Source organism: Oncorhynchus clarkii, chromosome 11 (genome assembly GCF_045791955.1).
Source record: "Oncorhynchus clarkii lewisi isolate Uvic-CL-2024 chromosome 11, UVic_Ocla_1.0, whole genome shotgun sequence".
Lineage (NCBI taxonomy): Eukaryota > Metazoa > Chordata > Actinopteri > Salmoniformes > Salmonidae > Oncorhynchus > Oncorhynchus clarkii.
In genome coordinates this window covers 33,657,782-34,204,792 of record NC_092157.1, presented here as the reverse complement: position 1 = coordinate 34,204,792, position 547,011 = coordinate 33,657,782, and the positions used below count along the sequence as shown (strand labels likewise).

At 43.4% G+C, this 547,011-nt stretch overlaps 9 protein-coding genes and 3 pseudogenes across 29 annotated transcripts in view; 6 read left to right on the top strand and 6 right to left on the bottom strand.

Annotated features, from left to right (window-relative positions):
* The window catches only part of LOC139420455 (rab effector MyRIP-like), an 87,368-nt gene extending 57,410 nt beyond the window's left edge, over nt 1–29,958 (bottom strand). Inside the window, exon 1 of the mRNA XM_071170619.1 lies at nt 29,741–29,958. Within this exon, the coding sequence (XP_071026720.1) occupies nt 29,741–29,958 (218 nt within the window). The remainder of the gene's footprint in view (nt 1–29,740) is intronic.
* Nucleotides 29,959–136,159: 106,201 nt separating this feature from the next.
* On the top strand, nt 136,160–136,678 carry LOC139420563 (UDP-glucuronosyltransferase 2A1-like; annotated as a pseudogene).
* A 2,079-nt stretch (nt 136,679–138,757) lies between these two features.
* Nucleotides 138,758–139,934, top strand: LOC139420562 (UDP-glucuronosyltransferase 2A2-like; annotated as a pseudogene).
* Nucleotides 139,935–155,675: 15,741 nt separating this feature from the next.
* On the top strand, nt 155,676–161,551 carry LOC139420454 (uncharacterized). Of its 2 annotated transcripts, XM_071170617.1 has the most exons (7): nt 155,676–155,929; nt 157,372–157,437; nt 157,880–157,912; nt 159,345–159,473; nt 159,901–160,011; nt 160,271–160,409; nt 160,744–161,551. In XM_071170617.1, exons 1-7 carry the CDS (start codon nt 155,762–155,764, stop codon nt 160,803–160,805), a joined length of 708 nt encoding a protein of 235 aa, XP_071026718.1. In that variant the 5' UTR covers nt 155,676–155,761; the 3' UTR covers nt 160,806–161,551. The 2 variants fall into 2 exon arrangements, with proteins under 2 accessions (XP_071026718.1, XP_071026719.1); XM_071170618.1 differs by lacking the exon at nt 157,880–157,912 and having other exon boundaries at nt 155,677–155,929.
* A 1,125-nt stretch (nt 161,552–162,676) lies between these two features.
* On the bottom strand, nt 162,677–221,592 carry LOC139420451 (acyl-CoA dehydrogenase family, member 11). Its single transcript, XM_071170612.1, has 20 exons — nt 220,925–221,592; nt 220,721–220,820; nt 216,799–216,924; nt 216,464–216,625; nt 216,175–216,339; nt 215,860–216,001; nt 215,526–215,647; nt 212,916–213,022; nt 212,694–212,808; nt 212,217–212,294; nt 211,824–211,962; nt 211,361–211,468; nt 207,503–207,601; nt 174,564–174,633; nt 172,190–172,275; nt 170,435–170,506; nt 169,621–169,775; nt 168,112–168,228; nt 166,173–166,282; nt 162,677–163,262 (listed from the first exon to the last, which is right to left on the bottom strand). The coding sequence occupies exons 1-20, from the start codon at nt 221,050–221,052 to the stop codon at nt 163,148–163,150; spliced, it is 2,316 nt and encodes a 771-aa protein (XP_071026713.1). The 5' UTR covers nt 221,053–221,592; the 3' UTR covers nt 162,677–163,147.
* Nucleotides 179,066–186,710, top strand: LOC139420453 (atypical chemokine receptor 4-like). Its single transcript, XM_071170616.1, has 2 exons — nt 179,066–179,130; nt 185,343–186,710. The coding sequence occupies exon 2, from the start codon at nt 185,370–185,372 to the stop codon at nt 186,501–186,503; it is 1,134 nt and encodes a 377-aa protein (XP_071026717.1). The 5' UTR covers nt 179,066–179,130; nt 185,343–185,369; the 3' UTR covers nt 186,504–186,710.
* LOC139420452 (ubiquitin-like modifier-activating enzyme 5) lies at nt 220,778–227,893 on the top strand. 2 transcript variants are annotated; one of them, XM_071170615.1, is made up of 13 exons: nt 220,778–220,914; nt 221,526–221,708; nt 221,862–221,907; nt 222,094–222,183; nt 222,323–222,432; nt 222,665–222,751; nt 223,131–223,215; nt 223,330–223,434; nt 224,016–224,143; nt 224,390–224,525; nt 224,656–224,734; nt 224,830–224,936; nt 225,329–227,887. In XM_071170615.1, the coding sequence occupies exons 2-13, from the start codon at nt 221,530–221,532 to the stop codon at nt 225,410–225,412; spliced, it is 1,236 nt and encodes a 411-aa protein (XP_071026716.1). In that variant the 5' UTR covers nt 220,778–220,914; nt 221,526–221,529; the 3' UTR covers nt 225,413–227,887. The 2 variants fall into 2 exon arrangements, with proteins under 2 accessions (XP_071026716.1, XP_071026715.1); XM_071170614.1 differs by lacking the exon at nt 220,778–220,914 and having other exon boundaries at nt 221,394–221,708; nt 225,329–227,893.
* Nucleotides 227,894–239,883: 11,990 nt separating this feature from the next.
* On the bottom strand, nt 239,884–240,959 carry LOC139420718 (uracil nucleotide/cysteinyl leukotriene receptor-like; annotated as a pseudogene).
* A 1,922-nt stretch (nt 240,960–242,881) lies between these two features.
* Nucleotides 242,882–405,965, bottom strand: LOC139420449 (sickle tail protein homolog). Of its 18 annotated transcripts, none has more exons than XM_071170592.1 (22): nt 405,507–405,965; nt 320,657–320,964; nt 296,413–296,493; nt 294,798–294,990; nt 284,302–284,500; nt 280,812–280,905; nt 265,587–266,389; nt 263,261–263,365; nt 262,525–262,583; nt 259,995–260,155; nt 259,450–259,625; nt 256,355–256,491; nt 255,904–256,051; nt 254,404–254,905; nt 254,045–254,252; nt 253,644–253,882; nt 253,150–253,302; nt 251,090–251,218; nt 249,294–249,377; nt 246,464–248,197; nt 245,753–245,893; nt 242,882–244,491 (listed from the first exon to the last, which is right to left on the bottom strand). In XM_071170592.1, the coding sequence occupies exons 1-22, from the start codon at nt 405,844–405,846 to the stop codon at nt 243,961–243,963; spliced, it is 6,525 nt and encodes a 2,174-aa protein (XP_071026693.1). In that variant the 5' UTR covers nt 405,847–405,965; the 3' UTR covers nt 242,882–243,960. The 18 variants fall into 18 exon arrangements, with proteins under 18 accessions (XP_071026693.1, XP_071026710.1, XP_071026694.1 ...); XM_071170609.1 differs by having other exon boundaries at nt 248,090–248,197; XM_071170593.1 differs by having other exon boundaries at nt 249,294–249,374.
* Nucleotides 405,966–489,833: 83,868 nt separating this feature from the next.
* Nucleotides 489,834–492,062, bottom strand: LOC139420459 (OTU domain-containing protein 1-like). The gene has a single exon (XM_071170627.1). The coding sequence runs from the start codon at nt 491,678–491,680 to the stop codon at nt 490,310–490,312; it is 1,371 nt and encodes a 456-aa protein (XP_071026728.1). The 5' UTR covers nt 491,681–492,062; the 3' UTR covers nt 489,834–490,309.
* A 4,500-nt stretch (nt 492,063–496,562) lies between these two features.
* On the top strand, nt 496,563–502,162 carry LOC139420717 (homeobox protein AKR-like). Of its 2 annotated transcripts, XR_011635524.1 has the most exons (4): nt 496,579–496,883; nt 498,621–498,853; nt 500,358–501,822; nt 501,885–502,162. XR_011635524.1 is itself a non-coding variant. In XM_071170949.1 (3 exons), the coding sequence occupies exons 1-3, from the start codon at nt 496,868–496,870 to the stop codon at nt 501,042–501,044; spliced, it is 936 nt and encodes a 311-aa protein (XP_071027050.1). In that variant the 5' UTR covers nt 496,563–496,867; the 3' UTR covers nt 501,045–502,162. The 2 variants fall into 2 exon arrangements, 1 of the variants encoding a protein (XP_071027050.1); XM_071170949.1 differs by having other exon boundaries at nt 496,563–496,883; nt 500,358–502,162.
* A 13,323-nt stretch (nt 502,163–515,485) lies between these two features.
* The window catches only part of LOC139420448 (disks large-associated protein 1-like), a 223,866-nt gene continuing 192,340 nt past the window's right edge, over nt 515,486–547,011 (bottom strand). Inside the window, exons 7-13 of the mRNA XM_071170591.1 lie at nt 535,090–535,298; nt 534,740–534,901; nt 534,316–534,398; nt 522,206–522,627; nt 519,039–519,130; nt 518,358–518,510; nt 515,486–516,935 (exon numbers count right to left, since the gene is read on the bottom strand). Of these exons, the coding sequence (XP_071026692.1) occupies nt 516,717–516,935; nt 518,358–518,510; nt 519,039–519,130; nt 522,206–522,627; nt 534,316–534,398; nt 534,740–534,901; nt 535,090–535,298 (1,340 nt within the window). The 3' untranslated portion in view covers nt 515,486–516,716. The remainder of the gene's footprint in view (nt 516,936–518,357; nt 518,511–519,038; nt 519,131–522,205; nt 522,628–534,315; nt 534,399–534,739; nt 534,902–535,089; nt 535,299–547,011) is intronic.

Below are 547,011 nucleotides of genomic sequence, written 5' to 3'. Positions count from 1 at the left end.
TGTGTGTCTTCTTCCCATCAGAATAATTCCTCGACGCTCGTCATCCTAAGCCCACATTCTCCAGTCATTTGAGTGCATTTTACATGAGGCATTGCCAAAAACAGGCCCATAAACACAGGCACGTCACTGCAGCCCTGCAGCACCGACTGTGGCCTCCCGAGTCCCTGGGGTTCACTTTCCTTCAAGTTATACACACAATGCAAGCCACAAGCCAAAAACACTACGGGGACAACTTCTCCCTCTCTGTCGTTCCCTGCCTCTCTTTCCACTCTCTCGCTCCCGGTCTCTCTCATTTGCTCCCTCCCTCGCTGTCGGTAACCCTCTGCTCCTCCCTCTGCATGAATCTCAAACTATCTCCCTTGGCAATGGAACAGATCTGGGTGCATATTAACTCCATATTCTTTGGGAAATAGAATAGCAATAAAAAGGCACTGGCAACTGACCACAACATGGAGGTCTCTTGGAGTTCTGTATTATATAGCCGTAGTAAGGCCAGAGGGGGTGTGGTACGTGGCCAATATACCACGGCTAAGGGCTGTTCTTATGCACGACGCAACACGCCGTGCCAGGACACAGCCCTTAGCCGTGGTATATTGGCCACATACCACAAACCCCTGAGGTGCCTTATTGCTATTAGAAACTGGTTACCAACACAATTAGAGCAGTAAAAATAAAATGTTTTGTAATACCAGTATACCACAGCTTTCTGCCAATCAGCATTCAGAGCTCGAACCACCCAGTTTATAATAATTGATACAACATGGACAGTGAATTCCAGCTCCAATGTTATCTGTGTGTATGTCCCAAATGTCACCTTAATCCCTATGGGCCATGGACAAAAGTAGTGCACTAAACAGGGAATAGGGTGTCATTTAGGATGCAGTCCTGTGTCAGATAGAGATATAGAGTGGACTCATTCTATTTCCTGTCTGGCTCTAACTCGTCCATAAGACAGCAGTCAGTCAGAGGCCTAACTCATCAGTCTGCTTGGCCCATGCCCTGAGCTGTCCTGACAAGCAGCGAATGGCCGCTAGTGTGTGTGTGTGTATATGATTGCGCATCTATGCCCACAGGGGCTGAGTCTGTTCTGGCATGTCCTGTATGCTCAGAGACATCTCTATCTGCATCCCAAATGACACCCTAATCCCAATATAGTGCACTAACTTTGACCAGAGCCCATAGTGTACTATGTAGGGAATAGGGTGTCATTTGGGATGCAAGCCTATCTGCCAGTCCATAGCCAAGCCTGGTTCATTCACTACTCACTCAGCGCAGTCAATAAACAGACTGGGAGAGACAGACGAGGATGGATCAATGACTGCACCAGACAATCTGTAGAAACCATGCAAATTTCTCTCTCCAAATGGAGCAGTGTTACATTATGGTTGAATCACCATTAGGAAGTCCCGGTTGAGATTACACCTGCATCCTCCCCTTCCTTGTCTCTGTAAACACAGGCCTTCTGAGAGAGAGTTCCCGTCTCAAAAGACATCCCATGCATATACGTTTATGTAGATGTTTCGTACACTCCCTCTCGTCACTGACGACAAAGGATGAGCTCGCTCTCTCTCTCTGCCTCTCTCTCCCTCACTAGAGTCCCTGTGGCTGGCTGTCTGTGCATTCTGTCCCATCTCAGAGAGGGCCACAGGAGAGACAGATGGAGGGACAGCATCCACGCGCACAAACCGAGAAATCGCCCACTCAAATTATTTCTATAATAGGATAGGAAGATTGGCTGGGCAACACCAGATCTGTTTGAGAGCAGGACAAGGACAACTCAGAATGAAGTTATGCAGGCACTAGGCGGCCATTTGCAAACCTGACAATTACATTCCACTCCATTTCGTACGGTTGCATTCCAAGAGGCAAACGGTAAACATGTCGTTTAATCCCGTTATAAACCGTGACAGATTAACAAAACAAGGATGTTTGGGAGGAGGATTGTGGTAAACTGAGATATGGAAAATAGCTTGTGTGTGTGTGTGTGTGTGTGTGTGTGTGTTCGTCCATGAGCCAGACCTCCAAATTTGAGCCGTCGGGCTCAATTGGGATGACGATGTGTCATGGACTTTTTTCTTTAAAAAAAACAAAAAAACTTTATTTAACCAGGAAAAGCCCATTGAGACACAGAGTATTTTTTGCAAGGGAGACCTAGCCAAGAACGCAGCAGCAATCAAATGTCCTGTGTCTCTGTGTTACGACACTTTCCTTCATCCACACATTTTTTTTCCATAGGGATTTTACCCGATGACAAACAACGTCAGTATACTCTTTAAACACATTTCATTGGAAAGCTTCGATTCTCAGATATTAGTCAGGTTCATGTTCAAGAATGCTCAAGTCAACATAATTTTGACCCTCTATGGTACATTTCAGAATTATCTGTATAAAATACTTTCAAAAATTAAACCCTGATACATTCTTTCAACTTTGTTTGACAAGTGGTTCTGAAAAGGTCATGATATTACTGTACCTTTCAAATGATACATAATTTAAAACAACTTTGAAGACACCAGGTACAACCATTTTATTTTTAATTGTGCCATTGACAAGCTTAGCCATTGAAGTCCATGTAATGGGGCAGCTATTTTTGGGGATTGTATATCTTTGACAATAGAGGGATCTAAATTTCACACACACATCTAGAACGGGGTTTTAAAAAGATTTGTAGACACAGGCCCATTACAGGATCCCCACATAAACAGAAGCCTTTTTCCAATATGGCGGCCCAAACAACTCAATAAGATCTTATTTGATCAATTTCGCATGACCATACCTGTAAGAAATACAATTGTAGCATGTCCAATAATACCTGAAAATGGTTGTAGTGATGGAGAATTCACATCCAAATTAGCCAGCTGTGCCAGATATACAGTACCAGTCAATGGTTAGGACACACCTACTCATTCAAGGGTTTTTCTTTACTTTTACTATTGTCCACATTGTAGAATAATAGTGAAGACATCAACACTGAAATAACACATATGGAATCATGTAGTAACCAAAAAAAAGTGTCAAACAAATCTAAATGTATTTTATATTTGAGATTCTTCAAAGTAGCCACCCTTTGCCTTGATGACAGCTTTGCACACTCTTGGCATTCCCTCAACCATCTTCATGAGTTAGTCACCGGGAATGCATTTTGTTGTCATAAGGTAGGGAGGGTATACAGAAGAGAGCCCTATTTGGTAAAAGACCAAATCCATATTATGTCAAAAACAACTCAAATAAGCAAAGAGAAACAACAGTCCATCATTACTTTAAGACATGAAGGTCAGTCAATGAGGAACATTTCAACAACTTTGAAAGTGTCTTTAAGTGCAGTCGCAAAAACCATCAAGCGCTATGAAGAAACTGTCTCTCATGAGGACCGGCAAAGGAAAGGAAGACCCAGAGTTACCTCTGCTGCGAAGCATAAGATCATTAGAGCTTCCAGACTCAAGAAATTGCTGCCCAAATAAACGTCCTCAAAGATCAAGTAACAGACACATCTCAACATCAACTGTTCAGAGGAGACTGAGTGAATCAGGCCTTCATGGTCGAATTGCTGCAAAGAAACCACTACTAAGGGACACCGATTAGAAGAGACTTGGGCCAAGACACACGAGCAATGGACATTAATTAGACTGGCGGAAATCTGTCCTTTGATCTGATGAGTCCAAATTTGAGATTGTTGGTTCCAACCCCAGTGTCTTTGTGAGACGCGGAGTAGGTGAACGGATGCTTTCCGCATGCGTGTTTCCCCACCGTGAAGTATGGAGGAGGAGGTGCGATGGTGTGATGGACTTTGCTGGTGACATTGTCAGTGATTTATTTAGAATTCAAGGGACACTTAACCAGCATGGCTACCACAGCATTCTGTAGTGATATGCCATCCCATCTGGTTTGCGCTTAGTGGGACTATCATTTGTTTTTCAACAGGACAATGACCCAACATACCTCCAGGCTGTGTAAGGGCTATTTGACCAAGGAGAGTGATGGAGTACTGCATCAGATGACATGGCCTCCACAATCCCCTGACCTCAACCCAATTGAGATGGTTTGGGATGAGTTGGACCGCAGAGTGAAAGAAAAGAGGCCAACAAGTGCTCAGCATATGTGGGAACTCCTTCAATACTGTTGGAAAAGCATTCCAGGTGAAGCTGGTTGAGAGAATACCAAGTGTGTGCAAAGCTGTCATCAAGACAAAGGGTGCCTACTTTGAAGAATCTAATATTTTTGATTTGTTTAACACTTTTTTGGTTACTACATGATTCCATAGGTGTTATTTCATAGTGTTTATGTCTTCATTATTATTCTACAATAATAGAACCCCCCCCCACACAGTTCCCACTGGGGAGCCAGGCCCAGCCAATAAGAATATGTTTGTCCCCACAAAAGGGCTTTATTACAGACAGATATACTCCTCAGGTTCATCTTCTGTCCGGGTGGCTGGTCTCAGATGATCCCGCAGGTGAAAAAGCCTAATGTGGAGGTCCTGTACTGGAGTGGTTACATGTGGTCTGCGGTTTTGGGGCCGGTTGGACGTACTGCCAAATTCTCTAAAACGATGTTGGAGGCGGCTTATGGTAGAGAAATGCAAATTTTAATATCTGGCAACAGCTCTGGTGAACATTCCTGTAGTCGGTACACCAATTGCATGCTCCCTCAAAACTTGAGACATCTGTGGCATTGTGTTGTGTGACAAAACTGCACATTTTAGAATGACCTTTTATTGTCCACGGCACAAGGTGCACCTGTGTAACGATCATGCAGTTTATTCAGCTTCTACCTTGGATGGATTATATTAAAATTATGTTTTTTTAATGGAATATTAAAACTTAGTCTACTTGCAGTGAAGACGCTCAACATTTACATTGAATTCCGTCATCTAACAGACTCTCATCCAGAGCGACCCACTGAAGCAACCAGGGTCAACTCCGAACTCAACGGCACATCTCCCACAAGGTCATAAACGGGGACCCGAACCAGCAACTTATCAGCCATCGGCTCAAGCTCCCAACCGCCAGGCCACCAGCCCTCTAAGATCCCCCCACAGTTCCCCAAATAAATAATACAGTAAAAGCAGTAAAAGTAAAAGCAGTACAAAATAAATGTTTTGTCATATACCACGGCTGTCAGCCAATCAGCGTCCAGGGCTTGAACCAACCAGTTTATAATATTATTTCATACAGGTATGTTCATGCGAAATGGATCCAATAAGAACCCATTGAGATGTTTGGGGGCCATATTGGAAAAAGCCTCCTTTGGGGTTAATGCCCGAATCCTGTGATGGCCCTGTATCTACACATGTTTTTAAAACCCTGTTCTAGCTGTGTGTGAAATGTGGAGATTCGATCACCAAAGTGATGAATAGACACTTCTGTATCATTCATGTAAACGTGGTCAAATTTAGTAATAGTGGTCATAGGGGGAAGCGCTGTAAGATTCTGTTCTGGTATAAATGGCACTGGTCGCTATTGGTGACCATCTGAGCATGTGCAAAAAGGTGTCCATGGTGATTCCCTCCAACTTCAGGAATGTTCAATACTAAGGGTTGTGTGCCGAATGGCACCCTATTCCCTATGTAGTGCACTACTTTTGACCATAGCCCCTCTACGGGCCCTGGTCAAAAAGTAGTGCACTTTATAGGGAATAGGGTGCCATTTGAGACACATGCTAAATGTGTTTAGATGGGACTGGAGAGCGCATAAACAACACAATGAATAAGCAACTGCTCTGCAGGTGGAAATTACACACTAGAAGGCACTTGTAGGCGTCAAGCTTTCTGTTAGCAATTCAACATAGTCAGATTTTATAGGGATTTTACATCACTACGGTTAATTTGATTTTTTTTCAGATCATAGTAGTAGATTGCTATGATACAAACATTACTTCTGCATGGGTTTGGTTTGGGATACACTCCCTCCATTGACAGATTAGAAACCTCATATACAGTAGTCTAATGTGAAGCTGATTGCTTGGGGTCAAAGATCAACAATAGTAATGCCATAGGCCTATCTGTGAGGAAGAGGGGATTGAAATACAGCAAGGTGGGTGATTTATTAGGGAGGCAAGGGGAAGCCTCATGTCGCTAACCACCAAATGGCTCCGTGGACTCTACAATGAATAAACATGTGCAGCTGGGTGTGAACAATTATTAAATCAATTCCACTTGCAAATAGAGGACGCCCAGAAAACTTCTGCTGCCTGCATACCGTTAGAAAACAAGAACGGCAAACAACAGCGGGACACAATTGGAGGGGAGCATGTGTGTGCTGAGTGTTAACTGGCGCTAAGCTAGCGTTAGCCTGGGAGGGTCTCCGGTGACAAATCTGTTCACCAACAGAGCTTCAAAACTGACTGGGTGCCAGCAGTGAGAACTAGGATACAGCTAGCAGTAGAGAGCTGAACATTGTGCAGTAGTAGTTGTTGTGAATCTGCAGCCAAGACTGGGCAGTAAGTAGCCTAAGGACAGGTGAATGTGTGGTTATATCACACCAGACTGATAGACAGGTGCAGCCATGCTGTTTGACACATTTATTGCTCAATAGTCACTTACATTTCCGTCTTGTGCCAGTGCCATTTCTCTGTGTACAGAAATATAGTGCTTTCGGATAAGTTGAAGTTTTAGGTAGTTGGGAGTAAACAAAACTGGAAATTCCCTTGATGATTTTATGCCGTGAATTAAAACACCCCAGACTTGGTTTGAGTACCACAAATCCATAACCAGTCAGGAAAAATAACCTTAATTCAAAATGCATGGCTCCACAACAAGGGAATCACTCCAGCTGCTACAGGGCTCCAACAGTTCACCTCTGAAGGCTAGCATGCACACACACACACACACACACACAAACACAGCGGTGAGAAATGGGAGTGGAGCCAAGATGAGATGTAAACCTGGAGCTGTGCAGAATCATTGATATGCATCAGGGTGGGAGATGGGGCGAGAGAGAGAGATGAGTGAAAGAGGGGAGAGGGAGATTAAAATAAACAGCAATTAAAGGGTCTCAGAACTCACACACACACACACACCTGGGACAGTGGGATATCAGCATTAGCATATAGAGCTAATTGCTATGCATCCACAATGCCTCACTTTCCAGGAAGAAGAAAACAAATCCACGAGTGTGTAGGCTGCCTTTCTCCGCTCTATGCGTGCGTGTCTGTGTATGTGTGTGAGATAGAGGTGCATCTCGAGTGTGGAAACCCACTGTTAGCCACAGAACCAGAATTTCTAGGTATTTAGCCCAGTTCAGTCAACTGAAAAATGACCAATTGTAAGATGACAAAAACGGCCACAAGGTCTCTCTGTACGCTTTAGGTCATTTTCAATAAGACATCACAATTACGTTCGATTTGGCTCCATTGACAACTATTTCCTGTTTCAAGGGATTGTTAAATAAATGTTATAATGATTTGGTTTTAATATCATCCCCTATTGAGCAGAGTCTGAAGTACAAATGTCAAATTATTCCATGCAAAACAATTGCGCACATTGAGCTCTATCATCATCAGAGTTATACAGCAAGTAACAGCATGCTTTTCATGACCAGTAAACATCAATTGTTCATGCAATTCCAGATACGTGAAGGTAATTTATCAATTTGTCGTGTACCTAGCTAGCTAAGCAAACAACATGATTTAGCTTTCTTCATCAGAGATTAGGCTTTTGGAAAGACCTTGACATCGGCAAGTCCTCGTCCTGGTAAAGTTGCCAGTCAGACGACTGTCATCACCACTATCGATGGAAAGCAAATCAAACAATATTTGGATATAGTCATCTAGTTTATCCCCTGAAAGTTAGCTTGTTAACTAGCTATATTGACGTGATCTGTTATTAGCTAGCTAGCCATTTTGACGTGGCCCATCAATCAATCGCCTATCGTGTTTTGTCAGCAGCAATCGTGATTAAATACTTTCTTAAAAACGATGTTGAAAAGGGTATATATAATGTTAGCTAACTTCGCTAGGTAGGCCTACATTAGGTCTACTTTACCGCTATACGTTTGGCCAACTGTACAACGTTTCTACCCGTAGTTTGCAAGGTAAACGTTATCAGCTAACGGTACCACGGCAAATGCGCCCTTCTGCTGCTTGACAGGCATTGCGCACAAAAGATGGAAAATGAACCTAAAACACCCATACTTGTCAAGTACAGTATAGTTTACTTTTACATCACTCAAATATCCAATTATTGGGGACTGCTTATTGAGCGATATGGTGAGGCGTATCTGAAAATTACGTGATCAGCTGATGTTTAGCCTTCTGATCATGAAAAGCATGCAGGTACTTGCCGTGATGATTGAGCTAAATGTGCACAATTGTTTTGCATGGGATAATCGGTAATGTGTAGTTCTGAATTCAGCTCTTCGAGAGGTGATGACATTACAACCAACGGCACGCAGTTGTCCTTGTTAAATACATTGTCTAACTATTTGGTATCCTTGCCCCCCCGGAACAGGCTAATCCAAACGCTCTGCACCCTATTGTGACGTTTTATTGATAAGGACCTATAGGCATGCCCAAGTGCAGCAGGGAGAGTGAATACTCATAACTGCTACATTGTGGTGACGAGGGAAGGGATTTATGCAATTATGGAAATGTTTTCATTGGAAGGGGATCAACTCCTGCCTTACCCTCCTGTCTCCCTCACTCACTCTCCAACCCACTCTCTCGTTCCTTATCTTTACCTCGCTCTCCCTACCCCTCTCTCCCTCCAGCTCTCTCTCTACTCTCCCTGGCTCTCTCCTTCTTCAAAGGGGTCTCTCGGGGCAGGAGGGAGGGAATGCGTGGTGAATATGAACGCTGAGGTGTCAATATCTCACTTTGGGTCGTGCGCTGGAGAGGGCACTGTGGCACAGGATCAGATGGAACCGCCTTGCCCTCGGGAAGATTGTTGCACGAGCCAGGGAGGGAGGAAGAAAATAAGGGAGTGACAAAACAAAAACGAGTGAGAGAGATAATTCTAACCCAGCAGCACCTCAGGATTCCCTCCCTGCTTGCTATTTATCAGAGAGGCATATGAGAGAGAGGAAGAAAGAGAGAGAAAGCGAGAACACAAATGGAGAGAGAGAGAGATGGAGCGATGAAACTACATGAGAGAGAGGAGTAATTGCACAAGTCACATCAAAGACCTCCCAGTGTGAAAACAAGAAGTACAGGAGAAGAGGTGGAGAGCCGAGCCATTGATCTGCCAATCACAGCTCGGTTGAATCACCTGGAGACAGACTTCAGCGGGGCCGATCAGCACGGCAGCAGGATATGAGATACAGCAATCTGGGGTTGGAGAGAGACCAAAAGACTCTGATGCCAACACTAGTACAGATCACATATAAAGCTAACTGGATAGCCAATAGAATATGTGTGCTGGGAGCACATTTATGCAGTTTTTCCAGAAGGACTGGGTCCCCTTCCAGTCTTCTTTGGGATGTGAAATGTGAAATGGCTAGCTAGTTAGCGGTGTTTGCGCTAAATAGCTTTTCAATCGGTGACGTCACTTGCTCTGAGACCTTGAAGTAGTAGTACCCCGCGGCTTTTGTGGAGCGATGGGTAACGATGCTTCGTGGGTGACTGTTGTTGATGTGTGCAGAGGGTCCCTGGTTCGCGCCCGGGTATGGGCGAGGGGACGGTCTAAAGTTATACTGTTACATAAGCACTAGTGTTATTCTGGTAAAATTGTGTTTCGATGGGTCTCCCACTAAGGACTTGTGACGAGCAGAATCCACAACCTCAGGAACACTCTGCACAGTTGCTTTTGAGAGTGTAGATGTTTTGTCTCACACTAAAACAAGTACAACAAGTTAAAATCATTTCCCATTAACCCATAAAACAACAAGGGCTTAGCAGTCGTCCTGGTATCCCATAAACTGATTTAAGAATCACAAGATTCCCAATCGCCTGTGTGTGAACAGGGAGGCCCAGCCGCTCACAGACTGAACCATCTGAAAGTGCCCTTTCACGTGGAGAGCTCCATTAATTCACTGTGCAGAACTAATACAACTGAAGTCACCTGAGGACACACAACGGGCGTCAGAGCACACAGCACAAGTGCAGACACGATGTTGACGGACTCAGTTTCCTGACTCGCAATGCTGAATTGGTGAAACCGGAGGCACAACAGGAGCCACAATGGAGTTGGGGCCACAGCTGTGAGTGGCAGAGGCTTGACTCTCTGGGTATCACTCTGTCACACACACATACACCAGGGAGGCCTGCAGACTGACAGAGAAACCATGGCACCACTATATTATCCCACAACAATGAGTCAGACATCTCTGCAAGGTGACACAAACACACACAGCGCGGACACACTGCAAACCAAAAAAAACACACACTGGCTTGGCACCTGCCAGAGTGGATGGATGCCTGTTTGGCTGGCAGCAGTAACACCAGCGGGTTATCACCTGCTCCAGATACACACCTGAGCCCCTACAGAGAGACTCTGATAGAACACATGAGGCCAACAGAGCAACAGTCACGAGAACTGCAGGGAGGACAGAGAGCACGCACACGTACGTACGTACCTGACACACACACACACACGAAGATTGCCTCTAGGCTAGAGCGTTCAGCTGTAATTAGTTTTGAGGAAGCTCCTGCACGAATTCAATTGGTAAAAATGAACCAGGTTGGTGAATTAGGCCGTTTCAATTTCTGAAGTACGGGCTGTTAACTGTATCCTAAACGAGCACTGACAATTCCACCCGTCTTCTCTGGTCAATGGCTACCATGTCAGACAGGGAGAGTCTAAAGGAGAGGAGCGAGGGAGAGACCGTGATAAAGAGGGAGGACGACAGCGAAAGAAAGAGATGGGGAAAGAGGGCGATGGCGAGAGATGAGGAAAGAGCGTGAGCAAGAGAAAGCCGAGGAAATAGAGAGAGAGCGAGAAAGAGAGAGCGATGAGGAACGGGAAAGGGAGAGAGAGAGAGGAGGAGATAATTACTGCTCTAACTCAAGTGGACTGAGGCTGCAGGTATAGTGTTCAGCTCCACTCTGCAATTGGCCGGAACCGTTTCAATTGACTAAAAGCTTCTTGGGAAAGGAAATGACCCCCCCCCCGCTCGCTCTGCTTCCATCTCAATAGATAGACTGAAACTGCTCAGGTCAGTGCAACATACACACTTGAAAACACCCATACACACCCACCCAGGAGATGAACAGTCTGTTATCTACCCCCCCCACCCCCAGACAGCATTTAACACAGCTACACGGGGGGGAAAACATGGCCTTTAAGCTTTAAGATGGGTACTGGGGATGATGCTGGGGCTGCGGAGAAGGACATGATTACATTTGAGCGGAGAGAGTCTGCTCTCAACTAGCTGGACTGCCTGCTAGTCTCCCAAATGGCACCCCATTCTCTATTTAGTGCACTACCTTTGACAAGCAGTGCACTACATATAGGGAAGAGGGTGCAACTACGGAAGTAGTCGGTCTGTCGACTTCCGTTAGTCTACGAGGATGTTCTTCTCCATTAGATTAAACCAAATCACATCGGCTGCTCTTTTGCTCATCAAAGATGCGCGTGCATGTCTGCATGCTACGATAGATCACATAATGCATCTCTTCCATGCATATACATCTGCATGGCTACTTCAGGGTGACGTTACGCAATCCATATCCTAATGACAATACTCAGAAACGTCATGTCTTTTTGCGCACACACACACCTAAACCCACACTCTCCATTCAGTGCAGTCTGCTCTACAGTGACGCAGAGTGGGTCCATCTAGTCCGATTGAGAGCGGGGAACGAGGTTGAAATGCAAAATGTGGAGAGAACGGCGACTTCCTCTCACAGATGGATGTGGGGAGAGCAGCACGCGGCAACTTCAGAGGGGGAAAAAAAAAATGACAAAGAGGATTTCATATTCATTCGCCAGAGTGTCTGCTCTGCTGGAGAACGGGGAGGCAGTTTGTGGCTTGGCATCACTCGCTGTCATGACACCAGCCTTTCTACATCTCTGTCTCTCTGCCATTTTCCCGAAGGGAGGTAGTAAAAGTCTGTGTGTCTGTGACTCTAGGGAGGAAAAGGCTTCCCAGACAGTGAGGACGCGGGTCTGTATTTCTCATTAAAAAGACAGAAACTGGCCAGTCAACCACCGCGTGTGTGTGTGTGTGTGTAAGTGTGTGTGTGTATGTGTATGAACTGAGGGATGGACCGCCCGGTTAATATAACCAGACTAGACACGGTCACGCTTGGGACGCTCAATGCACCTGCTCATTGAGGACTGGTAGGGGTGTGTGTGTGTGTGTGTGTGTGTGTGAGTACGTGTGCATGTGTGCGTATACTAGTGTGTGAGTTCAGGGACTTACAGGCAGATAGTGTGACGGGCCTGTCACTACAGTGAAGACTCACAGGAGAAGAAGCTAGCATCAATCTGATTACCTTTCTACATGGCTCGCCCAGTTACCTGCCTGACACCATCTAGGTCTCAGCTCCAGTACATCTCTGGGTCGTATTCATTCGGCACCAAGCGGAAGTACGTCACCTTTATTTAACTAGGCAAGTCAGTTAAGAACTAATTCTTATTTACAATGACGGCCTACACCGGCCTAACCTGGACGACGCCGGGCCAATTGTGCGCCGCCCAATGGGACTGCCAATCACAGCCGGTTGTGACACAGCCTGGATTCGAACCAGGGTGTCTGTAGTGTCAGGGTGTCTCTAACCCTGAGGTGCAGTGCCTTAGACCGCTGCGCTACTCGGGAGCCCTAAGAAAACCATGAAACATGGAGGAACTATCTGAACTTGTCCATTAAGAAACACTTGTTTCGGTTTTCCGTTGTAAAAAAAAAAATGTTTTGCTACGGTGTGCACGAAGGAATACGACCCTGGTGAAGACGATAGCAGCCAAAATGAAGTCTGGGTATTATTCTGATGCACACACCTGTAGGACGAGCATAAACTGTGTACAGAGAATGCTTGTGAAGCGATGCAAAATCATAATTTGGTGTAAATCAACCCGGATGTTTTTATAACTCAAACCACATTACCAATTGATGTAATCAGGAGAGAAATAGCTACTGTGTAAATACTGCAATGTGGGTTTTCAAATGAAAAAATCCCAGGCATTTTGAAGCCCTGGGACAGTTTGGCAGGGCTCCATTTCATACACCCTTCTTCTTTATGCGAGGCTGTGGGAGCGGCTGACGTGCAGTCCAGAAGACAGCCAGCCACACGGACAGGCTGTTTTCACACATGCAGTCGGTACAACACCTCCAGCAATACACTACAGTACCGCGCTAAATGGGGAGGAGAAATATAAGCAGCCCACAGCGGCAGTCACTAGCCAACCGCCAAAAACCCAGGTCTGACGGCCTGATATCAGGCAAGGTGGTGAAAAAGCCGTGGATTTTTAACGGCAGTCGTTTGTTACAGTTGACTAGTATATCAGGGTGATAATTCCCCAGACGGTGGGGAATGATGGACGCTCTTGTCCTTGTTGCAGATAATGGAAAGGAGAGGTACCGAATGATAGCTACATCGACTGCTGTCAAGAGTGTGTGAGAAATATCCGCGTCTCAAATGTTCGCACCCGTGCTGGACCAACAGGAAGTACTTATGAGCGAAGAGAGAAAGGAGAGTGCGGGCTTTGATCTTTTAAATTGCACGGCGGCAAAAATCGCTTCAGCTACACAAGCAACTGGATTGACCGTAATCGAATCGATGTTGTTATTCTCGTGCGTGTTTAGTACGGACACACGGTTTAAGAACATGCCTATGGGCCCCGGTCAAAAGTGTGTGTGTGTGTGTGTGTCTTCTTCCCATCAGAATAATTCCTCGACGCTCGTCATCCTAAGCCCACATTCTCCAGTCATTTGAGTGCATTTTACATGAGGCATTGCCAAAAACAGGCCCATAAACACAGGCACGTCACTGCAGCCCTGCAGCACCGACTGTGGCCTCCCGAGTCCCTGGGGTTCACTTTCCTTCAAGTTATACACACAATGCAAGCCACAAGCCAAAAACACTACGGGGACAACTTCTCCCTCTCTGTCGTTCCCTGCCTCTCTTTCCACTCTCTCGCTCCCGGTCTCTCTCATTTGCTCCCTCCCTCGCTGTCGGTAACCCTCTGCTCCTCCCTCTGCATGAATCTCAAACTATCTCCCTTGGCAATGGAACAGATCTGGGTGCATATTAACTCCATATTCTTTGGGAAATAGAATAGCAATAAAAAGGCACTGGCAACTGACCACAACATGGAGGTCTCTTGGAGTTCTGTATTATATAGCCGTAGTAAGGCCAGAGGGGGTGTGGTACGTGGCCAATATACCACGGCTAAGGGCTGTTCTTATGCACGACGCAACACGCCGTGCCAGGACACAGCCCTTAGCCGTGGTATATTGGCCACATACCACAAACCCCTGAGGTGCCTTATTGCTATTAGAAACTGGTTACCAACACAATTAGAGCAGTAAAAATAAAATGTTTTGTAATACCAGTATACCACAGCTTTCTGCCAATCAGCATTCAGAGCTCGAACCACCCAGTTTATAATAATTGATACAACATGGACAGTGAATTCCAGCTCCAATGTTATCTGTGTGTATGTCCCAAATGTCACCTTAATCCCTATGGGCCATGGACAAAAGTAGTGCACTAAACAGGGAATAGGGTGTCATTTAGGATGCAGTCCTGTGTCAGATAGAGATATAGAGTGGACTCATTCTATTTCCTGTCTGGCTCTAACTCGTCCATAAGACAGCAGTCAGTCAGAGGCCTAACTCATCAGTCTGCTTGGCCCATGCCCTGAGCTGTCCTGACAAGCAGCGAATGGCCGCTAGTGTGTGTGTGTGTATATGATTGCGCATCTATGCCCACAGGGGCTGAGTCTGTTCTGGCATGTCCTGTATGCTCAGAGACATCTCTATCTGCATCCCAAATGACACCCTAATCCCAATATAGTGCACTAACTTTGACCAGAGCCCATAGTGTACTATGTAGGGAATAGGGTGTCATTTGGGATGCAAGCCTATCTGCCAGTCCATAGCCAAGCCTGGTTCATTCACTACTCACTCAGCGCAGTCAATAAACAGACTGGGAGAGACAGACGAGGATGGATCAATGACTGCACCAGACAATCTGTAGAAACCATGCAAATTTCTCTCTCCAAATGGAGCAGTGTTACATTATGGTTGAATCACCATTAGGAAGTCCCGGTTGAGATTACACCTGCATCCTCCCCTTCCTTGTCTCTGTAAACACAGGCCTTCTGAGAGAGAGTTCCCGTCTCAAAAGACATCCCATGCATATACGTTTATGTAGATGTTTCGTACACTCCCTCTCGTCACTGACGACAAAGGATGAGCTCGCTCTCTCTCTCTGCCTCTCTCTCCCTCACTAGAGTCCCTGTGGCTGGCTGTCTGTGCATTCTGTCCCATCTCAGAGAGGGCCACAGGAGAGACAGATGGAGGGACAGCATCCACGCGCACAAACCGAGAAATCGCCCACTCAAATTATTTCTATAATAGGATAGGAAGATTGGCTGGGCAACACCAGATCTGTTTGAGAGCAGGACAAGGACAACTCAGAATGAAGTTATGCAGGCACTAGGCGGCCATTTGCAAACCTGACAATTACATTCCACTCCATTTCGTACGGTTGCATTCCAAGAGGCAAACGGTAAACATGTCGTTTAATCCCGTTATAAACCGTGACAGATTAACAAAACAAGGATGTTTGGGAGGAGGATTGTGGTAAACTGAGATATGGAAAATAGCTTGTGTGTGTGTGTGTGTGTGTGTGTGTGTGTTCGTCCATGAGCCAGACCTCCAAATTTGAGCCGTCGGGCTCAATTGGGATGACGATGTGTCATGGACTTTTTTCTTTAAAAAAAACAAAAAAACTTTATTTAACCAGGAAAAGCCCATTGAGACACAGAGTATTTTTTGCAAGGGAGACCTAGCCAAGAACGCAGCAGCAATCAAATGTCCTGTGTCTCTGTGTTACGACACTTTCCTTCATCCACACATTTTTTTTCCATAGGGATTTTACCCGATGACAAACAACGTCAGTATACTCTTTAAACACATTTCATTGGAAAGCTTCGATTCTCAGATATTAGTCAGGTTCATGTTCAAGAATGCTCAAGTCAACATAATTTTGACCCTCTATGGTACATTTCAGAATTATCTGTATAAAATACTTTCAAAAATTAAACCCTGATACATTCTTTCAACTTTGTTTGACAAGTGGTTCTGAAAAGGTCATGATATTACTGTACCTTTCAAATGATACATAATTTAAAACAACTTTGAAGACACCAGGTACAACCATTTTATTTTTAATTGTGCCATTGACAAGCTTAGCCATTGAAGTCCATGTAATGGGGCAGCTATTTTTGGGGATTGTATATCTTTGACAATAGAGGGATCTAAATTTCACACACACATCTAGAACGGGGTTTTAAAAAGATTTGTAGACACAGGCCCATTACAGGATCCCCACATAAACAGAAGCCTTTTTCCAATATGGCGGCCCAAACAACTCAATAAGATCTTATTTGATCAATTTCGCATGACCATACCTGTAAGAAATACAATTGTAGCATGTCCAATAATACCTGAAAATGGTTGTAGTGATGGAGAATTCACATCCAAATTAGCCAGCTGTGCCAGATATACAGTACCAGTCAATGGTTAGGACACACCTACTCATTCAAGGGTTTTTCTTTACTTTTACTATTGTCCACATTGTAGAATAATAGTGAAGACATCAACACTGAAATAACACATATGGAATCATGTAGTAACCAAAAAAAAGTGTCAAACAAATCTAAATGTATTTTATATTTGAGATTCTTCAAAGTAGCCACCCTTTGCCTTGATGACAGCTTTGCACACTCTTGGCATTCCCTCAACCATCTTCATGAGTTAGTCACCGGGAATGCATTTTGTTGTCATAAGGTAGGGAGGGTATACAGAAGAGAGCCCTATTTGGTAAAAGACCAAATCCATATTATGTCAAAAACAACTCAAATAAGCAAAGAGAAACAACAGTCCATCATTACTTTAAGACATGAAGGTCAGTCAATGAGGAACATTTCAACAACTTTGAAAGTGTCTTTAAGTGCAGTCGCAAAAACCATCAAGCGCTATGAAGAAACTGTCTCTCATGAGGACCGGCAAAGGAAAGGAAGACCCAGAGTTACCTCTGCTGCGAAGCATAAGATCATTAGAGCTTCCAGACTCAAGAAATTGCTGCCCAAATAAACGTCCTCAAAGATCAAGTAACAGACACATCTCAACATCAACTGTTCAGAGGAGACTGAGTGAATCAGGCCTTCATGGTCGAATTGCTGCAAAGAAACCACTACTAAGGGACACCGATTAGAAGAGACTTGGGCCAAGACACACGAGCAATGGACATTAATTAGACTGGCGGAAATCTGTCCTTTGATCTGATGAGTCCAAATTTGAGATTGTTGGTTCCAACCCCAGTGTCTTTGTGAGACGCGGAGTAGGTGAACGGATGCTTTCCGCATGCGTGTTTCCCCACCGTGAAGTATGGAGGAGGAGGTGCGATGGTGTGATGGACTTTGCTGGTGACATTGTCAGTGATTTATTTAGAATTCAAGGGACACTTAACCAGCATGGCTACCACAGCATTCTGTAGTGATATGCCATCCCATCTGGTTTGCGCTTAGTGGGACTATCATTTGTTTTTCAACAGGACAATGACCCAACATACCTCCAGGCTGTGTAAGGGCTATTTGACCAAGGAGAGTGATGGAGTACTGCATCAGATGACATGGCCTCCACAATCCCCTGACCTCAACCCAATTGAGATGGTTTGGGATGAGTTGGACCGCAGAGTGAAAGAAAAGAGGCCAACAAGTGCTCAGCATATGTGGGAACTCCTTCAATACTGTTGGAAAAGCATTCCAGGTGAAGCTGGTTGAGAGAATACCAAGTGTGTGCAAAGCTGTCATCAAGACAAAGGGTGCCTACTTTGAAGAATCTAATATTTTTGATTTGTTTAACACTTTTTTGGTTACTACATGATTCCATAGGTGTTATTTCATAGTGTTTATGTCTTCATTATTATTCTACAATAATAGAACCCCCCCCCACACAGTTCCCACTGGGGAGCCAGGCCCAGCCAATAAGAATATGTTTGTCCCCACAAAAGGGCTTTATTACAGACAGATATACTCCTCAGGTTCATCTTCTGTCCGGGTGGCTGGTCTCAGATGATCCCGCAGGTGAAAAAGCCTAATGTGGAGGTCCTGTACTGGAGTGGTTACATGTGGTCTGCGGTTTTGGGGCCGGTTGGACGTACTGCCAAATTCTCTAAAACGATGTTGGAGGCGGCTTATGGTAGAGAAATGCAAATTTTAATATCTGGCAACAGCTCTGGTGAACATTCCTGTAGTCGGTACACCAATTGCATGCTCCCTCAAAACTTGAGACATCTGTGGCATTGTGTTGTGTGACAAAACTGCACATTTTAGAATGACCTTTTATTGTCCACGGCACAAGGTGCACCTGTGTAACGATCATGCAGTTTATTCAGCTTCTACCTTGGATGGATTATATTAAAATTATGTTTTTTTAATGGAATATTAAAACTTAGTCTACTTGCAGTGAAGACGCTCAACATTTACATTGAATTCCGTCATCTAACAGACTCTCATCCAGAGCGACCCACTGAAGCAACCAGGGTCAACTCCGAACTCAACGGCACATCTCCCACAAGGTCATAAACGGGGACCCGAACCAGCAACTTATCAGCCATCGGCTCAAGCTCCCAACCGCCAGGCCACCAGCCCTCTAAGATCCCCCCACAGTTCCCCAAATAAATAATACAGTAAAAGCAGTAAAAGTAAAAGCAGTACAAAATAAATGTTTTGTCATATACCACGGCTGTCAGCCAATCAGCGTCCAGGGCTTGAACCAACCAGTTTATAATATTATTTCATACAGGTATGTTCATGCGAAATGGATCCAATAAGAACCCATTGAGATGTTTGGGGGCCATATTGGAAAAAGCCTCCTTTGGGGTTAATGCCCGAATCCTGTGATGGCCCTGTATCTACACATGTTTTTAAAACCCTGTTCTAGCTGTGTGTGAAATGTGGAGATTCGATCACCAAAGTGATGAATAGACACTTCTGTATCATTCATGTAAACGTGGTCAAATTTAGTAATAGTGGTCATAGGGGGAAGCGCTGTAAGATTCTGTTCTGGTATAAATGGCACTGGTCGCTATTGGTGACCATCTGAGCATGTGCAAAAAGGTGTCCATGGTGATTCCCTCCAACTTCAGGAATGTTCAATACTAAGGGTTGTGTGCCGAATGGCACCCTATTCCCTATGTAGTGCACTACTTTTGACCATAGCCCCTCTACGGGCCCTGGTCAAAAAGTAGTGCACTTTATAGGGAATAGGGTGCCATTTGAGACACATGCTAAATGTGTTTAGATGGGACTGGAGAGCGCATAAACAACACAATGAATAAGCAACTGCTCTGCAGGTGGAAATTACACACTAGAAGGCACTTGTAGGCGTCAAGCTTTCTGTTAGCAATTCAACATAGTCAGATTTTATAGGGATTTTACATCACTACGGTTAATTTGATTTTTTTTCAGATCATAGTAGTAGATTGCTATGATACAAACATTACTTCTGCATGGGTTTGGTTTGGGATACACTCCCTCCATTGACAGATTAGAAACCTCATATACAGTAGTCTAATGTGAAGCTGATTGCTTGGGGTCAAAGATCAACAATAGTAATGCCATAGGCCTATCTGTGAGGAAGAGGGGATTGAAATACAGCAAGGTGGGTGATTTATTAGGGAGGCAAGGGGAAGCCTCATGTCGCTAACCACCAAATGGCTCCGTGGACTCTACAATGAATAAACATGTGCAGCTGGGTGTGAACAATTATTAAATCAATTCCACTTGCAAATAGAGGACGCCCAGAAAACTTCTGCTGCCTGCATACCGTTAGAAAACAAGAACGGCAAACAACAGCGGGACACAATTGGAGGGGAGCATGTGTGTGCTGAGTGTTAACTGGCGCTAAGCTAGCGTTAGCCTGGGAGGGTCTCCGGTGACAAATCTGTTCACCAACAGAGCTTCAAAACTGACTGGGTGCCAGCAGTGAGAACTAGGATACAGCTAGCAGTAGAGAGCTGAACATTGTGCAGTAGTAGTTGTTGTGAATCTGCAGCCAAGACTGGGCAGTAAGTAGCCTAAGGACAGGTGAATGTGTGGTTATATCACACCAGACTGATAGACAGGTGCAGCCATGCTGTTTGACACATTTATTGCTCAATAGTCACTTACATTTCCGTCTTGTGCCAGTGCCATTTCTCTGTGTACAGAAATATAGTGCTTTCGGATAAGTTGAAGTTTTAGGTAGTTGGGAGTAAACAAAACTGGAAATTCCCTTGATGATTTTATGCCGTGAATTAAAACACCCCAGACTTGGTTTGAGTACCACAAATCCATAACCAGTCAGGAAAAATAACCTTAATTCAAAATGCATGGCTCCACAACAAGGGAATCACTCCAGCTGCTACAGGGCTCCAACAGTTCACCTCTGAAGGCTAGCATGCACACACACACACACACACACACAAACACAGCGGTGAGAAATGGGAGTGGAGCCAAGATGAGATGTAAACCTGGAGCTGTGCAGAATCATTGATATGCATCAGGGTGGGAGATGGGGCGAGAGAGAGAGATGAGTGAAAGAGGGGAGAGGGAGATTAAAATAAACAGCAATTAAAGGGTCTCAGAACTCACACACACACACACACCTGGGACAGTGGGATATCAGCATTAGCATATAGAGCTAATTGCTATGCATCCACAATGCCTCACTTTCCAGGAAGAAGAAAACAAATCCACGAGTGTGTAGGCTGCCTTTCTCCGCTCTATGCGTGCGTGTCTGTGTATGTGTGTGAGATAGAGGTGCATCTCGAGTGTGGAAACCCACTGTTAGCCACAGAACCAGAATTTCTAGGTATTTAGCCCAGTTCAGTCAACTGAAAAATGACCAATTGTAAGATGACAAAAACGGCCACAAGGTCTCTCTGTACGCTTTAGGTCATTTTCAATAAGACATCACAATTACGTTCGATTTGGCTCCATTGACAACTATTTCCTGTTTCAAGGGATTGTTAAATAAATGTTATAATGATTTGGTTTTAATATCATCCCCTATTGAGCAGAGTCTGAAGTACAAATGTCAAATTATTCCATGCAAAACAATTGCGCACATTGAGCTCTATCATCATCAGAGTTATACAGCAAGTAACAGCATGCTTTTCATGACCAGTAAACATCAATTGTTCATGCAATTCCAGATACGTGAAGGTAATTTATCAATTTGTCGTGTACCTAGCTAGCTAAGCAAACAACATGATTTAGCTTTCTTCATCAGAGATTAGGCTTTTGGAAAGACCTTGACATCGGCAAGTCCTCGTCCTGGTAAAGTTGCCAGTCAGACGACTGTCATCACCACTATCGATGGAAAGCAAATCAAACAATATTTGGATATAGTCATCTAGTTTATCCCCTGAAAGTTAGCTTGTTAACTAGCTATATTGACGTGATCTGTTATTAGCTAGCTAGCCATTTTGACGTGGCCCATCAATCAATCGCCTATCGTGTTTTGTCAGCAGCAATCGTGATTAAATACTTTCTTAAAAACGATGTTGAAAAGGGTATATATAATGTTAGCTAACTTCGCTAGGTAGGCCTACATTAGGTCTACTTTACCGCTATACGTTTGGCCAACTGTACAACGTTTCTACCCGTAGTTTGCAAGGTAAACGTTATCAGCTAACGGTACCACGGCAAATGCGCCCTTCTGCTGCTTGACAGGCATTGCGCACAAAAGATGGAAAATGAACCTAAAACACCCATACTTGTCAAGTACAGTATAGTTTACTTTTACATCACTCAAATATCCAATTATTGGGGACTGCTTATTGAGCGATATGGTGAGGCGTATCTGAAAATTACGTGATCAGCTGATGTTTAGCCTTCTGATCATGAAAAGCATGCAGGTACTTGCCGTGATGATTGAGCTAAATGTGCACAATTGTTTTGCATGGGATAATCGGTAATGTGTAGTTCTGAATTCAGCTCTTCGAGAGGTGATGACATTACAACCAACGGCACGCAGTTGTCCTTGTTAAATACATTGTCTAACTATTTGGTATCCTTGCCCCCCCGGAACAGGCTAATCCAAACGCTCTGCACCCTATTGTGACGTTTTATTGATAAGGACCTATAGGCATGCCCAAGTGCAGCAGGGAGAGTGAATACTCATAACTGCTACATTGTGGTGACGAGGGAAGGGATTTATGCAATTATGGAAATGTTTTCATTGGAAGGGGATCAACTCCTGCCTTACCCTCCTGTCTCCCTCACTCACTCTCCAACCCACTCTCTCGTTCCTTATCTTTACCTCGCTCTCCCTACCCCTCTCTCCCTCCAGCTCTCTCTCTACTCTCCCTGGCTCTCTCCTTCTTCAAAGGGGTCTCTCGGGGCAGGAGGGAGGGAATGCGTGGTGAATATGAACGCTGAGGTGTCAATATCTCACTTTGGGTCGTGCGCTGGAGAGGGCACTGTGGCACAGGATCAGATGGAACCGCCTTGCCCTCGGGAAGATTGTTGCACGAGCCAGGGAGGGAGGAAGAAAATAAGGGAGTGACAAAACAAAAACGAGTGAGAGAGATAATTCTAACCCAGCAGCACCTCAGGATTCCCTCCCTGCTTGCTATTTATCAGAGAGGCATATGAGAGAGAGGAAGAAAGAGAGAGAAAGCGAGAACACAAATGGAGAGAGAGAGAGATGGAGCGATGAAACTACATGAGAGAGAGGAGTAATTGCACAAGTCACATCAAAGACCTCCCAGTGTGAAAACAAGAAGTACAGGAGAAGAGGTGGAGAGCCGAGCCATTGATCTGCCAATCACAGCTCGGTTGAATCACCTGGAGACAGACTTCAGCGGGGCCGATCAGCACGGCAGCAGGATATGAGATACAGCAATCTGGGGTTGGAGAGAGACCAAAAGACTCTGATGCCAACACTAGTACAGATCACATATAAAGCTAACTGGATAGCCAATAGAATATGTGTGCTGGGAGCACATTTATGCAGTTTTTCCAGAAGGACTGGGTCCCCTTCCAGTCTTCTTTGGGATGTGAAATGTGAAATGGCTAGCTAGTTAGCGGTGTTTGCGCTAAATAGCTTTTCAATCGGTGACGTCACTTGCTCTGAGACCTTGAAGTAGTAGTACCCCGCGGCTTTTGTGGAGCGATGGGTAACGATGCTTCGTGGGTGACTGTTGTTGATGTGTGCAGAGGGTCCCTGGTTCGCGCCCGGGTATGGGCGAGGGGACGGTCTAAAGTTATACTGTTACATAAGCACTAGTGTTATTCTGGTAAAATTGTGTTTCGATGGGTCTCCCACTAAGGACTTGTGACGAGCAGAATCCACAACCTCAGGAACACTCTGCACAGTTGCTTTTGAGAGTGTAGATGTTTTGTCTCACACTAAAACAAGTACAACAAGTTAAAATCATTTCCCATTAACCCATAAAACAACAAGGGCTTAGCAGTCGTCCTGGTATCCCATAAACTGATTTAAGAATCACAAGATTCCCAATCGCCTGTGTGTGAACAGGGAGGCCCAGCCGCTCACAGACTGAACCATCTGAAAGTGCCCTTTCACGTGGAGAGCTCCATTAATTCACTGTGCAGAACTAATACAACTGAAGTCACCTGAGGACACACAACGGGCGTCAGAGCACACAGCACAAGTGCAGACACGATGTTGACGGACTCAGTTTCCTGACTCGCAATGCTGAATTGGTGAAACCGGAGGCACAACAGGAGCCACAATGGAGTTGGGGCCACAGCTGTGAGTGGCAGAGGCTTGACTCTCTGGGTATCACTCTGTCACACACACATACACCAGGGAGGCCTGCAGACTGACAGAGAAACCATGGCACCACTATATTATCCCACAACAATGAGTCAGACATCTCTGCAAGGTGACACAAACACACACAGCGCGGACACACTGCAAACCAAAAAAAACACACACTGGCTTGGCACCTGCCAGAGTGGATGGATGCCTGTTTGGCTGGCAGCAGTAACACCAGCGGGTTATCACCTGCTCCAGATACACACCTGAGCCCCTACAGAGAGACTCTGATAGAACACATGAGGCCAACAGAGCAACAGTCACGAGAACTGCAGGGAGGACAGAGAGCACGCACACGTACGTACGTACCTGACACACACACACACACGAAGATTGCCTCTAGGCTAGAGCGTTCAGCTGTAATTAGTTTTGAGGAAGCTCCTGCACGAATTCAATTGGTAAAAATGAACCAGGTTGGTGAATTAGGCCGTTTCAATTTCTGAAGTACGGGCTGTTAACTGTATCCTAAACGAGCACTGACAATTCCACCCGTCTTCTCTGGTCAATGGCTACCATGTCAGACAGGGAGAGTCTAAAGGAGAGGAGCGAGGGAGAGACCGTGATAAAGAGGGAGGACGACAGCGAAAGAAAGAGATGGGGAAAGAGGGCGATGGCGAGAGATGAGGAAAGAGCGTGAGCAAGAGAAAGCCGAGGAAATAGAGAGAGAGCGAGAAAGAGAGAGCGATGAGGAACGGGAAAGGGAGAGAGAGAGAGGAGGAGATAATTACTGCTCTAACTCAAGTGGACTGAGGCTGCAGGTATAGTGTTCAGCTCCACTCTGCAATTGGCCGGAACCGTTTCAATTGACTAAAAGCTTCTTGGGAAAGGAAATGACCCCCCCCCCGCTCGCTCTGCTTCCATCTCAATAGATAGACTGAAACTGCTCAGGTCAGTGCAACATACACACTTGAAAACACCCATACACACCCACCCAGGAGATGAACAGTCTGTTATCTACCCCCCCCACCCCCAGACAGCATTTAACACAGCTACACGGGGGGGAAAACATGGCCTTTAAGCTTTAAGATGGGTACTGGGGATGATGCTGGGGCTGCGGAGAAGGACATGATTACATTTGAGCGGAGAGAGTCTGCTCTCAACTAGCTGGACTGCCTGCTAGTCTCCCAAATGGCACCCCATTCTCTATTTAGTGCACTACCTTTGACAAGCAGTGCACTACATATAGGGAAGAGGGTGCAACTACGGAAGTAGTCGGTCTGTCGACTTCCGTTAGTCTACGAGGATGTTCTTCTCCATTAGATTAAACCAAATCACATCGGCTGCTCTTTTGCTCATCAAAGATGCGCGTGCATGTCTGCATGCTACGATAGATCACATAATGCATCTCTTCCATGCATATACATCTGCATGGCTACTTCAGGGTGACGTTACGCAATCCATATCCTAATGACAATACTCAGAAACGTCATGTCTTTTTGCGCACACACACACCTAAACCCACACTCTCCATTCAGTGCAGTCTGCTCTACAGTGACGCAGAGTGGGTCCATCTAGTCCGATTGAGAGCGGGGAACGAGGTTGAAATGCAAAATGTGGAGAGAACGGCGACTTCCTCTCACAGATGGATGTGGGGAGAGCAGCACGCGGCAACTTCAGAGGGGGAAAAAAAAAATGACAAAGAGGATTTCATATTCATTCGCCAGAGTGTCTGCTCTGCTGGAGAACGGGGAGGCAGTTTGTGGCTTGGCATCACTCGCTGTCATGACACCAGCCTTTCTACATCTCTGTCTCTCTGCCATTTTCCCGAAGGGAGGTAGTAAAAGTCTGTGTGTCTGTGACTCTAGGGAGGAAAAGGCTTCCCAGACAGTGAGGACGCGGGTCTGTATTTCTCATTAAAAAGACAGAAACTGGCCAGTCAACCACCGCGTGTGTGTGTGTGTGTGTAAGTGTGTGTGTGTATGTGTATGAACTGAGGGATGGACCGCCCGGTTAATATAACCAGACTAGACACGGTCACGCTTGGGACGCTCAATGCACCTGCTCATTGAGGACTGGTAGGGGTGTGTGTGTGTGTGTGTGTGTGTGTGAGTACGTGTGCATGTGTGCGTATACTAGTGTGTGAGTTCAGGGACTTACAGGCAGATAGTGTGACGGGCCTGTCACTACAGTGAAGACTCACAGGAGAAGAAGCTAGCATCAATCTGATTACCTTTCTACATGGCTCGCCCAGTTACCTGCCTGACACCATCTAGGTCTCAGCTCCAGTACATCTCTACCTGGGTCGTATTCATTCGGCACCAAGCGGAAGTACGTCACCTTTATTTAACTAGGCAAGTCAGTTAAGAACTAATTCTTATTTACAATGACGGCCTACACCGGCCTAACCTGGACGACGCCGGGCCAATTGTGCGCCGCCCAATGGGACTGCCAATCACAGCCGGTTGTGACACAGCCTGGATTCGAACCAGGGTGTCTGTAGTGTCAGGGTGTCTCTAACCCTGAGGTGCAGTGCCTTAGACCGCTGCGCTACTCGGGAGCCCTAAGAAAACCATGAAACATGGAGGAACTATCTGAACTTGTCCATTAAGAAACACTTGTTTCGGTTTTCCGTTGTAAAAAAAAAAATGTTTTGCTACGGTGTGCACGAAGGAATACGACCCTGGTGAAGACGATAGCAGCCAAAATGAAGTCTGGGTATTATTCTGATGCACACACCTGTAGGACGAGCATAAACTGTGTACAGAGAATGCTTGTGAAGCGATGCAAAATCATAATTTGGTGTAAATCAACCCGGATGTTTTTATAACTCAAACCACATTACCAATTGATGTAATCAGGAGAGAAATAGCTACTGTGTAAATACTGCAATGTGGGTTTTCAAATGAAAAAATCCCAGGCATTTTGAAGCCCTGGGACAGTTTGGCAGGGCTCCATTTCATACACCCTTCTTCTTTATGCGAGGCTGTGGGAGCGGCTGACGTGCAGTCCAGAAGACAGCCAGCCACACGGACAGGCTGTTTTCACACATGCAGTCGGTACAACACCTCCAGCAATACACTACAGTACCGCGCTAAATGGGGAGGAGAAATATAAGCAGCCCACAGCGGCAGTCACTAGCCAACCGCCAAAAACCCAGGTCTGACGGCCTGATATCAGGCAAGGTGGTGAAAAAGCCGTGGATTTTTAACGGCAGTCGTTTGTTACAGTTGACTAGTATATCAGGGTGATAATTCCCCAGACGGTGGGGAATGATGGACGCTCTTGTCCTTGTTGCAGATAATGGAAAGGAGAGGTACCGAATGATAGCTACATCGACTGCTGTCAAGAGTGTGTGAGAAATATCCGCGTCTCAAATGTTCGCACCCGTGCTGGACCAACAGGAAGTACTTATGAGCGAAGAGAGAAAGGAGAGTGCGGGCTTTGATCTTTTAAATTGCACGGCGGCAAAAATCGCTTCAGCTACACAAGCAACTGGATTGACCGTAATCGAATCGATGTTGTTATTCTCGTGCGTGTTTAGTACGGACACACGGTTTAAGAACATGCCTATGGGCCCCGGTCAAAAGGAGTGCACTACACAGGGAATAGGGTGCCATTTGGGATGGAGGCCGTCTTATGCAGTAATACATCCCATCATGATGGTTGTTGATATTATGATAGCATTTAGTATAATTTATATCAGTGACTCTGAACAGTAATGAGCGTATTAAAGAGCTGGACGCATCAAAGTCTCTACTCATCTCATTAACATTAACACGTTGGAGAGAGCTACAGCCCTTTGCCTTAGGGTAGTATCAGGGAGAGGAAGGATGAGGGGGAGAGAGAGAGAGACAGAGGCGGGGTAGAGAAAGAGAGAGGGAGGTGGGGTGGAGAGAGATGGGGGATGGAGTAAGAGAGGGAGGGGTTGGAGAGAGATGGGGGATGGAGGAAGATGGGGAAGAGAGGGAGGGGGTTGGAGAGTGATGAGGAAGAGAGGGAGGGGGTTGGAAGAAGAGAGGGAGGGGGTTGGAGAGAGTTAGAGAGGGAGGGAGGGGGTTGGAGAGGGATGGGGATGGAGGAAGAGAGGGAGGGGGTTGGAGAGCGATGGGGGATGGAGTAAGAGAGGGAGGGGGGGTTGGAGAGAGATGGGGGATGGAGGAAGAGAGGGAGGGGGGGTTGGAGAGAGATGGGGGATGGAGGAAGAGAGGGAGGGGGTTGGAGAGTGATGGAGGAAGAGAGGGAGGGGGTTGGAAGAAGAGAGGGAGGGGGTTGGAGAGAGTTAGAGAGGGAGGGGGGTGGTTGGAGAGAGTTAGAGAGGGAGGGGGGGTTGGAGAGAGTTAGAGAGGGAGGGGGGGGGGATGGAGAGGCATGGGGGATGGAGGAAGAGAGGGAGGGGGTTGGAGAGCGATAGGGGATGGAGGAAGAGAGGGAGGGGTTGGAGAGAGATGGGGGATGGAGGAAGAGAGGGAGGGGGTTGGAGAGAGATGGGGGATGGAGGGAGAGAGGGAGGGGGTTGGAGAGAGATGGGGGATGGAGGGAGATAAAGATGGAGGGAGGGAGTGACAAGGGGAGTAAAGAGAGGGGGGGGGTGAAGCGAGAAACAGAGCAAGAGAGAAAGAACGAAAGACCAACCAACCTCCACCCTGATGGATAACAAATCAACAGTTTTGTCTCGTAAACCCAGTTTGGGGCTACGTGTCTAATTCTATACCACGCCTTGGCATGTTCCATCATCACACACACACTGTGATATCACTGTCATAGATGGTACGGAACACAGTTTTCCATGTCAGCGACTCAGGTGGTAGAGAAGACTGACTGGGCCATCCTTCAGGCATTTCCATCCATGTATCTAAAACCACCCAGAAGGCTGACACACACAACAAAGTGTGACGCTGGAGCGGACGTCGATTAAGGCAGCCCCCTGCACCCCTCTGATTCAAAAGGGCTGGGTTAAATGCGGAAGACATTTCCATTGAATGCTTTTAGTTCTGCGACTGACTAAATATCCCCTTTCACACACATTAATGACATGACACAAACACATACCATATGAAGTCTACACACACTTAGGTGAAGACACAGACAAACAGCTTTCCACCCACCCAGTTCACACACCCTTGAAAAGCAGTGTTCTGGTTTTCATCAAGCTCCTAGTATAGAGTATAGCCCGTATAACACAACATACTCTGCTCAATTCATCATCCTCCTATTGTAACGCAGCTCAATACGGTGAAGCCTGGTTAGTCTAGCTTCATGTTGGTGTCGGAGTTTGTCTGTGCTATGACGGCAAGCATGCACACACACACACACACACACACACACACAAAGTCTCTCCTCCGGACATATCCAACATGGACAACACCTGGCTGCAGCATCCAAAAAACACCTTTCTTCCGTCTCTCACCTCATACACTCTCCTTTCCTCACAACCTACACCCCCCCCTCCCTCCCCTCGTTCCCAAGAGCTCTCTCCGACACGACGTGCTGTTCTCTCCCTCATCCCCGGGCTCCCTTTTTTTGCCCGTCTTCTCTTTCTCCCTCCCTCTCTTTCACTCCTAACTAACTCTGGTCAGCGTTGACAGACTGTAGTAACAGCGACAGCAGTGTAGTATCCACCTCATTCACTCTTCCCTCCCTGCCCTTTCTCTCTCCCTCCATCCCTCTCTCTCTCCCCAGGCTCCAACCCAGCTATCTGCCTCTCTCGCTCCCCCCCTCTACCTCCTTCTGCTCTCCCTCGGCTCCCGTCTTTCCCCCTAGTCTCCCCATCGCACTCTGGTGTTCCTGTCTCTCCCTCCCTCTCGCTCTCTCTCTATCCATTCATTCATCCAGTGAGATAGACAGGATTCAGATCGTAGTAGACTGACCTGGTCTTCTGGCAGACGGTACAGAGCCAGGCTTTCTCTCGCTTGCTGTAGGTGCGGCAGCTCTTGCAGACGTTGTACTGGCAGTCCAGACACGGGCGCTTGGGGTTGACCAGAAAGGTGAAGGGAGAGCAGCAGCGGATACAGCAGTGCTCGTTGAAGCGGTGCTGCTTGGAGAGGATGGAGCATCTACTGCCTTCCTCCGCCAGCTCCTGCTTCATCTCACTGCCCCGACGGAGAGAGATCGGGAGGAGGGAGAGTGGGGGGGGGGGGGGGGGGGGGAGGGAGGGAGTTAGCGAACAGAGAGGTGGAACGTGAGGCGGCGGAGAGGGGAAGGCGGAATAATTGGACGCCGTAACAAATGAACAATTAAAAAGGGGGATAATAAACGGAAGACGGAGAGTGTTAAGGTGGCGCCTGACATTTCCAATCGGAGAGACTGTCACTCCTCGTCAAAGCCAGCGGGATATTGAGAACGCGGCATGCTACACCGTGTGTTTGGTGTGTGTGCATTAGTCTGTGTGTGTGCCTCCTGTGTCTGAAAGTTGTAACTCTTAATGGAACAGGCTTAGTAGCTGCTTTTCTCCCTGTAACATATTGTTCCTTACTAGAGGTGTTCTCAGACTGGTTGCAATGCAGCTACCAACAAAAGCCTCTCAATACCATAATTTGCACTTCAGCACTAGATAGTATTTGTGATTATGCCAGCATTATTGAATGTATTATAATGTAGTAACAAAATAACATGAATAGCAAGGACGGAGAAAGAAAAAAAAGAAACCAGACGGATGAAAACGGACCGAAACGGCGAGGGACTACCTAAATATGTCCAACACGAAGCTCTTGCAAAACGGTTTGCTACGGTGTGCACGAATGAACACGACCCTGTTCCCCGACTACATTCCCTCTGCTGGTGTCCCATCAGATGAACTCCTTTCCCTGTTAACTAGCAACAATAGGGGACTCATTAGTGTTACCTGTCTTGTCGCCTACGTATCGTGTTCCCTCTACAACCCCTAATGACACAGTATATTAAGCTATAGGACTATCCCCATTGTAATAACGACGATGATGATGATGATGATGATGATTATTAAACGGTGCGATATTAAACAGCTATACAGCTGGCGGTCACTAGGGAGCTTTAAGCAAAACAAACATGTACAGTACACACTGAATGCCACGCTCAGGCGTTGGGTAAATAGTGTTAATGACGAGTCTGTGATCCAATTACATCGCAATTATAGGGGCTAGGGCTTTGGTTCAATAACAATGGTCCCGCTGTACTCTAAATGAGGCTGACTTAAGGCCACACACACAGGTTATTCCAGGTATACTTAGTTAATTACACAATTACCTTTCTGTAGGCTGGATGTGCATCGATTACTTTCTGTGTATCTGTGGTGGCCGCAGTGTTGCAGTTTCACGGTCTGGGACTTGACCTTTGGTGACTTAGATTCTCCTTCTCGAGACTATGATGAGGAGAATATTAGCAGCACTGGGTGAGCAGAGCAACGAGGGTTCTGTCCTTTATCAGTGGGAAGGGCCAGCCACACCCTGGGCACACACAGTCTACATCAACTGGTGAGCCGCGAGCAAGCGATGAGTGTGAGCAGACAGGCAGGCAGGCTCCACTCCAGCTCCGATCATAGGCTACACATCGCGCAAGCGTCTCACTTGCCTTCCCGTAACAACCATTAAGAAGCACAAACTGCTGTACGAAATTGAAAACAATACTAGTATTCAGTTATATAGTAAAACAACAGTCTAGCTAGGTGTCTCTCTCACCCCTTGAGTATAGAAAGTAGGCTGTGTCTTTGAATGCGTTTTCTCGCTGTTCCCGCCCACTTCCCCCCCGCCTGCATCCCATAGCCAGGTTCTGACAAGTGTCCCTTTAGTTTTCACTATGCAATAATAAATAAATAAAAATGACAAAAATGTTAGTGGGTGATTACAAAAAAGTAGCCGAGAGCCTGACTTGCCATTCATTTATATAATAATTAAGTAGTTTAAAACAGGTTGAGTAGAACTTGTGAGGTACTGATGATTAGTAAATTAGTTGGAGATATACCACCATCTGGTGGGGACTAGAAACAATTGCATAATAACACCAACTATAAATTGATGGACTCGTGACTCGACCATTGGTGACTCGACCATTGGTGACTCGACCATTGGTGACTCGGACTTGGACTTCAGCCATAGGGACTCGTGACACGACTCGGACTCAAGCACAGAGGACATGGGACTCGACCTCTAGGCTTAGTGACTCGACTACAACACTGGGTGGTTGCCCTAGCAACAAGCTCTCACAGTTTCACTTCAGAATACCCAATGTTTGTCCATAAGGTTTGGAATAGGGTTAAAACATTAAGTTTAAGGCATTCATTCAGAATAGTTAAGGTAAGGGTTAGGAAAACATTTCAAAATGGTTGAAATTAAATGTGCATAGCACTGATTGAACACGCAACCCTCGGAGTCGGTACTTGTGGCTTACGCCCATCCCCAGCACCCTAGCAACACACCGCAAACCCACTTGATGGTAATAGCGCTCACTGTTGCCCATAGTGGCTGGTTTTGCCGTAATCTCCCAACGTCCTGGGTACCTGGTCGGTAGTCCAAATTTCACCTTGGATCTTGAGCGACCTGGCTGTGTACTAGCCAGATTCTTATGGGGCTAGTAGAAAGGTGAGCGACAGGGTGAGTGTAACCCATGGTTGGAGAGTCAATTATTCACACACATCTCCTCTCCTCCGGGATTTACTGTGCTCAGGGTAACTCCCACACAGCTTCTATTGATCCTACATCTACGCACACACACAAAACTAACCATCATCTTTTCATATCCATCCAGATACTTTTATCTATCCACAGAGACCTATAACTTAATTAATTATTTCTCCCCAGTGAAAAGCCACATAGTGCAACGTGATCTTCTAAATCCAGGTAGTATCGAGTACTGCAGAGATAGTGAACGCAACCTGCGATGTGAGGGGTGGGGGTCCAACCGTGTGTGTGTGTGTGTGCGCATGCATGAGTGTGTGTGTGTCTGTGTGCCTGCGTTTGACCCAGGTAGCGGCTTTGACCCATTTTAGTGAGGCTCCCTAACGCTTAATGCCTTGCGCTGAGGGGCCAGATGGATGATACTGTAGCTCAGGATGATAGCTTGGTAACAGTGCAGATAGGCCTATAGGCTAAATGAGCACGGTAATACACACATATACAACAAGGACAGAGAGCCATGTAACTCCTGGTGTCCCATCAGATTAAAGGGATACTTCAGGGTTTTGGCCACGACGCCCTTTATCTGCTTCCCCTGAGTCAGATGAACTCGTGAGAATACAAATTGTATGTCTCTGTGCCCAGGATGAAGGAAGTTGGAGGTAGGTCCACGAGGGCACCCATTGGTAGAATGGTACAAATAAAAACAGCTGACATTGAACATCCCTTTGAGTTAGGTGTGGGCGGTATACCGGTATGAATGTGAATACTGGTATGACGTTGTGCCATGATATGGATTTTGCCATATCGTGATAAATGAATAAATGTCGAGTGATACAGCCTAGTGGGCTAGTTCAAATTGTTTATCTTTTACTAAAAACAGTCTCTCTTTTTTTTTTAGCAAAGCAAAAAAATAGAAGCATGGAGGTCACATGCAATCTGCCTGCCAATCAAAGTCAACAAAACAAGCATTGTGCTCGTCAAAAAGGTGGAAACACCAGCAGTATTTTTCCCCACAACCTGAAAACCATACATGTGCGCGAATATGAAGAATCTACCAGAATGCGTGCAACAAACCCCCGGAGCAAGTCCCAAGACATCTTCAAGCCAGACCGGCACTCCGCTATCACTCAACGCATCATTTGTTAATGGTAACTGCCTATGACAAGAAGAGCAACAAGTGGAATGAGAGAACGAGTGCAATTACTTATCACATAGCGAAAGACATGGAACCAATTTTTTTTGTTTTTAACTGTGGAGAAAGACGGTTTCAAAGTTTATTCGAACTCTAGACCCAAAATACGAGAGCCATACATTAGCCTCACGATTCATTACATTGAAGACAACTGGAAACTGCAAATGCCTTCAGACCTCTTAATGGACTGGACTAGGTTGTTTCAGACACGGGCTAACACATTGCTATTGGTACGTCTCAACGTCCATAACACAGAGCTCGGTAGATAATATTTGTAAATGTGTGCAATATCCAAACATTACATGGATTGTATTTATAATTGACACATCCTACAGCGTCAATATATTAATCAATCCTCTCTTTCAATAACAAAGCCTACTCAATAAATGATCCCGTTTTCTAAAGCAACGTAGCTCTCTTAATCTCCTCCACGAGATCATCACAGAATCCTCGACACGGTGGGGATCTCGACTGCAGATGATGGAGAGTCCTGGAGCAGGAAAAGGCCATCACACAAGTCCTGGCAGCAGACAACAACAACAAAAAACACTGCACCTTGCATCCTCCTGGCAATAAATTGAGGTCTTTGAATCTATCACGGCAGCACTTAAGCACCTCCAGGATTTCAGAGGCCCCGTCAGGAGACATACGTGAGTGTGTCCTATCTGAAGCCCGTCCTCCATTTGTTCAAGACGAAGGTTCTGAGATTCAAATGAAGGTCGACGCCAAACTGACCCGAGAGATTAAGACGAGGGTCCTCGATTCCCCAAATGGCAAATACACCGACCCTGAAACAGAGGAGCTGCTCACCATGGCTACCTTGCTGGAGCCAAGGTTCAAGACCACCTAACATGACCACTGAGAAGCTGGTGGAGGTGAGAGCTGCCTCCGAGACAGAAGCACTCCTTGTAGGGAACACGGCCGTGGGAGACTTCTCTCTCTCTCTCTTGAAGAGGACCAGAGCGAGAGAGAGAAAGAAGCTGCCACTGCTCCACAATCAACAAAGAAGTCCAAGAAGAGCCTTGGGAGCCTCTTTAAGAAAAGCAGTAGTGCACCTGCCTTGAGAACCCAGAGGACAGGTCACGGAGCGAGAGCTGGACAGCTACACTCTGATGGCAGCAGACAGTCAGGCTGATCCTTTGGAGTGGTGGTGAGCTCACGCATCCCCACAAGTGAGTTATCTGACAAAGAAATACTTCTGCATCACCTGCCACAAGTTGGCCCTTCTGAGGGAGCATTTAGCACTGCGGTCACATGCCCCAGGGCAACTTTGAAGCCAGAAACTAAACGATAGGCTGGTGTTCCTGACACGGGACTTGTGCAGAGGGAGGCAGTGAATTGTTACATGGTGAACTGAGAAACATACAGACTGTCTTGGTAAATGCTTGAAGAAGTTAGTTTGAAAAGGTTTACAACTTGAATTCATAAAGACCGGTGTTATGCTGAAAAAAAGACTACACTTATATTTGGCAGGAAATATTTTATTTTATTGCATATTTATTTGTTTGTTTGCACAGGGGGAAAAAAAATGTGCAATGCCCCCTTTCTGTTTCTACAAGGTTAAAAGCAACATTTTGTCAATAACTTAAGGGCTCAATGTACAAAGAGAATTGTACAGTACATTGTGATATTATCGGTTTACAGTTGAGAGTTAAGTAGGCCCTCATTCAACATTGTAAAGCCCTCATTATTTCGTTGCTTTGACAAAGTAACTTTGAGATTAGGATTTATTTCATGTGATTTAGGGTTTCATTTACGTCTGTCCCTCATGAAGGTCAACCCTGAACTGAACACTCGTTTTCATATGGTGAAACTATTTTCAAAAGAAACACTGAACATCGAGTAAAAGCAGGTTCTACTCTTTTTGGACATTTTGTGGTGTAAAACTGAGCCGCTCAAGCATAACATGTCAACCCTGTTACCGATCAATAGACAGGCTAGACATGTTTTAACGATATCCTTTTGGGGCGGCAGGGTAGCCTAGTGGTTCATGGCAGATTTAAGAAGCAATCATGTATCTATTAATGGTCAGTATTAGTGAGTGTGCAGTCCGTACATCATTCCTCTTGAATTATCCAGTAGGTTGCTGCAGACTAGCCCTGCAGATCCTGGGTATAATTCAAGAGGTGAGCAGCAGCCTCTGGGCCCATACTCTGTTTCAAAGTAGGACTGCTGATCTTGGAACAGTTTCCTTTGGAACATAATGAAGGAGATGTATATACAAAGTTACATCTAGAATTGACTTCCTATTTCGCAACAAAGCCTCCTTCACTCATGCTGTCAAACATACCCTTGTAAAACTGACCATCTTACCGATCCTCGACTTCGGTGATGTCATTTACAAAATAGCCTCCAACACCCTACTCAACAAATTGGATGCAGTCTATCACAGTGCCATTTGTCACCAAAGCACCATATACTACCCACCACTGCGACCTGTACGCTCTCGTTGGCTGGCCCTCGCTTCATACTCGTACACTGCACCTGTACATAGCCCATTTATAAATAGTCCAAACAACTACCTCTTCCCCTACTGTATTTATTTATTTTCTACTTTGCACACTCATCTGTCAAATCTACCATTCCAGTGTTTTAATTGCTATATTGTATTTACTTCGCCACCATGGCCTATTTATTGCCTTTACCTCCCTTATCTCACCTCATTTTCTCACATTGTATATAGACTGTTTGTTTTACTCCATGTGTAACTCTGTATTATTGTATGTGTCAAACTGCTTTGCTTTATCTTGGCCAGGTCGCAGTTGTAAATGAGAACTTGTTCTCAACTTGCCTACCTGGTTAAAATATGGACAGAGAGGACCTGAACATAGACCTGGACTCCTACTCCGAGAAGCTTTATGAACAGGGTCGCAGCAGTCTTTTGTTCAGAACTATTCGTAGGGGTAGTGTTAGACCCAGAGTTTAATTGAGGTCTTTGATGGAGGTGAGATGCTTTAGCAATTGCTTGACTAACCCTGTTATATGCTTCAACATCTGATCTTAACTGCAGGAGTGAATAGATTCCTTTGGTATAGATGTAGGATTTTAATTTGATCACCCTTTTATTGCTGAGCATTTTCCTGCACAGCTAGAAATGCAAACTTGTAGTGTATTCTAGGTTTAAAAAGGCTTCTATAACGTTTAGTTTCCCGCTTAAACATTTCAGACTTGATTTGCCGTAACAAAAATGTATCAACCCCTACAAAACAAAAGGCCATTATTTATAATTCACATTAATTCCCAATTCTTGTTGCTGTGGGATTATTTTCTTGATGTAGCAAACTGGCTCAAATTAAGATCCTACATCTATAGATCTTCAAAAGTGGACTGAGGTTTTAGCCGGACCTTTTCCTCGAAAGGGAAGTTAAAGACCCTTTGTAACTTGTTAGGAAATTATGATTAATATGACTGAACAAATCATTTTAAATGGAACTGTAAGTAAACTTATACTCTGTTATATTATGTTTAATAGACAATATGAGTTCATAAGAAGAAATTGTGTGACAGGAGAAAGGAGTAATAAAATGTTAAAGAACACCATTCCAACTGGGCAGGAACAAATGGGTTGTGGACTGTGTAAACACATAAGGTCGTTAGCCTATGGTTGACCCAACCTGAAACTTAGCTCTGGGTTTTTTAGATTAGGCAGTGAGAGCATTCCTAGGGTTTCTGTTAATTAAAACTGTCAGTTCAGTGGTGATCGATAATGTTGAGGGGTCAAAGGTTATCTGGGAGTGTGTTAGTACGTTAGAATAAACTTTTCACCTTACTTTGTCCCGGTCGACAGGAGGGGGTTCGGTTAAGGCAGTGAAATGACGTCATGATCTGTATTTAAACTGATGCATGTGTTTGAGTGGTAGCGCGCTCCGAGAATAAATTCTATTACCTATTATTTAAAGACTGGTCTGCGTCTATTTTATGCAAACAAGAAATCATACAAATTCTCATAAAATAGATGAAGGGCTTTCAATTGATGAAAGCACATTGGCATAATTAAATTATACTAACAAACTTCAGTGACTACTAAGTATTTTTTATACCTCCGGCTTTGGGCTGGATGTCAATGTTTGGTTCCTACATGCTAATCAATCTATGAGGAGAATTACTGTCTTACATCAATTAACCACGAAATCCCCAATTTGAAAGCAACTTTATCTGGAAGCTGTGCTGCGCCATTTTCCCCCACGTGGGCCAGCCCACTAGCAATTAGAGTTTAAGTCAATGAGCTTCAGCCCCTCGCCATTTGAGTGAGGGGTTGAAGATGCACACACAGCAGTGAGAGAGAGAGAGAGCAATGACGCGACGCAGTAACGCAATCGTCGGGGACCACGTTAGGCTCGTGAGCGCTACTTTCAGAACTACCGTCTAAGAAGTATATAAAAGTTACGGAGAATCTCTTTAAAGCCTAGTAGAATAGTAGGTAGTTAAGCCTAGTAGAATGACCATTCTTCTTCAGACCTTTTCACACACACACAACAGAAACCACGTGTACAAGGAAGGAAGGATGCATGTTCAAAGTATTGGAACAGGGCCGCAGCGTGTACAGTGTGTGTGTGAGGGACACACACTAAGTGTAACCCATCCCAGAGCTAACCGCTAGCGTCTGGGAACCATCAATCCAGGTGGAATAACAGCAGGGAGACCACCCGGCAGACATTTCATCATGGAGCGCAGCCTGGGGATTTACAACCTCTCTCTCCCAATGGTTTATTCTACAGAGTATGCCTCTGCCCGTTAAATAGACCAGCCCAGAGAAACGGATACACACACACACACACACACACACACACACATATAGAATTACATACAGAATTTATAGGATCTCTATGTTCACACATGCTTGGCCCACACACAAACACCCATGTGCACGTATGCACACACACACAGTGATCGACCAAGTGAGCTTTGTCCCTTCCCACAGCTTCTTCTTCCTCAGCGGTTGAGACGGCTGGCTGATGGGCTTTCCACTGAAGAGATGAAAAGCCTGGTGCTACGTCCCAAATAGCACCCTATCCCCTTTATAGTGCACTATAAAAGGGAAAAGGAGCCATATGGGACGCTGGCCGTAATCAGTCCTCCGGCGATGTGACCGTGCCGCCCTCCCTACACTAACCCCAGGTTAACGTTATAAGGCCATTCTGTGTCCTCACGCATGTACTGTATGTCTGGGGTCACACGACACCACGGGTGAATGTCCCCAACCTTTCATGAGTAAAATACCAGCAAAGAAGGAGAGTTAAACGTGCGTGTGCATATACAGCACCTTAATGTGCCTGTGTGTATGTGTATAAGACCTTGTTAAGAGTCAGGGAGCCTTAATAAGCCCCTGTGTGATGTTTAAAATGGGGGGAACTTTTCTTATTAGCTTGCCTTTACTATTTAGTAGGGCCGAGATGACATCGTGGCAAGGAAAACAAAACGGATTTAACTTCTTTAGGAAAACAGCACTGATGTGGGAAAAACAAACACGTTGTCATCCGGAGTCACGTATTCATTTTGCAAGCTACAGCAGACTATATTTTACATACAGCAGGTTTTTAAAGGACCAAAGAGTTTGATCTGCTTCGAGTTCTCATTTTTGCTATTGAAAAAAATATGATACTGGTATCGTCACAGCCCTACTATTTAGTCAATAATTCATTCTCCCTCTTATTCCCTATGCGTGGCACGGTTTACTGCTGCAGTCTGTAGATTGATTGAGAATGGGGATGCATCGCACATGGCACCCAATTCCCTATATAGTGCAACAATGTATACAATAACACTCCAGTCTGGTTTTAGACCCCATTATAGTACTTAGGCTGCACTCGTGAAGGTGGTAAATGACCTTTTAATGGCGTCAGACCAAGGCTCTGCATCTGTCCTGGTGCTCATAGAGCTTAGTGCCGCTTTTGACACCATGGATCACCACATTCTTGCCTGGTTTAGATCTCATCTGTCGGAAATATATTAGTTTGTCTCTGTGGATGCTGTTTTTGTGTTCCTCAAAGTTCCGTTTTAGGACCACTATTGTTTTTAACTATATATTCTACCTCTTGCTGATGTCATTCGGAAACACAAAATGTCAACTTTCACTGCGATGCAGGCGAGACACAGCTCTACATTTCGATGTAAACATGGTGAAATTGCCTACCTTGGAATCCTGTGTTTCAGACATAAGGAAGTGGATGGAGGCAAATGTTTTACTTTTAAACTCGGACCAAACAGAGATGCTAGTTCTAGGTCCCAAGAAACAAAGAGTTCTGCTGTTTAATCTGACATTTAACCTTGATGCTTTTACGGTCTCAAATAAAACTGAAGTACCTTGGCGTTACTCTGGACCCTGATCTCTCTTTTGACTAACATATCAAGAATACTTCAAGGGCAGCGTTTTTCCATCTTCGTAACATTGCATAAATCTGAAACGGTTTGTCCAAAAATTATGCAGAAAAGCTAATCGATGCTTTTGTCACTTAGACTACCACAATGTTCTACTCTCTGGCTACCGGATAAAGCACTAGATATCTTCAGTTAGTGCTAAATGTGGCTGCTAGAATCTTGACTAGAACCAAAGAATTTGATCATATTACTCCAGTGCTAGCCTCTCTACACTGGTTTCCTGTTAAGGCTAGGGCTGATTTCAATGTTTTACTGATCACCTATAATCATTACATGGACTTGGCTCCTACCCATCTCTCCAATTTGCCCCCTTATTGTCCCTAGAACCTCTAAGCAAACTGCTGGAGGCAGGGCTTTCTCCTATAGAGCTAAATTTTTGTGGAATGGTCTGCCTAACCATGTGAGAGACGCAGACTCGGTCTCAACATTTAAGTCTTTACTGAAGACTCATCCTTTCAGTAGGTCCTATGAGTATAGTCTGGCCCAGGGGTGCAAAGGTGAACGGGCAAGGCACTGGAGTGACGAACCACCCTTCTCTGCCTGGCCGGCTCCCCTCTCTCCAGTGGGATTCTCTGCCTCTGAGTCACTGGCTTATGCTGTCTCTAGGAGGGATGTGTCACGTCGTGACCGTCTTTTTTCGCTATTACTCATCTTGAAAGGGTTGAGTCACTGAAGTGATCTTCCTGTCCGGTTTTGCGCCCCCTCGGGCTCGTACGGTGGAGGAGATCTTCATGGGCTATACTCAGCCTCGTCTAAGGGTAGGAAGTTGGTCTGTTGATATCCCTCTAGTGGTGTGAGGACTGTAATTTGGCAAAGTGGGTGGGGTTATATCCTGCCTGGTTTGCCCTGTCCGAGGGTATCACAGTGTCCCCCTACCCCCGCTGTCTCAGCCTCCAGTATCTGTGCTGCAATAGTCTATGTGCCGGGGGGCTAGGGTCAGTCTGTCCAATTTTGTGAAATTCTCCTCTTATCTGGTGTCCTGTGTGAACTTACTGTAAGTATGCTCCCTCTATTTTGTCTCTCTCTCTCAATTTAAGGGGCTTTATAGGCAAAGGAAACATATGTTTGTGAAATAAACAATACAAAATTAACAGTAAACATTACACTCAAAAGTTTAAAAAGAAAATGCATTTCAAATGTCATATTGTCTATATACAGTGTTGTAATTATGTGCAAATAGTTCATGTACAAAAGGGAAAATAAATAAACAAATATAGGTTGTATTTACAATGGTGTTTGTTCTTCACTGGTTTCCCTTTTCTTGTGGCAACAGGTCACAAATCTTGCTGTTGTGATTGCACACTGTGGTATTTCACCCAATATATATGGATTGGATTTGTTTTAGAATTCTTTGTGGGTATGTGTAATCTAAGGGAAATATGTGTCTCTAATATGGTCATACATTTGGCAGGAGGTTAGGAACTGCAGCTCAGTTTCCACCTCATTTTGTGGACAGTGTGCCTTTCTCAATTGCAATACTCACTGAGTCTGTACATAGTCAAATATTTTGGGTCAGTTACAGTGGTCAGGTATTCTGCCACTGTGAACTCTGTTCAAGGACAAATAGCATTCAAGTTAAAACATTTTTTTAAATGTTGTAAATCTTCAATGTGTCAAGTAATTATCTTTTTGTTTTCTCATGATTTGGTTGGGTCTAATTGTGTTGCTGTCCTGGGGCTCTGTTTGTGAACAGAGCCCCAGGACCAGCTTGCTTAGGGGCTCTTCTCAAGGTTAATTTATCTGTAGGGGATGGCTTTGTTATAGAATATTTGGGAAACACTTCCTTTTAGGTGGTTGTAGAATTTAACGGATCTTTTATAGATTTTAATAATTAGCGGGTATCGGTCTAATTCTACTCTGCAATAATCATTTGGCGTTTAACGTTGTAAACAGAGGATATTTTTTTGCAGAATTCTGCATGCAGAGTCTCAATTTGGTGTTTGTCCCATTTTGTGAATTCTTGGTTGGTGAGCAGACCCCAGACCTCAACCATAAAGGGTAATGGGTTCTATAACTGATTCAAGTATTTTTAGCCAAATCCTAATTCATATGTTGAATTTTATGTTCCTGTTGATGGCATAGACCATTCTTGCTGATGTTTAGACAGAGGTATATATAGTTTGAGTGCTCTAGGGCAACAGTGTCTAGATGGAATTTCTATTTGTGATCCTGGCAACTGGACATTTTTTGGAACACCATTATTTTTGTCTTACTGAGATTTACCGTCATTGACCAAGTTTGACAGAATCTGTGCAGAAGATCTAGGTGCTGCTGTAGGCTCTCCTTGGTTGGGGACAGAAGCACCAGATCATCAGCAAATAGTAGACATTTGACTTCAGATTCAAGTAGGGTGAGGCCGGGTGCTGCAGACTGTTCTAGTGCCCTCGCCAATTAGTTGATATATATGTTGAAGAGGGTGGGGCTTAAGCTGCATCACTGCATCCCTCTCACTCCCTCCCCCTCTCTCTCGCAACTGTTGTCTCTGAATGCTCGGCTATGAAAAGCCAACTGACATTTACTCCTGAGGTGCTGACCTGTTCCACCCTCTACAACCACTGTGGTTACCAACCCTAACCCTGTTGGTCATCTATGAACATTTGAACATCTTGAAGAACGATCTGGCTTTAAATCGCCATGTACTCTTATAATCTCCACCCAGCACAGCCAGAAGAGGACTCCTCAGAGCCTAGTTCCTCTCTAGGTTTCTTTCTAGGGAGTTATTCCAAGCCACCGTGCTTCTACATCTGCATCGCTTGCCGTTTGGGGTATTAGGCTGGGTTTCTGTCTAGCACTTTGTGAGATCTGTTGATGACACTGTTCACTAGGGTCCATAGCGCTATGTATGGAATAGGGTGCGATTTGAGGGACAGCCTGGGACTTCAGGCAGCAGCAGTGTTAGGGACAGATTTACGTGGTTCAGGAAAAACTATTGGTCCGGAGATAGAGTGCAGAGAACCCATGGATCACACCTTCTAGCTTACCAACATCTTTCACCTTCTTCTGAGCAGAAACATGACTTCAAGAAGACAAGTGCACAGAGGCAGACAAAACAGACAAAGGCCTTATTGTGTGTGTGTGCGACTGACAGGCGGTAAGTAATGTGCTGCTTTCGTTTGATTTCTGTTTTTGGAGAGCTGTGGCAGAGGAGCAGACCTGGGACTTGGCTTGTGCGAGTGTGTGGATGACTGCTGCTGCAGCTGAGAGAGCGAGAAACAGAAAGAGAGACACATACACTACCTTTCAAAAGTTTGGGGTCACATATAAATGTAACCAGAATAGAAAGTTGGAGGCCCCGGTGCACAACTGAGCAAGAGGACAAGTACATTAGTGTCTAGTTTGAGAAACAGATGCCTCACAAGTCCTCAACTGACAGCTTCATTAAATAGTACCCGCAAAACACCAGTCTCAACGTCAACAGTGAGGCAACTCCAGGATGCTGGCCTTCTAGGCAGAGTTCCTCTTTCCAGTGTCTGTGTTCTTTTTCCCATCTTAATCTTTTCTTTTTATTGGCCAGTTTGAGATATGGATTTTTCTTTGCCTAGAAGGCCACTACTCCTACGATGAAGCACGGTGGTGGCGTTTTTCTGCGGCAGGGACCGGAAGACTAGTCAGGATTGAGTCAAAGATGAACGGAGCAAAGTACAGAGATCCTTAATGAAAACCTGTTCCAGAGCGCTCAGGACCTCAGACTGTGGCGAAGATTCACCTTCCAACAGGACAATGACCCTAAGCACACAGCCAAGACAACGCAGGGGTGGCTTCTGGATAAGTCTCTGAATGTCCTTGAAGACTGGAGCCTTTAATTGCTGCCAAAGGTGCTTCAACAAAGTACTGAGTAAAGGGTCTGAATACTTATGTAAACGTGGAATTTCATTATTTTATTCATATCATTTAGCAAACTTTTCTATAAACCCGTTTTTGCTTTGTCATTATGGGGTATTGTGTGTAGATTGATGAGGGGAAAAACGATTTAATCCATTTTAGAATAAGGCTGTAACCTAACAAAATGTGGAAAGTCAAGTGGTCTGACTACTTTCTGAAGGCACTGTAGTGGTCAAACCCTAAAACAGCCAAATCCCCCCCCCCCCCAAATTCAAAAGACGCAACAAAAAACACACAACTATTTACAAAGCTCTCTGCCTGGGCTACCTTACAGCGCCATGGCAACCACAGAACTCTACAAATTCTTCGTGGCTAGCCAATTAGCCCTATTGACTTACTATGGGTGTCATCGGGTGTATAAGAGGCGAAGTCAGGTGCAGGAGAGTAGAGTGATGTAAACAGGCACACTTTTATTTTAGTTCCAAAACGAGAGCACTACATAAGTCAAATAAGTAAAGCGCGTAATAAAACACAATAATAACACAAAAACAATTACACACAAAACATGGGAACAGAGGGTTAAATACAAGTAGATTGATTGGGGAAATTAAAACCAGGTATGTATGGATACAAGACCAGACAAAACAAATGGATATATGAAAAATGGAGCGTTGATGGCTAGAAAGCCGGTGACGTCGATCGCCGCCCGAACAAGGAGACGAGCCGACTTCGGCGGAAGTCGTGACAATGGGCTTCAATCTACATACACTACAGTGGGTCTTGTAGGCAGGTAAACATGATAAATTAAAACAGTATGTTATTTTTTATGTATCAACTTAAAATATTGTGAATGGGCAAAATGTCATACCGAAGTTGATGTATATTTTCTCTCGCTTCATCTAAAATAATTAATTTGCATTTTGCATAATTTTTTTAATGGCTGTGTCATGTGCATTCCACTGAAGCTTGCATCGATGCATGTTTCAAAATATGTACAAAACGGATTTCACAGCTGGGAAGTGCCCTCTGTGCACCGTTGTGCATATAGGTAGTGCGGTAGTATGCATATTGAGAAACACCCAGAGTCTGTCGCCCGCATACAGCACACAGCGTAGATCAGGGCTTCTTCTCTCTAGACTTATTCATTACAGTTGTCATCTGTCAAAGCTGTGTGTGACTCCAAGCTGACTCTTTCAACGAGCTTCGCTTTGGAGATAGCGAGCTAAGCTAACCACCCCAGGTTACAGTACAGTGCTTCTCTCTGTAGCCCCCACGCATCACAAAGCCCAGATAAGGGCTTCCTCTCTCTCTACTGGAACTCACCCCATGTTACAGCTCTCTTCCCCCTCTTCCCAGCACACAGCCAAAATAAGCCTCCTTACATATTTGTATTGAAATCCCAGGTTACTTTGAGGGGCAAAATAATGACGACTGTCACAAGGTTTACAAACTGACTTGCTAAGCTTCATCTCTAGCATCAACGATGCCATCTATGGTTTGCTTGCACAGCTCATGTTAAGGCCAGAGCCAGAAGACACTTATTGCTAATCATCCTCTTGGTTATTAGCTAGCCATTGTGTTTTTAAACCTCAGTCAGTCAGTCAGTCAGTCAGTCTCTCTCTCTCAGCAGCCAGTGACAGAGGGGAGTTGGTACTGGGTTAATTGACCTTGAGATGAACCGTGAAGAGTTTAAAGCTCCAGTCTCCTTCTCCTCCCCACCTTCTCCTCCTATCCACTAAGATCTCTCTCTGGGTGGAGGACTAGTGATGTACTCAGCAACCACCCAGCAGTAGAAGCCTACTACTGTACAGTAGAGAGAAATGGTCTGATTTGAAAGATTGAAGAGCAAAAACCTCTGGGGATATTCTTAGGGTGAAAAGAGAGCGAGGTCTCTATGGAGAGATAAAGCACAGTTCCCATCCCTCTTTGGCTGCAACCTATTCCCTATATAGTGGACTACTTTGACCACAGTCCTATGGGTTTCACTATGGGCCCTGAACAAAAGTAGTGCACTATATAGGGAATGCACTATATAGGGAATATGCCATTTGAGACGCAAACTATGTCCCTGTTCCATGACTGATGGAACCTGTCCCAGGGGGAAGGGAACAAGGCACAGCACGTGTCATTACCCAGTTTCAGGTTGTATTGCCACATGCACAAGTACAGTGAAATGCCTTTCTTGCGATGCACTGATGGCAGGGTAGCCTAGCGGTTAGAGCGTTGGACTAGTAACCGGAAGGTTGCAAGTTCAAACCCCCGAGCTGTCGTTCTGCCCCTGAACAGGCAGTTAACCCACTGTTCCTAGGCAGTCATTGAAAATAAGAATTTGTTCTTAACTGACTTGCCTGGTTAAATAAAGGAAAAATAAAAATAAATAATAAATATTATAAGTATTATAAAAGAACAAAAACAAATGAGAAATAGAAATAAGAAGAACATGAGAAAATACACACTTGCGTATGTGCTTTTAAATTATTTTTTTTACCTTTATTTAACTAGGCAAGTCATTTAAGAACAAATTCTTATTTTCAATGATGGCCTAGGAACAGTGTGTTAACTGCCTGTTCAGGGGCAGAACGACAGATTTGTACCTTGCAACCTTCCGGTTACTAGTCCAGTACTTGTACTAGTTACTAGTCCACTACCCTGCCGCCGCTTATCTTAAGTGTGTATGATAAGTGTGTGTGTATATATACACAGTGGGGCAAAAAAAGTATTTAGTCAGCCACCAATTGTGCAAGTTCTCCCACTTAAAAAGATGAGGACTGTAATTTTCATCATTGTTACACTTCAACTATGACAGACAAAATGAGAAAAAATAATCCAGAAAATCACATTGTAGGATTTAATGAATTTATTTGCAAATTATGGTGGAAAATAAGTATTTGATCACCTACAAAAAAACAAGATTTCTGGCTCTCACAGACCTGCCTCTTCTTTAAGAGGCTCCTCTGTCCTCCACTCGTTACCTGTGTTAATGGCACCTGTTTGAACTTATCAGTATAAAATATACCTGTCCACAACCTCAAACAGTCACACTCCAAACTCCACTATGGCCAAGACCAAAGAGCTGTCAAAGGACACCAGAAACAAAATTGTAGACCTGCACCAGGCTGGGAAGACTGAATCTGCAATAGGTAAGCAGCTTGGTTTGAATAAATCAACTGTGGGAGCAATTATTAGGAAATGGAAGACATACAAGACCACTGATAATCGTCCTCGATCTGGGGCGCCAAGCAAGATCTCACCCCATGGGGTCAAAATGATCAAAAGAACGGTGAGCAAAAATCCCAGAACCACACGGGGGGACCTAGTGAATGACCTGCAGAGAGCTGGGACCAAAGTAACAAAGCCTACCATCAGTAACACACTACGCCGCCAGGGACTCAAATCCTGCAGACGTGTCCCCCTGCTTAAGCCAGTACATGTCCAGGCCCGTCTGAAGTTTGCTAGAGAGCATTTGGATGATCCAGAAGAAGATTGGGAGAATGTCATATGGTCAGATGAAACCAAAATAAAACTTTTTGGTAACCCAACTCGTCGTGTTTGGAGGACAAAGAATGCTGAGTTGCATCCAAAGAACACCATACCTACTGTGAAGCATGGGGGTGGAAACATCATGCTTTGGGGCTGTTTTTCTGCAAAGGGACCAGACGACTGATCCGTGTAAAGGAAAGAATGAATGGGGCCATGTATAGTGAGATTTTGAGTGAAAACCTCCTTCCATCAGCAAGGGCATTGAAGATGAAACGTGGCTGGGTCTTTCAGCATGACAATGATCCCAAACACACCGCCCGGGCAACGAAGGAGTGGCTTCCTGGAGTGACCTAGCCAGTCTCCAGACCTCAACCCCATAGAAAATCTTTGGAGGGAGTTGAAAGTCTGTGTTGTCCAGCAACAGCCCCAAAACATCACTGCTCTAGAGGAGATCTGCATGGAGGAATGGGCCAAAATACCAGCAACAGTGTGTGAAAACCTTGTGAAGACTTACAGAAAACATTTGACCTCTGTTATATACCCTTTGTTGGCAATGACAAAGTATTGAGATACATTTTTGTTATTGACCAAATACTTATTTTCCACCACAATTTGCAAATTAATTCCTAAAAAATCCTACAATGTGATTTTCAGGATTTTTTCCCCTAATTCTGTCTGTCATAGTTGAAGTGTACCTATGATGAAAATTACAGGCCTCTCATCTTTTTAAGTGGGAGAACTTGCACAATTGGAGGCTGACTAAATACATTTTTTGCCCCACTGTATATATAGTCCTGTGTGTGAGAGTGTGTATATACAGTGCCTTGCGAAAGTATTCGGCCCCCTTGAACTTTGCAACCTTTTGCCACATTTCAGGCTTCAAACATAAAGATATAAAACTGTATTTTTTGTGAAGAATCAACAACAAGTGGGACACAATCATGAAGTGGAACGACATTTATTGGATATTTCAAACTTTTTTAACAAATCAAAAACTGAAAAATTGGGCGTGCAAAATTATTCAGCCCCCTTAAGTTAATACTTTGTAGTTCCACCTTTTGCTGCGATTACAGCTGTAAGTCGCTTGGGTATGTCTCTATCAGTTTTGCACATCGAGAGACTGAAATTTTTTCCCATTCCTCCTTGCAAAACAGCTCGAGCTCAGTGAGGTTGGATGGAGAGCATTTGTGAACAGCAGTTTTCAGATCTTTCCACACATTCTCGATTGGATTCAGGTCTGGACTTTGACTTGGCCATTCTAACACCTGGATATGTTTATTTTTGAACCATTCCATTGTAGATTTTGCTTTATGCTTTGGATCATTGTCTTGTTGGAAGACAAATCTCCATCCCAGTCTCAGGTTTTTTGCAGACTCCATCAGGTTTTCTTCCAGAATGGTCCTGTATTTGGCTCCATCCATCTTCCCATCAATTTTAACCATCTTCCCTGTCCCTGCTGAAGAAAAGCAGGCCCAAACCATGATGCTGCCACCACCATGTTTGACAGTGGGGATGGTGTGTTCAGCTGTGTTGCTTTTACGCCAAACATAACGTTTTGCATTGTTGCCAAAAAGTTCAATTTTGGTTTCATCTGACCAGAGCACCTTCTTCCACATGTTTGGTGTGTCTCCCAGGTGGCTTGTGGCAAACTTTAAACGACACTTTTTATGGATATCTTTAAGAAATGGCTTTCTTCTTGCCACTCTTCCATAAAGGCCAGATTTGTGCAATATACGACTGATTGTTGTCCTATGGACAGAGTCTCCCACCTCAGCTGTAGATCTCTGCAGTTCATCCAGAGTGATCATGGGCCTCTTGGCTGCATCTCTGATCAGTCTTCTCCTTGTATGAGCTGAAAGTTTAGAGGGACGGCCAGGTCTTGGTAGATTTGCAGTGGTCTGATACTCCTTCCATTTCAATATTATCGCTTGCACAGTGCTCCTTGGGATGTTTAAAGCGTGGGAAATATGTTTGTATCCAAATCCGGCTTTAAACTTCTTCACAACAGTATCTCGGACCTGCCTGGTGTGTTCCTTGTTCTTCATGATGCTCTTTGCGCTTTTAACGGACATCTGAAACTATCACAGTGCAGGTGCATTTATACGGAGACTTGATTACACACAGGTGGATTGTATTTATCATCATTAGTCATTTAGGTCAACATTGGATCATTCAGAGATCCTCACTGAACTTCTGGAGAGAGTTTGCTGCACTGAAAGTAAAGGGACTGAATAATTTTGCACGCCCAATTTTTCAGTTTTTGATTTGATAAAAAAGTTTGAAATATCCAATAAATGTCGTTCCACTTCATGATTGTGTCCCACTTGTTGATGATTCTTCACAAAAAAATACAGCTTTATATCTTTATGTTTGAAGCCTGAAATGTGGCAAAAGGTCGCAAAGTTCAAGGGGGCCGAATACTTTCGCAAGGCACTGTATATATATATATATAGTCCTGTGAGTGTGCAAAGAGTCAGTGCAAAAATAAAAATACAATAAAACGGCTTGGTGGCTGGAGTCTGAACAATTTTCCGGGTCTTTCTTTCACACCGCAAAAATAGAGGTCCTGGATGGCAAGGAGCTAGGCCCCAGTGATGTACTGGGCTGTCCGCACCACCCTCTGTAGCGCCATGCAATTGAGGGCTGTGCAGTTGCCAAACCAATTAGTGAGACAGCCAGTCAAGATGCTCTCAATGGTGCAGCTGTAGAACTTAAGGATTTGAGGGTCCATGCCACATCTTTTCAAATTTCGGGAAGAGGTGCTGTCCTGCCTTTTTCATGACTGTGTGTGTGGACGATTTTAAGTCCTTAGTGATTTGGACACCGAGGAACTTGAAGCTCTCGACCCGCTCCAATGCAGCCCCGTCATGCCAGATTCACAAAACACTTCTTATGCAAAAACTTACGATGCTTCTTAAGAAAAAGAAAGATGTTTGTAAGATAGTTTAAGTGCAATTCCTCAACAATATCTTAAGATTTTATGATCTTCTTATAAAATCTTCTTATGATTGTTGCTAGGCAACAGTTTTAGCTAGCTATTTAGCTAAAAATGGCAATCATGTTAGCATATTTATTACTGAGATTACTGTTCTACAACATTTTCTTGGGTTTAATATAATCAACACTGAAACTTTCAGATGAAGTTTGAGAGTGAATTAACATGTTCAATTGCGTTCATGAGTTTTTTTCTCTCACGGCCCTGAGTTTAAGACAAGGGTTTGGCTATCTTGGAATGAACAACATTTCCAAGAACATTTTACATTTTTTTCTTAACTTCTAGCTTAGAAATAGCACAAGAAATGTTCCGTTTGAATAGCAACTTTGCTTAACTTTCTTCTTAACCTCTATAGTTAAGGGAGAAAAAAAATAGTTAAGAAGACATTTCTTCTTAAGAAGGTTTTGTGAATCTGAGCCTTGGAGTCGGCCCATCAGGAAGTCCATGATCCAATTATAGAGGGAGGGAATCCATCCCAGGCTCCCAAGCTTGGCGACGAGCTTGGAGGAGACTATGGTGTTGAAAGCGGAGCTGTAGTCAATGAACAGCATTCTCACATAAGAATGTGAAGGGCGGTGTGGAGAGCAATTGAGATTGTGTCGTCTATGGATTTGTTGGGACAGTATACAAATTGTAGTGGGTCTAGGGTGTCTGGAATGATGGATTTGATGTGTGCCATGAACAGCCTTTCAAAGAATTTAAGATTACAGGTGTGAGTGCTACAGGGAGGTTGTCATTATGGCAGGTAGCCTTAGAGCTTTTGGGAACAGGAATGATGGTGGTCAGCTTGAGACGTGTGGAGGCTACAGACTGGGACAAGAGGAGGTTGAAAATGACAATATGCCTGCCAGAGGCTCTGCGCATGCTCTGAGAATGCGCCCTTGAATATCATCCTGCCACGCGAGTGTTGACCTGATTAAAAACCTGACTCATGTCAGCCTCGGAGAGCAAGATAACCCAGTCCTCTGGGTCAGCAGGGGGCCCTCATGCACGGCTCGATGTTTTTGTCCAAGCGTGCATTAAAATGCATTAAATTAGTCTGGTAGAGAGGTATCGTTGGGCAGATCACGGCTGGGCCTTCCTTTTTAATTTGTAATGGACTGTAGCCCATGCCACATGTGGTGGCCGTCAGACTGTGTAGTAGGATTCCACCTTGTTCTGATATTGCTCTTTTGCTTGTTTGATGGCTTTGCGGAGGTCGTAGCGGGACTTCTTGTATTTGCTCGTGTCCTCAACCGTAGCCTCAGAGTAAGATGCGATAGCAGTGTGTGGGGTAGCCCTGTCCTTTAGTTTAGCGCCAACCTCAGTGTTAATCCAGGGCATTTGATTGGGGAAGCAGTGAAACTTCACTGTGGGGACAACGTTCGCAATGCATTTCCTAATGAAGCCGGTGACTGAGGTGGTTAGCTAGTTGACGCTATCGACGTAGTCCCAGAACATATTCCAGTCAGCGCTGGCAAAGCAGTACTGTAACATAGCCTCTAATTCGGAGGACCATTTCTTAACGGAGCGCATCATGGGTACTTCCCGTTTGAGCTTCTGCTTGTAGACAGGAAGCAGGAGAATAGAGTCATGATCTGATTTGTCGAAGCGGGGGTCAGGGATGGCCTTGTATACTTGCTTGTAGGTGGAGTAACAGTGGTATATGACTTTACCGCCCCCTAGTGGCGAAGGAGACGTGTTGATAGAAGTTGGGCACCGTGTCTTAATGATGTGGAATTTAGATCACCGGCAACAAGAAAATAAGCTTTTTTTTTTGCTTGTTTATAGCCTGGTACAGTTTGTTAAGTGCCAGCATGTTGTTTTTCTTGTCCTGAGATGGAATGTGTACAACAGTCACAATAACAGCTGAAAACTCTCTTGGGAGGTAAAAGGGTCATCAGGTATTCTGAGTCTGCTTGGTGAACGGATCATCAAAAGAGTTGGGAGAGCCATATCTTGTCTGAAAGCCATGTTTCAAAAAAGCAGAGAACATTGCAGTTACAAGAGTCCCGATGATAGCAAACCCACTAGTGGAGGACATTCATCTTATTATCAAGTGATTGGCCAATAGAATGGTGGGAATAGGTGGCTGGTTTTCTCGTCGCCTTCATCTCGCCAGGACTCCCCTCTCCTGCCTCTTTCGCCGGTGTTTCTTATTGGAGAGCCCGGAAATTGGGTCTGAATTGCACAAAGAGCCCAGGACAGCCGGAATTGAGGTTAGTAACCGCAGATCTGATATTGAAAAGTTCTTGTTGCTCATAAGAAATTATAGCTGATACATTTTGCACAAAAAAAAAAAATAAACGGCAAAAGAATCACAAGATGGTAAAGTTGGGTCCGGAGAGGAAGAGAGACTGGGAGAGGAAGAGAGACTTGGAGAGGAAGAGAGACTTGGAGAGGAAGAGAGACTGGGAGAGGAAGAGAGACGGGGAGAGGAAGAGAGACGGGGAGAGGAAGAGAGACGGGGAGAGGAAGAGAGACTGGGAGAGGAAGAGAGACTGGGAGAGGAAGAGAGACTGGGAGAGGAAGAGAGACTGGGAGAGGAAGAGAGACTGGGAGAGGAAGAGAGACTGGGAGAGGAAGAGAGACTGGGAGAGGAAGAGAGACTGGGAGAGGAAGAGAGACTGGGAGAGGAAGAGAGACTGGGAGAGGAAGAGAGACTGGGAGAGGAAGAGAGACTGGGAGAGGAAGAGAGACTGGGAGAGGAAGAGAGACTGGGAGAGGAAGAGAGACTGGGAGAGGAAGAGAGACTGGGAGAGGAAGAGAGACTGGGAGAGGAAGAGAGACTGGGAGAGGAAGAGAGACTGGGAGAGGAAGAGAGACTGGGAGAGGAAGAGAGACTGGGAGAGGAAGAGAGACTGGGAGAGGAAGAGAGACTGGGAGAGGAAGAGAGACTGGGAGAGGAAGAGAGACTGGGAGAGGAAGAGAGACTTGGAGCGGAAGAGAGAAAAGTGGGGATGGGGAAATGGAGGATGGACTAGAGCAGGGTTTTCCCATGTTTCTCGTGTAAACATTCTATTTCACATGTGAAAACCATTTGGTTTGGAACACTTCACGTGGTGATATTTCACCTCAAGTTTCACAGGTGACGCCCTGCGAACAAAAGTCAGTCGTTAGGATGTCCCCCCCCCCGGAACGTCACGCAAGAGTTTTCAACTTACATATGTGACACAATTTGACACACGTGATTACATTGTGTGTATGTTTATTTATACAGCTAACCTCACAACCTCGCTGGCCAGGAGCGCTGCTCACACACACACACATACACACACACACACACGGTAGGGCAAAGAGTGGGATCTTAGAGAAGCTTACCAAGTGGAGATAACGCTTCATCAATTACTATAGTAGGCTGCACCACTGTTGTCATGCTCTCACAAACATGCTAATAAAAGACAAACACACACACACGCATGTACGTACTCACTCACGCAGGCATGCATGAACACATGTACACGTCATTCACACACAATACGACCTATGGTGCAATAACAAAATGACAGACGTTGGGAAGAAGCTGGTTTGTACTAGCAAATCCTGATTGTACAGTAATCACATATTCAAGTTTCTCTTTTATCCCAAAAGTCGAAACGAGGCCCATAACTCATCACTGATTTGAGAATATAGGACGTGTTGCGTATTATCTAAGTTGATCTTAGTTTCTGTAACATTAGGATAGATCACTGTCCCCATCTCTGTCCATCACTTTTCCCTTTGACCAGGACCCATGGTATGCCCGGGGTGTGGTGTGGCTGTGTAACGCATGTCCTGACAGCCCACACAGACAAACCCCCATCCCTGAAGAGCGGATTAAGTACTTTTTCATTGCATCTTTCGCTATTCATATATTTCCACTTCTTACATAGAGTCAGATTATATTCAGCTGGACCAGCACACAGTAGAGACACACACAGAGAACAGGTCATGTGTACTGCTTATAGTATTGATTTGGCACTTTGACTGTACTATGACAAAAGCCATGTCTGTCAGCTGTGAGAAAGTGCATCAGTCTGTCCGTGTGCATCCCAAATGGCAGCCTATTCCGTACTGAGAAATTCCCTGGGTCAAAAGTAGTGAACTATATAGGGAACGGGGTGCCATTTGGGACACGTGGTGTCTGTGTGCATATCTAGAACACCCACACAACCCACCAGCCAGCCAGACAGGGTCATACCAGTGGGTGTTTGTGTTGTGTCTGCTAGCTTTGTCCAATATGCCTCAGAGTGTAGTAGCATTGTGTTAATGCTTAAATCAAACCGTATTGCTTGGCTGTTACAAATGGCCAGCGTGTCTCAGCCTCTAAAATCAATAACTTGTAATGTTGAAAACTCAATAGCATATTTTCTCACTCTTCAGACCTTGATCTAAAATTGCTTCTTGTGGGCTGAGAGAAGTCCTTCTCACTCCCACTCCAGGCGCTCAGTAATCAAACGTGCTCAAGGGCTGTGCATCCGTCCATCAGTCTTGCCGGCGCAAATGTGTATCTTAAAAGGGCTGTGCCGCTCGCTCAGGCCTACCCTGAGTGCTGGCAGAGGCTGGGCCTAATTGATGGGAGGGGATGTTTACTGTCAGAAATAAGGTTCACCCTCAGAGACCCAAAACAGGGCTTTATGAGGGATGCAAAACTGGCACACGCATACGGATGGCTGCACGCACAGTGCCAGCCCATCCCCTTCCAGTACTGGATCTGTCATTGCCTCTAGAGAACATGGCTGTAAGGCAGCTATGTTCACCAGCCCATCCCCCTCCAGTACTGGATCTGTCACTGCCTCTAGAGAACATGACTGTAAGGCAGCTATGTTCACCAGGCTGTACTCCCTTGTTTCAGTCTATAACAACACTATCAAAGCCGGTCAGTTTTCCTCCTCTCCTTTGACGACACGTTCCACACACAGCTCTAGGGGGTTAGTAGCGACAGTCAGTCAGTGTGCCTCTACTCTGTGTGGAGCGGAGAGTAGTGTGGAGTGTACCACAGTAGTCAAGTTTCACTGTGCGATAGATGGTAAGTAGATGAGTCAGTCAGTCAGTGTGTCTGTGGAGCGCATCGTCCCATAGTACTCTGCGTTGGCTTGGTCATGTGTAATGTGGACTGTAATTGGGGTCAGGACACCCTGGACAAGAAGTGAACAGTACCCACCGCCACAGCCAATCCCTGTCTCGCTAATTTAATTGGTATCTCCCAAATACAACTCTCTCGCTCCCACTCTCATATTTTCCTTGCGTACAGCACTCGTCATCACAGGGGAATAATGGGGAGTAATGTAGCTTGTCCATCTGTGTCTTTGTTAACACTGAAATAGCCGCGGTCCCTAATGGTTCCCTCCGACCCCTGTATGTAGGCCTACTACTGTAACTCACTGACTGTGTCCCAAATGGCACCCTATACCCTACATAGTGCACTACTTTTGACCAGAACCCCATGGGCCCTGGTCAAAAGTAGTGTGCTATATAGGTACTAGAGTGCCATTATGGAACATGGACCCCGTTTATCTTAAAGACGCAACAACCACCAAATTATCTATGTTTACATCACCTCGGCAACAGAAGGTACAGTATATACCCACAATTACAGTAAATATCCAAAAGGCTTGCTTTGAAATACGTGACTAAAGTCAGGTATTACTCTGGTGAGCTCGGTTGAAGTGGGGCGGGCACGAGATATTCTGAGTCACAGGTTATGCCGCAACTGTTGTGCGCTCTAGATGAATCATCTGGTGGGGTCAGACGAGCAGTGCCAGCATATTTACCGTGCCCCCCCGTCATCGGGAGCGATCACCATTACCCCTCTGTGTCGGCCCCGACAACAGATTGACTCCCTCCATATGCTGCAAACAATGCATTTCTCCAGGGCCATTCCGTATCCCGGGCCATTCAGGAGCCCATACATTAATAGCTGTGAATGTCTCAAACTCTCCAGCCCCACCCCTCTCTCATTTCTCCCCTCTTTCCCTCTCACTGGACTTCTATCAATGGGCGAAACTTTGGCTGAAGGTTTGGCATATTTGGTTTGCTTTCTCTCCATGTGAAAAGAGATTATTCATCAAATCACAGGCTTCCTCTGAAGCGGGAGCGCCATGTGACAAGAATCACTTATCTCACCGAGCCCGAGTAACAGAGGGAGGGAGGGTTAAAGAGAGATGGTCACGGTAGTCAAAAAGCCATTTCTTGTTGGCAGTTGGTTTGAGGGAGTCCGTTACATTGGCATTATGAAAGTCTGGAAAAAGGATGACAGTCAGACTCATATTTACATACAAATACTGTATACGGTAAAGGAATACATACAGGTTGTGCGTGCGATAGTGGAAATTAAGCAGAAGAGTTGAGAGACAATATAATGAAACGTTTTGGGTTTTTTTTATTTTAAAAAATGGGGTTCGTCTTCCCACAGTGTAATTAAAACAGAACACTGGAACAGGGCCCTGTGGACATTTAACTAGAATGTTCCATTTCATCATATTGCATTATAGATGTATAAAAACTATTCTCAGGTGATATTGTAAAACACTTTGTGTATTTGACTTCTGCATTATGACCTTCCAATCAGCCATCCAAAACAGTTAAATGAGACCAGTGGAGTCGATTCTTTATCCAATCAGTCACTACGTTAAGTAAATTTACCGAGGCAACACAAACCTGACCACCGCTCTGTCATTGACTTAAGCACCCCTGCCAGTCATCCATCTTCTGCCATTGTTAACAAGACGACCTAGTAGAATCTATAATAGATAGGGCACTGTGTTTTGGACTATCATGTCACATGATCTAGATTTTTGTGGGGCGGCAGGTAGCCGAAAGGTTGCTGGATTGAATCCCCGAGCTGACGAGGTAAAAATCTGTCGTTCTGCCCCTGAGCAAGATAGTTAACCCACTGTTCCCCCGGGGGCCGAAGACGTAGATGTCGAAAAAAGCAGCCCCCCGCACCTCTCTGATTCAGAGGGGTTGGACAACTGACTAGGTATCCCACTTTCCCATTATTTTAAGCCTTTTCCAGAAAAGAGAATGACACCAAAAATGAAGGCAATTGCCTGAGGATGTTCCTGCACCATCTAACATAAATTTTAAAAAGGGGACAGTTCGATGAAAAAGCTTTAAATAAAAAGGTTAAAATCAAGGTCATGTGACATAATTGTCCAAAACACAGGGACCTAACTATAGGTCATATTGTGCGTGAAATGGCATTTACTGCAGATTGGATGCGCAGTGTATGCCCTTATCAGCTTGTTTGTGAGAGCATGACAACAGTGGTGCAGCCGACCACAGTGATTGACGAAGTGTCATCTCTCCTTGGTTGTGCCTGTGATTTCACTCTCTCCTCTACCGCACACGCGCACACACACACCGCGCGCACGCACGCACACACACACACACACACACACACCAACGATTCCCACATTGACACAACTCCCAGTAAAATAAGTGCTGGGTCTCGGTAGTGGGCTCACACCCCCCCCACCCGGATCAAAAGCTGACAGGCAATCTATGCGGCACGCCATCCGCAATCCTTCTGTGAGCACGATACACGATAAATGGGCCGCACAACGTTCTACAAACCTCTTCACAGAGACAGCAATGAAGGCATCCGTTTCAACATCAACTCCTCTAAGGATATAAACTTATCTAATATATCTTAAAAAGGATCCAAACGTCAGCAAAGCGGTCATGTGCACATCTTAAAATGTCATATTAGTGATTCAAAACACAACATAGGACATGAAAAAAAATAGAGTGAGTTAATTAAACTTAGCAATGATGCGGGGTGGGAACCAAAATAAACGTGAATGAAAAACAACAAGAGAAGACAGAAGCAACGTCAAACGTCTTTTGTCGTTGTTGCTATCCACAGATGAATTTGCCACCGTTCATAGTAGAGCTCCGCTATTATGATGACAGAGAGTCTTTTAAACTTAATTTACAACCCGACTCTCTGGGGAAACACCGTGGAAGACAACAGAGCTGTGTGTGTGTGCGTGTGTGTGTGTGTCTTTCACAGAACAGTCGGAGACAAAGAGCAGCAAGTCTCTCTTTGACTTAGCTTAGTTTAGAAACACTTTGTTGTGTGTCGCATTTTAATTATTCCCCAAGGAAACAAAAAGAAGAGCGCTACGCAGCAGGGGCAGTGGGATATTCTCCCGATACTCCAGTCTACTCCTTAGTGTGATGCCAATTCGGTCTCAACACAACTGTAGCTTAAACCTATTTCAAAATATGTGGTTTGTTATCGGTTGGTTACAGGGTCCGTGAAAATACAGGAAAGCATGACTAGGTCTCAAAGTGGGATTTAATATACCATGTGTTTTACCCCCTACCGCTTTCAGATCTACAAAAAAGCTGGTATAAAAAAAAGCTGGCATTGTAAAATAGTGGGATTTTCATCTGTGGCTGGGTCTCTATGGCTGTGTTTACACAGACAGTCACATTCACGTTTTTTTCTCTCTCTCTAATTAGTCTTTTGAACAATCACATCAGCTCTGAAAAAGATCTGATGTATAAAGATAAGATAGGTCAAAAAACCAATTAGTGGAAAATATATCAGAATTGGACTCCCTGTGTAAACACAGCCTATGTATAAAGCAAATTGATAGTATGTGTCCACATAGACAGTGGGTTGATCGTGTTTGTGTCCACCTCTGTATAGCAGGTTAATAGTGCGTCCACAATAGAGAGACGGTTGAGGGTGTGTTGACTTCTATGCACAGGTTGACAGTGTCCACATAGAGGCTGGGTTGAGCGTGTCCACTTCACTACTGTACAGTAAGATAATACAGTATGTGTCTGGCCCCAATGCTGTACCTGTCTATGACTTAAGGTTCCCGTGCAGAGCACAAAGTATAGGGGGGGACAAACACAGCAATTCACCCTGTATCTCATCTAAACATATCAAATCTAATCAAATGTTATTTGTTAAATGCGTTGAATACAACAAGTGCTTACTTACAAGCCCGTAGCCAACAATGCAGTTAAGAAAAAATACGTGTTTAAGTATTTCCTAAATAAAAATCAACAAATAAATTGAAATGAAAAAATAAAAAAAATAAGAAATTAGAATTAATTAAATTAAATGTAAAAAAATTCAAGAGCAACAATAAAATAACAACAGTGGTATACAATACTTAAGTAAATAATACTTTAAAGTACTACTTTAGTTTTTGGGGTAGCTGTACATTACTATTTATATTTTTGCCAACTTTTACTTCACTACATTCCTAAAGAAAATATTGTACTTTTTACTCCATACGTTTTCCCTGACACCCAAAAGTACTTCTTACATTTTGACCGGAAAATGGTCCAATTCACACACTTATCAAGAGAACATCCCTGGTCATTTCTTCTGCCTCTGATCTGATGGACTCAATAAACACAAATGCTTAGTTTATAAATATGTGTCGGAGCGTGCCCCTGACTATCCGTCAAAAAAAGGAACAAAAATAAGAAAATTGTGCCGTCTGCTTTGCTTAATATAATTTGAAATGGTTTATACTTTTACTTTTGACACTTAAGTACATTTCCGCAATTGCATTTACTTGTGATACTTTTACTCAAGTAGTATTTTAAATGGATGACTTTCACTTGAGTCATTTTCTATTAAGATATCTTTACTTTTACTCACGTATGACAATTGAGTACTTTTTCCACCACTGAATAACAGTAACGAGGCTATATACAGGGGTTACCGGTCGGTACAGAGTCAATGCAAATAGTCTGGGTAGCCATTTGATTAGCTGTTCAGGAGTCTTATGGCTTGGGGGTAGAAGCTGTTAAGAAGCCTCTTGGACCTAGACATCGTGTTCCGGTACCGCTTCCCGTGCGGTAGTAGAGGGAAGTCTATGACTAGGGTGGCTGGAGTCTTTGGTAATTTGTAGGGCCTTCCCCTGACACCGCCTGGTATATCTTTTCAGTCTCCTGAGGGGGAATAAGCGCTGTCGTGCCCTCTTCACGACTGTCTTGGTGAGTTTGGACCATGACAGTTTGTTGGTGATGTGGACACAAAGGAACTTGAAGCTCTCAACCTGCTCCACTACAGCCCCATTGATGAGAATGGGGGCATACTCGGTTGCTAATCCTGGCACCACACTGCCAGGTCTCTGAACTCCCTATAGGCTGTCTCATCATTGACGGTGATCAGACTGTTGTATTGTCGTCAAACTTAATGATGGTGTTGGAGTTGTGCTTGGCCATGCAGTCGTGGGTGAACAGGGAGAACAGGAGGGGACTGAGCATGCACCCCTGAGGGGCCCCAGTGTTGAGGACCAGCGTGGTAGATGTGTTGTTGCCTACCCTTACCACCTGGGGGCGGCCCGTCAGTAAGTCCAGAATCCAGTTGCAGAGGGAGGTGTTAAGTCCCAGGGTCCTTAGCTTAGTGATGAGCTTTGAGGGCACGATGGTGTTGAATGCTGAGTTGTAGTCAATGAATAGCATCCTCACATAGGTGTTCCTTTTGTCCAGGTGGGAAAGGGCAATGTAGAGTGCAATAGAGATTGCATCATCTATGGATCTGTTGGGGCAGTATGCAAATTGGAGTGGGTCTAGGATTTCTGGGATAATGGAGTTGATGTGCCCTGGGTCCACAGTAGCCCTTAAGGTGTGGTGAAAGACAGCCTGCATCCAAAATGGCAAGGGAAAAGGGTGGGCACTATAGGGAATAGGGGTCAAAAGTAGTGCACTATATCGGGAATATGGTGCCATTTCGGATGCAGCCAGAGAGGCTGTGGAGAGGTGACATGAGGTTACTCTGTGACAAGCATCTGCAGTGACAGGTGATCTAATGACATCACTGTCTGCCGCCACGGGCAACACAATGTTAACTGACAGGAGATGACAGACACAGGCAGCCAGACAGAGGATCACTGAGGGAGACAGGAAATGAGAGAGGGGGGGGAAGAGAAAGACGAGCAAAAGAAAGGGGGGGGGCAAAGAAAGAAGGACAGAGAGAAAAAAGGACAGAGTGAAAGAACAGGGAGAGGAAAGAGGGAGAGAGAGAAAGCAAGTTCAATGAGAGAGAGCGCGCGAGTGCTGACGAGAGAGAGAGAGAGAAAGAGCGTGCGAGTGCCGACGAGAGAGAGAGAGAGCCGACAAAAGAGAGCTCCGACGAGAACGAGACATTATATTGACAGGAAGTATGGCTGATTACTACAAATCACTAGGGCTTCTACTGCAAGCAGGGAGACTGGACTAACAAGCTTCTACAGCTCAGCACAGGGTCCCAAAAAGGAAGATGGTTGATGGCATGCTTTGTAACACAAAATATTTTTTCTGATAATCATGCTGAAAGTGGACAATTTAGACCCCTTTTTAGACCTACACTATGTATGGAACATTAGGAACACCTGCTCTTTCCATGACAGACTGACCAGGTGAATCCAGGTGAAAAGCCATGATCCCTTATTGATGTCACCTGTTAAATCCACTTCAAAATCAGTGTAGATGAAGGGGAGCAGACAGGTGAAAGAAGGATTTTTAAGCCTTGAGACAACCGAGACAAGGGCTGCATTCCAAACACTTAACAGACACACCCTCTCCCCTCAGCCCTCAAATTAAGTGGACACATCTGATGACGTATCATGACCTCTGACAAGTGTACACTTGCAGGGCAAGGTAGGAAGGAATGAATTTGAAATTGTCCGCCCTTGCCCGGAAATTCATCACTCGATCGTCCCGCAATGATTGAGCTTGTGGGTGCTTTATATGCGCTACAGTCAATTATGATTGCATGTCTACTTATATTAACTATATAATTATTAATATACGCCTACTGTATGATAGCTAGCAAATTAAATTAGCTGACTAATGTTAGCCTGCCTAGCTACTTCTGAAGGAAACCTTTTTATTTCTACAATTTACAAAGCTAACCAAACAAAATCATTACTTTTACGAGACGTGTTTGTGCATTACTAGCACAATTTATTTACATTATTACTTACATTCGTTTTACTTACAATTGTATGTTGACTCCATATTGACGTTGTGCTTTTAAGTTTTGGCAGACTTTTCTTAGCTGACGTACAATCAGCGAGAATTGAATTACACTCGCAAACTCGATTAAAAACCCAGGGCTGAGGGGCCTACGTTGCAAACCTCCCTTGCTTGGCTAATCATTTGGACCGACGACAACTATGGCCCGCGGGGATTCCCCCAACGGCATAAAGCGAGGGTAAGTGGACGAGGGTGTGTCTTTTATGAGTTTGAAACAGCCATGGACTGTGTATGTGTGCCATTCAGCGGGTGAATGGGCAAGACAATACCCCCTTTTACGGGGTATGGTGCCAGGGGCACCGGTTTGAGTGTCAATAATTGCAACGCTGCTGGGTTTTTCATGCTCAACCGTTTCCCGTGTGTATCGAGAATGGTGCACCACCCCAAGGACAACCAGCCAACTTGACACAACTGTGGGAAGCAGCCCTGTGGAACGCTTTCGACAACTTGTAGTTGTCCATGCCCTGAAGAACTGAGGGGCATGAAGGAAAAAGGGGGTGAAACTCAAATGTTCCTAATGTTTTGTACACTTAATGTATACAGGCCTCCTGTAAAACCCAATGATCTGTGAACAATACATGATACAGACATTATAGTCAGATACAAAATTGTACCATTTCTCTGAAGTACTCTTTTTGATTGAGCTCATTTTTAGACATATTGTACACAACAATATACTCTTCCAAACAAGTCAAATTCCCAGAGTGGACTCTCAGCCTCTTTTAAAGTTATGATGAATTTTATGAGCAGCACCAACACAGTAAATGAGAAAATGGATTCAAAAAAAAAGGGACCTCCCTCTGCTGGTGATTTTCTGAATCTGTGATTGGTTAATTACCTATAACGTCAATTTCTATCTATAAAATTGATAATTTCTTCAAAAGTAGCAGAGAGCTTGACATAATCCAGACATTATAACGGAACTCAACAATGTTCAAAAATGTATTGAAATGAGTAGGAAATCAACTAAAGGTGTTGACGTTATTAGAAAATTTGCTCAAATTTTGATGATACGTATTTTCCTGGAACTTTCTGAAACGGCACAGGAATAACCGACTGTGTGTTGTGTGCGGCGTAGGTTGTCATACTCTGCCCAGAGTATGACAACCTACACCGCACATATATCAACATTATAACCAAACAACATTATAACCAAAAAGTCATATTTCGTAACCTACCACTGGGTGGTTCGACCCCTGAATGCTGATTGGCTGACAGCTGTGATATATCGAACCGTATACCACTGATATGACAAAACATTTATTTTTACTGTTCTAATTATGTTGGTAACCAGTTTATAATAGCAATAAGGCACCTCTGAGGTTTGTGATACTGTGTCTGGCCAATATACTACTACTAAGGGCTGTGTCCCAGCACTCCGCGTTGTGTCGTTCATAACAGGAAATTACAGGGATTTTGCATTAATATGAAAAGCATACAGTGCCTTTGGAAAGTATTCAGACCCCTTGACTTCTTCCACATTTATACTTTACAGCCTTATTCTAAAATGGATTAAATTGGGGGGTTTCTCTCAATCTACACACAATACCCCACAATGACAAAGCAAAAACAGGTGTGTAGAAATGTTAATATCACATTTACATAAGCATTCAGACCCTTTACTCAGTACTTTGCAGAAGCACGTTTTTGGCAGCGATTACAGCCTTGAGTCTTGGGTATGACGCTACAAGCTTGACACATCTGTATTTGGGGAGTTTCTCCCATTCTTCTCTGCAGATCCTCTCAAACTCTGTCAGGTTGGATGGGGAGCTTTGCTGCACAGCTATTTTCAGGTCTCTTCTGAAATGTTCAAATCGGGTTGTTTCAAGTCCAGGCTCTGGCTGGGCTACTCAAGGACATTCAGAGACCTGCCCTGAACCCACTCCTGCGTTGTCTTGGCTGTGTGCTTAAGGTCGTTGTCCTGTTGGAAGTCCCCGCCGCTGAAAAACAGTCGCACACCATTATTCTGCCACCACCATGCTTCACCGTAGGGATGGTGCCAGGTTTCTTCCAGACGTGACACTTGGCATTCAGGCCTAGAGTTCAACTTTGGTTCCATCAGACCAGAGAATGTTTTTCTCATTGTCTGAGAATCTTTAGGTGCCTTTTGGCAAACTTCCAAGTGCTGCAGCGATGGTCGTCCTTTTGGAAGGATCTCCCATCGCCACAGAGGAATTCTAGAGCTCTGTAACACCAACAAGTTGTCTGCACTGTGTACGTTCATAGGGTCTTACAGGACACGTGTATAGGTCTGGAAAGGGCCTACAAATGGCCACTTACATCATGATTTTCCCAAAAATGATTTGGGATACAAATGTAAAAATAAAACATTTTAAGCATACTTCCTCCAAATGATATTTATGTGAGAATTACCAGAACAATCTGAGATATCAAAAACATTTCTGTTATGGAATGGCACAATATTACAGGACAACCTTCTCCTTTTTGTAGCACCCCCCCCCAATAAATTAGGATTATGAGGGTTGAAAATGGATGGATCCATATGTCATAAAGTGTAATATAAAAAAGTCAGAGAAATGGGGCCGACATGGATCTGTGACCTGCCGTACGTGTTTGCCATGCTGATGGATGTTAATACTAAATCACATGCAGACGACCCCACCTCATTAACAGGTGCCGGAGCCAGTCTCCATAGCAACAGCCCACATAGTGATGTGCGGGGGGGGGGGGGGGGGGGGGGGGGGGGGGGGGTAATTAATGAGGGTTGGTTTTGAACTCACACCATGGTACCGTGGGCTGCACTGTCTTTCACTCTAAATCACCTGTGTCCAACACACACACACACACACACACTCTACCATCTGTAAAGCATTCAAAAACTCACCCCGTGGTGCCCTGACTGGGTCGTACCCCTCTGTAAACCTCTGCTACACACTATCGCTCAACAGCTCCAGACCTCACACACACCTCACACCCCTCCAGGCTGACGGCAACACTCACTCCCTTCTCCACCCATCACTGATCTTCACACACTGTGCTACAGAACCCTGAAAAAGTATACAGGGCTGGGCCAGAGGGATACAGTATCAGGAGGGAGAAATCGGTGCAGATGGATTTCTTTAATAAAGGGGAATCTGTGCCATGTAGCCTTTAGCTACACACACATACACACATAGAATTACACAATAGGCCAAGCTTGACATTCAGAGGTGTGCAGACAATTGGAGTATAAGCCTAGAACACTGCCAGGCTGCTTACAACTCCCAGACTCTGTATCTTCTTGTCTCAGCGGTGAACAGTGATATGCATTACTATTGTCCATACTTAGGAGATTCCACCATGTTTTCCCAGAGCGAATTCAACATAGAAGGTAAAAAGGTAAAATAACGACAGAGGGAATGTAAATGAAATCTGTTGCATATTTCCCGATTTGTTTTATGTTTTAGCTTTTTATAAATATGTTTTATCTTGCACTGGGAAAAAAAGGTGACAAGTTGAGTAAATTTGGTGTGGTATTGTTCAGCGGTGTAGTCAGTGGCAGTCAGTGGCTTCGTCCAAAATGGCACCCCATTCCCTATATAGTGGACTACTTTTGACCAGAACCCTATGAGCCCTAGTGCACCAAATAGGAAATAAGATGCCATTTGGAAGGCACAGTCAGGGTTATTCTACCGGGCCGTGAGGATAAACCCGGCATTCAAAGGATTCACCAACAATTAAGGGATACTTAGCGGCAGCAAAAGAGAGAGGGGGAAGAAAGAAAGCACATCAATATTGCATGTAATGTTAATCAATTAGACTTTGCCTCATAAGAATGTATATTACTTTTAAAAAAAAGAAAATGTACATTTGTTCAAAGCTTAGGCTTTAGTCGAGCACACAGCTGAAGGAAGAGGGGAGAACTGAAGGGGAGGCTGGAAGAGCCTCAGTCATTATTCATGTGGACATTATGAGGCAGTAGCTTTTGAATATGAGATGAGAAGGGCCTAGCAGGCTGGCTGGGTCGGTCGGTGGTAAACTACTGCAGAGGGTAAGGCCTACCAAAACCAAAATTACAGCTTAGAGACCTTACATCTTTTTTTTCCCCCTCACCTTCTATATTTAAAAAAATAATCTAGTTTGAAACAGCTCTTTCCCCGGTGGGGAGATTATAATGTGTCCAGACCACAGGCTCGGCATAAACCACTTATCTTGAATATATCCCTTATTGAAACAGTCACAAAGACCATTCATTCCTGTTACGACTATAAGGACAATAATGAACTATTGTTGAAAAACTATCTTGATGTCATAGAACATTTCAAATGTAATTCTTCATAACATCTATAGCCAGGGGGCTTTCAAACAGATTGCTCTGAATTACGTTATTCCTGACAAATCAATAAACCCATCATTGCTTTTTTTTTTTTTACATTAATTTAACAGTAACTACCCCCCAATGCACTCTGAACACCTCATGATTCTAGGATCAAGAAAATGTATTCAAATGTGCTTCTGAAGTTTAGTAACTGCATGGCCGTCAATGGTAAAACATGACAGGTTCCCATTTTCTCAACAGTTTTAGTTTTGGAGATACATTACGTTGCTGTCAAAAGATGAACTTGTAAGACACAGGGCAGATAAAGCCTAACGATGCAGTGTTCTACAATCACTGCAGTACTCTGTGACCCACAGCTCTGATGTCATGTCATTGTTAACAGAAGCGGAGCCAATCTAACCAACGAGCATGGCACCTACATCACCACTTAAATCACTAGCATGACAGGGTGTGCTAATTGCTCTCGCTAACTCTACTACAGTGGTGACCCCACATAAAGCCTAGTCATTTATGTGTGGAAAGACTCTTACATGTTAATTTCAGAAGTCTATTTCAAAAAATAGACATGATTAGAATATGGGCCAAAACGACAAAATGTAGACATGATGATGGGTACTCCGTTTTTAGAACGGATTGGATGAGTAAAGGAGGGGGGGGGGTTGCAATTTATCTGAAATCCGAGATTAACACCTCTGAAATCCTCTCGATTACCAAAGCCAAAAATGTTGAATTGCTTGATGTTAAAGTGAACGTACAGTGGGGCAAAAAAGTGTTTAGTCAGCCACCAATAGTGCAAGTTCTCCCACTTAAAAAGATGAGGCCTGTAATTTTCATCATAGGTACACTTAAACTATGACAGACAAAGTGAGAAGGAAAAAAATCCAGAAAATCACATTGTAGGATTTGTTATGAATTTATTTGGAAAATAAGTATTTGGTCAATAACAAAAGTTTCTCAATACTTTGTTATATACCCTTTATTGGCAATGACAGAGGTCAAACTTTTTCTGTAAGTCTTCACAAGGTTTTCACACACTGTTGCTGGTATTTTGGCCCATTCCTCCATGCAGGTCTCCTCTAGAGCAGTGATGTTTTGGGGCTGTTGCTGGGCAACACAGACTTTCAACTCCCTCCAAAGATTTTCTATGGGATTGAGATCTGGAGACTGGCCAGGCCACTCCAGGACCTTGAAATGCTTCTTACGAAGCCACTCCTTTGTTGCCCGGGCGGTGGGTTTTGGATCATTGTCATGCTGAAAGACCCAGCCACGTTTCATCTTCAATGCCCTTGCTGATGGAAAGAGGTTTTCACTCAAAATCTCACGATACATGGCCCCATTCATTCTTTCCTTTACACGGATCAGTCGTCCTGGTCCCTTTGCAGAAAAACAGCCCCAAAGCATGATGTTTCCACCCCCATGCTTCACAGTAGGTATGGTGTTCTTTGGATGCAACTCAGCATTCTTTGTCCTCCAAACACGATGAGTTGAGTTACCAAAAAGTTATATTTTAGTTTCATCTGACCATATGACATTCTCCCAATCTTCTTCTGGATCATCCAAATGCTCTCTATCAACTTCAGACGGGCCTGGACATGTACTGGCTTAAGAAGGGGACACGTCTGGCACTGCAGGATTTGAGTCCCTGGCGGCGTAGTGTGTTACTGATGGTAGGCTTTGTTACTTTGGTCCCAGCTCTCTGCAGGTCATTCACTAGGTCCCCCCGTGTGGTTCTTGTGATCATTTTGACCCCACGGGGTGAGATCTTGCGTGGAGCCCCAGATCGAGGGAGATTATCAGTGTCTTCCATTTCCTAATAATTGCTCCCACAGTTGATTTCTTCAAACCAAGCTGCTTACCTATTGCAGATGCAGTCTTCCCAGCCTGGTGCAGGTCTACAATTTTGTTTCTGGTGTCCTTTGACAGCTCTTTGGTCTTGGTCATAGTGGAGTTTGGAGTGTGACTGTTTGAGGTTGCGGACAGGTGTCTTTTATACTGATAACAAGTTCAAACAGGTGCCATTAATACAGGTAACGAGTGGAGGACAGAGGAGCCTCTTAAAGAAGGTCTGTGAGAGCCTTGTTTGTAGGTGACCAAATACTTATTTTCCACCATAATTTGAAAATAAATTCATAAAAAATCCTACAATGTGATTTTCTGGATTTTTTTTCCTAATTTTGTCTGTCATAGTTGAAGTGTACCTACGATGAAAATTACAGGCCTCTCATCTTTTTAAGTGGGAGAACTTGCACAATTGGTGGCTGACTAAATACTTTTTTGCCCCACTGTATATAAGGACACCCACATCACTGTAGTCGGCTGCTAGACTGCCCTCGGCTTCGGGAAACACACTAAAAACTCTCTTTCTGATGTCCTGCACAAATTAAATGTCTCTGAATTCATTCTTTTAGGAGATTTGAACTGAGACTTGTTTACATCTGTATCGGACTCTTAAAGAACTGTGTGACTCTGAATCTCGCTCAATTAATTCATTAATGTGCCTACAAGACCGAATCCCAGTGCACCTAACAAATCAATGCCATTGGACATTATTCTAACGAATATGCATCACAAATACACATCGACTGGGATATTCTGTAATGATCTCAGTGATCACTGATCATTGCTTGTGTTAGAAATACAAAATTGACCAAAACCAAACCCTGTTATATTGTTAAACGACATTTCAGACAGTTTGATGAGCAAGTGTTCTTACAAAATCTGTACCATAATATCTGATCGGGTCTGATTCCCGATGTTGACACTGCCTGGGACTATTTTTACATGAAATTTGTGTCGATTTGTGATAAGCATGCCCCTGTGAAGAAATCTAGAATCAGCGGAAGGGACAATCCCTGGTTTTCAGATAACTTGGCAGAATTAATTAGAAAGAGCAATATATCTTGGGCTCTTGGGCTCCTGTTGACTGGACCTCCTCCAAAGCGCTAACAAATAAATGCACAGGATTGATCAGGAAGTTCAAATCAGATTACTATTTAAATGCAGTCACAGAGAACCTAATCAACCCTACCAAGTTCTGGAAGCTAATCAAATCAGTGTCAGGTTCAAAATGTATCCTCTGGCCTTCCTGACCATTTAATGATGGATTGTACTGAAGTGAAGGATAAAGCCCATATTGTAGGGGGTTTTAAAACAAGCACTTCATATTTGCTGGTTCAGGTTCAGCCCAGGCCTCTAATGTCAGCTCTGTTACAGTCAACTATGATACAGGCCCTCATGTGATCCATTTTAACTTTGAGCCTGTTTCTTATACTGAGGTCTATAAAAGCACTAAAGACAATAGACACTAAAAAGTCTGCAGGTCCAGACAACCTGGACCCCCTTACCTCTTAAAGATAGCAGCTGGTATTATTACTGAACCTGTGGCTCACATTTTCAACTCGAGTCTCTTGACCAATTCCATACCCAGCATTTGGAAATGAGCTTATGTCCATCCCACTGCTAAAGGGTGGAGATCCCACAGATGCTAATAACTATAGTCCTCTCTCTAAACTCCCTATCCTGGCTAGTCTATGAATCCCTAATGAACTCACAGTTAAAAAACTTCTTAATTGAAAATAACATACTGGAGAGGGGTTCAGTCTGGCTTTAGATCGGGGCACAGCTGCAGCTATGGCAGTGGCAAATGACATCATTAATGCACTTGATACAAAGCAACATTCTGCTGCTCTGTTTGTGGACTTATCAAAGGCCTTTGATTCAGTTGACCATGAATTGTTGCTAGCTAGACTCTGTGAAGGGGCAGCTAGATTGGTCTCAGTGAAGGGGCAGTAAATTGGTTTAGGAACTATCTTTCTGACAGAAATCAATGAGTACAGTTGAAGTCGGAAGTTTACATACACCTTAGCCAAATACATTTAAACTCAAAATTGTTTAACTTGGGTCAAATGTTTTGGGTAGCCTTCCACACGCTTCCCACAATAGGTTGGTTGAATTGTGGCCCATTCCTCCTGACAGAGCTGGTGTAACTGAGTCAGGTTTGTAGGCCTCCTTGCTCACACACACTTTTTCAGTTCTGCCCACATATTCTCTATAGGATTGAGGTCAGGGCTTTGTGACAGCCACTTCAATACCTTAACTTTGTTGTCCTTTAAGCCATTTTGCCACAACTTTGGAAGTATGCTTGGGGTCATTGTCCATTTGGAAGACCGATTTGCGACCAAGCTTTAACTTCCTGACTGATGTCTTGATGTTGCTTCAATATATCCACATAATTTCCCCACCTCATGATGCCATCTATTATGTGAAGTCCACCAGTCCATCCTGCAGCAAAGCACCCCAACAACATGATGCTGCCACCCCCGTGCTTCACGGTTGGGATGGTGTTCTTCGGCTTGCAAGCCTCCCCCTTTTTCCTCCAAACATAATGGTCATTATGGCCAAACAGTTATATTTTGTTTCATGAGAGCAGAGGGCATTTCTCCAAATGTGCAGTTGCAAACCGTAATCTGGCTTTTTCATGGCGGTTTTGGAGCAGTGGCTTCTTCCTTGCTGAGCGACCTTTCAGGTTGTCGATAGAAGTCTCATTTTACTGTGGATATAGATACTTTTGTATTCAGCATCTTCACAAGGTCCTTTGCTGCTGTTCTGGGATTGATTTGCACTTTTCACACCAAAGTACGTTCATCTCTAGGAGACAGAATGAGTCTCCTTCCTGAGTGGTATGACAGCTCCGTGGTCCCATGGTGTTTATACTTGCGTACTATTGTTTGTATAGATGAACGTGGTACCTTCAGGCGTTTGGAAATTGCTCCCAAGGATGAACCAGACTTGTGGAGGTCTACAATTTTTTTTTCTTGGCTGATTTCCCCATGACATCAAGCAAAGAGGCGGAAGGTAGGTCTTGAAATACATCCACAGGTACACCTCCAATTGACTCAAATGTTGTTAATTAGCCTATCAGAAGCTTCTAGAGCCATGATGTCATTTTCTGGAATTTTCCAAGCTGTTTAAAGGCATAGTCAACTTAGTGTATGTAAATTTCTGACCCACTGGAATTGTAATACAGTGAATTATAAGTGAAATAATCTGTTGTTAAACAATTGTTAGAAAAATGACTTGTGTCATGCACAAAGTAGATGTTCTAACTGACTTGCCAAAACTCTAGTTTGTTAACAAGAAATGTGTGGAGTGGTTGAAAAACGAGCTTTGATGACTCCAACCTAAGTGTATGTAAACTTCCGACTTCAACTGTATACACTGGCAATCACAAGTCTAGCTTTCTTGAGATTAATAGAGGTGTGCCCCAAGGTTTCATTTTAGCTCCATTTTAGCTCCTGTGTTGTTTCAAATGTTTATTACGGATTTGGAAAATGGGATGCAACCAAAGTTCCATCTATATGCAGATGATAGTTATATATTCATGTGCTCCTTCTCTGGTTCAGGCTGTTGAAGAGCTCCAGACTGCTTTGCAGTCACTGCAGGCATCCCTTTATGGTGTCAAACTGGTCTTGAATGTACAAAAAAATAAATTTATGACCTTTTACCAGAGCTAGAACTCTGCCAGAGAACGTTAGCAGTGTCACATCTGGTGGCTTATCCATTGAAAGTGTCTTCCTACAAATACCTAGGTATTTGGTTGGATGACAAGTTGTCCTTTAAAAAGTTCATGTGGGTAATTTTGTGACAAAGCTTAAATTGAAATTGGGTTTTTATTTTTGGAATAAGGCTTGCTTTCCACTTTTGGCTAGAAAGAAGCTTGTTCAGGCCACTTTTCTCTCTGTAATTAATTATGGTGACTTGTTGTACATGCATGCAACCTCCTCCGTCTTACAGAGACTGGACTCTTTATCATGCATCTGGCTCTTTATTACAGATGCCAAGTTACTCACCCACTATTGCACATTGTACCAAATGGTAGGTTAGACCTCACTTTATACGCGCAGGATGATACAAATGTATGTATTCATCTACAAATCCCTTTTGGGTAAGCTCCCTCTTTAGTCTGATCTCCTTCACCACCAGCAGTTACCATACCCGGTCTGCTAGGTGGTTGCTACTTAAAGTCCCCAGGACATTCACAGTATTAGGGAAGACTGCCTTCTCTTCTTGTGCACCAGACGCATGGAATAATCGACAATCCATGCTTCATCTAGATATGTTAGTGCCACTGAATTAATTTAAAATATTGATGGGAGAGGAGCAAATGCTTTTTTTTTAGGCTGGATCATGTTGTATTGTATTGTTGTATGTTTTAATGATGTAATGTATTGATCGTTGCTACCTTCTTGGCCAGGTCTCCCTTGAAAAAGAAACGCTGGGTCTCAATGGGCTTCTCCTGGTGAAATAAAGGTTTTTAAAAAATGTCTGTGTGCCAAACGGCACCCAATTCCCTATATAGATAATTACGTTTGACCAGTGACCATAGGGAAGAGGTCAAACGTAGTGCACTACTGTATGTAAGTAAAAAGGGTACCATTTGGACACGCAGACCTAGTCACGGTGCAATTGCACAACACGGCCTGCTCTCGGAAAGTTCAACAAAAGTCTAGGCTAGTTCCGTAAAACAGCCTGAAGTTCTGTGTGTGCCATCACACCAACTCCTTGTCCTGTTTGGCTTGACAATGACATAATGGAGTTGGCTAGAGTGCAAACAGATTTGGAACTCAAGCTAGTAAAACACGAGCTATGGAATGAATCCACTGTAAAGTAAATGGCACTGGGGATTGAGAGTGTAAAGACTGATTGAAATACTGTACTTCACAACACCTCTCAATAGACTGTGTTACATGTTACTTGTCCTATGTTGCTCTGCATGTGCACACTGCTTATTGACTGTCTGTATTGTTACTGTAATTGTTTTTAATAACCTGCCCAGGGACTGCGGTTGAAAATTAGCCGGCTGGCTAAAAAACTGGCACTTTTACTGAAACGCTGATTAATGTGCACTGTCCCTATAAAAATAAACTCAAACAGCAGGGATTGGCAACTGGTGGCCCCCCTTTTATAGGCCTGGGGATCAACTACCCCCCCCCCACCCCACAAAAATACACTATATATACACAAAAGTATGTGGACACCCCTTCAAATTAGTGGCTTAGGTTATTTCAGCCACACCCGTTGCTGACAGGTTTATAAAAATCGAGCACACCACCATGCAATCTCCATATGCAAACATTGGCAGTAGAATGGCCTTACTGAAGAGCTAAGTGACTTTAAATGTGGCATCGTCCTAGGATGCCACCTTTCCAACAAGTCAGTTTGTCAAATATCTCCCCAGCTAGAGCTGCCCCGGTCAACTTTAAGTGCTGTTATTGTGAAGTGGAAGCAACAACAGCTCAGCCTCTAAGTGGTAGGCTACACAAGCTCACAGAACGGGAACGCCGAGTGCTGAAGCACTTAAGCGTAAAAATTGTCTGTCCTCAGTTGCAAGACTCACTACCTCTGGAAGCAACGTCAGCACAAGACCTGTTCATCGGGAGCTTCATGAAATGGGTTTCCATGGATGAGCAGCCGCACACAAGCCTAAGATCCCCATGCTCAATGCCAAGCTTCGGTTGAAGTGGTGTAAAGCTCGCCTCCATTGGACTCTGGAGCAGTGGAAATGCGTTCTCTGGAGTGATGAATCAAGCTTCACCATCTGGCAGTCCGAAGCACGAATCTGGGCTTGGCAGACGCCAGGAGAACACTACCTGCCCAAATGCATAGTGCCAATTGTAAAGTTTGGTGCAGGAGGAATAATGGTCTGGGGCAGTTTTTCATGGTTCGGGCTAGGCCCCTTAGTTTCAGTGAAGAGAAATCTTAATGACATTCTAGACGATGCTGTGCTTCCAGCTGTGGCAACAGTTTGGGGAAGGCCCTAACCTGTTTCAGCATGACAATGCCCCTGTGCACAAAGAATGATCCATACAGAAATGGTTGAGATCAGTGTAGAAGAACTTGACTGGCCTGCACAGAGCCTTGCCCTAAACTCCATTGAACACCTGTGGGATGAATTGGAACGCTGACTGCAAGCCAGGCATAATAGGCCAACATCAGTGCCCGACCTCACTAATGCTCTTGTGGATGAATGGAAGCAAGTCCCCTCAGCAATGTTCCAACATCTAGTGTAAAGACTTCCCAGAAGAGTGGAGGCTGTTATAGCAGCAAAGGGGGACCAACTCCATACTAATTTCAATGATTTTGGAATGAGAGGTTCAACGACAACCACTGTGATTATTATTATTTGACCCTGCTGGTCATCTATGAACATTTGAACATCTTGGCCATATTATAATCTCCAACCGGCACAGCCAGAAGAGGACTTGCCACCCCTCATAGCCTGGTTCTTCTCTAGGTTTCTTCCTAGGTTCTGGCCTTTCTAGGGAGTTTTTCCTCGCCACTGTGCTTCTACACCTGCATTGCTTGTTGTTTGGGGTTTTAGGTTGGGTTTTGTAACAGCACTTTGTGACATCGGCTGATGTAAGAAGGGCTTTATAAATACATTTGATTGATTTGGTCAGGTAGTGAATATATACAGTATATACACTGAAAATACCAAACATAAAGAACACCTTCCTAATATGGAGTTGACTCCAATGCTGACTTCAACACACAGGAAACTGTTGAGCGTGAAAAACCCAGCAGCGTTGCAGTTCTTGACACAAACGGGTGCGCCTGGCACCTACTACCATTCCCGTTCAAAGGCACTTAAATATTTTCTCTTGCCCATTCACCCTCTGAATGGCTCACACAATTCATGTCTCAAATTGTATAAACGCTTAAAATTCCTTCCTTAATAAGGATCAAACTTTAGAACCAAGTTCCTACATTGTAATATAAAAATAGATTTCATCAAACAAAACCATGCTACATTTTATCTCTGGGACCCTCAGGATGACAAATCAGAGCAAGATTAATGAATGTAAGTACATTATTTACCTTCAGAGGTGAATGTATCAAACCAGTTGCCGTGCACTCTCCTCAAACAGTATTTTTGGTAATTTTCACTGTAACAGGTACTGTAAATTGGACTGTGCAGTTAGATTACCAAGAATTTAAGCTTTCTGCCCATATAAGACATGTCTATGTCCTGGGAAATGTTATTGTCACTTACTACGTCATGCTAATCACATTAACGCACGTTAGCTCAACCGTCCGGGTGGAGGGACAACAATCCCGTGGAGGTTAACCTGTCTCTCCATCCCTTCATCTACACTGATTAACGTCACTTGTTAAATCCACATCAATAAGGGATCATAGCTTTCACCTGGTCAGTCTGTGTCATAGAAAGAGCAGGTGTTCTTAAATGTTTTGTTCACTCAGTGTGGACATTCCTACAGTCAACATGCTAAATGCACGCTCCCTCAAAACTTGTGGCATTGTGTTGTGTGACAAAACTACACATTTTGGAGTGGCCTTTTATTGTCCCCAGCACAATTAGCACCTGTGTAATGAGCATGATTTTTAAATGAGCTTCTTGATATGCCACATCTGTCAGTTGGATGGGTTACCTTGGCAAACAAGAAACGCTCACTAACAGGGATGTAAACAAATTTGTGTACAACATTTTAGAGAAATATGCTTTTTGTGCGTATGATACATTTCTGGGATCTTTTATTTCAGGCCACGAAACATTTTACTGTATATGTTCCGTTTATATTTTTGTTCAGTATATATTTTTGGGAACTCAGTCGAGGTCTCAACTTATTGTAGAGAGTTAGAATTGAAGAATACAAGATGCAATTTCTATATACAGTGCCTTGCGAAAGTATTCGGCCCCCTTGAACTTTGCGACCTTTTGCCACATTTCAGGCTTGGACTTTGACTTGGCCATTCTAACACCTGGATATGTTTATTTTTGAACCATTCCATTGTAGATTTTGCTTTATGTTTTGGATCATTGTCTTGTTGGAAGACAAATCTACGTCCCAGTCTCAGGTCTTTTGCAGACTCCATCAGGTTTTCTTCCAGAATGGTCCTGTATTTGGCTCCATCCATCTTCCCATCAATTTTAACCATCTTCCCTGTCCCTGCTGAAGAAAAGCAGGCCCAAACCATGATGCTGCCACCACCATGTTTGACAGTGGGGATGGTGTGTTCAGCTGTGTTGCTTTTACGCCAAACATAACGTTTTGCATTGTTGCCAAAAAGTTCAATTTTGGTTTCATCTGACCAGAGCACCTTCTTCCACATGTTTGGTGTGTCTCCCAGGTGGCTTGTGGCAAACTTGAAACGACACTTTTGATGGATATCTTTAAGAAATGGCTTTCTTCTTGCCACTCTTCCATAAAGGCCAGATTTGTGCAATATATGACTGATTGTTGTCCTATGGACAGAGTCTCCCACCTCAGCTGTAGATCTCTGCAGTTCATCCAGAGTGATCATGGGCCTCTTGGCTGCATCTCTGATCAGTCTTCTCCTTGTATGAGCTGAAAGTTTAGAGGGACGGCCAGGTCTTGGTAGATTTGCAGTGGTCTGATACTCCTTCCATTTCAATATTATCGCTTGCACAGTGCTCCTTGGGATGTTTAAAGCTTGGAAAATCTTTTTGTATCCAAATCCGGCTTTAAACTTCTTCACAACAGTATCTCAGACCTGCCTGGTGTGTTCCTTGTTCTTCATGATGCTCTCTGCGCTTTTAACGGACCTCTGAGACTATCACAGTGCAGGTGCATTTATACGGAGACTTGATTACACACAGGTGGATTGTATTTATCATCATTAGTCATTTAGGTCAACATTGGATCATTCAGAGATCCTCACTGAACTTCTGGAGAGAGTTTGCTGCACTGAAAGTAAAGGGGCTGAATAATTTTGCACGCCCAATTTTTCAGTTTTTGATTTGTTAAAAAAGTTTGAAATATCCAATAAATGTCGTTCCACTTCATGATTGTGTCCCACTTGTTGTTGATTCTTCGCAAAAAATACAGTTTTATATCTTCATGTTTGAAGCCTGAAATGTGGCAAAAGGTCGCAAAGTTCAAGGGGGCCGAATACTTCGCAAGGCACTGTATATTAAAAATAACATTGCAAACATTTCTCTCCACTCTATGGCAAAATGTGTAGAATTGTACGAAATTCTGTAAAAAACGGAACATTTTTCTTTGAAATGAGTTTAAAAATTGCAACATTATCTCAACGCTTCATGGCAAAATGTGTAGATTTGCAACAACAAAAAAATCACTTAGGGCACCCAAACACCTTGTGCTGGCACTGACTGGATGTGTGGGTATGCAGAGCCGCAAGCCACCGCGAGCCCTCATAAGTTCAGAGTTCAGTTTCTTGTGGTCCCCACCCCCACCAAAGTTGCCCATTCCTGTATTACAAATGTATAATTTGGTTAATTTCCAACCTCTCCGTTCCTAGGTTTTTCAATCAACAGTACACATAGTGCCTCAGGTCCCACAGTTGACAGTGCATGTCAGAGCAAAAACCAAGCCATGAGGTCGAAGTAATGGTCCGTGGAGCTCCGAGACAGGATTGTGTCGAGGCACAGATCTGGGGAAGGGTCTGGGAAAAAAATATCTGCAGCAATGAAGGTCCCCAAGAACACAGGGTCCTCCATTACTCTTAAAAGTAAGAAGTTTGGAGCCACCAAGACTCTTCCTAGAGACTCTTTCAAAGTGAGTAATTGGGGGAGAAGGGCCTTGGTCAGGAAGATTACCAAGAACCCGATGCACTCAGCTCCAGAGTTCCTCTGTGGAGATGGGAGAACCTTCCAGAAGGACAACCATCGCTGCAGCACTCAGGCCTTTATGGTAGAGTGGCCAGACAAAAACCACTCCTTAGGAAAAGGCACATGACAGCCTGCTTGGATTTTGCCAAAAGGCATTCAAAGGACTCTCAGACCATGAGAAACAAGATTCTCTGGTCTGATGAAACCAACATTGTACACTTTGGCCTGAATGCCGAGCATCATGTCTGGAGAAAACCTGATGATAGCAGCATCATGCGGTGGGGATGTTTTCAGCTGCAGAGACTGGGAGACTAGTCAGGATCGAGGGCAAGATGAACAGAGCAAAGTACAGAGAGATCCTTGATAAAAACCTGCTCCAGAGCACTCAGGGCCTCAGACTGGGGGCGAAGGTTCACCTACGCACACAGCCAAGAAAACACAGGAGTGGCTTCTCTGAATGTCCTTGAGTGGCCTAGCCAGAGCTCGGACTTGAACCCGATCAAACATCTCTGGAGAGACATGAAAATGGCTGTGTAGCGACGCTCCCCATCCAACCTGACAGAGGTTGAGAGGATCTGCAGAGAAGAATGTGAGAAGCTCGCCAAATACAGGTGTGCAAAGTGTCATACCCAAGAAGACTCAAGGCTGTAATCGCTGCCAAAGGTGCTTCAACAAAGTACAGAGTAAAGGGTCTGAATACTTATGTAAATGTGATATTTCAGTTTGCAAAAAAATGTTGCTTGATCATTATGGGGTATTGTGTGTCGATTTATGAAGTAAAAAACGATTTCATAAATTTTAGAATAAGGCTCTAGCGTAACAAAACGTGGAAAAAGTCAAGGGGTCTGAATACTTTCCGAATGCACTGTACATACGTGACTGACTGCGTGTGTGTTGGTGTGCCCTTTGTGTGTGGAAAGAGCTGATTAGTTTTCACAGATCGTTTCAGCCTGGAACCGTAAGCTGCGGGAAACCACCTCTATTCTATTCCCCCAAATAAACACACACAGGCAGACACACACAGACACACAGACACACAGACAGGGGAGGGCCAAGACAACAGGACTCATTAACTTTTCAGCGAGACCTCTTTGTTAAACCACCTGACATGCTGTTTTCGGAGGCCTCGTTGATGTCTGACGAGCCCAGTGCATTATCACTTTCAGCGAACATCAATGATGTTAGGAGAGAGACCTTTGTTCATTTAAGTGGGCTACCAGCCCCGGATCTTAACATGCACAGGGTTTCCCCCTTTCTTTTTTACACCAGACTACATGTCATGGCCACAGAAAATACAGACAGGGCATACATAATTACACTCACTTCAAACACCAAAGCATTAAACATAGAACGAGACATTGGGAGTGCATGGTCAATTCAAGGACTTCCCCCACACGTTTCCCTGTAATGAGGCCCCATTCCAATAGAGGGGGCTGAGAAACAATGCGAGCGTGAACACAGACCCCAGAGCTTGACTTCTCAGACGTTACAGCGTTTTAAGTAACAGTGGACACGAGAGCAGGGATTTCAAGTACAAAGGAAATGTCGACCTAAATAACACACTATGACTAAACGACTATTAATAAGAGTCTCGGGCAGCTTTGATGCTGCTGGCTTCTCTCGTCTTGCTGAGCAGAGAGAAACAGAGCTCTTTAGATCACAGGGTGTCAGACAAACATAGCCAAACATCGATGAAGAGGGATAGAGAAACAGAGGGAGAGAGAAAGCGAGAGACAGCGAGAGAGACAGCGAGAGACAGGCAGAGAGGAACACTGAAAGAGAGCAAGAAAAAAGAGAAAGAGGAATAGAGGGAGACGGAGAACAGAAGAGGTGACTGTTTTCTTAAGCTGTTCAGTGGAGGGTAGCTTCATTAAGTCATTACTGCAGTCAATGTGACAGAAGAGGTACAATATGTTTCTTATTTGTGTAATGGGTTTTTCGGAGCAAATACCACAAAACTTGTTACACACATTTCCAGACACACAACACTGGTTAAAAAGGTGGACAGAGGAGCCTGGGTGTTGTTGACAGTAGCTAGGTTTCCATCCAATTCGCAACAGATTTTCACGTAAATATTCTGCAATTCCCACTGGTGGTATGTTTCCACCAAATGGACTTGTTGCAAATCGAATTCAGTCCGTGACGAGGTGGTGCACACAAAATGTACTTCACACTTATGTTTTCATGTACTGAAATAAAATCTAAAAAGTGCAATGTGTTTCCCATCACATTTTCAACTCTACTGATAGTTACATAGAATATATTTGTCTACTCTGGTTTTTGGCAGCGTCGCTCGAGCCAACAGCTCACGAATACAGTGCGTTTAGGTTGTGCAGGTTGGCTAGTCTACATGATGATATTATTATGGATTCTTTTTATTTGTCAAAGGGCATTCAAGAATCGATCATTTCACCAGAACAAGACCCTTGACATTTATGGAAAAGCAGCATTTATTTGAAAAGCAGTTCATCGTAACTTATTTCATCTGTAGCCTAATAAACTGCATGGTTTCCCCAAGTCATAGTGGGGTGGACCACACACACACCATATCATCGTGTGACTCCAAATTTACTTTGATTTGAAGGTTATTGTATAAATATTTGCGCATAAAGTCATTTCCACGCCCATTTCCCGCATAATTAATTTTGCCAACAAAAAGATCCCACCATATCGAACAAATGATCTATCGGTATTTATAAAATTGACGGTGATTTATTTTTTAAACGATATGACTTGCCTCACATTTAAACTGCGGATGGAAACGTGGTTAGTGAGTGAGATGAAGCCGTGTGGCCAACAGGGGAGTCCAGACCTGACAACCTGGACAACAGTGCTCCCTATGAGCTCCACAGAGCAAGATCAACCCACCTCCAACCTCGCAACCCATGTATGAACAACGACAGACGAACAGTACAGCCGCCGCAATCTGACATACCCACTGATGAGCTAAGATAAACCCACTTATCTGGACATTTCTATAAGCACTATAATCCACAAGACACTGGCAACCCTTTGTTTGGGAGGCCAGAAGGGAAGTGGCAGACACCATTAACATATTTTGTGAATTAACTCATAACCTGGCAACCCAGTAATGCACTGGTCAAACCCCACAGCACTATATTAAAGCTCCATCCACATCCACTGAGAAAGTTCATCTTAACACTGCTACACTCAGTCAAAATCAGCTTTGCTAGCCTTATCCACAGTTGTTTCTTCAGTGCTACTACAAGCCAGTCTCATTGTACACCACATGACGAAAAGTATGTGGACACCTGCTCATCGAACATCTCATTCCAAAATCATGAACATTAATATAGAGTTGGTCCCGCCATTTGCTGAATTGACAGCCTCCACTCTTCTGGGAAGTCTTCACACTAGATGTTGGAACATTGCTGCGGGGACTTGCTTCCATTCAGCCACAAGAGCATTAGTAAAGTCAGGCACTGATGTTGGGCGATTAGGCCTGGCTTCGCAGTTGACGTTCCAATTCATCCCAAAGGTGTTCGATGGGGTTGAGGTCCCATTCTGTGAGCTTGTGTGGCCTACCACTTCGAGGCTGAGTCGACAGAAATTTAACGAACTGACTTTGAAAGATGGCACCTTATGACGGAACCACATTGAAAGTCACTGAGCTGTTCAGTAAGGCCATCCTATTGTCAACGTTTGTCTATGGAGATTACATGGCTGTGTAATCAATGTTATACACATGTAAGCAATGGGTGTGGCTGAAATAGCCAAATCCACTAATTTGAAGGGGTGTCCACATACTTTTGTATATATAGAGTGTATATGCTCACCATCGTCCCAAATGGCACCCATAGGGCTCTGGTCAAAAGTATGGTACTATATAAAGGGAATTACAGGGTGCCATTTGGGACACAACCTCGACTAGCGTCATGGATGGAGCCTGCACACTATTGAAGACCCTATTATATGCAGTACCGGTGTGCTCGCCATTTTTGGTGAAGCTGACAAAGTTGAAGTTGGTGTTCGATACAAGTGCCTACCAGACACACACACACACACACACACACACACACACACGAGTGCGAGTACTTGACACACGCACTTTAATTAAATCCGAGCTTTGCTTTACCTACTACAACGCTACACCCCTGCTCTCAGCCAACGAGGTGCATGGGAATATCCTTTGTCAGAGAGCCAGGGCCCCAAAGCACTAATTCATGAGTCATAGGATGCTCCTAACCAGATATCCTCTCATGTCAGCAGAAGCGCTAAAGGAAAAATCCAATCATCCAATCATATGATTGATCTGACGCAAGCAAGCCCACGCCACGGCAAATAAAAAGGTAATTTGTAGCACTGTTTGTGAAACTAATGGTGTGGTTAGTAGGAGTGGGCGGAAGGCCCGGAGCTTTGGCTCATGTTAAATACAGTACCTGAGCTGATATTTGAGGGCCATTTATTCAAGTATTACCCACTGTTGGGTACAGCTAGAGTGGCTGCACTTCCTGATTTGGCCACGTTTTAGATTTGGTTGATTAAGAAATGCTAGAGATCAAGACGAATTCAAACGTGAGTTGGTTTCGGGGTGTGGTTTGATGTGGGTGTCTCCTGTGTGTGGGTTTGTGTGTTCGCAGGTGGGAAGAGTTGGAATCAATTATTTTGCCAATTAGCTTCAGCCGGCTGGTGTCCGACCGTGGTATAGCTGGTTTTACTTTGGATAGCCTATCTCCGGGGCTAGTTAGGGACGTCAATAAATGATATACAATGTAAATGAGACAATGTCTATCTCTGGCACTCTTTTCCCTTCCTCCTTCCTTCTATTGTTCTCTTTCTCCCTCCTTGCCTTTCTATATAAAGACAGTAGTTCCCTGTGTGCGTGTGCTCCTGACAGCGGCCAGGCCATACTGAATCGGACAGCCTCCCCCCCCCTTCAGTGATTGTAATGTGCAGTAATGGGGTTGCTGCCCCAGACATTGACCTGGCTCGACCCCGTGATTGCGGGAGCAAACACTTCTTCTCGACAGACTGAACCCAAACAACCTCAGAATACTGCTCTGTATCTCCATACACGATCTCTGTGCCCAGATAAGATATGCAGCTCACTGGCAACACAGACAGCTGTCCTTTTTATTACCCATTACGGGCTTCTCCAGTTAACTCCGTTACGCAGCTGCAAAAGGAAAATAAATGGACAATGTGTTTGTGATGAGTGTTACAAACATATCCTGATTGGAAGAGCTTGTAAAGTGAGATACCACCCAGCTGAACAGCAGCTGACTTCTTTGCTCTGAGTATTTCTCAGGATGTTTTTTTTTTTTTTTTTTAAATGGAAAGGACAGGTGTGTCACAGACACACTGGTCATGTCACAAATGGAACTCTATTCCCTATGTAGTGCACTACTTTTGACCAGGACCCATGGCCATTTGGGATGAACCCTCCATCTTTACCTGAATTAAAGATGCACAAAACACCATGTTTTTACAAGTCAAGCTATTTCGAATTCTGACGCAGCCCATCTGGCTCTGCTTAGAAATACAACTGGAATCTGACATGTACGATCAGTGGAGTAGCTGAAGACTGGAGCGAGCGAGCAAGCGAGCGAGAGAGAGAGAGAGAGAAACCGCTGTGGATGTTGCCAGACCAACTGTGATTAGCAGTAGCACAGAGCCTGTTCTCACCCCACAGCAACTGCTGCCGCAAAGAGATGTATAGTTGTCCTCATTCATTTCTTACTTTATTGTCCTGTTATTCATTATTACTCATTGTGTACTATTATCTATCTGCATCATCATTGACTTGATATGTGTCTATACGTTTGCTCTGGCAATGTATGTGGTAACACTTGCCATGCCAATAATGCCTTTTGAATTGAATTGAGAGACGGACAGCGAGACAGGGAGAAAGAGAGCGAGTGGTGTGTGTCACACACCACTAATTTACAGAGACATCTCTTGCCTCGTTGGAGCTGAGGGGACCATTGCATCTCCACGGGGAGTAGAGTTATATACAGACAACGGCAATGGGTTTTGTGCAACTTTCAGTTTGAAACATCTTCAGGGTGTATGCAGTAAAGTACACAGTACAGCCTTTAGAGTGTAGGATCTCTCAAACTAGATCCATGCAGTATATAGAATTAAGAGTTTATTCCCACAAGGAAGGGGTAGCATTAAAGTATTAGAACATGAAGGACAAACAAGAGAGCCTCAAGAAACTATCAAACATGGATCAGTCTTTCCGCAACAGAGCCATCCTTATGTGTGAGGGTGCGTGTGCATGGTAGCGATATAAAATATGACAGTTTCCTTTTTCATGATCACAATCTTGTGAAACTCGAACCCTCCAAGACCACAGTCCCCAGTCCCCCCCCCCCCCGGGAAAAATCAAATACATAAAATACAATTCATTTAATTACCCACCCCCAAGAACCCCCCCAATGCACCAACGACCAAGAGAATGAACTAAAGAGAAAAAAGGAAAAGACAGAAGAAAACAGCAAACAACAAACGCAAAAACTTGTTGTTTTTTTACAAATGAATACATTTAAAACAAAGGACAACTAAAATAATAACACCAATGTCTATGTTTGTGCGCATGTCTGGCACTATTACATGTGTGTGTGTTCTTGTATGCGTTTATTTGAATGAGAGAGTGTGTGTACAAACACCTGCACGGCATCAGCCTCTGGCAAACCGGCATTAGTTGTAAAAACACTGCCACTTAGTGTCATTTAAATGTACTTTTGTGTTTCATTTTGACTTTTTTTCTCCTTTATCTTTTGACCGTCATTCTCTCTCTCTCACACAGCAACTCCACTCCCACTTGTCTCCAATTCCACATACCAACCCTCAGCTTCCCTCAGCCCATCCTATCCATCTCTGCTGGCCACCCACTTCGTGTTTCTACACAATACATATCTTTCAACTATGCTATGATGGGGTGGCATCCATTAGTCTAAATATTCCTGTAACATTGCACAACCTTCAATGCTATGTCATAACTACATAAAATTCTGGCAAATTAGGCAGCCCAAACTGCATATACATATGCATATACACTGACTCTGCGTGCAATGAACGCAAGAGAAGTGACACAATTTCACCTGGTTAATATTGTCTGCTAACCTGGATTTCTTTTAGCTAAATATGCAGGTTTAAAAATATGTACTTCTGTGTATTGATTTTAAGAAAGGCATTGATGTTCATGGTTAGGTACACGTTGGAGCAACGATATGCACCGCATCGATTATATGCAACGCAGGACACGCTAGATAAACTAGTAATATCATCAACCATGTGTAGTTAACTAGTGATTATGATTGATTGTTTTTCATAAGATAAGTTTAATGCTAGCCAGCAACTTACCTTGGCTTACTGCATTCGCGTGACAGGCAGTCTCCTCGTGGAGTGCAATGAGAGGCAGGTGGTTAGAGCGTTGGACTAGTTAACTGTAAGGTTGCAAGATTAAATCCCCCGAGCTGACAAAGTGAAAATTTGTCGTTCTGCCCTTGAACAAGACAGTCAACACACCGTTCCTAGGCCGTCATTGAAAATAAGAATGTGCTCTTAACAGACTTGCCTAGTTAAATAAAGATTAAATAAAGGTGTAAAAAAATATGTTTTTTTTTAATTGGCCAAATCGGTCAAAAATACAGATTTCCGATTGTTGTGAAAACTCGAAATCGGCCCTAATTAATCGTCCATTCCGATGAATCGGTCGACCTCTAGTGTACATGTTATGATATATAGTTGGCAATGTGGACACCGAGGTACTTGAAGCTCTCGACCCGCTCCACTACAGCCCCGTCGATGGGAATGGGGGCGTGCTTGGCCCTCCAATTCCTGTAGTCCACGATCAACCCCTTTGTCTTGCAGACGGTGAGGGAAAGTGTGTCATTGCTGGGAAGGGATTCACAGAGCACACAACAACCACCCCAATTATTTACTGAGTCATGGCGTCTGAGGAGGAGTTGATTAAAAGGCCTAAAGTTGCCATCACTACTACCACTTTATGACATCACTTTAAATAATCTTTATTTTCTCTCTGCTGATATTTTACTTGCTTTGGTTTCCATTTTGGTTTCTCTCTTTTTCACTTCAACCCTTCTCTTTAGCTAGCGATTAACTCTGTTCTGGAGGCATGGGCTATAGAGTGTTAATGTTTTCTGCAATAGCCTCTCACAGGATCACTTCACTGTTACTCACTCTACCAACGACCAAACCCATTTCAAACCCCCCAGCAGTTTGTCACTACACAGTAAAGCTCAGCCATTGGAAACACAGGATGTGTCCCAAATGCACCCTATTCCCTACATAGTGCACTATATATATACTACACTATATATGCAAGAAAGTGTGCCCAAAATTCAACAGGATGGCTGTCACACACTGTTTCCGGAGTTTATCGAAAAACTGTCCATTAACTTCCTTCTAATTCTCTTTACCTCTCCTTTTCCTCGTCCTCTCGATCTGTTTAGGATTCAGTTGTTGCCAGAGAGGATATTGATATGCCTATAGTGTGCAACGGCAAGAAACACCTCAGGAGAGCAACTACAGCTACAACGGTACAAAGGAGTGAAGACATAAACCTCACATGCATGGATAGTTGAGGCAACCCTAGGAGGGCTGTTTACCTCAAACAAACCAAACCATACCACGCAAAGAGAAATGTAGAAGCTTTTTTATTATACCTCAGAGAAAGAACCTTCATTTCAACTCTACCTCACCTCGACAGACTCTTACTCATAACCATGATGAAACTTCTCCATCAAACCGAGACAGCAGAAAAGCCTGGAGCTCAATCCCAGCTCTGTCCGGTTGTGTTTGAAGTTAGCCCAAGTCCTTCCTCTCTCTTCTCTTCCCCTCTCCTCTATTCGGTTGGATCTTAATCTTGCAGGGAGCCTGAGACTATAGATGCTTCCCAAAAGGCACTCTATTCCCTATCTAGTACACTAGTGCTCAATTGGGATCTATTCAAAAGTAATGCACTATATAGGGAATAGGGTGCCCGTTGGGACGCAAACTTAGACTAATCACACACTTTGCACTAAATCCCCAAAAAGCCACTCCAAACCCAGTATAATGAACTATGTCACATCATTTGAACCTCTCGGCGGTGGCTAATACTGACTGGGATATACCGTAAACCCCCCTTTAATCCAGGAGCTGTGAAGTTCAATTTTAATTAAACTTAATTCAACATGAAACGACCTGCAATTCAGTAGCTGAACAGCTGAACGATTCAGTAGCTGAATGGCGGTTGTGTCCCCTGACCGGAAGTGAGAGACTGATAATGATTCAGATAGGGAGAGCTTGCCTACTATCGTTCTGATACTTCACCCACTCTGACTAACTGGACTAGCTCTGCTTTTCTCAGACAGAGACAGAGGTAAGAGCGCCACAGGTAACTTCCACAAAGAATGATCTGAGAGACAAGGCTAGCAGGGCCTTCTATGCCATCAAAAAGTAAAATTTGACATACCAATTAGGATCTGGCTAAAAATACTTGAATCAGTTATAGAACCCATTGCCCTTTATGGTTGTGAGGTCTGTGGTGCGCTCACCAACCAAGAATTCACAAAATGGGACAAACACCAAATTGAGACTCCGCATGCAGAATTCGTCAAAAATATCCTCTGTGTACAAGGTAAAACACAAAATAATGCATGCAAAGCAGAATTAGGCCGATACCCGCTAACTCTCAAAATCCAGAAAAGAGACGTTCAATTCTACAACCACTTAAAAGGTAGCGATTCCCAAACCTTCCATAACAAAGCCATCACCTACAGAGAAATTAACCTGGAGAAGAGCCCCCTAAGCAAGCTGGGCTCTGTTCACAAACAAACACAAACAGACCCCACAGAGCCCCAGTACAGCAACCCAATTAGTCCCAACCAAATCGGGAGAAAACAAAAATAAATTTACTTGACACATTGGAAAGAATTACAAAAAAAACTGTGCAAACTAGAATGCCGTAAACAGAGAGTACTGTGGCAGAATACCTGACCAACCTAGAGATTCTGGGTTCGAGTCCAGGCTCTGTCGCAGCCGGCCGTGACCGGAAGACCTATGGGGCAGCGCACAATTGGCCCAGCATCATCCGGGTTTTGGGAGGGTTTGGCCGGCAGGGATGTCCTTGTCCCATCGCGCACTAGCGACTCCTGTAGCGGGCCAGTCGCAGTGCATGCTGACAGTCGCCAGGTGTACGGCATTTCCTCCGACACATTGGTGCGGCTTGCGTCCGGGTTAAGTGGGCATTGTGTCAAGAAGCAGTGCGGTTTGGTTGGGTTGTGTTTTGGAGGACGCACGGCTCTCGACCTTCGCCTCTCCCGAGTCCGTACGGGAGTTGCAGCGACAAGACAAGACTAACTACCAATTGGATTCCACGAAATTGGGATAAAAAAAAAACCTGACCACTGTGACTGACCCAAAATGAAGGAAATCTTTGCCTAATGTACAGACACAGTGAGCATAGCCTTGCTATTGAGAAATAGCTCTCAAGAGAAGACAGGCTATGTGCACACTGCCCACAAAATGAGGTGGAAACTGAGCTGCACTTCCTAACCTCCTGCCAAATCCATGACCGTATGTGACACAATTCAGGAAACTAGGCTTATTGTCGCAAGTCACAACTTCACAGGAGAGTTGTTTGAACGAGATAAATGTTTTTATCAAAATGTTTTTTGTCCTAACCGACTTGCCAAAACTATAGTTTTTTAACAAGACATTTGTGGAGTGGTTGAAAAATGAGTTTTAATGACTTTTAATGACAACCTAAGTGTACGTAAACTTCCGACTTCAATTGTTTCTGTACATTACTATTTATATTTTTGTCAACTTTTACTTCACTACATTCCAAAAGAAAATAATATACTTTTTACTCCATACATTTTCCCTGACATCCAAAAGTACTCATTACATTTTGGCATGAAAATTGTCAGATTCACACATGAAGAGAATATCCCTGGTCACCCCTGCATTTGATCTGGCAGATTCACTAAACACAAATGCTTCGTTTTGTAAATTATGTCGGAGTGTTGGAGTGTGCCCCTGGCTATCCGTCAATAAAATAAATAAATACATAAAAAATGGGCAATCTGGTTTTATATAAAAGGAATTAGAAATTCTTTAAACTTTTACTTTTGATAAGTAAGTACATTTTAGCAATTACAATTACTTTTGTAAGTATTTTTAAAACCATACTTTTACTCAAGTAGTATTTCACTGGGTGACTTACTTTAGTCACTTTCTATTGAAGTATCTTTACATTTACTCAAGTATGACAATTTAGTACTTTTTCCCCACCACTGGATGTGGCTGAGGGTGATAGCAATTCTTTCACATGACCCATCAATTTAGATAAGTAAGCGTCATCTAATATTTAGAAAATATTTTTATCTGGACACTTTGTTTACCTTGATGTAGGCTACTACCACATTTAGTCTTAATCTTTACGACCTCACATGTGAATCCTTAAAGATATGGGTGGGGCTGGCTTAAGAGGGTGTGGACAATGCTGAATGGGTGTGGACAAAGGGGAGTGCTCCAGTGAGTTTACAAGTTTATCTACTTTCAAATGATAACTACTTTCCCATTGTTCCTCAAAAATGCAGTGTATGATATACCATTCTGTAGCTCTGAGTCTCTACTCTACACCAAAGTAAAAATACAAACATTTCAAATTTGGCTACATAAGACCGAATCCAGGTGGTCACAGAGAGACACATATTTCCCTCAGATTACACAGACCCACAAAGAATTTGAAAACAAATCCCATTTTGAAAAACTCCCATATCTATTGGGTGAAATACCACAGTGTGCAATCACAGCAGCAAGATGTGACTCGTTGCCACAAGAAAAGGGCAACCAGTTTAGAACAAACACCATAGTAAATACAATTTATATTCATATTTATTTATTTACCCTTTTGTACACTATTACATCCCTGTATATAGTGTGATTGTAATATTTACTGTGCATTCTGTATTGTTTAGTTCACTCTTGTTTATTATCCATTTCACTTGCTTTGGCAATGTAAAACAGATGTTTTCCATGCCAATAAAGCCCCTTCAATTGAAATTGAGCGCGAGAAATGGAAAAAAATTGAGCGAGAGGGGGAGAGAAAGAGAGATGGAAAAAGGACAAGAACGAGAAAGAAAAACACTATAATGACAAAGCATATCTTGAGCTGAGGCGCCCTGTGAACAGAGCAGAAGAGAGCCGCTACTTGACATTTGGCCAGTGGAAAAAAAGTATTCCAGCAGCGGTCAGCCTGTTCCTTGTGACATGCTCAAAATAAAACCCAAAACCTTTGTACTCAGCCTGTTCCAAGTCTTGATAGCCTCAGAAAAGCCTCAGAGCCGGTCTTGGAAAAAACCAATATCATATCTCGTATAGTGCATCTTTCTGCGATGATAAGCAAGGGCTTATCAACTACAGTATATGCTTCCCAAACGGCACCCTATTCCCTATCTAGCACACTAGGGCTCCATAGGGCTGTGGCCAAAAGTAGTGCACTATATAGCGAATAGGGCTCAGCTCTTCCAAAAAGGTATAAGCTACATACACCCGAGCAAGGTTACATATCTGTCCAGTCAACTGGAAACACCTTAATATTAAGCCACAATGTGCTCTACTTTTGACCAAAGCCCTATAGGCACTCTGGGAAAATCCCACCCATCAGCCTGGCATGATTTGCTGTTCTCCACTGACACCCAGAGCTATCACCTCACTGCCACTAACAGGCTAGCACACACAGAAACAACACACACACACACACACACACACATATACGGTCAGCACGACACACAGTGTATTAAAAAGAGATGGAAATGTCTGATAACCATAAAAGAGGATGAACAGTGAAAGAATGAAGAAACTTTACTACGTAAATCAGAACAGCTGTCTGTTTTCTATTTTCTTTGGCTGAAAGTACATGACTGAAAGGTCAGAAAATATGTTCAGAGGGTGATGTCCCCTTCTCCTTTGCCCTTGTGGGTAATTGGACTGTATGGCCACACATTGTCCCCGCACATTGTCTCTGTACCGGTACCCCCCTGTATATAGCCTCCACATTGTCTCTGTACCGGTACCCCCCTGTATATAGCCTCCACATTGTCTCTGTACCGGTACCCCCCTATATATAGTTTCGCTATTGTTATTTTACTGCTGCTCTTTAATTACTTGTTACTTCTATTTCGTATCTGTATTTTTTTTTTCAACTGCATTGTTGGTTAGGGGCACGTAAGTAAGCATTTCACTGTAATGTCTACACCTGCTGTATTCGGCACATGTGACTAATAAAATTTGATAGCTGCCACATCTCTCATAGTCAGAATAAAAGCAGGTGCACTATGTGATTGAATAAGTATGCATAATTGACATGGTTAGGGCTACATTTTTCAGTGAGCTACTTTAACTTTGCCAGGGACAAAATATAGCCTAATTAGGAATGAAGAGCCACAAACACAGATCACCTTTACAACCCTGGACGTAAAACACAATCGCTGATTAGCAGAGCTAGGGAGGTTTCATGGCCATACCATAGAGATACATTAAATTATCAAAAGTATGTTCAAACATCTCATTCCAATATCATGGGCATTAATATGGAGTTGGTCCCCCCCCCCCTTTGCTGCTATAAGGGACCACAAGAGCATTCGCGAGTTTGGGCACTGATGTTGGTTAGGCTCGCTGTCGGTGTTCCAATTAATCCCAAAGGTGTTTGATGGGGTTGAGGTCAGGGCTCTGTGCAGGCCAGTCAAGTTTTTCCACACCGATCTCGACAAACCATTTCTGTATGGAACTCGCTTTGTGCACGGGGTCATTGTCATGCTGAAACAGGAAAGCTTTCCCCAAACTGTTGTCGCAAAGTTGGAAGCACAGAATCGTCTTAAATTATCATTGTATTCTGTAGCGTTAAGATTTCCCTTCAATGGAAGAGGCCAAGCCCAAACTATGAAAAACAGCCCCAGACCATTTTTCCCCCACCAAACGTTACATTCGGCACTATGCATTGAGGAAGGTAGCGTTCTCCTGGCATCCGACAAACCCAGATTGTTCCGTCGGACTACCAGATGGTAAAGCATGATTCATCACTCCAGAGAACACTTTTCCACTGCTCCAGAGCCCAATGGCTGTGAGCTTTACACCACTCCAACCTGCATTGCGCATGGTGATCTTAGGCTTGTGTGCGGCTGCTCGGCCATGGAAACCCATTTCATGAAGCATCCGATAAACAGTTATTGTGCTGACGTTGCTTCCAGAGGCAGTTTGCAACTCTGTAGTAAGTGTTACAACAGAGGACAATGTTTTATGCTCAACACGCTTCAACACTCGGTGGTCACGTTCTGTGAGCTTGTGGCCTAACACTTCACGGCTGAGCCGTTGTTGCTCCTAGACGTTTACACTTCACAGTAACAGAACTTACAGTTGATTCGGGGCAGCTTTAGCATTGCAGAAATTTGACGAACTGACAAAGGTGGCATCCTATGTTTGTCTATGGAAATGGCATGGCTGTGTGCTTGATTTTATACACCAGTCAAACGGGTGTGATTGAAATAGCCGAATCCACTCATCTGAAGGGATGTCCACATATGTTTTGTGTGTGTGTGTATGTATATATGTATTTAGAGGTTGCAACATTGTATATAAGCATGGGCAGCACCATTTAAGTCATCTCAATGTTGAAGAAGATTGATTTTCTTCTTCTACTACATGCATTCTGCCACCTATAGTGTGTTTAAACATGTTTAAAGCCAAGGTTGACGATTTACTGCCACCTGCAGTTATGGAATGTTTTCTCATGAGTATAATTCATTGGCTGATCCCTCCTGATGACCTGGATGGAATTATGTGATCCTTCCTTAACCCATAGGAAGTCCAACCCAGTTAAATACTTTGAAATGGGGTAAGTCCTCAATGGCGCTGTCCATGCTAAAACAGGCTGTTGGGCCGTAAAGTCCTCTCTGTGGGTCATATTTACATTTTAGTCATTTTAGCAGACGCTCTTATCCAGAGTGACTAACAGTTAGTGCGTTCATCTTAAAATATCTAGGTGGGTCAACCACATATCACCGTCATCGTAAGAAACATTTTCCTTAATAATTAGTCAGTCAGAGCTAGTAAGGGGGGAAATAAGTCAAGTGCAAGTGTTCGGCCAAGAGACCAGAGGTGGCAGAACAGAGTGCTCGGGTTGGTATGGAAGGTTTGAGCATAGCCTGAAAGTACTGTAGGGAGGGGCACTTTCTCTTGATGCTCCGCAGGCAAGTACCATGGCCTTGTAATGGCTACAAGCTTCAACTGGAGTGTGAGGAACACCAGGTGGGATGCAGCGTTCTGGATAAGTTGCAGTTGTCCAGACGGGAGATAACAAGTACCTGAATTGGGACCTGCGCCGCTTCCTGTGTGAGGTAAGATCATACTCCACAGATGTTGTAGAGCATGAACCCGCAGGTGTGAGGCACTGCTTTGAAGTTTGCAGAGAATGACAGGGTGTTGTCCAGGGTCACGTCAAGGTTCTATGCACTCTGGGAGGGGGACACCATGGAGTTGTCAACCGTGATGGAGGGCTTGGAGCGGGCAGGCCTTCCCCGGGAGGAAGAGCAGCTCAGTCTTGTCGAGGTTGAGCTTGAGGTGGTGGGCTGACATCCAAGCTGAGATATCTGCCCCGACACGCAGAGATGTGTGTCGCCACCTGGGTGTCAGAAGGGGGAAGGAGAAAAGTAATTGAGTGTCATCCGCATAGCAGTGATAGGAGAGACCATGTGAGGATATGACCGAGCGGAGCGAATTGGTGTGTAAAGGGAAGAGGGCCTAGAACCGAGCCCTGGGGGACACCAGTAGTGAGAGTAGGACACACTCTCCACAAACACACTCTCCACGTCACTTGGTAGGAGCTGCCTGTCAGGTAGGATGCAATCCAATAGGGTGCAGAGCCAGAGACACCCAGCCCTGAGAGGATAGAGAGGAGGATATGATGGTTCACGATGTTGAACGCAGCGGACAGATCTAGGAGGATTTGAACAGAGAAGAGAGTCAGCTTTGGCATTGGAGAGCCTCCATGACACAGAGAAGAGCAGTCTCGGGTGAGTGATCCGTCATTAAGCCTGACTGCTTAGGGTCAAGAAGATCGTTCTGAGAGTGATAGAGAGTTGGTCAGAGACAGCACGCTCAAGTGTTTTGGAAATAAAAGAAAGAAGGGATACTGGTCTGTAGTTTTTGACAGAGGTCAGAGGAGTTGAGTGTTATTTTCTTGAGGAGGGGAGCAACTGGGGACATTTTGAAGTCAGAGGGTCAGGGATGAGTTGATGAGTGAAGTGAGTAATGGGAGAAGGTCTCCTGAGATGGTCTAGAGAAGGGAGGAGGGGATAGGGTTGAGAGGGCAGGTTGTTGGGCGGCCGGACATCCCTTGCTGCAAGATTTCATCTGGAGAGAGAAGGGAGAAAGAGGTCAAGGCGTAGGGTAGTTCTGTGTGAGTTGCACCATATTTATTTCACTTAAACTAGTGTCAGATAGGATGAGGAAACCTATTTTCCCACTATTTGTCCAATTCTAATTTCCCAGTGCTGTGAGAAGCAGCTTGATGTTTTGCGAAATCAGAAAACAAACGTATGAAATAGAACTTCATTTGAAAAAAAATACAGCAGTCTATATAAGGATAGTGGAGTCACCAAAATAAATAAACCCTAGGTATCTGAGTGTGTCTCGACTCTATCTGGTTCCCCAGTTAAGTGTAGGTTACAGGCTGTTTTCACAGACGGGATCAGGTGTCACATCTAGAGGGCAAGGCCTTGTCAACAGACAGACACCGCGACAGGCTGAGAAGGTTGCTTTTATGTTTTGCTGTCAGACTGTGGTCCTAACCTCTGTTTCCTCCTTTCTTTATCCTTTTATCTCTCCATGTACCTGACTGTCCTGTAAAAGAGGGACTCATTTATTCACTGCACCCTCTCTAAAAGCAGGCAATACCAACCAAAGGCTGAACTTTGTCTATGAGAGAGGACGGGAAAGAGGGAGGGAGTAATGATGAAAAAGACTAACTTATTTGTCCTAAATTACTATTCTGTCAATCAGATTGGATTTGGATTTAAAAATCAGAAAGCCCCTGTGCAGATATTGTCTTCAGGGGAACATGTGTCACTGTAGGCTAGGTGTGGATGTTGTTCCATTATTAACTGTATTTGGGCAGTTTCTCCCATTCTTCTCTGCAGATGCTCTCAAGCTCTGTCAGGTTGGATGGGGAGAGTTGCTGCAAAGCTATTTTCAGGTATCTCCAGAGATGTTTGATCGGGTTCAAGTTTAGCCTTTGGCTTGACCACGCAAGGACATTCAGACAGAGACTTGTCCCAAAGCCACTCCTGCGCTGTCTTGTCTGTGTGCTTAGGGTTGTTGTCCTGTTGGAAGGTGAACCTTAGCCCCAGTCCTTTGCGCTCTGAAGCAGGTTTTCATCAAGGATCTCTCTGTATTTTGCTCCGTTCATCTTTGCCTCAATCCTGACTAGTCTCCCAGTCCCTGCTGCTGAAAAACATCCTAACAGCATGATGCTGCCACTATCATGCTTCTCCGTAGGGATGGTGCCAGGTTTCCTCCAGATGTGACGCTTGGAATTCAGGCCAAAGAGTTCAATCTTGTTTCTCATGGTCTGAGTATTTAGGTGCCTTTTGGCAAACTCCAAGCAGGCTGTCATGTGCCTTTTACTGTGGAGTGGCTTCCGTCTGGCCACTCTACCATAAAGGCCTGATTGGTGGAGTGCTGCAGAGATGGGTGAACCTTCAAGAAGGGCAATCATCTCCACAGAGAAACTCTAAAGCTCTGTCAGAGTGACCATCGGGCTCTTGGTCTCCTCCCTGACCAAGGCCCTTCTCCCCCGATTGCTCAGTTTAGCCAGCTCTAGGAAGAGTCTTGGTGGTTCCAAACTTCTTCCATTTAAGATTGATGGAGGACACTGTGTTCTTGGGGAACTTCAATGCTGGAGAAATGTTTTGGTACCCTTCCCTAGATATGTGCCTCGACATAAATCTGTCTCGGAGCTATACGGACAATTCCTTCAACCACATGGCTTGGTTTTTGCTCTGAAATGCACTGTCAGTTGTGGGACCTTATATAGACAGGCGTATGCCTTTCCCAATCATGTCCAATCAATTGAATTTACCACAGGTTGACTCCAGTCAAGTTGTTGAAGCATCTCATGGATGATCAATGTTAACAGGATGCACCTGAGCTCAATTTCGAGTCTCATAGCAAAGGGTCTAAATACTTATTTAAATCAGGTATTTCAGTTTAATAAGAAATTGCAAACATTTCTAAAAACCTGTTTTTACTTTTTACTTCATTATGGGATATTGTGTGTAGATTGATGAGGAAAATGTTTTATTTAATCAATTTTAGAATAAGGATATAACGTAACATAATGTGGAAAAAGTCAAGGGGCCTGAATACGTAAATGTACTTGGATAGTAAGTTATTCTGATTCTAGTCCAACAAATTACTACGCCATAGAAATTACAACACTAGCATTAATTTTACACAGTATACATTTCAGTTCCCTATTTTATGAAATGAGTCCTACAGCCATCCAGAAATGATACATTACATGATATCTAACGACTCATTAACTAAGACCCTCTCTATAAGCGACTAAACAGCCTTGTACTTGTTTGGCCATGACACTTTAATTTTAATCACCACTTCATTTCCAAAGGTTGACCAATTAAAATCACCGCCATAAAACCTACACCGTTCAGTAATCAGCTCAAGATGTGTTATCTACATGGGAGGGGGGAGAGAACATGCTTGAGCCAGCACATCCAGAGATGATACAGAAAGACCGGGAGGGAGAGACCGAGAGAGAAAGACCGGGAGAGAGAGAGAAAGAGAGAAAGAGAGAGATAGAGAGAAAGAGAGCGAGACCGACAGCGAGAGAGCAGAGAGAGAGAGAGCTACAGACATGCTCAACTTGAACTCCTGATTTATTTATGTTTTTAGAATGAGATAAGCACTCAAATCTAAAAATAAAGACAACTGATGAACAAGAACTCTATTCAATTAGAATAGAAAAAAAGTAACTTTGTGCCCCAAATTAAGAAGTTTTGACCCTCGCTAGCTAGCTACACAACAACAACCTAGCCAGCAGGCTAACAAGCTAGCTAGAACAAATCTAGCAAGGGGAGTTGATACTACATCAAACGACCAAACTGAGTGAGTAAACCAAAAAAAGAGAACGGAACTAACTTTAAACATATGTTCTGTTTTTTGTGTGAAGAATTGTTCACCCTTGTTGCTGGTTTTTGAGCTAAATTAGAGTTAGCTAGCAACAGACAAACAAAACCGGTTGCCACAGCAACAGTGCAGCAGAACAGATCAGCAGCAGCAGTAGTAGCAGAGTCCCCAGGCACCGTGTCCCCATCAGCGCTGAGACCATTCTCTACCCTCCAGAGGCCAAAAATGACAACGAGGAAAGCTTTTAAACAGAACCTTCTAAAGGGGAGGTAAGAAACCCTTTTCATAGACCTCTACAAAAACGGTGGTGAGTAATCTCATCTTTCTCACTGACCAGCCAAATACATGGAGCTCAGCAGTCTGCCCATCCATAAAGAGAACATCTGTCATGGCTGAAAGCTGAAAGTCAAAGAGACAGACGACCCTGACGGCACCATGATAACAATCAACTTTTACAAGACTGGGACTGTCATGGTGCAAGGTAACCTTGCTGTTTGAAACAGACTTTCAGACCATTAAGGAGAGAGCAGAGAGAGAGGACACCACCAATGACATGCCCTCCCACAAGACAAACTCCACTATCCCCACCCAAAAAGGCACATCAAGCACAGTGCAGAACACGCCCCAGGAGGAGAGCGACCCCCTCAGTGCAGAGCAGGCTCAGGCCCTCCTCACCACCATGGCTGCCATGAAGGATGAGTTCACCAAACTGGAGGGGGAGGTTGTCCTGCTCAGGGAGAGCTTGAGGCAAACGGCAACCAGACATCCACACCTTAGAGAATCTCCTAACCAAGGTGCGGCCAGAGCAGAACAGCAGCCATGCAACACAGCTGATAGAGGTTCAGCAAGAGAGAGATGGACTCGCAAGAACAGGCTGATATAACAAAGGAGGTACGCTCCAAAATCACAGGCAGAGCAGTAATAATGAGCTGACCACACTAAGAGAGGAGCTGCAGTAAAGAAAGACAACAGACGACAGGCTGTTAGCAGCTAGATCACCACTTTATGACCTGCCCTCACACAGCAGAGGAGACCAACTCAACCAGCCAGGCCTCCCCAGCCCTGCCTGCTGCACCCCCCGCCCTCCCCAACCCACAGAACAGCCTCCAACTGAAAGTGGCACCGGCACAGACCAGCCACACCCCAGCTCCAACACCCTCCAGCCCCTCACTCCAAAACCACTGGACCAATGGCGACTCATTGTCTACAGCACCCTCGAAACCCCGTCCTTCATGGAAAAATTATGCCAAAACTCACAATCGAAAAGACTGGCAGTGAAAGAAAAGAAACAGACATCGAAAGCAAAGATACGAGTAGCGTAACCAAAAAGGTAGTACATGCAGGCAAGAGCGTAGGCAAAATGTATTCAATAGGATTGTTTGCTGGGAAAGTTTAACCCAAATATATTTTTGCATTCGTTTTCAAATATATATATTTTTATCATTTTTTCAAAGTGTTTGCTCTCGCTTTAAAATGATTTGCTTACAAGTTTTGGGGTTTTGGAGGTCTTATTTTTGTTTACAATTGTTTGATTTTTGATTTCAACATCCATTAATTTCACCAGTCCTCAAAAATATGTTTACATTCAACTTCATTTTTCATGTCCACAATTTCATTTTGAGTTCAATACATATGGCGTGAAATTGACCCCATACTCAACAGGCCTATAGATGGAGTGCAAATAGTACAGAAATCTATCAAAAAGCAATTAGTAGCCAAAAGATACAATCTCTCCTGGACAAATGTTTTGCCTTAACATTGTTGAAACTGAAAATGTGGCCGTTTAGAACATAAACTTTATATTTGACAAATTAGCCTTCTTGGCTAATCTAAAGAAACATAAGAACAAAGCAAAATAATAAGACAATGAAAAATGTTTTGATGATTGCAAAAATCTAAACGTCATTGACAAATATATCTAATCAAAAATACAGAGACCCAGAAAACACAAATGTACACCTTCAATATGGGGAAACACTGAAGCAATATAAACACACCCTAAGAACAAAAAAGGAACACCACATTAGAAATCATCTGGATGTAATTGAGGAATCCGTAGAATCAAACCACTTCTGGGAGAATTTGAATAAATTAAACAAACCTGGCTATCCACAAATGGGGATATGTGGAGGAATCACTTTGCAAACCTCTACAGCATTATAACAAGAGCCCAGAACAAATATATATATATATATATATATATATATATATATATATATATATATATATATATATATATATATATATATATATATATATATAAAATAAGAAAAATGACAATCCTGGAAATCAGCAGTGAAAGACTATCAGAATCCTGTGGATACCCCAATTACAGAAAAATAATTATTGGGAAAAACTATGCACTCTCCAACCCAAACAGGACTGTGTTGCTGATGGTATTTTAAATTAAATGATCAAATATACGTTTCACAAATTCAAATTGGCTGTACTCAAACTCAACAGTTTTGGTATTTTCCCCAATATTTGGAACCAAAGATTGGTGTGATCAATCTATAAAAATAGAGACAAATTTGACCCAGATAATTAGAGGAATGTGTGTTAACAGCAAATTCTCTGCAGTATCATACATAATTTCCTTGATGAAAACAACATCCTAAGCAGAATCCAGATTGGATTTTTTTTTTAAATCGTACAACAGACCACATTTACACCCTCCACACTAATTGAAAAACAAGCAAACCAAAACAAAGTCAAAATCTACTTGTGTTTTGTAGACTTCAAGAAGGCATTTGATTAAATTTGACAAAGGTATTTTTTATAAACTAATATAAAGTGGTATTGGAGGGAAAACATATGTTATAAAAACAATGTACATTTAAAACAAATGTGCGGTTAAAATTGGCAACAAGCAAACAGACGACTTCTCTCAGGGACGTGGAGTGAAACAGGGCTGCCCAATAAGTCCAACACTATTTAACATCTACATGAATGAATTGGCAAAAACATTAGAAGAATCAGCAGCACCTGGTCTCACCCTACACAACACTGAAATCAAATGTCTGCTGAACGCAGATGACCTGGTGCTATGGTCTCCCACTAAAGAGAGGTTACATCAGCATCTAGATCATCTGCACAGGTTCTGTTAGACCCGGGTTCTGACCGGAAATCAGGATGACAAATATAAATTATATTCGGACACACTTCTATTAGAACACACCACAAACTACATGTATTACCTCCTGAGTGGTGCAGTGGTCTAAGGCACTGCATCACAGTGTTAGCTGTGCCACTAGAGATTCTGGGTTCGAGTCCAGGCTCTGTCACAGCCGGACACGACCGGGAGATCCATGGGGTGGGGCACAATTAACCCTGATGACGCTGGGCCAGGGGAGGGTTCGGCCGGCAGGGATGTTCTTGTCCCATCGTGCACTAGCGACTCCTGTGACGGGCCGGGCCCAATGCATGCTGACACGGTTGCCAGGTGAATGGTGTTTCCTCCGACACATTGGTGCGGCTGGCTTCAGGGTTAAGTGGCCGTTGTGTCAAGAAGCAGTGTGGCTTGTTTCGGAGGACGTACGGCTCTCGACCTTTGCCTCTCCCAAGTCCGTACGGGAGTTGCAGAGATGGGACAAGACTACACCACATGGATATCACAAAATTGGGGAGAAAATGGGGTAAAAAAAATATATTTAAAAAGAATACACGTATCTAGGACTAAATATCAGCAACACAGGTAGGTTTCACATGGCTGTGAATGAGCTGAGAGACAAAGCAAGATGAGCATTCTATGCCATTAAAAGGAACATTAAAATCTGGCTCAACTTTCCAATCAGTTATAGAACCAGGTCATCAAAAAGAAAGGAGGACCAAGGCACTCCTCATATGAATTAAAATGCCTTTATTTGTATGGCATGTTCAATAGAAAAAGTTTTAAAAATCCAATGTGTTTCGGCTGCATGGCCTTCGTACTCCCTGACGAAGGCCATGCAGCCGAAACGCGTTGGATTTAAAAAAAAAAAAAAAAAAAACTTTGTTTCTATTGATGATAAGGAAATGTATATGTTTAAAGTAATGACTAAATAATTCCACCCTGAAACGTAATTAACGATGTGAAATGTATTAGAATTATTAGACTATGTGAAATGTATTAGGGCAGCAGGGTAGCCTAGTGGTTAAAGCATTGGACTAGATATCGAAATGTTGCAAGTTCGAATCCCCGAGCTGACAAGGTACAATCTGTAGTTCTGAACAAGGCAGTTAACCCACTGTTCCTAGGCCATCATTGAAAATAAGAATGTGTTCTTAACTGACCTGCCTAGTTAAATTAAAATAAAATAAAAAATGAGACTCAGGACGTTAAGATGCAGACACTTGACTTTTGCCTACGGCTGTAAAGATAGACTTGTCAAACACTCATTAATAGCAGTGTCTGTGAGCTAGGGAAAGACTGGCTGAGCATGGGAAGTGTGAGTCATTATCAAGTCAGGAACAGGCCTTTAACGGATCAATCTCCACCATCTCCAGGAGTAACCACTGCTGCAGGTAGAAGCCGAGAGAACAGACAGACCTGGGGAAACTTTGAAAAACAAAGAGTGGTGGATGGATATTGTTATTTTTATCATTCTATTGTCTTTCCCTCCATCCCTTGGGAGTCAGTGCTGTTTGTTCTCTTTTCTTCAACCATCTCTCTGGCTGAGCTCTGAGACTGAATTCCCTGTGCTGGTGTAATGAGACACTCCAGCAGGCTGGCTACAGTGAGGAGGAAGCAGGCCAGAGGTTGGACAGCAGATACTGTAACAGTACATCATAATTGGGTAAAAAGCACATCATCTTGTACATGTTAAGAAGGAAATATACTGTAGCAAGCCATACTAAGCAAGCCAACATTTAACAATGTTGATATACAGTAGCAATAGTTTCTAAACAATTTAGCTCACTGGCATTACAAATCACTGAGTAAACAGAGCTTTAGCAATAGTAGTAGAACAATAGCTATACATGTTTAAAAGGCTGTTAAAACGTGATTTTCCTTTGTTTTATATACATTTCCACACTGAGGTTGGAATAATACTGTGTTATTGCGAAAATTATGATAATGTACATTTAGTGTAAGAGCTGTTTGAAAAGACAGCCTGAAATTTCAGCCTCTTTTGGTGGGATGGATGTCACCCGGTGGTAAATTAGTTAGACTAATAAGAGAGATCCAAACCTCTGCCAAAAACAGCTAGTTTTCCCCACTCAGACCATTCCCAGACATCCCCAGACTTGCTTGAGAAATTGCTCTTTGCTATGGAGCTATTTTTGTTTCGTTTTCACCGTTTTAATTGAAAACAATGACAGTAAGGTACTTAATTGTTACCCAGAAATGATTTGATATTGAGATACAAATGACTGCATTGTACCTTTAAGAAGTCACTTACATTGCAGAACTTGAGTCGTACAGAAAAGCTGTGATTGTACCCAAGTTTGATCACATGCACATCATTTAGTTATTTACATTTTTCTGACAGGCCAGTACTTATGCGTCAGAAGGTAATATCAATTAAGTTCCTCAATATTCCTTAGTAGGAAACACTAGGGAAATTAAAATGGAGCATTTGAAGTGCCAGCTGAGACTTTAAAATTAGCCTTGTGAAGGATTCATGGGACACTTTATAACTCCGGCAGGCTGGCATCATTTCAAACAGAAGAAACAAAAGTCAGCCATGCATGGAGGGAAAAACCCCCCAGGGGGAGGGAAGTACGACAACCTGAAACAACCAAACTACCATCTGCTACTGTTTGCATAGGTTTAATAGCTTCGTTTTTATTAATGTAATGTTCAAAACAGTCCTTTCCTTCTGACTGCGTTCATATCAAAAGGAGAACAACAGGCTTTGTTTTTGGTATTGTAACCTAGTCAAGTCGGGCTTGATCCTTCTTATAGCTCAGACACACGGGTAGGATTGTCAAGGATTGTACTGCCTGCCGACAGTACTTAGCACCCCTGAACAGTGTCGGCAGTCAATCTCTGTTGTGTTCACACAACAAAGACCTTGAAGTCATCAGCCACTCAGCCAAACCAGAAGCTGGCAGTAGCAGTGTTTGGCAATGCATGTCCATGTGTGTTGCTTTATGGTCTAGTCAATGTTAGCAAGCTAACTGTTAGCAAGCTAAGCTAATATTGCTATTGTTGTAGAAGGCGCATGTTAATACTAGCTAGCTAGCTAGCTAATAAGTTAGTGCACGTCACATTATCAAAAAAACAAAAAAAAAACATAACATGTAAATACTTAATCTAGAAAAAAAATATGTTATCCAGCTTTATTGTTAAAGTTAGAACAATTCTGATGGAAAGCGTGGATTAGACCAGAAAGAAAAAGGTCAACATTATTGTGTTGTGATGGATTTCTAATACCGCAATACTTTTTCTGCCAGAGGTCTTCTAGGACCCCGTTCTCATCTGTTTGACCAGAAATCAAAGCCTTTGCTTTTTCCTAATGCCCATACACGTGTAACGGTTGAAAGCTGCTTGCTTAGCGAGTACCACTTCCTCCTGATTCGGCTCACACCGAGGCTCGAACACAGGACCTCTGCCTAGCTAGCACACATGACAGCCCACCTGAAGCGTCTTACCAGTTACGCGTGAAGCTGGCAATTTGGCGGCGCAGGCTGAGTAGTAAGTTTCACACATCCCCATGTTCTACATTCACCTATCACACTTACTCAACAGCGACCCCACCGTTGAGCTGAGAGCAACTGCATATCCGAGTCACAACTGTAAAGGGCATCACGCTGCTTGCTTAGGGAGTACCACTTCCTCCCGATTCGGCTAACCCTGAGGCTCGAACCCAGGACCTCTGCACTCCAACCAAACTCAGGAGTGTGATGGACGTGAATGAATTTGAGCAAGTGTCCAGCACTGCTCAGAGCCCTCGATGGGCAAATATTGATTTCTCAAGAGCAATGATTATGGCACACCGTTGATTCGGTTATGAAACAGAGAGAGTCCACAGAGAAATCAAAAACCAACAGAAGACGTAATTACTTTTCGGAACAATACAGACCAAATCGAACTAACATAAAGACTTGATTTGTTGTCAGCGGGCATCTAATATATCTAATATACACTGCTCAAAAAAATAAAGGGAACACTGAAACAACACAATGTAACTCCAAGTCAATCACACTTCTGTGAAATCAAACTGTCCACTTAGGAAGCAACACTGATTGACAATACATTTCACATGCTGTTGTGCAAATGGAATAGACAACAGGTGGAAATTATTGGCAATTAGCAACACACCCCCAATAAAAGGAGTGGTTCTGCAGGTGGGGACCACAGACAACTTCTCATTTCCTATGCTTCCTGGCTGATGTTTTGGTCACTTTTGAATGCTGTCGGTGCTTTCACTCTAGTGGTAGCATGAGACGGAGTCTACAACCCACACAAGTGGCTCAGGTAGTGCAGCTCATCTAGGATGGCACATCAATGCGAGCTGTGGCAAGAAGGTTTGCTGTGTCTGTCAGCGTAGTGTCCAGAGCTTGGAGATGCTACCAGGAGACAGGCCAGTACATCAGGAGACGTGGAGGAGGCCGTAGGAGGGCAACAACCCAGCAGCAGGACCGCTACCTCCGCCTTTGTGCAAGTAGGAGCAGGACGAGCACTGCCAGAGCCCTGCAAAATGACCTCCAGCAGGCCACAAATGTGCATGTGTCTGCTCAAACGGTCAGAAACAGACTTCATGAGGGTGGTATGAGGGCCCAACGTCCACAGGTGGGGGTTGTGCTTACAGCCCAACACCGTACAGGACGTTTGGCATTTGCCAGAGAACACCAAGATTGGCAAATTCGCCACTGGCGCCCTGTGCTCTTCACAGATGAAAGCAGGTTCACACTGAGCACGTGACAGTCTGGAGACGCCGTGGAGAACGTTCTGCTGCCTGCAACATCCTCCAGCATGGTGCGGGGTGGCATTTCTTTGGGGGGCCGCAAAGCCCTCCATGTGCTCGCCAGAGGTAGCCTGACTGCCATTAGGTACCGAGATGAGATCCTCAGACCCCTTGTGAGATCATATGCTGGCTGGAGTGTGGCTGGAGTGTGTCAGCAGTTCCTGCAAGAGGAAGGCATTGATGCTATGGACTGGCCCGCCCGTTCCCCAGACCTGAATCCAATTGAGCACATCTGGGACATCATGTCTCGCTCCATCCACCAATGCCACGTTGCACCACAGACTGTCCAGGAGTTGGCGGATGCTTTAGTCCAGGTCTGGGAGGAGATCCCGCAAGAGATATTCACCTCATCAGGAGCATGCCCAGGCGTTGTAGGGAGGTCATACAGACACGTGGAGGCCACACACACTACTGAGCCTCATTTTGACTTGTTTTAAGGACATTACATCAAAGTTGGATCAGCCTGTAGTGTGGTTTTCCACTTTATTTTTGAGTGTGACTCCAAATCCAGACCTCCATGGGTTGATAAATTTGATTTCCATTGATAATTTTTGTGTGATTTTGTTAATCCGCACATTCAACTATGTAAAGAAAAAAGTATTTAATAAGAATATTTCATTCATTCAGATCTAGGATGTGTTATTTTAGTGTTCCCTTAATTTTTTTGAGCAGCATAGTTACACGGGTCTTTACTGGTCTAAACCACTTTGCTCCAACTCGTGTTCCTTTCAACAAAGCTTGATCATTTCTTTAATGAGCCACAGAATTCCCAACTTTTTACAAGGGCATTCATCCTTTTAGCTATTCATCTTTTTAAAAACGGAGAGAAACACCAATGGCTTGACATGGTGTTTTTTTCCAAAGGTTTCTTTGGTTTTGATCATTTGAATAAGACTTTGCTGAGAGGACATATTGTATTTCCCAGTAATTCATGGAGAAGCTAGCTAGCTGTTAGCCCGGTCTTGATTAGGCAAACCCCAGAAGGGTCTAAAAATCAAGTGTTGCTGACTCAAGACCACCGCTGTCTGGTCAATAATAATGTAGCCTCGATCCAGCCTTCCCCTTTATAAACTGAGTAAATGTGAGATTGCAGAGTCTGGCAATGCAGGATATAATACTGTTCTGTAACAATAATAATAAATGTTCTTCACTGGGTAAAAAACAAAACAAACCAATAACAGACTGCATTCATGTCGATACACATCATACCATGGTAGGTCACCACTGTGGTGTCCTGTAACACAATGATAGGCCTAGAAGTGTAAAAAGCTACTGCAGTACAGTGGAAAAACACTTTGGTCTCTTGATCAAATGTGGGGACTGGAGAGCATAACACTGTATAAAGTGAAACTTGACAACCCTTTAAATGAATATGTACATGTATTTCCATATTCAGTTTGATAGATCTGTATGATCATTTCGGAATGGCTCAAGGCATCCTCACAAGAGGCTTGCTGATGCATCACAAACCAGACGGTCTGCTCTGCCTATAAATCTGATGACCGATTCCCACAAGAGCCTGTCAACATCAGAACACTGTATCCCCTAGCTGCAGCTTGTCACAGAGAGAGAGAGAGAGAGAGATACAGAGGGAGGGATAGATGGAGGGGAGAGGGAGGAGAGGGTTGAAATGTGAGGAGAAGGACAGAGGCAGGGAGGCACAATGGAGGAGGAGGGAGAAAGCCTGTCGCATCTGACAGAAGACTATCTCTCAGGGATGTGTGAAGAAGCAGGGTATGACATCAGAGCTGCACCCTGAGGCCTGACCCCCAACCAGACCCTGACCTCAAGACCCTGCAGCAGCACCCCGTGGCGGTGGCAAGGCCAGGAGAGATGGGGCGCAAGCTGGACCTGTCTGGCCTGACGGACGACGAGGCGGAGCACGTGCTGAAGATGGTGCAGATGTCTGACATCCACACAGTCTGACTAGGCTGAAGAGACAGTCACGTCTTAGCCCCCCTTTAAATCCAGCAGGATCAGCACAAATATCTTTCCCAAAATATCTTTACTCAAACTCACACAGTTATGTGAAAGATGTTGATAACATGGCTATCAGCTTAAAAAATACACGTGTTTCAACTTTCGTAAGGGGAATCGTATACCAGGTAGTCCTGGGGGCACCAAATGTTCAGCAATTTAATTTGTGTTTTGAGTTGTAAATTGACACAGGAATAAAACATTTTCCGAAAACATGGTACACTTCCTCAATTATCAGACCCGCAAATCCCATTTTTCATACAGTTCCCTCACCCTCCCCCTAATCCCCCATCTCACCTGAGCCTGTCCTCCTCCTTCTTCCTCAGCTTCATGTCCCTCTGCACCACCTTCAACACATGCTCCGCCTCGTCGTCTGTCAGGCCCGACAGGTCCAGCTTGCGCCCCATCTCTCCTGGCCTTGCCACCGTCACAGGGTGCTGCAGCAGGGGGGGGGGGGGGGGGGGGGGGTCACAGAGAGAGTAGAGGAGAGGGTCCATAACTGTGTCTATAAAGACTCTCTCTACTGAACAAAAACAAACTCAACATGTAAAGTGTTGGTCCCATGCTTCATGAGCTGAAATAAAAAGAACCAAGAAAATATTCCATATGTACAAAAAGCTTACAATGCACCCGGAAAGTATTCAGACAGTTGACTTTTTCAATATTTTGTTACGTTACAGCCTTATTCTAAAATTGATAAAATACTTCTTTCCCCCTCTATCTACCCACAATAACGAAGTGAAAACAAGTTTAGAAATTTTTGCAAATGTATTTTAACTCAAAACAAATTAAGTGGCCCAGCCAGAGCCCAGACTTGAACCCTATCAAACACCTATGGAGAGACATGAAAATAGCAGTGTAGTGACGCTCCCCATCCAACCTGACAGAGCTTGAGAGGACCTGCAGAGAAGAATGGGAGAAACTCTCCAAATGCAGGTGTGTCAACCTTGTAGCGTCATTCCCAAGAAGACTTGAGGCTGTAATCACTGCCAAAGGTGCTTCAGCAAAGTACTGAGTAAAGTGTCTGAATACATATGTATTTCAGTTGCTAACATTTCTAAAAACCTGTTTCGGCACTGTCATTATGGGGTATTGTGTGTAGATTGATGAAGGGAATTTTTTTTTAAATTCATTTTAGAATAAGGCTGTAAAGTAACAAAATGTGGAAAAAGTAAAAGGGTCTGAATACACTGTATTTCTCTAAAATATTATGTACGCATTTGTTTACATCTGTTAGTGAACATTTCTTCTTTGCCAAGATAAATCATCCACCTGACAGGTGTGGGATATCAAGAAGCTGATTATTTAGCATGACCATTACACAGGTGCGCCTTGTGCTGGGTACAATGAAAGGCCACTCTAAAATGTGCGGTTTTGTCATACAACACAATGCCACAGATGTCTCAAGTTGAGGGAGTGTGCCATTGACATGCTGACTGCAGGAATGTCCACCAGAGCTGTTGCCAGAGAATAAGCCACCTCCAACGTCATTTTAAAGAATTTTGCAGTACATCCAACCGGCCTCACAACCGCAGACCACGCATAACACAACAGCCTAGGACCTCCACATCCGGCTTCTTCACCTGCGAGATGATCTGAAACCAGCCACCCGGACAGCTGGTGAAACTAAGGAGTATGTTTTACTGTAATAAAGCCCTTTTGTGGGGAGAAACTCATTCTGATTGGCTGGTCCTGACTGCACCCCTGCCCACTCATAAGAAATCCATAGATTAGGGCCTAATTCCAATTGATTGATTTCCTTATATGATCTGTAGCTCAGTAAAATCGTTGAAATGCGTTTATAACTTCTGTTCAGAATACATTCCATTTCCAGCGTTTTTGTATTGTAGTGTATACGAATTTCCATGTAAATTAACAATAAAGTAACTGCATCTTACATGCATACGAGTGTGGATGCAGCACATCCCTATTGAGTGAAATGAGAGAGGATGGAAAGAGAATGGTAAATCATAAGCTCAGAGAATTATGCGCTCTGTGATTGACCTAGCCTCATCCTCAGAATTCTTTTGACAAGGATGGACGGAAGGGGAAGGGGTATTCAGTTGTTTCATACCGGGAAGGTGACAGTTGCCTTTTGTTATGTCAAATCTAATTGCCAATCAATTTCCAATGTCATACTGTATGTTGAAAACACATCTCGGTTTTCAGTCAGCTTATGATATATATATATATATATATATATATATATATATATATATATATATATATATATATATATATATATATATATATATACACATATACATACACACACACACACACACATAATAGATGAAGAGCACATAAGGCCACAAACACAGTGTCACGTTCTCAGCAGCTTCAGTGTTGGGGGAGCAGAGAAATCTTTCAGGCTGGGTCTCAGTAAGCTGCTATGGTTCAGCTTAAATGCATAATGATGCCATTCACAAGACCACCCACTCTGGCTTAGACATGAGAGCACTTCAAGACCGCCATCTCTGACTGTCCACAGGGGGAAAGTATCCTGGCATTACTGGATGGGATTTCAGCATTTCACATTCTATTGTATATCGCACTCTTAAGGCTGCAATACCCTGCCTTGTATTTCTGCCTGACTAAGGAACAACTGCTTTCTGGACACACATTCTAATAATACTTTGAGTCTTTCTCAGTTGCACAAAAGAGGCTTCAAGGCACCCTGTGGTACAATACCTGTGTCCCTACTGATAAAAATGATCCTGGTGATGAGAGAGAAAGGGGAGAATACAGCACAAGGCCATCGCCCCGTCCTACCCCTGGCTCTGCCGCTGGACTTCCTGGAGTTGATTGCTCTGTCTCCGACGTACGGTAAGAAAAGAGGAACAAGCTATTTATTGTACTGCATCAGCACCCATAGGGCCTTGGTCAAATGTAGTGCACTATATTAGGGAATAGGGTGCCATTTGGGGTAGACAAATGTATAGACTAGTGAAGGGAAAATGTATCATTACTCCAAACCCACAGGAGGAGGCAGTTATTCAGTCATGCTTTTTATAGTCATGTCAAGGACAGGGCGTGGAGGGCATCAATTATGCCTCTGTGTGTGTACGTGTACACAGTGTGTGTCTGCATCCGCTCGCCAGGGTGACTCAGAGATTTAGGCTCCGTGGCAGCCAACGTTCCCACAAGACTGTTTTCATTGATGATGCATTCCCTATTACACGTGCACGCATGTCCACACACACCCTCCCGGGCAGATGTCACCACATTTGTGTCACACACTGTCAATAACACACCCACTATCCCACAACCTAAAACAATAGCACAAATTAGGCTTGGATCAGCCTGAATGCAGCAGCACAGCAGGATGTGTGGATTATACAGGATGCATCCCAAATAGGCTCTGGTCAAAAGTAGTGCACTATATAGGGTGCCATTTTGGGATGCAGGCACCAAACTGTGCTGATCTGCTACGGTGTTTGGAAATTGTGTCGACATCGTTTCATTGTCTTCTAAAACGGGTATAGCCTATCCTTCAAAACACATGTTCACTCCCAGAAACTAGCTATATCAATTTCAAAGAGCTAAGATAGATACCTCGTACCTCGTACTGTGCACCAAAAAAGATACTGTTGCATTAAAGCATGGATCGTTACTAAGTGAGTCACTGCAAGCTCTAGTGAATGAAAATAACAACTCATAACAGATGTCATGTGACTCATGTCCACGAAACACAGGGAATCAGACAGCCCCATTCAGAGTGCCTCCACTCCGGATTGAGGTTTTCCCTAGGTACAGATCTAGGATCAGCTTCTCATTCCCAAATCCTGACCTTAACCATTAGTGGGGGAAATGCAGGACTGAGCCCAGATCAGCGTCTAGGGGCAACATCACCCTACTGCCCTAGATGAGATCGCTATGCTAATCCATCACCACTGCTTAACTCGGACTGATGAGTCATCAACACATACACTATCAATCCCACAATGCAAAGCTCCTCTTCATTATATAGTGTTTCGCCCGATGCTTTCTCTTTACGTAAACAAACCATGCTTGTTGTTGCCCAGCTTCGACTTCACTGCCCTTGTGAGTGAGTAAATGATGGCTACTGTACGAGTATTGAGAGAACAGGCATTGGGATTATGTAACATAGCAGCAACCAGGAAATGACAATGGTTGGATAGAGGATGGACAGGAGAATGAAAGTCCTGTATCTCTCAGCTAAGGATGTTCAAGATAGAATAGCCTCCCTATTTTTCACAGACAGAATTACACACACTCAAACGGAAAATACAAACATGCTGTACATGGATGCACACACAAACAATTATATTAGGCACAGATCTATAGTAGTTTAAACTGTACCATAAAACACACACACAGTGACATCCTTACTGCATGTATAGCAGGGGTGTAAAACTAATTTAGTCCCGGGGGCAGCATTCTGTCTTCGACGAGGTCCGGAGGGCCACACTGAAAATTGGTAGTGCACTATTCTCTGCCGTCAAACATTAATCGTTTTGGAAATGTGTTACGCTCTCCGACTGTCTAGCTATCAATTCAGTGATTATTAGCGAGCTGGTCAAGAAACTATGAATGTAGGTCCATTATCACTTCTACACGTTTCTTTCCCCCATACAGTAATGGTGTCAACGCAACCCGGCTAGGGCTTCACAGCAGATGGATACATGAAAAGCAGACCCGTGTGTGTGTGTGTGTGAGCTCAAAATGCAGCAGCAGCCAAGCGCTAAATTAACTGCTTGTTTTAGCCTCTTCAAGGCCAGCTTAAGGATCAGTGCTCAGCCTTAACCAGAAGGGAGAGAACGGCTCTCACGGTCTACGTCTTAAAATGGCACCCCTATGGTCAAAGGTAGTGCACTATGTAGGGAACAGGGTACCATTTGGGACGCTTCCACCGAGTGACTGAGAAGGACATTTTTTATTCTAAAAACGCATCTTATGAATAAAATGAATGAACTTATCCACTTGAGGTTTACTCGTTGGCATGCTGTAGGGCCTACGATGTGTGACGCATAGCATGGCTCTGTGCTATTAGGGTGAATGCTGGAGATAGAGGGTGTGAAAACAATTTAAATAGATCATAGATGATACTCCATAGTGGCGCTGTCACTTTGCAAAAGGGGCACCTAAAGCACAAGAACAGATTAACTGGATTTGAAAGTCCACCAAGTCTCTTCAAAAAGTGTCCCATTTATCTGGCATAATTGCCTTTGCTTGTGTCTATTTGGCCATTTGTCTTGTCTGACTAATGTGTCAGGAAGTAGACCGTTTCCAATCCTCCTAAGGGCTTAGAAGTAACTAGGGGAGAATCTCAAGTGCATACTCCTCGCATCCTCACCTCCTTCTCAAAACCCATTGGATGAAAACACCAGCGGTCCCTCCCCGCTGACCTTCTCCTCCAATGGGTTTTGAGAAGGAGGCAAGAAGAGAGGACAGGACGCGAGGAGTAAGAATTTGAGATTCTCCCTAGGACTATCTGTCAGTAGTGGCCTCCATTCTGGGGCTTCGCCCCGAACACCTGGTCATTTGTGACTGTCAGTCACCATGTTATCACACCCCGCACCTGCCTCCCAATTACCACCCTCTAGTTGGTGCCAAGGTGAGAATATGCTGCATTGTATTCACAACCTGCTGGCACTGCAGCATCTAACGGTTTCTGTGAATAACTTACTGTGTAACTGTACTGATGAACAGTGGTGTGTATTCATGGATGCCAAGGGAAGCCAGGCTTCCCCCCCAAAAAAATGACCAAGAAAAAAAAACAAATGATTTATCCTTCGTCTCCCTGTGTTTTCATAATTTTCCTTCAATTCGCAAGAGGCTGAATGCATCTCACCGGAGAAAGCCTCCGAGCGAGCAAAATAGTCCCCCTCTGTCTCTGTATGTGAAGGCCATCTATCTGATGCTGTCTGGTCATAAAGAAGATGCTGTTGACACCTGTAGCATTGAATGCAAGGGAAGCCAGCGAGCATTTGGCCTCCCTTGATAAAAAAGTATAAAATAAAAGCCAATCAGCACTGAGCTAAACTGAGTGAGCTCAATTGTGAATGGTCCTGGCCCACCTCAAAAAAATTCTCAAGTTTGGATTTGACTTCACTCCTATCAGATCGCATCAAGAGAAATACGTAATTGACAGAAACAACTTGAATTGTTGCATCTCGTCATGTTGTCCTCTGGTGGCTGACTAGCTAAAATGGTCCCTTTCCTAAATTAGCCATGGATGGAGATAGGGATTTGGACTTGTGGTTTTACTTAATTCTCCGTACTGGCCAATGATTATAATGGGGATTCTAATCCAACCATAAATTCATACATTGTGCTCCTGGACTTAGAGAACGGAAGAAGCTAGATGTAGAAGGCTAATGTTATCTTACGTTGATTGGACTAAATCGTTTCTGGTATCCTTTAGTTGTCACAGTATTTATGAGACTAAGCATTGGTGATTTGATGATTTTGAAAAGTTGAAGTTGAAATGGTAGCTGGAATAGTGGAGGTAGCTCCTGTGTTCTCGAATATTTGCGGTAACTCTCCGTGGTTCGAAATCAATTGGTAAATCAAGTCCGAAAAGTTCGGAAACATTACAGTAACTTGTCTGCCAATGCTGTAGGTCATGGAACTGTCTGTTACATGCAATATGCTTTGTGTACTTCACAGGACAGAGGTTGCGGTTTCTTCTTATTGTCTCAGCCATAGGCCTATATATCATGGTCGCAAGGCATAATTATGAACTAGCAGGTTCTAGAGCAAACAACGCAATTATCACAACACATAGGTTGTAATATGGCTTTTTTTCTGGCTTGGCTTCCCCAGTCATTTTACCCACGCACCACTACGACACAAAAACACCTCTCATCAAACGGATGTGAAATAGAATTGAGACTGGTTCCTCGAATGTTAACACAAACATCACACAGGTGTATTAGATCATAGACAACTACACAATGCGGTGTGTTAATGTGAACTATTGTGGGTAGCCAATTGTAGGATATTGTTGAATTTAAAGACAGGTGCAGTAGTATATGACCTGTTTATTTTGATGCGTTATGCCCTTGTCATCTTGTGTCCATGAAATAATAACTCTTGAGCATTTTGTAGTCTGCATTGTCACATAGTCAACCATTGCACACATCACACTGCTGGTCAACAGGTGAGCGCAATTGGTGTCAGTCAAGGCATCACAGACAGCAACTCTCAGTAGGCATGCTTGTTTTGCTTATATTTAGGCTCCGAATAGAAATGATACATCATGGGATATAACGTTACAGTACTGAAACAAATGCCATCAGTCCCCCAGTCCAGACTTACCCCCCTAAGGGTATGACTGCAAGCCATCACTTTTTGGCAGCCCGACATTCTTCCCCGGATTTAAATCCCCACAACCCACTCTCGTGACTTACGCTCACATATTCTCCAGCATATTCATTCATCGCCATTGCTTTTTGACCTAGGCCTAAATCCTTCTTGCTCGGTCAGAGGTATCCAAACACTTGTTTACCTATATAGCCCTGCATATATACACCTGCATCATGAAATTGACAATGTTGAGACTGATATGTCGCATTCACACCAATTTTCAGGTCACATTGCATGAAGGAGATTCTATGTACATTGGCATTTAAATCAGTGTTATCTACACAATCAGATCGAACCTCCCTAACTGGGCACACACTGGTTAAATAAACGTCGATTCCACTTAATTTCATTGAAATTATGTTAGACGTTGAATTGACGTCTGTGCACTGTGGGTCATGAAATCAATTGTTGCAGTCCAGCCTATCCATCCCCCGTTCTGACTGCCACGTTTGCAATGTTTTATTGAAACAGATTATCAATGAGAAGATGGCATGCATCAACATCAGTGATCAACATGCATAACAGGTGTTGCTGATAAACAAACGAATGTGGTGAGTGGACGTCGGTCCCCGCTATGTGTTCTTGTTACCTTTATCATAAAACACACAATCTATAGACTCATTAATAAAGACATTAAACATTTTAATATCTGTCCTGTCCATATGGTTAGGCTATAACGAGGTAAACAAACGTTTAGATAGAAATCATGACAAGTGTCTGCCTATTTCTCAACAATGACAAAGTTCATTTCAATCTTGCATCGTTGAATTCTTACATTTTGGTCAATGCTATTTGTGATGATATCGCAAAGGTAGACTATAATAAATGAGAAGTTAATGTGATAATCGACCACTTACACGAGCGCCGGATGACCGCCAGCTACAGCCTCCAAACAGAGGGCTCTCCCGGACACACAACGTGGAAGGAAGCGTTCAGATAAACGGACAAGTGTAAACTTCCTTTAGATGAGTCTCAGATACTTTGACAGCCTTGTCTTCAGGTTATTTTCCCCACGCAGCGGTTGCAGCAGGCACCATTGAGGCGTCACGGGGTTTGAATTACAGAGGGAGGGCGCAGACGGGCGATGTGCGGATTTAATGCTACATATCTTTGTTCTCCTTGTTGATAATTATACTGTTCAATTTCTATTCAAATCTGTGTAGCATAGGCTACAATTGGAAAGATAGCAAGGCGAGCCTCACTTTCGGTGTCTCTGTCAGGCAACGTCGTGAGATCCAGCTGCTGATTCCATCTCTGTCAACACCTGGGCATCCTGTGGGACAGCCAATGGGAGAGCCGCAAGCCAACACCGCTACTCTTTTCTCGAAGAAGCATTGCGCGCCCCGCTACCGCAGAATTAACTCGCGCGATGCATACATTCACAAGGCCACCGACACTCTGTCTTCGGTCAGTGCTATCCGGGTCCTTGGAATGTCCCTACCCCCATTGAAGTTTACATGTAAAACGTTTAATTAAGGTAAGGATTATGGTTTTGGTTAAGGTTTAGGATAGGGACGTTCCAAGGATTCCGGATAGCACCTCTGTTGAGATGTGTGCGGAGAGACAAAAACGAGTTAACTAATTGGACATATCTCCTGTCTTTCTCAGCATTGGTTCAAATGACTCAATTAAAGTGATGATCCAGAACTTTTGTTTAATTTCAGCCAGCAATTTTGAAAGTGGTGCTCATGAACCAAAACGGGTCCCCGTTTTTAGTGTACTATGTAATCCTATTGCGTACTACATCCAGTGGCGATTAAAGCATGTAAATCTTGGTGGGGCAATTTTTTTTATTTGGGATGCATGCAAGAAAAGCCACGACACAATAACAACAATACATTAATTGCAGTGCCAACAAACTGTTAGGGCCTACATAAAACTGTCCCAACAGCAGTCCCAACACCTTACCACTGCTACACCTGGCTATCAGCGGAGCCTTGTCTGGCAACGAAAGAGGCAATCCAGAATTTCGATTAAGACATTAATGAGCAAGCTAGGACGTCCGTAGTCAATATAACTATTGGTTCAGCACTTTTGAAAAGTGCAGCGACAGAATTCAGAACATGGGCCGTTCTTACAGTGTTCTCCCTGTACACCAAGTCAGAACTGTAGGATAAATAAATGGGGCATATATGCAGACAATGAAAGCTCTGACAATATTCAAATATTAAATTTCTCCAAAACAGGTTAAAGGCTACATGTGCACGACCAAGTCAGAACAGTTGGCAAAATTAAGAGGTGAAAATAGACCAAATTATTAGGGTGAGGCACATGGTCAACTAACAGCTTACTACACAACATACACTTAGTATTACTTTATTAGCTACAGTATACATATCTCCCTGGCATATTATAATTTATGAAGAAGCATACAATACATTTTTGGACTCACATTGTTGTGCTGTGCTCACTTGAACAGGAAGGTGGCGCAGCTGTCCTTCGTGAGCCATTTTCTGGATTTATGGTGCTTTCAAGACAACTGGGAATTTGGAAAAAAAAAGGTTAAATCATGATGACGTCAGCAATCTTCCGATCGTAGCTCTAGAAAGAGGCCCGAGTTCCAGATTTACAGTTGGATGAAAGTTCAAAACTCATTTTCTCAGTCGTAGCTCATTTTTTCCAATTTCCCAGTCATCTTGAACTCACAAAGTTCATAAAGTCAGATTTTGCAGTTCTGAGTTAACAGTTGTCTTAAGCGCGGCAAAAATCATGCTTCATAGACAGCATGTCCAATGTTGAATGTTTATCATTTTAAACTAGGAAAAGAGACCCTTAATCTTAGACAAGGAACAACACAGCCACTCCACTGAATAGCAGGCTAATGATTGTGTTGCAATGCTTGCAGTTAGCCACTGATCCCTCCCAAACCTCGCATTGTTGAATTTGTGACTTCCAACTTGTTTTATCTATAATTTCTCTTCATTATTGTTCTTCATATGACAAGGATTTGCCAGTAGATTGTCGACTTGATTCAGACTAAGATTTTGAAAGTATGATGTTGACATGGTCAGTCCAATCAAAGCTACTGTAGATATAATGAGATTTGATGTCATTTTAACAGTGGCCAATGACCTTGAGCCTTCTTGGATGGGCACTTCTAATGTAGCTCTATGGCAGCACCCAAGAGGCTTGAATTTTCTAACTACCCTTAGACTTGGCAGTGATGTAGTGTCCCCATGAGTAACAGAACACTGAGCCAATCACAGCACAACACTCCATATTTTCTGCTGGCTTGCCCCACCACGTAAAGCACTGAGCTAGGCTGAAACACCTGCATTTTGGAGCTGCCTTACTCAAGAAAACAAAAAGGAGACCATGTTTGTATGCAGCTTTATAAACTCAATGATATATATATTTCTTTCATTGTTTTCAAACGTATATGTGACACGTATTCATGCCAAAATAACATGCAAAACAGGCAAGCCCCCCCAAAATATATATACAGTGGGGCAAAAAAGTATTTAGTCAGCCACCAATTGTGCAAGTTCTCCAACTTAAAAAGACGAGAGAGGCCTGTAATTTTCATCATAGGTACACTTCAACTATGACAGACAAAATGAGAAAAAAATCCAGAAAATCACATTGTAGGATTTTTAATGAATTTATTTGCAAATTATGATGGAAAATAAGTATTTGGTCACCTACAAACAGGCAAGATGTCTGGCTCTCACAGACCTGTAACTTTTAGAGGCTCCTCTGTCCTCCACTCGGTACCTGCATTAATGGCACCTGTTTGAACTTGTTATCAGTATAAAAGACACCTGTCCACAACCTCAAACAGTCACACTCCAAACTCCACTATGGCCAAGACCAAATAGCTGTCAAAGGACACCAGAAACAAAATTGTAGACCTGCACCAGGCTGGGAAGACTGAATCTGCAATAGGTAAGCAGCTTGGTTTGAAGAAATCAACTGTGGGAGCAATTATTAGGAAATGGAAGACATACAAGACCCCTGATAATCTCCATCGATCTGGGGCTCCACGCAAGATCTCACCCCGTGGGGTCAAAATGATCACAAGAACGGTGAGCAAAAATCCCAGAACAGCACGGGGACCTAGTGAATGACCTGCAGAGAGCTGGGACCAAAGTAACAAAGCCTACCATCAGTAACACACTACGCCGCCAGGGACTCAAATACTGCAGTGCCAGACGTGTCCCCCTGCTTAAGCCAGTACATGTCCAGGTCCGTCTGAAGTTTGCTAGAGAGCATTTGGATGATCCAGAAGAAGATTGGGAGAATGTCATATGGTCAGATGAAACCTAAATATAACTTTTTGGTAACTCAACTCGTCGTGTTTGGAGGACAAAGAATGCTGAGTTGCATCCAAAGAACACCATACCTACTGTGAAGCATGGGGGTGGAAACATCATGCTTTGGGGCTGTTTTTCTGCAAAGGGACCAGGACGACTGATCCGTGTAAAGGAAAGAATGAATGGGGCCATGTATCGTGAGATTTTGAGTGAAAACCTCCTTCCATCAGCAAGGGCATTGAAGATGAAACGTGGCTGGGTCTTTCAGCATGACAATGATCCCAAACACACCGCCCGGGCAACGAAGGAGTGGCTTCGTAAGAAGCATTTCAAGGTCCTGGAGTGGCCTAGCCAGTCTCCAGATCTCAACCCCATAGAACATCTTTGGAGGGAGTTGAAAGTCCGTGTTGCCCAGCAACAGCCCCAAAACATCACTGCTCTAGAGGAGATCTGCATGGAGGAATGGGCCAAAATACCAGCAACAGTGTGTGAAGACTTACAGAAGACTTGCAGAAAACATTTGACCTCTGTCATTGCCAACAAAGAGTATATAACAAGAGTATATATTGAGATAAACTTTTGTTATTGACAAAATACTTATTTTCCACCATAATTTGCAAAAAATGTCATTAAAAATCCTACAATGTGATTTTCTGGATTTTGTTTTCTCATTTTGTCTGTCATAGTTGAAGTGTACCTATGATGAAAATTACAGGCCTCTCTCGTCTTTATAAGTGGGAGAACTTGCACAATTGGTGGCTGACTAAATACTTTTTTGGCCCACTGTATGTATATTTTTTTAGTATTACTATTTGCTCAAAAGCCCACCTGCCCTAAATGACCAGTCGCCACTGACTATATCATCCATTTCTAATTACAGTAATCAAAGGTTTGGACACCTACTCATTCAAGGATTTTTCTTTATTTGGACTATTTTCTAAATTGTAGAATAATAGGGAAGACATCAACACTATGAAATAACATACATGGAATCATGGAGTGACCAAAAAAGTGTTAAATAAATCAAAATATATTTTACATTTGAGATTCTTCAAAGTAGCCACGCTTTGCCTTGATGACAGCTTTGCACAGTCTTGGCATTCCACAACGTCCTACTGTATATGTTACGTGTGTGTTTATTTTTTTTTAAATTTGTACAAATTTGTTTTGCGGACTGCATATTTAACACGAAATGAATAGATAATTCTGCTGTGTAGATTTCGTGGCGAGCTGATAACATTCATTTGACTTTGCTTCAGAAATCAACGAGGACAGTTCAACAAGCTCCCACAGTCTCACTGCAGAATTAGATGTTCCTCCACATTATCCAAATGTGAAATTTCAAGGTTGCTCCAAAACGGCTAATTTTTAAGTGTTTTTGTTGCTCCTGCTGCTCTGTATTATTCCATTTCTCCAAACATCACATTTAGAAGTTAAGGGTTAAGTTTAGGCACTCATTCTGAACCTGTCTAGGACTGGTGTTCCGCTAGCCAACAGCCAATGAAATTGCAGGGCGCCAAATGCAAATCAACAGAAATGTTGTAAATCAAATTTCTCAAACATACACGTATAAGGCACCATTTTAAAGATACAATTCTCGTTAATCCATCCACAGTGTCTGATTTCAACAATGCTTTACAGCGAAAGCTCCACAAACGATTATGTTAGGTCACCACCAAGTCACAGAAAAACCTGCCATTTTTCCAGCCAAAGAGAGTCACAAAAAGCACAAATAGAGATAAAATGAATCACTAACCTTTGATGATCTTCATCAGATGACACTCTTAGGACTTCATGTTACACAATACATGTATGTTTTGTTCGATAAAGGGCATATTTATATCCAAAAATCTAATTTTGCATTGGTGTGTTATGTTCAGCAGTTCAAAAAACATGCTGTGATTTTGCAGAGAGCCACATCAATTCACAGAAATACTCATAATAAATGTTGATGAAAATACAAGTGTTATGCATGGAACTTTAGATACACTTCTCCTTAATGCGACCGCTGTGTCAGATTTCAAAAAAACTTTACAGCCAAAAGAAATATCCGACATGTTGAAGCAGTCAACTTTAGTCAGAAATAGCATTATAAATATTCACTTACCTTTGATGATCTTCATCAGAATGCACTCCCAGCAATCCCAGTTCGACAATAAATGTTTGATTTGTTCCATAAAGTCCATAATTTATGTCCAAATAGCTTCTTTTGTTAGGGCGTTCTTTTGTTAGGGCGTCCAGCGCGTTCAGGTCCAGCCGAACGTCGGACGAAAAGTTTAAAAAGTTATATTACAGGTCATAGAAACTTGTCAAACTAAGTATAAAATCAATCTTTAGGATATTTTTATCGTAAATGTTCAATAATGTTCCAACCAGAGAATTCCATTGTCTGTAGAAAAGCAATGGAACGAGAGATACCTCTCATGTGAACACACGTGACTGAGAACGAGGCTGCTGCCAGACCCCTTAGTCAAACAGCTCTCATTCTCTCCCCCTTCAGAGTAGAAGCCTGAAACACCGATCTAAAGACAGATGACATCTAGTGGAAGCCTTAGGAAGTGCAAAATGACCCATATCCCACTGTGTATTCGATAGGGGCTGAGTTCAAAAACTACAAACCTCAGATTTCCAACTTCCTGTTTGGATTCATTCTCAGGTTTTTGCCTGCCATGTGAGTTCTCTTATATTCACAGACATCATTCAAACAGTTTTATAAACTTCAGAATGTTTTCTATCCAATACTAATAATAATATGCATATATTAGCATCTGGGACTGACTAGGAGAGAGTTTACTCTGGGCACGCTATTCATCCAAAAGTGAAAATGCTGCCCCCTATCCCAAATAAGTTTTAAGGTAAGGGTTAAGGTTTGGGATAGGGTTAAACCCTCCAAAACCAGTATGGGATCCAAGTCATGGGATAACGGCAATCCATAACGCCCAAGCAAAACCCAAGCCTACTTGATGGTAATAGCGCTCACTGTTCCTATAGTGGCCGGTTTTAAGGCATGTCCAATCTTGAATGACCTGGCTGGATAGTTGCATAACATTGCAAATCGGCTGTGTTTCTTTCTAGTTTGCAATTTTGCAATGCTTGCAACCCTGTACAGAATGATGAGTAGGCTACATAGCAAAGTAGAAACTTTTATGTTATGCAAATAGTAATTTAAAAGTTCAACAACTCAGCCTGTTCAAGTGGGTGAAGCACCAAGCCAACCCCCAATGACAAATAACCTTGTCACTACCAACCAAAACCTCATAAATCTAGATAACAATTTAACATTCTACTATTTGGCCTCGTCAAGTGGGGAGCAGAATTAGCATGTCAAAATAGATTTTCCCTCCAGTCTGAAAACATCCCCATGTCAGCATAAAGACCGGTTGTTCCTGCTGAATCAGGACCTGGCGTGGCACACTAAACCTCAGAAATGGAATGGGCAGCAGTAGGTGTAGGGGTGGGCAGAGATCTGGAGAGATGCCACAGTGGAGCGTCAGGATGCTTTGTCTCTTTATCAACGCTTGATCTGCTAGGTGCTGACACGAGCGATGTAGAAGAGAAAAAGAAGAAGACACAGCAAAGCACTTTTTGATTCCAACAACTAGAGCAGCATTACGTTTCACCCCATCTCCTCCGCCACACTCTCACACTCAAAAGCACACAGAGAGCTATAGTGCCTTACACAGATAAGAATTCTCTGTGGAGACCTCTGAGGGCATTCTTTTCAATCTCTGTGTTACAGACCTTCAATAGAAATGAAGAGTGTACACACAATAACATCAGTTAACATTTACATTAACAGATATACAGTGCTTTGGGTGGAGGCGTATCTTGGAACTCCAAAAAAACAGCATACCTCCCTGTATCCCACTGCTGGCTTGCCTCTGCAGCTAAGCAGGGTTGGTCCTGGTCCAGATTGCTACTGGAAGTGGTGTTGGAGAGCCAGTAGGAGGGACTTTTTCCTCTGGTCAAAAATAAAATAAATATACAGTTGAATTCGGAAGTTTACATACACTTAGGTTGGAGTCATTAAAACTCGTTATTCAACTACTCCACAAATTTCTTGTTAACAAACTATAGTTTTGGCAAGTCGGTTAGGACATCTACTTTGTGCATGACACAACTAAATTTTACCACAATTGTTTACAGACAGATTATTTCACTTATATTTCACTGTATCACAATTCCAGTGGGTCAGAAGTGTACATACACTATGTTGACTGTGCCTTTAAACAGCTTGGAAAATTCCAGAAAATGATGTCATGGCTTTAGAAGCTTCTGATAGGCTAATTGACATAATTTAAATTGGAGGTGTACCTGTGGATGTATTTCAAGGCCTACCTTCAAACTCAGTGCCTCTTTGCTTTACATCATGGGAAAATCAAAAGAAATCAGCCAAGACCTCAGGAAAAACATTGTAGACCACCAAAAGTCTGGCTCATCCTTGGGAGCACTTTCCAAACGCCTGAAGGTACCATGTTCATCTGTACAAACAACAGTACGCAAGTATAAACACCATGGGACCACACAGTCGTCATACCGCTCAGGAAGGAGACGTGTTCTGTCTCCTAGAGATGAACGTACTTTGGTGCGAAAAGTGCAAATCAATCCCGGAACAACAGCAAAGGACCTTGTGAAGATGCTGGAGGAAACGGGTACAAAGTATCTATATCCACAATAAAACGAGTCCTATATCGACATAACCTGAAAGGTCGCTCAGCAAGGAAGAAGCCACTGCTCCAAAACCGCCATAAAAAAAGCCAGACTACTGTTTGCAACTGCACATGGGGACAAAGATCGTACTTTTGAAGAAATGTCCTCTGGTCTGATGAAACAAAAATGGAAACTGTTTGGCCATAATGACCATCGTTATGTTTGGAGGAACAAGGGGGAGGCTTGCAAGCCGAAGGACACCATCCCAACCGTGAAGCACAGGGGTGGCAGCATCATGTTGTGGGGGTGCTTTGCTGCAGGAGGATCTGGTGCACTTCACAAAATCGATAGCATCATGTGGGAGGAAAATTATGTGGATATATTGAAGCAACATCTCAAGACATCAGTCAGGAAGTTAAAACCTGGTTGCAAATGGGTCTTCCCAATGGACACTGACCCCAAGCATACTTCCAAAGTCGTTGCAAAATGGCTTAAGGACAACAAAGTCAAGGTATTGGAGTGGCCATCACAAAGCCCTGACCTCAATCCTATAGAAAACTTGTGAGCAGAACTGAAATAGCATGTGCGAGCAAGGAGGCCTACAAACCTGACTCAGTTACACCATCTCTGTCAGGAGGAATGGCCAGGGTCCAGCGGGAGCCAGGACTGCAGGTTAGATTAGAGGAATGAGCCCATTCCAGGACTGAGCAGAATCCAGGACGAATAACCGGTTAGCTGGGCCCACCCGTCTTGCGGACCAGGCCTTCAAAAACCCAGACTAGTGTTGCTGCTGGACAGGAGGTAGGGAGGATGGTCCCTGGGTCAAACGGAGTAGCAGTGGAGCTATGCAAGTGAGAGAGGGCGTCAGGCTTCCATTCTTGGATCAAGGGCGGAGATGGTGAAATTGAAACGAGTGAACAACAGAGCCAAACGAACCTTCCTTGAGGGCAGAGATATTCAGGATTCTTATGGTCGGTCCACACTAGGAATGGATGTTCCGCCCCTTCTAGCCGGTGTCTTCCTCCAGGGCCATCTTGACCGCAATAAGTTCCTGGTTACCAATGCCATAGTTCCTCTCATCGATTAAGATGATGGGAAAGGAAAAGCGCAGGGATGCAGCTTTTGGTCATGGGCAGAACGCTGGGACAGGATGGCCCCCACTCCAACGTCCGAGGCGTCGACCTCCACCACATACTGACGGGACGGGTCCTGGATTAAGATGGGGCTGTAGTGAACCGATGCTTGAGATCCACGTGAACGGAAACCTTGGGTGGTGAGTGCAGAGAGGGGGGAAGCCAGGGTGCTGTAGCCCCGGATAAAGCAGCGGTAGAAATGAGCAAATCCCAGGAAACATTGCAGCTGCACTCTGGATGTGGGTTGGGGCCACTCCAATACCACTCTCCCCTTGTCCGGATCCATCTGAATGTTCTCGGCAGCGATGACGTATCCCAGAAAGGAGATAGTGGAGAGATGAAATTCACACTTCTCCACGTTGACAAACAACTGGTTCTCCAGGAAACGCTGGACGACTTGTCGGACGTGGAGAACATGCTCCTGAACCGAACGGGAAAAGACAAGGGTGTCGTCAAGGTAGACAAGCATGAACCGGTTCAACGTGTCATGGAGCACATAAATGACCAGAGACTGAAACACTGTTTAATAACATGCTTAGGGAATGTGATTTTGGGAAAGAGATAATCTTAATGGGAGATTTTAACATGAATTATGAAGACAAGTCTTGTAGGAAAACCCTCAAACGGATCACTAATACTAATACTAATACTTTCACAGCTAGTTAAAGGGCCAACCAGGGTGACTTGTTGCTCTAAAACACAGATTGATTTGGTGTTCAGTAATAAACCAGAGAGAGTGACTAAATCATTCAATATGGTTACTGGGCTATCTGATCATAATCTGACACTTATAGCCTAAGAGCAGGCTTAACCTCTCTACTGTTAGAAAGCCGGATCAACTAACATTACCTATGAGTGAATTAAACTATTTTGAAAACGCAATTAAGGGAATTAACTGGAATGATCTCTTGTCCTATACAGATGTGGAAGCTGATAGTCAAGTTTTTCTATCCACAATCCAGACTACAGTAAATGGTTTCCTAAAGAAAATTAAATCCAAACCTGGCCAAAATAGTCTCTTCCTTGGCTAAATGGAGAAATCTGGAAGTTGATGAAAGAACGAGATTATGTTCTAAAAATAGCCCTAAGATCCAAATTGGAGCATGACAGACGTAGGTTTACCATGTTGAGAAATGAGGTGATGAAAGAAATCACAGGCCAAGGCAAACTTTTTTTATTAACATAATTGGTGAAGCAAAGGGAAATTCTGAATTGATTTGGGAGTATCTAAAACAGTTAACAGGGAAAGACCCTAGTAACACTGCAAAAATACTAGAAATCAGGGTGAATAACAATCTAACACAGGATGCAGTCGAAATATAGCAATAGCCTTCAATTCCTACTTTATTGACTCAGTGATAGTGAATGACGCTCAACCTGTCTTCATCATAAGGGAGGTTTCTTAGTCAAAGGTGAACAAGGTGATTAGCTCACTAAAGAACTCTAAAGCCAAAGATGTGTTTGGGCTGGACTACCTTTCTTAAAAACTACAAAGAGTCACTCATTGGCCCCATTACTAAGGCCACCAACACATCTATTGGTCTCGGGGTGTTTCCAAGGGTATGGAAGTCGGCCATAATAACGGCCATCTTTAAATCGGGCGACCCTGCTGATGTGGGTAACTACAGGCCCATTAGTATACTACCTGTGGTGTCAAAGGTTGTTGAAAAGTGTGTAGCAGAACAACTGATTGCTCAACTCAACAACAGCCCCTTCACATTACATTGGCTTCAGAGCGAAACACTCCACAGAAACGGCCAACTGCTTTCTTCTGGAAGATGTGAAGTCCAAGATGGACAAAGGGGGCGTTGTTGGGGCTGTGTTTCTGGACCTAAGGAAGGCTTTTGATACTGTTAACCATGAGATTCTGTTAGGAAATTATGATTAATATGACTGAACAAATCATTTTAAATGGAACTGTAAGTAAACTTATACTCTGTTTTATTATATCTGATTAACAATATGAGTTCATAAGAAGGGATTGTGAGACACGGACAAGGAGTAATAAGTTAATGAACACCATTCCAACTAGGCAGAAACAAATGGGTTGTGGACTGTGTAAACACATAAGGTCGTTAGCCTATGGTTGACCCTACTGAAACTTAGCTCTGGGGTTTTTAGATAAGGCAGTGAGTGCATTCCTAGGTTGTCTGTTAATTAAAACGGTCAGTTCAGTGGTGATCGATAATGTTGAGGGGTCAAAAGTTATCTGGGAGTGTGTTAGTAAGTTAGAATGAACTTTTCACCTTACTTTGTCCCGGTCGAGAGGAGGGGATTCTGTTAAAGCAGTGAAATGACGTCATGATCTGTATATAAACTGCTGCACGTGTTTAAGTGGGAGCACGCTCCGAGAATAAATTCTATTACCTATTATTTAAAGACTGGTCTGCATCTATTTTATGCACACAAGAAATCTTACAAATTCTCATAAAATAGATTAAGGGCTTTCAATTGATGAAAGCACATTGGCATAATTAAATTACAGTAACAGATTCTCATCACAAAATTGTCCAAGTTCAACTTTTCCCCCGATGCCTTGAGATGGATGAAATCATACCTCAGTGTGTCAGAGTGAGCAATGAGCTGTCGCCCACTCTTAGCTATGATGTGGGCGTGCCCCAAGGGTCAATACTGGGGCCCCTCCTGTTCAGCCTGTACATTAATGATCTGCCTTCTGTCTGTACTGGGTCTAAAGTACAAATGTATGCAGATGGTACAGTGATATATGTGCATGCAAAGAGCAAACAACAAGCTGCACAAGAACTCACTACTGTAATGGTCCAGGTTACAAAGGGGCTCAGTGACTCGTGTTTGCATTTCAATGTGAAAAAAACTGTTTGCATGTTCTTCACAGAGGGCAACAGATGCTACTGAACCAGATGTTTATGTGTCAGGCGAGAAGCTCCAGGTGGTATCTGATTTTAAGTACCTTGGCATCATACTTGATTCCAACCTCTCTTTTAAAAAGCATGTGAAAAAGGTCATTCAGATTCAGACCAAATTCAACCTACCGATAGCTAATTTCCGATTTAAACTAAATTTTTGACTACAGAGGTAGCAAAACTGTACTTCAAATATATGATACTCCCCCACTTAACATACTTCTTGACTAGTTGGGCCCAAGCTTCCTGTACAACATTAAAACCTATTCAGTCTGTCTACAAATAGGCTCTCAAAGTGCTTGATAGGAAGCCCAATAGCCATCATCACTGTTACATCCTCAGAAAGCATGAGCTCCTAAGTTGGGATAATCTTGTGCAATACACCGACGCATGTCTTGTATTCAAGATCCTAAATGGTCTGGCTCCCCCTCCACTCAGTATTTTTGTGAAACAGAAAACCCAACATATGGCAGCAGATCCACAAGGTCTGCCATGAGAGGTGACTGTATAGTTCCCTTAAGGAAAAGCACCTTTAGTAAATCCGCTTTCTCTGTGAGAGCTTCCCATGTCTGGAATACACTGCCATCAGACACAGATAACTGCACCACATATCACACTTTCACAAAATGTATGAATACATGGCTAAAGGTCAATCAGATTTGTGATCATAATCCCTAGCTGTGTATTGCCGCTTTCCATGTTGTCTGTTGTCTGTAGTTTGTGAGGTGTGGAAACACTTTGTTGCTTTAATGAATTTTGTCTTGCTGCTTTTTGTTCTATGTTGCTCTGTCTGTATGCTACGTCTTGCTTGTCCTATGTTGCTCTGTCGGTATGCTATGTCTTGCTTGTCCTATGTTGCTCTGCGTGTGCTCACTGCTCAATGATGGTCTATATTGTAATTGTTTTTAATAACCTGCCCAGGGACTGCGGTTGAAAATTAGCCGGCTGGCTAAAAAACTGGCACTTTTACTGAAACGTTGATTAATGTGCACTGTCCCTGTAAAAAAAAAAAAAAAAACTGCGGGAGCGTTGGTCAGTCCGAATAGCATAACCAGATACTCGTAGAGCTCACTAGCTGTGTTAAAGGCTGTCGTCCATTCGTCTCCCTCCCGTATCCGAACCAGATGGTAGGCATTCCGAAGGTCCAACTGGAGACGCTGGAAAGCCAAGGCGAGGAGTGGCAGCGCGTAACTGTTCTTTACCGTGATGTCATTAAGGCCCCGGTAGTTGATACACGGGGCCGACAGGGGAAGAAGAAGGACAAATGAACCCTTCCCCCAGAGAATCCTCAATGTACCCTTCCATGGTCTTGGTCTCCGGACCAGACAGGGTGGTGTAGTGCCAGGGAGGAGGTCAATGGCGCACTCATTGGGCCGATGTGGAGGACGAGATGTGGCGCGGGCCTTGTTGAAAACCTCCCGGAGATCCTGATACTCCGCGGGAACGGCGGAGAGATCCGAGGCTTTACCCAAGACCTTCTCTCCTCCTGTATGATGCAAAAATGAATTTCCTAACGGATACAATGAAGTCACCATCCTATGAGTCATCAGAACCAGTCATAATGAAGATTCTATAATTACAGGCTCTGTAATTAATGTGTCTCAAAAATAATTTGTCTGAGACAGAAATAGTTTGAAATTAGCTTCCGATGTAGTGTGTATAAAACATATTGCAGCTAATGAGGCAAACACAAATAGATAGTTAATTAACTTTCCTGCCATTGAATACCATTTAATTGATTTACTTTGAGGATCAATCACATTGAAGTAGTTATTACATTAGTATTTGAATAATGAACAACATTATGTTGTCACTATCAACATTCTGTAATTACAATGGTTGGTAGGCCTAGATACTAATACAAATGGATTATTTGTCATGGCTAATCAATCTTTCACAGTGCACAGATGTAGTGTACACCAAGCTGCCTCACACTACAAACAAGAGATAGGCTCTATGGGCCATTCTGGCTCGGACAAGGCTTCCTTACTTTTACATGGCTAACCATAAAGAATAAATAAATAATAATATAAGAATGGTCCCAGCTACCTAAGGCTGGGGCGGTAATCTTGTCCTATCAATTGTCACTATAATCCTCAACTTGTGTCTGCCAGCATGACCACATAGTGGCTGTTCAGTGGTGCACATTAACAAAGCTTTTGCCTGTTAGAAACAGATGCACTGAGCAGCAAGGATATTGAAGTGGGAGAAAACCCCTCATGCATTTCAAACTTTTTAAGTTCAATTTGAACCTAACGGTTCATTTTTGTGGTTTTGTTAATTACCTAAGCAACCATTAACCATTGATTACCGTTCATGTTATCAATCACATTACCCTCTCGCCTGTTAGTATGTACTGTACGTACAAGTCACGTCGTGTTCAGCAACTCTGTATGACGTCTCCTTTACAAGTCTTAAACTTTCCTAGTTAATGTTGAATGTCTCAAATGCAACAGAATGCTTACTAATGCTTCCGTAATGTAGTGCACTGTTTGGAGGGTTCGGAGAGTGGAACGTCAGCCATCAATCCCCTTTAAAACAGGTGTGAGGGTAATGTGATTAATAACATTAATGGTTTCTCAATAGTTGACGATTACTTATGGTTATCAATGGTTAATGGTAACCTATGGTTCAGCAAATCTATCTAATCATGTTGAAGTACCGAGTCACTGCTGCCTGAGCTCAACTTCAGACCATTGCCAGACAAATACTGATATGCAGATCTAAGGCAGAATTTTAACAAGCTCCTCGTCATATACGTATGGAAGGGAAAATGCATTCTGACCAGCATTGCGTTATTTTGCCGTTCTCTTTCAATGCTGGTGTCAAATTAACCCCTCTGGGAAATGTCTATGGCTTAATTAGAATTTTTTATTTAACCAGGCAAGTCGGTTAAGAACAAATTCTTATTTACAATGACAGCCTAACCCAGCCAAACCCTAACGACACTGGGCCAATTGTGCGCCACCCTATGTGACTCCCAATCACAGCCAGTTGTGATACAGCCTGGAATTGAACCAGGGTCTGTAGTGATGCCTCTAGCACTGAGATGCAGTGCCTTAGACCGCTACGCCAATTGGCAGCCCAAGGAGCTTAAGCACTCCGTGTGTTGACCATTTCATAATTAAGAGGCTGTTACAAGTGTTTTTTTTCCGATATTCAGCAAGGGAAATAGACTCACTACCAGTACATGTACTGTACATGCAGTATGTGCAGTTCTGTAGGTCTTTCCTGCATCCAATGTCCTCGTGAGTGAAATGTTATTCATATTTTTCATACCTTCAAAATTGATCAAGATTTTAAATGTAAAAAAAATATGAAAATCCGGTGTTTCTATGTCAAACGGTTTTGTTATATTTCAGTCTTCTGTGATGTATATAAAGTGTCATATTGGGATGCAAACTACAAAATGTAATGCATTTCAACTCTATATCTGACTTGGTAGAGGTGTCTTCTTTTTTTTAAGCCCATAACCATGTGTGAGGTGTATACTTTTGTTTCAAAGTAGATTTGTTTAAGACTACCAAGAAACACTCTGTGACCCTGATTTAGTCTACTGCATTAAAAAGTTAACCCCCCCCTCCCCCCCACAGGCACCAACCCACTAGTACCACTTGGGGGTATATACATACTTTAGTCACAGTAATCTTTAGCCATAATGAAGATCATAGGCCTACTGGGGAACAGTGTGATTGCTAAAGTGGAATTACTAGGCAGAATAAAAAGAGCAAAGCATTCTGGTACCTCTATCCCTGTCACATGCCTCCTACAGAAGGTGTATCAGCAGTGTGTGTGTGTGCATGGGTGTGTGCAGTGTGCAGAACTCTTGTTTGTCTGGGAATAGATTAGCTTCATAGTGTAATGCTGGCATTTGAGGGACATTTTTTCAGGGGGTGCTCTACACGCTATGTGAACTCTTCCTTCATCGAATTGTCACACTTCAAAACAATGTAATTGGTCAATAAAACTTAACTACATTGACAGCAAGACAGAATTGATTTATGAATCCTATAGGTCTTTTGTGGGGATTATTTGTGGAAAATTGTTTTTCATAATGGTTGGCTATTTGTTAGTGTTACTACTTACAGGAAATAGCCCAATTATCTCCATTGTTACATGAAGTGGGTACTAAAGAAAGAGGCTTTCATGTAAATGTAACAGTGTGTTCCAACCTTGATCTCTGTGCTCACACTAATTGTCTGGAGTCGTGCTGAGGCTGATGTTCACGTTACAGCCAACACATTTAGCTTATTTTTCACCCATCACGAGAGAGACCTCTCAGAAAATATAAATATACATTTGGAAAGTACTTAGACTCACTTTTTACACATTTTTACACTCACTTTTTACACATTTTGTTACGTCACAGACTTATTCTAAAATGTTCTTATCGATCAACACACAATTACACATAATGACAAAGCAAAAACAGGTTTTCATTTTTGTGTGCAAATATATATTACATAAGTATTCAGACCCTTTGCTCAGTACTTTGTTGAAGCACCTTTGGCAGCGATTACAGCCTTGAGTATTCTTGGGTATGATTCTACAAGCTTGGCACACCTGTATTTGGGGAGTTTCTCCCAGTCTTCTCTGCAGATCCTCTCAAGCTCTGTCAGTTTGGATTTCTTTCATGTTTTTTATTTTCAGGTCTCTCCAGAGAGGTTTGATCAGGTTTCAGTACGGCTGTGCCACTCACGGACCACTCAAGGACATTCAGAGACTTGTCCCGAACCTGTGTTGTCTTGGCTGTGTGCTTAGGGTCGTTGTCCTGTTGGAAGATGAACCTACACCCCAGTCTGATGTCCTGAGAGCTCTGGAGCAGGTTGTCATCAAGGATCTCTCTGTATTTTGCTCTGTCCATCTTTGCCTCGATCCTGACTAGTCTCCCAGGGCCTGCCGCTGAAAAACATCCCCACAGCATGATGCTGCCACCACCATGCTTCACCGTAGGGATGGTGCCAGGTTTCCTCCAGATGTGACACTTGGCATTCAGGCCAAAGAGTTCAATCTTGGTTACATCATACAAGAGAATCTTGTTTCTCATTAGGTGCCTTTGGGCAAGCTCCAAGCGGGCTGTCATGTGCCTTTTACTGAGGAGTGGCTTCCATCTGGCCCCTCTACCACAAAGGCAAGACAATTCCGTCAACCTAATGGCTTGGTTTTTGCTCTGGCATGCACTGTCATCTGTGGGACCTTATATAGACAGGTGTGTGCCTTGCCAAATCCAATCAATTGAATTTACCACGGGTGGACTCCAAGCAAGTTGTAGAAACATCTCAAGGATGATCAATGGAAACAGGATGCACCTGAGCTTAGTTTCGAGTCTCATAGTAAAGGGTCTGAATACTTATGTAAATAAGGTATTTCTGTTTCAATTTTTTTAATACATTTGTTAAAAAAAAAATGTTTTCGCTTTGTCATTATGGGGTATTATGTGTAGATTGATGAGGAAAAAAATGTAATTTATGGAACTACAAATATGAAAACAGGATCTCATGGGAAATAAACGTGACAACATGGGGATGTAAAATGTCAACACGTGATACCATGAAACTACACATTTGAGCACGTGAAAACATGATCTCATGTTAAATAAATATAACAATATCGGGATGCAAAACATGTTCACATATGAAAATGCAATTCCCTGTGTGAGAGTTAGATTTTTCACATGTGAAAACGTGTTATTCTCCTCATGTGAAAAGGTGGTGTTAACATGTGAACTCTACATTTATTACATGTGAACATATGGTTTCACATGTGAACAACTGACCTCACATGTCTCTTTTTTATTTTTTACATGTGAACATTTTAGCTCAAAGTGAAAACAGCTATTTCACGTTTTTTTGGTCAGAGAATGAAATGATATGGGGTTTTAAAGTAAGTGATACGCTTTTCAGCTAAAACAGTGTAAAATAAATCTTGAATCAATGACAATATGATTGCATGTATCACTTAGTACTGACTTTTCAATATGACCCCACCTGGGCTTTCAACTCACAACCTCTGAAATTGCTGTACGCTGATCTTTCTGCTTCGCCGCAAAGTCTGTAGCAGTCATATACATTCGCAGCATTTATTGTCATGAATCTTGCCCTGGAGGCAGCTCTTCAGAGTGTTCACTTGCTGGCACAGCCACAAAGTCATAAAAGCTGATTTTAAACCTAAACCTAACCTTAACCTTAACCACACTTTTAACCCTTATATCTGTATATTGTTTCATGTTGGTGGGGCATATTATTCAGTTTTAATATGTTACTCCTGAATCACTATGATGAATACAATATAAACTCAGCAAAAAAAGAAACTGCCGTTTTTGAGGACCCTGTCTTTCAAAGATAATTCACAGATCTTCATTGTAAGGGTTTAAACACTGTTTCCCATGTTTGTTCAATGAACCATAAACAATTCATCAACATGCACCTGTGGAATGGTCGTTAAAACACTAACAGCTTACAATTAAGGTCACAGTTACGAAAACTTAAGACACTAAAGAGGCCTTTCTACTGACTCTGAAAAACACCAAAAGAAAGATGCCCTGGGTCCCTGCTCATCTGTGTGAATGTGCCTTAGGCATGCTGCAAGGAGGCATGAGGAATGCAGATGTGGCCAGGTCAATAAATTGCAATGTCCATACTGTGAGATGCCTAAGACTGCGCTACTGGTAGAAGGGACAGACAGCTGATCGTCCTCACAGTGACAGACCACGTGTAACAACACCTGCACAGGATCGGTTCATCCAAACATCACACCTGCGGGGCAGGTACAGGATGGCAACAACAACTGCTCGAGTTACACCAGGAACGCACAATCCCTCCATCAGTGCTCAGACTGTCCGCAATAGGCTGAGAGAGGCTGGATTGAGGGCTTGTAGGCATGTTGTAAGGCAGGTCCTCACCAGACATCACTGGCAACAACGCTGCCAATGGGCACAAACCCACCGTCGCTGGACCAGACAGGACTGGCAAAAAGTGCTCTTCACTGACGAGTCACGGTTTTATCTCACCAGGGGGGATGGTCGAATTTGCGTTTATCTTCGAAGGAATGAGCATTACACCGAAGCCTGTACTCTGGTGCGGGATCGATTTGGAGTTGGAGGGTCCGTCATGGTCTGGGGCTGTGTGTCACAGCATCATCGGACTGAGCTTGTTGTCATTGCAGGCAATCTGAACGCTGTGCGTTACAGGGAAGACATCCTCCTCCCTCATGTGGTACCCTTCCTGCAGTCTCATACTGACATGACCCTCCAGTATGACAATGCCACCAGCCATACTGCTCGTTCTGTGCGTGATTTCCTGCAAGACAGGAACATCAGTGTTCTGCCATGGCCAGCGAAGATCCCGGATCTCATCCCATTGAGCACGTCTGGGACTTGTTGGATCGGAGGGTGAGGGCTAGGGCCATTCCCCCCAGAAATGTCCCGGAACTTGCAGGTGCCTTGGTGGAAGAGTGGGGTAACATCTCACAGCAAGAACTGGCAAATCTGGTACAGTTCATGAGGAGATGCACTGCAGTACTTAATGCAGCTGGTGGCCACATCAGATACTGACTGTTACTTTTAATTTTGACCCCCCTCCCTCTTTGTTCTGTGACACATTATTACATTTCTGTTACGTGTCTGTGCAACTTGTTCAGTTTATGTCTCAGTTGTTGAATCTGGTTATGTTCATACAAATATTTCACATGTTAAGTTTGCTGAAAATAAACACAGTTGACATTGTGATTACTTTTCTTTTTTGCTGAGTTTATATATATTTTTGCCTAAAGAGTAGCAATACAGGTGAAATCAGTCATTGACATAGACATGGTGGCGTAGAAGGAAGATTGGATTGCCGTGAACCAAGAGGTTGTAGATTTAAATCCCAGATGAAGACATGTTGATTAATACTTACTCTATGAACATACACAATGTAATCATGAATGTCAAATATGTCAGTTAAAAGCACTGTTTGTGTGTGTATCCTAATGACTCATTTTTGTTTGCAGGGCATCACGTGTGAAAGTTTCAATCCACATGTGAAACTTCATGTGAAATATCATCACGTGAAGTGTTCCCCCCCAAAATAATGATTTTTTTCACATGTGAAACCATGTGTTTTTTCCCGTTAGGGTTCCCTCCGTCAGCCTGAGAGAGAGAGAGTCACTAAGCTCCAGGTAACTCTGATACATTTAGAGTGGAACAGCTTTTGCACCTTGGTCACTCCATATTCACCCAGCTGTGAGCCGTGACACATCCGATCCTGTGATTGCTACCAGCTGTGAGCACTCTCCACCATCCTGCTCCCGTATTTAGTTACCACTCCTTGCAGTCAAGGGAGTTAAAGAAGGTAGCGTTGCAATCTCAGATGTCACATTGCAGCTGCTACTATCCTGCATTTGACACTGTCTGCGTGTGTCAATGCCACCATGTGAAAACCCTCTTATTTAATGACCTCTTATGTAGCTTAAAGTGCAGCTTGATCAATGGCTGCTATGTCACTGAATTAATGTCACAGAACCATGTAAATATGTAGAAAAGCCTACTCCCCAATATTGATTACATGCCAACAACACTGGGCATTAGCACAATCATTTGTTTTCTCAACATCAAGCCCTTGGCTCTGATCTCATTCCATTTACATGCGCGAATCGAATGCCTGTAGTGCTCGGAGAGTTCTTCAAAAAGTTTCCATAGTCACGATGAAGCTGGCACGGTATATCTCTGTGTGTGTGGTCGCAGTTACGTTTCATAGTAGCACACACACATTTAAACTGTGGAAGCATATTGGTCAGTCACTGGATCAACCTGAAGCCTGTATTGGACTATGATTGACAGAAGACACAGTGTTACGGTGCGGGTGCAGAGTGCCTCTGTATACATGGGCCCCACGGAAAATTCTTGCTTCAGTTACAAACCATACAACGTCTCCATCCCAAACGCAACAGATGAGCGATTTCATTAAGGAGTTCATCCACTTTTACATATTCATGATAGACCACCTGAAATACTTTCAGGTCCATTGGAGGGATATCAACTTATGAAAAGAGATATTACATTTTCCATACAGGTTTGTGATGGACTGCTGAGGTGAAAGAGTGTCATGAGGAGACTGCGAGAGGCGCTTTTCTATTGCCCACATGTGGGAGAGGCTCTGTGGGCAGCTGCCTTCTCCACCGTCCTTCGTCCCTGGTGCCTGGTCAAGTCAACTGACGAAATGAGCCTCACTGATTGTCACGCCCTGACCATAGAGAGGGTTTTATTCTCTATGTTGGTTAGGTTGGGGGGTGACTAGGGTGGGTTATCTAGGTGAATATATATATCTATGTTGGCCTTGTATGGTTTCCAATCAGAGGCAGCTGTTTATCATTGTCTCTGATTGGGAATCATATTTAGGCAGCCATTTCCCCATTGTGCTTTGTGAGATCTTGACTATGTACAGCGGAGAGAACAAGTATTTGATACACTGCCGATTTTGCAGGTTTTCCTACTTACAAAGCATGTAGAGGTCTGTAATTTGTATCATAGGTACACTTCAACTGTGAGAGGCCGAATCTAAAACAAAAAATCACATTGTAAGTAATTAATTTGCATTTTATTGCATGACATAAGTATTTGATACATCAGAAAAGCAGAACTTAATATTTGGTACAGAAACCTTAGTTTGCAATTACAGAGATCATAAGTTTCCTGTTTCCAGGTTTGCACACACTGCAGCAGAGATTTTGGCCCACTCCTCCATACAGACCTTCTCCAGATCCTTCAGGTTTCGGGGCTGTCGCTGGGCAATACGGACTTTCAGCTCCCTCCAAAGATTGTCTATTGGGTTCTGGTCTGGAGACTGGCTAGGCCACTCCAGGACCTTGAGATGCTTCTTACGGAGCCACTCCTTAGTGGCCCTGGCTGTGTGTTTTGGGTCATTGTCATGCTGGAAGACCCAGCCACAACCCATCTTCAATGCTCTTACTGAGGGAAGGAGGTTGTTGGCCAAGATCTTGCGATACATGGCCCCATCCATCCTCCCCTCAATACGGTGCAGTCGTCCTGTCCCCTTTGCAGAAAAGCATCCCCAAAGAATAATGTTTCCACCTCCATGCTTCACGGTTGGGATGGTGTTCTTGGGGTTGTACTCATCCTTCTTCTTCCTCCAAACACGGCGAGTGGAGTTTAGACCGAAAAGCTCTATATTTGTTTCATCAGACCACATGACCTTCTCCCATTCCTCCTCTGTATCATCCAGATGGTCATTGGCAAACTTCAGACGGGCCTGGACATGCGCTGGCTTGAGCAGGGGGACCTTGCGTGCGCTGCAGGATTTTAATCCATGACGGCGTAGTGTGTTACTAATGGTTTTCTTTGAGACTGTGGTCCCAGCTTTCTTCAGGTCATTGACCAGGTCCTGCCGTGTAGTTCTGGGTTGATCCCTCACCTTCCTCATGATCATTGATGCCCCACAAGGTGAGATCTTGCATGGAGCCCCAGACCAAGGGTGATTGACCGTCATCTTGAACTTCTTCCATTTTCTAATAATTGCGCCAACAGTTGTTGCCTTCTCACCAAGCTGCTTGCCTATTGTCCTGTAGCCCATCCCAGCCTTGTGCAGGTCTACAATTTTATTCCTGATGTCCTTACACAGCGCTCTGGTCTTGGCCTTTGTGGAGTCTGTTTAAAAAACGTAATATATATATTTTTTATACCTTTATTTAACTAGGCAAGTCAGTTAAGAACAAATTCTTATTTTCAATGACGGCCTAGGAACAGTGGGTAAACTGCCTGTTCAAGGGCAGAACGACAGATTTGTACCTTGTCAGCTCGGGGGTTTGAACTTGCAACCTTCCGGTTACTAGTCCAACGCTCTAACCACTAGGCTACCCTGCCGCCGTGTGTGGACAGGTGTCTTTTATACAGGTAACGATTTCAAACAGATGCAGTTAATACAGGTAATGAGTGGAGAACAGGAGGGCTTCTTAAAGAAAAACAGGTCTGTGAGAGCCGGAATTCTTACTGGTTGGTAGGTGATCAAATACTTATGCCATGCAATAAAATGCTAATTAATTACTTAAAAATCATACAATGTGATTTTCTGGATTTTTGTTTTAGATTCCGTCTCTCACAGTTGAAGTGTACCTATGATAAAAATTACAGACCTCTACATGCTTTGTAAGTAGGAAAACCTGCAAAATCGGCAGTGTATCAAATACTTGTTCTCCCCACTGTATAGTTGCCTGCGAGCACTATAGTAGCGTCACGTTTCATTTTGCGATTTATTGTTTTGTTTTGTTTCACCTAGTAATAAAAAGATGTGGAACCCAGATCACGCTGCCCTTTGGTCCAGTTATTATGACGAGCGTGACACTGAGAGACTGTGGAACTTCCTTTATCTATGCGTCCCAGGACATGATTGGCAAGACATAGAGACCTACTACAGTGAGATTCGAGGGAAGCCATCAACCTATTGTGAGATGATAGGCCAAGCTGACTTGTGGCTGATCCGGATGTATCAGGACTTTTACGACCCTCATCCTTTGCTCCCTAACTTGACCTTTGTGGGCGGAGTCCACTGCAAGCCTGTCAAGCCGTTACCAGAGCTCTGGAGATGACGGCATCATGGTGTTCATCCTGGGATCCATGATCAAGAATCTTACCACAGAGAAGGGGAACATGATCACCTGAGGTCTGGGACAGATCCCCCCCAGAAGGTCCCATGGAGGCTGGATCTCCCAGAACAACCTGCTGCGTCACCCCAAGACCAGTGCCTTCACCACCCATGCCAGAACCAACGGCATCTACGAGGCCATCTACCACAGGGTCCCCATGGTAGGGATTCCTATGTTCGCTGACCAGCCAGACAACATGGTCCACATGAAGGCCAAAGGGGTCGCGGGCCAAGCACCTGAGGGTCTAATCCCACGAGCTCACTTGGTACCAGTGACACAGCCTCTTCCTGGCCAACGTGCTGCTTCTCACCCTCCTCTTTGTTAAAACATGCCTTTCCTGTGTCCGGAGGTGCTATTAGGGAGCAAAGTCTAAAGGGAAGACAGAGTGACAGGTTCACCAAAAGCAAACTTCCATATTATTCTGTCCTTAATTTAAATGTATTTCCCATTGTAAAGAGTTGAGACCAGGCTTTATGGAGTCTTACATTTTCATTTATTTCTCAGATTTTTCAGTTCATTTCCTTTTAACAAAGCACATTCCAGTCTAATGTATTCTTTTTGGTTTACATATTAACATGATTTCTTGTACGGTTACACTTCTTCATTATCAGTCTTCATGTCTTTCCACGAGCTCAGAGCCCAACACTTCAGGGAGAGGCTTGTCCAGCTGGCTATGGAGTGCAGAAAGGACCCGACTGTTCTCTTGAAGGAGCCAGAGTTACAGCTCCCCAAACCCAACATCCCTGCCAACATTGCCACAGCGCCAAAGCCTGCTAAAACAGCTGCCATTACCCAATACCAGATGAGGTTCACCAGCTGAAGAACATTCTGGAGCCTGCCTGGAACACAACATCCATATTCAGTTAGACTGATGTTGTAGTATAATATAGAATGCCTGGCATGCTCACAACTGCACTGTGGTATAGATTTTGCTCGCTCTTGCACATATGTATATAATTGTGTACTAACAAGTTACTAAATGATTCCAGCTGCATTAAAAACCAATCAAGTGTTGACTTCAACTTCTGGATCAAGTCATTGTGATATTCATGAAATGTATTTGAATAAACAAGCTACAATGTTACTGCTAAAACAAATGATGCAGGGAGTTGGTGTATCATTTAAACTTTAAGTTGTTGGCAAGTAAACATGTTTCAATAACACAGTAGAATAGCTTGTCCAAGTAGAAATGGCTTGTATTCAAGATGTTTATTTGCTCTGCAGACTAAGGTGAGTTTACACAGTGGTATGTTAGGAACAGTTATCAGCTCAGCTATCACCATTGAGACCGTGTCTGTGCCTCGACCTAGGTTAGGCAAAACTAAACATGGCGGTGTTCGCCTTAGCAATCTCAATAGGATAAAGACCACCTCCATTCCTGTCATTATTGAAAGAGATCAGGATACCTCACATCTCAAAATAGGGCTACTTAATGTTAGATCCCTTACTTCAAAGGCAATTATAGTCAATTAACTAATCACTGATCATAATCTTGATGTGATTGGCCTGACTGAAACATGGCTTAAGCCTGATGAATTTACTGTGTTAAATGAGGCCTCACCTCCTGGCTACACTAGTGACCATATCCCCCGTGCATCCCGCAAAGGCGGAGGTGTTGCTAACATTTACGATAGCAAATTTCAATTTACAAAAAAAAAAATGACGTTTTCGTCTTTTGAGCTTCTAGTCATGAAATCTATGCAGCCTACTCAATCACTTTTTATAGCTACTGTTTACAGGCCTCCTGGGCCATATACAGCGTTCCTCACTGAGTTCCCTGAATTCCTATCGGACCTTGTAGTCATAGCGGATAATATTCTAATCTTTGGTGACTTTAATATTCACATGGAAAAGTCCACAGACCCACTCCAAAAGGCTTTCGGAGCCATCATCGACTCAGTGGGTTTTGTCCAACATGTCTCTGGACCCACTCACTGTCACAGTCATACGCTGGACCTAGTTTTGTCCCATGGAATAAATGTTGTGGATCTTAATGTTTTTCCTCATAATCCTGGACTATCGGACCACCATTTTATTACGTTTGCAATTGCAACAAATAATCTGCTCAGACCCCAACCAAGGATCATCAAAAGTCGTACTATAAATTCACAGACAGCACAAAGATTCCTTGATGTCCTTCCAGATTCCCTCTGTCTACCCAAAGACGCCAGAGGACAAAAATCAGTTAACCACCTAACTGAGGAACTCAATTTAACCTTGCGCAATACCCTAGATGCAGTTGCACCCCTAAAAACAAAAAACATTTCTCATAAGAAACGAGCTCCCTGGTACACAGAAAATACCCGAGCTCTGAAGCAAGCTTCCAGAAAATTGGAACGGAAATGGCGCCACACCAAACTGGAAGTCTTCCGACTAGCTTGGAAAGACAGTACTGTGCAGTACCGAAGAGCCCTTACTGCTGCTCGATCATCCTATTTTTCTAACTTAATTGAGGAAAATAAGAACAATCCGAAATTCCTTTTTGATACTGTCGCAAAGCTAACTAAAAAGCAGTATTCCCCAAGAGAGGATGACTTTCACTTTAGCAGTGATAAATTCATGAACTTCTTTGAGGAAAAGATTATGATTATTAGAAAACAAATTTCGGACTCCTCCTTAAATCTGCGTATTCTTTCAAAGCTCAGTTGTCCTGAGTCTGCACAACTCTGCCAGGACCTAGGATCAAGAGAGACGCTCAAGTGTTTTAGTACTATATCTCTTGACACAATGATGAAAATAATCATGGCCTCTAAACCTTCAAGCTGCATACTGGACCCTATTCCAACTAAACTACTGAAAGAGCTGCTTCCTGTGCTTGGCCCTCCTATGTTGAACATAATAAACGGCTCTCTATCCACCGGATGTGTACCAAACTCACTAAAAGTGGCAGTAATAAAGTCTCTCTTGAAAAAGCCAAACCTTGACCCAGAAAATATAAAAAACTATCGGCCTATATCGAATCTTCCATTCCTCTCAAAAATTTTAGAAAAGGCTGTTGCGCAACAACTCACTGCCTTCCTGAAGACAAACAATGAATACGAAATGCTTCAGTCTGGTTTTAGACCCCATCATAGCACTGAGATGGCACTTGTGAAGGTGGTAAATGACATTTTAATGGCATCGGACCGAGGCTCTGCATCTGTCCTCGTGCTCCTAGACCTTAGTGCTGCTTTTGATACCATCGATCACCACATTCTTTTGGAGAGATTGGAAACCCAAATTGGTCTACATGGACAAGTTCTGGCCTGGTTTAGATCTTATCTGTCGGAAAGATATCAGTTTGTCTCTGTGAATGGTTTGTCCTCTGACAAATCAACTGTAAATTTCGGTGTTCCTCAAGGTTCCGTTTTAGGACCACTATTGTTTTCACTATATATTTTACCTCTTGGGGATGTTATTCGAAAACATAATGTTAACTTTCACTGCTATGCGGATGACACACAGCTGTACATTTCAATGAAACATGGTGAAGCCCCAAAATTGCCCTTGCTAGAAGAATGTGTTTCAGACATAAGGAAGTGGATGGCTGCAAACTTTCTACTTTTAAACTCGGACAAAACAGAGATGCTTGTTCTAGGTCCCAAGAAACAAAGCGATCTTCTGTTGAATCTGACAATTAATCTTAATGGTTGTACAGTCGTCTCAAATAAAACTGTGAAGGACCTCGGCGTTACTCTGGACCCTGATCTCTCTTTTGAAGAACATATCAAGACCATTTCAAGGACAGCTTTTTTCCATCTACGTAACATTGCAAAAATCAGAAACTTTCTGTCCAAAAATGATGCAGAAAAATTCATCCATGCTTTTGTCACTTCTAGGTTAGACTACTGCAATGCTCTACTTTCCGGCTACCCGGATAAAGCACTAAATAAACTTCAGTTAGTGCTAAATACGGCTGCTAGAATCCTGACTAGAACCAAAACATTTGATCATATTACTCCAGTGCTAGCCTCTCTACACTGGCTTCCTGTCAAAGCAAGGGCTGATTTCAAGGTTTTACTGCTAACCTACAAAGCATTACATGGGCTTGCTCCTACCTATCTCTCTGATTTGGTCCTGCCGTACATACCTACACGTACGCTAACGTCACAAGACGCAGGCCTCCTAATTGTCCCTAGAATTTCTAAGCAAACAGCTGGAGGCAGGGCTTTCTCCTATAGAGCTCCATTTTTATGGAACGGTCTGCCTACCCATGTCAGAGACGCAAACTCGGTCTCAACCTTTAAGTGTCTACTGAAGACTCATCTCTTCAGTGGGTCATATGATTGAGTGTAGTCTGGCCCAGGAGTGGGAGGGTGAACGGAAAGGCTCTGGAGCAACGAACCGCCCTTGCTGTCTCTGCCTGGCCGGTTCCCCTCTTTCCACTGGGATTCTCTGCCTCTAACCCTATTACAGGGGCTGAGTCACTGGCTTACTGGGGCTCTCTCATGCCGTCCCTGGAGGGGGTGCGTCACCTGAGTGGGTTGAGTCACTGATGTGGTCATCCTGTCTGGGTTGCCCCCCCCCCTTGGGTTGTGCCGTGGCGGAGGTCTTTGTGGGCTATACTCAGCCTTGTCTCAGGATGGTAAGTTGGTGGTTGAAGATATCCCTCTAGTCATGTGGGGGCTGTGCTTTGGCAAAGTGGGTGGGGTTATATCCTTCCTGTTTGGCCCTGTCCGGGGGTGTCCTCGGATGGGGCCACAGTGTCTCCTGACCCCTCCTGTCTCAGCCTCCAGTATTTATGCTGCAGTAGTTTATGTGTCGGGGGCTAGGGTCAGTTTGTTATATCTGGAGTACTTCTCCTGTCCTATTCGGTGTCCTGTGTGAATCTAAGTGTGCGTTCTCTAATTCTCTCTTTCTCTCTTTCTCTCTCTCGGAGGACCTGAGCCCTAGGACCATGCCCCAGGACTACCTGACATGATGACTCCTTGCTGTCACCAGTCCACCTGGCTGTGCTGCTGCTCCAGTTTCTTTCAACTGTTCTGCCTTATTATTATTCGACCATGCTGGTCATTTATGAACATTTGAACATCTTGGCCATGTTCTGTTATAATCTCCACCCGGCACAGCCAGAAGAGGACTGGCCATCCCACATATGCTCTCTCTAATTCTCTCTTTCTTTCTCTCTCTCGGAGGACCTGAGCCCTAGGACCATGCCCCAGGAATACCTGACATGATGACTCCTTGCTGTCCCCAGTCCACCTGACTGTGCTGCTGCTCCAGTTTCAACTGTTCTGCCTTATTATTATTCGACCATGCTGGTCATTTATGAACATTTAAACATCTTGACCATGTTCTGTTATAATCTCCACCCGGCACAGCCAGAAGAGGACTGGCCACCCCACATAGCCTGGTTCCTCTCTAGGTTTCTTCCTAGGTTTTGGCCTTTCTAGGGAGTTTTTCCTAGCCACCGTGCTTCTACACCTGCATTGCTTGCTGTTTGGGATTTTAGGCTGGGTTTCTGTACAGCACTTTGAGATATCAGCTGATGTACGAAGGGCTATATAAATAAGTTTGATTTGATTTATGGCAATGTATGACAAACTGTATATACAGTAGAATACAAATATACTGCTAACTCCTATAATAAATACTACAGTTCTACAAAGGGAATACTTGCATTTGGTGTGTTTGGGTGGTGCAGTGAGGTGTTCGGAGTCACTTTGTTACAAGGGGAGATTGTTGTTATGGGACATTTCACACCTCTTCAGTCATCAACTTCTTTGTATCCAAGCGGCATTGTCTGTGAGAGAAAGAAAAAAAAAACTCTATTAGACATTCATTGTCAATCGTTGTGTACTGTTTGTATTCCTACTGTAGCAGCATGATGTAGAATATGAGACATCTCACAGACATACGTTAGCTAGCTAGCAACAAAACACAAGTATAGTTACTCAAATATGAGTCATAAAGCCAAAGTCAATCCTTTAAGCTTCGTCATCATCATCAAAGCCTTTCTCCAGTTTAGCTTCTACTAACTGCTAGTTAGCTAGCTAGCTATAACTTTAGACTACAATACATTTTAGGTATAACAAATAAAGCTAGCTAGCTAAACGTGGCTAGCTTGACTTGTAGTGGTACAACCAAGCCCTGTTATGGCTGAATCGATCATGAAATTGTACTGTACTGAACAACACTACCTTGTGTAAAAATATAACTTATATTGCTAGCTAGCTACCGACAGCAAAACAACGTACTTGTTTGTCATTTGCCCTCCTGCTGGTCCAGTTGGTCTAGGAGCTTCTGAAGAACGTCTCCAGCATCCCTCTATCCGTGTGTCGAAACTTCAATGGTCTGTCACACGTATATGATCCATGGGGTCTGCAGTGACCCTCTCCAGTAAGACCTGTCCGCGATCTAATTTGTTGCAGCACAGACATTCCTCCTTTGTCGACATGGCTGGACAGCACCCGCATAAGCACCACCAGTCGTTGTCTGACCGTGGTTCTCCAGAGTCAGGAGCAGCGGCCTGCTGGTCTTGCAATTATTTTCCCCATTGTCACAATTCCTCTTCAGTGTATTCCGGCTCAAATAAATAGGGCTGTGTTTCTTATGTAAAAGAATATTCAAAAACTAAATATTCGTCCTGTAACATAACTCTTGTGTAGAAACTAATACCGCCCCCGTTTTGAAAAGCCCGCTTTCGAGGGTGGGAACGCAATTGGACAGGGCTCCCGTCAGGCTGTAGTCGTTACCAAGCCAGGGAAAATGTGTCAACCTAGATATCCTGCAATGTCATGGCAGATAAGACATTGTTGAGACAAGTCCAATGGCTCTATTGAACAAGGACAACTATATCTACCCGCTGCTAGTGTAATCATAAAATTGGCGAAACATAAAGGCCGAAATTATTGCTACAAAACATGACTGCATTCATTTTTACATCAGACAGCAGGCTCAATCAACCGATGACATCATTGGTTGAACTCTCCCGGGGCGAAAATGCAAAAATACCACTATAGTGCATAACTATGTCTGAAACACCTCTCACCCCAAATAGTGTATAGCTGTGAAGTTTCCCTTGAATGACTTGCTACCCGGACAGTTTGGTCTGCCAGTAAAAAAAATCTAAATCAAATCCAACTTATTTGTCACGTGCGCCGAATACAACAAGTGTAGACCTTACTGTGAAATGTGTACTTACAACCCCTTAACCAACAGTGCAGTTCAAGAAAGAGTTAAGAAAATGTTTACAAAAAAAAGAAACTACTTTCTTTTTTTTAAAGTAACACAATAAAATAACAATAACGGGGCTAAATTCAGGGGGTACATTTATACACGGTTGTCAGTAGGGTCAACTGTCGCACCTGACAAGGAGAAACTCTGGGCCATAGTTATCACAGTGGACCACAATTGTGCACTGAATGACTCAGTGGTGAATGACTCTCGCAGTGGTCAGTGAGAGATAGGAGCTTGATACCAACTCCCGTCGTCATGGTCTACTACAACAGTGTCTGTTTCCCTTCCATGGAAACCACTACACATTGAGAGTCTCCCCAGGCTTCCAGACTTAGTCAGAGGAAGGCTGTTAGTCAAAGAAAAGCTCCCCTCTAACTACCCTGGCTGTGTTTATTTCACAAATGTGGATGAGTAAGAGTAAATTTGCCAAGTATTCCATAGTTCAAATATTACTCAAGCCACAGCTGTTTGCTAAGACACTCTTTGTGTGGCAGGCTCCACACAACATTTCAATAATGGGCTCAGGTCAAGCAACACTTTGTCACTACCCATACAAACAAGCAACTAGCATGAGAGTGGAGTCTGCAATCAGGAGCTTATGTGCCAACAGTAACTGAGAAATGTGTAATGCAAATACATCCAAAACACTGATGTCTCTCCATCAATGACGTACATGAATTTACTTAAATCCATGGGAAAACAGAATGAATAAGGGGATTCTTGGGCAGGTTCTTGGGCAAAATATTTCTCAAAAGGTTGCCTTGTCATCCATGGGCTGTTGATTTTCCCCTAGATCTCTGCCAAATGGTTTCTTAACGGTCTTCCAACAGCTGCTTATACCTATCCATGGAGCAAGAGGCAGGTACATTTAACAATGAAACTGATTCAACATTATAAAAAATATATATAAAATAGGATTTTTTGGGGGGACAAATAAAACTTTTTTTTTAATGAAGTAGGGTGTCCATATAGGTTTTTATGAATAATGGAACACAATAAGGTGCAGAGCGTTCGATTTTCCTGCTGGGGGGGGGGGCAAGGAGACCCGCAGCTACGCCAAAACCATTGTCAACTGCGTGTCGTTTTCAAGGGATTGTTAAATAAATGTTAACTATTTGGTTGTAATATTCTCACCTCTTGAAAAGCATATATATAGAACTAAACATTTCTGATTATTTCATGCAAAACAATCAGGAAGCAATTGCACACATTTAGCTCTATCCTCAGGCTACAGGAAATACCTGCATGCCTTTCATGACCAAACAATTGATCATGTAATTTCAGATATGTGAGGGTAGCCTCAAAATATCTCTCAATATTGGCCACCATTAACTGGACAGTTGACTGATAGAAAAGTGAACAATGCCTGACAAGTATGAGTGGTTTAAGTTAATTTCTCTTAAGGATCCGCCCCTTTATTTCAATTTTCGCCTGAAATTACATACCCAAATCTAACGGCCTGTAGCTCAGGCCCTGAAGCAAGGATATGCATATTCTTGATACCATGTGAAAGGAAACACTTTGCAGTTTGTGGGAATGTGAAAGGAATGTAGGATCTGGTAAAGATATTACTAAGAAAAGAAAAAAACGTTTTTATTTTTTGTACCATCATCTTTGAAATGCAAGAGAAAGGCTATAATGTATTATTCCAGTACAGGTGCAATTTAGATGTTGGTCAATAGATGGCAGCAGTGTATGTGCAACTTTTTTAGACTGATCCAATGAACCATTGCATTTCTGTTCAACATTTCGTATCAAGACTGCCCAAATCTGCCTAATTTGTTTATTAATAACTTTTCAAATTTCAAAACTGTTCACTCTCCTCAAACAATAGCATGGTATTCTTTCACTGTAATAGCTAAAATAGCCTCCAACACTCTACTCAGCAAATTGGATGCAGCCTATCACAGTGCCATCCGTTTTCTCACCAAAGCCCCATATACTACCCACCACTGTGAACTGTATGTTCTTGTTGGCTGGCCCTCGCTTCATATCAGTTGCCAAACCTACTGGCTCCAGGTCATCTATAAGTCTTTGCTAGATAAAGCCCTGCCTTATCTTATTAGCACCCACCCGTAGCACGCACTCCAGCAGGTATATTTCACTGGTCACCCCCAAAACCAACTCCTACTTTGGCCACCTTTCCTTCCAGTTCTCTGCTGCCAATGACAGGAAAAAATTGCAAACTTCACTGAAGCTGGAGACTCATATCTCCCTCACTAAATGTAAGCATCAGCTGTCAGAGCAGCTTACAGATCATTGCACCTGTATGTAGCCCATCTGTAAATATCCCCTCCAACTACCTCATCCCCATATTGTTTTTTATTTATTTGCTCCTTTGCACCCCAGTATCTCTACTTGCACATTCATCTTCTGCTCATCAATCACTCCAGTGTTTAATTGCTAAATTGTGATTATTTCACCACTATGGCCTATTAATTGCCTTACCTCCCTAATCTTATTTCATTTTCACACACTGCATATAGACTTTTCTATTGTGCTATTGACTGTATGTTTGTTCATTCCATGTGTAACTCTGTGTTGTCTGTGACGCACTGCTTTGCTTTATCTTGTCCAGGTCGCAGTTGTAAATGATCATTTGTTCTCAGCTGGCCTACCTGGTTAAATAAATATGAAATAAAAAATAAAAATAAAACTGTAAATTGGACAGTGCAGTTAGATGAACAAGAATGTATGCTTTCTGCCAATATCAGATATGTCTATGTTCTGGGAAATGTTCTTGTTACTTACAACCTCATGCTAATTGCATTAGCCTACGTTAGCTCAAACGTCCCGTGGATGGGACACCAAACCCGAAGAAGCTTTAGTAAAGGTCGCATTTGCTGATGTACTGTTAGCTGATAATGTTTACTTTGCAAGCTACTGGTAGAAACGTTGTACAGTTGGTTAAAAATAGTGGTAAATAGACCTAACGTAGGCCTTACTAGCAAAGTTAGCTAACATTATCCCCTTTTCAACATAATTTTTAAGAAAATGTTTCATCACAATTGCTTCTGACAGACATGATAGGCTATTGATTGATGAGCCATGTCAAAATGGCTAGCTAGCTAATAACAGATAACATCAATATAGCTAGTTAACAAGCTAACTTTGAGGGATAAACTAGATGGCTATATGCAAATATTGTTTGATTTCATTTCCATCTATAGTGGCAATGACAGTCGTCTGACTGGCAATTTTACCAGGACGAGGACTTGCCGATGTCAAGGTCTTTCCAAAAGCCTAATCTCTGACGAAGCAAGCTAAATTACATATTGTATGTTGTTTGCTTAGCTAGCTAGCTAGGTACACACCAAATGAATGTCTACCCTCACATATCTGAAAACACATGATCAGTTGATGTTTACTGATCATGAAAAGCCTGCAGTTACTTACTGTGTAAATCTGATGATAGAACTAAATATGGAATAATCTGAAATGTGTACTTCTGACTAACCTCTTCAAGAGGTGATGACATTAAAACAAAAATTATTATAACATGTATTTAACAATCCCTTGAAAACGGCACTTATTGTCAATGGTTTTAGCGGAGCCGGGGTTCTCCTTGCCACCCCAGCAGCCAACTTGAACGCTCTGCACCGTATTGTGACATTTTATTGATAAGGACACATTAGGAAAGCCTCAGTCTCAACAGGACTTGTGAGGCTATCTTAAAAAGGAATATTCTTATTCTAACCAGGCACAGACTTGAATTGAATGAAGATACAGTAGAATATCATGTTGTATGAAATAGATAGGGCCAGGAAGCTAAGGGCTTTTAGTATGCAGACGGCGTAGGAGACTAGTATGACAGACAGTTTTGTCTCAGTTCTGAAATGGAAAACAAACACAGACAATCAGCTTTTACGACATTTCCATAATAGGAGCTTCTATCTATCCCATCCACTCCCGGCAGACTAGGAGTACTAACATTTTCTCTGTGCTATCTGAACTGACACACTTGACTATAGATACATGATAATGTCTACTGCCCATTCTAAAGAGGCTTTGTTTGATACATAGTAATCAGTGCTTAAAGTGGAATAAAATGGGTGCTCGTACTCATTTTAAATTTAGGTGCCAATACTCATCATATTTTAAGCCAATATTCTATTAGAGGTGCCAGTACTCAAGAATATTTGCCGGTTCTCAGTACCGTGTTCTGATAGGCATGAAGTATGATATATTAGTATAGTGAATTTAAACTACATGTTTTTGTTATTTACCCCATGATTCCCGTGATATTTACCCCCCCCTGGCTACTTTCACCACTAAACTCAATCTACCCACTGAGCAGACACTTTGTTGTTTCCACGTCATTTCAACGGCAAAAAAAAAAAACGTGATGGCTGATTCAACATGGAAAACTGATAGGATTTGCAAAAAAGTTATCAATGTAATGGAATTTCATATTGTTTTCACTCAATCTTTAACCTAAATCCAATGACATGGTGATTTTTTTGTTGATTTCACGTTGAATTGATTTTAGCTGACAACTCACCCGGAAATGTTTTAAAAACTAGACGTTGAAATGACATCTGTGCCCAGTGGGTATTGTGGTGCATGTAAGAGGTTCAAGTGAAACTCCATACAGGGATTTGAATATTATACAAAGTACTGCCTCTTCATACTGTATTGCCACTCCTCAGGAGATAGATCGGTATTACACATCTCACCATTTCCCTTCATTTTATTAAATGGCATTGTTTGCCAACTCCTTGCTGCCATAGCAACGCCAGCATAGTGGCTGGATTATAAATCAGCGGAGATAGTGACCTTCACAATGTCTGTGCTCTCACACACACACACACACACTCACATGCAAGCAGGGATGCTGCAAGGGACCACCCGAAAGTGTCTGAATGTTTAATAACTCTTTTCCTGCTTGAGTCATTACTTGCAAACACATGATATTCATCAGCTCTGAAGTGTTGAGTACTGAGTGAGATAGACACACAGCCATTGCCTCCAAGGCGTAAACTTTCTGCCTCAGCTACCCTTCACTTTGAGAGAGGGAGAGGGTATAGTGCGTAAGTGTCTGTGCGCGTGGGCATTTCTGTGTGTGCGTGTGAGCGTGCGTGAGTGTGTCATGATTTATCTCTACTTGTTTGGAGCTGTCGGGGAAATGCCAGAACATCATCAAATCCCAGCAGAGCCTCTCGGCGGCCCCAAATGACCCCTTCATTCATAATCTGGCAACCTGACTCTTTCTTACTCTCTAACTCTCTCTGTCTGCCTCGCAAATGGCACCCTATTCCCAACACGGTGCTCTGACTTTTGACCCCGGCCCATAGGGATCTGGCCAAAAGTAGTACACTTCATAGGGAATAGGGTGCCATTTGGGACACAAGCTTGATTCCTATTCTGTTCGTTCGGTTCCTTCTGACAGAACTTCTAATTAGCTTCCAATTTGAGTGTGAATGTGATTATGAACCCCTCTCAGAGTCGTCTGAGAGGGGTTCATAATCACATTCACACTCAAATTGGAAGCTAATTAGTAGTTCTGTCAGAAGGAACCGAACGAACAGAATGGGAATCAAGCCTCATTTCGTCTGTGGTCTGTGAGAGAAGAGCCTGCTGATTTGCCGAGGGCCTTTGATTCTAGGAAACGCTCGGGTGGGGGGGGTGAAAGAGGAATGAACTAACGCTAGCTAGCCATTGATGATGTATTTAAGCATACTTCAATACCAAGTTTGACAATCAGTCTCAGTCCAACACACTTGCTGGCATGGGTACACAGGCATAGGCGCAGAGGTGATGTTGAAAGAGAGAGCGACAACAAGCTTCAACAACCTTGTCCGATGACAGATGCACAAATAACGTGGTATAGGTCTGTGTTGTGTAATTTCCTTCAGGCTCGTCCTTGGTTTTCTCGTTTGTTTCCACCTGAAAGAAGGCTGCGTGCTTCATGCTTCTGTCACACCTCAAAATAAGCTGTTGCTACTGAAGCAGCCACTCGATAAAACTGAGAAAGCACTTTTGGAGGAGTACGGATTGTGATTCAGACTCAGAAGCCAGGTGCTAGCCTTACCTGCAAACATGCACCGCAAAAAAAGGAAAGAGAGAAAATTGTGTTAGCTAACCTGTGCAGGCTATACTGGGATTAGTACTTGCATGACACAAACAGGGCTGAGGCAAACCAGGTCTGTTAATGCTCTCGCTCCTTCCACACACACAGCAAACATCATTTAGAGTGGATGGATGATGCCATTATGTGGCCGGCAGAGTTAGGTGAGTCAAATAGAGGGCTGGATGGGAGAGTTTACGATGAGAGAGCTTATGCCTATAGGCACCAGGGGGCTCATTGACCATAGCTGGGCCAGTTCACTTTCCATTAGGAGCCCTCTCACAGCCTCAAAGAGCCAAGTAAACACTCACACGTGCACGCACACGCGCGCACACACACACACACACACACACCAGAGAGACCTACACCAGTTCTATATAAAGTCACTGATTTATATCCACTTGCTTTCCATTTGCAGTAAGATTGCACAGTAAACCACATCCTGCCACAGTCTTTCAGCACCAGACCACCACTATTCATCTCACACTGAACAGGCCTATATGCTGCATGGGGAGAATGGATGGTCCCCAAGTGAGACAAGTCACTCCATTCCAGTAGCTTGAAATCATGAAAAAAATAAGCATTATTTTTGACCTGTAGAGTTTATGTTGAAATTATGAGCTGAACACAGTTGAAAGGAATTAGGCCTGCATTTTTAGCAAAGATAGACATACAGTATATCAGTGCCTATACTCTTTACGTAACTATTAATCAGTAGATCAGTATATATTTTTCTGCTTAGAATCATTCAAAGCAGGGCCTCCCGAGTGGCGCAGTGGTCTAAGGCACTGCATCACGGTGTTAGCAGTGCCACTAGAGATTCTGGGTTCCCGTCCAGGCTCTGTCGCAGCCGGCCGCGACTGGGAGACCCATGCATGGGGAGGTGCACAATTGGCACAGCGTTGGCATGCACTAGCAACTCCTGTGGTGGGCCGGGCACAGTGCATGCTGACACGGTCGTCAGGTGTACAGTGTTTCCACCGACACATTGGTGCAGCTGGCTTCCGGGTTAAATGGGCATTGTGTCAAGAATCAGTGCGGCTTGGTTGGGTAGTGTTCCGGAGGACACACGGCTCTCTACCGTCGCCGCACCGGAGTTGCAGCGATGAGACAAGACTGTAACTACCAATTGGATGCCATGAAATTGGGGAGAAAAAGGAGTAAAAAACATTTTTTATAATGAATCATTCAAAGCAAACTGAAGCCATTTTAATTTAGAAATACAACAGGTGACATTTCCTTATGACATGGCCCGTTTTTGTTTTGCTCCAGATACTACCAGGCGGTGCTGCGGTGCCACACCATGTCATAATTGAACTGTCCTCTAACCCGCTTCCTCAGATAATGTCTACGGTCACAGCAGACAAACACTGTGAGATGGAAAAATTATTTCTCACAAGGTCGACAGGCAGACAGGCTGCCACTGAGCATCAGCCACATAGGCAGTGATGGGTGGCAGCTCAACGCTTACAATGGAAGACAGACACAGGCCATGGGGAAGAGGGGAAAACATAGGGAAATTGCTTTTCATAAAATTTATGATTTTCAGTATCTATTATTCTACAATTAATGAATTCTACAATCTCTCTCTCACATTCCCCACATTCAGTTATGTTTATAATTCCAGTGCTGGGAATGTGAATACAGTGTTCTGAATTATATTATCAGTATGTAAATGTGAATAAATAACCCAAAATGTGTCTTGATTTTGAAAATGTCTTCCTTTCTAAAACAAGAGCAAGTTGTTTTCCTAAGGACTGTCAGGATGGTAAGTACATGTTAGCCCTGATAAAAATGTATCACATGTTGGAGTGTTCATAGTTCCCTTGGGTTGCATTCCAGTCTAAGCAAGGCTTCCAAAATCACCATGGTTTTGAACTCTCCCATGTCTCCCTTTTGCTGGACTGTCAGTCGCTCTCCAAGCCTCCAATATTTATGTTTCGTAAAAAACAGAAACACTATCATCATCCTACCTATACCTTATTTGTTTCTATCCCCCATGCATACCTGTCAGGTACCACCTTTTAGGCATATATATATATTATATTATAATGATATGACATATTATCCAATTACATTTTTTTCACAGCCATTTTATCTATGATGAGGGTCTCATGAGGCGGTAGTTAGAATGAATAAACTCACACTATGTTTAGTATTTCACAGCAGCACGTTTCCAATCACAGCTGAGGACAATGTAATATTCCCTTCTAGCCAAGAGGAACAGCGATAGAAGTGTGAATACATTCGGCCTTTACTCTCCTCTCTCCCTCCTCACTCACTCTTTCCATCCTTTCATACATCGTCCTTCACACGGGGTGCTTGCTGTGTTCTCCTGCCATTTCTGGATCAAGACATTCATCCATAATGGCATGTTTTGTTTTTATGGCAAAATAAGACTACTAGACAGCCCCCCCCCCCCCCCCCCCCCCCCCCTCACTCTGCTTGGATACAGTCATATGCTTGCCAATTTGTTTAAAACAAACAAAAGGTCTGACGAAATCGAATCGTACAAAAACACACCAGCATAACAAATGTCTTGACAAATTTACAAACACTGCAGTTTCCTTACAACTGTCCATTGTGACTTACTGTAGACAAACCCTTACATTGATTGATGTACTTCTGGAAATGAAATACTATATGGTTGACTAAACATGCCCTCGGCACAACCAGAAGCTCCAAGCCAACAGAAAGGGTTTAAAGGGGCAGTCTGGGATAATATTTAGTAAAAAAAATATATATATAGATTCTACCATGAAAATATTTAAAGACATTTATTTCATTCGGGCGAGGTTGAGCAGTGCGAACCCAGTTAAAAGATCGATGCCTCTTCAGCGAACCAAGGAACAAACTCAAACCTACTGCTCTCTTCCAGGATATTCTGAAAAGAGAGCCACCAATATTTCAAGTGTTGTCAACAGCCTGTGTCCCACACACACACACTTTCTCTCTCTCTTTCTCTGTCGGTTCACCTCACCCTTGGTCTCTCTCTCTCTCTCTCTCTCTCTCTCTCTCTCTCTCTCTCTCTCTCTCTCTCTCTCTCTCTCTCTCTCTCTCTCTCTCTCTCTCTCTCTCTCTCTCTCTCTCTCTCTCTCTCTCTCTCTCTCTCTCTCTCTCTCTCTCTCTCTCTCTCTCTCTCTCTCTCTCTCTCTCTCTCTCTCAGCCGTTAAGGTACAAGCCTTAGGGAAAATGGATTTCATTCGCTGTCCCGGGCTGGTGGGAGCGGTTACTGAGGGAGGACCTTCAGATGACTGATGTGTTTTTGGAAAACACGCAGAACCGCTGGCTGGCGTAGAGAGCGCTGGGTTGCGATGTTGTGCAACGCTGTTTGTCTGTGTGAAGCTGGCATGGCCTCCGTTTCTCTGCTCCTCTGCATCTGGTCGTCATTACGTAAGGAGGGGAGGGTATAAAGCAGGGTGATGACGGGGCTGGGCCCCAGTGCCTGGACCATCATGGAGGTTGCTCTTTGGGTTTGCCTAAGTTTTCTCTGCCTGCAGGGCAGCTTGCCCCAGCTCACACATGGTGCAAACTGTACTGGGACATCACAGGAAAATAACTGTGTCAGCGGGCAGACCACCGGAGGAAAGGTAAGGGATCGGGACTGCAGGCTGTTCTGTTTTGATCAGGTAGATGGAGTTGAAAAGTGTTGGTGCCGGAAGGAGAGATCCGGGGTGAGTTTTTTTTGTTGTACGGATTTTATTATGTATTTCATTATTTTCATGATGAAACACGATGAAATGGCTTTTTACGAGCTATTCGAGACACTTCCCCAGACACTGCAGTAACAACATTAGCTCAGAAGCCAAAGGAAGCCAGTAACTGCTATGGAAGGTTTCTGTTTCCATGGAGTGTGTGCATGTATAGTGGTCGAGGATGTGATATTTTGAGTGGAACACTTGCATGGAGTTAAACAGAGTTACACATTCCAGTAACCTGAAAACAAAGTCTCATAGTAACCTAGTCTCCAGTCGTACTATTACCAAATGCACCCAAGAATAACCTCGATGGAACAAACTCTCGGCAGACCTTTCGTGTGGCCACAGAGCTGTTTGAGCTGCCATTTTTGCGGTTGACATTCTTTGTGGACATTCCGCCAGGCTCTGTCCAACGGAATCATCCTCATCTGGCCAATAGATCCAGCAGACGCAGTATTTCAATTGCTGTGGATTGTCACCCACAACATGAAAGACTTTTGAGTCGAGATTTATTTTCCGTGCGGAAGGTTTTGATGTGTTTTGAGTGTAATTACACTATTCCAGTGTGTGCAATTATAAACTTCAGATGTGGTTGGGCTCTATTTTGCCTTGGGCAGCATTACTGAAGAAATCTCTTTTGAATTCAACGCTGAATATATTTGCCTGTGCCTTTTTCCACCAAGGTCACAGTGAATGTGGATAACGGAACAGAATATTTTACAGGGGTAATTGACGGTGCTCGCCAACAACTAGCACAGGATAAAACGGACTACCCGGAAAGTTTTCATAATAACGAAATGAAAAAAAAAAAAGAACAGGGCGAGTCCGTGTATTGAGGGACATGTGACCCTGAAGAGCACTCCACCTGCACTGGATTGTGGGGTGTACACGGCTCATGTACTGACCTTGGTACAATGTATGATGTCCATATAGGACAGCCTTATCCGTCTCAGCAGTTGTTTCTGTCTCAGCAGAAGTGACCTCAGGGAGAGATATGTCTATGGAGGGGACGTACACCGTGAAAAGAGGAAATACAAAACTTGCTTCGAGTGAAACCTACTCCTAACTCCAACAATGTGGTCACTGTTTCACCTCACTCATCCTGACAGGATATGGTTTATGAATTGTCCTAGTTAACCTAATGGTTAAACTTTTTTTATTTTTTTTTATTTACATTTTAAGTTACTGTTATACCTATGTAATAACAACGTAACGACGTACAAACATGTGGTAACATAAAAACGTTGTAATTGCATATGAGTGGGGTTGGGGTGTTATTACATGCATAAAGAATAAATACTTTTTTTTCATGTGCTAAAACGTTCTTCTCACAGAATGAAGGGCTTGTGCGCCTGAAGCCATCTGCTGCAAGAAAGACCCATAACCAGAAACAGCCACAGGTATATGAGCCTCTCCCCCCACAAAGACATCCTACCACAGCCTGTTCTCTATCACAGAGGGATCCCACCTTGTACTGGATTACTTCCCACTCTGGGTTGGTCGTATGCATGACATATGGCTGTGTAATGATAACCTCCCAGGAGGCATTTGATTCCAATGAGACACTAAGATCAATGCAACTAAAATGCTTGTTGTCCTAAGATATTGACTATTAATATTAAATATCAATTCAACAAATTCATGACACACACACACACACACACACACACACACACACACACACGATGCATGTGGATTCAATAGATAAGACATCTGTCTGATGCTCTGACTCTAGGCAGATGTCTTTGGCTGCACTTAATACAAGTACATTTGCGGAAGGCGTTTCATTTTACCCAAACTTCATGAATGATTTTAATGAAATAGCTTTCTTGTGCCCAACAGCGAGGACAACTCGGGGCACTCTCTGCACTTGGTGTAAGCATTTATATAAAGACTACCAACAACTGTAATACACTACAACCAATTGGTCTACTGTAACTGTCCATAGTTATACAACACTACTGTATTGCAGAAGTCACACCCTTACGGAAAAACCACGATTTCACCTGTGAAATTTCCACGTTTTGCACATGAAGTTTCACGTGGGAATATTTTTCACATGATATTTCACAGATGATGCCATGAAAACAAAAAAGTGTAATTAGGATACACACACACACACAAAACAGTGCTTTTAACGTAGGGTTTGCAATTGACATATTTAACACACGTTGACATACATGAACCACAACCTCTAGTTTCGTGGCATTCCGATCTTCCTGCTACGCCGCCATATCTGTGTCAATGACTGATTTCACCGGTATTCCTGCACTTTGGACTTACTTAAGTAAAACCTCAGCTTTGTTTCAAATACACTCAAGAAAAACTATTATAGTTATCATAGTAATTCAGGAGTAACATTAAAACAGAATAATATCGTGCACAAACAGCAGACAACTATTCAGAAAACCTTTAAATAGCTGAAATAAGTCAATTAAATCAATGGCAGAATGGTTTGATTAACTGATAACTGAAATAGAAGTGCAGATGGCACTCTTTTGCTAAGTGCAGAGATGTATTGTAGGTAATGCGAGTGTAGAGGAATGCTAGACTGGCACAGCAGAGAGCTCAGCGTATCCCAACTCCAGAGGTTGTGAGTTCAAGTCTCAGGTGGGGTCATATTGAAAAGTCAGTACTAAGTGATCATGTCAAATGTAATCATATTGTCATTAATTAAAGATTTTTTACACTATTTTAGCTGAACAGCGTACCACTCACCTTAAAACCCACATTTACTTGTATTATTTAACTAGGCAAGTCAGTTTAGAACAAATTCCTATTTTACAATCCCGGCCAAACACTAATTATGCGCCGCCCTATGGGACTCCCGATCACGGCCGGAATCCAGGGTCTGTAGTGATGCCTCTAGCACTGAGATGCAGTGCCTTAGACTGCTGCGCCAGTCGGGAGCCCTTACATAAAAAAACATGTATAATTTGCAGTGACACATGCAAAAATTGCATTTAGCCGATTTCACAAGTTGAGCAGAAATGTTCACATGTCAAAATCAAACTCTCATGTGGAATTGCATTTTGACGTGAAATAAAGACGTGAAAAACTCATGTTGTCACGTTTATTTCACATGTGTAGTTTCGTGTTATCACGTGTCACGTGTTGCTTTTACATGTCACGATATCACATTAACTTCACATTAACTTCACATGCGATCACATGCGGTCCCATTATCACGTGAAATTCGAGTTGTTTCTCCTGTAAGGGCAGTGCATGCATATTATGCTTTTCAGCCCTCTAAAATTGCTCCACGTTCATTACGAATGTAATGAATGCCTCATTTATGTCTTAAAAGATGTGGCTAGGTGACGACTTGCCATCGGATGTGCTATTGGACAGACAGAAGAGACAGTTGGGGAGGAACTCCCTTCTTCCTGGGTCCTTCTCAGCCAAGGGTTTCCCCAACACACTCATCAAAGTTCAGGTAAGACTGGAGAAAGGGAAGGAGGGAGGGAGGGGAGATAGATGAAGACAGGAGGGAGAGGTCTCAAAAGATCCAATGGGGCTGTTGTGTTGTCATTTTTTGCGATCCCTTAGAAACAGTGGAGTAAGCAAGAATGCGAAGGTGCACTGGAGTTTGTTTTTTTTATCCTGAGTTGCTTTCGTGAAGCACTTGGTGTGCTAACACACCAGTGATGGCTGGTGTCATTGTAAATAGGAGGGGCTCATTGTAATGCCTGGGATGGAATAAATGGAACCGCATCAAACACGGTTTTCATGTTTTTTGATACCGTTACATTTATCCATTCCAGTCATTATTATGAGCTGTCCTCCCTTCACCAGCCTCCTGTGTAACATAGAGTATCCCCTTCTAGTTTCTAAATGATCCCACGGGAATGTTGTTCCTCCAGACAGAGCGGGCCAGGAGACACCTAGGCCAGTCGGGGACCAAGAAGAACAAGTATAAATCCAGAGTGGGATCCTTCTCTCTCCTCAGCAACAACCCCAGTGCCTCCCTACAGGTACACAACATACCACGACAACACAGGATCAGACCATCATATGACACGGGTCCATATGTTAATATCAGAACTGTTTGTTTCGTGAGATCCTCAAACATACTGATGACATGACACGGTACATGTACGGTGTCCATATTAGGACAGCCTCCGTCTAAGCAAGAGTTGCCCAAGTCTCTGAGAGGCTACCTTAGCAATGCTCGGTCGACCTGCATTCAACCTTGTGTCATTGAAGTCTTATGTCATGTCATTGCTCTTCCAGGTAACCAGAGTACGGAGGCAGGTGCAGAATGAGAGCAAGAAGGCGAAGCCAAGAGGACGACCCGGAGCGTATTCCGTTATGGGATTCGCCCGACCCCACAAAATCTCCCCCCTCCCATCTGAGTCAATCAATCTTCCAGGTAACCAGAGTACGGAGGCAGGTGCAGAATGAGAAGAAGAAGGCGAAGCCAAAAAGACGAGCCAGAGCGTATTCCATTATGGGACGACTCGCCCCACCCCACACAATCCCCCCCCCCCCCCCCCTCCCATCTGAGTCAATCAATCAAACTTTTTTTGTCCCCGGAGCTAAATTCTGTTTGCAAGCGGGGTGCACAGAGTTCATCCAAAACATTTAAAAACCAATTACACAAAATAGTTCAAAACTGTTCACCAATCTGTTACATTTATTTGTGACTCTCTATCGAAAGTAAAATGTTTGACGTGAACAAATAAATAACTTGACTCTTTCCCCAGGGACAGAGACGCAAGAGGAGCGCACGGAAGAAAAAACAAGTTTGTTTGCTGAAGCGAAGTGATTTGCTGAAGCGCTACTGCTTTAATGAACTGTACATTATATATTACCTTCGTAAACAAATTGGTTTTTACATGTATTTTAAAATGCTATATTATAATATATACGTATAATGGAAACACATTGCTGAGGACAAGTATACAGGATCTTTGAGAGCCCCTTTAATATTGTATTTTATGATCTGCTGATTTACACATTTTTTAATTTTTTTTATAGAATTGTATTTTTGAAAAGGTGATTCTTTGGTAATTCTGTGCATATATCAGATTCAAATTTAGTCAAAATGTAGGAGGATACGTCATGAGAGCTTGCCCCAGTGTTGGAGGAAATTATAGTTGAAATGATTAATTATGTATACATTTAAATTAGAACCATTAATTTGAATACTATTATGTTGTGGTATGAAATGTATGGGTTTTTGGTTAAACTAGGACTGAAAATGTAGGTAAAACGAATGAATTGTCTGTACCTTGCGGGTTTAATGGAGAAGGAGGGTATATCTCTTTAGACAGATAAGAATGTTCTTTGATGTTCCATTAGTGGAGAGGAGTATATCTTTTAGACAGATTGGAATGTTTGCTTTATGAGGGGAGTAGGAGACAATCTCTAGACCTGAAGGCACTGCGCTATTGTGTGGATCGGAGAAAGTGTGAGAACTGATGACGTCATTTTTATCTTCTCTTTAAAATGTAATGTTCTTTATATTTTGGGGCAGTACTCATTAAGAATAAATGCTGAACTTGTTTTTAAGACTGGTCTCTTGCTATTTCATGCAAATGATAATCCTACAAATTATTATGAAATAGATAGAGTGCGAATTTGGTTTTGGCTACAAAACATATAGGAATTTAGAATTCCTCTAACACCCAGCTTCTACATCTGCATTGCTTGCTGTTTGTACAGCGCTTTGTGACATTGGCTGATGTAAAAAGGGCTTTATAAATACATTTGATTGATAAGTCTACAGAGGGTTGTTATTTTCAGTTTAGTCTATGACAGAGTTGGGCTTCACCTTGACAAATGGACTAGTACATTTCACTATTCCCAAAAAACAGGCTGTTCCTTTAGTCCAATAATTCTCCCTCCCTGTTGCCCAGTGCAACACCTTGAATTCCCACACAACGGGATCTGAGAAACTGCCAGAAGTTATTCAGAAAATAGGGGGGGGGGGGGGGGGATGTCACTGAGATTCAATTACAGATGTCAGATCCCCAAATGGCACCTTTATGCCTACATAGTGCACTACCTTAGACCAGAGCACTATGGGCCCTGGTCAAAAGTAGTGCGGCATGTAAAGGAAGTTTGGGCAGCAGAAAGTGAATGCCCAAGGCAAGGAGGATCAGGGGCAGAGTCTAAACTAGCAGGCAAACATTTGTGCTGAGAGGACGACTATTGTGTAACAGTTATGGGCATTGGACCAGTTGCTAGCGGGGGAAAAAAATCCTCAAGATGTAAGACTGTGTAAGCCATCTGTTCTAGAAGTCCAACTTAATTTGGTAGAAAGAAAGAAAAAAACACTTATTTTTTTTATTAATTTCTTCAGCACTAGGAAGCTCATGACAATGGAGATGTTCATGACAACTAATGGAGATGGTTTGAGTGTATTTGCACACAAGTTAAGTCTTGAATGCCCGGCAAATCTACTGTGTGAACATACTGTCAGAACAAGGGCTTGGTGACTCCAGGGCAAGGATCCAAGGTGAGGTCCAAGTCTAAGGTGTCCATATTAGGACAACTTCAGTCTCAGCAGGTGTTTCAGTCAATCCCTGGCATTATAGCCACAATGTAATTGTAAATATGTAAACATTTGTGTTGTGAAACATGCCTCTGAAGGAGTCCTTGCGATAATCATAGTGAATTAAAAAAATGTGCCAATTTACCACATATCCAAATCTTTATTTACATATCTTATGAGCATATTAAGGCAGTGTGTCATTTTAGTTATAAATTACTAAATTCTATTGAATCAATAAACACAATACCCCATTTTGTTAGCGCCACCTGTAGTCCAGCAGACAACATTTTCGCTACCAGATCTTCATACCATAATACAGTAGACTGCTATTCCCCCACAATCACATTAAGGCAGAACAAGAGTTGATCATGATCATGTTTCAGATAAGCAAATCTCAGAATCTCTGTATGTGGAGATCTACGATTGGCATCCACAGTGATTAGTAGGTGAGATTGGCCTGTCAATCAATCGCCGTAGCTCCCGTGACAGATGAAGCTCTTTCACGGCACTCTTAATCTGTGTTAAAACCTCTATTAACCCTTCCGCTACCCTGCGGTCTGTCTGGGGGCTGCCTGTGTGTTAACCCATCCTGTTAACCCCTTTGCAAGACCTCACAGCTTGGCCTGGGCTTTTCTCATCTGGTCCCTGAGCTCCAGATGGGCGATGGACGACATGTGCACCTCATCTGGCCCGTCTGCTATGCGCAGAGTCCTGGCGTACGCATACCTGTGGAGGGACAAAATGCTTCGTATTTATTAGGCACCAAACGGAGGGAGCAGGAAGGCACTCCCGGAACATGTCCGGTTAAGAAGCGCTTGTTTTCGCTTCAAAACGTTTTGGTACATTTTGCTGGAGTGTGCACTGATGAATGAACCCTTGTCATATTCCATCTAAACAACAACAATTATTATTTAGAACATACTGTAGCTGATTGTGGTGATACAGCAGCATCCTAACATGCAATAGAAACGCGTATGGCTTAAGACCTGACAGAGACAGTTAAATACCCTGTAGCCTTGAGGTGAGAGAGAGAGAGAAAGAGAGAGAACTTGACCACATTGTGTGACCTTGTAAAAAAAGATCCCACACAATGTTAGCAGGGGGTCAATGTCAACTTCTGTGCAATATGTACAGTACATCGGCTCCAGACTGGAAGATTAGGCTAATACTGTGTGTTAGGATGGAAAGGAGTAATTAGCCTATTATCAGATGAAAGTGTCATTTCTTTCTGACAATAGACTATACTTGTCACGCCCTGACCGTAGAGAGCCTTTTTATGTCTCTATTTCGGTTTGGTCAGGGTGTGATTTGGGGTGGGCATTCTATGTTTTTGTATTTCTTTGCTTTGGCCGGGTGTGGTTCTCAATCAGGGACAGCTGTCCATCGTTGTCTCTGATTGGGAACCATACTTAGGTAGCTTTTTCCCCTATGGGTTTCGTGGGTAGTTATTTTCTGTTTAGTGTTTGCACCTTTCATTTATTCTCTGGTTATTTTGTATTAGTGTTCAATAAATAAACATGAACACTTACCACGCTGCGCTTTGGTTCCGACTACTCTTCCTCATCCGATGACGTAAACCGTTACACTATTAGTACTGTAGTTTGCATTTGAGACACACAATGGTAATTGATCATTGATATTCAAAGCTGTTTTCCCCTCTTCTTCCCCATTGCCTGTGTATCTTCCATTGTAAGCGTTGAGCTGCCACCCATCACTGCCTGCCTGCATGGCTGATGCTCAGTGGCAGCCTACCTCATGAGAGAGCATTTTTCCATCTCAGTGTTTGTCTGCTGTGACTAGAGCTGTTGCGGTGACCATATTACCGCCACACCGGCAGTCATGAGTCATGACCATAGTAAAATGCCACGTGACCGCTGAGTCACGGTAATCTCCTCTTATGCACTCTGGACATGAGTTGGCAGTACCCAACTGGTCATCGTTAATGTCCTGGTAATCAGCGCTCCGTTGTCCCTCTAATCACTCTGACATCAATGCAAATGCAATCACAAATCTAATCAAACTACTTTTCATCGAAACAGTATCCTGCTTTTAAAACTCACCTGTGATGATTCATTTGAAGAAAGAATTTCAACACCAGGTTGAAACTGAGTGGAAAACTTGGTCATTGTGGGTGTTGTTTCGAAGCCTAACAAGAAATGGACAGCGCTTTCTAAATGCTCTGCTTTCCTGGTTGTTAAAATTCGAATAGTTTGCCTAATTTCTGGACAAAACAAGCAAGTATGGTGTAGAGAATCATTGCACACTCTGCGGCTTACAGAGTTACCCTACAATTATACTACATTTCTATATGCAATCCCGTGTGAAAGCAGATTTTTGATGGTTGCCACAAGAAAGTGGAGGATCACAGCTGCTACTACATGTATTTTTCAGCTGTTCATATTAAATACATTCTCCGCTATAAAACCAAAGTAGCCTACCCCACATCAGTGAAAAACTAACCGGAGGGAAAGCGGCAACCATTCGCTATTGGAGTGCATACGGAGGACGTGTCTTTTTTCTTCTGCCCCTGTTCCTGCCCATTTGATAAAAAGCCATTCTAAATCTAAACAAATTTCCCATATTATTGAAGACAGGATTATATTGAGAATAGCCTGATAGGTGAAAATACGATCACCTTTTGAGAGAACTGCGTGTGTAGGCTGAGGCAAGGAACTGAGCGCAAGCTTTTTTTCAAGCGAATTTCTAAAATTATCAATAGCCTAAAGTCGCATCATGAAGCCAATATATTTTTGGATTTCTAAGACATTCTAAGGTTTGTATCATTCACAATTAAAGTTGCCAAATAATTCTAAATCTAGCATATAGGGCCTGTTTCAAATTACCACTTTTACGCTCAACATTGCCACTTCATATGCGCACTCGCTCCAGAATGGGAAAATATCCTGTCTATTATATTCAGCTAAGTTCAATTATATTCTTCTTAATATAAAATAATTTAATATAAAATAAAGGCATATCTTGTCTACTAAAATGAGCAAGCCTACAGCCTATGGCCTGGTACATAGCCAGATAACATACAGTAGACCAACTCAAAATGTGTTCTTCTGAAATACATTTTCTTCATATCATAATGTTTCTTTAGACCTGCCGAAAATAAATAATGGTTATATTGTGATGGTGTATATTAAATTGATTTCTTAGACTTTTATTAAGGTAGATGTTCCAATGGCACGCAATCAGTGGCTGGTATGTGGCTTGTATGCTTGGAGGCCTGGAGATGCTAAACGTCTTTATGTTAAATTAACGGCCAATGACCGTGAGACCGGCAGTCTTTTGCATGACAATAACAGGCTGCCAAAATGTCATGATGCCACAGTCCTAGCTACAACCGTATACATTTTCTGAGGAAGCCGGAGGCGAGAGGACAGGTAAATTGTGACATTGTAATGTGCAGCACTGCAGCACCGCCTGGCAGTGTCTGGATCAAAACAAACAAGGGTCATAAGGAAATGTCACCAGCTGTATCCTAAATTAAAATGTATCAAGTTTCCTTTGAATGATTCTAAGGAAGCTAAAAAAAAATCAATACTGATCTATAAAAAAAAAGCAACAAAGCAGTCACATCAGTTAAAAACAACAACAAAAGACTAAACTAGCTATATGAAAGCTACTTACATCTGAGCGAGGGGGAAGTCTCCGGATACACCCGCACCCCCATACACCTGGATGGCAGTGTCCACAACCTTACACACCATCCTGCCAGCAACCACCTTGATCATGGCAATCTACAAGAGACCAATATTAAGAAATGAACAGGGGGACCAGTAACACTTGAGGTTCATGAACTGTAATACTACATAGGGAATAGGGGCGCCATTCGGGGTGCAGGCTGGGCGAGCCCAGAAAGAACCTGGCTAGTGGAGTGTTCAGCGTTGCAGAGGGCTTTGATCATCCAACCCCTGGGACATCTTTGTGCCTGGAAGAGATATCTCATATTTCTCAGAAACAGCACCTGGCCTTTAGATGAGAATCCCCTGTATTAATGTGAGCGTTCGGGAGAATCACAGCGTGTTATTCAAGAAACGAGGTACTCCAGGACACCACTCCTTGTCATAACTCCTTACACTGATGGTGGTGGGGTGTGTGTGTGTGTGTGTGTGCTGCTGTGACAGCTACAAGCAGGACATCGGGCGGTGTGGAGCCGAGCGTAAGCTGAGTGCTACTCAAAGCCCTGCAGGATTCGGCATTGTGGGTAAATCTCCACGCCGTGAAACTGATGGAACACAGGCAGGGGTGTGGCGGGATTGACACACACGCACGCACAAATACACACGCACACACACACACACACACACACAAACACACACACGTTGAACTCTAGGATAATGGCGAAAGGTTGTTAACATAGTGCTGTATAGCCACTAATTGAATAGGCCTCAGGTTCTCCCGTTCCATTTGCACAGCTGTTCCAAGCTATTTCAACTACTGATGACTCACTATACATGGTACTGAAACATTATCAACAGAAAAGGCCAATGTATCTCGTAGCATTCCATTCCCTTGGTTACACGAGTAGAATAAGTACTACATCATCTGCTTAGCTCTGACCCAGGCTGTTACGTGCGGGTTGCTGATGCTGAGCCTTGTCAGTGTCAGCAATCCGTGCGTATCGCCCTGGATCAGAGCTACTATTTGTCCAACCCTACAGTATCGTGTCTGTGAGGGGACGTGATATGATAGGAGATGTGAGTGACGGCTCTGTATTCCTGTAGTCACTCCTTAGTCCATCTCTGTTCTGTTCCGACCTCAGACACGGGTCATGCCGTCACAATGAGTTGGCCGCGTCTTCCCCTCTGTCGTCTCCCGCGTCCCCCTTATCAGATTAAACGTGGGGGCGCTGGCTTGGGCCCTTCCCTACCCTCGCTCCTTCACTCCCCTCATGGAGTGCATCCCAAATGGAACCCTATTCCCTATATAGTGCACTTCTTTTCATCGGGGGGGCCCACAAGGCTCTGGTCAAAAGCAGTGCACTATATAGGGAATACAGTAGGGGGCCATTTGGGATGCAAATATGTACTAATCTACCCTCGGGTCTCTCATCCCTCCATCTCCACTATCCTCCATTCACCTTATCCTCACCTCTCCTGTCAGTGCACCTCAGTTCAGCTCTCACGTCAGGCTGATATCATGTCAATCATATTATAGAGTCCTAATATGTGAGATACTTCGGGTGACTCTTCACCTTTGTGTGTCCCTTGGTTGGTTTTCGAGTTCGGATAGGGACAGGCCAGCTCGGAATACAACCTAGTGTGTGTGTGTGTGTGTGTGTGTTTGTATGACAGATCTGAAAGCCTCTGTGTATGCACAGTGACTGATAATACAGATGTGACATGAGAGCCATATCAGGCCGACCTTTCTAAGCAGGAAGCAGACGGCTGTAATTCATATTTACAACCCATTGACATTCTGACGTTTTCAGACACACATTTACATAACCAGGCGGTCTGTTTCAAGCAGGCACAGTCTTTACGCCATATTACATTCAGAACGGTCACATAACAGTTAGGGAGACAATTAGGCGGTTTGTTCTGCTAATGAGGTGTGCGTGTGTTACCTGTTTCCGGGCTCTCCTGCTGCCCAGTGTGTCCAGAGCGTGAGCAGCATGCAGGGTCAGTAGGCGAGTCTGGTCTATTGCCAGGCGACACTCTGCTATCCAGTGGGCCACAACCTCCTGGACACAGACATACAGCACAGCCAGTAAGTCAGACATTCACAGAGGCAGACAGATAATCAGACATTTAAGCAGACACACACACACACACCACACACACACACACACAGCGAATAGAGAAACAGAGAGAGGGAGCAAATAGACGAGATACAGACAGACAGAGAAACAGAGAGGGAGCAAATAGACGAGATACAGACAGACAGACTCACTCAATCACAATGTACAGCTCATGAAACGTTTTGACAGTAACTCAATTGGACCTCTAGGTCTCAGCAACTAAGCGGTTTATCGAGCAATGTGATTACCTCAATTGAATAAAAACTTGATAAGATAAAATACATGTTCCAATAATGAGTTATTAGGGTTTCTGTCCAGTTGCTGTGCTGTGGGCATCTGCACTGGCTAAGCAACGCACACATCCAGTGATTCCAAATGCAACAAAAATGAGCATATTTCACTTGGCAGCAACAGCGCTAAAAGCCTTAGCATGGCATAAGTCCTAATTTTATACACTCACTATTTCTAATCCTCACACTGTAAAGTTTTCATTTGGCACTGTCAGATCAACTCCCTATGCCAGGGTATCGAGCACTAAGAAATTCCCATCACTACCCCTTTGTCAGTTTAGCACTAGCTAGATTTCAAAATGTTTAAGATAAACTTGACACGGCAGAGCCTTGAGCACCACTACGTTTCTCAGCTCCAACGCAGACAAATCTGACAGTGGCGGCGTCCTCAATGGCACCCTATTCCCTACGTAGTGCACTACTTTTGACCAGCGCACTAATGCTAGTCCCTGGTCAAGAGTAGTGCACTATGTAAGGAATAGAGTGCCATTTGGGACTCAGCGGTGGCATCTCTGAGGAGATGAATCCCATCGGCTGTCACTAAAATGATGGATGCTTGCTGAGTCACTACTATTGGCCCAGACTCTGTCATGGGAGCACATTAAGACAGGAAATAGTGCTGAGTATGACCTGATGCCTGTTCTGATGCCCCACTATGGGCAGGGAGTCCCAAATGGCACCTTATTTCCTATGTGGTGCACTACTTTTAAGCAGGGCCCATAGAGACACTGATTTATTAAGAAGAGAATATTCCGGGACAGGCAAGATCAATCTGGTATCTCAGAATAAGCTGCTGGCACAGAGAAGTCAGGGAGGAGCACTTCTGTTGAACAATAGATCTTAGACACACGGCTAGACTGATGCGGAGCCAGAGTTGAACTTGGTACTATTACTCTGACGTTGTGCAGCGACGAAAGCCCATAACCATTAGGAATGTCGCTCCACGATGCCCTCGTGGACAGACTACGTAACATAAATGGTATGTTAACGTCTGTCAAATGACTGTGGGATAACATATACACCCCCCCCCCCCCCCCCCACTCACATGCTGGTAGAGTTTCTTGCCGAAGGTTTGTCTATGCGCAGCACGTTGGCACAGCAGCTCCAGTGCCCATTCAGCAGATCCTACGGCCCTCATACAGTGGTGCAGTCTGCCAGGACCAAGACGACCCTGGGCTATCTCGAAGCCTCGGCCCTCACCTGCACGGGGACAGACACACAGACAGTATTACAGACAGACACAAAAATGACATTTACTGTCGACTGTCTTTTACAGGTTCCGCATCTCCCCATTAGTTCCATAGATTAGCAGTCGTTGGCTAAAGTGAAGTTGTAGTGGCATGGTTTGGCAGAAAACGGAACCATGCATTACAGTTTCTCCTGGCCTACAGACCATTTTCAGGGTGAGGAACCATCTAACATTAAGTTGTAAAATACCGAACTTCCCCTTTAAGGGTCATGCACAGTGTGTATACAGTGGATCATACTAGAATCAGCTGCGGGGCTGATTATTTTCTTGAGCGGATGGTCAATCTGTAGACTGCAAATTGACAGCAAGAAACCCAAAACAGATGTAATATTTGACAAAACAATGACAATTTCAAACCTTGCTTACATTTGCATACAATCACATCATATTATGTGTGCAAATACTGTACTTGGGAACAGACTACAATCACTTAGGACTGATTTCCTGGTGTTTTTACAGTGTCTTAAGTCCAACAATGAAAAATTCTCAAATCTTCTTATTTTCTTTGCTCCCAAAAAATTGGGGTGGCAAAATATAACCCCCAGTTGGGGAACCCCAGTGATAGAGCATGTATACCCTGTGTCAATAACGTTAGGATTTGGTATCTTACCCAAAAGAATGTTGGAAGCAGGCACACGCACGTTGTCAAAGTGGATCTCAAAATGTCCGCCGTGAATGGCATCTGATTCAACAGATCATAGGGAATCACAGAGAGAGATGAACGACTGAGGTTACTGTACATAACGGCATGTTTTATGTGCATAGAAAGCCTGATCTAATCAAATCAAGGCTGCGTCCCGAATGACACCCTCTCCCCCATAAAGTGTACATAGGCAATTGGGACGCACTCAACCGTATGGGGAATGAGTAATCTGCCTGTTCAGATACAATAAATGACCAAAAGTATGTGGACACTGGCTTATCAAACATCTCATTCCAAAATCATGGGCATTAAAATGAAGTTGGTCCCCCCCTTTGCTGCAATAACAGCCTCCACTCTTCTGGGAAGGCTTTCCGCTAGATCATTGCTCCAGGGACCACAAGAGCATTAGTGAAGTTGGGCACTGATGTTGGGCGATAAGGCCTGGCTCGCTGTCGGTGTTCCAATTCATCCCAAAGGTGTTCGATGGGGTTGAGGAACATGGCTTTGTGCAGGCCAGTCAAGTTCTTCCAAACAGATCTCAACAAAACATGTCTGTATAGACCTTGTTTTGTACATGGGGGCATTGTCATGCTGAAACAGGAAAGGGCCTTCCCTTGTTGTAACTTTAATGTGTTACAGAGTTAATGTTTAAGTTAATTCATTGAGCTGTATCTAAAGATATTTCTTTACAGTTATTTACATATGTAATTGTATTGGTTAGTATTGAATTACGCTTTTGACTGCAAGTTCCAGAATGCCTTGCGACATACCAGCATCTTACCTGCATTTCTCTGTAGAATCTAAAGTTCTTAAATGTAACGTGAACAAGTAATATTACTAAAAGAAGCTTTCATATCAAACCCGACGTCCCGAGTCATTACTTTGAAGACAGTTAATCTAAAATCCCCAAACTGTTGCCACAAAGTAGGAAGCCCAGAATAATCTAGAATGTCATTGTATGCTGTAGTTTTAAGATTTCCCTTCACTGGAACCAAGGGGCCTAGCCCAAACCATGAAAACCAGCCCCAGACCATTATTCCTCCTCAACCAAACTTTACAATTGGCACCATGCATTTGGGCAGGTAGCTTTATCCTGGCATCCGCCAAACCCAGATTTGTCCGTCGGACTGATAGATGGTGAAGCGTGATTCATCACTCCAGAGAACGTGTTTCCACTCCTCCAGAGTCCAATGGCGGCGAGCTTTACACCCCTCCAGCCGACGCTTGGCATTGGGCATTAGGATCTTATGATTGTGTAAATTAAGCTCCCGACGAACAGTTCTTGTGCTGACGTTGCTTCCAGAGACAGCTTGGAACTCCATAGTGAATGTTGCAACAGAGGACAGACAATTTTTTTGCGGTATGCGCTTCAGCCTTCGGCAGTCCCGTTCTGTGAGCTTGTGTCGCCTACCACTTCGCGGCTGAGCCGTTGTTGCTCCGTTTCCACTTCACAATAACAGCACTTACAGTTGACCGGGTCATCTCTAGCAGGGCAGAAATTTGACAAACTGACTTATTGGAAAGGTGGCATCCTACGACGGTGCCATGTTGGAAGTCATGGAGCTATTGAGCAATGCCATTCTACTGCTAATGTTTGTCTATAGAGATTGCATGTCTCTGTGCTCGAAATAGCCAAATCCACTAAGTTGAAGGGGTGTCCACATACTTTTGTATATATATATATATATATATATATATGTCTATGAGGGGAAAATATCCTACCGTCCTGTCCAAATACGGTCAATGGTCTGATCACGTTCACACCAGGGGTGTCCAGTGGGACCAGGATCATACTGTGCTGACCGTGTCTGGAACACAAAACCACCTCACAACCAGAGCTGCATAGATCTGAGCTGACCACATTCATTCCACAGATGGATAACCCTTGTCAGTAACACAGAGACATAAAGACCATGACCAAGCCTCTAAAACTGACACAAGTTTCCCAGTCAGCTACAGTTGGAGGAAAGAGAGAGAGAGAGAGAGAGAGAGAGAGAGAGATAGCATAGTTAGCCGGATCATAAGTTTCCCATTTCATTCCTATTCTCTTTTCTCTGATGCCAAGGTCGTTGCTGACAGAGGAGCAGAGAGGAGAATAGAGAGGGCAGCAGCAGAGGGGTAGGTAGCAGGCAAGCTCTGAATCTTAATAAGCCAGAAACTTCCACGAAGAAGAGAGAGGCGAAACGTCTAAAATATAAATGAGGTGAAGTTCGAGCTGATTCACGATGAGCTTTTCAGGCACAAAATGGCCACCATGTCATCACCCAGGTGGGCACTACAGATGGGTAGTGGATGAAGTGAGTCAGCCAAACAAACCGTCTACACTCTGTCCCAGGACTAACTGAGCAGGATGGGGGAAAAGCATGTTTCCTTCCCTTTCTGGCTCTCTCTCCTTCTCATCAGCCCTGCGGTTGCCAACAGGAGCTCGGCGTGGATGAGTCTGCTGTGCTGCTGTAGCAACGGAGATCTGAGAGACTTCCCGTCCAGTAACAAAGCTTAAAACAAGGATGGGGGTTGATACTCACAGTTAACTGACTGTAACGTTATAAACTTCACCCATCTGGCTTAACGTAAGCACTGAAGTGAAAATTACAGACGATCTATCAAGAACATCTATGATAAATGGTTTTTTATGTGTTTTTTTTTTTATGTATTGGAAGATGCATCACCGAGGTTACTAGGCGGTGGCGCTGGATTTGACGGTGCACCGTTTATTGGCCAACACACCTCACTGAGGTAGAGGGGATGAGCCTTTTCCAGAAACTGGGTGGCGCGCGTGTGAGCGAGAGAGAGCGAGAGAGCGAAAGGGAGAAAAGGAGAAACCAAGGGAGAGGTGGTGAGGTAAACAGACAAAGAGAGAGAGAGGAACTTGTCTCTACTTTTCCAGAGAGAGAGATAAGGAGAAGGCGTTTAAGGAGAAATAGATGACGTGGAAGAGAACACACAGTTCTGATTACCGACGCTAATTAGAGGTCTGAATCCTGGTAGGGGACAACACAGGCTGAGTCTCAAATGGCACCCTATTCCCTAAATAGGCTAGTGCACTACATTTGACCAGGATCCATAGGGCTCCGGTCAAAAATAGTGCACTATATAGGTAATAGGGTGCCATTCGGCACATGAACGCAGACTTAAGGAGAGACCGGAATAAATGGGAACTGGGGGTAGGTTAGAATGTATCTCCCTCTAGCTTGCTGTCCTTCTCTCTCTTTCCCTCTCCTTTTCTCACTTTCATGTCCCAATCCCCGCCACATCCGATCTTTGGGGTCATCTGTGCACCACTGCAATAGAAACACAGGAAGCATTCTCCACAGCATTGTGAATGTCATCATCCTCAACGGCCCGAAAAGAGAACCTCACGTCAACGGCTCTGCTGAAATGATATAGACCTCAAGGCCACACCGAGGTCTCTGGGCCACAGAACCGTGTCCTTGGCCAAGGTCAACTATATGTTATTGTTCCACAGGTGCCAGAAACACCTTTTTCATTCAAGACTACATCTGGGACTGGATATAAATGGAGAGCGGATTCCAGCAGAGGCTGGTTGGCAGGAGGAGAGCAGTGTGTATTGAATTTGGAAAGTCACAAATGGCTGTTTGAATAGCACATAGTGGGTGGTTTTTAGAGATGGCTGCCAAGGTAGATAAATCATTTGGAGGTGTTAGTTGGAACTAAACACACACACACACACACACACAGTTCTGTATAAAGCCTTCTCACAACAGGACTTAAACGCAACTTTTACCACAATCAGACGATTGATTTCCTTCCGACTACACAGGAGCCAGGGGTTTGGACCCAGAATACAAAACTAAACTAATTATATTTTCTATCCTATCAGCTTCTTCTTTGCACTAATATCCCGCCAGGAGGCTGTCTGAGAAGAGTGCCCGACAAGACAGAAACACTGTATGGAATAAGAGCAATCCAAAACTTAACCACATAAATTTCACCAGCATTGTTACTGAATGCAAACAATACACCTGTTGACATAAATGCGCCCCACGATATCTGGAATGATCCCTAAGGGCTGTGTACCCGACACTTCAATGGACCCCGGACACTGTTTGTGACATGGCTGTGTAGTGTAACGTACCTGTTTCGAGTGCTATTCGACTTGCTCTTGCACATCACGATAGCCACCTTGCACTTTGGGTTACCAGCACCTGGAGGAACAGTCAGACATGTTAACTCCCTATAGGAGTGGCCCCTAAACCAAAATAGATTATTTATTCTCAGCTTGGGATGTCTGGACATAAAACCAGTAAGCAAATATTTTCACACTCCCAGAATATATAATCCATGATTATTTTCAGTATGGTGGACTCAGTAGACTCAGTGTTCCTTCTGACGAGCGTGGGCGGAGCTACAAATAGACAGGTGGTTGCGTCCAGAACGGGGACGCAACCCCGTTTTTAAAATTTAACTAGGCAAGTCAGTTAAGAACAAACTCCTATTTACAATGACAGCCTAGGAACAGTGGGTGCCTTGTTCAGGGGCAGAATTACAGATTTTTATAGTGTCTGATCGGGGATTCGATCTAGCAACCTTTCGGTTACTGGCCCAACGCTCTAACCACTAGGCTACCTGCCGCCCCTATTTAGTGCACTACTTTTTACCAGGGCCCATGGGGCGCTGGTCACAAGTAGTGCAATATATAGGGAAAAGGGTGCCATTTGGGATGCAAGCCTATAAGTATTCCCAACTGGAACCACATCCATTTGATCTACACAGTACAGTTCTATTTGACACGTTTCTGTTTCCCTTCTGATGCTTTAACTTGTTTCAAAAAAACTCCACAAGCTTCTCTATCACCACTGAACTCTTTATGGTTTAGCTGGTGTGAGCGTGTTATTGATTGTGAAGGGATTTTTACTATGGCAGAGTAAGTGATCCTGATAATATGGCTACACTGTAATATTATTAAAGTAATGTCAACGGAAACACTGATGAGATGGGGAACAGCCACTAGAGGGCGATATCTATCCTTTCTCTTACTACCAATTGTTTTTGTTTTTTTACCTTTATTTTAACAGGAAAGATATATTGAGACCCAAGACTCTTTTTGAAATGCGCCCTGTATAATACAACATAAATATACACATTATACAACACATATACACATATATATCAGTGGAGGCTGCTGAACGGAGAATGGCTCACAATATTGAAAACCATGTTTTTGATACCAATTTATTTACTCCATTCCAGGCATTATTATGAGCTGTTCCCCTCAGCAGCCTCCACTGATAGATATATATATATATAGATATATATAATATATATATATATAGATATATATAGATATATATAATATATAGATATATATAATATATATATAGATATATACATACAGTACCAGTCAAAACCTACTAATTCAAGGGTTTATTTTGGACTATTTTCTACATTGTAGAATAATAGTGAAGACATAAAAACTATGAAATGACGCATATGGAATCATGTAGTAACCAACAAACCAACATGCTTAATATATTTTGATTTGTTGTTAACCACAATAGTATTGAAGACATCTGCAAAAAGGCTCAAAACTCAATCAGGTTAAGGGATAGCTGAAATACAATCCAGGTCACTAACATAAAGATCACGTAAAAAAAGGCTGTTCACTGACGTTTTTAAAAGTTCCTATTTGTGATGACACAAGGCTTTGATTTTTGTACTCTCACATCTCTAGCACAAACAACTGGGCAATGGTCACTAATGTCTTGGGTGAAGACACCAGTAGAAACATATGTCTCTGGTGTATTCGTTAAAATAAGATCAATCAGAGTTGACTTTGAAGAGTTGACTTTAGTGTATAGGCTTAGTCACCAGCTGGGTTAGGTTTAGATCATTACATATGTCTTAAATTGTCTGAAGCCTGCATTTTCCAATCGTAATTGAGGTCACCCAGGATAATAACTTCTGATTCAATAAAAGAAGACAACAAACTAGTTAACTTCCCGATTGCACAATGGTTAGCTGAGAGAACACAGTAGACCCCTTTTACAGTTATGGATACATTTTTCCCCAGACAAAGGCTTAAACATAGTAGCTAAACATTTTGGGCATGGGAAATGGATTTCGGTAAAGAGAGAAAGGGAAAGTAGAATGGCCACTCCACCACCCTTCTACCCACCCTTCTATGTAATCCAGTTTAGGAAGTAAGTCTTTCACGATTTTTAATATATTTTAATTTTACCCCGTACGGGCTCGGGAGAGACGAAGGTCGAAAGTTGTGCGTCTTCCGAAACACAACCCAACCAAGCCGCACTGCTTCTTAACACAGTGCGCATCCAATCCGGAAGCCAGCCGCACCAATGTGTCGGAGGAAACACCGTGCACCTGGCGACCTTGGTTAGCGCCCGGGCCGCCACAGGAGTCGCTGGTGCGCGATGAGCCAAGGATATCCCTACCAGCCAAACCTTCCCTAACCCGGACGACGCTAGGCCAATTATGCGTCGCCCCACAGACCTCCCAGTCGCGGCCGGCTGCGACAGAGCCTGGGCGCGAACCCAGAGTCTCTGGTGGCACAGCTGGCGCTGTGATGCAGTGCCCCTGGGAGGCCCTTTGACGATTTTTAAAGTCACATGGAGTCTCCAACTCAAACAAGCTACGTTCAGTTGGCGGTTGCAGGTCTTGTCTGATGGTTGATATTGATATAGTTGGAATGGCTATACGATTGCATAGAACTGCGCCATTTGGTCTATCCCTATTTGTAATGGAGGAAGGAGTAGAAGTTGAAATGACTTTTCCAAGGTTAGCACCGTAGGGCCTGATGCCGCAAAATAGGTGGGATGAAACAATCACTGAGGTCTCTGAAGGTGGTAGCCGCCAATCTGGAAAAAGTCATTTCCCCCATATGGCGAAGAGTCAGTTAATAATCCACGCAAATAAAATAGGTTGGCGAGGAATCAGCTAAAGGTCAATCAATCCACACAGTGTGATAGTTAGTTTGATTGAATCACACAGTTTATCGGATCACAACAGTTACAGGCAGAATGCCAGAACCCAACCATAGACTAGAAATCTAGAAATCAGCCAGCACTAGGACCCACAATAGACACAACCAAGGCACAAAACTAGCCAGCATAACAACAGCAAGGAGCGACTTACTCAATGCGTTTAAATGCTGGGGCCCATCAAAACAGCAACGCGATAGAGGCCGTGTTACCAGTATGATAGCCATGAGAGAAGCACCTTGGAGGGGATGTAGTTTCCTGTATAGGCCTGCGGAAGCCGGGAGGGAGGCAAGCGCTACACTGAGCAGCGGGAGATAAAAAAAATATCTATTCAAGTAGGCTAAAACCAAGTGGAGATCAAGTTTGGCAGTAGCCCAAAAACATCCAAAGGCACAATGTCAAGTGGAAGGATGAAAACAGCAGTAGGCAGGTGTCTGCTCGGATAAGTAGGGTGCCCAGGTATATCAAAATCTTGTATGTCTCCTTAAAAAAAACTGTCCAATGTGTTAATAGCCAGATGAAACAAAGCTAAATGGAGCCAAAACAATCCACGAAAACCTTGTCAGCTAAAAACACTGATCAGAGAGAAAAAAAAGACATGCTTGCCACCATCTTGAAAAGATGCTTTGAAATGAGTTCGGCGTAGGGTGAAGCTGGAGTGGGGTGGGTTGTGGGTACACTCTGGAACGCAGAGATCCTGCAGAGTCCCTGGGGCGAGGTGGTGACCAAAAGCTTGGCTTCCTGTTTACTGTCCTGCTCTAGTGACTGTACCCTGTCCCCCGGGGACGGACGTGGAGTAACAGACATATGGACACCAGATTATTATAGGATCACACAACTGCAGACCAAAAAACTCAAATTAATTAAGTCCTGTGGACAAAAGTAGGCCCGAAGCAAGCATGATGTGATTCTATAGTGTGAACTGTGTTGTGTGGAGAGTATCACACACACAGAGAGAGGTGTACTGCACACAATAACAACAATTCCCTTGTGCTGGAAAGATAATAAGAAAATACGTTTCACACTTTTATGCCCACACTAAATTGTCACTATGAACACACCCGGTCTCCGCCCAATCCTGAGGTTCTCCTTGTGTCTAGGTAAGCCTGTTGTTTGCCCAGGCGAAGACTGGGGTTTTGTTTTGTCATGTGACGTGTATGTATGTGTCTGACAGACTAACATACTCTACATGACCAAAAGTTAATAAAGACCAAGATGTGGCCATTTTATGAAGTTTATTGTTATTTCTTCATCTCATATTTTATATACATCCTGTGAAGAGAGGGGAGAGCAATAGGTCATTCACAAAGCTTAACTCGCCTGTAAATAATAGCCAATAAAAAACTATTTTTAAACACATAATCAAACAATTTTTAAATGACATATATTTAATATGCAATTACCTAAAAAAAATATACTTCAGCATGGGAGCCCCGCCAGTTGTGTGTGTGAGCCTTTAGCTCTCACACACACACACACACACACACACACACACACACACACACACACACACACACACACACACACAGCAGTGAAAGGTGCTCCCAGACTGCGGGTCATTGTAGGGAGGGGAGGTGGAGCATTGGATTTACAAACGGGCTGACAAAAACTATGAGGAGCGCAGTACCATACCACTGGATGTCTTTCCTGGATTAATTACCACTGCCTCAGCACCTCTACATCTCCCACAGGAAGACACTGAGGGTAAGACTCAATCACCTCCTTTATTTACTTTACGTTTATTTACTTTATACACTAAGTTGAAAATGTATTATTTGAAAATAGTTACAAGTATTCCTCACTTACCTACTGTATATGATTCTAGTGAGGGCAGTAACATTCATAGAAAGACTATGACTAGGGTTGCAAAGCTACCGGTAGTTTACCAAAGTTACCGGAATCTTCTGAAATGGCAATTTATGTTAACTTTGGTCATTTATATTCAAATAACTTCCTATATAGAATACTTTACTTTTTTTTTTAAACACTGAGTGTTCAAAGGATTAAGACTGACAAAGTGAATCCAGGTGAAAGCTATGATCCCTTATTGATGTCACTTGTTAAATCCACTTCGATCAGTGTAGTTAAAGGGGAGGATTTTAAGCCTTGAGATATGGATTGTGTATGTGTGCCATTCAGAAAGTGAATGGGCAAGACAAAAGATTTAAAGTGACTTTAAACGGGGTATGGTAGTAGGTGCCAGGTGCACCGGTGTGTGTCAAGAATTGCAACACTGCTGGGTTTTTCACGCTCAACAGTTTCCCGTGTGTATGAAGAATGGCCCACCACCCAAAGGACACCCAGCCAACTTGACACAACTGGAGTCAATATGGGCCAGCATCCCTGTGTAATGCTTTTGACACCTTGTAGGGTCCATGCCCCGACAAATTGAGGCTGTTCTGAGGGGAAAAAAAACAACAACTCAATATTAGGTAGGTAGGTGTTCCTAATGTTTGGTGTACTCAGTGTATGTGTCCATATTGTCCAAACGTTTCTAGTGGATAGACCATATGGTTCAAAAGAAAATAGGCTAATTAATTAACAAGGCATCTGCAACTCTTCCAACTCTTGTATTTTTTCACAACTGCCACCAGTTTTTCCCCAAAAACATTTACAACAAAGACATATTGACATAGAAAAATAAATAAAAGTGTCAACAAAAATATATAACACCAATGGTATTCACTAAGTTGATGGTTTATATTTTGGTAATTTAGGTAATATTTAGATAATGTTTTATAGCGTTGTCATTCTATTTTACATTTTTAAAATAGTCGAATTTGATGTTTTGTATATACTGTATATTACATGTGACAGGGCCAGAGATAATAACAATACCCAAAAAGGCCACTAGATGTCATCTGATAAAATTCTATATATTCCTTGAAAGTTATCACTTTGACATTTTCCAGTAATATACCCTCCCTTTGCAACCCCAGCTATGACTCATAAGTTCCGAAGGTCAATTGTCTGAACAGTGATGGTTAGGACTATTAAAGTTCAAAGTTCTGTAGTGTGTTTATGATTGAACCGAACCTGATAATTCTCTGAAATGATGGCATATTCAGTCAGACAGAACATCTAAGCCAACAAAATTAGTTTCAGCTGGTTTTCTTATAATTTATTTATATTTTTAAAACACCTTTTGACACAAAATGCTCCTTGAGGTTTAATATCTCGTAGTTAATCAGAGATGGAATATTAATGTGTTTTTGGCCATACATCTCAGACAGAGATCTCAACCATAGGAAAGAACAGCTACAACAGCTGAATATTTGAGATATTTCGACATGAGAACAGACGTTCTGTACAAACACTGGCAGCTCTACGGTTCATTTCTCTCTCCCGCTAGCAGCAACACGTTGATGGATAATGTAATAGACCTGGAAGCCATCCTAAATACCTATGTTATTAAACTCAGGTGGCAAAGGAGACGATGCCTCACCTGTTTTGATGATCTGTTAGAGAGCACATGAATAGTAAACACATGTAATACTGTATGTAGCTAAATACTGCCCGGTGCAGTCAAACACGCACACACACACCTGCTCGTAGAAAAACTCTCCACTAGGGCTGTTACGGTGACCCTATTACCGCCACACCGTTAGTCACGATTCATGACCGCAGTCAAATTCCACTTGACAGTTTAGTCACGGTAACTAGGCTTCGCCAAGCTCTGATGCTGCTGATGCTCAATAGTAGCCTGCTGACTGCCTGGTACTCAGCACTCTATTGTCCCGCTAATACACTCTGACATCAATGCAAATGTAATTGAAAATCTAATCAAACACTTCCCGAGAGCCCATGAGCTCGTGTTGCACACCATTTCTATAGGCTAGGCAATTGCGTCAGAAAACAGAGTTTTGATGGCCTCTATTAAAAAGAGGAGGATCCCATTAGCTTTCTATAGGCTAGACCTACTATATTAATTTCTCAGCTTTCCTAATATTAAGCATATTGTTTTGCTTTACAGCAGGAGTACAGCCTGCCTGGCTAGCACGAAAATGAACCATGGGAAGTGTCCTCCATTTGCTATTTAAGTGCATAGATGACATGCATTTCTTTCCCCTGCCCCTGTTCCGAGACAGCTGCACGATAATGGTCCATTCTAAATCAAAACTAATTTCACACATACAGTGTATATTATTTAGCATATATAAAGACAATATTAAATTAAGAATAGTCTGTTGGGTGATATTAGCCTATCACTTGTGAATGATATATTATCACTTGTGAATGATGTTCAGCGTGTGCAGTAAGACAAGAAACAGCGCCTGCCTTTTTGTTGTTGTTGACTTTTTCAAATCATAGTCGCACACCTCATGTAGCCTAGCCCGTAGGCTTGCTTATATGTTTAAACTTAAAGCGGCCAAATACCTTCTTAAAATGAAGCACATCAATCCGCTTTACAACTGCTGTAGAACCTAACTGGCATACATACAGTAGGCTGCGCGTGAGTTTCAAGTTTTGTGGACGATCATTTTTACCATAAAAAAAGCACCTTTATAATAAAACATTACGGGCATAATAGCATTCGTGGTCACATGAGAACAGTGTCTTCCCGCTAATTGATTGCATTTTGGAACATTCACGCGTATAGCAGTGTGCACACTGCTGCGCTTATAATACAAAGAAACAGCATCATAGTTGATCAACATGTTAGACTAAACGTTCTGATATGTTGCATCAGCTTCATTGCGGGTGGTTATATTCATTTGCGATCTATCACATCCCACAACTGTCCCAGAGTATGTTTGGAATATTTATTTCTCGCACAGAAGGACAAGTTGACCAATGGAAGAGGTCAACTTTTGTACTATGGGGGATAGTAGATTGACATTGGCTAGTGCTTTTGCTGTTCGTTAGGCCTTCTACTCATCTTGTTGGCTGACGAAAAGTAAATGAAGACAGTTCTTCTAACATCATTAATATGCACCTCAGAATTAGATAAGAAGGATGCACACTCGTGTCCCCGATGGGTCTGTTTCACCTGTAGCCTACTTCGGAGCTGAGATGCATGTGAAAAGGACCCAATTAGGTGACAGGCATTGGCTGATAAGAATTGAGATCTCTGAGAGAGCCATGTGAGTGAGCGGTGCTTCGGAACACAGCCGGAAGAAGGGAATTATATTTATTATATTCAGCCCAAGGGCACAACGGGCACTTTGGCCGCAAAAGGAATGGCTATTTAAGGGGCCATTACGGCCACACAAGGGGGATGCCGCTGTGAAATTCGAGGCCCGGTGAGAATATTATCAGGTCTTGTCAAATTGTGAATGAGAGACTGATGAAGTGTGTGCAGCCTGTGCAAGAAACAAGGCAGAGCTCATGCCTTTCAAGGAACTTTATTTCAAACCATCATTAGAGTCACATCACATAGCCTTAGAATGTATTAAAAATGTAAACGTATAGCCCAACGTTTGTATCACAACTAAAGTTGCAAAAATAACTCCTAAATTAAGCATATAGGAGGACCTTTTTCTTCGTTAACCACAATACAGAATAGCCACATTCGCACTCCCTCTGAAATTGTTTGGAGAAATACCCTTTCTATTTTATTCACCTATATTCAATTGTATTCTTCATTCTTCAATAATGCCACGGAATTCTAAGCCAATCTTGTCTGCTAAATGCATTAGTGTACAATAGCCCACAGCTATATGGCATAGCCAGATCAGGGCCTAACATAAGGACAATCTCAGAGTAGGCTATTCTGTTCTTCATATCATGGTTCCTTAGACCTGTTTAAAATAAATAATGGGTTTATTTTGATGGTGTAGGCTATATTCATTATACTTTTTTTAATGTAGATGTTCCAAAGGTCTGCATCAGTGGCTTGAAGGCAATGCGTGGAAGCCAGAATATGCTAAACGTGTTTATGTTAATTAACGGTAAATTACCTAAGACCGGCAGTTATTTGCTTGACAATCGCCGACTGACAAAAAGTCATGACCGCCACAGCCCTACTCTCGGCCAGCGGAGTTTCATCCACACAAGTGTTCCTTTGTTAACAATAACACGTGAGAACAATCTGAAGTCAGATATTCACTCACATTGAACCCAAAACAGAGACTCTGGTATGATTTGGTCCATTTCCAGGCAGAGTAAACACAATTAGAGTCAGTATGAATGAGGAACAGCAGCAGTCCTGATGGAGTTGTCTGTCTGGGCACACCCTCACACACTGTGATCTGTAAAAACACACACAACACACGCTTCCCGCCTGACACAAATGGAGGCACGGTATATGGATCTAATCGTCAGAGCTCTGCTTTCAAGCTATCTACAGATCTACATCTACAGTAGGGGAATGCAAACCCTTTGATAATGTAACCCCCCCCCCCCCCTCTGGCTTCTACCAAATTTGTGGGGAAATTTCCCAGACACAGATTAAGCCTTGTTCTGGACTAAACAGTAAGATTATTAGATAACCTCCATTTAAAAGTGCTATTTAGTCCAGGACTAGGCTTAATCTGAGAAACCACAAAGAGTGTTTAAAGATTAGTCTTATTTTTCTGGGATAGTCACCTTGTCCAGGGGAAAGGAATTTTACAGGGTAAGGAATTTTGTTGTTGTGTTGGGTGTACTAGTGTGCAAGTGACTCCAACTGACAGGTTTTGTGAGGGAAATCAAGCTAGAGAGATTCCTAACAAGAGGGAGCTTAATGTTTGCACTCACGCAGGTATTTGCGCGCACACAAGCGCACAGGGAGTTTTTTTAGGATAAAGATTAACGGAATAGAGCTAAGCACAGGCAAAATCCTACAGGAAAACCTGGTTCAGTCTCCTTTCCAACAGACACTCGGAAACAAATATACCTTTCAGCAGGACAATAATCTAAAACACAAGGCCAAATATACACTGGAGTTGCTTATCAAGACGACATTGAATGCTCCTGGCCAAGTTACAGCTTTGACTTAAATCGGCTTAAAAGTCTATGGCAAGAGTTTAAAATGGCCGTCGAGCAATGATCGACAACCAACTTGACAGAGCTGGGAGAACTTTTAAAAGAATAAATGTGAAAATATTTTACAAACCAGGTGTGCAAAGCTGTTAGAGCCTTACCCAGACTGGAAATGGAAATGCTGCAAAAGGCGATCCTAACATGTATTGACTCAAGGGTGTTAATACTTTATGCAAATGAGATATTCCATTTTGAATTCGGGCTGTAACAACAAAATGTTGAATAAGTCAAATGGTATGAATAGTCACCATGTCAAGGGGTAAGGAATTTTGTTGTGTTGGGCGTACTTGACAAGAAGGAGCTTATTGTTTACACGCACACAGGTATGCACACGCACACAGGTATGCGCACACACACACACGCACACACCAGTGGAGGCTGCTGAGGGGGGGGCGGCTCATAAAAATGGATGGAACGGAGCAAATCAAATGGCATCAAACACCTGGCTTCCATGATATTTGATACCATTCTACTCCAACCATTAACACGAGCCCGTCCTCCCCAATTAAGGTGCCACCAACCTCCTGTGACGCGCACACACACACACTCCTCACCCTGTCAAGCATTGGCCACAAATTCTACCCAATATAAGACCCCTACGGGTCAGAAAGAGGGACAAAAAGCAGTGAGGGGGAGGAAGGATAACAAAAAAATCTATAGTTGTTGACAACTTGGATCGTCATGCTGTTATTGGCTCTAAGTGCATTACAAAACTTTTAGATGGATGGCCATTCTCTAGTTCTCTATTAATATATGTTTTCAGATAAAATACACATTTCATATTATGTGATACATTCTGTCTAAAGTATGTGAATGATAATCATTTTAACCAGCAAGCCTGGTCTATAACAGAAAATAGTGATCTTGTCAACGGGTCTCTTTGAGGTTAATACAATGCAGCAGTATAGACTAAACTGACTTGACGTCATTCCTAACATGTCATGTTCCTTTAGTCCCTTATTTCTCAGAAAACAGAGAGGATGGAGGAAGAGGACTACGACTACGACAACTCCAGCTCCAACGACAGTGACTACTACGACGACTACCACTCGGTGTGCGACAAAGCGGAGGTGCGTTCTTTCGGCCGGCTCTTCCTGCCCGTAGTCTACGCCTTGGCTCTGGTGGTGGGCGTGGCAGGCAACGCTCTGGTCGTGGTGGTGTATACGTCGCCACGGCGACTGCGGACGCTGACAGACATGTGTATCCTGAATCTTGCCGTGGCCGATTTACTCCTTCTCCTCACGCTGCCCTTCTGGGCGGCCGACGCCGTGCACGGCTGGCGGATCGGAGTGGCTGCCTGCAAGTTCACCTCCTTCCTCTATGCCACCAACTTCAGCTGCGGCATGCTGCTGCTAACCTGCGTTAGCATGGACCGCTACCTTGCACTGGTCCACAACGCTGGAGGCCGGGCCGCGAGTGGCCCGCGGGCCAGGAGACAATGGATATTAGTGTGTGTTGTGGTGTGGGCCACGGCGGTTTGCCTGGGCCTGCCTGACATGCTGTTCTCCACGGTGAAGCACTCGTCTCATCGTCTAGCCTGCGCGGCCGTCTACCCCCTTAGCATGGCTCGGCCGACCAAGGCTGCCCTGGAGCTGCTGGAGGTGCTGCTGAGCTTCCTCCTGCCGTTCCTGGTCATGGGGGTGTCTTACTGTCGGGTGGGCCTGGCGCTGGTTAGGGTCGGAGCTAATGTGTGCAGGGACAGGAGGCGGCGGGCCCTGCGGGTGCTGCTGGCCGTGGCGGCAGTGTTCCTGCTTACCCAGCTGCCCTACAACCTGGTGAAGCTGTGGCGGACGCTGGACGTCATATATGGCCTGGTGACCGACTGTGACCTCAGTAAGGGTCTGGACCGGGCTCTCCAGGTGACGGAGAGCCTGGCGGTCACACACTGCTGCTTCAACCCAATGCTCTACGCTTTCATAGGCTCCTCTTTCAGAGGACATGTCCTCAGGGTCGTCAAGCGCCTCGGACAGCGCCTCGGGGGGAGGTGGTGCGGTGGTCACTACGGCAATGAGGAGCGGGCGTTGGAGATCTCGCTAAATACACACACCCCCGCCAGGCAAACACACTCACACTCTGTCTCGGAGGACGAGGACACCAGCACCTTCACCATCTAACATGTCTAAAAACTCTGAACTCTCATTATGGTGAGAGTGGCTCATTACGGATCGTGGTGACCGACAGGGCAAATGCACAACACTTCTATTGACTTTTCTGAAAATACTTAAAGGGGCAATCTGGGATTCAAAAAAACAACACAGCAGTCAAACAAGCTTATATTTGGGGTTCTGTTGGGGTAAAGCTCATGAGGCATTTATAAGTTACATTATTCACAAATAAATGGCTATATCATTCATTTAAAAGGTCCAAAAATGAATGTACCAATCACAGATGTCCCCCCCTTTTTAAAGCAGTTGCTCTATACCAGCATTTCGAAAAGCCTTTGCTATACATATATAACTGTTAAGTAACTTAGACATCAAGATAAATATGAAATTTGTCTAAGTAAATAATATATAACATCTAGTCAATCTTTAGTATAGCAGAATCTTGTGTAAATAAAATACGTTGTTATGTGTTCCCCCCCACTATTTCTCATATATGAAAACATCAAATAAATCTAAAAATGAGAAGGAACGGCTCCCTCAAGCTAAATCTCTTGTGTTATTACTCATCCTCCATTCAACCTCACACAGCCATGGTGCCTGCAGATAGGAAGCATATGATTTCAATGTATTATGTGGCTTTGGGAGAGAAGAAAGCAGGCAGTCTGATTGCACAGCGGGTTGCCAGTGAGAAAAGGCTGGAGAGATCCGCCAAATAAAGACAGAGAAGTTGACAGGGAGTGTGTGTGTGTGTGTGTGTGTGTGTGTGTGTGTGTGTGTGTGAGAGTGAGAGTGAGGGCGAGGTAGAGAGAGGTAGAGAGAGTGAGGGTGAGAGGGCTTCCATCCGGCCATCACACAGGCAGGAAGACCGTACACAAACAGCAGGCTTCTTCTTTAAGGGTTCAGTCTCCAAAGGCACCCAAAAGTAGTGCACTATATAGGGGAAAGGGTGCCATTTGGGACACATTACCCATGAAGAGGATTCCAGCATTAAAATGACCCTGCCTGTCCTCTCATGTTTCCCCCCATTTAAATAATCTGGGCTTAGAAGTGCAATAGAAGTTGTTGAGTGCAATGCATCGAACAGGGGTGAACCATTTCGGTATGGCCATTTATCCTCTTCCTTAAAACTCCTCTTCAACTTTTATATTAAACCCTTTGAAATCGATAAGGCACATCACATCACATTTAACTCCAGCGGGCTCAAAACTCCTTTGACAAAATGGTGGATTTAATTTATTATTATGATTTTTTTTTTTAAGCAAATGTATCCCATGAATAACAAAGTCGGGCCCCCCAAAGCATAGTCAGATGCATTGTATGGTGTGGAGAGTTAAACAGTGTCTTATTGAAAACCTTTACACCACCACAGGAATGATTCAGAGGATCTTCTAAAAGCGGAAAAACTCCTCAGAACCCGGAGCCACCAGAGATAGAGCTACAGTAATATCCTCAGTGTTAACCTCCTATTCTCTTACAGGATCTGTATGTCAGACTGTTCTCTCTGCTACTGCACGGCAAGCGGTACCGGAGCGCCAAGTCTAGGTCCAAACGGTTCCTTAACAGCTTCTACCCCCAAGCCATAAGACCGCTGAACAATTAATCAAACGGCTAGCCAGACTATTTACACTTTCACTTTAGTTTATTCACTAAATATTTTTCTTAACTACATTTCTTAAACTGGATTGTTGGTGAAGGGCTTGTAAGTAAGCATTTCAATGGTAAAGTCTACACCGGTTGTATTCAGCGCATGTGACAAATTAAAATGTGAATTGATATCCTCTCCCCTGTGATGACTGGGTGTGTGCCCATGGCACAGGCCCTGTGTTGGTATTCGGCCATGATTACTACAAGTTTAGATAGCTGGCTAGACTACCAATCTAAAAATTGTTAGCTGACATGGCTAATTGAGTGACTGTCAGTGACTGTCATAGCAAGAGAAGAACTGCTGATGGGCAAACCAATTTCGAAATTGCACCTGTTGTATTGTACTATTCTTACTCACAATAGTAAGTTGAAACCCAGACGGAGTTCCCCCATCAAAACAAAAAATGAATTATTATAATTGTAATTTCATATGCCACAAAGGCCTGGAACCGACCCCGCATGAGGGACTTCAAGCTGAACGCTGGCTAGAGACTAGATGATTTTTGGCCTGTCTACAGACTCCCAGTGATCACGTCTTACAACAATTCCGAAGGTGCCTGTTCAACCGATAATCGATCCACTCTGAGGTAGTGTAAGCCTCATACTGATAACCAGCTCAGTACGATTTGGCTTGACTGACTAGTTAAAATGTGAGAGGTTCTCCAAAATGAAGATTGAAAAACATTTAAGGGTGTGTCAGGTCAGCAAGAGTGACAGACTACTACACCCTAAACCACATGTGTCAAACACAAGGCCCACGGGGCCGAATCCCGCCAACGACGCATTTCTATCCAGCCTGCGCAATGATTTGGGTTGTTAATTCATTTTGGTCCACTTCAATACCGCCAGCCATACGGGTCATTCTACTAAAATGTTGGCTTTCCTGTCCCGACCTTATTCACCAGGAAACACACTTAAAAGTGTGAGATAATGACACCCCAAAATGTTTTCATTTAATTTAATTTTTTAAATTTAATTTAAGTGTTTTATTATTAAATCAAACATATGTAAGACAGTTATTATTGCAAACAATTGTTTATATATTGTCGAGCACGGTCAGTACCATGAAATTAGCTTGTCCCTCAGGTCAGGAGTCATGGTTCAATGACATATTTTGAGTTTTAAAATATACATCTTTCTCCCTCTTTAAATGTCATAATACAAAGTAATATAGTTATTTAGTGGACTACTTAAAAAAAAACTAAAATATCAAGTAAATATTACAAATTATTTACAAGTAATAGCTGTCCCTCAATTTCATATCACTGGTGTTAAAATGTATAAAAACCACCATGCAACATCCTTGTCATATTCTTCCTGGGTCAAAGGTTTATTGGAGACGGGACTGTTTTGAAAAGCACATGGTGAGTGTGCACTCTCTTCATATGTTAACAATTTGATGATTAACTTGGTAATTTAATGCGAGGACTTAAGATGTGTCACTAGTGTTATACAGTTTATAGTTAGGGGAAAGGAAATTGGATTAAAGTTATTGATAAAATTGCACGATTAAGGGATTTATTTACAATTTAAGAAGTGTGGTTTGAGCAAGTGGCCACCATCTTAGATATTAGTGTGTAACCCTAACCTGGCATCTAAGGAGCATTAATGAATCCTATGATTGCTGATTAGAGGTATTAGTGATATTTACCCCGGAGTTCTTCAATGTGGCAGATAGTTTGGTCCTAAAGGGTTACTTCACTTGAATTATTTAACATACTATGTATAGTCAGTGTTTCTACCTCAGAACTGCAGCTCAATTTGTTGAACATCCAAAATATCAGAAAATAAAGCTCAAGCACCAAGGAGATAAGATTGCAATGTATGTAACACACAAATGCTTAGGTTATTTACAAAAAACTAAATGTACAAAAAAACACTGCAATTTGACATACCAGGTATCAAGTAGAAATGGACATGAAAATGTCAAATAAATTTGGTGCCCATCAATATTAAACTTACAGTATCATATCTCTGTTCATATATATTATTTTAACTAATAGCAAAGACATTTTTTGGAATTGGCCTAATCAAGACCAAATTAAATCTGTGTGACATGATACCCTTTGGATTGATCATTTTAGAATGTCAGTGTACAAGTTAGTACACAGTGCAGGTTTTAAATCATGACCAGAGGGACCGCCTGAGTGCCAAATTATCCCTGGTAGATTTAAAAACAGCATAATTCTGTGGTTCAATGTTTCACAAACTCATCCTTGTTGAGGGAGCGTGCCCCCCTCGACTCAACACTGAGAATTCCGAGGTGACTTAACCTGTCATCAACCATTGTTGTTTTAAAGATGAGAAACTTCTCTCGCAAGAAGCACTGCTGACTGGTGTAACAGCAGAAATCTTACGAAGTCAAAATAGCTCATGGAAGACTTATGCAAATTATGGTGGAAAATAAGTATTTGGTCAATAACAAAAGTTTCTCAATACTCTTGTTATATACCCTTTGTTGGCAATGACAGAGGTCAAACGTTTTCTGTAAGTCTTCACAAGGTTTTCACACACTGTTGCTGGTATTTTGGCCCATTCCTGCATGCAGATCTCCTCTAGAGCAGTGATGTTTTGGGGCTGTTGCTGGGCAACACGGACTTTCAACTCCCTGCAAAGATTTTCTATGGGGTTGAGATCTGGAGACTGGCTAGGCCACTCCAGGACCTTGAAATGCTTCTTACGAAGCCACTCCTTCGTTGCCCGGGCGGTGTGTTTGGGATCATTGTCATGCTGAAAGACCCAGCCACGTTTCATCTTCAATGCCCTTGCTGATGGAAGGAGGTTTTCACTCAAAATATCACGATACATGGCCCCATTCATTCTTTCCTTTACACGGATCAGTCGTCCTGGTCCCTTTGCAGAAAAACAGCCCCAAAGCATGATGTTTCCACCCCCATGCTTCACAGTAGGTATGGTGTTCTTTGGATGCAACTCAGCATTCTTTGTCCTCCAAACACGACGAGTTGAGTTACCAAAAAGTTATATTTTGGTTTCATCTGACCATATGACATTCTCCCAATCTTCTTCTGGATCATCCAAATGCTCTCTAGCAAACTTCAGACGGACCTGGACATGTACTGGCTTAAGCAGGGGGACACGTCTGGCACTGCAGGATTTGAGTCCCTGGCGGCATAGTGTGTTACTGATGGTAGGCTTTGTTACTTTGGTCCCAGCTCTCTGCAGGTCATTCACTAGGTCCCCGTGCTGTTCTGGGATTTTTGCTCACCGTTCTTGTGATAATTTTGACCCCACGGGGTGAGATCTTGCGTGGAGCCCCAGATCGAGGGAGATTATCAGGGGTCTTGTATGTCTTCCATTTCCTAATAATTGCTCCCACAGTTGATTTCTTCAAACCAAGCTGCTTACCTATTGCAGATTCAGTCTTTTCAGCCTGGTGCAGGTCTACAATTTTGTTTCTGTTGTCCTTTGACAGGTCTTTGGTCTTGGCCATAGTCGAGTTTGTATTGTGACTGTTTGAGGTTGTGGACAGGTGTCTTTTATACTGATAACAAGTTCAAACAGGTGTCATTAATACAGGTAACAAGTGGAGGACAGAGGAGCCTCTTAAAGAAGAAGTTACAGGTCTGTGAGAGCCAGAAATTTGCTTGTTTGTAGGTGACCAAATACTTATTTCCCACCATAATTTGCAAATAAATTCATAAAAAATCCTAATGTGATTTTCTGGATTTTTTTTCTCATTTTGTTTGTCATAGTTGAAGTGTACCTATGATAAATTACAGGCCTCTCATCTTTTTAAGAGGGAGAACTTGCACTGACTAAATACTTTTTTGCCCCACTGTACACACCCCAACCAGAAGCCATGGATTACAGGCAACATTCGCACTGAGCTAAAGGCTAGAGCTGCCGCTTTCAAGGTGAGGAACTCTAACCTGGAAGCTTACAAGAAATCCTGCATACCCATCGATGAACCATCAAACAGGCAAAGCGTCAATACAGGGCTAAGATTGAATCATACTACACCGGCTCCGACGCTCGTTTTATGTGGCAGAGCTGAGACTACAAAGGGAAGTACAGCTGCGAGCTGCCCAGTGACATGACAAGCTAAATCACTTATATGCTCACTTTGAGGCAAGCAACACTGAGGCATACATGAGAACATCAGCTGTTCCAGACGACTGTGTGATCACGCTCTCTGTAGCCGTTGTGAGTAAGACCTTTAAACAGGTCAACATACACAAGGCTGCGGGGCCAGACGGATTACCAGGACCTGTGCTCAGTGCATGTGCTGACCAACTGGCAGGTGTCTCCACTGACATTTTCAACATGTCCCTGATTGAAACCGTAATACCAACATGTTTCAAGCAGACCACCATAGTCCCTGTGCCCAAGAACACAAAGGCAACCTGCCTAAATGACTACAGACCTGTAGCACTTACGTCCGTAGCCATGAAGTGCTTTGAAAGGTTGGTAATGGCTCACATAAACACCATTATCCCAGAAACCCTAGACCCACTCCAATTAGCAACACATCTGCCACACTGACCCTTAACACTGGAGCTCCACAAGGGTGCGTGCTCAGTCCCCTCCTGTACTCCCTGTTCACCCAAGACTGCATAGCCAGGCACGACTCCAACACCATCATTAAGTTGCAGACAACAGTGGTAGGCCTGATCACCGACAACGACGAGACAGCCTATAGGGAGGAGGTCAGAGACTTGGCCGGGTGGTGCCAGAATAACAACCTATCCCTCAACGTAACCAAGACTAAGGAGAGGATTGTGGACTACAGGAAAAGGAGGACCGAGCACGCCCCATTCTCATCGACGGGGCTGTAGTGGAGCAGTTTGAGAGCTTCAAATTCCTTGGTGTCCATATTCCCCCTTAGGAGACTGAAAAGATTTGGCATGGGTCCTCAGATCCTCAAAAACTTTCTACAGCTGCACCATCTACACCAGGCGGTGTCAGAGGGAGGCCCTAAAAATTGTCAAAGACCCCAGCCACCCCAGTCATAGACTGCTCCCTACTACCGCATGGCAAGCGGGACCGGAGTGCCAAGTCTAGGACAAAAAGGCTTCTCAACAGTTTTTACCCTCAAGCCATAAGACTCCTGAACAGGTAATCAAATGGCTACCCGAACTATTTGCATTGTGTGCCCCCCAACACCCCTTTTTTACGCTGCTGCTACTACTACTCTCTGTTTTATCATATATGCATAGTCACTTTAACTATACATTCATGTACATACTACCTAAATTGGTCCGACCAACCATTGCTCCCACACATTGGCTGACCGGGCTATCTGCATTGTGTCCCACCCACCACCCACCAACCCCTCTTTTACGCTACTGCTACTCTCTGTTCATATATGCATAGTCATTTTAACCATATCTACCTGTACATACTACCTCAATCAGCCTGACTAACCGTCTGTATGTAGCCTCGCTACTTTTATAGCCTCGCTACTGTATATAGCCTGTCTTTTTACTGTTTTATTTCTTTACTTACCCATTGTTCACCTAACACCTTTTTTGCACTATTGGTTAGAGCCTGTAGGTAAGCATTTCACTGTAAGGTCTACTACACCTGTTGTATTCGGAGCACATGACAAATACTTTGATTTGATTTTACAGACAACAAATCTGTTGTTTTATGAAAGACACACTTTAGTCAATAAGCTTTATCTTTTGGTCTAAATCTTTGACCAATAACCCTCATTTTATTGTGCATATTAAAATCAACCCTTTTATTAAATCTGAAATTATTTGTAATTAAAAAGATTAATAATAAATTGATCAAATTTGTTTGAAATAATCTTATGTTTGTCATTGGTGTTACATTGCATCTCTGATATTACTGTACTGTTCTGGCATAAGAGTTGCCCAATTTAATTGTATATGGTTTTTGTATCTACATAACTGTAGCTACACTCATTAGTAAACATTTTAAGGATATGATCATTAAATTTTGATGAATCAACCTCAATTATTTATAATGTTACAAAAAAAAGAATAGCATAAATGGAAAAATGTCAGACAATAAAACTTTACACATGCATGTTTAATGTAAATTATTACTAATCCAAACAATTTCTTAGTATTATCATTAACCCTTTGTCTTTAATTATAATCTCAGCAAAAAAAATAAACTTGCCTTTTTCAGGACCTTGTCTTTCAAAGACAATTCGTAAAAATCCACAGATCTTCATTGTAAAGGGTTTAAAACACTGTTTCCCATGCTTGTTCAACGAACCATTAACAATTCATGAACATGCACTCGTGGAACGGTTGTTAAGACACTGACAGCTTACAGATGGTAAGCAATAAAGGTCAACGTTATGAAAACTTAGGACACTAAAGAGGCCTTTCTACTGACTCTGAAAAACATTAAAATATTTCCAGGGTCCCTGCTCATCTGCGTGAACGTGCCTTAGTCATGCTGCAAGGAGGCATGAGGACTGCAGATGTGGCCAGGGCAATAAATTGCAATGTCTGTACTGTGAGACGCCTAAGACAGCGCTACTGGTAGACAGGACAGACAGCTGATCGTCCTCGCAGTGACAGACCACGTGTAACAACACCTGCGCAGGATCGGTACATCCGAACATCACACCTGCAGGACAGGTAGAAGATGGCAACAACAACTCCCCGAGTTACACCAGGAACGCACAATCCCTCCATCAGTGCTCAGACAATAGGCTGAGAGAGGCTGGACTGCGGGCTTGTAGGCCTGTTATAAGGAAGGTCCTCACCAGACATCACTGGCAACAACTTCGCCTATGGGCACAAACCCACCGTCGCTGGACCAGACAGGACTGGCAGAAAGTGCTCTTTACTGACAAATCGCGGTTTTGTCTCACCAGAGGTGATGGTCGGATTTGCGTTTATCGTCGAAGGAATGAGCGTTACACCGAGGCCTGCACTCTGGAGCGGGATCGATTTGGAGGGTCCGTCATGGTCTGGGGCGGTGTGTCACAGCATCATCGGACTGAGCTTGTTGTCATTGCAGGCAATCTGAATGCTGTGCGTTACAGGAAAGACATCCTCCTCCCTCACGTGGTAGCCTTCCTGCAGGCTAATCCTGACATGACCCTCCAGCATGACAATGCCACCAGCCATACTGCTCATTCTGTGCGTGATTTCCTGCAAGACAGGAACATCAGTGTTCTGCCATGGCCAGCGAAGAGCCCGGATCTCAATCCCACTGAGCACGTCTGGGACCTGTTGGATCGGAAGGTGAGGGATAGGGCCATTCCCCCCAGAAATGTCCCGGAACATGCAGGTGCCTTGGTGGAAGAGTGTGGTAACATCTCACAGCAAGAACTGGCAAATCTGGTGCAGTCCATGAGGAGGAGATGCACTGCAGTACTTAATGCAGCTGGTGGCCACACCAGATACTGACTGTTACTTTGGATTTTGACCCCCCCCCCTTTGTTCAGGGACACATTATTCAATTTCTGTTAGTCACATGTCTGTGGAACTTGTTCAGTTTATGTCTAGGTTGTTGAATCTTGTGTTCATACAAATACTTACACGTTAAATTTGCTGAAAATAAACGCAGTTGATAGTGAGAGGACGTTTCTTTTTTTGAGTTTATATGCAAATTAAAGACTGAAATTACATTCTAGCCTGAATTGTCATCTAAAATATAGGTAACACCAGTGACAAAGGCACCACAAGCATTTTTTAAATGTAATATTGTAAAAAAATAAAAATATGTTAAGCTGTCTAGTTATGTTGATTTATAATGTTAAGAGGTTAACTATTCTCATTATAAATTTAGATTTTTTTTTTACAATTAGTAAAAGTTGGCTGTTCAAAAAGCCACCATTTTCATATGCTGCATTACAAGTCACAGAAAGCACTGCCAAAGTGCTGCTTGCCAAACGGCAGTGCATTGCCACACACACCTCCTCCCATACCCCACCCCCACCACCACACACAAACACACACACAAGCCAGACAGTGCGCTGTATCATATCATCACTAATGGCACTGACCAAATCTTCTACCAGCCTGAAAGTTTAAAGGTGTTGTAGGCTCAACTGTAGCCTACAACGAGTTAACTTTCAGTCTGGTAGAAAATTCGGTCAGTGCCATTGTCCATGCTAAGTTTCGGTTCCAACGGGACATGACTGTAGCCTAAAGAAAATGTAATATTGGTTGTCAAAAAATGATAAAGTATTCACACGCAGGGTACAGTATACATTACTACTAAAGGACAATAGGACACACAAGCGAGTATAAATGCGACAACATTTTTTTCTTCTTCTTCTGAAATTAGCCAATTTGCTCTGCTTTCGTGTGTTCAGTTTACAGCGCGCAGCGGAGGGAAAGTGTTCAATATGGCCAGAACGCTGATTCAGTTTGACACCTCTGCCCTAAACCGTCCAGTGTGGTTAGTGTGTAGGTAAACAAGCAGACGTTATCTATCCATCTATACTGTATTTATCTATACATACATATACTGTATCTATCCATACTGTATCTATCTATACATATCTATACTGTATCTACCTATTCATATTTACGCTGTACATTATTCACTAAGATCAACCTCTCCTTTTCAGACCAACCTGTCTTTCTTCATCCATCACTTTATCCTTCGTTATTCTACGTTCTCTCGTTATCGGCTGGCATTGCTTTCTACTTTGCTCCCTACTGTCACGTCTCTACTCTATCCATCTCATGAAAAGGCCTACAAGTACAATACAAGCCAGGATAACAAGCAAAACCAATCAGGCTCTTCAGTGGCATTAAAGTATCCTTTTCTAAGCTGAGCTAAATTGTCGATTCCCAAGAGATTTAACCAAAGAGCTTAACCAATTCCACATCCTCTGATAGTGAGCCAGAGGGAAACGACCAAACAGCCATTCTACTGTACACCACAGTTATTATTCATAATATCCCATCATAGGACCCATGTTTCAATGAACACAGAGTCAGCCTAGGTATGAGCAGATATCAACTAGTCTTGCATGGAGTCGAGGAGTCCAGATGGTTGACATCTGGGTCTGCTTGTAATGCCGGGGTCACTATGGCCTCCAGATAAGAGGCTCACCATGGGTCTGGGAGTCATTGGAGTAAATTACCACACTCCTGGAAGTGTGTTACAGCTAAAACTACATCACCACACACACACACACACACACACACACAGAGTAAAGGGCTGTAGTCGTCACGGTCACACAGCTCTGAAATGTACCCCAAAGCAACAAATTTTAAAGAGAAGGAAAAAGGAGATCAAGGGCAGAATAGAAGAAAAAAAAGTACAGCAAAAAGTCCAGATTCCTCTGTAAAGAGAAGGTAGATTTACATGAGTCCAGGGTCAAATCAGGTCATTTCTAGTGGCACTGTTGCAGTCATGATAGACAAGAGATGATAGACAAGAGACAAGACAAACCACAACTGTCCCATTTGGAAACAGTGTCGATTACTCAAATCAAACGCAGCATGGAAACGAGCTGTTTTTCTCGTTAAACATCTCCTATGGATATAAGTGGGAGAAAACAAATGCTGGAGTTATCTCTATATAAGTTGTAGGCCTATATCTGGACATTATTATGATGCAAATATAATTTTGAATCCTATAAGAAGAAGTGGTGACAAACTCTATAGACACTGAATGTACAAAACATTAAGAACACCTTCCTAATTGAGTTGCACACCCATTTGCTCTTAGAACAACCTCAATTTGTCAGGGCATGGATTCTACAGTGTCATTGCGTTCCACAGGGATGCTGGTTCTATGTTGACTCCAATGCTTCCCACAGTTATGTGGATGTCCTTTGTGTGGTGGTAGGCCATCATTGTCAATATACGCTCCCAATAATTTAAGGGGTAAGGATACAGTGATGGCGAAAATAGTGTTACGTAGGACATCAGTTACTTCATCTACTGGGACAGCGTCATCCTCAAACAAGGCGGAACCGAGGAGGACGTTAAGGTCAGAATACAAAAAGAAAGAGTAACCTCCCTTACATGCTGACCAGATCGGACACGCCGCGTGCGCGAGCATCGCAAAATACATTTTGAAATCCATGTTATTCAATTATTGCACCCACACTGCTCACGAGTGTCTGCGACGCCAAGGGCTAAAATAGAACTCATTCCTATTTCTGAAGCAGATCGCGCTGCAAGTCCTGGCTCTCCCATCTCCTCATTGGTTTATAGAAGCAGGTACCCACGTGCCATCTCCACATTGGTTATACCCCTTGTGAGTGATTGAAAGACGAACTTTGTTGCCGGTTGTCGTGAAAATACAATGAATGTTTAGATGGATCGTCATATAAAGTACAAAGATGAAAAAGCCTGGAAGGAGGAGAGATGACTAGAAACGATTCGGTTGGCCGTTTTATGTGTGGATTAATTGTCGGAGTAGAGGTCCTTGTGCATTTCAGGTAAAATAACTCAATGTTTATATCCCAGGACAAATTAGCTAGCAACAGCAAGCTAGCTAAATAGGACAAATTAATGTTAGCTAGCAGGTGCAAGCTAACTAGCTAAATTGCCATACATGTTTAATGCTTTTCGACCTGTCCCCAAATTAATGTAATTGGTTCAGAGTTTTGTTTTGATATTTTAACCTGCGCATCGTGATCGCGTTTGGTGTGGGGGGGGCAAAATACATTTATGCACGATAGCGCACGATGGCGCACGCTCACAGTCGGTTTGGGTTCCGTGTTAGAAACATCCGGAGCTACAAGAAAAGAAAAAAAACACCCAAAAATATAATTTCAACACTGACGTTAACTCAGTGCTGCTGTGTGGCCCAGAAATATGGAGGACAACAAAAACCACAATAACAACTCAGACCTTCATAAACAAGTGTCTGCGATGCATCCTTAACATCAGGTGGAAACGCCGGCAAGAAAGAGGCAGGATGTCACTTATACTCCCTCTCCGGCCTCTAGGTCATCAGGCTGCTGATTAGCCCGCACACCTGTCACCATCGTCAAGCGCACCAGTGCCTCATGACACTCACCTGGACTCCATCACCTCCTTGATTATCTTCACTACATCTGTCACTCTCCTTGGTTCCTTCATCAGGTGTTATGGACTCTGTTTCATGTTGGTGCGTGTTTCATGTTTATTGTCTTGTTTATTTATTTAAAAAACTCACTCCCTGTACTTACTTCCCGACTCCAGTTGTTACACAGGAGAGCGAGCTTCCTGGTGAGACTAAAGCGAAGGGAAAACCAGCAACTACTTCCCGCCATTCTATTGGCCAATAGGAAAGTCACTTGATAATAAGATGGATGACCTCATATCCTGGATTTGCTATCAACAGGGCTCTCATAAGTTCAAAATTCCTCATTTTTCTGAAACATGGCTTTCGGACAAGATACTCAACATGGCTATCCAACTCGATTGATTCTCCATTCACCGAGTAGACAGGACATTGGATTCAGGGAAATCCAGATGGGGAGGGGTGTATGTGTATATATATCTTCATCAACACCAAATGGTGTGCAAGACGCTAGCGCAGTGGAAGTCTCAACCTATTGTTCACCTGTCTTGGAATATCTGATGATCAAATGCTGACCCTTCTACCACCCAAGGAAGTTGTCATCTGTTATTCTGACTGCTGTATATATTCTGCCTCAGGACAACAACAACAACAACAACAACATAAACTGTACAAGGCTATAAACAAGCAGGAGAACATGTACCCTTTTCTTGTTGCCAGTGATTTTAATGCCGAGCCACTAAGACACGTAATACTCAACTTCTATCAACACGTCTCTTTCGCCACTAGGGATGATAAAGACCACTGTTACTCAACCCACAAGCAAGCATACAAAGCCCCCCGCCCCCTTTCAGCAAATCAGATCATGACTCTATACTCCTGCTTCCTGTTTCCTGTTCAGAAACAAAATCTTAAAACAGGAAGTACCAGTGGTACGTTCCGTTAAAAGAAACGTCTACCGAGGCGGACGCTTTGCCGCAGGACTGCTTTGCTAGCGCTGACTGGAAAATGCTGACATCACAGGGCTGTCGCAGGCAACCCGTGGCTACGGCTGAGGACATGAACAAGTCCCGCTATGATGTCAGCAGGGGCATCAAAAGGACAATAGTGGAATCCCATGTGGCAGGGCCTACAGTACATTGCAGAGTACAAAGGAAGACATGAAGACAACGCTGCCTCTCTATAAAACAAACTCAATGCCTTTTATGCACACTTCAGGAAAAAAACGGAGGTTTTTAAACGGGTCAACACTCCTAAGGCCACAGGGTCAGATGGTATTCCTGGGGTTTGTCTTCATAGCATGTAATAGTGATCTTGAAAATGATCTACCCATTTCCAAGCTCCCTTGCGAAAATACTAGAATTATTGGTCAACAAATAGCTGTTATTTTCAATCTGTAAATGTTATTCGTAATGTTAATCTGGAGTCAGACCAAAACATAGCACCACTACGGCTACCATGCTAGTTGTAAATGAAATTACAAATACCTTAGATCAGTGGTTCCCAAACTTTTTATAGTCCAGTACCCCTTCAAACATTCAACCTCCAGCTGCCTACCCCCTCTAGCACCAGGGTCAGCGCACTCGGTTGTTTTTTGCCATCATTGTAAGCCTGCCACACACACACTGTACGATACATTTATTAAACATAAAAATGAATGAGTTTTTGTCACAACCAGGGCACAAATAATAATATATTAATAATCAATCATTTTGTTCTTTATTTAACCATATTATATATAAAACCTTATTTGTTCATCAAAAATTGTGAATAACTCACCACAGGTTAATGAAAAGGGTGTGCTTGAAAGATTGCACATAACTCACAGTCTGTGCCTGTATTTATTTTTCATGCTAGTAAGGGCCGAGAATCCACTCCCACATAGGTACATGGTTGCAAAGGGCATCAGTGTCTTCACAGGATACTCTGAGCGCAGCCCAATCCAGAAATCTGGCAGTGGCTTCTGATTAAATTAAATTGATCATATTTGACATTGTCTGTAAGCTTGTTCATTTGCACACAAAAAAATCATACAATGATGGAAAGACCTGTGTGTTTTCCTTGTTAATGCAGACAGAAAAGAGCTCCAACTTCTTAATCATATATTCAATGTGCGGGACAAAATTGAGGCTAGTTGCAGAGAGTCCATGTAATCCTAGATTCAGATCATTCAGGCGAGAAAAAAGACCACCCAGAGAGGCCAGTCGTGTGAGAAACTCGTCATCATGCAAGCGGTCAGACAAGTGAAAATGATGGTCAGTGAAGAACTTTAAGCTCATCTCTCAATTTTAAAAAATACATGAGAGTTCAGGGGCCTCGCTTTAACATAGTTAACCATTTTCACTGTAGTGTCCAAAACGTCTTTCAAGCTGTCAGGCATTCGCTTGGCAGCACGAGCCTCTCGTGGATGCTGTAGTGTACCCAAGTCGCGTCAGGAGCAACTGCTTGCATGCGGGTTACCACTCCACTATGTCTCCCTGTCATGGCTTTTGAGCCATCAGTACAGATACCAACATGAGCAGCAGATACTTTTGTCTACATACGGACCCTTAGTGGAATTCCCGTGAGAGGTTAATGTGATTGGATGTTAATTATTTGAGATATGACATTGTGTTGTTATTTCGCTGAACACTAGATGGCTAAATTCTATTTTTGGCAGTGAAACGAAGCTACTCAGGCGAGGGGAAAAAAACTCACCCAAATGTATAGCTCCGTTGGAAAATAGAAATGGACTGTCTGAAAATGTGAAGATTTCCCCCCCCCCCCCCCCCCCCCCCCCCCCAAAAAAAGTAAAAATGTAAAAAAAAAAAAAAAATGTGAATCACAATTTTATTTGGCGTACCCCCGACAGCATTGCGCGTACCCCAGTTTGGGAATATCTGCCTTGAATGAAATAAATAATTGTGCTGATGATGGTTTCATAATTATCTCAATGCCGGAACTCAGGCCATCAAGGTAGATGGGTTCAAATCTGAGTTCCTTGAAATACATAAAGTGGTGCCCCAAGATACGATACTCAGCCCACTACTGTTTACAATTGATATAAATAACAATGTTAACAATGTAATGTTTTTAGATCTAAAGTTAGTGTTAAGTGCAAACAAAACATAACGCATGCTTTTTTTCCAGGTCCCATTACCCAGATTTACATTACATGTCTAATGACTACTTAGAACAGTACACAAATGGAGAGAGTTCCTTCCTACAAATATCTTTGTGTCTGGCTTGATGACAAACTGTCTTTTAAAAAACATGTCACTGAGCTGGTGAAGAAGTTGAAGTTCAAGGTTGGTATCTTTTACGGAACCAAAGCATGTCTGACTTTTGTTAATAGGAAGGAAATTGTCCAGGCCACTTTTATGTCTACTATAGATTATGGGGATATTATCTATATGCATGCTACATCATCTACACTTAAACCACTAGATACTGTTTTCCATTGTGTCCTTAGGTTGATTACTGGGGATGGTTATAGAACTCACCATTGTGTTTTGGATCAAAAAAGTGGGTTGGGCCTCTTTGTATGTAAGGAGAGAGCAGCATTTTATTGTGTTTATCTACAAAGCATTCATGCAGAAACTTTCTATGTATCTATCATCATTAATTCAATTTAGACTGACAAATGACCAAAGCTGGTCTCAGGCTTGGAGAACACTGGAGGCCCCTTCAGTCTCCACAGTTGAGTAAAGTTGATTTTAGTTTTTTTTGTTGTGCCCTTCATGTGGAACAACTTCCAGTTCTGGCCCCCCTTGGTCAGTTCAGAGTTATGATCAGAGACCTCTATGTTGATAAATATGTCCGTTTTTCTTCATATGTTGTATAAATTGTATGCGCTTGATGTATTTATGCAGGGCTCATCTGTTAAAGAGACCCTTGTCTCAGTATGACTTCAAAACGAAGGTCATTTTTTCAAAATAAATGTGCAGGCCAGCTGGCAGGCGTCTTCACAGACACGTTCAACCTCATATTGTCCCAGTCTGTAATCCCCCACATGTTTCAAGCTGACTACCATCATTCCTGTTCCCAAAAACTCTATGGCATCCTACCACAACGACTACCGCTTTGTAGCACTCACATCTGTAATTATGAAGTGCTTTGAAAGGTTGTTCATGGCACACATGAACTCCATCCTCCCAGACACCCTGGACCCACTCCAATTTGCATTCTGCCCCAACAGATCTGCCCCAACAGACGACACATTCTCAATTGCACTCCACACTGCCCTATCCCACCTAGAAAAGAGGAATACCTCATGTGAGGATGTTGTTCATTGACTACAGATCGGCGTTCAACCCCATAGTCCCTTCCAAGCTGGTCACCAAGCTTGGGTCCCTGGGACTGAACACCTCCCTCTGCAACTGGATCCTGGACTTCTCGACCCCCGGGTGGTAAGAGTAGGCAACAACACCTCCGCCACCCTGACCTTCAACATGGGGGCCCCCGGGGGTGTGTACTTAGCCCCCTCCTGTACTCCCTGTTCACCCAAAAGCGACTCCAACTCCATCATCAAGTTTGCTGACGACATGACGGTGGTAAGTCCTGATCACCAACGGCGATTCCTATAGAGAAGAGGTCAGAGAGCTGGCAGTAAGACCAAGGAGCTGATCATGGACTAGGGGCGGGTGCACACCCCCATCCACATCGACTGGGTCAAGAGCTTCAAGATCATCAGTGTCCACATCACTGAGGACTTAATATCATCACTGAGGACTCAACACCAGCTCCGTTGTGAAAAAGGCACAGCAGTGCCTCTTCTCCCTCAGGAGGCTGAAACAATGTCATGGCCCCTCAGATTCTTAAGAACTTTTCCAGCTGCACCATGGATAGTATCCTGACTGATTGTATCACGTGCCAACTGTCACTTCTACACATGATACGACTCACAAGAATCAGGTGTCACTTCTACACATCACACGACTCAAGTATCAGACGTCACTTCACACTTGGTTTAGTTGGTGAAATACATTTGCTCTGCTGCCATTACTGTATAACACCAAGAAATAAACAGCTGTAAAAAAATATTTGAATATCTACCAAATGAAAGGCCATCTATCTCTAAGCTACATGTTGTGTAAAGTATACGCATTTATATTATAGTAGAGAAATTACCGTCTCGGTTAGTGATTGGCATCTCTCTATATCATCAATGACTAAATGTACAGCCAATTAGACGTTGTCAAACTTGATAGAAAACGTCACTGGCATTAGAGACAGTCGTCTCCGCAAAAAGTGAAACATGAATGAGGTTTCGAGGGAAAACAATGCGGGCGCAGAATGTATTCCTATCCAAAATATGTTATCCAATGCCAGAGAACATTGTGTGTTCAATACAGTGTCAACACCGTCAAAACAAGTGTTATCAGATGAATCACAGGTAAATGGGCAACATAATAATATATGCCTTTTAGAAGACTTTTATCCAAAGCGACGTACAGGAGGGCGCTCATACATTTTCATATGGATGGTCCCAAACGGGAATTGAACCCACGATCCAGTCATTGCTCTACTAACGGAACCAGGACCATACATTCTCAACTTCTCTCAGATTGAATTATTACAAGACAGTCTTTTTAAAATATTTTTTTACTCTTCTTTGAATTGTACCCCTTTTTTCTCCCCAATTTCGTGGTCTCCAATTGTTTTTTTAGTAGCTACTATCTTGTCTCATCGCTACAACTCCCTTACGGGCGCTGCAGTACAGCACCCTTAACCACTGCGCCACCCGGGAGGCCCCTTACAAGACAGTCTTGAAAGGGTTAAGGATATGTTCCGTGCCGATACTGAAAACAACAGGCCAGTGTTCCAAGAGAATGTTTAAATGAGGAGGGCCGCAAACCACAGTTTGTGAGTGGGGGAACATCTGGAATATGTCCTACAGCGGACAGTGATTGAGGGGGTCAGTTAGCAACATCTACAGGCATACAGTGACTTCGGAAAGTATTCAGACCCCTTGACTTTTTCCACATTTTGTTACATTACAGCCTTATTCTAAAATAGATAAAAATGTTTTTTTCCCCCTCATCAATCTACACACAATGCCCCATAATGACAAAGCAAAAACCTGATTTTAGATTTTTTTTGTAATTCATTAAATAAAATATAAGGGAAATATCGTATTTACATAAGTATTCAGTACTTCACTCAGTACTTGGTTGAAGCACCTTTGGCAGTGATTACAGCCTTGAGTCTTCTTGGGTATGACGCTACAAGCTTGGCACACCTGTTTTTGGGGAGTTTCTCCCAATCTTCTCTGCAGATCCTCTCAAGCTCAGTCATGTTGGATGGGGAGTTTTGCAGCACAGCTATTTTCAGGTCTCTCCAGAGATGTTCGATTCCGGGCTCTGGCTGGGCCACTCATGGACATTCAGAGACTTCCTGAGCAATCTGGAGCAGGTTTTCATCAAGGATCTCTCTAAACTTTTCCCCATTCATCTTTGCCTCGATCCTGACTAGCCTCCCAGTCCCTGCCACTGAAAAACATCCCCACGGCATGATGCTGCCACCACCATGCTTCACCGTAGGGATGGTGCCAGGTTTCTTCCAAACGTGACGCTTGGCATTCAGGCCAAAGAGTTCAGTCTTGGTTTCATCAGAGCAGAGAATCTTGTTTCTCATGGTCTGGGAGTCTTTAGGTGCCTTTGGCAAAGTCCAAGTGGGCTGTCATGTGCCTTTTCCTGAGGAGTGGCTTCCTTCTGGCCACTCTACCATAAATACCTGATTGGTAGAGTGCTGCAGAGATGGTTGTCCTTCTGGAAGGTTCTCCCATCTCCACAGAGGAGATGGTGCTCTGTCAGAGTGACCATCGGGTTCTTGGTCACCTCCCAGATCTAGGAAGAGTCTTGGTGGTTCCAAACTTCTTCTATTTGAGAATGATGGAGGCCATTGTGTTCTTGGGGACCTTCAATGCTGCAGACATTTTTTGGTACTCTTCACCAGATCTGTGCTTCGATACATTCCTGTCTCGGAACTCTACAGACAATTCCTTCGACCTCATGGCTTGGTTTTTGCTCTGACATGCACTGTCAACTGTGGGACCTGATATAGACAGGTGTGTGTCTTTCCAAATCATGTCCAATCAATTGAATTTACCACAGGTGGGCTCCATTCAAGTTGTAGAAACATCAAGGATGATCAATGGAAACAGGATGCACCTGAGCTCAATTTCGAGTTTCATAGCAAAGGGTCTGAATACTTATGTAAATAAGGAATTTACGTTTTTAATTTTTAATACATCTGCAAACATTTCTAAAAACCTGTTTTCGCTTTGTCATTATGGGGTATTGTGTAGATTGCTGAGGATTTTTTTTAATTTTTTAAATCAACTTTTAAATAAGGCTGTAACATCAAAATGTGGAAAAGTCTAAGTGTCTGAATACTTTCCAAAGGCATTTAACAAGCCACTTAACAAGGCACACCTGTTAATTGAAATGCATTCCAGGTGACTACCTCATGAAGATGGTTGCCAAGAGTGTGCAAAGCTGTCGTCAAGGCAAAGGGTTGCTACTTTGAAGAATCTCAAATATAAAGTATATTTTGATTTGTTTCATACTTTTTTTGGTTACTACATAATTCCATGTGTGTTATTTCATAGTTTTGATGTGTTCAATATCATTCTACAATGTAGAAAATAGTAAAGATAAAGAAAAACCCTTGAATGAGTAGGTGTGTCAACTTTTGACTGGTACAATTTTTTTGTTTGTATCATTGTTGGACATAAAAGACTGCAAAAGCACCAGGAAATTAGCTACAATTGATTTTAAATTTTGGAAATCCGAACAAGAGAAAAATCGTCCCCGGCTGAATCTAGTTGATGATCCCTGGCTTATAGGGTGGAGATACTGTTTGGCCGGTGAGTAACTGGTATCTGCATCTTTGTCAAAGATCCCACAAATAAACCTTTTCATTCACTATATAAAAACTGAGTCAATATAAGAAATAAACAGTCACGCAATCCTTAAAATGGCCTTTAAAAGCACTTAAAGCACAGACTCACACGTCACAATGTTTAACATGGTCCTTTCAGTGGTTGTTTGTCTTGGTTCCATGACTAAGTTCTGTAAGCCATGTGTGGCTGAGAGGATAAAATGTTTACCTCATTAGTGTGTTTGGGTAGAGAGATGAAAAGAAGCACTGCTTTTGGGTAGTAACTGCTCTCAGGCAGTTAGAGCATTGTTCAAATAGCACGGGAGGAGTCACAATTAAGCTTAAACACTTTAGGCCTTTCTGCTTCGGTGGCATGCAAACAGAGAGAGAGAGAGAGAGAGAGAGAGAGAAATGGAGAGAGAGCCCTTCAATATTTGTTCATTCGCGACTCATTTAAGAGTGTCAACGGTCTATTTTGGAGTAATTGAACAATGAATAGGCTTCCCTGCTTACCCAGTCTCCAGCTGGAATTATAAATCAAAGAGTGAGTGAGACAACAAGTAGGTTTTACGTACCACTGCTCCACCACTTCCTGCCGTGGACGACGTAATGGTCTTGGTCCCTCTGAAGGGTACACTCCATGTTGGTGGCGTCACTGGAGGCCACATCAGGCTCTGTTGACAGGGTAAAACGGCAGAGTTAAAATTGTGTGGTAACAGTACATGTTTTTTTTACCGACTATGTCAACTTTGGGGCTGTAGCTGCACCGCAAACAGGAAAAGCATGGCAATGTGCGGGTTAACCCTTTTCTTAAGTCTTCTGGACAGGAAATGCACCCACCCAGACAGAAATCACTGGGTAGTGTTTCACACAGCGGGAGACACTACCTCTCTGTGTACGCGTGTGTGTGAACCGCTCTTTAATTAGTCCAAACACTGATCCACTCTAGAGTGAAGGTTTCTCTATGCACAGTAAATTCCCAGGAACGTGTACACAGAGTGTACACAGGAGTGGGAGGCTCATCCGAAATCAACCAGACCGATGACGCACACAAACACCTCGGAAACAACATCTGTGTTTGCAGGAACACAAGGGAACCTAACGCCCACTATCGTCCCTTCTGACATCATTACATTACTATTGTTGTGTTCCAAATGGCACACTATTCCCCACTTAGTGCACTATTTTTGACCAGAGCTCTAACATAGCCCTAGGGACCATAGTCAAAAGTAGTGCACAATATAGAAAATAGGGTGCCATTTGCGATGCATACAATTTCTCTGTAATGGGTAACAAACAGAGGGGGATGGCTCATTCTCAACATTCTGACTCATGGTGTGGTCCCACAGGCCTCGCTCAGAGTGTTCAGTGTCTTTATGGAGATAGCTCTACTCAGAGCCTGTACCTGCTGGGATGACTATACAACCTCCTCTCCCCTCAGGTGGGGTCGTCTGAGTGGAGGCAGCACCCCCACAAGCATGCTAACAGGGTTATTACACTCGTAGAAGAGATAGGGTTCTACCAAGAACCGTTTATCAGAATAACCCTTTTTGGAAGACAAGGGTTCTTTGTAAGGCAAAGGGTTCTACCTAGAACCTTTAACATCCTAATAACTATTTTTGTAAGAAAGGGTTCTTTGATGATTCTTTGGAAGGCAAGAAGGGTTCTACATAGAGCCATAAATAAGATTTCCCAGCATGCTTTATTGCAGTGAGATGTTCAGAAGTTTTTTTTTGGTGTAATATGTGTTTTTGCATGTACATTGATTGTTTAATACATTTTATGCTACAGAAAGATAAAGAGCATACAGTTTTCTAAACTAATCCAATCTGTTGGATTTATTGCACCCGTTACTGAGATGGTTGTTCCAGTTTAGATGATTGAGGTAGTCTCAGTATTCAATCTTCCCTACCCTGGCAGTCATTCTGAATGCAGGTTACGGGTGATTAACAATTTCACTTATTGGATAACCTAACTCTGTCTGGATTCCAATAGGAACTACACATGCTTTGCCAGCCAGCATAATGCCACATGCAGGCCTGATGTGGCCTGTGAACCAGGATATTCCTAACACGGAACCCAAAACCGGCTGCGCGCGTGCATACATTTATTTTGTCCCCCCCCACACCAAACGTGATCACGACACGCAGGTTAAAATATCAAAACAAACCAATTATATTAATTTGGGGACAGGTCGAAAAGCATTAAACGTTTATGGCAATTTAGCTAGCTAGCTTGAACTTGCAAGCTAATTTGTCCTATTTACCTGAAATGCACAAGGTCCTCTATTCCAACAATTAATCCACATGCAAAACGGTCAACCGACTCGTTTCTAGTCATCCCTCTTCCTTCCGGGCTTTTTATTCTCTTGACTTTATATTGCGATTTGGCAACTTTCCTAAATTAGGTGCATTACCGCCACTGACCTCGTTCGTCTTCAGTCACCCACATGGGTATAATCAATGAGGAGATGGCACGTGGATACCTGCTTCTATAAACCAATGAGGAGATGGGAGAGGCAGGACTTGCAGCGCGATCTGCGTCAGAAATATAACTGAATTATATTTTTAGCCCTTATACCCTGACTACACCGCTCGCGTCATGTGTGCGAGCGTTGCAAAATAAATTAAGGAATCTATGTTATTCAATTATTGCACCCACACTGCTCGCGCACGTCAACGAGCGTCTGCGTTGCCACGGGCTAAATAGAAGTCATTCCTATTTCTTCTTTTTACCCATTTTTTTCTCCCCAATTTCGTGGTATCCAATTGGTTGTAATTACAGTCGTGTCTACAGTCTTACTTCTTGACACAATGCCCATCCAACCCGGAAGCCAGCCGCACGAATGTGTCAGAGGAAACACTGTACACCTGGCGACCTGGTCAGCATGCACTGCGCCCGGCCCAGGAGTCGCTAGTGCGCGATGAGACAAGGATATCCCTGCGGGCCAAACCCTCCCTAACCCGGACGACGCTGGGCCAATTGTGCGGCGCACCATGGGCCTCCCGGTCACGGCCGTCTGCGACAGAGCCTGGACTCGAACCCAGAATCTCTGGTGGCACAACTAGCACTGTGATGCAGTGCCTTAGACCACTGTGCCACCCAGGAGGCCGTCAGTCCTATTTCTGATGCAGATCGCGCTGCAAGTCCTGCCTCTCCCATCTCCTCATTGGTTTATAGAAGCAGGAACCCACGTGCCATCTCCACATTGGTTATACCCCTCGTGGGTTATTTGAAAGACAAACTTTGTTGCCAGTCATCGTGGTAATACTATGAAAGTTTAGATGCCAATCACCATATAAGTTCAAAGATGGAAAAGCGTGGAAGGAGGAGAGATGACTAGAAACGATTCGCTTGACCGGTTTGTGTGTGGATTAATTGTCAGAGTAGAGGACCTTGTGCATTTCAAGCAAAATAACAACTCAATGTTTATATCCCAGGACAAATTAGCTAGCAACAGCAAGCTAGCCAAATAGGACAAATTAGCTAGCAAAAGTGCAAGCTAGCTAGCTAAATTGCTATACATGTTTAATTCTTTTCGACTTGTCCCCAAATTAATATAATTGGTTCAGAGTTTGTTTTGATATTTTAACCCGCGTGTCGTGATCACGTTTGGTGTGGGGGACAAAATAAATGTATGCACGCACGCACGCAGCCGGTTTGGGTTCCGTGTTAGCAACGCAACACTCGTTGGCGGGCGTGAGCAGAGTGGGTGCAATAATTGAATAATATGGATTTCTAAATGTATTTTACAGGCTGTACTCAGCCAGGGATCTAGGAAGAACCATCCAAAGATAAAAGGGTTCTCGGTAGAACCCTTCATAGGCGGTTCTAGGAAGAACATTTAGATGATAAAATGGTTCTTGGTAGAACCATTTATAGAGGGTTTTAGGCAGAACCCTTCATAGAGGGTTCTAGGTAGAACCATATACAGGGAGTTCTTTGAAGAACCCTACATAGAGGGTTCAACCCAGCACCAAAAAGGGTTCCCCTGTGGGGACTAACTGAAGAACCCTGTACGGTTCTACTCAGCACCTTTTTTCTTCCTCTAATAGTGTACTTTCCAAAGGGTCATGTGTGGTGAACGTACTGGCACAAAATGGCTGCCATTTAAGCATGTCACTAGTCTATTTTTGAGTAAGAGAGCTTTCCTAGCCTCATGTTGAAATTATAAATCAAAACTTTATTAAAAAGAAGGAGGAGCGAATTCATTTAAGAGTGCATATTTGTGGCACAAGGACTGAGATATCACCATATAATGTTTGGCGACCTTTACTAACTTTATTAATGCGATCCATCGCGTCATATCGTCTTGTGCTACGTGAACTGACACGACTAGGATGAAGTGGAGCCGTGTATAGAGATACATGAATACACAGCAGGGATATAGTGTAGCCATATATTAAAGCATGGCTCTGGGCCTGAGGGCGTACCTGTCATACAAAAGCAGGAGCGGATCTGTCCACTGAGCAGGGGCTGGAGCCACTCTCTCTTCTGCTCCTCAGTACCAAACATGTGGAGGACCTCCATGTTCCCCGTGTCTGTAGGGGCAAACACAACCATAGATCTAGGAATTATCCAATGACACCATCACATCAATGCCACCTAATTTATAATCATTTGTACACTGCAACTTACAAAAACATTTTCTTCTCAATTCCTGGTGATTTTACAATCCGATAATGTTATAACTCATCATAATTTAATTTATGACATAATAATTACGTAAACATGAAGCATGATTCACATCATTAGATAAGATACATCTATTAATCATGAATGGCTCCGAACATGAAGATCATCTACCTGGTGCATCAGCAAAAGACTTTGTACTAAACTTAGCACACTATCAGACAGTAACTTCAACAGGCTTAATCAGTGGTGACCATGCCTTACCAGGGGCCTGGCAGTTGAAGAGGTCGGGGGCGTAGAGGCATCGTCCCGTTTCCTCTGCGATGTGGGCATAGTCTAGCTGACTGAGACCGCTTACTGCCGGCAGGAAGAGGTTCCAAAGCCCCGCCTCTCTGGCCTTCGCCTAGGGGGGGGGGGGGAGACACACATCTTAAATGACCTCTGAACTCCAACACCGCTCTAGGGTGAAGTTTCCCGCTGGTACAGATTAGGATCAGTTTACCCTCCCCAATCCTAACCTTTAGCATTAATGGGGGAAAATGCTAAACTGACCCAAGATCAATGTCTAGGGGCAACTTCACCTAATTCCTCAAACACTCTAGAAGAGCTGACCATCAAAAAACACCAACATCACCCCCCCACCATGTTCTTCCTTACCTTCAAATCCTCTATCACCTGGGGAGGGTGCCATCTCTGGGGCGAGTGGGCGTGTTTAGAGTAGTACTCTGATACTTCCTGGGGGAAAAACAGTCAGTCATCCACTGGTGAATATACAAAGCGTGGACTAATTCAGGAGGTTGCAACTTCACAATACAGTACATTTCAGACAGAAATGTATAATGCCCACAGAAGAGACCAACTCAATGAGGATATGGAATCCTCAGCTCTTCTACAAGCGCTGGTCTTGTATCCGTTGTTGTTTCCATTTAATACGTCCCAGATGCTCTTCATGAGGCATGTGACAGAATGAACAATTTTGTCTCTTTGTTGACGGATGTAAGTGTGAGTGCACTTAGCTTGCTCCCTCCGGCACTCTCTGTACCTCATTACCCTGACCGCCACTCTGACTCATACAGTGCCCTGTAATTCCTCCTTCTGTCTTCTCTGCTCTTGACCCCTGACCTTTCAACTGACCTGCTGAGCAGGAAGCACGTGTTGTTTCATGAACTCTGTGACCTGCTGGTGGACAGCCTGGCCTTTAGCAGTCTGGAGGAACAGTCTGGCATCAGCAGGGCCCGACCTGGAGGGGCTACAAACAGCCAGACAAGCCCAAACATACCATTTCACACCATAATACATACAGGCAATAGTATGAGATGATAGACTGTAGTTTTAGTATCATGTCAACCAACATACTTCTCTGCAATCTGCAGCCCAACCTGGGCCAACGGCTCCACACTCTGGCCAAACTGGGCAGCATTGGGAGCACTGGCATTGCCCAGGAGGTGGCGTGCATAGATCCCCTATAACAGAGAGAGAGAGAGAGAGAGCGAGCGAGAGTGAGAGCGAGAGAGAGACGGGGTTACAGACATACACACAGACACACAGAGACAAGATCTTCTGTGAGCAGAGACAGTCTAGAGAAATATCTCAGTCCTAGGAAGTCCTCAATCAGTAAGATAGTATTATCAGCAAGAAAGAGGCAAAATGGTGTCAAAGACAGATGAAAGCTGATTGATGAAAAATAATGATTTTTATAGATCATAACACAGGAGTCTGCTTTGGTTTGCTGTGTTCAGGTACAGAATAAAGAATGAAAGCAGATAAGACAAAGTGTGTGTGTGTGTGTGTGTGTGTGTGTGTGTGTGTGTGTGTGTGTGTGTCTTGATGAGATAGATGAGAATGTGGACCTGGGAATAGTTTGAGCTCATTAGCTGCCTCTTCAGCCGAACAGTGCCAAAGAGATGACAAGTTGAGAGATACAGAGAGAGAGAGAGAGAGCATCAAAAAACGGCTATTGTGTGTGTGTGTGTGTGTGTGTGTGCGCATATGCGTGTTCCTTCATTTACACCAGTCCATCTGGCATTTCAATGGCCATCATGTGCATTCAGGAGCATGTGCCATCAGTGAAAAGGTGCATCCTATCCAGTGGTGTAAAGTACTTAAGTAAAAATACTTTCAAGTACTAATAAGTCATTTTGGGGGGGTATCTGTACTTTACTATTTATATTTTTGACCATTTTTACTTCACCAGATTCCTAAAAAAAATAATGTACTTTTTACTCCATACATTTCCCTGACACCCAAATGTACTCATTACATGTTGAATGCTTAGCAGGACAGGGGTGTCCTCGGATGGGGCCACAGTGTCTCCTGACCCCTCCTGTCTCAGCATCCAGTATTTATGCTGCAGTAGTTTATGTGTCGGGGGGCTAGGGTCAGTTTGTTATATCTGGAGTACTTCTCCTGTCCTATTTGGTGTCCTGTGTGAATCTAAGTGTGCGTTCTCTAATTCTCTCATTCTCTCTTTCTTTCTCTCGGAGGACCTGAGCCCTAGGACCATGCCCCAGGAATACCTGACATGATGACTCCTTGCAGTCCCCAGTCCACCTGGCCGTGCTGCTGCTCCAGTTTCAACTGTTCTGCCTTATTATTATTCGACCATGCTGGTCATCTATGAACATTTGAACATCTTGGCCATGTTCTGTTATAATCTCCACCCCGCACAGCCAGAAGAGGACTGGCCACCCCACATAGCCTGGTTCCTCTCTAGGTTTCTTCCTAGGTTTTGGCCTTTCTAGGGAGTTTTTCCTAGCCACCGTGCTTCTACACCTGCATTGCTTGCTGTTTGGGGTTTTAGGCTGGGTTTCTGTACAGCACTTTGAGATATCAGCTGATGTACGAAGGGCTATATAAATAAAATTGATTTGATTTGACAGGAAAATTGACAAATTCACACACATATCCAGCGAACATCCCTGGTAATCCCTATTGCCTCTGATCTGGCGGACTCACTAAACACAAATGCTTCATTTGTAGAGATGTCTGATTGTTGGAGTGTGCACTTGGCTATCTATAAATAAAATAAATAAAATAGTGCTGTGTGGTTTGCTTAATATAAGGAATTTTAAATTAATTATATTTTTACTTTGATATTTAAGTATATTTTAGCAATTACATTTACTTTTGATACTTACAACCTCACCCTAATCGCATTCTTCGGGACACCGATCCCGAAGAAGTTTTAAGTAACAAGAGAATTTCCCAAGACATAGACATATCTGATATTAGCAGAAAGCTTAAATTCCTGTTAATCTAACTGCACTGTCCAATTTACAGTAGCTATTACAGTGAAAGCATACCATGCTATTATTTGTGGAGAGTGCACAATTTTGAATAAACAAATTAGGCACATTTGGGCAGTCTTGATTCAAAACTTTTAACAGAAATGCATTAGTTCATTGGATCAGTCTAAAACTTTACACATACACTGATGCCATATAGTGGCCAAAATCTAAATTGTGCCTGGGATGGAATAATACATTATGGCCTTTCTCTTGCATTTCAAAGATGATGATACAAAAAAAATACAAAAGAACGGTTGTTTTTTTTTCTTTGTATTATCTTTTACCAAATCTACTGTGTTATATTCTACTACATTCCTTTCACATTTCCATAAACTTCCAAGTGTTTCCTTTCAAATGGTGCCACGAATATGCATATCCTTGCTTCAGGGCCTGAGCTACAGGCAGTTAGATTTGGGTATGTCATTTTAGGGCTAATCTTTAAGAGGTTTTAAGTATATTTAAAACCAAATACTTCTAGACTTTTACTCAAGTAGTATTTTACTGGCTGACTTTCACTTTTACTCAAGTTATTTTATATTTAGGTATCTTTACTTTTATCACCACTGATCTTATATTATCATATTGTGTGTGTGTGTGTGTGTGTGTGTGTTTGTGTGTGTGTGTGTGTGTGTGTGTGAGAGAGAGAGAGACCGACAGAGAAAGAGAGTGTAAGCCAAACCTGAGCGATCCCTGCCATCTTAAAGACCGAGAGGGCCAGGTAGAAGTTGAGCTGATGCAGAGAAGATGGGATCTCTCGGCACCGGCAGTAGATGGAGATCAGGTCCTCAGGAGAAGGTATACCTGGCCATTTGGAAATAAATAGACAGAAAAAAAAGAGAGAAATTTCATCAATAGCATTACACAGATGAAAATCAAATCAGGCCACATAAACTCCAAGCTGTAGAGAACAGAGTAGGATTACGTTGCGTTCTTGCTTAATGGTTTAAGTTAGGGTTTAGAGCTCGTAAGCTGATCCTAGATCTGTGTCAGATATAAGAGCTCAGAGGTCATACCTTCCACACCCCTCAGGCTGCCCATGCAGCTGAGGAGGCTGAGGCTACTGGGCAAATAGTTGGGCATCAGGAAGTAGGCCAGGTCTGCCATTGGCTGGCCCGTGGTGGAGAGCTCCCAGTCCAACACAGCCACCACACGAGCCTAGAGAGAAAGATAACATTTGTCTATTAGATATGCACACTTCAGTCATTCACTTCCTCTACAACATTAGTCTCATATACAATGAAAAACACTTTCAGAAAAGTGCTATAAAAATGCTAATATGTTTTACAGTATTATTACTGTTTAATGTAAGCTTCAAGCCATGTTTCAACCTCAGTAGGATGGAAAATCAGGTTGTCCACTCGAAAGTCCCCATGGACAAGGGCCACTTCATTGTCATTGGTGGGCAGGTTGCCCAACAGCCAATCAGAGAGCTTATCCATAACGGGAATTTCTTTGTGGGCAGCTGCTCTGTATTGCTTTGTCCAGGTAGACACCTTTTGGGTAATAAACGGTCAAAGTGAAAATTATATTTTAAGACCAAAGTGGGATGCAAATGGGAATAGAAAGGGGGTGGAATAAAAATGGAACGGGAATAAGTAGAGGATATCTATCTTCTACCTGTCTCTTGCAGTAGCCAGGCCCTCTCCCGTACCCCTCTAGGTCCATGGTGGTTAGGTCCAGGGAGTGAAGACGGGCCAGAACCTCCACTGCAGACACATACAAGGCTGCCCTCTCCGCTGCACTCACCCCTGGGAGCCTCAGGTCCTGGAATATACGCCCCTACACCACAGAGAGGGGAACACAATTGTATATCGTTTGGTCAGATATCAAATGTAATACCGCGCTCATCAACCAGACATAACAGAGGGACAGTTGTTTGTAACTCCTACTACAGCTCAACGGTGCATTTTAAAGGCTCACACAAATGTGTGCACTGTGCAGCATTGACCTACCTGTACATGCTCCATCAGGTAGAACTCGGTTCCGATCACCTCTGCGTCAGTGCAGTGTAGCAGTGGCTGTGGTACTGGGAACCCAGCAGAGAACAGGGCCTTCTGCACTCGATACTCCCTGTCCACCTCGCACACAGAAAACAGAAAATGTGATCCGACAGCCCAACGGGGGGGGGGCGGATGACGCTAGTTTCTACTTCACAGTAGGGCCGTTTTGCAGAAATGCCTTCTTGAACATGTGAACTTTCATGTGCCTTAATTGCAATCTTGTATGGGATCCGTAAATATCAATACAAATGTTAAATGACGAGCCTAGTTTAGTCAAGGAGAACGCACTGAGCTATAAATCAAATCAAACGTTATTGGTCACAGACACATTTTGCAGATGATATTTCAGGTGTAGCGAAATGCATTTTTTAAATAAAAAAATTATGATTGTTATTGTATTTTTTTTATGTAATAACACAAAAATGTTTTGGGCTAATAATGTAAGAAACAATAACACACAAAAAAACTAAACACTGCAAAGTTGCTTTGGTGCTAGAAGCAGTGCTGCCATGTCTACAGTGCCTTGCGAAAGTATTCGGCCCCCTTGAACTTTGCGACCTTTTGCCACATTTCAGGCTTCAAACATAAAGATATAAAACTGTATTTTTTTTGTGAAGAATCAACAACAAGTGGGACACAATCATGAAGTGGAACGACATTTATTGGATATTTAAAACTTTTTTAACAAATCAAAAACTGAAAAATTGGGCGTGCAAAATTATTCAGCCCCTTTACTTTCAGTGCAGCAAACTCTCTCCAGAAGTTCAGTGAGGATCTCTGAATGATCCAATGTTGACCTAAATGACTAATGATGATAAATACAATCCACCTGTGTGTAATCAAGTCTCCGTATAAATGCACCTGCACTGTGATAGTCTCAGAGGTCCGTCAAAAGCGCAGAGAGCATCATGAAGAACAAGGAACACACCAGGCAGGTCCGAGATACTGTTGTGAAGAAGTTTAAAGCCGGATTTGGATACAAAAAGATTTCCCAAGCTTTAAACATCCCAAGGAGCACTGTGCAAGCGATAATATTGAAATGGAAGGAGTATCAGACCACTGCAAATCTACCAAGACCTGGCCGTCCCTCTAAACTTTCAGCTCATACAAGGAGAAGACTGATCAGAGATGCAGCCAAGAGGCCCATGATCACTCTGGATGAACTGCAGAGATCTACAGCTGAGGTGGGAGACTCTGTCCATAGGACAACAATCAGTCGTATATTGCACAAATCTGGCCTTTATGGAAGAGTGGCAAGAAGAAAGCCATTTCTTAAAGATATCCATAAAAAGTGTTGTTTAAAGTTTGCCACAAGCCACCTGGGAGACACACCAAACATGTGGAAGAAGGTGCTCTGGTCAGATTAAACCAAAATTGAACTTTTTGGCAACAATGCAAAACGTTATGTTTGGCGTAAAAGCAACACAGCCATCACCCTGAACACACCATCCCCACTGTCAAACATGGTGGTGGCAGCATCATGGTTTGGGCCTGCTTTTCTTCAGCAGGGACAGGGAAGATGGTTAAAATTGATGGGAAGATGGATGGAGCCAAATACAGGACCATTCTGGAAGAAAACCTGATGGAGTCTGCAAAAGACCTGAGACTGGGACGGAGATTTGTCTTCCAACAAGACAATGATTCAAAACATAAAGCAAAATCTACAATGGAATGGTTCAAAAATAAACATATCCAGGTGTTAGAATGACCAAGTCAAAGTCCAGACCTGAATCCAATCGAGAATCTGTGGAAAGAACTGAAAACTGCTGTTCACAAATGCTCTCCATCCAACCTCACTGAGCTCGAGCTGTTTTGCAAGGAGGAATGGGAAAAAATGTCAGTCTCTCGATGTGCAAAACTGATAGAGACATACCCCAAGCGACTTACAGCTGTAATCGCAGCAAAAGGTGGCGCTACAAAGTATTAACTTAAGGGGGCTGAATAATTTTGCACGCCCAATTTTTCAGTTCTTGATTTGTTAAAAAAAGATTGAAATATCCAATAAATGTCGTTCCACTTCATGATTGTGTCCCACTTGTTGTTGATTCTTCACAAAAAAATTAAGTTTTATATCTTTATGTTTGAAGCCTGAAATGTGGCAAAAGGTCGCAAAGTTCAAGGGGGCCGAATACTTTCGCAAGGCACTGTATATAGGGAGAAAGGCAGGATCCTTCCTGGCTAGCCATGATTGGCTGAGATAAGGGGAGGGGTATACCATGCGTGTATATGAGATGCTGAATGGGGGCGTAAACAAAGTAGAGCTCTCTAGCACTCAACACAATCTTTCAAGGACATTTTTTTCTCTTACTTGTCTCCTAAGTGGGATAACAAATTTATCAACTTTTAAAGCAGCATACTTTCACATGCATACAGTGTATGATATGCCATTTTGGCGCTCTGAAACTAAATGTTTGTAATAAAAAAAAGAAACTGTTGGGATTTTTCGACATAAGCCTCGGTTGGGACGGGCTATCACAAATGTCAATGCTTCCAAATAAATAAAAGTCATGCATACATTACATAATGTATCAAAAGCAATTTGTTGGGCTATTATTACTACATTCTCTAGTCTATCCCAAGCATTGACAAAACTGTATATGTAGCAAAAAAGCTGTAAAAACTAAGATATTTGTCCTCTGACGAAGGGGGGTGATGGAGGGGTTCATATTATTATTTTTATTTTTTTAATGTTAAACACTCCAGGCACCCGAGCTATAGACTGTTCTCTCTGCTTCCGCACGGCAAGCGGTACCCGTGCATCAAGTCTGACACCAACAGGCTCCTGAACAGATTCTATCCCCAAGCCATAAGACTGCTAAAATAGCTAACAAAATTGCTACACGAACGATCTGCGTTAACCCATGTATTTACATATCTATTTTTGCACTGTCTCCATGCACACTCACAGGACTTTACATATATACGCACACTAACACACATATTTATCCTGATGCCTAGCAGTGGTGTAAAGTACTTAAGTAAAAAATACTTTCAAGTACTAATAAGTCATTTTTTTGGAGTATCTGTACTTTACTATTTATATTTTTTTTACAACTTTTACTTCTACTTCACTACATTCCTAAAGAAAATAATAAACTTTTTACTCCATGCATTTTCCCTGACACCCAAAAGTACTCGTTACATTTTGAATGCTTAAAATGGTCCAATTCACACACTTATCAAGAGAACATCCCTGGTCATCTCTACTGCCTCTGGTCTGCTTCATTTGTAAATTATGTCTCAGTGTGCCCCTGGCTATACATACATTTTTTTTAAAAACAAGAAAATGATGCCGTCTGGTTTGCTTTATATATGGAATTTGAAATGATTTATACTTTTACTTTCAATACTTCAGTATATTTTAGCAAATATATTTACTTTTGATACTTAAGTATATTTAAAACCAAATATTTTTAGAATTTTACTGGATGATTTTCACTTTTACTTGAGTCATTTTCTATTAAGGTATCTTCACTTTTACAAAATTATGACAATTGGGTATTTTCTCCACCACTGATGCCTAGTCACCTTACTCCTATCCAGATCTACCTCTACCACTCAAGTAGCCTATCCCTGCACATTGGAAATATGGTCCCTGTATATAGCTTCTTACTTTCTCGTGTTTCACTTGTTTGTATTACTCGTGTGTTTTGTTCTACCTTATGCTGTTTTTTAGTACTACATTGATATTGTGTTGGGTTTAGACCTTGCAAGGTATTTCACTGTACTTGTAACGTTAAACTTTGTCTCCCTCTACTGGAGAGAAATAATACAGCTAAAACAACTGAAACTGTGTCAAAGAGCACAGTGCCTTTTACTACTGTTCTTGCTCATTATTTATCTAATTATTGAGAAGGTTTTGCATCATAACTACCTTGTGAGCCCCTGGCAGAAGCATACCCGGCGGTTTCTTTCTCAGGACATAGCTGTCAGAAGGGGTCTGGATAAGGAAGGTGGGGTTGGATTGTCCAGCACTGGAATGATCAGACACGGAAGGCATGGACAGGGATTCACTCCATTTTACGAAGTATGCTAATTTCCATGGAACTTGAACACTTCAGATAAAAGGTGAGCATACCTGTATTGTCTGACAGTGAACCTGTCGTTGTTGGACACCCCTCGTGTCTTTCCAGCCAGATATCGCTGAAGATTGACCGTGTTGAACCTGTGCTGCTCCCGAACAGGAGTTGCTGTTTGGTCTTCCATATTTCAGTGTGGATTAATAATTTGTCAAAATCGTAAAATTGAACGAATTAGCTAATCTCGTACAATATGGAAAGTCGAATGGTTTCGTTTTGGTCAACGGAGGTGAGAGTCAGTGTTTTGCAGATCAAACTTTGCGCAATCCGCGGTTTTCTGTAAAACGTCGCTACAAAAGAGTGACTGAGCTCATCTCACAGATCGGTAAATGCACAGATTTGCTGATGGCACGCACTGACCGATGGTCGAATTTTTAGATGCCGTAGAGATCATGTATTTATAGGACTTTTTTTTTTTTTTACTCAACGCAGCTTGTTTCTGCCCGGACTGTATTTACAGAAACTCGGGTTGCCAGCTGATTCGAGCTGTGTAGACGTGTACTAGCCCGTCGCTTGTGGTCTTTATGTGATTGTCAAGGCTTTTCAATCCAGGCATTTTACACTTGAACAACGGAGTAGTGTGGCTTATTCCTTTTATAGAAACATGACCTCAATCGAAGAGCTGAAGCTGCGAGTGAGGGAGCTTGAGAATGAGTTGATCAAGTGTAAGCAAAAGCGATGTACGGCGATGTGTGCCGAGGAAACTGCCGACAACAACCAACCTCATCACAGACCAAGGATCGACAAAATGAGTGCAGAAGTAGTGGATTCAAACCCTTACAGGTATATGTAGCTGTCGAAATCGAACTGCCGCAAATTGAGTCATTTGTGATCATGAATACATAAGAGAGTACATGATATGGTTGACACCCCAGAAATAAGGGCCACATACCGGCATATGGTGTAAACTGCTTACCTCGCGTTCTTACCTTGCAGTCGTCTGATGGCTTTGAAGCGAATGGGCATTGTTGAAGATTACGAGGTAAGAAACAATCGTATGTTATATTGTTATCCGATACACATCGAAGGTTGCACAATGTCCCCAATATTCTGAGGCTTTCTATAATTCCCTATTGGAGGAGTTCTGAAATTATGGAATTTTAAAACCCTACACCGATCTAATATGACAAAATGGGCATGCGTTTATTTATATTCTATTGTTAAACAGAAAATCAGGACGTTCACTGTAGCTGTGGTGGGTGTTGGAGGAGTTGGAAGTGTGACTGCAGAAATGCTCACAAGATGTGGCATTGGCAAGGTAATACAAACTTCACGTTACTAAATCAACATATCTTTATATCGTTCGCTTTCAACCTTATGTTTCCGATGGACAACGTCCATCAATGCAACATACACCGAGTCATTCTGCCTTGTTGCCATATCATCTCTTTGCACAGCTCATCCTGTTTGACTATGACAAAGTGGAGCTGGCCAATATGAACAGGCTGTTCTTCCAGCCTCACCAGGCCGGCCTCAGCAAAGTAGAGGCAGCTGAACACACACTCAGGTACAGTGACCTGAGGGGCCACGCTCAGTAGGCAAACGTTGTGGAACGTTGCCAGAATAAAAATGTCATCAACATAAATCCTCATTCTACATGTCAGAGATGTTGGTCCTGCGTCATATATTTACATCTGAACATTCCACAACATTGTGTCCTGCTAAACGTACCACTGGTCTGATTTATATGATGTAATGTCACAATAAGGTGCTTACATGTTTTTACGTTCTGTCAACAGGAATATCAACCCAGATGTGCAGTTTGAGACCCACAACTACAACATCACCACCATGGAACATTTCGCACATTTCATGGATCGCATAAGGTGAGAACTTGTGTCCTCTCCTATCTCATAAGTGCAGTAATAATACTGCTTTTGTGGTCATTTCTGCAGAGCATTTTCAGTATTGAATTGCTCCACTGTGCTGTCCCATACATCATGACAGTGTTGCCTCTCAGTTCTCTGACCTTTCAAGTTGATAAAAAAAACAACTAATTGCATTACAGTATGACATTGGATGCTTTACTTTACTTTACGTGATGAGGGCAACTCTGAAGTAAACGCATACAGATCACACCAATAAATCTAGAAGAAGGGGTTGTTTTTGTTCAACTTTCAAGATCTACCATAACACATAACTTCTGAAATGTCCACGTGATCGCCACATGGTCATTCTGTTTCTAAGTACTCTGTGTTGTCTCAGTTATGGGGCGCTTCAGGAAGGAAAGGCCGTAGACCTGATTCTGAGTTGTGTGGACAACTTTGAGGCCCGGATGGCCATCAACGCAGTCAGTACTAATATATATATATATATATATATCCCTCATTCCCTGACAATAAAACATACAGTATTGAGATGGTGAAGATCAGATGATGTAGGTTGTTCATTTTTTCGTTCCTAGGCGTGTAACGAGCTGGGTCAGGTCTGGATGGAGTCGGGTGTGAGTGAGAACGCTGTGTCTGGACACATCCAGCTCATCATCCCGGGGGAGACGGCCTGCTTCGCAGTACGTCACAGCACACACTTAGGATGGGTCCCAAATGGCACCCTTTTCCCTATTTATGTCCAGGGCAAAACAATTATTTTAACCAGGGCCAATATGGCTCTTGTTAAAAGTAGGGCACTATATAGGAAAAATTGTACCATTTGCAATATCACTGTTCTACTTAAAGACATGCTCTGGTACTTTGGCGACTACTAAGTATTTTTTAAACCTTCTGCTTTGGGCTGGATGTGTCGATGTCTAGTTCATGTTTTACCTCAATTAGCCACGCAACCCCAGTTTGAAAGCGACTGTTTTTTTTTGAAGCTTTGCCATTTCTCCCTACATTCCCCCCCCCCAATTTGAGATTCAGCCCCTCACCATTTGAGTGACAGCTAGCAAGTATCACACCCAGCAGAGCGAGAGCAATGACGTGGCGCACACATCTGCACATATGTGATGCAGGACTCAATTTTCGGGGACCACTTTTGGCTCGTGGGCACTACTTTCAGAACTACCGAAAAGTATACAAAAGTACCGGACAGTCCCTTTAATCGAAACAGATGGCACGTTGCAAACACAAGCTTTGATTGTCCCTGTGACAGTGTGCTCCTCCCCTGGTGGTGGCGGCCAACATTGATGAGAAGACCCTGAAGAGGGAGGGGGTGTGTGCTGCCAGCCTACCCACCACCATGGGTGTGGTGGCAGGGATCCTGGTCCAAAACGTCCTCAAGTAAGATCTGGGTTACATTTGTTTGTAAATGGGACCTGGGTCATATTCATTAGGCCCCACATGGAAGAAAACAGACTGAAACAGAGGCACTATCGGAACTTGTCCAATAGGCAACACTTTGTTTTCTGTCGAGAAGCATTTTGCGACGGTGTGGCCTAATGAATACGACCCTGATCATAGCCCAACACAAAGACCCATAACGGGGTTGCCTATGAAGATATCCTAACAGTGGTTCATGGTCCTCAGGTACCTGTTGAAGTTTGGCACAGTCAGCCATTACCTGGGCTACAACGCCATGCAGGACTTCTTCCCCACTATGGCCATGAAGGCCAACCCCACATGTGATGACCGCTACTGCAGGAAACAGCAGGACGACTATAAGGTGACTGACCAAGGAGGCCCTTTCCTCCTTTTTCTTTCTCTGTCTCTCTACTTCACCCATCATGACCTGGGGTGTGTACAGGACCGGGTACAGTTGTAATTCAGTGGTGTGCGTGCTTTGTGGTCCACAGAAGAAAGAGGCCGAGCGACCAAAAAAGGTTGTAGAGGAGGTGGTGGAGGAGGAAGTGGTTCACGAGGAGAACGACTGGGGTGAGTGTAGCTGGAGCGTTGATATTGCCTCAATGTATTGTCCATAGCAAGTGATCCTGTCTAGGTACCATTACTGACCTATGTTGCTCTGTCAGGTATTGAGCTGGTGTCGGAGCAGACAGAAGAGGAACTCCATGCGGCTTCAGGCCCTGTCCCCGACCTCCCAGAAGGCATCACTGTGGCCTACACCATCCCTGAGAAGGTCAGTACCATACAAACCTCATAAAAAAATCCTATGATATTCTTTTAGTTTTTTTGATGAACGCAGACAATGCATAGCCCCTTGAGGGTCATAACGCCTACCACAGGAGATTGGTGGCACCTTAATTGGGGAGCACTGGCTCGCGGTAATGGCTGGAGTGGATTAGGTGGAATGGTATCAAACACATGATTTCCATGTGTTTGATGCCGTTCTATACATTATTATGAGCCTCCTGTGATGACGAAGTAGGCAAAGTTTGTTAAATGAGCTACTCTGTATGGTACAAACAAGCTAAGTCACTATTTCTGGGCCAGTGGAAGTAACCGGTACAACCTCAAGGAGGCATCTCAAGCCAGTTTGAACTAATATTGACCTCTGTCCTCCTTTTCCAGGAGACCGGGGCGTCAGGAGGGGAGACGGTGGAGGAAACGGAACAGAGTCTAGAAGAGCTGATGGCCCAGATGAGAAAGATGTAACCGGGACCAGGAAGACACCTCAACTATCAGACGGCCATCCTCATCGTCGTGCATCCGCGTATCTCCGCAACATTGCAGTGAACCTACCACCCTTTTTTAAATAACAGCGCATTGACACCGTACAGTATACCCCCTGCAATGGAGCTTTGCATCTCCACGTTCTTAAATCAAGCACGATTTTTCACACCCACGTACTACAGTATCAATACGACTTAATGCATGTACTTCTGCTCCTTTGACATGAAAGGGAATGCAATGCATGGTTAATGAACTCAAGTGCTGCTGTTTATGATCTTCATATTCCCCAAGGCTGTAAATTTACTAGTGTAAGCCTGTTCAATATGGAAGCATATAACTGTTGAAATTCAATTTGAATTTCAGCATCGGAGAGCACAAACTGGACGCTGAAATGTATGTAATTATCTTAAATAAACTTTTGCTTGATGTAATGGACCAGGTACGTACAGATGTAAGCTATGTAATTCATTATGCTTGTTGGGCCGAGAGGAAATACTGTTGTAACACTCAGCGTTGAATAAGTAATTGCTGTTATGGATAGTCTCAGACCAACTATTACTACTGTATGGAATGCAAATTAATTAAATTGTTAATGCATTACATCCTTTCTTCTTCTAAAACATGTTGAATGATGGCGAATGAGGCCTAATGTTTCTCTGCATGACAAACCTGCCTTAAATGTATCTGTTCCATGTCTAGCTCTGGTCCGTAGTGCGATAACGAGTGGCCTCTGCTACATGTTGTGGCGCTATGGGGCGGCAGAGTAGCCTAGTGGTTAGAGCATTGGACTAGTAACCGAAAGGTTGCAAGTTCAAATCCCCGAGCTGTACAAATCTGTCGTTCTGCCCCTGAACAAGGCAGTTAACCCACTGTTCCTAGGCCGTCATTGAAAATAAGAATTTGTTCTTAACTGACTTGCCTAGTTAAAGGTTAAAACAATGGACCAGTGCTACTCTCAGCTGTTTAAACTGATATAGCTGAAACGGAAGCTTTGGTCTTGTGGGGTGTGCACGGGTGTCCGAGCCTTGTGCCAGTAGTTCAAACAGACAGCTTGTGCATTCAACATGTCAATACCTCGCACAAATACAAGTAGTGATGAAGTCAATCTCTTCTCCACTTGGAGCCAGGAGAGATTGACATGCATATTGATGTTAGCTCTCTGTGTACATCCAAGGGCCAGCAGTGCTGCCCTTTTCTGAGCCAATTGCAATTTTCCCAAGTCCCTCTTTCTGAAACTGTACCTACTGACTCTCTGTACACACTTTGTTTCAATCAAATATTTTGTTAGCCAGTAGTCCAGGTGCAACAAGTCTAGGGCCTGTAGTACCTGCCTTGTTGATAGTGCTGTTAAGAATGCAGAGCAGTGCTTTATTATGGACAGACTTCTCCCCATCCTAGCAACTGCTGTACCAATATGTTTTGACCATGACAGTTTTCAATACAGGGCAGTTTAGTCTCCTCCACTTGCTCAATTACAGCCTCCCGGTTGGCGCAAGTGGTCTAAGGCTGTGCCACCAGAGATTCTGGGTTCGAGCCCAGGCTCTGTCGCAGCCGGTTGCGACCGGGAGGTCCATGGGGCGATGCACAATTGGCCCAGCGTCATCCGGGTTAGGGAGGGTTTGTCTGGCAGGGATATCCTTGTCTCATTGCGCACTAGCGACTCCTGTGGCGGGCCTGGGCACAGAGCACACTGACCAGGTCGCTAGGTGTACGGTGTTTCCTCCGACACATTGGTGCGGCTGGCTTCTGGTTTGGCTTGTGCATTGTGTCAAGAAGCAGTGTGGCTAGGTTGGGTTGTGTTTCGGAGGACGCATGGCTCTCGACCTTCGACTCCCCCAAGTCCGTACAGGAGTTGTAGTGATGAGACAAGACTGTAACTACTACCAATTGGGGAGAAAAATGGGTAAAAAGGAATTAATTAATTAAAAACTTGCTCAATTACCACAGAATTCATTACAAGATATGGTTCAGGGTTTAGTGAATAATTTGTCCCATATTTAGGACAAATGTATTCCTAGCCACCCATTCTGAAACTAACTACAGCTCCTTGTTTAGTGTTACAGTCATTTCAGTCGCTGGGTTGAGTCATCCGCATACATAGGTTTTACTCATATCGTTAGTAAAGATTGAAAAAAGCAAGAGGCCTAGACAGCTGACCTGGAGAATTCCTGATCCTACCTGGATTTTGTTGGAGAGGCTTCCGTTATAGAACACCCTCTGTGTTCTGTTAGACAGATAACTCTTTATCCACAATATAGCAATACGTTTTTCCAGCAACAGACTATGATCGATAATGTTTAAAGCAGCACTGAAGTCGAGCAAAAAGTCCCCACAATCTTTTTATCATCAATTTCACTCAGCCATTTGCGTAAGTGCTATGTTTTTTGAATGACCCTCCCTATAAGTGTGCTGAAAGTCTGTTGTCAATTTGTTTACTGTAAAATAACATTGTATCTGGTCAAACACCATTTTTTCCAAAAGTTTCCAAAGGGTTGGTAACAGTCTGATTGCTCGGCTATTTGAGCCAGTAAAGGGGCTTTACTATCTTTAGGTAGGGGAATAACTTTTGCTTCCCTCCAGGCCTGAGGGCACACATTTTCTAGTAGGCTTAAATTGAATAAGGAGTGGCAATATCATCCACTATTATCCTGAGTAATTTTCCATCCAAGTTGTCAGACCCTGGTGGCTTGTCATTGTTGATAGACAACAATCATTTTTTCCCACACTTCCTTCATGGAATTCAAAATTACAATGCTCGTCTTTCATAATTTGGTCAGATACAGTTGAAGTCGGAAGTTTACATACACTTAGGTTGGAGTCATTAAAACTTTTTTTTCAACCACTCCACAAATTTCTTCTCCACAAACGTTTTGGCAAGTCGGTTAGGACATCTATTTTGTGCATGACAAGTAATTTTTCCAACAATTGTTTACAGACAGATTATTTCACTTATAATTCACTGTATCACAATTCCAGTGGGTCAGAAGTTTAAATACATTAAGTTGACTGTGCCTTTGAACAGCTCGGAAAATTCCAGAAAATGATGTCATGGCTTTAGAAGCTTCTGATAGGCTAAGTGACATAATTCATGTCAATTGGAGGTGTACCTGTGGGTGTATTTCAAGGCCTACCTTCAAACTTGACATCATGGGGAAATCAAAAGAAATCAGCCAAGACCTCAGAATAAAAATTGTAGACCTCCACAAGTCTGGTTCATCCTTGGGAGCAATTTCCAAATGCCTGAAGGTACCAGGTTCATCTGTACAAACAATAGTTTGCAAGTATAAACACCATGGGACCATGCAGCCGCTGCAATCAATATGCTTATAGAATTTAGGTAGCCTTGTTCTGAAATTTGCTTTGTTAAAATCCCCAGCTACAATAAATGCAGCCTCAGGATATATGGTTTCCAGTTTACATAGAGTCCAGTGAAGTTCCTTGAGGGCCATCGTGGTATCTGCTTGAGGGGGGACATACACAGCTGTGACATAAACCAACGAGAATTCTCTTGGGAGATTATATGGTCAGCATTTGATTGTAAGGAATTCTAGGTCAGGTGAACAGAAGGACTGTATGTTGTTATGATTACACCATGAGTCGTTAATAATGAAGCATACACCCCCGCCCTTCTTCCCAGAGAGATGTTTATTTCTGTCGGCGCGACGCATGAAGAAACACGGTGGCTGTACTAACTCTGACAACATGAAACAGAGAATGTTACAATTTCTGATGTCTCTCTGGAGGCAACCCATGCCCTAATTTCGTCCACCTTGTTGACTGGACATTGGCGAGTAATATACTCGGAAGCAGTAGGTGGTGTGCACGCCTTTGAAGTCTGACCAGGAGACCGCTCCGTCTACCTCTTCTGCGGCAACGTTGTTTTGGGTCAGCCTCTGGGATTAGATCCAATGTCCTGGGTGGTGGTCCGAACAAAGGATCCGCTTCAGGAAAGTCGTAATCCTGGTCGTAATCCTGGTAAATTGACGTTGCTCTTATATCCAATATTTCTTCCCGGCTGTATGCAATAACACTTAAGATTTTCTAGGCTAACAATGAAAGAAATAATAAAATAAATAAAAAGGACTCGAAGCGAGTCGACCATCTCTGTCGGTGCCATCTTGCTGAACAACTTTCCGGGACATAGACATATCTGATATGTGCTTAAATTAAATTCTTGTTAATCTAACTGCACTGTTTAATTTACAGTAGCTATTACAGGAAACAAATAACATGCTTTGGGGATGATAGTGCACAACAACAAAACACTTTTATCACAGCAACTGGTTTGATACATTCACCTCTGAAGGTAAATGATGTAGTTACATTCAGTAATCTTGCTCTGATTTGTCATCCTGAGGGTCCCAGAGATAAAATGTAACATAGTTTGTTTGATAAAATAGATTTTTATATTAAAATGTAGGAACTGGGTTCTACAGTTTGATCCCACTGCTGTCTCTGGCTCCACACCCCCAACCCTTGGCCATGTACATGTGTGAAAGTTGGTGTATTTTCTGTAGGGAAGCTAATGATCCATCATGTATGACATTCCGGGGAGTGTGTAAACTTAAATGTTTCATTACATAGCATTTTTGTATGTTCTCTATAGTTATGTACTTGAACATGTATAAATTTACCAATTTGGCACATTTGGGCAAACTCCTGGCAGACTTAATGCAAAATATTGTGTAATGAGCTAATTCTTCACTGGATCAGTCTGAAACTTTACATACACACTGCTGCCATCTTTTGGACAAAATCTAAACTACACCTAGTATCCTATGTTAATGAACGGCATTTCTCTTGCATTTAAAGATTATGGGGAAAAAATAAATAATAGAAAATGCATGTTTTTTGGTTTGTATTATCTTTTACCAGATCTAATATGTTATATTCTCATACATTAATTTCACATTTCCACAAACTTCAAAGTGTTTCCTTTCAAATGGTAACAAAAATATGCACATGCTTTAGGTCCTGAGCTACAGGCAGTTAGATTTGGGTATGTCATTTTAGGTGAAAATTGAAAAAATTGTCCGTTCCAGGAATTTCCCATACACATTACCCACCCACACACACTAAAGCCATACTGCAGAAAGAGAGTGGCACAGTGCTCTCATGTGTCCTCACCATATGGCCTTTCTGGCGGGCAGTCTTTTGGCTGAATCCTCACAGACCTCTCCTCAGTTTGTTGGCTTGCTCATACCTGTTAACAGATGACTTGTCAATCACAAAGCATTATTTCTTACAATACAGCATGCAGAGATGACAAATTCACTTGAAACCAACCCACACACCAGGGTTTCTATTAGCCAGTTAATGTCAGATTTTGTCCCCAAAAATATATGAAAAGCCAATAAATAAAATGTGTAGTTGGCCAAATTGTTCGGGGATGCCCTGCTGCTGATGAGAAGTAGAAAGCGAAAGAGGAGCCTTGGCCTAGGCTACTGTTGATTGTGAACATGGAGGCATTTCACATTTTAGTAAAACGAAAGTTAGAGAGTATGTCTATAAGTGATTTGGCTGTAAGAGTTAAAAAATGTATTGGTTGCCTCGGTGCTGCACACTTTACACTAAAACCATGATTTGGTCAAACAGTAAAGTACATTATCCTCATGATCCCTGTAATAAAAGTGTCTGCCTGCCAGCCCCTGTACCTGTTTCGCTGGGGCCTGCTGCTGTGTCAAGTGAGCCACTTTCTCTCTCCTTTCCCGGGGGAAAAAATGCTCCTGGGGAAAGAAAAGTGTTCTGATTGTATAACATTTGAATATCTAATTGCTGGGAAAACATAGCTATCCTGTTAGATACATGGAGAGAGGATGTTCTCATCTTTCTGTAGTTATACTTTGTATTGTTCAACCCCCATTTTGAGCTCAATAGCAACTATTTTACAAACAATATATTTAATATGGATTTGAGTGCATACTGTAGGCCTAATCAAAAAATATATCATTAGATCGTTAAAATATATATATATATTAAATGTACTATTAGATTAATACATGGCTACTATGAGTGCGTACTATCTTTAGAGTTAGTGATCTAGCTAATGTGTTTTGAGTTCACTTCCTCATGTGGTGAATTAGCCCCAAATAATTGTGCCGATGATATTAGTGCACATAAAGAGGTAGGCAAGTTCATCTCCATTGAACAACAAAAATCGGAAAATTCAGGAGTCCTAGTTTAACCGTAAAAAATAACAACAATAGCATAATTATCCACCCAAAATGCATGACAATCACTGGACTGCGGTGCACATTTTGCACACAAAAATATGTTTAATCACCACATAAAATTATGAAACAACGTATTTCTTCAATACCATGTCTGTAGTCTATTACACTTTTGAATAAAGCACTGTGAATGAAATCAGGGCGACCTAATCAGGGGCTGGTGCCACCAACTGAAAAACATAGTCCAGTGCCACTAGGGGGAAATGTTCACCTGGAGCCCTGCTACAAGGGAAATGTCCTCCATATCGACAACTTTTAATATTGTACTGGACAAAGATGAGAAGATTATTGGCAAGGCCAAATGCAGGCTACTGTGCAACTCGCTATTCAAGGTAGGATGCACTTTTAGAACTCAATTTATTGGAACTTAATTGATTTATTGTATTTATAAACATTTGTTTCATCAATATTATTATTGTATATGTCATTGTTGTTATTATAGACCTATTTATTCATCTAAACCAGTTCTTTAAATATGCAAAACGGGTTTTGTGAAGGTTTAAACCAGTTCGCAAGTGTTTACTTTCATTCTGTTGAGCCATTTTCTTTGGCCAAATTAAGTTCCAGCTGTAATGTTGTGTTTTCTGCAATATAATCTTCTGCTTGTTTTTTCCCTATAAACAGTGCCTTGACTTACTTTTTATATTACCCTAATAAAGTTTAGAAACTTTTGTGAAGGTTTGGTGTGGTGTGGCTATTAGCCTATTACACTGCAGGCCTTTGATATGAAAGCATATTTTGGACTGACATTTTCAATACATGCATTCTTAAAAGTTACACATCACAAAATTTTGATTGGAAATATTTTGGACATCAGTGCAACCTTGAGGTAATCTTATTTGAGTCAGAAAAGGATGTTCATTTGATAGCAAAGATCTACAAAACCTTGCAGAGAGCGTATTGGAACGAAGACTTAAAAATAACTGATGTCAGCACAAGATGGAGGGAATGTTGGAGCACAACTAATGAAATGACAGTTAAAGAAAATGTACGCTTAATACACTATAAACTAATATATAGAATGTAGTATACAAGAGACAAAATTCACTAATTCTACAGCACAACGGCATGTCTTAAGTGTCAAACTAGCAATGACTCAATAATCCATGCTTTCTGGGAATGCTATCAAGTCCAAAAGTTATGGGTGGACCTAGGAAGTTGTCTGTCAGAAGTATTACAATGTAAACAGACTTTTAATCCGTCTGTCTGCATATTTGAAGACATGGGTGTAGTGATATACCCAATGGGCTGGATGATTCTCTTCTCATCACTCATCTTGAAAAAACGTATACTAACAACGTAGAAATCAATCAATCGGCCATCATTAACACAAATGATGACAAATGATCTATGACTTAAAATATTGAGTTGTCATGGGCGACTGAGAAAAATAAAAGCTACAACGCGGCAATCAATAATGCACGCACTAGGGATGGGGGTGTGAGCATGCTGGTCTGGGCAGAGGATATGTAGTTATTGTTTGTGTGTGTATGTTTGTATTTGGTGTGGGAAAAATAATATGCGTTCTTTCGGGGGGGGGGGGGGGGGGGGGGGGGGGTAGTATATGTACGTTACTCAAGGTGATTTGGCCTTTTTTTAAACACTGAACTTAACAGTAATTTTGATCCAGATATGTAAATTGTCCAAACAGATCATCAAGGTAGATGGATTATTTTAAATATGTTGTTGGACAATAAACAGATATGGCTTATTAACCTATACGGCCCAAAATATACACTACCGTTCAACATTTTGGGGTCACTTAGAAATGTCCTTGTTTTTTTTAAAGAAAAGCACATTTTCTGGCCATTAAAATAACATCAAATTGATCAGAAATACAGTGTAGACATTGTTAATGTTGTATATGACCATTGTAGCTGAAAATGGCTGATGTTTCATGGAATATCTACATAGGCGTACAGAGGCCCATTATCAGCAACCATCACTCCTGTGTTCCAATGGCAAGTTGTGTTAGCTAATCCAAGTTAATCATTTTAAAAGGCTAATTAATTGATCATTAGAAAACCCATTTTTTTCAAATTTTTGCAATTATGTTTTTGCAATTATTTTAGCAAAGCTCTTATTTTGAAACCAACCTATTGGCCATTGAAAGGGATATCAACCAGATTCCTTTTTCTACGAAAGAGATGTTGAACAGGCTATTCAACATTTTCGGCAGATAATTTCCAGATTGTCTAGCCCGGCTGATTTGTCGGGGTCCAGATTTTGCAGCTCTTTCAGTACATCAGCTGACTGGATTTGGGAGAAGGAGAAATGGGGAAAGCTTGGGCGAGTTGCTGTGGGGGGTTGCAGTGCTGTTGACCGGGGTAGGGGTAGCCAGGTGGAAAGCATGGCCAGCCGTAGAAAAATGCTTATTGAAATTCTCAATTATAGTGGATTTATCGGTGGTGACAGTGTTTCCTATCCTCAGTGCAGTGGGCAGCTGGGAGGAGGTGTTTTTATTCTCCATGGACTTTACAGTGTCCCGGAACTTTTTTGAGTTAGTGTTGCAGGAAGCAAATTTCTGCTTGAAAAAGCTAGCCTTGGCTTTTCTAACTGCCTGTGTATAATGGTTTCTAGCTTCCCTGAACAGCTGCATATCACGGGGGCTGTTCGATGCTAATGCAGAACGCCATAGGATGTTTTTGTGTTGGTTAAGGGCAGTCAAGTCTGGAGAGAACCAAGGGCTATATCTGTTCCTGGTTCTAAATTTCTTGAATGGGACATGCTTATTTAAGATGGTGAAGAAGGCATTTTTTTTTAAATAACCAGGCATCCTCTACTGACGGGATGAGGTCAATATCCTTACAGGATACCCCGGCCAGGTCAATTAGAAAGGCCTGCTCGCTGAAGTGTTTCAGGGAGTGTTTGACAGTGATGAGTGGAGGTCGTTTGACCGCTGACCCATTACAGATGCAGGCAATGAAGCAGTGAAGTTGAAGTTGGACCTTGAAGTTGTTTGCCAACTGCCATATAAATGCCAAAGAAGAAGAAGCCTGAAGGAGGAGAGATTACTTCAAACAAATCGGTTTACCATTTTATCTGTGGTTTAATTGTTGGAGTAGATGACCCTGTGCAATTCAGGTAAAATAACAACCCAATGTTTGTATCCCAGGACAAAGTAGCTATCAACAGCAAGCTAGCTAGCTAAATTGCCATAAATGTCTAATGCTTTTTGACCTGTCCCCAAATTAATTTAGTTGATTCAGAGTTTGTTTTGATATTTCAAACTGCGTGTCCTGACTGCGTCTGGTGTGGCTGGACAAAATCCACATGTGTGCTTTCAACACGCGAGCGGTCTGGTCAGCATGTAACAGCGCAACAGCTATCGAAAGTATTCCATAAGAATTTAGAAAGAAAAACACAATCCAAGTACAAAAGAGCATAGAAAGCATGCAGGTAAAAAAAGTACTGCATATATGAAAATGTTTTATATGAGTATACACCGTACTGTAAGTACAGTACTGACTTAAACATGTGCGGGGAAGTAGGATGAAGTAGAATAAGTGGACATTTAGAGATTGTTACGGTTTCATAAAGATAAGCCTTAATAGACTTGAGATTTAAAGGTTAATGTCAAGCCCTGCATGTTTTTTTTTTTCAAAAGTCTCATGGAATGTAGGCCTATATTGAACACCACACACTGGCTACTAATGTAGGTTAAATGACAGAACAGCTATTTCCATGTTAAAATGTTATGGGATAGGCCTCTGGAGTGGTACAGCGGTCTAAGGCACTGCAATCGCAGTGCTAGAGGCATCACTACAGATCAGGGTTTGATCCCAGGCTGTGTCGCAGCAGGCCATGACCGGGAGACCCATGAGGCAGCACACAATTGGCCCAGCGTCATCTGGGTAAGGGGAGGGTGTGGACGGCTGGGATGTTTTGTTTCCTCCGACACATTGGTGCGGCTGGCTTCAGGGTTAAGTGTGGCTTGGTGGGTCGTGTTTTGGAGGACGCATGGCTCTTGATCTTCGCCTCTCCTGAGTCCGTAGAGGAGTTGCAGCAATGGGACAAGACTTTAACTACCAATTGGGTGAAAAAAGGGTTAAAAAGTACACCCCAAATCTTTTTATAGGATGCATTTTCTCCATTGTTTTTGATGGTAGGTGACTCTGGTAGGCCTACATTATGATCAAATAGCCACAGTAACCTACATGGCCACTTAAAACTGTAACTTAAAGCGGGTACAACCTCAGTGTTCACAGTAAACGGGGGCTGGACATTGCACAGAATTTTCACAATGTCCAAGTTTGCCTTTAGTAGACGTGAAAAGAAGAGCTGGTTGACGAGGCCAACCAGCTCTTCTTATGTGGGGGAAAATGAAGGAGAATGCAACCTACAGTATCAATTTATATAATCTTACTCTGCAAAATGCAGGGTTAACAGATTTAATCAAACAACAGACCTGTCTGTTTGCCGTCTTGCTTACTCCTACGGTCGTTTTCATACGTGACAATGGCCATAGGAGTTGGCAAGACCACACAAACAGATCTGAGACCAGTGGGGTATACTAAATAACGGGGTTGAGGCGATAGAGATCTCTGAGATCAACTCGGGATACCTGGTCATATGAAAGTGGCTCACCTTTTAGCGAGGTAATTTTCTATGGAAATGAAACCTTCAGAACTAACCTGCTCCGGGGCAGGCTAACTTCAATTGGTTTTCCATGTTGATTCAACATCATCACGTAGATCTTTTTGGGTTGAAATGAAGTGGAAACAATGTTGATTCAGACAGTTTTTGCCCAGTGGGAAGTGTCCAAACTACGTTTTTCAAGCTATTGCATTTTGAAATTTGCCCAAGGCAAACCAACCATAGACATATCATCCATACTGTAGATGGCAGTTCCCATTCAAGTCAGAACTGGCAGCCATTGCTAGTGTACCCATGAGTTTAACAGTCAAATTGACAGGTTTAGAGGTTCCAAAAACCCCTCTATGGGTAATATGTCTATGGCCACCACAACGCAACTGTTCTGCATAAAGAAGGAGCGATAGGAGTGGGGAAAAAGGTGCTTGTGAATTAATAAGTACACCAAAGACGGTATTAACGATAAGTAATAAAATACAGATGGCACTTCTTAAAGCTTTTTTCACACAATAGCCTGCTGAATTTGCAAGATAACTTTCATTTTGATTTTGGAAAATGTGGCACTTACTCGCCCATGGATTGATGTTTGAGCATCGTCTCAATTAAGAATTCAGCGTTCGACTAGACTGGTGAGACATGCATGCGCAGTTACAAGCCTGCTAGAGTTTGAGGCAGGTCGGAAGAGCAATATTCACCGTCGTAGTGTGGATGAAGCCTGAGCTGGAATGTGAAGCTAACTGAAGCTGGCTAGCTTTATAAAAGCCAGAGTAGATCTAGCTTGCTCCGTAGTATACCACTTAGGCTAGAATTACTCTATTACAATCAAAGGTTCTAACTCAGCATACCCTCTGATATTTTCCCTCAGCTCCTGTGGTTCCGGACTTCAAAAATGCACACCCATTATATTTGGAGTCTGATGTGCCTGGGATTTACTTCTTCAAATATGAGCTGGGCTCGGAGTGCTATGACTCTGGGACACACAACCGGGATGTGGATGTTGGAGGCCAGGAATACTGGAGGCTGGTTTTGACCTGACGGAGCAATGGAAGGACCAGGTGACCAGCCAGACTGCTGTCTCTTGCATATACTTTAATGTTGTCAATGCTCAGTTCATGTTAGCAATCAACAACAATGTCACGACTTCTGCCGAAGTCGTTGCCTCTCCTTGTTCGGGCGGTGCTCGGCGTTCGACGTCACCGGTCTTCTAGCCATCATTGATCCATTTTTCATTTTCCATTGGTTTTGTCTTGTCTTCCCACACACCTGTTTTCAATCCCATTCATTACCTGTTGTGTATTTAACCCTCTGTTTTATTGTCAGTGTTGTTTTTTTGTTGTGTTGGTGGGCGACGGGTCCTCATACCCATGTTTGTTTATGTCTGTACTTTTAGTGTTATGGAGCATGTTCCGTGGACATTTATTAAAAGACTCCATTTAGACTCTCCTGCGCCTGACTTCCCTGCCACCTATACACACGACGCTGACAAACAAAAAGATACACAAACTAGCCTACCTAGAGAAAGGGGAAGTAATCATGCCGTTCTTGTTTCTTTATTCAGCTCTGATGATGGGGATTCATTTCTTGCAGTCTTCTTTGGAGATTATTTTGACCTCCTTTGCATATGGAATACAGTACCGAATTAACGTATGAAGTTAAGACAATAGAAAATATTACATTTGTCAACACTTATAAACAGACATTTTATTTGAACAACATAGCAGGAAGCTAAGTGGCCCAGGCTCTGCTATTAAAATTACCTTAAGAGAAGTGGCTTCATATGTTTTTATCAGGAATTGGGCTTTAAATGACCTGATAAATACATGTATATGACCTGATAAATACATTTTCCTTTGTCAATCTTCTTTTTAGGCCTCTCCTGCTCTGTGCTGTTTGAGAGCATTCCTTTAAACTAAATGAGAGAAGTGCTCACTGGATGAAGACATAAGGAGGCTTTTCGTTTGGAAGAAATACAGTTTGTTTTCTGGCATCTTTTTAAGGGATACTTATTAAACCCACTTGAACTATTTGGGAGAAAGCAATGCCATGAGTTTTTCATTCATTTTGGATAAAAAAAAAAAGTTATAATATGACCAGTGCATTCACTTTTTTCCACATTTGTTGTTACAGCCTTATTCTAAAGTTGATTCAATACATTTTCTCATCAATCTAAAACCAGAAAATGATTCACACTCTTTGCTATGAGACTCAAAATTGGGGTCAGGTGCATCCAGTTTCCATTGACCATCCTTGAGATGTTTGTACAACTTGATTGGAGTCAACCTGTGGTAGATTCAATTGATTGAACATGATTTGGAAAGGCACACACACACACACACACACACACACACACACACACACACCTGTAAATATAAGGTCCCACAGTTGACAGTGCATGTCAAAGCAAAATCTAAGCCATGAGGTCGAAGGAATTGCCTCCATCATAATTAAATGGAAGAAGTTTGGAACCTACCAAGTCTCTACCTAGAGCTGGCCGTCCGGCCAAACTGAGCACTCGGGGAGAAGGGCCTTGGTCAGGGAAGGTGACCAAGAACCCGATGGTCACTATGACAGAGCTTCAGCCATCTCTACAGCACTCCACCAATCAGGCCTTCATGGTAGAGTGGCCAGACGGAAGCCACTCCTCAGTAAAAAGCACATGACTGCCCCCTTGGAGTTTGCCAAAAGACACCTAAATACTCTCAGACCATGAGAAACAAGATTATCTGGTCTGATGAAACCAAGATTGAACTCTTTGAAGTGAATGCCATGCGTCACGTCTGGAGGAGACCTGGCACCATCCCTACGGTGAAGCATGGTGGTGGCAGCATCACGCTGTGGGGATGTTTTTCAGTGGCAGGGACTAGGAGACTAGTCAGAATCGAGGGAAAGTTGAACAAAGCAAAGTATAGAGAGATCCTTGATGAAAACCTGCTCCAGAGCGCTCAGGACCTCAGACTGGGGCGAAGGTTCACCTTCCAACAGGGCAACGACCCTAAGCACACAGCCAAGACAATGCAGGAGTGGGTTCGTGAGAAGTCTCTGAATGTCCTTGAGTGGCCCAGCCAGAGCCCAGACTTGAACCCGATCGAACATCTCTGGAGGGACCTAAAAATAGCTGTACAGCGACGCTCCCCATCCAACCTGACAGTGATTGAGAGGATCTGCAGACGAGAATGGGAAAATCTCCCCAAATGCATGTGCCAAGTTTATAGCGTCATACCCAAGAAGAATCAAAGCTGTAATCGCGCCAAAGGTGCTTCAACAATGTACCTAGTAAAGGTTCTGAATATTTATGTTAATGTTATTTTTCAGCTTTTTATTTTTTTATACATTTGCAAAAATGGCTAAAAACCTGTTTTTGCTTTGTCATTATAGGGTATTGTGTGTCGATCGATGAGGGGGAAAAAACTATTTATTCCATTTTTGAACAAGGTAGTAACGTAACAAAATGTGGAGAAAGTCAAGGCGTCTGAATACTTTCCGAATGCACTGTATGCACACCATTTACAAGAATACTATGCATACAATAACAGGTGATAAAACAACCTAGAAATAAGCTTGCCAACCATTCTTATGTACTGTAAGTCTGTATTGATCAACACCACAATGCTATCATACCGTAGAATTCAACACTGAACATTATCACTGTAATATAGTCATGGAATCACTTCAAGCATACACTTTTTCAAGACTCAGAGCAGGAGGAGTGCTGACCTAGGATCAGTTTTGCCTTTTTGTTTTAAATCATAATGAATAAGATTATGGACAGGGGGGACCTGACACTAGATCACCCCTGTCTATACAGTACAGCTGAAGCAGTATACTTTGATAACTCCTTGCCAGAAAGAAATACATAATAGGATCCAACACTCCACTCACACAGGTTAGTGCGGAAGTGACTCGATTGGCTCGTGCCAGAGCCTTAATGGACGCAGTTTCTATGTCGTTATGAGTGAGTCTCTCAATGTAGATGGAACGGTTCACGTGGTAGGGCACGAAAGCAACCAGGAAGTTCACCATGATGAGTATGATCATCCTGATAGCCTTGTCTCCAACTGGTCTCTCCTGTTGCTTGACAACCCCTCAGTTTCAATAGGATTAGAACATAGGAAACCACTATGGTGACCAGAGGAATAGTAAAACGCCACCATGGTTGACACCAATGCCTTGGGAGAAGTATTTTCCAAGTACAGGTGGTTACACATGACCACGGTTGTGTTGTCGACCTGAACAGTCATCGTTTGGTCGTTGGAGAATAGCAAGAGAGTCATAGACGTGGTCACTGTGACCCACAGGCTTACCACGCGGTCTTCCTCATTGCCCGTGACTTAAGCGGTAGGACCAGGACCAAGAGACAGTCCAGGCCAATGCAGGTCATGAAGTAGAGACTGCAGGACTTGTTGAGGTAGAATAGAAACCTCAACAGGCGACAGGGGACCTCTCCAAAGGGCCAGTGGCTGTCGGACAAGTGGTAGACCATCCGCATGGGCAGGATCAGCACGTAGGAGACATCCGCTATGACCAGGTGCCTCAGGAAGAGCTTGGAGGGCGAGGTGACGGCCTGACGACAGAACACCCACAATGCCAAGGTGTTGCCAGGCACAGCGGCCACGAATACCAGGATGTAAAAAGCTAGCAAAAATGATGTTCTCGCAGTGGGAGGCTTTGGCGTGTAAGCCACGTCTCTCCTCCTCAGTGTAGTTCATAATTGTGCAGTGGGCTCTTAGCCTATAGGACATAACAAAGACACAAAGTCAAGACACTAGTCTACAGAGGTGTGAGATTGAGATCTCTGCAGTTGCTACTAGTGAGTTGTGAAGGACTGTTGTTGCACATCACTGTGGTTTCATTTGTAGGGTCTACACCGTTTCAGCACACACCTATGGTCTAGAGGATTTTAACAGAATAACCCATGGCTGTTTCTCAAATGGCACACTATTGCCTATGTAGTGTACTACTTCTGACCAGAGTGGGATAGGGTGCCATTTGGGAACTACACCGCGTGATTTCTATAGCATCAACAAGTTTACTGTAGGAGGTAGATATGGTGTTTCTTAGGAACAAGGAAATGCCAAATATAGTCTTCCAGTAGCCAACACAGATCAGGGTGGTTATCAGCAAAGAACTAAGTGAGAACTATGAGAAGGAACTGATCCAAATGATGGCCATTGTCAGTAATGGTAACCCATACATGAAAATGAACAGTCATTTCTACCATATTAAATACCAAAAGGTTATTGAGCGCAATGCCATAGGGGAACTATTTTAGGGAGTCTGAAGAACCATACATGGGTTGGCTCTTTGAAGAACCGTACAACAATTCATAACCTAGAATATTTTGGCCACCCAGGACCAGAGTTGCATGGCCCTGCTGTAGGGTTTTCAGGCTTATTTGCATATTTATCAGGGTGCCATTTGAGTGAATCTTTGAGTTACCAGTACCACCCATGACTTTGTTTGCTAGTGACAGTGACATGCTGGGGGTCGTTTTGGTTCAACTCTGGTTATTTACACCAACACTGGGGTTATTTTACACCACTGAGTGGTAGTTTAAACCTTTAGTGTTAATTTAATTCCTGAATCAACACTAGAATGCTACATTGGATAATGTACTGTGTTCTCTTTCACTTTTCCCAGTTCATTTAAAATCAATTTAACGGGGCAATCTGCAGTTCAAACAATAACAAAGTGTCAACCCTGTCACTGATTTGGTAAACAGCTGAGGGCTGGTGAAATGTAACCACTTTCATATTCCTAGACAGAAGCTATGGATGTAAGGACTGAGCAACCATGAGATCAAAATTATAGTTTTAACAATGTTTTGAGGCCAGACAGTGTTGGTTTACAATTACATTGTTTACAAAATGTATATAGTGGGTTCTTGATTGGTTAAGACAGTTGAACTAAGCTCATGAGTTACATTCTTCAAGTGGGTATATACCATTAATTTAAAAGTCTAAAAAAATGTATGCATCAACTGCAGACTGCCCCTTTAAACTTGAAATTTAAATCAAATTAACATAATTTCTTACCTTAAATGAAAGCTGATCATATATGAGTAACAGTAAAGAATAGTAAATAACCACTTCTAATACATAACTTACCAGTAGGCCCTTTTCCTTCAAGGGGTAATGCTGGATCTCTCTTTTCAATGTATTACAGACACATTCAAGTGGTGTTGGTTGTTGCAGACTGGGATAAGAGTAGTTATGTTGTTTCTACTCTTTAGAGATGTATTCTCATAGTTTAACTTCCTCTTACACAGTTTTCACACCCTCAAAGCATGGGCCACTTTCCAGACTGACCACAATGCAGACGCGGCATTGCATCAACCAATGGTTACGTGCCACTTCATTGACTGCGTAGTCAAGCATCCGATTGCTGTATCTTATGATGTGGTTAACTGATACGCTAAACACCTTTGCAAGGGTTTTGAGATCTGGCTTGCATCTGCAACTTAGTCAACCTGGAAGGTAGCCATTATGTGGCCCGGACACTCACTGACACCTCCTGGTCAAGTAAATGTAATGAATCAGTTAATACAGAGTTCAATTCTGCTTGGTACATGGTTGAAACTGTGTGCAGAGTTGAGAGCAGAACAGGAGAGGAACTCAACGTGACTAGAACATTACAAGCATGCAGACCTTTATTGTTTTTAGTCCAACACAATTCTTTACCTTTTATGGAGTATGGTTTAAAGCTTTACAAAAATGAGAGCAAACCAAATATTTACAAAATCTATCTGTGCAAACATAATTCTTCTTTTAACATGAATCACTCTCCTAAAGTATCTTAAAAGGCATGCATACAAATAAACTTTGGTATGTTAACAAAACTACTAAAGGTTCTTATTAGAAGCATTTATGTACACTTGCGAGAGCATTTTGTGAATTTCTTTTGTTTTTAGTACTGTATACATTTAGACATCGATAAACATCAACGTAGGAAACATAGACCTCCAAGTCAAGCTATTGAAGGTAAAGACGTCAGCCATCACACCTTGAGTGTATGTGTAGAGTTTCCACTTGGTATGTCATGATTACAGTAAAACAGTCAGGAAATGACATAACTTTGGCAAGTAGGCACAATAACTACAGAAATAACTGATAAATCTCATAAATCTCCTAAAAAAATACATTGGCAGTGCATGGATAACTATATGAGAAAATAGTCTTAGCAAAATAGAAGTCAGGTCAACGCAATTCCACTTTAAAATGTCTGTATACTTACAGTATACATTCATAAAAGGCATTTACAAGGGGTATACTGAATGAGAACACAAGAAAGTGTAAGATGAAGCCATATACTATGGTTATCCAGTCTCTGGTTTTCAAAAATAAAACTTTTTTTTTTTTTTTTTTTTTACACGGTAATGGTGATTGTACATCAACTGTATTTTCTTAGATAGTCAGAAAAATCTTATTTTTTAAAAATGTTTTATCTTTAAAATAATTTCCTCAGTACTCTAATACACCTTTTTAAAATCCAGGATTCAAGTTCAAAGCATCAGCCAAAGGAAAATGCAACTTAAAACGAAGTCAAAGCATCAGTGTGAGAATGCCAGTGACAAATCAAATTGAAAGATGAATGGTTGGGGAAGTGCATCCATTACCCTTTTTTACAACAAAATACAAACCAATAAACAACAGAATAAATTTAGAGAGAGAGAGAGAGAGAGAGAGAGATAACCCAAACAGGGTAACTGTATTAAGTGGAGTCCTTGGCTGCTGTGGCGGTTGGGATGCAGGATTTGCCGTTGCTGCCATTCTGGGGCCTGTAGCTGGTGAAGCTGGGGGTGTGTATGGTGCGGATGCTCTTCACACCGGGGCCCAACGGGGTGGGCGACAGAGGGGAGGGGGAGGAGAAGGAAGAGGAGGGTGCTCGGCCGTTTTGAGTCTGCGAGGAGAACGAGAGAGCTTTACCTGTGTGAGAGGGCTTGGGGAGTTTGAGGGAGGAACCGTTAGAGAAGGAGGGGATGTGGGAAGAGGTGGGGAGGGCTGAGCCAGGGTGGCGGGGGGCGTGAGGGGACGGGATGGAGGACTTGGTGGTGTGGGGGGAGGAAGAGGAGGAGTTGGAAGAGGGGAAAAGGGTAATAGGGTTAGTAGCATCTGAGTTTGGAGCAGACTGGGAGGAGTTGCCTTTAGCAGAGCTAGGATAAAAAGCAGGAATTTTAGAGGCAGGTATAGTAGGGGAAGTAGTTTTATGACCCTCCCCTGCTCTTTTAGCGCTTCCGTTAGCCTGCAAACAGAGATGCCAGAACAAAGACTGGTTGTCAAAATGGGAACTGGTTATTAAAGTAACAAATGTAAATATAAAAAAAAAGGTAAGACAACATTGACTTAAAGTTATAGACAAGAGACAATCACAAAAACAAACATTGCTACTAAGAGAACTAAAAGACACACAAAAAGGCTCAAACTAGCTACAGTATGTATTTTTACTGGGTTACTTGAGGTAACTGAGAAACACACTGTTAATTAAAAAGGAGAAAGAAAAGATTGAAAGGATGGAAGGAGGGATGAAGAAAGATTGAGATGGGGGGAGGGGGCACTGCTTGGTGATGCCTGTGTGTTAAGAGTGATTGTCAAGCTGTCTGAGAGGTGGAGACAAAAACCGAGGGAAAAAACAGAGATACAATCTTAGATCTTGGTTGGGGAGGAAAGAGGAGTATGTTAGATAAAAGAGGGGGATATTTTTGAGGGTAAGAAAGACAAAAGTGCATATCTGGAGAAGTAAGGGTGAATATTCCACTGACTGGTACTGCAAGTGCAATGGGGAGAGGTGGGTGGTAGAAGGGCATCCTTCAGAGGAGGGCCGGAGGCAGCCTGGTGGAACCAGCCTGATTGCTGCATTCACACCATTCTGTTTAACTGGAATATAATGGTGAACGCAGCGATCAGGCTAGTTCCAGCAGGCTAGAAGGGAGGGGTATTAAAGTGTGGTTTAGTAGCTGTTGCGTTGTGAAAATAAAGGAGCGTATCAGGTAGACTGTGTGGGTTTAATAGAGGTGCATTGTGGGCAAGGAGGGAGTGTGGCTAATGAGAAATATTGGTTTAGTAAAGCATCCTGAGGTTGGTTGGCAACACTGTTTAGGAACTCAGCTGTGATGGAAACTGGGGAGGTGATGGAGAACTCAGTCGATGACAGGATGCATCTAGAATATTTTTCTTTCTCTTTTCTTTTTTTCTCTTTCTCGTAACCAACACATTAAAAGCCGCCATGAGCAGTGTGGACCATGCAGAAGCATACGGTGATGTTATAAGGGTAACAGTCAAGAGTCAAACATGCCTTTCAGTCAGAGCAGATTGAGAGAACATAAACAGAAGCCAAAATGGCCACCTCAACCCCATTTAAACAAAACACTTCAACTCTCGCAGCTTTGGTTGTTTTTATATTTTTTCCCTTAACACAGGTCTCTTGTTTTCTATACCCTGTTCACTATACAAGTTTGTTCCCTCTAGTCCCTATGGTCCCTGGTAAGGTCCTATAGTAAAACTACCTGTCGGAACTGCCTCTGAGCGCTGTCCTGTAGCTTTTGCTGTTTTCCTGCTTTGTCTGTAGTAGTCCCTGGTGACTGCCTGGACTTCGCAGACATGGGCACTGGCATCCGACTAGATGGGGAAGCGACACTGGTTGCGTTCTGCAAGAGGATCCAAACGAAACAAAACAAGAAAGAAAATAAAAGAAAGAAAAAAACAGAACACCATATTGGAGGTATGACAAACTGATTGAAGCAAGGCAATGACAGGTCACAAACCTGTTCGTTCAAGATTACCACTAACCGTTAAAAGCTTAACACCAGTAAGAGCACATGCACCGCCTGTACCGTAGTAGCCTATACCAATACGTACAACCCTACAGTTAATGCAGTCCAAGGACAACAGATTCAAGAAACCAAAAGTGTCATCCACATTGAATGTCATTGTCTGATTAAAAGTCTGCCACTCGCTGAGACCCCGGTTAGAGTTTGAGCAGCCAATCGAAGTAGAGATATGAGAGACAGGGGGACCGGACCCACTGAAAATGCCACTCCCCAATAATATTGGACCATGTAGGGAGAAAGCAACAGAGAAGGGCTCTGTCATTTCCAAAACACCTGGGAAGTGATTCATGAATGGTTGGTTTGTAAACCAAGTGGTTAGGATGGAGTGAAGGGAGGAGTAAAAAGGGGACCCAAAGCCTCCAGACGGACAAGAGCTTAGAAAGAGACCTGTTGGCTGGGGTTGATGGTGGCGGTGGGTAGGGCGGCTGGCCTGGGGAGGATCTGAGGTTTGGTCTTCTTCCTCAGAGAGGAGGCCTTATTGGGCTGGGGGACCTTGGGGAGTGAACTCTTAGAAGGGAGTGATAAGGACCTCTTCAGGCCTTCACTCTCCCCACACCCAGCCTGGGGCTCCACGCTGGCTGCACTCCTCACTGGTTCCTCCTGGTGGGGCCTTGCGGGGCCCATCTCACTGATGGTGGTCTCTAGCTGCTTGATGGTCTGCTCCAGGCTGTCCAGGGTCTTGTAGGTGCTCTTCCGGATCTCGGCCGTCCTGCCTTGGGAATCTGAATGCTCCCGCCTTACTACAGCTGGAGCCTGGGCCTTGGGTGACATGTCTGCTGGAAGAACAGATTGTTTGGAGCGGCTTTGGATCTCAAACCTCTTGGCCTCCTTGTGCTGTCGGACCGTGCCGTCCGACTCCTCCTCGTCCTCGTACACCACCACCTGCAGCGTCTTCTTGCCTGTCTTGGTGCCTGTGCGGATGGCTTGAGACAGAGCGGCCAGCTGCTTCTTGGGAAACTTGAACTTGAACTTCTTCTTCCCGTCTGGCTTGCCGTCGCTGGACGACTCGGCGAGCTCCGCAGACGAGGAGGAAGAGTGCGACAAGTCAGTACTGGAAGAGCAAAGAGCGCCGCTGGGGGCCTTGATGGCCGTGGGACCAGCCGCCCACTCTCCCCCCTCGGGCCCGACCTTTACCTGCAGTCCACCGCTGCTCCCCCATGTCTCCTCCAACTCCTCGTCCTCCTCGTCTATGCGCTCCGCGGCCAGCATTCTCTCCAGCTCCTCCTCACACTCAAACACCGTAGATAGGCGCTTGTAGGCCGAGCGGATGTCCATGGGCTCGTCAAAGATGATGATGACCGGCTTCTTGTTGTTGAAGCTGTCGTCCTGTGACCCCACCGAGCTGCCGCCGTCGCCGCCCGGGGTAGTGTGGGTCATGTCCCGGTTCCCAGGCCCCCCCCCCACAGTCACAGTCTGGATGCCCCGTTTGGCATTGACCAGATCCTGGTATTCCCCACAGGACAGGGCCTGGACCTTGGTGTTGGTGATCATGAAGGCTATGTTGTCTGGGGGCGGAGGGCCTTCCTCACCAGGGAGGTCAGGGCTCAGGAAGGCCTCTTCTTCCACTTCCTCATACTTGGGTCTGGGCTGATCTCTGGGTTGATTGGTGGCCTCACTAAGGGCCTTCTCTGTGGGAGACGCCACTGCCTTAGGAGCCTCTGTTATGGTGATTGGTGGAGAAACTTTAGGCAATGCAGCGGGCAACACAACACTCTTTCTAAGTGAAATGCTGGACTCCTGGATGACTGAGGAGACTGGAGACTCAAGTCTCTTGACTGGGCTTATCTGAGGCTTATCTACAGTGTTGACCATTGGGCTTTCCAGAACTCCATCTACCATTCCTGGGCTGGTCTTCAACGACTCTGAGCTCACCACCTGTTTCTGAGACAGAGGGCTGGGGCAATTCAAGAACAGAGGCTTGGGAGATATAGGTGGCCCTAACTGCTGGGGTTTCGGTTGCGGCTGCTGTGGCTGCTGGCTTGGAGAATTGTCATTAGCATTCACATTTGACACCTGTGAGGGGGACAGTGTTGGGTTGTCTCTGCATTCAGGAGCCTCCTCCACTGGGGCCAGGGGTGGTGGCTGCTCTTTGGAGATCTGCCCAGTTACGTAGTATATCACCTGCAAATAGCAAAGGAAGGATGAGAGAGTACATGTTAAAAACTACAACACATGACAAGCCTATCAATAAGAAAAAATATATCATGACATGTAAAGGCATGCGTTTGGGCTTCATACAACATGCCTTCATAAGGCCCACATAACCATACAACATGCCTTCATAAGGCCCATAAAACCATACAACATGACTTCATAAGGCCCACATAACCATACAACATGACTTCATAGGCCCATATAACCATACAACAGGACTTCATAGGCCCATAAAACATGACTTCATAAGGCCCACATAACCATACAACATGCCTTCATAAGGCCCATAAAACCATACATGACTTCATTAGGCCCACATAACCATACAACATGCCTTCATATGGCCCATATAACCATACAACATGCCTTCATATGGCCCATATAACCACACAACATGCCTTCATAAGGCCCATAAAACCATACAACATGACTTCATAAGGCCCATAAAACCATACATGACTTCATTAGGCCCACATAACCATACAACATGCCTTCATATGGCCCATATAACCATACAACATGACTTCATAAGGCCCACATAACCATACAACATGCCTTCATAAGGCCCATAAAACCATACATGACTTCATAAGGCCCACATAACCATACAACATGCCTTCATATGGCCCATATAACCATACAACATGACTTCATAAGGCCCATATAACCATACAACATGCCTTCATAAGACCCATAAAACCATACATGACTTCATTAGGCCCACATAACCATACAACATGCCTTCATATGGCCCATATAACCATACAACATTACTTCATATGGCCCATAAAACATTACTTCATATGGCCCATATAACCATACAACATGACTTCATAGGCCCATATAACCATACAACAGGACTTCATATGCCCATAAAACATGACTTCATAAGGCCCATAACCATACAACATGACTTCATAAGGCCCATATAACCATACAACATGACATTTGTAAACATTCCAAGGCACGTTTGGAACTTTGGATGTCAAGATGAATGTTAGCATAGTAAATGCCCTGAGATTTTGACTATGAAGTTTTAGCGGTGAAAATATGGTATTCGTACCCCAGGGCTCTGACGAAGAGGGGTGGTGTTCCCGTTTTCATCCGCGTTGGGATCTTTGTCCTCACGAGTGTTCTCAGAGCTCTGCTAGGAAAGTTCGTGAAGGGACAACATTATTGTGCAATTGCACTCTATGGGTGAATTCTAACTTGGATTCTCTCTACTATGCAACACAGCATAGTAGTCCTACAAGGCATACTTTGATTGAGTTTCAAGATACGTGCTTATAACATATTAGATACCTTATAGGATCATACATGCAGGCACAAGTGAATAGTTATGGTATGTTATGGCTATTATGTAAAAACCTTTAAAGGGACAATATTGGATTCAAACAACAAAGCAGTCTATATATCATTGATTTAAAAGTTTTAAAAAAATGATCTACCAATCCCAAACGAATACTCTAATCTGAGGTATAGACTGACACCCATTCTACCAACAGGCTAGCTAACATAATACGTTCAGTGTTGCATGTTTCTATATATTCTCAACTTTGTTGTTGGTTTAAAAGAACGTGTAATCAATCATTCCCATTTGGTGAGTGGAATGCAACGTTGTATGTCTGAAAATGTGTACGCAGTAATAACATGACCAATGCATTGCTGGTGTTTGAGCTGAACATTTTGTTTACCAGGAAAATATCATATCTGACCCTCAGAATAACTCATACAGTCCACGTACAATATCTTGTGACATGGTTTCTGAGCGAGTTAGAGAGGAGCATGAGATAAAGAGTGCATCCCAAATGGCACCCTGTTCCCTTTGTAGTGCACTACATGCGCTCTTAGGAGAAAAAAAAAGGGTTCTAAAAGAGATCTCCAGCTGTCCCAGGTAGAACCCTTTTTGGTTCCATGTAGAACCCTCTGGGAAAAGGGTTCTACAGTGCATGGAAACAAATAGGGTTCTACCTGGAACCAAAAATAGTTATTTAAATGGTGCTGCTATGGGGACAGCCGAAGAACCCTTTTAGGTTCTAGAAAGAACCTTATTTTCTAAGAGTGTATTTTTAAACCGGGCCAATATGGCTTTGGTCAAAAGTAGGCGAATAGGGTGCCATATGGGACATATGCACTGTAGTTCCCTGTTCTCCTGTGGACAACAACCACATTAGGCATCTGTTTGGGTATTAACAGTAATTAGAAGATGAGAGTTAAAGTTATATAGAGATTCAGAGCTATAGTAAGGTGTCATTCCCAAGAAATAAGTAAAGTAAAGAAATTGGTCCCAGTGACCTAAAGTAAACCAAGTCTGCAAAAACAAGTCTGTAACCTAGGCAACAAATAATAAAACCTTGTTCCCCTCAATAGCCAATCAAAGTACTTTCCTATAGCAAAGTCTATAAGCAAATTATTATTTAAATAAAGGGCAGTTATTCCCAAGAAACAGACAAGACCATTCGATTAGGTCTGGACGCAAGATAAAGGATTAGTTTATTGATTGGATCAAGCAAGACAAACATAACGCAATCAAAAATCAGTAGCAACAAGACACCATTCATTTGTTGGATACACACAATTACACTTTCCCAGACATTTTCTGCAGACTTAGTCAGAGAAAAACAAGTCCAAGCCATGAGTCCCATTGAAATCAAAAAGGGAAAAAGAGAACAAGTCAGAATCAGAAGGGATGTTGGGTAGTGGAGTTGTTACAGTACAGATCTCTTGATGGAGGCAGAAGCAGGGAGGTGTGAAAGGCACCGAGGTGGTTAAGGTACAGCCATCGATCGTTAGCTGACGTCACACAGTGGACAGAAGCAGGCAGTTAGGCGGACGGCTAAACGGCACCACGTCCTTTACCTTTTTCTCTTTGAGGGGCAATAAGGCCCCGGGTCTTAGCTCTCTGATCTGGGGCTCAACTCGAGTAGGGTGTGTCTCTATCACACTACTTTTCACCCCTACATCCTTAACTGTGCACTTCTGGAAGACCTGGGGAGTGAAGATATGTTAGGGGATTAGGGTTTAGGGCCCTGAGGGCCAGAGCGTAACTATACCTGCCATTTGTGAGGTGATGGTCTATTAGAAACACCTACAGTCGTGGCCAAAAGTTGAGAATGACACAAATATTAATTGTCACAAAGTTTGCTGCTTCAGTGTCTTTAGATATTTTTGTCAGATGTTACTATGAAATACTGAGGTATAATTACAAGCATTTCATAAGTGTCAAAGGCTTTTATTGACAATTACATGAAGTTGATTTTCAAGACCTCTGCAATCCGCCCTGGCATGCTGTTAATTAACTTCTGGGTCACAGCCTGACTGATGGCAGCCAATTCTTGCATAATCAATGCTTGGAGTTTGTCAGAATTTGTGGGTTTTTGTTTGTCCACCCACCTCTTGAGGATTGACAAGTTCTCAATGTGATTAAGGTCTGGGGAGTTTCCTAGCCATGGACCCAAAATATAAATGTTTTGTTCCCCGAGCCACTTATTTATCACTTTTGCCTTATGGCAAGGTGCTCCATCATGCTGGAAAAGGCATTGTTCGTCACCAAACTGTTCCTGGATGGTTGGGAGAAGTTGCTCTCGGAAGATGTGTTGGTACCATTCTTTATTCAGGGCTATGTTCTTAGGCAAAATTGTGAGTGAGCCACTCCCTTGGCTGAGAAGCAACCCCACACATGAATGGTCTCAGGATGCTTTACTGTTGGCATGACACAGGACTGATTGTAGCGCTCACCTGGTCTTCTCCGGACAAGCTTTTTTCCGGATGCCCCAAACAATTGGAAAGGGGATTCATCAGAGAAAATGACTTTACCCCAGTCCTCAGCAGTTTTTCCTGGAGAAGTGGCTTCTTTGCTGCCTTTCTTGACACCAGGCCATCCTCCAAATGTCTTCGCCTCACCTGCCTGCTGTCATTCCTGAGCAAGTTCTGTACTGTTGGTGCCACGATCCCGCAGCTGAATCAACTTTAGTAGACGGTCCTGGCGCTTGCTGGATTTTCTTGGGCGCCCTGAAGCCTTCTTCACAACAATTCAACCGCTCTCCTTGAAGTTCTTGATGAGCCGATAAATGGTTGATTTAGGTGCAATCTTACTGGCAGCAATATCCTTGCCTGTGAAGCCCTTTTTGTGCAAAGCAATAATGACGGCACGTGTTTCCTTCCAGGTAACCTTGGTTGAAAGAGGAAGAACAATGATTCCAAGCACCACCCTTCTTTTGAAGCTTCCAGTCTGTTATTCGAACTCAATCAGCATGACAGAGTGATCTCCAGCCTTGTCCTCATCAACACTCACACCTGTGTTAAGGAGAGAATCACTGACATGATGTCAGCTGGTCCTTTTGTAGCAGGGCTGAAATGTAGTGGAAATGCTTTTTTTGTGGATTCAGTTCATTTGCATGGCAAAAAGGGACTTTTCAATTCATTTCAATTCATCTGATCACTCTTCATAACATTCTGGAGTATATGCAAATTGCCACCATACAAACTGAGGCAGCAGACTTTGTGAAAATTAATATTTGTGTAATTCTCAAAACTTTTGGCCACGACTGTAGACTACCCGGCAGTTAAGTGGAGAAAATGCTTCTCCTAAAGTCACTGAGCCTGGTGCTGGTTTGATACGGCTTGTATACTATTAACCTAGTGCTGTGGTGGCCGAATGGTTAAACTTTCTAGGGGTAAGACCATGGCTAATTCTGATTTTGTAAAGGACTGCATCCATCCTCCGCCAAGTGAAGGTAACCCAACCACCAGGAAAGGAAGGGATAGAGGACCCACTCCCATAGTGAAGGAGAGATAGAACAGTCATTAGTGTGGATGTATTTCCCAGTGGTCCTATTTGATCAATATAGTATTGTATAGTATGAAGTATGTGTGTGTGGGAGTAAATGTACAGCAGCTGTTGGATGTATGGGTCTTACCTGCAGCTCTGCCATGATTTTGTCCCCCTCGTCGTCGTCCTCCTCCTCGTGGATGGCTGAGGCAGCAACAGGGGCAGGGGTGGAAGGCGTGGTCTCTGGGGGGATCTTGGTGGGTTTGCGCTGGGCAGCTGGGACCTCAGCCTCCTCTTCCTCCTGGTTTAGATGGGAATGGGGGAAGCGGATTAATAGCGACATTTAATATGACTCAAATACTAGCATCACTGTTATTTACCACAAGAGTCAGATCAACATAGCCCATTCCAAGGTATATAAATGATATTGCTTTTAAATTGCTTGATAAAACTGTCCTTAAACTGCCCCCTCTCCCCATGTCACGTAGAAGCCATGTCTGTGGTTTACCACTCGCTCTGGTCCAGAACGTTACGTGCAGCTTGCTGATGCTGAAGTCTGTGTTTGCAAGCCACACGTGATGCCCTGGACCAGTGCTAGTTGACCGCAGACTAGCCTGCAGCTAGACGACATGACGGACTGACCTGTCCCGAGGCAGACTCATTCCTGCTGGTGTAGACCACCTCTCCAGACCGAGTGGTGGTCATTCCAGAGCTGGAGAAGGTCTTTCTGGGCGGAGGAGGGGGAGGAGACTTGCTGGCCTCCAAGCTGACTTTGCCCACTTTGTCTGTGGGCTTCTCTAGTACCGGCTTGGGGAGTTTCTCAGGACCAGCAGGCTTGGCTATGGCTGGTTTCTCTGAGCTGGGCTCAGGCGGAGTCTCTTCTGTAATAGACAAACACACACAAGGTCAACAATAAGGCCTACATGAAAATTACAAAAGGGTCATTTTCCTGAAGAACAAAAAAAAAGATGTCCAAAAGTATTTTTTATAGTAGTGGAATATGTTGAGTGTGTCAGGTAGTTTCGTAAAATAACTCTCTCCACCCGTGGTTGGTGTCACAGGCTTGGGGGAATCCACTTGGTCCTCCAGGGCAGCAGGGGTCACTGCAGAGGCCTCCCCCTCGCTCGGCACCTCCCGACAGGGGATGCCCTTCATCATGTTGGCTTGGGCCTCATCCAGGATCCTCTCAAACTCCCTCCCATCATAGTGGCCCATGTTCTGCCTCCGCTCCTCCCACTCCTTCTCTGCTGCCTGTGGAGGGCAAGAGAGAGGAGGGAAGATTGAGAGAGAGAGAGAGAGAGCAGTGGAGGGAAGAGAAACAGACATTTCCCCTTAGGGGAAATCTGATATGAGATGTCACAGATGATAGATTGAAACGCACTATAACTTCCATAGGGCTTACCTTTATAGACATGGCCCTGTTTTTGCTCTTGCTGCTCTTGGTGTGAATCTCCTCGATGAAGAAGTTCCCTGTCCCATTGCTGCCGTTATTGACCCGAGCCTGGGTGGGCAGCTCTTGGTTGGCTGCAGCAGTGGCAGCAGGGGTCTTCTTCTGCTGTGCAGGGCTTCCCCCCTGGCTGGAGGGGTTGGAGTTGGAGGACGAGGCGGTGCCTGTGGAGCCCTTGGCTGAGCTGGGGGAGTCCCGGCCCTGGCTGTGGGTGGGGGTTATGGGGGGACTGGGCTGGACCAGCAGGGCTGCAGACTGCTGGGACTGCTGAATGTGGACCGGAGAGCTCTGGACGTGGTGGATGACCATAGGGCAGGAGGGCATGACCACCTCAGACCTGATGGAGGAGATCTGGGGCTCGGGCAGGGCCGAGGGGGAGGCTGGAGGCTCCGCTGGGGGGTCTGGGTCCACCATGGTGCTGGTGGCCGGGCTGCTCTCTATTGGGGTTGTAGCACATCTGTAGGGCAGAGAGGGCCGGATAGACAATATTAAGGTTACTTTCCCAAAATCCTGGTAGCAGGATTCTGGAATATGTGTTCACTCATGGAATATTCAAACCAGGATTTTTTTTTACATTTCCAAGTGGATTCCCCCCCCAGAATTTGGAGAAAGTTTGGGAAGGTATACTGAGCAAAAACACTAGTTAATCCAAACTGCAACAATTGGTATCCCACTAAGGTAATACATACCTATGATGACATATGCCATGGAGCCATGAACGAATGCTTCAAAACTCCTAACCTCATAACACAGAACAGTGCATATAGAACTTTGGAGTTTGATAGAAGTACTTTACCGCCCTGGCTTGTCTAGCCTGAAAATACTATAAATCTCACAAAGTGGATTTGGCCCAAATCCAACACCAAAGTGGTGTTCACTTTCACAATCATCTCTGACATGCGGGGAGAGAAGCTCACTAAGAGGACGAGGTAATATAGATGAGTTTGGCCGCATGGTGCACCCTGTGTAAAATTGATGATGTTTATATTTCTATTGAAATGGGGTGCTGCAGGGAGTCGCGTTGCGGAGCCAACCTCACGCCAGCGTATTCAACGGTTAGCGTCTCATACACTATTATCATATGCCCGACTTCTCTGGAAACTTCTGTTTTCCATCAACTCTCTCTTAACCGCTCCCCATCACTCCACGACGCCGGGCCACCAAGTTTTTTACATTTCTTTTCACTTTAATTCACTTCATTTACTTTGATCTGACCTTTATTTTATTGTTTTTTTTGTCTTGTTCTGGCTACATTCCATTTCTCTACCCTTCTTTTTCGAAGTGTACACTCCTCCTCATGGATTTAAAAAAGAATGAACTGGTGTGAGGAAAGCATTCACCAGTACAATGCTTTTAAATGCACGAGCGAGGTAGGAACGAGTGCACATTTCAGATGAAGGGTGGAGAATCGGAATGCCCCCCCCAACCCCAACCCTCCCTCCCGGGTTCGTGTACCTCCTCAGGCTGCTGAGTGTCTCCGTGAGGCACTTGACTCTCTTCAGCATGCTGTCCAGTTTGTGGGGCTCCTCTTTGAGGAACTTAACTGCCTCCACCTCCACCCTCAGGACAGAACGCATCCTGGTCTGCAGTGGCGGGAACTCTCCTGAGAAAACATGTCAAAAAATATATATACACTAGAAAAATATCTATTTAAAAAAATTCTCCACCACCCTTCATTGGAGGACAACTTTATTAATGTAGTGGAACGCGACTGCTATTCAACAAAGAAAATGCACCTTTTTCTAGTTGTAGTTTTGTGTTACTCAGAAATGATATTATCTTACTTATTACTTTACCTGTAACTGAAAACCATAGCACATGGAAACCTATGGAATCCATGGGCAATGCACATCATCTAAGATATTGTGTCTGTTTAAAGTAGACTACACTGTACAGGCAGTCTTACCTCTGAGTCCTGCCAGAGATTCTCCCACTCTCCTGAGGCTAACGGCCCCCTCTTCCACATGCTTCAGTGTCACAGCTCTGTGAGCCCCCGCCGAGCTGGTCTCCCTCTTTAGAGTGTCCACGTAATGCTCCAGTTCCCTACACACACACACACACACACACACACACACACACACACACACACACACACACACACACACACACACACACACACACACACACACACACACACACACACACACACACACACACACACACACACACACGACAGAGAGAGCGAACATTCAAAACACCACTCCTAATTGGTATATCACTCCTCACCTCTCCACTATACGAGCTGATGTGTGGTGAGGTTTGTGGCACAACTGGTTGCCGTGCATCACCCAAGTGGTTGCCACCCATTGGTGGGTGGATGAGGTGAGTTTCCCTCTTCCCTCGCACCATCAAATCCCTGGCATACTGGTGATGCCGACGTATCACCATAATAGACTTAAGATTGCATGCTTGATGTGTCACCAGAAAACACTGACTGCACACCAACACTAGAGGGCAGACAATACTCATTTGAACCTTATTGGCACACAGCGAGCACCAGTTTGAGCTGAATGACAACTGAAAAGTGAGAGGGCAAACAGATCAAATCCAACAATGTTCATAATCTAAAAACCATCTGGGCCGTAGGGACGTCGGCCTTTTCACCTTAATGACCAAAAGCGGACATTCTCAGTCAGACCACACTGCACTTCCTCTGTGGGAGTCCGCTCCGACTGGATTGGGTTACTTCCCAAAACCTCAACTGTGTCCACATGGAATCTGGGCTTATTTGTGCAACAACTTTCTTACGTAGAGTCCCTATTGTTTTGATAACGCTGTACTCTGTATTCTAAGCAGTCGACTCCAAGAGGAAATGTGTTGGGTAGATGATAGCATTGTGTGGCGCTCTGAACTGCAGGTGAACAAAACATTTAGATTCTTTGTGACCGGATTCCCTTGAGAGGAGTATGTTTTTTTTTTTTTGTACAGCTGCTGTCAAAAGAGAGTTCCTCTTATGTGAAGAGCCTCTTGATGATGACTATGGAAAAATTCAACTGAAGAGCCGGCGGGGGGGAGCATCTCTTTCTTCTTAAAATAACTTATACAGGACTTTAGAAAGTAAATGTCTATAATGTGAGTCGATGAAATGGTGCAGCATTAGAATACACTTCTAAAGATGGCTTAACAAACATGCAAGATATCCCAGGGATCATCTATTTGAGGAAGCTTAATGGGCACTCAACTCTCTCTCATCTTTCTCTATTGCTCAAGGGTAGTCGAATCACCGGCTGAGTGCTGACAGCTGGTTCAGATCTAGACTCCTTGGCAGGCTCGTGATGACTGGTGAACGGAACAGACTGGAAATAAATAGGAATGACCAGGGACAGACTGACCCCCCCCCCCCCCCAGTGGGCTAAAGATGGACCAACCCATCTGGCTTTTGCATGAGCCGCCCTATGGCCAGTCGGTTTCGAGCCAATGAATGGGAATGCAGGAAAACCATGTGTTCAGAACTACGGAAAACCCTATAGGTCTGCTGACATTTGTGAAAAGTAACGCAAAACACAACACCTCCACTGTCCTTCGTTTGAAATCCTCCATGTTAGCAGCATCCTCATGTTACAGCTCCTTAGATTTAAAGGGCCTTGTTACAGTAGTGCTAACAATGATAAACAGTCCTATTTCAACCTTGGTTGTTTGTCGCCTCATTTCTTCCCAAAGTATTTTTTTTTTTAAGGAGTCCCAGACTCACTCTCCCAGGTCATATTAAATTGGGTTTTCTGTCCGGAGAAGAAGGCTGCGTCTTTTCACACCACAGTCCCCCCCTCAGCCAAACAGAGCTCATTAGCTAGCCTTATTTAAAACACTACTGCAGGCCTTTGCTGAGTAAGACCTGGCAAAGCACCAAGGAAAACACTGAGCTGAATCCAGCGCTCAACGCCCTTGCGCATGCCTGATTCCCCAGTAGACCAATGTTCAGGCAACGCTCCTATCGTGATGGAGATCAGGGAATATGTTTACCACTGTCTACCCAGGCAGCACTCTGACCTTGCCTGTTAAACAACAGAATTAAAAGGATTAAATGAATGTTCCCAATTGGCAAGCTGCGATGAGTGAATTAAATTAAGAGAATGCTGTGAATAATTGCCTGCCCAGGCTGCCTGGTCTTATTGTTCAGTGACTGCTGGGCTCCAATGAGAGACAGACATTGTCTGCCTGTTCAAACCTGTGGGCAATTTGGAGGGTGTGTACTTGCAGTTGCCAATAACACCTGAGTTGTATTCACCAGACTGTAAACCCCGTAACTTGTTTTTATGGCATCTTACCGGCAGCCTTACCTGTAAGTTGCTGTAAAAAAAAAAAGTACAGTATGTTACCGTAAATTTCAAATAAACGTTGCTTTAACATTACATTACTGTAAAGAAGAGTCCAAATCCCAAGTGAGGTTGACTCCTAAGTAATCAGAATACAGCATCATACTGTTCCTTACATCAATAATACCTTATTCCGGCTCTAAAAATAAAGTAACTTTTTGTATATTTACCGTATTTTCACTGCAACCAGTAGCCGGGACATTTTTTTACAGTGTAATGAAGAACCCTCTGATTGGAACAGTGTAATGAAGAACCAGACAAATGGCTATACAGAGGGTTATTCAAATAACCGATATAAAAAGGTTCTCCCCAGCCAAAGAAAAGGGTTCTCCTGCAGCAGTGCTTCTCAATTCTGGTCCTGGCGACCCAAAGGGGTGCACACTTTTTGTTTTTGCCTTAGCAGTACACACCTGATTCAAATCATCAAAGCTTGATGATGAGCTGATACTTGGAATCAGCTGTGTAGTGCTAGGGCAAAAACACAAATTCAAACCCCTTTGGGTTCTACAGGGACAACATGAACAATTTTGTACTAACAAGCACTTTTTTGTTTGTTTTAGAGTATCATCTGCACTACTTAATATAACCCAGTAAAATACATTCTAAATCTGTTGTGTGGTAGTCAGAAAATGGGATTCTAGTGGTCGGAATGGTTGTGTTTGTTGTTGACCCGCTCTCTCCCTCTTACTCTAGCTGGTTGAGTACTCTCTCCTCCAAGCCCAGGTACTCGCGTCTGTCCTCCTCCACCAGGGCTCTCTGTCTCTGGACCGGGTCTTCCAGATGTTTCATGGCCTCCGCCAACTTTATGCTGATCTCCTGCTCAGCCCGCTTCAGCTGCACACATAGAGCCTCCTGGTTCTGGAGCTAGGTAACACACACATGAATATACACACGTACACACACACACAAATCTCAAGGAGCGAACACCATTCTTTGATTGTATCTGGTGGCATAATTCCCTTCCATTGATTAATGAGAAAGAAAGAGTTTGGTTTCTTAACCAATCCAGATAGAGGGGGTGGATTGAAAGCTGATTGACAGCTGATATCAAATTGATAGCCAATAAAAGTAGATAGGGGCTCCGGAGTGAAGTTTCCCCTAGGTACAGATCTAGGATTAGCTTCCCCTATCCCAATCCTAACCTTAACCATTAGTGGGGGAAAATGCTAAATGGACCCAAGATCAGAGTCTAGGAGAAACTTAATCCCACTCCTAGAGCATCACGGGTGTTACCTGCAGCTGTCTCATCTGATGGAGCTGCAGCCGAAGGTCCGAGACATTCTTCTTGAACTGGAACAGGTTGGCCTGAAAGGGGGCAGAGCCTGGTAGTGCAGGGGTGGAGCCACTCTCAGAGGGGAGTGCGGCACTTTTGGGTGCTAGGATAGGGGAACCTCCTGAATGACATCAAATCAAATAGCCACATTTAAAAAACCCTACAAGCTAGTCAGTTCTACAAAGGCGATAACAAAACTGCACAAGAAAACAGAGTTGGATAGACGGCTCACTTTCCATAAAGATGAGCCCTCTAGCCAGCTTTATGAAAACTGATTTACAACAATGGAATCAAAACAATAACCGGTGTGTGAAAATGCATCTAAACGCATACCATTCAATTATTCATAACGTAGGCTATGCTGTATGCATCCACAAGTACAGGAATCTCTTTCGCAATGTGACGGAAACTTGAGACTGCAGACTTTGGAGGAAATAGGCAATACATTACTCCCTCATTAACAGAAAAGGACATATCACACAGTCAAAAGTGCACAGGCACGTTAAAATGTAATTCCTCTCCTCCTCTGCGATTGAAAGGAGGGGGTAAGGTTCTCGCTCCTCCTTTTCACCTTCTGCCTTCTGTCTGTCTACGTCCCAAATACCATCCTATTCCCTATGTAGGTCATATATAGAGGCCCTGGTCAAAGGTCGTGCACTATATAGGGAATAGGGTGTCATTTGAAACGTAACCTCTGTGAGTCATTGGCCTGGCTAGCCCTCGCCTCACACATCTCTGTGCTTCCTGTGGCGCCTGCCCACAGAAGCACACGGCCGACCGCCAAACTCACCATATCTACATCCCAAATTGGCACCCTATTCCCTATGTAGTGCATTACTTTTGACCAGGGACTTTAGGGCTCTGGTCAAAAACAGTCCATTGTATTGGGAAGAGAGAGGCATTTGGTACGCAGACCATTTCAAATCACTGTGAGTAATGGGAGACAGGAGACGGGTTCGCCCGCCGTCGAAAACAACCGCCAGTCATGTCCTCTGGCCTCGGAGGCGGTCAGACTGACAAGATAATTACTCTTTACATGCTATGCCCTCTGCAGCCTGCACTGACAGTAACTCAAGTTGAATAAAATGACGCTGTTCCTCACATTCAGAGTGTGTTAGTATGACCTTTGAACACCGACAGAGGTCGAAGAGTGTCTCTCGGGCGCTTGTTGTGGGAGTGGCACTTTGTAAGCCACTGAAGTCCCTTAGCGGAAGTGAAAAAGTCCCTGTCCAGTGTCGGAACAATGAAAAGAGTGGAATGTTGCGAGGAAATGAGAGAGCGAGAGAGAGAGCACTCTAAGCTCCCTCCAAACAGAGTATATCTACATCCCAAATGGCACCCAATTCCCTATATAGTTAGTGCACTATAAAGGGAATAGGGTGCCATTTGGGATACAGCCATAGTACAGCCCTGCTGTGGGGCTAAGGAACACACTGCTATTGTCACTGTGTAATCCCCCTCCAACATTCACCACAGTCCTCTCATAGTGGATGACAGCAGCACAGACCTGAAGTGCAGTTTCGGAAGAAAGCAGTTCCTGTGTTTTACTGTCTGCGTACCAAATGGCCCATTGGGCTCTGGTTAAAAGTAGTGCACTTTTTAGGGAATAGGGTGCCATTTAGGATACAATCCACTGTTTGGAGACTGAGAGGGTGTTTTTGTGATGGAGATTATGAAGTAACAACAAGAGAGTCTGAGGAATCAAGAGAAATATGTAAATTGTTCATGCATTTGATGCGGGGGAACGATAAACGAAGGGAAATCCTGTGAGACATGAACAGTCTTTTTGGTGTTGAAGAGATTGAAATTCCCTCACACACACACACACACACACAACGTGACACAGCAGATTGTATCAGCGTGGTGTAGGAAGAAGAAGAAGAAGAAGAAGTGTATCGCTAAGATGTAAGGAACTGCTTCGGCAGCAGACAGATAAATACCGCTCTGTTTTCCTTCCGCCGCCCTCCAGATTGCATTTGTTTTATCGAACCCACATCTGCGCAGACTGTTAGCCAGACGAGATTGAATCATCTTGGCGAGGATGAAGAAATAATACACTGCTCTTGTTTTTCAGCAGCACATATTAGGTTTGCTGTTTTTGTATGAGAAGAGTGGATTTGAGGGGGAATATGGGGGACTTGGCGAAGAGTAAAGTAAGCTGGTCTGTGACTGACTCACTGACAGTTTTAGTGGAGTGGTAGGGGAGAGCATACGGCAGACTGTTGAGTGACATTAACATGAGAGACTTGTCTGTGCAATGCATCATGGGGAAAACGTGGATATGCAACAGAAAACTGTATTGTGAAGTAGATCATGGGCTGCATCCCAAATGCCAACCTATTCCCTATATAGTGCACCATTTTTTACCTGGCCCCAGAGGAAAGCTCATAGGGCTCAAGTGAAAAGTAGGGCACTATATAGGGAATAGGGCACAATGTAGGGACACAGTTCATGATGTGATACATGCAGAAGGGTAATAGTGGTCCTGACCTGCACTGTGTGCACTCTGAACCGGAGACGCTTGTCTTGATGTCTTCATGGGTCGTTCGCTACACACACACACACACACACACACACACACACACACACACACACACACACACACACACACACACACACACACACACACACACACACACACACACACACACACACACACACACACACACACACACATAGAGTGAGAGATAGAGACCTATGAATTCTGTTGAATCACGATATAAGAGATTCAATAAAAAACCCTGGGCACTGTCCTTCAGTTAGGGTTGATACATATTAGGAAAAGCCGTATAGACAGCCATACGTATGGTTGGGTAGACTGACAGAGGGACATGTTAACATGATGGCTGTTAGGAGCAGTCTGTTCCCATAGTAAATCATCCCATGTTCATTCCACTCATCGTGCATTCATTGAGATGGTTCATTGTAAACCCAAGCAAACACAGTTAGCACAAGATCTCCACAGAGTGGGTTGAAATGCAAAGGTCAACTGCAGCCATATCAACCTATAGAGGCAGCCATTTTGGAGAATAAATGGAGATAATATCAGACCCCTTGTGCACCCTATTTCCCCCTGACAATGTTCTGTTTACCTAGGCTGGCTCAGATGGCTAAAAGTGAGAGCTAGTTTCTTTGCGATTATCTTTTTCCAATTTGGCTGGGGCAGCCTGGGCTTATCTCGGAGAACTCAATGTCCCAAGCTGCCTCACTTCATCTTCTTGCTTACCTGAGAGCCTCGTTGGTGCCACTAGTGTTTGGGGACGTTAAAAGTGCATGCTGAACAAGACCAGTCAAGCTGGCAATCTGTTGCTCCATAGCCTTCATTCGCTCTCTGCAGGAAACATCAGAATATCAAGCTTTTAAAAATGGGGCATACTAGGCGGTGGCATTTTTGACATTTAAGTTATAAGTACTTTTTAAGTTAGGAGTTACTTCCTAACTACTACCTGCATTGTTTCCATGCCAGACGTGGTTGCTTAGAAATCAAATTAGCGATATAAAATTAAAAACACAAGGAGTAAGTCATGTACTGGATAGTGAGAATAGAAGTTAATTGATTTGTCAAATAGATGGGCTTCTGCTATATAAACAGTTAAATGCACCTTTAAAGCAATATCTGGCCAAAAGTAAGTGTTCCAAGCTGTCAAAATACAGTGCTAAAGGTAGTGACGGCTCCGTTCAGGCAAAAATAAACTTTATATCCCAGCTTACACAGTGTAATAAATACAACCACTTTAGAATGCCTGTTTTGCCCTCCTGGAGTCTGCCTGGAATAGTCTAGAAAAACAAGAGTGGGCTAGTCTGAATTTCTGAATACAAGACAGGGCTGTCTAGTAGATTTAGCCCAGAGGTTGAGATGAGTTGGACCTTAGTGGGCACATTGTGGATAAAACAATAGACTGCGTCACTGGTTGTCGGGCGCCTGGACGAGAAAGAGAAGACAAACTCATCAATTCTCATATTACTCTGGCAGGATCGGCAATGTGAAGAAAACCAAGCACAGGGTTGAATAGGGATCCTTATGCTTGGTGATTGCTCGTTGACCAGTGAGGCTCAGACATAGAGGAGCACTGTTTTTTCACATGTCATCACATATCTAATGGCACGGGAGGGGAGGGGAGGTGAGAGCGCTGGATGGGGCTAGATGAGGACAAGAGAAATGACTGTGATCCTGATAGTGCTGTATATTGCGCCCAGGCAATGTACTGTAGAGAAACAGACACTTAGCTATGTCTCCCCCGGGGCACTGAAATGCAAAGCCAAAAGAGAAAAGTTTCTTGTGCCTATATAGCCATTATAGAGCACCGTGCCTATACGGAATAGTCTTTGTGCGTGTAAGTACAACTCATGCTTGAAGGCCACTCCGTAGTTCTAGAGTATAAAGTAAGTGAACAAAGCTACCCTGTTTGTTGTACATTAAGTACCTTTCCACAGAAATTCCTTTACTCCTTTTCCCCCAGACCCATTTAAGATGGGAATGTCCCAAATATATGTTACATTTGAGTCATTTAGCAGACAGTCTTATCCAGAGTGACTTGGGGTTAAGTGCCTTGCTCAAGGGAAAATTGACAGATGTTTCACCTAGTCGGCTTGGGTATTCAAACCAGTGACCTTTTGGATACTGGCCCAACGCTCCTAACCACCAGGCTATCTGCCTATGCGGGCCCTGGTCAAAGGATTGTGCACTTTAAAGGGAATAGGGTGCCATTTGGGACACAGACCATGGTGTTTGTGCCATGCAGGTGGTCCTAGTGATCTGTTCCCCCTGATTCGGCTTTCAGGAAGCCCGGGTCTTATCCAACCTGGCCAATATTTGCTTTGGTTTTCCTAAGCAGTACACACATAGCCCCCTCACCCCCATAGCCATCCGGTCTAATGCATTCCAATGAATCCACAAATAATTGTATGGCTGGAGTATGTCCCTCTTGTGCTTGTGTGTTCTGTCCTTTAGTGAAACAGAAGGAGCCAGGTTGAAATAGCCACAGGGATGACTGCCGGAGTGCAGGGCTAACAGACGATGGACACGGGGCATGCAGACAGAGAGTTATAGATATACAGTCTGGATAGGGGGCTTGAAGCGCTATTCCATTACTGCGCTGGCCTGGTTTACAGAGTCAACTAAGTCAACTGAGTAAACCAGCCCTCTTCAACTCTTCACTCCAAGGTTTTAGGACTAGGGATAAGCTATTCATATCAAAAGAGCTGGTCACACACACGGCCCAAATTGATCTAGATAAAAGTCAATACGTATATTCATAACCATAATACAGTGTTATAGCCCACTGTGCTAAATGTGTTGACCTTGACATGGCGGACCAGACACGCAGTGTGTGTGTGTGTGTGTGTGTATCTGTGAGACAGGGATGTCTCTGCTGAGATGTCTCTGCCCTGCAGTGGTGATGAGACAGTCTGAGCTAAGATTAAAACAGTGCAGCCCACGGTTACTGTTAGGGTGGTACAAGGATGCAATGTTAGTTAATCTATGCCCCCATGCAGTATCATACCCTTTCACTGAGCCCCCGCCCCACCTCAGGTCCCCCGGGTTGGCTTACCGTGTCTGGGGGTCGTTGGCTGGCGGGATAGGGCCGTGACCACCCTGGAGGTCTGGGACAACTGGAGACGCCATGTTGCTTCTGCTTTTCACCACTTCCTCCTTCCTGAAGGACTGGCGAACGGGCGAGGAGCGCTCTTGGGGAATGCCGCTGGGAGGGGGTGGCGCCCCGTGGATGTCAATCATCCTCACCTCTGCCATCCTGTGGGGTGAGGGGGGTGGGGTCTTGGAGCCCAGTGTAGGCAGCTGGCTGTCTCCATACTTCCTGGACTTCTGGCGGTAGAGTGACGGTTGTTCCATGGCCTCGGTGGGGCTGGGCCCACTGTAGGAGCCTGTGGAGCGGATGGAGACGCGGTGGTATCCAGCCAGGCTGCCATGGTCCACAATGTCCCCAGCAGGAGGGTGCCCTCCATGGGCAAGGCCGTGGCCCATCCTCCCCTCGTTGAGGAGCAAGTATGGGTCAGCGTACAGCCCCTCTCCACCCCTCAATAGGCTGGGACTCATAGCACTCAGGTCCTCATCGGGTTTGACGTCCCGCCTCTCCAGGATGGCGCTGGGGCAGGGGGACACGGATCGTGTGGGAGGGGTGGCGTTGGAAATGCGCTCCCGTGGCATGGTGGCAGTGCCGGGCATGGACCCCGGGCGCGGGCCGAAGGGGATCCGGGAGGGCGAGGGGGGCAGGGAGTGGGCCGTGGGTGGGGACAGGGAGCCCTGCATGGGGTGGTGTGGAGGGGGGCCCATGGAGAGCTGTCGCATTGGGGGGTGCTGGCCATCTCTGCTGCCATACATCACCTCTCTGTGCATCTGGAGGAAGAGTGGAACCAAAAACACCAAATCACGTTATTACTACGTTACACTTACGTTAGTTGACCATGTTTACCAAGCGTTGTCGAGTGTCACAGCCCTCAGGTAGTCAGTCGGCCATGGCACCTCCGTCTGAGCGTCTATAGCTCTGGTCTGTTGTCAACCCTGCATCTCTGGAGAGAGGTCACCAAACACACCATGCCTGCATCCCAAATGGCACCCTATTCCCTATGTCGTTCACTAGGGCTCCGGTAAAGGTAGTTGAATAAATAGGGATATGGTGGCATTTGGGATGCAGACAATTACGCTCTAAGCCAGCCAGGACAGTTGGTTTTCATGTTCTAGAGAAAAAGAATGTCGCATCAGCACATTCTCAGAGTGAGAAAACATCTTAAATCCTGCTAAGGCCACAGGGATACTTTCCCCCTGTCAATATTTGACTAACATTTCACAGACACCCCAAATTGCCTATACCCTCAGGCTTACAAAATATGATTTGACATGAAAACAAGTTTTTTTTTGATAAAATTCCCCTCATAAGCAGGATATTCACATTAACTTTAAAGCTCGGTGATTACCTTGAGGGTTTCTTTAAGGCTCATGCTAGCTTGTGAGCTCAATTGCCACTGGTTGCTGATAACAGTGTGCCTTTTAAAACAACCAACATGTGAAAACACAGAGAGAATGATTTCAACTATGTGCCCACAGGCAGGAAAGAAGTATCTGGTAAATTAGCAACAGGTTCCGTCGTCTGGCACAGCCATTTTAAATAGGCAGCTGTGACTGCATTGAACCACACAAAGGACCCCAGAGTACCTGTGGACAAACTATGAAATCACTTCATTCAGCTACAGCTGGGTTAAAGGAGAGGCATGACTGGAGCAGATTTCGGGAGTTAAAAGTCAAACGTGAAGGGCAGAGAGTATGCAGAGATCTTTACACACAGGAATGCATGGTTAACTCACTGCCAGGTTGTGAGAGTGAGTTCATTTCTTCCCAATGCACTACTTCTACTGTGGTTCAGTGGTTTTTGTGGCCAGCCACCTGCTTCGGTGGAAGCAAACGTATGGTCTAAACCTCAATGTAAATATCGCATCTGTTGCGACCCTGCTATTTGTAGACAAGCATCAAAGTGTTCACAACTACCTGTTTAGTGTGTCTATACCAACAATCCCAATATTACGCTCCCAGAAGTCATGTTTTGTACACATGGACGAAACGGTGGCTATTGGAGCCGTTTTGTATACAGTGCTTTCTTCGACTTGGCTACTATTTGAATAATCCACTGTCGTCTTTAATTCATCATGAATCCCACTATTTAAATTATTTCATACGGTGACTGTTTGATTCCCTATGGCCATAAAGAGTCAAGACAGTTCAAATGTGCTCCTGCCAAGGTGGTAGTCATTGTATGAGAGAGAGAGAGAGAGAGAGAGAGAGAGAGAGAGAGAGAGAGAGAGAGAGAGAGAGAGAGAGAGAGAGAGAGAGAGAGAGAGAGAGAGAGAGAGAGAGAGAGAGAGAGAGAGAGAGAGAGAGAGAGAGAGAGAGAGAGAGAGAGAGAGAGAGAGAGAGAGAGAGAGAGAGAGAGAAGAGAGAGAGAGAGAGAGAGAGAGAGAGAGAAGAGAGAGAGAGAGAGAGAGAGAGAGAGAGAGAGAGAGAGAAAGGGATATTGTCCATAAACTGTCATCATAACAATGAAAACCCTATTACCTCATCCAAGGACTGCAGTGGAGACCAATACAAATACAACAAGTCTCACTACTTCTCCATCAGCACTCCTGATTAATGTGGGTGTGTATCTAGCCTAGTGCAGGAACTCTAATAGCCTCATGTAGTACTCATATGAAACTGGATTGAGCTGACTTTATGAGACCCTCCTAGACATACTGTCCTTCTAATGAGATCCTTACGGAGGCAGTGGAAAGAGAAAGGTCTCGGAGCCAAAAGTCCACATGAGCCAAACTCAAACCAAATGTTCCCCCATTTCGCCGCTAGTTCTCCTCACACCTTCAGATGTGTTGGTTTATTTCTTTTAAAAAAAGGCAATGTTTTATATGTCTACGGACAAACCTGGACCTCCTGCCTTATAAGGTCACGCTATTGAAAATGCAATGTGGTCTTTCGAGAGGACGGAAGGAGTGCATAGTGTCAGGTATAACATCTGTTTGTGATTGACAAGCCATCACAAAACAGCATAGAACAGCTGTGCTCGACTTCATACAACTACCTGGCGTTTTTCCTTTGTTTAGGAATAATATGTAGTACTTTGTCCACCTTGTAATAATCCTATCAAACCAAAACAGTTTTAACATCGAGCATTTCCATAATAGTCGACTTCGAAAGTGAGTTTTTGAACTCCGTAGCTTTGTGCTTTCCATTTTTCTCTATTACATGTTGTTCCACGGCCTCTGATTAGAATATTCCCGGACAGAATTTCCTTTAACATATTTATAGAAAGTGTGTTTTCACTAATTAACCAATGAGTTTGGTCTTTGTTGGCTGTGGATCCAGCCCAGTCGGAGTCTTTGTTCACCTCTCTTACACACATCAGCTGTCACACCCACCCCACTGCTGTTCACCTTTAGAAAGAACCATTCAGTAAACACTTAATCGTTTCTGAAACACAAAAACATGGTATTTTATACAGTATATATTACATTGACAATCTTTAGAATCCCCCTTCGAGATTTAGATAGTTTTTTTTCTTCCACAAGGCCTGCTTTTGAGGGCCTAGTTTTACCCTAATACAATGGCCTGAATGTGTAACCCCTACAGGAATTCAGCCAGAGTTTGGACTTTTCTCTGTCACACACGACCTGCTTTCAGAATGACTGCCAGGGTTGAGAAAACGAAGATATGAGACTACCTTAAACATTTAAAGTGGAACAACCATTTCAGTAACGAGTGCAATAAGTCCAAGTAACAGCAATAGTTTAGAAAAATGTATATTATTTATATTTGAGAAACATAAGATTATTTAATCAATGAATGAACATGCAAAAACATAGATATTGAAAAAATACTATTTAAAAAAAATCTACCTGCAATAGAGCATGCTGGGAAATATGATAATCATGGGTGTGTTTTTGGTTCAACTTTGGTTATTAACACCAACACTGGGGTTATTTTACACCACTGAGTGTTAATTTAACTCTTTACATTCAGGGACAGGTTAATGCAGGGGCTTACCAGGGCTGAAGCCCCTGGGCCCAGGCCCGTTGGGAGCCCAATTATTACTACAAAAGGTAATAATAATAATAATAATAATAATAATAATAATAAAGGAAATATACACAGTATACACTAATATATATATACACACACACACACACACACACACACACACACACAGTGTATATTTCCTTTATTATTACTTTTTGTAAAAAATATACAGTTGAAGTCGAAAGTTTGCATACACTTAGGTTGGAGTCATTAATACTCATTTTTCAACAACTCCACATATTTCTTGTTAACAAACTATAGTTTTGGTAAGTCGGTTAGAATGTCTACTTTGTGCATGACACAAGTCATTTTTCCAACAATTGTTTACAGACAGATTATTTAATTTAGAACTGACTGTATCACAATTCCAGTGGGTCAGACGTTTACATACACTAAGTTGACAGTGCCTTTAAATAGCAGAAAATGATGGCATGGCTTTAGAAGCTTCTGATAGGATAATTGACATAATTTGAGTCAATTGGAGATGTACCTGTGGATGTATTTCAAGGCCTACCTTAAAACTCAGTACCTCTTTGCTTGACATCATGGGAAAATCCCCCCCACAAAAAAATCTGCCAAAAACATTGTAGACCTCCACAAGACTGGTTCATCCTTGGGAGCAATTTCAAGGTACCACGTTCATCTGTACAAACAATAGCACGCAAGTATAAACAACATGGGACCACACTGGTCCATCATACTGCTCAGGAAGGAGATGCATTCTGTCTCCTAGAGATGAACATACTTTGGTGCGAAAAGTGCAAATCAATCCCAGAACAACAGCAAAGGACCTTGTGAAGATGTTGGAGGAAACAGGTACAAAAGTATCTATATCCACAAAGATGGTACTTTTTGGAGAAATGTCCTCTGGTCTGATGAAACATAAAAAAATATAACTGTTGGCCAGTGAAGCATGGGGGTGGCAGCATCATGTGGGGGTGCTTTGCTGCAGGAGGGACCGGTGCACTTCACAAAATAGATGGAATTATGAATGAGGAAAATGTATGTGGATATATTGAAGCAACATCTCAAGACATCAGTCATGAAGTTAAAGCTTGGTTGCAAATGGGTCTTCCATAATGGACAATGACCCCAAGCATACTTCCAAAGTTGTGGAAAAATGGCTTAAGGACAACAAAGTCAAAGTATTGGAGTGGCCATCACAAAGCACAGACCTCAATCATATAGAACATTTGTGGGCAGAACTGAAAAAGCGTGTGCGAGCAAGGAGGCCTACAAACCTGACTCAGTTACACCAGCTCTGTCAGGAGGAATGGGCCAAAATTCAGCCCATTTTTTGTGGGAAGCTTGTGGAAGGCTACCCAAAACGTTTGACCCAAGTTAAACAATTTAAAGGCAATGCTACCAAATACTAATTAGGTGTATGCAAATTTCTGACCCACTGGGAATGTGATTAAAATAAATAAAAGCTGAAATAATTAATTATCTACTACAATTATGTCATTTCACATTCTTAAAATAATGTGGTGATCTTAACTGACCTAAGACAGGGAATTTGAACTGGGATTATTAAATATATTCCAACGACCTCCGTTATGCCTTATCTGAAACTCAAGCTACCATATTTGCAGATGATACTACAATTTCTACAGCAAGACCCTCAGTTCAACAGGTACAGCAGGCATTACAAGGAGATTTGGAGAATATCAGGGAGTGGGTTTGCCGGGAACAAACTTGTTGTAAACACCAAGAAAACCGAAGTTATGTTAGTCTGTTCAACTAGGAAAAGGCCAACACAGCATGGGGTACAATTAAGTATGAGGGGAGTACAAATTGAGGAAGTGGCAGAAAGCAAACTACTAGGAGTGCATCAAGACAACTGCTTATCAAGGTAGTCTCAAATAACTAATCTATGTATAAAATATATATATATATATATAACTGCATGCATGATCAGAAGGATAGCTAAATATTTACCAGAAAAGATTCTTGAGCAAATAACACATTAATTAATTGAGAGTCAGGTGAATTACTGTTCTGTGGTCTGGGGAAAGCAGCAGCAAGTGAAATTAGGAGGCTGCAGATTGCACAGAACAAAGCAGCAAGGATTGTTTTAAGGTGGAGATATGGTTCTTCTGTTGTAGTCATGCGCAAATGCTCTTGGTTGGTCATCAATCAACTGAATTGAAAACAATATGCTTATTTTATAATTTACACCATTTAAAACAGCCAAACTCTATTCACAATGGTATTCCGTTGGTAAGAGACAGACATGCAGTAAATACTAGGAATAGATTGTACACCATCTGTGTTGTCCAGACAGAAAAGAGAAATAGGCAAAAGAACATTTCGATTTAGAGCAATAAAGAAATTGAATAATTTAACTGAGCAAAGTAGAAACCTTTCATATATATATATATTTAAACAATACTTTCAAACCATTTAAGTATAATACATAGGAAAGTTGTGCTGGATTATGGTAGATGAAGAATCTATCTATCTATCTATCTATCTATCTATCTATCTATACAGTGCCTTGCGAAAGTATTCGGCCCCCTTGAACTTTGCGACCTTTTGCCACATTTCAGGCTTCAAACATAAAGATATAAAACTGTATTTTTTTGTGAAGAATCAACAACAAGTGGGACACAATCATGAAGTGGAACGACATTTATTGGATATTTCAAACTTTTTTAACAAATCAAAAACTGAAAAATTGGGCGTGCAAAATTATTCAGCCCCTTTACTTTCAGTGCAGCAAACTCTCTCCAGAAGTTCAGTGAGGATCTATGAATGATCCAATGTTGACCTAAATGACTAATGATGATAAATACAATCCACCTGTGTGTAATCAAGTCTCCGTATAAATGCACCTGCACTGTGATAGTCTCAGAGGTCCGTCAAATGCGCAGAGAGCATCATGAAGAACAAGGAACACACCAGGCAGGTCCGAGATACTGTTGTGAAGAAGTTTAAAGCCGGATTTGGATACAAAAAGATTTCCCAAGCTTTAAACATCCCAAGTAGCACTGTGCAAGCGATAATATTGAAATGGAAGGAGTATCAGACCACTGCAAATCTACCAAGACCTGGCCGTCCCTCTAAACTTTCAGCTCATACAAGGAGAAGACTGATCAGAGATGCAGCCAAGAGGCCCATGATCACTCTGGATGAACTGCAGAGATCTACAGCTGAGGTGGGAGACTCTGTCCATAGGACAACAATCAGTCGTATATTGCACAAATCTGGCCTTTATGGAAGAGTGGCAAGAAGAAAGCCATTTCTTAAAGATATCCATAAAAAGTGTTGTTTAAAGTTTGGCACAAGCCACCTGGGAGACACACCAAACATGTGGAAGAAGGTGCTCTGGTCAGATGAAACCAAAATTGAACTTTTTGGCAACAATGCAAAACGTTATGTTTGGCGTAAAAGCAACACAGCTGAACACACCATCCCCACTGTCAAACATGGTGGTGGCAGCATCATGGTTTTGGCCTGCTTTTCTTCAGCAGGGACAGGAAAGATGGTTAAAATTGATGGGAAGATGGATGGAGCCAAATACAGGACCATTCTGGAAGAAAACCTGATGGAGTCTGCAAAAGACCTGAGACTGGGATGGAGATTTGTCTTCCAACAAGACAATGATCCAAAACATAAAGCAAAATCTACAATGGAATGGTTCAAAAATAAACATATCCAGGTGTTAGAATGGCCAAGTCAAAGTCCAGACCTGAATCCAATCGAGAATCTGTGGAAAGAACTGAAAACTGCTGTTCACAAATGCTCTCCATCCAACCTCACTGAGCTCGAGCTGTTTTGCAAGGAGGAATGGGAAAAAATTTCAGTCTCTCGATGTGCAAAACTGATAGACATACCCCAAGCGACTTACAGCTGTAATCGCAGCAAAAGGTGGCGCTACAAAGTATTAACTTAAGGGGGCTGAATAATTTTGCACGCCCAATTTTTCAGTTTTTGATTTGTTAAAAAAGTTTGAAATATCCAATAAATGTCGTTCCACTTCATTAATGTGTCCCACTTGTTGTTGATTCTTCACAAAAAATACAGTTTTATATCTTTATGTTTGAAGCCTGAAATGTGGCAAAAGTGTCGCAAAGTTCAAGGGGGCCGAATACTTTCGCAAGGCCTGTATATATATATATTTTTTAGACTGAGTGTTCATCGGGTCAATATGTTAGTGTATTATGTCTTATCTATGAGATAGATAACCAAGTAACCAAGTAAGCCCTTAACTGTATTCCATAACTTTTTACAATCATTTTTACAATCAATAGAAGCATTGTTGTAAAATAACGTTTTTGTCTTACGATTCAATTTAACTGCATAATTACATAATGTTCTATAATTCGGTTAATCAATTTCTAGTTCAGATTTGGCTGCTAAGACTTTTGCCATATTTCTTTGAGAAAAAGCCTCACCCAGTTCAACATCAATCCATGGAGACGGACGAGCCCCAACTGTACTCTTTCTTACTGGGTCATGATGGTCCCTTACCTCAGTGAGCAAATCAGTAAAACATTCTGTAGCGTGATTTAAATCATCGTCTAGATAAATCAGCTCCCATTGTACAGCAGCCAATGATTAAATCGGGGCGGCAGCATAGCCTAGTGGTTAGAGCATTGGACCAGTAACCGAAAGGTTGCAAGTTCAAATCCCCGAGCTAACTGCCCCTGAACAAGGCCCACTGTTCCTAGGCCGTCATTGAAAATAAGAATTAGTTCTTAGTTAAATAAAAGGTAAAAATGTATCTTGAACACAATCCTTGGGGGATTCTTTGGAACCTTGGTGTTCGTGGTTATGGTCACAATATTATATATGGTCTGTCCAGCCCACTGGCATTGATCTGGCTTTTAAGCATTGCAGAAGATCGGTGACCCAAATTAGTTGATGATCTCGTAGTATCATTAACCATTTGTTTCAAACCACAGTTCTCGGCGTATCATCAATTGACTTCTATTTGAATGATTATGATCCTTCCAATTTATATTCAAATAAAGATAAATATATGTTGCGTCTGTGGCCTGGTCCTACCCAGTCCTGTCATTCAGATAGGACACCTTAGAGCTAGGAGATCTATACACACATCCTACCAATATGGGTGCCTGGCGAGGTAGATCTACTTGAGCCCATAGTGCCTCTATTTGACCTACATTAAGGCCATCCCTCCTCTTAAAAAGGTATATGATTCTGAATATACAGTGCTACACCCCCGCCATCCCTATTCCTGTGCCTAAGTAGACAATATCCATGGATGTTCATTTGCCCATCATTTACAGATGAATCTAAATGTGTTTCGGTCAAAGCCAAAATATGAATATTACTTATGTTGACCAAGTTAAAAACCTCATGTATTTTGTTAGGAAGGCTACATACATTATGCAGCCCTTTCCTTATCAAGTGGAGATCAATATAGCATATATCTGTTAATAGTTGAAGTTGTCATGATACACTAGAACACACAAACTCAGATTTGAACATTCAATTAAAATAGCCAGGGAGTGACTCTAGAGTCCCGATACAATTGCCCGTTGATGTAAAGTTTATCCATCACCACGGAGACTCGTTGATTCAGGCAACGCTTTTCCTTCATGATGGGATACATTTTTTTCTCCTTTCATTGGTCTCACTGGGGAAGTGATCATTCATTCCAAAATCAGTGTTTCTGAGTCCTCTGCCCCATGTTCTTCGTCATTTCCTTTTTGCTTCAATTTGTCAAAACATGCAATAATAGCCCGTGGCCTATTTCCCAGAGGCCTTGCCTATTCTATGGACTCTGGAGGAAGTGACATTATGCACAACATCAGTGGGCAGTTCCAGTTGAGTTGACATAAAGTCTCAGACAATGTACTCACAGCCTCTGCTGTTGTCATTCTCCGGTATCCCTGAAAACATTAGATTGTTCCGCATTGATCGACACTGTGCATCAAGCAAGGTTTCTTTACGTTGTTTGTTCTCCCTTTGCGCCACCTCCACCTTGCCATGAATAGAGTCTATAGTACCTTTCAGCGCAGTGTTCTCTTTCCTTAGATCATCAATCTGACATTGGCTGAATTCCAGACTGGCACATAATGCATTGATGTCCTCTCGTAGTATATCCAAGATATCAAGTTTGGCAAGCCGTTCATTGATGGATTTAAACAAGTCAACATCCATAATCAGTAAACCTCTCTCCACATGCGCCCTCTTGATTGGGGATGGTTTGGTTTCATCGTTGATACCTATTGGCCAACTTGGATTTGGTTTGTTTTGTTGATTGGGTTGGTTGTCCTTAACAGTGCTTTAATCCTCTGAAACCAGCGACATGTTTCTTTGAGTCAATGAATCGTTCCAGCTCTTCAATGGATTCCGAATCATCCAGTGTGTTAGCAGGCAGAGTAAAAACAAAAACAAAAACAACGTTAACTTATCTAGCGTCTAGTCAGTATCTCCAACTCGATCTCATGGCAGCTTGTGTGTTGCAATGAGACTCAAAACCCTATATTTAACCCCCAAAACATTGGGACGCAATCTCTTAGAGGAAAACAAAACGGAGACAAATAGCAGAAATGATTTCTCACCGACTTTACTTTGGAGAGACATAATCAATGCAGTGTGTGTATCTGATAATTTCTTTAGAGAAGACAGGACACTGCTTAGCCCTACTGAGGCGTACAGCAGTGTCCTTCTACTCCAATCAAAACACTTTGTTCGAACAGGTGCACCACTCATTTGGTTATTGTTCTGTATTTGCCCTTTTCCTAGTATGCCAGGTGTTGGTTTCACAGCGAAAAGAAGCTGCTAACACAAGGATGCATAAGAAAAGGCTCTTTTTTTTTTGTCTCGCAAATGTTCTGGAAAAACATCTGCACTCTCAGCCTCACATCTGTCAGGAATAAAGCCACTGTTTACCTTGCCTGTGTGTGTGTGTGTGTGTGTGTGTGTGTGAGAGTGCGAGTGCTTCAGTATTAATATGCATGACTTTGCACAGTCTGCATTTAAAAAGGGCTAATGGCTCAATGGCATAGAAACAACAGTTCATTCATACAGGCGTACAGTCATTATACTGTATATACAGTAATGGTACAAAATTGGCATGGATCAATGTTGAATGAATTTGATTAATTTGTCAAATTCAAGCAGAAAGTATTTGCACACCAGCCACTACAAATATCCACTTTATTTATCAGAACACTAGAGTGCATTCGGAAAGTATTCAGACCCCTCGACTTTCTGTTACATCACAGCCTTATTCTAAAATGTATTAAATTGTCCGCCACCCACCCCTCATCAACCTACAAACAATACCCCATAATGACAAAGCAAAAACAGGTTGTTAGAAATATGCAAATGTATAACATTTTCAAAACATAATTAACACATTTACATAAGTATTCAGACACTTTACTCAGTACTTTGTTGAAGTGCCTTTGTCAGCGATTACAGTATTCTTGGGTATGACACTCCCATTCTTCTCTGCAGATTCTTTCAAGCTCTGGTCAGGTTGCATGGGGAGCGTCGCTGCAGCTATTTTCAGGTCTCTCCAGAGATGTTCGATCGGGTTCAAGTCCGGGCTCTGGCTGGGACACTCAAGGGCATTCAGAGACTTGTCCCGAAACCACTTCTAGGTTGTCTTGGCTGTGTGCTTAGGGTCGTTGTCCTGTTGGAAGGTGAACCTTCACCCCAGTCTGAGGTCCTGAGCACTCTGAAGCAGGTTTCATCAAGGATCTCTCTGAACTTTGCTCTGTTCATCTATCCCTCGATCTTGACTAGTCTCCCAGTTCCTGTCGCTGAAAAACACTCCCACAGCATGATGCTGCCACAACCGTGCTTCACCATAGGGATGGTACCAGGTTTCCTCCAGATGTGACGCTTTGCATTCAGACCAATCTTGGTTTCATCAGACCAGAGAATCTTGTTTCTCATGGCCTGAGAGTCCTTTAGGGGGCTTTTGGCCAACTCCAAGTGGGCTGTCATGTGCCTTTTACTGAGGAGTGGCTTCTGTCTGGCCATTCTACCATAAAGGCCAAATGGGTGGAGTGCTGCAGAGATGGTTGTCCTTCTGGAAGGTTCTCCCATCTCCACAGGGGACCTCTGGAGCTTTGTCAGAGTGACCATCAGGTTCTTGATCATCAACTCCCTGACCAAGGCCCTTCTCCCTGGATGCTCAGTTTGGCTCAGTTCTTCCATTTAAGAATGATGGTGGCCACTGTGTTCTTGGGGACCTTCAATGCTCCAGAAATGTTTTGGTACCCTTCCCTAGATATGTGCCTTGACACAATCCAGTCTCAGAGCTCTACGGACAACTCCTTCGACCTCATGACTTAGTTTTTGCTCTGACATGCAGTGTCAGCTGTGGGACCTTATATAGACAGGTGTGTGTCTTTCCAAATCATGCCCAATCAATTGAATTTACCACAGGTGGACTCCAATCAAGTTGTAGAAACATCTCAAGGATGATCAATGTAAACAGGATGCAGCTGAGCTCAATTTTGAGTCTTATAGCAAAGGGTCGGAATACTTATGTAAATAAGGTATGTTTTTTTATTTTTAATACATTTGGGAAAAAATGCAAAAAAAAACAGTTTTTGCTTTGTTATTATGTCTGCGTAGATTGATGAGGAAAAACATTTATTTAATACAATTTAGAATAAGGCTGTAACGTAACAAAATTTGGAAAAAGTCAAGGGTTCTGATTACTTTCCAAATGCCCTATATACACATTATAGCTGTATCACTTCATGAGCAGGTGATCTGGGATTGGTACATCCATTTTGGGACTTTTAAATCAAAATCAAATTTTATTGGTCACATACACATTATTAGCAGATGCTATTGCAAGTGTAGCGAAATGCTTGTGCTTCTAGTTCCCAGAGTGCAGCAATATCTAACATGTAATCGAACAATTCCACAACATCTACCTAATACACACAAATCTAAGTTAAAGGAATATGAATATATACATTATAAATATATGGATGACAACATTTTAATTAAATAAAGCCATTGATTGTTGAAGAATCTAACCGCTTTGTTGTTTGAATCCCAGAACAACTTATTGCAAGTGTCATATTTCTGTTACATGTACTGTACTTGAAATAGGTATTTGAATGACTGCGTATTTTTTTCTTTCAATTACACTGGGGCTGAACTACACGCCAATGTATTTTGTATTCTCAAAATACTGTAGGTTGTAGACATTTTGTGGCCCTGCTCTTCCCCTGTATCAGAAGTCTTTTTCTGTAACCATTACTGAGAATGTTGTTGCTGTTCGGGTAATTCAAATGATCTAACTCTTGGAAGTAACTAACATATGTATTTGAAATACAAGTATTTTGTGGTTTATTTTGATACATTGATCTTTATGGCATTTTGCATGTGTATTTTATCATTGTATTTGGTCATTTTTGCCCATCACTGGATGAGATCAAAGTCCATAGCCTAACTCATATGGTCTGGTAAAGGGACAATGTGGGAGTCAATCATCATCAAAGCGGTCACCGCCTTTTAACGAGACAGGCGACTTCAACTCAATCGCACACCGGTGCCTCGGCCAGAACCAATGAACTCAAACCTGTGCGGGTTTGTGTGTGCAACCTGTGCGTGAGTGTGCGCATGTGTGTGTGCAACCTGTGCGTGAGTGTGTGTGTGTGTGTGTGTGTCTGTAAGACAATGCCCATAGATCTCCTGGAGTAGTCCAGTAGTCTAGAGAGACATAATGAGTGTGTGAATTGCTACAGAGGGTTAAACAATGACAGAACTGATAAAACAGCTCATGAGAACTGGGTTGCGTATTCATGCAGTGTGTGTGTGTGTGTGTGTGTGTGTGTGTGTGTGTGGGTGGGTGAGTGTGTTCACTTTTTATAACACTGCTCATAACATATGTCTACTTCCTGTTGAACAAAATCAACAGTAGAGCAATCCATGGTTCTGTCTTAAATGTTCTGCCGTGCATGCAGTAGCTGCTTTAGAAATGGTGGTTTCTCCTTGGTATCCTACGCGTTCGATTCATTTCAGTAAAATACTATACTACACAGTGTATGCTTATACAGTAGGAAATAGAGGCAGACTGAAGCACAGTTTCATAAACAATAGAGAGAATAAATCAAAAGTAGTCCCTAGACTTAAGACTCAATGGTAATTTACTCTACTACTAAAGCAAAACACTACAGAATCTGACAGCACACTCCACTTCCCATAAAGCAAAGCAGCCGTCTCTCTACAAAGACACAATACATGATGCTGGGCTCATTGAAAGGGTCGTTGTGATTGTAATTAACTGCAATAATACTCCTGTTTTGCATCCCAAATAGCACTCTATTCCCTATATGGTGCCCACCTTTTAACCAGGACCCAATAGGGCTCTGGGCAAAAGTACACATGGAGACTCCTCTTGGCTAGATAGATAAATCATCCAAGGGGACTAGGTAGGATCGGGGTCAGTTGATCAGAAAGGATTTGGGGTTAGAACACACGAGGAATGAGGTCTTTGCGTGTTGGTTTCCTGCCGTTACATCAGCAGGAAACCAACACGAGGAGAGCAGGCAACAGCCTTGTGGGAGAATAGCAGGAGATTTGGAGAAGAATGGACAAGGAAAAGCCCCATGAATGTAGTTAAATTATTTCAGGAGAACTGCGCTAAAGCACACACAAGGCTCCCTCGATCCCCCCCCAAAATTAGGCACGGAGAACAGAAGACCCCCATAAACAGATTAAGGAAGACGGGGAGGTTGGGGGGGTCATTCCTCTACCTAGAAGCTGAGAGGGAGGGATGATAAGTAGGAGACAAGAGGGTAGAGGAGGATAGGGGGAGAGGGGAGGAAGAGGTGGGAACCCCATAGACGGTGTTATTTATACGTTAGACTGACTAGAATGGCCTATTCCGTACTGGAGCTGTTTCCGTGGGAATGACTGGCATGTTGCACATAATAATACCCGTCGTAAATACTGTACTTTTATTTTTTACAAAAGCACCACAGTAGGGATGGACTTAGAAGTAGACCCTCTGTATTCCTTTGCTCAGACAGGAATTAAAGATGCACTATGCAGAAATCGCTCCGCCATTTCCTGGTTGCGAAAATTCTAATAGTTGGCCTAATTTCAGTTTATGTGACAAAACAAGCAAGTATAGTGTAGAGAATCATTGTATCATCTACACCACTGTGAAATGTATTTTCCACAAACAAAAACATTGTATTTTCAGCCGTTTGAAGCTGGTGTACAAAACTGAAAGTAAAGTACTCACCCTGGCATCGCCGTTGGTGGGTCTTGGGCCGTGACTGAAGGCTTGTGCCGGGTCCTTGTGGTACACCTTCAGGCAGGAGTGATCTGTGATATTCCTGGAGAGAGAAACAGCCGAAGTTTGACGAGGTGCCCAGATTATATCACTATCGGACAGCGGTCTGTCTCCTCTAGCTGCGAGACTCCTATACCGAGACATTGGTGTGTACTCTGACAAGGCTATGTCATACACAGTCCGTGGTCTGGTGTACTGACCGTACACTGGCTGAGACATCACGGTGCTCTGTCAAAAGTGTCCAATTAGTCCAAAACTTGTCTAGTAGTGTTACGGTAAATAGTTTTCCTCAAATAAAGCTCCTATGTAAAGCTCTCTCTGCCTAGATGTGTTCTGAGTCAGCTAGTACTCCTGCACTCTACCGTACCAGTCTGCGAGGAACAAACATGTGACAACTTTTACAGCCCTGATAAAAAAAGATGACGGCTAGTCATAAAGTAAACATCCCACCACCGCAAGAACATTACAGATAGAGAACACTTGTTTTTCCATTTGAGCCCAGTGTGCCGAAAACTTGTACCCTACAGAAATTCAAATACACAATATAGTCACTAAACAGCTTCTGTATGCCGGGGCGGCAGGGTAGCCTAGTGGTTAGAGTGTTGGACTAGTAACCGGAAGGTTGCAAGTTCAAATCCCCGAGCTGACAAGGTACAAATCTGGGGTTCTGCCCCTGAACAAGGCAGTCAACCCACTGTTCATAGGCCATCATTGAAAATAAGAATTTGTTCTTAACTGACTTGCCTAGTTAAATAAAGGTCAAATAATATAAAAAAATCCTGGGCAATCCATATATAGTGCATTCGGAAAGTATTCAGACCCCTTGACTTTTTCCACGTTACTTTACAGCCTTATTCTAAAATGGATTCAATAGTTTTTTCCCCCCTCATCAATCTACACTCAATACCACATGATGAAAAAGCGCACCCTTTACTCAGTACTTTGTTGAAGCACATTTGGCACTGGCAGTGATGACAGCCTTGAGTCTTCTTGGGTATGATGCTATAAGCTTGGCACACCTATATTTGGGGAGGTTCTCCCATTCTTCTCTGCAGATCCTCTCATCAGGTTCGATGGGGAGCATCGCTGCACAGCTATTTTCAGGTCTCTCCAGAGATGTTCGATTGGGTTCAAGTTCGGGCTCTGGCTGGGCCACTCAAGGACATGCAGAGACTTGTCCCAAAGCCACACTTGCGTTGTCTCGGCTGTGCGCTTAGGGTTTTTGTCCTGTTAGAAGTTGAACCTTTGCCCCAGTCTGAGCTCCTGAGCGCTCTGGAGCAAGTTTTCATCAAGCATGTCTCTGTACTTTCCTCCGTTCATCTTTCCATCGATCCTGACTAATCTCCCAGTCCCTGCCACTGAAAAACATCCCCACAGCATGATGCTGCCACCACCATGCTTCATCTTAGAGATGGTGCCAGGTTTCCTACAGACGTGACCACACATGACATTCAGGCCAAAGTTTTCAATCTTGGTTTCATCATACCAGAGAATCTTGTTTCTCATGGTCAGAGTCCTTTAGGTGCCTTTTGCCAAACTCCAAGCGGGCTGTCATGTGCCTTTTACTGAGGAGTGGCTTCTGTCTGGCCACTCTATCATTAAGGCCTGATTGGTGGAGTGCTGCATAGATGGAAGTCCTTCTGGAAGTTTCTCCCATCTCCACAGAGGAACTCTGGAGCTCTGTCAGAGTGACCTTCGGGTTCTTGGTCACCTCCCTGACCAAGGCCCTTCTCCCCCGAATGCTTAGTTTGGTTTGGCGGCCAGCTCTAGGAAGAGTCTTGGTGGTTCCAAACTTCTTCCATTTCAAGAGGCCTCTGTGTTCTTGGGGACCTTCAATGCTGCAGACATTTTTTGGTACCCTTCCCCAATCCTGTCTCGGAAAATTCCTTCGACCTCATGGCTTGGTTTTTGCTCTGACATGGACTGTCAACTGTGGGACATTATATAGAAAAATGTGCGTCTTTCCAAATCATGTCCAATCAATTGAATTTACCACAGGTGGACTCCAATCAGGTTGTAGAAACATCTCAAGGATGCTCAATGGAAACAGGATGCACCCAAGCTCAATTTCGAGTGTCGTAACTAAGGGTCTGACTACTTTTAGAAATTATACTTATACTTCTTTTTTTGTTTTTCTTATACATTCACAAAAGTTTCTAAAAACCTGTTTTCGCTTCGGTGTTATGGGGGATTGTGTGTAGATGAAAAAGTAATTGAATCCATTTTAGAATAAGGCTGTAACGTAAAAAAATGTGGAAAAAGTCAAGGGGTCTGAATACTTTCCAAATGCCCTGTCTATATGGTTGGACTTTATGAAATGTTGTCTCCCATAAACACACCCACAATACCAGGAAGTGGGTGATTGGTGACGTGACTGTGTGTGGGGATGACTGAGGGCATGAAACCCTGGTCAGTGTTGTCTTATAGAATCTCACTGTTTTTCTCTCTGTGTTAAAAGAAAGGCAGGCTAACGCTAATGCTACATGTGCCTCTGCAAAGAGACACTTAAAATGTGTCCCAAATGGCATCCTATTCCCTACATAGTGTATTACTTTTTTTTACCAGAGTTCCTTTGTGCCCTGGTCAAAAGTAGTGCACCAAATAGGGAATATGGTGCCATTTGGGACGCATATTAAGTGTCTCTTTGCACAAGCACATGTTTCTGCACATAGAAGACAGCCAGACTGTGGCCACCTTTGATACAGCTCTCTCACTCACTTTAAATCTGTGGCTCTGGAAGAAACAAGACTGATTATGGGTTCCTGTCCAATCCTTTTGTCCAGCTAACTGAGCAGGAAGGACACAAAAGAACTTTCCAAAAGAACTTTCCACTTTCCATCACGTGGGACAACATTTGAGAAAGTAGAGGCTCTAAAACTGTGCTCACGACCCAAAATGGCACCCTAATGTCTATGTAGTGCACTATGTTTGACCCGGGCCCATAGGCAAACCCAAAGTAGTGCACTAGATAAGGATTAGGGTGTCATTTGGGACCGTGTTGTTTGGGTTTGTTTAGGTGTAGGTGGAAGTAAAGCGTCCACTACAGTACAGCTCCACATCCCGAGGCCTTTCATCCACACAGCTATTGGGTTGACTGGGAAGTAGAGAGGGTCACTTCCTGTGTTGCGTAAGTTGAGCTCATTAGACAGGAAGAGCCTAAGGAGGGGAGAGAGGAAGGCTGCTGGGTAACCCTGAGGACCTTACAGGGGTGAGACTGAGACATATGGAAGAAAACCCCAAATGACCTGCTCTAGCTAACCCAGTGTGGGAAAGTAGAGACATCACACACACACACACACACACACACACACACACACACACACACACACACACACACACACACACACACACACACACACACACACACACACACACACACACACACACACACACACACACACACACACACACACACACACACACACACACACACACTTACCTGACGTCAGTAAGCTCGTAGTACATGTTCCTCATGTCATCTTTGACATAGACGGCCACACTGGGAGACTCCAGCATCTTCATGGTGAGCTGCTGGGGGAAGGCACTCACAAACAGAGCCCTGATGGTGTCGCCGCTGGTGATCTCATTGGGCATCCGGATCTGCTTGGTCTCCTCTCCGTACTGCAGGTACAGCACGCCTGGGAAGTAGAGCGGAAGGAGAGAGGGTTACCAAATAGTTAATGATGATCTGATGGCTGTTAACCATGTACAGGAACACGACATCAGTCTTATGGGCCACTATTCAAAGTTGTGCACTATATAGTGAATAGGGTGCCATTTGGACGCATGCTTTGTGTACTGTGGGGCCACATGAGTTGTACGCAGTCAGACATACAGCACAAACACTATATCTTCAGTGTATTTCCACTGAGTTAAAGACCAGACGTTTGCGGTAGTATAATAAAGATCCTATAGGCTCCAGGAAATAAAGTGCTGAGCCCCTCTATGGTACTTACTTCTCCGGCTCTATAGCTAATAGTAGGGCTTCCTTGTAACAACATAGTCAGTTGGTGAACTAACTCTCTTTCCCTGGTGTACTGTTATGTTAGCAGTTAGCCACTAGCTTTTCATTACGATGAAAGACCTTGCAGATGATCCTAATACCACGTGTGTTATTTGATGACTGGTCATGTGTCGCAAATGGAACACTATTCCCTTGATGTGCACTACTTTTGACCAGGGCCGACAGGGAATAGGGTGCCATTTGGGACACACCCTGGGCTTCATATTCTATTTCACATGCAGCATTTGTAACATTCCCTAAAAACTGAACTTTATTAGCTCCGGAGACTTTAGACAGCTCAATTCTAAGATGGGAGTCGGATTGCAAGACTATGTGGTTGCTGCTTGTCTGGTTTCACTCTTAAATCAGAACCAAATGGCGTGGCTGCACAGCTAATGGACAGAGAATAATTTTTATTTATTTTATTTCACCTTCATTTAACCAGGTAGGCAAGTTGAGAACAAGTTCTCATTTACAACTGCGACCTGGCCAAGATAAAGCAAAGCTGTTCGACACATACAACAACACAGAGTTACACATGGAGTAAAACAAACATACAGTCAATAATACAGTAGAAAAATAAGTATATATACAATGTGAGCAAATGAGGTGAGATAAGGGAGGTAAAGGCAAAAGGCCATGGTGGCAAAGTAAATACAATATAGCAAGTAAAACACTGGAATGGTAGATTTGCAGTGGAATAATGTGCAAAGTAGAGAGAAATAATGCGGTGCAAAATAAATAAATAAATAAATAAATACAGTAGGGGGTGAGGTAGTTGTTTGGGCTAAATTATAGATGGGCTATGTACAGGTGCAGTAATCTGTGAGCTGCTCTGATAGCTGGTGCTTAAAGCTAGTGAGGGAGAAGTGTTTCCAGTTTCAGAGATTTTTGTAGAATTTTAAGAATAGAATAGAATTTTAAGAATAGACTTTGTTTGTTTGACAAATGGCACACTAGGAACTACATTTGAGCTAGATTGCTACAGCAGGAAAATAATCCTGCAGCAACAGGAAATTTACATAATTATGTGGATTAGAATTAATTAACATTTCTGTAGGGGTTGATACATATTCCGCGAAAATCAAGTCTGGAATTTCAAAGTGAAAATTACAAACTTCAGAAGCCTTTTTAAACCTCAAATACACTACAAGTTTGACATTTTCTGCATTGCGGGAAAGTTCTCTTGCAACAGGGTGATCAAATTAAGACCGTACGCCTGTATTCCCAATATAGTGCACTACCCTTGAGCAGAGCCCTATGGACTCCGGTGAAAAGTAGCTCACTACATAAGGAATGAGGTGCCATTTGGGATGCAACCTTAGTTTTGAGAGCTTGCAAGGCTTTACAACAGTCAGATTCAACATTCTACACTAACGCTTCTTCAAATGGAACCGAATCACCTTAAATGACTTTCACTTTCATATGCAGAATAAAGCGTTCTTTAAATTCCCATGCTCCCTCGCTTCTACAATACAAAATGCAGTACAGCAATAAATAAATATCTAAAAGTTCTTCCAAAACAACTACTACTATACTGTAGTATAAGCATTATGTTGCACTTCTACACATAAAGCTACATGTAACATCCGAGAGAATACAGAAACTCACTTGAAGAGAGTAATTCCTACTGTAGATGTCAGCGACTATAGCTCCAATGTTGTGTTAAGGAGTCCTCTGACTGAAGCCACTACTTCTACTGGCACAGGGCTCTTAAGGAAGACCAGATGTCTCTGGGGACACGACTGCGGGTGTGTGTGTGTGGGAGGCTACGGGGTGAAGTTTCCCCTAGGTTCAGATCTAGGATCAGCTTACCCTCGCCCAATTCTAGCCTTAACCATTAGTGGGGAAAATGCCTAACTTCCCTAAGATCAGTGTCTAGGGGCAACTTTCACTCTACTCCGTATGGGACGGCCACCAGAGAAATGCTGGGTAATGTGCCCTCTTTCCTCCAGCCCTTCATCACCCCATGACCCTTGCTGCTAGCATAACGCTTTCTCGTGCGGTGTACACAAATGTCTGCATTTCAACCTAAGCAAGAGGCCTCTTTTGGTACAGAATGACTTGCAAAATGCAAAATGACTTCTGTTAATTGTCACGTTGGTCAAAGTGGTGTGGTACCCAAATGTAAACAACACAGAGGCACTCAAAATGTACGAAATGACAAAATACTCAACCCAAAATCACTTCAAAACTAAGACGTGTCCTTTGCTTACATTTTCAAAAAACGTTTTAAGAAGCAAAATCCTGAGGGGTCTCGGAGGCTGACTACATGTTTTGATTATGAGAGTCGTGCTGTAGCACTCTCTCGGTTTAGGTCAGCAAAGTTAACCTCTTTGATCTCTAGAAGGGCGCTATTTCATTTTTGGATAAAAAACGTTCCCGTTTTAAGCGCGATATTTTGTCACGAAAAGATGCTCGACTATGCATATTCTTGACAGTTTTTGAAAGAAAACACTCTGAAGTTTCAGAATCTGCAAAGATATTGTCTGTAAGTGCCCCAGAACTCATTCTACAGGCAAAACCAAGATGATGCGTCAACCAGGAAATGAGCAGAATTTCTGAAGCTCTGTTTTCCATTGTCTCCTTATATGGCTGTGATTGCGCAAGGAATGAGCCTACACTTTCTGTCGTTCCCCCAAGGTGTTAGCAGCATTGTGACGTATTTGTAGGCATATCATTGGAAGATTGACCATAAGAGACTACATTTTCCAAGTGTCCGCCTGGTGTCCTGCGTGGAATTCGGTGCGCAATTGCCAGCTGCTTGTACTTTTCCATTTGATTGAGGGGAGAAACCATGCTTCCAAGAACGATATATCAATGAAGAGATATGTGAAAAACACCTTGAGGATTGATTCTAAACAACGTTTGCCATGTTTTCAGTCGATATTATGGAGTTAATTTGGAAAAAAGTTCGCGTTTTGAGGACTGAATTTTCGGGTTTTTTTGGTAGCCAAATGTGATGTATAAAACGGAGCTATTTCTAATACACAAAGAATCTTTTTGGAAAAACTGAGCATCTGCTATCTAACTGAGAGTATCCTCATTGAAAACATCAGAAGTTCTTCAAAGGTAAATGATTTTATTTGAAGGCTTTTATGTTTTTGTTGAAATGTTGCGTGCTGGATGCTAACGCTAATGCTAACGCTAAATGCTACGCTAGCTAGCTACTTTTACACAAATTATTGTTTTCCTATGGTTGAGAAGCATATTTTGAAAATCTGAGATGACAGTGTTGTTTACAAAAGGCTAAGCTTGAGAGATGGCATATTTATTTAATTTCATTTGCGATTTTCATGAATAGTTAACGTTGCGTTATGGTAATGAGCTTGAGTCTGTATTCCTGATACCGGATCCGGGATGGGGAGATCAGAGAGGTTAAATGACTGGCTCTTAGAAGAACCACCTGTGGCATTACTAGAGCTATGCTACAGCCTTTTAATGCAACTATTTCCACCCAACTGAAGGCGTTTGTCATACTGATGCAAATTAAGTGCCCTCTGCCTTGATAGTGAACATCCTTTCTAATCCTGTCAATACCCATACGAAAAAATAAATACATTTCAATATACACAGCTCAAACAAATAAAGGGAACACTTAAACAACACAATGTAACTCCAAGTCAATCACACTTCTGTGAAATCAAACTGTCCACTTAGGAAGCAACACTGATTGACAATAAATTTCACATGCTGTTGTGCAAATGGAATAGACAACAGGTGGAAATTATAGGCAATTAGCAAGACACCCCCAATAAAGGAGTGGTTCTGCAGGTGGGGACCACAGACCACTTCTCAGTTCCTATGCTTCCTGGCTGATGTTTTGGTCACTTTTGAGTGCTGGTGGTGCTTTCACTCTAGTGGTAGCATGAGACGGAGTCTACAACCCACACAAGTGGCTCAGGTAGTGCAGCTCATCCAGGATGGAACATCAATGCGAGCTGTGGCAAGAAGGTTTGCTGTGTCTGTCAGCGTAGTGTCCAGAGCATGGAGGCGCTACCAGGAGACAGGCCAGTACATCAGGAGAGGAGGAGGAGGAGGCCGTAGGAGGGCAACAACCCAGCAGCAGGACCGCTACCTCCGCCTTTGTGCAAGGAGGAGCAGGAGGAGCACTGCCAGAGCCCTGCAAAATGACCTCCAGCAGGCCACAAATGTGCATGTGTCTGCTCAAATGGTCAGAAACAGACTCCATGAGGGTGGTATGAGGGCCCGACGTCCACAGACGTGACAGAGTCTGGAGACGCCGTGGAGAACGTTCTGCTGCCTGCAACATCCTCCATCATGACCGGTTTGGCGGTGGGTCAGTCATGGTGTGGGGTGGCATTTCTTTGGGGGGCCGCACAGCCCTCCATGTGCTCGCCAGAGGTAGCCTGACTGCCATTAGGTACCGAGATGAGATCCTCAGACCCCTTGTGAGACCATATGCTGGTGCGGTTGGCCCTGGGTTCCTCCTAATGCCAGACAGTGCTAGACCTCATGTGGCTGGAGTGTGTCAGCAGTTCCTGCAATAGGAAGGCATTGATGCTATGGACTGTTCCCTTTATTTTTTCTGAGAACTGCATTTAACGTCACGTAACGTGATGTTCTAAAATGCATGTAACGCCTGACAATATCCCAGAGATGCATAGCTATGACATCTACTGGGGGGTCAAAGGGAACCTTGTTTTTTTGTGTTTTTTTTAACATTTTATTTTAATCGAACTGTAATCGATCCCAGAAACTGATGCTCCAGATACTGAACAAGTCTAAAGAAGGTCAGTGTTATTGCTTCTTTAATCATGACCACAGTTTTCAGCTGTGCTAACATAAATGCAAAAGGGTTTTCTATAATTATCAATTATCCTTTTAAAACGATGAACTTGTATTAGCTAGCACAATGTGCCATTGGAACACAGGAGTGATGGTTGCTGATAATGGGCCTCTGTACGCCTATGTAGATATTATTATTATTTTTTTTACATCTGCCGTTTCCAGCAACAATTGTCATTTACAACATTAACAATGTCTACACTGTATTTCTGATAAATTTGATGTTAATAGACAACAACAAAAATGTGCTGCTCTTTCAAAAACAAGGGAATTTCTAAGTGACCCCAAACTTTTGAACGGTAGTGTATACTGAAAAATAGAAAAACACAACACGCAACAATTTCAAACTGACTTACAGATCCATATAAAAGGAAATAAGGAAATCAGTCAATTGGAATAAATACATTAGGCCCTAATCTATGGATTTCACATGACTGGACAGGGGTGCAACCACAGGTGGGTTTAGGGGGGGCTTATTTTTCACCACGAAAGGGCTTTAAAAAACAGATAGAAATACTTCTTGAGCATCACGTTTTGTTGAAAAAATTGACGGTTTAGGAAAGAATCTGGCTTTTCAACGCTGGTAACCCGTTGTATAAAAGCAATAATATACTCTAGTCCGTGTGTTTTGACATTTGTATCATGGCTGTGATGGTCTACGCCACTCGGGTTTCGCCACTCGTGCTTTTATATGCCCAATGATTGCTCAACAATTCAAAAAGGTAGACAGGCTTCAGCGCGTCACACTTTATTCATTGTTCTAACCTTCATAGGGCGCATCATTCAATCTCAGAGCGGTTTCCTAAAACCATCGTTATTAACGTTGCACTTGAAAATTTGCGTAATCTAACGCCTGCCTCAGACCACTTGTAAGAACAGCTCAGAACACAGAATCACACGGTTTATCCTTCTCTCTGTGACCACCAATAACTTCCGAACAAAGTTGAATACAAATACAATGTTGCCAATGTCTTTGTAATTGATACAAAAAAAGCGACGTATAGGCATATTTCAATCATATTTCAATATATTTCATGTTCAATCGAGTTGTATTTTGTTGTATTAGGCTGCTGTCTGTAATTTGTCTCTATATATTTCATGATGTCTAGTCTATCCAGGCTGTATCACTACCAGCCGTGATTGGGAGTCCCATCAATTTTCCCAGCATCGTCCGGGTTTGGCCGTCATTGTAAATAAGAATTTGTTCATAACTGACTTGCCTAGTTAAATAAAATATAAAAATAACTTGTGCTCAATGATGTGCCAAATCTGTGATTTTGTGCATTTTTATTGGGTAAGCATTAGAACAGGCATTCCCAACCCCAGGGGTATGCGCAATGCCGTCGGGGATATGCCAAAGAAAAATGCGATTCACATAAAAATAAAAAAAATAAAAAATTGTTCACATTTTCAAACATACATTTGTGGCGAATTTTTTTCCCCCCTCGCCTGAGTAGGCTCGTTTCACTGCCAAACATGTTATTAAACCATTTAGTGTTCAGCAAAATAACAACACAATGTCAAATTGTCACGACTCCTACCGAAGGTGGCTACCCTTCCTGTTCGGGTGGTGCTCGCAGGTCGTCGTCACCGGCCTACTAGCTGCCACTGATCCCTTTTCCCCTTTCTGTTTATTGGTTTCACCTGTTTTGTGTGTAGGATGATTAGTCGGGCTATGTTAGCCAGTAGGCCCGCCTGCTCTTTGTGCAGGATTGTTTTGTGTTGCCACTGTGCACGTTTGATGTTGACGTGTTTTCGTTTGTGAGCTTTTCTTTCGTTTGTGAGTCCCTGTGTCTGGGGCATTTGTTTTGTGTGCGCCCTGTGTTTCGTGGGGTGGCTTATGTTCGCTGTGTGTGCAATTAAAAGCATTACCCTGTACTCTGCTTCCTGCGCCTGACTTCGCACCCACTACGCCCTGAGCGTTACACAAATACAGGTAGCCTAGTCAAATAATTAACATACAATCACATTAACCGTTACTCTCGCATGGGAATTCCACTAACGGTCCGTAAAAATTTCACTAACGGTCCGTATTTAAAAAAAAGGTGTCCATAGAGACGCACACCAGCTCTACTGGTAGTACTGCTACTACCAGCAGTACTACACCTGCACCTGTCGAGAACACAAGTTGTTATGCTTCCACGAGCACATCCAATGCTAGCATCAGTAATTCTACATTTGTTGTTAGCCCAGCTAGCATGGACATTGACAGTTGTGAATCTGATGCAGCCGAAGATCTACTGCCCCCTTACCCAGGAAAGCACCGAACAACAGACAGGGACGTTGGACCATTGAAGAGGCGCAAATATGATGAGAACTACATTGATTTGGGGTTCACATATATTGGGAGTAGTGCCTTTCCTCAGCCACAGTGTGTTAGATGTGCAAAAGTACTATCTCACAACTCAATGAAACCTTCACTCTTGCACAGACATTTAGATACAAAACATGCCAATTTGAAAAACCAGCAAACGGGAGTTCTTTGAGCGAGAATTCAGACGACTTTCGAGTAGTAAGACATGTATAAAAGCAACAGATACCATTAATAAGAAACGTCTTATATGGTGAGCTACCGAGTGGCTAGGACAGGCAAGCTCCATACTATTGTGGAGGAATTAATTCTTCCTGCTGCCGCGGATTTGGCTGGGACAATTCTGAGGGAGAAGGACAAAAAAACTATAGACAATGCCTTCATCAAACAACTCTTTTTTCATGACGCAGCAGTGACGTGGCAGGAGATGTTTTGAAACAATTACTGCTTTGCATACAAGCCAGTGAATTATAGGCGTTACAGCTGGATGAGTCAGACGTGGCAGGCCTGGCACAGCTCCATTACTTTTATGGGGGGGGGTCAATTAAGGAAGACATCCTCTTCTGGAAACCAGGACAGCAGGGGAGGATATTTTTAAAGTACTAGACAGCTTTGTGACATCAAATGGACTTTGGTGGTCAAGATGTGTTGGTATCTGTACTGATGGTGTAAAAGCCATGACACGGAGTGGTAATGTGCGTGCAAGCAGTTGCTCCCGACGCCACTTAGGTACACTGCAGCACCCACCGAGAGGTTCTTGCTGCCAAGGGAATGCCTGACATCTTGAAAGACGTTTTGGACACTACAGTGAAAATGGTTAAGTTTGTTAAATCAAGGCCCCTGAACTCTTGTGTATTTTCTGCACTATGCAATGATAGGAGCAGTGACCATGTAACACTTTTACAACACACAGACGTGCGCTGGTTATCAAGGGGCAAAGTATTGACACATTTTTTTGAATTGAGAGACCAGCTTAAAGTTCTTCACTGACCATCATTTTCCCTTGTCTGACCGCTTGCATGATGACGAGTTTCTCACACGACTGGCCTATCTGGGTAATGTTTTTCTTGCCTAAATGATCTGAATCTAGGATTACAGGGACACCCTGCATTATATTCAATGTTCGGGACAAAATTGAGGCAATGATTAAGAAGTTGGAGCGCTTCTCTGTCTGCATTAACAAGGAGAACACAGGTCTTTCCATTGTATGATTTTTTTGTGCAAATGAACTCAAGCTTACGGACAATGTCTAATTTGATCTTGCGCAATTACGCAGGTACTTTCCCGAAACGGACAATACATTCAACTGGATTCGTTATCCCTTTCTTGCCCTGCATCCAGTCCACTTACTGAACAAGAGAGCCTCATCGAAATTGCAACAAGCAGTTCTGTGAAAATGTAATTTAATCAGAAGCCACTGCCAGATTTCTGGATAGGGCTGCGCTCAGAGTATCCTGCCTTGGAAAATTGCACTGTTAAGACACTGATGCCCTTTGCAACCACACACCAATGTGAGAGTGGATTCTCGACCCTCACTAGCATGAAAGCTAAATACGTGTGTGGAAAATTATTTAAGACTGAGATTCTCTCCAATACACCCCAACATTGCAGAGTTATGTGCATCCTTTCAGGCACACCCTTCTCATTAACCTGTGGTGAGTTATTCACAATTTTTGATGAACAAATAAGGGTTTTATATGTAAGATGGCTACAAAGAGCAAAATTATTGATTATTATTTGTGACCTGGTCCTATAAGAGCTCTTTGTCACTTCCCCACGAGCCGGTTTGTGACAAAAACTCACACTAATTCTTATGTTTAATAAATATATCAACATGAGAGTGCGCTGACCCCTGGTGCTAGAGGGGGTACGCAGCTGGAGGTTGAATGTTTGAAGGGGCACAGGACTATAAAACGTTTGGGAACCACTGCATTAGAAGAATAAGCCGCCTCAATATTTTCAGTGGTGAATCTTCTCGAGGAGCGATCCTGACGTCAGTATTGTTAATTATTTCCCCATTTTAAGGAAATATTTGATCCCATCAGTATTGTCACATGCTCCAACGACGCGCTTATCTGAGCGGCGTTTTGGGAAACATATGTTACGTCTTTGGCCGTTGTAAGAAATATGCATCGTTAAAAACACCTGTAAGCCTTAGTTCCATCGCTATCAGGACACCGGGCCCTGATCTGTTGCGTCAGCCTCATTTGCTTTTTAACGCGTTTTGCTATGCACTGGTTCTATGAATTTGGGATCCGTCTTCCGACAACTGTTCCAGAGTCTGTTTGGAATAGGCTATTTCTTTCTCGCACTGAATGACAAGCTGTGACCAACAGAATAGGTAAACTTTCGGACTATGGGTGATAGTACATTGACATAGGCTAGTGATCTTGCTGTTCGTTACTCGTCTTGTCTGCTGAGGAAAAGTTTTTTTTTTTATCTTCAAAGTGCACATCGGAATTCGGTAAGAAGGACGCACGACGTTGCATCCTCGAAGTTGCATGTTCCGTTAAGATGCATAACCATAATCTAAATGTGACATCTGTCATTCTGAGCACCGTGGGTGGACACCCTAATCAGGTTAAGCACCCTATACATGTGGGTCCATCACATTTCTCAAATGTCTGGTAAATTAAAATGCTGCTGGTGAAATGTTCGGAAACCCTGGTAAGTGTGTGTGTGTGTGTGTGTGTTTTAAAGAGAGCCAGGCTGGGTTATGCAAGCTGTGTCTATCTGTGTGTGTGAAGCAGTCCTTGGTGTAGTTGTGGTTAATAACATCAAAACACAGTGTGGCCATGTTGTGGTCCCCTACCTAGTGAGCGGTCCCTGGTCTGGTTGGTGGAGCGCACTACGGGCAGGCTGGCGCGGGAGCGGCTGCCTCTGGTGAAGGTGGTGGGTGCATCAGCCTCTGACATGGTGTCCAGAGACTCCAGGGAGGCCAGGGAGAGGTGCTCAGCCTGGTCCCCTACACTGGAGCTGCTAAGGCCGTGTTTAGGGCTTCTGCTCTATAAGGGAGAAGAGGAGAAAGAGGTTCAAGAGGGGGTCACAATACAGAGGAAAAGGGTTGTAAAAAATTCCGGTAACTTTCCCAAAAGGTCCCCCTCAAAATGTATTCTGGGAAGGTTACTGGAATTTTGCAGCCCTACATAGGAACCTTACACAAACTGAAACACAATTTCCCTAAGCTATGTGCCAGTGTCACATGCAGGAATCAAACCCACCATAACTCTGTGTTGCAAGCACCATTCTTTAACCAACAAAGCCATCTGAACCAAACACTAGTGTTCATTCTTTTAAGTGTTTAAGACAAAAGACAAGCTTTTTAACTACAACGTGAACACAGTGAAAAGCCCAGTGTCATTGTGTGACATTCTAGTCATGCATTCAAGTCTATTTGGGTGTCAATTGTTTGCATCAGTGCAGATTGCAGACAGACACTGCCTGTTATAGGTTATGTCACACAAGCACACACACACACACCATCATTTTCCATGGCGCAGTTGCTAAAAATGGAAGAGAGGGCAGTAATTTGGTTGTGCTGGGGTATCCCCCTCAGCCCATTGACTAATGTGGAGCAGGCAGTGATTTTCGCAGGACTATACAGATAAGGTGAGGTGAGGCAAACATGACACACCCCACTATATAGCATGACACACCCCACTATATAGCATGACACACCCCACTATATAGCATGACACACCCCACTATATTGCACACACACTATGATTTTCCATGTCGCAGTTGCAAAAAAAAAACGAAATGGTCCCTAGGCCTTATCACTTAATAATAATGCGTTTCTCTTTTGACAAGCTTCACACAACTTAAGTGAAGGGTTAACACACACACAAACACGCTTTTTTCACTTGTGGTGCAGGTAGTTACAGCCCCAAAATCGACATCGTAGAAAAAATATTAAATAACTACAGCGCAACATTTTTTTTTATTCTTCCGGTCAGAGTTATTTTTCAAGCTTTGCACAACAACCAAGGGAAAAGGTGTAGCGAGGCTGATTAAAGCCACTAATGAGTTCACCAGGCAGACAGTCCTGTGGGCCTGGCAGAGTGTTAAAGGCTGTGGAGCTCATTGAGAAGCCTGGTAGTATTGTAAGGTTATCTGTGCCAGGGTGACAGTTTGACTAGCATTGAGAGGTCAGCACACCGAGAGCCCTTTATCAAGCTAACAGTTCTGAGGACACACCCAGGTGCACACACAATGACAATTTTGATATAAATAGCTTCTCTTTTTCAGTTTATTGAGAAGTCATTGACATTTTTTTTTTTTTCCAATCATTGAATTAGAATTTCAGTTTTCTTCCTGAATTGACTGCCTTCAATTAAAATTGATCCCAACCCTGACAGACAGGTTAGCTGGGATGCAGACAGTCACACGCCCAGGCATGATGCAGATAAGATAAAAATCAGACTAACTGTGTGGGGAAATTGGATTTTCAGCAAGTACCTCTGAATGTCAAGCTCAGAGTGGAGAGAAGACAACATGCCCTGTAAGGACTGATGGAATGAAGAGAGAGAGAGAGAGAGAGAGGAGAGAGAGGTGAGAGAGAGAGAGAGGAGAGAGAGAGAGAGAGAGAGAGAAAGAGGACGTGGGGAAAGGGAGAGGTGAGATGGACATCAAACATGTCAAGAAACAAGGCAGCAATTTGAACAGAACTGTGTTTTTTTTTAGATTATACTGTACTGTATCTGCTTTCCAATAGAGCCAACATAAACTATAGTCTGCTAATCCTTTGCTATTAATAGCTGTATGGTTGTTTTTATAGCCATCACCCTCCACACCACCATTATTATTCAGATGACATCGTTGAGTGGATGAGACATGTCACCTTCAGTGTCATCACCACAGGAGTGACCGGTCACCTGACATTGCAGCAGCATCCTCTGGGTATATCTGGGGCGGCATCCCAAATGGCAGCCTATTCCCATACGGCCCTGGTCAAAAGTAGTGCACTATATAGGGAATAGGCGGCCATTTGGGACGCAGTTCTGATGACCCGAGCACTACAACTCAATTGTGTCGTGAGTAGAAAGGTAAGGTCCTTGTATGCATGGCCCATGATGAGACAGTCACATGGAGGGCCAAGTTCAGTTGATGTGTCATCCGAAACCAAGGAGCACGCTCGGTAATTTGAACTGATTTGGAATTATTTATGAGTGAAAAGTAATTATTTATGAGTGTAACCAATTATGTTGAGGTGAATACAGTACCAGGCTGCTCTGAAAACCTGGCAGTGTTAAAAACATACAGTCACATGTGGTAGAATACATACGGAGCAAGATGGAGAGAGAGGCTCCCTGCCGATGGTGGTAATAAAGTTTACACATCAACACCAAAATGAGGTGTCGTCTATTGGTTGAGCTTGGCAAGTTATCCTCCTTCTCTCTCTTTCACACATGCGCACACGCACACACACATAACCTCCCTCCCTCCCCCCCTCCCTCCCTCCCTGGCAGGCACTCCATTTGTCACCCCTCTATCACAGAAAAGCCACTTCCTATCCCAGCAGAAACCACTTCCTGTCGTGGCCTAGACGTGTAAAAATCACGGTTTAAAATCCGATTACAACCACCAACCTGCTGTTAAGACACATCGACCACACGTTGATCCGGTCACGGCTGGGGAGTTAGACCTAAATTCCACATGTCACCGTGTGTGGTTTAGTTAGCGATGACAGTCAATGGTCACCGTAGAGCACCTACTATTTCAGCACTGAGTAGGCAGTCATATCATTCTATGTGGGTCACTTACAGAGTGTGTGGCACGGAGAAGTGAACACGTTTGATACAGGTACAGTAAAAGTGATACACAAGATGACAATGATTATGGCCGTCGGGAACAAATGAATCAAAACGCATTCGGTCGGAATGTTACGACTTTACCAAGGTAATTGGATATTGCTCCTACACGTTATACAATTTACTAATCAGAGAGAGCATGTTCTGTTTTCAAAGTCTTTAATAAAAGATCCAGCGTGCCTTTTAGTTGCAGTTTCACCATTGTTCACTTTTACATTTCCAAAATGGTATTCTTTCCAGAGGTGGTGTCCATTGCAGAAAGGAGGGAGGGGGGGGGGGGAATGTGTCTTCTGCATTTAACACAACCCCTCTGAATCAGAGAGGTGCAGGGGGCTGCCATTATCGACATCCACGACACCAGGGGAACAGTGGGTTAACTGCCTTGACAGATTTTTACCGTGTCAGCTCTGGGATTCAAAACCTGCAACCTTTCGGTTACTGGCCCAACGCTCTAACCACTAGGCTACCTGCCACCCCATTGGGTGTTTGATGTCTGTTTTGTTATACTCATTGAATACATCCCTTAAAATGCCTTTATTATTCTCCGTCAAATGTATAAACGGTTTGGCTGCTATATGAGTTTTTATAGAGTAGCATTTTACTTTGTGTGCATAACAGTGTTGCTTCCGTCCCTCTCCTCGCTCCGACCTGGGCTTGAACCAGGGACCCTCTGAACACATCAACAACTGCCTCCCACGAAGGATTGTTACCCATTGCACCACAAAAGATGCAGCCCTTGAAAGGGAAACAACTTCAAGATTTCAGAGCGAGTGATTGAAGCGCTACTTGCGCGCACCGCTAACTAGCTAGCCATTTCACACTGGTTACGCATGTGTGTGTGTCTCTACTGTCTTTCGAGCCTTGATTTTCACGAGTGTCAAATCAGGTTACTTTTGCATACAATTTAGGTACATTTCCTGGATTCACAAACGAGCAGATACCACAAAAACGGATGGATGAAAAGTCAAGAAATAAGAAAAATTCCATACCATTGTTGTCCAACTGAATGTATTCACCTGAAATGTGTCTTCGGCATTTAACCCAACCAATCTGAATCAGAGAGGCAGGGGGCTGCCATAATCAACATCCACGTCTTCAGCGCACAGTGGGTTAACTGCCTTGCTCAGGGGCAGAACAACATGTTTTTACCTCGTCAGCTCGGGGATTCGATCCAGCAACCTTCCAGTTGCTGGCCCAACGCTCTAAACACTAGGATACCTGCCGCCCCATTGTCTAAACATCATTATGGTTGTGGCGTCTTGGTTTCAGACAGATGATCAGAGGTATAGTACAGTGCTGAGACGTGGTGATTAAATTGAATTATGATATTTAAAAATAATCACTGCTTCTATCAAAAGATAGTGGCAGACATAGAACACTTTATGGAAAATATAGCCATATGGCTGCCAGGGGGCTGGGCTGATTTCTGCAAAACAGAAGCAACTTCACAAGTAATGTTTCCGAGTCTTTGCTTAAGAGCGCTTCATGCTTCAGGTTGTGCAGCACAGAAATAGAAATAGACAAAGTTAAATTGATCTAATGTCAAGGAATTGTTCTCAATTCCTCATTTTAAGAGTCGAATGAGACTATTTACTCCGTCTAGTCGGCATCTAGGTCTTTCTCTCGCCAAACTTGGCAGAGTGTGGACTTCTGCCAGGAAACAGAAGCTCATCATGGTTTAGCCCCCACACTGGTGATGTCAGCAAGCCTTTTCACTTAAGATGCTAATTGTGTTGGCTCCCTGAGGAGAGGAGGAGAGAGAGAGAGAGAGCGCGCGAGAGAGGACCATCCCTCAGCCCCGTGTAATTAACTGGCCTGATCTGTATGAGTATCACATCTGGAGTCCCTTAACCGTGTACACTCTGCCTGCGTACTGTACTTCTACATGCTGCCCTGTACACCGTGTGAAGACAGCAAGACACACTGTCGAACCACCCTCTCTAACCCTAACTGTATATCTGTGTGTTAACAGAGTGGCTCCTCAGATTGGACAGGTTTATCCGTATGCCTGCGCGACCCAGCAACAAAAGGAGTTTTTGCTGAACACCTGACGAGGAAGAATGCAAGATCTGTTACTTTACGGTTCACCACCAAACAGACATGGCATTGGTTTACTACTCTAAAGGCCGTGGTTTGAATTCCCAGATCATCTCAGAGAAGGCTCCAATTTCTGCTCAGCTCATTCAGTGTCCTCGTGTCTGTCTGTGGGTCTCCAACTCTTCACGGTCTTTTGTATCATCCAGGCTGTGTCCCAAATGGCACCCTATTCCCTGGGTAGTGCCTACAGGGCTCTGGTGAAAAGTAGTGCACTAGTGTTAATGACATTATACACTAGTATCCCCTTGTCATCCATTCCCATTGATTATGGCTGTGTCCCCCTCCCTAACCCCTCTCATACCACACTCCACCTCTAATCCCCCTCCCTCCAAAATCATCACATGACCTTCAGACAGACTGCCTGCCTGGGGCTGGACAGACCAGGCTAATCGGTTCGTTAAAAGGGGTCGACTTTACAGTATCAACAATCAAAGCCAATCACGCGTTCCATTGAGAAGGGCTATAATCTGTGGACTCGAGGCGGTTTGCACGGTGGTTGCACATTACGGCATATCAAATTCATATTTACTCTCTGTCGGCGATAAATATATATTTTTATTAGGTAATACCTGTAGTCAAAACAGACATATCAGACTTACACTGTAACAGACACATTACGGTATGTCAGACACATTACGGCATATCGAATTCCTACGCCCTGTCATCAATAAATGAATTATTGTTACGTGATTGCTGGATATAAAAGTATAATGTATCAATGTATGTGTATGCAGCAGCAAAGTTGTAAAATATACATTTAAAAAATAGGTTAATGGAAAAAAACATGAACAAAAATGAAGAGTTGTAGCAAGAGTTGCAGTCAAAGCAGATAAAGCTCACGCTGACACATTCAGAGGTAGGAGTAGCTACCTTATTTAGCCTACTGTTGTACAGTCATAATAGAGCCAGAGTCTGGGAAAGAGATAGTGGCAACGTTCAAACGAGGGTTTAGCTGTGAAATCCCTCTAGCCAGAGATGGACTGCATCCCAAAAGGGCATCCTTTTTGTAGTGCACAAAAAAAAGATGTAGCGCACTACTTTTGGGCAAAAGGGAATAGGGTGCCATTTGGGACGCAAAAAAAACAAACCATATGAGAGCACATGATGACAGGTCCACTGACCTTCCCAGAACCTACGTTCAATCGGTTTCAGCAACTTTGAAATGTGCACCACTGATTTGGCCCAGCCATTCGATTACATTCACTCAGGCAGACCTCAGACTCACAAACAGACCTCCGTGTGCCTGCAATGAGAGAGCCTATACAAAACATATTAGCCTGAGCACACAAACATAGAGGGCTCGCCGACAACAAACTCAGACTACCGTACTTTCACGAGCCAAACGTACTCCTACGAGCGATGCAAATGGAGGGTTGGAGATTTACAGAACGTTGACGTTCTGAAAGTTCACATATTATTACAATGCGCTGTGGCAATCAATACAGTGTCGCTCAGTTGCTTGTTCATCCGACCAACTTACTACAAATACTGAATCAATATGTACATAAAGAGGCATACATGCCCAGTCATCATAGTCACATTCCTGATCATAAGCAGAATTAAATAGATTAAATACTTCCCTCCAGATTTGAAGGCATTTAATAGAATAGAAGATATTTACAGTGAATTACCAGCACAGCGATTATCTCCCTCCTGCAGAGCTTCCCATATCCTAGTCTAGTGGAAACTCCCCTGGTCTGCTGAACACACACATCCTGCTGTTATTCCAGCCCCACTGTTCTGTTCTGTTCTCCCCCAGACTGGATAGAAGGATGGTCGTGACTCCCAGTCCAGCTTGCCCAGGATAAAACTCACATCAAAGTTCTATCACCACCACAGTGTCAGGGGAGAGCAGTCAAGGGATGTGTGTGTGTGTGTGTGTGTGTGTGTGTGTGTGTGTGTGTGTGTGTGTGTGTGTGTGTAGAACCAGGGCAACCACATACGCATGTGGACGCGCACACACAAAACACACTAATCAAAATCAACACATTTAAAAAAAAATGTTTAGCTCTAAGTCATGCATTGAAAAAAATTATATCTTTGTGCACCAAGACAAGATTTATCTGGGAGCAGTAAATCGATTTACAAGTTTGACAGTGTGTTTTAGATCAAATGAATAGCTCTGAAATGTCCCCAATCCCCTTTGGTGTTTACAGCCTCGCATCTCATGAGGGCTGGAAGAAGACAGAAAGATGACACCGGTCCCCAGAACAGATAAGACCTCAGCCTGCTAGGCTAAACCTCACTGGTAATACTGGTAAAACTTAAATCAGTGTCTCTGAGAAACAGACTAGCCATAGGGCAGTTTGGGAAAATGCCAGGTGGACCAGTCCATCTTTAGCCAAGAGCGACAGTCTAAATATAATTTTTTTGTTGCACAGAATAATCATTATTTGGATAATAAATGGGGGCCTCTAGGGAAAAAAAATGGCCTGGCGTATTAGAAATGCCTTGGCCGATTTCTGGTCCCAATCCACCCCTGGTCTCTCCCCTCGCAGCATGGGACATGGACCGTCTGAGTGGTCGTTAGGGTCTATCTTCACCATATCTGTACAACGAAATTGCTAGTATGTCTCTAAATAGCAAGTAAAGTTGCATTCCCTTAATAAGGAAAAAAAAGAAAACCACATGTGAAACCATATGGTTTTCGAACACTTCACATGTGATTATATTTCACATGAAGTTTAACATGTGGATATTTTTCATGAGATTTCACAGGCGATGCCCTACAAAACAAAGATTAGTCCTTAAAATGTCATCAACTTACATATCTGACTACATTGTGTAGGTGTATCTATACAGTAATTATTATTCAACATGTCCTCACCTGGGATTTGAACTCACACCCTCTTGGTTCACAGCACTCCAAACTTCCTGCTACGCCACCATGTCTGTGGCGATTACTGACTTCACCTGTGTCCCTACACTTTGGACTTCAAAGTAAATCTTTAAAAAATACACTCAAGAAAAAAAATATTGTATTGTATTCATCATGGTGATTCAGGAGTAACATTATTCCCCAACAACATTAAACTATACAGAAAACCCTCAAATTGCTGAACATTTAATTAATGATGAGAGAATAGTCAGATTATTTGCTAACTTAAATAGCAAAATAGTGCCATCTGCACTGCTAAGTGCAGAGATGTATTATAGGTAATGAATCTGTAGGGGACTTTGTATTCTACAGACTTTGTGGCCCAAGGTTGTGAGAGATCAAATCCCAGGTGGGGTCATATTGAAAAGTCAGCACTAAGTTATCATGTCAAATGGAATCATATTGATTAAAGATGTTTACAATATTTTAGCTGAACAGCGTACCACTTAACTTAAAACCCCCATACCATTTCATTACTTCCTGTAAAAAAAAAAATTTAAAACCCAGGAAATGTGCAGTTTCACATGTGAAAACATAAGAGACATACATGCGAGGTCAATTGTTCACATGTTACATTTAGAGTTCACATGTGCGCAGCATTTTCACGTGAAAAACGTTCACATGTGAAAATCTCATTCTCACATGTGCAATTGCATTTTCACGTATGAAAAACATTCACGTGCAATTTTACACGTGAAAAATGTATCAAATGTTGTCACGTGTAGTTTCATGCCATCGCGTGTTGAAATTTTGCATCGCCAGGTCACATTTATTTCACACCGAAGACATGTTTTCACGTGTACTTTCATAGTATCACAGGTTGCTTTTGCACGAGATCACATGTGAAACGCCAGTGATCACGTGAAATTCAAGAGTTATGTTGCACAGCATTTAAGTTACAGGTGATTACATCAGAAGATAAACGTTGGAAAAGCGAAAAGAAAAGAAAAGAAAAAGTTGGAAATAACACGAGGTTGTTGGTCATGGAATACCTTGCACGCTTGCTTTACTGGTTCTGTTTTGTGCTGGTGCCTGTCACTGTCATGCAATTTTGGGATTGAGTTTAACAGGTCTGGGCTACCCAGGTCTTAACAGATCATTTACCCATTACTGTCCTGTCCACACACAAAGTATTTGCTGACAGAGCTCTGGCATCACGTCCTGTCTAGACCTGTTCTTTAATGTCATAACATTAGTACTCCGAGTATGATTTATCCCTTCTGACGCTTCCGGCTTTCCCGTAATAACAGCTCTGCTGGGTTTCATTCTAAGGGGATCCACACCCACACACAGAGAACACACTCTCTTCCAGAGAGTTTGTCCTGGCCTGTATAACAGTCAGGTCTAATTTGAGCCACTCTGTGTATATCTGAGGATTGTGAAGATGAGAATATGGCTCAGAACCTGTGGTAAGAAGTTCTCAGAGAATAAAATAAATCCTTATCTGTCCACGAACCTACGGAGCTGCTTCTTCTCTCAGGTCACACACACACACACACACACACACACACACACACACACACACACACACACACACACACACACACACACACACACACACACACACACACACACACACACACACACACACACACACACACACACACACACACACACACACACACTTTCTGTTACATGGATTTGAAATATGTATTTAAATACTTCTTTAAAATAATATGGACCCAGTGTGCTTTGTAAATGTTCATTTGTACATTTTGATCGTTTAGCAGACCTTCTTATCCAGAGTGACTTACAGTCAGGGAATTCAACTAAGGTATATAAACAACAACATATACGTTTTTTTGTTTGTTAATAAGAATGTGGTTGTTGTGAAGGCGTGTAGTTAAATGTATTTTGTATTTCAAAGAATTAAAAAAATATATATACACAAAATAGTGTTTTGTATTTTATTTTGATCCATTGGTAACATTTTGTAATTGTAACAAGATAGTTCTTTCCCCATCTCTGTCTGAATATAATACATCATAGCGAAGAAACGGGAGAAGGTAACAAGAAATGTGAGATACCACCTGTTACTTAAGTAATATCTTAAGTAAAGTCTTCTTAGCATCACATCTCCCACATTCTCTCATAGTTAAGTTAACGTCTGAGAGTAAGTCACAATGGGTGCGCCCGCAAATGGCACCCTACTCCCTATGTAAGTGCTCTACTTTTGACCAGGCCCCAAAGGTCAAAAGTAGTCCACCCATAAATGGAATAGGGTGCCATTTGGGACAGAGGCGAGGTGTAGTTTCTTCAGAGTGCGGAAGAGTCGCAGGGCCCTGATCCCCATTATTAAAGTGTCTAGTGAAATGCTTACTGGGGACCACTCACACCCCTTTACTCTACCCACACCAAATGATCCTCCACCTCCCAAAGGAGAGGGAGGGGTGGGCGGGCAACACAGCGGCACGAACAAACACACACATTCGCACAAACACACTCTTAGTCACACACGGAACTTTTCATTAGATTTGACATTACTTAAGCAAATGTTCATCTCTCTTTCATGTGCGTTTTTACCTCCTGTAATCCCGGCATGCACACACACACGCACAGCAACACACAAGGTTCAGACAATCTTATCAGACCTGGATTTGTTTGATTGACCCATGCAAATAGGGAAAATATCGCTCCTTTCAACTCTACAGTTGCCCATCATCATCATGTCCTCCTATCACTCTCCTCCATCTGTTCCTGTGTTCTTTGACCTTTACGTGCATGCTCCTTGCGCACCATTGACCCCAGCATTGTTTTCTCTTTGACCTGTGCCTATAAGCAGTTATATCAGATACTACACCGCACTACACTCACAACTCCAGCACACACACGCTGATATTCCAGTACACTAAACTCACGACTCAAGCTCTTTCTATCACACACACACACACACACACACACACACACACACACACACACACACACACACACACACACACACACACACACACACACACACACCACACACACCACACACACACACACACACCCTGCTGGAGCGAGAACCTGTAATCGACAGACAGATCTTCTCCAGTGACAACTGATACTGGTGCTCAGCCAGTATCCAAAACATGACTCATTCATCCATATGAGATTGGGAATGAAATATGAACTCAAACACAACGTAAACAAATAACAGAATTGCCCAATAAGGTAGGGAGCTGAAGGTTCGAGTTGCCAAACGTCAGCCTCGAAACCTTAATGACTTGGAGAATATCTGCAAAGGGGAGTGGGACAAAGTCCCTCCTGAGATGTGTGCAAACCTGGTGGCCAACTACAAGAAACGTCTGACCTCTGATTGCCAACAAGGGTTTTGCCACCAAGTACTAAGTCATGCTTTGCAGGTCAAATACTTGTTACCCTCATTAAAATGCAAATCAATTTATACAATTTTTGACATGGGTTTTTCTGGATTTTTTTGTTGTTATTCTGTCTCTCACTGTTCAAATAAACCTACCATTAAAATTATAGACTGATCATTTCTTCATCAGTGGGCAAACGTACAAAATCAGCAGGGGATCAAATACTTTTTTCCCCTCACTGTAATACCTATAACCTAAAACTTCTTAACCGGGAATATTGAAGAACTGGGAATATTGAACCACCTGCTTTCATATGTTCTCATGTTATGAGCAAGGAACTTAAAAGGGTAGCTTTTTACATGGCACATATTCCACTTTTACTTTCTTTTCCAACACTGTGTTTTCGCATTATTTAAACCAAATTGAGCATGTTTCATTATTTATTTGAGACTAAATAGATTTTATTTATGTATTATATGAAGTTAAATAAAAGTGTTCATTGTTCATTCAGTATTGTTGTAATTGTCATTATTACAAAAAAATAACTTGAAAAAATAATAATAAAAAATAAAATGGAAAATAAATTCTGCCGATTAATTATGGTATCGGCTTTTTTTAGTCCTCCAATAATCGGTATCGAAAAATGATAAAATCGGTCGACCTCTAAATCCAAACAATTAAAAAGACACCCTCTCCCCTCAGCTCTCAAATAAAGTGGACATTTCTGATGACACTTGCAGGGAAAGGGTAGAATTAATTCATTTTAAATGGACCGCTCTTGGCCGGAAATGTGTCACTCGTTCATCCCACGGTTGTGTTTCAGTCATCATGGAACTGTTGTGTGTAGAGGTCGACCGATTAATCGGAATGGCCAATTATTAGGGCCGATTTCAAGTTCATAACAATCTGATTTTTTTTACACCTTTATTTAATCTTTATTTAACTAGGCAAGTCAGTTAAGAACACATTCTTATTTTCAATGACGGCCTAGGAACGGTGGGTTTAACTGCCTCGTTCAGGGGCAGAACGACAGATTTTCCAATTGTCAGCTCGGGGGATCCAATCTTACAGTTAACTAGTCGAATGCAATAATGACCTGCCTCCCTCTCGTTGCACTCCACAAGAAGACTGACCATCTCGAATCCCATTGTAACTTCTCCTCTGTGCAATCCGGTTTCCGAGCTAGTCACGGGTGCACCTCAGTCACGCTCAAGGTACTAAACGATATCATAACCGCAACCGATAAAAGACAGTACTGTGCAGCCGTCTTCATCGACCTGGCCAAGGCTTTCGACTCTGTCAATCACCGTATTCTTATCGGCAGACTCAACAGCCTTGGTTTCTCAAATGACTGCCTCGCCTGGTTCACCAACTACTTCTCAGAAAGAGTTCAGTGTGTCAAATCGGAGGGCCTGTTGTACGGACCTCTGGCAGTCTCTATGGGGGTACCACAGGGTTCAATTCTCGGGCCGACTCTTTTCTCTGTATATATCAACGATGTCGCTCTTGCTGCGGGTGATTCCCGGATCCACCTCCACGCAGACAACACTATTCTGTATACATCTGGCCCTTCTTTGGACACTGTGTTAAAAAACCTCCAAACTTCAATGCCATACAACACTAGTTCCGTGGCCTCCAACTGCTCTTAAACGCAATTAAAACTCAATGCATGCTTTTCAACCGTTTGCACCCGCCCGACTAGCATCACTACTCTCAATCCAAAACTAAATCTAGAATTGGCTTCCTATTTCACAACAAAGCCTCCTTCACTCACGCCGCCAAACATACCCTCGTAAAGCTGACTATCCTACCAATCCTCGACGACTCCAACACTCTACTCAGGAAACTGGATGCAGTCTTTCACAGTGCCATCTGTTTTGTCATCAAAGCCTCATATACTACCCACCACTGCGACCTGTATGCTCTCATCGGCTGGCCCTGGCTACATATTCGTCGCCAGACCCACTGGCTCCAGGTCATCTATAAGTCTTTGCTAGGTAAAGCTCCGCCTTATCTCAGCTCACTGGTCACGATAACACCCACCCATAGCATGCGTTCCAGCAGGTATTTCTCACTGGTCATCCCCAAAGCCAACACCTCCTTTGGCCGCCTTTCCTTCCAGTTCTCTGCTGCCAGTGACCGAAACGAATTACAAAAATCGCTGAAGCTGGAGACTTATATTTCCCTCACTAACTTTAAACATCAGCTATCTGAGCAGCTAACCGATCGCTGCAGCTGTACATAGCCCATCCAATCTACCTACCTCATCCCCATATTGTTTTTATTTAATTTTCTGCTCTTTTGCACACCATTATTTCTACTTACACATCATTATCTACACATCTATCACTCCAGTGTTAATTTTCTAAAATTGTAATTACTTCGCTATTATGGCCTATTTATTGCCTTAACTCCTCACGCCATTTGCACACACTGTATATATACTTTCTTTTTTTTCTATTGTGTTATTGACTGTACACTTGTTTATTCCATGTGCAACTCTGTGTTGTTTGTGTCGCACTGCTTTGCCAGGTTGCAGTTGTAAATGAGAACTTGTTCTCAACTAGCCTACCTGGTTAATTAAAGGTGAAATAAAATGTCAGTTATTAGCGATTCTGACAGAGGTGAATCAGAACAAAAACCTGTCTAATAACAACAATTATATGTTGACTTCCAGTGTGACTCAGACTTGTGTTGTAAGTAAACTACGCCTCTGCAAACAATGCTGTTGTGTATCATACCAGAGAATCCTGCTACATCAGAAGATTAGCTGGCCAGATTAGCTGAACTACTCTGATTTCAATGTGTGCATTGTGAGACTTGTGTGTGTAAAGACTGTTGTCTGTCTAGGGGTGTTATCAGGTCTGGTTCTGTCAAAAAGGCTTATTCCACAGCCCTCATCCTGTCCCCCCCGTCACCCCCCTTTCCCTCAGGATTAAACCCCAGGCACGGCGCCAATCTATGGGTCACTTGTCCCCTCAGCATCCCATCAACCCCAAACCTCCAGCCCCAACCTCCAGGCTCCACTTTAACACCCTCCACCTCCCGGGACGGCAGGTCTGCACGTGTCTGTCGTTAACTCCTCAAGCCCTGCGGCTGTCGTTTGTTTCAGTCCAAGGAGTCATTCAGATCTGAAAGCGGCACTTGTGGAGAAGTGGCTGGAGAGGACCTGAGCAGAAACCATTAAATAGCCTCAGCTCCTGCCTCCTGTTCTGACAGCCGTTGAGACTGCTGAGAGGGGCTGATTAAAAACAGATGTCTGGACAGACACCTGCTACACTGAGGTGATTGTGTGAATTGAGACACACAGGAATTAGAGCCATGACATGTCTCTTTATGAAAATACCACAGTATCTCAGTTAGAGGGTTTTGGAGGGATAAGAATTGTCTCACTCTAAGCTTTGGGGAGAAAGTCTAAATATATATCCAATATGGTTGGTTTTAACCAGTCCGTTGACATTTCAGTGTCATAATGAACTTAGCATTACAGCATAGTAGACTTGAAATTGTGTAAGACTTCTGTAAGGGACCTAGATTCCAAACTATTACATCATCTCTGTTGACCGTACATTCACGTTATTAAATATGTAACACAGCAATAAAACATCTGAAGAACATAGTACACACTCCAACTCCAATCCCAGAGTGAATAAAATCACATTTCAACTTTTTCCTGCATGTTGTTCGTGTTAGAGTTAAAGTAAAAAAAAATGGAAGCATTTATTTCGCTTTCAGTGGATGATCGCAAATTCCAGCCAGAGAGAGAGAGAGAGAGCTGCTTCTCACTGTGCCACTGTTATCTAGGTGACCTTGGAGTTAAGGAATAACAGTGTAGCTGGGCCAGAAGCCTGGGGAGAGAGGTATGCAAGGGATCGGCCAAATGTTGCAAACATTGAATAAAGTCTTTCACAAGTCTCTGAGGGAAGGGAGAAGATATACTCACTGGTATGAGTCACTCAATGAGTTATATGGATTGTGATTCTCAAATGTGACAGGTGGTAAACCCATGGAGCTTCCAAAGAAAATATACAGACCCTGGCCTGTGTGGTCTAGTGGTTAGTGCCACAGACCATGCCACACAAGAGGCTGTTCACAGTGTTTATTTTGCCACCAAAAACAATCCATAAGGAATAGAGGGGGTTATTAATTACAATGTGTCCACCACGCAACTGTGTCCAAGTCATTTTGTGTCCACCTGTAATGTGACCCCCCCCCCCCCCCCCCACATCTGCGTCTAAGTAATTTTGTGTCCACCTTGCGACTGTGTCAGAACCATCCAGTGTATCGCGTAACGTAGAGCGGCCTGGCCTGGCTGCCCACACAGCTGTCTTAACATGGCGGCTGTTATCCCTCACACTGAGGACCAGGCCAGCCGTGGCCAGCCATGTCACAGCTCAGCTCCCTCATGGGGAGAAGTGTGTGTGTGTGTTTGTCTGCGTGTGTGTGTGTGTGTGTGTTTGCATGGGAGTGTGTGGGAGGGGAGAGGAGTGGTTAAGCGTGCTCGTCCAACACCCAGAGGAGAGGATGGGGCCGTGGGCAGCTCTCTCATCTCCCTTGGATCTAGGTCTTTAAAGTCCGGATGAGTAGAGGAGGAAATTAAACCCCTCAGGTTTTGTTGGGAATCAGAGAGCGAGAGAGAAATTGAGTGCGAGTCATTCGGTACGGGGTTATCCACTTCCACTGTGCACAGAGAGGTATCTTCCTGACCGCTGTTTAACCTTGAAAAAAAGCCCTCCTGTGAAATCTCAACCCAAAGTGAGAGTACAAAGTATGTGCTTGCCGCTTGGCTATCCCGCACCGTAGCCACGGTTGAGGCTCTTTTTGTCCGGACAACGATGTGACAACGATGTGACAACAGTAGTGTGGGAGAGAATGGCCTTAGTGGCTTTTCACTCTGCTAGTGGTTTTTCTAGTCTGCACTGCTTTTCGGAACAACAGTAAAATGTCGGACTATGGTAGAGTTGTGATGTGATAGTTGATGAATGAGAGGGTTTGTGGTTGGGATGCACGATATAAAATCGGTAAGCATATCGGTAAGCATATCGGTAAGCATATCGGTAAGCATATCGGCCCGATGTCTAGTTTTACGCCGATGTCAAAACCGATGTCAAAGCTGACGTGTGTAACTATATAAATGTAGGTAGATGAAGTAATGACGCCACGAAAAAGACAGTGCGGCACGTACATCACAGAATTCCTAACCTAGCCCACAATGTCTGCTATGTGGATCTATTTTGAAGTTTCAAAGGAAGATAACCAAAAGGCTATAAGCAACATTTGTGCTGCTGTTATTTCCCGATGAGGGGAGAAAGTGAAATCTTTCAATCCCCCAAACCTAATTACTCATTTGAAAGTGCATCGCCCCCAGAAGTTCAGCGACTACTTAGTACAAAAGCAGTAAAAAAAACTAAGAGCACACGTCCAACAACTAAACAGGTTCAAGTCGAGCAGTCATTTGAAAGAGTACGTTTCAGCGAGACAACTCAAAAAGGTGAAATCCATTAACGCCAAGATAATAGAATTCATTGCCCTTGACAACCAACCGTTCTCCGTCGTGGATGATGTTGGCTTTCGCCGACTGGTCGAGCACCTCGAGCCCCGGTACACACTAACCAAGTAGGCGCTATTTTTCAGATGTTGCCCTACCGGAGTCACACAGTATTGTTGAAACGCACATCCGTGAGCTACTTGCTATGGGCGTCACCGCTATTAGCTTCACGGCTGACATTTGGACCCGCAATGTCATCTCCGTGGGCATGCATGCCGAGTCTGACAGCACAGTGGGTCGACGAGGATTTCGTACTGAGGAAAGCCGTAGTGCGCGCTCAAGAATGTGCTGGTTCTCATACCGCTGCTGCCATTTCAATGGCATTTGAGAAAATGTTTTAAACTTGGAAACATGAACACACTCCTAGCTCCATTTGACCAAACGGACTCGAGAACTAAGCTCATCAACTGCGTCTGCAGCAGACGTGATACCCTCTGTCATGGCATTGAAACGCCTGCTCAACAAAACTGCCGACACAGACCGTGGGATCAAAACTTGCAAAAGTACTGTACTAGAGGCTGTGAACAAGCGATTCGGTGGCATTCTCTCTGAGCCTCTTTACTGTGTCGCCACCATGCTCATTACTACTTCGATGCAGACAAGGTTTACGTGAAATGTTACAGACACAGCTGGACAAGATGGAAACGGACACAGTGATCAGAGCGCGGCGTGGAAGAGGACCCACGACGGAAGAGGCCACGGACAGACAGAGCTGAAAGTTCACTGCTTGACATGTATGATGAAATCCTGGTTGAGAATGAAACGACTGAACATATGAACACCTAAAACAGATAGTAAGTGAAATAAATAGATACCAGTATGTTTTACTGGTAATGGGGACATATGTAAATGCCAACAAAACAACTTTTTGGTCAGTGTGTGTGTGTGTTTCAACTATTTAACTGTACTAGAATGCTTAAAAGGCAGCTAAAATGTTAAATATTGGTTATCGGTGCCAGGTTTTTTGGCAAGGAATATATTGGTATTGGACAAAAATGGCCTCTTTTAGCGCTAATTAATATGTAGGGATGGTAGCTCATTAGAATATTTTGGGGCGTGGTTTATGGACAGCTCTTTTTGTGCAATCATGAGGGAGCGTATCATTCCAGTTCATGCAACCTGTTGTGTTATGCTATTAAATGGTACATATGACTATGGCTAGTGATGGTGATTTGTGAAAGATTCATGTATGGCCTTGTGTTAATGTTCATACAAATATTTACACATGTTAAGTTTGCTGTACCAAACGTAACATAACATATTAAATTCGCTTTTCCGGATATACATGTTCTATGTTACGTCTTGTCTATGAGACCAGGCTGGGCACCTACCCCGTTCAAAAGCACTTAAATATGTTGCCTTGCACATTCACCCGCTGAATGGCACATACACAAGGCTTAAAAATCATTCTTTAACCGGTCTCCTCCCCTTAATCTACACTGATTTAACTGATGACATCAATAAGGGATCATAGTTTTCACCTGGTCAGTCTCATGGAAAGAGTAAGAGTTCCTAATGTTTTGTACACTCAGTGTTTAGCAATTCAATATCAGCCCGCATGATGCCGATCTCACGTCTCTTGCGGTTATAAAGGTATTGAGAAACTCCAGCGCACCACAATATTAATTCCGTAGCCTGCATTTGCATGAATATGATTAATACAAAACCAAAATAGGACGTCAGAAAATTGCTTGTTCCAGCTTTATTATAAAACTCAAGTGCCAACTTTTTCAACATCCGATTCCGCCCCCGTGTGAGCACCTGATAACCCACCATTCCTTGTATTGGTTCAAGTATGCACCACGGTTCAGATAAAATAACATTAGAATACAAACTATTACTAAATGAGCGCATTCATAGATTCTACCGTATTCGCATTACATGCACGTTTCAAGAGGTACAGTGCACGGCCGCATGTTTGAATTGATCTAAGAATGCGAAGAAACGCGCACAAAACATGAGAGAATGAATAGCCTACCTTTGTTCAAACTGCGAAGACGAACGTTTATTGGTGCCTTTGTCAGAATGTGATTATTTGTATTTCCATGAAGAATTCAGATAGGTGAGAAAGAGCCATGAGTTCGGGCAATCCTCTTCCATGCAACTTCAGTGAGTTCTTACGTTATTTCATTTACATACGAGCTCCACTCTCTCGACTCGAACAGGCACCTACATGAAAACTGAGCCTCTCAAGCGGTAACATCATGAGTCTTCAAAATAACTTTAACTCCACCCATTTCAAAGCTGAATTTACCTGTATGACTGCAATATCTGAAAATGTGTTTCCTTTCCTATTTTAAGTTAATATACTGAAAATGTGTTTCCTTTCCTATTTTAAGTTAATATACAGTATATGCAATGTAGGGTCTTAATTTGATCGCCCTGTTAAATGTAAAAGTTGTAGTGCATTTGAGGTATAAAAAGATTTCTGAAGTTTCGACTTTGAAATTTCAGACATAATTTTCCCTTATGAAAAATGTCCATTAATTATAATTCACAGTTCCTGCTGCAGGATTATTTTTCTGTTGTCGCAAACTGGCTCAAATTAAGATCTTACATCTGTAGATAGGCAACTAGCCTCATGTTGCTGAAATATATATTAGGCTTCGCTCTCACTCACCCCCTCAATGACACACACACACACACACACCTGTCCCAGTATTGTAACCTTAACCCTAAAATAAAAACAAAGGCAAACTACTTCTAAAAATAAGCTACTAAATAGCGACCAAAACTAAGTGCTCAGATGCATATGATTTCCAGTGGATCAACATTGCTGCTCAGGGGTTGAGTAGAGCTGAAGGATGGGACTAAAAACAAACTAAATATAACTATTGTAAACTATGCTGTGTCCGTAAAATGTCAAATGTATATAGTATGTACAGTTCATTCGGAAAGGATTCAGACCCCTTGGCTTTTTCCAAATTACAGCCTTATTCTAAAATTGATTCAATAGTTATTTTTCCCCCCTCTTCAATTTACGCACAATACCCCATCATGTCAAAGCAAAACCAGGTTGTTAGAAATGTTTGCAAATGTATTAAAAATAAAAAACAGATATCACATTTACATAAGTATTCATTGCCTTTACTCAGTACTTTGTTGAAGCACCTTTGGCAGTGTCGAGTCGTCTTGGGTATGACGCTACAAGCTTGGCACACCTGTATTTGGGGAGTTTCTCTCATTCGTCTCTGCAGATCCTCTCAAGCTCTGTCAGGTTGGATGGGGAGCATCGCTGCAAAGCTATTTTCAGGTCTCTCCAGAGATGATCGATTGAGTTCAAGTCTGGGCTCTGGCTGGGCCAATCAAGGACATTCAGAGACTTGTCCCGAAGCCACTCCTGCGTTGTCTTAGCTGTGTGCTTAGGGCTGTTGTCCTGTTGGAAGGTGAACCTTCACCCCAGTCTGAGGTCCTGAGTGCTCTGGAGCAGGTTTTCATCAAGGAGCTCTCTGTACTTTGCTCCGTTCATCTTTCCCCCGATCCTGACTAGTCTCCCAGTCCCTGCCGCTGAAAAACATCCCCACAACATGCTGCCACCACCATAATTCACCATAGGGATGGCGCAAGGTTTCCTCCAGATGTGACAAACCTTGGAATTCAGAGTTCAATCTTGGTTTCATCAGACCAGAGAATCTTGTTTCTCATGGTCTGAGAGTCTTTTGGTGCCTTTTGGCCAACTCCAAGCAGGCTGTCGTGTGCCTTTTAATGAGGAGTGGCTTCCATCTGGCCACTCTACCATAAAGGCCTGATTGTTGGAGTGCTGCAGAGATGGTTGTCCTTCTGGAAGGTTTTCCCATCTCTGCAGAGGAACTCTGGAGCTCTGTCAGAGTGACCATCGGTTTCTTGGGCACCTCCCTGACCAAGGCCCCTTTCTCCTGATTGCTCAGTTTGGCTGGACAGCCAGCTCTAGGAAGAGTCTTGGTGGTTCCAAACTTCTTCCATTTAAGAATGATGGAGGACACTGTGTTCTTGGGGACCTTCAATGCTGCAGAAATATTTTAGTACCCGTCCCAAGATCTGTGTTTTGACAAAATCCTGTCTCGGAGCTCTACGGGCAATTCCTTCAAACTCATGGCTTGTTTGTTTTTTTGCTCTGAGATGCACTGTCTACTGTGGGACCTTGTATAGACATGTGTTTGCATTTCCAAATCATGTCCAATCAATTTAATTTACCACAGGTGGACTCAAATCAAGTTGTAGAAACATCTCAAGGATGATAAATTTAAACGGGATGCACCTGAGCTCAATTTCGAGTCTCATAGCAAAGGGTCTGAATAGCTATTTCTGTTTTTAATATTATATTTCATAAATTTGCTAAAACTTCTTAAAACCTGTTTTCCCTTTGTCATTATGGGATATTGTGTGTAGATCAATGAGGAAAAACATGTATTTAATACATTTTAGAATAAGGCTGTAACGTAACAAGTCAAGGGGTCTGAATATTTCCCGAATGCACTGTATAAGCTGGAAGTAGAATCCCAATAGTTGTTGTTCATTAGTTTACTCCAATTAGGGGAGGGATGGTAGAGTTAGGGGAAAATAATAAAGGAAAATATATTTAAAAATATATACAGAAATATATTATCTATACAGTACCAGTCAAAAGTTTGGAGAAACTTACTCATTCAAGGGTTTTTCTTGATATGTATTATTTTCTACATTGTAGAATTATAGTGAAGAAAAACTATGAAATAACACATGGAATCATGTAGTAACCAAAAAAGTGTTAAACAAATCAAAATGTATTTTCTATTTGAAAATTAGCCACCCTGTGCCTTGATGACAGCTTGGAATTCTCTCAAACAGCTTCATGAGTTAGTCACCTGGAATTCATTTCAATTTACAGGTGTGCTTTTTTAAAAGTTAATTTGTGGAATTTCTTTCCTTCTTAATGTGTTTAGGCCAATCAGTTGTGTTGTGACAAGGTAGGGGTGGTATACAGAAGATAGCCCTATTTGGTAAAAGACCAAGTCCATATTATGGTAAGAACAGCTCCAGAGTGACGAAGCGGTCTGCAACTACTGGTTCGATTCCAGGCTGTATCACAACTGGCCGTGACTGGAAGTCCCATAGGGTGGCACACAATTGGCTGTCATTGTAAATCATAATTTGCTCTCTACTGACTTTCCTAGTTAAATAAAAGTTTAACAAAAAAGAAAAAGCAAAGAGAAACGACAGTCCATCATTACTTTAAGACATGAAGGTCAGTCAATCCAGAACATTTCAGGAACTTTAAAAATGTATTTGTGCAGTAGCAAAAACCATCAAGCGTTATGATGAAACTGGCTCTCATGAGGACCGCCACAGAAAAGGAAGACCCAGAGTTACCTCTGCTGCAGAGGATAAGTTCATCAGAGTAACCAGCCTCAGAAATGGCAGCCCAAACAAATGCTTCACAGAGTTCAAGTAACAGACACATCTCAACATCAACTGTTCAGAGGAGACTGCGTGAATCAGGCCTTCATGGTCGAATTGCTGCAAAGCAACCACTACTAAGGGACACCAATAATAAGAAGAGACTTGCTTGGGCCAAGAAACTGTAGATCAATGGACATTAGACCGGTGGAAATTTGTCCCTTGGTCTGATTTGTCCAAATTTGCGATTTTTGGTTGCAACCGCCGTGTCTTTGTGAGATGCAGAGTAGGTGAACGGATGATCTCTGCATGTGTTTCCAACCGTGAAGCATGGAGGAGATGGTGTGGGGGTGCTTTGCTGGTGACTGTCAGGGATTTAGTTATAATTCAAGGCACACTTAACCAGCATGGCTACCACAGCATTCTGCAGCGATACACCATCCCATCTGGTTTGCACTTAGTCCCACTATCATTTGTTTTTCAACAGGACAATGACCTAACATACCTCCAGGCTGTGTAAGGGCTATTTGACCAAGAAGGAAAGTGATGGAGTGCTGCATCAAATGACCTGGCCTTCACAATCACCCGACCTCAACCCAATTGAGATGGTTTGGGATGAGTTGAAGCTCAGAGTGAAGGAAATGCAGTCAACAAGCTCAGCATATGTGGGAACACCTTCAAGACGGTTGGAAAAGTATTCCAGGTGATGCTGGTTGAGAGAATGCCAAGAGTGTGCAAAGCTGTCATCAAGGCAAAGGGTGGCTACTTTGAATAATCTAAAATATATTTTGATTTGTTTTAACACTTTTTTGATTACTACATGATTCCATATGTGTTATTTCATAGTTTTGTCTTCATGTCTTCACTATTATTCTACAATGTAGAAAATAGTAAAATGAAAGAAAAACCCTTGAATGAGTAGGTATGTCCAAACTTTTGACTGGTACTGTACTTACAAAAAAATATATGGAGGATTGGAAGTGATGCAAACAACTACATTCATGGAAGCCACAATCTATCTCCAACATTAAAGCTGTTCTCCCACCCCCCCCCCCCCTCCCCACCCCCCCCCCAAAAATGAACATTGCTGCTCAAATTGTTGAGGTTTGTTGTCTTGATTTGCAATGATTGCTGTCTCATAAAATCTTATTCATGGATAATCAATCATAATGGGCAGAAAATGCAGAATGCATACCAATTCGCATGCACACACACGCACAGCCAGTACACCCTTATGACTTAGTGCCCGGCTCACATTTATCTCTATTGTTTTGACTATAAAGCCAGGTGACCACGCCCTTTTGTCTCATCTGAACCACAAACAGAGAGGCCAGGTGAACCAAAGGTCTGAGGTTCTACTGCTCCTTCTCCCAAACCTTCTTCTGCTCGGCCAAGTTGCCCCATACGGCAACATACATTCTTCATTGTCTATAGCAGGGATGTGTAACGTTCTTCGTCGAGCGAAAGAGAGGAGGACCAATGCGCAGCGTGGTAAGTGTTCATATTTTAAACATTTTAATGAACACTGAAAACAAAACAATAAACAACCAACGAACAGTCCTGTAAGGTACAACACTAAACAGAAAATAAACACCCACAACTCAAAAGTGAAACCAGGCTACCTAAGTATGATTCTCAATCAGGGACAACGATTCGCAGCTGCCTCCGATTGAGAACCATACTATGCGGAAACAACAGCAATCCCAAATGATAGAAAAACGAACATAGACAACCCACCCAACTCACGCACTGACCCTACTAACACAAAGATATAATAACAGAACTAAGGTCAGAACGTGACAGGATGTCAAACTGCATTCGGTCATCACTGAGGTCTGGAGGGCCGCACTTAAAATTTTATATATTTGCTCGCCGTGAAATGTGCAAAACATTTTCCTCTATCCACCGCGTTTGGAATTTTTGATACTATACAGTGCCTTGCCAAAGTATTCAGACTCCTTGGATTTCTTCACATTTCATTACAAAGTGTTACAAAGTGGGATTCAAATTGAGTCCATACATGTTAGAAACACTTTTGGTAGCGATTACAGCTGTAAGTCTTCTTGGGTAAGTCTCTTAAGAGCTTTGCACACCTGGATTGTGTAATAGTTGCCTACTATTCTTTTAAAAACTCTATAAGCTCTGTCAAGATGTTGGGGGTCATAGCTAGACAGCAATTTTCAAGTCTTGCCATAGTATTTCAAGCAGATTATTATTATTATTTTTAAGTAACTTGGTAAGGAACATCCACTGTCTTCTTGGTAAGCAACTCCAGTGTAGGTTTGGCCTTGTGTTTATTGTCCGGCTGAAGGGTGAATTCCTCTGCCAGTGTCTGGTGTAAAGCACACTGATTTTGGTTTTGCTCTAGGATTTTACCTGTGCTTAGCCCTATCCCGTTTCTTTTTTATCCCGAAAAACTCCCCAGTATGTGCCAATGTCAAGCATACCCATAACATGATGTTTGAAAATTAGGAGGCAGTTACGCAGTTATGTGCTGTGTTGGATTTGCTCCAAACATAGGGCTTTGTATTTAGGCCAAAAAGCACAAAATGATCACGATACTTAGATGCTGATACGATATGTATTGCGATTCTCACGAGTCTATACATTATGTGTTGCGATTCAATACTGTGATTTTATTGAGATTCCCATGGTCCAAACATATTGCTCACCATACAGTATGTCTGCAGCAGAGGGACAAGAGTGAGCCATGAGAAATAAAAGTACTGAAAACAAATATGGCTCCCTATTTTAAAAGAAGATGGAAAACAAGCTATGCAGGAAAGATACTCGAGTTTTGGTGCAGGTACAGCCAACTAGAGCATAAAATAATGTTGTGATATTGTCTAAACGATACAGTACAATAGATTGCCAAAAATAATATTCTGATATGTAATTGTATCGATATTTCCCCCATCACTAATATATATATATACTGTATACACTTTTTCAGTCTGAGTCCCAAAGGGCTACCACACCTGGTCTAAAGACTCTCAGTCTGTTTTTGTGTGTGAGCAGAGGATTCTGATGATGAATCTATGGTTATTAAGCAGTCATTATTAATGAATGACCAACATGCAATAAGCAGCTAATGGTAGATGCAAAGTTTGTAGCGTTTTTGAAATATTGAATGTGAACACTGGGGGCCAGTTTCCCAGATAGAGATTAACTGACCATGTTTCTTAGTCCAAGACTAGCTTTAATCTGTGTCCGGGAAACCGAAACAGTACGGAGCCAAATGTTTACCACTTCTGCACAAGACAAAATACAAAAGAACAAGAATTTTGGAGCAGACTAAGGAGAAAAAAAGGTGACAACGTGATTTATGGAATGGACTTGTGGCAAAACAGGGAGAAATAGTGTTGCAATTGGACTGTCACCTGACCCAAACAAGACAAATACAAATCACTTGTAACACCCCAGGTGTAAAAGAGTAGTCTCACATTCATTGATAATTTGGACCAAAGAAATTGATTAACTAGGAAAAGTGTCACAATAGAGCCCAAGTGAAAGACTGGCAGTAAAGGTAGGAAGAGATGAGAGAGGGTGTGCTAGAATAGCAGTGGGTCGGATTCGGTCCCACGCTTTCACTGGTACATGTATTCTGGTGGCGGTGGCTTAGACCGCCAGTAGGAAACGCAAGTAAAAAATATGGAATGAAATATCTCCACTGTCACTAACCTGCTCGTCACTAACCTGTTCCCGGAGCCTCTCCTGGTGGCCCATGATGGCCGAGGCGTGGTGAGGGTACTTCTGTTTCAGGTGCTCCAGGAAGGCCTCCCTCTTCTTGTCCATGTCCGAGGGCTGCATGGCCAGGATCTCTCGGGAGCTGCGTGCCCCCCCTAACGTGTGCCTGCGGGGGACGTTGCGGCTGCTGTTACTTTTGGGGTCCTGGGCCCGGGTGGGGGTCCCATTCGGGGGGCCCTGCCTCCTGCTCAGGTGCTCGGCGTCCTCCGGGGAGGTCACCTTTAGGTTGCTTTTGGTTTGCTCTGGAGAGAGAGGGAGAGAGGTTGGGTCAACATACGGGTACTGTGGCACTATTCTTACGGTGTGTGGGTGCATGGTTTCTACTGGGCCAAAAAGGTGCTTAGGAGGTGGGTGTGGCAGTGGGCAGGGAAGTGGCGCCAGGAAAAAACAAATGTGTTCTTTTTTATACATTTGCTAAAAATACATTTTAAAAATGTTGCTTTGTCATTATGGGGCATTGTGTGTAAATTGATGAGGGAAAAAAACTATGTAATATATCTTAGAATAAGGCTGTAACATTAACAAAATGTTGAAAAAGTCAAGGGGTCTGAAAACTTTCCGAACGCACTGTACATACTATATACATTTTACGGACACAGTATAGTTTACAATAGTTATCTTTTGTTTGTTTTTAGTCCCATCCTTCAGCTCTTCTCAACCCCTGAGCAGCAATGTTGATCCACTGGAAATCATATGCATCTGAGCACTTAGTTTTAGTAGAGTTTTAGTAGTTTTGGTAGCATCGTTTTGGAAGTAGTTTGCCTTTTGTTTTTATTTTATACAAACTGGGACAGTATTATTTTACTGTTTATTCTCACCTGCTGTGTGTGTGTGTGTGTGTGTGTGTGTGTGTGTGTGTGTGTGTGTGTGTGTGTGTGTGTGTGTGTGTGTGTGTGTGTGTGTGTGTGTGTGTGTGTGTGTGTGTGTGTGTGTGTGTTTGTGCGCGTGCCCTTAGGTGCATTTACAAACCTTTAGGGCACACACATGACTATAAAACTATAGTCTAAGTCAGAGACCTAACCCTAAACACCAGTGGACCAGCCAGACTGGGAGGGGTTCAAACTGCAGAGGTTCAAACTGTAGAACCCAGTTCCTACATTTAAATATACAAATGGATTTTATCAAACAAAACTATGCTCCATTTTATCTCTGGGACCCTCAGGATGACAAATCAGAGCAAGATTACTGAATGTAAGTACATTATTTACCTTCAGAGGTAAATGTATCAAACCAGTTGCCATGATAAAATGTTTTTGTTGTTGTGCACTCTCCTCAAACAGTAGCATGGTATTTTTTCACTGTAATCGCCACTGTAAGTTGGACAGCGCATTTAGATTAGGAAGAATGAAAGATTTCTGCCCATATAAGACATGTCTATGTCCTGGGAAATGTTTTTTGTTACTTACAACGTCATGCTAATCACATTCGCGCACATTAGCTCAACCGTCCCGCGCGGGGGGGGGGGGGGGGGGGGGGCTCTAGACCAAAAATGATGTATCTACAGATCAGACCTGGGTTCAATTAATATTTGAAATTAGTCCAAATGCTTTATCTGCCGTTTGATTGAGCTTGCCTGGGGCAAAGGAACAAAATATTTGCAGAATATTCACCCTCGGACGATACATGTCCCGAATGGACATGTACTGACATAGCCAACCGCTCTTGTTCAGTATACACGGTTCCATCTGGGGCTCAAGCTGAAAAGATCGTCGGTTCTCTACTTGATGACAGCATCAGCAGAGAACTAAGCATCCAAGAAAAGTATGAGAAGCATTGTTCTGTTATCTGTTGGGAATTTTCAATAAATCTAGCCACAGGAAACAACCTTCAAGTTTCATTGCATGAATTATCATAAAATCATAAAGTGGGATATTGATATCTTCCAGGATAGGAACCATCCAGTACTGCAGACTAGTGTGTCCCAAATCACACACTATTCCCTATATAGTGATATAGTGCCCAACCCTGGTCCAAAGTAGTGCACTATAAAGGAAATAGGAAACCATTTAGGATGCACCCCCCCAATCTCATCACATAGTCATGTTGTTGCTTATTTCAGTGATCGGGAACTCCAGATTTCATGTGACAGAAACAATATCAGTGATGAAAACATCAAACTGAAGCAGCTGTTCACTGTAAACCCTCCCCACTTTCAAAAGCCTGCGCAAATATTCCAAATATGTCTAGGAGAGAGACAGAACGTTATCCAGAGAATTGGGAAATGGAATCATCACAGTGAACAGAAGTCACTGACTACAGACATTCGTACGTCAAAGTCAATATTTTCAGGAGGAAATGTTGTTCCTTCCAGTAGCACATTAGGATGTTTGGAAAACGGCGGCCATCTTGACTTGGAATAACACCATTCTCTAAAGGGATGTCCTGTCTTCCTCTGTGAACTGTGAACTTTGATACATCATGAACTTCCAGGAAAAACAGAAAACACATGTCTAGTTAAAAACATAAATATTGAAAACCATTCAACTTCATTTTAACACATCTACATACTGTTAACTACCCAATATATAAAACATGATATTCAATCTTAAAGAGGCATCACGGGATCTTATACCTTACAAATTCGTAACGTATTGTACACATTTAATTCGTAACATATCAAACGAATTGCAATTTAAAAAAAATGCATTGCAAGGATGTTGTAGTATATAGTTGTGCACAATTCTATACTGGCTGAAATTATACAAAAGCTCTGGAGCATCACTAAAGAGAGAATGAGAAACATTTCCTTTAGTTCACGCTCTAAACACTCTATCTTGTTATAAATCAATCTGTTCCTTGGGACTGGGCCATAACACTACAAATTACTACTTCCGATGACTATTTCACTACTACAGTGTGCTATATAGGGAATATGCCATTTGGGATGCATCCAGTGTGTGTGTGTGTGACAATGAGGGGCTTGCTGTGAGAGTGAGAGTTATCCCATCCCTGTGCTGACACAGACTCTTTTTTTTTTCTTCGTCGACAACGTCGACAAGATGCACTCTCTCCATAGCACCTACAGCACCATCTCCAAGCTCAACGGCAGTCGTGTGAAAAGCGTCCAGCCACGGTATATCCTCATTGCTGTGTTATGTTCCCTCCCTCACCAAACAAAAGCACATGGGTGTAACACGACTTTCGGGTTCCAGCGTTGCGTTTCAGTCCGCTCTGCTTCGCTCCCACACAGTAGTGTTTCCTATCGCATGGTGTTTTGGTCTGTCAATTACTGTCACCCAGTGTGACCACTTACTTCATCATTTGCTAACACGCGTGACTATTTCTATGTCTAAAAATACACTAAAGTGTTCTGTTAGTAAGTGCCGTACTAAAAAAAGTCACGTCCGAATTATGACTCATTGAACTCGAAACTCTTGTTTGAATGAGCAGGAAATACTTCAGTGGAAGGGAAATTTGGACTTTAATTAACCATCTGTGATAAAATATGAAAGAAAACCATTACAGAGGTATTTTGGAGACCTTTTGTATTTGATTAACAAGATGTCGTCTCTGGAGTAGAGATCCAAGAGTTTGACTCTACACACACCCACTCGCATACAATCCTCGTATACGCTGCTGCTACTAAGTATTCAGACCCCTTGACTTCATTTTGAGACGTTACAGCCTTATTCTAAAATGGATGAAATCATATAAGGCTGTAACGTAACAAAATGTGGAAGAAGTCAACGGGTCTGAATACTGTCCGAAGGCACTGTATCTACCTCTATCGATCCAGTATCCCTGCACATTGTAAATATGGTACTGGAATTGACCCTGCATATAGTATGCTGGCTGACTTTATCTCGTTCTTCTTATTTCTTCTTTTATATAGTGTCTGTTTTTATTCTACCTTGCTATTTTTTTTTATTCCTTTGTTATTGATTACTGCGTTGTTGGGGTTAGAGGTTGCAAGAAAGGCATTTCACTGCGCTTGTGACATTAAATCTTGAACACCAACAGAACTGATAACGTGCATTCACCTGGATATATCCACCTACACAACTCACTGTAAACTCTGTCCAGATCAGTTAAGCACTGTTAATGTGGGTGTAATGTAGGTAGGAACATACCAGCAAACAATGCCGCGGGACGGGTAATGAAAGGGTATCCCGCCGCCCTTACCCTTCCTCTAGTTGAGTGTTGCAACATGGCTGACGTACTCACAGGGCTATTTTTAACTCCCAAATTACTGAGCTACTGTATCTACACGGAACACCACTAAGAAACTTTAAATCAGCCAATTCTATCTCAGTTTCAGGTTCCTTACCTTCTACAAGGCTTGAACATTCTAGAATAGAATAGAATACATCCTCCTCGCCTATCTCTTCAAGTCCTCCTCTCCCTTCTTCCATTTTATCACCAAACTGGGAGCGAGGAAAACGGGTCGGGAGAAATAGAAAAACAACACAGGCAACTGTTGACTTCCAAACTGCAGACAAGGCTCACGTGAAAAAAGGGCCTAGAGATCCGCCCAGAGCCACAGGGGCGACCAGTAGGGATTTAGAAAACAAACTGCATTCTAGGACACAGGAGGGACAGCAAGCACCTCTTCTCTGCCTCAGGCCAACCACTCACTGACTGCTTATTTGTGTAAGGTTGGGTATGTGTGCATGTGTACGTGAGAGGGAGAGAGAGTTTGCATGTGTGTGCAAGTTGCCTCCTCTCTATAGCCATCTGAAATAGGTTACTGGCATCGTTCAGTTAGAGAGTGGGCCCCAGCCCAACAGGTGTCTGATCCACTCTCTATCACACAAGCACGCACGCGCGCAGACACACACACGGCCCTCTCTGGTCTTTGTCACGACAGTATTTCTTATATGAGCTGACTCCTACTAAACCATTCCCTCTGATCTCATAGGGAACCTGACAGTGCCAGGCTTGTGTCCAAATGGCACCCTAATCCCTTTATAGTGCTCTACTTTTGTCAAAAGAGAGATGAAACCAGGCATGTGTCCTACTTCTGGATTACGGCCAGTTGATACTCATCACACAAGGCGCTCAACTTGTCTTTGCTCAGCTGCTTTTTAAGTGACCGGCTGCCATCATAAGTACAGTCATGAAAATGGTTTTGTAACATATGCCACACATATGCATAACCTAACGACGCTGACCTGCTCAAGCAGTACAATAAGGGTCATGAAAGTCAAAAAATAATGAATCTCCATATTTAGATTTGTCTACATGTGTGAGTGTACTGTTGACTTGAAACATATATGTTTGCTATAAAGGACTGCAAACCTATACCCAACATTTTGGGACTTGTGTGTGCATGTGAGTGTGTGTGTGTGTGTGTGTGTGTGTGTGTGTGTGTGTGTGTGTGTGTGTGTGTGTGTGTGTGTGTGTGTGTGTCTGAGCACACAAAGCCGAGCCAGATAAAAGATCATGTCAAACAAATGCAGAGAACTGGAACTGTCACCCGCTGACTCCCAGACAGACATCCAACCTTTGACCCAGAATCCCTATAGCATAGTATGGACACTGAGTGTACAAAACATTAAGAACACCTTCCTCATATTGAGTTGCATCCCCCCTTTTGCCCTCAGAACGGCCTCAGTTCGTCGGGACATGGACTCTACAAGGTGTCGAAAGCGTTCCATAGGAATGCTGGCCCATGTTGACGACAATGCTTCCCACAGTTGTGTCCAGTTGGCTGGATGTCCTTTGGGGTGGTGGACCATTCTTGACACACGCAGGAAATTGTTGAGCGTGAACAACCCAGCAGGGTTGCAGTTCTTGACGCAAACCGGTGAGCCTGGCACCCCCTACAATACCCTGTTTAAAGGCACTCTGAATCTTTAGCCTTGCCCAGTCACCCTCTGAATGGCACACATACAAAATGAATGTCTCAATTGTCTCAAGGCTTAAAAATCCTACACTGATTTGAAGTGGATTTAACAGGTGACCTTCAATAAGGGATCATGGCTTTTCACCTGGATTCACCTGGTCAGTCTGTCATGGAAAGAGCAGGTGTTCCTCATGTTCCATAAACTCAGTGTACAGTCGGGCAAAAAAGTATTTAGTCAGCCACCAATTGTGCAAGTTCTCCCACTTAAAAAGATGAGAGAGGCCTGTAATTATCATCATATGTATACTTCAACTAAGACAGACAAAATGAGAAAAAGAAATCCAGAAAATCACATTGTAGGATTTTTAATTAATTAATTTGCAAATTATGGTGGAAAATAAGTATTCGGTCACCTACAAACAAGCAAGATTTCTGGCTCTCACAGACCTGTAACTTCATCTTTAAGAGGCTCCTCTGTCCTCCACTCGTTACCTGTATTAATGGCACCTGTTTGAACTTGTTATCAGTATAAAAGACACCTGTCCACAACCTCAAACAGTCACACTCCAAACTCCACTATGGCCAAGACCAAAGAGCTGTCAAAGGACACCAGAAACAAAATTGTAGACGCCATACCTACTGTGAAGCATGGGGGTGGAAACATCATGCTTTGGGGCTGTGTTTCTGCAAAGGGGCCAGGACGACTGATCCGTGTAAAGGAAAGAATGAATGGGGTCATGTATTGTGAGATTTTGAGTGAAAACCTCCTTCCATCAGCAAGGGCATTGAAGATGAAACGTGGCTGGGTCTTTCAGCATGACAATGATCCCAAACACACCGCCCGGGCAACGAAGGAGTGGTTTCGTAAGAAGCATTTCAAGGTCCTGGAGTGGCCTAGCCAGTCTCCAGATCTCAACCCCATAGAAAATCTTTGGAGGGAGTTGAAAGTCCGTGTTGCCCAGCAACAGCCCCAAAACATCACTGCTCTAGAGGAGATTTGCATGGAGGAATGGGCCAAAATACCAGCAACAGTGTGTGAAAACCTTGTGAAGACTTACAGAAAACGTTTGACCTCTGTCATTGCCAACAAAGGGTGTTATTGACCCAATACTTATTTTCCACCATCATTTGCAAATAAATTCATTAAAAATCCTACAATGTGACTTTCTGGATTTTCTTTCCTCATTTTGTCTGTCATAGTTGAAGTGTACCAATGAGGAAAATTACAGGCCTCTCTCATCTTTTTAAGTGAGAGAACTTGCACATTTGGTGGCTTACTAAATACCTTTTTGCCCCACTGTATGTGGTATGTCGGTACCTGAACCAGTTAGTTTCTGCTTCTCAAATTCCAGACACTCAACCAACCTGCCCCTCTATACTCTGAACAAACAGCCAGATAGAAAATGACCCAGCAAAAGGTGGCGAATTATACAAACCAGTTAGCCAGAATCCCTGTAGTATACATGTACGGTAAGTTGGTACCTACAGTATTACCTAAACCACCCAACCAGTCAATTTCAAACAATGAAAACCTACACTATACTCACTCACTCACTCAACCAAACAGACCCTATTGTGAACACCCAGACGGAAAATGACCACGTACTCTGAGAAAGTCTTCAGAGGTGGCAAAAAGTGAAATGTGTCTACAGGCAAGTATCTAAAGAATGTCCTCTCTCCCATTTGCCACTGTTAAGTAAATGATAGACCCGTGCTTTTGTCGTCTCCAGTTGCTCCATGTACATGGTCCCAAATGGCGCCATCTACTCCCAATATAGTTTTTTTTTAAATAGTGCACTATATAGGGAACAGGTTGCCATTCGGGACACATCCCGTAGTCATTTATGGAGGAATGTATCAGGCACTACTCCCACTCTTCTGGTATGACTTATCCATTAACATGAAACAAAGAGCTGCAGTGTGCTACAACAGCAGAGCCCACATAGGGCATTACTATGAAGACGACAATCTGTTCTCCCCTGATGATATGGGATGCACAATGTCCATTCTTACGTGTTGAAAATGTTGAGCATAAGATCTGGACTATCAGTTGTCGAAACCCAATCCAAAGGTATATGGATGTTTTTTTTCCTGCACCTTTTGGAAGAGCACCGTCTGACGGACACATCCACATGATCCATATCTCCCTCCCCTGCTTGTCGCAATGGACTCACTCTCTGAGCACATGAAGGTTCTTTGTATTCTCGTCAGTCGCCTAGTTTTAGACCGTCTGATTCCTGCCACGTCCTTCACTAGAACTCATCACAGTGCCTACCTCCTTCCCATGGGCAGCCTGTCAAAGGGCCACTGCCACCCTGCCAGGGTTCTGCCATGCTCTGGACAGGATGGGTAGCGCACGGGAGCGTCCCAAATCGCACCCTATTCCTGATCTCGTGCACTACTTTTGACCAGAGCTTTTGATGGGCCCTTTAAGGGTGCCATTTGAGACAGGCAGTCTGGAGGTCACCTGCCGCGTCTGACAGTGCACAGAGAGGCTGATTTTTACATTGAGAGGAAGTTGAGAGGAAGTTGATTGCTGATCTGTCCGACAAGGTCTTTTCCATGCTGTTTTTTTTTCTTTTAGCTCAATGAAAAGCACCTATTAATGCTCTCACGATGCAGCCCGGTCACATTTTTCACACACAGGAAACGTTTGAGCCCTCAACTCTTGGCCCCTGAGTGTATCTGCTTCAGTTTGTGCACGTTCCTGTCGTAAAAAAGATTTCCGTACATGTCGACACTTCCAACTTTCACACACATTCTTGAGTATTTGTAGTAGGGCAATAACTAGGACAAAGTCAAACGAAAACTATAGGGGAGATAGGATATGTAAACATGTAGAATTGTTGTCTCTAGTTTCATCGACGTTGATCTACTTTATTAACCCCCATTGCAGCATGTACAGTATACACAGTCATGGGGGGGGGGGGGGGGGGCATATTAAAATAACACCATAATAGGCAACGTACTCAGTCACATATTAATTTTCCAAAATAGTTTAGAAAATAACTGGAACCTCGTTGGTAAACCTGTCATCCAATCACGTGGGAGCTGACTTTAACTTTGAGTCCTAGACAGACTAACTCACCACTGCTCTGTTGAGATTCGAGAGGGTCCAGGGGTTGGCACCTCCCACTGAGCTCAGTAGAACTGCTATTGGTTCATTCACAGACCAACATCCTCCTTGCCTTCCCCACTCCTAAGACTGAAATGAAAAAAACAATCCTAACTTTAAGAATGAAGTTAAAACCACTCCTAACTTTAAGACTGAATCTATAATGCTGTTACAGCACTGTTACAATGTTATGTGAGGTTACTGTACAATGCTCAAGAGCTGATATCGTCCCATGTCGTCTCATGGGGCCTCCCTATGCAATCTACTAAGACATCTTGAATAATCAATGGTGCAAGTACCCAGAACTGTTGGGAGGCCATTGTTGACATGAATACTATTTCTGCAGATGGCTGTTTCTCCCTGTCCTTAAAATACCACTTAACTTGAGTTGCCTCTATTCCCCCTTGACACCTCACTGTCTCCCACTTCCTTCCTCCCTCTCTTGCTCTTCCTCTGTCCCCAGTGAGTGTTCATGTGACCGGTGTCTTTGGTACCCAGTGGACAGTCTGTGCTCTGCACCGAACAGTGATGGGGGTCTGTATGGAGCCATGGCTGTGCCGTCTCCCTCTCACTAGCTGTATAATCCCAAAACTCCACCACACAGATAACCACATCTCATCTCCTCTCTGACTGTATCTGCTTCCTCTAGGGCTTTTCATTAAAATGTAGTCTCCACCGCCACAACTCAAACTCTATTTACTCTAGCACCCTATTTCCTAATTATTGCACTACTTTTGACCAGGGCCTGTAGGGCTCTGGTCACAATTAGTGCACTAAATACACTGAGTGTACAAAACAATAAGGACACCGGTTCTTTCCGTGACATAGACTGACCAGGTGAATCCAGGTGAAAGCTATGATCCCTTATTGATGTCACTTGTTAAATTCACTACAATCCATGTAGATGAAAGGGAGGCAATTGATACATGGATTGTGCGTGTGTGCCATTCAGAGGGTGAATGGGAAAGACAAGATTTAAGTGTCTTTAAACAGAGTATTGTAGCAGGTGCCAGGCTCATCGGTTTGTGTCAAGAACTGCAACGCTGCTGGGTTTTTCACGCTCAACAGTTTCCCGTGTGTATCAAGAATGGTTCACCACCCCAAAGGATATCCAGCCAATTTGATACCACTGTGGGAAGCATTGGAGTCAACATGTCCCAGCATTCCTGTGGAACACTTTTGACGCCTTGTAGAGTCCATGCACCGACACATTGAGGCTGTTCTGAGGGCAAAGTCGGGTGTGCAACTCAATATTAGGAAGGTGTTCTTAATGTTTTGTACACTCAGTGTATGTCTACACTCTCAGCACTTCAATCGAAATGGAAGGCTAATTATGGCAATTTTGCATTAAGATGTCTGAGAGAGAGAACGCAAACCTGACTGACCAGAGTTTCCTGTCTTCAATAAACAGATAGAGACATGTCTGCCAACCTGGATAGGCCGGGCACCAAAAGAGAGGAGCTAGATATGATATGAACCACTGTGTGTGTGTGTGTGTGTGTGTGTGTGTGTGTGTGTGTGTGTGTGTGTGTGTGTGTGTGTGTGTGTGTGTTTGTGAGTGCATGCATGCATGTGTGTGAGAGAGGGAGACCGAGAGATTAAAAAAAAAAAAAAACAGAAAGAGATAGATACAAGAGTAGTTGAGGAAAAGTGTATAACTCATTTGCCTATCTGTAAGTGAAAATGCATATTAACACAAAGCTACAACACCAGTGGCCATCATATTCCAGTGAGGTACTTCAACTAAACAAATGATGCATTTTACATGATTCTATTGGTGCTCGATGGAATGGAATAGCTATTTTCTCTGTGTGTCTTTAACTCGACAGCAAACTCAATATTCTCCCATTTGGAAAAGGCGGTGAGCTCCAATAAAGTCACACAAACAAGTTTTATTTCCTCTGTGAGAGAGGCCCTGCTAGCCAATAAGCCTGATCCTCTGTGAGAGAGGCCCTGCTAGCAAATAGGCCTGATCCTCTGTGAGAGAGGCCCTGCTAGCCAATAAGCCTGATCCTCTGTGTAGCAGAGGCCCTGCTAGCCAATAAGCCTGATCCTCTGCGAGAGAGGCCCTGCTAGCCAATAAGCCTGATCCTCTGCGAGAGAGGCCCTGCTAGCCAATAAGCCTGATCCTCTGTGTAGCAGAGGTCCTGCTAGCCAATAAGCCTGATCCTCTGTGTAGCAGAGGCCCTGCTAGCCAATAAGCCTGATCCTCTGTGTAGCAGAGGCCCTGCTAGCCAATAAGCCTGATCCTCTGTGTAGCAGAGGCCCTGCTAGCCAATAAACATGTCTTTATGAAAACAGATCAAACTTTAGATCTGACTCAAAAGAAAATTATTCAGCTAAAAAGAAACAGTCCGCATCACAACAAATCGCTTAGTAGATTTAATTTGTCTTCTCATGCATCACCCACAACTCCCTCCCTCAGTCTCTGTCTGTCTGTCTGTCTGTCTGTCTGTCTCTTTCCCTCCCTCCCTCCCTCCCTCCCTCCCTCCCTCCCTCCCTCCCTCCCTCCCTCCCTCCCCCCCCCATCCTCCCTGTTCCTGACAAACAGAGAGTCCAAACAGCTCTGATGTTGGCTCTGTCAGTACTAATGAATGCGTCCCAATGGCTTTGTGGAGGAATAGAACCAACCGACAGCTCTCTCTCTGTTATTGCCTAGCTCCACTGAACGTCATCAACCCACGGTGCCTGCTGAATGCTGACACAATGTGCTGTTGGAGTACCCAAGAGACATCAGTCAACTCCCCTTCTCCTCCCTTCCTCCTCCTCCTTCCTTCAGTAAACATCCATCCATCATTCCATTTGTGTGTATGCGAGGGTGACTTAACAGGTGACAAATGCGCGGTGAGGTTTCCCCTCGGTGCAGATGATGGACCAGCTTCCCCACCCTCACTCCTAACCTTAACAATTAGTGGTGGGAAATGCTAAACTGACCCAAGATCAGCATCTAGAGGCACTTCAACCTACTCCTGCACATATGAACTTGACATACACTCCCTTGAACACTGGGCCAGTCCCTGCACATTAACATGTTCTACCATAGGGGGTGCTGTTTGCTACAATCTAATAATACAGTTGGAGTCATTTAGAAAAATGGGTTAAAACCTGACCAAAATGGGTTAAAACCTGACAAAAGTGGATAGAGAGTGTGTATGTGTGTGTGGAGGGCCTGAAATGGGACAATGTGCTTCTGTTGCTCTTCCTCACTCAGTAATAATCTCAGAACACCTCTTTCGTAAGTCTGAAAACGGGCACACGTGTGCCTGTTATTCTCTCTGCTCAGCCATGGGTGGACTAACTCAACCCAACCCAAACCTTGCCTCAGGCCCTCCCTAACACAGCCCAGTCCAGAGATCTGCTGGCCTCCCTCCCTGCTCACCATCTATCTCTCATCAGACAGGCCCACAGACTCCTGAGGAGAGGAGGAGAGGAGGAGCAGAAGAGAAGAGAGGAGGAGGAGAGGGGCATCGCCTGAGATCAGATGTGACTGGGACATCCTGCCAGGAGAGAGAGAGTGGGGAGCGACTCTCACTCTCTTCCCCTGATTTCCTCCCCGACTCTCCCTCTCCTCCCCTTGCTAGGAGAGTTGTTCCTGGGGCTGTGAGTCACTCAAGGCTGGGCCCCGGCCTCCAGACCTCCAGAGCAACCACTAACATAGCAGAGAAGTTATCTCACCGGGTGCTACTGTATATGAAATGGATATTATCCCCTCCTCTGCACGTATCGCTGAGACTGAGCACTATATATAAAGTATCAGAGGAGTGGGATATCTTACCCACTAAATGGACAGATTTCAAGATCATGTCCGTGACTTCCTCCTGCAAATACAATAAGAAATCGTTATAGTTGAACATCATGGTGGGAGGCTTAAAGGTCCAATGCAGCCATTTTTTTTTATCTCAATATGAAAACATTTCTGGGTATCAATTAAGTGCCTTAATGTGATTGTTTTCAATTAAAATGGTCAAAAAGAAACAAAAATTGCTTCAAAGCAAGAGCAATTTCTCAAGCAAGACTTCTGCTAGGACTGTATGGGAGTGGTCTGACTGCGGAGGGGAAAACTGAACATTAGCTGTTATTGGCAGAGAGGTTTGGAACTCTCTTTTTTATTGGTCTATTAACTCATTTAATGCCTGGTGATGTCACCAGCCAGGCCAAAACTCCATCCCACCAAAACAACATTTCAGGCGGTCTTTTCAAACAGCTCTTACATTTTAAAACCTAAAAGTGTGGAAATATATATAAAACATAGAAAAATCACATTTATGACTGAACTGGGCCTTTAAGACTGTAATAGTGAATCCCAAACTAGTCAATAACTGCTTACAGTACAGGGAACTGCATGCTCACATACTGTATACACCTCTAGAGAACAAACAGAAAGAGAGTGTATGGCATTGATCTGTCTATCAGTCCATCTGAGTGACAGTTGAGACTCGGTGGTTGGACAGTTGAGGAACCTCAGTAGCAGCCTATGACGTTGCCAAATTTAAAATTGAATCCAATGTACTGTATTCCTTGTCCCCGCTGATGCCTGACAAGTAATGCTAGCCTAATATCCCCAGAGAAGCCAATCATTTAGTGAGATCGTGGACCTAAAGCACTTCACTACCAAGCCGCCAAGTAGACCCCCCGAGGTCCACTGAGGCTGAGCCAGAACTATTAAGTCAACAATCATAACATTATAAAAAGGTTTTGTATAGCAGACGTGTTTGTTCTTGGTGATAACATACCTTTTATCTTTTGGCAGGAGGCGCAAGATTACACCCCCCCCCCCCCCCCTCTTTCTCTCTCTCCTTCTGTCATACCTGTGAGGGTCGTAAAGACAGGAGGCACGTCACAGGGATAAGTTGAATCTCAGGAGCGGGCCCAGTGGACAATAGACTGGATCAGCTGTCCACATAAGAATAAACTCGTGCCAAAGAAAAGAGAAAGGTAGAGAGAGAGAGAGAGAGAGAGAGAGAGAGAGAGAGAGAGAGACTCACAAAGAGACAATAACTTGTCTAATCTATACAGCTGTGGTAGGTGGTACACATAGTTTATGCAGCTCCCATACTGGTTCTGTTTTAGTGTGTCTTTTAATATGACGGTCCTTGCAGTCAAGTTTATTTAAAAGTGAGTGTGCTGCAATTGGCTCTCTCCATAGTGATGAGCAGCTTAAGGGCCCTGACTTGCCAGCCAGCCAGCCAGTCAATCACACATTCATTACTTATTTTTCTTTCCTGCACCACCTGCCTCTCTCCTCTCTGACTCTCTCTCCATCTTTCTTTGTCTCTCTCTCTCTCCCTCCCAGCCTCCCTCCCTCCCACGTCCTCTATCACCCTCCATCTCTCCCTTGCCTCTGGACATGCCAGGCTAGACTTCGCTGGCCACAGACCTCATTTGCAACCCCAGGTTCATCTGTAACCCCACAGGTCCAGCAGTGCAGTGCAAATATGAAATAAATGATACAAATCGATGTGGAACTTCCTAGGGGTTTAACTGCGCTTCCTCCAGTTGCGTCCTCCAGGCCGTCATAGTTCTATCTTTCCTGTCTGTCTCTTTCTCTCTCAAGAACATTTGAGAACTACCAAAGTGCACTTAAACTGCGATTTGCATTACGTATCCCAGTTATCTTCTCGGACAGTCCATGATATAAACACAGAGGATTGTTGGCACCGTTATCTAGCTAGGTGTGTTGACATGAGGACTAGTTGAGTTGATAAATGATGCAGGTGGCAGAGCGTTGTGAAATACTTTGTGGTGGAGCAACTTGCACTGAGAACACTGGAGCGTCTGTCTCAATGTGTATCTGTGAAACATGCTGTGTGTGTGTGTGCGTGTGCGTGTGTGCGTGTGTGTGTGTGTGTGTGTGTGTGTGTGTGTGTGTGTGTGTGTGTGTGTGTGTGTGTACATGGGAGGAAAGGAGGGATTCCTGAGCACCAAGGTAAATACAATTCAAATAATTCCCCAACTACCAAAGCAATGATTCAAAATGGGATTCAGAATTGTGAAGCAAGGGCGTTAGTAAGTTGAAGGTTCTTCATATGTTTGGACATGTATCCGAAGTAAATCCCACTCCTGCAGAGACATTGTTCTGTAGCTTGGGGGTGAAAGTCTCCACCAACAACAGCCATGAGGTCAGAGAAACGAACCAGGTGGCAGAGCATTATGAAATACCCTGTGGTGGAACAACACATGAAGAACCCTAGCTTCTGTCTCACTGTTTACTTGTGAAACTTGCTGTGTGTGTGTGTGTGTGTGCCTGTGTGTGCCTGCCTGCGTACGCACGTTTGTGTGTGCCTGCCTGCGTACGCACGTTTGTGTGTGTGTGTGTGTGTGTGTGTGTGTGTGTGTGTGTGTGTGTGTGTGTGTGTGTGTGTGTGTGTGTGTGTGTGTGTGTGTGTGTGTGTGTGTGTGTGTGTGTGTGTGTGTGTGTGTGTGTGTGTGTGTGTGTGAGTGAGTGAGTGAGTGAGTGAGTGAGTGAGTGAGTGAGTGAGTGAGTGAGTGAGTGAGTGAGTGAGTGAGTGAGTGAGTGAGTGAGTGAGTGAGTGAGTGTGTGTGTGCATGACTGCGTGTGACTGCACCCAGGCATGGGTTGTATTGAGGAGTAAGGGGTTGGTGGTGTGTTTGGTGGCAGGCTGCCCATCTCTAGTGAGAGTGATGGAGTGAAGGAGAGACGGAGGGATTCCTGAGCACTGGCCAGACTGTTCAAACATGTTAGTACGTTACATTCCCCAACTATCAATAGACATGGGCTTCAAAAACAAGGGCGTTATTAGGTTGAAAGTTCTGCATATGTGTGGGCATGCATACTGAGTGAATCCCCCTCCTGCAGAGACATTGTTCTGTAGCTTGGGGGCGAAAGTCTCCACCAACAACAGCCTGAGGTCAGAGAAACGAACCACACCTTGAATTGCTTCCCAAGTTTACACAGCAAGCGTGGGTGAGCTACAGTCACAAAACTGGTGTCACTTCTAAAACCCAAAGGTGGCCCATGCAATAACAGTTTACCAACACGAAACAGAAACAAGTCCCACTTCCATATAAAACCTCTATGTAAGTGATAGAGGAGGTCTAATGGTGAAGGGAATAAGTAGCTTTGTTCCCACCAGAGAGGGAAAGAGTCACCACAGACTTTAACTGGCTCACCAGAGCGGAGCCAGAGGCTTTGTCCCAAATGACACCCAAGTCCCTGTTTAGTGCACTACCTTTATTCCATTGAATAGGGAATATGGAGCCATTTGGGATGTAGACAGAATCCACAGTCAAGCAGGAATGAGATCATGTGATGTATGGCGGGAGAGGACTGAGACGAAGTGAATGGCTCAGTGGCTGGCTCTGTCTAACCACACTGCTGCAGTGTCAATTACTGATGTTACTCTGCCTGGCTGTAATAGTTACTCCTGTGTGGGTAGCGCCCCCCAGTGTTAGGGACATAGGAGTGTCAGAGAGAGACTTTCTATAAACGTTCTTAACAATTTAAAATAAAGGCTACCTTATTGTAAAGTGTTACATAAACGTTTTATATTGTGACCCATCGAAATCTTTCCGAGTTTTCTTGTGATCCACAATGTTGTCTAGGCTCAAGCCACAACAAAATAATTCAAGCCCCCATTAGGGAAATGCTGCTTCAAAACAGAGCTATAAGACTACCTCAGCTCTTCGTGAAGTTGGTCTGTTTGAATTACATTGTCACCCTTGAACGCAGCTTATTTACACTATTTTCTACATTGTCGAATACTAGTGAAGACATCAAAGTGTGAAATAACACATATGGAATCATGTAGTAACCACAAAAAGTGTTAAACAAATCAAAATATATTTTTGAATTTAGATTCTTCAAGGTAGCCACCCTTTTCCTTGATGACAGCTTTGCACACTCTTGGCATTCTGTCAACCAGCTTCATGAGATAGTCACCTGGAATGCATTTCAATTAACAGGTGTGCCTTGTTAAAAGTTAATTTGTGGAATTTCTTTCTTTCTTAAAGCATTTAAGCAAATCAGTTGTGTTGTGACAAGGTAGGGGTGATATACAGAAGATAGCTCTATTTGGTAAACGACCAAGTCCATATTATGGCAAGAACAGCTCAAATAAGCAAAGAGAAACGACAGTCCATCAGTACTTTAAGACATGAAGTACAGTCAATCTGGAAAATTTCAAGAACATTGAAAGTTTCTTCCAGCGCAGTAGCAAAAATACATCAAGCGCTACAATGAAATTGACCCAGAATTACCTCTGCTGCAGAGGATAAGAGTTACCAGCCTCAGAAATTGCAGCCCAAATAAATGACTCACAAATAAAAAGTAACCGACACATCTCAACATCAACTGTTCAGAGGAGAATACGTGAACCAGGCCTTCATGGTCAAATTGCTGCAAACAAACCACTACTAAAGGACACCGATAAGAAGAATATACTTGCTTTGGCCAAGAAACACAGGCAATGGATATTAGACTGGTGGAAATGTGTCCTTTGGTCTGATGAGATGCTGAGTAGGTGAATGGATGATCTCTGCATGTGTGGTTCCCACCGTGAAGCATGGAGGAGGAGGTGTGGTGGTGTGGGGGTGCTTTTCTAGTGACACTGTCAGTGATTTATTTAGAATTCAAGGCACACTTAACCAGCATGGCTACCACAGCATTCTTCAGTGATACGCCATCCCATCTGGTTTGTGCTTAGTGGGACTATCATTTGTTTTTCAACAGGACAATAACCCAACACACCTCCATGCTGTGTAAGGGCTATTTTACCAAGAAGGAGAGTGATGGAATGCTGCATCAGATGACCTGGCCGGTGTAATCACCCAGATGGTTTGGGATGATTTGGAGCGCAGTGTGAAGGAAAAGTAGCCAACAAGTGCTCAGCATATGTGGGAACTCCTTCAAAACTGTTGGAAAAGCATTCCAGGTGAAGCTGGTTGAGAGAATGCCAAGAGTGTGCAAAGCTGTCATCATGGCAAAGGGTGGCTACTTTGAAGAATCTCAGATATAAAACATATTTTGATTTGTTTAACACTTTTTTGGTTACTACATGATTCCATATATATGTTATTTCATAGTTTTGATGTCCTCACTATTTTTCTACAATGTAGAAAGCAAAAATAAAGAAAAACCCTTGAATGAGTTGGTGTGTCCCACCTTTTGACTGGTACTGTAAATGCTACCTTAATCAGAAAGAATGAATGGAGGAATGAATGAAATTCATTGAGGGGAGGGGTTTGTATTTCACAGTATTTTAATTTAATTACAAGGGATTGGTGCAAGCAGGTCAGCTGACAGTATATTAACTAATATTTGGTGTTTTATATCACTTGCACTTGCAAAAGGCTTCCAAACTGGCAGCAACTACAGGGCAAACAGACCAAAAGGACATGGCTCAACCATTTAAGTTTTAAGACTAGCTGCTACTCCAATATGTCATCTGTACATTTGAAGTTGATGGGGCACTATAACAACATTGGAATTAAATTGGTAGAGAATTCTCACTCACGGGTGCAACAAATATAGCCTCTTACAAAGCACAACAGTAATATCATGAACCCACTAGTGGTCAAAGGCTTTTGGCGCTCCAAAGATACGGTGCGGTACTGTTCTCTGTGGGGTGGAAAATTTACAGCATTTACAGTATGCTGTAGTAAAGTGTTTCAGAGTTTTTTTTACTGTTAATAATACCTAAAATTACCGTATAAATTATAGTTTTTCGTAACAGTGTAGGAATAGAACGACTAATTTAAATTATTTTGGCTTCTCAGCCTTGAACATATAGATATAGAAAGACCCAAACCAAACAAGGTAAAGTTGAGACCTGTTCGATTGTGAGGAACAACAGATTCTTGCTTTGTGTTATGTTAGCTAAATGCTAATTCTCTTAGCGAACTAGCGTGTAGCGACATATTTACATCATTACATGCTCTGGTGGAGAGAGGAGGCTACAGTTACACTCTTAACAATGAGCTAGAGGCAGGTAGGGGGTCTAAAATAAGACTACGTGTTTTAAAAAAAGAGAGCCAATTCTGTAATTTTGAGAGAGAGAGAGAGAGAGAGAGAGAGAGAGAGAGAGAGATAGAGAGAGAGAGAGAGAGAGAGAGAGAGAGATGGGTGATTCTAACTGTTTCAGAACTCTGGGAACAGTGGCTAGCGGACCTCACGGGATAGGAGCAATCTGATTTGCTCCTGATGACATCATTCAATAACAGGCCCCATCCCAGTTGTGCGATGTCATCAGTACTGAGGTATGTCAGTGATGTAATGATGGGAGGGCCGTCACACCACGGACAGTGGGGCTGTGCAGAAGCACCCCTCTCCTCTCCTCTTCTCTTTCATTTTCTCTCCCTCTCCTCTCTCTCTCTCTCTCATTTCTCTTCCAGACTCTTCTCCTTCAACTCCTTTCCCAGCTCATTGGGTGTTTATTAGTCCTTAAAAATGCAGGACTCAAACTGTACCATTTATCCTCCGGCATATCTCCTCTCATGCCCAGAGAAGGGTGACACAGCAGGGGTGTCAAATCGGTTAAGCCCCCTTCCTGTCCATCTCTTATGGAGGTTTAATTAAAATATGGTTCACAGATCCTAAGTCTCTCCCGCAGGCTGTAGCAGGGAAGAGGAAACCATGGTAACCACAGAGGCTATGCTGCTGATTATGTCCCAAGATCAGCTCTCTGGCCTCTACCTCACAGGGCTACAGCAAACAGACACTACACGCTTCACACATGCACGCACACACACACACACGCACACACACACACACACACACACACACACACACACACACACACACACACACAGTGTGGCCTTCTGAGTAGAGACTCTGGGCAGTGGGCGCTAAGCACTTGTATTTCATTCCATTTGAATTTATTTATTTCATTTTTGGAGGATGGACAAGTATATCCGATTTTTAATCACACACTTTGTGTGTGGTGTGTGTCTGTGTATGTGCACGTGTGGGCAACACGTGCATGCATGTGTATGCACCCGGTATGTGTGTGTGTGTGAGTGTGTATGTGTGCACGTGGTGTGATTGTGTGTGTGCGTGTGTGTATGTGTGTGTGTGTGTGTGTGTGTGTGTGTGTGTGTGTGTGTGTGTGTGTGTGTGTGTGTGCGCGCGGCCAGGGAGGACAGCCTAAGCTCAAGCGGATTAGTATAGAAACTCTGGCCCTAATCAACGAGCGCCACAGCAGCGCTGAGTCCAGATTACTGGCCCATAGATAATACTAAATGACCACATACAGTGAGCTCTAAAAGTATTGGGACAGTGACACATTTTTTGTTGTTTTGGCACTGTACTCTTGATTTAATATGATACAATGATGATGAGGTTAAAGTGCAGACTGCCAGCTTTAATTTGATCCATATCGGGTGAACCATTTAGAAATTACAACACTTTTTGTACATAGTCCCGCCATTTTAGTGAACCAAAAGCATTGGGACAAATTCACTTATACAGTGGCTTGCAAAATTATTCACCCCCTTGGCATTTTTTGTATTTAGTTGCCTTACAACCTGGAATTAAAATAGATTTGGGGGGGGGGGGGGTGTATCATTTGATTTACACAACATGCCTACCACTTTGAAGATAAAAAATATTTTTTGTGTGTGAAACAAACAAGAAATAAGACAAAAAAACAGAAAACTTGAGCGATGAAAAACTATTCACCCCCCCAAAATCAATACTTTGTAGAGCCACCTTTTGCAGCAATTACAGCTAGCTGCAAGTGTCTTGGGGCATGTCTCTATAAGCTTGGCACATCTAGCCACTGGGATTTTTGCCCATTCTTCAAGGCAAAACTGCTCTAGCTCATTCAAGTTGGATGGGTTCCACTGGTGTACAGCAATCTTTAAGTCATACCACAGATTCTCAATTGGATTGAGGTCTGGGCTTTGACTAGGCCATTACAAGACATTTAAATGTTTCCCCTTAAACCACTTGAGTGTTGCTTTAGCAGTATGCTTAGGGTCATTGCTCTGCTGGAAGGTGAACCTCTGTCCCAGTCTCAAATCTCTGGAAGACTGAAACAGGTTTCCCTCAAGAATTCCCCTGTATTTAGCTCCACCCATCATTCCTTCAATTCTGCCGATGAAAAACATCCCCACAGCATGATGCTGCCACCACCATGCTTCACAGTGGGGATGGTGTTCTCGTGGTTATGAGAGGTGTTGGGTTTGCGCCAGACATAGCGTTTTCCTTGATGGACAAAAAGCTAAATTTTAGTCTCATCTGACCAGAGTATCTTCTTCCATATGTTTCAGGAGTCTCCCACATGCCTTTTGGCGAACACCAAATGTGTTTGCTTATTTTTTCTTAAGCAATGGCTTTTTCTGGCCACTCTTCTGTAAAGACAAGCTCTGTGGAGTGTACGGCTTAAAGTGTTCCTATGGACCGATTCTCCGCTGTGGATCTTTGCAGCTCCTTCAGTGTTATCTTTAGTCTCTTTGTTGCCTCTCTGATTAATGCCCTCTTTGCCTGGTCCGTGAGTTTTGGTGGGCTGCCTTCTCTTGGCAGGTTTGTTGTGGTGGATTTAATGGTGCTCTGTGGGATTTTCAACGTTTCGGATATTTTTTTATAACTCAACCCTGATCTGTACTTCTCCACAACTTTGTCCCTGACCTGTTTGGGGAGCTCCTTAGTCTTCATGGTGCCGCTTGCTTAGGGGTGTTGCAGACTCTGGGGCCTTTCAGAACAGGTGTATATGTACTGAGATTATGTGACAGATCATGAGACACTTGAAGGTAATTGGTTGCACCAGATCTTATTTAGGGGCTCCATAGCAAAGGGGGTGAATACATATGCACTCACCACTTTTCCATTTATTTATTTATTTTTTAATTTCACTTCACCTATTTGGACTATTTTGTGTATGTCCATTACATGAAATCCAAATAAAAATCTATTTAAATTACAGGTTGTAACGCAACAAAATAGGAAAAACAACAAGGGGGATGAATACTGTTGCAAGGCACTGTATGTGCATTAAAGTAGTGAAAAGTTTAGTATTTGGTCCCATATTCACAGCACGCAACGACTACATCAAGCATGTGACTCTACAAACCTGTTGGATGCATTCGCTGTTTGTTTTGTTTTGCGTTTCAGAATATTTAGTTTTGCATTTCAGAATATTTAACACTTCTATGTTAATGTGGATGTTACCATGATTACAGATAGTCCTAAATGAATCTCAAATAATTTTGAGTGAGAAAGTTACAGATGCACAAATATCATACCCTTTATACATGATCTCCTCTCACCATTACAATAACAGGGGAGGTTAGCATTTATGTGGCGGTATGGTATTTATGCCTATACACTTTATCCATGGTCTGAATGGTACTTATTACATACATAGCCAAGCTTTTCTCAACTCCACCATGTACTGTACATCACATCAAAGGAGTTGAGCGGAGACGACTGCGGGTGGAGATGACCGTGGGTGGACTGAACCTCCGACTAACGATCGATAGTCGCTGTCAATCGAACCCTTACCGGGTACCTGTGTTTGTCCTCTGTAGCTGCATGCCTTTCTTTGTTTGCTGAAATCCATACTTTTTAATAAAACTTCTGTCAAGTACAACCACCGACTGTTTCCTCGTATCGACTGACAGCGGTTCGATGCAGTTGGAGGTACACTCATTCGTTGCATTGCCAACTCTACCGAGGTGTACATATTGTGGAGTTGAGAAACCCAGCTAACATGGACACTGTCAAACAAAACACACCATGTTATGCAATCTCACACAGCAGCTATAGGTTGAATGTTACAAAGAGTGTACCAAACATTAAGGACACCTTCCTAATATTAATTTACACCTTCCCCTTTTTGCCCTCAGAACAGCCTGAAATCGTCCGGGCATGGACTCCACAAGGCGTCGAAAGCGTTCGACAGTGATGCTGCACCATGTTGACTCCAATGCTTCCCACAGTTGTGTCAAGTTGGCCGGATGTCATTTGGGAGGTGGACCATTCTTGATACACACAGGAAACTGTTGAGTGTGGAAGGCCCAGCAGCGTTGTAGTTCTCGACACCTGGCACCTACTACCATACCCCGTTCAAAGGCATTTCAATCTTTTGTCTTGCCCAATCACACTCTGAATAACCGACATACACAATCCATGTCTCGATCGTCTCAAGGCTTAAAAAACCTTCTTTAACCTCTCCTCTCCTTCATCTACACCGATTGAAGTGGATTTAACAAGTGATCATAGCTTTCACCTGGTCAGTCTATGTCATGGAAAGAGCTGTTTGTACACTCAGTATATTTCTCATCTCATATCCCCCACAACACCTCTCAACACACATAACACACATAACACTACGTGTGGCTGGCCCCATCAGGAATTCAACCCACAGTCCTGGCATTGTGAGCACCATGCTCTACCAACTGAGCCACACAGGACCATTTTGACTATAGTGAATGATACGCAGTTATATTGAGTCCATCTAACTGGGGCTCATCAATACTCAGAGGAAGACACCCATCTATTATGGTTGCAGACAGTCTCTATAAATGTAGATAGAGAAAGTGGCCATAATTAAACTCATTAAGAGCCCTCCATCATGATCACCATGCTGACAGAAGGTTCATCCCAAATGGCAGCCTATTCCCTACATGTATGGCATAGAGTACCATTTTGGCATGCAGTGTCTAAGTCCATCAAAGCAGAGATGCCGGCCCATGGCTGCCATCCATATGTCAGGGGCTATTAGATATTCAGTGGCCACTGGTTAAAAACAAGAGTTAATTTCAAACTGACTGAGGTTAATACTGATTCCTAACTTCACTTATGTTAGAATCGAATGTTAGAATAAGAGTCAGATCGTCGCTGCTTTACATTCAAGCGGTCCTCGGAACCGGTCCAGTTGATTGGGTTGGTGTCTAGTGAATGGACGGACAATGACAAACTCAGGCCCTAGAGAGTGAGGTTGAGGGTTAAGTAAAAATGTCATCGGCGCAACCGCCAAAACAGTCCCTACCCCTGGGTGGGTCCACAGTTCCATAGTCTGGGATATCAGTGTCAGAAGCACACTGTCACGTTCTGACCTTTATTCCTTTGTTTTGTCTTTATGTTATGCGTGTGCATTTTAGGGAGTGGTGGATTTTATTTTCTTTAACTTGGCACCCTGTGGTTTTTGGTTCAGTCTTTGTGTGTCTGCACCAGATAGAACTGTTTCGGTTGTCACTTTGTTGTTTTGTATTTTTGAAGTGTTCAGTTGTTTATTAAAAAGATGAACACTAACCACGCTGCGCTTAGGTTCTCTCCTTCTTCCACCCAAGACAGCCGTTACAGAACCACCCACCAAAAAAGGACCAAGCAGCGTGGTAACAGGCAGCAGCAGCAGGAGCAGCGCTATAAGGAGGAATGGACATGGGAGGACATTCTGGATGGCAAGGGTTGCTACACATGGGAGGAGATCCTGGCTGGAAGGGATCGGCTCCCATGGGAACAGGTGGAGGCAGCCAGGAGAGCGGAGGCAGCAGCTAAAGGGAGCCAGCGCTTTGAGGGAACACGGCTGGCAAGGAAGCCCGAGAGGCAGCCCCAAAAATGGATTGGGGGAGGCACACGGGGAGTGTGGCAAGTTCAGGTAGGAGACCTGCGCCAACTTCCCGTGCTTACCGGAGAGTGAGAGGGACAGTGTTATGCGGTGGAGCGCACGGTGTCCCCGGTGAGTGTGCATAGCCCGGTTCGGTACATTCTAGCTCCTCGTATCGGCCAGGCCAGAGTGGGCATCGAGCCAGGTGCCATGAAACCGGCTCTACGCATCTGGTCTCCAGTGCGTCTCCCTGGGCCGGCATACATGGCACCAGCCTTACGCATGGTGGCCCCGGTTCGCCAGCACAGCCCAGTGCGGGCTATTCCACCTCGCCGCACTGGCCTGGCTACGGGGAGCATTCAACCAGGTAAGGTTGGGCAGGCTCGGTGCTCAAGAGCTCCAGTGCGCTGCACGGTCCGGTTTATCCGGTGCCACCTCCACGCACCAGCCCTCCGGTGGCAGCCCCCCGCAACCAGGCTGTCTCTCCGTCTTCTCCCTACAGGTTCTCTCGCCTGTCCTGAGCCGCCAGAGTCTCCCGTCTGGCCTGAGCCGCCACAGTCTCCCGTCTGTCCTGAGCCGCCAGAGTCTCCCGTCTGTCCTGAGCCGCCAGAGTCTCCCGTCTGTCCTGAGCCGCCAGAGTCTCCCGTCTGTCCTGAGCCGCCAGTCAGTCAGGAGCCGCCAGAGCCGCCAGTCAGCCAGGAGCCGCCAGAGCTGCCAGTCAGCCAGGAGCCGTCAGTCAGCCAGGAGCTGCCAGAGCCGTCAGTCAGTCAGGCGATGCCAGAATCGCCCTTCACTCCGGAGCTGCCGGAGTCTCCCGCCTGTCCGGCCCTGCCGGAGTCTCCCGCCTGTCCGGCGCTGCCGGAGTCTCCCGCCTGTCCGGCGCTGCCGGAGTCTCCCGTCCATTCGGGACCCATTTCTAGGGTCCCCAGTCCGAGGTCGGCGGCGAGGAGGCCACGGAGGCGGACAATGAGGCGGAAAAAAACTGTGGTGAAGTGGGGTCCACGTCCCGCGCCAGAGCCGCCACCGTGGACCGACGCCCACCCAGACCCTCCCCTATAGGTTCAGGTTTTGCGGCCGGAGTCCGCACCTTTGGGGGGGGTGGGAGTACTGTCATATTCTGACCTTTATTCCTTTGTTTTGTCTTTATGTTATGCGTGTGCATTTTAGGTAGTGGTGGATTTTAATTTCTTTAACTTGGCACCCTGTTGTTTTTGGGTTGTGGACCTGAGAGACCTCTCTCTCTCTCTCTCCCTCTCTCTCCCTTTCTCGCTCTCTCAAATCAAATCAAACAATATATAAATTTATTTAAAGTGCATTTTACAAAGTCACAACACATTTTACACAACTCTCTCTCTCTCTCTCTCTCTCTCTCTCTCTCTCTCTCTCTCTCTCTCTCTCTCTCTCTCTCTCTCTCTGTGCCACACTTGGATGGATTGTTGAAGTTTTCTGGACAACTTCCTCTCTTCCTGCCATTATACAAACCAATGGAATTTTCAGGAATGTTCTGTGGGCTTGACTTTCAAGGTGTAAGCTGATAGGAATATTTTAGGGGGGTGGAAAAGGGGGGAAATTAAGCAGCAGCCTCTCTCAGCAGTATTTTACCAGGGGAGGTGAGCTCAGAAAGTTAAGGACAAATCTAGCCAAGATTTACAGTTTCAGATTTTTTTCAAATGCATTTAGAGATACTTTTATTTCTTCAGTATCTACAGATGTGCAGACTCTCCGTTAGATATCAAATCTAATGATATTTAATATAACTAAATGGATTTAATTCAAACCACCTTTTATTATTCTGTGGACTCAGTGGATATGCTGAGATCCTAAAGGCAACTAAATTAAATATTCAAAATGAGAAACAAAACTTTTCCAAATTAAATTCACACAGAGAGCAGAAAGCAGCAGATCCCATCTTACTTCGCAATGTCTCCTTATAAAGGGTTTTTACCACAACCGAAAGTCGACAATACAATGGGAAACTGTTTGTAATGACGAGGGGAAAATACGAAGATAGCACTTCCCTCACTTTAAATGTCAAGTTTTACTAGATGGGGTTTTGTAACTCAGGAGGGAGCTCTGGGTAGGGGAGTACTCCGGGTGTGTGAAGTGCATTGTGGTTATCATCACCTCTTTTCAGGGGGGGATGGGTACAAATGTCATCTCTTCCAATCAGATTCTGCAACAGACTAGCGTCATGTCCTGTCCAAGGGGTGTACTTGTACATCATGCTGCCTCACACTACAGAAACAGGAGATAGGCTCCTGTCCTATGGGGCGTTTCGGCTCAGACAAGGCTTATAGTACTTTACTTCCTATCGCTTTCTCCCTGCCTCGACATCTTTCACCTCTAAAGTATCCCAATATGAAGAAACCCTTGCAAAAAGTGACATCCAAACAGGACCTTTAAAAACATACCTTAATCCCCCTCAAAGTGTGCAACAATTACTCAGAAAAGGATGGATTAGAAGGCATTTACTGTGTATGCACCTGTCGTGGCAAAAGTAAATGCGGTTCTTGGGCTGGACAATGGCGTTCAACAATGGGCTTCATTGTTCCTATCAATCATTTTGAGCACACCCCAATAACTTTTTCGTATTAAAGTAATGGACTAAATCATATGACAAAACCGATGTCTTCAGCACAGCTGTGGATTCAGAATGGGGAATTCTGTCACACTCCAACCCAATCCCATGTTACAGGATTGATGCAGTGCCTTCACTGATCCACACAGTACAACATAAATAAAGCTTTAAACATACCACTCTCACTCAAAGTCATCATCTGAAACTATATTTAGGTTTATATGGATGAGACTCAATATTCACATTTTCAGGGAGAGACCGTATTTATTTTATCATGTTTGTTTTTGCTCAAGCAAAGTAGGGTGCATCCCAAATGGCACCGTGCTCCCTATGTGGTTCACTACTTTTAACCAGGGGCCCAGGGCTAAAAGTAGTGCACTATATAGAGAATAGGGTGCCATTTGTGACGCAGTTGTAGAGTTGTCATAATAGTTTAACCACCCTAAAGAGAGACAGTGGGCCAGTTTCCTCCAACTCTATATCTGTGTTACTCAGCATTACACTAACATCCTGTGTATTTCATGCAACAGTGACCGCAATCTAATCTAACCAGCAAACCCTAACCAGCAAACCCACGCTCTCAAGAATATGTCCCACACGGGGACCTCAAAACATCCGTTTGCTAACGGAAAGTGTAATATGGGGTGCGTCCCAGATGGCAATCTATTCCCTATATAGTGCACTACTTTTGTCCAGGCCCCTTAGGTTTCCATTTGGGATGTTGCCATGGAGTCTGTCAGGCAGGCAAAGGGTAATTATAAATCCCATTGTGATATGGAGTCATTAGCTTATGGTCACTGATAAGGATGGAGAAAAACCTGTAAAGAAATCATCCGAGGACGAGGGCCCAAGCTTTCCAAAAAAAACGACTTACTGAGGTGGAATTTCATCCATATATCAAATATCTAACTGACGACTTATCTTAATTAACAACTCTTCATAAGGACGGACACAGCTTCCCACTTCTTACCAACACAGTGTCTGCATCCTAAATGGCACCCTATTCCCTATATAGTGCACTGCTTTTTTACCAGGGCTCATGGGGCTCTGGTCTAAAGTAGTGTACTATAAAAGGGAAAAGGCTCCCATTTGAGACGGAGGCAAATACTCAAAAAAAGGATTGAGAGAAGCAAAGGCAAATGGATGTCCAATTAAACCATCCTGATAGGAAAGGCACATCAAGGGCTTATCACAATGTTTCAACCGCTCATCAATTAGCCACTAATTCTGATTATCAGGGTGCTCCTCAGGTCGTTTCATCGCTCCGTCCTTCTCCCTCGCTCCTGACTCAATTCTTGCTGTTTCATGCTGATATCTAGTTGCTTAAACCATCACGTGCTGATATAATGCTGGTAATCCTTTACATAACACTATGGAAGCAAGGAGGAAGAAGACACTCTAGGCAGAGTGTGAGAAAGCTGATCTAAGGTTCAGGTGTCCATAGGGACAAATGTTGATTTGCCTATGAGCATATAGAGACAAACAAAGGGACGTTACATGCAGTATCGTGTTCAGAACGTGTGACCTCCCACACACCCGACCAAACCAGACTGGTCTTGTATCTTTAAAGATGCTGTTTCTGTGTGGGGGGGAGGGGGGGACGACGACAATGTTTGCCCGGGAATGTAAACAGTGAGTGGGTGAGTGCATAATGGAAGCTGAGAGTGTCAGCGGAGGATGTTGTGTGTTCTCTATGGGATGAGAGCGGAACGTTTGTCTTACCCCTGCTGGGGGGGGGGGGAGGAGATGGGAGAGGGGAGTCAACAAATGACTTCGCAAGTGATGAGGTGGAGTTCATGAATGTCTTTGGTTAAAAAGATGGGGGAATCAGGTTGAGGGATGTGTGTGAGTAGAACATGTGTGTGTGTGTTTGACGAGCATGTATTCAAAGACATAGACAATGATGATAAATGATTATCCAAAATCAATAAATAAAGAATTAAAGCCAAATGGTTGATGCTAGTTCAGTTTGACCCAACTCCAACCCATTCTCTGGATAAGCCACATGTACCCTCCCTTTAATAAGAGGCTTGCTCCTCACAGCACCAGCCTCCTAAAAAACAAATGTCATGTCTTGCCAGATTTTCCATAAACACAATGCCCAGCCCACGTCACCATAGGACAGGAAGCACATATTTAATCTATGGATAATCCCTGTCACATCCAGCATATAGGCTCTTATGAACTCCTTTAAATGCTGATGTCTTATGTCATCCTCTACCATAACCTAACGATGGAATGACAAAGAGTACGGAAGACTAAAGACGTCAAAAAAGAAATGATGAAATAAATAAGTGATAATGTTGAAATGTAAAAGAGAGCACAGCATCAGTGAAAGAAGGATTGGCTGTCTTTATGCCAGTTCTGTTTTCTTCATGTGCCTCCCTCCCATCCTATTAAAACGGTTTTGTAACCACAGTAAATTACCATTAGAAAACCCCATTGTGTATCTCATCATGTTTTCATATAACTGCTTTGGTCAAACAAATGTTCTTTCCAGCTTTCAAGGATTATTGTTTTTGTCAGGATGCTGAATTACTAATATACTGTAGGGTTAAGATATAGAGGGGAAAATGCTAGAACTACAGTATTATAAATAATTATGAGTTGAATAACTTTGAAATTTGGCACCCTACTACACTATTTTCTGCTAGCCTGTCACTTTTCCTGGCACACGTATTTAAGATGCGGCCATTACAAGCTGACCGAAAGCTTTTCAACCTCAACCAAGAGCAATACAAACCCATGGTCTATTTGTGAAATGGGAATGGGCCTGTCTTTGGTTTGTTTAAAGTGTCAACCGATGAGGTGCTCACTTACATCATGAAATGTTTTCAAAATTCACTTGTCCTGCCACCAAAGAAAGTGTTTTCCCTCCATTTTGCAAAAATACATTTTTTACCTATCCTCCATCTTTGGGGTGGCAGGTAACCTAGGTGTTAGAGCGTTGGACTAGTAAATGAAAGGTTGCAAGATCAAATCCCGAGCTGACAAGGTGTGTCGTTCTGCTCCTGAACAAGGCAGCTAACCCACTGTTCCTAGGCCATCATTGAAAATAAGAATTTGTTAAATTAAGGAAAAAGAAATAAAACTTTTAAAGGAAATGATTTGGTTCATGATGAGGTCACTAAGGAGAAGTTGATTAATGTAATATGATATTTAGAAGGAGATAATCCCTTGTTGTCATATCCACCTCAATTATACAATCTCTGTTCTTGCCAAAAGGACACCTCCCCAGATGATGTGTTGATTGATGGTAAGCTACCTTGGGATGCTTCTCTGATACCGAGTTCAGGATGAAAGCCCTAACAATGAAAATGTGGTGGGGATCACGACTGCAATGATGGTAACTAAGACAATCGACTATGATCGCTATCTGGTTCCAAGTCACAAAAGAAGCCTTGTGTATAAAGTCAGAATACCCCCCCCCCCCCCAGCCCCTACAGCCTTAACCCCAGATGATGTGTTGAAGAAACTCAACTCCCAAATCTTCTCCTTACAAGATATGAATCAGCAACTTACAGTCTCCTAGAAGTGCTTAGCCTTTAGGGCATCACCTTACGTCTTTGGTGGTGATTAAATGGACAGATTAATTGGTTGATTGATGGTAGACTACCTTGGGATGCTTCGCTGATATCGAGTTCTGGATGAAAGCCCCCCCCCCCCCCCCCACACACACACACACACACACTCCACCAAAAACTCCACACACACACACCTCCAAGAACCACACACTAACTTCCAATAATTTTATCCAGTGCAGCGTTTCATCTTATTCAAAGCTCCGACTTAAAATATGACCTCATATCAGAAGTCCTTTAACAGGGTTTGATCAAGCAACAAACCCCAATGAGAGCTGACATTACTGACTATGTTGGCTGAGGGCCCAATGAGGAAAGACATCGCTGATAGCGTTGGTGGGTAAACACCTGGTCAGATCTTACTGGTCCTCATGCCGCTGGGCCAGGTGTGTTAACATAGAGCGTAATCCCTCTAGACAGCCATCCAAATCCATAGCCACAGACCCTCATCAACTGCTAGCTATGACCCAATTTGGTGTTTGATCCCAGGCATGGATGTGGAGTGAGGCCCCCACTGGGACTTTCTCTCGATGGAGTGTAGTCACGTGGACAAGAACTTATTCAGCCAGGAAGGACACTCGCATCACAATATCATAAAGGGCAGACATCTGGTGTGAGGCGACAATGATTGTGCTTCGGCTTGCTGATGTAGGTTACTGCCAAAATCCCTGCCCTTCCATGTGCTAGCACTTACACAAACAGCTTGATTTGGGTTCAACAGACAGCAAAGTATTGCATTACACTTAATAACAGTTTTCCGTGCAGTTTTCATTTGAGTAAATTGGTGTCAATCCACAGCATCAGCAAAGAGCGGGCAAGAGAAAACCTGTGAGACGGCGGGCGTTTAGCATCGCCAGGCAGCAACCGCCGGGCGGGATGAGGGACGGGGTGTGGGGACGAGGTGCGAGCTCATGTGAAGAGACGTTCCTCTCCCTACGGGGAGCGGGGCTTGATAAACAAACCGCAGAGAAAGATTCAACACATCTCAAATTTCACCACAGAGGACGTCTCAGCATTTTCAAACCAGAACGTGTATGAGCTTATTGCTTTTAAGCAGAACTTCAGTCGGTTATTTGGACAAATCTATCAGTATACGGTCCGAATTCTAAAATCTCAGCTATTGTTTTTATGGTAAGAAGCACCTAATTTAGCTAATCGATTGACTTGACTAACACTTACATTTTTTAAATTTTTAGGTTCATTTAAATGTGAATCTATCGCCTCTAAAGCAGTAGTAAGACATTTACTGGAGAGTACTGCAGTAGAAAAACTAGAAAAAAATGACTGCAGAGAAAGTGCTAAGAAAGCAGTTACCAAATAACCCAGTGAAGTGATGCCCTGCCAATCAGTTATTAGGCTTATTAGACACATCATGCAAACAGTAGGTCCAGCTTCTAAACACATTATGGTAATTTACGGAAATAGAGAAAAAAAAAATCATTACTGTGTAGACTTTGACGTTGAGTGAGATTCATATCAAACATTTATGTGTGACTGCCTGTTGAAAACGTTGATATTCCATAAGGGTTCCACTCGGGCATCTGGCCCAACAACTCCAGATGTGAATCTACTTTAACTTGAGGAAAACGCTGAAAATGTCCCGGGGTATCATGAAGCCAGCTTGGAAAATAGACTTCTGCTTCTCAAACCCACAGCAGAAATACTGAAAGTATCACTTCAGTTACAGTGGATCTTGATATGGGCCTTCATTTCATTTTCATTTTTTTTTGCCAGGATAGTACACCCAGCCACTGTTATCCAGGGAGTCTTAGTTTCTATTGGCCAAGATTGTACTGTTTAAAATAGGCATACTTCACCGACCACAACAAACAGACATTTCCTACAGTTTATAAAGCATATCAAGCATTACACTGTAGCAGATCAACGTGATGTGAGGCTAGGATAACTTCTTTTCTACAATGACACCAATGTTCACTTTGAAAATAAGGATACATCCCCAAAGGGCTTCAAAAGCCTATTTGATCCAGAAAGCAAACAGCATTCATATATATTTTTTTTAACTAGGCAAGTCAGTTAAGAACAAATTCTTATTTACAATGACGGCCTAGGAACAGTGGGTTAACTTAACTGCCTTATTCAGGGGCAGAACGACCTAGCAGCCTTTCGGTTACTGGCCCAACATTCTAACCTCTAGGCTCCCTGCCGCCCCAAAACACATAGTCAAATCTAAATAAATATGATACACCATTATCCATATCGACCTGATAAGGAATAAGGAATCTCTCTGATGTGATGTTGAAAAGCAAACTATGACAATACAGAAAGAAGCTGTCCACAACGTTGCCAGATCTGGTTTGATTTCAAAAGAGGGAGGGAGGACACCGGAAATGAGAGCGAGTGAGCTTGAGGACAGTGTTGACAAAGCAACCGTAATGCAACATTGTCTAAACCTCTGTCAACGTCAGTATCGGTTGGTGTATGACCCCAAACAACTCCTTCCCCATTGGTCTCATTAGACACACACAGCTACACACATGACTCTCCCTCCAACATCCCACCAACTTCCCACAGCCAACTCCACACACTGGCTTCATTCCATAACAGCACCACACAACAGCAACAGACAACAACGTTTTGCCAGAGAGTACAACGCGTTTATATTTCACATGCTGAAGCGGTAGGACAGTTGAACTAAGCTCACGGGGCCTTTATATGTGATATTCGTTAAGAATCAATGGCTCAATCAATCATTAGGGTTAAAAGCCCCAAAAAGGAATATACCAATCCCAGATTGCCCATTTTAAGACCACTTTTAAAGGAATGTTTGAAAGTAATCAGGAGGAGTTAAAAACATATCACAATGTGAACCATCCTCTAGAAATGACAATCAGGTAAGCAATAAAGTAGAGAACAGCTTAAGTCAAGTCTCACAAGCCCAGGCTTGTCATTGACTTGTTGTCCAGCTCTTACATTGGTCCGTGTGTAAGTGAGTGTGTGTGTATAAGCAAATGTATGTGTGTTGTTTGTGTGTGTGTGTGTGTGTGAATATGTATGTGGTCGCTGTGCGAGCATATAGAGATGCAGTTACTCACCTCTCGGGTGCTCTGTCATTCGTCCGGGACAACCGTGTGGGAGCAGCCAAACTCATACAGAGGGACAGACACTGCAGTAGAAAACTTTCCTTCTCCCTGTCTGTACACATCCACTGTTCCTCCCTCCTTCTGTCTCTCTCCCCTCCCTCATTCCCTCACTCCAACACTTCCTGGGCTGTGTGTTTACGCTGGCTCCAATCAGCCCCTCCAAAGAGGTACGCCACCCACCCCACCCACCCCCCTCGCCCCCTCCCTCTTACCTCCTCCCTCAGTAAACAGCCATTGTTCAGCTTGCATATGTTCGGATGTGTGTGAGACTGTGTGTGTGTGTGTATGTGTGTGTGTGACCAAGTGTGTGTGTGCATGCATAGGTGTGTGTGTGTTGGTGTGCGTGTGAGTGCCCTCTTGAATGAGGTTTGTGTAGCCTCTCGCCACTATCCAGAATTTGGCTCACCTCAATGAAACACTGTAAGTGAGAGGGGGACAGGGCTGGGCAGAAGAGGGGGAAGAGAAAGAGAGAGAATGAGAGAGCGAGAGAGAGAGAGAGAGAGAGGGAGGGGGGGGGGGGGGTTGGAGGCTAAAGGAAAACACGTGGACTTCCTGCTGGGTTGTCCTACTGAGGCACACATTTTTAGAGTGGAGAGAGGGAGCAAGGGATGAAGGGAGGGGGTATCAACCAAGGGATGAAGGGAGGGGGTATCAACCAAGGGGTGAAGGGGGGGTATCAACCAAGGGATGAAGGGAGGGGGTATCAACCAATGGATGAAGGGAGGGGGTATAAACCAAGGGGTGGGGGTGTGACTGGAACGTTCTCTCTAAATCCAACAGTTAGCTGTTACAAACCGCAGGCTTGGGCCATGCAAGGCTAACTGAGGTCCAGGCTCAGTCTCAATACAAGGCATCTGCTCTGAGGCCTGGCAAAGATTTTCACCACTAAAATCTTCCCCCCCCCTCTCTATCTCCCTACCCAACCCACAGCCATACCCCACCTCCAACCTAGGGGGAGAGGCAAGGGGTGAGAGATGACGAGGGAGAGGTGAGGGAACACAGGTTGACAGAAGCACTATAAGGAGACCGAGGCTGAAACCCAAATAGCACCATATTTCCCTGTTAGCTTAAGATTTGGAAGAAAATAAAAATTTATCCGATTATATATATGGCTTTATAACAGCGCTTTGGTCCGCAATGCTTTATGCTAGAAACAAGTCGCAAAGTACCCGGGAAAGACGTGACTCCGATGCATATGGGGATATCTCAGTGTTTAGTTTCTTTGACATTGAGGCCGAGCTACAACCTTCTATAGGCGAGGACACAGAAACAAATGGGGAAGCAATCAAATTCTGTCACTATCAATTGATAGTACAACAGAGGATGTTTAAACCCAGACAGCTTTTTAGGGAAACCCTTGTGACCTTCTCTCGTTGGGTTGAGCCATGGAGGAAGAGTAGCCAGCAGTTAAAGCTTTGATTATTCTGCGTCAGTAGGCCTACTCTGTCTGAGGTGGAAAAGGTACGGTAGGCCTGACTTTTGAAAGTAGGCTACCCGGGCTCAGATTTCTAATGACGTCTCAGATTGAATTATTTGCAAACAGGGACAGTTTGGTTGCAAACTAGACCTGTAAATACGACGATCGATTAATGCAATGCTTTTACGACAAAGGAGATAATTCCACCCCTACTCTTGTCCACGGTCGTCTGTGAACCGACAACCTTCTGGCCCGCAGCCCTGTGTGCTATCAAAATTCTTGAGTTGTTATAATGTTTATAACACACAAAAAAACAGTTGGTAAAAAGACATATCCAAGGCTATGGTCTGTCCAAGAAATTAGGGTAAATGTGAGGGTAAACGGTAGGCATGTTCTCTGCTCTCCACTTTATGTTTGTACTATTATTTTGGGTCTAGGCAAGGGTCACTTGTTTTTTTTTCTCCAAGCGTTCAGGGAGGATTTAGGTCAAAAATATTTTTTGCTAAAGGGAGGACCATCCGTTTTCATTTCAGAGAGGTCAGACTTGCTCCATCACAGGAGGTTGGTGGCAGGTTAATTGGGGAGAACGGGCTTGTGGTAATGGCTGGAGCGGAATGGTATCAAATGAATGGTACCATTCCATGACTCCGTTCCAGCCATTATTAAAAGCCCTGTGTAGCCTCCACTGTTCTCCATGTAACCCGTATTATACATAATGTTCACTCCCTTAATTTTAAGCACAAACCTAAAATTCAAATTCCCTGGTTTCACGGTGGTCCAATGACGAGGCCTAGTACAATATGACACGTTTTAAGATTCTGCTAGAACATGTCCGCATGTCCCCTGTTCTTAATCGGTCACATCCAGACAGTACATCACCCTCCTCTTCCCATCATTCCTTTCCTTTCTTCTCCCTTCCTCAACTCACCTCTTCTCTTCCCTCTTAGCCTGTCATCTACACACCTCTTCTCTTCCCTCTTCTCCTGTCATCTACTCACCTCTTCTCTTCCCTCTTCGCCTGTCATCTACCCACCTCTTCTCTTCCCTCTTCTCCTGTCATCTACTCACCTCTTCTCTTCCCTCTTCGCCTGTCATCTACCCACCTCTTCTCTTCCCCCTTCGCTTGTCATCTACCCACCTCTTCTCTTCCCCCTTCGCCTGTCATCTACCCACCTCTTCTCTTCCCTCTTCGCCTGTCATCTACCCACCTCTTCTCTTCCCCCTTCGCTTGTCATCTACCCACCTCTTCTCTTCCCCCTTCGCCTGTCATCTACCCACCTCTTCTCTTCCCTCTTCGCCTGTCATCTACCCACATTTTCTCTTCCCCCTTCGCTTGTCATCTACCCACCTCTTCTCTTCCCTCTTCGCCTGTCATCTACCCACCTCTTCTCTTCCCTCTTCGCCTGTCATCTACCCACCTCTTCTCTTCCCTCTTCGCCTGTCATCTACCCACCTCCTCTCTTCCCTCTCCGCCTGTCATCTACCCACCTCTCTCTCTCTCTCTCTCTCTCTCTCTCTCTCTCTCTCTCTCTCTCTCTCTCTCTCTCTCTCTCTCTCTCTCTCTCTCTCTCTCAATTCAATTTCAATTTAAGGGCTTTATTGCATGGGAAACATATGTTAACATTGCCAAAGCAAGTGAAGTAGATTCACTCTCTCTTCTATTTTGCTCTCCACTACTCTCCTCTCCTCTCTTTCTTCTCTTCTCCTCTTTTCTCTTCTCATCTCCTCTGCTCCTCTCAACTCGACGCAGCACCACTACTACTACTCCAGGTCACTCTCAGAGCCATGCTGGGTAACCACACAGTCAGATCAGGTTTCCTTCATCATGCCACAGTCATGCCGGCTCTGGAAACATTAATCATGTTTAGTCTGAGTACAATGTGTTGGAGCTGAGTGGAGGGGGCTGCATGTTATCCTGATGTCCTGAACCCTAATACCGTGAGCCCTGTGCTGAACGCAGGCTAGCTAGACACACGCATATTGTGACTCAGAGTAGGAGTGCTGATCTAGGATCAGGTCCTCTCTGTCCATATAATCTAATACATTATGATCTAACAGGCACAACTGGTCATAGACCAAGCTTGATACATACGAGGCCAAGAGGGAGAATGCTAACTTAGATAGATAACTTAGATCAGCCCCTGTTGAATAAGTATGGTGACAGAAACAACATTGTATGAGTGAATGCATTTTAAATGTGTTTTCGTCAGTCCCACTCTAGCTCAGGTAGGGGAGATGAGAGGGAGTAGATACCTGTGTCAGTCTTTACCCCGCAGCCCATGAACATATGAGATGTGAGAGGGGGGTGAGTGGGGGGCGAGAGCGGATTGAGAAATTGATGGAGCTCAGATGTTGACTCTCTGAGCGAGTGATTTATTGAGCTTGGAGCAGGAAGGAAGTTGGATGAATGAGGATGATGCACAGAGCTGGAAGAGGGGGAGAAGACTATGTGGCTACGTCCCAAAGGGCATCATATTCCCTGTACAGTCCCCTACTTTTGACCAGGGCCCATAGATTCAGCCGATTGGGCTCTGGTCAAAAATAGTGCACTAAATGGGGAAGAGGGTGCAATTTGGGACACAAAACTCCGACGCCTAATCAAACAGGAAATCCCTTTACCTCACTTGTCTTCTGTACAAACACACAAACAGGCCCCCTCTCATCTGCCTCCCTCGCCAGAGACGAATCCCAGCTGGCAAATCCCTCCTCAGTCTTTGCAGAGCCCAAACAAATGGAAAGGACAAAAGAAGGTGAATGGAGGGAATGGAGAAAGAAGGTGAATGGAGGAAGAAGGTGAAGCTTACACCTGAAGCTATTCAGACATGTTATTCAGTCTGTTCTGAACCCTACACCTGAAGCTATTCAGACATATTATTCAGTCTGTTCTGAAGCTTCTGCTATTCTTCTAGAGAGCTAAGCATTCTGGGATGCTAGTTGAATGATCAATCAAAGGTATTTATAAAGCCCTTCTTACATCAGCTGATGTCACAGTGCTGTACAGAAACCCAGCCTAAAACCCCAAACAACATGCAGTGCAGGTGTAGAAAGCACGGTGGCTAGGAAAAACTCCCTAGAAAGGCCGATGCTAGTTGAATGAGCCACCTGTTTCATGTCACTGACTGCCTGACTGTGTGTGTGTGTGTGACTGCAGCAGCATCATCATTATATCCCTATAGTTCTGTTTTTAATGACTGTCTGGCTGCCCAGCTTCTTTTCTCTCTCTCTCTCTCTCTCTCTCTCTCTCTCTCTCTCTCTCTCTCTCTCTCTCTCTCATGCATGGTATTCTTCCTACCTCAATATTAGATGTAGGTTGGAGGGCATCATTCCACTTGCTCAAAACAGGGCTAGATTCAGTCCGTATCGCGGAGATTCAGACCCAATATCGCAATTTAAATGTAAAGGTGATTTCTGATTGAGCAGTGTTTACTGGGAATGCATTCTCCGCGGGAACGTTGCCGTTACATTTCAATCGAGCTATAGCGCTGAACTTGCACAACATTAATTGAGTTTGAGCCCAATGTGTCTAGTCGCGAGACTAGCGATGCACTTCCTGCGCTAGGATAAAGGGCTCACCGTAGAAATAGAATAACTAGAACAGGTGTGCCCATTCAAGTCGATGGGTCTGTGACGTGTGGACCGGCGGATATTTTGAACGCACAGCCATAGGGTTGGCAGGTAGCCTAACGGTTAAGAGCGTTGGGCCAGTAACCATAAGGCCACTGGTTTAAATCCCTGAGCTGACTAGGTGAAACATCTGTTGATGTGCCCTTGAGCAAGGCACTTAACCCCAATTGCAATCAGTAAGTCGTTCTGGATAAGAGTGTCTGCTACCATGTGAAGCAGATTTCTACGTGGGATTCAGCTCAGATCGTGCAGACTTTTACAGTTATTTATTTCAGATCAGCCAAAGCCTCACTGGGCTGCTCTCCTTTTTAAAGCCCATTTTATAATCTCAAATGTGAGGCGGCGGTGGGATAATGTTTCTGGTAGTTCTACTGCAGTAGCATCATTTCAGAGTGGAAGTCCAATGCTGTGAAAGTAAAGGCTAATGTTACAGTTAAAGACCAGCGTGATCGTCTTACTGCTGTATATTAAGGCTATGGATGCATCCCAAATGGTGAAAAAAGAAAGGACTTATGACATACAAAATATATACAAAAGTATGTGGACACCCCTTCAAATGAGTGGATTTGGCTATTTCAGCCACACCTTTTGCTGACAGTTGTATAACATTGAGCACACAGTCATGCAATCTCCATAGACAAACATTGGCAGTAGAATGGCCTGTACTGAAAAGCTCAGTGACTTTCAACGTGGCACCGTCATAGGATGCCACCTTTCCACCAAGTCAGTTCATCAAATGTCTGCCCTGCTAGAACTTCCTCGGTCAACTGTAAGTGCTGTTATTGTGAAGTGGAAACTTCTAGGAGCAACAACAGCTCAGCCTCGAAGTGGTAGGCCACACAAGCCACACAAGCTCACCGAATGGGACCGTCGAGTGCTGAAGCGCGTAGTGCATAAAAATCTTTCCACAAATCTTTCCTCGGTTGCAACACTCACTACCGAGTTCCAAACTGCCTCTGAAAGCAACGTCAGCACAAGAACTGTTCGTCGGGAGCTTCATGAAATGGGTTTCCAACAGAGTGTTGGCTGGAGTGGTGGAAAAGCTCGCCTCCATAGGACTCTAGAGCAGTGGAAACACATCCTCTGGAGTGATAAATCAAGCTTCCCTATGTGGCAGTCTGAAGGACGAATCTGGGTTTGGCGGATGCCAGGAGAACCTGCCCCAATGCATAGTGCCAACTGTAAAGTTTGGTAAATAATAGTCTGGGGCTGTTTTTGATGGTTCAGGCTAGGGCCCTTAGTTCCAGTGAAGGGAAATCTTAACGCTACAGCATACAATGATAATCATTTTGTAGCAACAGTTTGGGAAAGGCCCTTTCCTATTTCAGCATGACAATTCCCCGATGCACAAAGCAAGGTCCATACAGAGATGTTTGTCGAGCCTCCTGAGTGGCGCAGCAATGCTCCAACATCTAGTGAATATTTATAATTAGTAGGTTTGGTTATCTGTTCTTAAAAAAGTTTTTATTTCTGTACTTATGTCTTGTATATTGTTTATATGTGCTGTGGTTTTCATATACGCCTTTGGGCTACCAACCACACCTGCACACCGTTGTTATGTACTGTATTTGTTTTTATCTGTCTATCTCTTGTTTTATTTGGAACGAATGAATTAAACTTCAGCTAAAGTGGAAAGCCCTCCCAGGTGCACAGAATATTTTCCAAAATACTCCAGTGTACCATAATTGCGTTTCTAAGAATAATGACAGGTGTGGTTAAATGTGAAACAATTCAACTGTATGTTAAAGGGAGACTTCGGGATTTTCGGAATGGCTGGAAGTCTAGGGGTATTGCTAGAGGATACCCATAAATTCCAGTCATTGCGCTAACGCTAGTTTGCACTTGCGCTGGCGCTAGTTATCAACTTCCTTCAAATTGCATGCAGATACATGGTATCCACAAGTTCATCTGACTCTGGGGAAGTAGATAAAGGGCTTCATTACCAAAATACCTAAGTATCTTTAATGCATCTTACTAGGCTTGGGCGGTATCCAGATTGTCATACCTTCATACCAACCTTGCGCCATCCCGGGATTGTCTGTAATACCGGCACTGAACATGAGGGGTGCTGTTTTCAAACCACATTGAGCCTCTGTAATCTGAAAGTTAGCAATGCTAACAAGTATTTGAAAAATCCCATTGCGAATGACAGCTAAATGCTAATGTACACATGCCAACAGTCTCTGACATAAACTAATTGCAGGACAGACATCCCAGCTCATAACGTTATGAAAGAAACAAAAAAATGCTACTCACATCTTGATGCAGGCACAAAACAAATCTTAGACAACAAGGCTCTTGATTCAATAATATCTGCTGTTACCAAGAGAAGCTTGATTTAGCAAGAAGCTAACCACGTTTAGCTAGCTAGATAACTAACCAAATGCACAACTGCAGAGCATTTAGCACAATTAAATTGCCATTTAGACAGTTCACTTAATAGTTATAAGATATCTAGCTGGCAAACAGTTGTGAAATCCATACTGTAACTACATCACCTGGTACATTCTGCGAGTGACTCACAAGGCTCCGGTCTCTCGTCGTTGTGTGACTGGGGACTACTGGTTAGCTTCATAATGAAAAATAATTTTACAGGTGAAATTAAGAAAGCAATTTGCTTCATCACCTAACGTATTGTACAAGTTGACTGCAGATATTTACTTAAAAGGAAGCTGCAAATATTCGAATGTATTAAATAACTTCAAATAAATATTTTCAGGCCTCCCGAGTGACGCAGTGGTCTAAGGCACTCCATCGCAGTCGTTACTACAGATCCTGGTTTGATACCTGTGCAGAATAAAACACTCAAAACCACACCCATCATTATCATATTTCCTAGCATGTTGATGTTTTGAAAAGTTTGTTTCAATATCTGTGCATTTACAGTACATGTGCATTGATTGATTTAGCTTATGCTACAAAAAGATAAATAACATTGATTTTCTAAACCAATTGAATCTGTTGGTAGTAGAATTTATTGCACCTGTTACTGAGATGATTGTTCCAGTTTAGATTATTTAGGTCAAATCAAAATCAAATCAAATTTAATTAGTCACATGCACCGAATACAAAAGGTACAACAAACAACCTTACAGTGAAATGCTTACTTAACGAGCCCCTAACCGACAGTGCAGTTTAAAAAAAAACAAGATAAGAATAAGATATAAAAGTAACAAGTAATTAAAGAGGAGCAGTAAGAAATGACAATATATACAGGGGGTGCAGGTACAGGTACACAATCATCTCCTTTGTCTTGATCAAGTTGAGGGAGAGGTTGTTGTCCTGGCACCACACGGCCAGGTCTCTGACCTCCTCCCTATAGGCTGTCTCGTTGTTGTTGGTGATCAGGCCTACCACTCTTGTGTCATCAGCAAATTTATTGATGGTGTTGGAGTCGTGCCTAGCCGTGCAGTCATGAGGGAACAGGGAGTACAGGAGGGAGCTGGGCGCGCACCCCTGAGGGGCCTCCCCTGTGTTGAGGATCATCGTGGAGGATGTGTTGTTACCTACCCTTACCACCTGGGGGGCGGCCCGTCAGGATGTCAGCGAGCGATGGCTCGAGACTTCCTTAGATACCATGCACTAGCTGTTTTTTACAAAAATACATAGACCGCCGCCCCTTGTCTTACCAGACGCTGCTGTTCTATCCTGCCGGTACATCGTACAACCAGACAGCTGTATGTTGATATTGTCGTTGTTCAGCCACGACTCCGTGAAGCATAGGATGTTACAGTTTTTAATTTAGTCCCTTTGGTAGTTTAATCTTACCAATAACTTGTCCATTTTGTGGTCCTGAGATTACATGTTTGCGAGCAGAATTGAGGGGAGTGAGGGTTTGTTCGATCGCCGCCTACTCCTCAGAAGGCAGCCTGCCCTCCGGCCTCTCTTTCTCCACCTCCTCTTCATCACTGGGGTCGGGGCCTGTTCCCGAGGGAGCCGTATATCCTCCGCCTCGGGCTCGTCAGAGTCATGAAAGAAGAAAAACGATTCTGCTAGTCTATGGTGAGTAATCGCAGTCCTGATGTCTACAAGTTATTTTTGGTCATAAGAGACGGTAGCGGCAACATTATGTACAAAAATATTTTTAAAATAAGTTACAAACAACACAGATAAATTAACAAAAAACACAATCACTTGAGGGCACGTAAAACGCCTGCCTTCTGCTCCGGCGCCATTGTAAAAGGTAGTCTCAAATATGACTTTCCCTACCTTGGCAGTCAATCTATTCTGAATGCATGTTTTGAGTGATTGAAAGTTCCAATAGTGGATATTCTCAATCGAGCTGGATTCTAATAGGAATTACTGCCCCCTCTCAGTGAAGCCACAAAGTTCAAGCCCGACCGCAGTACTGCAGGCATTGTTTGCAGAAAACAAGATCCCCCATTATAGTGAAGGGGAAAATGGCAATGTTCATGTAAATAAATAAAAACATTCTAAGACAATCATGGCACCAATAATTACTTCTAATACACCAGATGTATGTCCTTGAACCGATTAGTTTAAAATCACACACAGAATAAGTTATAAGGATAATTTAGTAGCAAATGGTTGGCCTTAAGCGCGATATACTCAAAGAGAGGAGGCAGCACTGAGCTAGCCTGCAACGTCACATTACTTTCTGGAGTAGCTCAAACTGCGCATGTTATGTCTACATAAATCTCCCACTTAAGACACCTTCTTAACCAACTTCCTGGGCTTCAAATACGCTATTGAATCTTCACATAGGAATGAATGTTGTCACGTGTCAATGGCTTTGTACATTCATATTAATTGGAAATTACACATCCCTTTGCAAGCCAGTATAATGTGACTTGCAGGGCTGAGGTGGCCTGTAAAACAGGAATGTTCTTAACCCACTGTGTTAGGTTATAACTAAACCCCTCAAATAAAGACCTTATGAGATATGTAACGTACAGCATTGTCATAAAGATTTTAATTTTAAAGGCTAAAAAGGCTGGTGGAACCGTTCACCGTTCTAAGAAGAACCCTTCAAAGATAAAAGGGTTATTGGTAGAACCCTTCATAGAGGGTTCTAGATAGACCCATATACAGGGGGATCTATGAAGAACCCTACATAGAGGGTTATAGGTACAACCCTCTGCAAAGGGTTCTATTTAGCACCAAAATGGGTTCCAGTATGGGGACAAACCGAAGAACCCTATATGGTTCTACTTAGCACCTTTTTTTCGAAGAGTGTAGAGATGGAGATGTGTTTTGAATGGAATCATCAGCAAAGTTTTGATCTAATGTCAGCCTTACATAATGGGAATGTTTGATTTCATAAGGCCAGACAGAACGTGGAGGAGGACTAATTGAGATAACAGAGACTGACGAACCACAGACCCATAACATAAAGCAGGGGAATCTGATAAATGAAATGGTTGGAGGGATGATAGGGCTTCACCATGGAGGCCTGCATTATATTGTCCCAAATGGCACCCTGTTCCCTACATAGTACACTAATTTTAGCCAGAGCCCTATGAGGCTCATTACTGAGCCAATAGGCACTGGAAGAGTACAATACAACTACATGTTGTATTGCTTAATGTATTTGATCGATCTATTAGACTACAATGTATTTTAATAATGTTATTAAGTGTCTGTGTGTGTGTGTGTGTGTGTGTGTGTGTGTGTGTGTGTGTGTGTAACGTGAAAATTCACTTACTCTGAGGGGTTTGGGTGGGGACGACCACCACACTACATGACTGTGTGTGTGTGTGTGTGTGTGGTGTGTGAGACAGATTCTGTCCCTTAGGGAAGATGTAGTCTTGTTATCAGGGGCTTGTAAAACAGCTGCTGTGGTGAGTGATATGGGATCTACAGCTTTCTAAAGACTTTCTCATCCCTGGTGAGATACAACACCTTAACACCCTGGGCTGTCTGTTATCACCCTGCTGGTCAGTCAGTCACCCACTGTCCCTCTTCACTGACCCTCCTCAAGCCCCACAGCCATCTCATGCCCCCTCTCTCTGGAAGACTGGAGCTGCGTGGTCACCCTATTCCCTATATAGTGCACTACTTTTGACCAGAGCCCAACCATACACTATGGGGAATTTGGGATGCAGTGTGGACCCTACACTCTTAGAAAAAAGAGTTATGGGCTGCCCCCATAGGAGAACCCTTTTGGTTCTCCTTTTGGGTTCCATGTAGAACCCTTTCTACAGAGGGTTCTATGTGGAACACAAAGGGTTCTACCTGCAACCAGAAAATGTTCTTCAAAGGGTTCGCCTATCGGGACAGCCAAAGAACCTTTTAAGGTTCTAGATAGCTCAGCAGTGTCTTCTTGATCATATTGCAGCTCAAAGTGTATCAGCTGAGATGAGCTCTCTAGGCACTCTGGGGACAGCATTGTTTTTGAACAGCTACACTACCATAATGTGGCCATGTACATTGTCAACAGAATGTGCTCAATGTAGTTGTTGTGTAATAGAGTAATCTGCAATATCTTTGTCCTATTCATATGTAACGGTGAGAGAAACAAATGCACTTTTTAGCCTTTCCCCCGGTAACTATATACTGAGCTCGAGGAACTGTGTTCGTTAATGGACAGTTTGCTTAACCAGTCAAGAGTTCGAAAAAGCTTTGGTGTTAGCCAATAGTATTGTGAAATGGGAGAAGAGGGGCGTAGCGCGGAGAGAAAAAATGGTGGAATGCGATGGTGCTAATGTGAATATGCTTGACCCAGAAGACAACGAAAAAGTTAAATGAATCCTGCTGGTACACACACTGATACACTTCAGGTCGTCATCGTTGTAGTGAAAAATCCTGAAGCTCACCTCACTGCATCCAGTCGGGTAATACAGAATAGGAGCAGAGGTGAATTGCTTTGGGGACAGAGACCAAGATCTTTCTGTTATCTCAGCCATCCAGGGCAATTAAAACCCCTAGCTAGCCGGGCTAGTCTACTCATCGTCACACATAGAAATCTACTAAGGAAATATAATTTTTTGAGTCCACATTGATGTTCTAATTTAGAATTTTAACTTAAGGATTTAGCGACTTTTTAATGATGAGCCTCAAGTCGACTAATTAGCAGGGAAAGGAGATGAAACACTGTGGTGTTTTGGTCATTAAAGGATCTAGAGAATTTAATTGAGGGAAGGTCACAATGCCCATGAACCCGTAGGCTGTGGCTGAATTAGCATTCCAAATAGCTAGCCCGTTACACAGCCATAATAAAAGTAATTGATCAAATTAACATGTTTATACTTCCGGGACGCATAATTCTCAACTCTGACCTAATGTCAGTAGTCCAATATAAGTCAAAATAATCACCTTTAGAGGAATCAATCCAAACTTGTAGTTTTTACTCCTTACTTTGCTCTCTCTCTCTCTCTTTCTGCATGCTGGGAGTGTTGGTGCATGCTGGGAATTGTATGAGCGAGTGCGAGTGGTGTCTGGAGTTAGATCGTCTGTGCTTTCTTTTTTGTTTCCTTTTCTTGGGGGTTTCCCTTTTTCTATGCAAAATTGTGGTAGAATTAGGTATACTGTATTTCTTGTTGGAATTGCCCTGGTTTTGGCGAGGATGGCGACCCACACGGGGACACCGTCCCTGTCAATTCAGCACGGCTTCGGGTGTGTTACTGAAGCTACTGTCACTGTGGAGGAGTTTCTGGTCGTCGTAAGAAAGAAGGTAGGCTATGAAAATAAAGCGATGAATGAAGCGATGGGGGTTTTTGTTTAAAGAAGGGTGTCTTGTCGATCGGATGGTTCAGCAGGGCGTACTTCTGAAAGGCATGTTTATTCAATTCACGCTGCTTTCTTTCACCGTTAACAAGGGTTACGATGTCAGATGCACCGCCTTTTATTCCCGATGAGCTATAGGAGCGCTAGTTATTGCGGTTTTGGAAGTTTGCAAATTCAATGATATCTTGCTGGGTTGCAAACACCTGCCACTGAAACAGGTTGTGTGTTTTTGGCAACGGGTGTTTATGTTTTTGGATTCACTGGAGCAGACTTTGGAGTTATCGTTTAAAATCAAGTATGACAACAGACTGTATATGGCTTGTGCGAGTACGGGTAGTCAACAGTGTTTTGAGTGTGGGGTTGTTGGCCATAAGTGACATGCTTGCCCAAAAAGGGAGAAGGTGGAGGGTGGGACGCAGGTGGCCCTTGTAACGCCTGGGCCCACTGATGTAAGGAGTGGTGGGCCGACAGCGGTAGAGTAGCCACAAGCACCTGTTGCTGAGGAACAAGTTATTTGTGTTGAGGGTGCTGAGTTGCAGCTTGTACCAGTGGGGAACATAGCATCTGATGTGCAGCAGAAAAATATTGTTGTAGGAGGTAAGGATAGATCTGGGGAACCATTTCACCAGACTGGTGAGGAGATGCACAGTACAAGTGATGGGGTATAGGAGGGGATTCAGGTGGGTCTAGTCTCCCAGGTAGTGGAGGAGATGAAAATTACAAGTAATTGGGTACAGGGGGGGGGGGGGGGGTTCAGGTGGGTCTAGTCTCCCAGGCAGTGGAGGATATGTCCATTACAAGTAATTGGGTACAGGAGGGGGTTCAGGTGGGTCTAGTCTCCCAGGCAGTGGAGGATATGTCCATTACAAGTAATTGGGTACAGGAGGGGGTTCAGGTGGGTCTAGTCTCCCAGGCAGTGGAGATGCCTGGTACGAGTGACGGGGTGCAAGTGGGGAGTGTTGAGAGGAATGTGGTGTAGGGGAGTCAGGGGTCTGTGGCCTCAGTTGAGGAGGATCAGGAAAAGGATATGGACATGGACATTTCTGATATCCCTGTTGATTTTTTTTATTTTACCTTTATTTAACCAGGTAGGCTAGTTGAGAACAAGTTCTCATTTGCAACTGCGACCTGGCCAAGATAAGGCATAGCAGTGTGAACAGACAACACAGACTTACACATGGAGTAAACAATTAACAAGTCAATAACACAGTAGAAAAAAGGGGAGTCTATATATACATTGTGTGCAAAAGGCATGAGAAGGTAGGCAAATAATTACAATTATGCAGATTAACACTGGAGTGATAAATGATCAGATGGTTATGTACAGGTAGAGATATTGGTGTGCAAAAGAGCAGAAAAAATAAATAAATAAAAACAGTATGGGGATGAGGTAGGTGAAAATGGGTGGGCTATTTACCAATAGACTATGTACAGCTGCAGCGATCGGTTAGCTGCTCAGATAGCAGATGTTTGAAGTTGGTGAGGGAGATAAAAGTCTCCAACTTCAGCGATTTTTGCAATTCGTTCCAGTCACAGGCAGCAGAGAACTGGAACGAAAGGCGGCCAAATGAGGTGTTGGCTTTAGGGATGATCAGTGAGATACACCTGCTGGAGCGCGTGCTACGGGTGAGTGTTGCCATCGTGACCAGTGAACTGAGATAAGGCGGAGCTTTACCTAGCATGGACTTGTAGATGACCTGGAGCCAGTGGGTCTGGCGACGAATATGTAGCGAGGGCCAGCCGACTAGAGCATACAAGTCGCAGTGGTGGGTGGTATAAGGTGCTTTAGTGACAAAACGGATGGCACTGTGATAAACTGCATCCAGTTTGCTGAGTAGAGTGTTGGAAGCAATTTTGTAGATGACATCGCCGAAGTCGAGGATCGGTAGGATAGTCAGTTTTACTAGGGTAAGTTTGGCGGCGTGAGTGAAGGAGGCTTTGTTGCGGAATAGAAAGCCGACTCTTGATTTGATTTTCGATTGGAGATGTTTGATATGGGTCTGGAAGGAGAGTTTAGAGTCTAGCCAGACACCTAGGTACTTATAGATGTTCACATATTCAAGGTCGGAACCATCCAGGGTGGTGATGCTGGTCAGGCGTGCGGGTGCAGGCAGCGAACGGTTGAAAAGCATGCATTTGGTTTTACTAGCATTTAAGAGCAGTTGGAGGCCACGGAAGGAGTGCTGTATGGCATTGAAGCTCGTTTGGAGGTTAGATAGCACAGTGTCCAAGGACGGGCCGGAAGTATATAGAATGGTGTCGTCTGCGTAGAGGTGGATCAGGGAATCGCCCGCAGCATGAGAAACATCATTGATATATACAGAGAAAAGAGTCGGCCCGAGAATTGAACCCTGTGGCACCCCCATAGAGACTGCCAGAGGACCGGACAGCATGCCCTCCGATTTGACACACTGAACTCTGTCTGCAAAGTAATTGGTGCAAAGTAATTGGTGAACCAGGCAAGGCAGTCATCCGAAAAACCGAGGCTACTGAGTCTGATACGATAGCAGCTGGCGATGACTCAATTTACAATCTAGAAGAGGTACATTGGTTCCTGGATCAGACTTCTGGGAAATCTGTTGAATTGGCAGATTTGTTTGATGTCGATAAGTTTGTGAGGTCAGCTGTGGTGTTACAGAAGACGGTGGGGTTAGACCAGTTGAGTGTGAAGAAGCATTTCCGCTTGAGGAAATGTGTTACCGCTGTTACGGCAGTAAAAGGTAGTGGGAATCGTGGCAAGGTTAAGAGAAAAATTTAAACAAAGATGATTATCATGCCTCGTAGGGTGTTGTTTTTTCTTTGTCTGGTTTCTTTTTGGTTTTTTAAAATGTTTTTCCTTTCTCTTTTCTATATGGAGGTCTATTAACTGAATTTGAGCCGTCTGATGTGGGGAGCATAAGACATGCAAAAGTTAGGCAGTACACATGGCTAAATGAAGGTCACGTCAGTGCAGCACGGTTAGACAGGTTGTATACATCTGAGCACAACTGTGGGTTTTTTCTGATCACCATATTGTTACTGTTGACATTCACTTGTCCCGTCCACGAAGGTCATCACCTTATTGATATTTTAATGACTAATTATTACATGATGCCATGTTTTGTGAAAAGTTTTTGTTGTTTTGGGAGAAATGGAGGGGTATTAAATGAAATTTGGAGTCCTTGAGACAATGGTGGGAGTTTGGGAAGGGCCAGTACACTGTTCTGTCTAGTATTGAAGTTAAAGAGACTATCAGGGCCCTTGAACAGGACATCAACTTGAATTGAAGTTGCTCACTCAGAATGACCCCAGACTAGTCATGAACTTACAGGACAAGAGACATGAACTGAGATCGCTTTTACATGAAATAGTGATAGTTGTCTTGACTAGGTCTTGCTTTGTAACCCTCAAGGATATGGATGCTCCTAGTGTTTAAAAAAAAACGTACACCTAGGGCAGTTGACATTGCGGAGCGAACAGATGGTCTGGCCTTCGTCTCCCTGATGAGATAGGTGGCCTACGGATAACGGTGAGATGTGCCAATATGCTCGCCGATTTCTACTCTGCCCTCTATAAGGCGGAGGATTAAATACCTCTGTGTGCTGAACAGTTGTTACATGGACTTCCTCAATTGGGTCCTGAACAGAGAGCTGCTTCTAACATGTCCACCGCAGTTATGCAGCTCTCATGAAGCCGAGACACTGGCATCGATGGTTTACCATCTGATTTCTATAAGCACTTTTGGGGGTCTATTGGGGGAGGATTTTGGTGTGTGAATTTGTTCATGAGGGTTCTCTTACTGTATCCTGACAATGTGCTGTACTTTAATTGTTGCCAAAAAGGGGGATTTGGCTCTTTTAAAAAACTGGCGACCTGTTGCATTGCTGTGTGCAGAATAGAAAATTATATCTAAGTGTGTCTCAAACAGGTTAAAATAATATCTGGGGCTGTAGGTCCATAAGGACCAGTCTTACTGTGTACCTGACTGCTCTATTTGATGACTTGTTTCTAATAAGAGATGTCATAGACATTTGTAAACTGTCTGATGTGAATGTGGGATGGCTTTCTTTGGATCAGGAGAAGGCTTTTGACCGTGTGGACGAACAGTACTTGTTCAAAACAATGAAAGCCTTTGGGTTTGGGGATGTTTTTTTGTCTTGGATGAGTTTACTGTATGCTGGGGACTCATGTATGGTGAAGGTGGGCGGTGGTTTGAGCTGCCCCCATCCTCTTCCAAAGGGGTATTCGGCAGAGATGCCCAATTTCAGGACTGTTATTTTGTCTGGAAATTTCACCAATGCTTTGTTTTTTAAGAGCGAAGCTTACTGTTTTCTCTGTGCCAGGGGTGAAGGGACCTACGATAGCACTGTCTGCGTATGGATGTTAAGGCTCTCTCAAAAGCTCTAAAGGTGTATGAGGGGGCCTCCTCAGCTAGAGATAATTGAGGGAAAATTGTGAATTGTTTTGGACAGGTCAGCTTTAGATAGTTTCCGCTCCACAGTTACCAGGGGGGCTTCAGTGGAGCAGAGATGGGATGAAGACTTTGTGGGTTTTTCTAGGCTCTGATGTCTTTCAAAAAAAGAACTGGGAGGGTGTAGTGGAGAAGGTGTATGCCAGATTGTCTAGGTGGAAATGGGTGCCACCCCAGCTATCTTTTAAAGGGGAAGGGTGCTGGTAGTCAATAACCTAGCCGTCTCTACCCTGTGGCACAGACTAATGATTTTACAGTCACCCCGGGGGGCCTAATACAAGAGCTTCAGAGGACCCTTGTCAATTTTCTTCTGTTCTGGACAACAGTGGATTCAAGCTGCAGCCCTGTACCAGCCACTGCACAAGGGTGGGCAAGGCCTGGTGGACATTTCTTCCAGGATCATGGCTTTCCGGCTTCAAGCAGCCCAGAGACTGTTGTACAGTGACGGTTATAGCTGGGTCGACACAGCCTACACATCGATGAGGAGAGCGGGCTGGTTGGGCTTAGACAAGCACCTTTTCCTCTTAAAGCTAGAGGGGGGTGATTTGTCTGGTCTGACTACATTCTATGAGTCTGTCACGCAAGCTTGGAGAGTTTTCGACATGTCCCATAAGGCCGGCACGCCACCAGGGATGTGGCTTTTTGAAGAGCCTCTTTTTATCTAACACTGCCATCCAGTCCCGTGCTATGGGTTCAGCCAGCCTACGTTTATACCTGTTAGGTGTGTTGCCTATTTTGCATGTTATTTTGTTACTCATCGGGACGCTACGTCACATGCCAAGTCTAAGTCCTTTGTAAGAGTAGACGTTGAACATTTAAGCCCTTTGGGTCCTGCCATAGAGATACATTAGAAGAGCCCTTCCAAGAAGGCTCAAGGTCAATGGCCACAGATAAAATGACGTCAAATCACGTTACATGTAAAGTAGCTTTGGACTGATCAAGTCAACATCTTACTTTCAAAATCAGAATCAAGTCGACAATCTCCTCCTTTTTAATCCTTGTCATATGAAGAGAAATAATGAGGAGAAATTATAGATATAAGGTATCAGTGTTCATCGGCCATTGGACATAAACATTACACAACAAGTTAGAAATCGCAAATTCAACAATGCAAGGTTTGGAAGGAATCAGTGGCTAACTGCAAGCATTGCAAAGCAACCACTTGCCTGCTATTCAGTGGAGTGGCTGTGTGTGTTTTGTTTCTGAGTTCCCACTATAAATCCAGAGAATGCCAGACTTTGAAGACAAAGTTTGATGACAAAATTTGCCCACAAAGGACCGCAGCGCCACCTTCCTGTTTAAGTGAGCACAGCACAAGGTGAGTCCAAAAATGTATTGTAATGTTATGCTGCTGCATAAATTATGTAATATGCCAGGGAGATACATATACTGTAGCTAAGAAAGTAATACTAAGTGTATGTTGTGTAGTAAGCTGTTAGTAGATGATGTGCCTCACCCTAATAATTTGGTCTATTTTCACCAACACGGTATTGTAAACACATCGTTCGTGGCCAGTGTGTGTTTGTTTGCAGACTTTTTTTTTGTACAGCTTTGACAGTGCTACTGATAGTAGTGGTGGCGCTTGGCTTGCATATGCAAATTCAGCATACACAACATTCTATAATAGAATTGTGTTCTTTGACGTGTCAAATTAAAAGCTTATTTAACGGGTCAAAAAGTGTTATTTCGCGGGTATCTGTTTTGACCCTTAAAGATCCAAACGGCGTTCAATGTGCCTCACCCTAATAATTTGGTCTATTTTCACCTCTTAATTTCACCTACTGTTCTAATTTGGTGGCTCACATGTAGCCTATAACCTGTTTTAGAGAAATATAATCATTGAGATGATGCAGACTGTGTCAAAGTAACAATGTTTATTACAGCAACAGGGCAGGCAAATGACAGGTAAAGGCAGGCAGGGGTCGATAGCCAGAGTAGTGTGAGAAAGGTACAAGACGGCAGGCAGGCTCAGGGTCGGGTCAGGCAGAGGTCAGTTATCCAGAGGTGGAGCAATGGTACAGAACGGCAGGCAGGCTCAGGGTCAGGCAGAGTGGTCAGGCAGGCGGGCTCAGAGACAGGACAGGCACGGGTCAAAACCAGGAGGGCGAGAAAAAGAGAGACTGGGGAAAAGCAGAAGCTGAGACAAAAATGCTTGTAGGCTTGAACAAACAAGACGAACTGGCCCCAGACAAACAGAGTGTGTGGGGCGTACCAAGCTGGGTCAGCTGATGCGGAGTTCTCTTACTTAACTTTGTGTCAAGGGCAGCTAAATTAGAAGACACGAAAGAACAGTATTTGGGGACAGGAGTCTGAGGATGTGGTGGGCATGTTGGAGGGGATGTTGGCAGCGAGACTGAGGGTTGAGTTTGCCTGTTACAAACTGGTTAGTAACATTGGGCTGTTTATGAGCATATGGGGTGTTTAGAGGTTGTTGTGTTTGGTTACTGTGGCGGAATATTTGGTGTTGCGTTTCTAACTGATGTGTAACCATGTTTTTGTTTGTTTGAGTGTTTGTGTTGTTGGTTCCCAAACCCAATAAAGTTTTTATTAACTCAAACTCAAACTCTCCCCCCCCCCTCTCTCCCTCTCTATCTCTCTCTCTCTCTCTTTGCCAGGAAATTAGTTGTCATTGTGCTTATAAGTGCTTCTCCGTAATGCATATTTCATGAAAAAACGTGTTGGTTTTTGTCTGATTCTTCTAAATGCAATCCTGACAGACAGCTACATTGTTTTATATTCGTAAGAGAAAATGCTCTGGAACGTTCCAGGTTGTTTGAGCTACCAGACCGCTGCCAGTTTATCTAGTGTTTTGCATTCTCACTTAGCATCTGCAACTACAATCAATTATTCATTGTTGTACCTCTGTAGGAGATTACCTATGAAAACCTTAAATCACGTGTCAAACTCATTCCACGGAGTGTCTGCCGGGTTTTCGCCCCTCCTTTGTACATGATTGATGAATTAAATAAATAAATTAAATAAAACTATTTGATCCTGAAGTAAAGCCCAATTCCCCCCGCTGGGATTAACAAAGTACATGAATTAATATTCTATAACTATCTTGTTTGCTGAATATTGAAAGAAGTTTTGTCTTGGGCCCCCTGAACATAATTATGTCATAATATTCCTATATTACCTCAGCCAAGTTGAGCCAAATGAATGTAACAACAACAGTGGAGGAGGGTGGGGTGATTCTACTGTACAACATTTGAACTCACAACACAGTTGTGTTTAGAGCATTGGGCCAGTAAACTAAAGGTTGCTGGATTGAATCCCTGACCTGACAAGGTAAAAATCTGTCGTTATGTCCCTGAGTAAGGCAGTTAACCCGCTGTTCCCCGGGCGCCGAAGAAGTGGATGTTGATTATGGCAGCCCCCCACACCTCTCTGATTCAGTTGATTTAAATGCAGAAGACACATTTCAGTTGAATGCATTCTGTTGTACAACTGACTAGGTCTCCCCTTTCCCAAGTCCACTGTCACTGAAAGAGAGATCATGTCTGGTTCTCCAGTCAGGGCTGTGTATGTGTTGTGTCATTGGCTTTACTCTCATTTGAAGATAAGAGAACAGTTGCATCTCAAATGGCACTCAATTCTCTATATCAGTGGTTCTTAACCTGGGTTCGATCGAACCCCAGGGGTTCGGTGAGTCAGTCTCAGGGGTTCGGCGGAGGTCAAGACACACATTCGATTAATATGATTCGTGATGACACGCTCCGCTTGGCCATCATTGGCTGCAGGTGATCACGCTACATCGCTTGGCCTATCTGTGCTGCAGGGAATTTGGTGCGCTCAGTAGTCGACTTGTGATTTCTTTCTTAATATTTTAATCCCTTCATACTTACTATGTCGAGCAAAAAAAGAAAGTGGTCGGACGAATATGTACAATATGGATTTACATGTATAACCGAACCTGATGGGAGTCAGTGTCCTATCTGCATGATTTGCAATGCCAAGTTGAGCAATTCTAGTCTAGCAACGGCAAAACTAAGAGAACACTTCCTTAAGCTGCATGGAGATGGAAAATACAAGAACACAACACTCACTGAATTCAAGGTGAAGAGAGCCAGATTCGATGAAAAGGCTACTCTGCCTGTTCTCGGCTTTGTACCCATCAACAAACCGATCCTCACAGCATCGTACGAAGTTGCTTACCTGATCGCAAAGCAGGGCAAACCACACACCATTGGTGAAACACTCATAAAACCAGCTGCGTTGAAGATGGCGAATATCATGCTGGGAAAAGAGGCCGAAATTAAGTTATCCCAAATTCCTCTTTCAAATGACACCATCAGCGACAGAATAGAGGACATGAGCAAAGACATCTTGGCTCAAGTAGTTGCAGATCTGATTTCAAGCCCGGCAAAATTCAGCCTTCAACTCGACGAGACCACAGACGTTTCCAATCTAAGCCAGCTTGCTGTATTCATGCGCTATGTGAAAGACGACGTGATAAAGGAAGACTTTTTATTTTGTAAGCCTCTTACAACAACAACTAAGGCAGCCGATGTGAAGAAACTTGTGGATGACTTCTTCAAAGACAACAATCTTTCGTGGGATATGGTTTCTGCAGTTTGTTCGGACGGAGCTCCAGTCATGCTGGGAAGAAAGTCTGGTTTTGGTGCGCTAGTGAAAGCCGATGCACCACACATCATTGTTACGCATTGTATTCTGCACAGGCATGCGTTGGCAACAAAAACCTTGCCTCCAAAACTGGCAGAAGTATTAAAAATTGTAGTGGAATGCGTGAACTATGTGCGAACTAGTGCTCTGCGGCATCGCATCTTCAGTGAGCTGTGTAAAGAAATGGGCTCTGAATTCGAGGTACTTCTGTACCATTCTAACGTTAGGTGGTTATCCCGGGGACAGGTGCTGAATAGTGTTTTTGCCGTGCGTTTGGAATTAGCCCTGTTTTTGCAAGAGCACCAACATTGTCATGCAGATTGCTTCAAAAATTCTGAGTTCATTCTCATTTTAGCATACATGGCCGATATCTTCGCAGCTCTCAATCATCTCAATCAAAAGGTGCAGGGCGGTGGAGTCAACATCATCGAAGCGGAGGAAAACCTGAAGGCTTTTCAAAAAAAGTTACCGTTATGGAAACGACGAACAGAGAACAATAACTTCGCAAACTTTCCCCTGCTGGACGACTGTGTAAGTAAGATCGAAGATGTATCTGGAATCGGAGACATTTCTGTACCCGCTGAACTGAAGCAAGCAATTGCCACGCACTTAGATGAGCTTGCAAATTCTCTCGACGGATACTTCCCTACAAGAGAGTCATATCCAGCATGGGTGAGACAGCCGTTCACGTTTAGTGTTGAGACAACAGATGTCAATGATGAATACCTCGATGAAATCATTGAAATTCAGCAGAGCCAGGTTCAACAGCAACTCTTCAGAACAACAACGCTTTCAACGTTTTGGTGTCAACAAATGGTAACGTACCCTGTTATTGCTAAGAAAGCTCTGGAGATTTTCATACCGTTTGTTACAACATATCTTTGCGAGCAATCCTTTTCGAGGATGCTGGACATAAAAACGAAGAAAAGGAACAGACTTTGTTGCGAAAATGACATGAGAGTGGCACTTGCCAAGGTGAAGCCGCGCATTTCTGAACTGGTCTCTGAAAGGCAACAGCAGAAGTCACACTGATTTGCAGTAAATATTCATTATTATGTTTTTGTGTGAAAATGATCATCTGTGTAAAACTGTTTTGATGATTTTGTTCTTTGAACACAGTGATGTTGATGCACGGTTCATTTTGTGCACCAGTCAAATATATACCTATGTTTTGAATTTGATTTTTTTTTTCAATTAAGAAGGGTTCGGTGAATGCGCATATGAAACTGGTGGGGTTCAGTACCTCCAACAAGGTTAAGAACCACTGCTCTATATATTGCACTACTTTTGACCAGGGTCCATAGAGCACCATGGGCCCTGGGTTTGCCATTTGGGACTCAGCCTATGACTAGCAGTGTTATTGTTTTCCTGCGTGAGGCGGTGACAGCCAGGCAGTGACTGTCATGGGGGAGAGAGAGAGAGAGACAGAGAATGTAGACAGACAGAGAGAGAGAGAGAGACAGAGAATGGAGACAGACAGAGAGAGAGAGAATGGAGACAGAGGGATGAAGGGAGAGAGAGAGAGAGCAAGTGGTGGAGGAGAGAACCCTTCCTATACTCTCTCTCCAGGGCCCTCATGGGAAACCAGGTGGCGCAGAAGAGGAGAGGCGTGTGACATGTTCACCGCCCGAGCCAGCTGCGAGCTATAGGCTTTTCACCCTCCTCTCATCCCTCATCTTTCAATTCTTCAACTTCTTCTTCTCTCTCTCTTTCACTCTCGCCGCGTCTCTCTACCTCGCTATTGTCTCGCTCTCTCTCTCTTCCTCTCTGCTCTCTCTCTTCCTCTCTGCTGTCTCTCTCTACAGCTGTCTTTCTATACTTTCTCTCTATTCCCTTTCCGTCCCTCTCTATCCTCCTTCCATCTTGACATTGAGCCTTCAGGTACACAGTCACTGTAGTTTAGTTTCTGATGTTCAGTCAGATAGGAATTACTGTGGTTCTATCAGAAAGCTAGTGTAAACGACGATTGGACTGTAGCGTTTGCATCAACTTCATGCTGAATAAAAATGCAAGTACCAGACAAAGGCCAACGAGTTCACTAAACCTGAGTTCATTCACGTGACTGAAAATGGCTGATGTATCTCTGAGCTGTCATAGGATAAACACAGAGAATTAGAGGGAGTTATTTGTCAGGGGCTTGTGATGTAGGAACAGTGTAGGTGTCCCAAAAGGCACCCTATTCCCGATATAGTACACTACATAGGGAATAGGATGCCATCTGGACGTAGACTGTCATGCCCTGATCTGTTTCACCTGTCTTTGTGATTGTCTCCACCCACCTTTCAGGTGTCACCCGTTTTCCCCATTTAGTCCCTGGGTATTTATTCCGGTGTTCCCTGTTGCCAGTTTGTATTGTCAAGGCGACCAGTGTGTTTTTCCATGCACCTGCTTTTTCTTCTCTCTCTTTTGCTAGTCCTCCCGGTTTTGACCCTTGACTCAGAACCCGCCAGCCTGACCTGACCTGACCTCACCTCGAGCCTGCCTGCCACTCTGTACCTCCTGGACTGTGACCTTGTTTATGATATTTTGCCTGTCCACGACCATTCTCTTGCCTGCCCCTTGGATTATAATAAATATCAGAGACTCGAACCATCTGCCTCCCGTGTGTGCATCTGGGTCTCACCCTGTGCCCTTATAGTAGACAGTGAGAAGCAGAACCATGAGTGGTAGAATCCCCTCAAGCACAAACATGAAGCAAATCAATCAAGCCAGCTTTGTATCAATCTGGGACAACTTTCCACCAGGGCCCTCTTCCTGCTGTACTCCAAACTGGGCCTCAACCAGGGTCTTATTCATTAGGGCACACCGTCACAAAACCTTTTGCAACAAAAGTCACAAACAAAGCATTTTTAATTGGACAAATTGAAGTAGTCCCTCCATATTCCAGTCTGCTTTCTTCCGTTTGTTTGGTGCCTACACAAATTCCACAGTGTTAAATTAACACTGAAAGCGTGGAACTGTATTGACACTGAACAGTGTTGAATTAACACACTGCATAGTATAAAGCTTTATTTGCATACCTGTATTTTCCAGAATGCCTTGCCTTTCGAGTGAATTGTAGATTTACAACCCATGACTGAATTGGTTAGAGACATGACTGTTGCATACATACATTTTCAGTCCTATGGACTTCACCTAGTGATATCCTAAGTGAATATGTTATCATTATAATTACATTATTTAACACAATTACAAGGCCTTAATGGTTTGTTTAGCTGATACAACTGCTGGGTTAGATAGTGATATTACATTTGATACCGGAGCTCGTAGTCATGCGTCAAAATCACCAAGCAACTTCAACTGTGCCGACGCGTGTATCGCTTTATCATAAGTACGTCAAATGAAGCGTAAGAAGCTTCGTTTGATCACATGCTTTTTCAAACCGTGTGTTGCAAGAGCACAGTGATTTCGCTGTGGTTCCGGTGCTTTCTTCGATTGTAAAACTGCTTTCAAACACTTACAAATATAGCTTGGATTTTCTGCATGTAGTTTCACCTGACCGGTAGTTTAGCAGGTAGAGTAGGAAACTACGGAGTCGAATCCCATTGAAGGCACACTATTTCGATTTTTTAAAAAGTGAAACCATACTTCCTGCACTGTTGTTAAAATCATTGGTTTTATTTTATTCTATGGCAACCTAAATAATGCCATAGATTCCGTTTTTGAAAAATAGAAAACTTTAGGTAAAAAAACAAAAGCATTATGCAAGATGCTAACCTTGTATTTCAACGGATTATAGGATACCAAAGCCAAGTTTTGACAAACAGTGGAGAACGAAAACCTCTGACAATCACATGCTGCTCTTTATTGCTGTTTTTTTTGTTTGTTGCCCTAGTACTTTCACAGCTGATTCAAATAATCAACTAACCATCCGAATCAGCTGTGTGTGTTAGGGCAAAAAAACAAAACGTGCACCCCTTGCAGTTTGGGAAATGTTAATTTATTAGATCAATATTCGTTTTTATTATCATCCTCAGACACACACACCTTCCAATAAAATGGTTTTGTGTGTGTAGTCATAGATAGAACATGTGCCCATTTACTGTAAAACAAAACAAACACTAAGGGCTTTTGAAGAACACACTTCAGCTATCCAATGTCTTTTTAATTTTTTTATTTCACCTTTATTTAACCAGGTAGGCCAGTTGAGAACAAGTTCTCATTTAAAACTGCGACCTGGCTAAGATAAAGCAAAGCAGTGCGACAAAAAACAACAACACAGAGTTACACGTGGGATAAACAAAAGTACAGTCAATAACACAATAGAAAAATCTATATACAGTGTGTGCAAAGGGAGTAGGGAGGTAAGGCAATACATAGGCCACAGTAGCGAAGTAATTACAATTTAGAAAATTAACACTGGAGTGATAGAAGTGCAAAAGAGCAACATAAAGTAAATAAAAACAATATGGGGATGAAGTAGGTAGTTGGATGGCCTATTTACAGATGGGCTGTGTAGAGCTGCAGCAATGGGTAAGCTGATCAGATAGCTGATGCTTAAAGTTAGTGAGGGAGATATGTCTCCAGCTTCAGCAATTTTTGCAATTCGTTCCAGTCACTGGCAGCAGAGAACTGGAAGGAAAGGCGGCAAAAGGATGTGTTGGCTTTGGGGATGACCAGTGAGATATACCTGCTGGAGCCTGTGCTACGGGTGGGTGTTGCTATAGTGACCAGTGAGATGAGATAAGGCGGGGCTTTACCAAGCAAAGACTTAGATGCCTTAGAGCCAGTGGGTTTGGCGACAAATATGTAGCGAGGGCCAGCCGACGAGAGCATATAGGTCGCAGTGGTGGGTAGTATATGGGGCTTTGGTGACATCCAGTTTGTTGAGTAGAGTGTTGGAGGCTATCGCCGAAGTAGAGGATTGGAAGGATAGTCAGTTTTACGAGGGTATGTTTGGCAGCATGAGTGAAGGGGGCTTTGTTGCGAAATAGGAAGCCGATTCTAGATTACATTTTGGATTGGAGATGCTTAATATGAGTCTGGAAGGAGAGTTTACAGTCTAGCCAGACACCTAGGTATTTGTAGTTTTCCACATATTCTAAGTCAGAATCTTCCAGAGTAGTGATGCTAGTCGGGCAGGCGGGTGGGGGCAGCGATTGGTTGAAGAGCATGCATTTAGTTTTACTAGCATTTAAGAGCAGTTGGAGGCTACGGAAGGAGTGTTGTATAGCATTGAAGCTCGTTTGGAGGTTTGTTAACACAGTGTCCAAAGAAGGGCCTCATGTATACAGAATGGTGTCGTCTGCGTAGAGGTGGATCAGGGAATCACCTGCAGCAAGAGCGACATCGTTGATATATATAGAGAAAAGAGTCGACCCAAGAATTGAACCCTGTGGTACCCCCATAGAGACTGCCAGAGGTCCGTACAACAGTCCCTCCAACTTGACACACTGAACTCTATCTGAGAAGTAGTTGGTGAACCAGGCGAGGCAGTCATTTGAGAAACCAAGGCTGTTGAGTCTGCCGATAAGAATACGGTGATTGATAGAGTCGAAAGCCTTGGCCAGGTCAATGAAGACGGCTGCACAGTACTGTCTTTTATGAAATGGCGGCTATGATATCGTTTAGTACCTTGAGCGTGGCTGAGGTATACCCGTGACAAGCTCGGAAATCGGAATTCACAGCGGAGAAGGTACGGTGGGATTAGAAATTGTCAGTGATCTGTTTGTTAACTTGGCTTTCGAAGACTTTACAAAGGATGGATATAGGTCTGTAACAGTTTGGGTCTAGAATGTCACCCCCTTTGAAGAGGGGGATGACCGCGGCAGCTTTCCAGTCTTTAGGAATCTTGGACAATACGAAAGAGAGGTTGAACAGACTAGAAATAGGGTTTGCAACAATGGCGGCGGATCATTTTCGAAAGAGAGGGTACAGATTGTTTAGCCCAGATGATTTGTACGGGCCCAGGTTTTGTAGCTCTTTCAGAACATCAGCTATCTGGATTTGGGGGAAGGAGAAGCTGAGGAGCCTTGGGCAAGTAGCTGCGGGGGTGCGGAGCTGTTGGCCAGGGTTGGGGTAGCCAGGAGGAAAGCATTGCCAGCCGTAGAGAAATGCTTATTGAAATTCTCGATTATCATGGATTTATCGGTGGTGACAGTGTTTCCTAGCCTCAGTGCAGTGGGCAGCTGCTCTTATTCTCCATGGACTTTACAGTGCCCCAAAACGTTTCGTAGTTTTGGGGCACAACTACAGGATGAAAATTTCTGTTGAAAAAGCTAGCCGTTGCTTTCCTAACTGACTGTGTGTATTGGTTCCTGACTTCCCTGAAAAGTTGCATATCTCTGAGACTATTCGATGCTAGTGCAGTACGCCACACAAAATAACGGTTCTATGAAGTGTTCAACCCAGGGTGCTTACATGAGTTGAGCTGAAATCCCCTTATTTTCTCAGGATCTGTCCCAAATGGCACCCTACTATCTTCAGGGAACGAAACCAGACCTGGGAACGAAAGTGTTCCGGAACAGAACCGTTATTTTCTTTTTAGTTCCAAAAATATTATTCCGGTGAAGTTATAATGCTAGAAGTGGCCTAAACCAATTCCAATTCACGTCAGGTCATGATGTTCAGAGCTTCAAGCCAAGTCCCCTCCAACCCACCCCTCTCTCTTGGGTTCTCCACACCCTTGAAATGTCAGTCGCCAATCAAACATGTAAACAACTATCCAACTGTTTCCTACAGCTTTCTGCTCTAGCAGAAAGCTGCTCAAATGAGCTAAATGTAAAGACAACGTTGATTTCACTGGCTACAAAAGGAACCAACGTTATGTGAACCGTTACTTTTTTGGGGTTTCGAACCGGTTCAGAACTTAATTTTCTGGTCGGGAACATTGGAACTGAACGAGAAAAAAAGGGGGTTCTGCTTGGGAACAGAACGATTGGAAAATGATTTCGGCTCCAACCCCTGCTTTATTGCACAATACTTTTGAACAATAGGGTGCCATTTTGGACACATCCTCTCTCTACTCAGTGAGAGCCCTGGCGAAACGTTGTGTCAGTTGAATGATGGCTTTAGCCTCACCGCCTGGCTTCAAACATACATCTCTGAGGGATGACTTCGCATTGCCTTAAAACCATATTATTGCTCCTTTCCAAAATCCCCTGAATTATGAGGTGGCGGAATTTGATCCTGTGTGTGTGTGTGTGTGTGTGTGTGTGTGTGTGTGTGTGTGTGTGTGTGTGTGTGTGTGTGTGTGTGTGTGTGGTCATGTGTATTATATGTTTCTGGGTTTCCCACAGTCCCAGTCTGAGAGGGCCAAAAGCTTCTCTCCATAATGTTTAAGGAGATGAGCTGACAGTGAGCTGGGTTTTAGCTGAGTCTTAATTAAACCCGTAGGTCTCTCTAGAGGATAAAGAGAAGCACATCAGACACTTACACAACGAGCTGGCCATAGGGGAATCATTTTAGGGTCTGTGAAGAACCATCAATGGGATGGCTCTGTGAAGAACCATATAAAATCCAAAAGCAAAAATGTTTCGGCCCTCCAGGACCAGAATTGAATAGCCCTGCTGTAAGGTTTTAAGCTTTGCTTGCATATTTCCCAGAATTCCTTTCAAGTTAATTTTAGAGTTACCAGTACCACCCATGATTTCGTTTGCTAGTGACAAGGACATATTTGCTGGATTCATACATTTTCAGTCCTGTGGCATTCACCAAATAAGATCCTAAATTAATATGTTGTCAAGTATTATTTAAGACAATACATAGGTCATTAGGCCTTCTTTTGAGCAGCTAGTGTAACTTGAATACAGTGGCCTTAAACACATTATGCTGGTTTCCGAAGTGATGTGTAATTCCGTCTGAGACCCAGCCAAAGTGGGAATACCCAACATTTGGAAAAAAAATTCACCGACATTCAAAACGACTGCCAGAGTTGGGGGAATAAAGATATGAGACGACATTAAACATTTAAACCGGAACAACCATTTCAGTAACAGGTGCAATAAATCCACGTAACAGATTGGAATAGTATGTTATTTATATTTCAGTAACATAAGATGAATTAATCAATCAATCAAGCAATGTACATGCAGAAACATAGACAGTGAAAGAAACAATGAAAAATAAACGACATGCAATAGAGCATGACAATGACAATGATGGGCGTGGTTTTGGTTCGACTCTGGTTATTCACCCCAACACTGGGGTTCTTTTACACAACTAGGTATTAATTTAACTATTCACAGTGTTAATTTAACTATTGAATCAACACTATAAATGTTACACTGAAAAAGCAACCCTAGTTAACACTGGGCAATTTGCTGTGTGTTATGAAAGGGACGCATCTGCAGGTTTCCATAGACTTCAAGAACCTTTTAGAATTCTGAAGAACTGTCTATTTTTAAACATTATGCCACGTCAAGAACCCCACACTTCACCAAGGAACCTTAAGAGTTGAGGAAGAAACATGTAATAACTTTTATTTTGTTCAGTGTACGGTATGAGGGAGGTGTATTTCGCTGTAGTTTCTCTACCTGGCCTTCTGGGGACACTCTAACTCACCTATAACGATATATACACTATGAGTCTTTAGAGAACTGATAAGCTTATACAGTACCAGTCAAAAGTTGACACAACTACTCATTCAAGGTTATTATATATATATATATATATATATATATATATATATATATATATATATATATATATATATATATATATTTACTATTTTCTATATTGTAGAATAATAGTGAAGACATCAAAACTAAGAAATAACACATATGGAATCATGTAGTATCCAAGAAAGTGTTAAACAAATCAAAATAGATTTTACAATTGAGATTCTTCAAAGTAGCCACCCTTTTGCCTTGGTGACAGCTTTGCACACTCTTGGCATTGCGCATTTAGCAGACAACCACTCTTAACGTGAAGTAGATTCATGTAGATTCATCTAATTAGTTTGGTATTGACGGACCTCAGGTTGCATCCCAAATGCCCTATAGCGTGCACTACTTTTCACCACTAAAATGGGGAATAGGGTGCCATTTGGGACGCACAGTGAGAGAGGATTAGATTGGAACTCACTGTCAAAGATTAGGTTAGAACTCGCTGGCAACATGGGTAAATCAATTTTTCCAGGTTTACCTTTGATTGCATCTACACTTACTGTAGATCACATACAGTAGGTTACGTATTGCCCTTCCAATGTAAATGTCCCTTGTCCAACCTGTTTAATTTCACATATACACATGAGCCACTGTGCAAATGGCCCTGCGGCTCACATAAACATTGAGAGGATAGAAAAAGATATACGTTTGGCATCCGCCACTACAATTGTCTCTGAAAAAGTAGTAGTCGGGATAGTTTTTTCATGTTATGTTTTCTATGAGGCAAGAATAGTAAAAAAAAAAAGAAAAAAGGGTCATTCATCACAGAGACGTGGCTCCAAGGGCCACAGTGACTAGCCGGAAGGAACCCATTGTAGCAGGGCTCTAATTGGCTCATCCATTACACCAGTTGTCACCAACAGGTCGATCGTGATCGACTGGTCGATCTCCAAGGCATTCCTAGTTGATCACCAAACATTTCTGTAAAAAAAACAACAACGATAAAGCCTTGCGTTACTATTTTTAAACATTTGTTTCGCCCTGTTGACTGTAGGTGCACCTGTTTCAGAAGCCCTGGTGCCGGGAAGGCAAAGTGTTCCCATTTTGAACCATTTCATGTGTCTGAAGGTAGAACTCCACATACCCATCAGGCCCAGAGAGCAAATCAAGTGCACCTATAGGCCTACCGCTGGCCAATCAGATAGCTCAGGTCACGGTGTCTGCACAGTTTCCTCAAGCTGTAAAAATAAGCCTCGGACTAACACAGCAAAGTTGATATTGTGATATTTCAAAACTTTTAAAACCAAGACTAAAGAGAGACTCAACGAATTCAGCAAAAAGCTGCTGTTTTTATGAGTAAGTTCACGTGTAAGTTGTTACTCAGCACTGTCAACACTGTTCAACACTTTTATAAGCTATAAAATGAGCGTTCTCCCTACTTCCACTCACGCCACAACCAGCACTGCAGCGGCAATGAGTGCAGCAAAGCGTTAAGCGTTGAGTATAAGCTTGCGATGTTATTATTAGTGGTTCGTGTCTTTTTTAATATCAAGGAATATAACAACAGGAATTGGTGCATGAGGCAGAAATAATGCCGTGTGACTTGAGTTTCGCTACCAGCTGGAAGACTTTCCCCTTTTCTCTGCGGAGGGAGAGCGGAGGGACGGTGAGTCGGGTGAGAGGCAGCCTCACCACTGCTCTCTCCCTCCCCTCAGACTGACCATCAAATGCAGGCGATCAGTTCAGAAAATAAAAACACAAATGATGCTCACTCAGCGGGGCCCACAAGTAGTACGACAAATTATAAACTACCAGTGTGGTCATATACCTACATTTTTTTTAAAGATATCATTTCAGAATGGTTTGAGAAAAGCAACATTGGTAGGGCAAGCATAGCCAGTATGCAGGGATAATGTATACGGCCTATAGCCTACTGCACCAACCTCATTGCTACAGTAATGTTTTTAATTGCTAAATATTGCGTCGTCTTCTGTTTTTTTAAGTCATGTAGATCTCGGCTTGCATTTTGACTCAGAAAGTGATCTTGACTCAGAAAAGGTTGGTGACCACTGCATGACACTCTCTTATATGCAATCGTTTCTGCTGCTTAACAATGTGCTCACTCAAAGGGATGCTAGCATACCAGTATTCTTAGGCCCAAAATAGAACTTTCCTGTTAATTAACCATTTTCAGGATGATATTGTTGTAAATGTATGTTTCTTTTATATACATTTTTGGAAGCTTTGTTACTATAATATAATAATGTATGCCATTTAACACTTTTAAACTTTGCCATCAGCGTGGAGTCAATGTGACGTTCTACCTGCTACAGAGAGCACGTTGTTTTGAGAGCGGAAAGGAGCAGAGGGGAAGAGTGTCATTAGTCCTATTTAAACCTACCGTACTGTACCACATTCATTGACGATGCGTAAGTACAATAGCTTTGTTCCACTTCTTTTTTCCCCCGCAAGTTCTCATTAGTTGCTTTTTGTTTAGATTGTGAACATAAATGTAGCTACGGTAGCTAGTAGCTTCCTGACCGCATACGTCTTAGTACAACCAGTGGATGTGTAGTTGAGGCCATACGCAACCAAAATCAACCTGTATTTCTCATCATTTAAATGCACTTGATAGAATGAGCAGGCACGTCAGCCACTGAGAATTGAACCTCAGCGATCCTTGAGTTTGGACGCTGCCAACAGTATAACAGCTTTCATAGGAGGCAGGTCCTCATTGGCAATGCAGGACGCCAGACTGCTACAGTGTAGCAGGGCTGTTGCTTTTTTCAGTTTATTTTTTCATTGAACCTTCATTTATCTGGGCAAGTCAGTTAAAAACTAATTCTTATTTACAATGACGGCCAACCAGAAGGCAAAAGGCCTCCCGCGGGGACGGGGGGCTGGGATTCAAAATATAGGACAAAACACACGACAAGAGAGACAACACAACACTACATAAAGAGAGACCTAAGATGACAACATAGTATGGCAGCAACACATGAAAACACAGCATGGTAGCTACACAACATGACAAAAACATGGTAGCGACAGAACACGGCAGCAGCACAACAGGGTAGTGGCACAAAACATGGTACAAACATTATTGGGCACAGACAACAGCACAAAGGGCAAGAAGGTAGAGGCAACAATGCATCACGCGAAACAGCCACAACTGTCAGTAAGAGTGTTCATGATTGAGATGGAGATAAAACGGTCCAGTTTGAGTGGTTTTTCCAGCTCGTTCCAGTCGCTAGCTGCAGTGAACTGAAAAGAGGAGGACCCAGGAATGTGTGCGCTTCGGGGACCTTTAACAGAATGTGACTGGCAGAACGGCTGTTGCATGTGGAGGATGAAGGCTCCAGTAGGTATCTCAGATAGGGCGGAGTGAGGCCCAAGAGGGTACCAACCCCTACAAAGATGTCAATTCATTATAATCCTCATAATAATTTGCATTTCCTGTTGCTGCAGGATTATTTTCCTGCTGTAGCAAACTGGCTCAAATGTAAAGTATTTCGGGTTTTCATGGTCTTCACTCACTCACTGAGTCATGCATGCATACATTTTCTTACACACGGTTGGTTCCAGGAATTTTGACCCACTATCCTGCTGTTGCAAGCGTCATGCTCTACCAACTGAGCTTCATTAACTTTGATGGGTTAATGAGATACTTCTCAAAAAGTACATGCAGGGACAGACCAGGACCATAAATCGGTCCAGGCATCCATGTTCAAGTGATGTGAGAGCATCACAACATCAAAAAGCTCTGTACTAGAAGAGCTAACGCTGATGTTGGGACCTTGAGAAACTTACAGTGAGTGAGTGAAGAGCATGAAAACACAAACTACTTTATATTTGAGCCAGTCTGCTACAGCGGGAAAATAATCCTGCAGCAACAAGAAATGTGAATTATTATGTGGATTACAGGGGGTTGATTCATCTTTCATAAGGGAAATTCAAGCCTGACATATCAAAATGGAAATGACAAACTTCAGAAGCCTTTTAAAACCTCAAATACACTACAAGTTTAAAATGTCCTGAATTGCAGGAAAGTTCTCCTGCAACAGGTTGATCAAATTAAGATCTTACATTTGTAGCTATGTACAACCAGTATATTATTATTCTGGCTGTCATGAAGGTAAAGGCTTGCTACTTTGAAGAATCTCAAATATATAAAATATTTGGATTGTTTAACACTTTTTTGGTTACTACATGATTCCATATGTGTTATTACATAATTTTTGATGTCTTCACTATTATTCTACAATGTAGATGTAGGTGTGTTTTTAACTGGTACTGACTGTATATACAAAAAAAGTACCCTAAAATGTACCAAACAGTACCATATGAGATCACAATGTGTACCTCTGAAGGTACATTATGTGTGTTTTGACCTTTTTGTACCCCAGGGAACAATACTGCACCCTTATGTCTAAGAGTGTGCAGAGGGTCTGTCTGAGTCGATTCTCTGATTCTCTCTCTGTATTCTCAATATTTCATGGTGTCACAATGCACTTTGCCATGTCATTTGATCAGTGCGTCGGTCAACATGATGCATTCGTAATTTCAATTTGGAAGGAATAGGCGTGACTCTCACTCACAAATCAAAACTTGATGTGGGCCATTAATATTCTCTAAATAAGTCTAGGCCTTCTGTATAGTACACAAATCAATACTGTTTTAAGAGCAACCAAATAAATATACAGGCAACAGTATTGCCAACCGCAGCCAGGTCTGGGGCCGTATACCAAGCATCTCAGAGTATGACTGCTGATCTAGGATCAGGTCTTCCCTGTCAATGTAATATTATTAAAAATGATCTAAAAGGCACAACTGATCCTAAACCATCACTCCTACTTTGAGATGCACACATCCTCTGTATTTTAATTGGATTATACGACAGTGAAACGTTCCAATGAGAACCTTTCCTCCTGAAACGTAGGATAAACATTGGGAAAGTATTCAGACCCCTTCCCTTTTTCCACGTATTGTCATATTACAGCCTTGTTCTAAAATGGATTAAATACAAAATGGTCCTCATCAACCTACACACAATAACCAATAATGGCAAAGTGAAAACAGGTTTTTAGACATTTTTGCAAATTTCTAAAAACAAACAACAGAAATACCTTATTTACATAAGTATTCAGACCCTTTGCTATGAGACTCGAAATTGAGCTCAGGTGCATCCTGTTTCCGTTGATCATCATTGAGATGTTTCTACAACTTGATTGGAGTCCACCTGTGGTAAATTCAATTGATTGGACATGATTTGGAAAGGCACACACCTGACTATATAAGGTCCCACAGTTGACAATGTATGTCAGAGCAAAAACCAAGCCGTGAGGTCGAAGGAATTGTCCTTAGAGGGACTGGGAGACTAGTCAGGATTGAGGGAAAGATGAACTGAGCAAAGTACAGAGGGAACCTTGACGAAAACCTGCTCCAGAGCACTCAGGACCACAAACTGGGGCAAAGGTTCACCTTCCAACAACCCTAAGCACACAGCCAAGACAATGCAGAAGTGGCTTCGGGACAAGTCTCTGAATGTCCTTGAGTGGCCAGCCAGAGCCCGGACATGAACCCGATCGAACATGTCTGGAGAGACCTGAAAATAGCTGTGCAGAGGCGCTCCCCATCAAACCTGACAGCTTGAGAGGATCTGCAGAGAAGAATGGGAGAAACTTCGCAAATACCGGTGTGCCAAGCTTGTAGCATCATACCCAAGAAGACTCGAGGCTGTAATTGCTGTCAAAGGCGCTTCAACAAAGTACTGAGTAAAGGGTCTGAATACTTATGTAAATGTGACATTTCAGTAAAAAAAATATATACATTTGCATCAATTTCTAAAAACCTGTTTTTGCTTTGTCATTGTGGGCTATTGTGTGTAGATTGTTCAGAAAAAGAATAAGACTGTAACGTAACACAACGTTTAAAAAGTCAAGGGTTCTGAATACTTTCTGAATGCACTGCAGGATAAAGCTTAGATGAAAGTTTCTCTCAGCTTGAGCTGAATGACTGTCGCACCATCAGAATCAGAGGAAAAACATTCTTCGGAGGCAGACTACTGGAAACTGGGACAGAATAGGGGAGTCTCACCCATCAGAGTGGCATGCCTGTTATAATAGTTGGGCAGTTAGACTCCAGAGATAGATTACACTTATGGAAGGCAATTCATTTGGGGAGGCAGGTAGCCTAGTGGTTAGAGCTTGGAACCGGTAACCGAAAGGTTGCCGGATTGAATCCCCAAGCTGATAAGGTAAAAATCTGTTGTTCTGCCCCTGAACAAGGCAGTTAACCCACTGTTCCCCAGTAGGCAGTCATTGTAAATAATTGTTCTTAACTGACTTGCCTAGTTAAAGAAAAAAAATCACCACACCCAGTGTGGGTTGTTGCTGTCATTTTCTTACAATATCCTTGCACAAACCAAATCTAATCTAACAGCACCTTGCATTGTTGTTGCTGTTAACTCAACTTTCTGAATTCAAGATAAGTGTTATTAATATTAATATATCCTCACGGTAAGATGAGATCGCCAATTCATATTATTCAGTGAATGGTATTCAAGCCTGATGACCACTGTTATTTGGGTAACATTAACAGTCTCTTCAGGTCAGATGATGACCTGTCAATAAGCTTGCTGAGTGCCCCAAGTTAGCATTTCTCTGGACAAAAAGGAATGCTCTGTTTTGTGGACGAGTGAAGAGCTAGCGCCGCATTCTTAGAGTGCGCGTGTGCACGCAGTCTGCTTTTATCAAGCATGACTAGTGTCTCTAATCATTCGAATTGCACCATTACCACCAGCGAGGACAGCGCACGGTGGGTTAGCGCTTTACGCGTTAAAGGTGTTCAAGCCATTATCTATCTGAATCAAAAGGCTATCCAATCAAATATGGCCCTGGAACAACAGCACCACTCCTCCTCTTACTCCTCAAAATAAATCTGGAGTTGAGTGGTTTGGGATTTTGATTTATTTGACTTTTGGATCCTGGATTTTGATTTATCGACGGGTATTTATTTACAGCAGCAAACATGGACCAGTAAGAGGCCAAGAGGATGTGCTCTCTCTCTCTCTCTCTCTCTGCCAAACAGGGCTTTAGAGATTTACAGATAACGTCTAGCTGTAATAACCACGACGTAGTGTACGGGCATAACACGCACAGTAGGATATGTGTCCCAAATGGCACCGTATTCCCCATAAGGTTTATTAATGCAGTCATCGAGTCAGGGGCTACCTCTGTGGGCCCTGGTTAAAAGTGGTGCCCTACTGTATATAGGGAATAGGGTGCCATTTGGGACCTGTAATACAAAGAGCAGGCATGCCTCTTCATGGTGATAAACAAGGCAGCTAAATATGTTGGAAAACAACGTGTGGTCTAGCGTCCAGGAAACGTTACAATAATAGGAAGGAAATTCTATTCATTTCTGGATTGGTGGCTCACAGATCTAGTTTAGTCCTAAGAATAGATTCAATGGAACTAGTTTTCAAAGAATCCATTTTACCCCTTTTGAGTTTAGGGCCTACACATCCTGATTATGCAGGTCTGGAATTTCCTGGTCTTTGCTAATAAACAATATAATAATAGATGCCATTTAGCTGATGCTTTTATCCAAAGCAACTTACAATCATGCATGCATCCATTTTTGTATGGGCGGCACAGCGGCCAAACACACAGCCCAATGTACTGTATATAGTACAACTGCAGTTTGTCTACAGTCAATCTTTTGTTTTACTGTATCAGTTTTACCCTCAGTGGTATTGCAGCTAATCCGTCTCACAAGACAGGGTCACCTGTCAGAGTGTGGACCAGCCTTTCCATCACTGAACATGATGCAGCTAAATCCAAAGGAATCAAGAGAGGGGGGATAGTTGCCCGAGCTGGAGTCCCTCTTTAGATGACCATTACCCCATAGGCTCTGGTCAAAGGTACTGCACTATAGGGCGCCAATTGGGACACATTGCTGACATACAAACATCCCTGTCATAACCTTACACAAGTACTTTTCCCACTCAATAATGACAGATGTTGAAATACGACCGAAAAGCAACATCAAAATGAATGAATGAAAAGATTGATTTAAAACGTATCAATAAACTCAAACTTTGTGAATTTCCTCCACAGGAGTGCAGCCTGAATATCACACTGTAATAGCAACTTGAACATGATCACATAATTAAAATATTCATGAAAATCAACATCAGAAGGGTAGTTCTTTTTCAGGAATGAAGTTTAAATATCACAGTGTCATGTAGACTGAACATTCAGTGCTAAGTGATGGAATATAGAGATCCACAACAACACGGAGAGAGAGAGCACTAGGTTACACACAAGTATTTACGTAGCCCCGTGTTTTAATGAATCAGCGTGGTTTGAACGGAGGCAGAGGCGTATTGATTTCTCTGTCTGCTCTATCAGAGAAAATGCCTGGGGGAGAGCTAGCATCCACTGGTATCTGCTCATCAGCGCCAGTCAAGTGAATTAGCCATGATCGCTAAAGGCTAACAACATAGTCCATACATAAGGTTGGGGAAAAACTAAAGTCTGCATAGGGCTCTGGTCAAAAGTAGGGCACTATGTAGGGAAAAGAGTACCATTTGGGATGCAAGCACAGTATGTACTCAGTGCAGGATCTACAGGTTTCGGTTGGCGAGATTACAAGTTGCCGAAATTAGCTTTGGAGAAGGGCATAGATGGGGTAGAAAGACGAGGGCTTAATAGCAACATCAATTAGTGTACACACTGTAACGGAAAAATGTGAATTACATAGCAATTTGGGGTATTATCAACAGTAAAATGTATTGTGGGAAAATGTTGTGGGCGGAGCAAAGAATTGCTGTATTTTTCGAACGGTACTGTAATTCCACCCCACAGAATACAGGCTCGCCAAAAAAGCTTTTGACCACTAGTGGGTGTATGGTATTGCTCATTAACATATTTTGAGACGTGCCTTGTAAGAGTCTATATTTGTTGAACCCATGAGGATGCTGTACCAATTTAACTCCTATGTGGTTATATAGCCCCATGAATTTGTTTAGGAAACCGATTGGAGTGGCAGCAAGTCTTGATTCTGAAATGGTTGTGCATTTTGCCATGTCCTTTTGGTCTGTTTGCCCTGTAGTCACTGCCCGTTTGGAAGCCTTTGTAAAGCAAAGCTCAAAGTTCCATCATATGATGATTGACAGATGTTGAGTTCAGCTACTCTCTGGTAGCACTGTGAAATGTTCAGCATTCGAAGTAGGCTTTGTATGTATGTACAGCTGAAGTCGGAAGTTTACATACTCCTTAGCCAAATACATTTAAACTCAGTTTTTCACAATTGCTTACATTTAATCCTAGTAAAAATGCTCTGTCTTAGGTCAGTTAGGATCACCATTTTATTTTAAGAATGTGACATGTCAGAATAATAGTAGAGAGAATTATTTATTTCAGCTTTTATTTCTTTCATCACATTCCCAGTGGGTCAGAACTTTACATGCACTCAATTAGTATTTGGTAGCATTGCCTTTACATTGTTTAACTTGGGTCAAATGTTTCGGGGAGCCTTCCACAAGCTTCCCACAATAAGTTGGGTGAAATCTGGCCCATTCCTCCTGACAGAGCTGGTGTAACTGAGTCAGGTTTGTAGGCCTCCTTGCTCGAACATGTTTTTTCAGTTCTGCCCACAAATATTCCATGGGATTGAGGTGAGGGCTTTGTGATGGCCACTCCAATACCTTGACTTTGTTGTCCTTAAGTCATTTTGCCACAACTTTGGAAGTATGCTTGGGGTCATTGTCCATTTGGAAAACCCATCTTCCTGACTGATGTCTTGAGATGTTGCTTCAATATATCCACATAATTTTCCTTCCTCGTGATGCCATCTATTTTGTGAAGTGCACCAGTCCCTCCTGCAGCAAAGCACCTCCACAACATGATGCTGCCACCCCCGTGCTTCACGGTTGGGATGGTGTTCTTCAGCTTGCAAGCCTCCCCCTTTTCCCTCCAAACATAACGATGGTCATTATGTCCAAACAGTTCTATTTTTGTTTTGTCAGACCAGAGGACATTTCTCCAAAAAGTACCATCTTTGTCCCCATGTGCAGTTGCAAACCGTAGTCTGGCTTTTTTATTGCGGTTTTGGAGCAGTGGCTTAATCCTTGCTGAGCGACCTTTCAGGTTATGTCGATATAGGACTTGTTTTACTGTGGATATAGATACTTTTGTACCTGTTTCCTCCAGCATCTTCACAAAGTCCTTTGCTGTTGTTCTGGGATTGATTTGCACTTTTCTCACCAAAGTACATTCATCTCTAGGAGACAGAACGCATCTCCTTCCTGAGCGGTATGACGGCTGCGTGGTCCTATGGTGTTACTTGCGTACTATTGTTTGTACAGATGAACGTGGTACCTTCAGGCGTTTGGAAATTGCTCCCAAGGATGAACCAGACTTGTGGAGGTCTACATTTTTTTTTCTGAGGTCTTGGCTGATTTCTTTTGATTTTCTTATGATGTCAAGCAAAGATGCACTGAGTTTGAAGGTAGGCCTTGAAATACATCCACAGGTACAGGTACTCAAATTATGTCAATTAGCCTATCAGAAGCTTCAAAAGCCATGACGTCATTTTCTGGAATTTTCCAAGCTGTTTAAAAGCACAGTCAACTCAGTGTATGTAAACTTCTGACCCACTGGAATTGTGATACAGTGAATTATAAGTGAAATAATCTGTCTGTAAACAATTGTTGGAAAAACCACTTGTGTCATGCACAAAGTAGATATCCTAACCGACTTGCCAAAACTATAGTTTGTTAACAAGACATTTGTGGAGTGGTTGAAAAATTAATTTTAATGACTCCAACCTAAGTGTATATAAACTTCTGATTTCAACTGTATGTGTAGCTCGGTGGCAAGTACAATTCTGTATTTCATATTACAGTAAGTACTGTTTAATGACGTGTGTGACATCATTGTCCCCAGCACAAGGTGCATCTGTGTAATGATGATGCTATTTAATCAGCTTCTTGATATGCCACACCTGTTAGGTGGATGAATTATCTTGGCAAATGAGAAATGCTCACTAACAGGGATCTAAACAAATGTGTGCACCAAATTTGAGCGAAATAAAGCGTTTTGTGCGTATTTCAGCTCATGTCCCATGGGACCAACACTTTACATGCGTTTCTAGTTTTGTTCAGTATAATACACTGCCTCAAGCTAGAGCTTGAATGAATAAGTCCCACTAGACCAAACAAAGTATCCCACCCAGTCTCTCTGAAACACTCACACACTTCTTGCTCAGTGACCTGATTCTAGTCTGTTTGGATTGAAGGATGACACATAGGCGTCCAGTCATTAGCGAACAACAGCGGAGCACGTCTCCTAGAGTTAAGAAGCAGGGCATGATGATGATCTCACACCATCCTACATTCTGAGACCCTTGAGCCAGCCAGGTACAGTTCTTCAGTCCACATGACTAAGGTAGACAGTGTTTTTTAAATTTTTTATTTAACTTAACTCAGTTAAGAGTAATGCCGGCCTATCAAGAGGCCAAAAGCCTACTGCGGGGACGGGGGCTGAGGTTAAAATAAAAATGTTGGACAAAACACACATCACGACAATAGAGACATCACAACACTACATAGAGAGAGACCTAAAGACAACAACACAGTACGGTAGCAACACATGACAACATAGCATGGCAGCAACACATGACCACACAGCATGGTAGCAACACAACATGACAACAACACAGTAGCGACACAACATAGCACAACAGGTGGATCAACAAATCACCTACAAATCCTCTTGCATCAAAACTAACTACACATTCTTATTTGTAGATCCGTTAGTCACAACTTACCGACAATGCATCACATATTTGATTCTCTCAAACATTGCTTGTCTTTCCAGGTTGTCAATCTGGAAGCCATTTTCCCTGCTGCCATGGCGACCATGCAACCTCTTCTTCCCATAATCCACCATAAATGGAGGTCTTTGACTTCTAAATTGGCTGAGTTTGTCTGACTCAGACGATTTATGTCTGGTGTCTATCTATATCTCCTCCTGTGCCAAAGTCTGACAATTATCTCAATCCTTTAGCACAGGCTTTTTTCATAACCTTCTTCGCATCCCAAATAGTACCCTATTCCCTATGTAATTGCACTACTTTTGACCAGGGTCAATAGGGCTCTGGTCAAAAAAAGTGCACTTTATAGGGAATAGGGTGCCATGTGGAACACACAGTAATATGTAATAGTTTTTCTCTCTGCATTATTGGGAAGGGCCCGTAAGCATTTCACAGCTAGTCTACAGCTGTTGTTTATGATGCATGTGACAAATACAATGTGATATGATCCCCTCCCCATGAAATTCTCCTTTGGCAGACCGTTGTGTAAATATGTCCAAGCCACCGCTCAGTCAATGGAGCTAAGAAATTCTATATTTATACAAAGTCTGAGGCAAATTAAATTTCAAAACCCAGTGTAGTGAGAAATGCGTAATGAATGATGTGGACCACAAATGAAGAATCTTTGAGGGCTGTTTGATCTGGGCCAGTGTGTTACGATGGTCTGTAATAACACTTACAGTCTTGCCAAAGTTTGTCAAGGTCGCCAATAGATAAACCAGAGGGCTGTATGGGTAATGTTAGGCATTAATTAATCTAATCCTTTCTCGATTTTGAGGAAAGCGATCTTATCTCACGCTTAAAGAAAGTAATCCCAATTAGATTGAGCTTGTTTTAGCTCATTTAACCAAAGTGCATTTTCAACCCAAAATCAGAAAGCGTCAGTCGAGAACAAATTAACAAGGAACATGTGTGGAATGGCTCAGCTTGTAAGGTTCAAGCCTGGAATAACCTGGTGCCAACTGTCATGGCACCATATTCTGTCACGCACGCTCCTGTGCCATCTGCCAGAAGTAATGTAACAAAATCTCGAACAGGAAAGTCTTTCCACAGACCACTGAGAAAGTAGACACACACACACACACACACAGTCTCAAAGTGCATCCTTATTGGGATCTCGGATGATTCACAGGAAACTGAAGTGAGCTCCCTCACATTCATGTCCAGACAAATCTCCTTACTAAACTCTGCTGTCCGTCTGCATGCCATACTGACACCACACAAGAACAACACAAGATGACTCCTTATACTGTGCAATGGCCCGGATGACTAAGGATAACTGGGGACAGTTGGGCTTTAGCTTTTCCCCCGTGCTGCTCTTGTCTCACCCGCCTTTACAAAATGACTGACAATGTTTACATGACCTGTACACTAGTACGAGAGAGAGAGAGAGAGAGAGAGAGAGAGAGAGAGAGAGAGAGAGAGAGAGAGAGAGAGAGAGAGAGAGAGAGAGAGAGAGAGAGAGGGAGAGGGAGAGGGAGTCTGTCTGTTTTGGCAATGTTAACATATGTTTCCAATGACAATAAAGCCCTTCAATTGAATTGGTGAGATAAGAGTGCGTGGGTGCTCGGAGATAGACTAGCTGATGGTTGAGTATGCAGCCTAGCAGTCTCTCTCTTCTCGCTCCCTCCCTCTCTTTTTATCAATGCGTGTCTCAGACGTACAGAGCCTTAAACCTGCCAGATGTGTCATTAAAGAGGCCAGCTTAGACCACTGGCCTCCGGCACACTCCATGGTCTCCTCTGATGAAAAACTGATTTCCACAGCAGCCAAGGCCAGAGGGGTGACAGGCAAGTGGGACCACAGTAGAAAGTGGACGCTGGGATTGAACCCCAGTCTCCAGTGGGGAGCAGTAAAAACATGATTGGTCGGGTGTGTTACCACTAGACCGGGTCACAGCAGCCACTACAGCAGCTGACATCTTTAAGGGAAAGTCAGAGCTTTTATTTCAGCTTCAGTCAAAGTCCTGGCCCTGTGGCTTACGTCAACACTGAAGACTTAACAGATGCTGGAAATGTCACCTGTCACACACGCTTACCATCCAGCCCCAGTCACGCAACATCATCGCTAGAACGACCTCCGTGCCTCGGCTGCAGCCATGGGCTGTGTCCCAAATGGCACCCGATTCCCTATAGAATGCACTGCTTTTGACCAGGGCACTATTTAGGCGACAGGGTGCCATTGGGGACGCACATTGGTCCATGGCCCAAGCCTGGCCTTAGATGCCATAGCTTGACCTATTAAACCAGCACAAAATGGGACCTGAGCTTGATCTATGAACCTGTATCGGTAATCTCTGTTCATAAAGTTGAGGTGAAACACATAAGGTTATGATGATAAATGAGCCTTATCCGAGCCAGAATGGCCCATAGGGCAGAAGCCTATTTCCTATTTTCCTATAAAGATTTAAATTAAGTGAAAAATATGAGGTTGCGGTGATGCCAGTGCGACTAGTTATGCCAGTGCGACTAGAAAATTGCGGAATCATTGAAGTAACTTCCAAATAAAGACAGACAGAGAGTGAATGGGGGCTCTCAACAAACAACAAAATCACCCAAAATAGCTCTACAAATTGAATATCTACAGCGTTTGTATGTGGAGCTGCTTCTAAGATTCAGGCTTTAGCAGGAAATGTGGAGAAAGTTGTGTTTTTGTCATCATCACTCCGACTCACATAGAGAAACATTGAGCTGAGTCCTCCAAGCCTCCATCTGCCACAATACACAGATCATGTATTCTCTTTGAAAGTCTTTTGAGAGGGTATGTATGTGTGTGGGGCGGTGGCATGGCGCAAAGTAATTCTTCAGTTAAGAATAGCAGTGGGTAGAAACTCTGTACATACTGCGGTAGAAATGTGAAAGTAAGGTATAGAAAGAAAGAGGGGGAAGCAAGAGAGAAAGATAGAGACAGAGAGAGAGACTTAAAGAGAGAGATACAGAGGAATATATAAGTAAAGAGAGAGAAAAAGACACAGAGAAGACGTGTGTGTGTGTGCGTGCATAGGAGGGGCAGGAGTCCTCCTGGTCAGTGGTCTGTTTGTGTGAAGAGGTTAGAGGGAGCACACAGAGCCACAGACTGGGAGACATCTGGTTTCCAGTACAGACCTGCCCCTCATAGCCCACAACCTGACTTTTTACTGCAGGTAAGAACAACTGACACACACACACACACTGACACACACTCACTGACACACACACACGTACACACACACAGCTCCAGACCTGCAGACTTCCCAGCATACCCTGCTCACATTCCCGACCTCCTTCTGTCACCCGAAAGTTTGACTCACGCCCACAGCTCACCTCTCTCCTCCCACCGCCCTCCCCCCTGCCAAAACGCTGTCTGTCTCCCCTGTCTCTTCCCCTGTCTCCCCTCCCCCAACTGACTGTCTCTGAGTTAGACAAGAAACACATAAGTCAGACCAGACACTAGGATGAATGGTATCCACATCGACGGGGCTGTAGTGGGGCGGGTCGAGAGCTTCAAGTTCCTCTGTGTCCACATCACTAAGGAATTAACATGGTCCACACACACCAACACAGTAATGAAGAGGGCACGACAACGCCTCTTTCGCTTCAGGAGGCTGAAAAGATTTGGCATGGGCCTGCAGATCCACAAAAAGTTCAACAGCTGTACCATTGAGAGCATCTTGACTGTCTGCATTACTGCTTGGTATGGCAACTGCTTGGCATCCGACTGGAAGGCGCTACAGAGGGTAGTGCGTACGGCCCAGTACATCACTGGGGCCGAGCTTCCTGGCATCCAGGACTTCTATACCAGGCGGTGTCAGAAGAAGGTCCTAATAACTGTCAGACTCCAGCCACCCCAGTCACAGACTTGCATGGCAAACGGTACAGATGAACCAAGCCTGGAACCCTGTGTATATAGCCAAGTGATCGTTTCTCATTGTGTATTTATTCCTTGTATTATCTTTCTATAATTGTTTTTCTGTCTGCATTATTGGAAAGGACCAGTAAGTAAGCATTTCACTGTTAGTGTACACCTGTTGTTTACAAAGCATGTGACCCCCCAAAAAATGTTGACACCCCCCCGAACGTGTGTGTGTGTGTCTGTGTGTGTGCGTGCGCATGTGTGTGCGCGTGTGTAGGTGTGTGTGTGTGTGTAATTGGCAGGGAACATCTTGATTGACAGAGGGGGATAGATAGTTTAAAGGGATAGTTCAGGATTGTGGCAATGAAGCTCTTTATCTACTTCCCCAGAGTTATTATTAACTCAAGGATACCAATTTTTTAGAGGTAGTTTCACGAGCCGCTGCTAACAGTTACCATAGACTTCCAGTCTTTGTGCTAATGCTAGTTCGCAATTGCACAAACACCAGTTAGCAACTTCCTTCAAGCTGCACACAGAGACGTAAAAATGGTTATCCATGAGTTCATCTGACTCTGAGGAAGTAGATAAACAGCTTCATTGCCAAAATCCTGAATTATCCCTATAATGAAAACACGTGTTTACTTGATACAAGATGATACAAGAAGTACTCACCAAATACTTCAAGACAATGACACTACAAAACCAAGGGTAGGTTTAGGGTGCATTCCATATGACCCCTATTCCCCATATAGTGCACTACTTTCGACCATGGCCAGGAAATAGTAATGGATTATAAAGGGAATAGGCTGCCTTTTGGGACGCGGCCAACTCTCCTACTGTGTTTAATCTAAGCTAACTAGGGTGAGGGAATGTGATGATGGGGCCAAAAGTGAGTGATCAGACCCTCTGCTCCCTTCCATAATCCGCACCCCACGGAGATGGGATTGGAAAAACAACAACGTGACGTGGGATCCAGTCACGTGATCAGGTGAGGAATGCCTTCGACTCCGAGGCACGGAAGCAGAGTGCTGATAGGACGATCTAATGCTGGACTACAATCACAATACCAGTATCACAATCCTACTATACTCAATTTTCCAAGGGCAACAAGGGAAAAACGAAGCAGTTTAAATTCTTTAAAAACGTGCTAAAATTGTGAATGCTAAAGTTAGAAAAATAAACAAACGTGACAAAATGTGTTTCTATGTTTCCAACATTAGGACTGTGTCCTCAAGAAACAAGAAATTATGTCTGCTTCATGTTTTGTTTGCTTATCATGATACTTATGAGTATCAGACTACTGATATCATAAATGATACACAACACAACACAAACTGATGACTGATGAACAGGACAGGAAGCGGAGCCCTGACAGGTAGATCTAATCCCACAACAACCCGGTCTGACCGATACACACAAAACAAAACAGATAACACACTGATCTCCTGTAGCCGACCACACACATGGCAAAACAAACCTGTAAACTGAGTAGCATGGGAGTAAGGAAAATGGCTTGGTGGCTAACATGGGGCTAGTGAAACTAGTGAAACCCATACACTGTAACTACTACAATTACTATACTACTAGTACACAGTTGTGTAAAGTACTTAAGTAAAAATAATTTAAAGTACTACTTAAGTAGTTTTTTGGGGGTATCTGTACTTTACTTTAACATTTATATTTTTGCCAACTTTTACTTTTACGATACTACATTCCTAAAGATAATATTATACTTTTTACTCCATACATTTCCCTGACACCCAAAAGTGCTCATTACATTTTGACAGGTAAAATGTCCCAATTCACACACTTATCAAGAGAACATCCCTGGTCATCCCTACTGCCTCTGATGTCACGACTTCCGCCGCAGTCGGCTCCTCTCCTTGTTCGGCCGGCGTTCGGCGGTCGACGTCACCGGCTTTCATTTATCCATTTGTTTTGTCCTGTTCCCTTCACACCTGGTTTTCATTCCCTACATACACTACATGCTTTTATTCCTCTGTTCCCCCTCATGTCTTTGTGTGAAATCGTTTGTGTGTTACGTGTTTGTACGCACTAGGCTAGCGTTCAGTATTTCCGTGTATTTTCACAAAGCTTGTTTGTATTGTTATACATTTTGTGTCTTGTGACTGTTTTGCGCGCTTTACACTTTGCCTTGTTGGTTGGAGGTTTTTGACGCAGTTGTGTTCGTCTGTATCTCCCTCCTGCCATACTAAAGTGTGCACCTCTTCCCAATTCTCTGCTCTCCTGCACCTGACTTCACCAGAAGTACGCACACGCCAGACATCTGAAGGACTCACTAAGAACAAATGCTTTGTTTGTAAATAATGTCTGAGTGTTGGAGTGTGCCCCTGGCTATCCGTCAATAAAAAAAACTAGAACATTGTGTCATCTGGTTTGCATAATATAAGAAATTTGAAATGGTTTATATTTTTACTTTAACTTTTGATCCTTAATTAGCAATTCCATTTACTTTTGATACTTAAGTACATTTAAAACCAAATACTTTTGGACTTTTATGCAAGTAGTATTTTACTGGGTGACCTCTCACTAAAGGCTTCAATCATACAAAAGTTATACTCAAATCCAAACTGGTTCTCTGGCAAATTAGTAGGAATGTCTCACCCTATGTTCAAGAATGGCCTTTTTCCTTTACTCAGAACTCTCACTTTGAGTTACTGGAAAAGGAAATCATCTCCCAAATATTGCTATTTTAAAACAAGCTATGAAAGCTGGTTGCAATTGTATCATTTTTTTAAACTAGGCAAGTCAGTTAAGAACAAATTATTATTTATAATGACGGCCTACCCCAAATGACACTGGTTCAATTGTGCACCGCCCTATGGGCTCCAAATCATGGCCGGTTGTGACACAGCCTGGAAAGGAACTAGGGTCTGTAGTGATGACTCTAGTACTGAGATGCAGTGCCTTAGACCACTGCGCCACTCGGGAGCCCCATAAAATACTGAACAAATAATCGAACAAATTTTGTGGTTAAATTCAAATGCTCTTTCCACAATTAATTGCAGCATTACCGCAAAAATCGAAGAGGAACGCGGAAGGGGAAAAATTAAGGAACTTGACTGTCGGCCATTTTGAGCCTGCAATCGAACCCGCAAATGCTGATGCTCCAGATACTAAGCTAGTCTAAAGGACAGTTTTATTGCTTCTGTAATCAGAACAACAGTTTTCAGCTGTGCTAGCAAAAGGGTTTTCTAATGATCAATTAGCCTTTTAAAATGATAAACTTGGATTAGTTTACACAGCATGCCATTGGAACACAGGAGTGATGGTTGCTGATAATGGGCCTCTGTACGCCCATGTAGATATTAAAAAAAAAAAATAATTGTCCATTTCCACCTAAAATAGTCATTTACAACATTAACATTGTCTACTCTGTATTTCTGATCAATTTGATGTTATTTTAACGTACAAAAAAATTTGCTTTTCTTTCAAAAACAAGGACATTTCTAAATGACGCCAATCTTTTGAACGGTAGTGTAAATATAACTGACCCGTTTCAGGAAACTAGCCGTATGTCGGGGGTCACATGAGAGCCATTTGATCGTAATCTTTTTTTAATCAAAATGCGTTACATTTTTTGGCAGAAATGCCTTCCGGAACATGTGAACTTTCATGTGCCTTAATATCAAACTTTTACATCTGTAAATATGAATACATTGTTAAATTATGATCCCTGTTGATTAATCCACAGAAAAAGTGAGCAACCTTCCCGCTAGCCGTGATTGGCTGAGATAATGCGTGGGCTGGACATGAAGAGAGTTGAATTCGGATTGGTCTGCCATATAGCACGCTTCTGTCTATTTGAGCTGGTTAGTGTGTGTAGGTAATCCTGTCTAACGCGGCTTTAAAAAAAAAATATTGCTTAGTACAACACTGCATAAGTGTTGCTCTCCATTTTCTGTAGGACCGAGTTTTGAAATCAGTGGAATTAGTATGATAGCTAAGGAGACAGAGAAAAAAACCTGTCTCCGGATTACATCTTCAAACTAAGGGCAACCATGGTATCAGTGACAGGGAGAAGTGTCCATGATGTATACGGGTAAGATACGGGTAAGTTAGTCTAGACGCCACTATGCAAGTAGCCATTTCAATACAATGTCACTGCGACAACTGTTGATAGACGTAGCTGGTAAATTCGCTTTGGCAATCTACTCCAATTTCCGACCACGGGTAAGATAGTATAGCTAGCTACATTTTCAGATGTTACAGTTTTCTAATTTTGACAAAATATTTTCATTTCAAGTTAAAGTGTACTGTTAGCTAGCTAGCTAACATTAGCTGGCTGGCTCGCTAGCTAACATTACGTATATTATTTGTATCTCGGAGCCATTTGCGTTGCTTGTTATAGCCTAATGTTAGCTAGCTAACATTGAACCTGGTTGGTTAGCTACCTGCATATTCATGCAGGGTAGTAACGTCATGAGTTGTGATTATGGTAAAAAATGTAGCACGCTAGCTACATGTCTCAACAAAAGACTCCACTATGCAAGTGCCCATTTTAATAGAATGTCACTGCGGCGACAACTGTTAGCCAGGTAGCTTCGATGCTTGACTGCTGTTGTCAGGACAGAACCCTCGAATCAACCCTTAAAGAGATTGGTGGAGCTAAAGTTGAAGAAGATGTGAACAATGCTGAATGGGTGTAGACAAAGAAGAGCTCTCCAGTAGATACCATAACATTTAAAGGCCAATTTCTCAAAAGTGAGGTTACAAGTTTATCAACTTTTAAAGCCGAATTACTTTCCCATTGTTCCTCAAATGCAGTGTATGATATACCATTATGTAGCTCTGTGTCTCGGCTTTATCCAATGTAAAAAACACCATTTCAGATGTTGCTACATAAGACCGGATCAAGGTGGTCGGTGCAAAAAACATATATGGGGGATTGGATGTGATGCAGACATTTGCATTGATGGAAGCTACAATCTATCTGCAATATTAAAGCTAATCTACCCCCTAAAAAAGAAGAGATGCTCATAAACACATGGCCACTGGTGTCACAGTGGAAAAGCAACATGACTGTAGTCCAGTACTTACTGTGCATAGAGCCCTGTGGAAGAGCTGAGGCTTTAGGTGGGCTGATTCTGCTCTTGGGTTGGGCCACCATGTCCATAGTCTGTGCCTGGCTTTGGGACTGGCTCTGAGTCTGAGACTGCATCTGGGACTGCTGTTTGTCCGCCTGTTGCAGTGCAGGTGGGGCGGCTGCAGCCAGGCCCCTCTGCTTGGTCAGGGTCCCGTCGCTGCCGGCCCTCATCAGCTTCTCCCCTACACTCACCACCCGGGCTCGAGCCCCACCAGGAGCCTCCTTACGGGAGGACGACACCTTGGAGCCCGCCCCGGCGGAGGATGGTCGAGCCAGCCGTGAAGCTTTAGACATCCTGCTGGAAGTCAGTGGAAGGCTGGGTGTCTGGGACTCTCAGTCTATCTGTCTCTCTTAGATTCTGTTCGTGCCAGGTCCGTGGTAAACAGTAGAGTATTCCAGCTTCTCAGAGTGTGTGTGTGTGTCTCCCACTGGGCTCTGCGAGTCCTGACTGGAGCAGGTAGGCTGGGTTGGGCAGCCAGAGGGAGGAGGGTACATTTGGGAAGGCAGAAGGAGAGAAGGAGGAGAGAGAGAGAGGGGGGCGGGAAAAGTTCCCTGGAAGGTGTACTCTTCTGCTGACAGGGCCTCCTGGGCTTATCCTCCAAAGCAAACAGAGCTGTGTGTGTGTGTGTGTGTGTGTGTGTGTGTGTGTGTGTGTGTGTGTGTGTGTGTGTGTGTGTGTGTGTGTGCGTGTCTGTTTGTGTGTGCTCAAACCTGTGGCTCGGCAGAAGGTGCTGGGCCAAATGCATATATAAACAGCCAGGTCCTTAATGTCAGCGCATTCCAGCTCTATAACCCACTGTTTCCCTCTCTATCCCCCGCTCTCACACTCTTCTCATCCCCTCCTCCTTTTCTTTAATCTGCTGTAGTCCCTCTCTCATTGACTCTGTCATATACAGACAGTCCCGTACTCCCTCTCTCATTGACTCTGTCATATACAGACAGTCCCGTACTCCCTCTCTGTCATATACAGACAGTCCTGTACTCCCTCTCTCATATGTAAACAATTCCGTACTCCCGTTTTCTCTGCTCTTCTCTTGCTTTTCGGTTTCCTCTTCTTTGCTCTTCCACTGCTTTGCTGATGCTCAGTGTGAAACTGTTGCAGTGCTCTGGCGAGCACAGACAAAACACGAGAGAGAGGTAGAGAGAGAGAGAGAGAGCGCGAGTGAGTGAGTGAGTGAGTGAGTTAGAGAGAAAAAAAGAGCATGAGAGAGAGAGCGGGAGAGAGAGAGAGAGAGGATGATTTGTGATCCCTCCTCCTCAGGTGCAGCTGCTGAAGCCGTTCCAGATGTGTCAGTTGCTTCATGTCACCGCTCAGCTGCCCAACACACACACAGCCACTCGCATTCCTGCTCACCTCTCCATCGACGGATTCACCTCAAACTCCAAATCCTCTCTCTCCCTCTATCATTCTTCCTCACTCTCTCCTTCCCTCATTCACACTGTCTCCTCATGCGTGTGAAAAGATGTTGTCCTGATACTGGAAGCAGCCGGAAGTAACAAACACACACATTCACACACACACACACACACACACACACACACACACACACACACACACACACACACACACACACACACACACACACACACACACACACACCCCTTCACCGGAAGAATTTACAGAGAATTAAAGAGCACAGAGGAAAGAAGGATTACTGTAGAACGCAGCATGCTTCTCTGCACAGTGAGTGTGTGTTTGTATGTGGCCCTGATTGGCTGCCACACTGAGCTTTAGATGAAAGAAAGAGAAAGAGAGAGAGAGATAAAGAGAGAGAGCGATAAAGAGAGAGAGAGAGAGCAAAAGAGCGAAAACAGTGCAGCTTGAAGGTGAGAGAAAAATGGAAAAAGACGAAAGTTCATTTGAGGATCAGAGAGCTACAGAGGGGCATTCTCCTGCCTCTTTCCTCTCCTCCCTCTCTCCTCTGAGCCTAAACAGAATGTTCTGTACATTGGTACACACAGCTCATCCTCACACTCAGCACATCCTCCTCTCCTGAGGTAAGATAGGCTGTGTCCGAAATGACACCCTATTCCCTATATAGTGTACTTCTTTTGAGCAAGGTCCATAAACCTCTGGTCAAAATTAGTGCACTATATACACTCCTAGAAAAAAATAGTTACAACACGGTTATTTGGCTGTCCCCATGGAGAACCCTTTTTGGTTCCAGGTAAAACCTGGATTCAAATGGTTCTCCTATGGGAACAGCCGATGAACCCTTTAAGGTTCTAGATAGCACCTTTTTTTTCTAAGAATGCAGGGAATAGCGTGCGATTTGGGACAGAACCATAACAATAATCTCAGACTTCAATATGGGTATGAAACAAAGATGCTGACAGACCCAAGGTCAGGTTGTCCTCATTCCAAAGACATTATCTCCCAAAGAAGGAACAAAATAACTGATCTGGAGTAGTGAAACAAAGACTAAGTTAACTATGGACGTGGCAAATGACAGACCGCAACAGAATTCCTGAGGGAGATTTTTTGTAATTTAAGGCGTTAACAGTGAGGCTGATCATTCTCAGGCAGTTTTACACACATACGGTGTGACTCACATACGACCACGAACCGAGGTCATGCCACAATACGTGTATTAGCTGGTGACATACAACACTGTTTACAGGCTACAGAGTCTACCCACCATAGAAGTATTATGGTACATGTGCTCAGTTTCATTATGTGGCGTGTTAGCTATGTAACAGTATGCACTTTGTTCAGTGTGCTGAGAGATTTAACACCACACAGAGGATTATGGTTAGCGCAGGATCAACAAACTATGAGAAAAGTAAAGAGCAGCAAACCAAGCCAATGGACAGGAGAGGGGGGGGGACCACTACCCTGTTTATTCTTTTTTTTAACTGATCAAATTGCTTAATCTTTAACTATGCCACTTTGTTTACATACTCATCTCATATGTATATACTGTACTCGATACCATCTACTGTATCTTGCCTATGCTGCTCTGTACCATCACTCATCCATATATCTTCATGTACATATTCTTTATCCCCTTACACTGTGTATAAGACAGTAGTTTTGGAACTGTTAGTTAGATTACTTGTTGGTTATTACTGCATTGTCGGAACTAGAGGCACAAGCATTTCGCTACACTCGCATTAACATCTGCTAACCATGTGTATGTGACAAATAGAATTTGATTTGATTTGATTTAATCAGTGTTATTCTGTGAGTTGGAAGGAATTCAGAAGGACGAAAAATGCTGCTAATGTGTGAAAGTTTGTTCACTCAGACTTTGCACATAGTGAGCTGAATACATAAAAACATGGTTTTGCCTCCAGCATTTTAAGCCTATCCCAAACCTTAACCCTTTTATTAAACATTTGGAGTTAATGCCTAACCTTAAGAATTTGGAGTTAATGCCTAACCTTCACCTTTATCACTTCAAGACTTGAGTCGAATACAAATGAATGTTTGCCTTTGGAGCTCCCGAGTGGTGCAGCGGTCTAAGGCACTGCATCTCAGTGCAAGAGGCATCACTACAGTCCCTGGTTTGAATCCAGGCTGTATCACATCCGGCTGTGATTGGAGTCCCATAGGGCAGCGCGCAATTGGCCCAGTGTTGTCCGGGCTTGGCCGGGGTAGGCTGCGATTGTAAATAAGAATTTGTTCTTAGCTGACTTGCCTAGTTAAATAAAGGTTAAACAAATGAAAAAGCCAACACTGTACAGTATGTTGGTTCAGCTATCTACAAGCTCTCACAGTCTGACGTCAGAATTAGTTCATCCATGTTTCTCAAACATCAAATTTCTAAGTTGTTCCAAACGTCAAGTGTGTGGTAAAATGGTGGGTGTTGGTTTGTTGGGCACACAGAGACAGGGAGGTTCTAGTCAGAAAACACAACTTTAGTAGGCAACAAAAAAGAAACGTAACAACAAATGATCTTGGTGTTGGCTCGGTCCTTCTTCTCATATTCGGCTCCATGCCGCCGTGCGCTTCGTTCCCCTCTCTCAGCTCACTCCTTGCCTCGCCGTGTGCCACGGTGCTCCATTTATGTGGCCTGCAAGGCTGGTTGGCACTCTCCCCTAACTACCCCTAATTGATGCCATCAACAGCCTGGTGCCCAGCAGAGGGAGCCAACTTCGCGGCATGTACCTCCCCTCTATCGCCAACCCCCGGGGTAGACCTCCCGGGATACCACAAGTGTTTCAGGTTTAAGTTTAACTCCAAAATCTTAAGGTTAGGTATTAACTCTGAATGGATAAGGTAAGGATAGGCTTAAAATCCTGTATTCGAACATGCAACCTTTGGGATCAGATGCCTACACCCATCTGCCATCCCCATCCACTATGCCCTAGCAAAACCAAAACCTACAGTACTTGAAGGTAACAGTGCTCACTTTTGCCCCCTAGTGGCAGTTTTCCACGTCATCTCCCGACGTCCTCAGACATGGATGGACGTCGAATACTGACTCGTATCGCAGGTGACCTGGTTGCAGCTATATGTTGAGCAAACTCACAATCCTTTGCAGCTGATTTCCATGGGGTGGGAAAACCTGATGGTTGGTTTACTGGTAAAAACGAAGACTGTGTGGAACATAATGGAAATCAATCAATAATATGCTAGTATAATGCAATACTGTTACATACATTTGTATAAAAAATATTGGAGGAGATGCGCACACACACACACACACACACTCACACATTCACACGCACGCATACACACACGCACACACACATACACACACGCACAGACGCGGCATAGTATTCGGTCGCCATGCGATTTGTAATAATAACTCCCCCATCCCAACCGCCACCCCAGCCCTCCATTACAGGACTTCTAGGCCATCTGGACCTGACAGACCAATCAACTTAGAGATATGAAATAATCATACCAACACATATGAGTGGAATGGGTTTAGAATGGAAGGAAAGCAGATTGACCTATATAATGTTCAGGTCCCTAAAGCTCATGGCTAAGAACCTCTAGGATTCCCTTTGTGTGCCTTGGTGTGTGTTTCCCAAATAGCACACTATTCCCTAATGAGTGTACTACTTTTGACCAGGGGCCATAGGGAAACCTATAGGGCTCTTGTTGAAAAGCAATGCACTACATAGGGAATAGGGTGCTGTTTGGGATGGAAACCCTGTTCCAAAGCAGTTCACTAAATAGGGACTAGGGTGCTGTTTGGGATGCAAGCCTAACCTTCCATATGCGAATGTGAGGAGAAAAACTGACATTTCACTTTGAATAAAGGGGAGTAATGGCAGAAACGTCAGATTATATTGTAGAATTCAAGTGTTATGAAGGAAATGATGTATACAAAAGCAGTATCATGCCTTTGGCTAAGACGTAGTACACAGACTCTGACTCACACTCTGATACACACACCATACTGTAAATATAGGAACAAACATAAACACAGATTCACTTATATGAGCTGCAGTGAACCAATGCCCAAAGCAGTTATAGTGCATTAAGAAGGTATCCACACCTACAGTGCCTTGCGAAAGTATTCGGCCCCCTTGAACTTTGCGACCTTTTGCCACATTTCAGGCTTCAAACATAAAGATATAAAACTGTATTTTTTTGTGAAGAATCAACAACAAGTGGGACACAATCATGAAGTGGAACGACATTTATTGGATATTTCAAACTTTTTTAACAAATCAAAAACTGAAAAATTGGGCGTGCAAAATTATTCAGCCCCCTTAAGTTAATACTTTGTAGCGCCACCTTTTGCTGCGATTACAGCTGTAAGTCGCTTGGGGTATGTCTCTATCAGTTTTGCACATCGAGAGACTGACATTTTTTCCCATTCCTCCTTGCAAAAACAGCTCGAGCTCAGTGAGGTTGGATGGAGAGCATTTGTGAACAGCAGTTTTCAGTTCTTTCCACAGATTCTCGATTGGATTCAGGTCTGGACTTTGACTTGGCCATTCTAACACCTGGATATGTTTATTTTTGAACCATTCCATTGTAGATTTTGCTTTATGTTTTGGATCATTGTCTTGTTGGAAGACACATCTCCGTCCCATCAGGAAGACTCCATCAGGTTTTCTTCCAGAATGGTCCTGTATTTGGCTCCATCCATCTTCCCATCAATTTTAACCATCTTCCCTGTCCCTGATGAAGAAAAGCAGGCCCAAAGCATGATGCTGCCACCACCATGTTTGACAGTGGGGATGGTGTGTTCAGTGTGATGAGCTGTGTTGCTTTTACGCCAAACATAACGTTTTGCATTGTTGCCAAAAAGTTCAATTTTGGTTTCATCTGACCAGAGCACCTTCTTCCACATGTTTGGTGTGTCTCCCAGGTGGCTTGTGGCAAACTTTAAACAACACTTTTTATGAATATCTTTAAGAAATGGCTTTCTTCTTGCCACTCTTCCATAAAGGCCAGATTTGTGCAATATACGACTGATTGTTGTCCTATGGACAGAGTCTCCCACCTCAGCTGTAGATCTCTGCAGTTCATCCAGAGTGATCATGGACCTCTTGGCTGCATCTCTGATCAGTCTTCTCCTTGTATGAGCTGAAAGTTTAGAGGGACGGCCAGGTCCTGGTAGATTTGCAGTGGGCTGATACTCCTTCCATTTCAATATTATCGCTTGCAAGGTGCTCCTTGGGATGTTTAAAGCTTGGGAAATCTTTTTGTATCCAAATCCGGCTTTAAACTTCTTCACAACAGTATCTCGGACCTGCCTGGTGTGTTCCTTGTTCTTCATGATGCTCTCTGCGCTTTTAACGGACCTCTGAGACTATCACAGTGCAGGTGCATTTATACGGAGACTTGATTACACACAGGTGGATTGTATTTATCATCATTAGTCATTTAGGTCAACATTGGATCATTCAGAGATCCTCACTGAACTTCTGGAGAGAGTTTGCTGCACTGAAAGTAAAGGGGCTGAATAATTTTGCACGCCCAATTTTTCAGTTTTTGATTTGTTAAAAAAGTTTGAAATATCCAATAAATGTCGTTCCACTTCATGATTCTGTCCCACTTGTTGTTGATTCTTCACAAAAAAATACAGTTTTATATCTTTATGTTTGAAGCCTGAAATGTGGCAAAAGGTCGCAAAGTTCAAGGGGGCCGAATACTTTCGCAAGGCACTGTATTTACTTGTTCCATGTTGGTGTGTTACAGCCTGAATTTAAATGGATTAAATTAAGATTTTAAGACCTTACAGATAATTATATTTGTGGGGCAGATGCAACTTTATTATGTGAGTTGTTAAGCACATTTTTACTCCTGAATTTATTTAGGCTTGCCATTAAAAAAAAAGAGGTCGAACACTTTCATTTTGTATTCTTTTGTAAAAATGGCAAAAAAACATAATTCCACTTTGACATTATGGGGTATTGTGTGCCCATAGGGAATAGGGTGCCATTTGGGACACCGCCTTGGATACAGAATGGCTATCCAGAATGGGGTCACATGTAGCTCCCTTCAGTAACCACGAGCACAACCGTTCCTTGATTTTAACTGGCGGCTTTATTCTGTAGTTTTAGTCAGAATTATCACCTCCCGTGAGAACTATAAAGTAAATGAAAAATACAGTTAAGCACACTCTTACAACCTTATCTTATGAGTGGCTTATTAGCTTGGTATAACTCTGAAGTGCTTACATACATAACAGTTTAACCGGCGTTATAACGGGTTCAGATTAAACACATGAATAAAGGAAAAAATACCTAATTGGCTGCTTATTACAGAAGGGAGGAAATCAAACTTCACACTTATTAATCCTGCCGTGAATTCACACTTCATCCTAACATACACTCTTCAACCTTTATGAACTACACCCGATGACATGAAAACTTAGCTAACGCAGCGCAGGATTGCCTTCCCTCCAAAAGTGTGTTGCTACAATAAGGATCCCCGTTACAACAGTATTAGCTACGTAGTTCCGCTTGTATTATCATTTCCCCCGCACAGCGGACACGTAAACAATTCAAACAAAAGACAACGACATAACCTGTAAGTCTAACTGTCAGTTACATCACATTCACAACACTAGAGATGTCAATGTCTCTCACCTTGGCTTGTATACAAGCCCCACCATATGTCTGCCTGTATGTGTGATCAACTGTGGGAGTCATTTCTTGACAGGAACAGGAAGGAAGGCCTACAGGGTTGGAGCAAGGGATATAAGGGATAGAAAGTAGAGAACAGGGGGGGGGGCTACAGAGGTACGCAAAGGTCCAAATCACTCATGTGAGGAGGGAGTATGAGGTTACTCAGAGATTTTAGTAAGAGAGGAGGTGGAGGGAGGGAAAGAGAGGTTGTTAAGGAGGGTCTGAGTGCTTCTGTGGTATTTGTGTAATTAAGTAGTAATTCCCTCGCTAGAGTGTTATTATGAGCAGGACAGGGGCACCTGAATAATAACTGGCTCTATATGGGATGGGCTCAATGCCAGACTGGGCTCTTTTACTGTTATACTCAGAGATGGGCAGGAACATTTCATCAGTTCTAAGTGGAATCCAATTCTTTGAGGGAGTATTGATACAAAGGCCTGCGATTGTGTTATTGTGAAGTTCAGAAATATGTGAAAAACCTGAATGCTGAATAATTTAAATATCACTAGGCTATACAGCATACCACAACAAAAATCAGACTACACAACCCTCCCATCACACACATCTTGAAGTTGTCTTTAAGCCAGGTGAAATGAACTCATCAAGTAAGTCATTTATTAACTTGGTCTAAGTGGCCAGTGAAGATTACGGCTACTTTGTGAGGCATTTCCAGTCAGATCCGTCATGAAATCTAAATGGGGGATTTCCAAAATACACAAAGGTGTACTTAAACCAAACCTTTACATTGCACTTTTAAAATATAATTCCTGACCATTTCCCAAGAGAGGCATAACAGGATGAACCAGAGAAAGACTGGAGGACATTGCCCTTCCAAGCTATCTGGTTTAAGGCACTGGGGGGAGGACAGGGGGTTTGTGCGTGTGTGTGTGTGTGTGTGTGTGTGTGTGTGTGTGTGTGTGTGTGTGTGTGTGTGTGTGTGTGTGTGTGGGTAAGTGTGTGTGTAAGTGTGTGTGTAAATGTGTGTGTGTGTGTGTAAATATGTGTGTGTAAGGGACAGAGAGATAAAGCTCGGCAGGCAGGGTCTTGTGTGTATTCACTTGCCTGACGACTCAAACTGAATTCTTCAGCTGCTCCATGTTCTCTACAAACCTCCGTCTGAGACTGCCATCGTTGAAGTGGTTTGTGGTGATGTCAAAACGAGGGGTGTTATACAAAACAAAGTCATCAGTGATTGGATCATCTCTAACCAATCAGAGTATCAAAGCCAATGACGAATTTTCAAAACGCAGCATTACCCACGTGGCTCTGTCCCAACCCATCGGATTCTGGGAACAATCAGAACGGTTAGAATGTGTTTGTGTTCTGAACGAATGTCCGTGGGCGTGGCGTAGCGTTTGGCAGGAGCAAGGAGTTTGGGTAGCCCTAGAGGGTACTTTCTCACACATTCAAGCCCAGACTGACAAAACTTTGAGTCATGATGGATAACAACACAGATCCTTCAGGCAGAAAGAAAACATACGCAGACAAACAAACATGTTTCCTAGGTTTTGACTGGATTATAAAGATTTCTGTCATTTAGAATAGATTAGGTTTTTTCAGTTGCTCAGCTTTCTACAGTTGAAGTCGGAAGTTTACATACACCTTAGCCAAATACATTTAAACTCAGTTTTTCACAATTCCTGACATTTAATCCTAGTAAAAATTCCCTGTTTTAGGTCAGATAGGATCACCACTTTATTTTAAGAATGTGAAATGTCAGAATAATAGTAGAGATAACTATTTATTTCAGCTTTTATTTCTTTCATCACATTCCCAGTGGGTCAGAATTTTTTTGTTTCATCAGACCAGAGAACATTTCTCCAAAAAGTACAATCTTTTTTTCCCCCATGTGCAGTTGCAAACCGTAGTCTGGCTATTTTATGGCGGTTTTGGAGCAGTGGCTTCTTCCTTGCTGAGCGGCTTTTCAGGTTATATCGATATAGGACTCGTTTTACTGTGGATATAGATACTTTTGTATCTGTTTCCTCCAGCATCTTCACAAAGTCCTTAGCTGCTGAGCGGTATAATGGCTGCGTGGTCCCATACTGTTTATACTTGTGTGCTATTGTTTGTACAGATGAACGTGGTACCTTCAGGTGTTTGGAAATTACTCCCAAGGATGAAACAGACTTGTGGAGGTCTACAATTTTTTCGGAGATCTTTGCTGATTTCTTTTGATTTTCCCATGATGTCAAGCAAAGAGGCACTGAGTTTGAAGGTAGGCCTTGAAATACAGTGAATTATAAGTTAAATAATCTGTCTGTAAACAATTGTTGGAAAAACTACTTGTTTCATGCACAAAGTAGATGTCCTAACCGACTTGCCAAAACTATAGTTTGTTAACAAGAAATGTGTGGAGTGGTTGAAAAACAAGTTTGAATGACTTCAACCTAAGTGACCGTAAACTTCCGACTTCAACTGTATGTGGCTGCTGCATGCCCTGGGGCTATAGTACAAGTTTCATCTTCATCGCAACAGTCATACTACCCAGAAAATAATCAATATTTCATTACAGACTTCATAAGAGTACACAAAATAAACATTAAAAGCCATGTTGCAAGTAATATTTGCGAATAAAAACAGAATCTACACAACTTGTAGATGGCAATACCAAAAAAATATGTTTATCCCCTTATGCGAGGAGAAGCTATCCATCGGATTGATAAATATGATTTAAAAAATGTGCTACTGTAGCTAGCTAGATTGAAACCGCTGGGGGAAAGCTAGCTAACATTACCTAACTTACACGACCAGTCTCTGAGTTTACCTTAGCTAGCTAGAGTACAGTAGAAGAGCATGGACTGTAGCAAGGTTCCTAGAAAATAACAACTACTGTAAATTGCAACCCTTACAGAAAAACTACATGAATTTCACATGGGAACACTTGTGTGATCTCATATGATCACACGATCTTATGTGAAATAAATGTGACAACCTGGGGATGCAAACGTTCAACATTTGATGCCATGACACTACACATGTGACAACATTTGAGCACATCAAATCAAATCCAAATCAAATTGTATTTGCCACATACACATGGTAAGCAGATGTTAATGCGAGTTTAGCGAAATGCTTCTAGTTCCGACAGAGCAGTAATATCTAACAAATAATCTAACAATTCCCCCAAAACGACCTAATACACACAAATCTAAAAGGGTGAATGAGAATATGTACATGTAAGTATATGGATGAGCGATGGCCGAGCGGCATAAGCAAGATGCAATAGATGGTATAAAATACAGTATATACATGTGATATGAGTAATGTGAGATATGTAAACATTATTAAAGGGAATTATCTAGAGTGCATTGTATGAAGTGACTAGTGATCAATTTATTAAAGTGGCCAGTGATTGGGTCTCAATGTAGGCAGCAACCTCTCTGAGTTAGTGATTGCTGTTTAATTTTTTTTATTGATCTCATTTTGCTCTTTATTCATTTGTCAACACTCATCATCAGTTTGCTGTCGCGACTGAAGAAGACAGAATGTGAAAGACACAGCAGATGAACTACAGAAGATTTGAACTGAAGCTTGGTCAACAGTTTGGAAGAGTGATATGCTCACAAGTATAGTACAACACACACATGATGTTCAATCGTTCCAAGCATCGTGAACACGTCAATCGATATCTTCACTGTCATTGCTGCAGAAAGCAAAAAAAAATATTTTATATATAAGGCTCGTTGGTCTAGGGGTATGAATCTCACTTAGTGGGCAAGAGGTCCTGGGTTCAAATCCCAGATGAGCCCTATTACAGATCCTTTAACAGTCTGATGGCCTTGAGAAAGAAGCTGTTTTTCAGTCTCTCGGTCCCAGCTTTGATGCACCTGTACTGACCTTGCCTCCTGGATGGTAGTGAGGTGAACAGGCAGTGGCTCGGGTGGTTGATGTCCTTGATGATCTTTTTGGCCTTCCTGTGACATCGGGTGCTGTAGGTGTCAGGGAGGGCAGGTAGTTTGCCCCCAGTGATGCGTTGTGCAGAACGCACCACCCTCTGGAGAGCCTTGCGGTTGAGAGCAGTGCAGTTGCAATACCAGACTGTGAAACAGCCCGACAGGGTGCTCTCGATTGTGCATCTGTAAAAGTTTGTCAGGGTTTTGGGTGACAAGCCAAATTTCTTCAGCCTCCTGAGGTTGAAGAGGCGCTGTTGCGCCTTCTTCACCACACTGTCTGTGTGAGTGGACCATTGCAGTTTGTCTGTGATGTGTATGCCGAGGAATGTAAAACCTTCGGTCTTATCCACTGCTGTCCCTTCTATGTGGATAGGGGGGAGCTCCCTCTGCTGCTTTCTGAAGTCCAAGATCATCTCCTTTGTTTTGTTAACGTTGAGTGAGAGATTGTCTTCCTGACACCACACTCTGAGTGCCCTCACCTCCTCCATGTAGGCTGTCTCGACGTTGTTGGTAATTAAGCACTACTGTTGTGTCGTCTGCAAATTTGATGATTGATTTTGAGGCATGCAGTCGAGGAGGCCACGCAGTCGTGGGTGAACAGGGACAAGGCATTTTGCGCGTTTGATTGACTTGCGCAGAGAATAGCTACACAGTTAATATTCAGACATATTCCCAGACCTCTTTCCATGGTTAAATGCGGTGGATTACGCTTTCAGTTTTGAGCGAATTCCACCCTCCATCCACAGTTTCTGGTTAGGGTAGGTTTTAATAGTCACTGTGGGTACAACATCTCCAAATCACTTCTTTATTAAACGCACTCACCGAGTCAGCGCATAGGTCGATGTTGTTCTCTGAGGCTGACAGGAACATATTCCAGTTCCCGTGATCAAAACAATCTTGAAGCGTGGCTTCCGATTGGTCGGACCAGCGTTGAATGGTTCTCGTCACTGGTACATCCTTTTTGAGTTTCTGCCTATAAAACGGAAGGAACAAGATGGCATCGTGGTCGGAATTGCTGAAAAGAGGGCGGGGGAGGGCTTTGTATGCATCGCGGTAGTTAGAGTAGCAGTGGTCGAGGGTATTGCGCATTCGCGTAGCGCAATCATTATGCTGGTAGAATTTAGGTAGGCTTGTTCTCAAATTGGCTTTGTTAAAATGTGGAAACCCAGGTGCCAAATGTTATTTAGAATATTTTACTTTGATAAGCATAATTAACCATATTTCCATCCAAACTTTTTATGCGAATAAGGTACATGTCAGATAAGAAATGTCATGACAAACCTGATGGAGACAGAATATTTGTGAGAAAACTTTCCAAATGTTGACCAAACAAAATATGCTAGAAAAGGTGAGATATTTTTATGTCACATACACATATTTAGCAGATGTTATTGAGGGTGTAGCAAAATGCTTGTGTTCCAGTAGTATCTAACAGTGCAGTAGTATCTAAAACAATTCACAACAATACACACAAATCTAAAAATAAAAGAATGGGATTAAGAAATATAGAAATATTAGATTGAGCAATGTCGGAAAGGCATTGACTAAAACACAGTAGAATAGAACACAGTATATACATATTAGATGAGTAAATCAGTATGTAAACATAATTTAAACATTACTAAAGTGACTAGTGTTCCATTATTAAAGTGGCCAGTGAACCCAAGTCCATGTATATAGGGCATCAGCCTCTAAGGTACTGGGTTGCATAACCGGGTGGCTAGTTAACAGTCTGATGGCCTTGAGATACGTTTTTCAGTCTCTCGGTCCCAGCTCCGATGCACCTGTACTGGCCTCGCCTTCTGGATGATAGCAGGGTGAACAGGCCATGGCTTATGTTGTTGATGTCCTTGATTTTCTTTTTGGCCTTGCTGTGACATAATGTAGGTGTCCTGGAGGGCAGGTAGTTTGCCCCCGGTGATGCGGGGGCATCACCGGGGGCATCTGGAGAGCCCTGCGGTAGCGGCCAGTGCAGTTGCGGTAAGCAAATTGAAGAGGGTATGAAGCAGAGGTGATATGATTCTTAACTAGCTTCTCAAAGCACTTCATGATGACAGAAGTGAGTGCTCTTTTTTGGGTACAGGAACAATGGGGGACATCTTGAAACATGTGGGGGCAGCAGACTGGGATAGGGAGAGATTGAATATATCCGTAAACACTCCAGCCAGCTGGTCTGCGCATGCTCTGAAGATATGGCTAGGGATGCCGTCTGGGCTGGCAGCCTTGTGATGGTTAACACGCTTAAATGTCTTACTCACATCGGCCACGGAGAAGGAGAGCCCACTGTCCTTGGTAGCGGGCCGCGTCGGTGGCACTGCGCCGACAGAGATGGCCGCCTCGCTTCGCGTTCCTAGGAAACTATGCAGTTTTTAGTTTTTTTACGTGTTATTTCTTACATTAGTACCCCAGGTCATCTTAGGTTTCATTACATACAGTCGAGAAGAACTACTGAATATAAGATCAGCATCAACTCACCATCAGTACGACCAAGAATATGTTTTTCGCGACGCGGATCCTGTGTTCTGCCTTACAAACAGGACAACGGAGTGGATCCTATGCAGCGACCCAAAAAAACGACTCCGAAAGAGAGGGAAACGAGGCGGTCTTCTGGTCAGACTCCGGAGACGGGCACAGCGCGCACCACTCCCTAGCATTCTTCTTGCCAATGTCCAGTCTCTTGACAACAAGGTTGATGAAATCCGAGCAAGGGTAGCATTCCAGAGGGACATCAGAGACTGTAACGTTCTTTGCTTCACGGAAACGTGGCTTACTGGAGAGACGCTATCCGAAGCGGTGCAGCCAACAGGTTTCTCCACGCATCGCGCAGACAGGAAAAAACATCTTTCTGGTAAAAAGAGGGGCGGGGGCGTATGCCTTATGACTAACGTGACATGGTGCGATGAAAGAAACATACAGGAACTCAAATCCTTCTGTTCACCTGATTTAGAATTCCTCACAATCAAATGTAGACCGCATTATCTACCAAGAGAATTCTCTTCGATTATAATCACAGCCGTATATATCCCCCCCCAAGCAGACACATCGATGGCTCTGAACGAACTTTATTTAACTCTCTGCAAACTGGAAACAACTTATCCGGAGGCTGCATTCATTGTAGCTGGGGATTTTAACAAGGCTAATCTGAAAACAAGACTCCCCAAATTTTATCAGCATATCGATTGCGCAACCAGGGGAGGAAAGACCTTGGACCATTGTTACTCTAACTTCCGCGACGCATATAAGGCCCTGCCCCGCCCCCCTTTCGGAAAAGCTGACCACGACTCCATTTTGTTGATCCCTGCCTACAGACAGAAACTAAAACAAGAGGCTCCCACGCTGAGGTCTGTCCAACGCTGGTCCGACCAAGCTGACTCCACACTCCAAGACTGCTTCCATCACGTGGACTGGGAGATGTTTCGTATTGCGTCAGATAACAACATTGACGAATACGCTGATTCGGTGTGCGAGTTCATTAGAACGTGCGTTGAAGATGTCGTTCCCATAGCAACGATTAAAACATTCCCTAACCAGAAACCGTGGATTGATGGCAGCATTCGTGTGAAACTGAAAGCGCGAACCACTGCTTTTAATCAGGGCAAGGTGTCTGGTAACATGACCGAATACAAACAGTGCAGCTATTCCCTCCGCAAGGCTATCAAACAAGCTAAGCGCCAGTACAGAGACAAAGTAGAATCTCAATTCAACGGCTCAGACACAAGAGGCATGTGGCAGGGTCTACAGTCAATCACGGACTACAGGAAGAAACCCAGCCCAGTCACGGACCAGGATGTCTTGCTCCCAGGCAGACTAAATAACTTTTTTGCCCGCTTTGAGGACAATACAGTGCCACTGACACGGCCTGCAACGAAAACATGCGGTCTCTCCTTCACTGCAGCCGAGGTGAGTAAGACATTTAAACGTGTTAACCCTCGCAAGGCTGCAGGCCCAGATGGCATCCCCAGCCGCGCCCTCAGAGCATGCGCAGACCAGCTGGCCGGTGTGTTTACGGACATATTCAATCAATCCCTATACCAGTCTGCTGTTCCCACATGCTTCAAGAGGGCCACCATTGTTCCTGTTCCCAAGAAAGCTAAGGTAACTGAGCTAAATGACTACCGCCCCGTAGCACTCACATCCGTCATCATGAAGTGCTTTGAGAGACTAGTCAAGGACCATATCACCTCCACCCTACCTGACACCCTAGACCCACTCCAATTTGCTTACCGCCCAAATAGGTCCACAGACGATGCAATCTCAACCACACTGCACACTGCCCTAACCCATCTGGACAAGAGGAATACCTATGTGAGAATGCTGTTCATCGACTACAGCTCGGCATTCAACACCATAGTACCCTCCAAGCTCGTCATCAAGCTCGAGACCCTGGGTCTCGACCCCGCCCTGTGCAACTGGGTACTGGACTTCCTGACGGGCCGCCCCCAGGTGGTGAGGGTAGGCAACAACATCTCCTCCCCGCTGATCCTCAACACTGGGGCCCCACAAGGTTGCGTTCTGAGCCCTCTCCTGTACTCCCTGTTCACCCACGACTGCGTGGCCACGCACGCCTCCAACTCAATCATCAAGTTTGCGGACGACACAACAGTGGTAGGCTTGATTACCAACAACGATGAGACGGCCTACAGGGAGGAGGTGAGGGCCCTCGGAGTGTGGTGTCAGGAAAACAACCTCACACTCAACGTCAACAAAACTAAGGAGATGATTGTGGACTTCAGGAAACAGCAGAGGGAACACCCCCCTATCCACATCGATGGAACAGTAGTGGAGAGGGTAGCAAGTTTTAAGTTCCTCGGCATACACATCACAGACAAACTGAATTGGTCCACTCACACAGACAGCATCGTGAAGAAGGCGCAGCAGCGCCTCTTCAACCTCAGGAGGCTGAAGAAATTCGGCTTGTCACCAAAAGCACTCACAAACTTCTACAGATGCACAATCGAGAGCATCCTGGCGGGCTGTATCACCGCCTGGTATGGCAACTGCACCGCCCTCAACCGTAAGGCTCTCCAGAGGGTAGTGAGGTCTGCACAACGCATCACCGGGGGCAAACTACCTGCCCTCCAGGACACCTACACCACCCGATGTCACAGGAAGGCCATAAAGATCATCAAGGACATCAACCACCCGAGCCACTGCCTGTTCACCCCGCTATCATCCAGAAGGCGAGGTCAGTACAGGTGCATCAAAGCTGGGACCGAGAGACTGAAAAACAGCTTCTATCTCAAGGCCATCAGACTGTTAAACAGCCACCACTAACACTGAGTGGCTGCTGCCAACACACTGACACTGACTCAACTCCAGCCACTTTAATAATGGGAATTGATGGGAAATGATGTAAATATATCACTAGCCACTTTAAACAATGCTACCTTATATAAATGTTACTTACCCTACATTATTCATCTCATATGCATACGTATATACTGTACTCTATATCATCGACGGTATCCTTATGTAATACATGTATCACTAGCCACTTTATACTATACTATGCCACTTTGTTTACATACTCATCTCATTTGTACATACTGTACCCGATACTATCTACTGTATCTTGCCTATGCTGCTCTGTACCATCACTCATTCATATATCCTTATGTACATATTCTTTATCCCCTTACACTGTGTACAAGACAGTAGTTTTGGAATTGTTAGTTAGATTACTTGTTATTACTGCATTGTCGGAACTAGAAGCACAAGCATTTCGCTACACTCGCATTAACATCTGCTAACCATGTGTATGTGACAAATAAAATTTGATTTGATTTGATTTGATTTATTCTCAAAGCTGGCAAGGAAGGTGTTTAGCTGGTTCGGAAACAAGACGTCGGTGTCCGCAACGTGGCTGGTTTTCCCTTTGTAATCAGTGATTGTCTGTAGACCCTGCCACAAACGTCTCGTGTCTGAGCCGTTGAATTGCGACTCCACTTTGTCTCTGCACTGACATTTTGCTTGTTTGATTACCTACTACATCGTATTTTCTTCCAACGTGGTTCCTGCTATCGATATTTGCAACCGTTGTGTACTTGTGCTGCTTCTGTGAGCCACAGCCGAGGCGTGGCTTAGGACCGTTTGACTCTGTCATCAAATAATTGCTTCTCCTACATAGGTCTGCAAAAGTAAGGTCTCAAGTCATGATCTGTATACACAGGTATCCGAGTTCTTTTTCTATAAGTATGTAAGATCTTTTTCCGCAACTGAGGGCCTAGCTCCAATAGTCACGGTTTGTCACTGACAACGACTATGAGGTGTTATTTCTATATTATTTCTATGACAGTATGCTACTGTAATCTGATTTCAACTGCTGTAAAAAATTTTTTACACAATTGGGACTTAAATTGGATTAAAACGTATAACGTATAACCAGGACAACCTGAAATGTCCTGTTATAGTGCAGCTACACCACCAGATCCGTGAGCATGAAAGAGATACGGCCACATGTGAAATATCATCACATGTGAAGTGTTCCAAAAACACATGGTTTCACATGTGCAAAACATGGAAATGCCACGTGAAATCATGTGAATTTCCACATGTGAAGTCATGTGTTGTTTCCAGAAGGGTAGCTATACTTTAAAGATTAGACTTTTGAACACTTTTGCCTAACTACTTCTCTCCCCTGCCTATTTAATGATACGTTTGGTGGCTGAAAAAGTGGTCAAGATAGATTCCCCTTCCCCTCAAATAAGCAGTGTTGTTCTGGTATAATTTGGCGGAAAAGGCCTATGTACATTTACATGACTGTTTCATTTATTAGCTAAAATGACTGACTGACTGTTTTTCGTGTTTTTCGTCACATTTCAGGTGGTGGGCCCGTATTCACAAAGCATCTCAGAGTAGAAGTACAGATTCAGGATCAGTTTTACCTTTTACATCAAAATGAATGATTACATTGACAAAGGGGAGCTTGTCCTAGATCACTATTCTTACTCTGAATGCGCTTTGTGAATATGGGCCCGGAAAGAAAGCTGTTGCCTAATACCTTGCACAGCAGTCGTTTCACCACAGTTCCCTGGATGTATTACAGTCAATGCTTATGAATCAAATATTGTATGTGAATTTCTAAATATCAGTGACACGAACAAAAGGGTTGAATTGTTCAGCAACATGTGCAGTGAACGCTAACGTGGCTTTGGGGATGAAAGGTACATCAGGAATGTATTGCCATCTCCCAGTCAGGCCACTACATGCTGTGACATGGGCCTGGATGGTGACACACATCTTCTTCTGCCTGACTGAATACTGGGGTCTTTAGTGGTACCAGGAATCAATGGCCTTACCTGGGAGTACAGCAACAGTCTCCCAGTCTCTGTCTCACAGCCATTTTGTCAACATGTATTATATGTGAAAAAAACTGATGACAGAAACTGATGCAGACCTTTGGAACATCTACCTTTTAAAAAGTCTTAGAAACCCATTTAATATAGTCTACACCCTCAAAATAAATCCATTCATTATTTTAGACAGGTCTAAAGAGACATACAAAATTTACATTTCAGAAAAACAGATAGCATACTCTGAGTCATTATGTTTGTCACGTGACTAGGGGGGTTTCTAGTTATTGTGTTTCTATGTTGGCGTGTTTGTATGGTTCCCAATTGGAGGCAGCTGATGATCGTTGCCTCTAATTGGGGATCATACTTAGGCTGTCATTTGGGATATTGTTTTGTTTAGTACCTATGTGCGCTATGTACTGCACGTTCGGTAATTATTTTATTTTTTTACTGTAATAAATATGTGGAACTCTATTCATACTGCGCTTTGGTCCACTCATTCTTATGACGAACGTGACAAAATATCCCACCATGACAGGACAAAGCAGTGTGCCATGGAGGAAAAGGAGAGCTGAACATGGGAGGAAATAATGGGTGGATGCGAGACCCTTCCTTGGCGGAAGTCGCCAAGGGGGTGGCACAAGAGGTGGTGGGTTGAGCCGAGGAGAGAGCCAGTGACGGTCTGGGAGTCGATGGAGCATTGTGAGGAGGGAGATCAGAGAGAGATGTTGGTTCGGTGTATTCTGCAGCGCATTCGCCCTGAAGAGCGCCTTCTCAACCCTATATGTCCTCGCCCTGAAGAGCGTGTCATCAGTCCGGTGAAACCTGTGCCGGCTCCACGCACCAGGCCTCCTGTGCGACTCCCCAGCCCGGTACGTCCTGTGCCGGCTCCCCACACTTGCCGTGAAGAGCGTGTCATCAGTCCAGTGAAACCTGTGCCGCCTCCAGTGCGCCTTCCCAGCCCGGTACGTCCTGTGCTGGCTACCCGCACTCACCCTGAAGAGTGTGTCACCAGCCCTGAGTCTCCAGCGATGAACTACAGTCCGGAACATCCAGCAACGGTTCACAATCCAGAGATTCCAGCGATGGTCCACGGCCCGGATGTTACAGCGGCGGTCCACGGCCCGGAGCTTCCAGCGACGGTTCACGGCCCTTCGCTTCCTGCGCCGGTGCCCAGTCCAGGCACGGCGTCCAGTCCCGCTCCATAGCTGGAGCCTTCTTCTGCGCCGGTGTCCAGTCCAGGCACGGCGTCCAGTCCTGCTCCATGGCCAGAGCCTTCCTCTGATCCGGTGCCTAGTCCTTGCTTAGAATTCTGTGGCATTATTTGATATTATTTTATAGTATGAAGAAAACAATTGAACATAGCTGAATAAATATAAATATTTTCTACAAACAATTTGAGGGAGTCCGCACATGGCCGGAGCCTTCCTCTGCGCCGGTGCCCAGTTCAGGCGTCCAGTCCCACTCCATGGCCGTAGCCTTCCTCTGCCCCGGTGCTCAGTCCAGGCACAGTGTCCAGTCCCGCTCCATGGCTGGAGCCTTCTTCTGCGCCGGTGTCCAGTCCAGACACGGCGTCCAGTCCTGCTCCATGGCCAGAGCCTTCCTCTGATCCGGTGCCTAGTCCTTGCTTAGAATTCTGTGGCATTATTTGATATTATTTTATAGTATGAAGAAAACAATTGAACATAGCTGAATAAATATAAATATTTTCTACAAACAATTTGAGGGAGTCCGCACATGCGGCTATTCTGTGTTGAGTGGATAACAAAGAAACAGGTCCTCCAATAGTTATTTATACAATTTTAGTTGTAATACAAACGTTGGGCTATATGTTTTGATTTTGAATACATTCTATGGCTGCCTGATGCAACTTTAATGATGGTTTGAAAAAAGTTGCATGAAAGGCATGAGCTCTGCTTTGTTTTTTTTTTTGCACAGGTTGCACACACTTCATCAGTCTCTCATTCACAATTTGACAAGCACTTGATAATGCCTCAAATTTCCTGTCGGTATCCCCTTTGTGTGGCCATAATGCCCCCTAAAAAATCCATGCCTTTTGCAGCCAGTGGCTGCTGTGTCCTTTGGATGAATATAATAATTATAATTCCCTTCTCCCGGCTGTGTGCTCTGAAGCAACTCTCACTCACATGGCTCTCTCAGATATCTCAAGTCTTATTAGCCAATGCCCATCACTTGATCACGTCCTTCTCACAGGCTAAAAGTGAAGACAGACACATCGGGGACGCAACTGCACACATCCTTATCGAATTCCGAGGTGAAGATGTTGGAAGAACTGGCCACATTTACTTTTCGTCAGCCAACAAGATGAGTAGGTCTAACGAACAGCAAAAGCACTAGCCAATGTCAATCTACTATCCCCATTGTACAAAAGTTGACCTATTCTATTGTCCTCTTGTGTGAGAAAAAAATATTCCAAACATAGTCTGGGTCAGTTGTGGGATGTGATAGATTCCAAATTAAAACAACCACTAGCATAAAAAAAAAGGTTAAAAGCAATGAGGCTGATGCAACAGATCAGAAAGTTTAGCTAAAATGTTGATAAACTATTAGGCTATTTCTTCACATTACAACTGCAGCAATATACACACGGCAGCTATAAGCACAAATGTTAAAAATGCAATCAATTAGCGGGAAAACACCATTCTCAAAAGTGACCGCAAATGCGATTATGCATGTAATGTTTTATTATAAAGGTGGATTTTTATGATGAAAATTATCTTCCCCAAACTGACAATTAAGCTCTACCCCAGTTGTAAAGAAGATTAATGTGCTGAACTTATTTGGCAACTTTAGTTGTGATACAAACCTTATCAAAACATTAGGCCTATGGGCTAGGCTACATGAGGTTTGTGACTATGATTTGAAAAAGTCCATGCGCTGTTTCTTGCCTTACTGCACAAACTGGGCATCATTCGTAAGTGATATATAATTCACAAGTGATAGGCTAATATTGTCACCCATCAGACTATTCTTAATTTAATCTTGTCGTTACATATACTAAATAATATACATGTAAAATGTTTTTTATTTAGAATAGACCATTATCATGCACCTGTCTTGAAACAGGGGCAGGGGGAAAAATACATGTCATTTATGCACTGAAATAGCGAATGGAGGATGCTTTTCCCGTGGTTAATTTCCAAGCCAGCCAGGTAGGCTACACTCCTGTTGTAAATAGAAGCAATGTGCTTAATATTAGGAAAGTTGAGAAATAAATATAGTAGGCCTAGCCTATAAAAAGCTGATGGGATCCTCCTCTTTTTAATAGAGGCCATCAAAACTCTGTTTTCTGATGCAATTGCATAGCCTATAGAAATGCTGTGCAACACGAGCTCATGGGCTCATGATTAGATTCCCAATTACATTTGCATTGATGTCAAGAGTGATTAGAGGGACAATAGAATGCTGAGTACCAGGCAGTTTGTCACACCCTGATCTGTTTCGCCTGTATTGTGCTTGTCTCCACCCCCTCCAGGTGTAGCCCATTGTCCCCATTAACCCCTGTGCATTTATACCTGTGTTTTCTGTTTGTCTGTTGCCAGTTCGTCTTGTCTCGTCAAGCATTTTTCCTGTACTCCTGTTTCTCGTTAGTTCCTGTTTTGTAGTTCTCCCAATTTTTGACCATTCTGCCTGCCCTGACCCTGAGCCTGTCTGCCGTTCTGTACCTCTTGACACTGCCCTGGATTAATGACCCCTGCCTGCCCTGAGCCAGAGCCTGCTTGCCGCTCTGTACCTTACGGACTCTGTCCTGGATTTATTGACCTCTGCCTGCCCTTGATCTGTCATTTGCCTGCCCCGTTTTGTAATAAACTTTTGTTATTATGAACTGTCTGCATCTGGGTCTTATCCCGAAGTCTGATACAGTTAGAAAGTTTGGTAGGCAACTAATGACCATAAGCAGCATCAGAGCTTGGAAAAACTGAGTTACTGTGACTAAATCATCTTGTAGACTTTGACTGCGGTCATGACTCGTGACCGCCGGTGTGGAAGTAATATGGTCACCGTAACAGCCCTAACAGTGGGAAGCATTGGCGTCAACATAAGCCAGCATCCCTGTGAAATGTTTTTGATGCTTTGTATAGCCCATGCCCCAAGGGATTGAGGCTGTTCTGAGGGCAAAAAGGAAGGTGTTCCTAATGTTCGGTATACTCAGTGTATATTTTAGCTGACCCATCTGTGTGATGTGTCTGACATGTCCGACACTCGTCTATGGGCGTTTCTCTTTGCCTGGATATTGTACATAAACAGAGAACAATGTTAAGCTATTTGGTTATTTATATTGTATGTTCCATAGGCATATTGTCTTTAGCAGAACATGAAGGCAGACACTAGGTCTCTATGCCCTATTTAATGCACTACTTTTGAACAGGCTCTGGTCATTTGAGATGCAAATTTGAGGATGAATCGAGCCTCCAGACGACCCCTAAGACAGTCAGAGGCTATTCATCTTAATAGTCTTTCCATGTCATTTTAGCAAGCCATGACACCCACCATCTCAGAATGTTCTGAAATTCTTTCTGTAGCTAGAAACAGATACGATTGGCATTCCTGAAACATATACTCTATATTTTTTGCTCCCACTTGTCCTGGGGCCCTTGACTGGTCTAAGATCCGTCCAATGTGTTCTCCAATCTCATAAAACGTTTTAGAAAAAGGCTGGAGTATTGAAAACAGTCAATCAACTTTTCTCTTATTTTTGTACTACTGTACTAACAAAATCTATATCTCTGAGCAATTGTTTTAGAATAAAATAACATAATAATATATTTTTTTAAATGTGCATACAGTATAGCTCAGTATTTGTATTATTCATTTTACACAGTCTTTTTTGCTCACCTTTATCAAGGGATCCAATAATGTTGTACCCCACTGTATATGGAGCCAGAATAGAGCCCTGAGGGACCCCTTGTGTGATTGGATTTGATTCATAATTGCAAAGTGTTACAAATGATCACCTGACCTCATTCCTAGTTAGTTTATGACAGGGACGATGCTGACCAGAACTAGACAGATTATGGTCTCCAAATAATCACTCTTACACTTAAAGCTTACTTTTAAAACTCTTTTCAAAAATGAATTTCTGTGAATTATAATTGCTTTACTGCAGGGGTTGCCAAACTTTATTGGTCGGCGACCACATTTTGTTATCCCAAAAGTGTGGCAACCCCATCATGTAAAAAAAGAAAGAAAAAAGGATGTAACCAACGCCCGATGTTTACTATTTTAATTGGGGCTATGACAGTCTATCACAAATCAGTCGGACAGTACTTTAGACAGTATTTTAATCTGAAGGAAGTATGGTTTGAAGTGACTGAAATGCATCAGAAAGTTATTTTGAAGTTCAAAAGATCAGCCCCCATCCAGTCTGATTTAGTGCCTGGTCTTGTCAACTCTGTTTCTAATGAATCCTGTGGGGATTGTGGGAAACAGACACGTACCTGTTCCGGAGAGTCTTATCTTTCAGTGATGGGGTCATAATATTTTGTAGCTTAAACCGTTCAAAAGACAGAGACACATTTGTAAGAAGAAGCCAATCTGTTTATTACAACCGCATCTAGCGGCTAACAGAGGTTACTGACATAACCTTTTTTCAGTTTCTCTCTTGAGCCCATTTTCAAAATCGGGGGTCACGACCCCTAGTTTGGATATGCAGATTAATTGTAATCAGCCTCTTAAATCTAAACTGGAGGATGCGGACACGAGATGCTGTTGTTGCTAGTTGTAGTGAATGATCAGGTTCATTCAGAGGACAGTAAAATACCTCAGCGCTCCAGGAATAAAGTAATAGGTTTTAGGTCCCAAATGGCACCCTATTCTCTACATAGTGCACTGAGGGCCCAAACCCATTTAGGATGCAAACATAGCCTTGATTTGAGTTCAAGGATGAAATGTTGCTTCTGTCAAGAAGGTTCCGATATAATTTGCAAAAGGGAAAACAATATAAACAGAATGTCTCTCTTCAAATTAACAACAAACAAATCATTCATAACATAGCCCAAATTGAGAAAGTTCCTTCACAATCAAAGCCACTAAACAGTCCAAATGCATCAAGATATTTGCCACATTATAAGCAGAAAGGCAGCCTTGACAGAGGTTGAGCTTACCTGGCTTTATTGACCAAAATAATATTCCGGACCTGGAGGGTGGCACTCCAGACATGCTAAAGAAAACACAAAGTATTTGCAAGATTTCAAATAGTATTTGAACTATGCCAGGTGACAGACTCTGCATAACATTCTGTTTATTGGAGGCAGTCCAGAAGACTCTACCCATGGCCTGTCTCTGAGGCCCCCCAGTGGCCTTATGGCTTACTTCTCCTATGTAGGCTACTCTAGGCTTGGAGACACATCTATGGACATCAAGCACAAACAGGAAAGTGTCGACAATGTTCTACAATACAAGCATTTGGATTGGCCTATTTCCCCTGACGTTTAGTACAAAAGGAGTACATGCGTATGTAGCATATCTATCTTTCAAAGAGTCAGTCCCTGTAAATTCAGTGGCAAACCAAATCATTTATTCTCTTCAGTGGCTCAGGATTAAAAGAGAGTCTTGTCTAAGTCTTTGTCTGCCAGCGGAACAGATTGTCTGCATGTTTTATCGCTGGGTATTTGTCTTGTTCGTCTTTAATGGACAACTGCTTATCAGACAGAAGAACATAGCCCTTGGCCCTGTAAACTGTGAGGAGAGACAGAGAGAGAGAGAGAGAGAGAGAGAGAGAGAGAGAGAGAGAGAGAGAGAGAGAGAACTATAGAGCGACAGACAGAGAACTATAGAGCGACAGACAGAGAACTATAGAGCGACAGACAGAGAACTATAGAGCGACAGACAGAGAACTATGGAGCGACAGAGAGAGAACTATAGAGCGACAGACAGAGAGAGAACTATAGAGCGACAGACAGAGAGAGAACTATAGAGCGACAGACAGAGAGAGAACTATAGAGCGACAGACAGAGAAGGGGAGAGGGGAAGAGAGTGAATCACGTTCTCAGACGATGTAAATAAGAGTCTGTCAGTCTATGGGTTATTGACTTTTCGTTCACTGCCTGGCTGCCTAGAGAGAGAGAGGGAGAGAGAGAGACATAAAGAGAGAAAGAGAAGTGAAGAGAGATATATGGGGGCGAGAGAGATGAGAGAGATGCCTCTTGGCCAAGCCTGAAAGCAACAGCATATTGGTGGGAATAGCTGCCAGAAGACAGCATAACCAAAAACTAAGGAAGAGAGGAAGGGCAAGCTCACGCTATTTCCCAGTAGACCACAACTCATGACACACACACACACACACACACTGTGGGACTTCCACTGGGACTAACAAAACCTGTCCATCAAAACTGTTAGTATTGTAAACAGTAAACAGTAAGTTTGTCAGTTTAATTACAATGGCATAATAGAACTGCTAAACTGGTCAAGGTGATAATAACTGGCATATTACCTTGTCAAGTGATGATCGTTATTGTCTTGACGCTTTGATCAGATTTGCATGAAATATAGCTTACATGTATAATTATCCCCACTCTCTCTCCTTGACATATAGCTCTGTTGTTGTTCAGGCAGGACAACTAAAGGAGTGAACGGAGTGACCGTCTGAAAAGGAATCAGTCAATCAGGACCTGGAGTGTCCCAAATGGTACCCTCGTCACTATATATACACTCTTCTAAAAAAAAAAGTAGCTAAGTTGAACAATACTGGGTTCTTTGGTTTTGTCCACCCTTTTTGGTGCCAGGTAGAACCCTTTTCAGAGGGAGACTCCTTTTTATCTTTGGAGAGTTTTTCCTAGAACCCCTCTACGAAGGGTTCTACCACAAACCATTTTATCATCTAAAGCAGGGGTGTCAAAGTCAAATGGACGGAGGGCCAAATAAAAAAATCAGCTACAAGACGAGGGCCGGACTGTTCGAATGTTCATTGAAAAATTTTTAAATGACGCATATAGTCTAGTGAACCTAATTGAACCTACTGAAAACCTAACAAATATATTACAATATGATCAGATAAATAAAGCAATATTTTCTTATGGCTCTGTCAGTAATCTTTAATTTTCAACAGACACAAAAGACAAATTTCCTTTATATAAATATCCCCATAACATGAACATTAAATGAAAGAAACCGGTATTCAAGGCACCATCAGTAGACTATATTTTCTATTTTAGCAAAAGTGGGCTAAATTTACTTCAAAGAAAAAACAATAATAGCAATTTTCTATCATCCACTCAACTGAAATATTTTTAAAATATAATTGGATTGAAATACAAAAAAATAAAGTGCAAAAATCTATTAATCAAAAACAACACTTTGTTTAAGGAGAAGTAACATGCAGTGAAAACAAATATTAAATTTTAACTTTTAAACTTGAACTGAGTAAAAACTCTAAATATGTGATTGCACAGTAATGTTCACTTGTTTGAGGTTGAGGGTGATACTTGGTGGTGTCCCATCTTTTCCACAAGTTCATCAATGTTCGGGGTAAGGCTCTGAGCTGAAGAAATCCTCAGAATTGAGTGGAGGTGTTCAGCAGTAAGTCGACTTCTGTGTGATGTTTTGTTCAGGTTCATCAAAGAAAACAGTTGTTCACACAGGTATGTGCTGCCAAACATAGACAACGTTTGAGCAGCCTGGATGCGCAGCTGGGGCATTGTGCCGGGGAGGAAACGGGCGAACTCCGCAGCACCCACTGCCGCATATTTTGCCCTCAGTGCATCATTGCATTGGAGGTCAATCAACTCCATTTGGAGGTTTGGTGGTGAGCTTTCCACGTCAACAGCAAATGGGTTACCGAGCAGTTCCAACCTGCTTTTTTGTGCTTCAAAGTCAGCAAATCGGCGTCGAAAGTCAGCGGCAAGCATACCTATTTTATCAGCCAACTGTGTGCTCGGGAACGCACTGGTAGAGAGCTTCTCTTTCATGGTCTGGCAGCTGGGAAAGTGGCTGAAATTTTCTTTCCGCATCTGCGTCTCCCACAGAGTCAGTTTGGTTTTAAATGCCTTCACTGTACTGTACATATCAGAGATGACACGATCCCGACCCTGCAGCTGCAAGTTTATTGCATTCAGATGACTCGTAATGTCACACAGAAAAGCCATTTCACACAGAAACATTTCGTCTCGGAGTTGTGTTGTGTCTTTCCCTTTGCTGTCCAAGAACAGACAAATCTCCTCACGAAGCTCGAAACATCTTTGAAGCACCTTTCCCTGGCTTAGCCATCGCACCTCTGTGTGATAAGGCAAATCACCATGCTCCGTTTCTAACTCCGTCAGAAATGCCTTGAACTGGCGGTGATTCAAACCTTTGGCTCTGATAAAGTTAACTGTGCGCGTGATGATGCTCATTACATGCTCCATTTTCAAGGCTTTACCGCACAACGCTTCCTGGTGTATGATACAATGATAAGCTGTCAGCTCACCTGTCGCGTTTTCCTCTTGCATCTTTTCCCGTATCTTCGCCACCAGTCCGCTCCTGTGTCCACACATCGCAGGTGCTCCGTCGGTTGTCAAACCCACGAGTTTTTCCCAAGGCAGCTCCATCTCATTTACACATCTTGACACCTCTTCATACAAATCATGCCCCGTAGTTGTGCCATGCATAGGACGTAAAGCCAAAAACTCCTCTGTCACGCTTAGGTTGGAGTCCACTCCGCGGATGAAAATTGACAACTGGGCAATGTCAGAAATGTCGGTGCTCTCATCCACAGCCAAGGAATATGCAATAAAATCTTTTCCCTTTTTCACAAGCTGCTCTTTTAGATTGATGGACAACTGGTCTACTCTCTCGGCAATGGTGTTTCTGCTCAGACTCACATTTAAAAAGAGTTGCCTTTTTTCTGGGCAAACTTCGTCACAAACTTTAATCATGCAGTTTTTGATGAAATCCCCCTCCGTAAATGGCCGGGCTGATTTAGCGATCTCTTCTGCCAAAATAAAACTGGCCTTGACAGCAGCCTGGCCTTGTGATTTGGCTTTTTTGAACAGAGCCTGTCGAGATTTGAGGCCTCGTTTTAATTCCTCTGCCTTTTGTAGCCTTTGTTCCATGTCCATATTCTTGTTTTTGTCCGCGTGTTTCGTTTCATAATGTCGTCTCAGATTATACTCTTTCAGTACCGCCACACTTTCTCCACACAGAAGACACACAGGTTTTCCAGCTACCTTCGTGAACATATACTCCGACTCCCACCTTGTTTGAAACCCCCGGTTCTCAGTATCCACCTTCCGTTTTGCCATTTTTGATGGGTATCTGAAAGTTAATTTTACTGTGATGCTGACGACTGCTGTGCCAATAAATATTGAAATGAAGCAGCCTACTGCTCGGTGCGTCACCTTTGCATTGTGGGAAATGTAGTATTGGTGCGTGTAAAAGATCTGCGGGCTGCCGGCTTGCTGCGGGCCGGTTCTAATAATAAATCAAGATCATCCCAGGGGCCGTAAAAAACCTTCTTGCGGGCCGGATGTGGCCCGCGGGCCTTGACTCTGACATATGTGATCTAAAGGTTCTTCCTAGAACCGTCTATGAAGGGTTCTACCGAGAATCCTTTTTATATTTGGAGAGTTCTTCCTAGAACCCTCTATGAAGGATTCCACCAGCCTTATTAGCCTTTAAAATGATATTATTTATGACAATACACACAGTACCAGTAAAAGGTGTGGACACACCTACTCATTCAAGGGTTTTTTCTAAATGTTCTACATTGTAGAACAATAGTGAAGACATCACAACTATGAAAGTAAACATGGGATCATTGAGAGAATGCCAAGAGTGTGAAAAGCTGTCATCAAGGCAAAGGGTGGCTACCCTGAAGAATCTCAAATATAACATATATTTTGATTTGTTGAACACTTTTTTGGGTTACGACATGATTCTGTATATTTATTTCATAATTTTTTGATGTCTTCACTATTATTCTACAATGTAGAAAATAGTAATAGTAAAGAAAAACCCTGGAATGAGTTGGTGTGTCTAAACTTTTGACTGGTACTGTATAGTTTAAGGTCTAGTTATACCCTAACACGGTGGTGTTAGGAATCTCCTGGTTTACAGGACACATCAGGCCTGCAAATCATATTATGCTGGCTGCAAAGTAATGTGTAATTCCTTTTGGAATCCATCCAGAGTTATCAAACAAGTGGAATTCTTAATCACCCGCAACTTGCATTCAGATCGACTACCAGGGTAGTGAATAATTAATACTGAGACTGCCTCAATCATCTAAACTGGAACAGCCATCTTACTAATGGGTGCAATTAGTACAACAGATTGGATTAGTTTAGAGAACTGTATGTTATTTATCTTTGTGTAACATCAAATGAATCGACCAATCAAAGTTCTTGTAAAAACACAGATATTATAGTAAAACAAACAATTCTGAAAATCAATAGAGCATGCTGGGAAATATTATATATGGTTCTATCTAGAACCCTTCTTGCCTTCCAAAGAATCCTTCACGCAGTCCAAAGAATCATCAGAGGACCCTTTCTACCAAAAACGGATCATAGGACATTGAAGGTTCTAGGTAGAACTCAAAGAACTTTACAAAGAACTCTTGTCTTCTGATCAACATGGTTCTTGGTAGAACCCTATCCCTCCGCGAAGAACCCTTTTGAAACCTTTTTTTTCTAAGTGTGCATACACAGGTCTCTGCTCAAAAGTAGTGCACTATGTAGGGAATATGGTGCCATTTGGTATGCCATTTGGGATGCACACTAGGATATAGAAATGGGTTTAGTAGACACAAAGGTATTCAGCTGCTCAGTGAACACTTTTCTATTACTCTGCCACATCAAGGAGATGATGTTTCTGAAGAATCAGCTCTGGTAGGTTTGTGGGTGTACTGTATGTGTTATTTGTACAGTGACCTCCTCTTCAGCTTGAGGGAAAACTAAAAGTCAGGAGAAAGAAACAGAACAGCCAGCATGCATTCCAAATGTTTATCGAAGATATTCATCAAATAACTTTCGAAAGTCAACCTTATCTCCTACATATTCAGTAGCTACAAACCTGGCAAGAGGGCTAAGTGAAATACTTAATTTGTTAAAAAAAAATATATATAAGTTTTACTTACGATCCTCAATAGCAGGACACAAAATGACACCAGAATGGAAATACGACTGAAACACAAGGCTGGATAAGACATGAAAGATACAGTCTGAAAGTGGAGTCCCACCCAACTCCTAGGTTATTTGGACAAGCCTCACCCTGGTGTAAACAGACAAGGCAGTAACTGTGTTGGGCCATGTAGATCCAGAGATCCCTAGAGTTCATCCTGACCTGATGACTTGAGCAGGGAAAACCCAAAGTCCAGGTAATTTAGGACAAACACTTGAAAAAAATTGAGAGGGAACACACACACAAAATGTCCCCATAATAAAGCCTATTATCTACATCTCTAGTGGGTGCCGGGTGTTTCATTAGAGTTAGTCACCCCCCCAACCATTCCCGGTGCCTGTTGGCTCCATGCTGGGAGAATCATGTAAACAGTTCGAGGAGCTAAAACACAGTCCTTTTCATCCCACACTCATACATTATGGAGAGAAAATGCTCCTTTTACACTGAGACAGCTGCAGTCTCGAGGCACTTCTGTCAGTACTAGGGTTGCAGAATTCTGGTAATTTTCCTTTCACCTCCAGGCCGTGTAAGGGATATTTGACCAAGAAGGAGAGTGATGGTGCCGCATCAGATGACCAGGCCTCCACAATCACCAAACCGCAATGATTTGAGATAAATTGGACCGCAGAGTGAAGGAAAAGCAGCCAACAAGTGCTCAGTATATGTGGGAACTCATTCAAGACTGTTGGAAAAGCATTCTAGGTGAAGCTGGTTGAGAGAATGCCAAAAGTTTGCAAAGCTGTCATCAAGGCAATGGGTGCCTACTTTGAAGAATCTAATATCTAAAATATATTTTGATTTGGTTAACACTTTTTTAGGTTACTACATGATTCCATATGAGTTATTTCATAGTTTTGATGTCGTCACTATTATTTTACAATGTAGAAGATAGTAAAATAAAGAAAAACCTTTGAATGAGATGGGGTGTCCAAACTTTTGACTGATACTGTACGTTTTCACGTGATTTTCCACATGTGAAATCATGCGATATGGAGCATTTGATATAGGCTATGAATCCACAGACATGAACTACCATAAAATTACATATGCGCATGAAGTATAGGATCTCTGTGTGAACTACAGGTAACTAAAGGAAACACGACGAAATTAGGAATGCAAAGTATATTGAAAGCATATTGTGTCTAACCCTCCAAAAGGATACCAGACTTCCACTGAAATATTTCTTACACACAGACATGTTTGAAGTTACATTCCCTCTCCTCATCATAACTTCAAAAGTTATTGTAACGTAATCGCTACACCATATAACAGTAATGCTATCTCCCTAAACTGGCATTGCCAAATGGTCTGCATTGAGTGGAATAAGTGTCCTGAACTAGGATCAGGTCCTCCCTGTCATCATCTTATTCATTGTGATATAAAATACCAAATTGATCTTAGGATTCCTGCTTGATATTCTTTGTGAATACGGGCCTAAAAAAGCACCTTTAATTAACCCTGCTAATGAGTTTAATCTGCATAATTTAAGAGAAGGTCTGTACAGGGAAGACAGATATTCACACACACACACACACACACACACACACACACACACACACACACACACACACACACACACACACACACACACACACACACACACACACACACACACACACACACAAACACACACAGACACACACACACACACACACACACACCATAGATCTCCGTTGATCTTCATAATGTAGACCCAGGGAAGCTGCAGTGTGTTCATGCCTAGGTGAACATTTCTGCCCCCTTCTGTTTCATGTTTATTCAACACTTACATGAATGTGAATTTGAATACGTGTTTCATGCCAATAGGGGAAACATAAATTGTTCTGATGAGTTGAAAACGTGTGTTTCAGTGTGGTGGCTGAAGTATATAACAAAGTGAGAGATTAGGGAGTCAGGGATAAGAAAGTTGGAGATCACCAAATCGTGCAGGAAAAACATTGGACCACTGGTACTCAACTTTTCTAAAAGCCTACAAGGCCCTCCCCACCCTTCCTTCAGCAAATCTGATCATGACTCCATTTTGCTCCTGTCTTCCTATAGGCAGAAACTCAAACAGAAAGTACCTGTGCTAAGGTCTATTCACCGCTGGTCTGACCAATCAGAATCCATCCTTCAAGATTGTTTTGATCATATGGACTGGAATATATTCCAGGTATAGAGAGAGAGAGAGAGAGAGAGAGAGAGAGAGAGAGAAGGATAGAGAGACCAACCAGAGTAATAACATTGCTACCTATGTCTTTCTCACTATTTCATTATTGTCTCCTAGTACATTTTTTAAAATGTTATTACATACAGCTGGAAATAACTTTTGGATATCAGAGCTGCGGTAACTCAGCAGCATTATGACCATGAATATGACATCCCGAAATGGATCCCTTGTTTGTACCCACCGGGGCAATTGTGCGCCGCCCTATAGAATTCCCAATCACGGCCGGCTGTGATACAGCCTAGAATCTAACCAGGGTCTGTAGTGATACCTCTTGCACTGAGAAGCAGTGCCTTAGACCGGTGCACCACTTGAGAGCCCGTACATGGCAGGATCTACAGACTACAAGCCACCAGCCACTTTCATGGACACCAACGTCTTGTGTTCGGACAAGCTAAACACCTTCTTTGCCCGCTTTGAGGATAACACAGTGCCACAGACATGGTCCGCTACCAAGGACATTGGGCTCTCCTTCTCTGTGGCCGACATTTAAGCGTATTAACCCTCACAAGGCTGCCAGCCCAGACGGCATTCCTAGCCACGTCCTCAGAGCATGCGCAGACCAGCTGGCTGGAGTGTTTACGGATATATTCAATCTCTCCCTATTCCAGTCTGCTGTCCACACTTGCTTCAAGATGTCCACCATTGTTCCTGTACCCAAAAAGCAACTGTAACTGAACTAAATTACTATCACTTCAGTCATCATGAAGTGCTATTACAGGCTAGCTAAGGAGAAAGATAAATTACGTGGGGATTATCTCCAAGGATTCTCTGCGTGGACCGTTCAGGGGACCGTTCAGCTGCTCGATGACGCACTTCTCCTGCGCACCTCTATGATCGTCCTCCCGATGTCAGTGTCCTTTTGGCTTAGGAGTCTGCTCCCCCACCCTTGCTTTGGAAGGGGTCTTCTGAGGACAGACAGCTCTGTAGCTCAGAGCTCACAGCATAGGAATGAAACCCTTTAGATACCACGATTCTCTGGGATTGGATGCTAAGGGGGTCCAGCTTGAATTCACCCGCTTAGACACAGCTACTCATCAGTAGCTTGGATAGAAAATTATTTATTTGTCTTCAAACTTGTGTTGCGTTCTGGGTTCGTTTACTTTTTATACCTTGGCTGCAGCTTGGGTCATGTAGTCATCTCTGTGAATTCTTTACTCACAGGTTTTATACCCTTGGGTCAGAAGTGGGCATAACCGCCTTTAGGGCAATTCTCTGGGCGTACCAAGTTATTGAGGGCAAGATCTAGATTTCACTCAAATCCATTTCATCTTTACCAAAACATTCCCTTTGATTTGGACATATTCCACACAACGTACAATGTATAAACATCAAACATATACTAGGGAAACGCTTCACGTTACAATGTTTTCGTAATAACATCATCTATTAACCTTTAATAACAAAACAAAAATGACATACATTTTTATATTCCATCTATCTTCATGACCACCATTGTGGCTGACGGAAAACATTGTTCCAAAGTCCCTTTATTTCATGTTTAATGTTCTGAGGCTGGTTCTCCATAGTAACAGGACAAAGGAATTTGTCTGTAGCCTGAGATTTACCAGGGTCGTGAGGGGTCATAAAACCCCCATATCTTCAGACCCCTAGATCTCTCCTCCTCTGATGGGGTTGAGAGATAATCTGTAGGGTTGTGGTCTCCTGTAACCTGACCTGGTCAGGACAGTCATGACATGTGTCTATGTGTTTGCTTTGGCAATGTATGTGATGCCAATAAAGCCATTTGAATTTGAGAGAGAGAGAGAAGCGGCAGAGATAGAGTGACAGAGAGGGTGACAGAGAGATAGAGGGCGACAGAGAGAGATAGAGAGATAGAGGGAGAGAGAGATAAAGGGTGACAGAGAGATAGAGGGCGACAGAGAGAGATAGAGAGATAAAGGGAGACAGAGAGATAGATGGAGGGAGATAGAGAGAGATAGAGACAGAGAAAAAGAAGAAAAAAAAGAAAAAGAAAGAGACCAGTAATGGGTTGTGGCATACAGTATTTTCCAGCGAGCTGTAGTGATAGCAGGGTCGTAGTCAGTGCACACCGTAGCAAAACACTTCACAACATGAAACAAATGTTTCAGGTAGTCATTCCCTCTTTCAGTTTGTTTGCTTCCATTTGGTGCCAAGTTAGCCGACTAAACTCAACTCCATGATTTACGATGGAGTTAAGCGGTGACTAGTGTGGGTGGACTGGAGCTCCGACGTCATATAAAATTACGTTTTTATTGAAATCTCCACAGAATAGCCTAAATGCGGGCTATTCTTTGGGTGCTGAAATCCAGCATCCTCAATACAGTCAGAACCAGGAAGTTACCTCTCTCTCCCACAAAACATTTCACGGGAAACAGCAGCATAGCCTCCAGTCCTCAATAAGCCTGCAATCAGCATCCCAGATTTCCAGATCTCTAACACGCACAGAGGAACCAAAGCATGGAGCATGCTGAGTACACACATCCCAGCTAACATATCACACACATGCGAACCCACAAACACAGAATCGTTGGAAAAGCATGCGAACCCACAAACACAGAATTGTTGGAAAAGCACATACACACACATCCACACACACATACTGTAGCGTATAGCCTTATAGGTTTCTGGGTTAAGTGATAGAGAGGAGGACAAGAGGGTGCACTGGAGAAAGAACGAAGGCAGAGGGCAGTAAAGTAAAGATGGAGCTCTCATCTCGAAATAGGTTTGGTGGAAAATCAAATCAGAGCATTAGCTAGAAAGCCATTAATAAAGCTTTCTGAGTGTGGCTCAGTCATTAGCAAAGTAGAGAGAGAGAGCGAGAGAGAGAGAGAGAGAGAGAGAGAGAGAGAGAGAGAGAGAGAGAGAGAGCAAATGTACTACAGGCTTGGCTAGGCTGAGCTGTGGAGCAATGCTTGAGGGGGGACTGGACTTCAGACTCAGGCCCAGGCCCAGCAATGGGGAACATATTTGGGTTGAGTTGATACATTCCCTCCATTAATTAAGTAATGGAACAATGAACTGCAGGTTCTGACAGGGGCAATGAGCTCAAATATCTTTGGGGATCTTATTGGGGATGGTCTGTCCAGACTCGTCACAAAGCTCAGAATAAACCGAGCTGCATTACTGAAAATTACATGAGCATGTCTACGTTTGCTAAGCTGCTAAGCTTCCCAGTAAAGCAATGAAAACAATCAAGCATCCCAGAAAATAGGCCACGTTAACATACAGTTGAAGTGGGAAGTTTGCATACACTTAGGTTGTAGTCATTAAAACTCGTTTTTCAACCACTCCACACATTTCTTGATTACAAACTATAGTTTTGGCAAGTCGGTTAAGACATCTAATTTGTGCATGACACAAGTCATTTTTCCAACAATTGTTTATAGACAGATTATTTCACATATAATTCACTGTATCCCAATTCCAGTGGGTCAGAAATGTACATACACTAAGTTGACTGTGGCTTTAAACAGCTTGGAAAATTCCAGAAAATGATGTCATGGTTTTAGAAGCTTCTGATGTATTTCAAGGCCTACCTTCAAACTCAGTGCCTCTTTCCTTGAGATCATGGGAAAATCAAAAGAAATCAGCCAAGACCTCAGAAAAAAAATTGTAGACCTCCACAAGTCTGGTTCATCCTTGGGAGCAATTTCCAAACGCTCAGGAAGGAGACGCGTTCTGTCCCCTAGAGATGAACGTACTTTGGTGCGAAAAGTGCAAATCAATCCCAGAACAACTGCAAAGGACCTTGTGACGATGCTGGAGGAAACAGGTACAAAAGTATCTATAGTAAAACGAGTCCTATATCGACATAACCTGAAATTCCGCTCAGCAAGGAAGAAGCCACTGCTCCAAAACTGTGATAAAAAAGCCAGACTACGGTTTCTAACTGCACATGGGGACAAAGATTGTACTTTTTGGAGAAATGTCCTCTGTTTTGATGAAACAAAAATAGAACTGTTCAGCCATAATGAACATCGTTATGTTTGGAGGGAAAAGGGGGAGGCTTGCAAGCCAAAGAACACCATCCCAACCGTAAAGCACACGGGTGGCAGCATCATGTTGTGGGGGTGCTTTGCTGCAGGAGGGACTGGTGCACTTCACAAAATAGATGGCTTCATGAGAAAGGAAAATTATGTGAATATATTGTAGCAACATCTCATGACATCAGCCAGGAAGTTAAAGCTTTGTCTCAAATGGGTCTTCCAAATGGACAACGACCCCAAGCATACTTCCAAAGTTGTGAAAAATGGCTTAAGGACAACAAAGTCAAGGTATTGGAGTGGCCATCACAAAGCCTATATAAAATGTGTGGGCAGAACTGAAAAAGTGTGTTCGAGCAAGGAGGCCTACAAACCTGACTCAGTTACACCAGCTCTGTCAGGAGGAATGGGCCAAAATTCACCCCACTTATTGTGGGAAGTTTGTGGAAGGCTACCTAAAATGTTTGACCCAAGTTAAACAATTTGAAGGCAATGCTACTAAATACTAATTGAGTATATGTAAACTTCTTACCCACTGGGAATGTGATGAAAGAAATAAAAGCTGAAATAAATTATTCTCTCTACTATTATTCTGACATTTCACATTCTTAAAATTAATTGGTGATCCTAACTGACCTAAGACAGTGAATCTATACTAGGATTAAATGTCAGGAATTGTGAAAAACTTAGTTATAATGTATTTGGCTAAGGTGTATGTAAACTTTCGACTTCAAATGTATGTAGCTTAAGAAACAAGGCTCATGAAATCAATACTTTTATAGTAACAGATGACATTCATAGTCTGACAATCTCACTTAGATAATGCATTGGATGCTACAGTGGTAGCAGTACATGGTTATAATATCTACAGAAAAACAGAAAAACAGAAATGCCAATGTTGAAGGTGTTGTCGTTTATATTCAGAACCACATTCCTGTAAAGTTTAGAGACAATCTCATGTTAAATACTGTTGAAGTAATATGGCTGCAGGTTACTCTGCCTCACCTAAAGCCCATTCTTGTGGGAAGCTGCTATAGACCACCATCTGCTAACAGTCAGTATCTGGTTAACATGTGTGAAATGCTTGATAATGTATGTGATATCACCAGAGAGGTATATTTTCTGGGTGATTTAAATATTGACTGGCTTTCATCAAGCTGACCACTCAAGAAAAAGCTAGTGCATGCAACCTGGTTTAGGTTATCAGTCAACCTACAAGGGTAGTTACAAACAGCTAAACACCTTCTTCACCCACTTTGAGGATAACACAGTGCCACAGACGCGGCCCGCTACCAAGGACAGTGGGCTCTCCTTCTCCGTGGCCGACGTGAGTAAGACATTTAAGTGTGTTAACCCTCACAAAGCTGACAACCCAGACGGCATCCCTAGTCACGTCCTCAGAGCATGCGCAGACCAGCTAGCTGGAGTGTTTACGGACAAATTCAATCTCTCCCTATCCCAGTCTGCTGTCCACACTTGCTTCAAGATTTCCACCATTGTTCCTGTACCCAAAAAAGCAAAGGTAACTGAACTAAATGGCTATCGCCCCGTAGGACTCACTTATGTAATCACGAAGTGCTATGACAGGCTAGTTAAGGATCATATCATCTCTACCTTACCTGACACCCTAGACCCACTTCAATTTGCTTACCGCACCAATAGATTCTCAGACGATGCAATCGCCATTGCACTGCACACTCCCTTATCCCATCTGGACAAGAGGAAAACCTATGTAAGAATGCTGTTCATTGACTATAGCTAAGCATTCAACATCATAGGAGACTGAAGGAATTTGGATTGGCACCTAAAACCCTCACAATCTTTTACAGATAACAATTGAGAGCATCCTGTCGGGCTGTTTCATCCCCCTGTATGGCAACTGCACTGCCCGCAACCGCAGGGCTCTCCAGAGGGTGATGTTTAAATTCTGTTTACATACTGCTTTACTCATCTGATATGTATCTACTGTATTCTATTCTACTGTACAGTGGCTTGTGAAAGTATTCACCCCTTTGGCATTTTTCCTATTTTGTTGTTTGGAATTAAAATGGATTTTGGGGGAGATGTATCATTTGATTTACACAACATGCCTACCACTTTGAAGATGCAAAATATTTTATATTGCGAAACAAACAATAAATAAGACAAAAAAACAGAATACTTGAGCGTGCATAACTATTCACCCCCCAAAGTCAATACATTGTAGAGCCACCTTTTGCAGCAATTACAGCTGCAAGTCTCTTGGGGTATGTCTCTATAAGCTTGGCATATCTAGCCACTGAGATTTTTGCCCATTTTCCAAGGCAAAACTGCTCCAGCTCCTTCAAGTTGGATGGGTTCTGCTGGTGTAAAGATATCTTTAAGTCATACCACAGATTCTCAATTGGATTGAGGTCTGGGCTTTGACTAGGCCATTACAATACATTTAAATGTTTCCCCTTAAACCACTTGAGTGTTGCTTTAGCAGTATGCTTAGTGTTATTGTCCTGCTGGAAGCTGAACCTCTGTCCCAGTCTCAAATCTCTGGAAGACTGAAACAGGTTTCCCTCAAGAATTTCCCTGTATTTAGTGCCATCCATCATTCCTTCAATTCTGACCAGTTTCCCAGTCCCAGCTGATGAAAAACATCCCCACAGCATGATGCTGCCACCATCATGCTTCACTGTGGGGATGGTGTTCTCGGGGTGTTGAGAGGTGTTGGGTTTGCGCCAGACATAGCGTTTACCTTGATGGCCCAAAAGCTCAATTTTAGTCTCATCTTACCAGAGTACCTTCTTCCATATGTTTGGGGAGTCTCCCACATGCCTTTTGGCGAACACTAAACATATTTGCTTATTTCTTTCTTTAAGCAATGGCTTTTTTCAGGCCAATCTTCTGTAAAGCCCAGTTCTGTGGAGTGTACGGCTTAAAGTGGTCCTATGGACAGATACTTCGATTTCCACTGTGGAGCTTTGCAGCACCTTCAGGGTTATCTTTGGTCTCTTTGTTGCCTCTCTGAGCAACACCCTCCTTGCCTGGTCTGTGAGTTTTGGTGGGCGGTGCTCTCTTGGCAGGTTTGCTGTGGTGCCATATTCTTTCAATTGTTTAATAATGGATTTATTGGTGCTCCGTGGGATGTTCAAATTTCTAGATATTTTTTTAAATAACCCAACCCTGATCTGTACTTCTCCACAACTTTGTCCCTGACCTGTTTGGAGAGCTCCTTGGTCTTTATGGTGCCACTTGCTTGATGGTTCCGCTTGCTTAGTGGTGTTGCAGACTCGGAGGCCTTTCAGAACAGGTGTATATATACTGAGATCATGTGACACTTAGATTGCACATGAGGTGGACTTAATTTTACTAATTATGTGACTTCTGAAGGTAATTGGTTGCACCAGATCTTATTTAGGGTATTCATAGCAAAGGGGGTGAATACATATGCATGCACCACTTTTCAGTTTTGAATTTTCTTTTTTTTTCCACTTCACCAATTTGGACTATTTTGTGTTTATGTCCATTTCTTGAAATCCAAATAAAAATCCATTTAAATTACAGGTTGTAATGCAACAAAATAGGAAAAACGCCAAGGGGGATGAATACTTTTGCAAGGCACTCTATTTTAGTCAATGCCACTCCGACATTGCTCAATCTAATATTTATATATTTCTTAATGATGGCTGCCTTTGGTTCACTCCAGACCTGACTGCCCTCGACCAGCACAAAAACATCCTGTGGCGGACTGCAATAGCATCGAATAGTCCCCGCGATATGCAACTGTTCAGGGAAGTCAGGAACCAATACACGCAGTCAGTCAGGAAAGCTAAGGCCAGCTTCTTCAGGCAGAAGTTTGCATCCTGTAGCTCCAACTCCAAAAAGTTCTGGGACACTGTGAAGTCCATGGAGAACAAGAGCACCTCCTCCCAGCTGCCCACTGCACTGAGGCTAGGTAACACGGTCACCACCGATAAATCAATGATTATCGAAAACTTCAACAAGCATTTCTCAACGGCTGGCCATGCCTTCCGCCTGGCTACTCCAACCTCGGCCAACAGCTCCGCCCCCACCCCCCCCCCCCCCCGCAGCTACTCGCTCAAGCCTCTCCAGGTTCTCCTTTACCCAAATCCAGATAGCAGATGTTCTGAAAGAGCTGCAAAACCTGGACCCGTACAAATCAGCTGGGCTTGACAATCTGGACCCTCTATTTCTGAAACTATCCGCCGCCATTGTCGCAACTCCTATTACCAGCCTGTTCAACCTCTCTTTCATATCGTCTGAGATCCCCAAGGATTGGAAAGCTGCCGCAGTCATCCCCCTCTTCAAAGGGGGAGACACCCTGGACCCAAACTGTTACAGACCTATATCCATCCTGCCCTGCCTATCTAAGGTCTTCGAAAGCCAAGTCAACAAACAGGTCACTGACCATCTCGAATCCCACCATACCTTCTCCGCTGTGCAATCTGGTTTCCGAGCCGGTCACGGGTGCACCTCAGCCACGCTCAAGGTACTAAACGATATCATAACCGCCATCTATAAAAGACAGTACTGTGCAGCCGTCTTCATCGGCCTTGCCAAGGCTTTCGACTCTGTCAATCACCATATTCTTATCGGCAGACTCAGTAGCCTCGGTTTTTCGGATGACTGCCTTGCCTGGTTTACCAATTACTTTGCAGACAGAGTTCAGTGTGTCAAATCGGAGGGCATGCTGTCCGGTCCTCTGGCAGTCTCTATGGGGGTGCCACAGGGTTCAATCCTCGGGCCGACTCTTTTCTCTGTATATATCAATGATGTTGCTCTTGCTGCGGGCGATTCCCTGATCCACCTCTACGCAGACAACACCATTCTATATACTTCCGGCCCGTCCTTGGACACAGTGCTATCTAACCTCCAAACGAGCTTCAATGCCATACAACACTCCTTCCGTGGCCTCCAACTGCTCTTAAACGCTAGTAAAACCAAATGCATGCTTTTCAACCGTTCGCTGCCTGCACCCGCACGCCTGACCAGCATCACCACCCTGGATGGTTCCGAGCTTGAATATGTGGACATTTTTAAGTACCTAGGTGTCTGGCTAGACTGCAAACTCTCCTTCCAGACTCATATCAAACATCTCCAATCGAAAATCAAATCAAGAGTCGGCTTTCTATTCGGCAACAAAGCCTCCTTCACTCACGCCGCCAAACTTACCCTAGTAAAACTGACTATCCTACCGATCCTCGACTTTGGCGATGTCATCTACAAAATTGCTTCCAACACTCTACTCAGCAAACTGGATGCAGTTTATCACAGTGCCATCCGTTCTGTCACTAAAGCACCTTATACCACCCACCACTGCAACTTGTATGCTCTAGTCGGCTGGCCCTCGCTACATATTCGTCGCCAGACCCACTGGCTCCAGGTCATCTACAAGTCCATGCTAGGTAAAGCTCCGCCTTATCTCAGTTCACTGGTCACGAAGGCAACACCCATCCGTAGCACGCGCTCCAGCAGGTGTATCTCACTGATCATCCCTAAAGCCAACACCTCATTTGGCCGCCTTTCCTTCCAGTTCTCTGCTGCCTGTGACTGGAACGAATGGCAAAAATCGCTGAAGTTGGAGACTTTTATCTCCCTCACCAACTTCAAACATCTGCTATCTGAGCAGCTAACCGAGCGCTGCAGCTGTACATAGTCTATCGGTAAACAGCCCACCCATTTTTACCTACCTCATCCCCATACTGTTTTTATTTATTTACTTTTCTGCTCTTTTGCACACCAATATCTCTACCTGTACATGACCATCTGATCATTTATCACTCCAGTATTGTTAATCTGCAAAATTGTAATTATTCGCCTACCTCCTCATGCCTTTTGCACACAATGTATATAGACTCCCCTTTTTTTTCTACTGTGTTACTGACTTGTTAATTGTTTACTCCATGTGTAACTCTGTGTTGTCTGTTCACACTGCTATGCTTTATCTTGGCCAGGTCGCAGTTGCAAATGAGAACTTGTTCTCAACTAGCCTACCTGGTTAAATAAAGGTGAAATAAAAAATAAAAAAAATAATGGGGATCCTTAAAAAATACAAATACAAAAATAATACAAATGACCCCCAAAATAACTTTGAAAAATCTTTCTTTGGAGATAAATATGGGAATCTTTGAGTTAGACAGAACTAATAACCTTGTATAGCCTATCCTGCTTGTCCGTTATTGGCTTATGGTGACAGGGTGTGCACCCCAAATGGCACCCTATTCCCTATATAGTGCACTACTTCTGACCAAAGCCTTATGGGCCCTGTTTAAAAGGAGTGCACTACAAACATCAGGGTTTCTATTACAACTGGCTCAGACAGGAAGTGATTGTCAGTAACCGAAAGGTTGCTGGCTTGAATCCCTGAGCTGACAAGGTAAAAATCTGTCGTTCTGTCCCTGAGCAAGGCAGTTAACCCACTGTTCCCTGGGCGCTGAAGACGTGGATGTCGATTATGGCAACCCCCTGCCCCTCTCTGATTAAGAGGGGTTGGGTTAAATGAGGAACACACATTTCAGTTGAAGGCATTCAGTTGTACAACTGACTAGGTCTGTATCCCCCTTTCCTTTCAACAAAAATACTCTATGATTTTGTAAAAAATGCACGAGGGTTCAGAAATGTTCATTTAGGCCTACCATAGCCAAGGCATCACACATGTTTTTGATTGGCCTTATATTTCAAATGTAGGGTCAGAGTTCAGACTGGCTCGTCCCTCTCCCCGAAGTCCCCAACATGTGTACACACGTGTTTCTGGGCTCTCCTGGAGCACGCACCCCCGCTCAGTGTGCTTCCTGTGTCATACATCCCTCTCAGTCACCTCCACCACCCCCACACCCCTCTGACCCATCCTATCCCCCTCCACCCCCATTCCCAAAGGTGCTCGTGAAAACTTCGGACTTCAGAGAGAGTCGTCCTTCACAAGGCTAATTCATCTGGGCTAAGTCCTCCTTAATGAACTGATGAACTCACCAGTGAGGAGGAGGGGTGTTGAGGCTACTGTGATTAAAGAGAAGAGTGGAAGAAGAAAGAAAGAGAGAGAGATAGGGTGAGAGAGCAGTAGAGAGGAGGAGGAATTTAAAAAAAAAAAAAAAATTATGGTGGCTGATGGGACCCCCTCCCCCTCTGCTGTACCCGAGCCATCCCCGTAGTGGGGTTCGGCCAAACACCCCTGAGTCTGATCCTTATTAAAAGCACACAGGAACATCAAAGGGCAGACAGCCTAAAAAGTTTTATCACAAAGCATCACCTGGAATCCTCCTGATATTAAAAGTCTAAAGCGTTGCCATTCACCGTGGAGCTCTGGGGCTAACTCAGTAACTCAGGGAGCGGCGGGATTTAAGGTCCTGAAGGTCGTGGAAAGTTTGACAAAGATTCTCTTCGCTTAGTTATAAGCAGGTGGGCTGGGAAGACAGAAATTTGGAAAAGGGGGGCATCCATGTTTCTGTTCCCTTTATTACCAATGAGTGAGTAACAGAGAACGGTCCAGACCTGCAGCCATCACACCGCTCACTCACACAATTACCCTGCATTTGAATGGAACAAGGAAATATGAACCAGGAAGAAACAGAGCACAGGACACCCTCCACGCACACACCATGCATACACACACACACACATGCACGCACGCACGCACACACACACACACACACACACACACACACACACACACACACACACACATACACAGCCAACTGTTCAGGGTAGATTACTCAGGTCACCGTAGCAGAGCGAGATAGAGCTTCCTTCATAGACATTACTAGACATCGCAAGCAAGAAGCACACACACACACACACACACACACACACAAGCAAGCAAGCATATACGCACACACACACACGCACACATACTGTCAACTCCTTCTCTTGGCATTGTAGAGACTTGACCCAAAAGAGAGCTCCAAGCCTCCAAAGGCAAAACAGTGACCTCCTTCCATCTGGTTGTCATTGTCTCCGTCCTCAGACACTGGCAACACATTTGAAATACAATGTGACTCAAAACAGAATTCCAAATCCATATAAATGTCAATACATAAAGAATACCTAACAAAGGCTCATGAAATGTATCACTACGAAGGCTTTGACACCACTATCGTCAATGATCAACAGTGTCTAGGATTGCAAAGGGATGGCTGTACAGTAAACTTTCTAAGTTTACCAGAAAACTACCAGAATTTTGGTATATCACAAGGATATTATGTAATCTATCACAAGATGTCTTGCGGCTCTTTGGGGGTACTTCAGATTATCACAGGTGTCTGTAATTATCTGTGTGGCCTTATCACATGTAAAATACATGAGATAAGGAAATAAGATGATTTTAAACCAAAAAAAATACAATGACAAAGCTGTAAAACATGATCCTAAATATAAACCATCAACTTAGTGATGTGAGGGTTTCAGCATACTATTTTTTATCTTTATTTTGACACAGTTATTTATTTTACGATGTCAGTGTCATGACTCTCCGGTGAAGATCTGAAGGATCAAGTTGCAGTGGGTCCGCTCAACAGCGCCCCCTCTCTCTCTTCCGCAGAGGGAGAGAGGGAGGGGGCCGCTTAATGGCGGTCGGAAATTATGCCGCCTCTATGCTCTGTAGTGTTCGAGGTTGGAATGTAAAACTGTGGAACACAGAGAGATACTTGGGCATCAAAAGTTTGAATAATCGAACAGTATTTATGTATTTCAAGCAGTTGAAATGGTCCGTGGACACTTAAGGAACAGTCATGTCGAGTTTGTTTCATTTGGTGACCTCATGAAGGACAGGGGACACACATGACTGTTTCTTTGGTTGTATACACTTCCCAGTTTTGGGGTCTGCATCTGAATGTTGTATAAAATAAATGATTGAGTATAGAAGTACTTTTGAAAAGATGAGAGTATGGGTTTTCATATAAAGTTTTAACTAGTCAGTGACCAAATATCGTGAGTAGAGACATCGGCGTCATGGAACGCCCCCTTTATTACTATAGTATAATAGCCACTTCCAACAAAATTTACATTAGACCAGAAAATATAGGGCTGTCGCTACATGTTGAAATGGTTGGCAATTTAAAGACTATAGTCAAGATAATGCCAGGCCGAGGTCCCCCCATTGGAATGGCTATCACTCAAGAGACCAAAACATGCCGGGTGAAGCTAGTGTGTGAAGTGGTTCAAACTACAACTCTACCAAAGGACAAGACCAGAGAACGTGGAGATAATTCCCACGCTGAAATGGTGAAGAAATCTACAAACTAAATATACCAATTATTCAGGCTGCAGCTGTTGAAATACTTCAGTCTGGTAAACGCATCCGATCCAAGAATATTTCCGAATGGTACTTTGAAGTATCCATATTAACAACTACGACGGACTTTGATCTCTGGTGGACAAACCAGAGGCTTTCTGTTGACTATCCAGCAGACGGACCGGTGATCAGAGAGGGACAACAAAGGCATATACTCGTAAATATGTAACTTGGATTTATTTTCGAATGAGCAGGTGTTCATGTTAAAAGTATTAGCATTTCATGAGTGTAGTTATCAACTGTATTACAGTGAATCCTCTCAGGGTTTCCCGCTTTTGAACTGTCCCCACCCCTTTCCTTTGTCTACAAAGCTGTCATATCAGCTTAGCCCAGTAGGGACTTTTCAATCATGTCAGTAACCAATGTATGACCTATTGGGTGTGTGTGTTTCTGTAATTTTGTGATTGATTTAAGTTAGTTAGTAAATAAATAATTAAGCCAATTTGTATATCGCTGATTCATGATTTATGTTAGGGTTCATGCAGATATCCAAGGGTTTGCGATGTTCAGGAATGAGAAAAATGAGGTAATAATACATTAATAGAAGACTGTAGTCCATAAGGAAATAAAATATCTGAAGAGTTATATTCAGTAAATAGAAACTCTATAAACAACATGTTACCGTGGTGCCCCGACTTCCTAGTTAATTAAAGTTCCATGATTAGTTTAATTGCGTAATTAGATTACACATAGAGAATTGATTTGATAAAACACAGTCTTCACATTTAATGATAGTCAACGCTACGTCATCAGTATGTATTTGTTGTAAATATTTTGGTGTCAAACTGGTAGAAGTTGGGAAGAAAAGTTGGAAGAGTTGCAGAGTTAATTGAAAATAACGCCGTTGTTGATAGGATGCTGTTTTCATTAATTAGGCAATTTTCTATGGAACCATATGGTTATCTACTAGAAACTCATGGACAATATGGACAAAGAAATAAAAGGAATACTATATATGAATATATATTTTGTATTTTAAAAATCAGAAACACATTTGCAATTAGCCGGCCCGAACAACAACAACAACGTTCTCAGTAACAATTCGAATAATACTCAGTATGCTTTGCAATTGTCCATTTTTATATGCACATTTATTTTTAGTTAATTTAGCAGCCTCACTTATCACACTATAGTGCCTTTAGAATTCTGATACCAATGAAGGTTGACAGGAGGCCACAAAATGGTGAACCAGCTATAAAACAAACTGTATAGAAAAGCATTTTCTATTTTGAAAATACAAATTACAGCTCTCGAAAGTATCTTGTTAAAGAATGCATACATAGTTCAGCCCAGTGTAATACAAATGGCAAAAATACTCAGAAGTATTTGAAATACATATTTCAAATACATGCAACAGAAATATTGCCCATCTCTGATCACAGTGCTATTACTGGGAGTCATTTAGCTCAAGAACAAACACGTGAATTTGAGCTGTACTGAGCCCTTCAGAGATGAGAAATAAATCAAATGTTGTTTTTTTAGACATCATTAAATCTGTCTCGCTAGTTCTGAATGACTCTACCACAGCAAACATCAAGGGCGAGGTTTACACTGAAAAAGGAGGCATTTATGAAATAAACGTGTTACGTTGCGTAACGAATAAATTCACACCTCACTTGGCAAAACGGAATGATGACTTTCCGGTGCTGTGTTCAGTGACATTTCACCCAATCCCTTGGCTGTCTGCCCAGCATTTGTCTGTAAATAACACTGCTGATCTTTTCAATTCCCTCTGTTGTTCAAGTACATCATGACCTGCAAATGTTTTTTTTTTATGTAAATATTTACTCATTGTTTATTGATGTGTTGTTCATTGATGTGTGTGACACATCGTCATTGTAAATCAGAATTTGCTCTTAATTGACTTACCTGTGTAAATAAACGGCAAGAAAACTAAAGCCCATTCTCAGAACTCTAATCATTCGTAATAATAACTCAATCACACCAACCAAAGCGCAGACACTGACAATGCACACTGGATCTAGGGCCCCATTCCATTAGACATGAGAACCTTTACGACAAGCATTCGATCTTGTGACTATCGTAGATCCTTGAGTTACTCCCCGCCTTCTCAAGTGATCTGGACAAACTCAGGACCCTGATCATGAGGGATGATTTTCATAAGGTGCCACTTGATTAAAGTTCTCTTTGTCTTCAGGTTCTTGAGTAGGATCAAAGGCTTGGCCGGAAAGCCTCACTTAGCCACTTGGCATGCTGGTACTTTATGGATAGTTGTGGAGTTAACGGGATTAGACAAGTGACAGCTCTGCACTGGAAAGTCACAGAGAGAGCCCAGGGGCACCCAAAAACCCAAATACTGAGATTAACAGCACATCCTCTTTTTCCCACAAAGTTTTTGATGATAGCAGTGGCTGTACCAAAGACTTTAGTGCCTTGCAAAAATATTCATCCCTCTTGGCATTTTTCCTCTTTTGTTGCATTACAAGCTGTCATTTTAATTGATTTTTATTTGGATTTCATGTTATGGACATACATAAAATAGTCCAAATTGGTGAAGTGAAATGAGAAAAAACTTGCTTTAAAAAATTTAAAAATAAAAAAAAAACAGAAAAGTGGTGAGTGCATATGTATTCACACCCTTTGCTATGAAGCCCATAAATAAGATCTGGTGCAACCAATTACATTCAGAAGTCACATAATTAGTTAACTAAAGTCCACCTGTGTGCAATCTAAGTGTCACATTATCTGTCACATGATCTCAATCTATATACACCTGTTTTGAAAGGCCCCAGAGTCTGTAACACCACTAAGTAAGGGGGAGGGACAAGGTTGTGGAGAAGTACAGATCAGGGTTGGGTTATTAAAATAAAAAAAGTTTGAACATCCAACAGAGCACCATTAAATCCATTATTAAAAAATTGAAAGACTATGGTACCAGAACAAACCTGCCAAGAGAGCACCGCCCACCAAAACTCATGGACCAGGCAAGGAGGGCATTAATCAGAGAGGCAACAAAGAGACCAAAGATAACCCTGAAGGAGCTGCAAAGTTCCACAGTGAAGATTGGAGTATCTGTCCATAGGACAACTTTAAGCCATACACTGCACAGAGCTGGGCTTTACAGAAGAGTGGCCTGAAAAAAGTCATTGCTTAAAGAAAAAAATAAGCAAACACGTTTGGTGTTCGCCAAAAGGCGTGTGGGAGACTCCCCAAACATATGGAAGAAGGTCCTCTGGTCAGATGAGACTAAAATGTAGCTTTTTGGCCATCAAGGAAAATGCTTTGTCTGGCGCAAACTCAACACCTCTCATCACCCCGAAAACACCATCCTCACAGTGAAGCATGGTGGTGGCAGCATCATGCTGTGGGGATTATTTTTATCAGCAGGGACTGAGAAATGACCCTAAGCAGGACAATGACCCTAAGCATACTGCTAAAGCAACACTTGAGTTGTTTAAGGGAAAACATTTAAATGTTTTGCAATGGCTTAGTCAAAGCCCAGACCTCAATCCAATTGAGAATCTGGGGTATGACTTAAAGATTGCTTTACACCAGCAGAACCCATCCAACTTTAAGGAGCTGGAGCAGTTTTGCCTTGAAGAATGGACAAAAATCCCAGTGGCTAGATGTGCCAAGCATATAGAGACATACTACAAGAGACTTGCAGCTGTAATTGCGTATACAACGTATTGAATTGGGGGGGGGGGGGGGGGGTGAATAGTTATGCACACTCAAATTTCTTGTTTTTCACAATAACAAATATTTTGCATCTTCAAAGTGTGTTGTGTAAATCAAATGATACAAACCTCCCAAAAATCTATTATAATTCCAGGTTGTACGAAAACAAAATAGGAAAAATGCCAAGGGGGATGAATACTTTCGCAAGGCACTGTATTTACTGATAGAAAATAGATGTGTGTTTTTATGCAAAAACCATGAAATTGGAAAAAAAAATTTTAGTAAAGTGGGTAAGTGTGGGTGTGGGTGACAGGGTGTGTTTTTGTGGGATAAAGTTTGGAACTATACTTTCAAATGTGCTTCTCAGCAGATCCTGAAAATCCTTCCCTCCATCTCTCCCTCAAACCACTGTCATAATGACCCCAACCAATCAGTGGTGTCCATTCCTGCAGTGCAAGCCCACTTGTATCCCAGCTCCAAACCTCAAATGAATTACAATGAGATGAACAACTTGTGGTTATTGACTGGAAGTGGATTCCTCTTCATCCATGCTACAATATATATAACAGAACACACCCTAAACATTCCACATCTAGTGCTTCTACAGAGCAAAACTTGCTTTGTCGTTTAGTTAAATGTTTGTTAATGTTTAGTAAAGTCAAGTAATTTCCTCTTGGGGATGAATCAAGTTTTACAAATGTAATTTAATTGTTTATCCAGTGATCGTAATAGTGTAATTTCATTATTTCATTGTTATAAACATTTGTATTTATTTTCCAACACCCACAACACACACATATTAGAGGATCAAGTCACAGATATTACACTACAGCACAAGCAAAATAAACTTTTATACAAAGAAACAGAACTAATTACAATCTGCTGAGAATCATAATTACAAGCGTATTAACCTCATATCTTACTCAGGGAGGCCATAGGGATGAAAAGGAATGAATGCAACAATCATGTCTCTGTCACTAGCAAACACAGTCATGGGTGGTATTGGTAACTCTAAAATTCACTCAATAGGCACCTTGGGAAATATGCAAATAAGGGTTAAAATCCTACAGCAGAACTACAGCAGAACTATTAAGAGCCTCAAGAACCTTATTTGGCACCAACGTGTACATTTGACTTTAAGAGTGTAGAGTCAAGAGTTGTTAAAGAGACATTTTTTAAATGTTAAACTTCATATTCATCATCTCTGGCACCACTCCAAAATCAACATATATGAAAATTGGGCCTTTCTATGTTTTGTAGTAAAAAATATAGAGGAACGTAAGTGTTTCCAATGACATCATCAACAAATTAGTAGACAATTTGTAGACAATGCACACCGATAATGCACAGAGATGATATCACTGGAAACACTTATCTTCAATGGCTGTGTGAAGTTGCTGGATATTGGCAGGAACTGGAACACCCTGTCTTAAATGTCAATCCAGAGCATCCCAAAACAGGCTCAATGGGTGACTTGTCTGGTGAGTATGCAGGACATGGAAGAACTGAGACATTGTCAGCTTCCAGGAATTGTGTACAGATCCTTGCGAGATGAGGCCGTGCATTATCATGCTGAAACATGAGATGATGACGGCAGATGAACAGCACGACAATGGGCCTCAGTATGCCATCACGGTATCTCTGTGCATTCAAATTGCCACGGATAAAATGCAATTGTCTTTTGCAGACCAAGCGGTAATTTATTTCCAATGTAAATTCATGGCTCTTGCAGTTCACAAGTGACTATTGGCAGGAACTAATTGCAGTGCACACATTTATACCGTACATGTAAACTTAAATGCCCACGCCAGTAAAAATACACTTTTTTTGAGCTGAAAGACAATAGTCAGAGCTTACCCATGATGTTGCACAACGATGTAAGTCAATAAGTCATTATTTTGGTCAAAGTATGATATACTTGGACTCTCGAGGGGCGCGGCGGTCTAAGGCACTGCGTCACAGTGCAAGAGGTGTCACTACAGCCCTTAGTTCAAATCCGGCTATGATTGGGAGTCCCATAGGGCGGCGCACAATTTGCCCGGCATGGACGGGGTAAGCCGTCCTTGTAAATAAGAATTTGTTCTTTAACTGACTTGCCTAGTTAAAAAAGTTTTTTTAAATATTATAATAACTTGGCCTTGAAGTAACAAATCCCGAAAAGACCGCTTTGTGCAGATTCATGCCAATGACGTGTCTTTTCCTATGAAATGATATGTAAATATTTTTTTGCCTATGGTTTGATTCAGGGCTGGGTTTTATTTGAAAGGTACTGTACCACCCACCAGCATTGCATTGTTAATTAATCAAAAACACCTGTAAATTCCGCAAGTCACGACTGAGCTGAGCAACATAATAGATTATCTTTGTCTACAGTAAAGATGGTGGATAAATGAAGATAGTTCACTAAGGCTGTTTACCCCCAAACAAATTGTCAGGAGGAGTCTCCCATAGACACCAATGCAATTGCAGCTGGGTTTGGTCTACTTAGTTCATTGACTTTCATTGAACCAGAAAAAAAGCTGCTTTTCGTTGTAGCCGACACCTGGCTGCCTGAGCCATGAAGCAAACTTTTTTCTATAACAGCAAATGATCATAATCCAAGTTTCATATTTTTGTGCTAGTCTGTCTAAAAAAATAGGACCCTTTCCTTACGTGCTTATGATGAATCCAGCTCGAGGACCAGCTATAGCCTAGCTGGCTTATCTTTTGACAAAGCAGTGGTGGAAAAAGTAAGTAAAAGTATAGATACTTTAATAGAAAATTACTCAAGTAAAAGTGAAAGTCACCCCGTAAATACTACTTGAGTAAAAGACTAAAAGTATTTGGCTTTTAATATATTTAGGTATCAAAAGGATGGCTCGTTGTCAGGCTCAAAAAGACTCAAATTTGCCCAGATGGCCACAAATGTGTCAACCCTTGTATTGGTCAGCCTGTTGCGTGCTTTGGTGTGTGTGTGTGTGTTCCCAAACAAGAACCAGTTGCGCTCTGAGGCGGCTGATGTTGGTGGGATTTGGAGGATGATGGAGGCAACAGGGGAAATAACCTCAGATCCACAATGTCCCTTCTACCAGGTGGCTGATGAGATATGTTGGTACGACTGCCATATTGCAACTCCATCCCAAAGCCCTTGCTTGGAAGTGTACTTCGCCAGACTGCCAAGAACCTTGCCTTCATCCAGGCCAAGGTGGCGAGACATGGTAGTGATGACACCATAGGCCTTGTTGATCTCTGAACCTGACAGGATGCTCTTGCCAGCATAATTGGGGTCCAACATGTACGCTGCGGCGTGTATGGGCTTCAGGCAGAAGTCTTCACACTTTTTGATGTATTTCAGAACTGCAGATTACTCTGCTTGGAGCAGCAGTGAAGTGGGCAGGGCAGTATGTATTTCTTCTCTCTTCTCTTCTCTCATCTGCAAGCAGAGTCTGAACATCAGACAGGATGGCATTGTCTCCCCCAATCTGTGCAATGGCTACTACTATAGGTTTCAGGAGTTTCAGGCTACCTCTCTCTCCCAAAATATATCATCCAGGAGGATCCTCTTGATGGGGCTGTCCATATCGTCAAACAGTGATATGGCCATTTCTTGGAGAGACTCCTTCCGCTCCAGGAGACTGCCCAACGTGATGACAACACCACCGCAACAGGTGTTGCTGGGCAGCTTCAATGTGGTGCTCTTATTCTTCTCACAGTGCTTGGTGAGGTAGATTGGTGCTATAACTTGATGACCCTTCACATACCTAACCATTTCCTTGGCTCTATTGTAGAGTGTATCCATTGTTATCAGTGCCATGATGTCCTTGAGCAGATTCAATGCATGAGCAGCATAGCCAATGGGTGTGATGTGAGGGTAGGACTCCTCCCCTTTAGGCCAAGCAGCCTTCATGTTCGCAGCATTGTCTGTCACCAGTGCAAATACCTTCTGTGGTCCAAGGTCATTGATGACTGCCTTCAGCTCATCTGCAATGTACAGACCGGTGTGTATGTTGTCCCTTGTGTCTGTGCTCTTGTAGAATACTGGTTGAGGGGTGGAGATGATGTAGTTAATTATTCCTTGCCCACAACCATTCAACTACCCATCAGAGATGATTGCAATATAGTCTGCTTTCTCAATGATTTGCTTGACCCTCACTTGAACTGCATCCAGGAAATGAGTAGATAAAGTATGTCTAGTTGGATGGGTGTATACCGGGCGAAGAACATTCTGAAATCTCTTCCAACACTGCCTGTGAGCATCAGAGGTGAACCAGTTGCATACACAGCTCAAGCAAGACATTCATCAGCATTTCTCTGACTATGTTCCTCCATTGAGGAACTACTACAGCATGATCTTCAACCCATCACTGCCTGCACCTGCCCGCCCGTCCAACATCACTACTCTGGACGGTTATCACTTAGAATATGTGGACAACTACAAATACCTAGGTGTCTGGTTAGACTGTAAACTATCCTTCCAGACTCACATCAAACATCTCCAATCCAAAGTTAAATCTAGAATTGGCTTCCTATTTCGCATCAAAGCATCCTTCACTCATGCTGCCAAACATACCCTCGTAAAACTGACCATTCTACCGATCCTCGACTTTGGCGATGTAATTTACAAAATAGCCTCCAATACCCTACTCATTAAATTGCAGTCTATCACAGTGCCATCCGTTTTGTCACCAAAGCCCCATATACTACCCACCACTGCGACCTGTATGCTCTCGTTGGCTGGCCCTTGCTTCATACTCGTCGCCAAACCCACTGGCGCAAGGTCATCTACAAGACCCTGCTAGGTAAAGTCCCCCCTTATCTCAGCTCGCTGGTCACCATAGCAGCACCCACCTGTAGCACACACTCCAGCAGGTATATCTCTCTGGTCACCCCCAAAACCAATTATTCCTTTGGCCGCCTCTCCTTCCAGTTCTCTGCTGCCAATGACTGAAACGAACTACAAAAATCTCTGAAACTGGAAACACTTATCTCCCTCACTAGCTTTAAGCACCAGCTGTCAGAGCAGCTCACAGATTACTGCACCTGTACATAGCCCATCTATAATTTAGCCCAAACAACTACCTCTCCCCCTACTGTATTCATTTATTTATTTTTGCTCCTTTGCACCCCATTATTTCTAGCTCTACTTTGCACATTCTTCCACTGCAAATCTACCATTCCAGTGTTTTACTTGCTATATTGTATTTACTTTGCCACCATGGCCTTTTTTTTGCCTTTACCTCCCTTATCTCACCTAATTTGCTCACATTGTATATATACTTATTTTTCTACTGTATTATTGACTGCATGTTTGTTTTACTCCATGTGTAACTATGTGTTGTTGTATGTGTCGAACTGCTCCACACATTTTCCTGTAAAGATTAGAAAAATATGAGTAAAAAAAAACAAATACAATTAAATGTACATATAAATAGTTAAGCAGTTCGATTAAATAACTACTTTGTAAGATACATGTTTTAAAATTAAACATGTATGGAAACAGGTGAATTAACACTCCTCAGTTAATAGTCTCAAGCAAGCTAAAACCCACATGGTCGCAAAATCCACTATCAGAAATTGTTAACAAGTTAGAAATGATTTAAACACACTTTGCTGTAGGCTACTATTTACAATTTAACAAAAAAATCATGTCTGTCATAAAATATATTCACCCCACCCAGTATTATAGTACAAACTTACCAGAAAGCATGTAGTCCTTGGCTCAGACAGTGTAGTAGTGTGGGCTCAATAGTATCTCATTAGTGTGCAAGATCTTGGGAATCAGCTGTACATGTGATGGAAGAGTGCACTGTGCATGTAGAGGGTTGCAATTTCCATTGAATTGGGGGTAGTTTAACCAAAAAAATGCCACAAGACCTAGAATTGCCTTATGTGTATCCCACAAAAAAGGTTCACTGTTATAAGCTAACTTTTTTGATGAATTTAAGCAAAATTACCAAAATTCCCATGCTTAACTTCCCATGGATAATTTCTGGAAAAGTGGTGACCGGTCTGCTCCTGATCCCCGGGTTTGTCCCTTTGGTTGGCGTCCTGTGGCTGGAGCCGAAATTTACCAGAAAGTTTCCGACCCTTTTTAACCCTAAATATATCACTGCACTGTAAAGGGTTTGCCATAAATTTGACAGTATCTTACAGGCAGCTCGGTGGCGAGGAAAATGTGTATTTCATATTACAGTAAACCTACTGTAATATAAATACTGTACCAAATCGTGTACTTTGTAAAGACACACAGTACAATACCATAACATGGACTGCATTATACTGTAAAAAACTCCCTCTTCGGCCTCTAGGTCACCAGGCTGCTCGTTATGGAGCTCACCTGTCACCATCGTTACGTGCACCTGCGCATCGTCAGACTCACCTGGACTCCTCACTTCCCTGATTTGCTTCCCTACATATGTCACTCCCTTTGGTTCCTTCCCCAGGCGTCATTGTTTCTGTTTCTTGTCTGTGTGCTGTTAGTGTTTATTGTTTTGTATTATGTTCCATTTATTTTATTAAAACACTCACTCCCTGTACTTGCTTCCCAACTCTCAGCGCACTCGTTACAAAATGACGCCTAACCAAAGGGAAGCATCAGGGAGTTTTTTTTTGTTTTCGTGTTGGAGGTGATGTCAGGTCCGGGTGTCAGAACGAGAGCTACCGGGGAGGCCTCAGCCGGTTCGACGGGTTCCCCTGCCATATCTGGCTCGACGGGTTTCAATACCTCAGCGGGATCGACAGGCTCCCTTGCCTCAGCGGGCTCAATAGGCGTCCGTGCCTCAGCTGGGTGAACAGTTTCCTGTGCCTTGACCGAGGTAACCGGGGAGGTCTCAGCCGGCTCATCAGGCTCTCACACCTCAGCCGGTTCGTCAGGTTCCCGCGCATCAGCGGAGGCGACCGGTCCGCTCCGGATCCCCGGGTTTGTCCCTTTGGTTGGCGTCCTGTGGCTGGAGCCGAATGCGCAGGGGATGGGGTACTCTCTCCGGCGCTCTAGGTCACCATGCTCCCGCGTCTCAGCCGGACTTACAGGTTTCCCACCAGGCTGCTCGTTATGTTGCATACCTGTCACCATCAATGTGACCTGTGAGTCATTAGACTCACCTAGATTCCATCACTTCGCTGATTACCTTCCCTATATATGTCACTTCCTTGGGTTCCTTCCCCAGGCGCCATTGTTTCTGTTTCAGCTTCATGTCTGTGCGTTGTTCGTGTTTCTTGTTTTGTGTTGTTTTCATTTATTTATTAAATGATGCACTCCCTGAACTTGCTTCCTGACTCCCAGCACACACATTACAGAATGACGCCTCACCGAAGGCAAACATCAGGGAGTGTTTATTTATTTTTGTTTTGGCGGGAATGACGAATGATGAGCCACTACAGGCTCTCATGCCTCAGACAGATCGCCAGGCTCCCCTGCCTCCCTCGTTTCGTCAGGCTCTCTTGCCTCAGCTGGACTGCCAGGCTCCCCTGCTACAGCTGGCTTGTCGGGCTTTCATGCCTTCACCAGATCGCCAGGCTCCCCTGCTTCCACCGGCTCATCAGGCTCTCATGCCTCAGCCGGATCGCCAGGCTCCCCTGCCTCAGCTGGACTGTCAGGTTTCCCTCGCCTCAACAGAGGTCACCGGTCCGCTCCTGATCCCCAGGATCGTAATTTTGTCCAGTCGCTCCTGCGGCTGGAGCGACGCGTCGGGAGGGGGTACTGTCACGTGTACTCCCTCTCCGGCCTCTAGGTCACCAGACTGCTCGTTATGGCGCACACCTGTCACCATCGTTACCCGCACCTGCGTGTCGTCAGACTCTCCTGGTCTTCATCACTTCCCTGATTACCTGCCCTATGTATGTCACTCCCTTTGTTTCCTTCCCCAGGCGTCATTGTTTCTGTTTCTTGTCTGTGTGCTGTTAGTGTTCCTTGTTTTGTATAATGTTCTGTTAATTTTATTAAAACACTCACTCCCTGAACTCTCAGGGCACTCATTAAAAACGCTACCATTATCAGAATGAATGAATGAATGGATGAATGAAATTCATTGCGGGGAGGGATTTGTATTTTACTGTAATTACAAGGGATTGGTGCGAGCAGGTTGGCTGCTCGGTAAAGTGTTTACACATTACAACATATTAATGAATATTTGGTGTTTTATATTACTTGCGCTTCTAAAGGCACTTCAAAATGCTCAAACATTTGAAACTTGCTCCCACTCAAATCTGTCCCCTACACCTTTTATATTTCATGGAACACTATATCCACAGACAAGTTACATTAGTACAGCATTCTCATTCACAGGTACAACAAATATAGGCTCTTACAAGGCATGCCTCAAAATATGTTAATGAGCAGGAAACAACAATGTTATGTGGTCCGATACTAGTGGTCTAAATAATTGTGGCACGATCGTTGATGTAAAGATGGTCGGAGCAAAGTGCAGCATGGTATGGTTCCATCATCTTTTATTAGAAGTGAAACACACAGAAAACAATAAAGTGCAAAACGAAACATGAAGCGAATATAGTGCTCGCAGGCAACTATACATAGACAAGATCCCACAACAAACAGGTGGGAAAAGGCTGCCTAAATATGATCCCCAATCAGAGACAACGAGAGACAGCAGCCTCTGACTGGTAACCATACAAAGCCAACCTAGAAATAAAGAAACTAGAATGCCCACCCTAGTCACACCCCGACCTAACCAAAATAGAGAATAAAGGATCAGGGCGTGACAGTCCCCCCCCCCCAAAGGTGTGGACTCCGGCCGTAGACCCCGCCCCGCTCGCGGATCCGCCCGCTTCGGTGGCGACTCTGGTGCGGGAATCGTCGCCTGGAGCTCCGGACCATGGATCGTCGCTGGAGGAACCGGACCGTGGATCATCGCCGGGGACTCCGTAACACGGATCGTCGCTGGAGGTACCGGGCCGTGGATCATCGCTGGAAGCTCCGGCCCGTAGATCGTCCCCGGAGGAACTGACCCGAGGATCTCAGCCGGAGGAACCGGACCATGGATTGTCGCCGGAGGCTCCGGACCGTGGTCGTCGCCGGAAGCTCCAGACCATGGATCATTGCCAGGGACTCCGGACCGTGGATCGTCGCCGGGGACTCCGGACTGGGAACCCCGCTGAAGGCTCTGGACTGGGAACCCTCGCAGGAGGCTCTGGACTGGGAACCCTCGCAGGAGGCTCTGCACTGGGAACCCTCGCAGGAGGCTCCGGACTGGGAACCCTTGATGGAGGATCCGGACTGGGAATCCTTGCAGGAGGCTCTGGACCATGGATCATCAATGGAGGCTCCGGGCCATGGATCATCACTGGAGGCTCCGGGCCATGGATCATCACTGGAGGCTCCGGGCAATTTTAAAAATATATATATTCCACCTTTATTTAACCAGGTAGACAAGTTGAGAACAAGTTCTCATTTACAATTGCGACCTGGCCAAGATAAAGCAAAGCAGTTCGACACATACAACAACACAGAGTTACACATGGAGTAAAACAAACATGCAGTTAAGAATACAGTAGAAAAATACATCTATATACGATGTGAGCAAATGAGGTGAGATAAGGGAGGTAAAGGCAAAAGGCCATGGTGGCAAAGTAAATACAATATAGCAAGTAAAACACTGGAATGGTAGATTTGCAGTGGAAGAATGTGCAAAGTAGAGCTAGAAATAATGGGGTGCAAAGGAGCAAAATAAATAAATTAATACAGTAGGGGAAGAGGTAGTTGTTTGGGCTAAATTATAGGTGGGCTATGTACAGGTGCAGTAATCTGTGAGCTGCTCTGACAGTTGGTGCTTAAAGCTAGTGAGGGAGATAAGTGTTTCCAGTTTCAGAGATTTTTGTAGTTCGTTCCAGTCATTGGCAGCAGAGAACTGGAAGGAGAGGTGGCCAAAGGAAGAATTGGTTTTGGGGGTGACCAGAGAGATACACCTGCTGGAGCGTGTGCTACAGGTGGGTGCTGCTATGGTGACCAGCGAGCTGAGATAAGCAGGGACTTTACCTAGCAGGGTCTTGTAGATGACCTTGCGCTAGAGGGCCAGTCAACGAGAGCGTACAGGTCGCAGTGGTGGGTAGTATATGGGGCTTTGGTGACAAAACAGATGGCACTATGATAGACTGCATCCAATTTATTGAGTAGGGTATTGGAGGCTATTTTGTAAATTACATCGCCGAAGTCGAGGATCGGTAGAATGGTCAGTTTTATGAGGGTATGTTTGGCAGCATGAGTGAAGGATGCTTTGATGCGAAATAGGAAGCCAATTCTAGATTTAACTTTGGATTGGAGATGTTTGATGTGAGTCTGGAAGGAGAGTTTACAGTCTAACCAGACACCTAGGTATTTGTAGTTGTCCACATATTCTAAGTGAGAACCATCCAGAGTAGTGATGTTGGACGGGTAGGCAGGCAGCGATCGTTTGAAGAGCATGCATTTAGCTTTACTTGTATTTAAGAGCAGTTGGAGGCCACGGAAGGAGAGTTGAATGGCATTGAAGCTCGTCTGGAGGGTTGTTAACACAGTGTCCAAAGAAGGGCCAGAAGTATACAGAATGGTGTCATCTGCGTAGAGGTGGATCAGAGACTCACCAGCAGCAAGAGCGACATCATTGATGTATACAGAGAAGAGAGTCGGCCCAATAATTGAACCCTGTGGCACCGCCATAGAGACTGCCAGAGGCCCGGACAATAGGCCCTCCGATTTGACACACTGCACTCTATCAGAGAAGTAGTTGGTGAACCAGAAGAGGCAATCATTTGAGAAACCAAGGCTATCGAGTCTGCCGATGAGGATGTGGTGATTGACAAAGTGGAACGCCTTGGCCAGGTCAATGAATACGGCTGCACAGTATTGTTTCTTATCGATGGCTGTTAAGATATCGTTTAGGACCTTGAGCGTGGCTGAAATGCACCCATGACCAGCTCTGAAACCAGATTGCATAGCGGAGAAGGTGCGGTGGGATTCTAAATGGTCGGTAATCTGTTTGTTGACTTGGCTTTTGAAGACATTAGAAAGGCAGGGTAGGATAGATATAGGTCTGTAGCAGTTTGGTTCAAGAGTGTCCCCCCCTTTGAAGAGGAGGATGACCACAGCTGCTTTCCAGTCTTTGGGAATCTCAGACGACACGAAAGAGAGGTTGAACAGGCTAGTAATAGGGGTTGCAATTTCAGCAGATCATTTTAGAAAGAAAGGGTCCAGATTGTCTAGCCCGGCTGATTTGTAGGGATCCAGATTTTGCAGCTCTTTCAGAACATCATGACTGGATTTGGGAGAAGGAGAAATGGGGAAGGCTTGGGCGATCACTGGAGTTTCCGGGCCATGGATCATAACTGGAGACTCCGGGCTATGGATCATCACTGGAGGCTCCGAACTGGGAACTGTCGCTGGAGGCTCCGGACTGGGAACCATTGCTGGAGGCTCTGGACTGCAGACCATTGCTGGAGGCTCTGGACTGCAGACCGTCGCTGGAGGCCTGGTGCGTGGAGCTGGCACAGGGCGTACTAGGCTGGGGAGACGCACTGGAGGCCTGGTGCGTGGAGCCGGCACAGGACGTACTGGGCTGTGGAGGCGCACTGGAGGTCTGGAGCGTAGAGCTGGCACAACGTGTCCTGGACAGATGACAACCTACGCACGGCAAGTGCAGGGGGCTGGCACAGAACACACTGGGCTGTGGAGGCGCACTGGAGACATGGTGCGTAGAACCGGCACACATTGTACCGGAACACTGACACTCTCCTGAAAGCGAGTGCGGAGAGCTGTCACAGGTGGCTTCGAACGACTAACACGCTCCTCAGGGCGACTCTCTTGCCTCTCCAGCCAAACCAAAAGCTCTCTCTCATCACTCTCCTCAACTTTCGCATACCACCCCTCGCTCAATCTATCCCAATATTCCTCCTCGGTCTCTGAATCACCCTGTGTGCCCCCCTAAAAACATTTTTGAGGCGGCTTCTTGGTCCTACGTCATGGCCGCGAACCCCAGTGTCGTCGCTGTCCCTCCTTTGCTGCTTCCGCCTGTTCCCATGGAAGATGATCCTTTCTGGACAGGATTTCCTCCCACGTCCAGGATCCCTTCACATCTTTATTACGTGAACCGGCAAAAAACAATAAAGAACAAAACAAACGTGAAGCTATGCAGTGCTCAAGGCAACTATACATAGACAAGATCCCACAACAAACAGGTGGGAAAAGACTGCCTAAATACGATCCCCAATCAGAGACAACGGTAGACAGCTGCCTCTGATTGGGAACCATACCAAGCCAACCTAGAAATAAAGAAACTAGAATGTCCACCCTAGTCACACCCCGAACTAACCAAAATAGAGAATAAAGGATCTCTAAGGTCAGGGCGTGACACATTATGACTTTTCTACAATGGGTTACCAACATATTCAAATAACGATTGACATGTTTTCATTAAAAACGTTATTTTGATGAATTTATTAATACTATTTCATCCTTCCACAAGATATGATTTAAAATCTAGGGTTGCTACCCAAGCCAGCTGGTCGTTCGTACTATAGGTTCGGTTGCCAGAGACGAGACTCAGTCGTTCAGACTTTTTGTTCTGTATCTACTGGCTGGCAACGTTCTTATCCCTTGCTTGCTAGCTAGCCAACTATGGCTAACTCACATTAAACAGTGCAGCCAGAATAACAACAGTAGCTGCATTTGTTTAAGCTGTTTTCTAGTGACATTTATTTGGATACATCCTTAACAATGAGCTCTTGAGGTGCGATTTATCCTGGCATAGAAATTGCGCTGTCTGGTCAAGACACTGTTGTTCAGAGGAACTAGCCAACAACACAGCTAACACAATCACTTCAAATTGAAGGTGGAAAGACTGAAAACTAGCTGCACTTTGTTTCGTTTTTACCTTTTTCAATTGACATTTCTTTGTATATATCCCAAAAAATGATGCCATTTCAATTGGCTGAGAACAGCTGCCTGCCTGTCTGTCTCGTCCCAACATGCTCATTACTATGGGACAGCTTGAGATCGAATTTGAATAATGAAACAATGTTGCAAATGTTGCAAAAGTTTTAGTCTAAAAGAAATGTGAGATCATTTCTAGATGCATTTTATAGTGGAGATCAAGTTTATAAATTCCCTGGCTGGGCGGATGAGACAGTGGATTGCGCAGTCAGATTGAACAGAGTAAATCGTAATTTTAACATCATAGATTTAGTTGGTGGTAACTTGTGGAATAGACACCGGCTGGAATGAGGTTTTAACCAATCAGCATTCAGGATTAGACCCACCTGTTGTATAAATAGCCATAGCACAGTGACATAATTGTGTAATAAATCCGTAATAAATCAATTTAATACACCATCACAAAAAAAAGAGTGCGTAGGCAGGTCTATGAATTTTCTATTTATTTCAAATCAACAGAATAGCACATTTTGAGTTTACTGTTTCAAAGGCTGAAATGAGGCCCAGCAATCTGGAGGCCAGTCAGATCAGATTTGTTTACATTAGATTAGGCCTACACGCTCTTACACCAAACAAAGGTTATGGAAATAATAACAGTAGGCTATAATGTAGAGCACAGTAAAGCAGTACAAGCAATAAGTCACCTCGGGGGTTTGTGGTATATGGCCAATATACCACGGCTAAGGGCTGTTCTTGACCAAACGAGGAGTGCCTGGACACAGCCCATAGTTGTGGTATACTGGCCATATACCACAAACCCCTGAGGTGACATATTGCTATTATAAACTAGTTACCCATGTAATTAGAGCAGTAAAAATACATGTCTTGTCATACTCGTGGTATACGGTCTGATATACCGCGGCTGACAGCCTATCAGCATTCAGGGTCTCGAACACCTCAGTTTATAATAGAAGTTATACAGTGCAGCTGGTGATAGGCAGAGTGATGATGGCTCGAAGAAGCCTGTTCATGGTCGGAAAATTGTCTTTGGGACAGGTGTCAAGCACCTTGATGAGTGATGGATAGGACCGACCCTCTTGTACCTTTCGTTTAAACTGCTGTACAAAAACAGTTCTGTGTCCTCCACAGAAATGCCATAATGGGTACTGGGTGGCTATATCATTAGACCAAATTAGTCTGATCGGGACAGGCAGACAGCTGCGGCCTTCATTGTCCCATATGAATCGTTCTAAAAACGACTGTTGAGATCAATAAATTGTGTGTCCAATATCTCATTCCATGATGCTTTTCCCCACTGTAGATGTAACAAGCGAGTCCCCAAACCTTGTTGGCAGTTTTCTGTTTCGGGAACTGGTAGCTGACATCCCAGTTGTGGATTTCATTTTTGGCCATCATTTGTAAGGTTAATGATTTTATTGAATTCACCTTTAGAATTGTCTCTGAATGTACTGAAATTGTCTTTAAGGCCCTCAATTAGATTGATGCAATCAGTGATTGATATAGATTGGGACTGGAGGCCCTTCGCAGCAAAATCACTGATATAAAATAACTTAGCAAATGCTCCAACATCCTCTTCTGTTCGAGGTCTCTTGAAAAAAATGTAACAGTGAGCTTTGTTTGGCCATTTACTTGTTTTTGCTAGCTAACGGTGAGTAGCAAGCTGTTTACTGCACATGGGTATCAGTGCGAAGTGACGCGTGCCAGAACCCGTTCATTATTTTGAAATTGACAAGCTGGTAGTTCCTTTTTTCTCTCATTTTGTTTTTTTGTTTTTCCTGGTAAGTAATCAAGTCTACTTCAATTTCATTAAATAGGCCTACATGAAATAGATTTTATGTACAGCACTAGATTTTATGTGGGCCTACCTTTAATTAATGAAAGAGTTCCTTGAGTGTCCTGAAAGGCATCTGCCAAATATAATGTATTTTTATCATGGTTGTCAATATACTGTATAGCCCTTTTTCCCTTCCCACCCCTCTCGGGTGTATTCTATGAATTATATCAGCTGGTGTATCTTTAGGCCAGTGCCTGACTTGGACCGTTTAGGTACAGGAACTCCTCAATACTTTTGCGCTAATATTCTATAGGAGGTTCCGGTGAGCTCCTGCCCAAGTCAAGCACTGTCTTCAGGCAAAAATGTAAATATTGTCCCGTTTGGAACACTGACAACTTATTGCTCAATCTGATTGCTTGGGCCTGGCTAACCACTGGGTGGCCCACTCGTGCATACACAGCTGCTTCACAATCATCTGTGTCAGAAAGCAATTTCCATTCCCAGAGCCCCCTTCAAAAACACTGTCATCATCAGGACTGGCATATCATGGATATTAGAGCTTTGGGGCGAAACACAGAGAAGGTTATTACACATAGCACATCCTAGAGAAACCCCCGAATAAGGCAGATCAGCACTAATCACCAAAAGAGCAAAGTGGACATTCTCAAAGCACAGCTCAGAGGGTCTAAGGAACACAACAAATTGGGTGGTCAATTGAGACCTCCGTGGGAGTTATGGGCGCATACCAAATAGCACATGGGTCCTGGTCAAAAGAAGTGCACTATAAAGGGAACTAGGGTTCCATTTGGGACGTAGCCTAGCTCTTTATACTATTTTACAGAGGAGTGGTTTAGATCAAGTTCTCTAATCACTACAATGATGGGGGAGATGTTTGTTTAATCGCCAGTTGTATCCACAGGCTAAACAGGGCTGTGAGATGGTTGTTGTGTCTGTAGGAGCACTGTGTGTTCTTGCCTAGTGAAACAGCCAGTAGGAGTCATTAAGTGCCAAGTGTTGAGTGTTGACAGATACACGTGGCATCTGTTTCCGAGCAGATGGCCAGCATTACTTCCAAGACCTCAATCTGCTTCTTCATTTGTGCATTTGACGCTGATTAAAGTCAAAGCATGTCTAGACCTCATAAACTCTATGTAAACAGACCAGGGATCACATGTATCAAGAGTCTTAGAGTAGGAGTGCTGATGTAGGATCAGTTTAGCCACTTAGGGCACAATGAAAAAGGTTACATGGACAGGGAAGACCGGGGCCCATGTCCACAAAGCATCTCAGAAAAGGTCCTAGGAACCCTGTTAGAAACCTGTTTCAAGACCAAAAGAAAACCGAGCTCAGAGTAGGTTTTAGGATGATGTTAAGACATTGTCCATACAAACTCTGAGCCAGGAGTAAAAGCATCTGATAAAAGTTTATCTCAGCTGGTAATCACAACAGCTTGAGGTACCACAATGGAAAGATAGCGATGACGCTCATTGCCATTGTTGCAAATGATGGGGAATACCTTGGCCTCCCGAGTGGTGCAGAGGTCTAAGGCACTGCGTCTCAGTGCTTAAGGTGTCACCACAGACACCCTGGTCCATTCCAGGCTGGATCACAACAGGCCACGTTTGGGAGTCCCATAGGGCGGCGCACAATTGGCCCAGTGTTGTCTGGGTTTGGCCGGTGTAGGCCGTCATTGTAAATACGAATTTGTTCTTCACTGACTTGCCTAGTTAAAAAAATATATATAATAATGAACAATTGTGATGAGGCATTGCCAACTGCGAACTCTACAGCACGCTTCAGACAACCACGGTGAATGAGACTGCACATCAAATGTCGCAATGGTAAAGCGTTTCATATCATTTTCGCCTGACACATCACTTAGCCTACTACTAATTCTTGCCTATTATGTTGTCATGGCATAACCATTTTTTAAGAAATTCTGATATTTTGGATAATGTGATGTGTGCATATTGCAATGTTCTATCATTAATCACAAACACATACGCCATAGATGCTGTCAATTGCCAAATTTATCATTTTCAATTTTTTACATTTTTTTTAACAATACACCAAACGGATGAACTTCAAATAACCAGTTGGGTTGGACATAACATGACGTAGGTTAATGAAATAATCAAACAAAAAATATGTGATTCTTTTTTTGCCTAGTGGTTATAATTACGTGGACATATCTTGTGAATTAGGCCTCGTGTAAAATCCTTGTCAAAAGCGCAAGTAGGCCTAGATTATTTATGGGTTGATCATCGAAATTTCAAAACGTTCTTTCAACTCCAAAGCACTTGCCTGTCTGTGGCGCAGGAACCACTGACTCGCTGCCTTTTTCTGTCATCAAGAATCCCGCTGGTAGCTCTTAACTCGTTAGGACAGCTCACAAGGTCTCCTAAATATCTGTTGAATAGGTGGGACTCTTTTGACTAAAGAGACTTCATTGCATAGCTTTTATCTTTACCCATAAGAGTAGGAGTAAAAATGACTCTATTCTCAGCACTTTGTGGATACGGCCCCTGATCCCAGATCAGCAATCCTAATCTGAGACACTTTCAGAATATCGGCCCTGGTACAGACCTGAGAAACCACCCTTGCAGAAAAACCACAGGAATTTCACGTGATAACATGTTTCACATTTGATCAAGTGATCTCATGTGATCTTATGTGAAGTTAATGTGATAACGTGACAACATGTAAAAGCAACATGTGATAACATGAAAGAACACATAAATGTGACAATATTAAGCCTTTACAGGTCTGGAAAAACATCCTATGGAGAGATGAGACAAAGATCATCTTGGAAGAGAAGAGTATGAAGAAGGGAAGGAACTGCTTATGATCCTAAGCATACCACCTCATCTGTGAAGCATGGTGGAAGTGGTGTTATGGCGTGGGCATGTATGGCTGCCAATGGAACTGGTTCCCTTGTATTTATTGATGATGTGACTGCTGACAAAAGAAGCAGGACAAATTCGGAGGTGTTTGGTGCTATATTATCTGCTCAGATTCAGCCAAATGCTTCAAAACTCATTGGACGGCACTCCACAGTGCAAATGGACAATGACCCGAAGCATACGGCGAAAGCAACCCAATACTTTTTTTATGGCAAAGAAGTGGAATGTTCTACAATGGCCAAGTCAATCACCTGACCTGAATCCAATTGAGCATGCATTTCACTTGCTGAAGGCAAAACTGAAGGGAAAACACCCAAGCATAAGCAGGAACTGAACACAGCTGCAGTAAAGGCCTGGCAGAGCATCACGAGGGAAGAAACCCAGCATCTGGTGATGTCTATGGGTTCCAGATCTCAGGCAGTCATTGACCGCAAAGGATTTGCAACCAAGTATTAAAAAAAGTATTAAAATAATTTCATTCATGATTCAATTTATGTCCAATTACTTTTGAGCCCCTAAAATGGGGGGGGGGGGGGCTATGTATAAAAATGGTTGTACTTCCTACACAGTTCATACAATAATTTGGACAAAAACGTTAAATTAAAGATGAAAGTCTACACTTAAAGCATATCTTCTTCTTTTTTTTAAAACAAGAACGCTGCCGTCTGGTTTTCTTAAAATAAGGAATTTGATATTTTTATTTTGATACTTAAGTATATTTTAGCAATTACATTTACTTTTGATACTTAAGTATATTTAAAACCAAATACTTTTACTCAAGTAGTATTTTACTGGGTGACTTTCACTTTTACTTTTACTCAAGTATGACAATTGGGTACTTTTTCCACCTACTGGAGAACACCCCCAATCCACCAGACATTCCGTCCGGATATACCAGACACACCTCTGTCTCTGTGTGTGTGTGTGTGGGGGGGGGGGTGCTTGTATACTGTCCGTGTGTGTATGTGCATGTGCTTCAACCACTCTCATTCAGGCTTGATTTTGTAAGAATGGCCTGAATGTTTAGTCTCACTTTTAAAAGTTCTTATTCTGGTAACTCATACCCAAATATTGTTGTTGATTCGTCCTATACTCGTATTTGTTGCCAAAGCATAATTTGGAGAAGAAAAAAAAACACTTCAAAACTATTTCACTCATATTGTCTTTAATTACAGGTAATATTTCATAAAAATCTGGAAACACTGAACAGTTGGTTTAATGCTTCAAATTGGGTTGAAATGTAATGAGGCAAGAAAAACACAACATAGTGCATTTGTCAGTGGTCAGTAAAAGGCAAAGCCTGGGAGAATAGATGTCCTTTGTTGAAGGGGTAACTGAAGAGGTTGATCTCAGTAAATCAGGACGCAGATATGGAGAGGTCAGCAGAAACATGAGAAATTCAATAGACCAGAAGAGAGTGAACATGGAACCATTGATTTTCTCAGAATCCCCTAAAGGGATAGTTCAAACGAATTACAAAATGACACCTTAGTTTCCTTACGCCGTAAGCAGTCTATGGACAAGGTATGACAGCAATTCATGTTTTGGTTTAGTTTCCCTGGCACTGTTTCCACATTTTAATGTTTTAGCATTTGTGCCACAAATCCCATTCAAGTCATGGGACCGATATTAGCATTTTTCGCTCATCACGTCCAAATCATCCAAAAGTATCTCAAATTAACCGTGAAGCTCAACTTTTAGATAATTTGAACATGATGTGCGAAAAATGCTAATATCTGTTTAATAACTTTAATTTGTGCCACAAATGCTAAAACACTAGCATATGGAAACAGTGCCAGGTAAACTAAACCAAAGCATGGATTGCTGTCATACCTTGTCCATAGACTCTACAGGGTAAGGAAACCAATATGTAATTTTGTAATTTGGGTAAAGTATCTCTGCAGCAGGTGGTTCAAAAAAAGTGGAAAAGCGGTGCGTCTGTCTACAGCAGTTTGTTTGGAACATCTTTTTAAACGAATACATTTTTTAAAACATCGTGAAGCTGGAATGGGACAAAAGCAGGCAAACAGGTGCTTGCAAGTCCTTGTGCTTCGACACTAAAAACACACTTCACATTAACTCAAGGATACATTAGCTTTTATCTGAAAGCCGTGGCCCTAGTTAAAGTTAACAAAACGTGACCCTATGTTAGTGTAGTGTTACTCTTAGGGTGAGGCTATGGGCTGCCCCTTAAATCTTACGGTTTCAGACACAGTAACTGAAGAGCCCTTGAAGGACTGCTTTAAATCCAACTTGAAAACAGCTGTTTAGCATCTCTGGAGAGGCAATTTCTAGCAGGGAGGGAAGTGTGGATCAGCCCAAGTGCCCGACCGACGTAATCAGCCTCCTCCCCAGACAGGAAGACAGACAGACAAACAGGCGGACGGAGGGGTGGGTGGAAGGACAGTAAGCAGACATATAGACAGAAGGACAGGACAGATGGACAGAGATACAGCTGTACAGATGGAAGGACAGACAAACAGACGGACGGACAGCTGGCCAATGAAGTCAGGACATTTGACTCGTCCCTTCGCACCACTAGCAGAGAGGGACCGCAGTGACTAGTGCCGGTTGTATTTAACGGAATTAAATGTTTAGAGAAGGAACGACCTGGGAATCTCTGTGAGGTCACTGCGTATTTAAGATGTCCCGCTGTACCTACCGTAACCTTTACGCCCCTGAGTTGTATTTTCACAGGTGCATTCCTGTGTGAAGAAGCACAGTGTGATCCTCATGCCAGCACTGCACTTATCAACTCCCTATCATTAAGCTAGCATGCTACAATGTCTAATGTTAACACTGAACATTGTGACAAATGGAAAGTGATTATGTGTAAGAGATTTGACCTGGCAGCCTGTAAATGAATAAAAAATATAGAATGTGTGTGTGTGCATGTGTGTATTTGTGTTGTATTTGACCTCGCCACAAGGAGAATATTATGTGTAAACCAACACCCAAGCTCACGCAATCCCCTGGTGATAGAGCCCTGCTCTGGTCATGCCTCCCCTCGGCCCTAGCTATCGTTCTATAACCGTTTAATACAAACTTGTGGGATTCTGACTAACCCCTATAATCCACAATAACATTCTCCCAATGGCATTGGGAACATAAGGTGAAAACTGCACTGAGAAAAAACAATGTGTTCATCACAGCAAATGTCTGTCTAGCTTTCTCAAAATTCCCAGGTTTTCCAGGAAACCGGGGGATTTCGTGGAAATTATCAGAATTTTGCAGCCCTAATCACAGCATGGGGCTTTCCCATTCCAATGCAGGACTTTCCTCTCCATTATTCCTTACAAAGTGTTGAGGCCAAAACTTATTGGTCAGTTCAATTAATAATGACTTTCAGCCATTCCAGCATCATTAGTTAACATATCAGTTATACCTGGATTAAAGTCATGGATTCATTTTGAGGTCCTTCTTCAATCCAGCTGCCATTTGTACCTACATAAACAACATGGTCCTCCTGTATGTATCTGGTGAAATTATATGAGATACCACACACAGCCCTGTGGTATCCCAGAGAGACAGGCCTGCATTAGATGCTAAACCCAGCAGCTGTCTTTTAATCCTGGGATATAGAGAGAGAGAGAGAGCGAGAGAGAGTATGGTTGGATGTTTGGGAGGGAAACCTGACACTCTCGTCACCTGGCTCTGGACCACAGGATGGGGGATGTGGGTGGGGGAGGAGGATTGCTGCTGAAGAGGCCATTTTGTGTTTCCCTCCCAAGCCTTTCTGCATACAATCTGAGTCCTGCCCTACACACAACCTCCTACACACAACCCTGGCGCTGCCCTGATGCAGATCCCTCTCACTCTCCGCACATGACTCACACATACACACACACACGCATACAGTCGGAGACACAAATAGACACGCCCGAAAACTGTTGCATGTGCCAAAAGGAGTAGGTATCGTCCTCTACAGCTGACGCACACACACACACCGGTTCGATGACCTGACAGGGCTGTGTGTAGCAGCCTACTCTCTGGAGGGGATTTGCAGAGACTGGCAGTATTCCATTGTGTCTGTGCTCACGTGGCCTGTCAATCACCCTGTCACTGTGGAGATGATGTCCCAGAGTGGGTGCATGCACTGCACCAGCGAAAGGAGAGACGAGAGGCACAGCTGCAACTATCATATATGCCTCACATAAGCATCATCAGGCATCATCATCCCATCATTGCATTCACCACATTAAAAACACAATGGCCCATATTCATAAAAGCATTTTCATGAAGCGCTGACACAGGATCAAGTCCCCCTTTCTATGTATCCTTATTCATCCTAGATCAGCACTCCTACACTGAGACACTCGATGAATATTGTGCTTTTTACTAGAGAAATAGTGGCTGCTTATAACCATGTGTCTGTCCTCTGTGACTGTGTGGTGTTGTGGTGCACGGCGAGGCTGAGGTACCACTGGAGAAATAAGTGGCTCAAGGTGAGCATCACCTCGACAAGACAGAGAGCGCACAGTGATCACCAAACCCCTGTACGCACAGACTGCATCTATCTAGCGATGACATCAGGTCAGCACGGGCAAGATGGAGAGCATTGCATCAACACACTGAGCATACAAAACATTAAGAACACCTGCTCTTTCCATGATATAGGCTGACCAGGTGAATCCAGGTGAAAACTGTGATCCCTTATTGATGTCACTTGTTAAATCCACTTCAATCAGTGTGGATGAAGGGGAGGAGACAGGTTAAAGAAGGATTTTTAAGCCATGAGACAATTGAGATATGGATTGTGTGTGTGTGCCATTCAGAGGGTGAATGGGCAAGACAAAACAAATAAGTGCCTTTGAACGGGGCATGGTAGTAGGTGCCAGTGCACCGGTTTGCGTCAAGAACTACAACGCTGCTGGGCTTTTCACACTCAACAGTTTCCTGTGGGTATCAAGAATGGTCCACCACCCAAAGAACATCCAGCGAATTTGACATAACTGTGGGAAGCATTGGAGTCAACATTGGCCATCATCCCTGTGGAACGCTTTCGACATCTTGTAGAATCCATGCCCCGGCGAATTGTTCGTAATGTTTGGTATACTGAGTGTATATTGCAAGGGCAACTGTCACCTAAAGTAAGATATATCCGAAGACATTCACTATGTGAGTGTAGAATAGAGTGACCCTTGACATTGACGTCTGTGTTTGGCTGGTGTCCCACTGATGTGCCCTACAGTGTAGATCACAGGTTAGGGGCAATACAAAACGTCCTACTAATCTAGCTTCAGACATGTCATGCATTTGGATGATGGTATACAGTACATGTGTCGTTCCGTTGCAGGCATAATAAGTCTCTCTCTTCTGAGTTGAGGCAGATCAGGCCTGGGTTCAAATATTATGTGAAATAATTTCAAATACTGTGTTTGATTGAACTTGCCTGGCGAAAATGTAACCAGTCTTAACCCCATCCATCTGGCACTCCAGGCAGGTTAAAGCAAATGCTGAAAGTATTTGAACGATTTCAAATAGTATTTGAACCCAGGTCTGGGGCATTCTGTTGCTTTCACGAGACAAATTCCTCAAAGAGAAGAGTAAAAAAAAAAAGCACTTACAATATTTAAACAGTGGGGCAAAAAAGTATTTAGTCAGCCACCAATTGTGCAAGTTCTCCCACTTAAAAAGATGAGAGAGGCCTGTAACTTTCATCATAGGTACACTTCAACTATGACAGACAAAATGAGAAAAAAAATCCAGAAAATCACATTGTTTGATTTTTAATGAATTTATTTGCAAATTAGGTGAAAAATATGTATTTGGTCACCTTCAAACAAGCAAGATTTCTGGCTCTCACAGACCTACAACTTCTTCTTTAAGAGGCTCCTCTGTCTTCCACTCATTACCTGTATTAATGGCACCTGTTTGAACTTGAACTTGTTATCAGTATAAAAGACACCTGTCCACAACCTCAAACAGTCGCACTCCAAACTCCACTATGGCCAAGACCAAAGAACTGTCAAAGGACACCAGAAACAAAATTGTAAACCTGCACCAGGCTGGGAAGACTGAATCTCCAATAGGTAAGCAGCTTGGTTTGAAGAAATCAACTGTGGGAGCAATTATTAGGAAATGGAAGACATACAAGACCACTGATAATCTCCCTCGATCTGGGGCTTCACGCAAGATCTCACCCCGTGGGATCAAAATGATCACAAGAACGGGGAGCAAAAATCCCAGAACACACTACGCCGCCAGGGACTCAAATCCTGCAGTGCCAGACGTGTCCCCCTGCTTAAGCCAGTACATGTCAAGGCCTGTCTGAAGTTTGCTAGAGAGCATTTGGATGATCCAGAAGAAGATTGAGAGAATGGCATATGGTCAGATGAAACCAAAATATAACTTTTTTGGTAAAAACTCAACTCGTCGTGTTTGGAGGACAAATAATGCTGAGTTGCATCCAAAGAACACCATACCTACTGTGAAGCATGGGGGTGGAAACATCATGCTTTGGGGCTGTTTTTCTGCAAAGGGACCAGGACGACTGATCTGTGTAAAGGAAAGAATGAATGGGGCCATGTATCGTGAGATTTTGAGTGAAAACCTCCTTCCATCAGCAAGGGCATTGAAGATGAAACGTGGCTGGGTCTTTCAGCATGACAATGATCCCAAACACACCGCCCGGGCAACGAAGGAGTGGCTTTGTAAGAAGCATTTCAAGGTCCTGGAGTGGCCTAGCCAGTCTCCAGATCTCAACCCCATAGAAAATCTTTGGAGGGAGTTGAAAGTCCATGTTGCCCAGCAACAGCCCCAAAACATCACTGCTCTAGAGGAGATCTGCATGGAGGAATGGGCCAAAATACCAGCAACAGTGTGTGAAAACCTTGTGAAGACTTACAGAAAACATTTGACCTCTGTCATTGCCAACAAAGGGTATATAACAAAGTATTGAGATAAACTTTTGTTATTGACCAAATACTTATTTTCCACCATAATTTGCAAATAAATTCATAAAAAATCCTACAATGTGATTTTATTTCTCATTTTGTCTGTCATAGTTGAAGTGTGCCTATGATGAAAATTACAGGCCTCTCTCATCTTCTTAAGTGGGAGAACTTGCACAATTGGTGGCTGACTAAATACTTTTTTGCCCCACTGTAGTTGAAGTGGGAAGTTTACATACACTTAGGTTGGTGTCCTTGAAACTCGTTTTTCAACCACTCCACACATTTCTTGTTAACAAACTATAGTTTTGGCAAGTCGGTTAGGATATCTACTTTGTGCATGACACAAGTAATTCTTCCAACAATAGTTTACAGGCAGAATATAATTCACTGCATCAGAATTCCAGTGGGTCAGAAGTTTACATACACTAAATTGACTGTGCCTTTAAACAGCTTGGAGAATTCCAGAAAATTATGTCATGGCTTTAGAAGCTTCTGACAGGCTAATCGACATAATTTAGTCAATTGGAGGTGTACCCGTGGATGTATTTCAAGGCCTACCTTCAAACGCAGTGCCTCTTTGCTTGACATCATGGGAAAATCAAAAGAAATCAGCCAAGACTTCAGAAAAAAATTGTAGACCTGAAGAGTCTAGTTCATCCTTGGGAGCAATTTCCAAACGCCTGAAGGTACCACGTTGATCTGAACAAACAATAGTAAGCAAGTATAAACACCATGAAGCGTGCAAATCCATCCCAAAACCACAGCAAAGGACCTTGTGAAGATGCTGGAGGAAACAAGTACAAAAGTATCTATATCCACAGTATAATGAGTCATATCTCGACCTGAAAGGCTGCTCAGCAAGGAAGAAGCCACTGCTCCAAAACCGCCATAAAAAAAGCCAGAATACGGTTTGCAACTGCACATGGGGACAAAGATCGTACTTTTTGGAGAAATGTCCTCTGCTCTGATGAAACAAAAATAGAACTGTTTGGTCATTATGTTTGGAGGAAAAAGGGGGAGGCTTGCAAGCCGAAGAACACCATCCCAGCCCTGGGTGGCAGCATCATGTTGTGGGGATGCTTTGCTGCAGGAGGGACTGGTGCACTTCACAAAATAGATGGCATCATGAGGAAAGAAAATTATGTGGAGATTTTGAAGGAACATCTCAATACATCATTAAGGAACTTAAAGCTTGGTTGCAAATGGGTCTTCCAAATGGACAAGGACCACAAGCATACTTCCAAAATTGTGGCTTAAGGACAACAAAGTCAAGGTATTGGAGTGGCCATCACAAAGCCCTGACCTCAATCCTATAAAAACTTATGGGCAGAACTGAAAAGGCGTGTGCGAGCAAGGAGGCCTACAAACCTGACTCTGTTACACCAGCTCTGTCAGGAGGAATGGGCCAAAATTCACCCAACTTATTGTGGGAAGCTTGTGGAAGGCTACCCAAAACGTTTGACCCAAGTCAAACCATTTAAAGGCAATGCTACCAAATACTAATTGAGTGTATGTAAACTTCTGACCCACTGGGAATGTGATGAAAGAAATAAAAGCTGAATAAATCATTCTATCTACAATTACTCTGACATTTCACATTCTTAAATTAAAATAAAATGGTGATTATAACTGACCTAAGAAAGGGAGTTTTTACTAGGATTAAATGTCAGGAATTGTGAAAAACTGAGTTTAAATGTATTTGGCTAAGGTGCGTGTAAACTTCCACCTACAACTGTAAATAAGGTATTTCTGTTTTTTATTTTGAATACATTTGTTAAAACTTCTAAAAACCTGTTTTTGCTTGCACATTATGGGGTATTGTGTGTAGATTGCTGAAGGAAAATAAATATTTAATCAATTTTAGAATAAGGCTGTAACGTAACAAAAAGTGGTCTGAATACTTTCCGAAGGTAGTGAGCTTGATGTGGTCTACAAACTAAAAACAAATGGTTTTATATAGTACCAAATAAGGGTTATTTGGCTTGTAACCGGAACCCTTTTAGTGCTAAATGGAACCATTTTTTTAAGGTGCAATAAAGAACAATGCCCATAAGGTTATAGTTGGAACCTATCTGGTGCTATAAAGAACCCTTTCCTATGGTTCTATAAAAAACATTTAAAAAAGGTTATCTACAGCACCAAAAAAAGGGTTCCGCTATGGTTACAACCCTTTTTGGGGCTCCATAGGATCCTCTTGACCCCTTTTTCTCCCCAATTGGTAGTTACAGTCTTGTCCCATCGCTGCAACTCCCGTACATACTCAGGAGAGGCAAAGGTTGAGAGCATGCATCCTCCGAAACACGACTTCGCCAAGCCGCACTGCTTCTTGACTCACTGCTCGCTTAACCTGGAAGCCAGCCGCACCAATGTGTTGGAGTAAACACCGTAGTCGCCCATACACCACAAGGAGTCACTAAAGCGCGGTGGGAAAAGGAAATCCCAGCCGGCGAAAACCTCCCCTAATCCGGACGACACTGGACCAATTGTGTGCCGCCTCATGGGTCTCCCGGGCGCGACACAGCCCGGGATGGAACCCGGATCTGTAGTGACACCTTTAGCACTGCAATGCTGTGCCTTAGACCTCTGTGCCACTCGGAAGGCTACATAGGACCCTTTTAATGGTTATTTATAGAACCTTTATGGAGAATGGGTGAGCAGTGAAATTGTTTTGTGATGTATTTAATTTTTTTTATTTGTGATATGATCCTCAGATGTTGCAGAGCTAGCACACCTGATTCAACTTCTCAATAAAAAACAAAATTACAATCAATGGAATTGTAGAAATACAATATGGCAATTAAACCAGATTAAAAAACCCTGTATGGTTCTACAAAGAACCTTTGAGGTTGAGAAATGTTCTTTGGGTCAGTATGGTTCTACATAGAACCATCATCGCCCTTCCCACCCTCATGTTTTGGTGTGTAGCCAGCCTTGATACCAACCCAGAGACCAGGCACCCTGCCAGGTTAAATGCCATAAGGCATCAGTGTGGCCCTTATCACTGTCAGGGGCCCCTGCCAGTGGCCCTATCATTGACTCCAGGTGACAAATGAGCATTATGACAGATGATGCTACTTGCGGTGACACACAGTAACTAAACCACACTCTCATGGCAATCCTAGAAAATCATAAGCAATTAATGGTCCTTGACATGATTTTATGGATTTAATGACTTTGAATCCATGACTGAATGCATGAATATCCTAACTGCTTGTAATGCTTTTGTAATACAACATAGCGGTATGTAAAGGAAAATATAACACTACAATCCCAAAATAGAGGGTTAGATATTTAGAAATGCTATTGAGGAGGTTTGGAGCTTAGCCAAATTAATAAGCACATGGGGGAAATATGGGTGCAGGGACTGTGACTACTAAAAAAATATTGTAAATGTAGCTCTAGCCTTATTGTAGCATCAAATACGTCTAAACAAGATAATTAGAAGCCAGTCATTTACCAAATATATAGACTGCTATATCAGCATTATTTTCCCAAATATTAATTATCCAAGCCAAGGTCAGTGTGGACACAAGCTCGAAACTTGAAAGCAACAAACCAAGAAGCAATCAAGAGTAGTGCTTACTGTGTAATTTGGGGCTGGCTTTGCGGTCACTGGGAGGAAGCTGGTCCGCGAACTGCACCCGATGTCCCGACATGTTCGATAGGCTATCTCTCAAGTCAAGGGGCACGTTGCACCACCACTGTCGCAGCTTGTTTCAAAGTATCCAACAACTTCCACCGATATGGTTATGTCGCATGGGTGACCGTATCTTGCAACTCTTGCTCCTTGGACGTGCTTACAGCTCAAATATAAAATATAGTTCAGATTGTCATTCAGTTTCGCCTTTCGTCTCTCTATGCCATTTGCTGGCAACAGATGCCAATACTGCAGCAGAAGCGGTCGAGGCAGCTTGTGATCCGGATCTGCTTTTACTACCGCGCTAACCTGACTTACTAACTGACAGCTGGTTGTGTGTGGAGCACTGGTTCATTATAGCAAATAGAGCGGGAGAGGGAGAGGCAAAGGCTAGTATATAGGCAGAGCAGAAAGGCACTGGCTGGTATATACGCAGAGAGGAAAAGGCACAGGCTGGTATATAGGCAGTGAGGAAAAGGCACAGGCTGGTATATACGCAGAGAGGAAAAGGCACAGGCTGGTATATACGCAGAGAGGAAAAGGCACAGGCTGGTATATACGCAGAGAGGAAAAGGCACAGGCTGGTATATAGGCAGTGAGGAAAAGGCACAGGCTGGTATATAGGCAGTGAGGAAAAGGCACAGGCTGGTATATAGGCAGTGAGGAAAAGGCACAGGCTGGTATATACGCAGAGAGGAAAAGGCACAGGCTGGTATATAGGCAGAGAGGAAAAGGCACAGGCTGGTATATAGGCAGTGAGGAAAAGGCACAGGCTGGTATATAGGCAGTGAGGAAAAGGCACAGGCTGGTATATAGGCAGCGAGGAAAAGGCACAGGCTGGTATATAGGCAGAGCAGAAAGGCACAGGCTGGTATATAGGCAGAGCAGAAAGGCACTGGCTGGTATATACGCAGAGAGGAAAAGGCACAGGCTGGTATATAGGCAGAGAGGAAAAGGCACAGGCTGGTATATAGGCAGTGAGGAAAAGGCACAGGCTGGTATATACGCAGAGAGGAAAAGGCACAGGCTGGTATATAGGCAGTGAGGAAAAGGCACAGGCAGGTATATAGGCAGTGAGGAAAAGGCACAGGCTGGTATATAGGCAGTGAGGAAAAGGCACAGGCTGGTATATAGGCAGTGAGGAAAAGGCACAGGCTGGTATATAGGCAGAGCAGAAAGGCTCTGGCTGGCATATACGCAGAGAGGAAAAGGCACAGGCTGGTATATAGGCAGAGAGGAAAAGGCACAGACTGGTATATAGGCAGAGAGGAAAAGGCACAGGCTGGTATATAGGCAGAAAGGAAAAGGCACAGGCTGGTATATAGGCAGTGAGGAAAAGGCACAGGCTGGTATATAGGCAGTGAGGAAAAGGCGCAGGCTGGTATATACGCAGAGAGGAAAAGGCACACACTGGTATATAGGCAGTGAGGAAAAGGCACAGGCTGGTATATAGGCAGAGAGGAAAAGGCACAGGCTGGTATATAGGCAGTGAGGAAAAGGCACCGGCTGGTATATAGGCAGTGAGGAAAAGGCACAGGCTGGTATATAGGCAGAGAGGAAAATATACCTTCTGGTATATAGGCAGTGAGGAAAAGATACCTTCTGGTATATAGGCAGTGAGGAAAATGCACACACTGGTATATAGGCAGTGAGGAAAAGGCACAGGCTGGTATATAGGCAGTGAGGAAAAGGCACAGGCTGGTATATAGGCAGTGAGGAAAAGGCACAGGTTGGTATATAGGCAGTGAGGAAAAGGCACAGTCTGGTATATAGGCAGTGAGGAAAAGGCACCGGCTGGTATATAGGCAGTGAGGAAAAGATACCTGCTGGTATATAGGCAGTGAGGAAAAGATACCTTCTGGTATATAGGCAGTGAGGAAAAGGCACCGGCTGGTATATACGCAGAGAAGAAAACATTCCTGCTGGTATATAGGGAGACAGGAAAAGGCACCGGCTGGTACATAGGCAGTGAGGAAAATGCACCGGCTGGAAGATAGGAAGAGAGGAAAAGATACCTGCTGGTATATAGGAAGAGAGGAAAATGCACCGGCTCAAAGATAGGAAGAGAGGAAAAGAATCCTGCTGGTATATAGAGAGAGAGGAAAAGCTCGTGTTTTTTGTGCATTAAAAAAACATTGGTATCCACATGACTGCAGAATTACATCATAACAGTTTACAGCCGCTGTTCTTATTATTTTAGAGTCAGGGGAAATAAAACATGCGGCCATAAAATAGCCAAAGATACACAAAGTCAAACCAGACTGTACATGTTCAAAACAAAACGTGTATATATATATAAATATTTACGTTTTGTTTTGAACATGTATAAATATATATATATTAAAAAAAAGTATTACAATAGCAAAAGAAGCCTACAAACGATGTTGGAAAAAGTAGACACAAGGAAACTTAACCAAGGCGTGCCTAAAGGGGACGACTGTGACCGTTATGTGTTATGTCCTGACTTTGGGGTTAAGGCTACCTGAAGCAAACATTCCTTTGGACATAACAGTTAGGCCTACTGTTTGTGTATTGATGCTACTTGAAGGCAAAAGTATCTAAAGATAGTTTGATTCTATACTGTGCAACGTTTCAATCAACCCTGTGAAACAAGTCAATTGAGGGGTCTAATACGCCATCTAATGGTTATGCACGGGAATAAAGCAAACTATAAAACCAGCCACTTTTATTGTCACTTCTGGAGACAGAAAAAGCCGAGGTCACCCAGATTCCATGTCTAGTGTGTGTGTGAACTTGCACAGGGATTAAAATAACGTCAGTAAAACAGAGTAAAATGTGTAAATAGAACACCAAATGTGTTTTTTTTCAATTTTTCAGTTTGCGCTCCAACACCTTACAAAGGTCTAAAGCTGAACAACACAGTAACTTTAACACTTATAACTTAAAACCCGATAAATCATCTCCAGAAGAGTAGACCTAAGTGCACACTGTAAAAAGTGGGACGACACTGTTGTTCATCTGAAAGTGCCTTTTCTAATCGTTATGATCCAAAATTAGGCTTTGGTTCGTTCAACCTGTTCTATTCAATTTGTCTGAAATCAAATAACGAATTCGATAGATCAATGAGATTTAAAAAAAAATGGAATGAAAGCTTCTAAAATGCTTTCAACACCTCATGTGAATTCGCCTTGCATGGCAGTGGGTGGAATGTAGTGGTCGCAGAAGAGTTGGAGTCGTGAAGTATTTGGGTGCGTGGCTTTCAGTTGTTTTTTTTGGGCCACCTGTGAGAGTTAATGTCATTCCAGGTAATGTGTTGATTTTTTAAAATATCATTATTGTCATTATTGATCGTGTTTCTTATTTTGTATTATGTTGTTTAATCATTGAAACACTCACACTCTGAACTTGCTTCCCGCACCTCTCAGCGCACACCGTTACAATTATATGTTCACTGCCAGCACTGAATCTTAAATGATATTTGCGTAAGAACTATAATATTAAAGGGGCTGGCAAGGTTTCCATTGACGAGATGGTCACCACTTGGTTACAATATTGTAAACAGTGCATGTGAAAGTCTTCTGAAAATAAAGTGTTTGGAGTCCAGCTTGGTTAAGAGGACATTTATTTAATTGTTTGTATCCAATTGAAGAAATTTCGATAGCTAATCCCAATGTGAAAATTAAACTTGGTACAACATTAAAAATGGGTTGTATATAAACTCTGAAAAAAAAAGTGTCCTCTAACTGTCAACTGTGTTTATTTTCAGCAAACTTAACATGTGTAAATATTTGTATGACCATAACAAGATTCAACAACTGAGACGTAAACTGAACAAGTTCCACAGACATGTGACTAACAGAAATGGAATAATGTGTCCCTGAACAAAGGGGGGTCAAAATCAAAAGGAGTAGTCAGTATCTGGTGTGGCCACTAGCTGCATTAAGTACTGAAGTGCATCTCCTCCTCATGGACTGCACCAGATATTTGCCAGTTCTGGCTGTGAGATGTTACCCCACTCTTCCACCAAGGCACCTGCAAGTTCCCGGACATTTCTGGGGGGAATGGCCCTAGCCCTCACCCTCCGATCCAACAGCTCCCAGACATGCTCAATGGGATTGAGATCCGGGCTCTTCGCTGGCCATGGCAGAACACTGACATTCCTGTCTTGCAGGAACTCACGCACAGAACGAGCAGTATGGCTGGTGGCAGTATCATGCTGGAGGGTCATGTCAGGATGAGCCTGCAGGAAGGGTACCACATGAGGGAGGAAGATATCTTCCCTGTAACGCACAGTGTTGAGATTGCCTGCAATGACAACAAGCTCAGTCCGATGATGCTGTGACATACCACTCCAGACCATGACGGACCCTCCACCTCCAAATCGATCCCGCTCCAGAGTACAGGCCTCGGTGTAACGCTCATTCCTTCAACGATAAATGCAAATCCGACCATCACCCTGGTGAGACAAAACCGCGACACGTCAGTGAAGAGCGCTTTTTGCCAGACCTGTCTGGTCCAGCGACAGTGGGTTTGTGCCCATAGGTGATGTTGTTGACAGAGATGTCTGGTGAGGACCTGCCTTACAACAGGCCTACAAGCCCTCAGTCCAGCCTCTCTCAGCCTATTGCGGACAGTCTGAGCACTGATGGAGGGATTGTGCGTTCCTGGTGTAACTCGGGCAGTTGTTGTTGCCGTCCTGTATCTGTCCCGTGTGATGTTCGGATGTACCGATCCTGTGCAGGTGTTGTTACACATAGTCTGCCACTGCAAGGATGATCAGCTGTCCGTCCTGTCTCCCTGTAGTGCTGTCCTAGGCGTCTCACAGTACGGACATTGTAATTTATTGCCCTGGCCACATCTGCAGTCCTCATACCTCCTTGCAGAATGCCTAAGGCATGTTCATGCAGATGAGCAGGGACCCTGGGCATCTTTCTTTGGGTGTTTTTCAGAGTCAGTGGAAAGGCTTCTTTAGTGTCTTAAGTTTTCATAACTGTGACCTTAATTGGCTACCATTTGTAAGCTGTTAGTGTCTTAACGACCGTTCCACAGGTGCGTGTTCATTAATTGTTTATGGTTCATTGAACAAGCATGGGAAACAACCCTTTACAATGATCTGCAAAGTTATTTGGATATTTACGAATTATCTTTGAAAGACAGGGTCCTGAAAAAGGGACGTTTCTTTTTTTGCTGAGTTTAGTTTGAATTAATGGTATTTATTAGGTTTAACTAAAGGGGAAAAGTAAGTTGAGTGTTGAATGAAATAAGTTACTACTTGAAATATTGGTTTGTTAATAATCAAATAAAACTGTTGGCATTGAATCATAAACTGAACAAAAATATTAACGCAACATGCAATAATTTCAAAGATTTTACTGAGTTACAGTTCATAGAAGGAAATCAGTCAATTTAAATGAATTAATTAGGCCCTAATCTATGGATCTCACATGACTGGGCAGGCGGGCAGCCATGGGTGGGCCTGGGACGGCATAGGCCCACCCACTTGGGAGCCAGGTCCACCCACTGGGGAGCCAGGCCCAGCCAATCAGAGAGAGTTTTTCCACACGAAAGGGCAGACAGAAACACTCATAACCAACCCTATCCAGGTGATGTTGAGTAACATTTTGCGGAATGACGCTGTCGGTGTGATCAAGGCGTTATTGTCCCCAGCACAAAGTGCACCTGTGTAATGATCATGCTGTTTAATCAGCTTCTTGATATGCCATATCTGTCAGGTGGATAGATTATTTTGGCAAAGGAGAAATGCTCACTAACAGGGATGTAAACACATTTTTGCACAAAACTGGAGAGAAATAAGCTTTTTGTCTGTATGGAACATTTCTGGGATCTTTTATTTCAGCTCATGAAACATGGGACCAACACTTTATATGTAGCTTTTATAATTTTGTTCACTATAGATTTAGTATCAACAAATGTCTATTTAACCAGTTGACACCATTTTTTTTTAGGTTGATACAGAGTAATTCCAACCCATTCACTTCAAACAAAATACATCAATGTATGAGAAATAATACAAGCTCCTTCAAGCATCACTTGGAACTAACATTTTGTTGTTTAGTCTATTTACAACACAACATTTTGAAATATAACATGTGCGTGCACTGCACTTCAATTCGGGTACAATACAAAACTTAGAAAATGTCATTAAGGCAATGTTGAAGTCACAAACACACAGAATCAAAGTGCAATCGGTTTAAAGAGAATGAGAGAGAGAGTGAGAGAGAAAGAGAGAGAGGCTGATTAACATTTGAATGCAGCAGTTGAACTATTGGTTTCAAATGTGACCGTTTTGCTCAATGTACATTTTAGACAGTGATGCTGCCATCGACTTGGCCAGCTCTTCGTCCCGTTTCCTTTGCATCTGAGAGTGATGAAACCACTCGTCATACTCTGGGTTGGCCACACACCTGTCCAGCAAGACATCATAGTGTCCGTTGCTGAGCCAACTCAACCAGACAGCGGGTTTGGACGAATCATCTTCCCCCAGGTAGTGCACCATGGTTGAAACCGTGGGACTCTCCAAGCTACCTCCTGTGGTTAGGTAAATGTTCACATTCAACATCTGACTCATCGCCAGAAGCTCCGGATAGCCCGCCCAGGCGCCGTCCTGAGCTGCATTGATCAAGAACTCCCCGACATCTCCCTCAATGATGGGGTTAAACTCATCCAGGTGGTCGGCGATATGGTGCATTGTCTGCTCTCTCAGCTCGCTGTGCATAGACTGCTCTCCGTAGGCGGCTTTGCACACCGCCCTGTACAGACAGTTGCCGTCAGGGATGATGTGGAATCTGTACTTGTGTGCCCTCTCCTGAAGGTACTTGTTCTGTTTCTCCACCTCCGCTATGTAGCACGTCACCTTGTCGTTGATGTCACCCCTTTTTGCATCTCTCCGCGGAGACGGCTCCTGTAGGACACGGAGCTCAAAGAGCTGCGCCTCGCCTGATGGAGAGTCCAGGTCTGAGTATTCACTGTCATTTTTACTTTCACGGGAGTCCACGACGTTCTGGCCTAAATGGGTGGACTGCGCCTCTAAGTTCTGATGGCGTTTTGGGTTCACGATGTCACTTGTAACGGTTTTTCCCTTCCCATTTGCCATGTTCATTCTCTCCCCACACTTTCTGTAACTTGGTCCATCGTTCTTGTCGACGTTTATCAGGTTATTTTCACGTTCAGCGTTTTGACTATCACTGAGTAGATCCCCTCTACCTCTCAAGTGATCAATGAAGTCCACAATCAAGTCTGTGTCCAAATGATCATCACGGTCACGCGCCTGAATCACAACATCTTGCGAATATGAGTCCGACGGAGCCCGTTTTGTCTGGGTCTCCTTTATGATGTGCACTGGTACGTATCTCTCAACTCCGTCAGGCCGACGAATGATTATCTCTGCGGTAGAAGTGTAGTAGACTGGCTTCATGGAAGCAGCCTCGTAACATGAAAAAGCAGCGGGCATGTTTGCGGTAGATTGAGTCTCTCCTACCGGATTCCCGTTAGTCACTGTTGGAGTAAGCCCACTCGGTTTATTATTTGCAGAGTTCGTTGTTGTCCTGGGCAAATGGTCAGTAATGGTACCACTTGTGATAGTTATCGGAACTTTGCGAGAGGATCCGGGATAGTGTGTCAACGCACTGCTGTACAACTGCATTTTGGAAGACTCGCCTTTATACAAAACGCTAGAGCCCCAAGTGTTACGGAAAGATGACAACAAAGGCCCAAAATACACCCTGTCATCAATAACAGCTAAGTTGTAGGATACGTTTCCATGGATCCAGTGTCTTGTACCCGTTGTCACTCATAGGACCGATTTTAGCCATCTTGCGTCAGCGTAGTCTCCCTAAATTTAGACCTGAAAAGTGTAACCGGACACTCTCCGCTTCGTCTCCCCTCATAGCCAACTGTTGAAGTAGTTGTACGTAGAGCAGTAATGACCACAGCGAGGGAATTAAAATGTTTTGATGTGTCACAGTACACTCTCGGAAGTTCTCTAGTTCCAGTCGGCCGAGTCAGGGCGGCGTCGCCACTCTGGAATGCGCAAAGCGTGCCAAAAGCTACATCACTATTAAGCGCACGGATATGCGGAAAAATGACTCACAACCCTCATTACTTCCTGAGAGTAAAGCGAGGTCCCGTCCTTGAAAGGATTGTAATGCCATTTTTGTTTTATATCCCGATTGTAATTCTATTCAATACAGCCTAATACATTTTATATTCATTAGCTTTTAAGTGGTTATTTGCCAATGTAGACTACTGTGCTTAAAAACTTCAGTCATTATTTGTTTTTGCCCGTTTACAGTACGGAAAACACAGTATGTGAAAATATATGTTAGACAATCTGTTATTACACTATTATTGGATGCGGCAGGTAGCTTAGTGGTTCGTGCGTTGGGCTAGGAACTGAAAGGTTGCTAGATTGAATCCCTGAGCTGACAATGTGAAAATATGTCGTTCTGCCCCTGAACAAGGCAGTTAACCCACTGTTCCTAGGCCGTCATTGTAAATAATAATTTGTTCTTAACTGACTTGCCTAGTTAAATTTAAAAAATGTAAAAAAATGTTGTGCACAATCTTTCATCAATATGTTATAGATCCCTATTAGGCTTACCCGACCTGTATTGTATTACCTGAATTAAACCACGTTACACATGGTCTTGAAATAGACATTACTCATCACACGGAGATCGTATTGGTAGATCTCCATTTCAACCAGCTAACATGTGTCATTGCATGTCAACTCAAGGCAAAGCTTGTGAACGAGCTATTTGATATGTATAAATAGGTTAATCAAACTGTTACCCCTAAACTTTCCTGTTAGGTAAATGGCAAATGGCAGGTATAGTTTTGAGGCTACCTGTTTTTATGCTCTTTCCTGCGCCATTGTTGTCGTTGTCAAGTGAACATTTTTTGGGGGCATAACAAGGAGTTGTCATGATAGCGCAAACATACTGGCAGTATTTTTTAAATTACAATGTACAATTGTTTTAAACATCTAAAGCAGAGCTATGCAAACTACACATTATGAATGTATTTTCTGTAGGCCTTTTTGTCTATGGGGCAGAAAAGCTAATTAGCATGCATCAAATTGCATCCAATTTAGCATTTGGTATGTTGTTCATTTAGAAAAACACTTCATATTATTAATTCACTGAGATGTAATCATATTCAGACTTACGTTTTTCGAAATTAACAGTATACCAAATGAAATTGTCACTTTTAATATTATCAGATACTGTATATAATGACGATATGGTCTTGTCTCCACATTAACAATGTGAGTAGTTTTCCCAAAGGAGGGAAGGCCGTAAACAGACCGATATTCCAGCGTGGACAGATTTTGACGGGAGTGGACCCTCTCCCTTCGCCTCTTAAATTCTGATAGTATTCTTACGAAAAGTGCAATGTAGAGTTATCGCCTGCAGAGAGCAGCCCTGTACTTTGTCTGTGCTTTTCATGATGACGTCATCGTGTGCACAGTATTCTGGTAAACTACCGATTTTAATACCATAAGGGGTGGCGGCACGGGCACTTTAAAAATTGTGCCGTCCTCACATGGCCAGTGGACACGACGTAGCACTATCTGACCCCTAGTTACAGAAAGAAAAGCAACAAAGTAACAGATTGTGTTGAGTAGGAATAAGGGATCATTGATCCCTTTTCACTGTGTTGCTTTCCATGGCCCCTCCCCAAGAGCCTAATATGCCTACAGAGTATATTGTTTCCTGGATAATCAATTATTATCAAATGTAGGCTAGCTGTATGCTATAACATATCCACGCTGGAGGTAGAATTAGGTCATATTTGTTGTGAGATGTTGATCAATGAGATTTCAACCTTTATTCACCCATTCAAAAAGAGAGCCTGAAGTTTGCTGAATTCCCAATGTGTTATCACTGACTTCAACCATCTAAAAGCACAAATTCCAATGGAAAACCATGTCTGATTTTTGGTTTAGTTGTCATCTAAATGTGTTATCACTGCACTTTCAATCATTTAAAGCACAGCAAGTTAAAATGGGAATATAATGTCAGATATTTAGTTTTTTTTTTTTAACAACTTAAAGTGACAACATGTAACTTTTTTGGGCAACCCAACCAAATTTACATAGAAATATGAGTTATAGATCTGTCATTTTTAATTGAAAGCAAGTTTAAGAAGCGGTATATATATGTTCTATGTGCGGTATTTCTATGCGTCCCATTCATTTAATGTTGTTTAAGCGTCTTTTACTTTTGGTTTTGTACACAGCTTCAAACAGCTGACAATACAATATGTTGGGAAACTGAAAAAATATTTCACAGCAATATAGAAGGTACAATGATTCTCTACATATAGTTTTTTTGCCACCAAGCAATGGAGGAGCGATATCTGCATATTGCACATTTATGTGTTATCACTGTGTTTTATCTATTAGCGCAACCAAATAACCAGGATTGCAGTTGAGATTACATTAAAAGTACATAGTGAAAGTGATCAATCCTGTTTGAGAATCTGTGCAGATTATTACAGCATTTGTGAAGATCTCCACAGGCCTGCGACCTTGCATGCTATCTTGAACATGCAGGCTTTCTATGATTACATAAGAAGATATTTATAGTTACAGTAACCTCAAAATGTGGCCATGGATACATTGATACAGGACCTTCAACTATTTATATTTGGTTGCGTTGACAACCAAACATAATTCAATATCCAGTTGGCCTACAAATTAATAATTGAGAAGTTGGATTCACGTCTGCATCTCAACCAAAAATCATAGTTAAAGAATAGGACTAAATCAAATCTAACTTTTAAATGCACTTTAAATACATTTGATTTAGTCCTATTCTTTAACTTAGATTTTTGGTTGAGATGGAGACGTGAACCCAACATATTAATGATTTAGCTGTAGATTAAATTTGAAATCAACCAAAGCTTGAAACCTTAGTCCTATATGTTCTGTCTAGTTTTAGTTGAACCCTGGGTTGAATTGAAACAATAGCTGTTGATGACTTTGCAAATGCTATAATAGGCCAAAATAGTATAATTAATAACTGTATGACTTATAAAGAATGGTTACATTTCATTTGCTTTCTTAAACCAACCTTTTGGGATGACTTCAAAGGCAACAGTGAAGTTATTTAGTTTTTATGTGGAGATCTCTCAATAATCATTCTCGCGATAGCGCATTGGTAGTCGTTAGTGACAAATATCAAAGCTTGGTCAAAACCCTGGATAGGAAACCAAAGGGAGAGCTGTAGATAGATCAACTCTCCAGTAGGAGGTGATGCCCAGCCTATAGTTTTTTTCTGATAGCGGATATAATGTTGAAACGCTGATGTTGTTTAAAAGATACAAATTCAACATATTTTAGGTTTGTCTATGTTGAAAATTGGTTACCATGATGACATAATCCTGTGGTTGAACTCTCCCCCTCAAAACAGTTGAAGTTGATGTCTTTTAAAAAATCCAGACTATTTTCCACATAAATTCCATGTCACACAAAATATGTTGACAAATTACGTTGAAACAATGTTGATTCAACCAGTTTGGAACCCAGTTTGGAAATGCAGCATAACATGTATTGATTTATTTAGGCAATCACTATCAAACGGTATTGAATAGATCAATCCTTACGGCTGACATTGGATATTAGCCTATCCCTGTTGACAAATTGACAACCATCACATTTGTTTCATAATGCATTAGCTAATGAAATAATGAATATGCTAATGAGGCTCGGCTATTTATGAAAACATGGGCACAGAATTGATACAGGAATAGACTAGCCAATTAGAGAAGCCGTGTATGAAATACTGACGAGAAGTAGCCCTGCCATGCTGCGGTTGTTGTGTTCAACATTGTGCCCTAAAACTGCTGCAAGATCTTCAATGCCCTTAGCTTCCATACCTACAGCTACGCATTTCAATTATAGCCCCACATTTGTAACATAAAAGTATAATATATTCTTGCGGATGTTCGGCGAGATTGTGTTCACGTCAATGCAGAAGTAGATTTATGCAACCACTCCCAAATGCTATTTGAATTGATCAATGCAAGCATAAAATCGCTGACAGTCCTTACGGCTGACATTGGATATTAGCCTATCCCCGTTGACAAATTGACAACCATCCCATTTGTTGCATAATGCATTAGCTAATGAAATAATGAATATGCTAATAGGGCTCTGCTATTTATATAAACATGGGCATAGAAATTGATACACGGAATAGACTAGCCAATCAGTCCGAAATACTGATGAGAAGTAGCCCTGCCATGCTGCGGTTGTTTGTTTTCAACATTGTGCACGAAAACTGCTACAAGATCTCCAATGCCCTTAGCTTCCACACCTACAGCTACGCATTTCAAGTATAGCCCTACGTATGTTAACATAAATAGTAGAATATATTCGAGCGGTTGTTCGGTCAAATTGTCTATATGCCATTGCAAAAGCCATGCTGATGTCAAGAGATTTTTTTTTTTTTTAGCTCTTCCCTTCTAAAGTGGGAGGATCTTTGTGCGTTCGAGTCACGCAGCTGTCAAAGATAGCTGTCACCCAGTTTCATGATCAAACACACATTGAATGAGAAAGGCTTCGCTAAGTCGAGCAGCGGACTTCAGGTAGCCTACCCCTGGCATAACTAGCCCATTGCGCCTCAAACAAATGAAGAAGCCGAGGAACGGTTCTATGACTTGATTTATTTTCAATGAACGAAGCCGTTTAACCATTTGGAGTATAGGTGTGGAATATCCCGAGAAAAAGGATCTGCCAATTAAACGAATACAATTCGAGAAGAAGAAGGAAAAAAATTACTGCGCTCCTCTCGTGACCAACGTGAAAAGGGGATTTCTAACGGATATGAAGACAAAAAAGGGTAGGTCGCCTTTTTCCATCGGCGTGCCGATTTCGATAACACGCGTGTATCCAAAGATATATTGAGGGAGATCGCGCATAAGGCATTTCTCAATGCAAGCAACGCAGCCTATTGTTTGCTCCAGTCAAAACAGGGTCCCCCCTGTGTGCAGGCGGGCTGTCAAAATTGTTTTGCGTATATGCCTTTTGATTTAAACCGTTTCAAATGCAAGGAATTGTTATCTTTCAAGGTTGACTAGTTAAAGGCATCGAGTAAATAATCATAACCATTTTGTTATACAATAGTGTTAGATCCTTTAACTTAATAGCTTACTCTGAAAACTTAGTTCATGATGAACAAGTTTCCAATTCCAAGCTAATTCCTTTAGGGTACATCTGGGTGGATTGGCTAAATTAGAGGGCATCTCTAAACCCTTACGTCACCGCGCTTTTAGTTCATTAAAATGTATCAAATATGTAGCCCCGACGATGCAGAGTAAGTTCCCTCTGCTAGTTTAGCTGCAACATGGTTTCATTATCTCGGTATACGTTGTATTATGTGCCACACTGTTGAATGAAATTAGATTGTGCGAAATTTGCAGCAGACTTCCAGAGCCCTGATTTTTATTTTTTTTGTTCGATTGGCACAGCGTTCAAATTCTGACCTCCTTTGTGAAGTTGCTGTTGGCTTTCATTCTGCGACGCTGCTCTCGCATTCTTCGACCTCGTGTTAGACTACACGAACTTCTACACATTGTTTTAAACTTAGAAATTCATTAAGAGTAGAGCTTATAAAACGCTCAATCCCCCTCGGATGAGTAATAGACTTAATTTTAAGTAAGAAATGAGTAACTCTTTCAAAAATGTTCAAATTGTAGTGAAATAATGGTTCGACGAACAAGATTCTTTTGTTTAGTCTTGGGACGTTGACTTGCAACAAGTACCCCTCCCCCTTCCTCATACAATCCTACATAATTACCTCATTCCAACTTCAATGTTTTTTAGTTTAAAAAAAATCGATTTCCCACCCCTATGCCAAGGACAGATCTAGTGATATCCGGTACAGTATTTTGTTGACATGGAATGATGGACAACAGATGATGCCATGTTTTAGTTTTTACAATTTAAAACTTAAATAAGACCATCTAAATGATTAAAGTTGCAACAAAAAAAGTTTGATTTTTGAATGTGTTATTTTCCAGATAATATATCTATTTCAGGTTTTTGTCAAGGCTTGTGGTAAATAAACTACTTTGTATTAACTGTTTGATTAGGCTATTTAAAAAAAGAATAAGAGAAAGAAACAAATGGACTACAGATGTTTTTACAGCCTTGGGAATTGTCCCCCTGGAATAACTTATTTCAGCTGTCTTGGGCCCTGCTGTAGCTTCCTGCACTGTGTCAGTGTCAACATGAAGAGGTGTTTGCTCAGTACAGTAGGCCTGCAGTATTTGTCGAGGCAGGTTTTATAACTGACACAGCATTGGAGCAGCCTGCCTTTGTGATGTCCCTCCTCTCCTCTCCACCCCCCCCCCCCCCCCCCTTCCTCCCTCTCTACCCCCCCCCTCCCTCTCTGTTCCACGAATCACATGGCTGAACATGACAGCTTGCTTCTGACACATCAGCTGCCTCTGCTAGAGAGCTAGCTTTTGGCACTGGGCTGTTGGAAGGTGGGTGGCTGATAGACCAGACCAGACAGACATACAGACAAGGGTGTGTTTGGAGGGGGGAATTCTGACTGACATTCTTTCACACACAGGCATGATGACGTTGTCGGCCAGTGAGACGGATGAGGAGGACAGCATGGACGCCCCCCTGGACCTGTCATCCAGTACGGGAGGGAGCAGTGGGAAAAGGAAGCGGCGCGGGAACCTACCCAAGGAGTCAGTGCAGATCCTCAGGGACTGGCTATATGAGCATCGCTACAATGCCTACCCCTCTGAACAGGAGAAATCCCTGCTCTCCAAGCAGACGCAGCTCTCCACACTACAGGTATGCTAACATTTTTTTTTTTAAATTTAACTAGGCAAGTCAGTTATGAACAAATTCTTATTTCAATGACAGCCTACCGGGGAACAGTGGGGCATTTCTTCAAGGGGCAGAATGACAGATTTTTACCTTGTCAGCTCGGAGATTCAATCCAGCAACCTTTCAGTTACTAGGCCAACGCTCTAAACACTAGGCTACCTGCCGGCTACTCTGAACTCTCTAATGATCCTCACCGATTACATAAGGGGCCCTGTTCAAATACTTCAGCAATGCATCCTTCCTTCTTACCTTCCTTGAATTGCTTGCTTTCACTTGCAGATCTCAAGGAAATTAGGAAGGAAGGATAGAATCAGAGGGCCAGAGTGACAGGCCTCAGTGTTCATAGGTTTACCACCAGATGACTAGTAGGTCTGTGGCATGCAAAACAAATGATTGGCCGGAAACGCAATGTACAAGGACCTTGTGTTGTAAAGTCCTATTGCGGTTTTATGACACGTACGTAAACAAAGAGAGCATGATTGACACGTGGACAATGAACAGCTAGCAGCTAGGTCCTTTCAAGGAAGCTTGATATTGCAACGTTCTGTCAGACGAGACATGTCTGAAGTGAAACGACATTGTCCTGTGTCCCAAATGTCTCCCTAATTCCCTATGTCGTGCACTACTTTTGACAAGGGCCCACATGGTTTTTCCCTTAGGGTTCTGGTCAAAAGTAATGCACATTGTAGGTAATGATAGGGTGCCATTTGGAGGACACACGGTGACTAGGAGGAACCAAGAACTCTGACTCGGCTCACTCACTCTGCTGGGTGGTTGGCGTGGGCTTGGCTGTAACGATCACACAGGAATTTCCCTCCCCCCCAGCCCTCTTCAAGCACAGCTGTCTGGGAACAATACAGAGTCCTTTACATACTAAGAGCTCTAGGCTTTGAGCCATCCGTGGCTGATAATTGGCTGGGACAGAGAGGGAGAAGAGGGGGTGGGGGACAGAGAGGGAGAAGAGGGGGTGGGGGGGAGGAGAGGGCAATAGAATTGGGGAGGGCAACAAGACCTTACAGCATACTTGTGTTACCTGCCATGATGGCTTTTCAAAGGCCCAGTTTGAATTTCTTGATGAGCACAGAAGTAGAACCTTATATTTTCTTGTCTGTCGTACTATGCTTTGTAAGACATTAACGTAAGTAACAAAATAACATTGGTTGATGTGCAATTAGGTTGTCCTAACAAGAGCTTTTAAACATTGTCTATAGGTATGCCAGGATATATACGATCAAGAGCAAGTTGTGCATATCACATATGCTCGTAGATGTTTCAGATATGATGCATGTTTTGCATACAACAGAAAAACAGCCATCTCACAATGTCATGCAAATATGTAAACGCTATGTAACCTGTTTTTATGTCATCGTGTGATATAAAGTATAATTTTGTGCTCTCCTTTTTAAAAAGTTTTAACTTGAAACTATACTATATACTTAAATAAATGTTGCAATTTGCTCTCCTTCAGGTTTGCAACTGGTTCATCAACGCACGTCGGCGGCTCCTCCCGGAGATGCTGCGTAAAGACGGTAAAGACCCTAACCGGTTCACCTTCTCCCGGAAAGGCAGCAAGGGAGGCGACGGGGGCTTCTCTGATTCCAGCTCTCAGTCACCAAAGCACGCCACGGGCCCCGAGGACAGCTACGACCAGCGGGCGCTGCACCCCTCCAGCTTCGAGGCAGGTCTCCCCAGCCCCGGCATCCTGCTGAAGGCCGTATCGTCCCCTAAGATGTCCCCCTCCTCTTCCCTGGGGCCCGACACCACTGTGGCTCCCCGGCCCTCTGTCATCTGTCACACCACTGTTACCACCATGGCCATGCAGAAACAGGGCTCGAGCCCCCCCTCCTACCTCTCCTGCTTCCTCTCCAGCATTAACACAGATGGCAGTAGGGCCGCAGAGCTGCTGCATTCCACCACAGAGGCTCTGGGGCTCTTCAGATGCCGGGAGGAAGGGTTGGGCCTGGGCGCCCCGCCAGTGACCACCACCCACACCACCATGGAGTGTAACCTAAGCCCCCAGAGTGGGCTCTTCAACACCCCTCCCCCCACCCCCCCAGACATCACACAGGACTTCAGTGGCTTCCAGCTCCTAGTGGATGTGGCCCTCAAGCGGGCGGCAGAGATGGAGCTGCAGGCTAAACAACTGGTGTCTTAAAGGGGAGGGAAAGAGAGATGACAACCCAGTTGTTGTTGTCTCTAAATGAACTCCTCACATGAGTTCAGTGACTGTGCAACAAAGAACAAACACAACTCAACAAGCCTGATAACTTATATTTTTGGTATACATTGGTGTACAAAACTATATCAAGGTGCCTTGGCTGTTAGTTCTTTTTTTATTTTGTCATATGCGTGTATGTATGTATGCATCTATGTGCATCTTTTTTGCACACAGGACCAAAAAGATTTACGGACAAAAAAAGCGCTGCCTGTCTTAAAACATTTCCTATGTATTTTACTAGAGCAAGGCATGAGGGCATACAAGTGTTCTGCAGGTGAGGGAGGGTGGTTCTCCTCTCCTCCATTATGGGGTATGTAGTTTCACAAACCTATCCCCCATGGGATATGTAGTTTCCAGATGTGTTTCACGTTTTACATTTCAGAGATCAGTTTGCGATGGTTTCCACTCGGCCTTTCGCACAATAGGGCCGAGTTAGGGTCCCCATCTCTCATCTCAGTGTCTTAAAACGTACTTTGCTCTTGGGATCTATGATGAACTTTATCACTACTGTAGAAAGGGTTCTGTGTTTTTTTTTTTTTTCATAAGAGTATAGTTTTTGTTTTCTTTTGACTTTTGTTTTTATACCTTTTTGATATTTTCTAAGAAAGTAAACCTCTCGTCTTTGTTTTGATTAAGCGTTTTCCTATACGAAGGGATCATTCAGATGAACAATGTAGCAAGTTCCTAGTCTGAGCCTTCCTCCCCTCCTCACATAGTGTCTGCAGCCAAATTATTCCCTATATAGTGCTCAAAAGTAGTGTACTATATAGGGAATAGGGTGCCAATTTGGGACACAAACCTGTGTAGCGATGGCCAGTTAACTGGAAGAACAACACTAAATAATATGTTTTTCATTTGTGAAGTCACCAGCAGCGGTAAAAAATATAGCATTTTCTAAATCACCAAAAAGCATTTTATGTACAAAAAAAGGACCATGTTTGTGTACAGCGATTGTGACATGACGCCCAATGATGTGATTTCCTTTCATACTGTGCAATGTTTGTGGCAAATAAGGGGTCACATATGGGATTTAAATAAATAGTTGTTTTCTACTACGCTTGCCGTTTCACTGTTGGAACACTCGATCACATTGACTACATCTAAGGATCAAGAATCTTTTCAGGCGATTGCCCACTAGAATCACGTAACAGCAGTAGCACAGAATGTAGAGCGATATGAGTTCCATCAATCATACATTAGTGCTACATGAAGAAAAAAGGCAGGGAGAGGACAGAAATAGCACTTTGATGTGTGTGCCTGTGTTTCTACATGCTCTCTGTCTCGGTCTCATGAGTCATTCTATCCTGAGACCTTCCTACGTGTGTGTTTGTGTGATAGGTTCACCAGAGCTCCAAGTCATTAGCATAATCCTGTATAAATTAGTACGAGATAACAGCAGACGTTTAATCTGACAATTAATCTTGATGGTTGTACAATCGTCTCAAATCAAACCGTGAAGGACCTCTGCTTTACTCTGGACCCTGATCTCTCTTTTGACGAACATATCGAGACTGTTTCAAGGACAGCTTTTTTCCATCTACGTAACATTGCAAAAATCAGAAACTTTCTGTCCAAAAATGACAAAGAAAAATGAATTCATGCTTACTTGTTACTTCTAGGTTAGACTACTGCAATGCTCTACTTTCCGGCTACCCGGATAAAGCACTAAATAAACTTCAGTTAGTGCTAAATATGACTGCTAGAATCCTGACTAGAACCCCAAAGTTTGATCATATTACTCCAGTGCTAGTCTCCCTAAACATGGTTCCTGTTAAGGCAAGGGCTGATTTCAAGGTTTTACTGCTAACGTACAAAGTATTACATGGGCTTGCTCCTACCTATCTTTCTGATTTGGTCCTGCCGTACATACCTACACGTACGCTACGGTCACAAGATGCAAGCCTCCTAATTGTCCCTAGAATTTCTTAGCAAACAGCTGGAGGCAGGGCTTTCTCCTATAGCGCTCCATTTTTATGTGAGAGACGCAGACTCGGTCGGTCTCAACCTTTAACTCTTTACTGAAGACTCATCTCTTCAGTGGGTCATATGATTGAGTGTAGTCTGGCCCAGGAGTGTGAAGGTGAACGGAAAGGCTCTGGAGCACCCTTGCTGTCTCCGCCTGCCCGGTTCCCCTCTCTCCACTGGGATTCTCTGCCTCTAACCCTATTACAGGGACTGAGTCACTGGCTTACTGGTGCTCTTTCATGCCATCCCTAGGAGGGTTGAGTCACTGACATAATCTTCCTGTCTGAGTTGACGCCCCCCCTTGGGTTGTGCCGTGGCAGAGATCTTTGTGGGCTATACTCTGCCTTGTCTCAGGATGGTAAGTTGGTGGTTGAAGATATCCCTCTAGTTGTGTGGGGGCTGTGCTTTGGCAAAGTGGGTGGGGTTATATCCTTCCTGTTTGGCCCTGTCCGGGGGTGTCCTCGGATGGGGCCACAGTGTCTCCTGACCCCTCCTGTCTCAGCCTCCAGTATTTATGCTGCAGTAGTTTATGTGTCGGGGGGCTAGGGTCAGTTTGTTATATCTGGAGTACTTCTCCTGTCTTATCCGGTGTCCTGTGTGAATTTAAGTATGCTCTCACTAATTCTCTCTTTCTCTCGGAGGACCTGAGCCCTAGGACCATGCCTCACGACTACCTGGCATGATGACTCCTTGCTGTCCCCAGTCCACCTGGCCGTGCTGCTGCTCCAGTTTCAACTGTTCAGCCTGCGGCTATGGAATCCTGACCTCTTCACCGGACGTGCTACCTGTCCCAGACCTGCTGTTTTCAACTCTCTAGAGACAGCAGGAGTGGTAGAGATACTCTTAATGATCGGCTATGAATATCCAAATGACATTTACTCCTGAGGTGCTGACTTGCTGCACCCTCGACAGCTACTGTGATTATTATTATTTGACCATGCTGGTCATTTTATGAACATTAGAACATCTTGGCCATGTTCTGTTATAATCTCCACCCGGCACAGCCAGAAGAGGACAGGCCACCCCTCATAGCCTGTTTCCTCTCTAGGTTTCTTCCTAGGTTTTGGCCTTTCTAGGGAGTTTTTCCTAGCCACCGTGCTTCTACACCTGCATTGCTTGCTGTTTTGGGTTTTAGGCTGGGTTTCTGTACAGCACTTTGAGATACAGTGGGGAGAACCAAGTTTTTGATACACTGCTGATTTTGCAGGTTTTCCTACTTACAAAGCATGTAGAGGTCTGTCATTTTTATCATAGGTACACTTCAACTGTGAGAGACGGAATCTAAAACAAAAATCCAGAAAATCACATTGTATGATTTTTAAGTAATTCATTTGCATTTTATTGCATGACATAAGTATTTGATCACCTACCAACCAGTAAGAAGTTCTAAGGTCCTGCGTCGCAGTGCTAGAGGCATCACTACAGATCCGGGTATGATCCCGGGCTGTGTCGCAGCTGGCCGCGACCGGGAGACCCATGAGGCGGTGCACAATTTGCCCAGCGTCGTCCAGGTTAGGGGAGGGTTTGGCCGGCTTTTTGTCCTTGTCCCATCGCACTCTTGCGACTCCTTGTGGTGGCCGAGCTCATGCACCCTGACTTCGGTCGGCAGCTGTACAGTGTTTCCTCCGACTTGGTCCCGCTTGGCTTGCAGGTTTAAGCGAGCATTGTGTCAAGAAGCACTGCGGCTTGGCGGGATCGTGTTTTGGAGGACGCATGGCTCTCGACCTTTGCCTCTCCCGAGTCAATGCGGGTGTTGCAGCGATGGGACAAGACCGTAACTACCAATTGGATATCACGGAATTGGGGAGAAAAGTACCCAAGACAATACACTTTATGACCCTGTCATGAAGTATTATGACCATCAGACTGGTATAAGCCAGATTGGCCTATCATGTACATGCCCTTATGTCAGTCATCAGTTAAAAAGAGGGTGTCTTGTCCTGCTCCTGAAATCTGCTCCTGCATTCATCCTAATCATCAGCAACAGAGCATTGGGGTAGGTGCATGTCTGACATCAACATGTGCGCAATTACAATGACAATGTAACATGCTCAATAAAAAAAATATATACAGTATATATAACATAAACATACTGTTGACACGTAGGCTATGGTGTAATGCCGGCCTGGGCAATTATTTTCCATGGAGGGCCACATTAGAATATATTTTTAACATCGCGGGTCAGAATCATATTACAGGATTATACATCATGTGTATGACTATGTTGACAGATATATCTACTGTAAATCATGTCCAGATATGCTACTTATTTTACTTTTTTTTAACATACACAGAAATAAACCACATCCATGGTCTCCTTTTGGTAGGTATTTTCATTATTAAACATGCAATGAACTACATGGAGGGAAAAGTACACTGTGCATTCAGCACCACGGACAGAACTCTTATTAACGGGTATTTACAAAAACACAAGAAAGGGAGAGCTCAACATTACATTTGAACAACCCAATCAGTGTGAGGATTGAAGTCTGATGGGCATTGACTAGAGCAGTGAAGTCAGGTATAGTTTCTGACGTCGCTATGCGCACGATTGCTGAAAGGTGAGAGTCAGTAAGAGATAATCTGTGCCTTGACTTGTTATATTTCCTCACTGAAAATGTCTGTTCACATACATAGGTTGGTGCTAACATCTCCTGAGCATGACTCATAATCTTTGGAAAGTTTTGTTCGAGAGATGCATAGAACCTCGTCAGTGACATTGTTTTGAATAGTTCTCCAATCACTGCATCAGACTGAAGATTGATAAGCTCAAGTTGCAGGTCAGTGGGAGCGTTATCCGCATTGCAGGTGAAAGGAGAAGAAACCAACAGCATGTCATTTTCACACCCTTTTAAGCACCTTCCCCAAACTCAGCCATCTCACGTTTGTGTGGGAGGGGAGATCTGCATGACCCGACTGTCTCTTCCAACAGTGAGACAAACTGCCTGTGGTTTAAAGATTTTTTGACTGTATCCACAACGTGGCTCATTTTCAGAACACATTTACAGAGCACCTCCAGATGAATAATGCAATGCAGGAGAATAATTGTCTGATCTGGGTTCAGCTCAGCTACTTGATCTTGTATCCTTTTCAAAAGGGCAACGTTTTTTCCTGTCAAATTTGGGCACCCGTCAGTGATCAGACTGGATAACTTTTCAAATCTCAGTCCCAGCTTTGCCACACACTTATGATCTTTCTCCAATAAATCTTTCCCTGTGGTTGTGCTCTTCATTGACTGCACTGAAGCGAGCTCCTCTGTCATTTCAAAGTCTGGGGTTACGCCTCGTAAGAATATCAACAACTGCGCTGTGCCACGTGCATCACTGCTCTCATCCAGGGCCAAGGAGAAATGAAATCATTTACCTTGTCTTTCAACTGTTGTTCCATATTCTCTGCGATGCCCTCAACACGCCATGTCAACTGTTCATCTTGACAGGGAAACATTTTCAAACAGCTCTTTCTTGTCTAGCCAAAGTATTGCTGCAGAGTCAATTAAACATTATGTAATGAATTCGCCCTCAGCGAATGGCTTACTATGGTTAGCATAGCATTTTGTGGGACAGTACATAGCTAGCTCTTGCAATTCCGTCGTTTGCTGAATGCAGTTTTGTGAAAAGTCCTAGCTGCTTTTGCAACTGAGGAAGCAACTCTTTCGATGCACTTGCCCTCTGCTCAGAAGACATATTCCTATATCTCTCTGCACGCTTTGTCTGGAAGTGTCGGGACAAGTTGTAGTCTTTCAAGACAGCGATGCTCACTTTGCACACTAAGCACACAGCTTTCCCTGAAACCTCAATAAATAAATATTTCGATGTCCACTCTTACTGGAACACTCTACATTCATTGTCTACTTTGCTTTTCTTTGAAATCTTTGGATAACTCCATTTCTAGCTAGCTACTATTTGTAACTGTGACGTGTGTGTCAGCCTGTCAGTCACTGTCTGTTCTCGTGCAGTTGTCATTTATACGTGCCTTCAAAATAAATGTCCCACAAGCGGCGGGAGTTAAATCATTACACAATGGTGAGTATTCATTGGGCTTCTAATTTGAATAACAAATACGTTTTTCAAAACTTGACTATTGCAAATTCTTTATGTGATCTGAGCATGATTCCGTGGGCCGTATTGAATCAGGTCGAGGGCCGGCCTTTGCCCAGGCCTGGTGTAATGGAATGTTTAGACTTTTTGACAATCTTATGTAGGTGTCACAACCAGCCATAAAATAACACAATATATGTCACAACATGTCTAAATATCTGTCATGACAGTGTTATGACCATATGTTCACATGGTTATGATGCTGGGTGTCAAGTAAAGCTTTACCAAGGTTTCTTATTGGATAATTCAGGTAGTCCATTCTCTTTTGTTTTGGTGGCTAGTCAATATGACCCAAAGTAAGACCATGTGGATCCTGGGTATTTGTGCTCTTTCGAGGATACATGCATATGAGAAAAATCTTTAACCACTAGGCAGGGTAACCTAGTAGTTAGAGTGTTGGACTAGTAACCGAAAGGTTTCAAGTTCATATCCCTGAGCTGACAAGGTACAAATCTGGGGTTCTGCCCCTGGACAGGCAGTTAACCCAGTGTTCCTAGGCTGTCATTGAAAATAAGAATTTTTTCTTAAACTGACTTGCCTAGTTAAATAAAGGTAAAATAAAAAAATGTGTTGCCAGCAAAATCCAAAAGGCATGGAATCAAATGACCCTTCCAAGATTGACTTTGTCAAAGTAGTGAACCGATCACCATTGCATGCATACCTTTGTTCTGGTGGTTTGGAAATGCTGCACCAGCCTTTTATAGTATAGATGGGTTGGTTGTTTAGCAACAACGGACGTGTGCGCAACTATGGGGTGAAACAGACAGGGTTGGCTTAAACTGTTGACCGTATGTAAACTATATTTAGTCTCCAAATGTTTACTGAAAACACAATACACACTGACCACCTGTCTCTCAAATACATCGTTACAGTTGTTGGTTTGCTAGCTACTGAATTTGAGTGATATTAGCATAGAAATTACATCAATCAAAACAAGACATGGTATTTTAACAGGTAAGTTGACTGAGAACACATTCTCATTTACAGCAACAACCCGGGGAATAGTTACAGGGGCGAGGAGATGAATGAGCCAATTGTAAACTGGGGATGATTAGGTGGCATAAAGGCCAGATTGGGAATTTAGCCAGGACACAGGGCTAAACATCCCTAATCTTATAATAAGTGCCATGGAATCTTTAGTGACCAGAGAGAGACAGGTCACCCATTTAACATCGCATCCGAAAGACGGTAACCTACACAGGGCAATGTCCCTAATCACTGCCCTGGGGCATTGGGATATTTTTTTTTTTAGACCAGAGAAAAGGGTGACTCCTACTGACCCTTCTGATTAAACAGCATGATCATTACACAGGTGCACCTTGTGCTGGGGACAATAAAAGGCTACTAATATGTGCATTTTTGCCACACAACTCAATGACACAGATTTGAGGGAGCGTGCAATTGGCATGCTGACTGCAGGAATGTCCACCAGAGCTGTTGCCAGAGAATGAATGTTATTTCTCTGCCATAAGCCGCCTCCAAACGTTGTATTAGAGAATTTTGCAGTACGTCCAACCGGCCTCACAACCACAGACCACGTGTAACCACGCCAGACCAGGACCTCCAAATCCGGCTTCTTCACATGCAGGGTGTGCTGAGAAGTATTTCTGATACTGATTGGCTGGGTTTGGCTGCCCAGTGGGTCGGCCTGGCTCCCAAGTGGGTGGGCCTATGCCCTCCCAGACACACCCATGGCTGTGCCCCTGCCCAGTCATGTGAAATCCATAGATTAGGGCCTTTGACTGATTTCCTTATATGAACTGTAACTCAGCAGAATCTTTGCAATTGTTGCATGTTACATTTATATTTTTGTTCAGTATTTGTAAATCTGCATCATTATATTATAAACGAAAACATGTGCAGCCTGCATTTCAATAAACACATATAGGATAGCGTGTGATGATGGCATTAAGGTTTTTAATGCTGATACATTTCCGTACACGTGACATAACATCAACAGTGCAATAATATTAATTACAAAATGTATATCTGCTTAATATGTTATTTGATTGTTATTACATTTACATAGGGAAACATTCATTTATGTACAGATGTTCATTTGAATCGTTTTATACTTATATATGGACTATTGCTGCGATCACGTGCTAGTCGGAACTCGGAAACTCTGAATTTTCTGACTTGTTAGCCGATTGTAGCTATACACTTGTCGTGTTCAACCAGTTAGCATGTCAGAAATATTATAGTTTTCTAGTTCTGACTAGCACGTGAACACGGCATACATCACAAGCCTCCGCCTCTCAGAATTGCCAGGATTGGTTGAAAGTCTTTAGTTTGGCAATTACCCACAATCCAACATTCTTTACCACTTCCCGTAATCCCCCTGTAATGTCAGGGTTTTGATATGTTAATATAATAATCATAAATAACTAAATCATTTGACCGATATTTGAATGAATTCTAAAAAAAAAGTGAAATAAAATATAAAGAGCAACACAACTTATAATAAATTATCTTAAAACATAATGGGCAAAAAAGGTACAGTGGGGCAAAAAAAGTATTTAGTAAGCCACCAATTGTGCAAGTTCTCCCACTCAAAAAGATCAGAGAGGCCTGTAATTTTCATCATAGGTACACTTCAACTATGACAGACAAAATTAGATTTTTTTTGTTCTCCAGAAAATGATATTGTAGGATTTTTAATGAATTTATTTGCAAATTATGATGGAAAATAAGTATTTGGTCAATAACAAAAGTTTATCTCAATACTTTGTTATATACCCTTTGTTGGCAATGACAGAGGTCAAACATTTTCTGTAAGTCTTCACAAGGTTTTCACACACTGTTGCTGGCCCATTCCTCCATGCAGATCTCCTCTAGAGCAGTGATGTTTTGGGGCTGTTGCTGGGCAACACAGACTTTCAACTCCCTCTAAAGATTTTCTATGGGGTTGAGATCTGGAGACTGGCTAGGCCACTCCAGGACCTTGAAATGCATCTTACGAAGCCACTCCTTCGTTGCCCGGGCGGTGTGTTTGGGATCATTGTCATGCTGAAAGACCCAGCCACGTTTCATCTTCAATGCCCTTGCTGATGGAAGGAGGTTTTCACTCAAAATCTCACGATACATGGCCCCATTCATTCTTTCCTTTACACGGATCAGTCGTCCTGGTCCCTTTGCAGAAAAACAGCCCCAAAGCATGATGTTTCCACCCCCATGCTTCACTATTCATTAATACAGGTAATGAGTGGAGGACAGAGGAGCCTCTTAAAGAAGAAGTTACATGTCTGTGAGAGCCAGAAATCTTGCTTGTTTGAAGGTGACCAAATACTTATTTTCCACCATAATTTGCAAATAAATAAATTAAAAATCCTACATTGTGATTTTCTGGATTTTTTTTCTCATTTTGTCTGTCATAGTTGAAGTGTACCTATGATGAAAATGACAGGCCTCTCTCATCTTTTTAAGTGGGAGAACTTGCACAATTGGTGGCTGACTAAATACTTTTTTGCCCCACTGTATAAACTTATTGTAACCTTTTGAATATTGTCTAATTAATTGAGAAATCATACCGAACAGTTAATTCATCACGATTTCCATCACAAACAAATGAGACTTTTCAGTCATAAACATGTTTCACTTATATATTCACCAGTTTATTAGGTACACCACCCCGTTCACGAAAATGGATCGCTCCTACAGACAGGGAGAAACGTGGCCGTGGCTTGTTATATAATCCAGGCAGACAGCCATTGAGGCATTCCGTTACTGTTGGATTGAACGTTAGAATGGGCAAAACGAGTGACCTCAGCAATTTTGAGTGTGGTGTGATCGTCGGTGCCAGGCGCCGACGATCACACATCTCAGAAATGGCCACTATCCTGGGCTTTTCACGCATGACAGTGTATATGGTTCACTGAGAATGGTGCAACACACCGAAAACATCCAGTCGGCGGCAGTCCTGTGGGCGAACAGGTGGTTGATGAGAGAGATGGAGGGAGAATGCCAAGAATCGAGCAAGCTTACAGGCGTGCCTTAAACAGACAAATAACGACACAATACAACAGTGGTGTGGACAACTCGTCGATCCTTGTCACGGATGGGCTATTGCAGCAGACTACCACACCGGGTTCCACTCCTATCAGCTAAAAACAAGAAGAGGTGGCTCTAGTGAGCACGTGATCACCAACACTGGACAATTGAGGAGTGGAAAAACTTTGCCTGGAACAATACAGCGAGTTCAGTTTACTTGAGTGGCCTGCACAGTCCCCAGACCTCAACCCAATAAAGCATCTTTGGGAAGAGATGATGCCATCGCATCAGCAGGGACCAACATCCCTGTGGAACGTTTCCGATGCCCTGAAGAATGCAGGCTGGTCTGGAGGCAAAGGGGGGTTCCGACCCACTAGTAGATGGGGTGTACCTAATAAACTGTTCCGGTGAGTGTATATGGCTACCAGGGATTTTCTCTCGTGTCAAAGCAGTTTCAATAGAGTTTACAAACACCCACAAACAGTCTATGAAAGCAAATTTGTTCAAGATTGTCTCACTCATACAAGTAAGTGATAAAAAAAATACTTCATATAAAGAAATTGCAAAGTGATTGGGTTTGCAGAGAGTTTGTAATGGTGTATTTTGACAAGAGAAGTTGATCTAAACCATTAAACCACAGAACTATTGTAATGTTCAAGGGATTGTTTCCCAAAAGTCACCATATTCCCTATTAAGTGCACTACTTTTGACCAGAGCCTTATGGGCCCTAGTCAAAAGTAGTGCACTTAATGTACTATATTGGGAATAGGGTGCCATTTGGGACGTATACCTGTTGACTGGGTTTATTTACAGTATGAGACAAAGCCTTTTCATGGGTTACACACAATCCCACACACACACACAATCCCACCCACCCACCCACGCACGCACGCACACACGCACACACACACACACACACACACACACACACACACACACACAGAGACAATCACACGTGCTTTATTCTTCTTCCCCTGAGGCTGATTTGTGCTTGACTATCACAATATAAATTAAGGCTGATTACTGACACAGAATAAAAGGTGTCTTTCATCCCAAAGAGAAAACCATATAAGAAGGAGAATCATAAAGCACAGCATTAGGGCCTTGTCAGTGCATAATAATAATGATAACAAACGTGAATCATTTTTTTTCTGGGGATTAATAAATAAACAGTGGGCATAAAACACCAATAAACACTTTGTATTATTTTTATATTACTTTCAAGTGGTTGCGTGTCAGTTTGGATGCGGAGAAAATAATTCCTACTGTCGTTTGATAGAATAACAAAATATCTTGTCATGTAGAACATTGGTAACGCATTACATTTAAAGATACCCTTAAAGTAAAGGAACATCGGCAGTAGGCGACTCTTTTTTTAAACTTAAGGACAAATTGTATTATCAGCACAATATGATAAACAGAATGAAATAAGTTCAAAAGGAAAAGAATGACATGAAGACATTTCAATTAGCTCATGTCGGCATATGTATTATGTAGTCAGTCGAATGTTCTTCATACGCGCAGGCATATATTGTTCCGTTGAAAATGATAGGCAGGGTTTGTTTAGGTACGGACTAACAGTGTGTCGATTCTGCTACGTTAATCAGAGGCTCCGTCCCAAATGGTACCCCATTCCCTACATAGTGCACTACTTTTGACCAGAGCTCTATGGGCCAAGGGTCAAAAGTATTGCATTATATAGGGAATGGGGTACCATTTAGGACACATCCATAGTGAAAAGAAAGGCCCGTTTGGACCTTGAAAAATAGGAAGCTCTTCAGAAACAAGCAGGTAAACCCCATATACTCACATACACATTAGATACACACATACACCTGCACTCAAAGACACAGGCACGCACACTCACACGCACGCACACACTCGCACACTAAACGGGGCAGCAGGTAGCCTAGCGGTTAATAACGCTTGGCCAGTAACCCAATGGTTGCTGGTTTGAATCCCCAAGCCGACTATGTGGAAAATCTGTTTATCTGCCCTTGAGCAAGGCACCTAACCCTAAATCCTCCTGTAAGTCGCTCTGGATAAGAGAGTCTGCTAAACTGTCAATCACCATTTTTATTCTGGCAGACCCTGATTTCATTGCACTGACCTCTCTCTGAGAGCTTGCCATGAGCCCACCTAACTCCATACCTGACTACCAGGCAGGACTGGCGTTGTCAACCCTAGAATCCTACCACATCTGAGGATAGACAGACGGACGTGACCCTGTGACCTATAACCCCTAAAGTTCAGACATAGGAGAGTACAGCAGAATCATGCCACTGCTCCTGTAACTGGAAAGACTGCATTTGGAGAAAAGGAGGAATAGTGTCATTGTCCGACACAGAGTTGATTTATTTATTCGATTTTCTACCTCTACAAAGACCTGTATTGATTATTGGTAAATACTATGAATCCCAAGCTACACCTCTCATCCAAATCCCATTTAATAAAAGGTTTGGATTTTACAAATGAAAGTAATTTTTGCACATTGATATTATTGTCTACGTTGAACACCTTTGGACAGTGTTGATTCAGCTACTGCGCAAAGTCTCTCAGAGTACTCTGAAAGTACAATAACAAAATAGTGTGTGATAAATGTACAGTGCCTTGCGAAAGTATTCGGCCCCCTTGAACTTTGCGACCTTTTGCCACATTTCAGGCTTCAAACATAAAGATATAAAACTGTATTTTTTTGTGAAGAATCAACAACAAGTGGGACACAATCATGAAGTGGAACGACATTTATTGGATATTTCAAACTTTTTTTAACATATCAAAAACTGAAAAATTGGGCGTGCAAAATTATTCAGCCCCCTTAAGTTAATACTTTGTAGCGCCACCTTTTGCTGCGATTACAGCTGTAAGTCGCTTGGGGTATGTCTCTATCAGTTTTGCACATCGAGAGACTGACATTTTTTCCCATTCCTCCTTGCAAAACAGCTCGAGCTCAGTGAGGTTGGATGGAGAGCATTTGTGAACAGCAGTTTTCAGTTCTTTCCACAGATTCTCGATTGGATTCAGGTCTGGACTTTGACTTGGCCATTCTAACACCTGGATATGTTTATTTCTGAACCATTCCATTGTAGCTTTTGCTTTATGTTTTGGATCATTGTCTTGTTGGAAGACAAATCTCCGTCCCAGTCTCAGGTCTTTTGCAGACTCCATCAGGTTTTCTTCCAGAATGGTCCTGTATTTGGCTCCATCCATCTTCCCATCAATTTGAACCATCTTCCCTGTCCCTGCTGAAGAAAAGCAGGCCCAAACCATGATGCTGCCACCACCATGTTTGACAGTGGGGATGGTGTGTTCAGCTGTGTTGCTTTTACGCCAAACATAACGTTTTGCATTGTTGCCAAAAAGTTCAATTTTGGTTTCATCTGACCAGAGCGAGCACCTTCTTCCACATGTTTGGTGTGTCTCCCAGGTGGCTTGTGGCAAACTTTAAACAACACTTTTTATGGATATCTTTAAGAAATGGCTTTCTTCTTGCCACTCTTCCATAAAGGCCAGATTTGTGCAATATACGACTGATTGTTGTCCTATGGACAGAGTCTCCCACCTCAGCTGTAGATCTCTGCAGTTCATCCAGAGTGATCATGGGCCTCTTGGCTGCATCTTTGATCAGTCTTCTCCTTGTATGAGCTGAAAGTTTAGAGGGACGGCCAGGTCTTGGTAGATTTGCAGTGGTCTGATACTCCTTCATTTCAATATTATCGCTTGCACAGTGCTCCTTGGGATGTTTAAAGCTTGGGAAATCTTTTTGTATCCAAATCCGGCTTTAAACTTCTTCACAACAGTATCTCGGACCTGCCTGGTGTGTTCCTTGTTCTTCATGATGCTCTCTGCGCTTTTAACGGACCTCTGAGACTATCACAGTGCAGGTGCATATATACGGAGACTTGATTACACACAGGTGGATTGTATTTATCATCATTAGTCATTTAGGTCAACATTGGATCATTCAGAGATCCTCACTGAACTTCTGGAGAGAGTTTGCTGCACTGAAAGTAAAGGGGCTGAATAATTTTGCACGCTCAATTTTTCAGTTTTTGATTTGTTAAAAAAGTTTGAAATATCCAATAAATGTCGTTCCACTTCATGATTGTGTCCCACTTGTTGTTGATTCTTCACAAAAAAATACAGTTTTATATCTTTATGTTTGAAGCCTGAAATGTGGCAAAAGGTCGCAAAGTTCAAGGGGGCCGAATACTTTCGCAAGGCACTGTATGTTGCTCTAATAGAACATCTAGGTGTTCATAGGTGTTGGACTAAAATAATTGTATCAAACCATTAGTGTATACCCTTTTTCTTTGCATTTCATTGTTTTTAAAATATGGTGACTCACTATAATGCTCATGTGTGTGATTTCATTGCCAAGTCATGTAGAGCTGCTGTTCCCTGGATTTCAATAATAAGGGGCGAATCCTAAGTTATACTTAAGTTTACTTAGTCTTCCATTGACATCAATGCATGACTAAGTGAAAATATGACTTAAATCAAAGTTAGGATTGAATCCTAATTGAAACATTTAAAACAGTTTCAATGGTCGCTGCTACATTCTGTCGATGTCTTGTATGTCTCCAGAAGGTTTTAGACATGTCTCAGGTGTTCTCCCTAACAATTCAAACAGGTTTAGGTAAGTTACCTCAAATGAGTGTATGTGCATGCGTATGTGTGTGTGTGTGTGTGCGTGTGTGTGTGTGTGTGTTGTGAACCCCGTGACAGTAGTATCCCACAGGGGGAAAGAGACTGAGTTTCCCTATTGTCTGCTGTTATTGTGCTGTGAGTCACAGTAGCAGCCTCACCCAGGGTCACCAGAGTAGAGAGGCTGGCTGTGTCTCAAATAACTCCCTAGGTAGTTATTGTTTTTGTGCACTAGGTAGTGCAGAAAAACAGTGCTCTATTTAAGAAGTAGGGTGTCATGTGGGACACAGTTGCTGTCTCAGGCTTTCTGACACCCAACAGGATTAGCTAGTGTGCCCTGACAGCACTCCGTCTAGACCCACTGGTACACTACCCCTCCCTCAGTAACTTTCCTTCTTTTCCAATGAATCAGAAACATTATACATTATGCCTCAATGCTGTGGTACTGGTATACCTGTTGTTTGGGTGACAACAGGTCACTTGGTTGGTGGAATATCGGTAAAAAGAGTTGACATCACAAGAAGAAACATCGCTGGGAGTGAGGAGTGGGGGGGGGAGCTACGTCAAAGCTGAAAGTTCAACGGAGAGGATCAAATGGAGAGGATAAAAATTCATAAATATACAGTATTCTCACTCAACTATAGAGCTGTGACCGTCCCCCCTCTTTTGTTGAAGTAAATAAAGATGTGATTAAATTACAAGCACCCTACCCTCGCCATTCAGTGCTGTGTGTGCCTGTGTGGGTGTTTGCGTGCACCATTGTAGGTGCGTGTGTGTGTGTGTGTGTGTGTGTGTGTGTGTGTGTGTGTGTGTGTGTGTGTGTGTGTGTGTGTGTGTGTGTGTGTGTGTGTGTGTGTGTGTGTGTGTGTGTGTGTGTGTGGGAGGGTCTCTGTCTCTATCTGTGTGTGTCTCATAGTCTGGTCTGCGCCTCAGGGATGTAGATCTCAATACTGTCTGCTGTGCTCTCGGTGACAGAGCTCTGTCGGACCGCGAGGGCCCGCTTGGCGGCCAGCAGACGTTTGCGAGCCTCCAGCCGCTGTCTAACGGAGCTCTCCAGAGAACGGTCCCTGGCCAGGGGAGGATGGCCCCTGTGGGGCTTCTTTGGCACTGGAGGGGCAAACCGTCTCTCCTGGATGGACGGGGGAGGACAAACAACTACAGTTAGAGGCCATCTTCTGTGCCTCTGGCAGTAGGGGCACAACGGCAGCCATTTTGTGTGGAGGTTAAAGAATGCATGACTGACATGACATCAGCAGTTTGTTGTAGCTTGCATGGTGTGAGAGCATGCAACAGGGTTCACGAGAGTGAGGTTACGGTTGGTGCCCACATGAAAAAATACTATAGCATACTATAAATACCATTGTATTTGCTGTAGTGTTTTTGCTGACTTTACTGTAGTATACTGTAGTATTTACTACAGCAGGAAAATAAAAGAGTAATTAATGTAGCGTTTTTGCAGATTGTAGTATACTGTAGTATTTACTGTAGTGTTTTTGCAGACATTTCTGGAGTATTTAGTATAGTTTTCTTTAATATAGAAGTCGAGACTTTCTCCTTCAGGAAATCTCCTTGAGAATTACAAAAAGAGCAAATTCCCATAACCTCTAGGTAGGTAGGACTGGGATCTGAAGGGATAATTCAGAACCTCTGCTCTTTTCTATAACTTGTAGGGAATAAAATATATGGTCTATACTTGGTATGTAGGTTTCTCACTTGTGGGTGGCATAAATTGCCATATTAAGGGAGGCGAATGGGCAGTGTATATGTAAATTAAATACTGTAGTATTTACTATATTTTAAAAAGTTTACAGTTTTTGAGGAATGTAGAGTTTTTGCATATATTACGGTAGTATCTACTACAGCGTTTTTTTTGTGTGGATAATACTGTAGTATTTACTCTAGTATTCTACAGTATACTACAACATTCTATAGTAAGTACTACACATGATCAAGGGATACTACAGTGTGTAATATAGTATTCTACAGTATACTACAGTTTACTACAGATTTCTACAGTAAGTACTGTGGTATTCTATAGTAAACTGTTGTATTTGTTCATGTGGGTGGTGACGGCTGTGGCCATTTTGTGAGAGTACGCAGGCAGAAGGTAGGCGTGGGGTGTGCGTGGGGTAAGAGTGGCCAGCAAGGTCAGCGAGGCCCGATGGTGCATGGCAGGTAGAGTGACTTCTCAACAATCCAGCTCACTGTCAACAACAAAACCAAAAAATAAACAAATTAAAAAAACACAGCAGTCATGCAGTCACGTCAGGCAGGTTATCACACAACATTACAACAACCCTTTTACATGCATTACAACACCTTATGCTACATTGAACTAAAATCTACATTAATCATATTCAGCAACAATGAAAGTAGAAGCATCCAGGACAAAAACACCATTCCATTGTATTGGATTACGTCCAGACTTAAAGGGATAGGTCACCCAATTACAACATTGCTTACATTATAAACAATATTGCATTTTGTAATTTGGGGGAACTATACCTTTAAGGTGGATCTGGCCTATATGGTCTACTACATTGAGTGGTACCTTTATCACGGGGGGGTCCAGGGGTCTCCAGTTGTTGGCTTTGAGTTGGTGCAGCTCATCAAACTTTAGGCTGATGTTCTCGATGGACAGCTGCAGCATGTCCCAGAAACCAGCCAGATCCTGGGAGATGGGCCTGGGGTTGGCATTGGGGTTCTGAGAGACACAAACACACACACACACACACACACACACACACACACACACACACACACACACACACACGTACGCATGCGCTCGCACCCACACACACACACACACACACACACACACACACACACACACACACACACACACACACACCCACACACGCATGTACACACACACACACACACACACACACACGCGCATGTACGCACCCACACAGACACACACACACACACACACAAACACACACACTTAGTCAGGACAGGGTTGTAACCACTCTCATTTCCCCATCCGTATGTCATCAGCATACTGGTCTGGGACTATTTCACCTTGTATCTCCACACTTCAAGGTCAGTATGCTTTGAGTGGTGCTCGACTAGAATCCTATTTAGAATTTGCAACCATAGCGGTGTTTTGTTTGACACTGAGGGTCAATTATAAGCTTGTATAGATCATCTCATTATGTGACAGTTGGCTATGAAGGGCCTGCTGACGCAGTAGAGTGATTTAAGATTGGTGTGTATGTGTATTACATACCAGGTTCTCCTCACACAGCTCCCGAAACTGCTGGAACTTCTGAGACATGAGCAGCTGGGCGCTGCCTACTGCACTGCGGATCTTCCCCAGGACTGCGGAAAGTCACACACACACACACACACACACACACACACACACACACACACACACACACACACACACACACACACACACACACACACACAGACAGTCAGACATCAATCTTAAGTTAAATAACCTTGGAGTCACACAGACTTTGCCTTTGATGAGTGCAAGGCTATAAATATGTGGAGAGTGGGAACTGGGAACCTAAAACTGTGAGATTAGATGAAAGGGGGAGTGTTTATCCTACACATCAAATAAACAACGCCCCCGCCATGCTTTGAGAGTGGGGGACTTCTGAACCAGCCTACCGTCTCAATACACAACCTCGACTTACGTGTCAGAGGGAAGAAATTCACTGCAGAATCCCTACACAAGGGCTGATCAGCAGACGTGCCAAAGTTCACCACCCTCAGAACGCTGTGTTCTCCCCATCAGAAATAATGCATTAGCCGTAGCCCTTTCCTGCAGTCAAATTACCAAAGCGCCCTCTAATGGCCTCATGGGTGGAATGTTGTTATTATTTCTCATAATTTCGTAATTAATCAACATTTATCATCATTTTCTGTACTTTTTTGTTATATTTCAGTCTTCTGTGGTGCACACTGAACAAAAATATAAACGCAACATGCAACAATTTCAAATTTCAATTTAAATACATTTGTTACGCCCTAATCTATGGATTCCACATGACTGGGAATACAGATATCCATCTGTTGGTCACAGATATCTTACAAAAAAAGGTAGGGGTGTAACGGATGTGAAACGGCTAGCTTAGTTAGCGGTGGTGCGCGCTAAATAGCGTTTCAAACGGTGAAGTCACTTGCTCTGAGACCTTGAAGTAGTTGTTCCCCTTGCTCTGCAAGGGCCGCGGCTTTTGTGGAGCGATGGGTAACGATGCTTCGTTACCTGGTATCTGCCCGGTAAAGTTGAAACCCGGGATTCATCTGTGAAGATCACAATTCTCCAGTTTGCCAATGGCCATCGAAGGTGAACATTTGCCCACTGAAGTTGGTTACATCAAGGTCAAGACCCTGGTGAGGACGATAAATACAGATGAGCTTTCCTTAGATGGTTTCTGGCAGTTTGTGCAGAAATTATTCGGTTGTGCAAACCCACAGTTTCATCAGCTGTCTGGTGGCTGGTCTCAGACAATCCCGCAGGTGAAGAAGCCGGATGTGGCTTGTAGAATTGCATTGCAGAGGCAGTTGCAGTGCGTTCTGTGTGGTTTATTGCCCCAGCACAAGGTGCGATTGAGTAATGATCATGCTGTTTAATCAGCTCTTGATATGCCACACCTGTCAGGTGGATGGATTATATTGTCAAAAGAGAAATGCTCAGTCGATACGGATGTAAAGAAATTTGTGCACAACATTTTTGAAAACTGCGCATTTCTGGGATCTTTTATTTCAACTCATAAACGCAACATGGTATCAACACCTTACATGTTGCGTTTACATTTTTGTTCAGTATATACATATACTATTGGGATTCAAACTCAAAATGTAATGCATTTCAACTCTATATCTGAAATGGTTCAAAGTGTCAAATTTTTTTAAAGCCCATAACTATGTGTGTAGTCTGTACTTGCTTTTGTTTCAGAGTAGATTTGTTTAAGACTACCAAGAAACACTGTGTGTGACCCTGATTTAGCCCAATGCAGTACAAGTCTAAATGAAGAAAACATTTATGTCACTAGGGACAAATCTAAGGAGTAGTATTCTAGTTGTACAAAGGCTACCACATTGGGCTATTCTGAGAATGCACCCCAAATGGCACCCTATTCCCTATAGAGTATTACTTTTGACCAGAACCCTACAGTACCCTATTCCCCCTGGTCAAAAGAAAGTAAACAGGGTGTTATTTGGGATGCAGACAGTGTCAGTGTAGGGCTGTCAATCTGGAGCTATGGTGCTGGCAGTAGCCTTGAACGATGTCATTAAGTGAGTTTGAGAATGAAAACCCCTATTGAGCGTGGCTGTGAAAGGCCATTTTACTGTACAGCACAGATGTGTGGTGGGACCCAGCTGGCTCCCTATTGATAACTATGCCTGGTAAGTCGGCAGAGGAGATAGCAGGCAACAAGCAGGTAGTGTGGCCAGCTGCCATGAATACCCAGTCTGTCCCAAATGGCACCCTATTCCCTATGTAGTGCACTACGTTTGAACTGAGCCCTATCGGGCCTCGGTCAAAAGTAGTGCATTATCTTGGGAATAGGGTGCCATTTGGTACTCAGACAATTTCACTCTGTCTACTAAGTCTGTTGCGTCATTTGGAGGACACAGACATAGAGAGGGAAGGAGGGAAAAAACGCAGGGATACAGAGAGAGGGAAAACAATGGATATAACCAGTGGTGGAAAAAATACTCAATTATCATACTTGAGTAAAAGTAAAGATACCTTCATAGAAAATGACTCAAGTAAAAGTGAAAGTCACCCAGTAAAATACTACTTGAGTAAAAGTCTAAAAGTATTTGGTTTTAAATATACTTAAGTATCAAAAGTAAACGGAATTACTAAAATGTACATAAGTATCAAAAGTAAAAGTATAAACCATTTCAAATTCCTTACATTAAGCAAAGGAGACGGCACAATTTTCTTCTTTTTTTGACGGATAGTCAGGGGTACGCTCCGACACTTAGACATATTTATAAACTAAGCATTTGTGTGTAGTGAGTCCATCAGATCAGAGGCAGAAGAGAGGACCAGGGATGTTCTCTTGATAAGTGTGTGAATTGGACCATTTTCCTGTCAAAATGTAACAAGTCATTTTGGGTGTCAGGGGAAATGTATGGAGTAAAAAGTACATTATTTTCATTAGAAATGTAGTGACGTAAAAGTAAAAGTTGGCAAAAATATAAATAGTAAAGTAAAGTACAGATACCACAAAAAACAACTTAAGTAGTACTTTAAAGTATTTTTACTTAAGTACTTTGCACCACTGGATATAACCTTCACACACCATGCACCAACACCACCAAAAAGCACAAATGCAGAGAAGTGTTTCTACTGAACCCCAACCCAACTTCTGCACCAGTTTCCACATATTCAGCGGAATATTCTCGAGGTGTGTAGCCACCACTCACTCTCGTCCGGCAGCTCGTTCTCCATCTCTTCCTGCTCCATCTGTCTGCACCAGCCCTCCATGCGCTCCATCTCGGCCTGCAGCAGCTTGAGGAACCAGCGCCCGTCCCTGGGACACAACGACCCCCTCCCCTCCACCACCTCCATTGGGCCCTCCACTTGGTCCATCCAGGGGTCGGGTGGGGGCAGGATGGATGGGTCGACACCCACCTCGCCGTACTCCTCCACAGTCAGGGCGTGGTAGTGGTTGCCTGAGCCCTGGATGGAGACGGTGGAGGTGGCGGAGTCCCGGGAGAACTGACGGGGCATGGTGGCCGAGTGGCGCATCGCCATCTCTGGAGCGTCGACGGGATAGTAGTCAGGGTCGTCTAGGTCGGCCTGGACCGCCGTGGTCACACTGTTGGACCTGGTCATCCTGCGGTAACTGGAGAGAGAACCACAGATCTAAGGTCAGATGTCAGAAAATGTGGGGCTAGTAGAAGACATGCAGGCGTAGTATATTAACAAAGATCCCAGATCAGATCAGCCAGGTGTGGGGTGTTTGGGAGGAATGTCATGGGAGCGTTTGGTCACTTGGCTGATTCAGAGGCAATGGAGCATGGTCTCATCAGTCCCCCTGTCCTGCTGCAGGGCTGAGTCTCAGAGATAACACACATACTCACCCTCAGGGCCACACTGTACAGCTTGGGGTGAAGCTTTTGAATTGGTTCGGGAGGCTTTGTGCCCCTGTAACACTCCGATTGCCAAGTCTCTCAGAGCAACGTGCCAACACACTAGCACAAAGTCACACACTTGTACGCAAATAACATATTTTCAAAACACGCACACACACACACACACACACACACACACACACACACACACACACACACACACACACTTGGCTGGTTCTATACAGCATCCCACCACCATCAGAGTGATGAATGAGAGGCCAGAGGCATGGTGAGTGATAGAGAGAGAGGTGCCAACTGAATGCACAATGAGTAGACAGTCAGCAAGCAGAGACACCAGCGGACTACAGCAGGACACACACACCCACACCCACACACACACACACAAACAGTACAGCACGGACACACCGAAATGACCTGCCCACAGGGTGACACACATAAAGACCCAGAAGTCGCTCCATCCATCTGCCTCACATCTCCGGTCAGTCTCTCTTCCTTCACCCATTCATCTATTCCACCTCTGCACCATTCATCACGCTCTTCCGCGAACAGAGAACAAGAGGGGAGGGGACCCCGGAGAGATCAATGACACTCACAGTGGAGTTGTACCAGCCCTGGATGTGTGTGTGTGTGTGTGTGTGTGTGTGTGTGTGTGTGTGTGTGTGTGTGTGTGTGCTTGCAGCAGTTAAAGAGTAGCTGTCCTCTGAGCAGGTGTGCAGTCATAATGATCTCAGCCTGCTTTATAGCAGCTCCCTCCTAACAACTTCCTGTCTGTGTCAGGGCAGTGAGGGGTAAGGCCAAACACAACCCATATTGACTGACTGAGGAGAGGGAGGGAGCGAGATATGTAGTGTTCACAGTCAGTCTCTCTGAGTGTTCACAGTCAGCCCACTGACACCCCTATCAGATCACAACAATATCACAGTCTACTTGAACAGAGCAATACTCAATCATGAGGCATCAAAGCCAAAGGAACTGAGTAATATTTAGAAATGCTATAGATGGAAGGAATGTAATGTGGAAACCTACCAAAAGAAGGTTTAGGCAACAACAAATTCAATCCCTTTTAGACAACTTCCTGGACAAAACGTTCCACTGTAATAGTGAAGGTCTAAACTTGGCAGTAGAAAATCTAAAAGGTATATTTGACCTCTCAGCTTCCCTATCAAATCTAAAAATGTCAAACAGAAAACCGCAGAAAATTAACAACAATGTCAATGGTTTGATGAAGAATGCAAAAACCTAAGAAAGAAATTGAGAAACCTGTCCAACCAAAGACATAGAGACCCAGAAAACCTCAGCCTACGACTTCACTATGGTGAATCACTAAAACAATATATACAGTGCCTTGCGAAAGTATTCGGCCCCCTTGAACTTTGCGACCTTTTGCCACATTTCAGGCTTCAAACATAAAGATATAAAACTGTATTTTTTTGTGAAGAATCAACAACAAGTGGGACACTTGTATAATTTTTGAATAATTTTGCACGCCCAATTTTTCAGTTTTTGATTTGTTAAAAAAGTTTGAAATATCCAATAAATGTCGTTCCACTTCATGATTGTGTCCAACTTGTTGTTGATTCTTCACAAAAAAATACATTTTTATATATTTATGTTTGAAGCCTGAAATGTGGCAAAAGGTTGCAAAGTTCAAGGGGGCCGAATACTTTCGCAAGGCACTGTAAATACACTATGGAAAAAGAAGGAACAGCACATAAGAAATCAGCTCAATGTAATTGAAGAATCAATAGACTCTAACCAAACATCAAATGAAGAGTTATCTATCCAAAACGGAGATGTATGGGTGTATGGGTAAACCACCTTCTCCAATCTTTTTGGCTCTATATTTTTATTTATTTAGCCTTTATTTAACTATGTAAGACAGTTAACTTCTTGGTAACAGGGGGGCAGTATTGAGTAGCTTAGATGAATAAGGTGCCCAGAGTAAACTGCCTGCTAGCCTGTCACAGATGCTAATATATGCATATTATTAGTAGTATTGGATAGAAAACACTCTGAAGTTTCTAAAACTGAATGATGTCTGTGAGTATAACATAACTCATATGGCAGGCGAAAACCTGAGAAAAATCCAACCAGGAAGTGGGAAATCTGAGGTTTGTAGTTTTTCAACTCTTTGCCATTCCAATATACAGTGTAAATGGGGTCATATTGCACTTCCTAAAGCTTCCACTAAATGTCAACAGTCTTTAGAACTTTGTTTGAGGCTTCTACTATGAAGGCGGGCTGAATGAGAGGGGATTGAGCCAGGTGTCTGGCAGAGTGCCACAGGCTCGTGACGTGAGAGAGTTAGCTCTCGTTCCATTGCTTTTCTACAGACATAGGAATTCTCCGGTTGGAACATTATTGAAGATTTATGATAAAAACATCCTAAAGATTGATTCTATACTTAGTTTGACAAGTTTCTACGGGCTGTAACGGAACTTTTTGAACTTTTCGTCCGACGTTCGGCTGGACTTGAACGCGCGCTTTTGGATTTGTTTACCAAACGCCCTAACAAAAGAAGCTATTTGGACATAAATGATGAACTGTATCGAATAAAACAAACATTTATTGTGGAACTGGGATTCCTGGGAGTGCATTCTGATGAAGATCATCAAAGGTAAGTGAATATTTATAATGTTATTTCTGACTAATGTTGACTACACAATATGACGGATATCTTTTTGGCTGCTTTGTTGTCTGAACGCTGTACTCAGATTATTGGATGGTTTGCTTTGAAATCTGACACAGCGGTTGCATTAAGGAGAAGTATATCTCTAATTCCATGTATAACAGTTTTATTTTCATCAACATTTATGATGACTATTTCTGTAAATTGATGTGGCTCTCTGCAAAATCACGTATGTTTTAGAACTACTGAACGTAACGCGCCAATGTAAAATGAGATTTTTGGATATAAATATGCACTTTATCGAACAAAACATACATGTATTGTGTAACATGACGTCCTATGAGCTGGAAACATGGCTGTGTTTTTCTGTGAGTTGGTGGTGACCTAAAATAATCCTTTGTGGTGATTTCGCTGTAAAGCCTTTTTGAAATCAGACACTGTGGCTGGATTAATGAGAATTGTATCTTTAAAATGGTGTAAAATACTTGTATGCTTGAGGAATTTTAATTATGAGATTTTTGTTGTTTTGAATTTGGCGCCCTGCACTTTCACTGGCTGTTGGCGAGGTGGGACGCTACCGTCCCACATATCCCAGAGAGGTTATTAAGAACAAATTCTTATTTACAATGACGGCCTACCCCGACGCTGGGCCAATTGTGCGCCACCCTATGGGACTCCCAATCACGGCCGGATGTGATACAGCCTGGATTAGAACCAGGTACTGCAGTGACGCCTCTTGCACTGAGATACAGTGTCTTAGACCACAAAGAATAAACTGCAAAAACATATACATGATCAAATACACATCTTAGAATCAACTATTAAAGACTACCAGAAACCACTGGATTCTCCAATTACCTTGAATGAACTACAGGACAAAATAAAAACCCTCCAACCCAAAAAGGCCTGTGGTGTTGATAGTATCCTCAATGAAATGATAAAATATACAGACAACAAATTTCAATTGGCTATATTTAAACTCGTTAACATCATCCTTAGCTCTGGCATCATTTGGAGACAAATTTGACCCCAATAACTACCGAGGGATATGCGTCAACAGCAACCTTAGGAAAATCCTTTGCATTATCATTAACAGCAGACTTGTACATTTCCTCAATGAAAACAATGTACTGAGAAAACGTCAAATTGGCTTCTTACCAAATTATCGTACCACAGACCACATATTCACCCAGAACACCCTAATTGACAAACAAACAAATAAAACAAAGGCAAAGTCTTCTCATGCATCGTTGATTTAAATAAAAAATCAATTTGGCATGAGGGTCTGTTATGCTAATTGATGGAAAGTGGTGTTGGGGGAAAAACATACGACATTATAAAATCCATGTACACAAACAACAAGTCTGCGGTTAAAATTGGCAAAAACCACACACATTTTTTCCACAGGGCCGTTGGGTGAGACAGGGATGTAGCCCACCCTCTTCAACATATATATCAACGAATTGGCGAGGGCACTAGTCTGCAGCACCCTACTGTCTACTGTTTGCTGATGATCTGGTGCTTCTGTCACCAACCAAGGAGGGCCTACAGCAACACCTAGATATTCTGCACAGATTCTGCCAGACCTGGGCCCTGACAGTAAATCTCAGTAAGACCAAAATAATGGTGTTCCAAAAAGGTCCAGTCGCCAGGACCACAAATAGAAATTCCATCTAGACACCGTTACCCTAGAGCACACAAAAAACGATACATACCTTGGCCTAAACATCAGCTCCACAGGTAACTTCCACAAAGCTGTGAACGATCTGAGAGACAAGGCAAGAAGGGCATTCTATGCCATCAAAAGGAACATAAAATTCAACATACCAATTAGGATCTGGCTAAAAATACTTGAATCAGTCATAGAACCCATTGCCCTTTATGGCTGTGAGCTCTGGGGCCTGCTCACCAACCAAGAATTCACAAAATGGGACAAACACCAAATTGAGACTCTGCATGCAGAATTCTGCAAAAATATCCTCTGTTTACAACGTAGAACACCAAATAATGCATGCAGAGCAGAATTAAGCCGATACCCACTAATTATCAAATCCAGAAAAGAGCTGTTAAATTCTACAACCACCTAAAAGGAAGCGATTCCCAAACCTTCCATAACAAAGCCATCACTTGGAGAAGAGTCCCCTAAGCAAGCTGGTCCTGGGGCTCTGTTCACAAACACAAACACACCCCACAGAGCCCCAGGACAGCAGCACAATTAGACCCAACCAAATCATGAGAAAGCAAAAAGATAATTACTTTACACATTGGAAAGAATTAACAAAAAAACAGAGCAAACTAGAATGCTATTTGGCCCTAAACAGAGAGTAAACTTAAGGAAAGCGTTGACTATGTACAGACTCAGTGAGCATAGCCTTGCTATTAAGAAAGGCCGCCGTAGGCAGACATGGCTCTCAAGAGAAGACAGGCTATATGCACACTGCCCACAAAATTAGGTGAAAACTGAGCTGCACTTCCTAACCTCCTGTCCAATGTATGACCATATTAGAGACACATATTTCCCTCAGTTTACATAGATCCACAAATAATTTGAAAACAACCATCATTTTGATGAACTCCCATATCTACTGGGTGAAATACCACAGTGTGCCATCACAGCAGCAAGACTTGTGACCTGTTGCCACAAGAAAAGGGCAACAAGTGAAGAACAAACGCCATTGTAAATACATCCCATATTTATGCTTTTTTATTTTCCCTTGTGTACTTTAACCATTTGTACATTGTTACAACACTGTATATATAAATAATATGACATTTGTAATGTCTTTATTCTTTTGAAACTTCTGTATGTGTAATGTTTACTGTTAATTTGTATTGTTTATTTCACTTTTGTATAATATCGACCACACTTGCTTTGGCAATGTTAACACATGTTTCCCATGCCAATGAAGCCCCTTGAATTGAATTGAATTGAGAGAGGGAGAGAGAGAGAGAGATGGGGCGGGGTGTGAAGGAGGGAAAGAGAGGGACGGACAGAGACAGAGAGAGCAATAGAAAGAGAGAGGGAGATGGAGAAGGGGAGAAAGAGAGAGGGGGGAGAAGATAAAAGACCAAAGCAAAAGAGGGTCTTGTTACAGTGCAGTCTGATGGAGTCCTTCATGGGGCCCTTGTTACAGTGCAGTCTGATGGAGTCCTTCACGGGGCCTTGTTACAGTGCAGTCTGGCGGAGTCCTTCACGGGGCCCTTGTTACAGTGCAGTCTGGTGGAGTCCTTCACGGTGCCTTGTTACAGTGCAGTCTGGTGGAGTCCTTCACAGGGCTTTGTTACAGTGCAGTCTGGTGGAGTCCTACACAGGTCCTGGTAAATCACTTCAGTGATTAAGTGAGGCCTGCTCTGCTCTCCAACTGGGAGAAAAGCTGCTCCAAGACCGGATGACTTTGTCATTCTGGATTGTGGCCACAGTAGAACTCCTTAATTATAAGATATAGTTTTCTTGTTTTAGTCTGTTCAGGCTAAGTCTAGATAAGCTGAATCCCAGTTTGGGTCACAAAGTTGTCCCAGTTTCATTAAACACTTTGGGAGCAGTGTGGGGATTTACTTTTTGCTCTACGTTATCCACTCAGGTCCAGAACCGGGGGAAAGTTTTTAGGGATGTGCGCATACCACCCCTCTAAACATGGAAAAGCTGAATTAACACAATTTGGGAAAGCTTCCTCAAAGCCTAAGTCTAGAACGATGCTAATAGCTAAAACCTATTAGTAAAAGTTATCACTACACTCTTAGAAAAAAGTGGGTACCAAATGGGGTTTTTAGGACTCTCAAGTGGTCTAAGGCACTACATCTCAGTGCGAGAGGCATCCCTACAGACACCCTGGTTCAAGTCCAGGCTGTATCACAACCAGCTGTGATTGGGAGTATCATAGGGCAGAGCACAATTGACCCAGTGTCGTTCAGGTTTGGCTGGTGTAGGCTGTCATTGTAACTATGAATTTCTTCTTAACTGAATTGCCTAGTTAAATAAAGGTTCCATTTAAAAAACATTAATAATTTGCTGAGTGATAAGGTTCTACCCAGAACCATTTTGTTCAGAAGAACCCTTTCGGAAGACAAGGCAAAGGGTTCTACCAAGAACCTTTAACATCCTAAGAACTGGCTGTTTTATGAGTATTTTGAAGGCAAAAAGGGTTCTTTGGAAGGCAATAAAGGTTCTACATAGAACCATATACAGTATTTACAGTTCTGTGAAAAGGTTTGCCCCCTTCCTGATTTCTTATTTCTTGCACATTTGTCACACTTAAATGTTTCAGATCATCAAACAAATGTTAATATTACACAAAGATAACCCAAGGAAACACAAAACGCAGTTTTTAAGTGATGATTTTATTTATTAAGGGAAAAAAGCTATCCGAACCTTCATGGCCCTATGTGAGAAAGTAATTGGCTCCTAAACCTAATAACTGGTTGTGCCACCCTCAGCAGCAACAACTGCAATCAAGCATTTGCGATAACTGGCAATGAGTCTTTCGCATCGCTGTGGAGGAATTTTGGCCCACTCTTCATTGCAGAATTGTTTTAATTCAGCCACATTGGAGGTTTTTCGAGCATGAACCTCCTTTCTAAGGTCACGCCACAGACTAGGCACTGCAAAACCTTTTTTTTTTTATCCATTCAGAGGTGGACTTGCTGGTGTATCATTGTCCAAATGCAGAACCCAAGTGCGCTTTCAGTTTGAGGTCCCCAACACATTCTCCTTCAGGATTATTTGGTAGAGAGCAGAATTCATGGTTCTGTCAATCACAGCAAGTTGTCCAGATCCTGAAGCTGCAAGGCAGCCCCAGAGCATCACACTACCACCACCATAAGAAATCAAGAGGGGGGGGGGCAAAGCAAATACTTTTTCACAGCACTGTATATATATATACATATATATATATGGCTGGTGGAACTGCTCATAATAGAGGGTTCTAGGAAGAACCATCCAAAGATTAAAGGGTTATTGGTAGGATCCTTCATAGAGGGTTCTAGGAAGAACCATCCAAAGATTAAAGGGTTATTGGTAGGATCCTTCATAGAGGGTTCTAGGAAGAACCATCCAAAGATAAAAGGGTTGGGGGTAGGATCCTTCATAGACGGTTCTAGGTCAAAAGTAGCAACCCAGTATGGTTCTACTTAGCACCTTTTTTTTCTAAGAGTGTAGGACTAGGGGTACAAGGCATCTTAATGGAGTTTACATGTCATGGGTGTATTCCAAATGGCACCCTATTCTCTTTACAGGGCACTACTTTTTGGCTCCTGGTAGGGAATAGGGAGCCATTAGGGATTCAGCATGTGTCTTTGTCCCTTTGTCCTCCTTAACATGACCATAAAGCAGTAGGTCTGATCGTCTCTGACTGACTTTTCAAGACGGTCAATGTGGATTGAGGACCGGATGGTTTAAGACCACCATAGACCATACACACACCCACATTCCATGTTACCAGTTACTGCAAAGCCAGCTGTGGAAACAAACTCCAACCTTCACCTAACCCATATGCCGCCATCTTGGAATGAGTTCACCATATGGAATGTACGGGCCCAGGACATAAGTTGGAACACCTTCGTAGAGTATATGTCATTGAAATGAGGATCATAAATGAGATTGGAATCGGTATACTTGTCGTCCAGGCGGTATGTAAAACAAATCATTCACTTTATCATAAAAGTATGAAACTTGGTACACTTGTACAGTTAAGAAACCTGAACATTGTCTAAACTCATAATATTATGTTATTTTTCAGTTCATACAGGATATGTTAATGATATAATCATAGAGTGAGATTATTGATAATAACTTATATTAGACAACGTTAACTTGTCTTAGAAAGCGGTTGACAGATGTCTTTAAAAGGCAGCCAGGTTGTTTGTAGTGTTCTTATCTTTTACTGCTCCCCTCCACTCCCTCTCAGTTTGGCAGGCTTAAGCCCAGTTCAAACACTGAGGTAAGGTTATGACCCCACACACACACGCGCGCGCACACACACACAGATTTATTGTGAGTGGGGCAGGGCCACAGGAGAAATGCACTCTCACCGTCTGGGAATCTAGTGTATAGGGGCAATCAGCCCAGATCCAGACCTCCCAGGACCAACCCTGCCTTGCTGGGACATGCACACACACATACACACACACGCACATGCACACGCACACACACGCAACACACACACGCACGCACACACACACACGCACGCACACAAATAGAAAGATGCACTATACCACGTGCACACAGAACACACACACCTAAATATGCACAAAATCAAACATGCACAAACAAAAACACACACTCAAAAATACACCAAGGGAAGGCACATGTGTGACATTAAACCCCTGTGCCACTGGACTAGTGGAAGTGTCTACCGGTGTTAATATTTGCCTTGGCTGCTTGGAGGTGTGCCTCCTTTTCTATACTTGGCTAGGCAGCTGAGGAAAGCTCTTTAAGGAAAAACCATTCCAGATTCCTGCATCCCAAATGGCACCCTATTCCCTATGTAAGTGCACTACATTTGACACAGGGCCCATAGGCCTAGCCATAGGGCTCTGGTCAAAAGTAGCAATATAGGGAATAGGAGGCTATTTGGGATGAAACACAGATTCCTGCCTCTGACTCTGAAACTGCAATCCTGGAAATGACCTTGGTAGGTTGAGACTGGGCTCTTTGATTCCCGACCATGTTCTGTTTACATTATGAAATCAGATTACTGCATCCAGTGCAGTCTCTACATTGGTCATCTCCCCTCAGCTCTGACTAACAGAGGGGTTACTGTGTAGAGTGAATGGGAGTTACGTTACGCAGGCAGAAACACTGACACAAACTGCCTGCTGCGTGGCATATTTTTACACAACTCCAGGAACCAGGAATGTTCCCGTAACTTCCAGCCCATGCAAATGCTCCGTGTAAATCAGTCAGGGCAGTTGTCCAATGAAGTGGCCAATTGGCATGCTATAGGCCAGCCCTATAGGAGTACAGAGGTTCCTAAGGTGTCCACCTGCTTCCTCATCCGAAACAGTTCGGAAACAGTTTGTGCATATATTATGACAATCTTTTTATTTGTTTTGGTCTTCGGCAATGGTTTTTCCGGCTGTTCTTGCACACAACATTTTTTCTCTAGGCAGGCTGAAGTCTACACCTCTTCGTCTGTGATTGGTCAACAGTAGGGATCCTTCAATTGAGTGTTTTGTTTTCTTCATTCAACGAGAGACTAATCGTTTTCATCTTAGTTAGATGTAGTCAGCCTAGTCAGCCTTGTCTCAGGATGGTAAGTTGGTGGTTGAAGATATCCCTCTAGTGGTGTGGGGGCTGTGCTTTGGCAAAGTGGGTGGGGTTATATCCTTCCTGTTTGGCCCTGTCCGGGGGTGTCCTCGGAGTGGGCCACAGTGTCTCCTGACCCCTCCTGTCTCAGCCTCCAGTATTTATGCTGCAGTAGTTTATGTGTCGGGGGGCTAGGGTCAGTTTGTTATATCTGGAGTACTTCTCCTGTGCTATTCGGTGTCCTGTGTGAATCTAAGTGTGCGTTCTCTAATTCTCTCCTTCTCTCTTTCTCTCTCTCGGAGGACCTGAGCCCTAGGACCATGCCCCAGGAATACCTGACATGATGACTCCTTGCTGTCCCCAGTCCACCTGACTGTGCTGCTGCTCCAGTTTCAACTATTCTGCCTTATTATTATTCGACCATGCTGGTCATTTATGAACATTTGAACATCTTGACCATGTTTTGTTATAATCTCCACCCGGCACAGCCAGAAGAGGACTGGCCACCCCACATAGCCTGGTTCCTCTCTAGGTTTCTTCCTAGGTTTTGGCCTTTCTAGGGAGTTTTTCCTAGCCACCGTGCTTCTACACCTGCATTGCTTGCTGTTTGGGGTTTTAGGCTGGGTTTCTGTACAGCACTTTGAGATATCAGCTGATGTACGAAGGGCTATATAAATAAATTTGATTTGATTTTGATTTGATTTTAAAATTGTGCTACTGTACAAAAACGACAAAATGAATGACAGATTTCTTGAGATATCTTAGATGAATTCTGAATATTTTGTAGCCAGTCTATACTGGCTACGGCATCTCAAGATAGACAAGCAGTACTATTGCCTTTTTTTTTCTCGTTTTCCAAGCGATGTTCTTTTAAGGGAGCATCCGAGCACACTCGTTTGGTTCACTTAGCATTGTTTGGCTAGTCACCAGACGAACCGAACCATGCGGAAGGCTTTAGGGGGAGCTATAGGGAAGGTAGGGAAGCTATAGGAACTGTTACGTGTCGGGCAGGCAAAGGAGAGAGTTGGGGGAGGGGGGGGTTGACCACGTACTGAAAAGAACAGAACATTGACAGAAATCTCCCCGCCCACCCTTCCCTCTCCACCCAAAGTGGCCTGGCTACATCACAATGACTGGTGCAACAGATGGCTGTCAACTAACTGCCCACTCTCCCTCTCCCTCTCCCCCTTCCCCTTCTTCATCCCCTGCAACACATCCTCTACTCCCCCAGCTGTCACTGCATCCATGGGCCCCCTGGTTGAGGGGCTCTAATGTCAAAACTCCTCAGAGCTGGGGACAGCTGTTGTGGGGTGATGTGGGGGGGGGGGTGGGATGAGGGATCCGGTAGCCTACGGTCAATGGGCCCAACTCCAAGGCACACATTTGTATACATACTGATCTCAGGCCAGAGAGGGGAGTGTTAGAAAAAGAGGTGCCAACTGAATGCACAATGAGTGGACAGTCAGCAAGCAGAGACACCAGCGGACTACAATATGACACAAGAAAAACACTAATATGAATGACAGAAAATCGTTCACATCCTGATCTCTCTCTCTCTCTGCTCACCATCTCTCCTCTTCCACCTGGATACCCACTGACTGGAACTTGGAGTGCTCCTCTGTCGCCCTAACCTCCTCTGGTCCATCCACCTGCAACAGAAAACAGATTTGATGTTTATTTAAACGTTATTTACACAGGCGCGTTAACTAAATAATCTCTCGTGGACAGACTACGCAAACATAAATGGTTGCATCTGACCAAATGGCACAAGATTCTTGGTCAGCCCGAGATGAGTCAATTAAGAGCAGACCACAGGGATAGGTCGACAGGGAACACCAAAAGAGTCATGATCTTTCTCTGATAAGGCTTACAGTTTATGGATGACATTGTGTACTCCATCACTCTGTGATGTATCTGTGTATGATCACATTCCAACATGTGTGGTCAGCATGTGGTCAATGTGTTGTCAACACCGTCGGCGTGTCTGCACCTGTATCCCTATGGAGAGGCACTTCCGGAGCGCGTCCCTCTTGCTGTCGCTGGAGGCAGTGGTGGTGGCGGTGGCGGCGACGGTGATGGTGCTGTTGGTGACGTGCTGGCTGGCCGGGCCGTGGACCTGGGCGTTAGCTGCCTCGATAGCTGCAGTCAGAGCCTTCATAATAATAACATTCAAATTGAATATTATTCATATATATATTTTGGGGGGGGTTAATATCTTTTTTTTTTTTTTTTTTACAAAAACACTGTTAACATCATAAGCACAAAATGACACTGACAAATTCAAAACAGATTGTACCTAATATTTTCATAATATACGATAAACGTTATTACATGATGTACCTTCATACTGTCGATGCTCTCGGTGGAGTTGGACAGGTGGGGCTGGGATGTGCTGATCCGGGTCCGGAGGCCTGACCCCTCATCCATGTATGCGTCCTGGGCCGACTCGGTGCTGCTTTGGGCCGTGATGGAGATGACAGGTTTGGGTGGGGTGGTGCGCGGCGGCACCGGCGGAGGCGTCTTCTTGTACGTGGTAATGCATGACGACACTGCAGAGTGGGACAGGAAGTGGAAAAACCGGTTCGAAAAAACGACACGAAATTAAGGAGAAAACGGCATTAATGTCGTTCACAGGAGGATTAGCTAGGTTTGCTGTGAGAGTTTCAATTAATCTAGGTTAGGAGCATCTTTAACAAAGCTCAGCTAACCTACTAAAAGGATTTGTCCGTTGGTCACTTCACTTGACCTACTAATCTAGTCTAGCGTGGCTGAAAGCTGCTGTCCAGATCTCCTCTGTTGCTAGGCCTCCTTTACGTAATCATAACAAATCAACTGTATGGGAGTGTGAATTAGCAGTGTGTGTGTGTGTGTGTGTGTGTGTGTGTGTGTGTGTGTGTGTGTGTGTGTGTGTGTGTGTGTGTGTGTGTGTGTGTGTGTGTGTGTGTGGTTAAGAGAGAGAGTAGATGAACAAGGGTAGTGTACTGTGTAATCAGGTAGGATGTCACAGCAAACAAGCCCTAACGCAAAGATCAATGCTCAAACAAACAAGATCCACCAATTCACTCACGCTAACACACACACATCAATTCTGTCTCCACCACTCTCTCTCTCTCTCTCTCTCTCTCTCTCTCTCTCTCTCTCTCTCTCTCTCTCTCTGTGTCAGTGAATGCCATTTCCGATTACAGCGACAGGTCGGCAGGTAAGAAAGCTCTGGTGTGCAAGGAGTCCACACAGAGCACACCAGATTGCACCCTCGTTCCCTATAAAGTGCAATACTTTCTACCAGGCCCTGGTCCAAATCGTGCACCTGGTTTAAAAGTATCACATGGGGATAGGGTTCCACGCCATCAGACCCAAAGCAACCTTTCCGAAGCCCCAAACACAGAACATAACACAACAAAACAGAACGTAACGGCGTTATGCCTTTTGATTTCCCTCTTCCCTCTGTGTCATCCCCATCAGAATTGGGTCACGGGCTGACTCCCGTTGACTCCCGTCCCAGAAACTAGGACAGTGAGTTAATTTCCTGAATCCCTTTTAATCCCTGAAAAAGACAAACATCCTAAAGGGGACGGTGGCAGCGGCATACCACGGCCCGTTCTCTTCCACACCCTCAGTACGGAGCATAGTGTGTGTGTGTGTGTGTGTGTGTGTATGGGCCCTCCCATCCCTCCCATCTCTCTTGACAGTTACAAAGCCTTACCACAGTGGAGGTGAAAGAGCTGCCTGCCTAGCTGGCTGCCTTAAAGCCTTGTGTCATGACCACGATTCAATGACTGAATCCTCCAAGGCATCCCAGAGTCTGTATGGTCAAGTTTTGACAAGTTCGGAGAGGGAGGCTTACATAGAAAATATTGTATTGAGATTAGATCATTGTAGCTAACAGGAAGAGTTGCCGAGGACTATATTACCAGGTGTTAGCTAACGGTGTGCTACTTGTTCAAGAAAAATAACATTTAAAGAAAAAGACAAGTACATATGTTTTTTGGTAACAATTTCTATGAAGCATGTATAATGCTTTATAACGTCCTTTATCATGCCTTATAGCGCACTTATAATGTGCTATGCCGTTGACTATAAGCACCCATATATCACTTCTTTAATATCATCATGATAGAAGAAAATAGATTGTGAAGTGACTTCAGGCCACCCTGTGAGAAAGCATCCTAAACATGACCTAAACATGGGCCCCATGTTCTGATGCTTTGCAGATGTCTGCATGGGGAACTATGATTGACACACACTGCTGATCTCGCCAAAGGTCACTGAGTACAGACCATTAGGCAATCTACAGAGTACGGAACCACAAACACACCCTCTCACACACCCACCCACACACTGGCAGCTATTCCTTTTACAGTGCACCACTTTTGACCAGGGCCCGTAGGGCCAGCTATTGGGGCTCTGGTCAAATGTAGTGCACTAAATAGGGAATAGGGTGCTATTTGGGACACAGATACAAACCGACACAGTTACGAACCGACACAGATAGATAGAGAGGGAGGCTTAGGTCTTGGTCCTACCAGCCGATTACGGAGCAGAAGTTCAGGGGATTCACACACACACACACACACACACACACACACACACACACACACACACACACACACACACACACACACACACACACACACACACACACACACACACACACACACACACACACACACACACACACACACACACACACACACACACACACACACACACACACACACACACAGTGGAGAAAGCTTTGGAGAACAGAGCGTTTTCGTGTTTCTCCACAAATAGGGATATGAAACTGGAGATGAGTCCTTCCCCCACATATCTTTCACTGCTCTGCTCTGCTGTGGTCAGACAGAAAGGAGGAGAAGACTGGGCTGTGTGTGTTGAGACAGGTTAGGTAAACACACTAAAGAAACTGGAACATGCCCACACACACCCACATGCACGCACGCGTGTGCACACACACACACACACACGCATGCACACGTGCACACCCAGGACTGTTGACACAGTGCAGCCAAAAAGTTAAACCTCTCATGACCACATCAAAGCACACTGCAGACTTCCTGGCCTGGGACTGATATGCTTGTCATCCATCTGAATCTGTTGTCAGCGGTATCCTGCGCAGCAGTGTGTGTGTGTGTGTGTGTGTGTGTGTGTGTGTGTTTCTGTGCATGTGTGCATGTGTGAATTGATATGTGCCTAGCAACTTCATGAACACAGTTAACTTCTTCCAGATCTGAGCATCCCGCCACTTGATCCCTTGCATAACACAACAAAACCTCAGAAATATTCCACATCAAAGAGTCCCAGTCCAATTTGGATGTCCATATGACACAATGCCATTACAGTGATATGGGGGGAGGGGGGATTACAGAACAAACACCATGATAAGACTACTGCCAAGTTTCCAGAGAGATGGAGGAGTTTGAGTAGTTTGATGTTTAAGCCAGCCATGACAGTAAGATAGCTCCTGGACCTCCCGCACGCTCGCACACGCGCGCGCACACACACACACACACACACACTCACCAGACAGATTGTCTCAAGGATGCAGTGTTTGTCTGAAGGAACAGCGAGGGAGGAATGAGACATTGGTTGCCAAACCTCCATTAGAAGGGAATGGATGTGGAAAACTTTTTCCTTCTCTTCTTTCTTTCTTCCCCTTTCCTTTTTTCTTTCTTTCTTTCTTTTTTCTTTCTTTCTTTCTTTCTTTCTTTCTTTCTTTCTTTCTTTCTTTTTTCTTTCTTTCTTTCTTTCTTTCTTTCTTTCTTTTTCCTTCTTTCTTTCTTTCTTTCTTTTTTCTTTCTTTCTTTCTTTCTTTCTTTCTTTCTTTTTTCTTTCTTTCTTTCTTTCTTTCTTTTTCCTTCTTTCTTTCTTTCTTTCTTTTTCCTTCTTTCTTTCTTTTTTTCTTTCTTTCTTTCTTTCTTTTTTCTTTCTTTCTTTCTTTCTTTCTTTCTTTCTTTCTTTCTTTTTTCTTTCTTTCTTTCTTTCTTTCTTTCTTTCTTTCTTTTTTCTTTCTTTCTTTCTTTCTTTTTCCTTCTTTCTTTCTTTTTTTCTTTCTTTCTTTCTTTTTTTTATCTCTCTAATTAAATGTCTTACGCTTTTAAACTAGGATTTCATTTCAATTTGATTTAGATTTGCATGTAATTCAGAATCAAATGAAGCTCTTCTGCTGTGTAAGATAGACCTGCAATAACACGCTTTCTTAATTAAAGTGGTGCTTTGGTTGCCGTTTTATTCCCACTTCTTTCTTGAGCTGAAACCTGCTGTGTGTATTGTCATTCCAAATAAGAGGGTAGAGGCATTTGTGAATGACAAAACTCTTCTTGGCACTTGCCCAAATCCCTCTTTGACAAATGCTTCAAAACCCCATGCCGACAGACTTGTGTGAATAGCTGTTCTCCATGGGGTGAATCCCCTCCCCCCAGAGCTAGATACTACCAGACACCCCACCCCCACACACACCCCTTCACAAAAAAGCCTCCATTCACTTCTTCATGCCCTGAGATAAAAACAAAAACACAAGAGTATCTCTGGTTCCGTTGATCACACTTTCCCATTAGAGGACTATAACCGATTTCTGAGTGTGTGTATTGTGTGCAATGTGTCCTAGAGGAACTTGTGATTTTTCAAACGCCTGCAAACGCCTGCAGTGGATTGCTATGAGCGGTAACAGAAGCAGAGAACTAACTACCTCTCCTTCAAGTGTCTGAGGCTGCATTGAAGCGGGACTATGCTAACGCTGGGCTATTGGGCTAACAGTGTTGAGCTCCCCCGCGTGGGGGCCAAGGGCATAGCACCAGCACCACCGCCATGCAAACACAAAGACAGGAGGGCGGGCGGGGGAACACTGACAGCTGAGTACAGCCGCATGGCGCTTGGGGGAGGGACTACAGAAGAGGTCCAGACAGCCGAAAAAGAGAGGGGTGAGGGGGTGAGGACAGAGGGGAAGAGACTAGAGGAGTGAAGGGTGGGCCTCCATAGCTTCCTCCCACCCTCCCTCCTCGCGTCGCAGTCAGCGCGCTGTTTGCTCGCGCTTACACACCACGCCACCAGCTGGAGTCCTTTGTGATAGTGTCTCCATGGAGACAAGCCGACTGCTGGTGGCTGTTTACCTTCCACTATGTACACTCTGGCTGCAGCACAGGCACACAGCTAAATGCTAGTTAGCTAGCAGGTTGACAAATTCAAAGCTGAAATCATGCACAATCACCAAAAAATGAGCACAAACAGTCTCATGTTAGACATGCTAGGCAAACTCACGAAGAGAAAAACAATTTATAACCATTGCTAAAATTTCACCCAAAATGTCTACATGTGCCATTTCTGAAAAGTCTGTACACATTCCAAAAAATATTGAGATGCATCAACTTTGAGCATGCCATACCTATGCATGTTTCCTGATATTAATCAGTCCTGTACAAATGTAAACTCCACCTGGAAACACCTTCATTCACCATTTATGTATTGTTTGGAACTATTAGCATTAGGCCACGGCATGCAAAAGACAAATTGCTGTTCAATATTGTGTTTATCAATAGAGTGTTGTGTTTATATGTCCAGCCTTGGCATAGACTAAATGGGCAACAATGTCGTGTTCTTATCGCACAGCAATACTGTAGCCTCCCCATACTGTCAAATATTTTTTTTTTTACATAAGCTTACTGTGTCTGCAGAATGTTTTTAATCTTTAGCAGTAATTTATTCTGTATCTGGAAGAGGACTGTCGGGTTTTTTTTGATGGTACTACTGATATTCAAATCTGCATTGTTGAGAAAGAGCACGCAGGAAAAGCATTTCACTGTACTTGTGAGCATGACAATAATAACGTGACACTTTCAACCTGATACATAGGCCCACTTCCATGTAAAAAGATCCGCTGTTAAATTTGACTGTATAGCGGTAGTTATAAACCGCACTGCCTATGATATCGCAAACCATGAAATACATTTAGCCTATCTATTTGCAGGCTACGAGGTCCAATTAAATGAGAGATGCGCATGGTCAATTGTTGTATGGCTCCTAAGGGACTATGAACCCATCACACGGCCAGAAAAGGGTGAGGAATGTATTCTGCAATGGTTATGAAAGTAAAATAGGAAAAAGATTGCTGCCTAATTATTTTAGATTCTAAAAATAAAACCCATATATTTTTGCTCTTCTCACCAATGGCAAATGGTTTCAGTCTTGTTAATATGTTTTCCTGTTTTTACTTTTTTAAGAACAAGCTTTTTATCATTTGTACAAATTTCTTCCTTGCCAGCTTGCAGAACAATATTTCAACCACTAGCAGATGTGCACGCGCGTGGTCTCTAGAGTTTGTGGGGAGGTAGGCACAATCTCACGTCAAGTTAGATTTTTTTATAAATGCCAACTTTCGCGGTATATTTTGTTCTTACGCATAGTTTAGAAAGGAGGCCCCAGAACTGTAAATCGTAAACGCAACAGGGTTTCAGGTTACTTTGTGTGACTGTGTGTGAACAGTGAAGGCTTTCATAGTGGATGGAGCATGTTACCTTTCTCTTCAAACCTCACTCCACTCCACACACTCCTCTACACAGAGCCATTGTGTCTGTGAGGGGGCTGGGAGGTCAGGCATCTGGGGAGCAGAAATCTCCTCGCGACCCTTGACCTTTGAGGGTGAGTGGTGCAGACTGACATGAAGGCTTCTGGGATTCCTTCAGGTGACTCACAACAGCACTTTGAGAGCAGCTCTTTGTGTGTCTGTGAGTATGCTATGTGTGAAGTAGTCTAACAAATATCTACACAATGAGTCTAAGTCAGAGATATTGTATTTAGTCTAGTAGCGCCATGTAGCCAAAACAGCAATATCCGCATAACAGCATATTCCCTACTGTGAAAAAATTACAACAACAAAACTTAACTGTGCTTCAGGCTTGTCTGTCTTGTGTCCCCTATGCTACCTGATATAGACTGTGTTTACAACTGATAACTGTACATTTATCTGAAAGCTGCTTGGTGAGAGGTTTCAACCTACTTAACCCACTTTCCCGCCATGCAGCATGTACCAAGTTCAAATAGAAACCCTCGTTACCTGCATTCCAGCATTATGAGCCAGAGCTGTCATCTGCTCTATCAATCAGTGACAGACTGAGACAGAGACATACTGCATGCTGCAATACAAATTAGACTAGAGCGGGAATTGTGTACAGTACAAAAGATACAGGGGACAGTACATAGCGACATACTTTTAATTTACCAATGTCTGAAATCTACTATTTCAGTTAAGTGGTCCTGTAATCAACAACAGAATATGACCATCTGTCAGGTCAGATGTTGTACACACCAAAGTATACAATACAGGCAATACTGTATGTACTATATTATACTATATTAGTGTTACATATACGCTATTAAAAACTGGGTGGTTCGAGCCCTGAATGCTGATTGGCTGACAGCCGTGGTATATCAGACCGTATACCACGGGTATGACAAAACATTTATTTTTACTGCTGTAATTACAGTGGTAACCAGTTCATAATAACAGTAAGGAACCTCGGGAGTGTGTGGTATATGGCCAATATACCACGGCTAAGGGCTGTAATCCAGGCACTCCGCGTTGCGTCGTGATTTAGAACAGCTCTTAGCCGTGGTATATTGGCCATATACCACACCCCCTTGTGCCTTATTGCTTAAATATAACATGTACAGATAATAAAGGTACAAATTCAATAACATGGTCGACAACTGAGGAGAACTGAGCAGAGTGAGATAATCCTAGGATGAAAGAGTTTAGGTGTGGGTTTTAAAAGTGAACGGTTTCTCATTAGACCTGCCTTAGAGGGCTAGACGGCCCTTATTGTTCCCCAGTGCTCCGCAATGAGGGCCTAAGCCTCACAAGTACTTCACCACATGAAGCAACACATCACTCCATTGTCCCAGCCCTAAAAGAAAGGCATGCCCTGAGGTAGGAGAAAGAAAGAACAGGATATCTTTAGGGAGTGACTCAACAGTAACCTCATGGGTAGGAAGGGAGGAAGAGAGAGCGAGAGAGAGAGAGAGTGAGCGAGAGGTTCAGATAAGATACATTTGTCAGTCCGTTTTGTTCGGTTCCTGTATTAACATTCCTGCTGCCACGCGGGCAGCAACTCCAGCGCTAGCCTCCTAATGCTAAAGCTAACACGCCCACACATCTCACGCATGATTCCACTCCCCTCATTTCACACTCTCAGGCCCATATCTCACGGACTGTGTCCTAAATATCACCCTATTCCCTATTTAGGGCTCTGGTCAAAAGTAGTGCGCTGTATAGGGAATAGGATGCCATTTGGGATGCAGACCATGTCTTGCTGAGTGAGTAGGCTATGGGCTTGAATGACACACTGCATGTGTCTGGGATGTCAGTGGGAGCGAGTTATAGCACTCTGGCGAAAGTGTAAACTCGTATCCATGTTGTCAGTGGGTGAATACGGAATATTCAACATCAACTATAGTAGGTTATTGTAACCCAGGGAAGCATTGATACTGGCCTTTAAATAAATGATGTGAGCTATCGATACTATAACCTATGCTTATTTCCTCCGATTAGATACACACTCTCGTATCTCCACAGGTGCAAAGATATGAGTCATTTATCAGAACACGGTCACACACACACACACACACACACACACACACACACACACACACACACACACACACACACACACACACACACACACACACACACACACACACACACACACACACACACACACACACACACACACACACTTTGGCGGGTAAGCTAGTTAATGGTTATGAGATCTGGGACAGCTACTGTATGTGTCTTTCAGTGTGTTTCTCTTTGACATGATGCTGTGGCGGCCACTGCTGCTAGGAGACAGTGTACTAAGTGGATAATTCAGGCCACTTAGACCTCTGTGTATGTGCTGACTATAAATACACACACCAGCATGGCTTTGGACACACCACCACCGCACACATACAAACACACACATGTTTGTTTTACTATCCTTCTGGGGACCAAACAATTGATTCCCCATTCAAAATCCTAAACCTAACCCATAACCCATAACCTAACCCTAATTCCCGACCCTAAACTAAAACCTAAACCCTAAGTTTAAAATGTATTTTTCCCCTGTGAAATGTCCACCACAAACACGTGCACGCGCGCACACACACACGCACGCACGCACACACACACACTCAGATTCAGCCTGTACTAGACCACAGAGACATACAATACCAATGTCATGTCATTACATCAAGGATCACTGCTCACTGCAGCTAAACCTATTAGCATAAAAATGCACTGGTATGTGGTCAAACGTTCACACTTCTGGTGCAACTTTTTTCTCTCCACAAAATGAACATAGCTTCACTCCAAAACGTAAACTTTTTTTTAGTGGAAGTTGGGCTCTGAAGACAATAAAAGACAAACCAAAATGTCTAATGTACTTACAGTGCGACAAAGAAATCGAACGTATTTAATAAAAATGTTCAACAACAAAAAAATCCTTCAACTGTTGTTTGTTCTTGTAGGAAATGAAGAATGTCATGAAATGTCAGTGTGTGTAGAGAGTATTATTTCATGGTTTAGAGGCTTACATTCTTTTCTCCCTACTTGACGTTCTTTGTCCTGACTACTCACACATGGAGGAAAAGGAGACTGCTGATCTAATCCTCAGTCAGAGGCTGCATCCCAAATGGCACCCTATTCCCTATATAGGTAAAGTATTACATGCAATAGGAAATAGGGTGCCATTTGAGAAGCAAAGAGGGGCATGCTACAGCCATCTGGGCCTCAAACCAAACGTCAGGCCAGGCTTGGCGGGCACGGAGAGGGGGAGGGAGGAACAGAGGGAGGAGGGAGGGCTAGAACAAGAACAGCCACACTGACGCAGAACCCTCTTTGTGGTCTCCAGTTCTGACCCATGACCCTGCACATCCTGTTGGGAAAGGAAAGACGAGAGGGCATGCAGCCCCTTGTATGTGTGTGTGTGTGTGTGTGTGTGTGTGTGTGTGTGTGTGTGTGTGTGTGTGTGTGTGTGTGTGTGTGTGTGTGTGTGTGTGTGTGTGTGTGTGAGAATAGAATTACATCGAAGAGCACGTGTGTGGGAGGACAAGAGTGCCTCACCGAGTGTGACAGAGCTGTTTGTCAGTCCACCACACATGCGTTCCCTTGCAGTGTGTGTGTGTGTGTGTGTGTGTGTGTGTTCCCCTGTTCCCTATTAATGTGTGTTTACATCCCAGGCAGCAGACTCTGAAAGACACAATGGCTCACTCATATTCCCGCTCTCCTGCTGAGAGTGCTCATTTGTCTCCTGCATTCCTTCCCCCATTCAGGTCTCCTTCTCGCCCCTCCTGGCCAGCGTAAACAGCCCGCCAGTCTTTACAGGAGGTGGGGGGGGCTGAGGGGGTAGCAGTGGGGTCTTAAAAACCCAGGAGGGCGATTTAGTTCCCTCAAGCAACAAATCCACCATCCCCCTGTGCTGTATGAGGCTTGGCTAGTTACGCAAACTAGAGAAGAGAAGGAGGGTGAAGACAGTGGAACATTATCTCCACAAGGGAAAGGAATGGTGGCTTGTTAATAAAGGTCCAAGGCAGCCATTTTTATCTCAATATCAAATATTTCCTGGGTAACAATGAAGTACCTTACTGTGATTGTTTTCAATAAAACGTTTCTAGCAAAGAGCAGCTTCTCAGGCAAGAATTTTGCTAGGACTGTCTGGGAATGGTCTGAGTTGGGAAAACTGAAAACTAGCTGTTCTTTCTTATTGGGCTATTAACTCATTTCCTGTCTGGTGTTGTCAAAAGGCATGCTAAAACTCCACCCCACCACAACAGGCTGACATTTCAGGCGGTCTTTTCAAACAGCTGTTACACTAAAAGGGCATTATCATAATTTTCTAAATTCCATAGCATTATTCCAACCTCATAGTGTGGAAATATTTATAAAACACATTTTTGATTGCACTGGGCCTTTGATGACTGGGTTTTGATGGCTTCTCTCCTCAGCAGCTACACACACACACACACACACACACACACACACACACACACACACACACACAGACACACACACACACACACACACACACACACACACACACACACACACACACACACACACACACACACACACACACACACACACACAAAGTTATCCCTGCCCCTTAAAGGAGGCTGAGACATTTCACAGAGGACTCTATAATTAAGACTAGGGCCCGCCCTCCCATGGAACAGCCAAACCACCCACTTCCATCTACCACCGGGAAGACACAACACACAACATTCACTTCTAGGCCTAACCCCATGTCTCTACTTGTCATTCCCATCTGCTGGTGACGGGAGGAGGAGGAGGAGGAAGAAGGGCCCAGGCCTGCTGTCTCTCTGTTGGAGGAGCCAGAAGGAAGCCAGAGGGATGAACCCTAGCACCTACTCAACACACAGGAAATCCTGCAGGGGCTTTGCTCTCTGATGACAAAACACTGAGAGGTAGACGAGTGGGAAGACCAAGAGCAGAGCAATAGCACTAGCTAGCCGACATTCAGGACTACCTGACAGGAAATACTGATGCACTGCACGGTCGGAGAGGACTGCTCCACAAGCGCTGGGTAGAACGGCGAGTTATGACACAGCATATCTGGAGACTGACTGAGGACCATTTTGGAAATAAGTGTATCAAATAATGCTTTTAAGTGTCATCCTCTGGTATCAAAGCACATCTTGTTTAATGTATGTATTATTTTCTACTGTAAAATGTAATTCAATAAAATGCTAACAGTCTACATGACTGGGGCTAATATGGTAACTTCTTGACATGTCTGTGGAAAAGCAGTCCTCAGGATCAGTAGTTTCATCTAAAATGTGAAGAGGATGCTGGAAGGGAACATGTGGTTTGGCTCAGAGTGTGTGTGTGTGTGTGTCTGTGTGTGTGTGTGTGTGTGTGTGTGTGTGTGTGTGTGTGTGTGTGTGTGTGTGTGTGTGTGTGTGTGGAAGAGAGCGGGGGTGGTCTGCACTGCAGTGTGCATGCTCTGTGTCAGCACTGACTTTTAACATGTTCCTGTCATCTCCTCCCTGTGTCGCAATTGCCCCCCCCCCCCTCCCCCCTCCCCACTCTACCTCTCTCCATCTCTGTCTGTTGTTGACTGAGAAAGAGAGGAGAGGGGTGAATGACGCTCTCTAATCCTCACTTCCTGTGCCAGGAGATGTCCAAAAACCTTGAGTGGGCCAAATCAAAGCATTCCAAACACACACACACACACACACACACACACACACACACACACACACACACACACACAC

What these genes read in the sequence shown, in the direction of transcription:
- LOC139420452 (XM_071170614.1), top strand. Translation starts at nt 221,530, where the DNA reads ATGACCTCAATCGAAGAGCTGAAGCTGCGAGTGAGGGAGCTTGAGAAT. An exon ending in CATTTCATGGATCGCATAAG is followed by an intron (nt 222,752 to 223,130) that starts GTGAGAACTTGT and finishes GTGTTGTCTCAG; the next exon opens with TTATGGGGCGCTTCAGGAAG. An exon ending in CTGGTCCAAAACGTCCTCAA is followed by an intron (nt 224,144 to 224,389) that starts GTAAGATCTGGG and finishes CATGGTCCTCAG; the next exon opens with GTACCTGTTGAAGTTTGGCA.
- LOC139420453 (XM_071170616.1), top strand. Translation starts at nt 185,370, where the DNA reads ATGGAGGAAGAGGACTACGACTACGACAACTCCAGCTCCAACGACAGT.
- LOC139420451 (XM_071170612.1), bottom strand. Translation starts at nt 221,052, where the DNA reads ATGGAAGACCAAACAGCAACTCCTGTTCGGGAGCAGCACAGGTTCAAC. An exon ending in GACCGTATTTGGACAGGACG is followed by an intron (nt 170,507 to 172,189) that starts GTAGGATATTTT and finishes CTGTTGAATCAG; the next exon opens with ATGCCATTCACGGCGGACAT. An exon ending in GCAAGAAACTCTACCAGCAT is followed by an intron (nt 168,229 to 169,620) that starts GTGAGTGGGGGG and finishes GTCTGTGTCCAG; the next exon opens with GAGGTTGTGGCCCACTGGAT.
- LOC139420717 (XM_071170949.1), top strand. An exon ending in CGCAGCTCTCCACACTACAG is followed by an intron (nt 498,854 to 500,357) that starts GTATGCTAACAT and finishes GCTCTCCTTCAG; the next exon opens with GTTTGCAACTGGTTCATCAA.
- LOC139420449 (XM_071170592.1), bottom strand. Translation starts at nt 405,846, where the DNA reads ATGTCTAAAGCTTCACGGCTGGCTCGACCATCCTCCGCCGGGGCGGGC. An exon ending in GCCAACGACCCCCAGACACG is followed by an intron (nt 263,366 to 265,586) that starts GTAAGCCAACCC and finishes TGTTTCCTGCAG; the next exon opens with AGAGCGAATGAAGGCTATGG. An exon ending in GCCTGTGACACCAACCACGG is followed by an intron (nt 253,883 to 254,044) that starts GTGGAGAGAGTT and finishes TGTCTATTACAG; the next exon opens with AAGAGACTCCGCCTGAGCCC.
- LOC139420454 (XM_071170617.1), top strand. Translation starts at nt 155,762, where the DNA reads ATGACGGGGCTGGGCCCCAGTGCCTGGACCATCATGGAGGTTGCTCTT. An exon ending in GGCAGACCACCGGAGGAAAG is followed by an intron (nt 155,930 to 157,371) that starts GTAAGGGATCGG and finishes TTCTTCTCACAG; the next exon opens with AATGAAGGGCTTGTGCGCCT. An exon ending in TGAGTCAATCAATCTTCCAG is followed by an intron (nt 160,410 to 160,743) that starts GTAACCAGAGTA and finishes CTCTTTCCCCAG; the next exon opens with GGACAGAGACGCAAGAGGAG.
- LOC139420459 (XM_071170627.1), bottom strand. Translation starts at nt 491,680, where the DNA reads ATGCAGTTGTACAGCAGTGCGTTGACACACTATCCCGGATCCTCTCGC.